This window comes from Eumetopias jubatus, unplaced genomic scaffold (assembly GCF_037043125.1).
Source record: "Eumetopias jubatus isolate StellerSeaLion01/CBP00866 unplaced genomic scaffold, mEumJub1_p1.0 scaffold_2, whole genome shotgun sequence".
Taxonomy (NCBI): Eukaryota; Metazoa; Chordata; class Mammalia; order Carnivora; family Otariidae; genus Eumetopias; species Eumetopias jubatus.
In genome coordinates, this window is record NW_028274808.1 from 162104757 (window position 1) to 162605332 (window position 500576).

The window sequence follows — 500576 nt, forward strand, 5'->3', positions numbered from 1 at the left end:
ATCAAATTCTCATACAGAAACTGGGTAGCTGTAGGTGGGGTGCTGCCATTAACACAGACCTAAAACACATAGCATTGGTCTGGCAGACGAGTGGCAGATGGATGCTGGCAGGACTTTGGGGAGATGATCAGTATAAACCTCAAAAGCCTGGATGAGGGTGTTAACAGAAACCTAAAGAGGTTCCAAGAAGGCTGTCAAGGAAGGGTCACAGAAGAGAGAGGGAAACATTATTGGAAGCTGAAAGAGATTTTGATTATGAGTTGTATACGAGTTTAACAAAACTCTTAACCTGTGGCAACACAGAAAATAGAAGATGTACCAACAAACGTAATGATCTAGCTAAGACTTCTGGGCAGTGTTGAGGATGACAGCTGGATTTTTCTAGCTGCCTAAAATGACAGAAGAGACGTAATAGAACAACTTATTCCATTTCCAAATGTGATTTGTAGAAAATATAAAGGCCCATAAGAGTTTCTTAAGCCAGGATAAGTTTTTCTTGGGGCACCTGGGTGGCTCAGTCGTTAAGTGTCTGCCTTCAGCTCAGGTCATGATCCCAGGGTCCTGGGATCGAGCCCCACATCGGGCTCCCTGCTTGGCAGGAAGCCTGCTTCTCCCTCTTCCCCCTGCTTGTGTTCCCTCTCTCACTGCCTCTGTCACATAAATAAATAAAATCTTAAAAAAAAATAAAGATCTAAAATCTTAAAAAAAAAAAAATCCAGAAGTTTCTCATACTGAGAAATGGCTTCCAGGCAAAGATCAAATCCAAAGTGGGGCTTAAGATTTTCTGTTCCTGAGGCCAGTGGCTCTGCATCTAGTGTCGGGCCTGTTCTGATGGTCACGACAGACACAAGTGGAAACACACAGGGACCGTTAGGCTCAGGTTTGGAACTGGCACACCTTCATTTCTGCCTCACAGCTTGCCTGAAGCAAATGAAGCGAGTGCTTCCTTCATAGGACATTTCAGACACACAAGGGCCCTCTACAGGTCTTACAGGCATAACCTTGTAGACCCTGTGCAAGGTTTCTAGAATCTCAGGGCTGTCGTTCATCAGCCTCACAGGAAGCGCAGTGTAGAAAAGAGACAGTCTCTCAGGGGCGATTGGGTGGCTCAGTAAGTTAAGCTCTGACTCTTGGTTTCCAGCTCAGGTCTTTATCTCAGGGTTGTGAGTTCAAACTCCACATCGGGCTCCACACCCACCCACTGGGTGTGGAGCCTACTCAAAAAAAAAAAAAAAAGACGGTCTCCAACACTTAGGGATGGCTTTTGTGCAATGGAATGCATTATAAATGGATACTTCAGAATTCCACAGGTTTAAAAAATTTTATCAGTTTCAAAAGGGACTGTATAAAAAGAGGTCTCGGGAGCTCTAATTTCTGTGGGCAAGAAAGCAGGCTGAGAGAATCACTCTGCTGCAAACATGAGCTACCTTTATGGGAAAGGCAGGACTCTAGAGCCACGGTGGACCCCTCGGGGATATGCCCAAGCCCTCACAAAGAACTGGCAGCATGAGGCGGGCGGGACTTCAGAATTGCTATGGACAAGTGACTGGCATATGCTTCTCGTTCCCTTTTTGAACGGGAGTGGTGAGGATGCCTAACAGGTATTTGGGATGAATAATAGGTCAGGTAGCTTCTCTTCAGTTCACAGGTCTTAAGACTGAGAAATGGTATTTCAAAGACTCTCACCCAAGTGCCTCTCCCACAACTGGACCTGATGAGATGAGCTCCTGGACTCTGAGCTGTTAGAATGGATACGAATTGGAGGTCCTGGGAAAGTAGTTTGTTTTGCATGAGGGATGTGAATTGCCGTGGCCAAATGAACTCCTTCCATCCCACTGCTCTTTTAAAAATGTGACTTAAGTGGGAGTCTTATGTTCCTGCCCTTTGATAAGGCAAGCTTGTGAAGAAATGCTCTAGGGCTGAGGCCAGGTCAGAAATAAAAGGCAATGAAGCTTCTGACACGCTTGCTGGACCATTCCTGTTACAGCCCGTAAGTGGTCACACACAAAAGTCTGTCCTGAGCACGCCATGCTGTGAGGAGCCCTCAAACCCACCCAGAGGCGTTGGCAAGGTCCTGAAACCAAATGAAGGGAGAGATGCCCTGGCCAAACCTCAGGTGCTCTGTTTCCCTGACATCAGAAGCACCCAGCATCTGAATGACCTAAGAGACACACAGCCAAATAACTCAGCTGAATCGTTCCTTCATCAGGACCCACAGAGAAAATGGAGATAATAAATGACCAGTTTTAAGCCGAGTTTGGGGATTTACAATAGCTAACTGAAACACTATGTTTCTGGTAGAACTGCAATTATGAGTAAGTAGAATTTAGATGAGACCAGTTTCATTTTCCATTCACCTGAACCAGAAACAAACATTGGGTAATGAACAAAGTTTACCAAATTTTTATTCCTGTGGAATCTGCAAATATTTTTTTTTTAAATATTTTATTTATTTATTTGAGAGAGAATGAGAGATAGAGAGCACGAGAGGGAAGAGGGTCAGAGGGAGAAGCAGACTCCCCGCCGAGCAGGGAGCCCAATGTGGGACTCGATCCCGGGACTCCAGGATCATGACCTGAGCTGAAGGCAGTCGCTTAACCAACTGAGCCACCCAGGCGCCCGGAATCTGCAAATATTTCAAATAGACCACTGCTTAAAGGTGTTGAGCTATTTACTACGTTTATTTACACACGTCATTCATTATACTATTAAATATTCAGAAACAGATGACTTCATTTCCTATCCCTACAAACACCACTTACATATAATTATACTTAAAGATTACAAACAATAAAACCATGAAATCAATAAAGATGCATGTTCCTTTATGTTTCATTTACCACAAACATTAATAAGTGAATACAGCAAACACTGGAGAAAGGCTTTTTAATAATTTTTGGATGTAAAGCTTAACACTTAAAATTATGCTTGCTCCCCCCCACCCACCCCAATTCAACATGCACTTATTTTTATATATGCTGATCCTAGAGTAGACAATCTCTTTGTAGTTTCGTAAGAGAGTATCCTTACCCTGTAAATTAAAACGATTTCACAAACTATATGTGATCTGGTATAATATCATCATTCATACAGTTCCTCAAGGTGAATACATTCACACAACATTCACATTAAAATCTGTTTTTAAACATCATTTTAATAAGCCAAACCACAAGAACCCAGGTTCTAATTTTAAATGTGTTTATGAAGACTGCTGCTGAGCTCAAAGCATGCAGATATTCATGACCACCTAGATGAAGCTGGATATTGAAATGCCTTCAGTAGGTCCAATGATGCAATTTTTCACTCATCCCAAGTATCTCCATATTTGTTTACTTTGACTAGGAAAAAAGCACAAATAATTGATGATTCCAAATATTAACAAGTGAAAGATACTATTTTACGTTTGCTACTATGATGAAAATTATGTTTCTCTCTCATTTTCAATAAATGCACATGAGAGAAAGGGGCTAGCGAGACTTTTGTGAAGTGAAGGTTAGATATAAATAATGATGTACTCTATCAAAAACTTTACATCAATTATTTTATCCTCATAACAACCTTATAAACACAATCCCCATCTGAAGGGTGAGAAAACAGATTAGTAACTTGCCCAAGGTACAAGCCTAATAAAGCAAACAGAACCAAAATCTGAACACAAGTCTATTTAGATCCAAAGCATGGATACCTTTACAACTTACCATACTATATATATCATAGAACATACAAAAAAATTACCAGGAAATAAAGAATAATAACAAACATTTGAATTTTGTTTTTCACAAAAAAATATAGTAACAGAAATGATCAAGTCTTCAGGTTGTGGTTAATTCATTCTTCTCCCCCATGAGCTGTAATACTATACAAGAAGGAAATGGTTTCCAATATTCCTGCATTTTACATGAAATTACATTTTGAAATAAGCTCCTCTGTCTTATCTACTCTTTTACTTTCAGCCTCTCTTCTACATGGCCTTCATCTGTGGATCACAACTCTTCAGAAGACTCAAGTATTCATAATGTAAAGGAGCAGTTATCAAAGTACGGACTAGGGACCCCTTCCACGAGAGTCTTTCAAGGGAGTCTGTTTAAGTCAAACTATTTTATTATTATACTAAGATATTATATACCTTTTCCCTCATATTTTGCCTTTTCCCCTAGCTTTCATTCCCTCATGAATATAAGACAGTCTTCTAGAAGCTATATGATGTGTGGTGCCATCATACCCTGATGCCTGATAATATGCTTTTGAAATTTATCAGTCTTAATTTCTAATTTAGGTAAATATCAACAAACATAACCTACACAAACTGAAGCTGAAAACTTAAGTGATACTTTCTGACCAAGTGAATCTACACTGTACTAATGTCAAATTTTTTGTCTAGATTCTAAAATAGAACATTCTAAAAAATCACCCAAACTATAACAGTTTTTCTTTAAGTTATATAAAGCATGCACAAAAAAATCAGCTTTCTTTTTACAAAGAAAAAAGTTATTTCACATACTGTGTCATGTAACAGAACCTCAAGATTGTTCAGTCAAAACCACAAATGTCAAAATCCAGCATGTGCCAAAGATCTACCTAATTTCCTTTTGTTAACCTTTATTATTGAGGCCCAACCAAAACACTTCATATTTGATACATCAGTGCATACTACACTGTGCAGACATATAACAGAAAAGCTTACAAAAATGAGAGAAATGCTACTGCCTGCCCTCATGGAGCTTACAGTCTAAATCCTCAAATTAATTACTGGAACAAAGTACCAGTAAGTCTTTATATATTATAAAATAATGGCCACTGAATGCAAAATGTTTATGCTAAAGGTTTTCTTCTAATGACAAACATTAACAAGTATTTTTTATTACAAATCTATTTGAAAGCTGGATTTTCTTACATTAACAATATGACAGCAATAATATCCATGACTATTATGAAAACAGAATTCTAAATGAAGCAACCACTAACAATTAGAAATAAAATTGGTTCTAAAAGAACAATCATAAAAAATACTCAAAATTTTTGTATTTTTGCATTCTTTGTGGCATAGGACTCTCAAGAAGGTACCAAGGACCTCTTCCTTCTCTTTTTTTTAAGTAATAAATAGAAAACCTTAAAACAATGACACTAAAATTCTTCAAAAAAGACGTCATAAAATTCTACACTGAAATAGGTACAAACTCCTGCTCAAAATGCCTTCTTCCATCAGGGGTAAACTTCTGTGTCAGAAAATTTACTTTGGGTAATGTATAGCTGTTCCAAAAGGAATGAAAACAAGCTGTGACTTTTAAATTTATAATTACAGAGCAAAAGTACTGTTGAAAAAAAGGTCAAACTCCTCTTTTGGAAGTGCCCTAAAAGCTGGTTTATAAAGCATATAACTTCTATTTCAATTTCACAAAACATAAGAAAATCAATTTCATTCCTCAATCGTGATCCTCTCATTCTGCTTAAAGTGTCATTACAGCCCGTTGCAACCAGACTTGGTTTTAGGCATTTGATGCATCATTTAAAAAACACTTATTAAAAGTCCCAAGGTGATTTCTGATAAGAGAAAACATTCAAATGGATTTATAATTTCTACAACGTTTTAAAACTAATCTCACTGTTTTAATTCATACCACTATTTGGACTTTATTATTTTCTAACACAAAACGGTCTTTGGAACACCTTAGAAAAGGAAAAACTAGTAACTGTGACAGAATTATTCTTTTAAAAAAATGTTATTTTGGTTAATTGCTTGCAGAACTAAATCACATATTAGTATAGTTAATATTTTTAAATAATGCTGCAGTTTCTGATCCTAAAGAGTAAAGTGATTCAGACTAAACTATCATACCTTCTTTTTTGGGCATTCTTTCCTGCATAGGCCTGACTGAGGGGTCAGTCTTATGTGTTAAAGTTACTTCATATGACTCTCTGTTCTTATTCCTTAATTCCTCATACGTAATATTTTTTCTCTTAGGACTTTCTTCAGGGTTGGGATCAGGTCCTAAAACAACAAACAGTTAATAAATGGTGATAAAAGGATTTGAATAAATCCAAAGCAACTAAATTTTCTAAATGCTTCTTACCTATAATAGAAACAGAATAAAGTAAAAAGTCAAATAACCACCATTCCAAAAGTACTATATTTTCCCCAAGATAATTACAAAATGAAAACTGACTTTCCCTCTTACACTTTTAAGCTTTTATTTCTAAAATTTAAAATCAACATAAAAAAATTAAAAAGTAACTATGGCCAGAAGAATGGATATCATAATATATACCAGTGTAATTTATACTCACTAAAATATTAGTGTTTTACTGGAAAATTATTCACACTGTTTTGTAATTAAAAAGAAGTATATCCTACTAGTAGCAACTGAACAAAATTTGACATCGTATATATTTTACTTAGTAATATTTCCATAGTTGAATGTTCCTATAACCAGAGTCTATATGTGAACAACTATTAAAAAAAAAATGTGCCACCTTTATACGTAAACAGAAACACTTGGAAATAGCTGTTGAAAAGTATAAAATATAGCCTTCAATCACCGTATGCATCATTTTTACTTAGGTCTAATGGAGCAATACTGAGGCAGAAAAAAGTGGCAACGATAATTTTGACCAGCCTTTAATCTTTACCTCTCCCAAAGAAAGTCAAAGTAGCAATATGTATCATCAAAGAGTTAAATACTGATGTAAAAATAAGGAAGTGGTTACTCTTACTATTAGATGACAGGAGCAACTATTAAACATAGTTTACAAAATGTATAACCAGCAAAAAAAGTCATATAAACATTTTAAAAGAAATGAACTAATGCTAACATAACATTCAATCAACAACTACTTAACTTAGAAAGTCTTACACCCCACTCCAAAAGTAGTAGTTTTCAAAGAGGTTCTTATATACAAATTGGATACATCACTTTATTAATATAATCATTATCAATTAAGATAATTTTTTTAAAAGCAGTTTTTGTAAGTGGTATTTTGGAATTCTACAGTAAGGTCCCAGTGAATAATCAGAATTTTCAAATCAACATAACTACAACTTTAAATGTTTTCAAGCATAACCTTTTATTTCACTACAAAGTATACTGCACTGATACAAAGCAAAAGGCTTTAAATATTAATTTGAATATTAATACTGTTCTTGAAAACTAAGCTTTTGCTAAAAAAGAATGCAAAGAAAAATATTATAACCTTATACTGGGTTTAAAAAGCACTCACATTTCATTATTAATGAGTAATTATTAAACTCATTTCCCTTTACCATAAATGATATTTTTAAAATTCTGAAGGAGACAGTGTATACCAGATTATTAGTTAGGAACCCTAAATTCTCATTCCCACTTTGCCAACAATCTGAATATCCTTGGGCAAATCACTAAACTTCTTTGAATCTTGGTTTTCTCAGTTGTGAAATACAGACATTTAACTAGATGATCTATCTTTAAAGTTCCTTCCAGGTCTAATACTTTTTCTCACTGAAAAGAAAATACTTCTTTGTTCCAAAATTCTGTGACAAATAATGGAAACATAAATCAGAAGATTAGGGAGAATTTTTTCCACTTATAAAGCCCAATGAAAATATTCTGCATTGTGTAGGGAGAGCATGATTTACTACTTTGGGAAGGTTATAAAGAGCTGGAAGGAATAAAATATAAAACAGCAATGACTTAAATCTAACTGTAATACACTATCTATAAGTCTAACAGCAATGAAAGAGTACTTTCTACTTTGAAAGATTAATAACTCTTTCAATTCCTAGTAAAAGAAAGCAGAACCAAATAGGGCAAACAGGACTTTAACAAAAGGAGAGAACGTCCTGGTGAGGGGGGACAGCAGCTAGGGCAAAGCAGAGGCCACAACTGGCCCACGTGGAGAGTAGTCAAAGAGTGGCAAGCTTGATTTAGAGAAGGGACTGAGAAAGCAGAGCAATGGATGGATAGATGGCTGCACCTCAAGGACATAAAATATATTAAAATATGGGCCTTGCTGTAGTCTGTGGGCAGATACCAAAGGGCTTTTTTTGTCTGTCTGCTGTTATTTGGAAAAGGAATTGTACAACATAGCATGGAATTTTTTTTCTTTTTTTAAAGATTCTATTTATATTTGGCAGAGAGAGACATAGCGAGAGAGGGAACACAAGCAGGGGGAGTGGGAGAGGAAGAAGCAAGCTTCTCGCTGAGCAGGGAGCCCGATGCGGGGCTCGATCCCAGGACACTGGGATCATGACCTGAGCCAAAGGCAGACACTTAACGAATGAGTCACCCAGGCGCCCCAGCATGGAATTTTCTAATGCAAATGGAAGGAAGGATGAAAGTCATTACAAGGAAAGAAGTCATGCATGGCCAGAATACAAGTAGAATGGATCTGAACTTGAGAGGCTAGGAAAATGAGAGATGCAGTGAGAACTAAGAAGAGATGCCTTTGAAGATAAATACTTAACCACTCTCTCCTAACCTGCCCACCTCCTTCCCTCTCTGACTACTTGGGAGGTCTTTGTTTCCAAACATTGGGGGGGGTGTGGAGTCAAGACTCTCAACACCTTTCATCCACTTAAGAATGTCTTTAATTATTTTAACTTCCATTCGCTCCTGTTTCTTCTTTTCCAAAATGTTAATACTCACCGCCCCCACCCCAACTTGCTCTAAAGCAATGCTGTCCAGTATCACTTTCTGTAAGGATGAGAATGTTTTGTATTTGCACATTCCAACAGAGTAGCCACTAGCACACGCGGCTACTGAACAAGTGAAATGCTACAAAGAAACTGAGGAACTGAATTTTCAATGATTTAATTTTAATTAATTTAAATGGCCACAAATACAGTTAGTGGCTACTTTATGTTCTAACCTACCTAGAAACCCTTCTACAACCTCTGCAACATTACTTGACCTATAATCAACTTCTCCCCTTCCCACTGTTTCCCCTCCCTCCCTTTAACCTACACATAGATCCAAATCTCTCCCATCTCAAGCAACAAAAATGTTCCTTTAACCTTATTTGTTTCTCATAGTTACTGGCTTATGGTATTTACATTAAAGCAAACGTTTTCAAAGAATACTCTATCCAAAATCCCTTATCTAAAACTGTGTAGTCAGAAATGTTTCAAAATTCAGTTTCTCAGATTTTAGAAAGATGTCATAGTATATAGCTCGTTAATATATTACTTAATATAAAAAATGTATTACTTAATATCATACATTCGGAGGTTTGAAGAAGCAGTGCATAAGCAAACAATATTCTGTACAACAAAATGCAGGAAAAATCATATTAAGATTATAAATAGACTATGCCAGTTTAGGTCTCAGAGTGTGAAAGGAGTTAAGTCAGATTTCATCACCAGTTTAACTATAAAAAAAGCTTTGTAGGGATAGCTGACTGGCTCAATCGGTAAGGGTGTGTGACTCTTGATCCTGGGGTCATGCAGTCAAGCCCATGTCAGAAAAATTGGTAATAAAAAAAATTTTTTAAATAAAGCTTTGTGGTTATCAAAGTTTTTTTGGATTTTAGGGTTTTTAGATAAGGAACTGCAAACCTGTACTTCCTAATTCTTCACTTTTCACCACAAATTAGATTGAAAAAATGAAAGAAGGAAATGAGCAACTGTTAAGAGCCTATGACTTGTAAGGCATTACCTCTGATTATTTCATCTCATTCCCAAAGTTCTTTAAGAGAGGTATTATCTCCATCACAGAGATCAAGAAGCTGAAGGGATCACAAAGTTACTTGCCTAAAGTCACATAGCTAGCAAATGTCAATCATTCAAATCCAGGCCTTAATCCAAAGTTGGTGTTGTTTCACTTACATTCTGCGATCTTCAAAGCTAGTATTTACACAAACTTCACAAAGCATTTTCACATGGATTTTCTCACTTGACAAGAGTTCTGTAAGGCAGGTAATTATTATTTTTCTCACATTACAGACAAAGAAGCTGAAAGCCTTTAAGACCAGCCTAACAAGTGTAACCTCTCTGAAGCCTCCCCGTGGCCCAATTTACCACTTCTTTGCAATGATCACTAAACTTTTAGTATTTTTGATTAATGGGATATATTAGTAATTTTTCCTTCTATTTCTGTATCTTCTAACAGTCTAAGGGAGTTTCTCAAGGACAAGAACCAGGTCTTATTCATCTCTACTTCTTCCATACCTAGCTGAGTGCCTGACACCTACTGGACGTCAAAAAATGTTGAATGAATGAAGAAACAGATGAACAAACATGCTGAGTGTAGGCTGATGGTGGAACATACAGGTGATATCCAGCAGAAAAGGTCATCAAATAAAGTTTATACATACGTTGGACCATATAATGCTGAAACTCATTTCAAGAGAAGTTTCTACCTTGGGCAATATGATCAGTAATACCAGTGGGAGTAGATTCATTCATAGAAGCACTAAATGGAATTGGCTCATAATGAGGAAGCATCTCTTTTTCTATGTTGTCTGCGGCTGGAGACGTCACAAAAGATGAATGACCACCCAAATTTGAGTCATATTTTGACTTCTGAGAATAGTGCCTGTAAATCATATTGCATAAGAAATACAAATTATTGCCTACACCCTAAAAAAAATGTGTTACGGTATGAAAACTAGTTATCTTACTTTCTAAAGGAATGATGTAATTTTTACATGGTTATCTAGAACAGTAAAATGAAGTCTGTCCCTCTCTGCCACAAAAACCTTAAAAATAAGTTTTAACCCATTTATGCAACTTAAAAACAACCACTCTTAATACAGAAATGTGTATCTAATTTTCTAATTCCTAAACTTCATATTTTTTTTAAAAAATTATTTACTTGAGAGAGAGAATGTGTGCAAGGGGGTGGGGGGAGGGGCGGAGGGAGGAAGAGAATCTCTAATCTCATCTCCCCACTGAACATGGATCCCAAAGCAGGGCTCAATCTCATGACCCTGAGATCATGACCTGAGCCGAAATCAAGAATCGGCTGCTTATCCAACTGAGTCATCCAGGCGCCCCACTTCAGAGATCATTTTAACATGTTTAACGTCCTCAGAGGGGTGCCTAGGTGGCTCAGTCGGTTAACCATCTGACTCTTGGTTTTGGCTCAGGGCATGATCTCAGTCAGGGCCATGGAATTGAGCCCCATGCCTGAGATTCTTTCCCCCTCCCTCTCCCCTACCCCTCTGCTCCTAGCCCCGCTCGCTGGCACACACTCTAAAATAAATAAATAAATAAAATCTAAAAAAAAGGTCCTTGGAAAGAAAAAAGTATTTCAAATCAGAAAGTATGTCCAGTTCCCACATTAAGGGAAGTTACTTCCACAGCTAGCAGGCCGTAAACACTATTTTGCTAAAGCAAATATATAAGTAATACTACTAGCTTTTGTGGGGTTTACCATTTATAACAATATATCTATTAAATCTACTAAATTACATTATTACTTATCTACCTACCCGGATGGACAGATTCATTTATTTATACTTACATAATTAAAATAAAAATTTGGAGAATATACTTAAAATAAGGATTAAAAAGTTGAAATTTAAGAGATGGGACTGATAAAATTTGGGAATTCAAAAGAAAAGTCCAAAATATAGTACTCAAAGGCATTTGCCAAAATAAAATCCTTTATTCTGGTATAAGCACTCCTAACAGGATGCTACTCTTTATTGAAAACAAAAGTAGGAAGCTGCCTGTGTGGCTCAGTCGGTTAAGCATCTGCCTTCAGCTCAGGTCATGATCGAGCCCTGTGTCGGGCTCCCTGCTCAGCCAGGAGCCTACTTTTCCCTCTCCCTGCACCCAGCTCGTGCTCTCTCTCTCTCAAATAAATACATAAAATCTTAAAAATGAATAAATAAATAAAAATAAAACAAAGGTAGGAGTGCCTGGCTTGCTCAGAACATAGCAGCTTTTGATCTTGGGATCCTGAATTCAAGCCCCAAGTTGTGGGAAGAATTTACTCAAATAAATAAATACAAATAAATAAAAATAAAACAAAGGGAGACATATTTTACTCCACTTTTTAAAACAAAATAACTTTAGCTTGTTGCAAAACGGAAAGTTTTGCAACAGTCCCTCAGGTTACAGAATGTTTCATGCCCTGAATTATAGCAATATCCAGTTACAATTTTTTTAGCTAAAATTAAAAGTCTTCAATAAAAATCAGAATTTGGCCTACCCAGATAGTGAAGATCGCCGTGCCTGTCCTGAGCGTAAAGCTTCTCCCAGAGGGGAATTCTCAAGATTTCTGAATTTCTCTTGGCAAGTTTTCACGTAAGAAAGCTTTCCAGCAAAGTATCCCATGATACAAGCAACTTATTTGTAAAAACAAACAAAAAATGTGACTCAGTGTGCCCATTTAAATAAAAATCTCTTAAAAGATGTTTTTAAGAAATGTGTTCCTAAATAGGTCTTTATAATAAAGGGAAAACTGATGATTTCTTGAAATAATGGCAAAAGATAACCACATTAAATCAGATTCAAAGTACACATAAAGATTCTGTAGATATAATTCACTCTCACAAAATAAAATAATCCAAAATAAAACTGCTCCATGATATATAAATTCCACTTTACTAATTATTAACATAGACAGGAAAGATGTGGTAAAGGAATTAAAAGAGTTCTAGCCTAGTCACAGAGATTTCAGGCCATTTCTTTTCCTGTAAAATGGGAATCATACTATTTGCCCAGCTAATTTCATAAGACTGTTTTTTAAAATTAGGTGCAACAACGACGTGGATGGAACTGGAGAGTGTTATGCTGAGCGAAATAAGTCAATCAGAGAAAGACATGTATCATATGACCTCACTGATATGAGGAATTCTTAATCTCAGGAAACAAACTGAGGGTTGCTGGAGTGGTGGGGGGTGGGAGGGATGGGGTGGCTGGGTGATAGACATTGGGGAGGGTATGTGCAATGGTGAGCACTGTGAATTGTGCCAAGACTGTGGAATCACAGGTCTGTACTTCTGAAACAAATAATACATTATATGTTAAAAAAAAAAAAAAAGATGATGATGATAGCAGAAGGGGAAGAATGAAGGGGGTGAAATCGGAGGGGGAGATGAACCATGAGAGAGGATGGACTCGGAAAAACAAACTGAGGGTTCTAGAGGGGAGGGGGGTGGGAGGATGGGTTAGCCTGGTGATGGGTATTAAAGAGGGCACGTTCTGCATGGAGCACTGGGTGTTATATGCAAACAATGAATCATGGAACACTACACCAAAAACTAATGATGTAATGTATGGTGATTAACATAATAAAAAAAAATTAGGTGCAACAAATTCCTTAAAATAATGAATTATGACATGGTACCTGAATGTGGCTACTGCTGCCTATGTGTTTATTTCCAATATATAAGAGAGGCTAACCTGGAAAGACTCATAAAAAGTCTCTGGTGCTCTTTTTTAAAGCAATTTAGCTTCTTTCCTATAAACCATACTATAATATGTAGCTAAATTATGCTTATTTACATTTTAACATGTAAAGAGATTTTTTAAAGTTAGACTTAATTTTAAAAGACATTTTACTTCCCTATATCTGGACAATTTTCTTTCCTCATAAACCAGAGTATTTTGAAATACTATGTATCTTTACAAATTATTTAAAAATAGTCGTTTTATTACATCATCAAAGAAAAAAATTCTCTTTCAAATAATTTGTAATTCTTAATGCTAACAATAAAATGCCCAAGTAGTTGACTAGTCCATTTAATGAAAAGCTTAAACAAGCTGGTCAAAACAAATAACGGTTATGAGTTAGACAAGACAAAACATTTGGGAAAAACTAATTACTTTACTTGGGTAAGAAAGCAAGTGTTGTCCATACTTACATATAAGTTTAGGGATGGAACCATATTTGGGATGACTTGAAAGGATTCCTATAGATAAAAAGAGTAGATATTTCAGAGTCAGACTGTGAGAGATAGACACATTTAGATAATTAAGATGTCTTATCTTTTATTAAAATAAAATAGGCTTGGGGTGCCTGGGTGGCTTAGCTGGTTAAGCGGCTGCCTTTGGCTCAGGTCAGCGCATCGGGCTCCTTGCTCAGCAGAGAGCCCGCTTCTCCCTCTCCCTCTGCCTGCCGCTCCCTCTGCTCTCTATCTCTGTGTCAAATAAATAAATAAAATCTTTTAAAAATAAGTAAATAAAAATAAAATAGGCTTATGCCAAGTTTATGCTAAAAGCTTATAAAAGGGGGTGCCTGGGTGGCTCAGTCGTTAAACGTCTGCCTTCGGCTCAGGTCATGATCCCAGTGTCCTGGGATTGAGCCCCACATCAGGCTCTCTGGTCCGTGGGAAGCCTGCTTCTCCCTCTCCCACTCCCCCTGCTTGTGTTCCTGCTCTCTCTGTCAAATAAATAAAATCTTTAAAAAAAATAAATAAAAGCACATAAGAAAATGACACAAATTACGGTAAAAAGTGCAAGAAAACTATTTCTGTGAGCTATATCTAGTCTCTTCTAATGTGAGACAAAAGTAGTAAAAAGTCTAGCAATGCAATATAAAAATATATTTCTCAGCAGCTTTGGGCAACCCACAAAGACAAAAGAAAAAATCAGTACAGGCTGTCTTTAAGTATTACCTGACTACATTAGCTCTTTCCATTACCTCAGTGAAGTCTAAAGCTACAGCTAATTAAAAGAGAACACCAAGTAAATTCAACATCAACAGAAATATGAAGAAAATCCAAGACTCTACAATCTATTAGGTGAATTTGGCAAGATCACTTGACACAAGGTCAATATACAAAAAGTAATAATAATAATAATAATTCCTGCATACCAGAAACAAAGTTTTTGAGAGATATAATTTATTATAGCACCCAAAAACATCAAAGACCCAGGAGCAATCTAATGAAAAATATGAAAGATCTGTACACTGAAAAGTACAAAACTTACTGAGAGAAATGAAAGCTAAGTGGAGGAATAATACATCCATGTCCATAAAAGGAAAGACTAAATACTGTCAGTATGACAATTCTCCACAAATTCATCTTTAAGTTCAATGCAATCCCAATTAAAAATCAAAGAAAGTATTCCTAAAAGTTGAAAAACTTATTCCAACTTATTCTAAAAATCATGTGGAAATACAAAGAGCTGAGAACCAAGGCAATATTGAAAAACAACAGAACTGAAAAACCGACTACCAACAAATATCGAGATCTACAATAAAGCTACAGTAATTAAGACTGTTCTAAGTGCAAGAACAGATAAACCCATCAAAACCAGAAGAGAGTCGAGAAACAGATCCACACATAGTCACTTATGACAAATGCAACACGGCATGCAGTGAACAAAGACAGTCCTTTCAAAATATGGTGCTGGGTCACCTTCATATCTGTAAGGGGGGAAAAATGTACCTTTACCCTACCTCATACAATACAAGCATACCTCAGAAATACTGCAGGTTCAGTTCAAGAGCATCACAATAAAGAAAGTCAAATGCATTTTTCTCTTTCCCAGTGCATACAGAAGTTAGGTTTATGCTATCCTGTATTAAACACGCAACACTGTCTAAAAAATAAAAACAATGTACATACATTAATTAAATACTTTACTGCTAAGAAATGCTAACCATCATCTGAGCTTTTAGAGAGTTGTAATCACTGATCACAGACCACCCTTACAAATATAGTAAGTAGAACATTTACTGCGAGAATTGCCAAAATGTGACACAGAGACACAAAGTGAACAAATGCTATTGAAAAAATGGCACCAATGCGACTTGTTCAAAGCATGGTTGCCATAAACCTTAAATTTGTAAAAATCGCACTATCTGTGAAGTGCGTTAAAGCGAAGCACAATAAAAAGAGATACACCTGTATTCAAAAACAATTCCAAATGACTTGAAAATTTCAGTATGAAAGAAAAAATAAAGCTTACAGAAAAAAGCGTAAGAGATTCTTCATGTCCTGTTAATAGACAAATATTTTAGAGCACAAAAAGCCTTCATCATAAAAAAATATGATAAATTTTACTCTATCATATTAAGAACTACAGTTAATCAGTGGGAAAAAAACAATACATAACATCTGACAAGAGACTCACTTCTAGAAGATATAGAAAACCCTCACGAAACCAAAAGATAAAGACAATCCAATGAAATATGGACAACAGACCTGAATAGACACTTCGCCAAAAAAGAATATATTCAAGTGAGCTATAAACAAAAGAAAAGGTCCTCAACTTCATTAGCCATTGGGGAAATGCAAATTAAAACCACAATCAGTATTACTGTTCACTCACCACAATGGCTAAAATTAAAAGGACATGAAAAGAGCAAGTGTTGGTGATAATGTGATACAAACAGAGCTCTACTAATAAATTGGTAGGAGAGTGTAAATTGGTCCAAACAATTTAGAAAGTTTGGCAGTATCCACCATAGCTAAAAATATACATAATCTATGACCCGGCAAAATGTCTACCAAAAGATGCTGTATTTATAGCAGAACCATTTGGAATAGTCAAAACTGGCAATTACTCAATTGCCAATGTACAACAGGATGGATAAACTGCTGTGGTATATTTACACAGCAGAAAACTATATGGAAACAAGAATATATAATCTATAATTACATGCAACAATGTGGATGAACCTAGTGATGTGCTAGAAAACCAGCTCTCCAAATAAAAAGCTGATTTGTAATGTCAGTCGATTTCCATGGAGAAAATACTTGCACCATGACCAATTCCAAGCTATCAATGTTTAAACACTGGCCTGCCAAGTTGTTGAAAATTGAACAGTCAGCTTTCTGGAAGTGGTACAAGCCAGTTCTAGCATACCACTGGATGAATCTTACAACGTTCAAAGAGGGTATACAAAAGAATACTTAATTGTAGGATTTCATGTATATGAAGTCTAAAAAGAGAACTAAGTTATGCTATTAGCTTTAGTTACACAACTGAAATGAGAAAAAGGAAGATGGTAACAATATCTACCTTCACTCAAAAGAACTGTTCCTTCATTCTATCACCAAATAGTTACAGACCACTTATATAGACACTACATACTAGAAAGTAGGAATATAACAGTAAACAAGATGTTCTCTTTAGCTCTCACAGAGTTATTACAGTTATAGCCTGTTTCCTAAGAGGAAGTAGCAAGAATAGAGGCAAATAGACTTGAAGGCTAATTTAATACTCCTGGCAACAGATGGTTGCATTAATTACAGTGGCAGTGCAGATGGAGGTAGAGAGTTTACAGAGATATTTAAGACATGGACGAGAATGAACATTCATTGGGTAAGGCAAATAAGGGGTAGAAGTTAAGGATAATGCCTCCGTTTCCTAGATGACGAGTGCTACCATTCAGACATGTGGACAACAGAAACTGGTCTGGAGGAAAATGAACTCAGTTTGGGTTAAGTCAGTTTGAAGAGTTTCTAAGGAGGGCCACTCAGGTGAAGATATGCAGAATATGATTCTGGAACAGATATGAAGGCTAGCAATAATTTTCATGGGGATTTAGAGCAATAAATGGTCCTGAAGCCCACATTATCACTGGGTAATAGTTTACACAGACTGAAGACTGAAAAGTCAAAGCAGAACTCTGAAGAACACAAGTGGAGGATGAAAACCCACATTAGAATATTAAGTACCAACAGCTTAATTTTTGTCTGTGTTATCTACCAAAAACAGTGTATAGTACTATTAGACACTCAGAAAACATGAAAAAATGGAGGAAGTGCCAGCGGCAGGAAAAAAACCAGAACAGGCTGTCATGGAAGCCAGTGGAAGAGAACGGTTTCAAAGACTGGTTAAAGTCATATAACCATCAAGAACACAAACTGCCCATCGAATTTAAGCAACAAAGAGGTTGTGTTGGTAATCTTTTAAAGTGTTGGCAAATGTCAGAACATATGCATAATCTTTTCACACAGATTGTAATGGGTTAAAAGGAGTAAAAAGTAAAGTGCTCATTCGTGAAGTCTGGCTTCAAATGCAAGACAGCTGGGAAGAGTTAGAAAGGGATATGAGGGAAGATTTTTCTTTTTCATGTTCTCAAGTTAGAACAGACCTGGGCATGTTTAAATGTTTAACAAGTAGTGATGGAGCAGCTAAGACTATGTTGAGTATGACACACTGTGGATGAAAGCATATACAAAATATTAGGCATTCTGATTAAATGCAAAATGTCTTGGTGGACTCTGAATTCCTTTTCTAAAGTCTTCCCAATTTCTTTTTTTGAGACTGACTTTATTAGAACACTGCACCCAAAACAAATCTTCAATACAACTAACAATAAAACCCTTTAATCCTGGGAAATAGTTAACATGAATAACGTATCATCAATATTTTTTTATATTTTTATTCCAAATTATCAAAACCCCAACAGTAACAACTCTGACAAAGTTTATTTAAACATTCTTCCATAAACTAGGTTAAATCACTTTCAGCAATTTTTTCTAAAAAATGTAGGGGCACCTGGGTGGCTCAGTTAGTTGTCTAACTCTTGGGTTTCCGTTCAGGTCATGATCTCAGGGTCATGAGATTAAGCCCCATGTTGGGCTCTACACTGGGCGTGGAGCCTGCCTAAGATTCTCTGTCTCCCTCTCCGAGCCTCTGCCCCTCCCCTCCACTCGCATGCACACACTCTCTCTAAAATAAATAAAATCTTTTAAAAAAATAATAAAAATAATTAAAAATGGATTACTGAATTCTACCGTTAAGGCTCCAGGATCAGACCTTACAGACAATTACAAAGGAACGCTTTGGAACAATATTATTGATCATGGTAGGACTTTTGCAAATGGAATCACAGAGGCATAGTGCCATTAATGAGAAATCAAATCATCACCAAATGGTGACTAAAAATCCAGGAAGATTTTAGCTGTAAGGAAAATTTGCCACCTCAGTTATAGGTTCTAACATTTTCAGTGGGATTCACCCTATCCATGAACAAGTCTATCATGATATATCTGCAACTAAAAAAAGGGAATTTTTGCTTCAGTTATGTGTGTAATTAGTTATGTAGGAGCAAGGCACTGTAATATTCACACCAATAGGATTTGGGACAGAAAGTGTCCCCAACCCCCTTACTTTAAGACAAAGCTCTGGTTTAAGGAGCTAGGGAGCTACTGATCTTTAAACCAGTGCATTTAAGAATCACCCCGAGCCTGTTAAAACAGATTCCTAGGCCCTACCTCAGAGACTGATTAAGGAGTTCTGGGATGGGGCCCATGAATTTGCATTTCTAACAAGATCCTAGGTAATAGTGATGATGGCCTTCCTAGACCAGGTTTTTTCCTCTACCTCCCTGCAAAACCTCTGTAGGTTTTTAGCTACTTTTTTGCTCTTGTAGATTGTTAATGTTGCTACAGTGTCAGAGGACATCAAATTCTCAAGTCAATATATCTGAGTCAGTGGGTCCATGGAGACATAACTCTGTTGTAGAAGTATATCAATGATCATGTTTAATATGATACATTATTATACTTTATCTAAAAATCAGGAAAACATAAAAACATAATGATATCCAAAATGCCAAATAAATGTGAAGTTTAAATATTTACCTTTACTAATTAATCCTTGAGTAATCAACATACTTGTTGCAGCCAAAGGAACAGCTAAAGGAGGAAAAAGAACTTGTCAACATCAACAAAAGGAAAAGATTTTGTCTGAGTTCATTAGGATAAATATGTGTATAACCATCTAGGAAGATCTTTTAAGAGAGATTTTTTTCCGGGTTGCCTGAGTGGCTCAGTTGGTTAAGCGTCTGCCTTTGGCTCAGGTCATGATCTCAGCGTCCTGGGATCAAGGCCCCACATTGGGCTCCCTGCTCAGCAGGGAGTCTGTTTCTCTCTCTGCCCCTCCCCGTTCATGCTTTTTCTCTCTCTCAAATAAATAAAATCTTAAAAAAAAAAAGAGAGAGATTTCTTCCATTTTTAAAAGCTGTATTACAGGGGCGCCTGGGTGGCTCAGATGGCTAAGCATCTGCCTTCGGCTCAGGTCACGATCCCAGGGTCCTTGGGCTCCTGGCTCAGCAGGGAGTCTGTTCTTCCCTCTCCCTCTGCCTCTCCCCCTGCTCATGCTCTCTCTCTCTGCATCTCTCTGTTTCAAATGAATAAATAAAATCTTGAAAAAAAGAAAACCTGTATTATATACAGTCAGTAGAAATATAAAAAAAATTTTAAATTTAAGAAAATATTACAAATATTAAACAATGTAATTCAAGAACCATCTAGATTTGGCTTTAAAAGAGCCATTCATTAATATCACCAATAAAGACAACATACTAAATAGCGACAAAAAGTCATTTCTGAATTAGAGTAAGGGGGAATTAATGAAGCAAGAATTATTATTACAAATATTAAGAGCCACTACTGAGTAATTACTAAATTCCATGGCCCATGCTAAATGCCTTATGTACATTTTCTCATTTACTTTTTACCATCTAAGACAGAGTTATTTTTTTAATTACTGCCCTTTCAAAGGTAAGAAAATTGAAACTCAGATGTTAAGCAATTTGTTCAAGGCCATACAGCTAATTCAATGGCAGTTCCAGATTCTAATTGTCTGATACTATATCTCAAGCTTTTAAGTTCTGTAGTACGCTGTATGACCAAAACATAAGAAATATTTGTCCACAATTATACGGTGACAGGGGCAAGAATACATAAGTATACATTTTAAATACTGAAGTTTCTTCTTCTAAACCAGTGAATTCCTAAAACTAAGTGAAAATATTACATAATGTTAACACTGTGTCAACTATACTTAATTTAAAAACTACATATATACGCATATTAACCCAGACTGAAAAATCCAAAGCTCTCCATCATAATCTCAAAGGAGCTCATAATTAAAAATCACTGTTTTTTACACCAGTACTGTCCAATAGAATTTTCTGTGATGATGGGACTAGTCTGTATCCATGTTTTCCAGTTAGGTAGTGTGCAGAAAAGATTTAAAATAGGAGCCCTGGGGCTGCTGTCCTTAAAAAGACCTCCTTACAAGGTCCTTGGCTAATGTGTGGGAACATGACTGGTAAATAGTTCCCTACAAATGATATAAAACTTGACCTGAATGATAAGTGGTTCACTGTGCCTAAACTGCTTACATAAATACAGCTTATGCTGAACACCTGCTTTCCTTCTTAGAGTCTGGAATTTGGTACTTGCTAGGCTGAGTGTATGTGACCAGCCCCCAGTAAAAACCCCAGGCAATGAGTCTCCATTTAGATTCCTTAGTGGGTAACACATCACTCACATTATCAGAATCCATAGCTGGAGAAATTTACCATGTCCTTTTGTGTGTGACCCTACTAGCAGAGGAGTCTTGGAAGCCTGTGCCTGGTATCCTCTGGACTTTACCCCACATTCCTTTCCTTTTGCGGATTTTGCTTTGTATCCTCTCTGCTATAAAGTATTTTAAATTTAAATAGCTACATGCAGCTGCTACACTGGACAGCACAGTTTTAGACCAGGGGTTGGGAATACTCTATTATAAAGACCCAGATGGTATGGGGCGCCTGGGAGGCTCAGTTGTTAAGCGTATGCCTTCGGCTCAGGTCATGATCCCAAGGCCCTGGGATCGAGCCCCACATCAGGCTCCCCACTCTGCGAGAAGCCTGCTTCTCCCTCTCCCACTCTCCCTGCTTGTGTTCCCTCTCTCACTGTGTCTCTCTGTCAAATAAATAAATAAAAAATCTTAAAAAAAAAAAAAAAAGACCCAGATGGTAAATCTTTTAGGTTTTGTGGGCCACAGGTCTGTCTCATCTACTCAATTGCCATTTTAAAGCAAAACCATTGAGACAGTAGTAAAAAAATGAACATAGATGTGTTCAAATAAAACTTTATGGATGCAAAAATATAAATTTCATGTAATTTTCAAATTAACAAAATATTATTCATTTGATTTTTTTCAACCATCTAAAAATAAAAATGTAGGGCGCCTGGGTGGCTCAGTTGGTTAAGCAATTGCCTTCGGCTCAGGTCATGATCCTGGAGTCCCGGGATTGAGTCCCACATCCCACATCGGGCTCCCTGCTCAGCAGGGAGTCTGCTTCTCCTTCTGATGCTCTTCCCTCTCGTGCTCTCATTCTCTCGCTCAAATAAGTAAATAAAATCTTTTAAAAAATAAATAAATAAATAATAAAAATGTAAAAGCTATTCTTAGCTCACAGCCATATAAAAACAGATTTGGCCCTTAGGCTATAGTTTGCTCAACTCTGGTCTAGACTCTATGAGCAATTCAAGAACTAAGGTAATTAAGACGTTCAAATTATTAGATATCTCATGATCAAAACCCATAATTTTGGAATAGGGTGGTTAGCTTTGCCATCAGACATAATCTGCAGAAACCCTAAGGTTTGAATACTTGGTCTACTACTTACGAATGGATTTTACTTTTGCTAGAAAAATGTTTCTTTAAGGTTGGTTGGTTAAAATACTTTATTACCATTTAAGATTTTTTGTTTTGTTTTTTAAGATTTTATTTATTTTTTGAGAGAAAGAGAGAGAAAGACACACAGCGAGAGAGGGAACACAAGCAGGGGGAGTGGGAGAGGGAGAAGCAGGCTTCCCGCGGAGCAAGGAGCCTGATGCGGGACTCTATTCCAGGACCCTGGGATCATGACCTGAGCCAAAGGCAGACGCTTAACAACTGAGCCACCGAGGCTTCTCTATCATTTAAAGTTTTTTAAAGGACAAGTGCCTTCTCGTTATAGCATCAGTGTAATTTATCATTTTTTCTCCGTCAGCTTGATTCAAGGATTGCAACATGAAGCACTGAAGAATCATACAAGGATAAAAAGTGTTGAGTCAGTGGGCCATGTCTACAATGGACAACGCTGTTCCCATGTCACTTTGTCCTTAGGCCAAGATGGTATAATACAGAGAGTAACAATTTGGTTAAGAAGATTCTAGTACTAGTTCTGCCATTCACTACTATGTCTTTATATAGTAGTGCTTTTCCTGCTTTATGGGATAATGGATTAGAATTGATGTCTGTCTCATGTATTGTGTCACAGTAAAAGAGAATGGTAAAACTGAACAGTCTATCTAGTCTTTAGTCTAACCAGAGTAAACTGATATTCAGAAAAAGTCAGTCATGTGCTTACAGATAGGGGCGCCTGGGTGGCTCACTTGGCTAAGTGGCTGCCTTCGGTTCAGGTTATGGTCCCAGGGTCCTGGGATGGAGCACCACGTCAGGCTCCTTGCTCAGCGGGAAAACGGTTTCTCCCTCTCCCTCTGCCCCTCCCCCCCCCTCATGCTCACTCTCTCTCGCTCTGCTAAGTAAAATCTTAAAAAAAAAAAAAGACAACAAAGGTAGATAGTTTATGGTAGAGCTGAGACTAAAACCCAAGTCTTCTGAGACCCCAGGGCCATGGGCTTTTCCACTGCGGTATGTGACTCCTATCTCAGAGTCTGTTAAATAATGTTTTTTTAGGCAAACCAGTAATACTGCTGACCAAAAGCTATTTTGCATTATGACCCCAGTACCAACCATATCCAATATGAAGACCCCTAAAATTCCTTACTCTTCTCTTACAATAACAAAATGCTACTTTAAATTCATAACTGTGTTCAACTGAAACTTATTTTGTTAATCACAGTAGCACTAATAGTCATATAATACAGACGGCTTAACACTTACAAAATAAATTGAATTAATCCCCATAATAATCCTATGAAATGAGTTAGAATCCCCATATAGCTAAGGAAACTGAGGCATACAGACATCAGGGGCTTGCCCAAAATCTGAAAGCTAAGTGATGGAGCTGGGATTTGGATCCAGACAGGCACCAAAGTCTACACTCATCAATCACTATACCGTCTCATCAGAAAACCAATAGTACAGCAGCACCTGGCTGGCTCAGTCAGTGGAGCGTGCAACTCTTGATCTTAAGGTTGTGGGTTCAAGCCCCATGTTGGGTGTAGAGATTACTTAAAAATAAAATTTAAGAAAAAAAAAAGAGAAAAAGAAAACCGCAGTACACACGTATATTATTCACAAAATCTATAAATGATGCATAAAACCAATATGAGGGTGCCTGGGTGGCTCAGATGGTTAAGCGTCTGCCTTCGGCTCAGGTCATGATCCCAGGGTCCTGGGATCGAGTCCCACATCGGGCTCCCTGCTTCTTGGGAGCCTGCTTCTCCCTCTGCTTCTCTCTCTCTCTCTCTCCGTCTCTCATGAATAAATAAAATCTTTAAAAAAAAAATAAAACCAATATGAATTCATATACCTTTTCAGTAATTCCAGAGGTTGAGAACTACTGTAATACTAGATGCCTTCACTACCTGTACGTATGGGCACAGATATAACCGCTTTGTGGTTGGCGCACAGGACCACGACTTCCAGAAACTGGAAATAAGATCCCTTCACAGTTGTATTTTAAAATTAAAAGAAAGTAAAGTAGAAATAAACAAGTTACCAATAAAGAGAATGAACCCTAGATCAAATCTAATTTTAAACCAAGACGAATATATTTAACACATCTAAAAAAATGTGTAAAAATTACCCTAGTAAGTACTTTTTCTACTCATTCCTACTTTCATCACACCTTTTTTAAAAATCAGTGGACAGGGCGCCTGGGTGGCTCAGTTGGTTAAGCGACTGCCTTCGGCTCAGGTCATGATCCTGGAGTCCCGGGATCGAGTCCCACATTGGGCTCCCTGCTCAGCAGGGAGTCTGCTTCTCCCTCTGACCCTCTTCCCTCTCGTGCTCTCTGTCTCTCATTCTCTCTCTCAAATAAATAAATAAAATCTTAAAAAAAAAAAAAAGTAAAAATCAGTGGATATAGGATGATACTCTCCAAAGTAACATGGATTCCATTAATCCATTTATATAAAGTTAACATCACATACTGCATATTAACATATGTAAACATGCACATCCTTATATGAAGATATGAATGTTAATGTACAAAATTTCCTAATACATGACTATTAGTTCTCCTGATAACTGTAGGCTGAACTGCCTATTGTCTGTGGTTACAGCCAAGGTTCTGTGTTTTCCATGTTTGATGTTACTGCAATATGCAACAGCTAGCCTGTTTTAAAAGTAATCATTACTTATTAGTATACTAATTTATTTAGTAATTTTCCAGTAATCCAGATATGATATACAACTAATAAGCTAGGTTTTAGCCTCTTTATTACATGCTTTCCAACTTGTGACTAATCTGGTTTTTTTTAAACATTTTATTTTTAAGTAATCTCTACACCCAACATGAAGCTCAAACTCACAACCCCAAGATCAAGAGTCACATGCTCTACAGGCTCCCCATGATTAATGTTTTAATACACAGAATTACTGAGGCTCCTACTATTCATATACTACACGTCCTACTTTTAATAATCAGGCATACGTGACTACTCTGCCTACTGATCACTTCTCTTCCATATTCTTTAGCATAATGCTGTTACAGCTATTTAGAATATTAAACCTATACAGCTTAAATTTATCAGCCAGAAATTAATCTAGGTATCATAGTATCTATGTGGCCATGAGCCCAACATTACAATGATCCCAAACCCCTATCCACCAGACTTGTCTTCTTAATTGTGTCAACAACAGACTTGAAAACAGAGATCATTTTGTCTATCCACTCTAGGCAAACCACAAAGATAAAATATCTGTTGCCAGAGTACAATTGAGTTCCCTGAGAAATTATTCCCAAACTATGAGCCATAAAAACTTTTTCAGGTCTCCGATCCACAATGACTACGGATATAAAGAATTATTCTCATCTGCAGAGGTGCATCATCATCTAATCCTTACTCAGGTTCTTTCTAGCTTGAAAGCTCTCTGAATATTTGAACTGAAGATAAAATGCACAAGACTGTATGAGAGCTCCTATTATCTTTTTGGTGTCTCTTGATCCTTTTACTACCACTTGCCTTACCCATGAGTGCCATACAAACTTTTGTCATGTATTCTACCATTCCTACATATTAACAGATATTATCAGTTTTATGCTTTTATTCCTACACTTAATTTCTTGAATTCACCAATACAACTATACTTCCAACCCCTATTTCTCACATAAACCTTTGCTTCTCTCTAGTTGCTTACAGATCTGCAATCAAATGTTGCACCAGGAAAGAGTGTCCAAACTAGTTTCCTCCTTCAAACAATAACTCCTGATTAAATATCTTTTAATCAGTAATGTCATTATTAGTCTATGATGGATATCTTGAAGTTAATACCCCTTATAGCAGGTTATTTAAAAATCCTTTATGTATCCTTTAAAAAAATCTTCCAGTGCCATCTCATCTTCCGTAATCCAAATAACACTACAATGACATCTCAAGGACTGCATGCCTGAGTTACTGCCAAAAGCTCGTAACAAACTTCACAAACATTAACTTCTCCTCATCCTTCTAACCCATCCTGCACACTGCTACCTAATCTTCCTTTTAAAAATTTGCAAACCAAGGGCGCCTGGGTGGCTTAGTTGTTAAGGGTCCGCCTTCGGCTCATGTCATGATCCCAGGTCCTGGGATCGAGCCCCGCATCACACTCCCTGCTCAGTGTAGAGCCTGCTTCTCCCTCTCCCACTCCCCCTGCTTGTGTTCCCTCTCCCGCTGTGTCTCTGTCAAATAAATAAATAAATAAAATTAAAAAAAAAATTGCAAACCCACCCTTTGGCCATAGAACTGAAACTATATAATGAACCAAACCTTTAACTTCTTGGTATTGGGTTTATTTTCTACCCCCAACAAAAGACCCCTATTCCAATCAATTCAGCCTCAAGGCTCCAGTAGAGACCAAGTTACTGTAGACTCTGCCTTTGCTCACTATTCCTTTCGTCTAAATGTTTCTCCAACCCCATTCTTCTTCATTTACCTCAAGTCCTATTAGTTAAGTCTCATTTGTTTGAAAATGTTTTTAGCTAAAATAACTCCCTTTTAAAAATTCCTACTGCCATTATGTACTTAATCTTTCTCCAAGTGTTTCCTGTGTTAGCTTTGTCTTGATTACAACAAAAAACTACTTTAGGACAAACGCTAGGTCTTATAACACTTATCTTCCAAGCACTGTAAGCATAAATGCCAGGCCGACTGATGAAAATGTACATCTTCTTTAATTACTTAAGTTGTCCCTTCCCTTTCTAAAATTCCATTCTGTTTTAGTTAGAATTACTTTATCTGAGGGGCACCTGGGTGGCTCAGTTGGTTAAGCGTCTGCCTTCGGCTCTGGTCATGATCCTAGGGTCCTGGGATCAAGCCCCATGACACCATGCCTCAGGTTTCCCCGCTCTGCACACATTCTCTTTCTCTCTCAAAAATACATAATATCTTAAAAAAAAAAAAAACTATTATGAAAGGACTGCAGTGACCAGATGAAGCAACTTCAGGACTCTGTTCAAAAGATTCTATTTTAGGGCACCTGGGTGGCTCAGTTGGTTAAGCGACTGCCTTCGGCTCAGGTCATGATCCTGGAGTCCCTGGATCGAGTCCCGCATCGGGCTCCCTCCTCAGCAGGGAGTCTGCTTCTCCCTCTGACCCTATCCCCTCTGATGTGCTCTCTCTCTCTCAAATAAATAAATAAAATCTTTAAAAAATAAAATAAAAAGATTCTATTTTATGCTGCTTTCAACATTCTCTGTATTTAAAAAATAAAATCTTCCATGTACGAGGTCTCTAGTTGCAAATCAGGAGCTAGTAGTGTAACAGTATTTCACAATAAGGTGGAAACTAACTAGGTTTTCTCATATAATAGAAATCTAACAGTTAAAATCACAAGCTTCTGTCTCAGACACACCTGGCTTCGAGTCCAGACATTACAACTTACCAGCTCATTTAACATCTCTAGACTTCAATTTCTTCATTTGTAAGATGAGGGTAATAGTTATCAATCTAATTGGGTTGTTTTTATATAATCCACATACACTCAGTAAATGCTAGCTGTTACTGTTACGAACAAAATTAATTCATGGTCTTGAATAAAGTTCTAGAAATCACTTTAAATATGTACAATTTGTTTCCCTTAATCAACTTCTTTTAGCAGTAACCACACTACACCAAGTGTACCAATTTCTTCTATACGAAGTCACAATAATTTCAGGTACTAAAGGTCAAATTTTGTTGACTAGAAAATTTAACTTACATCTGAACCAGAAGCTTTCATCATTGCACTCTGCAAAGACTCTTCTTTCTTCTTCTGTTGGAATGTAATCAGCCCCTATGTCTTTTTACCAAGGAAAATTGGCAAACATTAAAATGCCCATGGAAAAGCTAAGCCTAAAAATTTAATTCAGTCTAAACATTAACAAAACACAACCACTTTTTTTAAATGAATGAAACAAATGCCTTGTAAACTTTTTTTTTAATTTGAATTCAATTTATTTAACATATATTGTATTACTAGTTTCAGGGGTAGAATTTAGTGAGTCATGAGTTGCATGTAACACCCAGTGCTCGTAACATCAAGTGCCCTCCTAAATGCCCATCACCCAATTAGCCCATCCCTCCACCCACCTGCCCTCTAGCAATCCTCAGATTGTTCCCTATAGTTAAAAGAGTCTCGGGCGCCTGGGTGGCTCAGTTGGTTAAGTGACTGCCTACGGCTCAGGTCATGATCCAGGAGTCCCTGGATCGAGTCCCGCATCGGGCTCCCTGCTTGGCAGAGAGTCGGCTTCTCCCTCCGACCCTCCCCCCTCTCGTGTGCTCTCTCTCTCTCTCATTCTCCCTGTCTCAAATAAAAAAAAAAAAGTCTCTAAACAATGGGCTTGTAAACTTTTAGCAAACTGACTTCAAAGAGAAGTTAGTGCTACTATCTATTAGTCAGGACTGGCTACATAACGTGCTGGTCCAGCGCAAAATGAAAATCTGGGACCATTTATTCAAATTATTAAGAATTTCAAGATGGGGGTGCCTGGGTGGCACAGTCAATTAACTGTCTTGACTCTTGGTTTCAGCTCAGGTCATGATCTCAGGATCCTGGGATCTAGCCCAGGCTCAGCAGGAAGTCTGCTTGGGATTCTCTCTCCCTCTCCACCCTCCCCCATGCTCGCACATGTGCGCTCTCTCTCTCAAATAAATAAAAAATCTTAAAAAAAAAAAAAGGAATTTCAAGATGGCAACAGTAGATCATTAAACAGAGTGAGTCCCCTTGTGACTGCACAGGTCACACACCCCTGAAGCCAGTCCAGTTGCTGTTACTCAAGGCTGTGAGTGTTTCTACATATAAAGTGCTTCTAATTATAAATATGTAATTGATAGTTACGGGGAATTGGTCTTGGAACTTCTGCATTCGGCTCTCGAAAATCAGCCCTCCCATTCATTTTTCCTGCATCAAAAACATTTAAGTATTAGATATCATTAGACCAAAATCAATTAAGATATAGCACAGTAAAATCACTAGTCTACAGGGCAATCAAAGCAACAAATATATACTAATCACTACTACATCTGAAGTACCTGACATAATAAAAATAGTGACCTAAATAAAAAAAGCATCAGACCTATTAACTAATTTGGAATTGATTACTCATCTTAGGTCCCCTAACTGAAAAAGAATAGGTCCTTTATAATTATTTACCAACAGATTAAGTCAAATTAAGATATAAAATTTCAAACAAATAGACATATTTCTCCTCCTAAAGCTGGGTTATTTCACATTACCCTGTTTTTGTCCTTTCAGAAATATATGCACAAAGATTTTGATGATTTCCCAAAATAGAAGAGACATCTCAAAATTCATTTCTGGGCCTCCATTTTTTTTTTTTTAATGAAATAATCATCAGGAAACATACAACCTCTCCCACAAAGCAGTACTCCACAAAACTGAACAACAGAGACGTCATATCCTTCTCCCTGTGGTTAAAGCTAACAGCAAATTCCGTATCCTCCTAACTTTCCCTGCTCTCTATAGAGACTTAAAATATATGACTTAAAAATGAAAAATTTCAAGAATATACGTTTTTATTTATTTTTTAACCCATGTCTCAGGACTTAAGAGACCAACAGATTGGATACCTGCGTATTTCACAGAATGTTCACACAGGACCATCATTATTCCCATCTTAAAAAACATTTACATGAAAACATGAAAAGCCATACACGGTGATGATAGCAACTGAGGCCCTTCCATATTTCACTCAATAAACCATCACTGAGGGCCTACTATAGGTCAATCCCGTGGCTAGGAAAAAGAAATGGAAAGGATAAAATGAACTCATGGATGGAGCTTGCTAAATAGTCTACCTATATCCTAAAACAAAAAAATGAAACGCTATTTCCCGTAACTGCATCTTACTTAGAAACCCTAGCGACAGGGCGGACAAGACCTCTTCAGACAACACAATTTTAACCTCTTAATGGCACAGAAAAAAGCTCAACTGAACCCTCGTCGGCCTATGGCCGATTTACGCACTGCATCCCCGCAATACCCGCGTCTCCCACCTGCAACACCCCGGTACACACATTAGTCACCAAGTAATCACTCCCTCGCCTGCCCCAGGCACCCGCACTCGGGAGCCCGAGAGCCAGTAGGCGATCAGCCCACCCTCGCAGGAGGCAAAATGGCGGAAGGTGCAGAGTAGCGGCTGGCCGCACGGAGGTGGTGAGTGGGCAGGTGGGGGGGACGGAATGGAGACTCTTTGCGTCACCTCACCCACCTCCGGACGACAGCGGCGAGCGACGGCGCGGCGAGCCGGGGCGATCGGGGGCACAAGGCCTCGAGGGGACCCGAGAAGGGTCAAGAAAGAAAAAAAGCGCGCGGAAACCGGCAGCCGCGCGGCACTGCTGCGCAGTTGGGGGGTGGGGAGCAGACAGTCACTCGGCCTCCAAGAACTCACCCAAATACGGGCTCAAAATGACCGCGACCCGGAAGCACTGGCGACCTACGGAAGGAAATGACGTCCAGACCTCCCCGCGGAACCCAAAGGCGAGCGGACTCCGACTGGACGCCTGCGCCTACGCCTGTCTGCCCCGCCCTCCTCTGCCCGTCCCTCCTCCCTTCTCCCCCAGGCCGCGGCGCTCGCGAGCTGCACTGCGGCTGCGCGCGCCACCTCTGCGGGTCCGGACCCCGCCCCACCCCCCTCCCTGACTGCCGTAGGAGGCTTCGCTTCAGGCTGTTGTGACGCACGTCTGTGGCCTTCTAGTGACTGGCTGACAGGAAAGTTCGGGAACCCTGTTAAACCTCTTGTTAAGAGTAACCGAGGGGCGCCTGGGTGGCTCAGTCGTTTAGCGTCTTCCTTCGGCTCGGGTCACGATCCCAGACTCCTGGGATCGGGGCTCCCTGCTCCGCGGGAAGCCTGCTTCTCCCTCTCCCACTCCCCCTGCTTGTGTACCCTCTCTCGCTGTATCTCTCTCTGTTAAATAAATAAATAGAATCTTAAAAAAAAAAAAGTAACCGATTTTCCTTGGATTTCTTTGGTTTGGGGCTTTACACGATCTATTTCATTCTTTGAGCCTCTAAGCCTAAGTAATAGGAAGTAATTATTAAGCATGCGCACTTGGCTGTGTGTCATGGTGTCTCGAGTCCAGCTGCTGACCAATTCTAGAACCTCAGGCATCGCACGTTATCTCCCTGAGCCTCAGGCATTTCTCATTTGAAAAAATGGAAATTACACTTGTCTCATAGGGTTGTTAGGACTAAAGCAACACGCCTGAATAGAGGCGAGCACTCAATGGTTCTCTATTAATGGAAGAGTCTGTTTGAATGTGGGCCTCGTGACTTCTGTTCATCAGGCATCTGCTGCCACAGCCAGCCACCATTGATTCATTTATTCATTTTACAAGTATTTATTGAGTGCCTACTATGTGCCGGATACTGACAGTTATTGGTGAACAGTGAACAACTGTGAACAATTAGCTCTACTTAGTTGTTTTTGTTTCATCAACTTCTAAAAACCTCTCTGGTTTCTTACGTCTTTTCTGAGCCCCTCTGCCACTGGCCTTATTTCACCTTTTTTCACTGCCTCTGGAGCTGCCCTATATTTATTCTCCCACAGCCATATTTAAGAGAGACATCCTGCTGTGATCTATCTAAAACACAAATCCAATCCTGTGGTTCCTTCTTTAGAGCCTTTTGATAGCTCCCATCATGCACAGAATATTAAGGCCCTGCATGGCTCAGCCTCTGTCCTCTTGAGCCTCACTTTCTTGTATTGTAGTGCTCAACAAGAAACACAGCCTGCAGCCCTGTGCGCTCACAGTCCCTGTATGCTCTTCCCCCTAGCTTAACCCTCTTCCCTGCCTGGTTCACTCTGTTGGTATTTCAAAATCCTACTTTTACACTACTTTCTTTGTGAAGCCTTGCTTGAAACACAGCCCAGAGAATTGATCACTCCTCCCTCTTAGCACCTCTTTTCTTTGTACACGCTTCTGTCATTTCAGTGTAGTTCTGCATTGTAGTGTGATCTTTTTGCTTACGTCTGTCTCTATTACAGAACTCTTTTAGGACTGAGACCTTGGCTGATAAATATACTCCCCAAATCATCAATAATTAATATTCATTTTGTTTCTGGGACATGCTAAGCTGAGCCTGGACCTTGGCACTTGCTGTTCTCTCTTCCAGAACAGGGTTCTTCCAGGTGTTCACATGGCTTCTTGTCTCAGGTTAACAGCTGATGTGACCACATCAAAGAGGCCTTCCTTGATCATCCAATTAAAATTACATCCTCAATGACTCTCCATGTTACCATGTTCATTTTCATAGCACTTATGATCTAGAACAATTTTTTCTTATTGCTTTTCTCTCTCCACTCACTAAAATAAGAGATCTGTGAGTCTGTCTGGCATCAAAATGATTGGCACATACTATGAAATCAATAAATATTTCTTCAATGAATTCGTCGAGGACATTTTTATAATAAAAGAACAGATAAATAAAAGACATTTAACAGAATTAAAAGACATTCTGGTGGGTTTTATGCTAAAGCAAAATCTGATATTTACTTTCTAACTAGACCATAAGATTCCAGAATCCAGTTCTATCATAGTCTTTATATTTACTGAGTCAGGCTTAACACAAGGCATATGCTATTTTGATAAGTATATTTTCTGTTGCCCATGTATTTCTCAGCAGTCAAGTCAATAAGTTGGATTTTTATTGATGAAAGGGTGTGGTGCTCTTTCTGTGGGAATAAATAAGATTCCAAACATTCCAAAGTAAACTGTCGTTTTCTATGATAGTATTTAGAGGTTATTCAGTCTATTGGTAACTTGGATGATGCAACAAAGAATTCAAACATAAATTGGGTAAGATCCAAAGTCTTACTAGAAGCTGATTCACATTTGATAAGGCTACAGGATTTATTAGCAAATTGAGAACTATGGTGCTTTAATTTTGAACTGTGAGATCATCAGAAATCAGTCTGTTTGGATTAAATTAAATCAACTCACTTCAGATTACCTGCACAGAGGTAAGATCTAATGAAATGTCATCATAAGAAATGACCACTTGTTAGACATAACTTAAAAAGATTAATTATAGGGTGCCTGGGTGGCTCAGTCGTTAAGCGTCTGCCTTCGGCTCAGGTCATGATCCCAGGGTCCTGGGATCGAGTCCCTCATTAGGCTCCCTGCTTGGCAGGAAGCCTGCTTCTCCCTCTCCCACTCCCCCTGCTTGTGTTCCTGCTCTCGCTATCTCTCTCTCTGTCAAATAAATTAATAAAATCTTAAAAAAAAACAAAAAAATAATTATAAAGGAATTATTTAGGGTACTCATTAATTCATTAAAATGAAACCCATGTAATAAATTCCTCCTTAATTTCAGTGTCAAGAAAGTTTGTCTTTTCAGATGAAGTCTTAAAATTCTATAATCACAATTATCGTTCAGCATATTTCCATTTATGCTCTGTCAGGATAGAGATTGTGTCTTATTTGTTCACCATAGACTTTACAGTGCTCACCACATTTATTTTTTAATTTTTTAAAGATTTTATTTATTAGAGTGCATGCACAAGCACGAGTAGAGGGAGGAGCAGAGGAAGAGGGAGAGGAAACAAGCAGGCTCCCTGCTCCACAGGGAGCCCAATGCGACATGGGGCTTGATCCCAGGACTCCAAGATCATGACCTGAGCCAAAGTCAGTTGCTTAACTGACTGAGCCACCCAGGCACCCCGCTCAACATATTTATTACTCAAAATGTAATGTTATAGAAGCCAAGGGAAGAGAATGTCCCAAAAAAGGAAGGAATAGTCACTCACGTCAAATGCTGATAAAGACTAAGAACTATCCACTAAGTGTAGCAACAAGGTTATTTATAACTTTGTGAAAGTAGTTTCATACCTAGATAACAGTGGGTTTAGAAAAGAGTGATTGGGTATAATATAGAAAAAAGTGTGACTGCTCTTTCCCAAAGCTTAGTTGTTTGGTGAAAGGAAGTCATAGAGTGGTAGCTAAAGAGAAAATAAAGAATGGATGAAGGTTAGTTTGGTTTTCGTTTTTTAATTCCATAGAGACTTGACTATAATTGTTAAAGGGGAAAAACCTGTAAAGAGAAGGGTTGAAAATATAGGAGTGAAAAGAGATAATAGCGTAAGGCAGATTTTCCAACTGTGTTCTGTGAATATGCTGTAGGTGTGCCACAAGCTATTGATCCACTCAGTCTTTGGGATGAGCCGCAAGCAGAGCTAAGCAACCTTCTTTAAGGTTGGGTACCTTGGAGGAGAGGGTACCCAGTATGGAATAAAGTCTAATGGCATCCCTGTGTACTCCACAGATGATGAGAATGGTGGGCAACATTCAGCTGTTCATCCTAAATGGCAGAAAATTTAGTCAAAGGGCACATTGCTGCCCATTGGGGGCAAGGAGCTCTTGAGGTGCCAGAGTTATTTATGTTCTCAATGCCCAGGGAGCACGGCAGGCAGCCTAAGGTGCAGCTAGCAGGGTGAAGACCCAAGGAGACAGGACAGGGGCTTCTGGTGCATGTAGTTTCATGGAGTAGCCCCAGAGAGCAGCCTCAAATCTGTCTTCAAATTAATTCAACACGTCTGGCCTTTTTTAGTTGATATATGCTTTTTGTGATGTCCAGGTCAGCTGCAAGTGGACTGCTCAAACAATGTAAATTAGAGCTCATTGTTATTTTGGTATATTTAAAATCTAAAAGTTCATTTGGATTCAAAATTCACTTGGATTATCACAGGACATTTCTGTGCTACATTTGTTAATGAAAGATAAGAAAACTGTTAAGAGTCTCTAGATAAAATTTAAGTTGTAAGCATTGAAAGGTTATTACATTCAAAATTTCCCATCAATGAGAACTGTTAAGAATTCATTACTTAAAAATAAATAAGAAATAGGGGCACCTGGGTGGCTCAGTCAGCTAAGCATCTGCCTTCGGCTCAGGTCATGATCTCAGAGTCCTGGGATTGAGTCCTGCATTGGGATCCCCGCTCGGTGGGGAGTCTGCTTCTCTCTCTGCCCCTTCCCCCTTGTGCTCACTTGCAGGTGCTCTCTCTCTCTCTCTCTCAAGTAAATAAATAAATAATCTTTAAAAAATAAAATAAATAAGTGAATAAATAAACTTAAAAAGGGGGGGCACTTGGCTGGCTCAGTCGGAAGAGCATGCGACTCTTGATCTCAGGGTCGTAAGTTTGAGCCCCATGGTGGGTGTAGATATTACTTAAAAATAAATACATAAACTTTTTTTTTAAAGATTTTATTTATTTATTTGACAGAGAGAGAGACAGTGAGAGCAGGAACACAAGCAGGGGGAGTGGGAGAGGGAGAAGCAGGCTTCCCGCTGAGCGGGGAGCCCGATGTGGGACTCGATCCCAGGATCCTGGGATCATGACCTGAGCCGTCCGAAGGCAGACGCTTAACGACTGAGCCACCCAGGCGCCCATAAATACATAAACTTAAAAAAAGAATTCAAAGAGATAATTATTAAAAAGAAAATTTGTGTGGCCATTTCAAATTTAAATCTGCTATTTAAAAATTACATTTAGAGAAGCAAGTTCAAGTTTAAAAGATATATTCGGAGGTTTTATACAATTCAATATTTATTCAAATAGAGTCAGTATTTGGTTTTATTCTCTTCCCTTGTATTTTGTATTTTATTTTTTATCACAATTATACCATAAATAAACATATAAATAGGCGTGTGTGTGTGTGTATATATATCCTATATATATATATAGAAACCCAGTATAGATTCCTCAGTCCCCTTCAGTTTATTCTAGTGAATAGAACAAATATTGTCATTTTTCTGTGTTTTCCATGATGTAAAAAAAGTTGAGACATGTATAGAATTTCTGAGGAGAGAGAGAGAGGAGAGTGAATAGAGATGGATCAGTATAAATGGGAGAAAGACTGACCCATCCTTTGAAACAGGGAGGAAAAAAGTAATGAAAGGTACAAAATACCAGTTTATATATTTGTGATGGAAAGACAAGTAAGTTGAGGATATTGGCAAGAGAATATCTGAAATGATGGGCAATGGAATCAAAGTAGGGAGAAAGTGAAGACAGTCAGATAGGTATAAAGTTAGGATTCTCAAAGACCTGGCAGTCACCATGTTGTCGAAGCACAGTTGTACATAAAATTATCTGTGTGGGAGAACAAGAAGAATATGATGTTGACCAGATAGTGGGATGTAAATGTTTCATATTTGATGGATTTGCACCAATACCACAAAAGACCTTGTCATCATTAAAATGGAGCTGATGGGAAATGAAAGGAAGGATAACAAAGTTTGGGGTTGCTGCAGGTTCAAAGCTCCAGGCTAGCCATTGGAGTAGGAATCTGAGGGTTTTTATAAGGGCAGAAGAAGTGATACTTCAGAGTAAAAGGAGGTAACCAGGTGATTGCTGCTTACATTGTTAGAACCCAGTTTAGTTCACAAGCCTCAGGAGTGAAGTCTAGATTTAATCACATGTAAGGTCCGCTCTAGTTTTCAGATTTTTATCACAGTACAGCACTTGAAGACCCTCTGAAAGGCAGGCTTCCCAGGGTTTGTGAATTCACTGGCATATTTGGCAGATGATTCCAAATAAGCATAGTTTTAGGCAAATGTTGTAGGCAAAAGTTTCAAGACAATTTACCCCCAGTTCTTTTTTGCAAACACCTTACCATTCCTGACTTTCTTCTACAGAGAAATCTTGCATTTTTGACTGCGTCTAGAGCTGGTTTGAAGGGATCCTAGCATGCATCTGAATTTAGGCTTAGACGTATTTTCCTGGGGTACATTTTATACTTGGTTTCCATTTTACAGCAGAAGAGATGAAGAAAAGCATCAGTCAAATTAGGGGTTTATGTTTCTATATTATGAATATATTGTGAATCTAAGAAAAGTCAGTTAACATCTCTGAGATCCTAAACCACATAAAGTTATAAGAAGCACCTAGCCCTGCGTCCAGCATTTAGTTTACATGCACTTAATGAGATGTTTTTCACTTTTCTGGAGGACTTGAGGTACTAGAAAGGAATTTGAAGAAAGAGGAGTAAGCATTCGGGTGATATAACCTAGACTATGAATTCCTGGTTTCAACCTCAAAGACTTTGTCCAGCCTTCTAATTAAAATTTAAAACAAACACTTTATTATTAAGGGCAATATTGGGCTTCTAATGATGAAATATTTCAGTTCTAATCAATGTTGTTTGAGGGCTAATAAATCCCAGTTACATTATTTCTTTGTTCTTTTCATTAATTTCAGCTCTATCTCCAGTATCCTGAGTTTCGCATTCAAACATGTATTTGTCTACTTTATTATAACTATGCAGAGTCAACTCTTTGTCAGAAGTTAGAGAAAGGAGAATTTTTTCCACATCTAAGTGACTCTCTTTTGCTGAGAATCTTTTCACTACAATGCATATTTGAAGAGAAAGACTTTCTTACTTACTTACATCCCCTGCTTGTCTTGTATGAAAGTTTCATTTGTAGGCAGAAGCAGGAAGAGGGAGGGGGGATCCCCCGCAGGAGATGACCCTTGCTCACGGTGCTCCTCATGCTGTCAATCAATCAGAGAACCCTCTGTCCCACTTTAGATTTCAGGAGCCATCTTGCACATCTGCTGTGCCTTTTCTAATGTGACTTACAGAACCCACTAGAAGCTGTTAGATGAATTAGGGGAAGCAGAGTGCAGCTGCATGGAGCTGATTTTGAATTTCTGCAGCTGGGTCCTACATGGCACTCTCAGTTTTGAAGTTATTTTTTATGAGACTGGAAAAACAAAGAGAATAATTCATTTTATAATAATTCCTAGGGTCTTAAAATTTTCTTGTCTGGAAGTTTAAAATAACGTATTTTTAAAACTCCCACCAGGGCGCCTGGGTGGCTCAGTCGTTAAGTGTCTGCCTTCGGCTCAGGTTATGATCCCAGGGTCCTGGGATCGAGTCCCACATCGGGCTCCCTGCTCCGCAGGAAGCCTGCTTCTCCCTCCCCCACTCCCCCTGCTTGTGTTCCTGCTCTATCTCTCTCTCTCTGTCAAATAAATAAATAAAATATTTAAAAAAAAACTCCCACCAAATGTTTAAAATTTAAGCCAACTGTAAATATTTAATTATTCATGAGTTCCTCCTAAGAAAAAGTATACATGGGGGAAAAATGTTTTTAAAACTGATTCAAGAGTTTCTGCGCTCATGCTTGTGGCAGTAGGAGCGGGGGCACTCTGAACATGCAGAACAACTCTGATGAGTTGGTGGAACTGTATGCGCTGCTGAAATGCTCCCTCAGCAATGGCATCAGCCTTGCCAAAGGACCACGTATCCATCCAGATGAACGTGGCCAAGGTCGACAAGGTGACATGCAGGTTCAACAGCCAATTTAAAACCTATGCTATCTGTGGGGCCATTCACAGGATGATGAGTCAAATGACTCCATCCTCCTGCTGGCCATGGCCACTAGCTTCATTTCAAAGAACTTCTGACTGGAGAGGATAATGGAGGTGGAATATTTTCATTAAAAAAAAAAAAAAGCAAAAACCCAAAAGAAAGAAAGAGAAAGATTGATTCAAGAGCCGAGTACTTTCTGAGATGGAAGCAATTTGGTATCTAGATGTCAGAAGTTTGCAGGCTAGAAATCTAAAGCATTATCAACTTCAAGCCAGTTTCCCTGTATCAGCTTCAAATTGACCAAAAGACAAACACAGTATTTACTTATTTGTCTGCAGGAAATGAGAATTGTCACATTCTTACAATGTTATATCAGAGAACTTTAAAAGCTTACTGACCCAGAATGTTAAACCACAGGAAATTAGCCCTAGCTGCATGCTTATATACTCTTGAAAATTCTGTTCAGTGTTTTTCTCAGTATTAGCTCCTGCAGTATTTTCATATGCCTTTTTGATAACACTACATCACAATTATTTCCTCACTTCACCCACAATACTGTTCCTTGCAAGAAAGGGGAGCCCCCTCCATGTTCAAATCAACAGTGTCATGCATACTAGGCTCTTTTAAGAATGCTTAGTTATGGGCGCCTGGGTGGCTCAGTTAAGCGACTGCCTTCTGCTCAGGTCATGATCCTGGAGTCTGCTTCTCCCTCTGATCCTCCCCGCTCTCATGCTCTCTCTCTCTCTCTCTCTCTCTCAAATAAATACATAAAAATCTTTAAAAAAAAAAAAGAATGCCTAGTTATTTAACTTAAGTGATTTATAGGGGCACCTGTGTGGCTCAGTTGGTTGAGCACCTGCCTTCAGCTCAGGTAGTGATCCTAGGGTCCTGGGATTGAGCCCCGCATTGGGCTCCCTGCTCAGTGGGGAAACTGCCCCTCCCTCTCCCTCCAGCTCGTGCTCTCTCTGACTATCTGTCTCTCTCAAATAAAATGTTTTTTAAAAAGTGATTTATATATGTAATAGAAAAGTGCTCTGATATTTCTTGAAAAGGTCTTTAATAGATGTAATTAGAAACCGCAGGCTCATCACAACATCTGCCTGCTTACCTGCATTTGTGTCCATATATTATATCTTTTCTCCTATTACTACTAGGATCTTCTGCCTGGGCTCCCATCCAAGACTAGCCCTACACTTGTGAAGTACATCCTATCCTCTCTTATTTGCTCAAGGATATTTCCTCAGCAGTTCTACCCACTCTTTCCCACATCCTTGGTTTCCCTTCGTTGTTGAAAAAATTCCCATCGGTTTACAAATGAGATATAATTCTTATACCTTTAACAACAACAGAGCCTATAAAACTTCTCTTGACCCCCACATCCCCATTTATTGACTCATTTATGGCAAAACTCCTTGAAAAAACTGTCTATACTTCGGTCTCCAATTCCTGTTCTCCCAGTCTCTCTCAGACCTACCTCAAGCATGCTTTTACCCCTACCTTTGCATGGTAAATGGCCTTGTAAACACCCTATGATCTCCATGAAATCCAAACTGATTTTTCATATCTCAATCCTTGTATTAGTTGACCTAAAGCAGTTGACACAGCTGATCACTTCTTACTTAAATATTTTCTTCACCTGGTTTCAAAATACCTCACTTTTACATTTTTTTTTCTACCTTATAGGACTCTCTTTCTCAGTCTCTTTTGCTGGTTCCTCCTCATTTCTGTGGCTTCTAAATTTTGGGGTGCCCTTGGATTCAGATCTTGGACATCTCAATGGTCACTTCCTTGGTAATCTCATCCAGTTTCCAAGGTTTTAAATACCATGTATACTCAGACAACTTCCAACTTCAGATTTCTAGTACAGACCTCTTCCTCTGGAACTCTAGACTCATATATCTGTGTACATATATCTACTTGGCCTCTCAAACTTTACATCCTCAAACTAAATCCTGGTCTCCAACTCAACTGGAAAAAAGAACCTCTTATTTTCACTCTTCTCCATCTCACTTGAAGGCAATCTCTCTTTCCGGTTTATTAGGCTAAAATCTTTGGAGGCATCCTTGATTTTTTTTTGTTTCACACACTGTGTACGATCTCTTGGTAAATCCTATTGGTTCAAATTAAATCTATAATCTTCAGATTGTATCTATAATCTTCAAATTGTATCTATAATCTGATCCCTTCTCCCTAGACCCACCACTACCACCCTTGTCCATGTCACCATCATCTCTTGCCTAAATTCTTGCACAAGTCTTCTAACTTCTTTCCCTACTTTGCTTCATTTTAATCTCAACATTGCAGCCATAGTGATCTTGTTAAAGCCCAATTCAGATATTTCCTCCTCAGGACCCTCCAATGCCTTATCATTGCTCTCCAACAAAGGACAAAGTCCTTACAGTGGCAAACAAGACCCAGAAGTCATATTCTCCTATTTCCCTTACTTATTACACATCAACAACACTGCCCTTGCATTTTCTCAAACATGCCAAGCAGGAGCCCATCTTAGGGTCTGTGTAATTGTTCCCTCCTCTGAGTGAGATATCTGAGTGCCCTTTCATATCTGCATAATTCAATCTTTCATCTACTTCAGATCTTTGCTGAAATGTCATCTTCTCCATAAGCCTTTCTTGATTATCCTGCTTAAAAATTCCAACCCCTCTCTGCCTTTTATCCTCAACCCCTGCCCATCACTAGCATTTCCTATCCCCCCTCCAACCCCTTGCGCATTTTCCACCCTTCCATATTACTACTACTTACCCATTGTTTTACTTAATGCTTTTTTGTCTCCAGGTAAACATTATGAGGACAGGCTTTTAATTTTTCACTGATGTGTCCCTAGTGCCTAGAAGTGCCTGATAGGTGCTCAACTAAAATTTGTTACAAGACTGGGTGCCTGGGTGGCTCAGCTGGTTAAGCGATGGCCTTCAGCTCAGGTCATGATCCTGGAGTCCCAGGATCGAGTCCCGCATCGGGCTCCCTGCTCAGCAGGGAGCCTGCCTCTCCCTCTGACCTTCTTCCCTCTCATGCTCTCTCTCTACCATTCTCTCTCTCAATAAATAAATAAATAAATAAATAAATAAATAAATAAATAATTTGTTAAAAGACTTAATGAGTAAAAGAATTACAGTCATCCATGAGTACTATATGCCAGAGACTAGATAAGGAGTGCAGAGATTAAACAACAAAACAGAAACACAAACACAAACACAGCCTCCACTGCTAAAAAGCTAAGTTTATCTGCAGAGATAGTAATCCTGTCTGATGTTTGTCAAGTACTTGACTTTGTGCCAGTCACTGTTCTAAGAATTTTACATGTCATAGCATTTGATTCTCAAAACAAAATAAGAGATGAATCCTACTAAAATCATCTTTTCACAAAGAGGAGACCCAAGCATGGAAATTAAGTAGCACACTCAATGTCATGAAGCCAGTAACTACTGATACAAGCCTCCAGATCTATATAGTCTGACTCTGGAACCCATATACCTAACTAAGTATGCAATTTATAATGCAAGAAAATCACTACTGTAATTAAGGGAAACTTAGAGCATTACAGGAAAACATAAAAAGGCAGGGTTCCTAGAAGAGGTGGTTTCACTATTTGCAGATGAAATTATACTCTATGTAGAAAACCTGAAAGACTCCACCGAAAAGTGCTAGAACTAATACATGAATTCAGCAAAGTTGCAGGATAGAAAATCAATGTACAGAGATCTGTTGCATTTCTATATACCAATAACAAAGCAGCAGAAAAAGAAATCAAGGAATCAATCCTGTTTGCAATTGCACCAAAAACAGTAAGATACTTAGGAATGAGCCTAACCAAAGAGGTAAAAGATCTGTACTCTGAAAATTATAGAATACTTATGAAAAAAACTGAAGAGGACACAAAGAAATTAAAAAGCATTCCATGCTCATGGATTGGAAGAACAAACATTGTTAAAATGTCTATACTACCAAAAGCAATCTACATATTTAATGGAATCCCTATCAAAACACCAACAGCATTTTTCACAGAGCTAGAACAAACAATCCTAAAATTTGTATGGAACCGCAAAAGACCCTGAATAGCCAAAGCAATCCTGAAAAAGAAAAACAAACCTGGAGCCGTCATGATTCCAGATTTCAAACTATATTACAAAGCTGTAATCATCAAGACAGTATGGTAGTGGCACAAAAACAGACAAATAGATCAATGGAACAGAATAGAAAACCCAGAAATGGACCCACAACCATATGGTCAACTAATCTTCAACAAAGCAGAAAAGAATATCCAACGGAAAAAAGACAGTCTCTTCAACAAATGGTGTTGGGAAACTGGACAGCAACCTGCAAAAGAATGAAACTGGACCACTTTCTTACACCATACACAAAAATAAATTGAAAATGGATTAAAGACCTATATGTGAGACAGGAAACCATTAAAATCCTAGAGGAGAACTTCTTACTAGACACATCGCCAGAGGCAAGGGAAACAAAAGCAAAAAATGAACAAGGTGAAAAGCTTCTGCACAGCGAAGGAAACAATCAACAAAACTAAAAGGCAGCCTACAGAATGGGAGAAGATAGTTGCAGACAACATATCTGATAAAGGGTTAGTATCTAAAATCTATAAAGAACTTATTACGCTCAAAACCCCCCAAAACAAATAATCCAGTTAAGAAATGGTCAGAAGACATGCATAGACATTTTTCCAAAGAAGATCTACAGATGGCCAACAGACACATGAAAAGATGCTCAACATCACCCATCATCAGGGAAATACAGATCAAAACTATGATGAGATATAACCTCTACCTGTCAGAATAGCTACAATTAACAACACAAGAAACAACAGGTGTTGGCGAGGATGCAGAGAAAGGAAAACCCTCTTGCACTGTTGGTGAGAATGCAAACTAGTGCAGCCACTCTGGAGGTTCCTCAAAAAGTTAAAAATAGAACAATCCAGCAATAGAACTACTAGGTATTTACCCAAATGTTACAAAAATACAGATTCATAGGAATACATGCACCCTAATGTTTATAGCAGCATTATCAACAATAGCCAAACAATGGAAAGAGCCCAAATGTCCATCGACTGATGAATGGACAAAGAAGATGTGGTATATTTATACAATGGAATATTACTCAGCCATCAAAAAGAATGAAATCTTGCCATTTGCAATGACTCGGATGGAGCTAGAATGTATTATGCTAGGTGAAATAAGTCAGTCAAAGACAAATACCATGTGATTTTACTCATATATAGAATTTAAGAAACAAAACAGATGAACATAGGAGAAGGGGGGAAGAAAAAAAGAAACGATAGAGAACAAACAAGGCTGATGGAGGGAGGTGGGTGGGGGATGGGCTGGATGGGTGATGATATTAAGGAGGGCACTTGTTGTAATGAGCATTGGTTGTTGTATGTAAGTGATGAATCACTGAATTCTACTCCTGAAACCAATAATTCACTGTATGTCAATTAACTAGAATTTAAATAAAAATTTAAAAACAAAATATGAGGAAAAAAAATGTTGCATGCTCTACCTACTGAGCCAACCCAGGAACCCCCGAGTTAGACATTATTAACTAGGTAGGAAATTTCAAGAGGACAAGAGTGACTCCCAGCTTTCTGGGCTTGGTTGCAGTATCAGATGGTGGAACCACTGACTGACAGAGAAAATAGTGGAGGGGGAGAAATTTGATGAAGGGCTGAATTTTGGACATGGGGATTTTACAATGTCCATAGAATAACCAAGTGGGGGGTTGTAGCAGGCAGTTGGATATATTGGTGTGGAGCTCAGCAAAAAATCTGGGCTAGAGTCATCAGGCCATTGATGGAATTTGTGAATGTATGCATTTAAATGCACCAACGTTTAAAGCAGTGATTCCCAATCCAAAGATTTTGAGCATTGGATCACCTCAGGATCTAAAAGTTTAAGAAATTTTTAAAATTTAGATTTAAAAATATAGATTCTGTGGAACCCCACCCTAAGCCTCCTGAATCAGAATCTTCAGAAATGAGACTTGAGGGAGCCATACATTTTTTAAAGCTACCAGTTGATTCTGCTGGGGGTGGCTGCAGCATGCTAAAGAGACGATTGAGAATCACTGATCAAAATGATGGATAGAGAAGTCCAAGAATTACTGCTTAAAAGAAAAGGTGATTAATAACACCTAACATTTGTTGTGCATTTACTGTGAGTCAGGCACTGTTCTAAACATTTTAGGGCAATATCGTAGGAAATCCTCACAACTCTATAGATGATAGGTACTATTATTATCCCTACCTTACTATCCCATTATAATTATTCTCCATTTATTATTCCAAATGAGGAATTTGAGGCCCAAAGAAGTTTAGTGATTTATTCAAGGTCACAATGCTAATAAGTGGTAGAGACAGGATTTGAAACTAATCCATCTAAATCAGTGCCTCTCAAACTTTAAAATGCCTAAGAATCACCGGGAGAGGGGCGCCTGGGTGGCTCAGTCATTTAAGCGTCTGCCTTTGGCTCGGGTCATGATCCCGGGGTCTTAGGATCTAGCTCCACCTCCGGCTCCCTGCTCCGCGGGGAAGCCTGCTTCTCCCTCTCCCACCCTGTTCGTGCTTACTCTCTCTCTCTTTCAAATAAATAAATAAATAAAATCTTTAAAAAAGAAGAATCACCTGGGGATTTGTTTTAAAAAGTATATTCTGATTGAGTGGGTCTGAGAATCTGCTTAGGCAATAAACTCTCAGGTGAAGCTAATGCTGCTAGTCTTGGGATCACAGTTTGTAGCAAGTGTCCACCGTTGGTTCCCAGCTTGGTTACATATTAGAATTACTTCGATAGATTTTTTAAAATTCTGAGGCCCCAGGCACCTGGGTGGCTCAGTCGTTAAGCGTCTGCCTTCGGCCCAGGTCATGCTCCCAGGGTCCTGGGATCGGGCCCGCATCGGGCTCCCTGCTCAGCGGGAAGCCTGCTTCTCCCTCTCCCACTCCCCCTGCTTGTGTTCCCTCTCTCGCTGTGTCTCTCTTTGTAAAAAAGATAAATAAAATCTTTAAAAAATAAAATGAAATAATGAGGCCTCTACCACAAACTAATTCAAGCAGAATCTTTGGGTGTGGCATCCTGGCTGGGAAGAAACTAGGGGTGGGGATGGAGCATTAAAAGTGACCGAAGTGAATTTTTTTTTAAAGGGGGGGAGAGGACAGTGATGATACTGGGTCATCAACCGAAGAGTATGATTAATCAAATCAATCTAATTCTGTGATCTGTATCTGTGGTCTAATTTTTTAAAAGCCACAATTTAAGATGCTTTTTTAAATGTATTTCTAAAGAAAAGTCTTTCTGAGCAAAGATAAAGAAATAAAAGTAATTTAAGGAAAGGATGAAAACCAGCCAAGTATAGAGTTCAAAGTTGACAATGTTCTAATGAAAGCAATAAACATTGATTACTTTCTTTCAAATATTTTTCCCAATTTAAATGACAAATGCTAAAGCCAAACAATAAACTGTGAATGAATAAAATATGCATGGTTCTAATTTTAGAAGACAGGGATATTTTCTTTTCTGGAGATCATTAATCTATAAAACCAGCATAAAATGTGTATATCCACGTACCCACATAATAACTAAAATTTCTCACCACTTAAGTTTAAATATCATTTTCTTTTAAATAACTGCAAAAAAAATACATGAATATACAGACAAACTTGGATAAAAGACAAGCGAGATTTCTGATAAATCTTATAAATGTCCCTTGTCCACAGTTTGGCTATTGCGGACATTGCTGCTATGAACATTGGGGTGCATATGGCCCTTCTTTTCACTACATCTGTGTCTTTGGGGTAAATACCCAGGAGTACAATTGCTGGGTCATAGGGTAGCTCTATTTCTAATTTTGAGAGCCGAGATGCCCTTCAACAGATAAATGGATAAAGAAGATGTGGTCCGTATATACAATGGAATATGACTCAGCCATCAGAAAGGATGAATACCCAACTTTTACATCAACATGGATGGGACTGGAGGAGATTATGCTAAGTGAAATAAGTCAAGCAGAGAAAGTCAATTATCATATGGTTTCACTTATTTGTGGAACATAAGGAATAGCAGGGAGGACATTAGGAGAAGGAAGGGAAAAATGGGGGGGAATCGGAGGGAGAGACGAACCATAAGAGACTGTGGACTCTGAGAGACAAACAGGGTTTTAGAGGGGGGGTGGGGGATGGGTTAGCCCGGTGATGGGTATTAAGGAGGGCACGTACTGCATGGAGCACTGGGTGTTATACAAAAGCAATGAGTCGTGGATCACTACATCAAAAACTAATGATGTATTGTATGGTGACTAACATAATGTAATAAAATTTATTTTTTATTTATTTTTTTAAAAGATTTTATTTATTTATTTATTTGAGAGAGAGAGAATGAGAGATAGAGAGCACGAGAGGGAAGAGGGTCAGAGGGAGAAGCAGACTCCCTGCCGAGCAGGGAGCCCGATGCGGGACTCGATCCTGGGACTCCAGGATCATGACCTGAGCCGAAGGCAGTCGCCCGACCAACTGAGCCACCCAGGCGCCCCATAACGTAATAAAATTTAAAAAATAACTAAATAAATGTCGCTTGTCAAATCTACCCAAAATAAGTCATACTGTTAGCCATACTAGGATTCAAACTGTGCCTATTTGTTGCTATCCATGCTGAGAAGATAGTGTTTCCTAGTTTTGTGTTGTGGAGTCTGTACAGTGGGTCCTCAACCCCAGCTACACGTAGTGATACTACAAACTTCCTTGAACACCCATTCATGGACCTTCATGGAAATTTTTTGGAACTTATGTACCCAGCAGGAGAATGGGCATGCCTATTCTTTATTGGACTAAGCACTGCCCGATTGCTCTCCAGAAGGCTGTCCCAGCTCTGCTTCCACCACAGTGCATGAGATTTCCTGTATATATCACCACATGCCCACCAACTCTTGGCATTACCTGGGTTTCTAATTTTGTCAATCTTTTAGATATGAAGTAGTGATCTCATTGTTGGTTTTATTTGCCTTTCATTGACATTTTGAAGTAGAGTCCTCCAGGAAAGGTAAGCATGATAGGTTAACTTCCTAAGGATGCCATAAAAGAGTACCAAATATTGGGGAGCTTAAAACCAGAAATTTATTCTCTCACAATAAATGGACACTAGAAGTCTGCGATCCAGTTGTCAGCAGGCTCACCACTAGCTACTAGTGTTTGCCAGCAATCCTAGGTTTCTTGGCTTGTAGATGCATCACTGCAGCCACATGGCTGTCTTCTTCCTGGGTCTCCACCTGGTCTCCCTCTGTGTGTCTGTCTCTGTGTCCAAATTTCTCCTTTCTATGAGGACACAATCCTACTGGATTAGGGTCCACCCTAATGATCTCATTTTATCTTGATTACCACTATAAAGACCCTATTTCCAAAAAAAAAAAAGCCACATTCTGAGGTATTGGGGGTTGGGACTTGTACATATTTGGAGGGGGTATGCAAATCAGGCCATAACACACTATATTTATTTCCATGTGAAGCACTGCCAAATTATTGAGAAGGCAGTGATCCATTGTATACCAAATATGAAACCAGTTGAGTACTAGAGGTACTTAAAATTAAAAATCAGACACTGTAGGTATAAAATATATTAGTATAGACTATTGGATAAGAATAGAACTGGTCCCTGATAGATTAGTTTAAACTAATTATGATCCAATCACCAAGTTAAAAAATAAGCTATGGCACATTGTGAAATAGATCTACTTTTGCCATAGCACACATCTATTGTTGCAACTGCTGGCCTCCCTTCTTCCTTCTTTTGAAAATAGGCAGTGCCCTGATTTTCCTTTGTGAAATCAAGTGTTGCTCATTTTCAGTTAGTATGGTGAGGCGGAGGCTGGTACCCCTCAGTTCTAGGGATGGGCCCACAACACAAGCTCGGCTGATGATGGTCTACTCTGGGACTGTGGCTGAAAATACTGGGGAAGAGGCACACTTCCTTCACCGGGGCTGCTAAGCTGCTGGTGCCTGCCTGAGAAAGAAGCCACCACAGATGAAGGCAGAAGACCAGAATGGAAGAGAGAGAAAGAGAGAAGGTTTTTTGATACTATCTTTAGACTACTTGAATCCAGCTGCACATGAAGTAGAGAGCTACCTCTGGACTTTGCGATTTACATGAGCAAAAGAAAAATCCCTTTTTAATCTAATTTGGTTTGAATTGGTATCTAATTCTTGCCACAGGAAGAGTCCCGATGAACACTTGGACTGGCATGGAAATGTGCCCATGAGATACTATAAAGGCAAAAAACAAAACCAAAAAACCAAAAAACCAAGATGCAAAGCACATATAGGAATATTCCATTTTTTGGTCAAAAACTAAATAAGAAAAACAATCCTTAAAAAAAAAGAATCGGGAGAATACATACAAAACTGTTGGAAGTGATTATCTCAAAAAAAAAAGGGGGTGGAGTTTCTCTTTGGATGATGGCACACAGGGGATTTTTACCTTCTATATATTTCCTTATTTAACAAAATTTTGGATACTGAGCATATATTTATTGCTAAAAATAAATATGATAGTGAAAAATTGGAAATAACTTAAGTATCCCACAATGGGGGTGGGGGATAATTAAATAAGTTATGACTCATCCAAACAAAAAAGATTATTAAAAAACATTTTTTTAATTTAAATTCAATTAATTAACATTTAGTGTATTATTAGTTTCAGAGTAGAGTTTAGTGACTCATCAATTGCGTATAACACCCAGTGTTATGTGCCCTCCTTAATGTCCATTACCCAGTTACCCCATCCCCCAACTCCCCTCCACTCCAGCAACTCTTTGTTTCCTATGATTGAGTCTCTTATAGTTTGTCTCCCTCTCTGATTTGATCTTGAGAAATCATGTTTTTAATGAATATGTAATATCATATTATGATGGTCACTATTTTACAGTAAATAAAAAAGGTGGCACAGAAATGACACTGGAGGATCATAGTATTGTAGCTAGAATAATGGAGTGATTTACAATAAGTTACATAACATTTGGCAAGATTATCTCTCTGATTTTTCATCTGGGAAATGTAGAAGATGCTCATAGTACCTACCTCACAAGGTTGTTATGATGAATAAATTAGATAATTAATGTAAAGCATCTGACACATAGCAAATATTCCATAACGTTTATATGTATACATCAGGAAACATATGAGAAAAATACAGCAAAATTTTAATAGTTACTTTTTTGGGATATGAACTTACTGATAAATTTTATTTTTTTCTATATACTTTCTATGTTTTAAAAATTACAATAATGAGGAGTACCGGGGTGGCTCAGTCCATTAAGCGTCCAACACTTAATCTCAGCTCAGGTCTTGATCTCAGCATTGTGAGTTTGAACCGTGTGTTGGGCTCCATGCTGGGCATGGAGCCTACTTAAAAAATAAAATTAAAATTAAAATCATGAAAAAATGTGGGACACCTGGGTGGCTCAGTCAATTAAGTCTCCAACTCTTGATTTCTGTTCTGGTCTTGATCTGGGGTTGTGAGTTCAAGCCCAGAGTTGGGCTCCACACTCGGCATAGAACATACTAAAAAAGAAGAGGAAAAAAAAGAAAGAAAGAAAAATGTGTCTAATTTCCTATAAAATACAATAATGATAGAAGAAATTATCAGCAACAATATTCAGTGTCTCTGGAAGATTTAGTGCAGTTTCCTATTTAGAAGGTAGGTCTATAACTATAATATCAGATTTGTCTCCAGATAAAAATGTGTGGGAAAGGGGAAATCCTGGGTAAGTTCTCAGTCAAAAGGGAAAATTTGAAGGAAGTAATAATATCTTTATTTGTGTAGCACTTTTTACTTTACAAAGCATATTTACAAATGCTATTGAATCGTCAGAAAAGGTTGTATAGATACTGTCATTTCCACTTTACAAACAAGAATGTGATGCTCAAAAAGATTAAATGACAAAAATAACAGAATTTGCAAATAACCAAGCTGGGGCTTGAATTTAGTTCTTCTAGGTTAAAAAAAAAAAAAGAAAGAAAAAAGAGCATAACATTGGTGTTATTTCAGAAGCTTTTCCTAGAAGTTGCCCATGATAGTAATATTAGATATTTTTTCCTGTGACTCATTCTGAAAAATCTGTTCACTCCTTAGGGAAATTCCACAATATTATTTTCATCCTTTATGAGCATTTTGTTTTTGATGTTGTTTGGTTTTTACTAGACAAAAATTTTCAGTGCAGATGATTATTTGTATAGTTCTTGCAAAAATAATCAAATTTCAAGAGAAATTTGAATAACGCAAATAGCACTAGAGATTTTTAGTGTGTATGTATTTGTGTTGGGGTGGGGGTTAAGGGGAGGGTAGAGATAAAATGAAGAACTCTTATTAACCAAAACTGATTTGAATGTTTACAATCTAAACATTAATGAATGTTAAAAAGCTGAGAAGCTGAAAGTTAATCTACGTGGAGAGGAAAATGGCATGTGGATTTGTTGTAACACACACACACACACACACACACACACACACACACACACACACACACACACACACACACAACCCCGCAACTTAGGAGCCTTAAATAAATCTGGGCAGGAATAATGTGTTTGTCCTAAAGTCAGGGAAAGAAATCTGCCACTCACACAAAGACCAGCAAATGCCATTAAAGGATTTTAGAAAAGGAGTGACATTGTCAGATGGGCAACAGAGGAAGTTGATTTTGGCAACAGCTTTGGGAAAGGACTTGAGGAGGAAAAAAGTCTGAAGAAGAGGCATTTCTCAAAGGGAGTAATGACTATACAACGGACATAGATGGAGTTGTAAAAATGGAAAAGTTTGAGCATACAGGAGTCATTTGTTTTAAATTTTGTGGAACCTTTCTAACTTCAAGTCCTTTTAATCAAATCTTATTTTTCACCTGTCTCTCCACTATAAATTTGCATTTAGCTTTCATTAATTTCCTCGCAATCACTATAACATGAGTGCATTTTAAAATTGACTGTTTTGACCACCTGTGTTAACCTTAGGTTGTGTCCCAACAAGACTCAGGCATGTTTAATCAGTTGTTGAGCCCAGCCATCTGGGAATTCCAAACTCCAGTAGTAAGATTACCACCTTGGACTTGAAATTTTAGAACAAAACACCCATTGTTTCAAGCATCATTCTGTGTCATGAATTTGTGTTAAGAGTTGTTGGAGTGGGGGTGTAAGGCTGTTACTCAGGCCCTTTTAATAGCTTTAAGCTTGTTGGGACTCGAGTTTCAATTCTTTGAACTCTTGTCTTCCTCCTATTTATCCAGAACAGTTCACTGTTGGATAAACACCTAGCAGCCTCAAGGTTTTCTCTTGTTTTTTTCTTTTTTTCAAAACTGTTGCTAATTTATTTTGTACTAAGATGCTTTGTATTTTTTTAAAAGATTTTATTTATTTATTTGACAGAGAGAGACACAGCGAAAGAGGGAACACAAGCAGGGGGAGTGGGAGAGGGAGAAGCAGGCTCCCCGCCGAGCAGGGAGCCCGATGTGGGGCTCGATGTGGGGCTCGATCCCAGGAGCCCGGGACCATGACCTGAGCCGAAGGCAGATGCCTAAAGACTGAGCCACTCAGGTGCCCCGCTGCTTTGTATTTTTAAACTTTATCCAGACTAATGGTAACTGTTAATATGTGTTTGGTGTATGCAAAGGAAGATAGCAACTGCAAGGAGAAAATGATATACTTTAAACAGTTATTATTTTCATATATACTATTTTTATCATGAAATTTAAGGAATTTAATGAACATCCATGATAAGACTTTTTTTTAGTGATTTAAGTCCTTTGGGATAGCGCTGTTACATCACATCAGTTTTCACTGGTGTAAAGTAGCAAAGGCCAAAGCCATTCCCAGATCATGTTTTTTTCTTCTCAATAGTGGAGGATTCATAGGGTAAACAGACTACAGTAGAGCTAATTAAGCTATTAATGAATGGGCGGAGGAGCCACAGCATGTGCTTTTGGACACAAAAGGAAGGAATTTTCCAAGAGAATGTGTTCTTGATGGCTTAATGGAATTATCTGTGGAAAGGCTCAGAGGATTTAGGCAAGGCTGTGAGAACTCACTGGCCTTGGTAAAACTCAGGCCTCTCCCTACTGTCATACCACCTTCAGTAGATCAAAGGAAGGACCACAAAGTTGCAGCTTCCACCTGCCTCTCTCCTGCAAAGTGTTAGTAAGAGGGACACCTGGGTGGCTTAGTTGGTTGAGCATCTGGCTCCTGATTTTGGCTCAGGTCATGATGTCATGGTCGTGGGATCAGCCCTGTATCAGGGCTCCATGCTCAGCTGGGAGTCTGCTTGATATTCTCTCTCTCCTTCTGCCCCTTGCCAAACCCTTCCACTCTGTGCTTTGGAATGCATGGTTCCTCTTTCCCTGACTGAAGCTGGGCTAGCCTTTGAAGACACTTCTGCCTCCTCAGCTCTCACATGGCAGCGGTGTTTTCTCTTACACCCCACTCACAGAGAAGGACCTAGAGGTGAGGTCTGTGTTTCTCATTGCTGCTTTTAGGTATTTCTTCGTTCCTCCCAGAACAACAATAACAATGACCACTGCCACAACCACCAACTCAGTGTCTTTGAAGCACATACCGTCAGACCACTAACCCTCCATGTTGAGTCATCTACTCGCTTCTTGCTAACTTCCTTAGTCAATGAAGACTTTAGATTCTGGTCTTCTGTCTTTCTCTCTACCACTACTCTGTGCTATGCTCCTATGCTGGGTGACTTCAGCATCCACAAAAATTATCCATGTACCCATGTACATATCCATGGGTTCCCTAGCCTCTGAGTTCCTTAATCTTCCCACCTTCAATATTATTTTCCTCCACTACATTTCAGCATATGCCTCAAAGAACTTTCTACCACATCACTTCATCACCTTCAAAAATTCTCCAGTTTATGCTGAGTGAAATAAGTCAATCAGAGAAAGACATGTATCATATGACCTCACTGATATGAGGAATTCTTAATCTCAGGAAACAAACCGAGGGTTGCTGAAGTGGTGGGGGGTGGGAGGGATGAGGTGGCTGGGTGATAGACATTGGGGAGGGTATGTGCTATGGTGAGCACTGTGAATTGTGCAAGACTGATGAATCACAGATCTGTACTTCTGAAACAAATAATGCAACATATGTTAAGAAAAAAGAAAAAGAAGAAGATAGCAGGAGGGGAAGAATGAAGGGGGGTAAGTCGGAGGGGGAGACGAACCATGAGAGACGATGGACTCTGAAAAACAAACTGAGGGTTCTAGAGGGGAGGAGGGTAGGGGGATGGGTTAGCCTGGTGATGGGTATTAAAGAGGGCAGGTCCTGCATGGAGCACTGGGTGTTATGCACAAACAATGAATCATGGAACACTACATCAAAAACTAATGATGTAATGTATGGTGATTAACATAACAATAAAAAATTCTCCAGTTTTGGTATTCCCTACTCTTCTGACCAATCATCTCTTACCTTTCTAGCTGGACCATCACCACCACCCCAATCAACCCCTTTGGAGCAGCCAATCTATTGGTCTATCACTTCATCACTGTCTGTTTTTCCACTTGCGTTATGGTCTTTTCTCCTTTTGCAGCTCACTGTAATCAGGTCTATCGCATAGATCCACAACTGCCTTGCCCCCATCACTTCGCCTTGCCCCTCTCACTCTCTATCTTATTGGAAAAACCCAACGCTGCCTTAAACACAACTTCTTATTTCCCATCAGCACTGATCTGTTGAATATGGCTAGAGAACAGTATGTAACCATGTAGGTGGCTCTCCCAACATTTTTCCAGCCAATCTTACCCGGCGCAACCGTTCCGTTACATTTGTCTGGGTTTTCCCCATTGTCCTGGATTAGTTACTTCAGTGCCTCCTCCATCTCTAAACCTCAAAAACCCCCACCCCTCTTCTCGCTCTCAGATCATGACCACTCTTCTGGTTTGACTGAGAAAATAGAAGCAACTGGAAGAAAATTGCCTCGATTTTTCTTCATTAAATCTATCCACCTACCAGCATCCGTAGCTATGCACTTCGCCTTCCCTTCTGTTCCCCGTCATAATCCTCCACGCTCCCATCTGGAGCCAGCATCCCCACATGTGTGTTAGATCCTGCCCTTTTGGCCCACCAAGGATTTCAGTCAAGTGGTAGCCTCTCTCCCCTCTGCATCCACCATTTTTCCTTCTCTTCTTAATCATCCCCATCAGCATACAAACAGGATATAAATTCTCTCTAGTGTTCTTATCCCCTTCAACTAATGTCATATTTTCCTACTCTTTTTTATTGCAATAGCCCATTAAAACGGTCTATTATTACGGTCTCCACTTTGTCACCTCGCGTTTTCAATTCCAATTATTCCATTTCTGGCATTTGCACTGACTATTCCTCCAAGAACACTCTTGTCAAAATCAAATAATAGCCTCTATCTTGCCAAATCCAGTGGTCATTTCTCAGTTCTCACCTTGCATGGCCTCTTAATAGCATTTCACTTGACCATATCCTTCCTTAAACATTTCTTCACTTCGCTTCCAGATCACATCTCTTTTCTGCTTCTCCTACTTCACTGGCCAGTCCTTCCAAGACTATTGATGGTTGGCACATCAGGGCTCAGTTATTGGCTTTAAAAAAAAAAATCATCTATGCTCTTTGTGCTCATTTCCTAGATGCTCTCACTTAGTCCCATGGCCTTGAATACCATCTATACGCTGAAGCTTCCCAATTTATCCCTCTGGCCCTAACTACTCCCCTGAGCTCCAGACTTATAGTCCAGTTCTAACTCAATAACTCGCCTTGTATGTCTATTTGGTATCTCTAACTTCAACTGTTGATTTCTTTCCCCAAACCTGCTCCTTTCCATGTGTTCCCCTTCTCAAAAATCGGCACTTACCTTCCACTCCACTGACCTGCAAGTCATCCTGAACTCCTTTCTTTTCACTGTACTCTGTCCATCATCAAGTCCTATCAGCAGTATCATCGTAATATATCCAGGATCTAATGAAATCTCACCATCTCTATTGTTACCACTCAAGTCCAGAATACCATCATCTCTCCTCCAGTCTTTTGCAATAGTCTTCTAACACGTCTCTCTGCTTCAATTCTTACCCTTACACAATTCATTCATTATACAGAATCCAGAATGATCTCCTTTAATTGGTAAATCAGATCATGCCATTCATCGGAGTCAAGCCCTACAATGGCTTTGTGTTGCATTTAAGAATACAAACTCAGTCTTTATCCATGTTTACAAGGCCCTAATGACCTGGCCCACCTCTCTGACCTCATCCCTGTAACTGTCCCTCTCCTTCACTCTGATTTGGCAACTTGGACTTCCTGCTCTTCTTTGAACATATCAAACGTGTTCTTGTCACAGGAGGGAAATAGGGCTTGTAGAGAATCTGAATTTGCTTTTAGGAGAGACAAAAACTTAGCAGTGTTGTTGTTGATTAAACGCACTGGGTCTCAGAGCTAGAGCTGTCAATCGAATCAAATTGCATTTGCAATCTTATATATATTTGTTGATTGATTGCTGATGAGATAGTGAACTCCGCAGACATGTCTGAAAGGTCATAATCATATCAGACAGTTCCTCAGCTGCTGATAGTAGTTGCTCCTTAGCCAAGGCTGTCTTGATTCAGATTATTTGGGTCACAGTGTACTTCTCTTTTCCAGTGGAACGTGAGACGGAAGATGCTGCTCTCATGATTAATGTATTGATAAACACTCATGAAATCCATCTCTGGGTTATTTCTTAATCAACCCAGGACTCTTCTTTTTCTCGACTCCCTTGTTCTTCCTTTCTCCTGTGGGAAAAGGCCCACATATTTCTTTTCCACTTACTACTTTTTCCCTTCATTCTCATTCTCCTTTCAAAATCTGTTGGCAGAAATTCTGCGTGCCTCAAATTCTAAGCTAGTCTATATTACAGGCAACCTGAGGGCAAAGGCCATGCTTGTGTTGTTCACTGCATTCACAGTACCTAGCACATTGCTTGGCACATGATCGGCATGAATAGTAATTGTGGAATGCACAGATGAATGGAAAATAAAAATTCCCCAGTTTGTAAACAAAAACCTAGCATCTTGTTGTTGTTGTTGTTAGGCTAATAGAGAAAGAGATTCAATCATTGTAGAAATCAAAATGTTTCATTCAGTAAGAAGAGGATTATCATGACAGAAAGGCAAGCAACTGTCCTTGAAGTAACTTCCCAGGAGCGTGCTTTACCCAAACGGTGGAATTTACAACCATCACAGCTGTCATTGTCAAGGGACTTGGTCCTAGGCTTAATAGGCTCTGAAATCGAATTTTATCAACATATGAAGAACAGATCCATTTCTTAAGACTGGACTGACCTTACCCAAACTTATAATAATGACGTATGAACTAGAATGCCAACTTATTAGTTTATCATGAGAACTATAATCATCATGAGAATTAGAAAATATGGAGTCTGTATAATCACTACATGCCTGTAGTAGTCCCTCATAAGAAGGTGTATTAAATAAAATGGTTGCTTGATGAATAAGGATAAAAGATGCATTACAACATAGTGATTAAGACTCAGACAGACTTGACTTCAAATCCTGAGCTTGCCACCTTCTAGCTCTGTGACCTTGGGCAGGTTGCATAAGCTCAAATGCCTTAATTTTCTCACCTGTAAAATGGGGATAATAGGGATGCCTGGGTGGCTCAGTTGGTTAAGCATCCGCCTTCAGCTCAGGTCATGATGCCAGGGTCCCTCTGCCTGCCGCTCCCCCTGCTTGTGCTCTCTCTCTCTCTCTGACAGATAAGTAAAAATAAAATCTTTTAAAAACAAATGGGGATAATAATAGTCCATACCTGTAGAAGACACTTTTTGGAATGTCTTCGTAGGTCACTCCCTCTAAGAATAACCACTTTCCCTTTCCCCCTATCTTCCTTCCTTCCATAAACGTGGGCCTTTACTATCCATGTTATGTTATGACCTGGTACCACTGTGCACAGGAAAGTGGGTAAGGGGTGGATTCCTTATTTAGGTGGGGCTAATCAGATTCTCTCACCCAGACATTTGCAATTAGACTCAGAGATCCCATCCGGTCTGGTCTGTTTGCTTGAACGAAGCGATACAAACTCTGGATGGGAGACTGCCATTATAGACTAATGATGCCTGTGCGTGTGCTACCAGAACCAGATGAGGCTGGTCCGTAGAGAGAGGGGAAGGGGAATGAAGCAGACTTGCCCAGAGAAGCAGAAACCAGGACCATAGGCACCAGAGAGAAGCTGGAGCAGTGCCTGCTGGCTCCCTATTCCAGGTCCTTCCGAGGCTCAGCAGCTTTACCCTTTGTGGAGACATTCCTGTGTTCTCTCATAAAGCTCCTCTTCTTGCTTAAGCTCTTTGGGGGTTGGTGTCTGTCATTTGCAACACAGAACCTTGAACAATATAGCACTACATGGTATTTTTTAAAATTTAAATTCAATTAATTAACATACAATGTATTATTGGTTTCAGGGGTAGGGGTCAGTGATTCATCAATCTTCTATAACACCCAGTGCTCATTACATCACGTGCCCTCCTTAATGCCCATTACCCCGTTACCCCATCTATTGAGAGGATAATATGGTTCTTGTCCTTTTTTAACTTTATGTGCACTACATGAGATTTTTAAGAAGTCAGTAAGTTAGGGAGCACCTGGGTGGCTCCATTGGTTAAGCATCTGACTTTGGCTCAGGTCATGATCTCAGATCATGGGTTCGAGCCCCAGGGTGGGCCCACTTCCCAGGGTGGGCCCATGTTGGGCCCCCTGCTCAACACGGAGTCTGCCTGTCCCTCTTTGTCTGTCCCTCCCCCTGCTCATGCTCTCTCTCTCTCTCTCAATTAAATAAATAAATAAATAAAATCTTTTTAAAAAAGTAAGTTAGTCCATGTAGAACATGCATAATAATAGTATTCCTGCCACTGGGATTGACAAATGGATTCCTCAGTCATGGTGTTCTCTCTCGATAAGGGCTTGGGTGAAGGCTATCAGCAGTTTTCTGGGACTCTTCTTCTTCCCTGCCTCTGTGGCAAACCACCCCCATTCTGCTGGACTCTTGTCTTATTAGATATGATGGCACATTTTATCCATTTCAGACAAATTTTGTAGTGTTAGGTGACTTTGGATTTCTCCTGTGTGATTCATTTTGTGCTGGTTGTACAATGAACTCCAAGATGACCTTTAGACACCTCTCATTTCCAGATTCCTTAAAGACACTTCAGTGCAGTCTCCAAACACTGAAAATAATTTATGTTCCACTTGGCTTGTTGGGTCATGGGTATAGAATAAGCTGAGCAGTCTTAACGATTCTGTTGTCTAATTCTCACCCTCTCCAGATGCATTTATAGATTTCTTAGGGCAGGTTATAGGGGCTTTAGCCTGGCTTCTCTTTCTCAGCTGCTCTAATGCCACTATGATTAAGGACTACTCTCTTGACCTCTCCATTAATCTTGGACTCTACTCTCCTGAGAACTTTTCTCAGTGCTATAGGCAAGGGCAATAAAGGAACTTCGAGAATAGCATATAGACCAGTGTGGTCCAAATATTAGGGAACAGTGGGAAGTTGAGGTCTAGAAAAATAGGCTGGGGTCTGTAATGGCACTGCCGTTAAAAACAACACCAGCTCAGATCCCCTGAGGGTGGCAGAATCTCCATGTCAGGGCAGAGATTAACTTGAAGCCTAGATGCTTTCTCTCTCACCATCCCTCAGCAATGACAGCTGCCTCCATCATGAGGGGCAGGAAGAGCCACTGCCCTCCCGTCAGCACCGCCACTTTCAGACATGCTGTTGCCACCATTTTTACTGCTTTTGCTGGAAGCTCTTCAGTCACAAGTTCTCCAGTGTGAAGGACTTTTGATGTCAGTACCATTTTGGAGGCTGGAACAAATTGTTTTCTTACTTGCATGAAAATTACCAGGCTGACATCGTACAGGCTAAAAATGTTCACATAGCAGGACTTCTATAAATAGACCTAAAATACTAAATTGTGTTGAGTGGGATTTCACAACAGTGATCAGATATCTACATATGGTTTGCAAAACTTTTTTTTTTTTTTTTTATGGAAAAAGTGACCTGCTAAAATATCAAGATGTAGAAGGTTGAGGATTTTCTTGAGGGGGGCAAAAAAACCCCTCACAGATAAAGATTGACATTGTTTTCCTGACCAAGTGAAAGAGCCTAATTCTCTAAAGGGACGATGTCTCTTTGAAGGGTAGTTTAACATAGTGTTCATTTGTTGTGACTTTTTTCTATGTTAAAGGTATAGTTTACTGAAAGAGGATTTTATTTTTTCAATTGGCTGATAAAAATATTTACTATGTTGGCATTTTTATTATATATATAGAAGATAATTTCTAAGGTGATAATGTTCTGAAAACATGACAAATCAGTTGCATTTTGTTCTGCTCCTTGAACTTGAGCCTGTTCTTCTTTGTGATTATATGACCAGGGTAGCTACTAGATTACTAATCTGCTTGTCATTTACATAATTAATATATGTGAGATATATATATATATATATAAATATATATATTTCAGTTTATCAACACACTGAAACTCAGGCCAAATTTACACTTGCAGAGAGGCAGTAAAACATTAAGGTTTTTCTTTGGATAGTTCAAACAAAAAACCCCCACTAACCAATAGACAGCTAAATATCAAGATAATTGTAGTTAAGCTATTTTAAAATGTACCTGTAGACTGACTAAGTACTCTATTTCATCTTGCTGTAGATGGCCTCACAGGAACATGTACTCGCAAACCTTCGTACTATTATTCTAGTCGGCTGGCGGGCTCTCTGTATATACTGCGTACGTGGTTTTTGCAGTATCTCGGGACAACCTGGAAAACAGGCAAGTAGAGGCAAAGTCAGAAGACAATCCTTGGAGAGGATAACGGGATAGGATGTGAGCCAAGGCTCTGGTGCCACAGAGCCCATTGTTTTCATATCTTTCTGCCTTCTGAGGAGTTCGTGTGTTAGCATATTTCATTCTTTTTTTTTTCTCCCCGAAAAGAACAGGCTGTGCTTCCAGCTACAGCAAATAAACGGTGATGTGTTTCCCAAAACTTTCTTTCTCTACCTTGAGAAAAGTAACTTGCTTTAATTTTGAATTAGACTTCAAGGCAGAGGAAAAAAAATACAGGTTTATCTGGAATCCATAACAGGATCCCAAATGCTGCCTATTTGTTTTTTTCTGAACTTTTGATGTATGTTGTCACGGGGTAAAAAGCAGTTAAACTTCTCCCAAGGAAAAGGACAATATAACGAGTAAAAACAGGCCCCATTGGATACAACCAAAAGAGATATCCTTCTTTTTCCTGCATGCTGGCAGAAAATTATTGCAACAACTTAAGAAAAAAGTGATTATTGTCTCATTTGCTGGCATCAGAATTCTTCCTAGGGACAATTTCAGACTGTCTTTGTTCTGAAAGAATGTCTCAACAAGTGACTGAGACCCTGAGGTCTTGCAAATCAGCTGGTGACAAAGCGTTAGAAAAGGAGTCCAACCTGCTTAGTTCGGGTATTTGCTCTATAAGAGGAGAGAAATTCTTGGCTACCGCAAGAAAGTCGAGAAGACAGAGGAGGGGGAAAAGGCATGTCAAGAGGGTGAGCAGGACCCAGGGATCATGGCACAGGACCATGAGAAAGCATCGGTGGTAGGTGGCTGAAGGGACGCTGAGGAACGGAGTATATAATAAAATACTGCTCTGCGCTGTTTGCCAGGCTGTGCCTGAGGGGTGGCTCCGCTCAGCTCAGCTCTCCTGTGAATCCTTCCACCTCATAATGTTTCCATAAGGTTTGTTGGCTTTCTTGATATTAAAAGAGCTCAGAAGGGTGTCTCCAGCGAGAAAGAATGAGCCTGGAAGCAAAGGTGAAATCATAACCCCTGATTCCACACCCTTGCCTGGGTAATTCACAAAAATCCTTGGGAAGGCCTTTGGACTTATATAAGGTGTTTAGGCTTGTGTTTTTTGTTTTTTGTTTTTTTTTTTGCTTTTGTTTTTTTGTTTTGTTTTTGAAGACTTCATTGATTTGACAGAGAGAGAGAGAGAGCGAGCGCACCAGCTGGGGAAGGGGCAGAGGGAGAAGCAGAATCCCTGCTGAGCACGGAGTCTGGCGCGGGACTCCATCCCAGGACCCCAAGATCACCACCGGATCTGAAGTCAGACGCTTAACCAACTGAGCCCCCCAGGCGCCCCATCAAGCTCATTTTCTAAATCTTAAGGGTCCAGGTGTCTCCAGCTGACATCTAGTTTTTTTTTTTTAAGATTTTATTTATTTATTTGAGAGAGAGAATGAGAGAGAGAGAGAGAGCATGAGAAGGGGGAGGGTCCGAGGGAGAAGCAGACCCCCCGCGGAGCAGGGAGCCCGATGCGGGACCCGATCCCGGGACTCCAGGATCATGACCTGAGCCGAAGGCAGTCGCTTAACCGACTGAGCCACCCAGGCGCCCTGACATCTAGTTTTATAGGAGGAAATGTGTTTGTTTTCACAGTGTAGGCTTGCCAGGTTAAATACAGGACACCCAGTTAGGTCTGAATTTGAGATAAACAAGGGGGACCTTTTTAGTGTAAGTATGTCCCGAACATTACATTGAGGATTTTTCTGTAGAGAAAGAATGAGTATTTTTTTTTTAAAGGAAGGTTTCTTTCTTTCTTTTTTTTTTTTAAGATTTTATTTATTTATTTGACAGAGACATAGCGAAAGAGGGGACACAAGCAGGGGGAGTGGGAGAGGGAGAAGCAGGCTTCCCGCGGAGCAGGGAGTCCAACATGGGGCTCGATCCCAGGACCCTGAGATCATGACCTGGGCCGAAGGCAGATGCTTAACCACTGAGCCACCCAGGTGCCCCGAGTATTTTTTTAAAAAGATTTTATTTACTACATTTGTATCTTTGGGGTAAATAGCCAAACTATGGAAAGAGCCTAGATGTCCATTGACAGATGAATGGACAAGAAGATGTGGTATATATATACAATGGAATGCAGCCATCAAAAAAACGAAATCTTGCCATTTGCAATGACATGGATGGAACTAGAGGATATTATGCTAAGCAAAATAAGTCAATCAATGAAAGACAATTATCCTGTGATCTCACTGATATGTGGAATTTGAGAAACAAGACAGAGGATCACAGGGGAAGAGAGGAAAAAATGAAACAAGAGGAAACCAGAGAGGGAGACAAACCATAAGAGACTCTTAATCTCAGGAAACAAACTGAGGGTTGCTGGAGGGGAGGAGGGTGGAGAGATGGGGTGGCTGGGTGATGGACATTGGGGAGGGTATGTGCTATGGTGAGCACTGTGAATTGTGTAAGACTGTTGAATCACAGACCTGCACCCCTGAAACAAATAATACATTATATGTTAATAAAATAAAATAAAAGATTTTATTTATTTATTTGAGATAGAGTGAGAATGAGAAAGAGAGAGAGCACAAGCAGGGGGAGTGGCAGTCTGAGGGAGAAGCAGACTCCCCTCTGAGCAGGGAGCCCGATGCAGGGCTCCATCCCAGGACCCTGGGATCATGACCTGAGCTGAAGGCAGATGCTTAACCGACTGAGCCACAAATATCCAAGGCAGCCTCCTCCTTGAATCTGGGCTTCATCCCCTGTGAACAATATAATCTCTTGAGAAAGAGACTTGGGTCTGAGCCACGGCTATGGTCCCATAGAACACACCTTCTTCATTTCTTTCTGCCTCTTTTCTCCTCACTCTTAACCTTTCTCCTGCAAGTACTTCCCAGAATTCTATAAAGTAGAGACAACTGAGGGTGCACTAAGGGAAGAACTGAGATGTAGTCTCCTCTTCGATAAAGGGTGGTAGTGACTTCTTATGGGTTATTGTGAAACTTCAATGAGATAATACATGTAAAGTATTAAGAACAACACCTGGCATAGGTGAAATAGTAGTATTTGGCTCTAGGGCATAGAGTCTAGGGCCAAGAAGCCTTTGACTACCTGTAGTCACCACTGTTGCCCTCTACTAATCAATTCTCCATACTACAGCCAGTGATCTTTTAAAAATGCAAATCTAACCATGTCATGACTTTCTATGACTTTGAATTAAAACCTACCAGGCCCTGAATGCTTTTGCTTTTACTTGTTTCTCCAATTTAACTGCTTGTCTCTTTTCCCTTCACTTTGTATTTTCCAGGGACAGAGGCCTTTCAGTGCCATCAAGGTGGTGCATGTACTATGCCTTCTACCAGAAAGATTTTTCTCCTCCCCACCCCCCACTTCTTCTCGTCAATTCATACTCATTTTTCAGTTCTTGCCAAAGACTGCTTCCTTAGGGAAACCTTCCCTGACCTCCTCGTCTGGATTGTAAATCATGATTTAGAGTACTCTGTACTCTTCCTTCATAGCCATTTATTACTGTCTCTAATTGTATATTTGTGTGCTCCATGAGGACAGGGACCATGTCTATCTTGTCAGCCATCATGATCCTCAGGTCTAGCATAATACCTATCACATACTAGGTACCCAACCCCTAACCCCCAAAATTGTTGTTGTTGTTGTTTTCTATGAGTTAGAATTATGTTAGACCAGGAGTCAGTACTAGAGCCCATCGGCAAATCTGACCCACTACCTCTCAGGTCTGAAAGCTAAGAATGATTTTTAAATTTTTAAATGATTGAAAAAATCAAAAGAAGAATAATATTAATCTGGACACATGAAAATTAAACAAAGTTCCATTTCCATGTCCATGAATAAAGTTTTATTGGAACACAGCCTTGCGTGTTCATTTTGGATTCTCCATGGCTACTTTTGTGCTACAGTGACAGAGTAGTTGTGACAGAGACCAGATGGCCCACAAAGCCAAAAATATTTACTATCTGGCCCTTCATAGAAAAAATGTGCTGACCTTTGTGTTAAACAATAGTAATTTTGGGCTCTGGGGCAGCTTGTGTTCAAAAACACCTGCAGGTGGCTTTTCTCAATTCTTAACAGTTGGCTTCTGTTGCTGAAACAAATGATCTATTTATTTTGCTTGGCTGGTAGGATTAATTAAAGAGACTTTCCTTTGTCCTTTGTTTTTCTGTTTCTCTATCAGCATACAGAAGCCCCCGAAGGAGATCAGTCATATGGCATACCCCTTTGCTAGTGGTATGATATTTTTAATTGTCCCCCACCATCAGATTTCCCAGTTCTTTGGATAATCCATGAATTCCTTTCTCAAATGAGATAATGAGTTTGATAGGTGGTAGCGATGAATTTAAATAGAATGCCTCCATTTTCCCACCAACTTTCCTTCAACTCACAAACTGGAAACGGATTAAAAACTGTTTTGTTTTCTTTTAAAGGGACTATATCCCTTTCCGGTTACAAATTCATACTTATCGGAGCAACACTTTAAAATGCACATTAAAGGGGCGCCTGGGTGGCTCAGTCATTAAGCATCTGCCTTTGGCTCAGGTCGTGATCCCAGGGTCCTGGGATGGAGGCCCGCATCGGGCTCCCTGCTTGGCAGGAAGCCTGCTTCTCCCTCTCCCACTCCCCCTGCTTGTGTTCCCTCTCTCACTGTGTCTCTCTGTCAAATAGGTAAGAGTCTTTGAAAAATAAAAATAAAAATAAAAATAAAATGCACATTAAAATCTAACAGAGTTTTAATTTCAAAGTGATTTCACCAGGGTACTAGATAAACATTTCAACAGAGACAGATGACGTGTTCATTCCTTTAAATAATTTAATTTAAAAATCCAACCTGAAAAGGAACCACTATATAGGCTCTTGACTGCTGAATTCAAAGATATTTTTATTGAGAAATAGAGAAGGGGGATTGTACTGAATATAGGTGTCTTTCTTTAAGTCATGCCTTTTACTTCTGAAAAGCAGTTTGTTGCGTGGAAATAGATCTAGTTGAATACTATTCTAAAAAGTCCCTCAGCGTAATCCACTTACAAAGTCAGGATTTAATCCTTGATATTTCTCTTCTTTAAATTCCCATTTTCACACAATGGATCTGTTTAGAATGGAAGCCTCTTTGTAATGGTGAAAAAGAAGAAAAATGGCAGAATATGAACATACCACCAGTAAGATATTTTGGACAAAATTAAGATCTTATCGATAAAGGTATCCCAATTAATAAAATAGTGTTAAAATATAAAGCTCCTAAATATCTAAAATATGTATAGAAAATGAAGCCAAAATAAATATAATATTTTATTAATGGAAGATGATCTCATATACATTAATCATATATTCCACTGAACAAGAAATCAATCATTTAAAAAAATCAATTATTTGACAACGTTTAGAAGGTGATATTTCTAGACCTTTACCCATAGCAACAGAAGATTTCTTCTATAGGATGCTTAGCCATTATGAGCTATCCCATCATAGAATTTATGTCTCATTGGGTTGCACTATTTAAAAGAGCACTTTTATATATAATTATGTATACTCGAGTATATACGTGTATATGTATATATTTGCATTAATATAACACAAAAATTTCTCTATGTGTTTTAATATGTCTCATATTATCATGATTATAACTGACACAGGATAGACTTTATGGTATTTACTGATAGTTATCAGGCACTTAAACTAAATTTTTGGAAGTTCAGAAAATATATGTGCTATATGGATAAAAAAATTTAAAGCACTTAAGTTTTTATTGTTTGATTCGTTGACAAACAATGGGGGAACTTTGTAAGGATCAAACAATGGTTTTTAAAAAGTGGTAAGCTTGAGGAACCGGGGTGGCTCAGTCGGTTAAGTGTCAGCCTGCGGCTCAGGTGGTGATCCCAGAGTCCCAAGATGGAGCCCCGAATGTTGGGCTCCCTGCTCAGCGGGGAGTCTGCTTCTCCCTCTGCCCCTCACCCTGCTCTCTCTCTCTCTCAAATAAATAAAAAAGAAAATAAAAAAGAAAACTGTTAAAAATAAATAACAAATAAAAAATGAAAATAAAAAGTGGTAAGTTTAAAAAAAAATGGCAGGGGCGTCTGGGTGGTTCAGTCGTTAAGTGTCTGCCTTTGGCTCAGGTCATGATCCCAGGGTCCTGGGATCGAGCCCCGCATTGGGCTCCCTGCTTGGCAGGAAGCCTGCTTCTCCCTCTCCCACTCCCCCGGCTTGTGTTCCCTCTCTCCCTGTCTCTCTCTGTCAAATAAATAAATAAAATCTTAAAAAAAAAAAAAAGTGGCAAGTTTCCCAAAAGAAAAGGAAGGGAACTGTATATGACACGGTAGATGCAGAAAGGAATTCAAGTAGCATTTTGCAAGCACTTTCATAAATAAAAATTTCTCTACAAATATTCTGGCAGGAAGCTAGCAAGTCAATTAGTGTGATGCTATGACATTTATTTGCGGGTAGAGTGAAAATTAACAAAAAAATCAAATAGTTCCCCGCCCCCCCCACATCATAGGGGAAGAGAAAACCTTAGGAATATTTTCATTTCTAAACCATTGTTTAAAAATACATGAAAAGAGGCATCCGATCAAGTAATTTGAAGTGCAAAGAATTTTTTAGTCTCAATTGGAGGTTTGTGCAAGTTCTTTATAATGTTAAATTTATTTATTTATTTTAAAAGATTTTTATTTATTTGAGAGAGAGAGATAGCAAGAGAGAGAGCATGAGCTGGGGGTTGGGGAGATGGAAAAGCAGGCTCCACAATGAGCAGGGAGCCCAACCTGACACTCGATCCCAGGATCCTGGGATCATGACCTGAGCCAAAGGCAGACGCTCAACCGACTGAGCCACCCAGGCACCCATAATGTCAAATTTATTCAAAAGTCTTTTATTCTGAAGTTATAACCTTCCCAACTTTTGGTGGGTGGTTTTTTGTTTTTTTGTTTTTTTAAGTAGGCTCCATGCTGTACCCCAATATGGGTTCTGAACTCATGACCCTGAGATCAAGACCTGAGCTGGGAGAGTCAGATGCCTAACTAACTGAGCCACCCAGGTGCCCCTAAGTTTTGTATTGTTTTGTTTTAAAGATTTAATTAATTAATTAATTAATTTATTTAGAGTGTGAGCAGGGGGAGGGGCAGAGGGAGAGGAAGAGAAAGAATCCCAAGCCAACTCCAAGGGTGGAGCCCTTTGTAGTGCTAGATCCCAGGACCCGAGACCATGACCTGAACCAAAATCAAGAGTTGGATGCCTAACCGATTGAGCCACCCAGGCGCCCCTCAAGTTTTGGTTTTCAAATATTTCTATTTTATGAAATAATGGGAAAAGTAGATAGATATTTATTTATATCTACTTTTATACCTTTAGTTTGCAACATAAAAAAGTTTTTAAGGCTATGTCAGTTACCAAAAATTCCTTGCAAATTTTACCAGTCCATGAAATAAAGTCTGGAAATCAGTGATATAGACTCATTTCCATTATCTAGACAGATTTACAATAAAATATTTCTAGAATAGTATTCTGGTTAATTAGATTTTCACATTGTAAGTTAACCTTTTTTTTTAAATAAAGATTTTTATTTATTTATTTGACAGAGAGAGACATAGTGAAAGAGGGAACACAAGCAGAGGGGGAGGGAGTGGGAGAGGGAGAAGCAGGCTCCCCCCTGAGCAGGGAGCCCAATGCAGGGCTCGATCCCAGGACCCTGGGATCATGACCTGAGCTGAAGGCAGACGCCCAACGACTGAGCCACCCAGGCGCCCCATAAGTTAACCTTTTCATTTCAGCCTTGCTCATTCAACCCAATTTGAAATGCATTTATTGAAAGCATCAGTTATGTCAGGTATCAACCCAAGTGATGCTGATACAAAAGTGCATAAGTATGGCCTTCGATCTTGGAAAAGAATTCAGATTAGTGCAAGAGACAGAAAAAGAAACATTTAAGGCTTGTCTTCAATTTGATACCTGGAATCGGAATAATAGATGCATGTGTGTAGTAGAAAAATAATCATGTCAGGAAAGGGGATGCAATCTGAAAAGTCTTCACAAAGAAGGTAATGCTTCTATTGGGTTTTGATGGACACGTAAATGAGAATCTTCCAGGTGAGCACGGAGGGAAGGCTACTCTACACAAAAGGAACCACATACCCAAAGGCATTGAGGTTTGAAATAATCGGATCATTGATATAGAGCAGCCATTTTAAGTGTCAAATGAAGGAGTGGCCAGAGAAGAAAACCGAGAGATAGCCTGGAGTCAGATTATAAAGAGAGATGTATGTTTTGCTGAGATGCTTGGACTATATTCAGTGTATGCCTCGAGAATTTCTGAAGGATTTTAAGCAGGGGAGAATTGGAAATCTTTCTAAAATGTATTAGTATCTCCTTTCTGCCTCAGTAGTAATAGATTCATTTTTGTTCAGTATATTCTTTTACTGATGATTAAAGTTCATTCAGTGATATTCTCAATGAATATCCGTTCTAATTTTACAAAGGAACACACGGAAGTATGGAAGGTGGAGGACATGAGCCTCCTCTATAGAGATCCAGGAAATATTTTTTTGAAGTTTCTTTATAAAATCAAATTACTATGAACTTATTTTCTCTTAATTGCCTCATTTTTGTTAATATTAATAAAGGGCTGGGGAAAGAAATTTTTGTTGACAGCTTCTAGGAATTGGATTTTTCTTAATTTTACTGTAGAAAATCACTAGTTAATAGATGCTATCCACCTAAGTGCTAAGTGAGGGGTAAAGTGCCACTTTTGGAGAGAATTTGGAGATTCTGTCTCTGGAGAATGGAGACATATTCATTTTTCCCCCCATTCTTTAGTTAACACATAATGGTTACTATATAAATGTGCGGTGTACTGAAAAGAATTTGCAGTATAAATGGTAACAATTTTTCTAAGAAAACTAATTACTGACTTCACTGGTGGTTCTATTTATTTATTTATTTATTTGAGAGAGAGAGAGAAGGAGAGACAGTGAGAGATTACAAGCGGGGAAGAGAGGGAGAAGCGGGGAGGAGAGGGGAGCCCGCAGAGCCACACGGGGCTCAATCCCAGGACTCTGGGATCATGACCTGAGCCGAAGGCGTAGACGCTTAGCCGACCGAACCACCCAGGCGCCCCTCACTGGTAGTTCTTTGAGGTGGTTTACCTTTGTGTGTAAACAGAGAGAATAAATGATCATAATGTATTTCACCCTTTCAAAGAATTTTAAAAAGATCTCTATACAAGGATGTTAAAAAGCTTTAGTTATGCTGGCACATTGGTAGAAGATTTCTTTTTATTTTTTTATTTGTTTAAAGTAATTGCTCTACCCAATGTGGGGCTTGAACTCACAACCCCCAAAATCAAGAGTTGCATGCTCTACCGACTGAGCCAGCTAGGCACCTCTGGGAATATTTCTTTTTAAAGAATGGGGATCTAGGTTAGAGATGAGAAATAAAGGTATGGGATAAAGTCCCTCTAAGGGGAAAGTACAAATTGTAAATTTCTCCAGGTACTGGTTTAGTAACACTGAACATTCTTTTTTTTTTTAGTTTTTTACCTTTAAAGAAAAAAGATTTTATTTGAGAGAGAGAGAGAGAGAGAGAGAGCATGAGTAGTGGGAGAAGCAGTGGGAGAGAGACAAGTAGAATCCATACTGAACACAGAGCTGGCCCCGGGGCTTGAACCCACAACTCTGAGATCATGCCCTGAGCTGAAATCAAGAGTCAGACACTCAACCAACTGGGCCACCCAGGTGCTCAAATACTGAACATTCTTAAGAATGACTTACATATTAGAAGGTCTATGTTTACAGATTTTCTAAAATTTTCCTCTATGTGAATACTAATAGTAGTAGTAGGAGGAGGTTAGGTATATGAGCTAAAAAGTGATAAACAATGCTATTGTGGGCAAGTGTGAAATAGAGAAAAAATAATACAAATTATGTTTGTAAGGTGGTGATCTCAGCATGGTTGGTTAAGTGTAGCGACGAGAATTTAGAGGTTACTGCAGACTGCCTTCTGGAGTTACCGAGCCCAGTGTGCTAGTAGTGTAACAGAACAATCTGGACATCAAAGAACAGGTGTTTTACAGAGAACTTGAAAACATCACCTAGACCTTGAACAAAACCTATAGTTGTGTACACATCGGAAGTAGTAGATGTCTTTATTTCTAGAAGATCATACTAGATAGTAGAATATAAAATATTCTTATTCTATTTATATTCTAATATAGAATATCAGAACCCAGAAGCAGTCTCAAAGTTTGACAGCTGTAAATCAGATGAAAACCGGTTTTATCTTGACAATAGTAAAAAAAAGCTAACAACCAAAAAACAAAATGGAATAGGCTGAAAATGGGGGTTTAGTTATAGACACTTAAGAGATTTATATAAGCATCTCTGAAGGCCATACAAATAGAACCCAGGTATTTCCTTGTCTCTTGCCCCCAGTAGAAACACCTGAATGACCTACAGCCTTTCCCTTTGCTCACACTTTGATATTTATGTCCATAAAATTTTTGAGCTGAACTCACGGAAAAGCCCTTTGAGCTACCGATGTTTCTTTCCCCCTCTCTGCTACTAAACTCCCTTCTAGGGTACCGCTGAGAGCTGCTACTTTCTAGGCACCGTTGGGTTCCACTGAGCTATCACTCACTGTAAATGCACTAAATATGCTGAGGTCCCGAAGGCTCTCAAAGTTGATTGGCAAACAGAGCCAGGACACTTAATCGTTTCCCCCTAACAGTCTTAGATGGGTACAAAAGCACTAGCTGTACCCAACTGTAGTAGTGACAACTCCTTCGGTTCTTACAGCTCTGGTGGGAAACTGGGGAAATCATAATCCACCAGACTGTCGAAGAATTTCTCTTCTCATGGGGCAGGTTTTGCTGCAAGGTCAAGCTTCCGGTGCCAAACTCCCTCTTTCCCTCAAGGAATAGCCTTCTGGTGACCGTTTGGGCTCAACCTGGGCTCCCCCTGCTACAGTTCTAGCAAGGGGGACGGAGGTCTTTAACTTTTGAGGTTGGCATGAGAGGCACCTTCTATTGTCTTTTCAGAAGAGTAACTTAGCTTTCGTGAGGAACGCCGAGACAACACAGAGGACGTGAATTAAGCGGAACTTTTTAATGGAAATGATTTAAATGTTTTTTTAAAATGGACGATTACGAGGGGCCCCTGGGTGGCTCGGTCGTTGAGCGTCTGCCTCGGCTCAGGGCATGGTCCCAGGGTCCTAGGATAAGACCCGCATCGGGCTCCCTGCTCAGCGGGAAAGCCTGCTTCTCCCTCTCCCACTCCCTCTGCTTGTGTTCCCTCTCTCGCTGTGTCTGTGTCAAATAAATAAAATCTTTAAAAAAAAAATAAATGAACGATTGTGAGATGACACCTCCAGGTTTGCAGATACCTTTACTAAAGCTCTTCGGGGTAGCGAAAGGCCAGTGGAATCGACGGTGGGGGTAGAGTGGGCAGTTAGTGAAAACTTGAGCGAATCTCAAGAGGAATTAGTGCCAGAATTTGAGGTATTCTCACTCTCACCACTCCATTCACTAGACAGCATGCTGAGGTTCCGCAGGATCCCAGCTCCGGATATATTACTCAACTGGAGAAGATTTTGATTTTTTCTCTTCTCCCTTCCCCGCTTTCCCCAATACAGGCTGTGAGTTTGTCCACGACCCCTACCACCATTTAAAGGGAAAGGCGCTTAGAAGAAGGCAAAGTAGGGAGGACTTTGCAGCTGTATTTCTCAGACCCGTAAAGGGAGAGCAATAATGGGTAAGGGGCGTGCAGACTAACTCCTTCCTTGCCCAATCAGGTGCACAGGAAGATGTCCTTTTACCAATAAAAATAAAATTCGCTTTCCGGAGGCGGGAGGGTGAGCCTTGACTGCCAGTTCTCCAAAGCAACGATGGAGTAGAGGACAGAGAGTGATTAGAGGAAGGGCCAACCCGGGGAAAGGGGCGGGGTGGGGGTGGGGGCCGCGGTGAGCGGCGGCCGGACCGGCCAGTGGAGTGCGAGGATTGCTGTTCCTGTTGTAGTGTTTCTCGCCAATCAGGAAGGCGAGGGAGTAGGCGGGGCGGGGAAGGGGTGGGAAGAGCTCGCAGCACCGCCGGGCGTCCGTCGGGCTCAGGGGGAGAGAGAGAAATCCGGTTAAAATCAGAGTCGGAGGTTTAACCACACATCGGTTCCGATCGGATTATTCCTTAAAGGGAACGCGCCATTGTCAAGAGAACGGAGCCCGGGGCCCGAGGGCGGGGACCGGCGGCGCCCGAGGAGCGAGGCAGCTGCACTTGGACTGGGGACGGGTAGGTGTTGCCTGGGGAAAGACGCTTCATTTCACTTTCTCTTCCAGCCCCAGGGGCAGGCGCCGGGATGCCCGGCGGCCACAGCCCTGGCGGGAGACGAGGTCGCCGGCCCTCGCCCGGCTGCCCTTCCTGATGGGAGCCGAGGGGGAGGTGGGCCAGGATGGCTGGCAGGCTGCGCCGCCCGGGCAAAGACTCCTAACGGACCGTAAACGGCGGCGCAGCCCCCGCTTCAACCGAAAACCCGCCGGACCGGCAGCGGGTCCTCGGGGAGCGCCGCGCGCCCCGCTCCCGCGCGCGCCCCGCTCCCGCGCGCGCGCCGCTGGCTCGCGCGCCCCCTGCCCCTCGCGCGCCCGCCTCTCCTCGCGCGCCCCCTGCCCCTCGCGCGCCCGGCGCCCCTTCGCGCGCGCGACTCCCCTCGCGCGCGACGCCTCCTCGCGGGAGCCGCCCGGCGGGGAGGAAGGCGGCGGCGGCGGCCAGGCGGAGGGAGGCCGGCGGCCACGGCTTCGCCACCCCGGTCGTGAAGGAAGGGCTGAGGAGCAAACTTGGCCCGGCAGCTGGCGGCCCCGGGCGGGAAGAGGCGCTGGGGGACCCTCGGAGCGCGCGGAGTCGCTGGCCGGGCCCAGCATTGTCCCTCTTTTCCTTTGCTCTTGTTTCTCCGCCCACTCTTCGCGGTCGCACCCCCAGACCCGGAGCCTGCCGGAATCGGAGTCTGCCCCACCGACGCCGCAGCCCGGGCTCGCGGGCCGCCCGGGCCTGATGAGTGTCTTTGCTGACTTCGGTCTCCGCACCGGCGCGGGCTACCCGGACGCTGAGCTCTTCTTGCAACTTTTCTTTGCAGATTGATGGAAGTTGTGGCTTCCAGGCAGCAGGTTCTTTGGGCAGAGACTCTCTTCCTCTATGGAGAGGATGATTTCTAGGGCGAGCTGGTTCTTGATTGCTGTCGATCGTTCTTCCCATCCCAGTTTCATTCCTAGGCACCTAAAATCGCTTCCCTCATGAATTTGCAGTTTATACCGGAGCATTAACCTCTCCTCAGGCCAAGATAATATGAGAAGAGAAAAAAGAAAAAAAAGGGGGGGGGAGCTATGTTGATGAGGAGCAAGAACTCTACATAGAGCTGAATTTGCCTTAACCTTTGAACTGTGGAAGGTTACCTCGACTTACTGGCGGAGGTTCTTTTGGAAGGAAAACAACAACAAAACCAACCTACTAGATTGTTAGGGTCTGTAGGATTAGGAAAAAAGTACTTTTTTTCAGGAATAATCAGTTTTGTAAAGTACTGTTCTGTCTAGCAGATAACTACCGTAATTTCTAGTACTGAACTCATAGGCATTATAATTAGTAACAACTTTTACCTGTTGATAAAACAAGAGGTTTTTTTTCTCATCCTGAGCATTATTGCTCTGCTCTACCTGTCAGTACTCGCTAAAGAAATAATTTAGAAACATCGCAGCCCTTGTTAGAGATCTTATTTAGAAAAGGAATGTTTTCATAAGCATTCATTTTTGACAGTTTCTTCTTGAGCAATACTTTGTAGAGTACTTGCATGTGCAAGTTACAAGCCTATAAACAAAGTAGCAGTGGGTGTGTTATTCTGTAGTCTTTTTTTTGTTTGTTTTTGCTACTCATCAAAAATAGCATTCCATCCTGTCTTCCATTCTGAGTTATTTTGTAAAATTACTTCTTTTGGAAGAGTGAATTTTGTTGGAATGCCTGGCTCAGTGGTTTTTTTTTTTTTTAAAGCAATACTAAACGTCCTGAAGTGTTCCTTGATTAACACACTATATAGTAACTTTCTGAGTGGTGTGGAACGTTATCAGTTCACAGGCTCAGCAATAACAAGAAAGGAGAAACTAGGCAAACTGAAAGCCAATTTTGGATAAGAATGAGAAGTACTTTATTCTTCCCACAGAATTTAGGAAGTGCAGACACACAAAAACATGTTCTTTTGTAGTAATCTTGATGGTATCTGGCATTGTTACACCTATATTCCTCTTATCCCTCCCCTTTGATCCCGTTCTGTGATAAGGATGTCAGGAAGCTTGCAGGCATAATCTCCCTTTCCATCTCGTAATATAGTTAAGTAGAAGATTAAAACAAGTTTTCAAATTTCTATCTTTGTTTACTTCCAGCTTCAACAATAGAGGAGAGAATTTCTGAACTTTTAAAAGAGCACATTCAGAAAGAATTATCTTTGAAATAGCTAGGCTATGCTTCCTGGAAAACATTTTTCCTTTGTGCTTTTCATATTGTTTTAAACACATTGTCTTATGTATACACATTGCCAGGACATTTCTTGAGTTGTGAACTGTCCCTTGAGATCCTTGGGAACTAGGACTGTCCTTCATTTCTCTACAGATTCACTGTGTCACAATAACAGTGTTGTCTTAGGACTTTGTGACAAAGAAAGATAATGTGATATAAAGGCTGCTTGAGAGATTTTTTTTTTTTAAACGTTCACCCTTTCTGAACAAGTTACACTAAAGCAGAGCAATTAGTTCAATGTTTGGGGGTAGATATTATTAGTCTAGATACTTTTTGTTCTTTTTGCAAAAATGTGATTTAATTGTTTATAATATCTGTTCCACAGACATTTTTTGTGATAGTGATAGCTTATTGTCACAATTGTTCGAACTAGGTTTAATCTGTCAACAGTATCTGTTGAGTATGTATTTATTTAAGAAGTATTATGGAAAGATAAAATAGAAATGGATTACGGTTATTGCTCTCAAAGGTATAACAGTTTAATGGAAGATGCAAGATTATCATCCATAGGAAAAAGACCATGTATATCTCAGCACAGTAACAAGTGCAAAGTGACAGGGACACAGGATTCATGCTCAAATGGTAAAGAGATAGTGGAATAATAGAAGAAATCTAGGTGAGGTGGGAAAGTTTTCATTGCTTTATATAGCAGGTTTTATATTTTAAAAGAAATTTTAAAAGAAAAATTATGTTTGGGGGTTGGCTGGGTGTATGTTCTCTACTTGGACTATTTTTATCTATAAAATATTTTTTGGGGGGCAGAGCAAGTGCTCTGAATTTCAACTGTAGTTACCTCACTAGAGAGATCATCCATCTGACCCAGCTCAATTGTCACCTTGTCTGCAAGCTCTTCTATTCTAATCATAAGTGATTGCTCTTTCTACTTGCTCTTATAAAACCCTTTTACAGCGCAAACTATGCTCTGACTTACAGTATGGTTATGTTTGTTATGATTGTAGACTTTGCTTAACCATTAACAAAAGTTCTAGGTACTCTCCTCTTTATTTATTTATTTATTTATTTATTTATTTATTTGATTTATTTTTTACTGTTGCTTAAAGTACTTGAGCACTTTTGTTATCCCACCAGTATTCTTTTTTTTTTTTTAAGATTTTATTTATTTATTTGACAGAGAGAGAGAGCAGGGAGAGTGTCAAGAAGAGGGAGAGGGAGAAGCAGACTCCCCACCGAGCAGGGAGCCCGATGCGGGACTCGATCCCGGGACTCCAGGATCATGACCTGAGCTGAAGGCAGTTGCCCAACCAACTGAGCCACCCCGGTGCCATCCCACCAGTATTCTGAAAAACCATAAGCTGTAAAGAAGTTCAAATTGTTTTACTTGGGGAAAGCGCGCGCGTGCGTGTGTGTGTGTGTGTGTGTGTGTGTTTAGAGGTAAACCATTTTTTTCCTTATCACCAGAGCATTTACATGCTTTTGAGTACAAGGCTACCACTAGTATGTTTGTGTTCAAAACGTTTCAAAAACTGGTCAAAACTGGTGTCCCTGAACAGTTTACCTGCCTTTACCCTAAAATATTTTTGGAGTAAGTACTCCTAAGCTTAATCTCTTCTCATTTATTGATTCTTTTAATCTCTAGAGAGCATTAAAAATTGCTTCGAGACTGCCAACAGACGCTCATAGTAGCCCAAGGAGGAATGTGGGAAGACATTTCTTCATGATCAAATCACATACAGAGGTTTTACTCAAATCTTATGTTGCTCATTATAAAAAGGGAGCTACAATTTGGGCTGATGAAGTGGGTGATAAGATTCTATTGTTCTAGGTGCTTCTTTAAGCTAACTTAGTGGGGAAAAAGGTTTTCCAAAGGTTCCTAAATAGAAAACGCAGCTGTAAGCAGCCAGTTGGCTTAATCAGCTGAGAAATCTCCATTCATTTGGCAATTTTTTATTGAGAACTGCACCTACTTTGTGTACATTGCCTAGCATTGAAGATAAGATTAAGTCTGCCTTTACCAAGTTGTGAGGTCCTCTGAGTAGGATCCTTAAATAGAGTGGTACATGTGGATTAAAAGTACTGTAAAAAGTACACACCTAAGTGAATTTATTATTCAGTTTTGTTTATTGTTCTGCATAGCTTCTTCCAAAGTATGCTAGCAAACAAACATGGTCTTCCATCCCAGGTGGCTTGGGGTTCATGGACACTGTTAAATAAATCTGTGAGCTCTAGGGGTGTTTTTTTTGTTTGTTTTTGTTTTTTTATTTAAACCCCGTTCTTCTTATGGGGCAGAATATTTTTGAAATTCTATAAATATAAGTGTATCTTTCCTTACACTCTACAAGGGTCATCCATTTCAAAGACTGCCATTATGAGACTACATCTATATGCTGACAGATAATGGGCAGTTTGCTGATAGAGTAGTAACATTCTTTTAAAATCAAAATGCTATAATAAATAGATGCCTTTATCAGGATTTTTTTTATATTATGAAAATAACCATTTTGAAAAACCACTTACATAAAAATACTGTGTGAATTATTTTTAACTTTTATAAATTGTACTTCCCTGCACCTCTCCCCCCATGTCTGTTGCTTAATGTTTGTATTTGTTGGGAAAGAATTGGATTGTTAATAAAAGGACTGTGTAGGACTGTCAGTGATGAGGTCAGCCAGGTCAGGAAGAATATCTGACAGAGGGGTATATCCTATGGAGTTTGACCGTAATGCAGTAATTATAATTTGTCAAATTTTGTGAAGAGTTAAAATTTTAAAATAACATGGGTGCCTGGCTGGCTCAGTTGGTGGAGCATGTGACTCTGTCTCAGGGTTGTGAGTTTGAGCCTCACATTGGGTGTGGAGATTGCCTAAAAATAAAATCTTAATGGGCGCCTGGTGGCTCAGTCAGTTAAGCGTCTGCCTTTGGCTCAGGTCATGATCCCAGGGTCCTGGCATCAAGTCCCAAATTGGGCTCCCTGCTGAGCGGGGAGTCTGCTTCTCTCTCACCTTCTTCCCCTCCACCTGCTAATGCTTTCTCTCTCACACTCTCTTTCTCAAATAAATAAAATCTTAAAAAAAAAAAATAACAGCTCTATGGAGATGTAGTAATTTACATACCATACAATTCACCTATTTAAAGTGTACAATTCAAGGGCACCTGGGTGGCTCAGTCGGTTAAGTGGCCTACTGTTAATTTTGGCTCTCATGACCTCAGTGTCCTGAGATCTAGCCCCATATTGGTCTCGTGCTCAGTGGGAATCTGCTTGTTTCTCTCCCTCCCCTTCTACCCCTTCCCCTGCTCATGTGTGCACGCACGTACCCTCTCTCTCAAATAAATAAATCTTTAAAAAAAAGTAAAGTAAAAAAGTAAAGTGTTCTGTTCAGTGGCTTTTAGTATATTCCAGAGTTGTAAACCACCACCCCAATGAATTTTAGAACTTTTTCATTCACCTTCCCCACCTCCCTCACCAGCCCTAGGTAACTAACCATTGATCTACCTTCCATCTTCATACATTTGTCTATTCTGAACATTTAATATAAATGAAAGGTAGCATTTTAATAAATGTATATTTCTGTATAAACTGATCCGTTTCAATGTATGTAAATCCTAGGAAAGAGGTTCCTTCATCATGTATGTAGCTCCAAGTTTAGAAGGATTTTAAGAGGCATTTTATCTACAATCCTTATTCTACCTAAGCCTGGAGAGTAATGGGAAAAGTTTTCTTTTCCTATGAAAATTACAAGACTCATTTGGTGACAGTTTTTTATATTCATTTAATCATTTGGTGACTCTAAACAAGTAAATAATTTATGTGTCAAAATATCTGCCTGCTGCACCTAAAGAAAGGACATACTTTAAAAGAAGTTGAGGGGTGCCTGGGTGGCTCAGTCAGTTATGCGGCCAACTCTTGATTTCAGCTCAGGTCATGATCCCAGGGTCCTGGGTTCGAGCCCTGCATAAAGCGTCGTGCTTATTGGCAGTCCGCTTGGATTCTCTCTCTCTCTGTCTCTGTCATGGTAATGAACTTTTATTGTTACCGCATAGTGCTGGTGACCTTGTAGGCACTTAATAAATGCTTATTGATAGCCTGATCAGTATGATCATAGATATTTTCATTAGCTCTAGTAGCCCTTATTTGTCATCTTGAAATAATAATAGCTAAATTTATTGAGCGCTTAGTAACTATTGTGATAATTAAATGTGCTATCTTTTAAGGTAAAAGGATGCAATTTAGTTTTGAGAATTTTCTGTAATTATCTCCATTGATTATAGTTTTACAGGTTTCTGATCATTTCTTTTGTCTTTTTAAAATTTTTTGAATGAGGGGCGCTTGGATGGTTCAGTCAGTTAAGTATCTGCCTTCGGCTCAGGTCACGATCCCAGGGTCCTGGGATGGAGCCCTGCCTCAGGCTACCTGCTCAGTGGGGAGCCTGCTTCTCTCTCTCCCTCTGCTGCTCCCCCTGCTTGTGCTCTCTCTCTGTCAAATAAGTAAAATCTTAAAAAAAGAAAGATTTTTTTGAATGACTGTTTTTGGTCAGACCTAAGACACTTTGATGCTGCCGCTTTCTTGATCTTTCCAGGAGATAAGATTTTCACCAACTACATCCTGCTGTTGGGTGACAGCAGTTGTTAAGATTCATCTCTAGTTGAGAGCATCTGTACTGCAGAGGGGTTGAAGTATGTTGTGTTTTGTTTGTTTTATTTATTAAAGGGCATCTGGGAATCGATGAGGAAAGGATAGTAGTTTGTTCACTCACTTACTGTAACGCAGCCTCACTTTTTAGTTCATAAAATATTTCCATGTATGCTTTGTTGCCTGAATGAATTTCAGCATAATATTTCAACTTCTCAGGATTCCATGTTTCATTTTGTTCTGTTTTGAGTTTTGGTGTATCTCTATTTCATGGTAAAATTCAGATGTGATGTAATTGAGTTCAATACTAAAGAATACTGGAAAGATCATTTAATACAGTTTTCAGTTTTGTGTCTCTGTTTAAAAATACAAGATGGATTATGCTGTCTATAATACTGGTTAAAAAATATCACTTTGGTGGTTCCTTTCGTGTGTCTTGGGCACCAGGGAACGCACAATGATTTATTTGCAGAAGAGCTCCAGCCATTAGTGTCCTCAGTCAGCAATCTACAGACCACCATAGTTTGTTCATTTGTTGGCGAAACTATTCCTTTCTAAATCGTGTTGGTTTGGGGATTGGTTTGCGTATTACTTTACTGTTAGCTGTATCTCTCTGCTCTCATTATACCTGCTTACTGTACTTTTCTTGCCTTTCTAATTTGATATTTTAGTGTGCCATGAGTAGAACCCATAACCACATTTGTGGAATGGTGGATGAAAATGATAGAAGGTTCTGAATAAGGAGCCAAAGAAGCATGGGGCTTTAGTGCTAGGACTTGTTATATTGATTTTTACTGCTTAGAGGACTCTAGCTTCTTTCCTGGTTTTGGACTCTGTTTCAGGTAGTTGATGTTTCTGGATAGCAGGTGGTGTAACATCCCCTGAATAGTGGACCTCTTAAAATTCTGTCTTAGTCTAACTCAAGTAGATGGTGAATAATTAAGTGGATGGGGAAAAAGGAAAATAATTCTTTCTTGGATGTCTTGATTTTTTTTTTAAAGATTTTATTCATTTATTTGAGAGAGATCATGAAGTAGGGGAGGGGCAGAGGGAGAGGGAGAGGCAAACTCCCCACTGAGCAGGGAGCCCAACACGAGGCTCAATCACAGGATCCTGAGATCATGACCCAAGCTGAATGCAGACACTTAACTGACTGAGCCACCCAGGCTTCCCGGATGTCTTGATACTCTGCTTCTTGAGAGAACTGTCATAATCCCCAAGCTCGTACACCAGGATACTTGAATGCACTGCTGTATTTTTTGTTACAATACAGAGCCTCATATAATTCCATGAGCAGAAGTTAGAGGCCTTCAACAACAAGGCGGCTGCATGCAAAATAGCCACCTTTGCCTATTATATGCATATTTATATTTCAACTGGATCTTCTGGTAATCTATTTGCTTTGAGGTAAAATTGTCTTTGTAGGTGCTGTTTTCTATGTTTGTGTTAATGATAACCTGGACTATGTCTTGTATTTAATATTCCTGGCAATACTGAATCTTTGGTATACTTTCAGTAAATACTGGTTAGAGTTTAGCCATACATTTCTTTATGGTTGCTGCACTTTTTCCTGTTGTAGAACTCATGGAGTTACAACGTTTTCAGAGCTGGAATGTCTTGGGAATGATCTAATACAACTCCTACATTTTGTGGATGACCATGAGATTGTGACTTGCTTAAACTATGGATAGAATAGAGTTCTTTTTTATTCTCAGTCTCGTGTCTGTCCTGTTCTTGTATATGCTTCCCTAAGTAAAACTTTGAAAGGATAGATAGAATCTCAGACTTTTGTAGCTTCTGTAACAGAGGTCTGCACATTTTTTTTTGCCACACCCCAGCGGTATAAAGAACTGTGTCTGCATTCCCCATATGTATGTTTGTTGTAAACTATATACTACTTATACTGTATCTAGTAAGACATTCATAAAAAATAATGAGATAAAGATGAAAAACATTGTAGAGCAATTTAAAATGTATTATTTTCATGTTTTTGATTCCACTTAAAATATTAGTAATTTTAAAAATAAGTATGATTGAATATCATCACTTTAAAAAAAACTTTATTTTGAAACAATTATAGACTCGTGGGAAGTTGTGAAAATGGTGCAGGGGGTCCCGTGTAACTTTCATTCAGCTACCCCAGTGTAATATCTTACATAACGTAACATTAATAACCATGTTTAATCAGGAAACTGGCATTGGTACAATACTGTTAAGTAGCCATATTCAGTTTTCATGGTTTTTAATGCACTCATTCATGTGTATGTGTGTGTAGTTTTGTGCAATTAATAACATTTCATGTCTAGATTCATTTCACCACCACCACAATCAAGATACAGTACTGTTCCATCACTGCCAAGAAACTCCCTCATGCAGCTCAAGGTCCCTTCCACTCCCCCGTCCCTGTTTACTGGCAACCATTAATTTGTTCTTCTCTGTAATTGTGTCGTTTTGAGAATGTTACATAAATGGAATCCTCCTGTATGTATCTTTTTGAGATTGACTTTTTTCCACTCAGCACAATGCCCTAGAAAACCATCCAAGTTATCCAATGTATCAGTAGTTCATTTCTTTTTATTGCTGAATAGTATTCATTGTATGGATGTACCACCCTACAATTTGACTATTAACCTGTTGAAGAACATAGGAGTTGTTTCCAGTTTTTAGCGGTTACGAATAAAGCTGCTGTGAATGTTCATGCATAGGTTTTTGTGTGAACCTAAGTCTTCATTTCTCTGGGATAAATGGCCAAGAGTGCAATTGCTGGGTCATATGGTAAGTGTATGATTAATTTTATAAGAAACTGCCAGACTATTTTCCAGAGTGGCTATATGTTCTCACTAGCAATGTATGAGACATCTAGTTTCTTCATACACTTGTCAGAATTTGGTATTTTCACTATTTTTTTTACTTTAGTCATTCTAAATAGTTGTGTAGTGGTATCTCATTGTGGTTTTAATTTGCCTTTCCCTAATGGGCAAATTGTTTCCCTAATGAGCAAATTGGATTGTTTTTCATTGTTGAGCTTTGAGAGTTCTTTCTGTCGTCTAGATATAAAACCTTTGTCAGATATGCAATTGGCAAAATTTTCTTCCCATCCAAGCTTGACTTTTCATCCTCTTAACCGGTATCTTATAGAGCAAAAAAGTTTGAAATTTCCATGTAGTGCATTCAAGTCATTTTCTTCTATGAATTGTGCTTTTAGTGTCGTATGGACTCTTCATCCAGTCCTAGGCCTCAAAGATTTTTTTTCCTGTTTTCTTCTAAAAGTTGTATAGTTTTACAGTTTACAAGATAATCACTCTTTTACCTTACAGTTTTGTTAAAGCACTGGTATTTTAACAGGCATTTGGCAGTTCTACCATTTTCTTGTGTTGTGCTTCTATTTTGTTTTATTATGTTTAATCTGCCTTTCTTCGCAAAAACCCTTTCTTATTTATTATAGGTATAGCTAAGTATCCAATTCTGACCGTTTTTATTTTTATTTATTTTAATTTTTAGACATTTTAATTCCAGTGTAGTGAATATGCAGTGTTATATTCATTTCAGGTGTACAATATAGTGATTCAACACTTCCGTATATTACTTAGTGCTCATCAAGACAAGTGTATTCTTTAATCCCCATCACCTATTTCATCCCCCCCACCCCCAAGCACCAGTTCTCTATAGTTAAGAGTCTGTTTTTTTGGTTTGTCTCTCTCTCTCTCTTCCTTCGTTCACTTACAAAAATCTTTTAAAACCCATTTGTGAGTGACATCATAATTCTAATGAGATCTGCAAATGTACTAAATTGGGCCCAAGGAAGCTGCAGGATATTGCAGTTTGCTAAAAGTGAGCCATCAGGTGAGGGCATCACAGACAGCCCCTCCAGGGTGTGGAATGGCCACCTTTCCTTTAAGAGACTTTGACCTTAAGAGACACACCTTTGGAATACTGTGTGTGTGTATTCAGTGCCACAAACAAAAGAAGAGATTTAATCAGGTTATGAGGTGCTTACAGAGTTGTTGGAAAGGCCTAACAGTTGCTTTAGGGTTGTGGTACAGACGTAACCCATAAGGGGAGCTCAGAGCTTGGGCCACCTCAGCAGCCTCCAGACGCTCTGGAAACTGCCAGACACACCGAGACTGCAACTCAGGCCTGGGAAGACAGAGTAAGAAGCCTCGTCGTCCAGGAAGAACGGACACTGGAATGATGCTGTGGGGAAGTCTTGTATTTCCACGACTCTGCTTGCCCCCAGACTGCTAAAAAGGGTGCTTTTCCATTTGCCTCTAGGTAGACTGGAGGTCAAGTGAGCCAATCTGTGTGACTAGCATTCTTCAGGTAAATGCCGCAAGGCTGACACCGCCTGACGCAGGACCAGAGAGGGTGCCTGTGTCGGTTTCACGTATTGAATATGAGTAAAGCTCAGTTTCAAATTTAAGGTAACGCATATGTTCAGTCTTACAGTATTTTCTTTTCACACCAGTGGCATGATCACCCTGCCTCTGGGGGTACATGTACTCCACTTTGAACTTAATACATTCTGGATCTCTAAGTAGTAGGAACAGAGTAGGTCTGGTATGATTTTTTTTCTCAGATATTTCAATTTATCTTAATATTTCCCAATTTCTAAAACTGTATCTATCCTAAGGACACCTGGCTGGCTCAATCAGTAGAACATGAGACTCTTGATCTCAGGGTGGTGAGTTCAAGCCCTACATTGGGCATAGAGCTTACTTAAAAAAAAACAAAAATCTCATATCTTTCCTTTTTATAAGTATATACAAGTATAAAGTGTTACTGTTTTGGGAAACACTCATTGAATTCAGTCAGTATTATTTTTCCTTACTGTTGGGACCTGAGCCTTCTCTCTGACACCCATGTTTTCCCAGCTGTCCTTGGAGAATAATGTACAAGTGTTGGGTTTTTTGTTAGAACTGTGCTTTGGTGCCAGAGACTCTACAGCCAGCCATCATCATTAGTTTGGTATCTATTTGTCAAAAATAATTAAAGTTTGCTTTGTTTTATTGCATACTTTAGATTTTTATTCCTGGGTGTAGCAGATTTTGGCACAAAACCAAAAGTGAGATGTACAGATACCCTTGCAAAGACTAGTTTTATATGGTCTGTAATGGCAGCAGATTTAAAATGCAGTAAAATAAGTTGTATGAAAAATTTTGGGTATGTGTTCATGTGCATTTTTCTAGTGAGAGGTCCATAGGTTTATCAGATTTCAAAGCAGAGGCCATGATCCTGAGAAGATTAAAAATGGCTGCTCTAGAGGTAAAAGTTCAGTCAAGACATTTGCCAACAATTTAACACCAAGGCTTTTGCCATCAATCACAGACTCTCCAGGATCTCCATCCTGGTCTGTAGCCGTTTTTGAGGACATACAAAGAAAATTATTGTTACCCAAGTGTTTAGGGGAGAGTGAAGGAATACCATAAGAGTTCATTATTAAATGAGGCAGGATACCTGGAGGTCAATTACATTGCCCCGGTCATCATTTTTTCCAAAAAGGATCCATTCCTATATGGTTGATGGGGTCCTGAAAAATAATGGGTTATATGTGTCAAGACATCTTAAAATGTTGATAATCTCTAGCCCAATATATTATGCTTTGAGGAATTTATCTGATTGAAATAGTTATAAAAATAATTTATATATTCAAATCTGGAGCCTAAAATTATACAATTTAGGAAGGAATCTACAAATCACGTAATTTTAGCCTTGTTTCTTAACATACTGTCATATGACCTCTTCTCATATACCAAAGCCTAAATGGAACATTATGTAGCATGGTGTGCAGAGATTTAAACACTTTTAAACAAAATCATGCACAGAGATTTCTAGTGATGAAAGGAGAGATGGTTTTGGTTAAAGTAGGGGGCAAAAAAAGCCTTTTTCCCTTCACCCCAAAACACATATACACGCGCGCGCAAGCAGAAGAGAGGGTAGTGAGGGCTTGAGAAACAGGCCGGCGCAGGCTGTGTTATCTGAATCCTGGTTCCACTGGTGCAGCTCCACAAACATTATTATAGTAGTATCTCATAAGCCTGGCTGTTTGCGCTGTTATTTCAAGTCTCTCAAAGTGTTATGGGTAGTCTCAGATTCCTCATGTATAAAATGAGTAAAACATGATTTCCCCCATAGCGTTTTTGTGGGGATTAAATTAAGAGATATAAATGAGGCACATAGCATAGTGCTTGTGGCAGGCAGAATAATGGCATCCCTCCACATCTTCATCCCTGGAACCTGTGAGAGTTATATTACCCAGCTGAAGGGCATTCGGGTTGCAGGTGGAACTAAGGTTGCTCAGCAGCTGATTTTAAACTAGAGTATCCTGGGTTATTACATTAGGGTGGGCCTCATATAATCTTTAAAAGAAGCAGGAGACAGGAGAGTCAGGACCAGAGAGATGGCATCATGAGAAGGAGTCCGATGTCTGTTGGTGGCGCTGAAGATAGAAGGGTGCCAGAGCCAAGGAAGGTGGGCAGCCTTCATAAACCGGTAAAAGCAAGAAAATGGAATCTCCTCAGAGCTTCCAGAAAGGAACCCAGCTCTGCTGACAATTTGGTTTTAGCCCATTGAGACCTGGGCTATTTTGGACTTCTGACTTCCGGTACTGTAAGATAATGAATTTGTGTTATTTTAAGCCACTAGGTTTGTGATAATTTGTCACTGCAGCAATTGATTGGACTGCAGGAAACTGATATAGTGCTTTCTTAATAAATATTGGGAGTTAAATAAACATTCTCTTTCTCTCTTAAAACCACCTGCTGATGGAGTGCCTGGGTGGTTCCGTCGGGTAAGCAGCTGCGTTTGGCCCAGGTCGTGATCCCAGGGTCCTGGGTTCGAGCCCCCCATCGGGCTCTGCTCAGCGGAGAGCCTGCTTCTCCCTCTCCCTCTGCCTGCTTGTGCTCTCTATCTGTCAAATAAATAAATACAATCTTAAAAAAGAAAAACCCACTTTCTGAATTTAACCCTTGTCCACTTCAACATATCCCTGTACCTAGTTTTCCCTTTTCAGAAAGAAAAGTGTCCTTTATCTTCTTTTCACTTGAGCCCCAGAATCTCATTCCTTCCACATTTTCTGTCCTCGCCTGTATCTTCATTTTCTCCTGTCTCTTTACTCGCTACCTTGAAGTACACAGCTATTTTGTCTTGGAGAAGCCCCTGCTTGATGCGGCTTTCCTTTTTAGTTAAGACACTGCAGTCACCCCCAAGAACCACAAGACCTTAAAATGCCTTCAATTTTTATGAGATGATTTCCTGTTTAACTTTAATTCTGTATAGGTTTATAACTATAATATGCGATATAAATTCATATAAGAATTTGAGTGCTTACCTTTTCATAAGCATTATACTATGTTGGTTGTGATGAGGTTAGAAAAGACTGAGAAAGCGTCAGTTCTCCGCGGGATACTGTTGCAGACAATAAGTAAATTAGCAAACAGTTCACAAGCAGTAAATACCAAGCATCGGGTGTCAGCGTGGTAAGGACAGTAGTAGGTATCTTTAGAGGGCAAAGTAGGGAGAGGCTCTTTTAGACTGCAACAGCCTCTGAAGGCTTTATAAGCCTTTATTCACCCACTTGACAGAGAGAGCACAAGCAGGGGGTGTGGGAGAGGGAGAAGCAGACTCCCTGCTGAGCAGGGAGCCCGATGTGGGACTCGATCCCAGGACCCTGGGATCATGACCTGAGCTGAAGGTAGATGCTGAACTGGCTGAGCCATGCAGGCGCCGCAGAAGGCTTTATAGAAGAGATTCTTGAATGAGGAATGTGCTCTTAAAGGAATTGGGGAAATTGATTTCAATAAAATAATCTATATTATTAGAAACACAAAACTTCCTAAAATTTGCTCATTCATTTTTTGTGAACATATGTGGAAAATGTTTTTATTTTTTTATAAACTTTTTTTAAAGATTTTATCCATTTATTTATTTGAGAGAGAGAGCACGTGAGAGGGGGTAGGGTCAGAGGGAGAAGCAGACTCCCCGCCGAGCAGGGAACCCAATGTGGGACTCGATCCAGGGACTCCAGGATCATGACCTGAGCCGAAGGCAGTCGCTCAACCAACTGAGCCACCCAGGTGCCTGAACATGTTTTTTTTTCTATTGAATTTTATGGTTGAGGAGAGACTCCTGTTGAATTTTAAAGACGTATAACCCTAAATTACAGTAAATTGACAACACGTTTGTCTTGGTAATCTCAAGTAGAACACGTGAGCTCTTTATTTCCTCCGTTGCCTTAAGTGATACTGCTTTTTTCATTGTATTATATTTGATGTTATATAAATGTCAAAATATGATTTGGAACATAGTATGACTTAATCTGAGTTCATTGTGTTTTATGCACTAAAAACATTGTGATTACATTTTTAAAGGAAAGTATTACATGGGCTCACTAGAGACTATGTTAGACTAACCTTACTTTTTAGGTAGGATTATTAGACTGTGGGTCTGGAGAATGCAGAGGATAACAGTATAAATTTCTGCCAGACATTCTATACCCTTTCTAGCGAGAAATTGACAAGTGGGAGAATGTGGGCTGGATGACCATAAAATTAGGTGGAAATGTGATTGCTTGAGTAGCAACTCTAAACATTAGTGAATAGTGAATTGATGACAACTGGAGAAAAATTTCTGTTGCTGAAGGTTACTGTCCATGTTTTTGTAATGTGAATAAAAACATTGATACTGGGGCGCCAGGGTGGCTCAGTTGGTTAAGCATCTGCCTTCGTCTCAGGTCATGATCCTGGGATCCTGGATTGTGCTGCATTGTGCTCCCTGCTCAGCACGGAGTCTGCTTTTCCCTCTGCCCCTCCCCCTGCTCATTCTCTCTCTCTCTCTCTCTCTCTCTCTCTCTCGGTGTCTCTCTCTCAAATAAATCTTTAAAAAAACATCGATACTATGCTTTTCAAGTTTTTGGATGAAATGAATTTTTTTTAGGGTTAACTTTTGAAAATATTTCTTACTAAAATGGTGGGCCAAGGCTAACATAACTTAATGGAGCTTGATACGAAGTCCTGTCTATGGGTTGAGACAGCTGCATTATTATAGGGGCGAGAGAGATGTGGCTGAATACAGGCAACTTAGGTATTTTAATTACTGTAATAAACTCAATATGGATATAAAATGTAATGTGACTACGAGGAAGGCTGCGTAGACTCATAGTCTGATAGCAGGAGGAGGAGGTTCCAAAGAGGAAAGGTGTTAGTCTTACTATGTTCTATCCAGAAAACACCTGGAGTACTGTGTTGAGTTCTGGATGTCACCTTGAAAATGAATCAGAAAACAAAATCACCCATGTTGGTGAGGATCTGGAGAAATTGTTACCCTGGTACATTGCTGGTAGAAATGGAGAAGGGTACAGCTGCTGTGGGAAATAGTTTGGTGGTTATTCAGACAGTTAAATCTAGAATTAGGATATGAACCAGATATTCCACTCCTACGTATGTACCCATAAGAGTTGAAAACAGGTATTCAAATAGTTGTACATGAATATTTATAGTAGCTCTGTACTTAGATAGCTGTTCACATTCACTAAAAGGTAGAAACAACCCAAATGTACATCAACTAATGCATGGATAACCAAAACGTGGCATGTCCATACAATGGAATATTATTCAGCTCTAACAATGAAGTACTGATAAATGCTACAGAGTGCATGAACCTCAAAAACATTATGCTAAGTGAAAGAAGCTGGAAATAGAAGATCATATATTATGATTTCACTGATATGAAATATCCCAGACAGTTAAATTCGTACAGATGTAAAACAGGTTAGTGGTTGCCAGGGCCATGGGGAATGGGTGGATGGATATGGGTTGATGGATATGGGTTTCTTTTTGGGATGGCGAAATGTTTCGGAACTAGATGTGTTAGTTGAAAACCTCATGAATGTCCTGTGTGGTATTGAGCTGTTCATTTTAAAATGGTTACTTATACTATCTTGATTTCACATTAGAGTGTTAGTATGTAGAAATTAACTGGATAGTATTGAGAATCCAGAAATAAACTCCATGATCAATAGATTTTTTTTTTTTTAACAATGTGCCAAGAAAATTCAATAGGGAAAGAATAGTCTTTTCAGCAAATTGTGCTGAGCCACCCGGAGATTTGAGATTTACATGCAAAAGAAGGAATTTGAACTGCTTCCTTCTCCCATCATACACACAAATTAACTAAAAATGGATCATAGACCTAAATGTACAGCAGAAATGATAAAATTCTTAGAAGAAAATATGAATAAATCTTAATGACCTTAGCTAGGCGAAGCCTTCTAAGGGCACTGAAAGCACAAGCAACAGAGAATAAAATAGATAAATTAGACTTTATAAAAATTAAAAACTTCTGTGCCTCAAAGGATACCATTAAGAAAGTGAAAAAGACAACCCATCAAATTGGAGAAAAATATTTGCAATTTCTATCAAATAAGGGACTTGTATCTAAGGTCTATAAAGAACTCTAACAACTCAGTAATAAAAAGACAACCTAACTAAAAATGAATAAACTGGTGTATTTTATGGTATGTGAATTATATCTCAATAAAAACGGTTAAAAAATGAGTCAAGTGGAATATGTTTAGAGATTTCTAGTCTTTTTTTTAAGATTTTGTTTATTCATTTGAGACACAGAGGTAGAGAGAGAGAGAGCATGAGCAGGGAGAGAGGCAGAGGGAGAAGCAGGCTTCCCACTGAGCCAGGAGCCCGATGTGGGGCTCGATCCCGGGACTCCAGGATCATGACCTGAGCCGAAGGCAGACGCTTAACCGACTGAGCCCCCCAGGCGCCCTAGGGATTTCTAGTCTTAAGGGATTCAAAATTAATATCCTATTCTTTTTCCACTGCTTCTCCTTTTTGCTTTTGCCTTCTTGCCCTCTAGCTTCCAACTTCTGTCAGCTGTGCCTTTTTTTTTTTTTTAAAGATTTTATTTATTTGAGAGAGAATGAGAGAGAGAGAGCACGAGAGGGAAGAGGGTAAGAGGGAGAAGCAGACTCCCCGCCAAGCAGGGAGCCCGATGCAGGACTCTCTCCCGGGACTCCAGGATCATGACCTGAGCCGAAGGCAGTCGCTTAACCAACTTAGCCACCCAGGCGCCCTCAGCTGTGCCTTTTAAACTGACAAGTTCAAGAACATTTACATTCCGTTCTGTAACCTTAATGAAGTCTTTGGTGCTTTGTTTTTATGTTGGTCTGATGTCTTTTAATTGTGCAAATATTCATTGCGGAGCAGAGAAGTTATGGTGACCTTTCCTTCTCTATATGCCACTATCCTGACTCCATGCCCATGGAAGACTGCTCGTCCTCGCATCAGAGACAGATAGATTCCCTTCCTGTAATCCATCAGCTGCTCAAAATCATGTCACATTTTCCCACACTTGAACCATGACTTTTTTTTTTTTAATTATTTTAAATTTTTCTTAAATAATCTCTACGCCCAACGTAGGGCTCAAACTCATGACCCTGAGATCAGGAGCTGTGTGCTCTACCAGCTGAGCCACCCAGGTGCCCCAGAACCATGACTTTCTTGAATAGTTTTTTTTGTTGTCGTTTTTCCTGATGTATCTTTTGGCAGCATTTTGCAGAATATCTAACTACGGGGGACTTAGCTGATTATGTTGACCTTTCTTTTATTGTGGGTGGTTACTGTTGCTCCCAGCATCTTTTTCTCACTTATTAAAAGGTAGGAGGAAGGGGTTAGGATGGGCACTGTTTCATCGAGCTTTCTCCCCCCTTTTAAAAGAAAAAAACCCTAGTTTTGAGAAGTTTAAAAACTTACAAAATTGTGAGAATACTAATGTGAACTCTTGTCTTTTACCTCGATTCATCAGTTATAAACATTTTGCTGTATTTGCTTTTTCCTTTATCTTTGTCTGTCTATAGTTGTTTTTTGGGGGGAATCTTTTAAGAGAAAACTGCAGAGATCATGACTCTATTCTTAAATGCTTTACTGCGTGTCATCTATGAAAAGGACTTTCTCGTGTGATGGAATAAGGATTAAATTCAGGAAATTTAACGTTTGCGTTCACTGGGAAGCAGATGCTGAGGCCAGGAGTAAGATTCCTAAAAGAAGGAAGCAGGAGTGGGCAAGTGGAGCTGTCAGATTGTGATGAAGGAAGAAGCAGATCTGGAGTCAGGATTGTCCATTAGAAGAGTTCTGTGTTGGCTTGAAATTGCTTGGCCTGTACCTTGCCTTTCTCAGTCATGAGCTTGAGCTGTTCAGAGATTATCATGACCTCCTCTTGAGAGCTGAAGCCAACTCTGATGAAGCTAATAGCTTAATCATACTCCTCACACCTGGTGGTGAGTCTTTGGATGTGGGTGGTACATTTCCATGTCTACCATGATACAATACTATTATCTAATATACAGTCTGTGTTCAAATTCACTAATTGCCCAGTAACACCCTTTATAGCAAATTTCCTCCCCATCAGATCTCTTTTCATCTTGGAAAAATCTTTCAAGAAGCTCCCCAGGTGATTTTCCTGCATGTCTCATTGGCCTGAAATGAATCACTTCTCCACAGTGGGACAGGAGAGATTCCTCAGGCCAATTGCTGGCAAGGGAGAATGGGATTTCCAGGCTTAGTTTAGACCTGTAATGACTTCATCCCATGGGTCTGGGGGAGAGGCTACCTTTTCTAATCATGTGTTTCTCACCTGATAACTCAAAAAAGAGAAAGAAAAAATTTAGGTTTCTTTAGCAAGGAGGAAGGGAGGAAAACTGGGTAGACAATTAGCAGCATTCTGTGGGAATTTTCTGTTGCATAATTTTTTTTCTATTGAGAAGAGAAACACATGCATTCCTGTCATTAAACCAGCTTCTTAGTTATTCTGTCTTTTGAATGGAATCCACTCCTTTCTTCCTTTCATGGAGTTCACTAATTTTCTGTTTTAATAGGATGAATTATTGTCTAGTCCTGCACAGCTGCCATCCTGGGATGCCTTTTTCCTTTCACTCTTGGATCATTTCCACTGTTTCTTGTGTTCTCACATCTACTTTATTGGTTTTCATCCTTGTTGCTAGAGAATACCCTCAAGTAATGTCCTTACATGTCTGAAAGTGTCTTTATTCTGCTTTCTTGATGGATCATTTGGGTATAAAAATCTAGGTCAAAATTATTTCGCATTAGAAATTTCTGAGGCAGTGCTCTGTCTTCTGCAGCTCAGAGTTTCTGAGTTCAGTCAGATTCTTCATTTTAGTCTGTTTTCCTCAAATCCTTTAGAATCTTTTCTTGGTGATTGTGTAATTTCACAAGATTTGCCTAGATGTTTTTTCATGGACCAGAAGGTAGGTCACTTCCTCTCATTTGTCACCTGGCTCCCTGTCTTATTTTGTAAATGTCCTTTATTTCTAATCTTTCCTTCTGGGCGATTTCACCACTGATGTGGATGGTTCATCCAATACCTTGGACAGACACTGTACTTCCTAGTCTCTTTCCTTGCTAGTAGAAACCCAGTTTTATTTGGGTATTTAGTGCTCATGTGTTTCATGGGCTTCCCCCCCCCAGACACACCCCCATTCCAAAGGGGGCAGTTTGTGAATGTGGCTCAGCCTAAAGCCAGCTGTTTTAGTTCCATTCTCCTTGCTCATGATTGGTTTCGAGATAGTGGCACGTGAGGGAAGTCTGTGGGGAGTCTGGTTTCCTTTAACATATGAGGGTATAGCCCTTCTTTTGGATGTTGTTATATGGGCTCATGATAGTCGGAGCTGCTACTGCCATCTTGGGTTGAAGAGAGTGAGTTGGGAATGACTCTCACCTCAAAATTGTCTAAAACTGAACTGATCTCCAGTCCTTTCCCCACCCCATTTTCCCCCTCCATCTTTGCAGTTGCTAAGGCCAAAAATGTTGGTGTTATCCCTAACTTTACCCTTTCACATCCCACATTTTATTGGAAGATCCTATCAGCTCCTCCTTCAAATTATATTTACAATTTTACTGCTTTTTCCTATTTACGCGCTGCCATTCTGGTCCATGCTACTACCGTTTCCTGCCTGGGTTGCTGCAATAGAGCAGTGCCTACCCAGGGAATTTCACTGGGGTTCAGCCAGACCTGTGGCCTATGGCAATCCATATTTGACATCACATTCACTTAGGATACAGGAGAGGAGGGACAGGAAAAACAGCTTACCAGCAGAGAAGGACAAATGGTCTTTTGGGGGGTGTCCTTGTAGCAGTGCAGAGAGAGAACAGCCCGGGGCACCTGGCTGGCTCAGTTGGTAGAGCATGTGACTCTTGATCCCAGGGCTGTGAGTTTAAGTTCTATGTGCAGCCTGGAACTTATTTTAAAATAAAAAATATGTATATAAAAAGAAAAAAAAAGGAACAGCCAGAGCTATTCTCTGTGCTTCTGCTTCCAGGTGAAGCTTAGGTGTGACTAATGAGGCTCACATGAATGGGTATGTAGCTAACGTGACTGAGGAGCACCATGTTCCACAAAAGCCATTATCTTATATGCATCCATGAGCATAGCTTCTAGGATTCCTACAAGGTACGTGCCCGATTGTGGGAGTCCCCACACTAAGAGCAGCCCAGAGTTACAGCCACTCTCCAGGTATTTTTAGTCCCGCTCAGTCCCAAGCAATGTACCAATGGGTCATTTTTACCATAAGCCATGTTGCCTAGTAACACAGCTGACATTCTGTGGTTTCTGACATTCATGGTTTCCTGGGGAACAGAGCTAGAAAGTTAACTGAATCCAAGAGCAATTTCTCCTGCTGGAAGACAAGGGTTTTTCTAACACTTCAGTCACAAAGAGCCTGCCACTGAGAGGTCCCCCACTGCTGGGCTTCTCCCCGTCCGCTCCTTCTCGGCACAGTGGCCAGAGCGCTCCTTTAAAACGTAGGACAATCACGTCCCTCTTCTGCAGACTGGTGACTCCCCGGCTCACTTAAAGCACATTTGTCTATAGGCCTTCCTTGAGTTAGTCCCTTATTACTTTTCTGATCCTTTTTTTCCCCACTATTGCCCTTGCTCATCGGCTGTCGTCACCTTTGTTCTTGCTCTGATGTGCCAGGCAGCTTTCTGCCTTAGGGCTTTTGTGTGGCTCTTTCCTGTGGCTGGAACACGCTCACTCCTGCTATCCACCTGGCTGACTCTTCCGTTTTTTGTTCACATGTCACCTTTTCAACACGCTGTATTCCATTTAAAAATTGCAACTCCTACCACGCCGAGCGCTTGACAGTCCATGATTCTTTTTTTCTTTTTTATAGCTTCTTTCACCTTTTCATACTCCATAATGATATGTATTGTTTATCGTCTCCCACTGTTAGCATGTAAGCTACAGGAGGGCAGCATTCTTCGTTGACATATTCTTCACTGACCTATCTCAGCTGCCTAGGACAGTGCCTAATAGTAATTTAATTTTCCTGTATATTTAATGATTTTATTTATTGTCAGCGCGAGTGCACAAGCAGGGGGAACAGCAGAGGGAGATGGAGAAGCAGGTTCCCCTCTGAGCAGGGACCCCGATGTGGACTCGATCCCAGGACCCTGGGATCATGACCTGAGCCGAAGGCAGACGCTTAACCGACTGAGCCCCCCAGGCGCCTCTGCATACAGATTTTTTTTTTTTAAGATTTTATTTATTGGGGCGCCTGGGGGGCTCAGTCGGTTAAGCAACTGCCTTTGGCTCAGGTCATGATCCTGGAGTCCTGGAATCGAGTCCCACATCGGGCTCCCTGATCAGCAGGGAGTCTTCTTCTCCCTCTGACCCTCTCCCCTCTCGTGCTCTATCTCTTTCTCTCTCTCAAATAAATAAATAAAAAAAAAATCTTAAAAAAAAATTAAAAAAAAGATTTTATTTATTTATTTGACAGAGACACAGTGAGAGACGAAACACAAGCAGGGGGAGTGGGAGAGGGAGAGGGAGAAGCAGGCTTCCTGCTGAGCAGGGAGCCCAATGCAGGGCTCGATCCCAGCACTATGGGATCATGACCTGAGCCGAAGGCAGATGCTTGTCGACTCAGCCACCAGGTGCCCCCTTGCATACAGAATTTTTAATGTGCTTTTGGATTATTTGGTAAATTTCCCCTTTGGGTTAGAGGTTATGAACGTTTTAGTAGACTTGACACATATAGCCCAATTATTTTCCAGGATCTTGTCAACCATACAGGAATGTATCTTTAAAAAAAAAAAAATGCCTGGGGTGATTTAATTGAACTCTTACAATGTTCCCTAGTACTTTTCTAAATACTGGGTGACAGTAATTTATTTTCTTTATATGCCTGTGGAAAGGAGTTGCATACCCAGGATGGAAGTCAAGGAAGGTTTCGTAAATAATGGTAGTAGAACCCTCAGTATTAAATAGTGGGTGAATGTCTTGATTTAACTTAAACCTAAGAACTTGCCATTCTCAATCTTATCTGGATCATGGCCCCCTTTGAGAATCTAATAACTCTGGACCTCCCACTAGAAAATGCTTATGAACACATTTTCGTGCAACTTACTGTATTGTAAATTGATTTATCACAGGCCACAGAAAACCCGTCTTTGCAAAGATTTTGATCTTGTTTTTTTGTTAAATTATTTGCTACATCCAGGGGAAAAAAAATCAAATTTTTGATAAATTAAACTTTATTTTCAGAAGTTAATTTTAATGGAAAGACCAGTTTATGATAAGTTGAAATTCTGGCATTGTCTTTGATATAGCTATACATGTGTTATTTTAAAAAAATTTCCAAACAATTGTACTTTTTTGTTTTAATGGCAACCAAAGCTGAAAACCTGTTTTGTAAGATGTGTGGGGACAATTGGAATCAGAGCCAGATCAGATTAAGACAAGAGGTTCCCCCCCCATTAAAAATTAAAAAAAAAAATTATAGACATTATTCTCTATAAAGACTTAAGAGTTTTAGATTCACAGGAAAATTGAAAGTACAGAGATATCCTATGTTCCCCCTGCTCCTACTCATGTGTCCTCTCCCCTCATTATCAACATCCCCCGTGAGAGTGGTACATGTGTTACGGTTGATGAGCCCACATTGTCCCATCATAATTACCACAGTCCCCAGTTTAGAGTAGGATTCACTTTTGGTGTTGTGTATTCTATGGGTTTGGATAAATGTTTAATGATATGTATCCATCCTTGTGTCATGCAGAATATTTTCATTGCCCTATAATCCTTTGTGCTCTGCCTGTTCATTCCTCTTCCTTAAACCCCTGGCAACCAGTGATCTTTTTATTGCCTCCATAGTTTTGCCTTTTCCAGAATGTCACGCAGTTGAAATCATACGGTGTGTAGCTTTTTCAGATTGGCTTCTCTCACTTAGCATTATATATTTAAGACTCCTGTTTCCTGGCTTGATAGCTTATTTCTTTTTAGTGCTGAATGATATTCCATTGTCTGGATGGACCACAGTTTATCCATTCATCTACTCAAGAACATCTTAGTGGCTTCCAAGGTTTGGCAATTGTGAATAAAGCTGCCTTAGACTTATGTGTGCAGGTTTTTGTGTGGACATGTTTTCAAGTCCTGTAAATACTAAGGAGCACAATTGCTGGGTCATATGGTAAAAGTATGTTTAGTTTTCTAAGAAACCTCCAAACTCTTCCAAAGCAGTGGTTCCATTTTGCATTCCCACCTGCAATGAGTGAGAGAGTCCTAGTCACTTCACATCCCTTCCAGCATTTGTTGTCAACTGTTCCAGATTTTGGCCATTCTAATAGAAGCCTGGCAACATCTCATTTTAATTTGCATTTCCCTGTTGACATATGATTTGGAGCGTCTTTTCATATGCTTATTTGCAGTATGCATATTTTTGGTTAGGTGTTTGTTAAGGTCTTTGGCCCATTTATTTATTTGAGTGACAAAGACTACATGCATGTGTATGCGTGCATGCAGAGGGGGTGGGGAGGGGAAGGGAGAGAGAATCTCCGTGTGGGGGCTTGATCTCTTGACCCTGAGATCATGACCTGAGCCAAAACTAAGAGTCTGACACTTAATGGACGGAGCAGCCTGGTATCCCTTTGGCCCATATTTATATCAGATTGTTTTCCTATTCAGGTTAAAGATTTCTTTGTGTATTTTAGTTTCGATGAGCAATAATCGCACCTTGGATAAACCTCATTGGCTATGATACTGCCACTGCACAAAGCTCTTTGTGAATTTTAGATAACAGTCCTTTTTAGGGGTGTGTGTGCGTGTGCATGCACACGCATGCATATGTGTGTGTTTTGTAAATTTTTTTTCCCCAGGCGGTGGCTTGTCTTCCTATTCTCTTGACATTGTTTTTTGCAGAGTAGGCTTTCCATTTTAATTGAGTTAGTTATCAGTTATTTCTTTCATGGATTGTGCCTTTGGTATTTAAAAAGTCAAAAGTCAGTTTTCTCTTTTGTTATTTCCTAGATTTATAGTTTTGCATTTCACATTCAGGTCCATGATCCATTTTGAATTAATTTTTGTGAAGGGTTAAAGGTCTGTATCTAGAGTTCGTTCTTTCTTTTTTTCATGTGGATGTCCAGTTGTTTCAGCCCATTTGTGGAAAAGACCATCTTTGCTCCATTGTATTGCTTTTGTTCCTTTGTCAAAGATCAGTTTGGCTGTGTTTAAGTGGGTCTGTTTCGAAATTCTCTATTCTGCTCCATTGATCTTCCCCAACATTATACTGTCTTGATTATCCTAGGTTTATGTTAAGTCCTGAAGTCGGATACTGTCAGTCTTCTGACTTTGTTCTTTTCCTTCAATATCATGTTGGCTATTCTGAGTCTTTTGCCTCTCTGTATAAACTTTACAGTCAGTTTGTTGATATCTACAAAATAACTACTAGGATTTTGATTGGGATTACATTGAATCTATAGATTAAATTGGGAAGAATTGACATCTTGACAATATTCAGTCTTCCTGTCCATGAACATGGAATATCTCTCCATTTAATTAGTTCTGTGATTTTGTTCACCAGAATTTTGTAGTTTTCCTCGTATAGATCGTATACACATTGTTAAAATTATACCTAATTATCTCATTTTTGGGTGATACTAATATAATTGGTATTTTTAATTTCAAATTGTTTGTCCACTGCTGGTATATAGGAACACAATTGGCTTTTATATATTAACCTTGTATCCTGCAACCTCACTATAATTGCTTATTAGTTCAGGGTGTGTGTGTGTGTGTGTTCTTTTGGGTTTTCTATTTGGTGATCAGTCATATTATTTGCAAACAAAGACAGTTTTATTTTTTCCTTTCCAATCTGTATATAATTTCTTTTCTTTTTTTTTTTAAAGATTTTATTTATTTGAGAGAGAGAGAATGAGATAGAGAGCACGAGAGGGAAGAGGGTCAGAGGGAGAAGCAGACTCCCTGCTGAGCAGGGAGCCCGATGTGGGACTCGATCCCGGGACTCCAGGATCATGACCTGAGCCGAAGGCAGTCGCTTAACCAACTGAGCCACCCAGGCGCCCATCATTTATTTTCTTATTGCATAGCTAGGACTTTGAGTACAAAGTTGAAAAGGAGGGGTGAGAATGGACATCTTGCCTTGTTCCTGATCTTACTGGAGAAACTTACAGTTTTTTACCATTAAGTATGATATTAGCTGTAGTTTTTTTGTAGATAATCTTTATCAAGTTGAAGCAGTTGCCCTCCATTCCAATTTAATGAGCGTTTTTATCATGAACGGGTGTTGGTTCCTGCATCCATTGATATGGTCATGTGATTTTTCTTTTTTAGCCTGTTAATGTGATAGATTACATTAATTGATTTTCAAATGTCTTTTGATACTGCTGGCCTCATAGAATGGGTTAGTTAGGAAGTATTCCCTCTGCTTCTAATCTCTGAAAGTTATTGTAGAGAATTATTATAGTTCTTCCATAACTGTTTGGGAGAATTCACCAGTGAACACATCTAGGCCTAATGTTTTCAGTTTCAGAATAATAGTTCAATTAATTACTGATTGAATTTTGAAAAATAAGTATAGGGCCGTTCAGATTATATTTTCAAAGAATTAGTCCATTTCATCTAGGTTATTAAATTTGTGGGCATATACTTGTTCATAGTATTTATTTTTTTTTTAATGTTCATGGAATCTGTAGTGATGTCCCCTCTTTCATTTTTTTTTTTTAATTTTATATATTTATTTGACAAAGAGACAGAGAGAGCACAAGCAAGGGGAGTGACAGAGGGAGAGGGAGAAGCATGCTGTCCACTGAACAAGGAGCCTGGTGTGGGCCCCTCCCCGCTTTCATTTCTGATACTAGTAATTTGTGTCCTCTCTCCTGTTTTTCTTAGCCAGCTTTTGGTTTCATTGATTTTTTGCTATTGATTTCATGTTTTCAGTTTCATTGATTTCTGCTCTAATTCTTCTTATTTCTTTCCTTCTGATTACTTTGAATTTAATTTGCTCTTTTTCTGGTTTTCTAAAGTGGAAACTTGGATTGCTGATTTTAGATCTTTTCTAATATACATATTTACTACTATAAATTTCCATCTAAGCACTGCTTTTGATGCATCCCACAAATTTTAAGAATTTTCATTTTCATTCAGTTCAAAATATTTTAAAATTTCTTTTGAGATTTCTTCTTTGACCATGTATTATTTAGAAGTATGTTCTTTAGGGATGCCTGGGTGGCTCAGGCAGTTAAACATCTGCCCTTGGCTCAGGTTACGATCCCAGGGTCCTGGGATCGAATCCCACATCAGGCTCCCTGCTCAGCGGGGAGTCTGCTTCTCCCTCTGCCTGCTGCTCCCCCTGCTTGTGCTCTCTCTCTCTGTCTGACAAATAAATAAAATCTTGAAAAAAAAAATGTGTTCTTTAATCTCACAAGTATTTTGTGATTTTTCCAGTTAGCCTTTTTTTTTTCCAAGACTTATTTATTTGAGGAGGGGGCATGAGCAGGGGGAGGGGTGGAGGGAGAAGCAGTCTCCCTGCTGAGCCTGGAGCCCCACATGGTGCTCCATCCCAGGACCCCGGGATCATGACCTGAGCTGAAGGCAGATGCTTAACCAACTGAGGCACCCAGGTGCCCCTCCAGTTATCTTTCTGTCATTGATTTCTGGTTGAATTCCACCATGAACTGAGAGTAGGCATTGCAGGATTTCTGTTCTTTTAAGTTCGCTAAGTTGTATTTTGTGGGCCAGATTGTGGTCTGTTTTGGTGAATGTTACATATGAGCTTGGAAAGAATGTGTATTCTGCTTTTGCTGAATGAAGTAGTCTAGGTATGTCAGTTATATCCAGCCTATTGATGGTGTTGTAGAGTTCAGCTATGTCCTTACTGATTTTCTGCCTGCTGAATCTGTTCATTTCTGAAAGAGCGGTGTTGATGTCTTCAACTATAATAGATTCATTTATTTCTCCTTGTAGTTTTATCAGTTTTTGCCTCATGTATTTTGATGTTCTGTTGTTAGGCATATACACATTGAGGCTTGTTAGGTCTTGGAGAATTGACCCTTTTGTCATTATGTAATGGTCCTCTTTATCCTTAATAACTTTCCTTGCTTTTAAATCTGCTCTGTATGAAAGTAATATAGCTGTTCCATTTTTATTTTGATTAGTGTTAGCGGGTATATCTTTCACCATGAAGTTACCTTTTTTTTTTTTTAAAGTAAACTCCATGCCCAGTGTGGGGCTTGAACTCATGACCCTGAGATCTAGAATTGAGTGCTCTACTGACTGAGTCAGCCAGGAGCCCCTCCATGCAATTACTTTTAATCCATATGTGTCTTTACATTTAAAGTGGGTTTCTTGTAGACAGTCTGCCTTGCTTTTTGATCTACTGTGACAGTTCTCTTTCTTTTAATTGGTGCATTTAGACAATTAATGTCCAAACTGATTATTGCTGTAGTTGAATTAATAACTATCATATTTGTTACTGTTTCCTAATTGTGTGGCCTTGTTTTTTGTTCTCTTTTTTGGATTCTAATCCGTTTCTGCCTTTTATGTTTTTTTTTTTTTTTTTTTAAGATTTTACTTATTTATTTGGCAGAGAGACACAGTGAGAGAGGGAACACAAGCAGAGGGAGTGGGAGAGGGAGAAGCAGGCTTCCCGCGGAGCAGGGAGCCCGATGTGGGGCTCGATCCCAGGACCCTGGGATCATGACCTGAGCCGAAGGCAGACGCTTAACGACTGAGCCACCCAGGCACCCCACCTTTTATGGTTTTAATTTGAACATTTTATATGATTGTTTTTCTCTTCTCTTAGCTTATTGTACTTCAAAAAAATTGTTTTTAGTCATTGCCCTAGAGTTTGCAATATACATTTACAACGAATCCAAATCCACTTTCAAATAAGACTATACTATTTCATGGGTAGTGCAATTACCTTATAATAAAATAATCCTAATTCCTCTCACCCTTCCCTTTTCTTTTTCATTCATTTCATTTATATAAGCATATATAATCGAATACATTGTTACTAGTACTTTGAACAAACTGTTGTTAGCTCAATTAAGAATAAGAAAAAGTTTTAATTTTACCTTCCCTTACTCCTTCTTTGATGCTCCTCCTTTATGTACATTAAGAGGTCTATGGGCAACAAATTACCTTGGTTTTTGTTTGAGAAAGTCTTTATTTCTCCATCATTTCTAAATGATGATTTTGCAGGGTACAGAATTCTAGATTTTTTTTCTGTCAGTATATTAAATATTTTACTTCACTCTTCTTGCTTGCATGGTTTCTGAGACGTCAAATGTAATTCTTATATTTGCTTCTCCATAGGTAGGGTGTTTTCTTCCCCCTCTGGCTTCTTTCAGGACTTTTTATTTTTGATTTTTCTGCATTTTGAGTGTGATATGCCTGGTTGAAGTTGTTTTTTTTTTTTTTTGGCATTTATCCTGCCTGGTGGTCTCTGAGTTTCCTAGATCTGTAGTTTGGTGTCTGGCATTACTTTGGAAAAATTCTCAGTCATTATTTCAAATATTTCTTCTGTTCTTTCTTCTAGTATTCCTATTATGTATATGTGACCTATTTTGTAATGTCCTACATTTCTAGGATATTTTTTCCAGTCTTTTTTCTTTTCAGTTTTCTTTTTTTAAAGATTTATTTTAGAGAAAGAGAGCACGAGCGCATGCGCAGGGGCAGGGCAGAGGGAGAGAGGGTCCTAAACAGACTTCTTGGTGTGTCTGGCTGGCTCAGTCCGTAGAGCACGCAACTCTTGATGTCAGGGTTGTAAGTTCGAGCTTCATGTTGGATGTAGAGATTACTTAAAAAAAAAAAAAAATCTTAATAGTTCAGGTTTTCTTACCCTGGCACTGATCTCCATGGAAGTTTCTATTCCATTAATTTATGATTCTCTGTATTTGTCTGTTTCTTCAATTCTGGGAGTAGTGATTTGCCCTATGACCTCACTTTTTTTATGCATCTAGGAAGAGTTTTGCATTTTCAGTTTTTGTTAGGATGAAGTGGTAACTTCTAGAGGTATTATTTGCTGAGGTGCAATGCTGGGGGCGGTGAAGATTTGGGGGGGATGTATTAAGAGCTGAGTTTGAAGTCTTATTTGGTGTCCAAATGGATGATTAAATTTTTGAGGTTCATGCTCAGGAGAGAGAATGGGGCTAGAGATACCATCTATATGCTGACAAATCCCAAGTTTGAATGTAAGGCCTTGAGACTGGATAAGTAAGGTCACTTAGAGGTAAATGTCAGTGGGTAAGAGGGCAGGGACTGACCCTGTGCTCTCCGATGTTCTGAGGTGGGAAAGAGGCAAAGGAATTGTAGCTCATAAGGAAGAAGAAGAAAACCAGCAGTGTGGCATTTTGCAATCCAAGTGAAGGTCTTTCAAAAAGGAGGAAGAGAAATGTTGCTGTAGTGTCAATTCACATGAGGCCTGATACTGACCTTTAGATTTCCTGAGGTGTGGAGGTCATTAGTGACATTGACAAGCAGTCCTATGGAGTGGAAGGTAAAAAGCCGTGGAGTGGATAGAAGAAAAAATAGGACAAAGAAGGGAAGTGAGTGAAATACTGCATAGAGGCAACTATGTGGGTGACTTTTATTATAAAAGGGATCAAAGAGATGCTGTAGTCACTGACAGGGGTTTTGTGATCAAGGGCGGTAAATGATCTGGTCACCAATTCTAGTATGTGTGTATATGGGGCTTTCCCATACCACCAAGCAATTCTTAGATACCTGCTGGGTGTCCTACAATTCATCTCAATTCTGACACTACCTGGAGATATCATCAGATCCTACAATTTAAGGGCTGAGTCCCATAAGACCATCTCCACTCCCCTCTCCCCCCAACCCCCAAAGACACACTTCAGACACCAGTCCAGGTTGTCAACCTGTGCTCCTGGACCTATTGGCTATAGATTAGAGGTTCCAGCAAATTCCTCCTCAGGTTCAATTCATTTGCTGGAGTGGCTCACAGAACTCGAAGAAACATTTTACTTACTAGGTTACTAATTTATTATAAAACTGGGCGACAGCCAGATGGAAGAGATGCTTAAGGCAAGGTATGGGGAAAGGGTGCAGAGCTTTCATGCCCTTGAGTGTGCCACTTTCCCCACATCTGCACGTATGCAACACAGAAGGTCTCCAGACAGATCCCGTCCTTTTGTGTTTTTATGGAGGTTTCATTACACCGGCATGATGATTTTTGTCTTTGGCCATTGGCGATTGATTAAACCTCCAGCCTCCCCGCTGACGCGACGTGAGGGGCTGGGATGGCACTGAAGGTTCCAACCCTCTAATCACAGGTTGGTTCTCCTGGCAACTAGTTCTGATCCTTGGGTGTGGTCCAAAAAGTCACCTCATTAACAACAAAAGACACCTTTAAGGCTGTCATCACTTAGGAAATTGTAAGGGTTTTGGGAGTTCTGTGCCAGAAATGGGACAAAGACCAAATATATATTTCTTGTTACAAATCACAGTGTCATCGGAGGGCTCTTTTTGTCCTTCCCTTAAGGTGGGGATCATTACAGAATGTTTGTATGCTGGTGGGCATGGTCCTTTGGGAAGGGAGAAAAAAGATGTGGATTTTTGTCAGCTTGAAACCAATATTCTGTTTTAAAAATGGTTTGGAGATTGTTGGTGTTAGGTTGAGTTTTCTCTACCCCACCCTCTTTAGGGAACCTTTATAATTTTATTTTTCTCTTTTGGCTTGCTTAATCTTATTGTGTATCTTGACAGATTTTTATCTTTCACATTTCTGGTAAATAGTGATTATTAGGAAGTTGAACCAATTGTGTATAAAAAAATGTAAAAGACATTTAGCGGGGGAATGTGTTTCCTAAGACCCATTGTTTACCACAAAAAGGAAACCACTGACTTCGTATTACATCAGTGAAGATAAAATTATTTTGTGAACACAGTACTTCTTTTATGAGTAATATTTTTCATACTGTGCTCAAAAGAAATTACTTTATGAAAACAATAAGTTAATGGGAATTGTAGGCTTTATTACAAGTAGAAATTTATTTAGAGAGCCCTTAAACAATCAGATTTTGCTTCATAAGATTTTAAATTCTTCTAATTGTGGAGTTACTTGCTATAATTTAACTTATGAAAAAATATAGTTTAAACAGCTTAAATGTTAGGTATTTAATTCTTAATTTCTTGAAATGTGATAAAAGTTTTAGCTAATTTGAAGGAGAAAATATAGCAATACAGGATGGTAGGAATATTTACTTTAATTCTGAAGCAGAAGAAGGAAATCAAATTACTGTAAATATAGCTAATATTATAGTGAGAATATATTTTAGGTGTAAGTAGACCATACATCATCACCTTGTATCGCCCCTTCTGTTTTAAACTCATGCTTCGTAGAAAAGTCCTCAGGTAAAGTTTGATAGAAACAACCAAATTCTGGAAGCAATCTCGTTCTTGATCTCCCAAAGCACTTTTCTTTTGACTGCTGTGATTCAGTGACCCCTTACACTTGGCTTTCTGTGATGTGTGCATTTGCCTCCCCTCTTTGACAATGTTTTAATCACTTTTGTATCTCCCTAGCCGCTCAGTAAACATTTTAATTAAAAAAAACCCCGAATTTATAGAACATAGGGTTGTTATACTAAATTTGGGGTCATTGAGGACAAGCCTCCTTGGACTTTTCAGTTGGAATTTTATCCTCTACCCCTGCCCTCCCCTGCCTTCCACCTCCCATTCCTGCTGGGCAGAAATATCTCTATAAATATATCTTTGGCAGTAATAAGGTCTCCCAAATTCTGAATATCTAAGAAATGTACCTGTGGAAAAGCATCTCAGAAAAGCCAGAGATTGTAAGGTGTTTAGATTTTAAACTATGTTGTATAATAGACACAACTTTGTTATACAACTGTGACCCTTGCGCTTTCCAACTTTATTTGGTCTACATATAATTTGCACATAAGGAGAGAAATGTATATGTGGATATATGTCAGATAGTGATAACTTCTATGATAAAAACAAAGTGGGAATAGGAAGGTAACATAGGAGGCCTACCTAATACTGCGTGGTCTCCTGAGCCTTCTTTTTCCTTTACCAATTGGGAATAATAATAACCCTACCTCCTCAGGGTCGTGTGGACTTAATTGTCTGCAAAATGCACCTAGCAGAATGCCTGGTATCATACCAGATTATCCACTACGTGTTATTTTCCTTTTCCCTTTCTTTTTGTAGTTTGAGTCCTCTAAATCTCCAGGGTACAGGGAATGTATAAACCATGAGTTTAAACTAGAATGTATTTAAACCATGTCCTTTGTGTGGTTTTGAAATTCTTGTTGAAAAGGTAAATAAGATGAATGAACCTTGAGGATCTCATGCTTTGTGAAATAAGCCAGTCACAAAGGACAAATCCTGTGTGATCCCACTCCAGTGAGGTCCCCAGAGTAGACTCCTAGACAGAGAAAGTAGAATGCTTGTAACCAGAGGCTGGGAGAGGGAATGGGAAGTTAGTGTTTAATGGTCACAGAGTTTCAGTTTTGCAAGATGGAGAGTTCTGGAGATGGATGAATGGTGGTGATGTTTGTGTAACAGTGTGAATGTACTTTAATGTTACTGAACTGCACACACTTAAAAATGATTAAGATGGTAAATTATATGTTAGGTATATTTTACCACAGTTCTTAAAAAAAACATAAATGATGAAACTCCTGTTTTTGGTATGCCTTGCCTTTTGTATTTTTGGTAGATATTACTGAATCAAGTTGTCTCCCCCACTTTTTATTGAGATATAATTGACATACAACACTAAGTTTAAGGCATGCAGCATAATGACTTGACATATACTGTGACATGATTATGAATCAAGTTGCTCTTGACTAAATAATGAAGCAGTGGGTTACTGTTCTTACACCATGAATCTGTATGAGATTCCCATCCATTGAAAACTATTGATTATCAGAAATTTTCATCATCTTAACTTTCAGAGGTATCAAACCTTGAACTGTTGCTTTTAGGGCAAAGAGTGTATGTAATATGGCTGGAAAATACAATTTTTTGTTTTGTATGTCAATTTGAAAAATATTTATAGAGCACTTACTCTGTTGAGTGAATAACAGTAACCACGTTTGTTGAGTGATACATGCTGGCTCTTAGTTTATACTTAATAATACTTATTATAGTTGTAGCACTTTATGATCTTTACAAAATAGTCCTTGAAGGTGTGACGGTTGAGAAATCCAGTGCTCGAGTTGGAGAAGTGATTTTCTACTTTAGAAATGATTTTAGAGGAATTTCAGTGCATAGAAACGAAGAGTGGACATTCTAGATGGAAAAAAAATATGGGTGTAGGAATGGGATATGTTTGCACAGAGCGGAGTTCAGCCTGACTGTAGTCTAGAGAATATTAGGGAGATGTGCTAGCGGTTTCCTTTCTGCCATTAGGATCTTGACTTTGAGGCTAATAAATTTCTGGACTTTATTCTGTAGGAATTAGGAGTACCACTGTATATTACCAAGCCAGAGAATTTTGTGATCACAGTTGTGCATTTGGCAGCAATCTCTGAGGTGCATTGGAGTAGTGAGAGAGGGGAGGTCAGATGCAAGTTAGAATGGGCACTTAGAATTCTTTTGAAGTCATTAGGAAGAGTATTTTAGTATTTAGTGTTGGGGTCAGAGTGCAAGTGACTGGAAATCGAGGACAAGTTGATAGGTGAGAAAGAAGAGGCACAAATGTGTGCTAAGAGGAAATCAAGAGGAGTCTATGGTGCATGAATATAAGTGAGAAATTTTTTTTTTTTTTTTTTTTTTGCTTAATGGTCATCTGAATATGTAGGTCAGATGTAAGTGTAACTTTGAAAAGGGAGGATTTGGAGAACCTAAGAGCATAGGAAGAGGGATTTCAGCACTCTTGAATTGAATTTGAAGAGTTTACATTGGGCATCCTCTTTTATAAGAGACAAGTTATCTGTAGAGTTCAAGACTGTGGTGGGCCTGGGAGCTTAAAGGGTAGAGAAGTTTCAGCGTCTCTAAGACAACTCAGTAGGGTCAACCATCACTCTTTAGAGCATGAGATAGATTGGTAGGAATAGTGGTGTACTTTGTCGGTCTTTTATAGAGTAGACTTTCTCTCTTATACAATATTGGTTGTATAATCAACCGGTAGTTGGGTTGGTTACACAGAAAATTTGTTTAAAGTGAGGAATCACAAGAAAGATACATACCTTAAATATTTCATTATTGAAAAGTATAAAATGCTTACACATCATCATTTGTATAACTCAGGCCTTCTCTTTAGGATATTTTTTAAGGAACTTGGCTTTTTCAAATCATACAGCTTAATTTTCAGAGACACAGCATTTTCTTTGCACTCATATTTTTGATGTAATATTTAAATTACATAATTATTGCAAATACAGTTGGCATAAACAGATTTTGGGGCAGATGTAGTTTACTCTTGGTAAGCATGCAGCTCAATTGTTAGGGGAAAAAAATAAGACGGTGTAACACAGAGGATTCCCTGCCTCCCCCAAGAGGAAATTGAAACTTGAAAGTTCTGGTTCATTTATGGTTTAGGATTAGCAAGAGTTCTGTTTTAGCTTGAATCCAATGCCTTTCCCATTATATAGTCTTGGAAGGTGATAAGGAATAATATGGGAAATATTGGTTAGTGATGAAGAAGCTACAGACTACATATACATTTTTTTAATATAGCAACTTCATTAAGATATAATTCACATACCATGCAAATCGCCGAAGTGTACAATATTCACAAAATTGTGCAGCCATCACCACAGTTGATTTTAGAACATCTTCAGCATCCCCAAAAGAAACACTGTACCGATTAGCAGTCATTCCTCCTCTCCCCCCACCCCGCTCTAGTCAACCACTAATCTATTTTCTCTGTATGTAGATTTGTCTATTCTAGGCACTTCGTATAAATAGTATCACGTAATATGCGGCCTATGTGGCCTTTTGTGATTAGTTTCTTTTACTTAGCGTAATGTTTTTAAGATTCATCTATTTTGTAGCGTGTATCAGTACTTCATTCCTGTTTGAGGCAGAAATATTCCGTTGGATGGGATATACCACATTTTATTTATCCATTCATCAGTTGATGACATTTGTATTGTTTCTGCCTTTTGGTTATTACAAATAACCCTACTGTGAACATTTATATACATATTTTTGCATGTATGTATCTTTTCATTTCTCTTGGTATATAACCAGGAGTGGATTGCTGGGTCATGTGTAACCGGTTGTTTCCTGTATTTCCCTTTTACAAATAATCCCACAACAGTCCTGCTGTATGCTTGATTTTGTGAGTGTACAAGTATATCTGTAGGAGAATGTCCCAGAAATAAGATTGTTGGGTCAAAGGATAAATTCATTCTTAATTTTGTAGATATTGACATTTTCACCAGCAACAGAAAGTGCTTATTTCTTAGGGTACTTTAGGGTGTACCTTTTGAAATAAAGGCAGTTCTAGGGTTATTACCCCAAGTCCCATAAGGTATATGTCCTCAAGTACTAGGGGAGCACTCTTACGATGATTGCTCTTGTGTCATTAAGAAACAGTTAATTATGTTTAGATGGTAAGGAAATTTATAATACATTTGAGAAAGATGTTGTGGGTAGCAAAAATCTTTAGATCCTTCAAAAGACTAATTCTCATTTTGTTTTCTCTCTCCAGATAGTCTTTCCCTTTGTAGTTGAGATTTTTATACAAGAAAGTTCTTCTCGTCTAGATTCTCAATGATAAAAACTAATTTCAACAATGATATTCTATGAAAACTGCTAAAATGTTACAACTTCTGTTTTAAACATGGGTATTACTAATAACCAACCATATTTCTTTCCTTTTTTTTTTTTTTGTCTTCCAGCCTTTAACATTCCATATTCTGCTTTGTACATGGTGAATCACTACTGCTTTGCACCAGTGAGCCCACTTGTGTGCCTATAAAGTACAAGCTCCAGATTGAAAAAGCTTCTAGATGGATCCTTTCCAAAATTGGTGTCTTTTCTACAAACTCTGTGCCTCAACAACCTGTTCTAAGTGGTAAGGATATGTACGTTTTATTTTTTCTATTTATTTTTTAAAGAAAGATTTTATTTATTTGAGAGAGAGACAGCACGAGGGGGAGGAGGGGCAGAGGGAGAGGGACAAGTGGACTCCCCGCTGAGCCTGACTCGGGACTCCGTCCCTGGACCCTGAGGTCATGACCCGAGCTGAAGCCAAGAGCCAGACGCTAAATGGACTGAGCCACCCCGGCACCCCAAGGATATGTACTTTTTAACAGAATAATAGAAATTTGTGAAAACAATTTTTTTTGGGGGGGGGATTGTCTTCCCCTTTATTGTGCCTTCTCTTCTCACAGATGAGTAATACCTGCATTTGTTTTGCTAATTTTTAAAAATCACATCTAAAAATAGCAGCAACATCAGATTTTTGGAGGCTTCAAAACATTCTTTCCATGTGAGATTCTAGGTCCAGTATAGTATCTGATATTTACAAAGAATATAAAAATATATAAACAACTGTGTGTATACGTTATGTACTCTATATGTACTCCATTAATCCCTTATTGGTAGATTGAGTAGTTCATCCTGTTACTGTCTTTTCCTATCTATTTAGGTACGTTGAGTCCACTGGGTCAAGAACATTATCTTACTTCCTATTGATGTACATTATGTAGTTACATATTTATGGAGATAAGAGAGGTGTGTGATGCCAACTCTTCTTTTTTTAGCCTGGTACTATGTGTGCCTTTTCATATTCTAACAATTTTTGGAAGCATAGATGCTAGTTAAGCCAACATGTTTTTTGAACATCTCTGAGATTTACTCAATACATTTTTGGCTGGGTGGGGGTGGGGCGGGGCAGAGGCATAAAATTGAGCAGAACCAGTTGCTGTTATAGGAGATGTTTAAAAGAAAATTATTGAAGTAGGCTTATTTTGAGTGTTAGTCAACAAATATTTACCAAATGCCTGCTCTTGATGCGTGGAAATATATAACAACATTTAGCATTGTAGAGAAGGAAGTCATCAAATGGAACCATGGCGTTAGGTGAGGATGCGAGGTAGGGAGGTTGAGTGCAGAATGGGGCACATTTTAGCCCTCATTCTAATCATTAATTGCATGGTGTTTTTGAGTGCAAGTTAATTAGCCTTAGTAGAGCTCAGTTTTCTCATCTATGAAATGAGTGAATTAAACTAAATGATTTTTAAGGTGTTTTGGTGCTTTCATACATCTAACACTTTTATGATTGTAAGGAACAAATTGGTAGATTGTTGGTTTTTTGAGGATACCTTTCTTCTGTAACCCCTTTGATAGATTTTTAGACTATATTCTTTGAATTACGGAGTTCCAATAAGGCTTCCACTAACGAACATTTTTCAGTTAATCATTTTGTTTCGATGTCTTTTATTTTTTTCCACATTTTTATTCTTCTCTTGACCTCCGGAATTTTCCATTATTTGACCCTGATATTCCCTTTCTGTCTCTTGTATCATGTTGGTGACTCTCATCATGCTTCTTTGATCTGCCTAGCCTCCATCATTTTCACCTTACTAATTTTCCAAGATCACTACATCTTAGACCAGAGCTTCCAGTCCTGGGCCCCTTACGCATACAGATAACCTTTTGAAATAAGCTTGGGAGAAGGGTGTGATTCTTTGGCAGGTAGTTGAAACCAGTTAGTTAATCAGCATTTGTTCACTGGGACTGGAGCCCCAAAATTCCACGTACTGCTCACCCTCTACCCTTCTCACCTTAGACTTCACCATCACCTGGAACACTTCTGTTTCTGAGGTTTTGGAAAGTTTCCTGTCATGATCATTACCCTCTGTTACATCCCACTTCTCAAATCTGTTCTTAGCCTTTATTATGACTTGCAGTTTCTTGGCATTTTTTTGTTTTTCTAACCACGTGAGCTATTTCCTAGCCTCATTAGCTTTCCTCTTACCCAAACTCCATGATCATTTTTGCATCTTATATTCTCTTGCCTTTTTAAAATTCTGAGCAACTACCTTACCAAATCTCAAACCTAAGTTCCTTTACCATACATATCCTTTACCCCCTAGTTCTAGATGCTTGATACAGTTGGAAAAGGACACATGACTAAGTTTGGATCTACTCAGCAATCATTTACTTGATCCCTGAACTGGTTCTTTTCCAAGTTGGCTTCATATCGTTCCTTTGAAAGATCCATACCTTGTCACAGTCCAGTTGCTTTTTGGGGTGATCTAACACACTTCCCTGACCTATTCTTTTTACTTCAGATTTTTTTCGGTGTCTGAATAAGAAATGTTTGCTTTATTTTTAATTTTTATTATGGAAAATTTTAAATTTATATAAAAACAGACAGACTAGTATAACGAACCCCCTTGTATTCATCACTCAGGTTTAATAATTATCAAATCATGGCCAAATTGTTTTTCTCCCACTGATTTCTCTCCCACTCCTGTATCATTTTAAAGCAAATCCTAGACATCATATAATTTATTTGTATTTCAGTATGTATTCTTAAAGTAGCAGACCTTCTTTTAAAAAATACAACTACAATACCATTATCACCTTTTAAAAACAGCAACAATCCCGATGTAATAAAATATCCAGTTTGTGGTCATTTTGATTCTTTTATACATTTTTAAAGCAGTTGACTTGATTGAATCAGCATCTAGATAAGCCCTCCCTTCATTGCAATTTGTTAATTTTTCTCCTAAGGTTGTCCTTGTCCTTAAAATTTGTTTGTTGACAAATTGGGTCTTTGTCCCATAGATGTGGATGCTCCTCATTACATTCCTGTGAAGTGGTTGAACATGCTCCTCTGTCCTTTGTATTTGTTAGTTGGTAGTTGGATCTAGAGGCCTGCTCAGGTTGAGGTTCATTTTCTTTTTGCAAGTCTGTGTGTCTTGGCAAGTGTCTGGTGCACACAGCTTTTATTTCTCCCTCTTTTAATGTTGATTAGTTGACATTTGTGCTCAATGCTTTAGATCAGGGGATGGCAAACTTTCGCTGTAAGGGGCCTGATAGTGTGTATTTTACCCACTGTGGGCCATCTGGTTTCCTCTGATGTGACTACTGACTTTGCCCTTGAAATGGGAAAGCAGCCATAGACAAAATGTAAATGAATGGGTGTAGCTGTTTTAATAAAACTTTATTTACAAAAACAGGTGATGGACTCCCTACTTTAGGTCTGTTAAATAATTAGGGGTTGCAAGATAGTGATGTGTTAATACTATAGCTTTACTTTTCATTTATCATGTGAAATCTATAAAGAGAAACCGTTCCTCATGTACTATTTGTTACCTAGTTGTATAGTTTGTATAGGAAAGGTTGGAGAAAAGCTTGATAGTTTCCCCTGGCTTACCAATTTCAAAACAATGAGTTGTTTATATCAGCCTTCTGCAATAGTGATCAGTTAGGGTTGCCCCTTCTCCCCTAGATTCATTATGGACTCTTAGATTTAAACGTAACAGATTATTTTTATTGATGCTTGAATTATTTAAACTTTGGTCAGTGGGAGCCTTTTAAAGTTGCTTACTGAGTTATTTTGACATGACTCTAGTAGTTTTTGATAGCTTCTTGATTATCTGGTATGACAGGGAGTTCCAGGTACATCATGTACATTTCCTCCCTACACCTGGTATCCCTGGACCTGAGGGACCCTGATTCCTTTACTGGGGAATAGGATTTTAAGACTATACTCTGGGCTCTAGGGGTTCTCATTTCTAATGGATTGATTATTGTTTCTAGGTATTTTCAGTAGTCAAAATTAGGGGAAAAGTTTTTTCTTTTTTTTTTCCAGATAGAGAACCTCATGAGTTCATACTGATCCTTCCAGTTCTGTTTCAGCTCTATAAGATTTTTGCTCAATCTTTTTTTATTTTACATCTGTCTTTTTCTCAGCTAAGAATCCTGGTTCCCAGTGACACCAGGAATGATACAATTAGAACATTTCATAATTCCTCATTTTGAGTACCCCTGTGTGTTATACACACAGCAGTCTTAGAATAGCAGTACCAGTGTTAAAGCTTTCTGTCTTCTTTTGCTCAACATTTTGTCTGTGAGATTTATCAGTGTTGTGTAAAACAGTAGTGTTTTTTTTTCATAGCTGTGTAGTATTCCATTTGTGTGAAATGCCACAATCAGTTCTCTAGTTGTGGATGTTTGAGTTGCTTTTAGTTTGGGATAATTATGAATAAAGTTGCTGTGAACATTTTTGTTCATGTCTTTTGGTGGACATAGGTGCTTTTTTTCTTGGATATGTACCTAGGAATGGAATTTGTAATTCTGTTTAGTCAAAGTACTGTGTGTATTAGTTATCTATTGCTGTGTAACAAATCACCCCAAAACTTAGTGGCTTAACACAGCGAACCTTATCTCAGTTGCTGTGGGTCATGTTCTGTAGGGTGCAGCATAACTGGGTGCCTCTAGTGCAGGGTCTCTCATAAAGCTGCAATCTCAGTGTCAGCTGGGGATGCATTCATCCCAAGACTCAGTTGGAGGGGGCACAAAGGAAGGCCAGTTAGGGGTCACCTGGTGGAAAACACTGAGGTGCCAGTTTCCAGATAACAGGAAGCAGTGCATGAAGGATCCTGAGGCAGGGAAGAAGTTGAACTTCTAGAAAACGAAAAGGCCTGCTTGACTGGCATGGAGGGAGGAGGGGTGGAGGGCCTTGAGATATGCAATACGGTTTTCTTTGTAAAAACAATCACTCTGGCTGGGGTGGGGGGAATGCTTAGGAGGGGATCATGCAAGTTGATCAGGAGGCTGTAGTAGTATTTGTGAAGAGTGTTGGTCTCCCATTTGCTCAGTTGTGAAATTCTTTGAGTTCTACTTCAGTGCTTTGTCCGTGCCTCCCACAGGCTTCGTTCAGGAAGTTCTCTCTTGACTACTCCAGTAGGTTTTTACAAACTGGTCCTGCTCTTTCAGGCTTTCTTCCTATCTGCTTCAGAAGGTAACTTTTAGAAATCACAGGTCTGTTCATGTCACTTCCTTTCTCAAAAACTCATGGCGGCTCCCTGTGTTGGTTAATTTTGTGTGTCAACTTGACTGGCCAAAGGATGCCCAGAGAGCTGGTAAACATGATTTCTGGGTGTGTCTGTGAGGGTGTTTCCAGAAGAGATTAGCATGTAAGTCAGTAGACTAAGTAAAGAAGATCCACCCTCACCACTGTGGGTGGGCATCACCAGTCCTCCCAGGATCCAGATAGAACAAAAAAGCAGAGAAAGGGTGAATTTGTTCAAGCTCCCTGTGCTGGGACTTCCATCTTCTGCTGCCCTCAGACATTTGAGCTTTAGGTTCTTGGGCCTTCCGAGTCTGGGACTTACACACAGAGCAACCCCCTGCCCTCCTGACCCCCACCCCGACCTTTGGCCTCAGACGAGAGTTATGGGGGTTATATCATCGACCTCTCTGGGTCTCAATTCCCCGTGGGACTTCTACCGAATTACACCACTGGCTTTCCTGGTTCTCCAGTTTGCAGATGGCACATCATGGGACTTCCATAATCACTTGAGCTCATTCCCACAGCAACTCTCTTACATCTCTCTCTCTATATCCTATTGGTTCTGTTTCTCTGTAGTCTCTGAACCCTGACTAATACACTCCCTCATTGTGGAAAAATGAAAGCCCACCTGAAATTGGAGGCTCTGTCATTTTCTTTAAGCTTCCAAGTGAGACTACTTTCCTTTAGACAACCGAACTGATATGTTTCTGCCTCTTTTCTTTAGCTCATGTTCATCTTCTGTCATGACATCTCTGCTTCTGGAACCCTGTCTTCTCTCTCTTTTCCCTAAAGGCTCTCCTCAGATCCTAACTATTCCCCAATCCTCCTTAAATCTCCTCAGTCAGGTTGACTTTTAACCCACATACTCTATTTCCCTTTTTGATATGTCAATTCTAAAATTTGTCACAGTGTCTGTTGTATTAGAAATACCCATGTATTTATTTGGAGTGCAAAGAAGTGTGTATTTTTTATTTTTGTAACTGATAACTCAATAGACATTTGTCAAATTGTATGAAATTAGGGAGCATTCAATGTGGTAGATCACTTATCAGAATCTCTTGTAAAAGAGACAAGTCTCAAGTACAATTTAAAAAATATCTTGTATTAAACCTTCAGGTATAGGAAAATCTTACTTCCCTTTTGAAATGGCCTTTACAATTCAGTGAACACCAAGTAATACTTAAACTGCCTCTACTAGTTTGACGAAAATATGTTTATATGGCAATATCAGGGAGCTCTTATGACTTCCGGTGAAGAGGGAGGGAAATGGCATATTTAGAGCATTCAGTATTTGATGTCCATGGTGGTGGAGAATGGCCAATAAAATCATGACTGTGTAGTATATCTAAATCTCTTCTTTTACCTGAGGTATCTTGTGGACTAATCTTCCACTTGGCTAATTTTTTTAATCAGGTGTCTTGCTAGGTTGAATGCACTAGTCTGCATGTTGACGAATACTAGTATACTTGATTCTCCTATGTGATTTTGTTTATATATCAGGGCCAGCCAGCATGTTTCTTTTGGGAAGAGTACTATCATTTACTGCTTGCAAACTTGCAAAAATGATTTTCTGTGTTACATCTTTTTTTTTATTCTTACAGGTCGTCTTTCTTATTTCTTTCTTCTTTCCTCTCCCTCTCTCCCTTTCCTCCTGTAAATGAGGTTAAGTCACTTTGTCTGTTAATATAGCTTAGTATTGTGTAACTGTACTACATACACTGTGCTACCTTCTCATCTGAGGTCATTTCTCTGTAATTATAATGGAAAGGGGGTTTATTGTAGATTTGTTTTACATGGGACTTTTCTGATATTAATGTAAGCTTTAGTCTTTTTGGATCACCTCTTGTGTTTTTTGTTTTCTTACATATTGATGCAATAAAATGATTGGGAGATGATAATTTTAATAATTCCATCCTGAATGGGATTTCTTTTTATCATTGGAAATGCAGTGGGGACTAAACCTTTTAAACCTATTTTAAAAGTAAATTTCCTAAAGTGACATTTCACAGTTTTGGTGTTTCAGCAATAGTAACTCAAGAGAAGTGTTTTGTTTGTATTATTTTAAGGTAAAAATATCTTCATGGAAATTTTTAGTGAGCTTGCTTAAGATGAAATTGGGACATTAAGTCTTAGTTTCTGCAGTATCATTTTTAAAAAAAAAAATTACTTTGAAACCTTAACTGGGGCAGGTGGTTATAGCTGAGAATCAAATCATCATTTGGTAGTGTGATCTTCAATCATATTGCATTTAGTTTGGAGTGATGAAAGTTTTTATTTTTAAAACCGAGAATCTATAAAACAAAAATGTTCCATGCAGCTCATGGTTTGACAGGTTTATGAAAAGCTTAAGTAATAAAATTGTCATAAGTGAAATATTGCATTCCACATAGGATTTATGTAACTAGTAGCAAGGGTGAAAAACCTCGTGAGGTGGGAGAGTGACTCAGTTCCTTGCTTTGCACTCTCCACTTCTGTTTCCTCTCTCCTTTCCAATCCTCCATGAGAATTCCGGCTTCCAATACAATTGCAACCTTAATCCAGAAGCCCAATCTATTAAAAGATAAGCATTGTTATTTTGTAATGAGTCCCATTTGTGCCACATTGTAACTTTCTGCAACACTCTCCTTGTAGGACAGTTGAGGAGGGATGGTCCTAGAACTGGATGAGTCTCAGATGCCATAAGGTCATAGATCTGTCTTATTCACTGTTTGTGTCCTTCACTACCTCGCTTGATAAACCGTCAGGCTCAGTAAAGGTAGTAGAATTATGTCTACTTTTATTTATTATACTCTACATGGCATTAAGTTTTTAGAAAGCTTAAATTTTTTTCTTTCCTTTTTTGTTTTATTATAATAAATCTTCCAGTTAGTATTTACATCTAACCGCCTTATGATTTGGATGTATATCAAGATTCTTAAGAAGAGGAGCATAATCTAAATTGAGACGTTTGTTCAGAGACAGCATTCCAGGGGTATTATTCTGATGACCCTGAACTCTCCACTAAACTGAGCCAGGGACCAAGTACTGTCTCAGCATAAAGCAGGAATAAAGGAAAAGGGGCATAGCAGGGACTAGGAGAAAAAGGGTGAGTTCAGTGGAGTGGGGGAAAGTTTCATTTTAAACCACAGCTGTGGCAATTGATACTTGTATACTTTGTCAGGTTTTCTCTATAAATGTAGAGACTGCTAACTGAATTTTGCAGCTGATTGAATTATCACCAGTGTTTAAACTGAGCATCCATCTTTGGGAAACATTTTAGGTTAAAGATTATTTTAAGAACTCTGGCTAAAGCAGAGGAATGTCACTTTCCTTTATAAAGTTCTTCTAGGACTTTTAAATTAATAGTAAGACATTAACAGAAGAAGATTGAATTTAGTCTTAAAATAAGCGACGAATCTCTGTGATTTGTTGGCCATAATATAATTTCTCCTTTCTCCCTCTTTTTTAAACTTTTTAAAAAAAATCAATTTCTAGTTTCATATCACTGTGGTTAGAAAAGATGCTTGATGGGATTTCAGTCCTCTTAAATTTATTCAGACTTGCTTTGTGGCTTACCATATGATCTATTCTAGAGGATGTTCCATGTGACTTGAGAATGTATATTCTGTTGCTTTTGGATGGGGTGTTCTGTTAAGTCTGTCTGGTCTAACGTCATTTAAGGTTGATGTTTTCTTATTAAGAGATAATAATGGATATGGATACAATGGATAATCTATCCATTGATGTAAGTGGGCTATTCAAGCTGTTATAGTATGGCTATTTCTCCATTCATATTTGCTAATGTTTGCTTTATATATTTGGATGCTCCTATATTAGGTTCATAAGTATTTACAAATGTTATATCCTTCTGTTGGATTGACCCCTTTATCGTTATATAATGCCCTTTGTCTCTTCTTCTCTTCTTGCAATCTGTGTTTTGAAGTCTGTTTTTTCTGATGTAAGTATAGCTACCCCAGCTTTCTTTTAGTTTCCATTTATATGGAATACCTTTTTTTTTTTTTTTTTTTTTTTTAGTGTGTGCTCGCGTGTGGCGAAGAGGGGAGGGGCAGCAAGAGAGGGAGAGGGAAAGAGAGAATCTTAAGCAGGCTCCATGCCCAGCTCAGAACCCGAGGCAGGGCTTGATCCCAGGACCCTGAGATCATGACCTGAACAGAAAACAATAGTCAGATGCTTAACCACCCTGGTTCCCCTGGAATATCTTTTTCTATCCCTTCACTTTAGTCTGTATGTGTTCTTACATCTAAGGGAGTCTCTAGTGGGCAGCATATAGGTCTTGTGTTTTAATCCATTTAACCACTCTGTCTTTTGATTGTAGTATTTAGTCCATTTATATTTAAAGTGTAGTTATTGATAGGTATGTACTTATTGCTGTTTTGTTAATTGTTTTTTGGCTGTTTTTGTAGTTCCTCTGTGTTCTTTCTTTTCTTGCTCGCTTTGTGGTTTGATGACATTCTTTAGTGGTATGCTTATATTCCTTTTTCTTTATGTTTTGTATATTTACTGTATGTTTTGTAGTTAAGGTTAGCCTTAACTGTAACAACTTATATATACTTATATCTATAACAGTCTATTTTAAGTTGATAAAATAGTTGCCAACTTAAGTTTGATCGCATTTGCTCAACATTTTTACTCCTCCCCCGCATGTTTTTGATGTCACATTTTACATCTTTTTTTTTCTTTCTTTCTCTTTTAATCTTCTCCCTTCTCCAACTCTCAAAAAAGTACCCAGAGATTAAATGCAGGGAAGCTCAAAGAGCGAAGGTAAGCCAGCCCAGGATTAGCAGGCTCCCTCCCACAGGGGCCAAAGTCTGGGCACTGGGGTCTCCACTCAGAGCCTGGTAGTAAAAGCTGGTGCGGAATAAGGTGTTTCCAGAGGCTAGCAGTAAGTGGGGCACCCCCAACAGGGCCAGGCTGTATAAGAAGTGGTGTTTGTTGGCCTTTTCAAAGAGCTCCTTCCCATAGGCATCTGGAAACCGGGTGCTTTGCACCTCGTAGGAGGCCAAGCCTAAGGCCCTGGCTCTGGACGAGGCACCAAAGCAGGAGAAAGCAGTCCATGGCAGTGGGTGGTCATGCGCTGAAAGAACCTACATCTTTTTATCTTTTGTATCCCTTAATTAATTATTGTACTCGTAGTTATTTTTACTACTTTTGTCCTTTTAAGGTTAATCATAGGTGATGAATCTATTATTTTTTATTATATTTATCTTTCCAGTGAGATTTACTCTTTGATATGTGTTCCTTTACTGATCAGTGCTCTTTCTTTTCAGCTTAAAGAGGTCATTTTGACGTTTCTTGTAAGGCTGATTTAGTGGTGATAAACACCTTCGGCTTTTGCTCATCTGGAAATCTCTCTCCAATTCTGAATGGTAACTTTGCTTGATTGGAAGTTTTCTTCTTTTCAGCATTTTGAATTTATTATGTCACTCTCTTTTGGCCTGCAAACTGTCTGCTGAAAAATGTATTGATAGTCTTACAGGGGTTCCCTTTTACAAAACAAGTTATTTTTCTCTTGCTGCTTGTCTCTTTGGGTTCTTCTTATTTGGAACTCTGGGCATCCTGGGTCTGGATGTCTGTTTCTGTCCTCAGGTTAGGGAGGTTTTTCAGCCATTCTTTTTTCAAATGAGATTTCTGTCCCTTTTTTTCTTTTCTTCTGGGAGACCTGTAATGAGAATGTTAGTCAATTTGATGATGTCCCGTAAGCCCCTTAAGCTATCTTCACTTTTTTTTTTTCATTCTTTTTTTCTACTTGCTGCTTTGATTGGGTGAGTTCTACTGCCTTGTCCTTGAGTTTACTTATCCTTTCTTCTGCTTCATCTAGTCTGCTGGTGAACCCCTCTCTTGTATTTTTCAAGTTCAGTTACAGTGTTCATCAACTCTGGGACTTGTTTAGTACTTCCTATATTTTCCATCTCTTTGTTGGAGTTCTGTGTTCATCCATTCTTCTCCCCAGTTTGGTGAGCATCTTTATGCCCATTACTTGGAACTCTTTATCAGGTAGATTACTTATCTCTGTTGTCATTAAGGGTTTGTTTTTTTTTTTTCCTGAGGTTTTTATAAGAGCTACATCTTGGCTCTGTTCCATCTGGTGAAAGTCCTTCAGGATCCCCATCATATCTGCAAAGCTGCTGGCCTTGGACAGAGAGACACAGTCATCCTCTTCAGACGAGCCGTAGGGAGCCTTGTGTTCTGGCTTGCAGTAGGGCTGAATAGGGCTGGCTGAACAAATCAGGGGGACTGATGGAAGCTCAGGGACCTCTACCTTGGTCTCCTTGGGGATGTCACTAATGACAAGGGAAGTTGTACAGTGGGTTGAGGATCCTAAAACAAGGTAAGGGAGAAGAGAAATTTAAACTTCTGGAGATAAGACATCTGTTGTTAATGAACCCAAAGCTGTATCAGCTGCCAGTGTCTTAGCAGTCTGGCTGTGCAGGTGGCTCAGCTCATCTTGCAGTTCTGTGGTGTGGCTTAGGGCACTGGCAGGGCTGGCTTCTTCAAGGTCAGCAGCCTCTCCTCGGACCCCTGCAGGTTGAGCACTGAGGCATTGCACTGCATGACAATCTGAGGCTCGGATTCCAGGTACGCCTCAGGGGCTGTGTGTCACTCCTGACCCGGGCATATGTCTCTTCTTCATCTGCAGCTATCCAGGCAATGTCCTCCAGAGTAGGGACATAGGTCGGACATGTTGGGCAGGGTCTCGAAGGGTGCCCAGGGACATGGCTTTCAGGGACAGGTTGGTCCCAGTTCTTCTCACTAAACTGTGCGTAACCCCATGTAGCTTGTCTTGCCAGATCGGGATGCCACATTGGCTTCCATTCCTGATATTTCAAATGGTTCCTGCACTTGAAGGACAGGGCAGCTCTGGGAGCACGGGTTGGCTGGAAGCATGACTCCTTTATATCAGGCCATCTTAAGGAACACGAGATTTCTCTTCCTAATGGCTGCTTCTACCACAGCAGACTTACACCCCCCATTTTTTTTTACTTTCGATAAGGCAGATTTATTCTTTATGAAATAATTAACACACAGTTTACCTAACTATGCTTAAATCTTTTTTGAGAGGTCTCTAGCTTTTGTTCTGAGGTTCAGAATCAATATAAAAACATTGAAATCATAATTACATTTTAGGTTGAGAACTTTATTGCATAGAACTCCATATAACGGCTTATTCTGCTTTTTCTTTTAGAAAGATAAAGAATCCAGATGAGCAGTATTCTTAGTTCATTTAGTAGCTTTGTCAGTTTCCATAGCTGCAAAGTTGAACATTTACAGAAATTATGGGTTTGTTTGGGTTAAAATGAAGTGATGTGTGTAAAGCACCTAACCTAGTTCCTTTTGCATAGTAGGCCCTCAGTAATTAGTGGTTGTTATTGTTATTCTTATTGGCTCCTTAATTAATTTGGATTTCTAGGGTACCATTTCTTTGGGTACAGTGAACCAATTCTGAATTCTACCCTCCTATATTTGTAATTTGTTTAGACTGACTTAACTGCTGTGAAGAATAAAGCCTATTGGTGGAGTAGGGTGGGCCCAGTTTTGGGACTTTTGTGTGCAATCCTTTTAGAGTTACTGGATGTACTGGAATGTGAAGGATTAAGCTTTGTGGCATGTTCTATATGGTCATCCATGGTGACCAAACTCATTTGGAATGTTGTTTTGTTACTAACTTTGAAATGTGTTATTTTCCATACAGAGGATTTTGATCTGAATAAATTGCTTATTATTATCTTTTATAAATTTCTAGAGCGAGAGGACCTGTCAATCAGTGTAAACTTACCCTACACAATACTTCCTTTCATCAACATGGGGAGGAGGCATCTCCAAGATAACCATTTCTGGGATAAAGCCAGGCACCGTTGTGTAACTAGGATGGTATGGGATAGCACCCAGCTTCAGAGCTTGTCACACAGGGAAGTTCTGGCTTACAGGCCTACAGTCATGTTTTTTTGAGCCTTAACAGGTTACTTAAATGGTTGGTTTTTTGTTTTTGTTTTTTAATCAACAGCTAGCCAGCTCCTCAAAAGAGAGGCCAAAAGCTGTTTGTAGAGTTGTAGGTTGTCGATACAGTGAGTCTTCTGGCCACTGGTGAGACCCACTTACTCGGAGAGGTCTTTCCTGTCCCCTCTTCTCCTTAAACTGATGATTGTCTCCCTTGTTTGTACCTGATTGTAGCTTGAATGTATTTAGGTAACTTTTGTCAAAGCACCTGAAACTGGTCATCACGCACGTCTCTCTTCTGGCTGGTCTGTAAGCTCCTGGATGGTGGTGGTGGTGTCTGTGAAGGTACCACTTAGTGCAGATCCTGGGAGCTAAGGGTTGACCATTAGTCATTGTTAAGTGCATGTCTCCCTGTTGCTTGTGGAGACTCCTCATTAACTGGCTTAATAATATCGTTGGATGTTATCTCTAACAATTCTTCAATGAAAGACTTGAGAGAAGCTAGTCCCATCCTGTATCTTGTACCACCCCCATCATACCCATTCTTACTGCAAATTCTCTATTTCCTTTATTTCTTTCAACGGACATTTCAAGTCCTTCTCCATGAAGCTTTTTCAAGGTATGTTTAATTTTGGTTGTTTTAGTTAAAATTTAGAAATCCGGGAAAAGGTGAGAAATGTTAACCAGAACTGGAAATTTGGAATTGCTCATTAAAATACATTATTCTTGAGACGCCTGGGTGGCTCAGTCGTTAAGCGTCTGCCTTCGGCTCAGGTCATGATCCCAGGGTCCTGGGATCGAGCCCCGCTTTGGGCTCCCTGCTCAGTGGGGAGCCTGCTTCTCCCTCTCCCCTCCCCCTGCTTGTGTTCCCTCTCTTCGCTGTGTCTCTTTCTGTCAAATAAATAAATAAAATCTTTAAAAAAAATACATTATTCTTTTAGGGGTGCCTGGGTGGTACAGTCGGTTAAGTGTCCAACTCGGTTTCGGCTCAGGTCATGCTCTCAGGATCCTGAGGTCAGCCTCCGTGCTTAGGGCAGAGTCAGCTTGAGATTCTCTCTCCCTCTGCCCCTCCCATTCGTGCTCTCTCTCTCCCCCAAATAAATATGTAAATCTTTAAAAAAAAATACATAATTCTTTTAGTAGTGAAAACATATTTGTAAACATTTTCCTCAGCTAAAAATCAGAGATTATTAATTATGTTAAATTTTTGATTCTTTTCCCAAGTAATTCAAAACCTCAAAGTAATAGGAATTTTAGGTAGATCTAATGGAAAGAAGGTGAAAGTTGTATCATAATTTTCAGATTTTCATGAGGAAGGGGTCTTTTGTTGCATCACATGGCATTTTATAATATCCTATAAAAGGTATAAGGATTGGCTTTGTTGTCCTTATTTAGAAAAGGTTTTTTTAAAAAGATTATATATTTTAGAGAGAGAGAGAGTGTGAGAGAGCAGGGGGAGGGGCAAAGGGAGACGGAGAGAGAGAATCCCAATCCCAGGCCGACTCTGCATTGAGCATGGAGACATGTGGAGCTTGATCTCAGGACCCCAAGATCATGACCTGAGCCAAAATCAGGAGTTGACTACTTAACCAACTGAGCCACCCAGGTGCCCCTATAAAAGGTTTTATTGGGATTTAAAATTGAAAGTCCTTTATGTAGGTTTTTTCCTCCCCTCACTTCAATTAAACTGTAATAATGTATTGAAAGTTAACATAGAGAGAGAGAGAGAGAGAGAGGCAGAAACTTTGATGTCATTGAAATTTTTTTTGGAGAAAAACTACCTAAGACAAAAGCAGAGGAGATCCTTTGAACCATGAACTGGTGAACTTTGGAGTACTATAAATCATGGTTGAATTATGAAAGTTTTATATTGCCCAGTCATCTGTTATTTTTTTGTTTGTACGGGGCCTATGTTTTGCTAATTTCTTTACTAATTAGTATCATTAAGCAGGAAGAGAAAAAAAAGTATGATTGAAACTAAAAGTGTTTCATTTGATTCTGAGTTTTAGAATAATTTTACAGTGAATTGTTTTATACCTTTATGGACAACGTAACAAGAATAGTATTTGCTTTGTGACGTAGATATTATATATACAGATACATATGTAGACATACGCAGTATATATTTTAACATTTTTATGCTTATGAGTTTTCAAATAACATATGATAGCATTGATTTTTTTTATACTTAATACTATGTAGACAACATACACTTAATGATGGAAACCTTTACATTTATGCTTAGTTTGCATATTATTAGTTGAATTTATTTTTTTAAGATTTTATTTATTTGACAGAGAGAGACACAGTGAGAGAGGGAACACAAGCAGGGGGAGTGGGAGAGAGAGAAGCAGGCTTCCCGTGGAGGAGGGAGCCCAACGTAGGGCTCGATCCCAGGACCCCGGGATCACAACCTGAGCCAAAGGCAGATGCTCAACGACTGAGCCACCCAGGCGCCCCAGTTGAATTTAATTTTTATTTAATGCTTTATTATTTTTATGAAAGCCAGTTTGGTAGGCACTGTGGGAGATGAAACGATGAATTTCTTTAGAGACTCATACTCTCAGAGCCAATTCTTAGAACCATAGAATTTTATTATTTTTTTAAAGATTTTATTTATTTATTTCACAAAGAGAGACCCAGCAAGAGAGGGAACACAAGCAGGGGGAGTGGGAGAGGGAGAAGCAGGCTTCCCGCTGAGCAGGGAGCCCGATGTGGGGCTCGATCCCAGGACTCTGGGATCGTGACCTGAGCCAAAGGTAGATGCTTAACCAGCCATAACCACAGAATTTTAAAACAGGAAGAAATGTAAGACATTATCTTCTCGTGGATGTGTGTGTGTGTGTGTGTGCGTGTGCGCGCAAGCAGCAGTCTTCTGATTCCAACCCACTTCAGTGTCTTCTGTCCCCCATCTCCCCATCCTCCCAGACATGTAATAATGTCATTTTCTGTGCAGGGGAGAGAGTTCAAGTAGGCAGATGATTGGCTGACATGAAATGTGTAGCTTGTCAAGTACTCTCTTCCATCTCCTTTGTTAGTAAGCAGGAGGCGATGCAGGCCATTTTTTAAGTATAGGGATTTAAAAACTATGAACTCAAGAAATTGTTTTAGTGGGTGGTGACTAGAATATAACACTTTTTAAAAATAGTTTGGAGACTTATCAAAATGTATTGCAGATTATTATTTCAAGCGTATCCTGTAGGTGTGTGTACACACACACACACACACACACACACACACACACATACTGGGTTGTTATATAAAATGTATTACAAGTACATTTATATATGATGTATTTTTTTACGGCAGTGAAGAGTTTGGAAACATCTCTCTAATCTGTCCATTTCACCCATGTTTTAAACTTGGGGAGCAGCCACTGATACACTTATCCCTAGATAGCTGAGTTATTCTTTTTGCAGTGTTCTCTTGCTATCATGACCTGACATCAAGGTAAACTGTTTTCTATGCAGGTAGAAATATACACAGGTGATATTTTACCACAGTTCATCTGAATAAAAGACATGCAGTGAGGTAGGGTTTTTTTGTTTTGTTTTTCTTTATTACACTGCCTCCGGATACAAAAAACACTTCAGTACAAAAAACCACTTCGGTGGATCTGTTAATCTGTAAGTGTTGTTTACGATGTGCCTAACTTGGTACCAAGATGTGATTTAAGCACCAAGAGAATTTGGATTATTTAATGCTAGTACATAATAAAACTACTTATCAAATATTCATGTGGGCACATACAGAGGCATAATTGTATTTTTGTCATGCACAATATAAATACTAATATTGTTTTGGAGAATCAGCATGGTATGCTGAAGCCATGGTTTGGAAAAAGGCATTGTAGTATATTTTTATCTGTGGGAATTACTGGCAAGTATAACTGAGAGATTCTAAATACTGTAGTTGTTTACTTCCCTTTCGAATTTGGCTTAAATATGTTTGGTCTTTTTTTTTAATCATTGAATTATTCTGTAAGACCTATGGTACAAGCTAAACTTATAATTGTTTTATAGATTTTAATAATTATATCTTTTATTTTTTTTTAAACATTTTATTTATTTGAGAGAGAGAATGAGATAGAGAGAGAGAGCATGAGAGGGGGGAGGGTCCAAAGGAGAAGCAGACTCACTGCTGAGCAGGGAGCCCGATGCGGGACTCGATCCCGGGACTCCAGGATCATGACCTGAGCTGAAGGCAGTCGCTTAACCAACGGAGCCACCCAGGCGCCCCAATAATTATATCTTTTAAAGATTTAAAAACAATTTCTTCCACCAAAGATAATTTAAAAAATAATTAAACAGAGAATAGCAGAATGAATGTTCATGTGCCCATCCTCAGCTTCAACATTTATCAACTCTTTGTTACCTCTTCCCACTCCCTTTCTCCAGTTCCCAGGTAGTTTGATGCAATTTGGTCATGAAACATCATCCATAAATATTTCAGGATGTGTTTCTGAAAGACCAGGACTTCATTTCTAGACCTATAAAGTAGAATCTTTACCTTTTGGGGAAGGTACTGAAGTTCTGAATACTCCAGTTGTGTTGGGGATGTTAGGGTGATATAAAGGGAATGTGAGATACTTTAAATGGGCTAAATTAAAAAAGTGAAATACCTGATAAGCAGTTGTGCCAAAAAAACAATAGAAAAGTAACAGTGAAAAAGCAAATTAATATCTTTAATATCTTTTAAGCGCCCCCTGGAGAAAAAGGAGGAATCAGCATTTTTTTTTTTTTAAGATTTTATTTAGTTGACAGAGAGAGACACAGCGAGAGAGGGAACACAAGCAGGGATAGTGGAAGAGGGAGAAACAGGCTTCCCGTGGAGCAGGGAGCCCGCATGATGCGGGGCTTGATCCCAGGACCCTGCGATCATGACCTGAGCCCAAGGCAGACGCTTAACGACTGAGCCACCCAGGCGCCCCAGAAATCAGCATTTTTGAACACCTAGTGTGTGTCTGCATTCCATACATGTCGGTAGAGGAATGAAGCCAAGTGTATTTCACACCATTTGAGATAGAAATTCTGTTTCTAGATTCTTTCTTGAAGGAATTTAAAAGATGTATACAAAGACTGCCAATTAAGATATTTACTGCAATATTATAACAGTGAAGAATTGAACCTCATTCAATAATAGTGAATGATTGGGCGCCTGGGTGGCTCAGTTGGTTAAGCGACTGCCTTCGGCTCAGGTCATGGTCCCGGAGTCCTGGGATCGAGTCCCACATATGGCTCCCGGCTCAGTGGGGAGCCTGCTTCTCCCTCTGACCCTCTCCCCTCTTATGCTGATTCTCTCTCTCTCTCTCTCTCAAATAAATAAATAAATAAATAAAATCTTTAAAAAAATAATAGTGAATGATTAAATGCATGTAATATATTTATAAAATATTATATTTTGTAATTGCTAGAAATGATACAATGTGACACCAGTTTTATAAAACATCTAGTACATATTGAAAGACCTGAAAGAAATTAACCCAGATATTAACATAAATTAGTAGCAGCTCTCTCTAGGTGTTAGAATTATGACTGATTTTTATTTCTTCATTACTTTTTTTGGAGGTGTTACACATCAGTCTGTCAGAATATGTGATGTAAATTAATAAATAATAAACATTTATTGAGTACTTACTATGTGTCAATCACTATTGAAACATTTTTCACCTTTTATACTTAATTCTCATAATAGCTGTAAGAGGTTTTATTATCCTTATTTTGTAGATGAGGCAATGGGTACACAGATTGAGTGCCTTGCCAAGTTGATTCTATCCTTCTATGTTTATTGTTTGCTGCTGCTTTTTTTTTTTTTTTTTAAGTTTATTTTTTGTAGTAATCTCTACACCCACCATGGGGCTTAAACTCATGACCCCTAGATTAAGAGTCTCATGCTCTTCCGACTGAGCCAGCCAGGTGCCCATATTCTTTGCTGCTTTTTTTTTTTTTTTTAAGATTTTATTTATTTGAGAGAGAGAGACACACAGCAAGAGAGGGAACACAAGCAGGGGGAGTGGGAGAGGGAGAAGCAGGCTTCCCGCTGAACAGGGAGCCCGATGCAGGGCTTGATCCCAGGACCCTGGGATCATGACCTGAGCCGAAGGCAGACACTTAACGACTGAGCCACCCAGGTGCCCCATATTCTTTGCTTCTAAATGTAGTTTTAACTCCCCAGCAATTGGAAGATACTCTAAATACTGTTCTGTTTCTCTTTTTCTTACTCTAAGATATATGGTGACTATTGTGACATATTAGTAAAAAGTGTTCTTTAACTGATGGGTAACACTTTATTTCCTGAACATACCGTGTTCATTTTCATCTGGTGCTTTGTGTTTGTTCTCTGCCTCCTGCAGCATTCTGCTCGTAGAAATAATGGTACAGTGAACATCTTTGCAAATAAATGTGTGTGTGTACTTCTGATTATCTTCCTAGAAAAAAGGTCTTAGAAGTAGAATTATTGGATCAAAGAATATAAAACATTTTAAAACTTTTTTTTTAAGATTTTATTTATTTGAGAGAGAGAATGAGAGAGAGAGAGAGCACAAGAGGGGGGAGGGTCAGAGGAAGAAGCAGACTCCCTGCTAAGCAGGGAGCCCGATGTGGGACTCGATCCTGGGACTCCAGGATCATGACCTGAGCCGAAGGCAGTCGCTTAACCAACTGAGCCGCCCAGGCGCCCCCATTTTAAAACCTTTTGATACAAATTGTGAGATTGCAGATGACAAACGATCATTCCTCCTTAAACTTAAGTTGCTTGGGGGCTATAAATTTGGGAGAAATAGATCATCTAAACATCAAGGGGAATTTGTGCTTTCATAGTTGCTCTTATAAAAGTCAGGCTTCTCTTAGAGGAAAAGAGGAGAGACAAACTTTGGAGTTTATATTGTGGCCATTTACTTTTTCATTCTGAAAAACTTAAGACTTGGATTAGCCCGGCAACCTTTTTATTGGAAATTGTTTTATAAAAATGTACAAAATACTCATATCATTTGCATGCAATTTCTTTGATATTTTACCTGATAGGACCTCAGGGTCATACTTAGTTACGACTTCCATTCTATAATTTTAAAAATTATAGATATAAAAGGTACAGCAACTTGGTTAGAGACTGTAATGACTCTAGAAAGTATTTTAGATGTTGCATTTTTAAATAAAAAAGACATTTCCCCATTTTTTCTGTTGTTTCCCCCCCCACACTTTTCCCTAAGGAGTCACTCTTTTTGTGACAAGCAAAAACAGAAAAACATTTTGGTTAATTAGTTGATAGTTTCTGTTAAATGACTAAGGGTTTGTTGTGGTTTCTCTTGAGCATATCTTCTTCCAGAGATCCTGTAGGTGACCTTGCTTCAAAGACTAACAGAAGATTTGGGCAATGGGAGGGGGATTTTTAACTTAAGGGGGGGCAGAGAATAATTAATGAAATCAGAAAATTTCCCTGTGATGCTACCAAAGACGTTAGGATCGAGTTTTCTAGAAAGACCAATATTGATAAAAGGTAAACTGACAGCCTAGAAATTTGTGAGAGGTACAGTTGGAATAAATAGAAAACATTACATTGAAATTTGAAGGCCGCAGTATTTTAATGGAGGAAAAGTATTATTTTCTACTATGAATAGTAAAATTACAAAACTACTATAAATGGCAGAGATAGAAAATAAACAGGAGGATTTTTATCAGGGGTTCTTAACCGATGATTAGTGATTGGATTAGAAAGTTCATACATTGCAAAGTTAAGGATATATGTGCGTTTTGGAAGGAGAGGCCTTCCGCAGTTTTTTTCAGATTCTCAAAGGAATGACTCCAAAAAACTCAAGCTCCTATTAGAGTGTAAGTCTCATGACGTCAGGGATTTTTGTCTGTTTTATTCACTGCTCTGTCCCTGATTCCTGGCATGCCAGTCTGCTTAATAAGTATCTGTTGAATGTATGATTTTAGTACATTTATGTATGGCATAGTTATAATAATAGATTTGTAGAAGTTAGAGATTGGAATACATTCCAGATTTAGTGAGGTTGATGTCTTACTGGTCTGCTTCTACATTTATTTAAAATTTTTCTCTTGGGGATGCCTGGGTGGCTCAGTGAGTTAAGTATCTGTCTTCTGCTCAGGTCGTGATCCCAGGGTTCTGGGATTGAGCCCCATGTCGGGCTCTCCCTGCTCATTGGGGAGCCTGCTTCTCCCTCTCCCTTTGCCTGCTGCTCCCCCTGCTTGTGCTCTCTCTCTCTCTCTCTGTCAAATAAATAAATAAAATCTTAAAAAATAAATAAAATTTTTCTCTTGGTGTTTAAATCTAGGTAAGTAAGTAGAACATTTGTTTGATACTTTTGTGATTGAATTCCTTTTTTTTTTCTAAGCCAACATGGAAATGTAATAGGAAAATTATTCTAAACCATATATATTCATCAGTATATCAGAAAATGTTGTGTCCTGGTGCTGTTTTTGTTTGATTCAATGAATGAAACCTTTGTACAAAACCTCCCCTTAAATTTTTGAATGGAAAATTTTGCCAGTTGTTTTCATTAGATCAAGTAGTATGATAACAACTGCTATTCTGGCTAAAAATGTAAAATCAACAAAATGTTGACAAATTTACCCGCAGAGAACGTTGCTTTATCAGCAAGAAATTTAGATTTTTTTTTTTTTTTTGCAGTGAAGCTGTATTTTAGCTCAGTACCATTATACAGCATTTTTAGCAGGTAATATAGCATATACTGTGATTACATTAGTCAGCGTAATAAGTTTCTCTACTCTTTAAAATTGAAATTTGGGAGAAGGTTAAAAAGAATGACAGACGGGTAAAATGCAAGCCCGCTTTACAAATTGTAAAAACGATAGCATTTCTAAAATAGAAAAAGTGAATTTCTAAAAATTGAACTATGATGGAAGCTGTAGATTTTATGAATCATCAATTTTCTTTCTTAAAGGGACGATTGTAAGTTTTTTATATTAATGATTTTTACCAGTCAGACATAAAAGATATGTGAATAATTATTTGCTGCCTGCACATGATTATATGTGAGTAGATTTTTCATGCTTTATAAAATTTTTGGCAGATTAAAAAAATTACTGGATTTTATATTTTCCATAATTGTTTTGCTACTGTGAATAGGAGCTGTGATTATTCTAAATTTATTTGGAAATGATCACATCCTTATTCTAAAAGGCTGTCAAAACATTTGAATCATTTTGGTCTTTTGCATCATTTTAAGAGGCCTTGTGAGATTCCCAGAATAATTTTAATAGAAGGACAGGAATTTGCCCTCATAGATTACATATCTTGAAATCTGGTTTCTTTCTTTAATTGAAATATGATGAATTTCTAGTCACTACATCTCTTAGTATTGAAGCACAGTTGACCCTTGAACATCACAGGTTTGCAAGTTTGCGGGTCTACTTAGACGTGGATTTTTGTGAATAAATGCAGTACAGTACTGTAAGTGTAGGTTTTCTTATGATTTCCTTAACATTTTTCTCCTTATTGTAAGAATACAGTATGTAATACATATAACCTACAAAAGACTTGTTAATCAACTGTTATTGGTAAGACTTCCAGTCAACAGTTGGCTCCTAGTAGTTCAGTTTTTGGGGAATCAAATTATAAGCAAATTTTTGACTGTTCAGAAGTCAGCCCCCTTTAACCCCCATGTTGTTCAAGGGTCAACTGTGTAAGTGTCAAATACATTTGGAAGTCAAATTTAGAGTTTTGAGTTGGAATCTTTGAAGTAACTTAGCCTAATCTTTTTACCCAGTGGGATAACCATTTCTGTGGCATTTTCTAACAGCTTTTACCTTAAAAACAGTAAGCAGGGACTTCCATTTCTTTATGAAGCAGACCTTTTATCAATTTTGTAATAATTAAGTTATTCTTTATGTTGGGTTCAAATCTACTTTGTGCTAGACACCATAACTGCCTTGTTCTCCTTTTCAAATTATGAAGTATACAGACAAATGTTAAGAATATTATAATGAACATCACTGAGATTCATTTACTCTTAATTTTTGCTCCGTTTGCTTGAGAGTATTTTCTGTATCATTGTGTATCAGAGACATATACTTCAAGTGTCTTAAGATACATTTAATTTGTAGATTTCTGTTCTTTATAATTCTAGTGATTCTGCTTGGAAAGGAAATGAGGTTAACGTGCTATCTGAACACCCATTTAACTTTCTCTTTTACTTTTGGACTGAAGTGAAACAAGGCTGTCCTTGGAGGACCTCATTTGACCTGAGATCCTCCCAAGCGCCAGAGCTGGGCCACTGTTCTCTTTATTTATTGCACATGGAAGCTTCTAGACCATTTTTCTTGCTGCAGGTTTAAAGCCTTGCTCCCTCAAAGCTTGTGCTTTTTGGCTATTTAGTTTCTTCAATGTTGTCCAATACCAGCTGACCTCTGCAAGTCACTCTTGTTTATATGACTTTTTTCTTTTAAAATAAGAAACTATAGCATTGATTACATGTACACTATGACCACAGTTACAACCTGTTTGACCTCAACCATGTCAAAAGTAGTATTATTAAAGTAGTAATAGAAATTACTCTTTTTGTAGATAAAATATTCTCCAAATTAATCAAGTGAAAGAAGAGTTAAAATGAGTCCCATGTTAAGTAATATGTATATGGACACAAGATGGAAAAAACAATTGACATGCAGAAAGAAACCCCAAACCAAAACAAAAACAGTAAAACCCACCCCTGCTAAAAATGACTATAACCCATAATGAAGGCCAGAGATGTATAAACCAGCTATTTCCCAGGGTAACCAAAGACCTATGCTTATTTTATCAAAAGTGAAAGTTAGAAATAGGAAGGTTGTGTATCTATTAAGAAGTTACTGAAAATTCTAGACAAACACTGGCAAGTCTTAAAATGACACAGTGCTCTGACAATGTGGTTACAAGAAGAGAAAACACATTTTTATAAAAAGCATGGCATTAGCATTTGCTGTGTCTGAACAAGAAATTCAAAAGTGAAGCAAAATGAAAGACCTGGGCATGCTGGTACAAATCAGTCCTCTTTGAAGTTGTTGTAGTATTCCTAAACTGCTTTGTACTGTAGTAGTAGTTGGTTTTGCGATTTGTTGTAGTGAAAGTTTAAATTTCATGAAATACAGACTACTGTGACTGTACTACCCACTATAGGGAGAAAAGATATGCTGTTTGTCATATAAGCTTTATTTGCTATGAGGGAGAAATGAGCCCATGAACCTAAGATGATAAAAAAGTATCAAGAATTATGGCAGAATTGTAGATACCGTTTTGTTTACAGATTCAGAAATATTTGGCGGGGTAGTAAAAAATTCCAGTAAGTCTGAATGATATTGATTATGAATAGTGCATATGAATTAGTATTTTATTCATATTTACAAGTTCTTTGGCTTCAAAGATTTGGTTTTAATCATGATTTAATCAGTTATGCCTGTCAGCAAATGCAATATCATATTTTTCTAACTTGGCTAAGGGAATTTTAAATTAAGATTAAGTACAAAATTAATATTTTAGAGAGTAGTTAGTCCTTTCTCTTGGGCTGGAGATAAAATTCATTAAACAGAAAAAAAATAGTAAGAAACCAGTTACTATTTCAAATGACATTAATTTGAATTTTCAATGCCAGATTTAAAATATGGCCTCTTTAGCTATTGAAAAATGCCAAGACCTTTAATGGTAATAAAAACATGGAATGTATACAATTACATGAGTTCTTATATATAGTAAAAGGATAATTCCCTGTGGTCACTGGTTTCATTCTTAGAAACCATCTGGTTGTTAGGGATGTGGCATAATAATTTATAACCCATGACTCTATCAGTTAATATAATTGGTCTTTGAAAAATATGTATCCCATAACTTTTCTGCAGATGAGGTAAATATTAGGCCTCATGGGTATATGAACTACTTTGCAAATCTGTTTATTTTCATGAATAAAATAAAAATGTATTAAATGTACTGTTGCATAATACTGACACGTTAGTTCAACTGGCTAGTAAAAGCACTATTTGTCACTGTGAAGAGAAGAAAGGAAGGGGGGAAACTGTAGATTAAAAGGGATTTAAGAGACCTACTAACAATTGCCTGTATGGATTTTGTTTAGATCTGGATTAGAACAAATTAAAAAAAAAACAACAAAAAAAAACCTCTGATACAGTTGGGGAAATTTGAGCACTGATTGGTATTTGATGTTATAAATTATTAGTTAATTATAGAGATTATCATGATATTGGCCTATGTTTAAAAAGTAAATCTGTATCTTTTTTTTTTTTTAAGATTTTGTCTATTTATTTGACAGAGACACAGCGAGAGAAGGAACATAAGCAGGGGGCGTGGGAGAGGGAGAAACAGGCTTCCCACGGAGCAGGGAGCCTGATGTGGGGCTCCATCCCAGGACCCTGGGATCATGACCTGAGCTGAAGGCAGACACTTAACGACTGAGCCACCAGGTGCCCCAAAGTAAATCTGTATCTTAAAGAGATGGCATACAGAATTATCTACAGATGAAGTGGTATGATGTCAGGAATTTGCTTCAGGATAATTCAGAGTGGTGGGATAGGCGTTAAGGGGTGAGTGGAGACATCAGTGAAACATGATTTGCTAGGAGTTAATAAGGGTAGGGGTCATTATACTATTCTAAGTAATTTTGCATTAGTTTGAGTTTTTTCATAATAAAGATTTAGAAAAAATATAATGCAACATTATTGAAAGAAGATAACAGGCAGCACTAGGTGACTCTGCTATATAATTATTCAGAAGTAAAGATGGCTATGAGCAATACAAATGTACTTAGAAACCTGTCTTATATGTAAATCTTGTATTTTGTTTTCCTTTAGAGCTGAAGCCATTTATTTGAATCTTGGATGATTAACACCTAAATGCTTAACTCTCAAAACTGCTCAAGAGTCCCACAGTCAGGATTAGATGATTCAAGTTACCACCAAGAAATTACTGTCTTCAGTTCTCTGGTAAGATTATAATAAATATTCTAAAGGCTGAATGGTGACTATGCAGTCTAAAAGATTTTTAAATGCTATATGTGAGTGACTAACTTCTATTATAATTTTTTAATCCTGACTACTGTACCAGGAGTTGGAAGTTGTGATAATCAACCAAATATCTTAGAAATATTAACAAGCAACAAGGCTTTATGACCTGTACCCTTCATAGATTCAGCTAGTGATGGGTACAGTCTTGTTACTGGAATGCCATGCTTTCAACCCTTGCTTATTGTCGCAGGGTGGGTCCTTCTGAAGCCGATGCTGAGAAAGTTTGGCTTCCAGGATGTTCATTAGGGATCAACACCTGTCGAGAGAGGAGGTTAGGAAGCAGATTAGGGAGAGGAAATCAAACTGCAATTCAGGCTTAACAAAGCCTTGGCCAAGCCTACCGGAAGAACTGTAGTCGTGAGAGTTTCTTTCCCTTCACAAATAAATAGTAACCTCCTTGGGAACAGAGACATATTTTCAGTGCCCTTGCACATTGCACAGGCCAGCATAGAAGCTGCTCAGCAAACATTTGTGGAATGAAAGAAATCTGAGAAAAATCTTGTGCCTTCTTCTGTAACACCTAATCCTTGCCTTTACTTTCCCCAGTTGAAAGTGCAGTTGAGAACAGTGGGGTTAGTAGAAACACAGGTGGTTATCTTGTATATCATGAACAAACATGAAGGTAACTTACCCTCCATAATCAGCCTGCATTATAAACTACTGTTTCTGAGCTCCATAAGATAAGGGGGGCCTGCAGCGGGACCCCGAGAGAACCAGAAACCAAAGTTGTAAAGATATGTGATCCTGGGGCGCCTGGGTGGCTCAGATGGTTAAGCGTCTGCCTTCGGCTCAGGTCAGGATCCCAGGGTCCTGGGATCGAGTCCCACATCGGGCTCCCTGCTCCTTGGGAGCCTGCTTCTCCCTCTGCTTCTCTCTCTCTCTCTCTCTCTCTCCCTCTCCCCCCCCCCACCTCTGTCGCTCATGAATAAATAAATAAAATCTTTAAAAAAAAGAAAAAGAATATGTAATCCTGTCTATAGAGGGGAGGGAGAAAGACCCTGGAAGACAGAGCGATAGCTTCTCAGCTCTTAACAAGTGTGAATTATGGTTCTAACCAGTTGCTTTTTTCTGTGTGTGGGGAATAGGCTGTTCAGTTCAGAGTTTTTATCCTTTTATGCTCAAGGGTTAAGAGAACATCCACTTCTTAGGAGCTTTTTTTTTAAAAGTCAACATTGTTTTTTAGGAAGTATGGTCCTGCCTTAGGGTAAGAAATTTAAGTCTTTCATTTGATTTCCTTGTTTTTCCTTCATTTTTACTGCAGGAGTCCCAGAGACAGGATATGCATTAATCCTCTAAATTTTCCCTGAACTTTAATAATAATAATGCTTTACATGTAGAGGACCTTCAATTAATCTTTTAAATGAATGGAATAAAAAATAATTGACTTCAGAATTAATGTGGTAGAAGAATAAGGATTAAACACTTAGCAATTCAGAACCAGAACTTTGCTTGTTTTTACATTACAATTTTTCTTTTAAGATTTTACTTATTTGAGAGAGAGAGAGCGTGTGCAGGTGCGCGCGCGCGCGCAGCGCATGCGCACAGGAGCAGGGGGAGTGGCAGAGGGAGAGGGAAAAGCAGACTGCCCACTGGGCAGGGATGCAGGGCTCCATACCAGGACTCTGGGATCATGATCTGAGCTGAAGGCAGACACTTAACTACTCAAGCCACCCAGGCACCCCTTTGCATTACAATTTTTCCTGATATCTATATAGACTCTTTTATGCTTCATCTTTTAAAATATGTAAATTATTTTCTTCATGTTAAGTATTAGAAGAATGAGAGTGTGCTTGTGTTTCACTGAGTCAGATTTGTTTTATTATTAAAACGTATATCCTTCAAAGTCATAAATTGGATTACTTAGGGAGTTTACTCCTTACCTGATCCTTCTGTTTATTTCCTTCTTGCTCACTTTGTACTCCCACCAGAGGGCAGGCAAAGGAAAGGAGAAAAGAAGATACTAATTTCAGTTCTCAAAGTCTTAATGTAGGCACCTTTCACTGACATATTTTGTCATACTTCTGGACTACATTAAGGCAGTAGGATCAGCTGCTTTTGCTATTTGAAAATATTTAGTAGAATGCTCAGTTATTTGGAGTTAACTTTGGAGTTAAGGTTGATTACTGGGTTTATAGAACTAAATATTTATACTTTAAAGTCTTCAATTTTGTCTTCTTTAGATCCATATATTTTTAAATTATCAATCTTTTTTTGGGGGGGTAATTCATGCTAAAGTTTCCATTGCTACTATTGATAATTACCATTGATTGTAATGAGTTTTTTTGTGTGTTTAGAAGTACATTGGAATATTCACAATACAGTATAAAGTTTTAAATTACTGTTTTTAATGTCCCACAAAACTTGATGTTTCTGAGGTCTCAGTGAATTTTCAGAATGATAAGAATTATCTTTTGAATACAAGTTACTGTTTTGCATTTCAGTTGTTAAGTTTCTTTAAAAGTAAGACACGCCCCAAAGGAAAGTAAATTTGTCTTAACATGATCACAGCTTAGATTTTCAAAGTCTAAATGTTAAACCAAGTGGATGCTAAACATATTATTGTCTCCATATTGCCGTTCACACCCACTGTACATGTACGTGTACGTCTGTGTATGAACGAAGTGCAGTTTCATGGGCTAGAGCTGTTGGTTTGTTATCAGTTTGAACAGCAAATGTCTTAAAAAATCAGCTTCAGAACAGCTGACAGTTGACCTGCTGGCGTTTAGCACCACCTCCGTTCACATGACATTTCCTTGCTGTTTTACACAAATAGTGCACCTTACCTTCTCATCAGGAAGTGGGTGCAAGCACATTTCCATGTGCTTGTGGGTCTAGTAATGCAGAAGAACCTTAAAATGGATTTTTTAAAGAGAGTCATTCCTCCCGTTCTTTCGGGAGATGTGGTTTTGGATACTAGAGATAGTTTTCGGGAAGCCTCCCCAAGATTACTTAAGATGAGACGTCTTAGTGTGCTTTCATCAGAGAAGATTGTAGATGAGAAAGATGGAATCCATGTCTGCCACAGTAAATATGATAGACACCCACATCAACAACTAGGTAAAGTAAAGATGTATGATTTTCAATTCTTTAAAGTATTTTAGGAAAGTAAAATTATTTTTACAAGTATGAAGTCTAGTAAGCATATATCTTTATTTTGAAAATCAAGTTTAAATATTAAAAATGTTCAGTATAGTAGATGAATATTTGATCTAAAATTTTTTAGTATCAAAGTTGTTTTGAGTTTAGATGAAGAAATATGCTATAAATCAAGATTAAAGCCATTAATAAAAGAAAAAGTTTGACAATCTGTGGAAAATATTTTGATGAATAAGTGTTATACTTACTGAAAAAATGCTATTGGTACAACCTATGGGATATGTAAATGAAAACTAAGATACGAGTTTTATCTATCACTATAGAAGCCACTTAAATTTTGTTTAAAAAACATATCCCATTCTTTTGTTCTGAAGATAGTAAATATTTGGGGTAAAATGTCAAAAAAGTCACATCTTGAATATGATTATTATTTTGTGTCCTAGTGTCTTTGTTTCCTGTAGTCCTGCAAAATTGAATTTAACACCTTTTAAAGTCTGAGAGGAAGATAGTTATTATGTATTAGGAGAAAAATCAGTTTTGTGTATAGTAATTACCAAATATTAAAAGACAGGAAAATCGTTTCGGAAGATGGAAAAATGCTTTAAGTTTTTACGTTTTTGACTAAAACACTTTAAAATGTTAAAATGTTCTGTGTGAGTATGAGCTTTTCAATCTTAGGGAATAAATACAGACTCATATAAATTTAATATTTAGTAGAAAGAAGAGAGTTTCTGTAAACCCCATACAAGTTTGGTATATATTTTTATAGCTGTTTTCTATGCATATTTTAATAGGCACATACACATTTTTATTTGTAGAATTTAATAATGAGATTTACTATCCAAACTGTTCTGATACTTGCTTTTTCATTTAATATATCCTAAACATCTTTTTGTCTCACTTAAAATGCTCTCCATTGTGTGGATATAATAATTTATTCAATCAGTGTCTTATTGATGAACATTTAGAATGATTTTAATTTTTAGTTATTAAAAATAATTATGTAATAAATATCCCTTGGTATATCACTTTATACTTTTGTGTGATTACTCCTCAGTATAAATTTCTATGTGCATTTTAAATTTTGATAAATGATGCCAAAGAATCTTTCAAAAATTTCTCAATTTAAGCTCCCCAGGGCAGGGGGTGTCCCTATTTTTTTGTATTCTTCCTAACACTTTTCTTGTCAGCTTAAAAAATAAGGTCATGTTTATGAGAAAGCATATATTTTGTTGTAAAAATATCAATTATGTAAAAGAAAGGAGAAGGAGCTTTTAAGTTTTAAGAAGAAATATATGTTGTCATTTACAATGTACTGGTGAGAAGTCATTTTTCATGCTCTTCACTTACTTGGGTGGATGACGTAGAGGTGAGGCTGCTGATGGGTTAGTGTGTCTTAAAATCCGTAAGTTGTTCAGCCCTTAGTTTTTTGTTCAGTGTATGTGTATGTGAAACGTATTAATATATTTATATGTGCAGTTATTTAAGTTATTAAAAATTTATCTTTCCTTTAACTTTCACTCTTGAATCATTTGGTTTTCTTTACTGTGCCATGAACAGTATGGTTAGACTTGATGCTTAAATGTAATATGCTATGCCCATTAGTTTAATAGGACTCTTTTTTTAATTTAAAGACTATCTTATACCTTTTTGAACATAGCACACATATTATAAAGTGTGATAGATAATTAGGGGCGCGTAGGCGGCTCAGTTGGTTAAATGTCTGACTCTTGATTTCTGCTCAGTCATGATCTCAGGGTCCTGAGATCAAGCCATCCATCAGGTTCTGAGCTGAGTGTGGAGCCTGCTTGAGATTCTCTCTCCCTCTCTTTCTGCCCCTACCCCACTTGTGTGCTCTCTCTCTCAAAGTGTAACAATCAGATTTGTAATTTGTTAATTTGCAAATAAACACTCAAGTTAATGATTAAGAATTTTCTATAGTATCTGTCTTTTTACCAATCACGGTCAAAGCAAAGCAGAATCATGGAGTACCGAAGAATCTGTTGTCTGCAATTTCAGAGGCCTCAAGTTTTTTGTGGAATAACTCTTGCCTGGTTTTTCTCTTCAGGAATAAAATTCAGCTTCATGGTGGAGTGACTTAAAATTAATTGACAGGACTTCTTTGGCAATTCCTGTACAGAGATTCAGTCTTAAAATGTTTGGTTCTTAAATTTAAATTTACTGATCAAATTCCTTCTTCTTGAATCTCAAGATTTGATACTAAATTTATATCGTACATAAGAATAAGACAAATGATTCACAGCAATGTGCAAATAGGTTGTTTGGAACTCAGCTTGAATGAATTTTACTTCCTGTTTACTGGTGGTTCTGGGATAGAGATAATGCAGTACTTTAGCCAGAAGTCGTGCAAATATGACTGGGTGCAGTTCTTCTAAGGGGTGTTACAGTGTTGTTCATGCAATGAAAGGAGAAATGAAGACTGTGAAGAGATTTCGTATCACCAATGCAAAGAAGGAACTATTCTTTTAGAGAGAGACTAGGGTGACCTCTCATAGCTTTGTACTTGGATCTGTTGCCAACTTATTTACTTGTTAATTCAAAATGGGAGGTGTGATTTCTAGGGGATGTTAGACAAGATTGTAAAATGGGTAGATAAGTATACTTTTGTGAGAGAATCAATTGAGAATAAGCTAGTCTGCAATATATAGAAATTTACCTGCTACTACTTATAACTCCAGAAGTTTTTATGGATGCATAGGGTTTCCTTAACAAAAATATGCATAGAATTTTGGGGTATTTGCAGGGTTGATATTTTGAACATTTTTCTTTGCTTTTGATCAATTTTTTTCATTTTTCCTCTAAATATTAAGTTAACCCAATGTTTTAAGAATTTTGTAGAAATTCTCAACTCACTGGATTTACCGGAGATCCTTTGTTTCTCTGTAAAATATCTTAACACATGCGTGTGGTACGCTACGCACTGTCCAAAGCCTTTCCCACCATTTTTGCACCCAACAGGTTAAGTTGTGTGGGCTTACCAAGAGTTGGCTGTGTTTTAAGCCAAACCTGTTTATGCCAATTATGCTTGTAATTGTGATCATGTAACTTAATTAGGTATTACATAATTCAGTGAAATATGAGACTGAAAATAAGGGGTTGTTTTGGTGTAAACAAGGTTAACTGCTTTGGTCAGACTCCATAAAAGTGAATTCCTTTCAAAAAAAATGGGGGGGGGGAGTTTGAATTACATGTAGATCGGAGAAATGTATAAGATTGGAAGGGTTTTTTCCTCAGATACCTTCAACTTCCCTTTCCATTTTGAAGAAATTGAAATTGGAAATCATAGACGATGTAAATGGGTTGGACTTTAGGCAAGGCAGACAATGCTGTGATCAGCAAATTCACCTTAAGGCCTTGGCACTATATCAAAATGCTAGGGAATAAATCATGGATTTTATATTTTAAGTTAAAACCTTTAGTGGACCTATTGATCATTGTTTCCCCTGATTCCATCTTTATTGGAGCTTTTTGATTAGATGATTAGCTAACCGTTGTAATTTATAGTAAAGGAACTCTGCTGTATATAGTTGTGTAATGTTGCAATTTTGTTAAAGAAGTAAATCATTTATTTTCTGTCCCAACTTCCTTAATGAAAAAAAGGAATCAAGATGTTCATGGTATGTAATCTTATTCCTAACATGCTTAACTATCCATATATTTTTGGTGAAGAGTCCTAGTCATGTGGTCAAAGACTGATTTCACTGATAAATATTGGTAGAATGGGCATAAATGATGTCTATCTTCAAGCATAAAAGTTGGTGGGGAGAAAATGCCCTTCACTGATTCAAAATATACTACCATGTTGTCCAGTCACTGAAGAACAGTGACTGTTAGGCACAGTCATGAGTCAGATCCTAAGAATCAGGCAGTGTGTTTCCACAGGCTTCTGTTGTGACAGCTGCAAAGTCCTTGCATCTCCAAGATTGGGTTAGTTTTATTCTGATGGAATCAACCTTAATTTTGTTGTTGTTCATTCTGTTTGGAGTCAAGAATAAGTGAATGTAAATACGTTATAAGATTGACTTTATAATTCACCAGGAACAGATATGATTGAACAGAACTGAGTATATATCAACATTAAGGATGGAAGAAACTTTTGAGCACCTCTGTATTCTGGGCACTGTTTTCTTGTTTTACCAATAACTTAATTTTGTCTATTTAGTGCATACCCCAGATAGAAAGTAAGTTGAGCATAGCCTCTGCCTACTGATGTGTTCCAGGACCTGAAACATAATAGTTGCTCAATGAGGGACTGGTTGAAGGAGCAAATGTTCTCTAACTCCTCCTGCAAACCTTGTGAGATATAGGTTGTTGTACAAAGTTTTAAAACTTCAGAGGGGCTTAAGCGAATTATTTGAGGTCTTTTAGCTCCTAAGTGGTAGCCGTGGCTTTAAAGTCAGGCACTTGTTCCTTGTACTCCATCTTGCTGCAGTGTCTGAGATTTTCAAATCTTTATGTATGAAATATATTTTTTAAAGAGTAGGGCAGCTATCAAGTTCAATTGTGCCACTAAAGTTCATATCCTTTTTTGGGGGGGGTGATTTCATTTTAATTAAGAGCTATATTTCAATAGGAAGAAACTTGAGTTCCAAAGTAAAGCATTACTCTTTGAGACCCTGTGTTTAGCTTTAATGAGCAGTTGATAATTATTTTTATAACACTCTGGTTACATAAGCTGATGAAGTGAATAGCCGTTTCATATGAGTTTTACAAAAACCATTAGGAGGCATACATTGGGATGCCATTCCATTTCATTACAAAGTGTTAATGACTCCATGGGATAATAAACATTTAAATAGTATACTGGTATACTTCTCTTGAGGTATTCGGCACAGCTCACTAGCAGGGACAAAGCAGAATGTAGCACTTAGTATAAAATTCCAAATACCTCTTGGTTGAGTTTTATTTATTTTTAAATTTAATTTTTTTAAGATTTTATTTATTTGTCAGAGCGCGCACAAGCGGGGGTGGGGGGAGCGGCAGGCAGAGGGAGAGGCAGGCTCCCCGCTGAGCAGGGAGCCGGACTTGATCCCGGGACCCTGGGATCATGACCTGAGCTGAAGGCAGATGCTTAACTGACTGAGCCACCCAGGCGTCCCTCTTGGTTGTTTTGAAGGCTGCATCTGTATTTGACTAGTAAAGAAAAGGGGGTGCTGTTACTGACTGGATTTCCTTAATAAGTGATTTTTCCAGTTTTGTTTTTGCAAAACCGTTGCTCTCCATGGTCAGATTTTATATCTCCAGAATAGCTCATTTTTGTTTGATACGCCCTGTATTGGGTAGAGGAGTAGCATGGCAGGCCAGTTTAGAAAGGAATGAGATGGGTAAAGAGTGATTGAAGTCTTCTTCAGAGACTGGACTATTAATAGAGAGTTTAGAGGAGGTCGTAGGAGAACACAGAGATGAGGTTTTCTTCTGACACTTCTGCTGGTAGAACAGACCTAAGGAGATGGGAGAATTGTATGGAATTCAAATGTGATAAAAAGGATGGTGGGAAAGGCAATGTCTGGAAAGAACCTGAGATCCAAAGAATAATCCGCCGGCTATGGAATTTCTGGCCTGACCCAAATGATACTTTGTGTAAATACGTGAAGGAGTTCAGGAATTTTTCTTGCTCATACAAGTGGGATTTGGAAGCATTGGGCTTTCATAGTGTCGTGAAATCCAGCAGCGTCCCCACCTTGAGAGAGCCTTTGGAGCACTTCTCAGTCTGCAGTCATCGGAAGACATAGAAGCCTTATTGGGTGTTCTAGTCACGCCTTCCCTGCATCTGTGAGAATTCTCGTGATCGAGCTATCGGGAAGACCTCCAGCAGCGAGAGGAAAGAGGCAGTGGAGGACCGTCAAAGGAGCCGAGTGGGCTTTGATCCAGACATTATTAAAAAAAATGGCAGCAGAATTGACACATAGTTTAATACACGGTGGCTTTCATTATTTACAAGAAGTTTTGGAGTTTTGACTTGGAGGTAGATAAATCATGTCTAATGAGAATTTATCCTTGGATCATTGCGTCCTAGAAAATAGTCTAGGAATTTGGATCTAGGTCTTTTATTGTGCCTAATTCCAAAAACTTTAGCCTGTGATTTATAGCGGCATGACAGTTCACAGGAGCTGGAGCTGAGGCACTTTTTCCTGTGCTTCCTTCTTGGTCCGCAATGTGTGTGCTCCTCCTGATAACCACCGCCAAATGATTAGAGGATGCAGATACAAAGGTTTTTGGAAGTTAGTGCAGCAACATGACCTTGTACTTCCTTGTGGTTGGTTTGTTGTTGTTTTGTTTTTAATGATTTATTTATTTATTTTTTAAGATTTTATTTATTTGGCAGAGAGAGAGACACAGCGAGAGAGGGAACACAAGCAGGGGGAGCGGGAGAGGGAGAAACAGGCCTCCCGGTGAGCAGGGAGCCCGATGCGGGGCTTGATCCCAGGACCCTGGAATCATGACCTGAGCTGAAGGCAGACGCTTAACCGACTGAGCCACCCAGGTGTCCCTCTCTTGGTTGTTTTTAAAGTTAGTCTAACACTTCATAAGAAAGATCATTTTAGACTATCTCCTTACGTGGATGTTTATTTTTTTTAAATTGGCACAGTTAAGTATGGCTTGAGTTGGGGTCAGGGTTTTACTTCCTTGGCCTTTAGAAAGGATTTGCCAGAAACTTAATTGGGAAGTAAAGATGCATCTGTCTCCCTTTTTAAGGGGGCCTGGAATAGTCTCCCCCCCTCGCCATTTACTGTGCTGTTTCCTAATCACAGAACTGATACTCCCCCACTGTGTGCTGGGTGTGTAGTGATACTAGTTGGTAAAATATTACAATTCTTCCTCTCAGTTGAAGGTATTACATCTAGGATAAAATAGTTGAAATGACGTAGGTAAGAAAAATATGTAACTAAATAAAAGGCAAAATATACTGAAATAATAAAGGCATAAAAAGGTGAGTAAGAGGGTAAATAATATCTGTATCGGAAGGTAGTAAGGAAACAGTGAGTTGAGGTTAAAAACAAGCACAGTAAAAATAGGCACAGATGACTACAGCTGCATGTAAGTTTAAAATGTAACTAAAGGAATATACTGGAAAAGTTAAACAAAAAATAAAGTGTGCTATAAAAGGAGTTCGGGAAGCAGCGAATAGGCCAAAGGTTAACTCCACCCACGTACAAGCAGGAGCCTTTGGATTGAGACAGCCGTGGACTCAGCTCCCAACCCTGGCCACGTCCCGGGTCTGCAGCTCTGGGGGCGCCACCGAGGTCTCTGCGTGGCTGTCCTTGGGTTTGAATCTTTTCCCTCACCCTCAGCCTCAGTTAATTATTCTTCGTGTCAGTGGACTTCGTGGACTCTAACTCGTTGTCCACTAGCTTCTGTTACTCCACTTAATGTAAAAGTGTTGTTTCTTTATACCAGATGGTGAGTTCTTTGTGAACAGAGTTGATCTTACCTATGTGGGGAGCCCCCAGAGCTTAGCCCCATGGCAGGTACTTAGGAAGCAGTTAGTAAATGTTGGTTGGATTTGAGAGTCCTCTCGCCTTTGGTTCTTGTCCTCTATGCCCCAGAGCAAGTCTTTACTTGTTCCTCAGAGATGTTGTCTGTTGCCATATTTAGCCCACCAGGTTTTCCTTCAAAACCATCTAGTACGGTGTTCAGTAGGCCGTGGCTCCTGAGGCAAAACTAACCTTCCAGTAGCTTCAAAATGAAAACAAACCGACCAGAAACCCCAAACAAAATCCTCAAATCGTCCAGACAGTGATCTAGAACATAGGTCGGCAAACCTTTTCTGTAAAGGGCCAGATAGTAAATATTTTAGGTTTTGCAGGCTGCATATCTCTGCCACAGCTACTTAGCTCTGACTTCCTAGAGCCCAAGGGGCCCAGAGGATATGCAGATGAATGTGCACGGCTGGGTTCCAGTAAAACTCTACTTACAAAAATAGGTGATGAACCAAATCTGGCCTGTGGACCGAAGTGTTCAAACCCCTAAACTAGAATATGGAAAAGAATGTTGCGAACATCAGAGGGCTCCATGTGGGTAACTTACCTGGGAAGCAGAGAACGGAAGGCATCTAACGTTATACTTACTTGTATTTTCTGTAGCCCTCTGAATAGTGTTTTATCCATAGTAGGTGTTCAGTAAATATTTGTTGATTCAATTCAGGATCCAGCTGTGTCACTTGTGCTCGCTGGGCTTCAGTTGTCTTATCTAAAATTTAATGGATTATGTTACGGGATTTTTAAAGTCTCTCCAGTTTAAAAAAAAAAAAAAAATCTGTGACTCACCGACTGTTTGTGGAAAGCCAGATGGTTTATTCTTTAAAGATAACAATTCTTAGCTTTATTACATTTCCCATATGCCCTCAGTGTCCTGCTGAGTTCTGGAGTGGTCACTTTTATCAGTTGTTTTGTTGATAGTCTTTCCATATTGGAACTCACTGTCCTTTAGGCTCTAGCCATACCTTCCACCCATCTCTCACTCCATCTAACCACGGATGTGGATAGAATACACACTTTGTCTGTTTTAATCATTAAATTGAATAAACTAGTCATTTTTTTATTGTTATTTAAAAGAATAAATTAGCTATAAAGGTAAGTAGATAATCTCAGGTGATTCTTTGTAGAAAGATGGCAGTTAAGGTGAGGATCAGTCTTGTGGCTTAGAATTATACTTTTCTAAATTCTATATGAGCAAAGTGAACATTCCATCATTTGATTTATTCATTTAAATTGTTAAAGATAACCCAAAATCACTTAATTATTACAGATGTAAATTATAGTCACCTTAACTACATCCTAAAATCTTCTTCTTCTTAAATTTCTGATAACTTTTTCTGTTTCTAAAGAATGATTTGTTTAAGACTAGGTAAGCTGTGTGATGATCTCTTATACTATTCTCAAGAAGCATATGCCAGTATATATTTCTAGTCTACTTGATAAAGAAACTTAAAAAAAAAACAAACTCTGAAAAGTTCTTTGTAAGAAATACAGAAAATTTATTTTTTAGGCCTCTGAATTTTCCTAATCTCTTTTTTTTTCTTTTTAAGTAGGCTCCACACCCAGGATGGAGCCCAGTGTGGGGCTTGAACTCATAACCCTGAGATCAAGACCTGAGCTTAGATCAAGAGTTGGATGCTTAACCTACTGAGCCACCCAGGCGCCCCTTCCAATCTCTATTTTTAAATGAGTATACTTGTGTGTTAAAAATGGCATAAACAAGATAATAGTATATTTTAGAATAAAAATATTAGTATATTTTAAAGTAGCTCTTCTTAAACTTAGTGTGCTTGAGAATGATCTAAGGAACTTATAAAAATGTGGGTTCTGATTTACTGGGTTTAGAGTCGGGCTTTAAAGAATATTAAGATTATGAAGGCAGGTTTTTCCAAATTCCTTTTCATGCAGTATATGTGAAGGTGACCCATGCATAAATATTTTTCTTTGTTTTAGGCTTGCCCATTTAATTCTACTGGACAGTCTCTTCATCTTTTCTTCCCACCCCTACTGGTATTCTGCTTGCTAAGTGTGGGTTTTCTGTCTGTCCATTTGGTTCCTTGTGCAGTTTATTGACACCTTCTTTCCTCTTCTGGTTTCGACCCTTCCACTTGATGGCAGCCTTGCTGACTCACCCCTTTGTTAACAATAAAAATTTGTAGTTGACTGAAAACATACACGCTACTGGCAGTGTAGGAAAAATCCAGAAAGGCGAGTGTTGGCAGGAAATAGTGAGCCTTTACTTGGTAATGGGTGCTTCGTGGATACAGTGACCATAGGTCTCCGTAGACCCTGGCCAGTTGTGATTTAGACTCTGTTCTGGCATGTCATTAATAGGACCTACTTTTGTGCTCAAAAAAGTCCGGCGTTGGTCATTTTGTGTTCACCCTATTCATAGCTTATAGAATTTTATCTATCCTTTGCCAGTAGGATTGACTGATTATAATGCATATAATACCCTATTCTTCCCAATACATCTGAATAATATATATTGATAATATATAATATATATGATATATTGAATAATAGATATTGATTATTGATAATTATATATATTTATGCCATTTTTAGCACACAAGTATCTTAGTACTAACAATTCTAGTTTTTTGGGGGGCAGTGAATATACATTATGTGTATTGTAAAAATACAAATCTGATAACAAGTAGCTTTTTGAATGGAAAATTTTATTTTTATTTTTAAAATTATTTTTATTTTTATTTATTTATTTTTTAAAGATTTTATTTATTTGACAGAGAGAGACACAGCAAGAGAGGGAACACAAGCAGAGGGAGAGGGAGAAGCGACGCGGGGCTTGATCCTGGGACCCTGGGATCATGACCTGAGCTGAAGGCAGAAGCTTAATGACTGAGCCACCCAGGCACCTCTATTATTATTATTTTTAAAAGATTTTATTTATTTGAGAGAGAATGAGAGAAAGAGCACATGAGACGGGGGGAGGGTCAGAGGGAGAAGCAGACTCCCCACTGAGCAGGAAGCCCGATGCAGGACTCGATCCTGTTAATTATTTTTTAAAGTTTTATTTATTTCAAGCAATCTCTATACCTGACAAAGGGCTCAAACTCACGACCCAGAGATCAAGAGTTGCACGCTCTTCCGACTGAGCCAGATAGGCATCCCTAGAAAAATTTAAATCTGGGTTTTTATTAACAGTATCTTCAAAAATTATTTCAGGCAATTGAAAATAATTTCTCATGTCCAGATAAGGATCTCAAGAATTTTAAATGTATTCATAAACTTTTTTTTATTCAAGAAATAATAATATCTTAGCACTGAGCCAAATAATAGCAAATTGGTATGGTTTGTGACGGCAAGGAAGAAAGTATGATTACAGGGTCTGGACTGTTTCATTTTAAGCAGAGGAAGCAATTTTTTAAAATATGTGAAACATATAAAAATAAACCAAAAGCTAGGAACAAGTTGGTCTATTAATAAATACCCCGTGTCGGGAAGGTAACAGTAATTGCACCTTACAAAATACACAAGTAGTATAATTGCTGCATAGGTGACCACTCCCAAAATTATAGAGTGTAGTTAAAAATGCTTCTTCACAGATTTTATGTTGCTAATTTGTGAATATATTGATGCATTGGTCCAATCTGTGACATTTGTATAAAACTTCTCTTTATTAGAAATTCTTTTATAGCTATAACTATTAATTCAGAAACTTGATTTACATTTCTAAAATAAGCAGTTAATCTGGACATAACCTGAAACACTATTATCCAGAAACCTAGATGGAATGCTGGTCCGTTTCAGGAGCAGATTGCCTTCATTACTGACTTGTTTATTTTGTTGGCTCTTTCATAGTGCTATATTTGATTTATTGTCCCTCTCTCTCTCTCACTCCCCCTTTTTTTGGTTTTAATTCTCTCAGTTCAGCTGAATCCATTAATTTCTGGTTATTGTTGGCTAGGAGGTACTTGAAAATAATGAATTCATTTTTTCCCCCTCATCACTGGAGAAGACAGAGAGCTTGTGGGGGTCTGTCTACTTCCCTTCTGTCTCTGTAGCCTCTTCTTATCTCTAGTCCTGACATCTCTTTTTTACTTTAGATTGATGGATCCCAAACTCTTGATGTGACCTCCATCTGTCTCTTCCATGTTCAGTGCCACAGTCCATGTAGTCACCCAAACCTAGGGTTCACTTTTGAGTATTTCAGCTTTCTTTCCCTATCGGTCAGCAAATATATCAAGAAGTATCTAGTAGGAAAAATTGGAATCTCTCTTATTCCCATCTTTATTGCTTTTTTCCTAATTACTTTAAGTATACTATATATTTTTTTAGTCTTTTTCTCTCCCCTCAGCAACTTCTTTCAGGAGACTTCAGGAGAACCTCCTGAAGTCCATTCTCCACCTAACCATCAACTGGTCTGTCCCTCCTTGTTCCTGCTCAGAACTCTTCTCCAGTATCCAACTAATGATTTCAGTATTTCTTGGACCCCTCTGGATATTTCAGGAGTTTTTTGCAAATCTCAGGTAAGTGAAAGGAAAAAAGTGGGTATGACGCTGGTACCCTAATCCTTGGTCAGTCAGAGTTACTTTGATTTTAATCTGTTTTCCTTTTTGGGTTTAAGCATAAAGATTCATTCTTCAGGAGATACATTGCTGAACAGATTTGAGATTTGATATTGTCCCCTCAGAGTGGCCATCCCTGATCACCCTAACTCAGTAGGACCTCGTCTGGTTTTCTGTGTCAGGAGGCCCACTCTATTGCCTTCACAGTCCTTAATCACAATTTGTAATTTTATATTTGCATGTTGGTATGTGGGGACAGCCCCCCCCCATCCAAACTCTTTATCTGCACCATTGTGCAGCCTTCCCAAGGGCACAAAGATCTGTTTTATTCACTAAATTATCATTTAGCACTTGGCATGGTGCTTCCAGTGTTTAGATAATTTATATTTAATATAATTAGTGACATGGTTGGGCTTAAATTATCTTGTTATTATTTTCTATTTGTACCTTCTGTCTTGTTTCCCCCCCCCTTTTGTTGCCTTCTTTTGGACTAATTGTATATTTTTTAGTATTGTAATTCTACTATTGGCTTTTTAAAAAACTTTTTTTTTAAAAACTAGTTGCTCCAGAGTTTACAAAATGAATGTCAGCTTATCACAGTCTACTTTCAAATAATAGCATAAATTTAATGTATAATGTAAGATCCTAAAATCTTACACTTCTATTTCTCCCCTCTATCCTTTGTACTATTGTAGTCAGATTTTTTATTTTTACATATGTTATAAACCTGACAGTATGTTAATCACTTCTGCTTTAAGTCAATTAACTTAAAGAAATTTAAGATGAGAAATAAAAGGTCTCTTTACCTGCGAATGTACCATTTCTGGTATTCTTCATCAATTATGTGAATTCAGGTTTTCATTTTGTATAATCTTGTTTCTGCTTGAAGAACCTTCTTTAACATTTTTTTGTATGCAGATCTGTTCGTGACAGATTCTTTCAGCTTTTTTCTGTCTCAGAAAAGTTTTGCTTTTATCTTTGCAAGGTATTTTCACTGGATATAGAAGTATAGGTCATCAGTTTTATGCTTTAAGCTTTTCAGCAATATCATTATGGGTGAAATGTTACCAACCAGAGACACCTCTTAGAGACTCAGTGCCCAGGATAGTGCCTTGTATAGTTTCAGATGAAACATTTGTGTTGATTTTTTTTCTTTTTCCTCTGTGTGTAAATTATTTTCTTTGACTGCTTTTAAGATTTTCTCTTTGTCATTGGTTATCAGCAGTTTGATTTATGGTGTGCCTTGGCATGGGTTTTTTGTTTGTTTTTGTTCTTGTGTGTATATTTATTCTTGCTTGAAGTTTGATGACAGTTTTGGATTTGTGGGTTTATAGTCTTTCTCAGTTTTAAAAAGTTTTTATTATTTCTTCAAAGAGTATTTTCTTTTCATTCCTCTCAGATTCCAGTTACACATACGTTTGACTGTTTGGTGTTGCTCCAAAGGTCACTGAGGCTTTGAGCATTCTTTTTTTTTTTTTTAATTGTTTTGTCATCTGCACTTCACTTTGTAGCTACTATTTCCATTTCTCCAAGTTTACTCATTTTTTTTTTCTTCCCCCAAATCTAATCTTTTGTTGGTCCCATCTAGTGAATTTATTGTTATGGATAGAGAGTGTATTTTATCTTTCAAAGTTGTATTTGAGTCTGCTTCTTATATCTTCTATTTTCTCTTCATTGTGTTTATTTTTTTTTCCTTTAAGTCCTTGAGCCTATTTATAATAACTTTTTAAAGAGCACATGTGCTAATTCCATCGTTTCTGTCATTTCTGGATCTCTATTGACTGATTTTTATGGGTCATATTCTCCTACATCGTGACAGATAATTTAATAGTAATTTTTAATAGTTTTAAAATATTTTTTATTGGATGCTGGACACTGTAAATGTGACATTGTTGAGAGCTACATTTTGTTACATTCTTTTAAAGACTGTTACTCTTTGTTCTGGAAGGCAGTGCTTGCAGATAGCTTAATCCTTAGAGGCCTGTTGGATCCTTTGAAGCCATGTTAAGGAGGGTTTAAAGTAGTCTTTACATTTCTGAAGTATCTACAGAATGCCTTGGCTATTCAACTATTATAGTTTCTTATGCTTTTCTTGTTGTTAATTACCTTGGTAATGCTGAGGAGTATTGCTTTGATAATTTGTACACGCTTCAGTTTAGGTTTATCTAATTTTTTTTTCATAGTTAGACTGGGGTGATGGCTTTTTGATAGGAAGAACACAGGTAAAGTGCCATTTTCATCATAATCATATCAAGAGTGTGTACTCTTATCACTGAAGGTGTTAACCTTGATCTCCTGGCTGACATAGGTTTCTCTAACAATAAAATTATTCTTTTCTCCCTGCTATCTCTATTGGACCCTTTGGAAGGAAGCCACCAAATATATAGCTCATGCTTTTAAGGGTTGAGAGTAATGAGGGTGAATTATTTACATAAATTATTTGGAATTCTTCTGAATATGTCTCAGAGGTCCACGAGACCTTTCTCAGATTTAACAATCAACTAGAAGGACTCACAGGACACAGCATATAGTTGTACTCACAGCTGGTCTTTATTACAGCATAAGGGTACTGTACAAAATTAACAAGTGAAAAGGCATATGGGGCAAAATCCAGGGGTAACCAGGTGCCAGCTTCCAGAGTTTCTTTTAGTAGCATTATAGAGGAGGCAGTTGATTCCCAGGTAGTGAGCTGTGACATTCCTGGTGAAATGTTACCAATCAGAGAAATTCATTAGAGACTCAGTGCCCAGGATTTTTACTGGGGCTGGTCACATAGGCATCCCCTGCCTGACACATCCCCAAGTTTTAGACTCCCTGAAGGAAAGCAGATGTTTAGCATAAACCATATTGTTTGTACCAAGAGTTTAGCATAGTGAGCCATGCTTTTTAGTTCTGGAAATGGTGGGGCCCTCTTAAAATCGAGGTTCTTAGATGGTAGCTAAGAGCCAGTCTTGTGAGCAGACATTTCAAAGGATAACAGACCTGCTAGGTTAACTCTTTTCTGTACAATGTGAGATTTATCTCTTCTCTCTTACTTATTATTTATTTAATCATTTATTTATATCAGTGTAGACTCATGGATATTTATTTTATACTTGGGGTTATATTCCAAAACTGCTTTGGCTATTGGCAGCTCTTTCGGTTGCCTCCCTTATCCTTTTGATATACCCACATTATTTTGTGTTTTGAGCCTTTTCCTACTTTCTGGCCCTACAAAAGATGTTCTAGGTTTATCATGTGTGTTCGTGCTCTGGCTTTAGGAATCAGCCATTTACCCGGGGAGCCCGGCTCCTTTTTTGTAGTGAAGTTTTAAAATGTTGAGTTCATTGTAGAAAGTTTGGAAAATATATAAGAAGTAAGTAGAAAAGTAAGTGCACTAAGAAGTAAATGTTAATTACTGATATAATTATAATTATTGTTTTTTTGTTGCATTACTAATGAGAATCCAAAGAAAAATCTGAAGTAATTTTTATAACCATTTTTCTTCTTTTTTACAAATTTTATTTATTTTTATTTTAAATTCCAGTGTAGTTAACATAGTTTATATTAGTCTCAGGTGTACAATACAGTGATTCAACACTTCCATACACACCCAGTGCTCATCACCACGAGTGCACCCCTTAATCCCATCACCTATTTCCCCCATCCCCCCACCCTGTTTCTTCTTTGTATTTCAGGTGTAGTATTAATTACCTAGTAGACCTGAGAGCATCTTTCCTTCCATACCTAAAGCCTTTCAATCCCTGTTCTAAACTCTAGAAAAGATATGGCCTTTTTGAAGAGGTCAAAATTTATGGGGCTGTAGAAGGCTCTAGGAGTGGTTGGGTAGTTGACATTTTATATAAAAAAACTTGCCAAGTTTCTGGTTTTTATCATATTATAATTGTTCTGGATTACCAGTTTAATAATTTCTGAAAATTTCTGAAATATTTTAAAAAGTGTTAATATAAGGGATAATGCTTATATTTTGCACCCTTTTTAAAGATGTTACTAATTAAAGACTTTTATTGCCTTTTAGATAAATTTCAGTGAATTGTCTGATAGTTTCTGTTAAATCCAAACTCCATTATATATTATATATTTTGTTCAGATCCTATATTTAAATGGAGTATTTTTGAAGGATTTATTGAGAATTTTTCCTGGTACACATTTTTTGGTGTATTAGAATGTACCTTTATCTTCCTTCTACTTAGACATGTAAAGCAAGTAACTAATTCCATGAATCCTTAAAATGCCAGTGAAAAGGGCATAGAATTAAATGGAAATTGATTAAAAGGAAGAGGGGAAACCTACTTTCTAACTCCTTGAGGGCAAGAGAATGGCCATGGTCATCTTTTGTATGTAATGCTTTATATTATCTGACCCAGACCAAGAGGATCTTAGCAAAAGCTGGTAATACTGAAATTGTGAAGTTCTTAAAAATATTCTAAATCTTATTTCTATTTTTAAAATCTTATCTTTTAAAAGCATTCTTTAATATATTATAACCTAAAAGGTTAGTATAGATAGTTAAAGGAAATTATCCCAAATAGACTTTTCTGTTTTGCCAAGGATATGCCATTGAGAAATGGCATCTATGACTATATTTCTATAGTGAGGATACCGAAAAATATATATGTATGATATGACTTGGAGAATTCTGAATTTATAGAAAGAATAAAACAGAGGACTGATATTTTGACTGGTCTTTGGCAACCTTGCAATAAGCTCTATCTAGGCTGTGTGTTTCTGTGATTAATCGATAGGTTAAAAATAGAGAACTCACTTGAAGAATGATGGGAGTATTATTATCTGTGTAATAAGAAACTAAAACTAGTAATTGAGGGATTGAGAAAGCATTCAGAATACTGTAGGTCTCTGCTACCCCAGTCTTCTGAAAGAATTGTTGGACGCATATGTAGTTGTGGGTGGTTATGTAGTTCTTCTGATTAATATGTGAGTGATTTGGGTGATACCATTTTGGGAAGGGTTAGAAAGGAAATACTTACTCCATTGAAGTTGGTTAAGTTTATGATTAATATTTGGAGTAATAATACAACTTATTTTATTATTTGCATTTCAGAATAAAGTTCAGAGCCCAGGCTCTGCCCATACAGGCAGGCTTGTTGAATTATTTTCCATATAAATGGAAAGTGCCATTTTCCCTCACCCTCTGTCTATAAGGAAATCCTGATGTCAAGTGGAACTTCCAGAAGAAGCCCTGAAATTAATTTTATACATCTGTGTCCCAGAGCAGCTGTTGATTTGCCTTGGCTGTATATACATAGTAACAGACTGATTAGATAGAATAGAAACTGATATATTCTTTTAGATCCATGTAGACAAAACTTAAGCGGAAGAAAATGCTGTTTCTAAGGTTGTGAGAAAATCACCCATTATTTAACCTCTACCCCCGCTCTCAAAAAAGTTCTCAGACTCTGATGTTCTATATGACAGTAAGTTTTGCTAGTTACAGTTTTTTAAACGTTTACCAGGAATGAACTTTGACTACTTTGGTGGGCCATTCTAGCCAAATAGTGTTGAGTAGCTTTTAAGATTTATATGAGGCTAGTAGACTTAGCTCAATAGGGGTAGAAAAAATATGGCAGAATAATGTGGGTACACGTCCCCTAACTTGTCTGCTTGCTTAAATGGTTCAGTTCTGAGTCTTGGCGCTTGATAGTATAGTTTGTTTGGGTTTAGATCTGCTTATTCCCTGAATCTGTTAACAGCTGTTTGATGAAAAGAGGACTGTATTGTCAAATCACTTTAGGGAATATTTTAATTGAAAAGAAAAATTAAACTGGTTTGTGTACAACTCAGGAGCCCTTTGTTAATATACATTGTTAATGTGCAAGAATGGAATGTAGGAGGTAGTGCTTTTGGACTGTGGAATGCCCTTTATTCATGCGACACTGTGAGTCATTTGTGTTGCCTTTGACCAGGGGAAACCCTGCTCTTCACTGATTCGGAGAGGTCTCTGATCAAGATGATGTACCCAAACAATGTGTTTTGGTAGTGGGGGTCTGTGTGATTAGCCTTTGCAGCCCTGGTTTGAATTTAGGTTTGGGGCCTTTTCAGGAGTAGGAATAGTCCAGACTTGCTCCGTATTTCTTGAACTACTCTTGAAAAGTACAAGCTTTAAATGAAACTCCCAACAGTACTGTTACCACCGAACAGGTCTTACTGGATAGGATTATCTTTTTCCCTTAGTGTATGGAAGGATGTTCTTTTAGCTTTTAATAGGGTGCCTAGCCATTTGGCTATGAATAAATTTATTCAGTTATGACTTTGATCACTGAATTTACTTATTCCTTGTGGTATTTAAAGGATACAATAGCATAAATGGGTCAATTCAAGTATATTTCCACATATGGAAAAACACATGCTCCATTGACCTTCAGAGTCACAGTAAACTAATTATGAGGTCAAGACCTTTTTCTTCTGACAGTAACATAAAATATTTGTTGGGTTTGATTATGAAATTTTCCTGCTATTTTGAAGAGCAGCTAGGCTTCTAACAGTGTCAGTTTTCAGTTTTGAAACAATTCCTATAGAATAAAGTTTTTAAAATATGCATTTTATTTGACCGGAAGATTTCTTGCTATTCATTGGTTTTCTGACTGTAAGATTTTCTAGGGGAATTATGTGCTATATTAAGAATAGAAGGCCCTAAAAAAAAAAAAAAAAAGAATAGAAGGCCCTATGTTTTGAAATAATCCCGTTATTATAATAGAGTTCCCTCTTTTGAATAAGTTGCATGCAGCAGAGGAAACTTTGTCCTGAGCTGAGCAGTTTTAGAGGGCCGATGGGGGCTCAGCCACAGTATTCATTACATCATCTTTTCATCCCATTAGCCAGCATTCTCTCTGGTGGGTTAAGTGAGGCAGTGGACTCTGTATCATAAGCCTGCTGAGAAAGTCACTGCTTACTGCCTGGGGGTGTAGAAGGGTGGGGAGAATTACTCCTAAAATCACCTAAAGAAAACTGATGTTGGAGTGGGATGAATACCACCGATTCTTTTTCTTTTTTCTTTTTTCTTCTTTTTGGTCAGCTACTATAGGAAGAGATTTAAAGATCTTAGGCTAGACCTGAATTTATTTTTATTCCTAAGGCCCCTAGTGAGAAAAGTTGGTATCCAAGGGCAGAGCTCTACCCTTGTGTGTTTACTAGCAGTCAGTACTGGCTACACTGAAGGCAGCCAGACCCAGCTCATCAAAGCTGGTAACAGGAACAGAGGCAGAGAAGATAATTGCAGCCACGTGTATGCCCACCGCAAGAAGGGTGATGATGTCCTTCAGGGCACTTGCAATAAACTTGTAAGCTTTCATTCAACCGGCGAGTTCATCTGCATTCAGCAGTGTTTCCACTATAGCTGTGCGTCACTGCGAGACTGCATGGTAATGAAGCCAGAGCACCGTGGGCCAGAACTCCGCTGCCTGCCAGAGAAGGGACGGCGGCTTGGAGGGAGAGATCAACACGCCCGCTGCCGTTCCTCTTCCTGCTGCTGCTGCAGCCAGTTGACACACAATGTTGAGCCTACAGGAGTCTGTGTTTTTTGAAATTAGCATAAAGTCCTTGTTAAAGTCCTGGAGCAGCAGCCGTAAGTATAAATATTCCCAAATGGGAGAAATGCTGATGTATGGCTGTGGCCCTTCCTTGCATGCTAATTCTTTAGACCAGTCCAAATAGAAGAAAAGCTGTTGGAAATAACACGAGGAGTATTCTCTTGGATGGTAATCCGTGAGACGGGTGGAAAATCTGGATGTGCACACACTGGGCAGTTGTAATATCGACAGTCAAATAGTCTTTGAAATTTACCAGCGTTGGTTTTCTTGTTAATTTGTATCATTCTGGCAAAGTTTCTCTCAATTGGTCAAGCACAGGGGAAATGACAGATAGACTCTGATCTCTGCAGGGTTATCGGATACCAGTACCGTTCCTCAGTTCTGGTAGGACAGAATGTTTGTTTGAAGCAACATCAACTATCCGAAAGCATCAGACGATTTAATGATCATAACTTTCTTCTATTCCTATAACTGAAGTTACAGTGAGTAATTTCATAATATATAGTGAATTTTCTGATAAAGAACATTTAAAAGTTCAGCTAGGTCAGTAAAACTAATGTCACTGAGTTAAATATTATTTTGTCTGTAACTCCCTTCCTAATTCATAGATTTGGCAGAAATACTGCTTTTGTTCAGTATTTCTAGTATTTTCCAGGGGTACTTTAAAAACCTGAAAACACTTATAGCAATGGTTTATTACCATAGTCTGGTTTTTTTTTTTTTTTGGTCAAAATCACCTCAATAATATACCAAACTAATGAAGTAATCAAACAAAGATTCTGTTATAATGTCTGTTTTGCCCAAAGAAAACTGAAATATAGAAAAAAACTGACTTTTCCAAGGTCATACAGTGGCAAAGAACTGAAATTAGAACCCAGTTGTTCTTGCTCCCAACTGTGCTGCTGGTTCCTGAGCAAACTAATGAATAAAAGATGAAAGACTAAATTTAATTTTTTCCAGCTAACTCTTTACCAAAATATTTATTTAGTGTAGTTTTGTTTTGTAAGCAAATAATATAGAAGGCCAAACGTTGATATAGGGGGAGAAAACCTCTTAAGGTAAAACCTTATAGAATATAATTTGAGGACTTTGTATTTCGCCAAATATACTGCATTTACAGTCTCTGTATTTCTTTTATTTTTGATCTGTAAGTAATTCTTCCATATGGAGATATTGTTGTGCCAGATGGCAGAAAGTTATCTTAGTTCTAGGAAAGTTTCTAAGTGAATTAAAATATTGGGAGAATTATAATTGAATTATAATTAAGTTAAGATAAATTAAGTTAAATACTTTTACTACTTAAAAGGGTAATACAGAATGCATTTTTACTAAAACAGACTGTAGTTTCTAAGCTTTCTTTCCCTCTCATCCCTCCTTCCCCCATCCTTACCATGTACTTTTTTAAAAATAGTAAGACAGTTTTATAGTGAGAATGAAGCTATAATTAATGGATTCTTCTATAGGAACAGTGCATTAGATTATATCACAGCAGCTTGTCTTGTAAAAACTTAGTTTGCTTAGATATTTTTGAATTAGGTGGTTCCTTTGTTTTGTGACCATTTAAACATTTCTTCATGTCATTGCCTGAACCATGTAACCAGCCACTGCCAAATCTCATGTAATCACATTCCCTGAATCCAAAAGTGAACCCAAAACAGATGTTTGTAAAACCTTTGTTGTTAGCTGTTAGTGATGTAGTGATTCAGGTTGTGGGCATCTCACTGCCCTTGGGCATTCATGGTGCATGTCTCCTAAAGGTGCTTTTACAGCTGTTAAGCGATAGGTTAATATTGAGAAGACAAGACAAAGTCTCACTGTTCACTAAGGCCCTAACTAGGTCTGTTCTAGCCCTGGAAAGTGGGAGAATGTTTTTCTTTTACCAGTATCTGTGGATGTCTTTTTAAAATCTCCCCTTAGCCCTATTGTATTTAAAAAGGAGAGAGAGAAGATTAAAACATGTTTAAGATCCTAGAAAAGGACAGTAGTTATATGTCTCTTCCTGGGGTTGTGTTAATAATCCAGCAGTTGCATCCGCCAACACTGATTGAGCATGTACTATCCTGTAACAGATAGTTGTGATCTTTGCTCATAAGGAGCTTCTAGTTTAGTGCAAGTGCAAATATGCACGTAAAGTTAACAGTAAGGAAGTTCAAGGAGTGCTGCTGCATATGCATCATGACTTACCCCATGACTGTTAATGTGAAAAGAATGGGGTATACAGAGACCGAAGGAATCCTATTGAACCACAGGGGCCAGAGAGGACTTAGGGGGAAGGGGATTTGAGTTTAGTTTCAAACGATCGGATGTTCCCCCTCTTGGTAGACAGCACTGTCACCCACAGTCTCCCTGAGCCAGAAGGCAGGTTTGGGTCCACAGTCCTCTCCCACCCCTATACCACCTGCCCGCCCCCAACCCCTTGCCCCTTTCAGCCACTTACAAGATGTGTCGTCCTACCTTCTACCACTTCCTTAGTCTCCCCTGCTTTCTGCTGCCGCAGCCGCTTAGCTCAGGCCTCTTCCTCTCAGGCCCTTCCACGTTGCTGCCAAGGGCTCCTTCTAAAGCCCACTCTTACAGTCTGTCCCCTCCTTCGCAGTCTTTCTCTCCCTGTGAGATGAGCCCTGCTCATCCTGTGTCTCCTCTCTCGCTGTGCTTGCCCAGTTTCTGGAGTGTGCCGTGCCTTGTGTCTGCTGCTCCCTTTGCCTGGAATTCACCCCCACCCCCTCACCCCCTTAGCTCTTACGCCTGCTTCCCAGTGAATTCTTCTTCATCTTTGAAGACCCATCCTTTCCTTCATCTGTTCTTTTCGTCACCTTAAACATCATGGAATCATTACGCTTATTACCACCTCATTCATGGCTCTCTCTACTACTTGAGTGGAAGCTCCTGGAGGGTGTAGATTGTCTTCTTTGTTCTTTGCATACTTAATACTTCTTTGTATACTTAATGCTTAGTTAAGTTCTGCTCACTGTTGCAGGCAGCTAAGATCAAGCGTGGGGATGCAGTCATTTTTGTTGGAATGGGTTAATAATGGGAAAAAAGAGGATAAACATGTGGCCCCTCTTCTATGTGTTTATTATTATACTAGTGATATCTCTAAGGGGAATAGTTTCTGAAGCAGGAATTTATAAAATGATACCTTACTGAATTAAAAAAAATTCAGCATTTCACTAAATTCTGTTTAGTGAATTTCACAGGAAGAATAGAGAAAAACCTAATTTATTAATAGCTTTTGTGTAAAAAAAAAAAAGGCAAATAATTTTCCCATTAAACAAACTATATACTTCAAATGTTGCCCCTACTCTCCTTAAAGGAAAAAGAAAAGTTAAATTTTTGTCATTGAACATAACTTAATAGCAGTGCATGTTATAATTCTTTATCATTAAGTAATAATGTTTCATGTTTATAAGATGCATTTCCCATGATTTGTGTTATTGTTAAATGCTGCGTTTTATATTAATCGCTGGAGGCCCTCTGGTTTCAAGGCCTGCTTAGCTGGCAGAATGTTGATGCAGTGCTGCTGAAGTTTGATTATAGTTGAGCTTATTTCTTTCAGTAACAACAATGAAGTGACATTCATATGGCCTAAATTCAGGATTTTGTCTTCGTGCCAACAGTTTTAGGCATTACTTCTTTTAAAAACTGAATCAGGAACATTCTGTTAAACCAGCTGTGTAGTGAGGATGTTATCATTAAAAGATTGGCTTAGTTCCCTAAAATTGGTAAGACAATGCAAGATTCAGTACTGAGATCTCTCTAGTCATGTGCCTGCAATGTTAATTAAGGTCACATACGCATTATCAATATAATACCTCCCGTAAACATATTTATGAGATTTGTTTTGCATACATAATTTTAGGACAACTAGTGTTTCAAAAAGTTCAGTTATCACAGGGGCACCTGGGTGGCTCAGTTGTTAAGCCTCTGCCTTCGGCTCACGTCATGAACCCAGGGTCCTGGGGTCGAGCCCCGCGTCAGGCTCTGCTCAGCGCGGAGCCTGCTTCTTCCTCTCCCACTCCCCCTGCTTGTGTTCCTTCTCTCGCTGTGTCTCTCTCTGTCAAATAAATAAAATCTTAAAAAAAAAAATCAGTTATCACAGACATAGAGGAGATAAATGGACTTATTTTAACCACAATTTTTATAAACTACATTGTGAATAAGATATGGTATGTTAAGAAGGAATCTGCATAAATTGCTTGGGTTTTTGCACAATGAGCAAAGTTCATAGATGTTCAGAGATGTTTTTCCTGGATTGCAAAAATAGTAAATGTCAACCCCCAAAAGCACAATTATGCATTTATCTAAACTTCACTTAAAATTTGTGTCACTTGATTAAAATAATATTACTTACCATTTGTTGAAGTAATTAGGAGCCTGGTATTGTGGTAAGTACATTGTGTGTGTGTGTGTGTGTATACAAATTTGTGTACATACATTTATTATATCGTAAGCATCTTGAAAATTTGACGGGACAAACTATTTCCATTTAAAAAATATTAGGATTATGATATAATGTAACATATATATAATTCACATACTATAACGTCATCCTTTTAAAGTGTATCAACCAATAATTTTTAGTATATTAACTAAGTTGTACAACTGTCACCACTCTCTAGTTGTAGAACATTTATGATCCCCAAAAGAAACCTCACACTCATTATTTTACTGTCTGTCTCTATGGATTTGCCTCTTCTGGACATTTCGTGTAAATGGAATCCTAATAGGTGTTGTTTTATGACCATCTTTTTTTTTTTTTAAAGATTTTATTTATTTATTTGAGAGAGAATGAGAGAGAAAGCACATGAGACGGGGAGGGTCAGAGGGAGAAGCAGACTCCCCGCCAAGCAGGGAGCCCGATGCGGGACTCGATCCAGGGACTCCAGGATCATGACATGAGCCGAAGGCAGTCACCTGACCAACTGAGCCACCCAGGCGCCCTTGTGACCATCTTCTTTCACTTACTATATTTCGAAGGTTCATCTATTTGTAGCATGTATCAGTATTTCATTACCTTTTATGACTGAATGATATTCCATTGTATGGATATACCACATTTTGTTTATCCACTCATTGGTAGATAAATTGTTGTTTTAATAGAAGAGTAAATTGAGGTTCAGATAAGTTAAAGAGCAGTAAGAACACCCCCCAAATGCCCAAACTCCCCCACCCCAGTTTTATTGAGAATTATTGACATATAACATTGTCTAAGTTTAAGGTATATAACATAATGATTTAATATATATACATTGCAAAATAATTACCACAATGAGATTAACATCCATCAGATCACATGGTAGAATTTTTTTCCTTGTGCTGAAAACTTTTAAGAACTACTCCCCTAGTAACTTTTTTTTTTTTTAAAGATTTTATTTATTTATTTGACAGAGACACAGCAAAGAGGGAACACAAGCAGAGGGAGTGGGAGAGGGAGAAGCAGGCTTCCCGTGGAGCAGGGAGCCGATGTGGGGCTCCATCCCAGGACTCTGGGATCATGACCTGAGCCGAAGGCAGATGCTTAATGACTGAGCCACCCAGGCGGCCCTCCCCTAGTAACTTTCAAAAATACAACACAATATTGTTAATCCAGTATTTTCAATAGAGTATAATTATCGTTGTATGTTACACATCAAATTCTCTAGCTAACATCATCTAATTCTCCATATTTGAATTGAAAGTCTTCCCTGATCTCTAGTGATACTTCAGAATTAACAGTCTGGAAGAAGGGTAGGGGGGCAGAAGGGATATGACATGCTGGACAGTAGAGGAATTCGGACCAATCGGCTGCAGCAGAGAAGTGGGAATGAGCTGGAAAGGTAGGCAGGGGCCAGAGCATGTGGAATTTGAAGACTTAGCTATGGATTTTGGTCTGAAATCTAAAACAAATGCAGAACCATTAATGGACTCTGTGACAGTGGTTGGGGTGATTTCATCAGACTAATGTTTTTCATGGAACGGGGTTGGGGGCAGGGAGAGAGAGGGAGGTACCATGTAGGGGAGGAGTTAGGGTGTGACTGCAGCAGATCAGATGTGGGATGAAGGTTGAACAAATGAAGAAATGTCTTTTTTTTTTTTTTTTAGCAAACATGTATATAATGCCTACGCTATGAGTAGATACTCTTCCGAGTGCTTCACAAAATAGGAACTCATTTAATCATGGATATGAGAAATATTTAAGAGGCTGGGACAACAGATATGGGAGGTGAGGAAAATTTTTAACTAGGTTTCTATAAATTGGTAGGGTAATTTATGTTCTCCTTGACATTAATTTCAGAGATGGAACCATTGAGAGTTAAAATTGATCACTGTGTAAAAGAATCACTAGGTGCTTTGCTTATTGCCAAAATACTCCCTCATCCCTCAGAGAAATCTGCCTGCTTTAGGAAATGAAGCCTAGACAAAGAAGCCAACTCATTGTGCTAAGTGAACAGTGTGAACTCTGTGATGGTCCCTGAATTTAGAGTTCCTAGCTGCAGACATCATTGAATTTAGGAATCATGGGCCTGCTTTATCCATTTAAAAAATATACATATTCTAACTCCTTAAGCTAGGTTTACCTCATTTGATACAGGTACTTCATTTTCTTTCTTTTTTTTTTTTTTAGATTTTATTTATTTATTTGACAGCACAAGCGGGAATGGCAGGCAGAGGGAGAAGCAGGCTCCCCGCTGAGCAGGGAGCCCAATGCGGGGCTCAGTCCCAGGATCCTGGGATCATGACCTGAGCCGAAGGCAGACGCTTAACTGACTGAGCCACCCAGGTGTCTCAATACTTTATTTTCAAGACTGAACATTTTGTGTTCTGAGAAGTATAACTGATTCTCTGACTCATTAAATATTTGGTTTCATGGTTTGTTTGAAAATTTTATATTGGTAAGTATTGGAATAACGACATATAATTTAATAATAAGAAAATTCAAGATGGAAAAAATCTAAGATGGATGGTCATGATATTCATAGGTGTCTGAGATTATTCTAAAAGGACAGTGTAGGGGCACCTGGGTGGCCCAGTTGGTTAAGCATATGCCTTCGGCTCAGGTCATAATCCCAGGGTCCTGGGATTGAGCCCTTCATCGGGCTGCCTGCTCAGCGGGGAGCCTGCTTCTCTCTCCCCCTAATCTTGCGCTCTCCCTCTCTCTGTCTCTCCCCCTCTCAAATAAATAAAATCTTTAAAAAAGAAAATAAAGGACAGTGTAATATCTGTGGCAAGTTTCAGACCCGCTATTTCATAAACCTGGATGTCATAACCTTCCCCCATTTGTACCTTCTGTTGTAGTTGTGTCTAAACTCCTTCTTAGGGCGCCTGGGTGGTGCAGTCGGTTAAGCATCGAACTCTTGGTTTTAGCTTGGGTTGTGATCTCAGGGTCATGAGATGGAGCCCCACGTCAGGCTCCACTCTCAGCATGGAGTCTGCATGAGTTTCTCTCTCCATCTCCCTCTGCCCCTCCGCACTGCACGCTCTCTCTCGCTCAAATCTTAAACACTATCTCTCTCTCTCTCTCTCATTATCAAGCCCTGGGTCCTATCCTATGCTAAAGATGGTGAGTTTTGGAGAGCCCTAGCTCACTAGTCCAGACAACTCAGCATTGGCCCAACCTCACTACAAGCTTTGGCCTGACTTTGTTCTTCAGTTGTAGTGTCTGGGCTGCTACTACTCCTTGTGCCAAAGAATGGAGGTCAGAGCCTCCACCTCTACTAATTAGTATCTCTTCCTTCCTGAGCTTTGCCTTGTCAAACTCTTTGGTAACCATTTCCTTCAAATATGGGACTCTGTTTTGCTCCTCAAGGTAATGAAGTTCTCATCCAAAAACAATAATTAGGACTCAAAGAGAATCAAGTTCTGCTGACATACCTTTTAATGATGAGATCTACCTCCCTTTATCACATGTCCATGTACTTCTTATTCTTAGACTTTACATAACAAATCTATTTCCTAACATATAACTATTGTTCTTTCATGGATCTCCATGGTGCTCTTTTTACCTGTTTTCAGACTCTTTAGATACCATATTCTGCCTCCATTACTAGATTTCTCATTACCTCCAGTGTTGCTGATGTTCAGCCATTATGTGTCCTTATGGCTGCAGTGGTATTTACAGTCAGAGTCAGTTCTAATTGTCCCTCTATACCGATTATATAATATTTTAAATGTGACACCTGACAGGTATCTGGCCTACATTAGTGGTGAAGCGCCAAATCATTGAGTTCTGGCTTGTTTCCAGTGTTCCAAAACTGCCATACTCCTTTAGGCTTCTTTTCTGGAATAACCATGTTTGCAACTTCATCACATTGATGAGACAGAGTTTGCTAGCCTTTTGCAGGGTGGAATGGGCTTTGTTCTCTTGATTATTCCTTCTCCTAATCTTTAATGCATGATGTCACAGGACACTGCCTATGTGGAATTTCTTACAATTTTATTTTGAGTCTACTAGTTGGTTGGAGGATGCTATTTCCCAATTTAAAAAAGCTTGCTAAAATGAGTAAAGTTTTAAGGGTTTTTTGAAAAAAAGAATTCAAGAGAAATCTGTTTGGGGAAGACTGTAGAAGCCAAATTCCAAACTGTCAGACCTATTTCTATTAGAAGATAATGAATTGGAAATGTGATGGCAGTTCACGGTAGAAAATCATATGGATGGTTTAGAAATAATACATATATTTACTGACACATGTGGTACAGAAAGTAGTGAAAATATAAAAATGAAGGATGAACTAATATCTATTAATATATTAACAGTGTTACATAAAAACAGATTTACTTTAGATGAATTAAATCAATATTTTTTGTTTAATCTTCACTGATGTTTAGAGCAGCTTTAGTCATATTTGCCAAAACTTGGAAGCAACAGAGCTGTCCTTCAGTAGGTGACTGGGTAGATAAACTGTGGTCCATCTAGACAATGGAATATTATTAAGTGCTAAAATGAAATGAGCTGTCAAGCCATGAAAAGATTTGTAGGAAACTTAAATGCATTATTACTAAGTGAAAGAAGCCAGTCTGAAAAGGCTACATACTGTAGGCTTCCAACTATAGGATGTTCTAGAAAAAGTAAAACTATGGAGACATTAAGAAAAGTAGTTGCCAGAGGTTAGGGGGAAGGTCAGATAAATATGTAGAGCTCAGAGGATTCTTAGGGCAGTGAAACGACTCTGTAGTATACTATGTTGATGGATGCATTTGTTCAAACCCATAGAATATAAAACACCAAGAATGAACTGTGAGGTAAAACAATGGCCTTTGGGTGATAATGATGTGTCAGTGTAGGTTCATCAACTCTAACAAATGGGCCATGCTGGTAGGAGATGTTGGTAGTGGGGGAGGCTATGCATGCGTGGGAGAAGAAGGTATATGGGAAATCTCCATTCCTTCTGTGTTTTGCTGTGAACCTAAAACTGCTCTTAAAAAAAAAAGGAAAGTGAAGTCTTAAAAAAATTGAAAAACTAAAAGCTTCACATAAAATTTTGGAGCAGTATATGAATGAGTCATTCTTATTGTAGGGAGACTGTGGAAGAAAAATGGTGATTCCAACAAAATGGCCTTAGCAACACCCTTGAAGGTAAGGCTAGCGGTGCATTTTTATGCAGAGTACAGAGTCATGCCTTTCCACGGTTTGATGTGCAGGGCCTAGTGTCAGTCAAATAGAAAGGAGTCACTTTGGCTGCTACGTGAGGTTGTTATTTCATCTGCTAAGAAGTGGAGATAACTGTGAAGGAAGATACTTTTTAGGAGTCTATACAGAATATTCTTTTGTGCTCAAAACTGAACCATGCAGGCAGAAGAAGGTATTCCTTTCAGTACGATGGGGTTTGGTGACTAGACTGGTTGTAGGATACAAGGCATGGGGAGGGATTAATGATGGTTCTCCGTTATCATCACTGAAACCTCATCTTTTGAAATCACAGATAATGAGAAGCAGAGGATTGATAGGGCACCAGGATACGTGGTTTGGGGCACAGTTCGGTGAGGAAAGTGAAATGGCTGAAACCATGAGAGAAAAATCAGTTGGTCGAGATTTCTAGTTTGAACTGGGAGAACCACGTATGACTTTTTTAAATTAGGTTTTTGAATTGTTTTATTGATCCTTCACTTTGCTTCCTAGAGCTTTGCCCCAACATACATTTATTTAACACTCCCTGAATTGCTTGATGGATGTTATTTATGGTTATTCTATACACAAGTTTCCTTATTTATGGTGTTTTTGAAATTTTTTATTGATCAGAATTAGTTTTAAGTCAAATTATTGTACAGAACCAACTGTTCCACTTAAGATGAATAGTGAAAGGCAATGATTCTCAACCTTGGCTGCACCTGAGAATCGGAATGGGGAGTTGTCAAAAACATACAGATGCCTGGGCCTCACTCCAAAGATTTTGATTGTGATTTAAGGAATTGCCAGAGAAGGCCAGCACAGACAGGGATTGGGTCAGAAAACTTGACTTTGCCTTAATGCTGAGAGTGGATATGAAATCTTTTCCAGGAGGTGGAATTGTAATAAACAGTCTGACAGAGACAGGTTTTTAGATTTGCCAATTTACTAATTTACAAGGAGAAATATGCCAACTGGGTGTTAATGCTAGGGCTGGCCAGCTATCCTTTCCTCTCCTTGTGGGGTAGGTCATACAAAGCTAAATTATAATTAGAAAGTTGCATGGAAAGTCTGCAGATCAAAGAAATTAATATCTGCGGCGCTGTGCTAGAGGGGCGAGAATACTCATCTTTTTGTTCAGCCTACTGGACTGCACTTAGGTGGACATTACATTTCTGTCAGCAGTAGGTTAAGTGTTCAGTTTCCCTGTACCTTGCCAACAATAGAGCTAATTATTCGTTTTAACATTTGCCAGTCTGATGTGTATACAATGAAAGCTTATTGCTACTTTGATTTGCATTTTCTGGGTATACAAAGTTTGAATATTTTCTTCATATATCGTCTTTCTAGGTTTGTTCTTATGTGAATTGCCTAATTATATTTTTTGCCAATTTTTCTGTTGTCTTTTTTCTTGTTAATTTCTAAGAGCTTTTTGAATACTTTATATTAGCTGTTATCTACATTATACTTTTTTCCAAATTTGCCCTCTCTTGTTTATGGTATTTGTTTGCCTTATAAATATTGAAAATTTTTATTTGGTTGAATGCGTTCATCTTTTTAAAATAATTTTGGGGGCGCCTGGGTGGCTCAGTTGGTTAAGCGACTGCCTTCGGCTCAGGTCATGATCCTGGAGTCCCGAGATCAAGTCCCACATCGGGCTTCCTGCTCAGCGGGGAGTCTGCTTCTCCCTCTGACCCTCTTCCCTCTCATGCTTTCTATCTCTCATTCTCTCTCTCTCAAATAAATAAATAAAATCTTTAAAAAAAATAATTTTGGGTTTTCTATCTGGGCCAACAGTCTCCTCTCCCCTGGATTCTGTATGTTGACTCCTCTAAGTTTTTTCTTTAAAAAATTTTAAAAACTTAAAAAAATTAATTTTCAACATCTTATTAATCTGGACTTTGGTTTTTGAATATAGTGTATTTTTTTTCAGATGAATAGTCAGCTGATACTCCCAACATTATTACTGAATTATCTTCTTCCCTCCTATTTTGCCCCTGTTGAATTCTTTTTCTGGGATTTTTTTAGGAGGTTGTTTAATGTTTTACATTAATCTGATTTATCTGTACTTATATTTACTGAATTAATTACTGTTATATTATGTTCTGAAATAGTCGTTTTATATTTTGATGTAATGTTTCAAATATAGTTATAATGTGTTCTGATTATAGTTATGTTGTCTTCTGATTTAGAAAATATTCTTTATATATGTATTTATATATTTTTTAAGACTTCATTTATGTGACAGAGAGTGAGAGAGCATAAGTAGGCAGAGCAGTAGGCAGAGAGGGAGAGGAAAAAGCAGGCTCCCCACTGAGCAGAGAGCCTGATGCGGGGCTCCAGCCCAGGACCCTGGGATCATGACCTGAAACAAAAGGCAGACGCTTAACCAACTGAATCAGCCAGGCACCCCTCTTTATATTTTTTTTAAATAATTTTTTTTAGCTTTTTTGGGTGATATTTACTCCTTATGTATACTCAAAGATGGTTTTTATCCAGTACAACTTTAAAAAATAGTATTGAAATCTTAATTGGAATTGTCATAATTAACATATTAATTTTGTGAGAATTGACCCTTATAATAACAAGTGTTCTTACCCCCAAATAGGTCTTTTCATTTGTTCAGGTCTTCTTTTACGTCCTTTAAGAGGTTCTCATAGGGACGCCTGCCTGCCTTAGCTGGTAGAACATGAGACTCTTGATCTCGAGGTTGCCAGTTCAAGCCCCTATGTTGGGTGTAGAGATTACTTTAAAAAAAAAAAAAAAAGGTTCTTATAGTTTCCTCTAAGTAAGTCCTATGTTTTCCTTTTTAAATTTATTGTGACTAATTTTATATTTGTGAATAGAAGATTTTTATCCATTTTCCTTTCTAGGTAATTATTGCTTTAATAAAGAAAGCTTTGTTTCTTTTTCAGTATTTATAACAGTGATTTAACTTTTGTGTGTTATTGCATTTACTTATATTATCCCTTAACTTCTTTTTTTTTTAAAGATTTTATTATTTACTTATTTATTTTGAGAGAGAGAATGAGAGAGAGAGAGAGAGAGAGAGCATGAGAGGGGGGAGGGTCAGAGGGAGAAGCAGACTCCCCGCTGAGCAGGGAGCCCGATGCGGGACTCGATCCCGAGACTCCAGGATCATGACCTGAGCCGAAGGCAGTCGCTTAACCAACTGAGCCACCCAGGCGCCCTATCCCTTAACTTCTTGATGTTTAGTAATAAGGCAAGAGTCTGCATCTTTGTTTAGTTTCTGTTTTTAATTGAGATAGATTTGGTGTGTTGAAGCCTATAATGATGCTTGCTCTTCCTGTTTGGTAAATATTTTTGTTTTCTTTATCTCTGGCTGCTGGATATCTGTAGAGTGCAGTTATATCTCTTTGCTAATTAGGGGTGGGCCATACAGTTAACAGTGCTTTAAAGAGTAATCGCAAGAGTGATAGAAGGGAAAGCAGTCTCAGCCCTTGGGAGCCTCTTAGTTAGCTCCCAGTTAAGATACTGGGAGGAAGCCCCTTTGGTCCTTGTCTTCTCCCACCATCTCAGCTTCCTGGGTGTGGAGGATTCAGCCCCCTTATTAGACTGTGCTCAACTTCTTAGAAGGCAGAGAAGATGATTATACATCCATATACAGTCGTTGACTTCCCTCAGGCCCTGGGTCTACGTATGTTTGCTGGATGAGGTCCTGCAGGGTACTGGTGTTCCCATTTTCACTTCGGGGCTGTCCTGTGCTGATCCCCAGATTCTTGTCTGGCTAGGAGAGAAAAGTCTGCCACAATAGCTTTTTTCACTGGCAGCGAATGTTTTTATGGGAGGAGGAGAGGAGAACAAAAATGAAAACAACTTTCTTGTTGCTACTGATACATACCCATGGTTGAGATATAATTCAACCCATTCATTTTCCAGAGGGAAAACAAAAGCTTAGAAAGGTTAAATAATATGACCAAGATTATAATGATACTAAGTAGCCAAGTCAAGTTTGGGGCCCTGGTCTTCTGACTCCTGGGTTCATGCACATTTTAAAAATACCACATCATTTCTAGATTTTTAGAATAGTTCATTAGATGAGTTTCTGAAGGTTCAAAGAGTACAAGAGAAAAATAACCTCAGGGAGATTCTAGCTGAGTGAATAATGGATTATTTAGAGATAGGTCATTTTTCTTGAGCTTTATAATAAGTGGTATTTCTGTAGTAGACTTCAAGTAAAAAACATTGGAAACGTGCCAGAGATGTCATAGGACTTCTATGTTTAGAAACTGTTTTCACTAAGAATAGTTTAGACTAGATAAATAAACATTTTAGGAACAGATGTCCAGAGAACAAACAAAAGTCTTAATTTTTCTATCCATTGAAATTCCACCAGAAGCAAAAATGTTGGACTGAAGAGTAAGAAAAATGATGGCACTCACAAAATAGAAATTTAAAGTATTTATGAATAGAATTAGTAAGAATTGCATACTCTGATTTTAAAAATTAGTAACTCGAAGAGTGAATAAAAATTCAAATCCAAAAAAAGAATTATATAGATCCCTTATGAAAGAAAGTGTACTTTTTTTTTTTTTTGGTACCCAAAGGAAGGTAAATTAATGAGAATATGCCAGGTTCTAGACAAGAAGTCTTAATTAAGATGTCAGTTTTTTTCCAATTAATTTATGAAGATATGCATAAGCCTGGAAGTATAAGTGAAAAACAATAGCTGAGAAATTACTGACGATGAGTAAACAGGAGTATTTGTGCCAACAGATAATAAAACCTGTTATAAAGGTACAGTAATTAAAAGGAGGTCCTGATACAAAAACAGATTTTTTTTTACTTGATTGTGCTTGATTATCTCACCATGATCTTTCTACATTTTTTATTGTGAGACTGTAGTTTCACTAGTTTGTTAAATTTGTTGTCAAGAAAGAGATGGCAGCATATCACTCCTCAAAAAGACAGGTACCCAAGCTATAAGATTTACAGGAACAGTCCAGTACAAATAGGCCTGAGAGGTTTTGTCAGCCTGTGTTCTAGGCCTAATTCACCTCCAGTCTTTTTCTTCTTTAAAAGAATTTCTTCTCAGGGCACCTGGCTGACTCAGTCGGTTGAGCATCGGACTCTTGGTCTCAGTTCAGGTCATGATCTCAGGGTCAGGGGATTGAGCCGCCCTCCCCCCCCCCCCCCCCCCCCCCCCCCGCCGTGGGACTCTTTGCTCAGTGGGGAGTCTGCTTGAGATTCTCTCCCAATCCCTCCCCCCACCACACCCTTCCAGCTCACTCACACGCGCTGTCTCTCAAATAAATAAATAGGTAAATAAATAAATCAGTTCTTTAAAAAAAAAATTCTTCTCTCAGCTTTCTCTCTCTATATATATAACCAGGCAAGGCAAAGCATCCAAAACCAGAATCTTTTTGTTGTTGTTGTTTTTTTAAATGATTCAATTATTTATTTATTTGAGAGAGAGCAAGAGAGTGAGCCAGGGGGAGGGGCAGAGGGGGGGGAGAGAGAGAGAGAATCTCAAGCAGACTCCCCACTGAGTGTGGAGCCCGACTCGGGACTCCATCTCAGGACCCTGAGATCATGACCTACGCCCAAATCAAGAGTCGGGTGCTTAACCGACTGAGCCACCCAGGTGTCCCCCAAAACCAGATTCTTGATGAGAAGAATAGAAAGCACAATTTGAGTATGGATTTAGTTTATGATAGTGAATAAAATCAGTGATAGAATTTCAGTAAAGGAATCCAAAAGAACTGATGAAATATTAGGGAAAAAAATGTCTTTATTGACTATCACGTCAAATAAACTCCAGTTGGATGACAGATTTAAATGGGAAAAATAAAACCAAGTAAAAAGGAGTTAAAAGAAAATATAGGTAAATGTCAAATTGGGAAATCTTTTTCTTTTTGGCCCACTTTATGTAAATAAATTTGAAGATGCAATCAAAATATTTGATATGGGAGGGCGCCTGGGTGGCTCAGATGGTTAAGCATCTGCCTTCGGCTCAGGTCATGATCCCAGGGTTCTGGGATCGAGTCCCACATCGGGCTCCCTGCTGCTTGGGAGTCTGCTTCTCCCTCTGCTTCTCTCTCTCTCTCTCTCTCTCTCTCTCTCTCTCTCCCCCCCCTCTGTCTCTCATGAATAAATAAATAAAGTCTTTAAAAAAATAAAAAAAATATTTGATATGGGAAATAGTTATTCTGAGCGAATAGTATGTTAATAATCTAAACCTTTAAAGAATTTTAAAAAAAGGGATGTATCAAAATGTGATTCTGGAGAAAATAAAGCCACTGATCTGAAAGTTCTTAGGAATTCAGGACCTGACTTCATATTTCACTCCAATGTGACAAGCGACTTTAATTAGGAGTCAATTTCCTCATCATAAATGGGCTATAACTTGAAGTAGTATATTCTGGATCTAGTTCCTGCTAGGCATTTTACCAGCTGGTTGTTAAACCCCTGGTGGCTTGAAATCAGCCATGATGACTATATTTACACAAAGGAAATTATCAAATGATATAAATCAGAACCTTTTTTAAAGAGATATTTATCAGCATATCACTTGAAATAAGAATAAGTTTGTTAGAACTACAGAAAACAAACTGATGGTTACCAGAGGAGAACTGGGCGGGGGAAGGGGTGAAAAATAAAAGGGGTGATGGGGATTAAGGAGGGTACTTGTGGTGATGAGCACTGAGTACTGTGTAGAACTGTTGAATCACGATATTGTATACCTGAAACTAATATAACACTGTATGTTAAACTACACTGGAAATAAAAGAAAAAATAAAAAAAATACGTTTATTAGGGTAACATGAGATAATATGCAAAATACCCTAATAATGTATTGATAATGTTTTATTTCTGTCAGAAATAAAGTGTCGGGATGTGTTTCCTTCATTTATGAAGATATTTTGAGATTACCTCACCTTACAGCAAACTGTGTGTGCACTGAAGTCATCAGATGATGCTTTCATATTATACCTCTCAATACCCACAGCATGCATGTTACTTATCTTTCTTTACTTCCTCTTCAGATATAGTTACTTCCAAATGTGCAGTTTTTCTCTGGATAGTTTGTTGAGAGGTTACACCAACCTAACTGGCCTCACCAAAAGTTGAAATTCGCTATCATTCCCGGATACTGATTTTACTAGCTTTGTTTCTACTTTCAGGCTACCATGTAACCTGCTTTGTGTTTTTGACATTTTTTTTTTAATTGACTTATAATCCATTTCCTTTCTCTGAGCTTGAGCCAAGTAAGTTATTGTTTTAAGCTTTAGCTTGAACTGGTGTTTATTTGGACTCTCCACAGGCATCTTTGGTTCTGGCTGACAGGGATAGAATGGGCTTTTCTTTTTGAGGTTTTTTGTTTTGTTTTGTTTTTTAAAGATTTTATTTATTTATTTGAGAGAGAGAGTGAGAGCATGAGTGGGGAGGAGAGACGCAGACTTTCTGCTGAGTGGGGAGCCCGACACAGGACTTGATCCCAGGACCCTGGGATCATGACCTGAGCTGAAGGCAGATGCTTAACTGACTGAGCCACCCAGGCACCCCTTCTTTCTGAGTTTAAAAAAAATTACCAGACTTTATTTTTTAGAGCAGTTTAAATCTACAGAAAATTTGAGCAGACAGTACACACAAGTTCCCTTGTACCCCTTTTTCCTCCCCCCATTTCCCCTATTATTAACACTTTATATTAATGTGATATAGTTGTTAAAATTGATGAACCTACTTGACACATCATAATCACCCAAAGTCCATAGTTTACACTAGGGTTCACTCTTTGTGTTGTATATTCTACGGGTTTTGACAAATATAGTGACATGTTTGCATCATTACAGTATCATACAGAATAGTTTCGGGATCCTCAGAATCACCTGTGCTCCCCTCTTCATCTGTTTCTCCCTCTAACCCCTGGCAATCATGCATCTTTTTATTGCCTCCATACTTTTGCTTTTCCCTTAATGTCATACAGATGGAATCATATAGCATGTAGTTTTTCAGACTGGCTTCTCTCACTCAGTAATACGCAGGTACGTTTCCTCCAAGTCTTTTCTTGGCTTGATCATTCATTTTGTTTTAGCCCTGAGCAATATTCCATTGCCTGGATGTACCAAAGTTTATTTTTCCATTCAACTACTGAAGGACATCTTGGGTGCTTCCAGGCTTTGGCAGTTATGAATAAAGCTACTATAAACATCCATATACAGATTTTTGTGTGGACATGTTTTTAACTCCTTTGGGTAAATACCAAGGAGCATGGTTGCTGGGTCGTATGTAAGAGTATGTCTAGTTTTGTAAGACACCTCTAAACCGTCTTCCAGAGTACCCCTACCATTTTATATTTCCACCAGTGACGAATGAGAGTTCCTGTTGCTCCACACCCCCCACCAACATTTGGTGTTTTCAGTGTTCTGGATTTTTGGCCATTCTAGTAGGTGTGTAATGGTATGGCGCTGTTTTAATTTGCATTTCCCTGAAGACATATGATACGGAGCATCATTTCATATTCTTATTTGTCATCTGTATGCCTTCTTTGTTGAGGGGTCTGTTCAGTTTTGGTCCCCCCCTTTTTTTAATTGGGTTATTTTCTTGTTGACTTTTAAGAATTTTTTGTATATTTTGGATAGCAGTCATTTGTCAGATATGTGTTCTGCAAAGATTTTTCTCCCAGTCTGTGCCTTGTCTTTCATTCTCTTTACAGTGTCATTTGTAGAGCTGAAGTTACTAATTTTACTAAAGCTCAATTTATAAATTTTTCTTTCATGGCTCCCATTGGGTGTTATATCTAAACAGCCATTGCCAAACCCAAAAATACCTAGCTTTCCTCCTATCTTATCTTCTGGGAATTTTATAGTTTTGTATTTTACATAAAAAAAATAAATCTATGATCCATTTAGAGTTAATTTTTGTGAAAGGTGTTTGTTTTGTGTCTGGATAATGATTCTTCCTCCTCCTCTTCTTTTTCTTCTGCCTGTGGATGCCCAGTTAGTTATTCCAGCACCATTTGTGGAAAAATCTCCTTTTCCCATTGATTGCCTTGGCTTCTTTGTCAGAGATCAGTTGACTTTATTTGTGTGGGTCTATTCCTGGGCTCTCTGTTCTGTTTCACTGATCTGTTTGTTTTTTCACCAATACCACGCTGTCTCTTTACTGGAACTTTAAAGCGAACCTTTAAAGTTCGGGTAGTGTAGGTCCTCCAGTTTTTGTTCTTCTCTTCCAGTATTGTGCCGACTATTCTGGGTCATTTGCCTCTCCATATAAACTTTAGAATCAGCTTGTTGATATCTGCAGAAGAACTTGCTGGGATAAGCTTGCTTTTTAAACTAAGAATTTTGGTTTTGCTTTTTTAATTCAGAAATATTTTTTACATTTGTTCTTGTTCCAAGGCCATTTACCTCATACTTTTTTTTCTTGCGTGGTCATCAAAATTTTTATTGTTAGCTAGTGTAATTAATACTAATTATAGTGATTTTTTATTTTATTTATTTTTTTAAGATTTCATTTATTTATTTTACAGAGGGAGACACAGCGAGAGAGGGAACACTAGCAGGGGGAGTGGGAGAGGGAGAAGCAGGCTTCCTGTGGAGCAGGGAACCCGATGCGGGGCTCGATCCCAGGCCCCTGGGACCATGACCGGAGTCGAAGGCAGACGCTCAACGACTGAGCCACCCAGGCGCCCCTCCACTGGGATCTTTTTTAAACCACATCTACCTGCCCTTACCCATCCCTGTCTGAAATATCCCAGTTGTTGAGAATCACCAAAATCACTTGGTTTTATGTACTTTCTGTCTTATGACCTTTTTGCACTTAACTCAAAATCACGTATTTTGAGAGATGTTACTGTTCAGAGTGTTGTGCATAAGAACATAGTGGAAGCAGGAAAAAAAAAAAGGTTGAGAATTGTTGCTATAAAGTAATAAAATGGGCGCCTGGGTGGCTCAGTGGGTTAAGCGACTGCCTTCGGCTCAGGTCATGGTCCCAGGGTCCTGGGATCGAGTCCCGCATCGGGCTCCCTGCTCAGCGGGGAGCCTGCTTCTCCAACTGCCTCTCCTTCCCCCTGTTTGAGCTCTCTTTCTCTCTCTGACAAATAAATAAATAAAATCTTAAAAAAAAAAAGTAACAAAACCAAACGTGTCTCACTTTAGGGGTTCTGTGTCTTCTCACTTGTCTGCTCTCTTTGACTGAATTTAAATTTATTTTCTAAGGGTATAGGTGTCTTAAGAGCGTGAAAAAGATAATTGTTTTAGTAAATATGCTAAGTACAGTGCGATATAGAATTAAGCTGTCCAAAAATGCCATATTTATTTTTTATTTGCACTTTATCTAAAAGAAAGAACAGGCATGCTAGCTTATATTCCCATATTTGAATTACTCAGATCTTAGTTTATTCTTATTAGCAGTTAGAGCTTAGTGGATTTCTATTCCAAGGATGTTTGGTATGACATTGGGTCTTTAAATTTGTAATTCAGTGCCTGAACTGTGTTCTTAAGAATTATGCTCTAACAGTTACATGTTCATTCTCTCATAAGCTTACGTAAAGTTTTCAAAATTTTATAATAACATGTAGGGAAATATTACTATTTCACATTTATAAAATATTTAACTCAAGTGGTCAGATGATGTCAAGTTAATCTAGTTATGTGGGAACTAGTCTTTTCACCTTGCTTAGAGTGCTCACCCTTGTTTCTCAGCTATTAGCAGAATATGAGAAAAATTCACACATCTTTACCAAAGCTGAACATTATAGTGAAATACAAAATTGGAGGGGGGGAACCACTTTGAAAAATGTTACCTAATTTTGACTTGTTTAAAAAACATTAGCGAAGTTAAATATTGTAACTTGCTCATGTCGTTTGTCTAGTTGTCAGTTTGGGGGTGAGGGTCTTTTTCTGACTTCATTAGAGCTTTGTGGATGGAGGTAAATTGATTAACTCTGTTCTATGCTGCAGATATTCTTCTTGCCTTTTAATTTTATTTTGGTTTTATGTACTTACTGTCTTATGACCTTTTTGCACTTTACTCTATATGTTGAACATTTTCCCAGGCCATTCAGTATTTTTTGATGCTGTCATTTCAATGGTCTATAGAGCATTCTGTTTATTAGATTATAAAGATAATTTTGCCAGTCCTTAACATCAACATTAGATTGTTTTGCGACCAGAAATTTCAGTCGGTAGATATGTTCTGTGTTACTTTTTGGCATTAATAGAGTCAACAAGCATTCATGAAATACTTACTAAGAAATACAATTGAGATAAATTAATTTGTTTGGTGTAAAAACATTCATTTTTCATAAAAATTGGATTTTCTCAAATGAGATATTTTTATTTTGGAAGATAGTGCAGATATTTGGAAGAGAAATCTTTATTTGGAAGATAAGTGCAGGTTGTCCTAAAACTTTTGGCTTTATTGGCAAATTTCTTAAAATATGCTATTTTGATACCTAGGAATATTTGTTTATGCTTAATTTATACTTTTTAGGAAGTACAAGACAGTAAAGGCAAATTATTTGAGAGGTCATTTTAACTAAAGTTTTTTTCTTTTTTGGAGAAACTGTTCAAAAAAACATCATTTAAAAAAGGTTATACCTCATCAAAGGTTAGAATTTAAGTACCAGATCTATTATAGGGCTTCTTCTTTAGTTACATTTATTGTAAAGTTAAAGCCAAAAAAACTTTGTAAATGTTACGATCTTACAAATCTTACTTCCGAGGCTTACAAATCTTAATTAAAAGAAAGGATATATTTTGTAACTATGACCTTAAGTCAAAGTCTTGAAAATGTTTTATCCTCATTTTTATGTCTAAAACATTAATCTTCTGGAAACTGAGTAGTTTTTGTTTTCGTTGTTTTGCTATTTTATGATTCCCTAAGGTTATCCAACATGATATGGGTATAAAATACAGAGTTCTCCTAATGATCCAAAATGATTTCTTTTAAGATCTCCATTTTTTACAGTAAGAGTTGTTAACAGATTCTTTTATAATACACAATGTTGGATCATGAAACAGAGTAAACAAACAGGTCATTGTTTAAAATAAATAGTGTGTACTGTGTTCAAAGGACTGTGAGTTTTTGTTTTGAATTGGTCTTATTATGTAATTTTCATTCTAGAATCCAATACATAATATATTTTAATTTGATGTGATACAAAGATACTTAGTTTTAGGCACAATATTAACAATTTGGAATATTCTTTAGGTTATTTTTAAATATATAAACATCATGTGTGACTAATTTTTAATCTTAGTTTTGGAGGAAAAATACTGTTTTTTGGAAAAACAAATAAAGATTATGACTAGGGCATGAAGGGAATCCAAGTATGGAAATTCTTTCAGAAATGTTTTTTTTCTTAATTTGCAATTATTTTTTCTGAAGTAAAATATTTGTATTTTGCATTACTTCCTAGAATTTTCTTTTGGAGTTATCACAGGTCACTTTTATTTATCTTTTATTTATCTATGGTAGGGTAGAGTAGGGTTCTTTTTTTTTTTTTGACAGAACAGTTTATGAGTTTGGAGACTAGGTATTTGGAATAGATTTGTTCTGTAGTTACGTACACACATACAGACATTCGGCATTCGATTGTGTTCTGCTTCTGTTTTCATGGAAGCGTTTGCTTTGGGGACAGCTTATGAAAGGGCATGACCTGGGGATCAGATTGGGGTAGAGCAGTACAAACCTGCAGGTTTTCAGTGAATACTCGAGGCCACGGGGATGGCATAAGCTGAAGTTCAGGAACGGAATGGTCTGTATGACGCAGCGGGCTGACAGAGTGGGTGAGAGGCTGTGAATCAGAGGACAAAACCTGTGAAGATAAAGAGCATGTAGCAGTCCGGGTGTGCTCTTTTTGTGCCCCAGCTGGTGCAGTGTATTGTTTGCCAGGCCCTGGGACATCCCTAGCTGAGTAAATGGCACCACTGTCCTTTGAATGATTGCAGTAAAAATCCTACAAGTCATTGCTAGTTCCTTTCCTTCACCTTGATGCCAAATTCACTAACACATGACAAATGTCAAGTCCTTTCCTTCTCTCCTGTGCCGTTCCATCCTCTTACTCTGAGCTAGGGTCATCTCACCTGGACCTGTGTAGTGGCTCTCCTGAGTCTACCTTTGCCCCCTTCCAGTCCATTCTCCAGAGGAGCTAGAGAGATCTTTTAAGAGAAGCCAGATCTTCTCCCTCTCCAAGTTAATACGTTCCAGTGAATTTTAATTTCATTTAGAATAAAATCTGATTTTCCTACAAAGTTCTAAATCCCTGGCTAATGATTTTGATCTCACCTGAAATTGCCCGTCACCCCTGCTTCCTCCCTTGAGCTCCAGCCACACTGGTCTTCTTTTTGTTTATCAAACATCCTCACTCAATTTAGTGCTTTCTGTTCCTGGTGCTTTGCCTTGCTGCCTCTTTTTCATCATCCAGGTGAGTTCAAATGTAGCTTCTTAGTGAGGCCTTTTCCTAATCATGCTCTCCAAAACGGTACCTCTCAGTGCCCTAACCAGGCCTGTTTCCTGTGTTCCCATCTGTTTTATTTCCTTCATTGCACATCACTTTGTTTAGAATTCATATTCATTCAGTATGTATTTATTATATACCCAGTATATGCTAGGCATTGTTCTAGGTACTTGGGATTCATCGATTCGTTGATGAACAAAAAAGACAAAAGAGAATCCCTGTTTTTAGGAAATTCACATTAGTAGGGTTGAGAGAAGAACAGTTACATAATAACACATAACTAAATTACAGTTGGGCAATGTGTTAGAATGTAGCAAGTGTAATAAAAAAATAGAGTATGATAATACAGATTGGGATGGGGTTTAGGGGCAGGATGCATATTAAATAGGGTTGTTATGGTGGGTCTCATTATTGTGTTGATAATTAGAGTTCTTTTGTTTCTTTTCTTTTTAGCTTCAGCACCAGTCAGCAAAGTGAATAAGTACTGTGCTTCCTCCAACTTTCATTCCACTTTGGGAAAAAAGAATATCATCATGTCAAGCATTACGATTGACCCAGATGTCAAGCCTGGTGAATATGTCATCAAGAGCCTCTTTGCAGAATTTGCTGTTCAGGCTGAAAAGAAAATTGAAGTTGTAATGGCTGAACCCTTGGTGAGTAGAGTTGACCTATAAATCTGAAATATTTTCTTAACTTTTCTATTAACCATTATAAACAAAATTTCTGAAGGAAATAACATACTTGAAAAAAAATTAAAGGAAGCCAATCTGAAAAGGCTACATACTGTATAATCCCAACTGTAGGACATTATTAAAAAGGCAAAACTATGGAGACAGTAAAATGACTGTCAGGGGCTGGGAATGGAAGGACGAATAGGCAGAAGAAAGAGCATTTTTAGGACAGTGAAAATACTCTGATACTGCAGTGGTGGACACGTCATTGTACGTTTGCCCATACCCACAGAATGTACAACACCAAGAGTCGACTGCAATGTAAATTACAGAACTTGGATGATTAGGAAGTGTCATTGTCATTGTGTCAGTAGTAACAAATGTACCACTCTGATGGGCAGGCTAGGCAAGTGTGTGATGGGGTATATGGGAAATCACTACCTTCCACTCAATTTTGCTGTGAACCAGAACTATCTAAAAAAAATAAAGTTTTAAAAATTAAGAGATAAGGGATGCCTGGGTGGCTCAGGTGGTTAAGCGTCTGCCTTCGGCTCAGGTCATGATCCCGGGGTCCTGGGATCGAGTCCCACGTCGGGCTCCTTGCTCAGTGGGGAGTCTGCTTGTCCCTCTGCCTTTCCCCCTGCATGTGCTCTCTCTGTCTCTCTCTCTCAAATGAATAAATAAAAAATCTTTAAAAAAAATTAAGAGGTAAGTTAGTAAAGTTGTGGTCTAGAAAGCTGTAATGACTTTAGAATCCACCTTGGTAAGTTACTGCAGGTCACCAAGGAACAAAAATGGATTTCACCAATGGGAATTGTTGAAACAGATAAATCATAAGAGAAAATAAAGGAAAATCTAGAAGATTCTGCAAGTTGATGATATGGCAGTCGCCAAACTTACAATAAAATAGTAAACTTATTTTGAGACGGAGAGTGCATGAGGCATACTTAAGTAGGGTCTGAGAAGCTCCATGTGATTAGAGCTTATGGTAAAGAGGAAGGAAGAGAAAGACTGAAAACAAAATGTTTGAGTCAGATTCTGAGGGGTTGTTGAAGGTTGCTGTGATAGACAATACAGTGGTTGGACACTAGCAGAGAGAAGAGATTAAAGGCAGAGACTAGGGGCGCGCCTGGCTGGCTCAGTGGGTACAGCATATGACTCTTGATCTCTGGGTTGTGAGTTTGAGCCCCACGTTGGTTGTAGAGATTACTTAAAAATAAAATCTTTAAAGGCAGAGACTACTGTTTAGCAGTTGTATATAATTCAGGCTGGAATGAAGAGAGTCTTGAATTAGGGCATTAACAGTGGAAGTGGTTGGAGAAGGAAGTAAGATAACAGAATTAGTAGAACTTAACAAATAGGAGTAGGTGTTTTGAGGGAAAGTAAAGGTTAAAAGTTCTTTGAAGTGTTAGATGACATTAGATGAAAGAAAATGAGAATATGATTGGCGTAGGAAAGGAGAATAAGATAATTTTTCTTGTGTGAATGATAAGCTTGAGATACTGGTGATGTAAACCATGTGGAATTATTTTGTTGGTAGCTGGGAATTCTTTGTCAATGACCAGAAATGATGACCAGAAATAGAGATTTTGGCATCGTCTATGAGAGGGTGATAAAGCCAAAAGAGCAGATGATCAAGAGAGAGTGTAGAATAGCATTATTATTGTCAAATGATACAGAGGGGAAGAGTACAAGGAACACTAGGAGAAGTTGCTGGACTTGGGAATTACACAGCCTGAGAACAGTTTTAGTAGGGTGATACAACTTTAGGAAGTAACTTTGGGAGTTTGAAGGCGCTGGATATGTGATGTACCAAGAGCACAGTGTCAGCTAAAAGCAGGATGATCACAATGAAGATGGTGGTGGAGGATTTAACAGCTGAAATTTACTTATTCCTGATGCAACTGGGTTAGGGATAGGTTTTCACCGGTGATTTGAGACCCCCAGGGTTTGCTACTTGCCCGAAGCTCAAGGCCACCAAGTGGCAGAATGAGGAGTTAGGCACAATAATGGCGTCAGAGCCTGTATGCTGATTCACTTTGCGGTACTTCCTACTGAGGAAGGAAAGGGGGAAAGGAAGAGAAGAGAGAATAGGTGACGACCTAAGAAAGGTGAGAAGTTGAAGGAGGTATTGTTCCGTGTTCTTAAGTCTTACTTCACTAAGAAAATTAACATTGCTAAGATTGCCAAGGTATGTGAGTGGGTCTGTGCATGCCTGTGAGTGAGTTTCTTGTCGTTAAGTAGAGAAGAAACTACTGTGAAGAAAGCATCTCTGCAAGTATGTATTTGAGGTCCAATAAATAATAATATGTAAGAGATCATTAGCCAGAATGTATGTTTTAAAACTGCAGCTCACTGTATTCAACTTAAATCATTCCACAGTTGCTTTCTGTGTAACAAATTAATGATTTTGTTTTTATCAGTGAGTATATATTTACAGCATGTACATAAAGTTCCGCCTTAGAAATAAGAATTACAAGAACTCATAGATAGGAATTAATGATTATGAGGTTGGATTATAAATGTGCTTAATCTATAAAATGTTATTTTCTTCATCAGTGGTCTGTGAATTACTTGGTAGTGTGCTACAGTAGCCTGCTTAACCAGCATACAGTAAGAAAGGGAACAGGGGCGCCTGGGTGGCCCATCGGTTGAGCCTCTGCCTTCGGCTCGGGTCATGATCCCAGGGTCCTGAGATGGAGCCCTGCATTGGGCTCCCTGCTCAGCGGGGAGCCTGCTTCTCCCTCTCCCACTCCCTCTGCTTGTTCTTTCTCTCTCTCTCTGACAAATAAATAAAATCTTAAAAAAAAATAAGAAAGGGAACCACTTTAAAAAAATACACATTAAAAAAGTTATGGAACATGGTGACTAGTTGATAATACTGTATTATAAACTTGAAATTTGCTGAGAGTAGAACTTAAATGTTCTCACCAAAAAAAAAAGTAAATATGGACATGTTAATTAGCTCAATGTGTACATAAATCATCACATTGTACACTTTAAATATATTACACTTGCATTTGTCAATTATATCTCAGTAAACCTGAAAAAAGAAAAATATTTATGAAAAATTTCAAGTTTATATAGAAGTACAGATTATAGTGTAATGAACCCTCCAGGAGCCATTGCCTTGCTTCAACAACTTTCTCTCTCTCCCTCTCTCTCTCTCTTTTTTTTAAGATTTTATTTATTTTTTTTAAAGATTTTATTTGAGAGAGAGAGAGAGCGCACAAGCGGGGGGAGGGGCAGAAGGAGAGGGAGAAGCAAGTTCCCCACTGAGCAGGGAGTACCTTGAGGGGCTCAGTTCCAGGACCCTGAGATCGTGACCTGAGCCGAAGGCAGATGCTTAATGACTGAGCCACCCAGGCACCCCTAAAGATTCTGTTTTTTAAGTAATCTTTATTCCCAACGTGGGGCTCAAACTCACAACCTTGAGATCAAGAGTTACACCCTCTACCGGCTGAGCCAGCCAGACACCCCTGGCTTCAGCAACTTTCAACTCGCACAGCACTTTTAAAAAAACACTTCACCTATTTTATAAAATATTTATTTTTTATTGTATAAAATATTTAATAAATAGCAACACGTGGTATGGTCCTGTCACCTCTCAAATAGTATGTTAAAGGAATTTTAATTTTGAAATACAAAGTTCTTGAGAGTAAAAGCATTAAAAGAAAATATGGGTGAAATTACCTATTTGACTGAGTTTATAAAATGGTGATTTTATGTCTTCCTCCTTTCTTTTTCTTCCAGTGCCATTGTCACTGTCCTAGCTCAGGGTCAGCTTCACTCATGCTAGATCATTGCAATAACCAGTAAATAAGTGGTTTATCACCTTTCCATTTGTCTTGCTCTCACCAGACTTTGCTTCATCTAAAACAAATATTATTACCTTTTTCCTTTAAAAATCTTGCTGACTTTTTGTTGCTTTGGAATAAATTCAAGTTCTGGGTGGGTCATTCTAGCCTCTTCAGAGTCTTCCTACAGTCTGTATAATGTCTCCTGATTCTCCTCTGACACTTAATGTCTCCTCTGTATGTTCTTTTGTCCTGGTGTGTTTGTTCTTATTTATCTCTTAATCCAAAATACTCTTAACTCTTCTGTATTTTAAGCCTCTGCTCATCCTTCCAAACTTCCCACATGTTCCTTCTCACATAGTGATCCTCTTCAACCTATACGAATCTTTGTTTTATCATAATAATTTTTCATACTCCTAGATTCTGACACTGTCATGTTAATGGCTTACATGTTTATCTCCTCTGATGGGAGCTACGTGATACCAGGAGCCAGTCTCCTTTGCCTTTTATAGCACTGCCTGTGGTGGTAGATGCCTAGCAGAAGGTGCGTAGTAAAGATTTGTATTTTAGGTTGACTTTAGCCTTAAAGAACATCGCTGTGGTATGTACCCTTTGTTCTTCTAACAAAACGTAATGTCATTGTTCCAGCCAGAGCTTTTAGTAGTTCTTTCATAATAGTCTGATGCTGACTACATTTTATTCTGTAATTTAGTAGCTAATTTCAGATACATCTGCTGTGTAATCTGAGATTATAAAATGTAAATAGTGGTGAGGTTTCCACCAGAAAATTGATGTTTTTACCCCACCATTGTACTTAGAAGAAGCACTCCCTGCTTACTCTTTCTGACCTACCAGGAAGCCCCCCAGTGTAATGGACTGTAGCAACCAAGGACAAAAGTCGGTTAAGCGTCCGGCGCATGGTTTCGGCTCAGGTCACGATCTCAGGGTCCTGGGATCGAGCCCCGCCTCGGGCTCTGGGCTCAGTGTGTCGTCTGCTTTGTCCCTCTTGCTCTCTCCTCTCCCTGGTCCCCCCACCTCTGGAATGAATTTAAAACATTTTTTAAATTGTAAAAAAGATTAGACAATGATACGTTTAATCTAATACTGTGACAGTATTTATATGATAGCTTCATATTTGTTTATTGTGATTTCATTTACTGTGAAATTTATTCAGTCTATTTTTTTAGTAATAACCATCCAAGATGAGTCTCTTGAGTTCTTGAATGAAACTCTTGCAGGGTTACTTCAAAGAAACTAGCATCCATGGATTGTTACATAAAAGGAGACTAGCATGTCTCATGATCAGTCATTCAGTAAGTTACATTAAAAACGTGGAAGCACAAATGTGAATGGATTTTGCTAAAAGAATTAATCTACCACGAAAATGAGAGAACTGGCCTTCTCATTCTCATATTAGAAGCCATAATAAAATAAGGAGACCAAAAGATTCGAAGATTAGCAGAGCTTGATTTTTAGCCACAACTTCATTTTCTTTTTAGGGGGAGGATTGGGGAAGGAAGGGCAATCATTAATTGAAATTGCAGCTTGCAAACTACATTCCAACACCTTAGGTCTCTTTCTTCCTGAAAGGAGGTGGATCAATCCTTGGTAATGACCCAGGCACATTCTAGCTTATCTGTTAATCTTTTAGATTGCCAGTGACTAGAAAAGAAGGTAAGAAAAATTATTTGGTTTAGGCCCAGCATTTTTACAACTCTGAAATATCCACTATTTTTTTTTGAGAATATTGAATTACATATATGTTATTTTTTTTTAAATTTTTTCTCCCCATATGATCTGTTTCTTCTAAAAGTTTTGCCTTCTCCTTACATATAAGTCCATTGTAACTTGTTCTATTTTACAACCAGGGCACTATAAACAGATTGGAAACCCAGGTGGATAGGCCTTTTTGACTGTGGTCTTCAGTGTGTAATCTCTGACTGAATCATCAATGTCCGATCTGTTCTGGGGTTTATCAGAGTCCCTAGAGAAGGTCTTTCCAGTACCCCAAATGGCAGGCTTTAGCTGATGTTCTGGGGGTCTCGAGGCAGAAGATAACTAGGTTTTTTGGTATTTGGTATATAAATGTTTACTTGAGCTCCCTGTCTTCAGTGTGTTACCTCGTCTTCGACCATAGCATCCACCAGTCAGCATTTCTGTTTTGCCCTTTCCTGAGAAGGACAACCATTCTGTGGGCAAGGTGGAGGATGGTCAACTTGCTAGGCAGATGGAGCTGGTGAAGAGAAGGAAAGGGAGGGGTCTCAGTTTTTCTTAAGTCCTTCACCCAGCTCTCTTGTTTTTAACTTCACCTTTACCTACACTTTCAGAGTACTGAAGTTCTCCAAATCCTCAGGAATTGCAAAGAATTGCAAACTGGATTATCTTTCCTTCACCCTGTGTGGCAGGCTCACCCACTTTCCCCCTGTTGTGACCCCAATGTCATCTTTTCAGTGGTCTTTCTGTCTAAAATCTCACCCCCCATCCCAGCCTCCTATCCTGAAGTCTGTCTAAGAGAATAGATATTTTGGTTGTTCTCTCATTAGACTTTTTAGCCTCATGAGGATGGGGATTGTTTTCCATTTTGCTCATGGTTGTGTCTCCAGAGCCTAGAACTGTGCCTGGCGTACTGTACACTCAGTAAATAATGTGGGTGAGTGAGTGAGTGGCTGTGTGGAGAACAGACATCTGACTTTTCCCCTTACCTACTTAGGACTCACTCTTGTTGGGTGAGATGTGTTGGTTGGGCTTTTCCATCAGCTCTTTACTGTCTCTCCCATTCTCTCTGACCTTTTTGGTTTTAATTTTTAAGTCTTCTAAAAATTCTTTTACTGTTGTCTTGGTCGGGTTTTAGGAGAGAATGGAGGCTATGTGTGTGTTCAGCCTACTCCCTTTAATTGCAGATTATTTTAATATTTCCATATCATTGTTAGGCTACCAAAATCTTTTCAATAAACACCCTTGCTTTCTGTGGAGGCTACATGTTGTTCTTGGTACTCTATACATATACTACTTAAAGAATCAAATTAGAACATAAAGGATTGGGAGCCTTAGAATCATTTTTAGTTTATTTTTTTAAGATTTATTTATTTATTTATTTGGGGGGTGGCATAGGGAGAGGGAGAGAAAGAATCCCAGGAAGACTCCCCGCTGAGTGTGGAGCCCAATGCAGGGTTCGATTTCATGACCCTGGGATCATGCATGAGCTGAGCCGAAATCAAGAGTTGGATGCTCAACTGACTGAGCCACCCAGGTGCCCCTCATTGTTAGTTTTTTTATATTATTATGAAATAATGACATTATAAAAAGTGGAAATAGTTCTAAATTTTATATAACAAAAGTAAGGACTCTTACTTCCATTCTATATCAAGCTAAACACTATCCACAGTTTTTAGTCCATCATTTTTCATGTCTGTTATCCACTCTGTAGCACCTGCCACCTTTTTTTAAACATTTTTATTTATTTCTTTTTGCCACCTTTTTTTTAAGCACAAATGGGAGATTTTGTGTGTATTTATTTCTGTACCTAGATATTTTTAACAATGTAAATTGGAGATTACTCTATTTTAGCCTGTATAAATTTGCCTCATTCTTTTTAATAGTTCAATATTTTAATAAAGGAATATAACATAATGTTTTTTACTAGTCTCTGTTGATAGTCGGTTTGGGAGTTACCTTAATTTGGGGCTACTGTGAAAAAAATACGGTAAACATTCTTGCACAAAAGTCTTTGCATACATGCATGAATATAGAGAATAATTTCTATTCTTTTTAGTTGTTGTAATGGGTTGCATATGCTATAAACATTTTTAAATGGTGTATCTTTTCAAAATGTCATATTGCAAGACACCACAACTGCTTGAGCAATGATGAGAGCGTCCTCAATCACCCTATAATTAAATTGAGAGGTTAGTACAGAGTTCTTGATTAGTAATTTCTATTTAGTGCAGTACACTTATTTTATGTTTTTGTACTTACGGCAACTTGAGTATCCTTTTGCATTAAAAAATTATTTCTGAGTTCTTATTATGGAAAAAATAGTCTACCTCCATTTCCTGGTTTAGGGAAAGCTCGGGGAGGATGTCAAATTTTTAGAAATCTTTGAGGAAGCATGAGTTTGTTGAGAAATAAAATATGTTAATATGAAACAACATGTGTTTCTGAAAAGCTCTCTAATTCTGCTTGGCCATTACTCTAGTGTATAAACATGCTGTGTGAGTAATAAACCACTTAGATCAGCAGTCCTCAAAATATCACTGAAGACCTTTTTAGACTTATAGTATAAAAGGGGATGGACTGAGGGGCGCCTGGGTGGCTCGGATGGTTAAACGACTGCGTTCGGCCCAGGTCATGATCCCAGGGTCCTGGGTTCGAGCCCCATGTCCAGCTCCTGGCTCAGCAGGGAGCCTGCTTCTCCCTCTCCCTCTACCTCTCCCCCTGCTCATGCTCTCTCTCTCTCTCTCTCTCTGTATCTCTGTGTCTCAAATAAATAAAATCTTAAAAAAAAATTAAAAACGATAAAAGGGGATGAAATGAGTGCAAAGAAGCCACTTACTGTCTCCCCAAACTTATCTTAAATAAATAGTTCAGTGGGCGCCTGGGTGGCTCAGTTGGTTGGGTGACTGCTTTCAGCTCGGGTCATGATCCTGGAGTCCCAGGATCGAGTCCTGCATCGGGCTCCCTGCTCGGCAGGGGGTCTGCTTCTCCCTCTGACCCTCTTCCCTCTCGTGCTCTCTGTCTCTCATTCTCTCTCTCAAATAAATAAAATCTTTAAAAAAAATAAATAAATCACATTAGGATAGTAAAGGCCATTTATCTCACTATTTTTCAAACTTTTAGATACTTTTAGAAACGGTTCTATGGAACTGCTATAGGACTTTCTGTTTTACTGAAATTTTAGAGCTAATTGGGCATATGTATTGTTGTGCAGAATCATCATGTTGGATATAAATGATGTGTAGCTTGGTTTTCGAAATACAGAACTTGTTCTGCAAGATAATCACCCGAGTGTGAAGGCCCAAGTGCCAAGGACACGCCAAAAACCTATCCCTATTAAGAAAGTAAAGTGACCCAGAATTCAGTTAGATCCCATTTATTTTTTTAATTTAATTTAATTTAATTATGTTATGTTAGTCACAGATCCCATTTAAATTAGAACATGTTTCATTGATAGCTAGATTGGGGATTTTTACATTTCAGTGGCAAATATATTTGTGGATGTGTTTTCATCGAGATTAGCCGTGAATGACAGAAGGTGATAGGACTCTACCAGATAAAGAAACTTCAAAATATACATATTTCTAAATTCTCATTTCTTTCATAGAAGGATGATGTTCCTTTTTCTTTAATACACATTTAATATGTATTTAAAATTAAATAAAAAAGCATAACAGAGAGAGGTTTAGAAAATCATTCTAAAAATCTCAACAAAACAGCCATCGTATATTTGAACATAATCCCAGCCATCTTCTATATTCAGGAAGTAAGTTAGGTAAGTATATTTGGGGTAGCCAGCAAGGCAACTAGGTAGGAAGATGCACAAAAGGGATCACACTGTATATACTATTTTAATTAATTTATTTTTTTTAAAGATTTTATTTATTTGACAGAGACACAGTGAGAGAGGGAACACAAGCAGGGGGAGTGGGAGAGGGAGAAGCAGGCTTCCCGCAGACCAGGGAGCCCGATGCGGGGCTCGATCCCAGGACCCTAAGATCATGACGTGAGCCGAAGGCAGACGCTTAATAACTGAGCCACCCAGGTGCCCCTATGCTATTTTAATTTAAACTAATTATGTTATAAATTTTGTTTGAATTAGAAAGAAACTGAAACTAAAATGATTTAATTTCTGAATTTTGGGTAATATTTTCTTTTATAGAGAGAATAGTTCTTAAGGGATCTTTAAAGTTGGGGCACCTGGGTGGCTCAGTTGGTTAAGCATCTGCCTTTGGCTCAGGACATGATCCTTGGGGTCCTGAGATTGAGCCCTGTGTCGGGCTCCCTGCTCGGTGGGAGGCCTGCCTCTCCCTCTCCTTCTGCTATTCTCCCTGCTCATGCTCTCTCTCTCTCTCTCTCTGCCAAATAAATACATATTAAAAAAAGATCTTTAAAGCTAAATGTATAGAAACATACAGGCATGTACATGGACGTTTGGTGACAACTAGATTTGAAAATCACTTCTTCATAATTCATGATTTTGTTTAGTTACATTGTTTTTTCTCATATTTTAAAACATGTCTGTTCTGTAACCATAACTTTCATGGTTGTGCCCTACATTGTTCTAAAATTAAATGGATTTGCTGGATACCACCAAGCATGGGAAACTCAAGAACAGTGCTCAAGTTTAAGAATGAGAGGACGTAATCTGCATTCTTTGTAGAAAATACAGAAAATAAAAGTAAGCTAATTGTTCAACCACAGAACAACCTATTATTCTGTTTTTATTACTAGTATGTGGTATGTTTCTAGAGCTTTAAATGTATTTATATATGTATATACCACCATATATACATTTTATCCTTTTGTAAGAGTATTATGTCTGTTATTCTCTACTTTAATTAATACACTGAGAACATTTTCCCAATCTACAAATTTGGTTCTACCTGTCACTTTACTGGCTATGCAATACTCTAATGTGTAGCTATACCATGATTTTTTTGGACCAAATTCCCCATTGTTGTACTTTGATGTTGCTTCGTATTTTTAACTGCTTAGATAATGTCCTTCTTATGCCGTTTGTAAATGTGGAACACATTCTCCCCCCCCCCCCCCCGCCCCCAGGACATATTCTGTCTTTGGATCAAAGAGGAAATTAAATCAGAAATGATGTTTTTATTAGTTAGGATTCTCCAGAGAAACAGAACCAATAGGGTATGTATGCATAAAGAGAGATTTATTGGAAGGAATTGGCTCACATGATCCTGGAGGCTGAGAAGTCCCAAGGTCTGCAGTGGGCAGGCTGGGGACCCAGGAGAGCGGGCAGTATAAGCTCCAGTCTGAAAGCCGGTCCAAGAAGAGCCCATGTTTCAGTTTGACATGGGAAAAGGGATAGGGCTAGACTGATGCCCTAGCTCAGTGTAGTCAGGCAGGAGTACCTTCTTACTCCAGGGAGGGTCAGCCTTTTGGCTCTGCTCAGGCTTTCAACTGATTGGATGAAGCCCAGCCACATAAGGGAGTCTTAATCTACCTGCTTTACTCAGTCCACTAATTCAAATGTTAATCTCATCCCAAAACATCCTCACAGGCACACCCAGAAAATGTTTGACCAAATATCACAGGGTACCCTGTGACATAAAATTAACCATCAGAGTGTCCAGTGTCCATCAAAACTTCTATCTGTCTAGGATTTTCTTTGCTCCCCCTTCCTCTCAATCCATTGCAACATAGTATCACAGCCCATTCCTTCACTCTTTTGTTTTCTACTGGGTGGAGGCCCCTTTATGCCCCAATGTCTGTCTGTCTGTCTGTCTGCCCCAATATCTGCCTGCCTGCCTGCCTGCCTGCCTGCCTGCCTGCCTGCCTGCCTTCCTGCCTTCCTTCCTTCCTTCCTTCCTCCCTTCCAGAGAGGGAGAGTGGGGGAGAGAGAGAGAGTCTCAACGTAAGGCTTGATCTCATGACCCTGGGATCATGACCTGAGCCAAAATCAAGGGTGGGATACTTAACTGACTGAGCCACCCAGGTGCCCCCCCATGACACTCTTTCTATACTAACTTTAGACAGTAATCTGGACTGACCTCCTTTGAGTCATTTCTTCATACAAGCAAGGAAGAGTGCACATGCAGGTGAGAGAGGGTGGAGAGACTTTACTATCAGTTGTGTCCCCAGACCCATTGGTTGAAGATTAAAGGGTCTGAGCTTTCCACAGTGAGTCCTCTTTGGTTCATGGATGATGCTTGCTCATAGTAGGAACTCAGTTGTGTTTTTTCAGCAAATAAATGAACATACCAAATGGAAAGTTAAAAAAAAAAAGATTCCAGTACTGTTGTGTGCTAAAGGAAGACACAACACTAAATTGGAAGCTTAACTTAATAGGAAGCAACCATACCAAAGTATCATGTTTCACTGTCAATACGCTTTCTTTATGTAGTACTCTTTTCCCTTGGCTTCTGTGATATGCAAGTTCTAATGGTACAAAAATCTTTGTAGTAACAACTTTCCACTCCCAGTCCCCAACCCTCCCTTTATCCTAACTATCCAATTTCTTTCCCCATTTGCAAACACATTTCTTTCTTTTTTTCAAAGAGGTATTCTGTGTATATAGTAGCAAATGTGTGTGTGTGTTAAAAAGAGGGAGTCTTACCTTTGTTTAAAATCTAATTACAAATGAAAACAAACAAAACCAACTCATGAATCTGTTTATCATAGATAAGATTTCTCATATTTTGTATATATGCTTTTTTTTTTTTTTTAACCGTAGGAGAAGCCATTGTCTAGATCTCTTCAAAGAGGTGAAGATCTTCAGTTTGACCAGGTATGCCAATATCCGGGGGGATATATTTTCCTGAAAGGAAAATGTTCATCCTAACAGTCTGGTCCAAATATATCCAATATTAAGAAATTATTTTATTTTGTTTAGTGATCCTTTATATCATTACACATTAGATTCAGTCTGAAATTGGTAGTTTGTTTTTCAACAAAGTAAATAGAAGGAGTTCTGAACTGTGAACTTTATAGTTCATGGAATGATCTGTGAACTTGATTGGTTTCTGTCATTTATTATTTTAAGATTTTATTTATTTATTTGACACAGAGAGAGAGATAGTACAGGCAGGGGGAGTGGTAGAGAGAGAGGTAGAAGCAGGCTTCCCGCTGAGCAGGGAGCCCGATGCGGGACTCGATCCCAGGACCCTGGGATCATGACCTGAGCCGAAGGCAGTCGCTTAACCGACTGAGCCACCCAGGGGCCCCGGTTTCTGTCATATAGCATCTTAAAACTCTTTACTTTTCATTGGTAATCTCTTTATTGTGCCCTTTGAAATTTTCTTAAGACATTTCTAATTAACATACCTCAATCTTCCCTGGTGTACCAATTCACACTATTTTCACATAATAATATTTTACCTTTTTTTTTTTTTTAAAGAAAGGGCCAGAAGGAGGTGGACAGAAGAGGGAGAGGGAGAATCTTAAGCAGGCTCCATGCAGGCCCCACGCCCAGCATGGAGCCCGACATGAGGCTCAATCTCACAACCCTGAGATCATGATCTGAGCTGAAATCAAGAGTTGGACACTTAACCACCCAGGTGCCCCATAGTATTTTAGCTTTTAACTTTTTTTTCTTGTTGGGGCTATCAGAACCTTAAGATAGAACATTAATACCTAAAATTGAGTGTGATGTTCTTATAATGTGAATTCTTTCCTCTTCGGTCATAATTATGTTCACTCAAGAATTGTTTTATTATATATTGTTTGCAAAAACCAATAAGCCAGATTAGCTCTCCGTTTGTATCTAGTATTCCTGTACTACTGTTCTCATAATTATGTATCTGGGAAACAGAGATTAATGTTCATATTGGTTTAATTGACTAGATAAGGATGACTGGCTAGAATTACCTGGTGGAGACTTAACAAGATATTGTATTTTCTGGATTCTAACCCAATTCTGAATCAGGATTACCAAGAGCAGTGCTCCAGCACCTGTATTTTACAGTAGCTCCCTAGGAGATTCTGATGCATACACTTAGTGAGTAGCCACTGGCCTAAGAAGAAACCATAGATAGGAAGGCTAATTCTCTGTTAAAGTAATATTAAGATCACTTTATATAAGGCTCTTCAAATCTCAATGTTTCTGCAAAAGGTATTAATTATTACTAATAATTTTTATTTATTTTATTACTATATTATTTTAAAGATATTTAGATTATTCAGATCTTAAATCCACTAATGATGAATAAATGTATAATCAGAATTTGAAATCCTATTAAACAGTGTTTTTAAGGAATATATCCATTTGTTGTTTTTTTTATGTAAATGATTAATGAAACTTTAAATAGTTCTGCCCCATAGTTCAATTTTTTTTCCGCAGTAAAAAGCCAAGTGTGGCAGAAACTTTAATATATATTTACAATAGCGGATGGTATTTTATTGTTCCTTCTTTAGATATTAAAAGGATTTCCTTTGAGTGATACTGTTCATTGTTAATAAAATATAAACTTGAAAAATTAGTTAAATAAAATTAGAATCTTAGTTTTAGTTTAATTTCCTATATTAGAAACTACCTGTCAAATTATGGTAATTATAAATAAAAGCATGATTAAAGGAAGGCAGAGATAATGAAAAAGAGAATAAGAGCTTACACAGTCAAATAAAACTTTTATTCTTTTCTATTTCCTTGGATGAAGTACATTTTGAAGTTATATGAAGGCTATCAAATATTAGGAAAAGTAAATGTTTAATTTCTAGAGGTATCAATTTATCTTCATTAACTGACACTTTCTACAGTCCTGGACCTGAACAAGACCTTGAGTATTTCTGCAACCCATCATTTTTTAGTTAAGAAAAACAGAGTGAAGCATGTTTGACTGTATACTTTGAAATATTAATTTTATGAGCAATGAGTTGCATCAGATACAGAAATTCCTATGAAGAGCGATTTTTTTGCTCGAGATCCTCCAGATGAAGAGTGACCCTAGGGACTGCTTGCTAAGGATAACTGGTGTGCCTCTTACTGCCACTACAGGAACGCTGAGTTCATTCATGGAATTAATCTGATATTCACCTAGAATTCAGATAGTTTCAGGGATGCCTCAAATTGAATAGCAGTTGTTCATCCCACTACATTTATCTTTACGCTGTCTGCTTATACATTCTGAGCTTTAAAAGCTTGTTACAACACATTTCTAATATGTTCGTGTGTGGGTGTCATGAATTAATAATGTAATTATAATTCTCTATTCCGCATCAGAGCAATACAAAGTTTACTTTTGCACGGTTTCTAACAACGTAGTCTTCTCTGTTCCTCCATCTCTTCATTCATTCTAGTGGCAATACTTACAACCTTTTGTTCACATGAGTATAGAGGAGGAACTGGTCAGGGGGAAGGAGGCAGGTGTGGTTTTCTCATGTTATGCATACCAGTTCTCCCATAGGTATCCTTCTGTATAATCAGGGATATTACTAAGGGTCAAATTTTTACACACATGAGTAGTATATGGAGGCAGGAAAAAGGTGGAAAGCTGCTAAGCTAAACTGAATGGATGTGGGCAAAGTTTAATAGTGGGTAGCCCACTTTGTTACTTGGATAAACCCCTAATTCTTATTTTTATTTTAAAACACATTTATCGCATTTGAGTTACTCTGTTTATCCTAGAAATGTTCATCGTTTCCCAGTGATGGCTAATAGAGTTAGGAGTGTGGTACCTTGATGATGTATTTTATCTTCTGGTAATATCTTATGTTTTCAGTTGATAAGCTCTATGAGCTCAGTAGCAGAGCACTGTCTCCCTTCCTTACTTCGCACCTTGTTTGACTGGTACAGACGCCAGAATGGAACTGAAGATGAATCCTATGAGTACAGGCCTCGGTCTAGCACAAAGTCTAAGGGGTAAGTGGCTCATTTTCCACTCTTCTACCTAGAATTGAAATCCTTTCGTTGAAGGGGGCGATAATGTTCTCAGCCAAAGACTGGTATTGTTTGGTTTCTAAGCAAAAACATTGATTACTTTTGTTACGAAACTGGTAGTAAAGGGAAAGCATAGTCCATACTTAACTGTAAATCAAGGGAGGGTACCAGTTAAGGTCAATGGAACTCCATGGTACTCATCACTGGGATAGTTATGCAAAAATGAATTTCAGGAGTGTCATTTCAGTAGTTCAGTGAGGACCTTCAATAGTTGAAGAAGTTAAGAAAATGTTCAAAGAAGGTCCTGTTCCTATGGTTTCTGAAGGGAAGCAGTTGTGATACAGGAGGACTGCCAAACCCTGTATTATGATACCATGAGACTCTCCTTGGTACTCAAATCCCAGAACTTCTCTTCTCCTTCTTCAAATTTGCCAGGGAGGTGGCTTTGCATAAAACATCTATCTGTGTTTGGGAGATGATCCATTGTTTGGAATTGGACTTTATTTGATGCCACTTGTGATTTTTCACCTTAGATATGCAAAAAGTTAGCTGGGACTCTATTTTCATCAGAAAAGTTATTACTTTTATTTCAGTTCTTAATTAAAAAAATACTAATCAAATAGGGAGTAATGTTAGATTTTCTAAATAAAATTTAAAGTATTTTTTCTTAACTGATTGCTTTAGAATGGGTTTAATTTCTGACAGATATAATAGTGATGTGTTCATCTCTACTGTACAAAATACCCAACAAGAGAAAGAAAATGAGAGTGTACATACATTGGGTAATTTAAAAACAGCTTGAACTGTCATTGCCGTAGGACACCATACATACGAGGAGCTCAGCAAATAACCGAACTGTTAACCAATAGCTATTTTAAGATTTATGGTCTTAAGTGCAATCCTAATTTGGGGTTCTTGTTTCAGGGATGAACAACAACGTGAAAGAGATTATCTTCTTGAAAGGAGAGACTTAGCAGTAGATTTCATTTTTTGTTTAGTTTTAGTTGAAGTTCTGAAGCAGGTAAGAAGCTCTTTTGTCTGCAGAGTTTGTGTTTCTTATTCTTATTTTGCCTTCACGTTTCATTTACCTTATTTAGGTTGTTATGTCTAAAATTCTGGCCCATGTTAGCTAGATTTCTACAATATAATTACACGTCCTTCAGTTGCCTGGGGCTTTCATGGATTGTACCTATCACTTCCTGTTCTTTTTACCTTTGTAAAATGCCGTCTAAGATAGGAGATCTTGTTAGCAAAATTGAGCTGAATGGAAATTGGGTTACATGTGGGCTTTTAGCTGTGAATATAGTCCGCCTGTCATTCATCGACTTCAGTCCACTTTCAAAGAATTTCTCTTCCAAAGCCATCAAGCCTGCGTTCCAACATGTAATAATTGTGCAGTTACAGTTAGAGGGTAGGCGCACTTTGACATGGGGAGCACTGAATTGTCAGGTGTGAATGGTTTTTGGACAAGTGAAAACACCTCAAGATAATAAATGTTTTAATGTCTGTTCAGTGTCTGTTAGGATGCTGGCATTGTGCTCACACTGCACTCAGGAGTTCAACTTCCGAAGTCTGGTATCATGTATATTTTTATTACTCAAAATCAGTACAGGTATACATTTAAATACATATAAATACCTGTACTGATTTTGAAAGGTTTTTTTTTTCTTGGTCCATTTTTGTTTTTTTATTTACTAAAGTCAACTACTTTGTTCAAATGCATGAAAGTATTCTTAAGTTTGTAGTCTTTAAAAAGTTATCATTCAAACACAAGCCACATATTTCCAGCCACGTACACTGTAATGTTTTGAAAGTTAGGAAACCTAAAAGAAAAAAAAAATCACATTATGCATATGACCTGTTTGGACAGGGATTTTGTTTTTGTTATACAAAATGAAGTAGAATATATAATATGAAAACAAACAGCAAAAGTTAGCTATAAAGTTAATTGACAGCCAATTTTTTTGACAGAGGCAATATAAAATTATTTGAATGATGTATTTCTTTGTCCTTTGCCTTTGTTTTTGTAACATATGTGAAAAATCCCTTGAAATCTGAATATCTGAAATCCTCAAATAAAAGTTTGAAACATAAAAAACAAGTAAGTGAGTTAATCGAAGGTGAAAATCATTTTAATTAATTTGTGCCTTTCATAAAGGTCTTTCTCTAGGTGTAGGAAAGAAATTTCATCTGGGAGTTGTGCTAACAAGCCAGGTTTGCTTTCTGTGATCTCCATTTCACTGGGATCCTAAGACCCTGAAGCCAGCGTAATTAGGGATTGAAGAGCTCTGGACCAGAGCGGCCATTGACCATGACTAGACTTTGCCTAGGACTCATTGTGGTTGACCTCTAGCATCTCCTGTGTGCCCATGTAGGTCATGTGAGTGATTTGGTAACCAACATTTTGCACTTCTTTGCTTGATTCAGTAATACAGGTTTTCTTCGTTTAGCAGGAGAAATTGTAAGTTCCCCTAGACATTCAGGCCCCTCTCTGATCTGGCTCCATGGTGCCTTTTCTCCTTCGTTTCCCAAGACATTCTTTCACTTGCCATTCGGTGTCTCCTCTGAAAGTTGCTCCAAATTGCGGTCTCAGGGCTTCCGTGCACAGAAAGCCCGATGTCGGTTTCTGTCTCTCCTCCCCTCTCTCTCCCCGTCCTTTCGCCTCCCCATCCTCTTGGTCTTCATCCTCCTTCCTTCTCCTCTTAAAAAAAAATCCAGGTGGCTCTTCTGGAGGAGAGAACCACTGCATCTGTAAACTTCCATGGGGCTCATTTTTCAAGTTCATTCCACAAAATCCCTTTAGATCCATGGTTCAAATGGACTCAAAGTATGAAAAAAAAGAAATACAATAGCTCTTTTTTTTTTTTTTGAAGATGTTATTTATTTATTTGTCAGAGAGAGAGAGAGAGCACAAGCAGGGGGAGCGGCAGGCAGAGGGAGAAGCAGGCTTCCCGATGAGCAGGGACGCGGGGCTCGATCCTAAGACCCTGGGATCATGACCTGAGCCGAAGGCAGGCACCCAACCGACTGAGCCACCCAGGCGTCCCTGCAACAGCTTTAATAGCAAAGCTCTGTTTTTTGGTTCTGTCACCATATTATTCTAACCTACAGTGGCCTTTCCACTTACTTTTCTCTCTTTTACTCACTATCCTCATACTTTCACTCAAATGCACCCATGAAAGAATAAAATCTGTCACGAAGAACACAGAGATACTTTATTTATTAAAATCTGACGTAGGTTTTTTTTCTTTTCCCCAGTAAAAGGAAGTCTTTTTAGCTTCTTCAAAACTAATAAAACCAGAGAAAATGAAGTAAAAATCAATAGAGCTTTCTGAAATACCATGACAAACTCACCCAATTTTCTACTGTGTCAAAGTGATGTAGGGTTTAATAGATCTGGAGACTAATCAATGTAATATATCTTGAATTTAATAGGATTTTTACTTTTGCCCCATATAAGAGACACATATTAAAACGTGACTTGGTTTTATTTTGTTGAGACGGACGGTCCCAGGAGTACTGAGGTATTGATACATGGTTGGGCCAGTCATAAGGAGGAGTAAATATTCTTTACGGGTTAGTCCTTGACCTCATATATTATACGTTTTTTGTTTCTTGAATAATTTGTCATGTCTTCATGCGTGTGTAGAACTCTTCATAATGCCTGAAGGCTCTATATCCTTTGTATCAGCCAGTCGTTGTAATAAAACTGGGAGACAGACAGGGCAAGTGTTTTCATCTCAGCTCTGTCATTTTCTTGCTGTGTAACTTGGGCGAGTTATTATCCACTACCTTTTTCTCCCCTCTGTAAAAGAGGGATGGAAATAATACCATTTTTGTAGAATGATAAGCATTAAATACAGTAACGCCTGGGACATGGAAAGTGCTCCATAAGTATTATCTGTTACTTTCATCTTGCAGATAAAGACATGTTCTTAATTTAGTGACTTGCTGATGATTATAAAGTTAGTTCACTGTTTTATTCCAAGTTTTCTCCCATTAATAATAAAAATATTGGTAAAATCAGTGATACAAAATTAGGTGAAATGGCCAGCATCTTGGAAGATTAAAGTTTTAATCATGACAAATTAGACAAAGAATTGAGTTAGTATAAATGTGATGAAATGAGCGTGATTCACTGTGGGAACAAAAGTAATTTAAGATGATAGAGGACTAATTTTATTTTTTCAAGAAAGTCAAACATAATTTTAGGGTCATGGCCAACTACCAATTTTAGCATGTTGATGCCAAAGGCTTTCAAATTCATAGCAAAAGCATGGTTAAACGGCAACATAAACCTTTAGAAAGTTTGAAGCAATTTTCTTTTCATATGAAATTTTAGTCAGACATTTGCTCTTTGAAACAAATAAGAAGATTGGGAAACTTGGTTTGTAAACCAATTCCAGCTCTTGGCTTAGTTTTATTTGTGCTGTTGTGAAGTATCAGAAGGGGGAGTACATCCTTAGTATTTTCAGATTTAACATTTGCATTTTTGATGTGGATGAGTACCCTGAAGGTTATGCAGTTATTTGTGATTTTTCTGAGGCTAAATGTATTCATTCCCCTTTGCACTGAAAGCTGGTCACTTAGGTAATGAATGAGCCTCACCGACTCCACGGTATCCATATCTTACCCTGATTTTGTTATTTCTCACTTTGATGATGCGATAAAAGCATTAAAGGTTGGGAGGTGGGGGTGGTGGGAATGGCCTTGGAATAAAACTTGGGTAACTTTTCCTTTTAAGTTTTTTAAGTAATCTCTGTATGCAACGTGAGGCTGGAATGCATGACTCTGAGGTCAAGAGTTGCATGACCCTCTGAGCCAGCCAGGCGCCCCCGGGTGTTTTTTACAGTCTACTAGATATATATCCTTCTGGAATGTTGACGTAGAATTAGAGCTGCTTCTAAAATCACAAATGACAAGTCCTGAAAAAGTCTTGATACTATGGGTGGGAATGTTATTCCATGAAAGTAGAACTTTTCCTCTGTAAGCTGAAATGGGATTCTGCCCCCACCCCCATGCCGCTGCCTTTTTCTGAGATTGAGTTTGAGAATGATTTTATTATTACTTTCATTATTATTATTGAAAATAAGGGGAGAAATAGGGATTTTAAGAATGTATGCATCCTGAAAATGTTCATTCTTAAAATGTTTAGAGGTGGTCCTTTTTTTCTTCCAAAAATTAAAGATAAGACCTGTTTCTTCTTTCACTTCTATTTCTGTGTCTCTTTTCTGGCTACAATATGATAAAATTGAAAACTTTCTTTCCTTATTTGTTTCCTTTATTCAATGCATTTTTATATGTCGGAAACTGGGCATACAGTATTTTCTAGAGAAGTACACATCAGCTTCTGAACTTTAGTTCCCTCATCTGTAAAATAGGGGACAAGCATCTACCTTGTAAGACTAAGTGTTACAAGTAATATTTATAAAAATGCCTACCTAATACCTGACACACAGACGCATAAAAAGGGTTGGTGGTGGCCATGGTAGGGGAGTAATAGAGAGTATATAGCACGGCTAAGAGTGTCCCTAGCTGTCGTTGGTAGGCATCAGACATCACTGGACCAAATAAGACAGTTTAGGAGAAATTACAGGTTTAAGTTGACCTGTATTTCATATCTCTGGCTTAGAGTGCACTAAACATCCCTGTGAGGAAATCAGTATGGGAAAACCACAGCACAGGAAGTGGAGTATAAAAAAATTAAAACACATAAAATGCAGAGTTGCATTATTGCAAGGTCAGTGAAATGTCTGCGGCCAGCCTGTGTGATTAGCGCCATGAATTCTGGAATAGATTCTGGAAGTCAGGCTGCTTGATCCACGGACAGCCTCTTCCCTAGTGAAGGTTGTCAGCCCCTGGTGGTAGGTGTCTGCTCCATTTTAACCACCAGTGGGTAGCCACAGGGCTGACTGGGATGTGTGGGACAGCAGCATTGATGATAGTAATTGTTTTTGTTACCTTAGGGCCTATTTATGGGCCCAGTTGAGGGAATATCAGCTGGGAGACTACATCTGCCTCCTTGCTTCTCGAATGGGCCCTGGTTTCCTGCCATTTTCCCTACCAGGCTCTCCCCTCAGCATCTCCGTCCTTGTATTCTAGTCCCTTTGTGTGCCCTGCTTTCTCAGGAGGTAAGAATTTTGGCCTAGTCCCTTGTAGAAAAAGATGGAAAAGGTGAGAGGACAAGAATCAATCTCCAGTTGTATTATACTCGATTTTTCATTCTCTCAGGGCCGTTGATTATAGGCTTCCAGTCTGTTGTCTGTGTTTTATAGGTGGGGAAATGGAGACTTGCTCAAGGTTATATAACTAGTAAAAAGAGAAGCTTTGGCTTGATTAAACCAAAATCCATGGTCTTTCTACACTTTTATCATTATAGTGAAGAAAATGTTTTTATTTATTGTATAAAGGTGTGATTATAGTTTACTTATAATAAATTCATCAGCTTGGTGTGTAAAAAAAGGAGCACTTTGGGAATACTGTTTTGAGTTTCTTCTTAATATGAGATAATAGTACTGTCCTAAAAAGAGGTATTCAGAGTACCAAGTAAAAGATTGTCATGTCTCTACTTAATTGACCAGCCAATATTCTGAAATTCCTATATCAACAAAACATGATTGTTACACTTCTAGGAGGAAGTGTCTGCCTATAAAAGATTAAAAAGCTTTTTTTAATTATTATTTTTTAAGATTTTATTTATTTGTCAGAGGGAGAAAGAGAACACAAGCAGGGTGAGCGAGAGGCAGACGGAGAAGCAGGCTCCCCAACGAGCAGGGAGCCTGATGCGGAACTTGATCCCAGGACCCTGGGATCATGACCTGAGCTGAAGGCATATGCTTAACCAATGGAGCCACCCAGGTGTCCCTGAAAAGTTTTTTTTTTTTTTGAAAGATTTTATATATTTATTTGAGAGAACAAGAGAGAAGGAGCAGGGGGAGAGGGAGAAGCAGACTCCCCACTGGGCAGGGAGCCTGATGCGGGGCTCGATCCTGGGACTCTGGGATCATGACCTGAGCCAAAAGCAGATGTTTAACCCACTGAGCCACCCAGGCACCCCTGAAAAGCTTTTTATATATAGTCAATCATGAACTTCCTAGTTAATTATTTCTAGTTGCTAAAGAAATCCTGGGTTTAAAATTTAGTCTTCCAATGTGGGACAAAGGTTGAGATTATTCTTGTAGAGTCTGAATTCTTGAACCTTCCTGTGTAGAATAAATTCAGTTTCTGTACAATTTATTAACATGGGATTTTCAAATCTTGGCTTCTACAAACAGATGAATAAACTTCTTTGCTCTATCATCAGGCTACTGGTTCATTGAGAACTAAGAAAGGTAGAGTTTGGATTACAGCTGCTTCCTCACTTAATCCCTATTTGATTTTGTGATGGAGCACATTTTCTTCAAATTGGATTCCAGGTACAGGCCTTTAGGATTGTCCCAATTTCTCGGAAATCTGAGACGAATGCTCTCTCTGATCCTCCTCTGGTCAACAACAAATATCAATCTGCTTAGCCAAGATAAAGCTATAGCCTTCCATCCTGGAGTAAAAGTTCACCGTGAGCCTTTCAAAGCTGTGTTAGCTGCAATGCCTCCCTCTGCTTGGACAGCATTTTATTTTATTTATTTTTAAGATTTTTATTTATCTATTTGACAGAGAGAGAGAGAGAGAGAGAGCACAGGCAGGGGGAGGGGCAGAGGGAGAAGCAGGCTCCCGACTGAACAGGGAGCCCGATGCAGGGCTCGATCCCAGGACCCTGAGATCATGACCCAAGCTGAAGGCAGACCCTTAACTGACTGGGCCCCCCAGGCACCCCTGGACAGCATTTTAAAATGCTAGTATTCTCCTCTGTGTTGTGTGAGTTTAGTCACTTTCTCATTGAGTTGAATACGGGTGGATGAATACTTACTGGATTTCTTGTATCTCTTGTCCCTTATTACAGTGTAATTGTGGTTACTGTTTCTAATGCCTCTCTCCTATTTACTAGGTTTGAACTAGCTCCTGATCCTTATTCAGGACTAAATTCAGCTCCCTCCTGATAGACTCCTGATTTACCTTTGTAAAAAATAAATTATTTTAAATAAAAACCTCCCCTTTATCAAACCCTCAAGAAACATTCCCTGACCATCTCTAAATAATTAGAGTTCCCTGCTGTTCTTTCCCCCAGTCTAGTTTGTGGCTTTCTTGATAACTTAAAATCTCTATTATGATTTTATCCTATTGATGAGGTGTTCTATAAAATATATAGTTAAAAAAAATAGGGAAATGTGGAATTCCTATGTGTTTTTTTTAATTGGACTTGGGTCCACAGAATGGGGTAAATCATGATCCTGGTTCAAGGTACACTGTTATCATTGGTCTCTGTGTGGCTGCCTTTGTATTTGTTTACAATATAATGGTTACCTGTAGGCCCCAAAATACCCATAGCTTAAGCCTAATTATGTGAATCTCTCCTGGTTCACTCCCTGGCTACCCTCTTACCATTATACTGATTTTTATGTTAATTATTTTCTTTAAAAAATGTTTTCATATGTTTGAATAGTAAGTTTTTCTTATCTTTGAATTTTCTTTAAAAATGTATCATTCTGTATGTTGTCCTCTGTGACTTACTTTTTCACTCAACGTTATGTTGCTAGGATTAATCCATGAACTGTGTAGCTATACATAATAATTTTCTTAGGCATATAATTGCTAGTGTAGTGGAGCTCCACCCTCTTAAGTTCATTTCTGGAGCCCTGCAAATTAAATTGACAAACATCACATTAACAGGAGAAAAGGTTTATTACATATGCATATGGAGGTCTTCATGAAAAAGAAGTTGAAGACAAAGAATGGTTAGGCCCTAAAATTTAACAAAGAGCAATACATCGTGAAGTGACAAGACAAAGGAAAAGTTCTGGGCTTCTAGGGGTGGTAAATTGGGGGAAGGAAAATCTATGGGGGAAACTAATGGAAGATAAGGGCTGTTTCGTAAGCTTTGTGCAGACCTATCTCATTGTCAGCTTTCTGGTTCTGATGATAACGGTTGTTGTTTTCTTGGTGTGGGAAAGAGAGGGGAGACTGCTTTTAGGCAGAAAAAGAAAAGCTGGAGAGCTTTTCTTGCACCTGCTCTTTGTCAGTTGCCTTCAGCTCAAACTAATTCTCATGCCAAAGTGACATATTTTGGGGTGGCACACTTTGGTCTGCCTCACTAGATTGTTGGCTATATGAAAAATTGATTTAAACTTAACACCAGCAATGTCTATAAACCTCATTCATTTACATTATCTCTACTATTTGGTATTGTCAGACTTTTCCCCATTGAGTAGGTATAAAATGATACCTTGTGTATTTTCATTCTCCTTATTACTAATTAAATCAGGCTTCTCTTCATATTTATTAGGAATAAGCCCATCAAAGGACAAAAACAGAAAATTATAAAGCCTTGCCAAAAGCCTTTAAAGAAGTGAAAAAATATTCCATGTGAATGTAGAAGAATACAGTTAGCCCCAAACTGATGTATAGATTGATTGCCACTCCAATGAAAATCTTGACCTTTTTTTGTATACCTTCAAAGGGTGGCTCTAAGTTGAATATGGAGGAGCAGTGGGCCAAAAATGGCTAAGCTCTGTCTGAAGAAAAATAAGGGGGATTTTCAGTACCAGACATCAGAACTTATTCATAAAGTCTAATAATGAAGACTATGATTTTAGTACCAACATATAAAAGTTGATGGAATAGTGAGCTTTTTCAAAAACAGACCCACACATATATAGACCTTGAATATATATCAAAGGTAACTTTTATAATCTTTGATCCATCAGTTCCTTCTTTTGGACTCTCTCCCATGGAACTATACAAGTATATAACATTAAATGTATAAGATGTTTATTGTATAGCATTATATTGATTATTGAAAATCTGGAATGCAATGTTCAGCAATGGGAAGCTCATTGAATAATAATATGCTGAGTAGTATATGGCCATTGAAAAGAAAGGAGGAGCTCTAAGTACTGACATGGAAAGATTCATCATTTTAAGAAAACTAAGGTGTGTAAAAAAAGACACATAGACCAATGGAACAGAATAGAGAGCCCAGATATGGACCCTCAATTCTATGGTCAAATAATCTTAGACAAAGCAGGAAAAAATATGCAATGGAAAAAAGACAGTCTCTTCAATAAATGGTGCTGGGAAAATTGGACAGCTATATACAGAAGAATGAAACTCGACCATTCTCTTACACCATACACAACGATAACCTCAAAATGAATGAAAGACCTCAATGTGAGACAGGAATCCATCGAAATCCTAGAGGAGAACATGGGCAGTAACCTCTTCAACATCAGCCACAGCAATTTCTTTCAAGACGTGTTTCCGAAGGCAAGGGAAACAAAAGTGAAAATGAACTTTTGGGACTTAATCAAGATTAAAAGCTTCTGCACAGCAAAAGAAACAGTCAACAAAACAAAGAAGGAACCCACGGAATGGAAGAAGATTTTTGCAAATGGCACTACAGACAAAGGCTGATATCCACGATCTATAAAGAACTTCTCAAACTCAACACCCCAAAAAACAAGTCAAAAAATGGACAGAAGACATGAACAGACATTTCTCAAAAGATGACATACAAAAGGCTAACAGACACATGAAAAAATGTTCATCATCATTAGCCATCAGGGAAATTCAAATCAAAACCACATTGAGATACCACCTTACACCAGTTAGAATGGAAAAATTGACAAGACAAGAAACATGTTGGAGAGGTTGTGGAGAAAGGGGAACCCTCTTACGCTGTTGGTGGGAATGTAGGTTGGTACAGCCACTTTGGAAAACAATGTGGAAGTGCCTCAAAAAATTAAAAATAGAGCTACCCTATGACCCGGCAATTGCACTACTGGGTATTTACCCCAAAGACACAGATGTAGTGAAATGAAGGGCCATATGCACCCCAATGTTCATAGCAGCAATGTCCACAATAGCCAAACTGTGGAAAGAACCAAGATGCCCTTCAACAGATGAATGGATAAAGATGTGGTCCGTATATACAATGGAATATTACTCATCCATCAGAAAGGATGAATACCCAACTTCTACATCAACATGGAAGGGACTGGAGGAGATTATGCTAAGTGAAATAAGCAGAGAAAGTCAATTTTAATATGGCTTCACTCATTTGTAGAACATAAGGAATAGCATGGAGGAGATTAGGAGAAGGAAGGGAAAAATGAAGGGGGGGCAAATTGGAGGGGGAGATGAACCATGAGAGACTCTGGACTCCTAGAAACAAACTGAGGGTTTTAGAGGGGAGGGGATGGGGAGATAGGTTAGCCCGGTGATGGGTATTAAAGAGGGCACGTACTGCATGGAGCACTGGGTGTTATACGCAAACAATGAGTCATGGAACACTACATCAAAAACTAATGATGTACTGTACGGTGACTAACAACATAATAAAAATAAGTAAGAAAACTAAGGTGTGTATGTGTGGGTGTGTGTAGGAAAAAATCTGGAAGGATATATGCCAGGCTATTAATAGTGATTATGAAAGGGGGATGGGGCAGGGATTTTACTTTCTGGTTTAAATATTTTGATTTGTTTTATGGCTTAGGAAGGAACATTTAAAGAACTAAACAAAACAAAGGTATTTAAATGACAGATTTCTAATACGAACAAGTATTAGTTTTAAATTGGAAATAATTTTAAATTGGAAAAGTTGGTGTCATTTTGGCTACTGTTTATGATAGAAAATCAGACAAATGGAATGTGTTTGGCTCAGCCAGAGGTTGCTTTCCTATTGGTGTCGCAGAGAGGTACATGTGGGTGTCTTTGTAATTTCCGGGCAGTAATAATTAGAGTCACATCAGTGATCACGACTACTTTTTCCCCTTTATGGGCCATAGTTCAAGGATTTGTGATTATGAAGCTAACATTCTTAAATTTAGAGCCTATTAAATTAGATGGGTAACTGAATTCTCAGAGAAAGTAACATCCTTAGAAAAAGGGAAGATTGACTAAGTGGTAGTAGATCATATGGAAATGAAAACTGGTTATTGATTTAATTAGTTGAAATGTGGAGAACACTCAGAAAAGACTTGTAACCTTTAGCTCTTGCTGACTTGATAATTTTTTTGTTCTAGATTCCTGTTCATCCTGTGCCCGATCCCTTAGTTCATGAAGTTCTAAACTTAGCTTTTAAGCACTTTAAACATAAGGAAGGGTAAGTAAAATGCTAGCTTGGGATCATTGTTTTCTCTGCCGGCCAGGTTTAGACCATTTAAGTATAATTCAAACTCTCATTGATCATTTGTTTTTAGAGTTCAAAGCATATATCTTTCTCTCTCTCTCTCTTTTTTTTTTTGGAATCCACACCAAATGCTTATAGAAAAGGTGTTTTCTTTTGTTGGTTTTTTGTTTCTTGTTTTTAAGGCTTCATGCCCAATGTGGGGCTTATGCTCAAGACCCTCAGATAAAACTGACACCAGGTGCCTCCATAGGAAAGATTTTATTAAAATAATTCTTAAAACTATTGATTGGATTTACATAAGAATTAGAAGGTTAGATTTCATGACAGTAAAATCCAGATAGAAGAAAATTCATGTGGTTTTTATTATCCTATAGATGAATCTTCAGAGAAAAAAACCTGTATAACACCCTGATAAGAAATTTTCAGATTTATTAGGGAGAGTTTGTAGAAAAATTTGATAATGCATTTGTTCTCTTGTTGTTTTAGATATTCAGGAACCAACACTGGGAATGTGCATATTATTGCAGATTTATATGCAGAGGTGATAGGGGTTCTTGCCCAATCAAAGTAAGTGTTACAAATCCTGATTTCAATTTGTGTTTTAGAATACTTCATTACTAGTATAATAGATACAGTTTTAGATCTATTTTTTTTTTCATATTTATTTTGAACTCCACCTTTCATTACTTAGCTGCTCCATTCCTTAGAGGATTTAAAAGTTAAATCCATACATTAATTTCACAACTTGTTTTAACTAGTCTATGAGAAATGTTTTTTTACATCTTTTTAATTTTTTTAGAACTCTACAGAGCTAATAATGACTTTTAATACTTTCTCGTTGAGTACTTTCATTTCTGAGTGCAATGTCTTCCTCCTAATTATCTTACTTGTTTTAGCACCAAACAGAGTTTTGGATAGGTAGAAGAGATACCAAAAAAGAAAAAGGCGGTAATAGATTACTCCATAAAGGTGTTGTTCATTAGGAGTTACACTCATTGAATTGCCTTGAACCATCATTATAGTAAATAGTAAAAAAGTTTGTCTTTAGTATCTTGTGCTTGCTCTGAAGACTGTGGAAGATTTTGAATTTCCTTTGTTGCTACTGGGAAATTTGTGAGGTAAAAAGTTATCGATGAAGATTTTCTTGATGTCATTTAAAGAGTCTTTGGTCCTGAAATCATCAGAGAAAAACCTTTCTAAGTTCTAAGAAGCCAAGTACAATTCTTGTTAATGTTTAATTCCTGTGATTTTAGTAACTAATAATAATTATGAGAAATTTAATAAAAGAGAAAACCCTTGGATTCTAGTGTTCTTGCAATGGGAAGGTTTTTATCCACTTTATATTTTCTTTATAAAATGCAAAAGAATACTTTCATGGAAAATGGTATTGTATTCCCCAAGACTCAAATGGAAGTGGATAAGTAGTATTTTCTATCATGTATCCATATTTCATTAGTATGCACTATTTTCTTTCCCCTCTGTAGTCACTGTGACGATTGGAAAATAGGCTTCATTTGTCATTTTTACTTTCAGGAACTGGTTTCCCCAAGTAACATTAACAGTAAAATCTAGCTGTTTCATATTTTGTAGAGGGGGGAAATTAAATATTATTGGTTATTAAATTGTTAGGTATCTTTTTGTAGTGTAAACAGAAAAAAAAACCCTTATCAGTTGTGGTCATTTGAATCCAGGATGGGGCTTATATTTGAAAGCATTTCGGGTTCTTTCGCTTATTCCCATTGTGCGAGACCATGTTCCCCCATTCCTCTCCTTCAGTTTTTCTCCAGTGTAAGGAGAAATTAATTTTAAGTGATAGTGGTCTAAAACTGATTGGTTCATGTCTTTGAACAAATTTATAGTCCCTAATTTGTTCTCTGTATAACTCAAATTACAGACTTTATAAAAAGCATTAAAAATTAGACACTATCTGATTTACGGGGGGACGTTTTATGGGTGGATTATCTGATTTTGTTTTTATTATGATTATTAAATGGTAATGGAGCTGTACTGATGCTATGATAGGAATAAAGAAATCTTATTTTATCTCCTTATGGAACTTGTAATTTTAAAATAAATGAACAGTGGATTCAGAATGACAAATAACTTTGTTTTTCTGTATGCTTTTCTGGTAATTTTGAGGAGGGCCAAGAAAAGAGATGATGTTTAGGTACAATATCTTAAGATTTCCACGTTGAATATCATGTGGGAAGTTAGTGTTTTAAATTCATGTCATATTATATATTCGTGTATATTAAAGGTTTCAGGCTGTGAGGAAGAAGTTTGTGACAGAATTGAAAGAACTACGGCAAAAGGAACAGAGCCCACATGTGGTACAAAGCATCATCAGCTTAATAATGGGAATGAAATTTTTTCGAGTGAAAATGTATCCTGTAGAAGATTTTGAAGCATCATTTCAGTTCATGCAGGTGATATACCTTCTCCATTGCAGGGATTAGAATTAGCCTCACAGTGGTTATTCTTGCTCTTCATGACTTTTTAAAAGAAACAAAATGTATATAAATTAATGACATCATTATTAATTCCTTACTCCAAGTGTTAAATTTGTCAAAGTGTGAATTAACTTTCTTTTTTAATTTGAGTGCTCGCTTCCACAGCACATATACTAAAAACTTTCTTTTTTAGTTTGAGCATGTTTTGACCTTAGCTTTTTGGTAAAATGACAGTATTTAAAAAATTATCATGGTATTAAAAATTCTTAAATCTTCCTCTTTTGTGAACCTAATATTATACCTCTTTCCCCCTCAAGGAATGTGCTCAGTATTTCTTAGAAGTAAAAGATAAAGATATAAAACATGCACTTGCTGGTTTATTTGTGGAGATTCTTATCCCTGTAGCTGCTGTAAGTATATTTTTATTTTTATAATGTATGTGAAAGGTACCTTTTTGCAGAAGAAGTCGCCACGTGAAATAGTCTTACTTTCTGGTAATTTCATAGACTAATAAGTGGAAACTTTGAATATAATGTGGATATGGGGAAAATGGTTATTAGCCAAATGCTAGTAGAGCATTGATTAGTCTTTTAATTAAAAGAATAGGCCCAGGTCCTTAAGATTCAGAGACTGTTAAGAGGGCGGAGTATTTGCAACCTAGCTTCTAGGTTATGCCTCTAGGTAACGGCTGCCTGAAATAGCTCAATGCAACATACTGCATTTACTCATGGCTTTTCCTCCCTACAATGTGGTGACCATTTTAAAAGCCTCTGAAGAAATGAAAAGTACTGTAACATGTATCTTGGCATTTACGGGACTGTCTCGATTTTAAATGTTCTGTTCTGTAGTTGCTGTTGACATTCATCATTCTTGTCAAACTATATATTCTAAATTATTTAGAAAATAGATTATTATAAGTATGATTGCACTAACATCTAGGGAAACAGATTTATAAAAGCCTTCCTTGGTATAAAAGCAGTGTGTCATTTGAAAATAATTTTTGCAGTTACTAGTAACAGCATGCTATAAATAGGATTAAGGGATTTTACAATACTTAGATGCCAGGTTTTTTATTTCCCACGGGTTTTTTTTTTCCCTAACCCAACTCAGTTCTGTATATGTGATATGCTACTCACTTTCAGTATACTACACACTGCTGTGTAAATATTCTTTTCATATATATCATTTCATCTTTAAACTTGAGGTAAAATTGACATATAATAACTATGCATACTTAGAGTATACAGTTTGACCTTTGTATGCACCAGTGAAACCATCACCACGATCAAGATAATGTACATATCTGGAGATCCTGGGTGGCTCAGTTGGTAAAGCATCTGACTCTTGATTTCGACTCAGGTCATGACCTTGGGGTTGTGAGATCTAGCCCCGCATTGGGCTCCGCATTGGGCTCCGCATTGGGCTCCGCACTGGGCATGGAGCCTGCTTAAGATCCTTCCCTCTGCCCCCATCCCCAAAAAGATAATGTACATATCTATCACACCCTGAAAGTTTCGTTATTTTTTTTTTTTTAATTCCTGCTTCCGCTCACCCCACCTTTGGGTAGTGCAACTATGGATTGTCTTTCCATCACTCCACATTAGTTTTGATTTTCCTAGAATTTCATATCAATGGAATTTTACAGTACAAAGCCATTTTTTGGCTGCTTTTTACTCTGCATTATTGTTTTGAGTTCCAACTATGTTGTGGAATATATCAGTGGGTTTTTCCTCTTTTGAGTAGTATTTCATTTATATAGAATGGTTTGGTTATGTGTTCACCTGTTTTTGAACATTGTGTTGTTTCCAGTGTTTGGCTGTTACAAATAAAGCTGCTGTGAACATTTATGCACAGCTCTGTATATGGGACATATGCTTTTATTTCCTTTGGGGGAATGTCTAGGAGTGAAATTGGTGGACCAAATGGTAGGTATATATTTGATTATTAAAGAAATTGTCAAACCATGTTGCATTCCAAGGGGCTATGTGTGAAAGTTCTAGTTCTTCCACGTCCTCACCAACTCTTGCTTTAGCCAGTTGTTTTAGTTTTAGCTGTCGTACTGATGCGTGAGCACAGAGCCCAAATGGGGGCTGGATCCTATGATTAACAAGATCACAACCTGACCCGAAACCCAGGGTCGGTGGCTTGACCAGCTGTGCCACCCAGGCACTGTAATGTATTTTAAAAATATGTTTTAGATGCAGATATTTTATCAGATATATGCTCTGTGAATATTTTCTCCTAGTCCATGATTTGTCTTTTCATTCTCTTAACTGTCTTTGGAAGAGAAGTTTTGATGGAAGTCTGATTTATCATTTTGTTCTTTCAACAATTGTGCTTTTTGTATCATATCTAAGAAGTCTGCCTAACCCAAGTTCTCAAAGGTTTTCTCCTATATTTTAGTTTTAGGGTTTAATTTTAGGTTAGTGGTCCGTTTTGAGTTAATTTTGTGTATGGTTGAGGTATGAACTGATTTTAAGTTTTTGTTTTGTTTTTACATATGATATCCAGTTGTTCCAGCACCATCTGGCCATTTGTTGACAAGACAGTTCTAAGTAGCTTAGTTTTTTGTTGAAAAAATCAATTGGCTGGGGGGCTCCTAGGTGGCTCAGTCAGTTAAGCATCTGCCTTCGGCTCAGGTCATGATCTCAGGGTCCTGGGATCGAGCCCTGCCTTGGGCTCCCTGGAGTCTGCTTCTTTCTCTGCCTCTCTCCCTCTTCCCCCCCCACCTCTCATTTTCTCTCTCTCTCTCTCTCTCTCGCAAATAAATAAATAAAATCTTTTAAAAAAATCCATTGGCTCTATATGTGTGGGTCTATATATCTGATTCTCTTAAATTCCATAATGGTTTTATAAATGATAGGTTTATTTTATCAAAAAGAAAACAGACTATTCACATGGCTGAAAACTGGAGTGGGAGGCTCTCTGACTCAAAGTACCTGCAAAGCTATAATTCATGACTTTTGTTCATACCCATTAAAAAAAAATCTTCAAATATTTAACTATAAGTAAATATTCAAGACAGGTATAAAAAAAATCATGCCAGTCACTGTCATTAATATTTGAAATTCTTCACTTTCCTTACAATTCCCCATCCACCTTTTCTAAACATGCTCTAGACAGGACTTGAATACCACAAATCAATTCATATGAATATATAGATCACAAGCCATTTAATTCAATATTACAAAATGTAAGCCTAAACTACAGTTTGATTTGCAACATGAAAATAAATTTCTCCACGTTTAAAATTTTCAACTAAAATAAAACCTGAATACATGAAAAGTTACTAACTTCTTCTTCTAGCCAAGATGGTATAATTTATAAAATCATTTATAAAACCGTCAGTTTTAGTCTATTATCATTAGTACATGTACTTCAATTTCTTTGTCTAGAAGTGGTTTGAATTACGGCTTATCCAGTCCCATGTTGTCATTGGTGCTTCCCCCTTATGTGAAAATCTGGTTTTGCCAGGGACCTAACTGGGATTAGGTTGTATTTTTAAGGTAATTAAAAGGAGCAGGTTGTAGGAAGAAAGACCCTTGACTGTGGTCCATTAATACTGTGTTGCCTGATTCTTCTTTTTTGCCATGTTTGATTTGCTTGCTAAGGCAGCCCTAACAAAGTACCCCAAACTAGATGGCTTAAACAACAATTATTGACTCAGTTTCGGTGGCTGGGTGTCCAAGACCAAGGTGTTGTCAGGTTGATTCCTTCTGAGGACCGTGAAGGGGAATCTGTTCCGTGCCTCTCACCTAGGTTTCTGATGTCTTTGACATTCCCTGGCTTAGAGAACCATCACCTGAGCTCTGCCTTCATTTTTACATGGCGTTCTGCTTGTGTGCGTCTTTGTCCAAATTCTTTTTTTTTTTTTCTCAAAGACACCTGTCATGTTGGATTAGGGTCCCCCTACCCCAATAGGACTTCATCCTAACTTAACTAATTACATCTGCAATGGCCAAATTACATCTGCAATCTCCAAATAAGGTCACACATTATTTGGTACAGGTATGCAGAGTTAGGATTTCAGTATCTGAATTTGGGTTGCAGGAGAGGTGACAGTTCAACCCATAGCACCCACTCTGCACATAGAGCTCCTTCTGTCTGGAACATTCTTGCCTCTTTAATAACCTACCCCCACCCCATGCCTGGTTGGACTCTACTTACTCATTCATTACATGTATGGAATGCTTTCTTTGTATCAGAGCCTCTTCTATGCAAAGGGAACGCAGGAATGATCAAGGTAGGAAAGACTCCCTGCTCTTAGATAGCTACTTTTAGTGCAGACAACAGATAGTATATAAAATATATAGTATGTAGATGGTGATAAGTACTATGGAGAAATGTAAACTCATGTGAGGGAGAAGAATTGCTAAAGGAATAAGGAAGTTGAAATTTTAGATAAAGTGATAGGTGAGACCTCCACGTTGAAAGAGGTAGAAACAGCTGAGCAAAAACTAAAGGAACGAGGCAGTAAGGTGTGCTGTATCTGGGAGAAGAGCTTTTTGGGCAGAAGAAACCAGTGCAGATGCCCTGAAGTAAGACCACGCATGATATGTTCTAGGAACTGCAAAAGCTAGCTGATGTGGCTGGATCCCAGTGCAGGAAGACAGAATAGTGGAGGGCAAGGCTAGAGGTTACCTGGGGAGCTATTGCACTATTTCAGGGAAGAGGAGGTGGATTCAGTGAGGTGTTACTTCCTTGTGGATGTTTTCTCCAGGGGCCCCTTCTGTGTGCCTGGAGCACTGAGAATTTCCTCTTGCAGCATCTGTTTGTTGTAGCACATGCTCATTGCCTGTTCCCTTACCTGCGTTCTCAGGGCAGAGGCCAAGTTTCTCTTTATTTACTGAACAAGTTGGTCATTTGGCAGTTTGCAGGACTTCAGTGAGATAGTCATGAATTATTAACCGATTTCACACTTACAGAAATTTCTTGCAATTCTTATATAGTTTAATGTTTGTAACCATTTTCTTTCTTCTTCTGTTATCTTTCTAGGCTGTTAAAAATGAAGTGAATGTTCCCTGTTTGAAAAATTTTGTGGAGATGCTTTATCAGACTACTTTTGAACTGAGCTCCAGAAAGAAGCATTCATTGGTATTGAAAAACATTTCAAACCTTTCAGTATTTCATTAGGAGTTAGAATAATTGGTTTATGAATTCAGGAGAGATTTAAAAGAATTATAAAATATCCAAAATGCAACATAAGGGCAAGTGTTATATATTTTTCCTGCTCTTTTTAAGACTTTCTATTCCTAATTGGACTAGCTTTACAGTTGATAGGTTATTCAGACTTCATTCTAGGTATCTACCTGTCTTGACAGGTGCTTTAAATTATGTATTATACTATGTGGGAGGTTGACTATATGCCTGTTAAACCATAAATTCCTTTATTTTACATTATTATTGCACTCAGAAGTATTAGATTATTTAGGAACCATTGTCTGTCTAATTGCATCATTTCTATTCAGAGATTTAAGGCTCCCCTCCCCCCCCACTTAACCACCCACTTCACATAATGTTAAAGGAGTTTCTGTAAATTTTTATGCAGCTTGGAGAAAGTGTGGAGAATTAGACAAATACTTGACCACTTAAGATAGAGATCTAATAATGAATAAACAGGGATTGTGCCAGGCATTGAACTAAGTGCTTTGCATTCTTTGTTTTACTTTAAGCCTCCCAACCCTGTAGGAGATACGTAATTATTATTCAGCACTCCACATGTTAGGAAAGTGAGCCTTGGATCACTTAATGTATCCACCCTGAAGTCACGCACCTGGCAAATAGAAAGCTGAAATTTTAATGCCAGTCTGTCCTTGATCCCAGGGCCTGGGTTCCTAACCACTGTATTGGTTGAAGGAGCGATGGGTCTATGGAAAAATAAAAGCACGAGATGAGATAGATTAAGGAGTTGTTCTTATAGAAAATTTGCCCGTTACCATTTTTTGTTAGATTACTCTATGAGATCGTACTTCTTATGACAAATGGGAACACTGCCTAAAAACATTTACTTCTCTTTGTGGATGAGAATGAATATAATTTACAGATCCAGTGCTTTTTCATGAAAAATGTTAATCCCCTTTTCCCTGTCTCCTACAGGCTCTATATCCACTAATTACCTGCCTTTTATGTGTCAGTCAGAAACAGTTTTTTTTAAATAACTGGCATATTTTCCTACAGAACTGTTTGTCACATTTAAAGGTAAGATGTAATCACATTCTGACCTGTAAATATTCTGACTGTAGTATGTTCACTTATGCATATATATTGAACAGTATGTAATAAAACTTTCATTATTATTGGTATATTTGAATAATAATACTTTACCATATTGCTTTTTTTATACATCTTTCTTTCTGTGGAGAATCATGTATTGACATGAATAAACTTTTGACTGAAAATTTAGTTTGTCTTAATGAATGCAAAATTGTACATTTTTAACAACTGTTGTTTATATTATCTTAGACCTAGCAATATTTGTTAATAAATAAATTCCTTTAGAATTGCAGAGTATTAATCTTACAGAACCCTCCAGATACTCATTTTGAGAAAATTAAGTAATGTCCCAAGTCTGAAAATGAAACAAGCCTTGATAATAAAATGTCACTAAAAGCACATTTAATATAAGCATGCTCAGCCAAATCTAAAAGTCTGGTATTGGATCCACATGGATACAAAACTCCTGAAATGCTTCTGCCTTGATTCAAGAGATAGTTGTTACTAACACTATTTGGCATATCCACGTCCGTTCTCTCTTAGTGTTGTCAACAAAAGTGTGTGATAGTAGGATCTTTATCTTCCCAAGATATTGTGCTAGCAGGATCTAACAGGATCTTCTTCTGTGGATAAGAGCTCAGCTAATGTCTGACATGGAACATGGCACTGCTCCTTACCTGCATGTCATGTAAATGCTTGATTTGAATACGATTTTGATGCATAGATGGATATGTTTGAATATTTGCTTACAAGTTATAGAAACATGACAGACATGACATTTCATTTCCTGTTATTCCTCTGAGTTAGGGATAACATCGAAAACCTTTATACTTTGAAGACAATGAAAGCAAGCACAGATAGATTAAATGACTTTTCTCTGACCCTATAGGTCATTGGGGTATTTGAGAAATAGGACTGGCTCTTCTTTCCCGCTCTGATAATGGTCCACTGAACAACATTATCCTATATATATATTTTCCATGACTTAATATATCATTTTCAAAAGTGCCTTGATTACTTAAAGAGGTATACAGAAAATGTAAGTCTTTGAAAAACATTTTTGGTTATTTTTCTCCTAGATACACATCAATATTATTCATACTTGCACGAGAATTGATATACTCTTTGCTTTCTTTATGAAAATTCTCAGGACCAAATCAAGCTTATTAAACTTTTTATGTCATGCAACCAGAATATAGGTTTTATTTAAATAATTGCATTAAACTGTTTTCTGTCCTCATTTTGAAAAATTCATACAGATACAGGGACTGAAAGGAAATTGATCATTTTCTGGGTGGTATGATTTTCCATAATTTTAATAAAATTTTTTAAGACATGCATTAAGTGTTTCCTGAAGGGTTGCTTTGTTTCATGACAATTCATACTTTTCTGTTGCTTGTTGGAGTTTTTTTATATATATACGTTTTCACCTAACATATTTGCAATTCTTTCGCAGTACCTTAACTTTTATTTTTTGTCGTAAGGCTTTCATTTAAAATGCTGTTTTCTTTGAACCTTTACCTCCTGTTAAATATTTCTGGCATATTGTTCCTTTTCATTAATGGCAATGTCAATCTGCCAGGCTAAAGGAGATAAGAGCCACCTTAGCATGAATATTTGGAATATAGTTGTCTTGGCCATTAACCCTTAACTTACATTAAGGCTCTATTCAGCAGAAATTTTATGAATTGACTCCCATTTATTAAGTTTTAGATACTGTGGCTACACTACAGTTGAGGTAAGACATTGGGTATGCAGGAAAAAAAACTACACTAGTTATCTGTTGTAACAGATGTAATTTATTTGTTTTATATATAGGAAAAACTGGTTCAAGATAAAGGCCTAAGGTGATTTTGTTTTGAGATTCAAGTAACCTCTTGATTTAAAAAAAAAAAATCTATAACAGTTTTTCATTTGTTAGACTTATGACTTCTTAAAGGTGGTTTTTATTAATATTTACCATATGCTAGATGCTTTAAATATAGTGTCTCTTAATTCTTAAACGGAGGCTGAAAGAAGATAAGTAACCCATGTTCAGGGAACCAAAAAGTGATAGAGATAGGATCTGCCTCTAGATCCATTCAGCTCCATAACTTTTGCTTTTTGAGGTCCACCTGTTACCTTTTAATGGACTGTAAGGAATTTTGCTATACTGAATATTTTCAGAAAATACTTGTCTATAATTTTGGGATATTAAAAGGCATTATTCTCTAGAGTCATAAGAATAAATAGGATACATTTTCAAAACACTTTAATATTGTCCACTTTTTTATAAATTACCATACTAGTTTTTGAAGTTGGCAACCATGAGAAATGTGCTTTAGTCCTGTAGGCCCATAACTAGCATGAGAAAGCATCCATTTATATTCACAGAAAATGTTAAATATGTTATTTTTGTCCTCAACAGAATTTGGTAGTTTCCTAGTTCCCTATCTTTATATCAGTTAAGGTCACTGTGTGAAAAATGATTGCAAAGTTTCTGAAGAATAATTGGAGAGGGGTGGGGGGGATAATAAGAGTAGATATCCTATAGAAATAATTTGAAGATTTTTTTTCTATAGTGCATGCTTATTTTAAAAATTTACACTTGCTCAGACTCAAATGCAGTGCTTTGAGAGGAAAATTCAAGATAGTTAAAAAAATTTAACTATTTTCTCTTAGTTCGAGTATTACAGATGTATCCCATGATGCCCGAATTACAGGATATTTTTCCTTAGTGTTTCTGGCCACTATCTTGGAACTTTCCAATTTCTTCTAAATAGAGACCTTGGTGAAGAACTGTCTCGTTTTGTGCTTATTTTCATCTAACATGCATGTGCTGCATCTCATGTTTATGTTTGCTGTCTCACATTGCTTTATTTAGATGCCATCTAACAACAGTATCAGAAAACAAATAGAAACCCTCCAGGTGAGTTGTGTTGACGGTACAAAACAAAATACTGCTTTATCTCCTTTAAGTGTGGCTTTTTTTTTTTCTTTACCCGTTGTTGCATCGCATGTCTAATGTATTTATTCCAACCTGCTTCTCCTCCTATAAGACTAGCAAACAGCAGGGACACTCGGCAGGGATAATATTAATGTGGCCCCAAGAAGATGAATTTACGGGCTAGAAGGGATCATGAATGTTGATTCTTAACCCAAATCCTCAGTTTTAAAATAGTCTAACTTATTGTCTAATTAACATTACATTAATTACATTGTTATAAATGGAACTTTAAAAAACATTTTCCAATGAAATTAAGGAGATAGTAGCTTAGATCGTGGATATGATTTTTGATGCTTGTCTTTTTGAAACTTTCATAGGGTTCGGATTCTAAACAAAATATTTTGGTTTTGGTTCCCAGTAGAAAAAAGGGAAAGAAACATTAAAATGATTGCTGCCAAACATACTGGACATATCAGAACTTTATTGGATTTTAATTTATGTAACAATCTGATTATTCATTTTATACCAAAATTGTGACTAAGGAATTATATATATCTTTGTTTAAGGCTCAGATCAATTTAGGTTGTTTGTATTATTCAGACATGTGTAGCAGCATTTTAGTGACTGAATAAGTGATCATTGCTTTATCATTTTTCATCTGGTTTTGGCTTTGTTCAGTATAGAGTAACTCTGCTTTGTAAACATAGTAGTCCATCTTAGGAAGTTTGAAAGTCAAGTTTTTTTATTCCAGATATGTCAACTTTTAACATAAGATAACCCAAATACTTTATTAACCATTCATATAAGAACATTTTTATGCAGAATTTGACTTAAATATTTTTAATATATAACTTATATATTAATTTGTATTAGTTCTATTTTGAAAACATAATTTAATAATGTGAAAATACTATTTGGAGTGTACATATTATATTTTGATATCTTGGATTTAAATGATAGAAAAGAAAGTTATGCGACAGAAAAGAAAGTACTATAAAAAGCTTGGTTGTTACTAGTAACATGAATGTATTCCATGATACTTTATATGTTACTTTAGTTACATTAGTAAGAAATTAGTAACTACTGGGGAGTGTATTTGAAATTTGGAATCATAATGGATTTAGCAATGGAAGGAGGGATTGATGTTGAGACACTGACCAGCAGAATACTTGATATTCCATTCTTTTTCTTTTTTTTTTTTTAAAAGGTCAGGAGGGGCAGAGGGAGAGGGAGAGAGAGAATCCTTAGCAGGCTCCACACCCAGCGTGGAGCCCTACTTGGGGCTTGGTCTCAGGATCAAGCTTGAGGCTTGAGGTTATGACCTGAGCCAAAATCAAGAAAAAAATTGCTTAACCGACTGAGCCACCCAGGCACCCCAATATTCCATTCTTAATTATATCAATTCCTCATATAGATGTGTAAAATTATATTTTCTAGTGGCTGTTTTTTTTTTATCCTCAGTTGTCATCTTTTTGCATTGCTTTTAATCATACCTAGTTGTCCGTTTTTCTGTGTCTTAAGAAAACGTAAAATAGACTAGCTAAATTACTTAGTATTTTAAAACTACCTTGTGTTGGTTGCTGTATATAAAACAATTGTTTAACACTAAGAAGTCCCCCAAATGTGGGGCACCTGGGTGGCTCAGTCACCTAAGCGTCTGCCTTCGGCTCAGGTCATGATCTCAGGGTCCTGGGATTGAGTCCCACATCGGGCTCCCTACTCAGCGGGGAGCCTGCTTCTCCCTCTGCCCCTCCCCCCTGCTCGTCCTCTCTCTCTCTCTTTCTCTGAAATAAATAAAAATCTTAAAGCCCCCAAACCAAATTAATGAATGCTAATTTATAGCAATCAGTGCATCCTACAACCAATCAACATGCATAAAGAAATGCTCCTGGGGCGCCTGGGTGTCTCAGTCAGTTAAGCGTCTGACTCTTGATTTTGGCTTGGGTCATGATCTGGGGGTCCTGTGATCAAGCCTGTGTCCAGCTCTGCACTGGGCATGGAGCCTGCTTAGGATTGTCTTCTCTCCCCCTCCCTGTGCCCCCCATCCCCAAAAATGCTCCTGGTGAAGGTGACCATTAGCTGCATTTTCAAAATTCACAATTAAATCTCATTAAATGACTCTGGTTATTTGATAACTTTTTATAATAAGTATGAAGAAAAAGTTTACAGATCAAATTGTGATTGAAGTAGAATAATTTTCTCATTCTAAATGATAATTTAAATAATTTCTCATTGTAAATAAAATGTAAAGGTATAGCAGCTAACATGTATTGGGCATTTAACATGTGCCAGGCAGTATTCCAAGTGCTTCCCACATCATAACTTCCTTAATCTATGAGGTAGGTACTATTTTATCTCCATTGTAGAGACGACAAAATCGCTTGTGGCACCAGGTGATAGAACAATGCCCGAAGATGGGCTTTGGCTAGTCATTCCTGATTTCAGAGTCCACGCTCTCCACCCTCTATTCTATATTCCCTTGTAAGGATAATCACTCAATAATATTTCTCATTTTTTCATAAATGCAAGAATCTATAATAACTTTTGGTGTTCTAAATTTTAACTATATGGGCTGCAGTGAATTGCTCCAAAGATTAGTAATCCTTCCATCATGATGTCAATATTGTGTGAACCATTTTTCTATCAAGTAAAGTTGATGCGTGTATAATTTAGGAGTTCTTTAAAATGTTAATATAATATTAAACTAATACTTTACTGTTTTGTTTGAGAGTCTAAGGGATGGCTCAGGATTTCCTTATTTATGGTTACCTTTCAACCTTCTGTACTTACCATATACCAAACTTACATTTACATTTTTTAAACCTGCTTTAGATTGAAAGAAAGGAGTGGGGTAAGGGCTTTTAGTTGTTAATAGACTGTAATTGATCTGAAATGATTACAAGTAGTTTAATAAGTTTATTTTTATTCTCTTTTGTTTTTAAACAGAATAAAGATCCTAAAATGTCTCGAGTTGCACTGGAATCTTTGTATAGATTGTTGTGGGTTTATGTAATTAGAATAAAATGTGAAAGCAACACTGTAACTCAAAGGTGAGTGCTTTTGTATTAAAGTGTATTTTTAGGGGCGCCTGGGTGGCTTAGTTGTTGAGCATCTGCCTTTGGCTCAGGTCATAATCCCTGGGTCCCAGGACTGAGCCCTGCATCGGGCTCTGCTCAGCAGGAAGCCTGCTTCTCCCTCTCCCACTCCCCCTACTTGTGTTCCGTCTCTTGCTGTCTGTCTCTCTCTCTCTGTCAAATAAATAAATAAAATCTTTTTAAAAAATGTAGTTTTAAAAAAATCTTGGTAAAATATATCACAATGATGGAATTTTAATGAACATTATAGAGACCTTAAAAAATATGAATTCTCTTGAATCTTAAGAATAGGAAGAATGTTTGTTGTTTTTTTTTAATTTTATTTTATTATGTTAGTCACCATACAGTACATCATTAGTTTTTGATGTAGTGTTCCATGATTCATTGTTTGTGTATAACACCCAGTGCTCCGTTCAGTACATGCCCTCCTTAATACCCATCACTGGGCTAACCCATCCGCCCACCCCCCACCCCTCTAAAACCCTCAGTTTGTTTCTCGGAGTCTAGTCCACAGTCTCTCATGGTTCGTCTCCCCCTCTGATTTCCCCCCCTTCATTTTTCCCTTCCTACTATCTTCTTTTTTTTAAAACATATAATATTTGTTTCAGAGGTACAGGTGTGTGATTCATCACTCTTACACAATTCACAGCGCTCACCATAGCACATACCCTCCCCATTGTCCATCACCCAGCCACCCCATCCCTCCCACCCCCCACCACTCCAGCAACCCTCAGTTTATTTCCTGAGATTAAGAATTCCTCATATCAGTGAGATCATATGATACTTGTCTTTCTCTGAGTGACTTATTTCGCTTAGCAGAATACCCTCTAGTTCCATCCATGTCATTGCAAATGGCAAGATTTTGGGGGTTTTTTGATGGCTGCATAATATTCCTGTGTGTGTGTGTGTGTGTGTGTGTGTGTGTGTGTGTGTGTGTGTGTACATACATATATATACACACACATATATATATATTATACCCCACATCTTCTTTATCCATTCATCTGTTGATGGACATCTTGGCTCTTGCCACAGTTTGGCTATTGTGGACATTGCTGCTATAAACATTGGGGTGCACGTACCCCTTCGGATCACTGCATTTGTATCTTTGGGGTAAATACCCAGTAGTGCAATTGCTGGGTCACAGGGTAGCTCTGTTTTCAACTTTTTGAGGAACCCCCATACTGTTTTCCAGAGTGGCTGCGCCAGCTTGCATTCCCACCAACAGTGTAGGAGGGTTCCCCTTTCTCTGCATCCTCGCCAACATCTGTCGTTTCCTGACTTGCTAATTTTAGCCAAAGAATGTTTGCTGTTAGGTGCGCCCAAGTGGGTCAGTTGTTAAGCATCTGCCTTCGGCTCAGGTCATGATCCCAGGGTCCTGGGATCGAGCCCCGCATCGGGCTCCCTGCTCGGCGGGAAGCCTGCTTCTCCCTCTCCCACTCCCCCTGCTTGTGTTCCCTCTCTCGCTGTGTCTCTCTCTGTCAAATAAATAAATAAAATCTTTAAAAAATAAGTTTGCTGTTAATGTCATTATCTCTTTATGACTTAGTCTTTTTTTTTTTCCTATAGTCGTCTTATGAGCATAGTGTCAGCACTTTTTCCAAAAGGTTCACGTAGTGTGGTTCCTCGTGATACACCTCTCAATATATTTGTGAAGATTATTCAGTTCATTGCTCAGGTGAGTGCTTTACCTCCTAATAAACATACACATGCAACTTATGCATAATCTGTTATAGTAATTTGGCGTTTTAAAATTTGTTGACATCTGAAAGCATGATAACAAAACATTTATTAATATTGAATAGTGAAAAAATGAAAGCATGCTAGTACTTTTTTGGTGACAAAGTCAGTTTAAGTCCTTGATCTGCACCCTTGCAGAAGGCAGTGAGGCCCACAGGCAGAAGAAGCACGTAATTTAGGAAGGGTCTGGGAGGTCTCTCTCAATCCTACTGTTAAGCCACTGACCTCTTGAGTATCTCAAAAGATTTTTGGAAAATTGTTCTCTTGTGCATTCATCTAGTTTCTTAGGTACAGATACTAGAATCCACTGTAGCTAATTGAGCCCAGAGGGGTCTTTGAAGGAATCTGGATGGTTCATAGAGTCACTAGTAGGACTACTCTGAACGACTAAGAGGAAATTGCAGAATTGGGCTCTCAGGATGACTGACTGCTCCCTCTGCCACAAACAAAGAGCTGCCAAGGGAGGAAGTCATCACAGTGGCCTCGGAATCTTGCTGCTGACGTGCTCCCCATCAGTCCCCATCAGTAGAAGCTTCCTTCCGTCTCCTGTCTTCCTCCTCTTCCTTATGTATGCCAGTTCCCTTGGACACATATGACTATACCCTTTGGCAGAGTCTAAATCACATCCCAAAGCCCACTGTTCTGAGGAACCCTGGGAAATAAGATTTGAGCTTTCTAGTCTCTGCAGTAAAGGAAGGTTTATTAGAAGGGGGTTCAACAGGTGCTGAGTGAGCAAATCCCAGGTTTTGGCCACATTCCCTCTGGGGACATGAAGCCCAGGGGTACCTCATCAACTAAGGAAAATGCTTTGATTTCAGAATATTCATTGTGTCCTCTTTGAACTGAAACTGTGATGATTTTGATGATTTAGATCATCTATAATGTAATTATTTTGAACAGTGAAGAAATAAGGAATATTTAAATAAAATTAATACATTTCTATTTACTGGAGCACAGAACTAATGATGATTCAATGGGTATAAATGTGTCGGTAAGGTGAATGAAAGCAAATTGTGCTTGAGAGTTTGTGTTCAGAAAACTTTTGCCTTTGGTGCACATCTCTATTTTTTCTTACCCTCAGATCTCTCCCTTGGATTAATCACCTCACACCAATGAGAACTGTGTGACTCCTCTCAAACCTCAGTTAATCTTACTAATCTTTTCTTTCTCTGGAGGTTTCCTTCCTGGAGACCTATTCTGCCTGTCTCAGGATGAACTCACTGCTCTCTAGGCCTGCTGCATGGCTGTTTGCTTTTGTCATCATTCTGGGAATTCCTTCACTTAGATTTTGGGGTGTGATTTTGGTAAATGAGTGTTTAAAACGTTTATCCTATTTGTTGGGATATTAAATCATTTGATAATTAAGTAACATTTATAGTCATATTTTTTAACCTTTCTTCATAGGTATATTTCTTTTGTCCATCTAGATTTTTGAAGTTCTTAATGGGCACAGACCTGTGTTGTTGCCATTATATGTATAATTCTGCACATGATACCCAACACATAGTAGTAGAAAGTTATAAGGATTCCTTGATTGTTATTTTTTTCTAGGAACGTTTGGATTTTGCAATGAAAGAAATAATATTTGATCTTCTCAGTGTTGGAAAATCTACTAAAACTTTCACCATTAATCCAGAGGTAAAAAAAAATTATATATATATATATATATATATATATATATAATACGGTAATACCCTGTCCTATATAATCTTTTTATTTTATTTTTTTTAGAGCAGTTTCTGGAATCAGAACGCTTAGACTCAAATCACTAGTTAGAAGCTTTACTTTTAATTACCAGTGTGATCTGAGGCCAGTTATTTCACCTTTCTGATTGCCGACTCAGTAGTTTAATAGCATGGTGAAAAGTCTTAATCAAGAGAGGAAGTTTTCCAGATGAGTCAGCTCAGCTGACTTCTGTAGGTTGTGATATGAGCTCAGGTTTCTTTTATCAATATTAGTATCAGATTTTTAAATATCATTTATTTAGCATTTCTTGAGCACCAAAAATGTGTCAGGCACTGTTTTAAGTATTAGAGACAAAACAGGCAAAATTCTTTTTCCCCAGGTGGAGTTTACGATTACAAAAAAAAAATAGGCAAAAGAATTAAATATTAAACATTTCCTACTTCTGTGGCCTTGTTATTCACTTAGTAAACTCTAACTCACTCTTTAGACATTACATTTTCAGATTGTTCAAAAGTATTTTACAAACTAATTGCTTACTAGAATCAAATCACATTGGAGAATATAAAAAGGTTACTATCTCTTATTTCTTTAAAATTACTGTGCTGGTCCTTCTCATAATCAAATCCTAAAATATATATTTATGTAGTTAACAAAGGAGTTGGAAAGTTATTGAAGCTTTTCATTTGTAGGATTTTTAAGATACATTAAAGTTATTTCCAGGCTTAGAAAGTGAGGAGAAATGAGTGTTTTTATAGATGACATATTTAATATGGTTTCCAACCTTGGAAATCACATAATGAAAGAGATTTTCTTGAACATCCGTTTTCAAAAATATTCTCTCCATTGAACAATTTTATTTCTGAATATAAGTTTTTTCCCCACTGAAGCTCTTGTAGGAGGAGTAGAAACTGTGAGTTCTGTTTTGTTGTCTTGTTCCATAGGCTTACTCTTTTAGGATTATCTTTAATCCCTATTTTCAGAATCTTTTCCAGCTTGTGAGAGCAAGTTTAGTTAAAGCCAGAAAAAATTATCCATTTAATCAAATACATGCAAATTGCAATACACTGGAAGAATGAATAAGTGGGGGTACTTCTGTGAACCCCAGTATATTATGGTGATTTTCCACTTCCTTCATGATGTTTTCTATGACTGTGTGACGGGACCATATGATGTTTAGACTAAGGGAGGACACTGGTGCTATGTCGTATATAAAGATGAGTAAAGTTTAAAACTTTAATCTTATTTAAATAGATTTAAAAATACATATAAATAAAAATACATATAAAATAAATACAAATAAAAATACATATAAATACAATATATATAAATAAAGATGAGTAAAGCTTTAAACTTTAATCTTATTTAAACAGATTAAAAATACATACAAATAAATTTTATTTATTTCCTGTATTCCAGTGAGCTATCCTGCACACCCATTGGGATGCACATGGCCACTTTAGAGACCACTCCCATAGGGCAGAGACAGTGGTGGCTTGGGCTGAGAACCGTGGTGGTGCAGCCGGAGAGGAGATTGTTGACCCTGGAAAGAAACCTTGAGAAGGGATTGTGGTTGAGGGGAAAGTGCACTTGGCTTGAACGAGTTGAACCTGAGGCATCTTTTTGACATCCAAGTAAAGATGTCAAGTGGGTCTGAGGGTCTGAGTTCAGAGAAGTGAGGCTTCACATTGGCGGGGGATGTGGTGTGGGTGGTAACGGAAGCCATGTAGATACGTGAGGTCACTCTGGGAGAGAAAACCTAAAGATAGGAGAAGGCAGTCTAGGACCTCGTCTTGAAGCAGTCTCACATTGACTGCGGCGAAAGGAGGCCAAAGCTGAAGTGTCAGCAGAGATGACTCAGCCAGCCGTGGCACAGATGAGTCAGAGGAAGGGAGTGTTTCAGAAAACAAGGAAGAGTTGACCGTGTCCTGTGCTGCTTGAAAAGTCACTAATGAGGGAGAGTTGCTTCAGGGAAGTATTATGGGGAGGACTTGCTCCATTAAGATAACTGAGCATAGTTAATGGAAGTAAACAGAATATCCAGTTGAAAGGGAAGTGTTGAAGATGCAAGGGAGAGAAGGGCTAAATGGTGGTGTACCATTGTCGGGAAAGCAAGAGCAGATGGGATCCTAACACCGAGGAAGCCCAGCGCCCCCTTGACTGTCTGTCATCGGAATGAAGGAGAGGGAGAAGAGGTATTAACCTTGTGACAGACTGAGGACAGTTGATGGATTTTCCTTCTGTGAAGTAGGAGACCTATCATCTGCTTAGAGAGAGGAGGGGATGGTAGGAGGGTAGGATTGCTGAGGAAGGAGGAAAGTGGTTTGAAATAAGCTTTCTAGAGAATAGGAGAGCCAGTTGGCCTCAGAAGTGAAGGGGCGGCATTTGGGAATTTGGTATTAAACTGTAATGCCTGGACTATTTAAAAGACATTGGACAAGAAAAGTTAGTTTTCCTCATGCCCTCCTGCCTCCCATCCTCCCCGGGGTTAATTGACGAGATGTTTTCAACATGAAAAAAGGATGTTTTCTGACACTTTGATTTCATTCTGGAACTTTTTTTTTCCTGAAGAGAATGAACATAGGCCTCAGAGTCTTCCTTGTAATAGCAGACAGCTTGCAGCAGAAGGATGGGGAGCCGCCGATGCCCACAACAGGGGTTATTCTTCCCTCAGGAAACACTCTTCGTGTCAAGAAAATTTTTCTCAACAAAACCTTGACAGATGAAGAAGCAAAAGTCATAGGTTAGTGTTAACTAGGCCAAACAAACTGCTTTGTGATACAAATATTTAATATTCTTTTGAAAAAATTTGTGATCGGGACGCCTGGGTGGCTCAGTCGGCTAAGCGTCTGCCTTCGGCTCAGGTCATAATCCCAGGGTCCTGGGATCAAGCCCCACATCGGGCTCCCTGCTCAGCGGGAAGCCTGCTCCTCCCTCTGCTTGTGCTCTCCCTCTCTCTCTCGCTCCCTCTCTCTGACAAATAAATAAAATCTTAAAAAAAAAAAAAGTTTGTGATCAAATCTAAAATGAAAATATTGGTCTAATATGGTTATTCCAGTACAGAATGATAGAAAAAGTGAATACAGTTTTGATAATACCTATACGTTTTCATATTAAGAGTCTTCCAATTCAGTCTTTGTTTTCTTACATGATATATTCACTGCATTTTGTACTTCCTTCAAAGTAATTTTAGTTCTGTGCATGAGTTGTACACATTACTGAAGTTGATCATGAGGGAGAAGAGTATATCACAGTTGAAATTCCTTCCTTGGTGACTACAATAGCTGATGTCCTTTAAAGATAGGCTTTTATTTTTTATGGAAGGTACGGCTATTCTTTATCTAATTTCTGACATTTTATAACTGTGAGGTTTTTTTCCCCTAGGAATGTCAGTGTACTATCCTCAAGTGCGTAAAGCATTAGATAGCATTCTCAGACATTTGGACAAAGAAGTTGGGAGACCGATGTGTATGACTAGTGTGCAGATGTCCAATAAGGAGCCCGAAGACATGATTACGTATGTAGTAAACTACTTCTCTTCATTGCTATTTCAGTTTTCGTTAAGAGGTTCATTCTTGCTTCCTTCCTTTTTCCTCTGGAGTTGTCCCATATTGCCATCTGCTGCAGTTTTTAATACAGTGATTCCTTCCACGTGCTCAGTTTTATTCTTTAAAGTGCTATCAAATGAGTATAGAAAGCAAAAGTCCTCCTGGATCTCAGTGTAGTTGCCAGTGACAAGGCCCTATCCTTGTTCCGTGACCGACAGATAAATCCCGGTTATCCTTGACACGTGTGGATATGGTTGGTTTAATAAGTCAAACACATACTCTTATTTCCAGAACCCCAGCAAAAAAGAAAACCTAAAAATCTCCCGGTAACAAGAGGTACAGAGAGGAATAATGTGAGTAGTTTTTTTGAAACAGTACCTCTGCCCCCCGCCCCAGGTTTGTCATTGCTTGTCATCCCAGCATCTTTTTTCTTATTGTTAGGGACTCTCTCCTCCAGAGGATGTATTGTATGGCAATAACTTGTTTTATTTGCTAGTAAGTATCTACATATCCTGTAATAAGGGAGGACATTTTTTAAACTATTAATGTCTGCATTGTAGGTTTTCGAACACCAAACTGGATATTTGATCTCTCAATTTAATTAATATAGAGTTATTGTATAATAGCATATGCTAACATCTTTGAGAACTTCTCCAGTGTTGACATTTTTTTCCCTCTGCCTACCTTTCTCTGGAAAGTCTCTGTCCTCTTTGTCACAGCCACCTTCCTTGCAGTGTGACAGAGTTTGTCCTCACCAGCTTCCCCTGGCTGTAAGTGGGGTCTGCAAACACAGCAGCATCAACACTCCCTGCCGGCTATTCCCTCTGCAGCACCACTCATGTTTGATTCGAATTTCACCTCCAGCAATACTGCTTTTCCTCTAACTGCTGCACTTGTGTCTTTGTTGGCCAGTTTCCTCTTCTGATGATCCCTGTTTGTAAAATGTCACCTGTGTTTATCACTGGGGACCAGGAAGCAACACAGTTACCCGCTTTGCTGTCTGTATGAAGGCGTGAAGAGCATGCGACTCTTGTTCTCGGGGTCGTGAGTTCGAGTCCCATGTTGGATGTAGAGATTACTTAAATAAATAAAACTTTAAAAAAAAAAAAGAAAGAAAAAGTGACATGATTAGTCAGGGATTATGATGTGTAATCTGTTATTTACATAGTGATTTGCGGGCTGTAGAGCTAGCAAGGAAACTGGTATTATTTAACTGAATTGTTGTAACTGAATTCATGCATATTGGAACCATTTAAAGAGAAGACTGACTATATAAAATCTTTAAAAGTAAGTAGCAAGGCTTTTGCCACTATAACGAATACTGACCCAAAATGCTTAAAACATCCAAATTCTTTTCTACCTGAGAATTTTTTAGGCCACCTCAAGAACAATTTGGATAAAATAAACTAAAATCCTCATCTTCAAATATAGACCAAAATAAAAACAAAAACCAGTGCATTAAGAAGATATTTAAATTTTTTAAAAATCATTGAATAACTAGAAGAAAATATAGTAGAAATAAATTGAATCGAGCCTCTGAAGGAACCAGGATTTTCAAAATTGGAAATTATGTAGAATTTTAAATTCATATATTTGTGTGTATTTCTGTATATCCTGAAGGAAGATAAAAAAATAGTACTAACAGTGGAATATGAGAGTGTCTGTTTTTTAAGACCCTTGTTAATGTATATTAAATGAAAAACTTTTTTTGGTTAATTTTGTAGGTTCTTAAAATAACGAATGTTTGGTTAATAATAGCAATATTATTTATTATGATTTAATAATTAAATATTCTTTATTAAAGGTTAGGTACTGATTAAATTATATTTAATTTTTAATTTAAAATAATTGTATTCTAAATAATTAAATATTATTATTTAAACATAATAGTTCCTGTGGCTTTCCAATTACTGAAAATCTTTTTTGCTTCCTAGAGGTGTTTTCTTTCCTGAATTATCTCTTTATTCTTTTGTCGACTTATACTGATGACTATTTACTGGATTTGTATGAATTCTTTTTATATTAAATACATTAAACTTTTTTAGGGGAAGGAGACTCCTATTTTCTATAATTATTTTTCCAACTTTCATTATCTAGCACATTTAATAAACTTATTAAATCCTGTTATATATTTTTCAGGGGGGAAAGAAAACCCAAAATTGATTTGTTTAGGACTTGTATTGCTGCTATTCCAAGGTTGATTCCTGATGGCATGAGCAGAACTGACCTCATTGAACTGTTAGCAAGGTAAATGAGAATTACTCTTTGCTATGTTACTTTTTACCTCTTTCAGTCCCTTTAAATTTTGAATACACCCTGTTACTGTTCTCATGAATACAGTAATAAAGACATGTTCACTCCTTTTACTTGATAAACTTTCTAAACTTCCATTTTGTCTTTTATGTTTTGCTGAACACCTTCTACCCACTCATTTTTAACTTTTTAAAGTTCTTTTGGGTACCTCTACAAATCCTATTTTTCTATTTTCTAGCTTTCCATCTAGTATATTTCTTAGAATTTAGACAAGGCATTATTCCTTAGCAGATGTGTGGGTTACCCCTGGGCAGTGAGCTGTTGGGTTAACTCTTGCAGTCATTCTTGTAACACCCAGGGTGGTGACCAGATCTCATTGTCACTAATTTCTCCTGTCGCAGAACCTGTTGGGTTCAAGTTTTTGCTTCTCTTTCCTCTGTCGGGCTTGTCACAGCTTTATAAAATAAGAAATACCATGCCAACCAAATTTAAATACTTGCTCCCAAAACTAATTCTAAGCGGAGGTGAAGGCTTGTTGAAAGCTGCTTTTTTGTTGATGGACTTAGGGATTCCGTAGATAAGGGGTCAGCAAACATTTTTCTGTGAAGGCCCCAATGGGAGATATCTTAGGATGTGCAGGTCACATGGTCTCCAGTGCTGCGCAAAAGCAGCGGAGGACAGCCTGTAAAGGAGGGGGCGTGGCCGTGTTCCCATGGCGCCCCCTGCATTTTGGCCCTGGAGCTGTAGTTCGCTGGCCTCTGCCGTAAATGAAAGACCAAGTATCATGGCAGGGGTACTTGACTGTATTGAAAGATGTTTACTGGTTGCCAGGCACTTATCGCTAAGAATTAAGTTAAATTCGCCGCGAACAGCTAGGAGACTTCAGCAACCCTTTACCTCCTCCTCGAAAACACCTAGGATTTCACACACCTGTCACTACCCTAGCCTCAACCGTTGCAGGTTGCCATCAAGATACAGAATGGCATTTGTCTTCTCCATTCAGGATTCTGAGGGCAGAAAAGGCATTACTTTGAAACTTTGCACCATGAGATCAGTTCATCCCTTTCCACTTTCTTAATTTTTGCTGTGAATTGGATTGAAGAGTTACAAAGTTCATGTCAGTGTTAGGGAAGGGAAAGAGGTTTAATGATTTGTAATGGTATTCCTTGGAAAAACAGTAAACAGCTCTTACTCAGTTGTACTCTTACTCCTCCCCTTAAGTTAACTCTTCTGCACCTTTGTGGATGGCGATCCCATATCCCCCACCAAAAAGAACCTGCATCCATAAGGGGCAGGGATTGGGGAGCCTAGTGAAGGGAGCAAACATCTGATCAGTGAATGACAGCTTTGTGACTTGCTTTGCTTCTTTCCCCTATGCGATTCATTTTCTCATTTACTTCAGCAGCAAGGAAGATTCTAGGGTCTGTTCTATTTTGTCTCTCATTCTTATCATTTGGACTTATGATCTCTAAATCTTGGGTTTTTTATTTTTTAATTAAAGCAAGTAAACAAAGATGCATTTGTAAATCTGTATGCTAAGTCTAAGAAAAGTTAATTCCACTGCCTTAAATTAGCGAGGCTACCTTGTTGTTCTCTACACAGTGCGAGTTAACTCCTGAGGGTATATCCTGAGTTACACAGATAGGGGCAAGATGGACACGTATACTTTTGGGGATTTAAGGGATGTTGAAATCATCTTTAAAGTCAGCATCATGGAGACAGTCACTGTTTTTCCACAGTACCTCCCTTGGGGCCACTATCAGAGACAGAACACTGGGCTAGAGAGCCTGAATCTGGCCCCGTATGATATTTCTGCTGCTGCTGGTTCGTGGCTTACTTCCAAGTCTGTCGAGCTGTAATAAATGTTCTCTCTGGTCTCACTGTCAGTGGAAGGTTGGCTTAGTGAAGACCAGAACTGAGTTCAGCAGGGTGAAGATGGTGATATCACCTTCCACCTAAAGCACACAAGCTTTCTTCTGCTGTCAGGATAATTCCACCCTCCCAGCTTCCTAAGCATGTCATTGTGGCATATTCGTAATATTAGCTACTTAGCTTATTCACTCAGGCTCTTCCTAACTCTGATGCGTGTGTCCTGATGGTCAGTCACTAAAGAAATCCTCTTCAGCCCCAAGTCAGAAACTCTTGCCCATAGAGTATTATATGATGATAGCTTCACTACTGCAACCATCTTTTATGGTTTTCTTGTTTATCATTTTCTGCTTTATGTTCTGGTAAAATCCTTTAGTTAATATTACTTTCATGTCCTCCTATTGTTTTGATATCTTTAGAAGGTAACTTTATGTAGCCTCTCCTCGAAGTCTCTTTAGGGACTTCTGTGTTAGATCAACACTTTTTTTTCCTATTTTTTTTCTAGGTTCACCCTATTTATGATGTTACTCCAAAATTTACTCTGACGCTTCAGGATTATTTCTGTTAAATTGCTTTCATCTTGGTTTATTCAATTTTCTTGTTTACAATCAGCCATCTTATATTTAACTGTAACCTCAGCAGCATGAAAAAAATGCCAGATAAATCATGTTCTTTCCATTGATAATAAAGGACTAAACAAATGTGCGATAGTGCTAAGATATTGTATGATTGGATATAATTTTTGACTGATTACAAGATAACATATAGCGTTTTAAGGATTTAAGAATTTTTTAAATGTATTTCTGATATGTCAGTCTGTATTTTTTAAAGTACAGCATTTTAATTATTGTCAAACTTATTATCTGAATTATAGTAAAAGTACCAACTACTATTAATAGATTTATTTGTGAATTTAAACAAATGGATATAGAATGACATAGGGGTGAATATATACAAAAGGTGAACATTGGTTCCTATCTTCAGACTTCTTAGGAATCAGTGAAGAGGACATATTTTTTAAGTTCCTAGTTTTAAGTTTTAGATGATAAAACTACTTGGAAGGTTTTGAGGTTTGCTAATGGAATTTTGTTCTTGGTAGGCTCACAATTCATATGGATGAAGAACTGCGTGCTCTGGCTTTCAATACCCTCCAGGCACTAATGCTTGATTTTCCAGATTGGCGGGAAGATGTGCTTTCAGGATTTGTTTATTTCATTGTTCGTGAAGTGACTGATGTCCATCCCACGCTTCTTGATAATGCTGTAAAGATGTTGGTACAATTAATAAACCAGTGGAAACAAGCAACCCAAGTGCATAACAAAAACCAAGACTCCCAGGTACCAGATTCTTTTGAATGGTCCCTTTGCGTGTGGTCAGTGGTAAATGACCAGCAGTGGTGTTAATATATGTTGATTTCTTGAAAACTGAACATTTGTGTAGTTTTGTGTACTTCGGAAGTATTCGTAATCCCTTAAACTGAACCTTCCTGCAGTTCAGATATTAAATACAGTGTGTATCCAACCTTTCCAACCTTCTTCCTTAGGCAACAATTAGGTTTAGAATGAACCCAGAGACTAGAGGCAATGCTTGCTTACGTTTAGGCTATTTCCAATACATTTAAAGCTGATAGAATAATAATTTTTGGTAGTATTCCATTTGAGTTATTTGATTATTTTACCATGACACTAGTCCTTGCTTCACATATACAATCTGTATGTTTCTTTAACATGAAAGGTGCTCAAATTATTGATTTCTATAATGGATTGTCCTAGAACCTTGGAATTCTAGAGCTGAATCATCTAAATCAGTCCAGTTTCTCAACCTTTAGTGAGCATAGAAATCACTATGGGCCTGAGCACCTGGGTGGCCTAGTCAGTTGAGTGTCTTAGGCTCAGGTCATGATCTTGGGCTCCTAGGATCGAGCCCTGCGTCGGGCTCCCTGCTCAGTGGCGAGTCTGCTTGCCCCTCTGACTCTCTCTCTCAAATATATAAATAAAATCTTTAAAAAAAAGGGGGGGTTAAGAAATCACTAGGGGCCCAAGAATCTCTATTTCCTACAAGCTCCTGGGTGATGCCATGCTGCTGGTCTACACTTTGAGTTCAAATGGTCCAATTCAATCCCCTCATTTTCCACAGAGAAACGTTAGACCAAGAGTGACTAACAGTGTCAGCTCCAAGATTACAAAGCAGCCAGAGAATGGTAGAAGTTCAGTACAGAATTCATATTTAGACTGCCAACTAAATGCTTTTTTCTTCTGTGTATCCTGTTAAATTTTTATAAATTAAATATTATTTAAATTGCTTGAGCCCAGGCAGACCTGAAGCTGTAATTGATATAATATGCTTTCCTCTTTATTAATGGTTGTACTGGAATGTCTACACATATTATTTTATTTTTAACTTCTATCTATTTTTCAAGCATGGTGTGGCTGATGGAGCGTCTCATCCCCCTGCTCTGGAAAGGAGCCCGTATTCCAATGTAGTCCATGTGGTGGAAGGGTTTGCACTCGTCATTCTCTGTAGCAGTCGACCTGCCACTAGGAGATTAGCCGTCAGTGTCCTTAGAGAAATACGGGCTCTGTTTGCACTTTTGGAAATACCTAAGGTAAGATTTAGGTATATCATTTAATTATCCAGTGAAAGTACAGAAAAACTCTCCTGTTGTTCATTCTTACTCCATTTCCGTTAGCTACTCTGCAGATATAACTTACCTTTGTAACAAAGGAACAAAGTTATTTGTGTTTTTTTTTAATAAATTTTTGTACAAACCCTTGTGTCGAGGGCTTTCGATAGATCGCAGCGAGGGAGCTACTCTGCTACGTAGGAAACCCCGACCCAGAAGCAGGTCGTCTACAAGTGGTTTAGCACCAGGTTCCCCATGAACGTGCGTTGCGTGACGGGCGAGGGGGGTGACCCCCTTTCCAGCTGCGCCCTGTTTCCCCGGGACGAGGGGCTCTCCGCACGCAGTCCTCGGTCCCGACACGCAGTGGGGAGACAAAGTCTTTTTGACAGGGTCTAAACTAACCCACCTGCCCTCAATTCCATTTGTAACAAATGGTACTAATGTGAATTTTGTTATGTTTTCTTAGATTTGGCTACTTTTCTTAATATTCCTAAATATTTTTAGACATATGATACTTTTTTATAGGGTGATGATGAATTAGCCATCGACGTGATGGACAGGCTGAGCCCATCCATTCTCGAGAGCTTCATACATCTCACTGGGGCCGATCAGGTAACTGGAATGATTTCATGCTCTCCAGTCTTGGAGCTTTAGACAGACATATATGAATTTCCTTTATAAATTTAATGCATTGGAAAGTATTTTATGCCCAAGTCATAAGTAATTTGACTCAATAAGATGAAGAAAAACACTTTGTCAGCACACACAACTAAGAATGGTTTGATTTTTTTTGAAAGGTCATACATCAGGATTCCCAGATGGACGTAAATGTAACTATCAAACTTTACTTCTTGAAATTTTTTCTTCCCATGTGGAATACATGAACAAGGTTTCTGTGCTCTCTGTGTGACAGTTGGCTCTTACAACTCTACAATTTAATGTATAACCGAGGGAGATGATAAAAAATTTTATAAACCTAAGTGATGATTATAAATCTGTACAATTTAAAGAATTCTGCTTTAGAATATTAACTATGATTTATGCCAACAAAAAGAATAGTGAATGACTCTCTTCTAGTGCCTAAAGCCCTGCCTGCCTCATGGCAGGTGTTTTGTAAGTATCTGTTGACTTGATAGAGTGAATTGAGCCTTTGTTCAGTTTAAGACTCCATTTGTTTTTGTTGTTGTTCAAATGACACATAATTTGCTCTGAAGGTAAATCTTTATCTCCTCAGTATAAGAGCTTAGAATATCGTTGAACAAATATTTAAGAATATGTACCTCTGGCGGAGTCCATTTTCATGTCTGTTCTACTTACGCATATTTAGGGCACATCAGCATAAAGTTAATGGTCCATTTTTCAGTTCCCAGCAGCTTTAGTACGCCCATGAAAGTTGCCAGTTCCTATATGAATTACATAAGTCGTGGTTCTTCACCTTTTTGGTTTATAGATCCTTGTGAGACTGATGAAAGCTATGGAATCTCTCTCCAGAAAAACACATGTACACACATACACAAAAAAATGTTATGTGCAATTTCAGGAATTCACTACTCCCTCAAACCCATCTGGGCCTCATTAGAACCTCTGTTTTAGAACCTCTGTTCTAGAAACTACCAATAGGCCACATATAGTTTAATGCAATTCGTATGGCAAAACTTGGTGAAAGTTACTCAAATGTGTGATAATCTGTTTTTTTCTCTACATAGACTACTTTGCTGTATTGCCCTAGCTCGATAGATTTACAGACATTGGCGGAATGGAACTCTTCTCCTATCAGCCACCAGTTTGATGTGATTAGTCCATCACACATATGGATATTTGCACACGTGACCCAAGGCCAAGACCCATGGATTATAAGTCTCTCCAGTTTTTTAAAGCAGGAAAACCTTCCCAAACACTGCTGTACAGCTGTGAGCTATGCTTGGATGTTTGCATACACAAGACTTCAGTTGTTGTCCCCACAGGTTGATATAAAGTAAGTTATTTTCCTAGTGTAAATTTTAAAATGTGTAGACTGTCAGTGTTTGTAAGTATGTATTTGAAAGGTCATACAAGTTGGAAATGCCACAAATAAATAACATGCCATAATGTATTGATGTATTAAGGAGGGAGATGAAGGATGTAAAGGATGTAGTCCTATAATGCCTTCATCCTTTTCATGTCAGTCTTACCAGATTGTTAGTTTACTTAATAGCACAGTGCTTGGTACATGGTACGTGTCTGATGAATCCGTCCGTATTGAAGGAAAGCATCTGAAGAGGAGTATGGGTGTGGATGTAGGTAAGCTTATAGATGAAGGGTGTGACGTGAAGAGATAGTAAGCTCAGTGACCTGTCTTTTCCTGATGACACTATAAGGAAGGCCATCTGCCGATAGGGATTAGTGATAATAACATTGGGCTTTCATTTGGAGGATAATGGTAAAAATTTGGAGTAACTGATGATGTGATAAAGAAGGTCATCATAAGCTGCAATTAATTTCTTCTTGCTCTCTTTTTTTTTTTTTTTTAAGATTTTTATTTATTTGTCAGAGAGAGCACAAGCAGGGAGAGCAGTAGAGGGAGAGGGAGAAGCAGGCTCCTCACTGAGCAAGGAGCCCGATGTGGGACTCGATCCCAGGACCCTGGGATCATGACCTGAGCCGAAGGCAGATGCTTAACCGACTGAGCCACCCAGGCGTCCCAATTTCTTCTTGCTCTTAAATATAAAAGAGAATTTTTGAACCTGAATTTGAGTTCCTGATTTCACTTGATCTAGTATGCCATTCATCAGATCACATGGAATGAGTACCCTCATCGTATAAGTTGCCCATATAAACCCAACACCCAGACAGACCTAACACCTTAGGCTCACATGAAAGGCTGTCCAAACTTGGCTCTAGTCTATATGTTTTTCCCTACTTTCTGTCATGGCTGCCTATGTATTCTTATGTTGGAACCAAAAGAACTTCTCAGAGTTCACTGCATGGGTCTACGGTTTCTATTCTATGAGTTTTTGTTCCCATGAACCTAGAATGCCTTTTGTCTTCTGTATCTTCTATATGTGGATATCTGATGTATCTTAAATTCCACCTTATTTTTAAAGCCTTCTCTTACATCTCCAACCCAGAGTAATCATTCCCTCTTTTGGATTTGAATACAGATATTTTTGGTACTTCTGTATGTGTATGCACACTTACTGTATATCTGTGTAGATCTTAGGAATTGTGTATTAGATGGTATTTTTTTTAGTGAAAATTGACACTTGCCACCTTGCATAAATAACATTTATGACCTTATCTTAGTTTCCCCTAATTGCCGTATTTCAAATTAGAAGGCCTCTCCTACTACCATTTTCTATCTCTTCTGTTGTTCTTCATTGCACTTGGCACCATCTGACATTGTTTTATTTATTTCTGTACTGTATATCTTCCCTGGTACACGTGATGACAGTGATTGTTTACAGGGTCGGTTTGGTTTTGTTTTACTGCTGTCACAGTATTTTCTAAAATAATAAAACACTTGATGAATTAATGAAGTGCTATGTTTGCTTTGCTTATCTTAATATATAAATGTATTGAAGCTTAGGACTATATGTATTAGTATTTTTCTGTTTTGTTTTGCTGTCAGTCCTTAACCCCACCAGAATTTTGGTGTTTGGAAAGATTTATAGAATTATTCCAACATATTTTATTGGTCTAATGTTTTAAGACAGAAATTTGACAGAAGCCTTAAAAATGTAGCTATTCTTTTGATGCTGCAGTTCCATTTTCAAGAATTTACCCAAGAAAATAATTAAACCTTTATTTGGTTAAGCATATATTCAAATGTATAGTGTTGTGTATTATAGGGAAAAATTGCTCTTAGCTAAAATGTCCAATAATGAAAATTTGGACAAAAAACCTGAAGGTTTGGACAATAAATCCTGATAATCTTTATAATAACATAGCATACAGTCATCAAAAATGATGTCACAGAAGTATATTCATTTAATGGAAGCTGTTTATTTTTATTTAATTTTTTTTTGGTTTTTAAAAAATATTTAATGGAAGATGCTTAAAAACACATTAAATACATGTGAATAGAAACAGTATTGTTCAGTTTTTATAAGTTAAAGGCGATATGTTCATGTATTTATATACATGTATGTATTTGAATTGAAGATGTATAAAAGAGTATCAGTGCTTATATTGACGTGGGGTTAAAGGTGATTTTCATTTTGTTTTCCGTTTTTTTTTTTTTACACTGAGCATGTATAATAAGTTATAAAATGTGGCCTGATAAAGTACTAACTTCGGTCACAAAAATAGCAGATTAAAATGATGCTATAATATGTTTTAATTTTCAAATAGTCATTTATATCTTACACCATTCCACAAAGATTCAGTGGTAGTAATAAAACTTCATGTTAACCATCTTTCCTAAATTGATAGAATTTAGCTTTAGTTAAAAAAAACAAAACAAAACAAAAAAAACACCTACAAAACACGTTGTATTATTTGTATCTACCTGTTTCTCCTCTTCTGTTTCCCCAGTAGCCCCATCAACGCTAAGAAAGTAAATACTACTGCAAGCAGTGACTCCTACGTGGGCCTGTGGAGAAACTATCTACTCCTGTGCTGTAGTGCAGCGGCCGCCACGTCCTCTTCTGCGTCGACAGGGTCTGTGAGGTGCTCCCCTCCCGAGACGCTGGCATCCACCCCTGATAGTGGCTACGGCATTGATTCCAAAGTAAGATTTCCCCGGCCGCCGCGGAGTCTGAAGGGCACCATGAAGCAGTGTTTTCATATTTCCTTTCCAGGACAATAAAGTAGTTGGGTTGAAAAGTTTATTACTTGTACTAATGATGAAAATAGTTCAAGGAGTCCTATTACTATGGATTCCTCGTTGGAATCAGTTACACACACACACACACACACACACACATACACACACACACACACAGTTTTTCTTCGATGAAAAGAGGGTCATGCTCATTAAATTCATCATATTTTTTTAAAGATTTTATTTATTTATTTGACAGAGAGAGACAGCCGGAGAGGGAACACAAGCAGGGGGAGTGGGAGAGGGAGAAGCAGGCTTCCAGCCGAGCAGGGAGCCCGATGTGGGACTCGATCCCAGGACCCTGGCATCATGACCTGAGCCGAAGGCAGACGCTTAACAGCTGAGCCACCCAGGCGCCCCTCATCATAATATTTTTTAAAGGAATTTTCATCCCCATTTTTCCTTATTTGATTTCCTATAGTTCTCACACTCCTCAGGATCCTAAAAAACTCATTTAAATAATTAAATGCCTTTGTAGAATTTCCCTAAATTATGTAATGATACTTGATAAGAACAGTTCTTAATAGTTATGAGGTGGTTGAAGAAAATTTAGAAAACTGAGTAAGATCTGGGTGTCTTAAACAGCAATGACTTAGAAATAATTTTGTTTAATTATTTTTATGCATCAAAACACATAGAATATCAGAATATCCTCCTACAGAGGAAGTCAGCCTATTATGTAATGGTAAGTATCTGTAAGAAATTAAGAGATTCACAGAACCCAAATTCTTTTAACGAACTTGCGGTGAACCATTGGACAAATGTTTAATGTTTTTAGATTCTGTACACCACAGGTGAATTTTGAAGTCCCATTCACAGTAACATTTCATCTACTCGTTGCCCTTGATGAAATACTGACGAAGTGCCAAGTTACTTAGTTGAATGTACTATCATTAATGGCTGCTATAAATATATCTATTTTTTCCAGATAATCGGCATCCCATCCCCTTCATCCTTGTTTAAGCACGTGGTTCCAATGATGCGCTCTGAGAGCATGGAAATCACAGAATCCCTTGTTCTAGGTCTTGGCAGGACCAACCCAGGAGCTTTTAGGTAACTATCTTCATATGTTTTCTCTATGCACTAAAATAGTAAATGTACTACTTGAGAGAAGGTGCGGTAGAGTTTTTATAATTAGGACAGTTCGTATCAGTCGCGACATTTACCAGTTGACGAGCCATGTGACATTTAACGAGTCATTTAATTTATTAGACCCTTTATTTCTTCATTTTGATTGAGCAAATAAGATTTCCCCAATGTTCTTCACAGAATTACTATGAAAATTTCAAATATACTGTGTATAAATATGTTATAAAAATGATAAAATGCCATGTAAATTTTTAATATTTTCCTACCTATTTAGACGATGATGTGATTATTTTATAGGTTTGGTCTGTTGCTTAAAACTTGCTTAAAACTTATTCGAGAGAATTAGATTATTTTTAAAAGAAATATTTATGTACATATTTTATATCATCCTTGATGTTTTTGATATTAACAAAGCAAATCCTTCATTTTTGCCTGAGATTCTGCTTTGTTGTTGCCTGCTGGGCCTTGTATTTATTCTTTTGAGATTGTCCTCTGTTGATCTAAGGTGATGTTTGATGTTTTATCTCAGATAACACATACAACAGAGACTAGGTTAGCAAATTGTAATAGGGCTATATTTGTGGGATGGCATTCATCATAAATGAGGTTTTGGATTATTTTATGACAAGTAAATACATTATTATGCTAATAGCAAAAAATGGGTTACAAAAATGATCTCAGCTTCTTAAAAAACAAGTTCTCATAAATAGAAACAATCCAAAAAAGAAACGATCCGGAGGCAAATACTTTAAATGTCTGCAGTAGTTTTATAGATGATGAAATCGTGGATGCATTTTATTTTCTTATTATCCTTTTTTATTTTCCCAATCATCTACAATGAGCACATTTTCAATTTAAAATCAGAATATAAGCAAAGATCAGATTATCATTTTCATGAAGTTCATGCCCTTTGAGTCATTAATTCCATTTGTAAGAATTAATCCTAAGGAGATAATCAGAAATGAAGACAAAGATGTTCACTGAGGCAGTATTTATAATAACAAAAATTAGATAAAATTGGAGCACCTGGCCGGCTTAGTCGGTGGAGCATGCGACTCTTGATCTTGAGATGGTGAGCTTGAGCCCCACGTTAGGTGTAGAGGTTACTTAAAAGTAACATCTTTAAAAAAAAAAATTGGATGAAATTTAATGAACCAGTAATAAATGAAAATGTTTAGAAAAATTATGGTATCCCACCCTGTTATAGAATGTTATGAACTAATTAAGGGCATGTGGATATCATTATGCTAGTGTTAAAGGAAGAGAGGATACCTTCTCATACCTGATAGGGTTTCAACTATATAAAACACACATGGGCTGCAAAACAATGGAACACCAATCTTGACGGTATTTACCTCTGCAAATTAGAATAGGTGGCCTGTACCATTTTTTTCTGCTTTCCCAGTGTTCTGTAGTGTGCACGTGTTCTTCTATAACTTAAAACAATGAAGGTTGTGTTTAAAGCAGTAGAGTTAGTCATTTCACATCATTATATTAGTATTTACCTATTTGCACATCAGATTATATCTGTTCAGCCATTAATTTAAAAATGTGTATAATTTTTCTTCTAGGGAACTAATAGAGGAATTGCATCCCATAATTAAAGAAGCACTCGAAAGAAGGCCAGAGGTAAGCCGTGTAGTTTTCTGTCATTAAATATTTATTTGGCAGATACTTACTGTCTTCTGTACATTATACCAAAAGTTAGAAATTGAGAAGTAAATATGTAAAAGATGGTCTGATGCAGTTTTCAGCCTTTTTTTTTTTTTTTTTAAGAGAGAGAGAGCACGCAGGGGTGGGGAGGGGCAGAGGGAGAGAGAGAGTCTTAAATAGGCTTCACATCCAGCATGGAGCCCAATGTAGGGCTTGATCTCATGACCCTGAGATCATGACCTGAACTGAAATCAAGAGTCGGACACTTAACTGACTGAGCCACCCAGACGTGGTGCTCCTCAACATTTTTTTAATATATAAAATTCTTCCTTACGCCCTCACAGAAGATCTAATGCAGAAATTCATTCTATAAAACATACTAAATTGCTGTAAAGTGGGGACAGTCAGGATCTAGATCGGGGTCAGCAAAGCTTTTCTGTAAATGGCCAGATAGTAAATATTTTCACCTTTGCAGGCCCTACTGTCTCTGTTGCAACTACTCAGTCTGCATAGACTACTAAACAAAGGGTCGTGGCTATATCCCAAAACAATTTTTTTTAGGCAGCAGTGGGCCAGGGTTGGCCTGAGGGCTGTATTTTGCCAACCCTGGGTCTACGTCCCTAATCTACAGATCTGTGTCAGGTTCTGAGCAACTTTTAGAAACCACAGGTCTAGTGGGACAGATAGATTGCAAACCATAATTATAACAACGTGTTACCCACTGGAATAAAATCACAGGTCAGAGGTTGCACAAACTGCAGAGAAGAAAACCTCTGGCTCTGCCTGTTGAGGAAAAGTAGGCCTGAAGCACTGATACTGAGGTGAAGTTTGAAGCATGTTCCCCAGTGGAGAAGCAAGAGAAAGACATTCTAGGCAGAGAAACAGCATTTGCAAACTTTATAAAAAGAATGTGGACGTTACAGATGCTTTTGCATGATTATATTACGGAGAAAAAGATTGCTCAGGCTGCAAAGCAAGAGAGGAACTATCTCATGAAAGACTCCTGGTCTCAGCTTTATCCAGTAGACCAGCGGGCACCATATGGCATGGGCATTAGAACTGCCTGGAAAAGCTTCCTAAAAATTAGAGATTCCTGGGCCTATTGAGTGAGAATCCCTGGAACGGAGCCCAGAAATCTTTTAAAACCACCTTAGATGAGCCTGGTGTAGAATACTGAGAGTCACTGCTATTAATGTCACAGAGGAATTAAAACAGGAGAAGGACATGGTGACAATAGCTGCTCTTTTAGAAACTTTAAGATGGCATCTGTAACGCTTCACTTCCTTTCTTTAATTCAGCCCTGTAGAGTTGTGATAGTATCCCCACTTAGTAATTGATCAGACTTTTGTTTCAGAATGATCATGTTGATTACAGTGTAGGGTGATTCATTAGAGGGAATTGGAAACAAAATTAAGTAGCAATATTTATACTTCAGAATTTCAGGGGGAAAAAATTCATCATAGCAAGTGAATAGATAAAGTACAATGATGTGCCTTGAATGTAAGATTTATTTTGAGCGCTTTAGACTCACAATCTTTCTGTAGATACAGAATGGAAATAAGTCAATAAAACTTTGCAGAAATCCTCAAAGACTGCTTAGAAACTATCCTGTTGAATACAAATTGCTGTGAACTTTATAAAGAGCTAAAAGAAATAGGAAATGTAATGAGCTGGTCATTAGCAGATTGGTCTGTGGAAGGTAGGAAACTGGATCGTGGACTTGAAAGTTGAAAGACTAATAAGTAGGTTTCCAGTTGCTCTATATTGTGAAAATTACATCACAGTGACATAATGAACAATAGAAGAAAGTGATAACAGCAGATCTGTCTCTTCCTACTACACGAGTCCCCATTGGAAGCAGAATCCAGGGGAGATGTTACAGCAATTATGCTAGCCATTAGTACTTTGGCTCTAATAAGACAAATTTATTCAGACCATAATGGTCAGAGAAATTTTTTCTTTTGCATTTAGTTTCTGTGTCAGAATTAATTATTGAGTGGAAAACTTTGGCACAAGCAAAATCTGTGAGGTTTTCTCATTCCCCTTTGTGTTATTTTCCCCTGTCTTTTTGTTATATTTCGGGGAGTATCTTAGGGATTCTTTATCATGCAGTGACAACAGTTTACTAACTGCTTCAGTTGGTCGAAGTTGTCAGATGAGCAAATCACCTGAAATTATAGGATGTTATTTTCTCCCCACACAAGGAGTATTGCCACATAAAACGTCATGTGATTTTCTTTGGCTCATTAATTTCAAACTATTCCACACGTTATCTCCTTGCTTCAGTAGCCACTAAAGTGATCAAAGTCTGCATTGCACATTATTCTTTCCAAGTTACACTGCTAAGTTTTCTGTCAACTTCCCAAAGGACTCTCACTTAATATCTTTATATCTTTGGACTAGAATATGAAGCGGCGCAGGCGTCGAGACATTTTGCGAGTACAACTGGTACGAATATTTGAACTGCTGGCGGATGCTGGTGTCATTAGTCACAGGTCAGTGCTGGGTTTTGATTTTCAAAACTTTGGAATGATTAGGGAACATATTTTTTCTCTTATGAAATATATAAAAACAGAAAAGCCCCTTTGCCACAACACAAAACTGCTACACTGTGAACATTATTCACAGAAGGTGCATCCAGTACATCACCCAGTGGCTAAAAACACGTATTGAAAAAAGTCTACCACTAGTACTAGATTGCTTCGGGCAAAGATTGGCTATAATGCTCCTAGGATTTTGATATTTGTAGGAATCTAGTAAGTCAGGCAAGTGGACCGTCGCCTTTTTTTGTGACTAACTTAACGACTTCTTACCTCATTTTAAAGATCTATTTCTTTTGGATTGTAAAATCATATGTATAAAGGCTAAACACTATAAGGTTTGCAAATTTATTCCAATCAACTGTTATTCTACTGTTAAGGACAATTACAAAACCCATGAACATAAATCGTAATTCATAACTTTTCCACCCTTCACCAATGAAAACATAAAACCTGGAGTTATTGCTAGAATAAAGGCATGTGGACACTAAGACCAGCCCCTTGAGGAAAATTCCATTGGCTTTGAGTTGAGAAATAACTATTTCCCTAGAAAGGGTAACTGTGTTGTCTGACTATTGAAGGAGGGAAAAAAAAAAAAAAAGATCTGATCATCTCCAAAAAAAAGGTAACTAAGAAGAGATCTTGAGGAAAAACGAATGTTAATAAACAAGTGCAGTATTGTGACTTTGGCATTTGTCCTGATTATTTCTTAGTGTACCTCATACCTTCCATAGTTAGCATCAAATGCTTTTGATGAGTACTTTCAAAATCGAGCTTAAATTAAGGAGAATTTAGACCACTGATTTACCTTTTCTTTTATAGTAAATGAAAGAGAAAAAAGAAACATCATTCGTTTTTTTGTCCTACACAAAAATAAAACAGTGGAAGTTAGGAAAAGAGAATTTGAAACACAGTGGGCTTAATGCAAAAAATCAACAACCTAATACGTATCTGTATCTTTTTTCTTTCTTTTTTGTTGCTTTTAATATAGTGTTAGTGAATGAAGAATCTTGGAATGGTACTATTTGGGGGAACTGCAGGATGTTGGTATATTTAAAATTTACAAAAGCTGTATTCACTCAAGAGCAGTAATGGTTTTGAACACAGTTACGTGTTTTGCTTTGGGTTTTATTGTTTTAAGAGAAAGTAATACTATAAGGCTGTTGGTATTACGGACTTTTTATTTTCTTAACTAAGGGGAAAAAAAAGAATTCCAAAGGCCAAGAAGGCAGGGATCTTTGCTTTGTTCACCCAGCCAATCCGATGTGCCTGATGCATAGGAGGTATTCAATGAATAGTTGTTAAATGAATGTTTTATTCTGAGTCAGGTTGCAATCTATCAAATTGGTTTCCCACCCAGTAATAAATCATTACTCAGAAATTAAAAACATTCCTTTAAGGAATGAAGGAAAAACATTTCATTATGATTCAACATTTTTTGTTGTAGACTGATAGTTTTAATATACTGTAGTACCATTGTGACTCCTTACTCTTGTTTCCATGGCCACAACTACTAAAAATTATTTTTACTTTTAAAATCACATATTTTAGAAGTACTTTTCAAATATAGCAAGGAAAAACGATCAAAATAAATGTAAATGTAATAGCCAACCATTTATATAGCATTTATGGTTTACTAATCCTTTCTTATATAGTAACTAATTTATATTCTTACTAAAATGCTCTGAAGTAGCTACTGGTCAAATCTTTAATAAGTGAGGGAACAAGACTGGAATCTGAGACTTCTGACTAACCAAATGACCCCCTTCCAGTCCGTGGTTTCCAGGCTCAGAACCCTTGCCTCAAAGAAAAAATACTGCAGAGATTTTGGAGGCAACTCCATAGGTGTAGATAGAAGGCTTGAAAACCAGCACTCTTACTTGAATTCTCTTAAATTTTTGTATCCCCAGTACTTTCTGAGAATAAGTACCTAATGGATATTTGATTAATTGTACTAAAGGCATAATGTGAATTTGCATGGCAGCTCTGAGAATATATAGAACTAGTCTTTCCTCTTTCTATCTTTTTTTTTTTTTTTTTTTTGAAGTAGGTTCCATGCCCAGTGTGGAGCCCACCATGGGGCTTGAACTCACAGCACTGAGATCAAGACCTGAGCTGAGATCAAGAGTGGGTCGCCTAACTGACTGAGCCACCCAGGCACCCCTCCTCTTTCTACTCTTCTAAACTGATCCTCCCTATCCCATATGCCTCCTTATTTCCTTATTTTGAAAAGCTATATATTTTGCCAGAGAGGGACTAACATTTAGCACTCAGAATAATTGATTAAAGGTGGATATGGAATTGAAAAATAAAAATTGCAATAGCAGTTTCTTAATTAAGAAGCACCATCTATGCCAAAATCATGTTCATTTAATTTTTCTATAAAGTTGCACACTACCATGTGTGTGCCAAGTTTAATTGTGCCAAGTTTAATATACAGTTGACCCTTGAACATGGATTTGAGCTGCATAGGTCCACTTGTATGTGGATTCTAATAGTACAGTACTGTAAATGTATTTTCTTTTATGATTTTCTTAATAATACTTTCTTTTCTCTAGCTTCATTCTAAGAATAGATTATGTAATACGTATGACATACAAAATATATGTTAATCGACAGGTTTATGTTATCGGTAAGGTTTCCCACCAACAGTAGGCTATTAATAGCTGAGTTTTGTGGAGTCAAAAGTTATATGCAGATATTTGACTGGGGTGGTGGGAGTAGGTGCCCCTAACCCTCACGTTGTTCAAGAGTCGACTGTATATTCTGAATTTGGTTACTAGGAATTTTATTTTGATTTATTTTGATTTAAATTTTAATTTAAAACCACATTTTCTTTATTTTTTTCAATATTTTCAGTGCAAGTGGTGGCCTTGATAATGAAACACATTTCCTCAACAACACTTTATTGGAATATGTAGATTTAACTAGACAACTCCTGGAAGCAGAAAATGAAAAAGACTCTGACACACTGAAGGATATCCGATGCCATTTTAGTGCCTTAGTGGCGAATATCATTCAGAATGTTCCAGGTATTCTTTCCAGTTTCTTAAAACATTATTGAATAGTAAGGAACCATCATGTACTTTCTTCCCCTGAGGGTTTGCAGTCTAAGGTGATAAAGCAGCTTATGAACATAGTGGAAAAATATGTCAGCATAACATGGATGACAAGAGTTTGTTTTACCTTTCAACTAGTGTCATGAGTAAAAATAAAAAAAAAAAGCAAGCCCACATAGATTTTTAATGATATTCAAGACACTAACAAAAAATTTAAGAAATCAATAGAAGAAGCTTCTTTAGGCAGACTTGTTCTAGATACAATGAGCAAAAAGCAATTATGTTCCAAATGGTCATTGAGAATAGAATTAACAAGGTACTGCTGAATAATGGAAGAAGGGTGTAGGCTGCAGTTATAAGGTATGCTAAGGATACAGTGTTATTGATTGATTCCTTTAAGGTTTATATGCCTATTTTTCCAGTGCCTACTTTATGCCAGGTACTGGTTTAGGCCCTAGAAATACTGATATATGCAATTACATTTTTTAAGAAAACCATAAATTATTTACAAGGATGAGACATAAAATGTGACTGTAGCCTTTGGTATACAATGTAAATGCAAATGTTTATTTTTCTTTCTGAAAAAGAATTATTTTGTTACCTTTAAAAGAACATGCAAACAGTTGACTCTGAGAGTGAGAGCATGGATTGTATTTTATAAAAGAGGCCTGTAAACATTTATTTAGGTACATTAATTTCAAATGCAGGAGGCCTGTTTTGAACTTCAGAGGGAAATGCTTTCCTGATCTGAAGCTCAGTTAACATAAAGATAAAATTTAGTCCATTACTAAACATTTGTCTACAACTTCCAGATTGGTTCATTAAGATACTGTTGAGTTTCTTCAACAAGGATTGACGCAGACAACTTGTAGATAGAATTTTCAAGTGGAAAGAATTCTTGGAGATATCTCAACCAGTGGTTTTCAAATGATGTTGTATCTCTTCTGGTGCCATCAGCAAGAGACAGCAGAGTAGAATGGGTTTAGAGTCTAGGCTTCACCCCTTACTTCAAGTAGATCAACCCCTCCTTTGTCTGTTCTGTATATCAACAGTCCATGTAAGGATTCTTTTAAAAAGAGAGCTGTGCAGCTGAAAACATACAAAGCTCAAAAACAGCTTACCTATTCCAAAGCTTTGTTTTGGCAATGAACCAAGATCCAGAGTTGCATTCATGTTGATGTCTTGGCCAAGCTTACCATGTAGCCAGCAACAGCCGGGGAGAAGCAGGGTCCTGACTCCCAGCTCTGTGCCAGCCTCTGAGCAGTACTATGCCTGCCTTGATATTCTGCTTGCAGAGATCCTGTATCTCTCATAATGCTGAGCTACATGGTGTCAGACTGCAGCCCTGTTTCTGGGTCTTGTATGTGCATCAATGATTACTGTCACCAAGGAGGTTTTTTGGTAGGTGAAAATGAAAACTTTTGATTGCTTTTTTGCAGGGTTATATACTCAATACCAAATAAGTTGACGTGCATGTTAAAATAAAAAGAAATGGAAATAAATTTTTCCCATCTGTTTTTTTTATGTGCAGTGCACCAGAGAAGAAGTATCTTCCCTCAACAGAGCCTTCGTCACAGTCTGTTTATGCTCTTCAGTCACTGGGCAGGTCCTTTTAGCATCATGTTTACACCCTTGGACAGATACAGTGACAGAAATATGCAAATTAACAGACATCAGTACTGTGCACTGAAGGTATTGCTTAGAAATCTGATTTCTTTTTTCTTATGTGAAGAGTGTAGTTAAATTTTTTTTTTGTCTCTCAGTTCCTAGTAGTATAAAAGGATAGATTTCTTCTGAGTACCTGAGAGTATATTTGCCTGCTGTATTTAAATATTTATACTGTATGTTGATTTAAATACATAAAATATAATGTGAAAAGTTACAGAATCTACCCAAAATTTAAATGCCATTTTCTTAAAGAACTGAGAATTGCCTCTTTTTTCCTACTTAAGTACTTTTTCTTGGTGTTTTTTTTTCCTCTTCTCTTCCAGTATTGTCCAAGCTCATGCCTTGTTTGGTATCATGTATTTACTTACTACTCATCATAAATTACTTAGTTTCAAAAATTGCTATTATACTCTTCTTTGTAAAGGAAAGAATTAAAGATATTGTGGCTACATAAGCATGAATAAAAATATCCTGCCTCTTCTCATTAAGCAACCACCATAAAACCTCTTAAATGTTTTAAATATAATTCTGATATTATTGTTTGAAGGCTATGTCCGCTGTACTATGTTGTGGCCCTGTTGCAGATAATGTAGGACTTTCTTCAGACGGCTATTTGTACAAATGGTTGGATAACATTTTGGACTCTCTGGACAAAAAGGTGATTATGATGGTTCCTTTAAGATTTTGTAATAGGGGCGCCTGGGTGGCTCAGATGGTTAAGCGTCTGCCTTCGGCTCAGGTCATGGTCCCAGGGTCCTGGGATCGAGTCCCGCATCGGGCTCCCTGCTCCTTGGGAGCCTTCTTCTCCCTCTGCCTCTCTATCTCTTTCTCTCTCTGTGTCTCTCATGAATAAATAAATAAAATCTTTAAAAAAAAAAAAGATTTCGTAATAAATCACACCGCATTTTTTTGGAATTATAGTATGACTGAAAACAAGTCTTTTTTTTAATTTTTTTTAATAAGATCGGTTAGAATTATACGCAAAAAGCATGTTGTGTAAAATAGGATGCAATATTTTAAGAATTTTCTAATTCTTATTTATTACTTATTTAAATAATGTTAATTTCTCTTATAGGATTAATACAGTACTGTGTATGTGTGTGTGTGTGTGTATATATATATGTATATATATATATCTGAAAGGGTTCTAGATCTTTAAATAAAATATTAATATAGAATACATTGAGCTCCATGGAAGAAATATGTTGTTATGTTTAATACTATTTTCTTGACCACGCTCCAATTAATTTTTCTTGCCTTCCCTTTTCCTTATTCTCCTACTGTACACGCACAGACTTCACAATTTAAAACGGGATGTAGATTTTTTTCCCCTCAGAATAATTTTTCTATTGGCTTATCAAAAACAAGAATAAAGCTTGATAAAAATAACTGGAGAGGTTAATAACTCACTTTTCTGAAAGCACTTAATCACTGTTCATATTCATCAGCTGCCTTGAGGGCTCTGCTGGAGGAGAGAATTGTACTTAGAGTCTTGGGTAAAAAGCAGGAGACCAAGTATAATTTATCCATGTCATTTGTTTTTTCCTTTGGTCAAATAAAATGAGAAGGAGTTGAACAAAATGAGACTGAGTTTTGTGCTTATGTACAATAAATATATATACTATATTAATAAAAATGTAGAGGAGTAGTTATATATAATATATAAATTTCTTTATCCTGGGCAATGTTGTGACCTTTACGTAGGTTCATCAGTTGGGCTGTGAAGCAGTTACATTACTGCTGGAGCTGAACCCGGACCAGAGCAACCTGATGTACTGGGCTGTGGATCGATGTTACACTGGTTCCAAGAGAGTGGCAGCCGGCTGCTTTAAAGCCATAGCTAATGTATTCCAGAACAGGTACTCTAGATACTGTCTTCCATATTTTATTTAGCTTTTCCTTTCTTTTTTCTTTTCTTTAAGAAAATGTTTCCTTTTGAATTCAGAAATACTAAGAAACCAGTATTTTCTCTCCTTGAGCTCTACTGAAATTTAACCGGAATAAGAATAATGATCACCATGCATCTGTTGTGTACCTTTTGCCTTAAAAAAACAAACAAACAAACAAAAAACACCTAGTTATAGGCTTAACACTTGATGTCTGCAGCCTTGCCCTTTGTGTACCATATTTATTAATGGTGTGAAAGCCTCTAAAATTTCTCTAACATGTAAAATTTGTCCCTAGGGATTATCAGTGTGACACAGTGATGCTCCTAAATCTGATACTGTTTAAAGCAGCTGATTCTTCTCGAAGTATCTATGAAGTTGCTATGCAACTTTTACAGGTTTGTAAGCAAATGTTAAAATAATACTTATTGATGATTTAATGAGGCATATAAATATTTAGCTTTTTTTTTTTAAGATTTATTTATTTTAGAGAGAAAGTGTGAGAGAGTGCAAGGTGGGGAGGGGCAAAGGGAGAGGGAGAGAGAAACTCCAGCAGACTCTGTGCTCAGTGCGAAAGTCCAGTGCAGGGCTTGATCTCATGACCCTGAGATCACGACCTGAGCCGAAACCAAGAGTCAAACGCTTAACTGACAGTCCCATCCAGGAGCCCCTGGACTTTATTTTTAATAGGAAGGCATGGCATCAATTCCTGATTATCATTAAAAATAGAAGACGAAGATAAGTGGTGCCTGGGTGGCTCAGTCGGTGAAGCATCTGCCATGGGCTCAAGTCATGATCCCAGGACTCTGGGATCCAGCCCTGTATCTGGCTCCCTGCTCCTTGGGGAGTCTGCTTCTCTCTCTCTCCCTCGGCCTGTTGCTCCCCCTGCCTGTGCTCTCGCTCTGTCTCTGTCAAATAAATAAATAAATCTTAAAAGAAAAAAGACAAAGATAATATGGGTCACTCAAGTCTACAAATAATATAGACTGTTCAGAAATGCATTACAGAGGGCTTAGGTATATACTCCCACATACACACCTGTATGCGCCAGTGTGTGTACAAATAAAAATGGAGTGGTGAGGGCCTCCGTGTGCATGGAACTATTTCTGTCCAGCAGATAAGAATAATGTGAGCTAAATGTTCTTTTGAGAACCAGGTAAAAAGTAATTAGCCCTTTTATGATGTGCTTGTACAGTTTTTCTTTATTAGACCAAGAAAACCTAGAAAGTTAACTTACCAAGCATGGAGGTAGCATTATTTTACAGTATCTAACTAATTGGTAATAGGATGAGGTTCTTCACTCTTAACCAAGTTAAGATTCAAGTACATGTTGATTTTTCCAGAGGGTTTGATGTGGTACTGATGCTGGTAGCCGCCATCTTGGGAATTATACCCTCATGTCTTTATTAATTAAGAAGAAGGTTCAGTGCTGTATCTTTACATAGTGCAATGTTAAAATAATTTTTTGCTCATATTCCACATTTAATCTGTATTTAACCAAGATCTGTTTGAGGGTTTTTTTTTCACTTGTTTTATGTAATTCTGTTTTTGAATTGGAAAGTGGTAAATCTTCTTTACGTAATTGTATATTAAGTTGCTAAAGTCATTCTCAGACTATGCTACTAACCCAAACCATTGGAATTAAGTACAAGGAGTATAAAGCCTTCTAAACAGTTACAGATCTTTTGCAAACATTCCTGGGAATTAGAAATTAACACCTGAAATACTTTACAATATGCGTAACTATATAATTTGTAAGCTGGAATAATTCTTAGGAGAAGATTTTATTTTTCAATTGTAGCTGAAATTTAGAGGACTCATAAAATCTTGAATCTACATTCCTGCAGATCCTGGAACCGAAGATGTTTCGCTATGCACACAAATTGGAAGTTCAGAGAACAGATGGAGTACTCAGCCAGCTGTCTCCGCTACCGCATCTGTATTCGGTTTCATACTATCAGTTGTCCGAGGAATTGGCAAGGGCCTATCCTGAGCTAACTCTTGCCATATTCTCAGGTATAATCGTTGAACCGGTCAGTGGGTTTTCTTTAGCAATCCTTTCTAAAAAACTACTTTTAGGAAATTTTAAATATAAGAAATTGGAGGTTGATTCAAAACAGAACATGGCTTTATGTAAGAAAATTTTTTCCTTTAGTAAGAATGTTTAATACTACTCTATCATGGTATATAGATTTCTTACTAATGTAGTCTTTCCAAGGCTTCTCACTTTGCCTTCCCTTCTCCACCCCAGGGCAAGGGAGAAAAAAAGGGGCTTCACATGCAATTTAAAGATGTTTCTTGGGTAGACACAGAACTTCCTAAGTGTTCTAGTACATATTTTATCTTGTGTATTGGTCTGTCTTTAATAATAAAAATGGGCAGGGATAAAGATACAGGTTTCTTTCTCTTTTTTTTTAATTTTTTATTGTTATGTTAATCACTATACATTACATCATTAGTTCTAGGTTTCTTTCTATAAGTAACGCCTCTCATCATAGGGGAGGGTCCTGCACTACCTTGAGCAAAACTGCTAGGATCCCACATTGCTTTCTGTTCCCATTTCCTTTTCTTGGGCCAATGACAGTTCCTTCCAGGGGTTTCTAAAATGGCGGGACTATGTGTCAGGCAAGATATCCTCTCTATGTGGATTTCCCAGGACTCAGATTTAGGACAATTTTTGTTTAAACTTTAGTTTAACCTTCCGCCCGATGAACACACTATTGTATGTGCTCTTAGAGTGCTTTGTCCTTTTACTGAAGACTTAATTTTAACACAGAACACTTAGGTAGTTTTTCTGCCTTTCACTTGTAGCGAGATCTTATTTTAGTCTGAGAATTGGACATGCACCAAAATGGGCATCCAGGAGATGACAAGATTCTGCCACGGATCCTTTCTTTCATTTGGCCTCAAGATTTAGTGACCTTAGCCTCCTTTGAGCGTCTTTCCACAGCACCCATTTCAGCAGTAGAAATAGTTTCTCATCCCTCACTGACCTGAATGAGGAGAAATCTGTTTAAATTCCTCCAACATTTAGTTCTTAAAGCAGTTTAGCTGTTTGGTTTGCACCGATAGACAGCAGGGATCATGCCCCTTCCGTTTTCGCAACAGTCCCGACAGCCCGGGATCAGTGTGGGTGGTTATCAGTGTGGAGCAGTGGTTGCCTGGATCACCGATCCTCTGCTGGGCTGCTGCTCCAGTCTTCCACAGAGCAAGCAGAGCAGTCCAGCAGAGTCTCGGAGCTCAAGAAATTGGTGGCAAGGGCAGCTGGGACGTGTAGCCATGCCCCCAGCTCCCTCGCCTTGTCCTTCACTTCTGTCTTCAGGTACTCTTGTCGTTAGGATCAGCTAATTATAACTCCTTGCTTTAAATGGTCTTCCTAAACCAAAATATAGCCTGTAAGCCTGCTCAGTGCAGTTTTCACTTTTACTGTTTCCAAGGCAAGATGAGCAGAGTGTTTGTTAAGGATTGTATGGGACAGCTTGTCAATAGAAACTTTGCCCACTTTGAAATTTGACGGTCCTGCTCCTTCCTTACTCTGGGACCAATTGTGGTAATTTTTAAATGTTTTCAGCTCCCTGGCTCTTCCCATCCTTTTCCGCCTTTACACCCACTTCTGACCCGTTCCCCCATCCCTTTACCTGCCTTGAGTATCCACATTCACTTTTTCCATGTTCTCAGCCCTTGTGCATCTTCATAAATGACCTTCAGACTCCATCAGCGTGAGTTTCCTCTCTGTGAACTTAACTGAAGACTTCCTAACTGCTAAATCTAATCATCAGCTTTTGGTCTTCAGTCTGTTTGCTACCTTGCCAAGCAATTAATGTTAGTCACCTTACATTTCTTTGAATCCTGAGCTATCTTGATTTCTAGACATTTATTTCCTGGTTTTCCTTCCACTGTGAGCTATTCCTTTTCTGTCACTTTTGGTGGATTCGTTTCTTCCATCTTAAGTATTCGTGTTCCTAGGCCTCCTTCTCAAGAGACCCTGTCTCCCTGAGGGAGGTCATTGCCGTTGCTGGGGCCCCAGCTCCCCCACATACCACCTCTCCCCTGGTCAGGATCTCATATCTTACCAGAGGTTAATTACAAATCAAAGGAAATGGAAATGATACCGGTTGTTTCCTCTTGTGGCTTGTTTTTAATGACAGAGATAAGCCAGAGAATTCAGACGGCTCACCCTGCTGGGAGGCAAGTAATGCTGCACTATCTCTTACCGTGGATGAACAACATTGAGTTGGTAGATCTAAGACCTTTGCCCACAGCAAGGCGGCATGAGGAAGATGAAGATGACTCCTTAAAAGACCGAGAACTTATGGTGACCAGCAGGCGCTGGTTGCGAGGAGAAGGCTGGGGATCTCCACAGGCCACTGCGATGGTTTTGAATAATCTAATGTACATGACGGCAAAGGTAAAGTGGGGCTTGTGTTCACAGTTGCTGCACAGAATTATTAAGAGGAGTCAAAAGGTTAGAAATAGATGAAGAGATCAGATCATCCTGTGATAATCAAACAGATACTTGTTTGAAAAGAACCAAATTCCTTCCTTTAGAACACTTATTAGTAGATCCAAAATATGTTCTTGGGGGAGGAGAGAATATCGTAGATGATTAATGATATATTTATGTTTAGATTTGTTGAAAGAAATGATTATTGCTCTAGAGCTCGGAAAAGAATTAAGCTGTCTCTTAAAAACCGATTTTCTAGTATTTCATGGTGTGACAAGTTGGGTATTTAATAAGCAATCCTCACTGAAGTATGCGTTGTGTGCCCTGCATCTAGTACGGGGATGGGCTGGCCTGGTCGGAGGTGGAGAACGTGTGGACCACGCTTGCAGATGGCTGGCCGAAAAACCTGAAAATCATTTTGCACTTTCTGATCAGCATTTGTGGAGTGAATAGTGAACCAAGCCTCTTGCCTTACGTATGTATTCAGGTTCATTTAGTTTTTTCTTTTTCTTTTTCTTTTTTTTTTTTTTTTTTTTTAGTAAAACTTACCCGGTTTCTTGTAGTACCAGAGTATGGGCAGCAGGAGGGCAGCAGAAACAAAGCAAGGCCCACAGTGAGGACCCTGCCAGCAAATCACACATGCCTTTGTTCGTTGCTTCATTCAACCCATACCGTCTGGCCTTGATCACAGGCCAGGTGCTCTTCTAGGTTCTGGGCCTTTCAGTCCGATGGGTGATGGAAATTTTATTCTTTGAACCTTCACCTAATGTATTTAGTGAATAAATCAGTAAGTTAATAAAATGCAGTCTTGGTAAGAGCTACAGAGGAAAATTGCAGAGTACTGACCGTGAATAACCGAGGAACATGGCTCTCTGAGAGGATTGGAGATGATCCTCGAGAGGCAGTGATCTAGAATTGAGACCACAAAATTGAGAGTGTTTATGCTTTCTGCTAGGCTAGATATTAGAGCAGAATGGTGAGTGAGAGAGCTCAGTACATGTAGAATTGTGCCGATGGCTTCCAGAAGCAAGGGAAAACATAGGAAGAGGTATGCAATGAAGAATGTCACAGTCTTTACCTTCTAGAAGGGAAAGCAATACTTACATCTGCTCAAGTGGAAGATAACATGAGACTACGAAACATGAGGGTTCAACTGGATCTGCACAGGTGCACAGATACACACATGTGTGTACACACATCGGTGTCCACACCTTGGTACTGTCTCCTAACCGCAGAAGAATAGCCGTGCAGAACGTTGCTGTCAAAGTTCTTACAGGTCCTACTTTAAACAAACCGTTCAGTAGCTTTGCCTGACCTAGCATTGCCCGAGTTACCGTGACTGTTGCATGCCTCAGGGTAATACTCACTGAGAAGCTGTTAGAGAAAGGCGGCTGTGGTATGAAACAACAAAGTCCCACCTCACCTCTCTGAGCTCAGCTCCTAATGTTCTCCCTCATGCCCCCTGCCTGAGGCCATGCGGATCCCCTTGCTGCCCTGCTCTGTGGCCTTCCCACCTTGGGGCCTTTGCACACCCCCCTGTCTTTACCTAAATAGCCACCTTGCTCCCTCCCTCAGATCTCTCCTCAAATGTCCTTCTCACTGAGACCTTTGCTGGTCATCCTATCGAAGACTGCAGATGCCCTGTCCCAACACGTACTTTTCTTTCCTTTTCCTGCTTCATTGATTTTCCCAGCACTTGTCATCACCAAACATATGTTTTACCTCTTCGCCTTGTTGCCTTTGCTTCAGTCAGTGCAGTAGATTCTGTCCTCCAGAGCAGGAATTTTGTCTGTTTGGTTCATTGCTGTCTTCCCAGAGCCTGGAATAGTGCCTGGCACATAGAAGGTACCTGTTAATTGGATGGATGAATGCATGAGTTGCGCTGGAAGAAGAAACAGGCACCATGAAGCCAAGATGAAATTCAGGGAATAACCATTTCCCAGGAACTTAGAAAAGGAGCTATTTTTAATGACAATCATAATTTCTTAATTATCATTCTTAATCACTTGTTATAGGCCAGGTATGATATAAGCACCTCATCTACATTGTTTCATTGAATTCTCAGATCTGAGTGTGTGAAGATCACAGCAGTTTTACACATGAATAAAACAGGGCACAGAGAAGAATAACTTCTTCAATGTTGGGCAGCCATTAGCTCTGTCACTTAGAGTGAATTCCCACTTTGTGGAGAAGGCAGTACAGCTGGGGTGAGGCTGGGGCTTGAAGATTAACAGGATTAGAGTTAGGGGTTGGGGGGGCGGCACGGAGGCAAGAATGCACCTGGTAGGGTCAGCAGTGACTGAATCTGAGAACAGAGAATTAGCAAATAGTTAAAGCAGGTTGGATAGATACAGAGCTGTGTGTAGGTCAGTTATCCGTGGGTAATCATTGTAAGACTTCTGGTATGATATAATAAAGCATGTTTTAAGATTTGCCCAGGGGTGGGGCGCCTGGGTGGCTCAGTTGTTTAGGTGGCTAACTCTTAATTTCAACTCCAGTCATGATCTGGGATCATGGGTCCTGGGATAGAGCCCCAAGTCAGACTCTGCACTCAGTGGGGAGTCTGCTTGAGATTCTTTCTTTCTCTCCCTCACCCTCTGCCCTGCCCCCACTCTCTAAAAAAAAGATTTGCCCAGGGGTCACGTAAAGCAGAGTTGCTCAGTTGTCTGTGTGCAGGTGAATCACCAGGGTATCTGGTTCTGGCTCTGGGGGTTGGATCCTGAGATTCTGTATTTCTAGCAGCTCCTGGTGATGATGCCTATGCTGGCAGGACCACATTTTTTGAGTCGCAAGGATTAAACTACAAAGAAAAAAAAGAGATAGGCTGATCAGTTAGTAAGCGATTCATTAATACATATTACTTACATACAGAATGTGTACTACTGAAAATTTTTTTTCACTTATTTAACTCATACTACGTGCTAGGCATGCTTAAAGTGCTTTATTAAATCTTATTTAATCTTAACAACTGTATGAAATACGTGCTATTGGCCCCATTTTGCAGAAGAGAAAACCGAGAGTAACTGTCCAATCGCATAACTACCAAGTGTCTACACTCCAATCCAGGCTGTGTGGTTTGGGTTCCAATTTAGTTCTAATTCCTTGCTTTTAATCACTACTCTGTACCTGCTGGGTTAAATAGAGAATTAATAGGGGAAGCAGAATAAAAAATCCTGTGTTTGAAGTCTGAGGAAATTTGGGATGATATTATTAATTGAGATCTGCCCATTAAAAAGACACTGATTTATAGGAAAGCAATTATCTTTTGCTTTTCTTAAAAAAAAAAAAAAGGCAAAATAGTAAAGAAGTAGATAATGCGGAAACCATTAAACAGTCAAGTCATCCCAACTAAATATAATGCTGAGGGCCAGAGGGAAGACCTATTTATAAAGCCGGTTAATGTCTTATTGTGGATCAGTGTTCAAATTTGAGTTGTGCTTAATTCATCTACCATTTCAAATTGATCTTATCTGAGAAAATCTTCAAGACAAGTTTATGAAATAAAAATTGTGCTTTTTCTTTTCTGAACGATTTTCTCTTGTGACAGGTGAAGAAAGTTATTGTCTATTTAGGTAGAGACAAAACAATGCAGTTGCTGGAAGAGCTGGTGAGTGAGCTGCAGCTGACCGATCCTGTCAGCTCAGGCGTCACGCACATGGACAACCCCCCGTATTACCGCATCACTTCCAGCTGCAAAATCCCTTCTGTCACCTCAGGTAAGAAGTCACTTAAAACTGATAACTTTGTCTCAAAAGAGAAGCTTTACATAACTATTCATCATAGCATCAAGAAACACAAAAGCAGACGTGAGTCGTGTGGGAATTAACTTGACAAGACTTCTTAAATCCTCATAGGAGTAAAGAGGTTTGACAATGGAAGGGTTCTTAGTATTACAGAGGGAAACATACTTATACATATGTGTTTGGAACCAGAATATAGATTTATATATCTTTATACAAGAAGCATTTTGTAACAAATAAACTTAGTGTGTTAAATATAGAAAAGGCTTACTTACTGACTTACTCTGTAATTTCATATTGTAATTATTTGTGAGTGTTATATGTATATACAGATATAATTATTGTAATATTTTCAGTTGAAGAAACTGTGTCCCTGAGGGAATAACTTCCATTGAAAATCAGCATAATATCGGGACTGTTTTAGATTACATTTCCATGAAAATTATTTGTCAGTTTATATTGAATGTTTCTGGCCTGTTAATAACATCCGTATAATTAGGAATCTTTTATAATTTATTTTTTGTCATTTATTTTCATCTTTTAGCTCCTTTTGTTCTACTTTCTCAGTTTTTCTTATTTGCCAGAATGTTAATTCCGAAGAGTGTGTTTTTAAATTAATTTTTTTTTTAAGAGCACCTTATTCATGTTTCATGGTTGGACTATCTTTTATATCTGACTTTCTTCTCCCAGCAGAAGAGCCTGTTTTCTCTATATTGCTCTGTTTTGATTTGTCTTAGTAAAAGCTTTCCTCAAAAGCCTACCAATTCTAGATCTGTTTTTTGATAAAGAGTGGAATATTGAAAAGTTGATTGGATGTTTTGTAGATATAAATGGAGCTTGTTGACTTTGTCATGTGTTGTACGATGATTTCATTGATGAAAGTGTCTGTAGGTCTCTTCTCTTGGACTAATCAGATTCCCCAGACAAAACTCTACTAGTCATCTACCCAAAGTAGAGGTTGTAGGGCTGTATGTACAAATACAAAGAATCCACAGATAGACACACACACAACATCGTCTTCAAGCCTTCTGGTAGCCCCATGGGGTGAGAAGCTTTCAAGGGGATATAATCTCAAATTTTGTTGGTATTTTCCCTCCATCTCCCTATTCTCAATAAAGTCCTTCCTCCTTCAGCTGTATATAATGTGCCCTCGCCCAGAAATCTTTGATTTACTCTTATCAGAAAAGATTCCTGGGGGTGCCTGGCTGGCTCAGTTGGAAGAATATATAACTCTTGATCTCGGTGTCATGAGTTTGAGGTCCATGTTGGGTATAGAAATTACTTAAATGAGTAAACTTGAAAAAAGAAAAGATTTCTGGAAGTCGAGAGAAACAGCTACCCAGTTACAAGAGGGAGGGGCATAGATCGTGGGGACCAACTACCTCTGAAATAGATTTTCAGTCAAGCCTGCCATTTTAGCAACACTTTCAACCCCTACTCCCAGAGGTACTCAGTGCTGCTAATTCCTGAGTCTTGGAGGTTCAGCAGTATAGATATAGAAGCTTCTTGGTTTCCCCCACTACCAGCTTTAAGATTCGGCCTTCTCAAAGCTGAATTACTTCTTGTCCATTTGTTTTCCAGCATCTAGAATTTAGTTGCTGTTGTCTCCTTTCCCTCTTGGTCATTAGGAGTACATTCCTTTTTAAAAATCGCCTTGCTCTCATTGTAGTAGAGTTTTAACATCTGTAATTTTGAAATCCTTGTTCTTGCTGAGTTATCCCAGGCTTTAAGTTCACAGATAACTATTTTATTTCTGATTGCAGGAACTACTTCCAGTAGCAATACAATGGTAGCTCCCATAGATGGCAATCCTGATAATAAGCCCATTAAAGAGAATATTGAAGAGAGGTAAGTACCTCTCTGTTCTTCATTAGCCTTTCAGTTTGACAGATAGTATTATCAGAATAAATGGTCATTTCTGCATTGCAGCATATATTTCATTGAATGTGAAGAAATATATTTCCGTTTTGGAAATTTGCTACATTAAATGTTTTATCATCAGAATGCTGACATGCTAGATCCCTTTATGTGCTCTAATGGATGAATAGATTGAGTATGTCCAGTCTCTTTTTGTGTCGTTTACATTTTTAGACTTTTCTAAATGGCTATTTACTCTGCCTGTTTTTTATAAGCTAGGTTTCACCAGAGCATTATTACCACAATATAGGAAAAGTCTTCAGGTAGAAATAATTGACTTAAAAGCTTAAGCTTTTGAACTGTAAGGTGGGAATTAAGATATATCATAGGAAGCTTTTGTTAATATTTTATGTACTGTGTTCTTTTTTAAACGTAGAAAGTGAAACCGAAAGTACAAATACCATTTTACCATGAACTGTGACTAACTGCCACGATCATTCCCGTAGCTATGTGCACCTAGACATCTACAGTGGACTAAGCAGTCACTTAAATCGTCAACATCACAGACTAGAATCTCGATACAGTAGCAGCTCTGGAGGATCTTATGAAGAAGAAAAAAGTAATAAATTCCACATGTTTTTTATAACTACAATGGCAAGGCGTATTATTAATTATTATATTGATGTCAGTGAATATATTTTTCTGATAAATTGTTTTTAAGAAGAGTATTTAACTGCCAGTGGTGGTGTTCCAACATAATCTGAAATGTCCTGATTTTAAGAAGCGGCATGAATGGGGGAAATTTGTTTTCAAAGCATAGGTTCCCTTACAGATAAATCAAAAGGAACATAAGAATTGGTTCTTGAGAATCATCGTAGACACTGGCTACAGCCTGCTTTCTTTTTAACAGGTTTGCTCTTTTTCTGTGGATTCACATTTTACTGAAAAGTTCTCCCTTGCAATTGCAAAGTGAATGTCTATCCGAGTCTCACTCTAACACTGGGGTAGAGTGGAATAGCACCAGCCTTCAGACTGGGGAAGGGACCCTGAAGATAATCTGGTCCAATCTCCTCACTTTGCACATGATGGAACTGAGGTCCAGAGAGGTTAAGTGACTTACCCATGTCACACAGAATTCACATTTCCTGATGTCATTTTTTATTACACCCTGCAGCCCCACTGCGGTAGAGCAGATTTCCTTTTAAGATGGGTTTGTGTTGACCCTATCTCAGGAAATTTAGAATTGAGTAACTTACCAGAAGGCCCTTGTTACAAGGCAGCTTCACCTATGATGTGGTTTCATGGCTTGGACATCAATTCTGGAATCTTAACGGAGTGCAAGTGTAGTTTTGCTTTGATATAGATGATGGAACCTGAATTGATAGCTCTTTCTCTCTCTGATTTGCTTGACTTGATAATATTTGTACCCAGGTCTTCCTAGCAGACCTATGTCAAAAGAGTGGGAAGTTATTTTTTATCACTTTCCAATGCTATAAATAGTTGGTGTCTTACTAGAGTTTGCTTATGTTGGCAGAAAATAGATGGTGTAGAAAATGAGATCATTTTATTTTGATAGGTGATTCAATGCCACTTTATTCTAATTGGCGACTGAAAGTGATGGAGCATAATCAAGGAGAGCCACTACCCTTCCCACCAGCTGGAGGCTGCTGGTCACCACTGGTGGATTACTTGCCTGAAACGTCATCACCTGGATTACCTCTTCACAGGTGGACTACAGCATCATTCCTATTTCATATGAGCCAAATTGCTGCTTAACACCTTCAGCTTTCTTTATGCTATCTGACAACATGGAATAAAAAGCCATTTCTTTCGTTTGATACTGCAACAAATGAGATCCATGTGTTTAGAGTTTAAGAAATCTACAAACTCAGAATTCTGTTTACAATTAATATTATTAAATCTACTTCTGCTGCTGCTTTTCTGGGTGTCTGGCATAGTTACTTGACCTTTCTGGGACCCAGTTACTACATCTGAAAAATATTTTATGGCACTAGGCACTATTATTTTGAATTGTGTTAAACTGAATTCTACTTAGCAAAGTCACAATAGAACAGTTACCACATTCTTTCAAAATTTATTAACGTATCAAACACGTACTGAACACCTACTATGGGGCAAGCAGTGTGCGTGCTAGGTGTCAGGGTCGAAGATGAAGAAATTATGGCCCTTGACTTGGGGGAGCCCTTAGCAGGTAATGTTTTCTCTAAAACTATCACTTAATGGTTTCTTCAGCTATATTTCTTTTCTTCTTTTTTTCTTGAGAAGTTGTATTTTTCCATAAAATACTTTGTTCAAGTCTTCAAGTAACTGGCATAAGATTTTCTCCAGGCTTACTCTGATAGGACATTGATAGCATTCTCATTTGTCACAGGTGTAACATAGCCGTGATCCTTTTGACTGATCTGATCATTGATCACAGTGTGAAGGTGGAATGGGGAAGCTACCTCCATCTTCTTCTTCATGCAATTTTTATAGGTAATAAATATTGTTCTAACTCAATGTCCCATCATATTTTGGTGATAATTTCAAGACAGTCTAGTTTTTCAGTGTTTCTGCTTTCGTTTTTTGTTTTTTTTTTGTTTTTTTTTGGTATATCATTCCATGACACTTTTTACAGTGCTCCTCATGGTCCAGTAGGGAGTTAGTCCTCACCTCTCTCTTAACCACAAATAGATCCTCTGTCCTCATTCCCCTTCCTGTCCTGCGGCCCCTCCACTGCTCACAAACATACTTAACCCTCTAGCAGGAAAAATTCGGTAGCTGTAGCAAGAGTAAAGTTAATTTACCTCTGGAACTGGAAACTTTCAGTGTAAATGGAAAATTAAAATGGGTTCTAAGTGTTTCCCAAAAGAATGGGATTTTGGACAGTCTGATTATTACAGCTGAAACTCCCCTGGGCCCTCGGTAACAGACCCGCGGGCTCCATCACATCAGCGGTACTTTTCACGCTCATAGAGTTGACTTCCTGAAGCAAGTCAAGGTAGCCATCTTCTCCGAAATTTTCCTGATACGCACACTCATTATATATGTATTACTTCATTTCTTCGGTAATCAAACATCTACTGACTTTGCATTACGCGCTACACACAAAAAATGCTTGCCTTTATGAAATTTATTTACATAAAGTGTTATGCAACAGAGTAATAATGTTTTTTTTTTCTTTTTAAGAGAGGGAGAGAAGCAGGGTTGAGAGGGGCAGAGGGAGAGGGAGAGAGAATCCCAAGTAGGCTCCATGCCTGGTGCAGAGCCTGATGTGGGACTCGGTCTCACAACCCTGAGACCATGACCTGAGCCGAAATTAAGAGTCAGACATTGAACCAGCTGAGCCACCCAGGCACCCCCAGAGTAATACTTTCTGACAGATGGCTAAATTTTCGACAGAAAACACATTGAAAACTTGTCTTGGTTCTTCCTGCTGCTCTAAGACAACAGGCTATTACTGTAAAAGGGCATAAGAATTCCAGGCCAATAAATATTTTCGTGTAGTACATCATCTTCTACAAAATATTTTCCGTAATGTCTGCTTTTCTTTAAAATATGTGTTTGGAAGCAAGAGTACTCATTATTTCTCTCTATTGATGATGATTTTCTACTGTCCTTTCTAGGGTTTGACCACTGCCACCCTGAGGTGTATGAGCATTGTAAACGCCTGCTTCTGCACTTATTAATAGTAATGGGATCCAACAGTAACATCCGCACTGTTGCTTCTGTCCTTCTCAGGAACAAGGAGTTTAATGAGCCCAGGGTGCTTACAGTCAAACAGATTGCACACTTAGATTACACTTTCACAGGTATTTGCTCCAAATGCCCAATTTGATTGACAGTGGAATCGTGCTTCATTAAGTTGAAATCTGCAATGGAGAAAGTCAACTAAATAAAAGTTGAAATACTTTTTTTTTTAAATGTAGTTTTATTAGTTTAAGTACCATATACATTATTTATTAACTAGGAAAAGAATTAAGCTTGGAGTATTTGAGTCTGTATTGCCTTTAAAGGTCTTTGTCTTAAAAATGTTAAGTTCTCAACATGTAAGTTGAAGATCAGTGAAAAAGTGCTTAGCTGATTCAGCACAGTTATGGAAAAGATGTTGAACTTGTGTTAGATTCCTCGTGCTCTCGAGATCTGAAAAATGGACAAAGGAAGACATTTAAAGTTTTTTGTTCACTTGATTATATTTACTGTATGTATTTATTTTTAAAAGATTTATTTGAGAGAGAGAGAGCACACGTGAGCGGGGGCAGAGGCAGAGGCAGAGGGAAAGGTGACTCCCTGCTGAGTGTGGAGCCCAATGCAGGTCTCGATCTCACCACCCTGAGATATCATGACTTAAGCCAAAACCAAGAGTCACTTAACTGACTGAGCCAGCCAGGTGCCCCTATACTTACTATATTTAAAATGTTACACATTTTTAAGTCTAGTAAGTTCCAAATCATACATTTTGAAGTAATGAGGTCCAAATTACTGACTCTAATATAAAAGTTATTTCACTGTTGGTGTGAATTTTTTTACTTTGCAAGTTATATTTTCTTCTTTCCTAATAGCCCTAACTTACTTATTTCATTTGTTTGTATCAAGTTACTAATAGATGATCTAGAAAATAATTGTTCTTAAAAAATGAAATAAAATTACATTTTTTACTAGTCATATAACGTCAGATACAGGGTGAAAGTTACTTAGTTAAAACCCGTTATTTACTTAAAAGCGTGTAGTTATTTACTTAAAACCGTGTGGTTAGTAAGAAAACAATTATTAGGAAATATTTCACCTTTTAAAATGTGATTAAAAGATTAATAGAATAAAGTTTATGCCTCTTTTATGTTAAAGCATCTTTATTTAAAATTCCATAGTTTGTTTTTATTGTTTTTATGACTCCTTTTGCCATTTTGTGAAGATTGGCATTAGTAACAACCTGTAAAAGAATTTAATAAGTGACATAAATATTACAAAGACTTGAAAATTACCTTTCTTCAAGTAAAATGAAGCGGAAAGTATAGAATCCTTTCCGTAAGAAAAATCAGTTCACATTGTGGAAACACTGGACTCAACACATGTTGAGGCAACGTGCCAAAATATTAGGAAAGTGCCACTTTCAACTTTCCTCAGCAGATGGCAGCAGAGACCTCACAGGAAATCCAAATAGTTAAGTTTTAATAGTAGGCTGTGGAAAACAATGTTGGCCCCCAAACTCGCTTGCTGGAATTTGGTGCTGACGAGGCTCCCACGGAAGGAGCACTGATTTGCATCAGCTGGCGCTAAGATTCCCGCATGTGTCCCGTATAACCTGTAAGGAAGGAGAGTTTAAGTGTAAAGAGTGTGTAAGATCCTTTCCTGTCTGGTATTCACGGCCATCTTTCTCTTTCAGCGGGCGTTAGTGATTTTATACCTGATTACCAGCCCTCCCCCATGACTGACTCAGGGCTTAGCTCAAGTTCTACCTCTTCTAGTATCAGCTTAGGAAATAACAGCGCTGCCATTTCCCATCTGCACACCACTATCCTCAATGAGGTCGACATCTCAGTAGAGCAGGATGGAAAAGTCAAAACCCTCATGGAATTCATTACCTCAAGGTAACGGTTCAGCTCTCACCATTCCGGCCTCATAGCTGCGTTAAGTCGTTCTTTCATTTGTCAGCTACGGTGAACCCTGTTTTGCGTTGCTGGCGTTCCATTGATTTGGAATACACAGGTGTGTATTGTGTGATAGTTAGATAATTTGATGCCTCCAAAGACTTTCTTCTTTTGTGCTCACACAGTTATCCCTGAGGAGGGCCTTAATCGTATCTGGATACCAAGTGGCCAAAGAGAATACAGTATTATCTGAATACATATTCCACTTTCGTTAGCTCCATTATCAGTCAGTCATCAAATTTTTATTTATGGCCTACTCTTTGCAAGGCACCATAAGTAAGGAAGAAACATAGATGGGGACAGGCGGGTTGGTGTTCCACAGCAAAAGCAGAATCATCAGGGGCGTGAGAAATAAAATGTATTTGGAAATGGTGAGTAATCCAGTCTGACTGTGATGCTGAGGGAAATGTTTCTAGACGAGAAAACTTTGTAGGCAAAGGAGAATTCAGACTGGAGGGCCATGAAGCCTAGGCCACAGGCTACAGATCTTTCATCTTTCCAGAAAACAGAAATTATTGAAATTCCTTGAGCTGGATGGGAAGGGTGGGAGACACGATTAAGTATGTTGAGAACGATCAGTCTCGTGGCAATGAACAGGACGAATTAAAGGTGTTGCAAACTGGTGGCTGTGTGAGCACATAAAAGATTTTCAGGGCACTTCAGGCCTGAGGTAATAAGGAATTTAACCCTTAACTAACCAAGCTGGCAGCCTTGAGAATGCAAAGATATTTTAAAGGCCTGTGATAATCCGGAAGAACATGTCAGACAGAGAAATAGGACTAACAAGTGCAAAGGCCCTGAGGCAGAAGTAAGAGGCTTTTCTTTGAGGAACATGAAGCAAACCAGTATGGCTAGTGTATTGGATGGGGATGTCTAATGTCAGGAGGTTGACGTGGGCAGGTCCAGATTATGTGAGGTCTAGTAGACCCTGGTGCGAAGAGGAAAACCATTTTGTCTTAAACATTCCCTGTATTTTTAGCTAGTAAATTATTTTCTTTGCATTACAATCTAAATACAGTCTAGCCTCTCCAAATTATGTTGTGACCTATAACACAGAAGCAGAAATCAGTATTCTTCTCACTTGGCAGAATTTGTCATCTTTATCTTCCATCTCTGAGAGAATTTAACTGTAATGATGGAAGGCTGAAATTACACGGAACCTGGATCTTCCTCTACTTGACATAGACCATTGCACATTTGAGTACATAAATAGTAGTAGACTGTGTGCGTGCTATTTGATTTATTCCGCTACTGTCCTTTCTAGTGGCAAAGGCACATTTTAGGTGACTGAGTAAAACTGTTAATGTCAGTTTAAAACCAAGGGATTATGTCTGTTCTCTGTTTTCAGAAAAAGAGGGCCCCTTTGGAACCATGAGGATGTTTCTGCCAAGAATCCTAGCATAAAGAGTGCTGAGCAGTTAACTACATTTTTGAAACATGTGGTTTCTGTTTTTAAGCAGTCAAACTCAGGTATCTTTTATTAAATATTTCAGATAATACTTACTTTCAATGAGATATTTTAATGTGATGTGAAAATTCCTGATTCAGCTTAGCAAAGAGTTGACAATTGACACATCTACATTAAAAAGTTTTAGACAGGTTTTTCTTTTTTTTCCTTAAGATTTTATTTATTTGAGAGAGAGAAAGAGCATGAGCAGGGGGAGGGGCAGAGGAAGGAGTGCAGCTGGATCGAGGCTGGGTCCCAGGATTCTGGGATCATGACCTAAGCAGAAGGCAGACGCTTAACTGACTGAGCCACCCAGATGCTCCTAGACAGGTTTTCTTTTTTAACTCATTTGTGATAACAGATTTGGTTCAAGAAAAATTTAGTTACTTCTTAAAAAATACAAAAGTCACTTGTGACGTTCTGGGGTTCTTCTTTTCATATACGATGGCATAAAGTTACGGTGTGGTTATGTATTAGGAAACAAGAACATTAAAGGAACACAGTTGGAGATGACAAACTTAAATTCTGATTTATACTGTAACAGACTTCTGTGATCTAAAATTAACACATACTGAAAATTATAGTAAAAATGTATCTGTTTAAAGCACTGGTTCCCAACCAGGGGTGATTTTGTCCCTCAGGACATCTGGCAATGTCCGGAGACATTTTTGTCACTACTCGGGGGCAGGGGACAACTGGTTACTCTTGGTATCCAGTTGGGCAGAGGCCAAGCTACTGCTAAGCAAGTATGCTGCAGAGGACAGCCTTCACAACCAAGACTTGTCTGGCCAAAATGGCAACAGCGCTGAGGTTCAGAAACCCTGTTCTCAAAGAATACTTCCCTGGAGCTTAGACTGAAGAGTCCTCTAAAATGCACATGGAGTTTAATGAAAAGAAAAAGCATTGACCTGTAAAATCTGAGTGCCTGCCTGGTTTCCCAGGCAGTGTGCTGGGCACTGGGTTTAAAATGGTTAACCTCTGATGATAACCCTGCATTCCAAGCAACAGAGAAGCACTCACTTGTATCCATCCTTTGTCTTCACAGAAGGAATACATTTGGAACATCATCTTAGTGAAGTTGCTCTGCAAACAGCACTTTCTTGTTCTTCTCGACACTATGCTGGGAGATCCTTCCAGATTTTCAGGGCCCTAAAGCAGCCTCTTTCTGCAACTACACTTTCTGATGTTCTGTCCAGACTTGTAGAAACTGTAGGGGACCCAGGGGAAGATGCACAGGTATTGCATTAAATTCTTTCAGTAGCCATTGAGCAGTTACTCATTGTCAAGAACTCATTTGTCAAGTACAGGGCACAGCAGGTCTAATGGTTACAGAGAATTCCTGTCAGATGCTAACAAGCAGGTAAAGAATTATGAAACAGTTTTGTAAATAATATTTGATAACATACTAACTGAATCAGATATTTAGTGCCTATTTGAGAAAGCTTTACATTTATACACACGCATGCATGCACACACACTTGGATGTTCTTTTGGGATGACCACAAGGTAAAAGAGATAGGAAGTTAAATTTAAATGGAGAGTGCTAAATTTTTAAGATAAATTAAGTGAAATAATGCAATTGAGAACTTATGTCTATACAGACTAGTGATTTTATTAACACTGTTCTAGACACTGAATATAGTAGGGAACAAGAGAAAGTTCCTGGCATTCCTGGAGCTCACATTCTATTGGAGAAATAAGCCTCTAATCCACCAATAATATGTAACATCATTTTATTTAGTGTTTAATAGTGTGAAAATAATAAGGTAGAGTAACAGGTTAAAGAGTTGCAGGGGAGAGGCAGTCGCTTTTATATATGATCATCAGACAAGGTGAGATTTAAACACATATGTGAATGAATTGAGGCCTGTGATAATCCAGAAGAACATGTCAGACAGATAAATAGGACTAACAAGTGCAAAGGCCCTGAGGCAGAAGCAGTTGACCTTTCTTTGAGGAACATGAAGCAAACCAGTATGGCTAGTGTATTGGATGGGGGTGTCTAACGTCAGGAGGTTGACATAGGCAGATTATGTGAGGTCTGGTAGACCCTAGTGCAAGGTGGGGTTTTACTTTGAGTTGATGGCAAACAATACTTCATTGAGAGGAAAGTAATAGATATAATTTGCTATTTTGAAAACTCCAGAGGCTAGGTAGAGTCCTTAGGAGGGCAGTAAGAGTCAGCTAAGGGGCTTATTGTAAAAGTCCACGCTGAAATGGAGGTAGTTTAGATTAAGGGAAGCTGTGGAGGTATAGAGAGGGCATCAGATTTCAGATATATTTTAAAAGTAATATTTTCAAGACTTGCTGATAGGTTTAATTTAGATGTGAGAGAAAGAAACAAAAATGACTTCGATTTTTGGCCTGAGCAATTTTGGGTGAATTGTGCCATTATAACCATTAGTTTGATGAGTTTTCATCAATCAGCAAGATCATGTTGCTCAAGAGTTTAATCATTTTGTAATATTAATGTTGAGTTTGTTCTAATTTTAAATCTCATCGGGAAGTCCGTTGCGATTTCTTTTTTTTCCAGAGCATAATTAATGAAAATCTGCCTTTTTTTTTTTTTTTAACCTAGGGATTTGTGATTGAGCTTCTTCTCACATTGGAATCTGCAATTGATACTTTGGCTGAAACCATGAAGCATTATGATCTTCTTTCTGCCCTTTCTCAGTAAGAATTTAAGCCAGACAAACTGTAGATTTGTAGATAGAACTCCAGTAGCTAAATATGCATGACTATGACATTATATTATTCTCGTATTGGTAGTGAAAATAATACCAAACAACTCAGATGGATTACCACTGGGGACAGGAGGGCAGGGAGACCGTGGGAAAGTCGTACAGAGCTGTTAGTGGTGTGGTGTTCTTCTGAGGTCCTGGTCAGGGGTCTGTCTGCTGCACGACGGGGCGCCAGCACCACTGACCAGCTCCATTCCTGCCACACCCGCCATCCCATTGCCCCGCAGCCGGCCAGCCCCCTCCCCACTCACATCTGCTGCAAATTGTTCCTCTCCCACTTTCTCTTCCTTGCAAATCCCGAATTGGCTTGTCCTTCAAGACCCATCTCAGATATCACCACCTAGCTAAGCATTTCTAACTCCCTGAGGGTGGTGTGAATTACTCCATTTTGGGGGTTCTCACGGGGCTTTTCTTTAGAGTTTAATAACAGTAATTAACAAACTGAATTTTTGCATCTCTGTCTCTCCCAACAGACTTCAGTATTGCTAGTGCTTTGCATACTGCTGGCACCTGTAGGCAGCATTCTGTCATTATTTTTAAATCAGTGATAATCAGATGTGAGGGAGAAGGAGAAATCAAAAATAAATTTTTGAGCTTGATTTTTTGGGGGGGAAAGAGTGTGCATTGACAAAAATAAGGACATGGGGACCATCAAGTCTGGGGAGAAGACAGATGAGTTCTGCTTTGGACATAACGTTTACTAAATCCTAGAGCGGAAAGTTGTCAGTGATAACTGCAGCAGAATTTTCACTTCAAATCACACATCCTCCAGCTCACAGGAAATGGTTGGCCACAGTAGGAAAGACACCGTTGTATATTTTGCTTTAATATGGAGGAAAGAACTGAAATTGAAGTAAGCAAAGTCAGATATACTCAAATGTAATTTTTCCTGGTAACAGTGTTTTTTCAGTGTTTTCGAGAGTAAAATTAATGTAGCAAAAGAAGTGATTGTACATGCATTTATCTTTTTTTCTTTCTTTTTTTTTTTTTTTTTTTTGTAAAGAACCTCATACCATGATCCTATAATGGGAAACAAGTATGCAGCTAACAGGAAAAGCACTGGACAACTCAATCTAAGCACAAGTCCCATTAATAGCAGTTACTTGGGATATAACAGTAATGCAAGAAGTAACTCTCTGAGATTAAGTTTAATTGGTGACCGAAGAGGTGACCGGCGGCGGAGTAACACACTGGATATAATGGATGGACGGATAAACCATAGCAATAGTTTAGCAAGGACTAGAAGCCTTTCCTCTCTGAGGGAGAAGGGAATGTATGATGTGCAGTCCACTACTGAGCCTGCCAACTTGATGGCCACCATTTTTTGGATAGCAGCATCTTTATTAGAATCAGATTATGAATATGAATACCTCCTGGCTCTTAGGCTTCTCAACAAACTGCTTATCCATTTGCCTCTGGATAAATCGGAGAGTCGAGAGAAGATTGAAAATGTACAAAGCAAATTGAAATGGAATAACTTTCCAGGCCTTCAGCAGCTCTTCCTTAAGGGTTTTACCTCAGTCTCTACGCAAGAAATGACCGTGCACCTCCTCAGTAAACTCATTGCTGTCTCCAAACACACGCTGGTGGATCCTTCCCAGTTGTCAGGTGATGTTAATAGAATTGCACCAACTCTCTGCTTTTTAATGTAGTGAAATGTAAACTAATTTGTTTTGAAGTCTACTAATTTCTGCTCTTCCACAAAGTCACGGGTTGACTTGTTTGTTTGTTTGAATATATGAGATAGCTTAATTTCCTTGGTAAAAGCAAAAAAAAAGAATGTAGAAGATCAGGTGCTCCAAGAAATAAAAAGAAAATGGTTTCTGTGAACCATTAAAAAAATACCTTTAGTTTTTAAATAATGTGCAATAAAATTGGTTATTGTTTGCTTTTTTTTTTTGATAGGCTTTCCTCTTAACATCCTTTGCTTATTGCCTCACTTAATCCAGCATTTTGACAGCCCAACTCAGTTTTGCAAAGAAACAGCTAGTCGAATAGCAAAGGTAAGCAAATGTTATGCTGACAGATAATGCTAAAGGGAAATTTTTCTGGAGTTTATCTTAAAGGGGGGGATCTCAGATCTTTTACTGGGACTTCCTTTGTGAATTTCACATCTAAATTTTTATTCTTTTCATGCATATAAAGGAGTTTTACAGTAATGATGTAAGCTACCACTGTTCAAATCACAGTGAATAAAATTACTTGTTTAGCGTAATGCTCCTCTGAGTCTGAGTCTTTTTCTGCTCTGTTTCCCTACTTTATCTTCTACCTCTCTGTCAGTCTCCAATTCATTCGTTTCCTACCAAATATTGCTGAGCACTGGGTTGGGTGCCAGAAATGCAGTGATAATCAAAGGAGACAGAATACTTGCCCCTGTGGGCCTTACAGTAGGGGTGCAAGCAAGTAAGTAGACAGTCGCCATCGAGGCTGATAAGTGTGCAACGAAAGGGCAGGACTCCAGGGGCACAGAGAGCAAAAGTCTGCCCAGACACTGAAGGCTGAATAGGAGTGACCAAAATAAGATCCCTGGACAAGAACCTAGGAGATGGGTGAGGTTAGGTTTCCGGGCAGGAGAAATTGCATGTGCAAAGGCCCCGAGCCTTAAGGAGAGGGCATAGTACATTCTGTGACTCCAAAAGTTCTCTCTCACCCTTTACTTTTGCCTTTTTCCTTTTAACATTCTCTTCCTCTCTCTTTGCTGGCTTCTTTCTTTTCTCTCCCTTATTTTCTTTCCTTCTGAAGGTTTCTGAAACAGGAATGTACCAATTTTTAAATCATCTGTTAACATTTGTTTGAAAGTGTTAGAGCTCTTAATCATAATTTTAAAAGAGTATGATTTTTTAATAATTTCCTCTCAAGAACAATAAAGAACCCAAATACCTCGCCTTGTGCTTAAACTTAACTCTTAATTTTCTTTCTTCTTTTTTTTTTTCTGTCACTCATTGAGTCTTGGAAAAAAGGCTTTACAGACTGAAAATATGAACAGTTATGAGAAGGAGTTCTATAAATTCACAAGTCATGTACATACAATAGGAAATTAGCTGAACTAGGGGAGATGAGTGAATAGCAGCAGAAAGAAGACAACCTAGCTAAAACAGGAGGAGAAAATGAGAGAAATTTGCAACAAAAGGGAATAAGCAAGTGAAATTCTCTGGAAGAGTTTTTTTATATGAGCAACCTTTTAAAAGCTGCGGGTCATTTAACAAGTAGCACAACAGTAGATGGAAAGGGCAAGCATGCAGAAAGCCAAAGAGAACACCCGCTTCCCCAGGGCCCGGATCCCAGCGCCTGCAAGTGCAGATTCATCCCTGAGCTACCCCAGCCCCATGAATCCCCTTAAGAGCCACACACATAGAAACCCTTTTGTTATCTTGAGAGATACTATTTAATAAATGACAAGGTAATATTTAGTAAAGTGTGCTGTTGAATCCCTGATTACACTGCTAAATAAATTAGATATGGAGAGATTTTTAACATAATCGTTTGAAAAGCATGTATTTAAAAAGAAGAGTTACAGTTAGTGGAAACATATCTTAATTTTGAAAATGATTGCCTTAAAAAAACCCAGCAACATGTATTTGCATTAATGAGGTCTAAAAGTGATATAAAATAATTTATTAAAATATTGTTCACTTTACTATTCTAATGACCTATCATTAGGAGAATGTTGTAAACAAGTTTTTTTTTTTTCATGAGAGGTAAGAAAGAACATATAAAGGGGAAAAAACTATATGGGCTTACTCTGGGATTTCAAAACATAAAAAGCCCCAAGTCCTTTAATGAGGGAAGTAGGAGCATTTAGAATGGCAGGGGACACCGTTGGAGAACCTCCTGCGGAATGATGGCCCAAGACGGGAGCCCAGCCTGGCCCGACCCAAAGGATGTGGAAGCCCCTCAGAGGGTCAAGCCTCTGCTGTCTGGACCAAGGCAAAGCACAGGAAACTCCCAGATACCTTTTTGTTTTTAAGAAACCAAATACGGCTTTCTATGAGTCATAAATTGTTTTTAAGTCTATTTTCTTCCTGTTGAGCAAGACAAAAAGGTTCCCTCTGCTTTCAGCAACCTGCAGGATATGAATTAAATTGATTCCTTAATTATCCTCTCACTTAAAACTGTTGAAAGTAATTTTCTGCCATTATGTGCTTCCTCATTATGCAAATATCCCTAGTTCTGTTTGTGCCCTTGGAGAGCACAGAACTTCAAAGTGAGGCAACACTTAAGATGTATTGTCCTTTTAAGCTATTCATTATAGCAAAAATAGTATGCTAAAAATGTTTGCATACTCTTTTGGGGTCATACTTTAACCTGGTCGTTCAAAAATTCCAAAATTAAATCTAAGCCATTGTCTTTACTATAAAATTATACAGCATCTATTCCTAGGAATTTTCTTCCTCTTAAACAAGTGTTTTTTTTTTTAATCATGCTTTAAAAAATATTTTTTGAGGATGTAAGAGTTATATAAGAATGATTTATTTTTCAGGAAAAAATAAAATTTTAAAGAACTTACTTTAAAATATTAAAATGATTCCTAAAAAATAACAAGTTGTGAAATTATAAAAATAGTATGCTTAATTATTATACTTTGAAATACAGATAAGAAACATCAACAAAATTTTTTTTCTTCCTACCCCGTCTGTTTTATGGGTAAAAGGGTAATGCATGAAACTAGCTGCTTTTAATAATTTTATAAAAATAACTTACAAGATACTGCTAATAGTCCGTGGAGTCTTGCATGCCTTCCTATTTCAGGCCTATCCAGTGATAATGTCCACATGATGAATCAAAGTAACAGTTACATTCATCTGAAAGTTGAAAAGTACATATATTTTAAAAGGTTAATATTCTGCAGTTGACCTTGAACAACAAAGGGGTTAGGGGCACCAACCTCCTGCACTGTTGAAGATCGCATATAACTTTTTCCTCTCCCAGAATGTAATTACTAATATCCTACTGTTGACTGTAAGCTCTACCGATAATGTAAACAGGTCAATTAATACATATTTTGTATACTACATGTGTCATATACTGTATTCTTACAGTAAAGTAAGCTAGAGCAAAGAAAATGTTTCTACGAAAATCGTAAGAGAAAATATGCGTACAGTACTATCCTGTATTTATCGAAAAGAATCTGCATATAAGTGGACCCGCACAGTTGAACACCCCACCCCCCCCACGTTGTTCGGGAGTCAATGGTACTTTCTTTACTAAGTGCTTTAGGCAGTTTGTGAAAATACAGACAAAACATCAATAAGATGGTAGAATAAGTGAAGAAAAGGAAAACCAGACAAAATTTCAGTGCTAGCTCTATGATAGGCAGGGATAAAAGACTAGTGTGGCCCCTTTCCAGTTCTGTACTGTTCAGGCGTCCCCCAGAGCAGGCTAAAGAATACCTTCACCAACAACTCAGGGAACAGACAAGGTACACGTGGTCAATAAGATCCTCCCAAACATTTATTGATTCAGGTTGCATAATACTGGATCAAACAAACTCTAGGAAGTCAGTACATTTTGAAGTGACCTTAACTTACTGGCCAAGGACCTTAGGAGCTTGTGGCAATTTGGGGTCCATCGTGCAGGCTGTCACGCACGATGTCATGCAGGATGTTCTGGAGACGTAGAACGCAGAGTTTTATCAGAGCTCCAGTGAAGTTCTTTGAATGTGTCACACATGTGAGCATCTCTGCAGTTGACTGCCCTACTCAGAGAACCAAGGGAGCTGGAGACGAAAGCATTTCTGCTCTGGCTCAACATCTCTGAACCTCACGGAGCCTGCCTGTTTAGTGACTGCGCACCACAGGGATTTTACAAAACGGAATTCTTTACAAAACAGCTACAAATGATAACGTAGCATTTACAAAACCATGTATGGGTTTTACCAGATGCAGCTGGTAAGACAAAAGTCCTACTATTTAACACCCATAGGAGTTCTCAACCTATTAATCTTCCATGTTACCCATTAAGTTATTCTCTTACAAATGCCTTGTGCTTTTTTCTCTCAACTTTTCTACTGTACTTAAAGAAAATGCATTAAAGCTTGAACATCTACCTCTAAATTATTGAGTGAAATTATTTTCTTTGTTTTTTAGGTGTGTGCTGAAGAAAAATGCCCAGCACTTGTCAATCTGGCTCACATGATGAGCTTGTACAGTACACACACGTATTCCAGAGACTGTTCTAACTGGATCAATGTCGTATGTAGATATCTACATGACTCCTTCTCAGATACTACATTTAATCTTGTGACTTATCTTGCAGAGGTAAATTTACCAAAAGAAAAACAAAAGTACTTTTTAACTGTTCTATGGCAAAATTTTCAAGTGGACTTAGAAGCAGTACTGATACTAATCTTCAAGTTGTCTTTGAAAGTGAATATAGATAACGTCCTTTTTTAAAGGAAAATATGGGTAATTCAAGTATAAAGAAAGTATAAAGTATACTTTCAAGTATAAAGGCTTTTTTTTTTTCATTTGCGGTGTTTTCTCATTCACTGTCCTTAAGTGACATAAAACTCAAAATGTAAATTTCACCTTTATTTCAAATAAAAAATGGGTTTTCAGTGGTCTTGATCCTAGAGAATGGTTATACTTTTTGCTTCTAAAAAAATTAGTTCCTGACTTTGAAATCCATTCTAGAATAATACAGCATACAAAGGCATTTCTGCTGGGTAAGTTCTTATTGATGATACATTTGCTTCCTGATCTAAAACATGATTTGGGCGGCTAAAGATGGAATTAAAAAAACACTAGCCCTACAACAGCATAGAAAGTTAATATTTATTTGTTGAGGAACTAACTTCATGCCTAAAAAAGTAAATTATTGAGTGATATCCACAAAGAATCTCAAAAAGTCCTAGTCACTAAAACTGTTTGCCAGCTTATTATAAAGTGATATCTTCCTTTTTAAAACTTGACCTCTAAAAATTAAACCTAAAACACTGTATAAGCTTAAAAGAAATTATTCATAACTCAATATATTAACATTTCAAATATTGCCCATAACACTGTTTAACCTAGCTATGTCACGGATGTTGACTTTTATGAAATACTTTAGGACTGGGCGCCTGGGTGGCTCAGTCGTTAAGCGTCTGCCTTCGGCTCAGGTCATGATCCCAGAATCCTGGGATCGAGTCCCACATCAGGCTCCCTGCTCTCCCTCTCCCACTCCCCCTGCTTATGTTCCCTCTCTCGCTGTGTCTCTCTCTGTCAAATAAATAAATAAAATCTTAAAAAAAAAAAAAAAGCTTTAGGACTGGTGTGCATTTTTAAGGTGTTGCTTTTGACGGGTTTGCTCCCATCAACCTTAGATTTAGGAGAGACGATGATTGGGGGGCACCTGGCTGGCTCAGTCAGTGGAGCATGCACGTCCTGATTTCAGGGTTGTGAGTTCGAGCCTCGCGTTGGGTGTAGAGAGTACTTAAAAAAAAAAAAATCTTAAAAAACAAAACAGAGCCAACAGTGGGGATGATCTGTGTAGCAGCTTCTTAACCTGAATAAATGCAAGTCTCTAGGTTTATCTTATACCTAAACCTTTAGGACAAGAGCCAATATAAAACAAGTCTAACTTCTTAAGCCTGTCCCTTAAATGGCTTTGAAGTCAAGCTCCTTAGACCAGCTTCACATTGGTGCCGCCATCAAGCTCACCGCTAAAGTAGCGCTGGTTCTCCCATCCTGGGGTCATGGGGTCTGTACCACATATGGTGACTGTTTTTCAGTCTGCGGAGAGAACGCTTTGCCCCAAATGTTACCCTCAGTAGTGTAAGTTATCCTTGTTTTATTATTATTCTTAATTCTGAAATTATTACTAACAACGGTACTGAGACTAGTTACATATATTTAGAACTACATATATTTAACTTCAATTGCCCTGCAAAAAATATGAAGTTTAGATAATATGATTACTTTTTTTTTTTAAGATTTTGTTTATTTATTTGACAGAGAGAGCACGAGCAGGGAGATGGGGGAAGGGAGAGGGAGAAGCAGGCTCTCCGCTGAGCATGGAGCCCGATGCAGGGCTCAATCCCAGGACCCTGGGATCATGACCTAAGCTGAAGGGAGACACTTAACCAGCTGAGCTACCCAGGTGCTGCATGATTGCTTTATTATTTTAAAAAAGTCATGGCTCAGAGGTTAATAAGCTTGTCTAAGATGATGTAGCTAATAGGTGTGCTTGGTATGAATGATTTGGGGATAGTTATTCTTTGGTGATGGTGGTGTAGTGGTTTTTTTCTTAACTGATGGTTAAATGGGATGGTCAACTTAAATTAGTTATAGAAATGAAAGAAAAAACTAAGATTAAAATGAGAAGTTATAAAAAAATTAAAAAATGAGAAGTTATTACTGATCTTTTCTGAACCAAAGACAAGTAACAGTAATAGACATTATCTTTTACCTTTATTATTTATTAGTCTCTGGATTTCTAATCATCGAACCATAAAATCATGGATTAAATCTATTATGTTTTTCAACATCATAAATACTGAATTTTCCTTAACCTAATGAACGTATACTTTTTAACATTATTTTAGCTGTTAGAGAAAGGATTGTCCAGCATGCAGCAATCATTACTACAGATCATCTATAGTCTTTTGAGTCACATTGACCTTTCTGCTGCCCCAGTCAAGCAGTTTAATCTGGAGATCATAAAGATTATTGGCAAATATGTACAGGTGAGTGACCACAAAATTTATGTATAGAATTTATTCATTGCAGAACAATTTTTAATCATAAAAAAACACTCTGAAATTCCTAGAGTAGAGAAGTAGTCCATAAGTCATGTTTCCAGGAATATTTACAACACGGAAAAAATGTTCTTAATGTAAGTGACAAAAAAGCAAAATCTGAATGGTAGGATTGGCATGATTCCTAATTTTGATTAACCATGACATCTGTGGATATACATTTCAGTAATGACTAGAAAGAACGTACACAGATAGCAGCTATCCTCACTCTGGACCATACACTTGCGACTCTCTTGTGCCTTGCTGCCACTACCCAGATTCTACATAATGAACAAATAGTACTTTTAGAAACAGAAGAGCTCTTTGTAGAGTCTGTATTTTAGACTTGCTTTCTGTGTCTGATACAAGGAGCCCAGATATTTAGAAAGAAAATCAAACTTGGTTTAATGTAAATGATGACAAGTCAGTCTGGTCTATACTGAATTTCACCTTTGAATTATCTGTTAAGAAAGGCCTTGCTGAGCAGATCAGTATTGTGGATACAACTTATGAAGGAGAACAAACTGTTTAAGAGCCTTAACAGATTAATATTTTGTTTCTACTGCAGTTACAATTGCATTCCCTAAAGCAAAACTTACAAATGGAAATAACTTGCTTTTTTTTTTTAATTTCTAGAGCTGAATGTTTTGTAGCCTTTTTTTTTAAAGATTTTATTTAGTTATTTGAGAGAATGAGAGAGAGAGAGAGAGAGAGCACAAGAAGGGGGAGGGTCAGAGGGAGAAACAGACTCCCCGCCGAGCAGGGAGCCCTGTGTGGGACTCGATCCCGGGACTCCAGGATCATGACCTGAGCTGAAGGCAGTCGCCCAACCAACTGAGCCACCCAGGCGCCAATAACTTGGCTAGTAATGAGTTTTTGTCTTAGCTCATATCTGAAAGTAATAAAACAGTGTTGGGTTCCATTATTCTGTTAGGTAATGAAATTCTTTATAAAATTCCCTTGACAGGGGCACCTGGGTGGCTCAGTCGGTGAAGCGATTGCCTTCGGCTCCGGTCATGATCCTGGAGTCCTGGGATCAAGTCCCACACAGGGCTCCCTGCTCGGCGGGGAGTCTGCTTCTCCCTCTGACCCTCCCCCCTCCCGTGCTCTCTCTCTCTCTCTCTCTCATTCTCTCTCTCAAGTAGATAAAATCTTTAAAAATAAATAAATAAAAATAAAATTCCCCTGATGGTCAGTGAATGCAAATAATCAAAAAACCTAAGATTCTTTGGTGACCCTGTTTATCCTCTCTATCTTCTCTCTCAATGAGTAATACTTCACCAAACAATTATATTTTTTTTTCTAAAGCACATTTCTCTTTTCTTAAGGCGTAAAGAAGTTAACTCATCAAATATTTGCTGCATCTCCCACAGAGACACATACCACAATGAACTACTAATTTATGAAATGCAGATGCATTTCTTTATGTTCAGAACCACAAGCTCACATATCCACTGGGCAAGCAGGTGGTCATAAGAGGGGATAGATTTCTAAGTGAATGGCACATTCCCCATTTAAAGGGAACAGCACAACTTAGCTTCCCCTAATGGCTGCCATGTTGGAGGACAGATCCAGTGTGGCGAGAACTTGTAACTTTTGAAGAGAAGCTGGAAATGTGGGTTTTTCTTTAAAATCTCCTAATTTCAAAATGTTGACCCAAATTTCTTAAATTTTGTATGGACCGAAGTCATATTTAGCTGATGGGTCATCACAGTTAGTGACTTCTGCTTTATTCAAACATCAAACATTTCACAGAATTGAACTCCTCCTGATAATCTTTTATATTTCAAGCACAACTACCAATATAATTTACAGAAACATCTCTGAAGAAGTTTTAACTTTTTACAATGTCCAGAGCTTCTAATTATTTCTGTCAGAAAAAAAATGTCATGGGGCGCCTGGGTGGCTCAGTTGGTTAAGCGACTGCCTTCAGCTCAGGTCATGATCCTGGAGTCCCGGGATCGAGTCCCACATCGGGCTCCCTGCTCAGCAGGGAGTCTGCTTCTCCCTCTGACCCTCTTCCCTCTCGTGCTTTCTATCCCTCATTCTCTCTCTCTCTGAAATAAATAAATAAAATCTTTAAAAAAAATGTCATAACTTTGTTAAATATAAACTACTTTTTTTATAATGAAGTATGTGCTTAAAATGTCATAATATCTATGTGGACATTTTTATAATTATTGAATATTTTGTGCTTTAGGTGTCCTCATATCAAGATGTTATTAAAGAAATTGGATAACTCAGTTCTGCCAAAGATTTTTCACTTGCTGTTTGTTATTGTTGTTTTAGTGGCATTTTCCCCCTCAGAATGGTCAACTGTGACACAGTATGTAGAACACAAGATTGAGGTGTGATTTTGTTACCATAAGTCAGGAAAAAAAAAAAACAGTTTTTTAATGTGTATGCTTTTCAATAGATGGGAAAAAAATACTGTAAATTCTTCATTAGAAAATGATTCTTCTTTGGGCACCTGGGTGGCTAAGTTGGTTAAGCATCCGACTCTGAGAGCAAGCCCTGTGTAGGGCTCCATGCTGGGTGTGGAGCCTGCTTGAGATTCTCTCTCTCTCTTCTTCTGCCTGCCCACCCCCCTCCCCCACCGCTTGCACATACACACTCTCTGAAAAAAAAAAAAGAAAAGAAATTGATTCCTCTTCTTCTCTACAAATATCTGTCTTGGTCATGTAAATCATTTTTAAATTATCTTGTTAAAAATACACAAAACTAAAAGCAGAAAAATAACTCAAAGACCTCAATAACTCAAATAACCTGGCCTCTTTGTAGTCCCAAGGGCCAATCAGATGGCGATATAGCCACATATGTCGGGGGAAAAAACTCACCCTATACAACTCAGTAATGCCTGAGAACATCACTTTAGTTGTAATGATTAATCAAAATTAGGAATCATACCAATCCTACCATTCAGATTTGGGCTTGGGTCGTCAAGAAAAATCTAAATTTTTTTTAGTTTTTTAAAATATTTTTACGTCTGAAAAAATATGCATTAAAAATTATCTCCAAGATTTAAAATATTTGAAGTTTGGAGTCTTAAAGCCATAACTTCATTCATCTAGAAAGTTCACATATATACAACCCTTTTGTTTACCACGACTGTGAGATTACTATTTAGACTTTCTAAATTAATATTTACAAAGCACTTAGTAAGAGAAATGCAAGGTATTCTGAGTTGGTAGCATGATTATGTATATGATGTCTCATAAATCTGACAGTAGAAAAATAATTTTCTTACCTGTTGTAACTCAGACCCTCTGTTAAGGGCCTTAAAGTAAAAATGAATGATTTACAAAAGTTTTTATAGAAACAATATTTTCATTGTTTACAGTGTACACTAAATTTTTGTTCTTAAATATATATTTGTAACTTTTATATGTCTATTATTTTTTTTTAAACCAGAGTCCTTATTGGAAGGAAGCCCTTAACATATTAAAACTGGTGGTGTCTCGCTCTGCAAGTCTTGTTGTACCCAATGATATACCCAAGACCTATGGAGGAGATATAGGTTCTCCTGAAATATCTTTCACCAAGATTTTTAATAATGTCTCTAAGGAGTTGCCTGGGAAGACCTTAGATTTTCATTTTGATATATCTGAGGTAAGGTGCTCTATTAGAAATTTTCATTTGTTCATTTATTCATTCTCTCATTCAACAAGTGTTGATTAAGCTCATACTCAGTAGGAAATGTGATAGGTGCTGTGAAAATGGGGTGGGGGTGGGGAAAGGCCCTGTCCGTGGGGAAAGCCTACAGACTCTTGGGGAAATGGGTAAATAAACATTGTGATAAGTGCTTTGGTTGGAAGTCATTAGAAGTACCTTAGGAAAATACAACATGTACATCTAACCTGATCTGAGTATTGAAAGATAGAGTAACCCTAGACGGGCATATATGGGAGTTTGGGGAGAAAAGATTAATGCAAGAAAGAGCAGCATGTATGAATGAAGCTTTGTAAGTGTGAGAAAGCATGGTGTTCTGGAAATTTCCAATTTATAATATACCTTGAGCACAGACGATAGCGAATGGAGGTGTGAAGGAGGATGGGAGATGAAACTGAAAGCACAGGAAGAGGCAAGATCATGAGGATCTTGCATGCATCGGAACAAGATGGTCTTGTCTTGAAGCAGTAGAAGCTCTTAAAGAATTTTTAACTGGAGTGGAAATAGTAGGATTTGCATTTTGGGAAGTTTCCTCTGGCAACAGGATGGAAAAGTAGACCAGGGTAGAAGAGAGGGAAGTCAATAAGGAATCTGTTAGAATAATTACAAGACAGTGTTGGAATGTCTCTAGGCATTTGCGGAGGAAATGGAAGAGGGTCGGGATGGTTTTCAAAAAGACTAAGGAAGTCCTAAACAGGATTTCATGGGAAGGAGAGGAGGTACTAGGTGAGGAAGAGGCATCAAGGACAGTTGCTTTGCCAACTAGATGAATGTTGATGCCTTTCAGAGAGAATGAAAAGGCAAGGAGAGCAGATCTTAGCTGGAAGGGGAGGGTGCTGAGGTCAATCTTGGCATACCAACTCTGACGCTAAGACTCATACCAGTGGAGCTGCCTAGTAGGCAGTTAGATTTTTAAGATCTGACGTTTTAGAGGAAAACTTGGGTGGAAGTAACAATGTAAGGTCTTCAGTGTTTTAGAAATGGACAGTTAAAATCGTGAAAGGAAAAATAAAACTAAAAGAAACTAAGACCTGAGGAGCCCAATACTTTAGAGACTCAGGGCCCCAGTGCAGAAGGAAGCTGGGCCCTTTATTACATCACATATTTAACACAAATCTCACATAAAAAATTTTGACCCTTGTTGGGAACCCCCAATATTTTTTCCAGCACCTGAACCCACTTCTTATTGGCCGTGGAGCCATTAAAATCATCTTTTAGAAGCCAAAGAAGGAATTTCTCAAGAATGAAGTTACTGAACAAGTATTGTAAGGAAGTTGAGAACAATGAAAATGGAAGATCTGATCACTTTTGTATCGATCAGAATCACATAGATTAAAAAAAATTTTTTTTGCTGTTTAGCCTTGGTATTAGAATTTTTCCCAAGCTTTACAGGTTATGTTTTTTTAGATAGAAAGGAACTATGTTTATTGCTAATTTTTTAGTTAGTATCAGAATTCTGTCACGGATTACATAGCATAGGATATGATGGAGAAACCAGGCTTTCCTGTTCCTAATTATCTTGTCTAAAGCAGTGGTAAGAATTCTCAAAACACTTGATATGCTTAATTTCAATTTGTTTCGTCAAAATTCCTAAGTACCTGCTATGTGTAGGCAGTGGAGATAGAGTGGAGGAGCAGAGATGAATCACACAAGGTCCAGGGGCTCACGTGTAGGGAAGACAGCCACATAAACAAGTCACCAACACCTGGCAAATGTCCACATATAATTACCCAGATATGTGGTATCAGGGAAGGCCTCCTTGGAAGTCTGGAGTCCCCATTAAAAGATGATCACGGGTTTGGTTGGTTGGTGAATATTCCATGCAAAGGGGGCAGCATGTGCCAAAACGTAAATCCATAAGAACATGGTTTGTTTGGAAGACAATAACAAGTTCAGTTTTGCTGGAGTGTCAGGTTCAGGTGGGTGTGGTAGAAGATGATGTCAGGGAGACAAGCAGGAACCACATCATAAAGGTACTTGTATGACATGCAGGTAAGCTTGACTGTTAGTTTCAAAGGCAAATGCAAGACAGATCACAAAGCCAGAATAAATATAAATGAGTTTTGGATAATCATAGAATTTTTACTGATAAAAATTTGGAAACGTGTTATACATCAAATTGTAGTAAGAAGCTACATAGATACCTTCCTCTTTGGAGTTGTTACTTAGCTTGAATGTTTGCAAAAGCACCTTACTGAAGCACATACAGCAAGACGCATGGGAAGAACACCAAAATGTTAATAGATGTCAAATCTGAGTGATAAGATTACAGGTAGTTTTTTTAAAGATCATCTTAATATTTTCTGAGCTTTCAAAGAGGATATATTTTATAATCATGGAGGGGGAAGATGAGGAGGTGGTGGTTCTTAAAGAAAGCAGATCTCTGTTTAAAATAGGAATAAGCTGGGCAACCCTCTTGGGTCCCCTTCCTCTTCGGGAGCTTTATACTGTTGCTCAATAAACGTTGCTGCCCACCAAAATAAATAAATAGATAGATAGGAATAAGCTCTCTGATAGGGTTCTCAGAGAGTCATTTTCAATAAAGTGAAGTTTTCTGATTAAAAAAAAAAGAAGACATCATGGGCGGCGCCTGGCTAGCTTAGTTGGAGAAGCATGCGACTCTTGATCTCAGAGCTGTGATTTTGAGCCCCACATTGGGTGTAGAGATGACTTAAATAAATAAATAAAGTTTAAAAAATAAATTTAAAAAAGACCTCATTACCTTTGATTTTTGTAACATCTACTTCATGCTAAGTAATCTTTCACCTTTTGTTGTTTCTGGTTGTAAAAAAAAAAAAAAAAAGTCCTCGTAGATACACTCCCAGTCCTTTAATGCTGAAATATCTGAGTCAAACACTGTCATTTTTGTTCCTATGCAGACACCAATTATTGGAAATAAATATGGTGACCAGCCTAGCGCAGCTGGGAGGAACGGGAAACCGAAAGTTATTGCCGTTACTAGGAGTACTTCCTCCACTTCTTCTGGTTCTAATTCTAACGCCTTGGTTCCCGTTAGTTGGAAAAGGCCACAGTTATCACAGGTACATAAAAAACCATCAAAAACGAACATTTATAGAAAATCAATTTTGTTGTATGTATGACAACTTGAGAATTTGCCTTATCGGTAATCCTAACCTTTGAATTCTTTTTTTTTTTCTTAGCGAAGAACAAGAGAAAAGCTAATGAATGTGCTTTCTCTCTGTGGTCCAGAATCTGGCCTTCCAAAGAATCCATCAGTGAGTAATCACGACAGCATGTGTAAAGGTTTTAAAAATCCTCTTGTTCCATGAAGAGATGCAAATTACTCCGGCTCCTTGCTTGCCTTTTCTAACTTCCCTTATTTTATGGCATTAATTAAGAATGAAAAAGATATTACTTGTCTCTGTGGCACTTGGCAGTCATGGTGATGAAGTATTCAGCCGGTTAGACGGTAGCATGAAAACCAGATTAAAGCTCTGAGTTCATCAACCAAGGAGGCCTGTGGGGGCTTCTCTCGGGCACCAGTGCCTCAGACGCAGAGTGATGAAGCTGACGGGTGGCTTTGCTTTCTTTCTTTTTGGCCGGGGGTCAGGTTGTGTTTTCTTCTAATGAGGATTTGGAAGTCGGGGACCAACAGACCAGCCTGATTTCTACAACAGAAGACATGATCCAGGAGGAAGAAGTCGTCGTGGAAGATAACAGCAGTGAACAACAGTTTGGCGTTTTTAAGGATTTTGACTTTTTAGATGTTGAATTGGAAGATGCAGAGGTAAGGATGTGGGCTCTCCGTTATCATATTTATAGTTTGCAGTTGGCAAGTGTATAAGAATTAAGGATGTGACCATAGGACCATTACTTGTTAAGGCCAATGTAAGGTGAAGAAGGTAAAAGTTTGGTTAACTGGGTGATGGGGATTAAGAAGGGCACTTGTGATGAGCACTGGGTGTTGTATGGAAGTGATGAACCACTAAGTTCTATCCCTGAAACTAATATTACACTATATGTTAACTAATTGGGATTTAAATAAAAACTTGAAACCATATACACATACACAGACATACATAAAATTTTTTTTTAAAAAAAGGAGGTAAAAACCTAAATTGGGAACAAACGTGACTAGTATGATTAGTCAGTAGCAGAAGTAGTCTGAAACAAAAGAGGAAAGAAAGAGGAAATCTAATTTTTAAAAATTTTTCCCCAGAAAATAAAAAGTAAAAAATGGGTTTCTTCCAAAGTAGGTCTTTAATTTAGGATGTGCTTAGACTTAAATGTTTTGCATGAGCTAAACAAGTTAATATGCAGCAAAATGGTAAAAAAATATATATATTAAGATTTATTAAACACCATTTTAAAGTATAAGTACAAACGCTTACACTAAATTAAGTTAAATGAACTTACATGATTATGAAGGCTCCGGCTCTCTAGAACTCTCTCCTGTGGCAAGTGACCAATATGCTACCTGTGACATCCTCGCCATTTTCTTCTTTGTGACATAGCCAACTCCCTCAAATGATTCATCTCATTTAGCACCAGAGGGCTTTCTCCTCTAAACTGATTCAGTCTAGATTAAGTTGATAGTTGTGTGTCAGTTCAGATGATTTCGAGATGGAAAATCTAACTCAAAAGGTGGACTTACTAGCTTACAGAACTGAGATAGGCCAGAGGTAGAGCTTACTTAGATATGGCTCAGTGAGGTCTCTGATTATTTCTCTGCAAGTCTCTGCCAGATGGTTATGTCCACATGCAGCAGTGTTCAAAGCAAGTGAGGGTCACTTCAGAGATGCTCTTGTGCTGAAGAAGTGGAAGTGAAGAAGTTGCTCTCCTAAACGTTTTTAGCACACTTCCCATCATATTATTGGGCCAAGCTGGGACATTTGCCAATTTCTGAAACAATCATCGTAGCAAAGAGAACAGGATCGTCCCAATTGTGTTAGGCTATTTAGGGACCTGTTCCTGTAGCTCGGTCCCCTAAACTTGCAACTCCTAAACCTGAAATGTTTATGTCACATGGGTTTAAAAAATGTGCATTCTAAAATTTTTATAAATATCTGTATTTGAGAAGACCAAAATGCCTTGTCTAGTACCCATACCATGTCAATTGAGATATCTTCCTCCAAAGAATTTTAAGTCACTCATATATAATTGTATGCCTTCATTAACCCTCATGAAGGGATGTTTCCTTTGGCTCTAATAGGTGAGGGGGAATGAAACGTAATGGCCTGTGCCATGTCACACTGTTAGCTGCTGAGAGACCAGTGTAGGGAGGTCCTCCTCTATGCTTCAGCCTCCCCTGCACATGGGAGGATATGCACATGGTGGCTCAGGGTCGAACCAAATGCCTTTGCACTAGCTTGGGAGCTATACCGGCTTCCATGGAATGGCTCACCGTTGACATGTGCCCAAAGAACAAGTATTGTTCCCCAAAACAAGTATTATTCAGCACCTCGTAGGGCAGTGGCTTTTAAAGTTTGTTTTTTTCTTTAACTGTAATGCATTGTTAATACATTTTATGTCATGTCCAAGAATCTAAATACACATACATTTAAAATTAAAGTTTCAGGTGACTGGGTGGCTCAGTCGGTGAAGCCTCCAACTCTTGGTTTTAGCACAGGTCATGACCTCATGGGTCCTGCGATGGAGCCCCACGTGGGGCTCCATGTTCAGCAGGGAGTCTGCTTGCAGATTATCTTCCTCTGCCCTTCCTCCTGCTCAGGCATGCTCTCTCTCTCTTTCTCTGTCTTTCTGTCTCTGAAATAAATAAATCTTTAAAAAATTTTATATTTGTTTCAAGAATATGCAACTCTGGGCACCTGACTGGCTCAGTCAGTGGAGTATGTGACTCTTGACCTTGGGGACATGAGTTTGGGCCCCACATTGGGCATAGAGATTACTTAAAAAAAAAAAAAAATGCAGCCTTACTCCACCTATTATGCATACTGATATTTCCTATTCTCTTTCATTTTTTTTCCAAAATGGCAGGCCATCTACCCTCTAAAATTGATTTCGCATCCCCAATTTGAAAAATATGTTGTAGGAAATAGGACTGGCTTGAATAATCAGGCAAGAAAGTGCGATGGATTCAAGAGGCCTGCTGCCCTACCTCAAGGGCATGAGCAGCTTCTAAATTCTTTTGTAGTTATTGGCTTTTTTCATTTGAGAGTTTAAAATTTCTAAAGGCAGACAGGCTCTTGACATGTTTGTAATGGTAAGGTTATTTATTTTGTTTCCTTTTTTTTTTAAGAACTCTATAAATGCTTCCAAGTTTATCCCATACCCTAAAACGTCAATAGTAATAAATATGGCTTTTTTGTTGTTGTTGGAGAGGCGGTGGCGGGCGAGGGGGGGGAAGGAGAGGGAGAGAGAGAGAGAATCCCAAGCAGGCTCCATGCCCAGCACGGAGCCCAATGCAAGGACTTGATCTTACAATCATGAGTCCATGGCCTGAGCCAAAATCAAGAGTTTGATCCTTAACCAACAGAGTCACCCAGGTGCCCCAGTAAATATGGCTTTTGAATAGAACCTTAGTCAAATTAAATTAAAGATGTTTAATGTAGTTTTTTCTTTAATTCAAGTCAGTGATTTGGGGAAAGTGGTGTTAATTTATGCCTCATATTTAGGCAAATCTTTAAAACCTAAATATAGTCTTGCTTAAAACATGGTAATAGGAAACACTTTGCTACAAAACAAATGGAACTCGTAATTAAACTTTTAAAATACCCCCAACCTTGAAAGCTCCCCGTGTATATTCATTCATTCACCAAATAAAGACTGAGGGCTGTTGTTGTGTGTTGCCCTTACTCGGTGCTATGCTACATAACAATATTTGAAATACCTTGTAGAAAGATAGCTTTTCAAACTTTGACCTGCAGGGCCCCTAACAGCCTGAGAAACAGGGAGAAATCCAAGGGCCAAGTGGGCAGAGCTCCTGGCTACCTTTTTTCAACCAGAGCAGCCTGGGTTTTGTTCATCGGTTTTGCACAGTTGACTTCCGTTTTGAATCTCATTTGAAATAAGTATTCCTAGGGCGCCTGGGGGGCTCTGTCGTGAAGTGTCTGCCTTCAGCTCAGGTCACGATCCTGGGGTTCTGGGATCGAGCCCCATGTCGGGCTCCCTGCTGAGCAGGGAGCCCGCTTCTCCCTCTCCCTCTGCTGTTCCTCCTGCTTGTGCTCTCTCCCTCTCTCAAATAAATAAAATCTTAAAAAAAAAAAAAGGAAAGAAAAGTATTCCTTTGCTTTATTAAACAAAAGGATTTGAAAACCTCTATTTTGGACAGTCCCTCTTGAGTAAAATGAACACAAATCTTGTTTTGCTGGCCAACTCATTGTAATTTGTCTTATCAGGGCTTAAGAGAGAATATAAGAATTACATCCTTGCAAAAGGAGGATCAGTTTACAGTAACAGAAACATAACTTATATAAATCCATAAAAGGCATGAAATTGAAATCTGTCCTATTTCCTCTTGACCTTTTGAAGTTGTAAAAGGTTATGTTTTGAAAGCTATGATCTTGATTTTAAACTATTTTATAGCAAGAAATGGGTTTAGCCAGAACCATCCTGCAGACTAAAATAATTGTGACCCTGTATGTTGTCAACTGAATGTGGGTATTTTAAGTCATTTTTGCATTGTATATTAAATCCATGTAAATTTTGAAGATTTTCTTAAAGTTTGTGTTGCCAAAGTGTATCATAGAAATGTTGTTTTAAGTGTCTGTCTCTGACTTCTTCATAATATATCTTGCATAAAAAAGTAACTTGAATCACATGTTGGCTTCCTGCTCCGAGCTTAATCCAGAGCTTGAATCAGTCTTTGGGTTTGAGAAATCACAAAGAGTTTTCCCCCCAAGGTGTAGTGTATATTTAAATGTTTGTCTTCGTTCTTTCTAATTCTGTGTGTTTTCCTTTTTGCTAACCAGGAACTGCAGGTAAGTTGCAGCCTGGTGTTGTGGACTGTTTATGTGTTGTCATTTGTGATGCATTTGTCTTCCTCGTTGTCTCCTTTGTGTTTGTGTGTTAGAATAGAAATGGCCTAGCTTGTAGGTTTAGATGGTCCCCAGTCATACAAGATAGAAAGTCAAGAAAATTATTTAGTTAAAACAGGCTCAACCAAATCTTTTGATCTCTAAGTATAAATATTTAATGGTGTCTTAAAAGTTTTGAGAAATTGAAGGGCTGATTGAAACTCTGCTTATGATGATGCATTAAGTATTTTTCATCTTGGTTCATGTTTTCCTGGTGTATTATGTTGACCATATACACATGTCTGAGGTCTTAGAAATCATGTCTGACTTTTCCAGGGTGAAAGTATGGACAACTTCAACTGGGGAGTCCGCAGGCGCTCACTGGACAGCATCGACAAGGGGGACACTCCATCCCTCCAGGAGTACCAGTGCTCCAGCAGCACACCCAGCCTGAACCTGACCAACCAGGAGGATACAGACGAGTCATCAGAAGAGGAAGCAGCGCTCACAGCAAGCCAGATACTCTCACGCACACAGATGGTAAACAGTCACCTTACAGAGCAAAGTTGGTCTCGCCTTCCTCTTAACTTCCGACTTAGTGATTACTCTTGCTTGATTTTCCTGATTTTTCATTTCACTTTGGGTAAAATGCACATGCTGAAATGAAAATACCAAACTGCATTGCTAGTGGAGTGTTCTGTTCATGACAGAACTAAGCATCTACGTTGATGCTGTGCTCCCCTTCGCAGCTAAGGCCGTTCCCTCCTCTCTCCTAGCGATGGTGAGTCTGCCTCTAAAACTAATAATACATTGTATGTTAATTAAAAAAATAAGATCTAGGACGAAAAATACGAATTTCAATTCAAGATGAACATGGTCACGTGGAGCTCCTCCGCGTTGATAGTTTTTGCTTGGTGAAATTTACCCTGCATGAATGGGTAGCTGCTTGTATCAACGGCACCGATTCCATCGTAGACAGAAAGGAGGGCAGAGGTCATTTTAGGAAGTCAAAGAAGCTCTTTCTAACGAAGCTCCCAAAATATCTGATGATCTAGAATCTGTTCCTTGTGGCCTTTGTGACCATCACTGACTTGTGAATGAATTCCTTACTTTACTGTTTCTCCTTTTAGCTGAACAGTGATGGTGCTGCGGATGAAACGATACCAGACCATCCCGATTTACTTCAGTCGCAAGATTCCACGGGCAGCGTCTCAACAGAAGAAGTGCTTCAAATCAGAGATGAGACCCCAAGTTTGGAGGCTTCTCTAGATAATGCTAACAGCCAGCTGCCTGAGGTGGGGAGAAAGGCGGGCTGGTGCATGGCCAATCTGGGCTCTTTTTAGCACTCTGTTACATCCCTTGCTTTTCTTTCAAAAGAGTTTTCACCTGATACACTAATTATTTGATTTGTTGCCAGTATTTCTAACCTGTCAGGTTGCTTTAGATGAAATAGTCAAATCTGATAATTTAAAAAAAAGTTGCTGGATTAAGGAAATGACCTACAGGTTAAAAATAATCTTGAGTGTTTTGAATGAGCAATTTGTGTTGCAGAGTGTGATTTAGGTCAATGTACAGATGTTTCTCTGGGGATGGTGAGCATCTTCTTTGGCACTGTATCTTCTTTGAAGGACCGCTTTTGTTTTTTCTTCTCTTTTTGCTTTGTGTTTGGGTTTATGTGATTGGTGCTATGATTGGGATTAAAACCTCAGGCCAGCTGTGTTAGCGGTTGGTTAAATGAAACCTTTTAAAAAGACGTTGGAACTACTAGTATTATGACTTTTGGAAAGGCCTGTGAGAAGTAAGCCAGATTCCAAGCTAATGACTGACCCCCAAAATAAGTAAGTATTAGTTTTCTTAGTGTTTTTTTTCCTTAAGATTATTATAGATACTCTTTTCTTTCTTTTTTTTTTTTTTAAGCTATAATTGCTATAGTTCTGTCATCTGTGCTTTAATGCTTTGGTAAGTATTAGGAAAATACTATATTTTTTTCACAGTTAACCAAATTAATGTTGCTAGATCTCATTATTTTAGTTAGTTGAATTCTCGTGTTATTAGGCTGACAGTGTATTTTACATTTTTAACAGTAACCAGAGTTTGAGATGAAGGCATTTTGGCATTTTTAAAAAATGTATGGCTAGTATGGCTTAAGTTTAGATAATTCAACAAATATTGAGATTTTCCTATATGCCAGGCACTGAGTTAGGTGCTTGAAAGATGAATAAGGTATGGTGACCCCTACTCTCAGGGAGTGCATTGTCTGTTAAGGAAGACAGAGAAGGTTGGGGGTGGTGGGGGGAAGCATTACATTTCCGTATAAGAAACTTAACAGCCATGTCTGGGCTTTTGTAAAACCTCGGGAGAGACTGATCAGCTGTACATTGGGCTGATGGTGGTAAAGGACAGGCCTCATGGCAACTGGGATGTTGCAGGCAGAGGGACAGCATGTGGAAAGACATGGCAGCATGATATAACGTGGCTATTCAGGTAACAGCAGGAAATTGAGTATTTCTAGAGAATGAAATAGGAGGAGGAGAAAAAGGAGAGACGGATAAGGTCTAAGATGAGACGGGTCCTCCATGCCATACTGAAGACTTAGACTGACCTCAGGATGGTCAAAAGTCGTGAATTTTCATTGTTTCAAGAGATGCCTGTTGCGTGACAAGCACCGTGCCAGACACTTAGATGAGAATACAGGGCATGCAAGTATTCAGTGATTTAGCCCATATTTACGGAGCCCCTACTACTTGCTGGTCGCTATTCTGGGCACTGGGCATATGGCACCATGTGGAACAAAGGCTCCTGGCTTTATGGAGCTTAATTGTAGTAAAAGGAATGATAAACAGGTAAGACAAATAAAATAGAAATAACATATCAGAAGGTGATCATCCTCGTAGTCATACTAAGAAAAACTAACAGTAATGTGGAATTGTGAGGAAGAAAGGGTGGCATTTGAGGTAAAACCTAAGTGACAAAGAGATATGGAGGGAGGGTGTCCCAGGCTGGGGAGGCAGCAGTTACAAAGGCCCTGGTGTAGCCGAAGAACGGGCCACCAGTGAGGCTGGAGCACGGTGAGCAGGAGGGGCTGCGTAGAGGAGTTGGGGTGGGCTGGGGGGGAACCTAGAGCCACAGAGCAGGTAAGCATCGGAGGATTTTAGCAGAAGAGGGATACAATCTCTTTTAAAATCTCTTTTTGTGTGTGGAAAAAGGAAAGGAAGTTCTAGTACCCGTCACGTGGAGCTTGCGGTCTAGGCACCTGTCATCAGGGGAAGGCACAGTCTGGTTTGTGTTTTAGTGAAGTCTCTCTGTCAGAGGTGTGGAGGGGGGGCAGGAGGAGGCTGAGATGGGGAGATAAACCAGAAGAAAATTAGCAAGAGATAATGGGGCCTGAAGGAAGAGTGCATGAAATGAGAAATGTTTCCAGGAGAGAACTGACCAATTTAGAGATGCACCTTAAGTAGACTATTCCTTTCAGTTGTGGGGAGGCTTGTTATGTGAGTGTTAATTCCTACTTAATAGTCTATCAGCTGTGTCTGGTTTGGATCATAGCATGTAAAAAGGTCTTATTAGAAACAATGGAAAACAGACCGATACTAGAAATACCTCTTCTTAACAAAAGCAGTAAGGTTAATGGTTGTGTGTTGTCATTTTGTTTACTTGACAAATGGGAAGTCTTTTATTTTTGGTTATTAAAATAGCTATAATCACAGTAAACTTCTGATAGAAATCACTCATTTATTGGAAATGGAAATTCACATATATTTCCATATATATTAGAAACTGTGTTATTGCAGATGGGACAGCCATTCATCCAACAGGACTGTATTTGATGGCTTGTTTCCAAGGCACTATAAAGTTCCTGATGATATATTTCTCTTCCTAAAGGAAAAACACTTCACTTTACTAGGTATATTTCCTTTTCCAGTCATGGGTTTCATTTTCACTATAAGCTTTGTGACACAGGTGAATGAGGATGAAGGAGAGATTCATAAACCATAGTATTTCATTTAGAAACAGTTCTGTTGACTTTAAAATTATCACCAAAAGAATGGCTGTCCACAGGAGAATATTAGGTATTTTAGCCTAATTTGTTTTTCCCTAGTATGCCAAATGGGACAAATGACCTCAAATTGTCCTTTTTTAAAAAGCATGACAACACCAAGATAATGAAATAAAACCATAATTCTGTTTTTAAAAGCAACTGCTTAAGAAGAATTAATTTTAATGGGTGAAATACTTTGAATTAAAGGGAGAATCCATTCCTAGAACTGTCTGAGAGTTTTTTTCCCCTTAAATTATGTTAACATCAGGAAGATAAAACAGAAGAGGCCGAAGCATTTCATGTCATGACAGAAACTTTAGAGCCATTTGCTCCTTTCTTCTCTGTAATATATATAAATTACACTCTGAGCTGTTAAGGGATTAAGTTCTTCACTTGCTTTTATTAGAGAAATCTTCACAGAGGAATTTATTCTAATATTTAGAATAGTTTAGATACCAAATTCATGGATGGCAGAAATTACTCCTTATAGGAAATGAACCTTTGAATGTAATTGGGGGGGGCCTATGTGTACATACACGCATCATAAGATAAAGTTCAAGAAAATTTGATTCTCATAATGTATACATAACAGTGGAATCCATTCCATTAGCCCAAAAGCACTTTCTTCATGAAATCTAGGTGTTCCTAGAAAATTTCAGCATATAGTTTATGTTAGTAATTACAGATAAAACATCTATTTTCTAATTATTATTCAGTAACAAATGTCAACCAAATACAAGTATAAACTAATGAAAAGTGAGGACATTAAACTAAGAAGTTTGGTGGGTTATTTCAACATGGTATATTCAAATCGATGTAGAAGGAAAGATTAGTGCTAATAAAACCTTTAGGTGTAGAAATATCTCTAGCACTATCATAGAAACTATCTATCTTTCCAAATAACTAATGCTTACCGCTTTAAATGGCCAAATCTCTTTTTAAAAAGTTTCCAATGCAAACAGAGTGTATTGAATATAAATTTTTGGAATTATTAAGGAATAATTGTCCTATATTATTTAAAAAGTGCTATTCTGTGCAGAGTCAGAATTTGCTCCCTTCCCTGCTTCCCTAACTTCCAGGCCAGTGTTCCCGTAATACCCTTCATGTTTTCCTGCCACGTTTCTGTGCCATTCCTGTCTTCTAAGTCCTCTAACCTGAAATGCTGTCTTGGTCCACTTGGGCTACTAGTGCAAAATACCAGAAACCGGGTAGCTTATCAACACACAGTTCTAGAGGCCAAGGAGTCCAGGATCCAGGTGCCGGATGATTCACTGCATGGGAACGCCTCTTCCTGGTAGCCCTCCTTGCTGTGTCCTCGCATGGGAGAAAAAAGGACTAGCTGGCTCTCTGACCTCTTCTTGTAAAGGCACTCATCCCATTCCTGAGAACCTAATCACCGTCCAAAGGCCCCATCTTCTGATACACCACACTGGGGGTTAGGGTTTCAACACAGGCATTTTGAGGGGATAAAAACACTCAGTCCATGACACTATCACTAACCCATCCTTGTCAAAACCCATCATATGTTGTTTCCTCCAAAGAGACTAGTCTCCGTGCTTCAACTAGCTGTGACCTTTCCCTTTTTGAGTACCAGTAGTCCTTTGTATATTACTCATAATATTTACCTTACACTTACTGTACTCTAGATGATCATTACTTGCACATTAGACTAACCCCATTATTAGGCTGTAAACTAATTATAGATAGTTATTGATTTATCCCAGAGCACCCAGCCCAGAATCTGGTCAAAATCCTTCACTCATTTTATGTTATAGATGAATTTTACAAATGTATAAACTGAGACCCAGACTGGTCTAAGGTCAAGGGCTGTTTCACTTACTTTTCATGTTTTGGAAGAAAATTCTACTTTGACCCAAGAAGAAAAGAAACTACTACACAACTAAGTAGTAACTTAGGACTAAGCACCTTTGAAAAGGAGCTGATCTTTACTCCTCTAAAACTGAGACCATTAGTGCTTATTTTCAAACCGATTAAACTGAGATCCATGTCCATTAAAATTAGTGTTGACGACGGAATAGGAGAAGACATTTGCAAATGACAAATCTGATAAAGGGTTAATATCCAAAATCTATAAAGAACTTACCAAACTTAACACCCAAAAAATAAATAATCCAGTTAAGAAATGGGCAGAAGACACGAACAGATATTTTTCCAAAAAAGATACAAAGATGGCCAGCAGACACATGAAAAAGATGCTCAACATCACTCATTATCAGGGAAATACATATCAAAACCACAATGAGATACCACCTCACCTGTCAGAATGGCTAAAATTAACAACTCAGTAAACAACAGATGTTGGTGAGGCTGCGGAGAAAGGAGAAACCTCTTACACTGTTGGTGGGCATGCAGACTGGTACAGCCACTCTGGAAAACAGTATGGAGGTTCCTCAAAGAGTTAAAAATAGAACTACCCTATGACCCAGAAATTACACCACTAGGTATTTACCCAAAGGATACAAAAATACAGATTCATACGGGTACCTGCACCCCGATGTCTATAGCAGCATTATCAACAATAGCCAAACTATGGAGAGAGCCCAAATACCCACTGAGTGATGAATGGATAAAGAAGATGTGGTATATATACAACGGAATATTAATCAGCCATCTAAAAGAATGAAAGCTTGCCATTTGCAATGCTGTGGATGGAGCTAGAATGTATAATGCTAAGCGAAATAAGTCAGAGAAAGACAAATACCATATGTTTCACTCATATGTGGAATTTAAGAAACAAAACAGAGGAACATAGGGGAAGGGGGGAAAGAAGGAAGCAAACCATAAGAGACTCGACTACAGAGAACAAACTGAGGGTTGATGGAGGGAGGTGGGTGGGGGGATGGGCTAAACGGGTGCTGGGCATTAAGGAGGGCACTTGTTAAGATGAGCACTGGGTGTTGTATGTAAGTGATGAGATCACTAAATTCTCTGAAGCCAATTTTACCATATATGTTAACTAACTAGAATTTAAACAAAAACTTGAAATAAAAAATTTTTTTAATTTTCTAACGTTTCTAAACTTGATAAAAAAATGTGATTGATTTACAGGATACAAGTTCAGTATTAAAGGAGGAACAGGCTATTACAAACTTTGTTGAAGATGAAGGTTCATACATAATTCAAGAACAGCAGGAATCTCTTGTGTGTCGGGGGATTCTGGACTTAGAAGACACTGACATGCCAGAGCCCTTAGCTCCTGAAAGCTACCCTGAGTCAGTCTGTGAAGAAGATGTTACCTTAGCTTTGAAAGAACTCGATGAACGATGTGAAGAAGAAGAAGCTGATTTCTCGGGACTGTCTAGGTGAGAATATGGTATCACAAACACTAGAATGAGGTGATATTTTCTCTCTGAGCCCCTCCCAAATATGATGCTCTATTCCAGTTTACTTACTTTCATTTCTGTGTTTTTAGCCTATAATCATACCGCCTTCATTTTAAAAGATAAGATGACTGTGATGGGTTTATTTTCTATTATTGACCTTCAGTTTGTTTATTTTTTTAAATATTTTATTTATTTGAGAGAGAGTGAGAGAGAGAGCATGAGAGGAGAGAGAGAGGGTCAGAGCGAGAAGCAGACTCCCCACCAAGCAGGGAGCCCGATGCGGGACCCGATCCCGGGACTCCAGGATCATGACCTGAGCTGAAGGCAGTCGCTTAACCAACTGAGCCACCCAGGCGCCCGACCTTCAGTTTGTTTAAAGAAAAAACAAAGCATAGTGAGCAACATTCTACACCAAATATCTATTTTGGTGAAATACCAAATGGCCAATTGTTAAAATCAATATTAGGCCATGGCCAGAGCCAAGTATTAAAATCATGGGATGAACTTCTGTGATACTAAAATAAATCTGAAATCTATCCAGTAAATTATTTTATAGTTTCCTCATCAGTGGTCAGAGTTGTAAAGTTTGACTTATAAAATGGGCAGAAGTGATCATTTCTTGGTACTGTCAGATGTTAGATTACTCCTTTTAAAATGTTTATGTTCCATACATTCAAAATATATTATTATCACAAAGTATCAAGAATTCCCCAAGAGGGCATTTTACTCACTCATGGGTTAACAAAATTGAGTAATCAATTATTGCATATAGTTCTTAGAAGAAATCTTGGTGGCTGTTATGAAATGTGTAAACCAAACAGTTCTATAATGATTCAAATTATGATATAATCTAATATCTACTATTTTTCTTTTATTTAAGTTTTATAAATATTGCTCAAAATAATGTTCTTTATAAAGGTAACTAGCTTAATGCACTATCTGTGTATCTATTTCCCCATTCAATAATTTCAAGCTCCTTGATAATTATTTTTATACAAATATTAATATTTAGTAATCATCGAATATTTCAGAGTTTCACTCTTACAATAAAAACCATTCATTTGTATTTCAAGTGCTAATAGAGGTGTGTGGGTGTGGGGGGCGTGTGTGTGTGTTTAAGTAAGCTCTACACCCAATACGGGGCTTGAACTCACACCCTGAGATCAAGAGTTGCATGCTCCTCCAACTGAGCTGGCCATGTGCCCCATCAAGTGATAATAGAGTTTTAACACATACAACACAGAAGGAGATTTTCACTCTTCAGTATACCTAGAATATTTTCCTGTATTTGAAAGTGTACATTCAGACATTAACCACTTTGGTGACATACCTTGTTCATATTACCGATTTGGATGGCAGTAACCTCTGCAATCACTCATTCATTCATCATACACAAAGTCAGGGATGCCAGAAATGATGTGGAGGTAGATAGTCAACTGTTGGGCTTTCTAAAAGGTTGAAGCCAAATTATGGGCTTTGGCCAAGTATTGAAGATGAAATAGAGTAGTGCATCCCTACTAAATACAGAGGGCTAGCCACCCAAGCTTACAAGAAACACATTTTGTTAAAATCAGTCACCACAGTGACATTGTAAAAATATACTTTTTTGAGGTATAGCTTAGTTTTCACTTCAGATGTCTGTTTTATTTTGATCTTCCCTTCCATCTTTACTCAGATCCCTCCCTTCCATATGAATTGCTCCATAATTTCTGTAAAGCCTTATAGAGCTACTTTGTCATGTGAAACATGCAATTTTAAGACCTTGAGTAACACTTTTTTTTTTATGGAGTGTCTGACTCAAACACCCTTCAGCTTTAAGACCCAGAGTTACACATTTCTATATAGAATGTCCAACCCAAACATATCCTCATCTCTTTCCACTGTTCCATTTTTGTTTGTATTATCTGACTTTGTTGGGATTATAAATTCCTCAAAAGAGATGGCCATGTCTTATTTTTCTCTGAGTCCGCAATCTATTATGACACACCTCAAGGCACATGGTATATACTCATGAAATAGCTGAGCTGCCAGTATGTGTCGAGGCTTATAACCTTGGGTTTGGACCCATAGTCCTGGGTTCATATTCTGATTTTGTCATTTCCTACCCAGTAACCTAGGCACAGTACTTTTCACTGAACTTTTTGTTTCCTCGTGGTAAAACTGAGGTAATATGAACCTAACCTTCAGAGTTGCTGTGAAGATGGACTGAAACAGTCCATATAAAGCAGCTAAGCTAGTCCCTGACCCAAAAGTCAATAGCCAGAACGCTTTACATGTTATTGTCATCAATTTGGACCTGTTCAATGAAAAAGCCTCCAAAATTGATCATTAAAAATAAAAGCATTCTAGGGGCGCCTGGGTGGCTCAGTCGTTAAGCGTCTGCCTTCAGCTCAGGTCATGATCCCAGGGTCCTGGGATCGAGCCCCGCATCGGGCTCCCTGCTCCGCGGGAAGTCTGCTTCTCCCTCTCCCACTCCCCCTGTTTGTGTTCCCTCTCTCGCTGTCTCTCTCTCTGTCAAATAAATAAATAAAATCTTAAAAAAAAAAAATAAAAGCATTCTAATTTGAGTTATTCACAGAAGTTGCTGAAATTATTGCATAGCACTAGCATATTATGGGACTTGGCTTGTTTTAAGGTGGTTGCTTGAAAGTCAGTTTCTAATTCCAAAGGTGCTCAGTAGAAAGAACACAGAAATCCGCTTATTTGTACTTTGTTCTTACAAAGTTTAGGTTGTTGTACATTTTCAAAATCAATGCATAAATTTGAATAAAAATCTATGTTGGATGACTTTGACTATTTTAAGATAGTATTATGATTACTGTGATGTTTGTATTAACAGTCAAGATGAAGAAGAGCAAGATGGCTTCCCAGAAGTCCAGACATCACCTCCTCCATCACCATTTCTTTCTGCCATAATAGCTGCATTTCAGCCGGTAGCGTGTGATGACGAGGAAGAAGCCTGGCGTTGCCATGTCAACCAGATGCTGTCTGACACCGATGGGTCCTGCGCAGTGTTCACTTTTCATGTGTTTTCCAGGCTGTTTCAGGTCTGGGAGGTTTAAAGTTTTCTGAATTTATATTAACAGTTACCTGATAAAGTTATAGGTTTTTTTTAATCTAAAATCAGTATCTCAAAATTCTATTTTTTTCCCTTTTTTTTCAAATTCTATTTTTTATTTTTATTTTTCTTAGTGTCTTAAATTTTCATCTTCCCACTGATGTTCTTTAAAAAAATTTTTTTCCTGGGGCTCGTGGGTGGCATAGTCCATTGAGTGTCTTGGTTTTGGCTCAAGTTGTGATCTCAGGGTCGTGAGATTGAGCCCCATGTTGGACTCCACGCTCAGAGCTGAGTCCGCTTGGGTTTCTCTCTCCCTCTGCCCCTCCTCTCCCCCCTCTCTAAAATAAATCTTTAAAAAAAAATTTTTTCCCAAAGATAGGGATATTATTTAAATTTATATTGTGACACCATTGTACTGCTGATAATTTATAAATGACTAATACAGATATCTTCCTTCAGACAACTAAAATAAAACTTGAAAGCAACATCTGATAAATTTTCTACAGTAGGGTGGGCACCATCCGGGATGCCAAAAAAACATAGAAAGCATGGTCCCTGCCTTCACCCCCCAAGGGTTTACAGTCACTATCATAAAACAATTTATAATTAAGTACTAAATTAATTGGCTGTGTTTCCACACATCTCAAAAATTTTAGCTAAGATTGCTTCCAACCGTAGAAATAGTAATATGAGCTCCCCTGTATTGAGTGCTCACTGCATGCTAGGCATTGTGCTTAAATGCTTTACATATTTAATTCCTAGAACAGACCTATGAAATGTAGATGTATTTCTGGCATTCTGTAGCCAGGGAAACTAAAGCACAGAGAAACGCCAGGTCAGTCATTATGCTCTGAAATACCTACCACTTTTCCTCTCAACCCAAGCAAATGCTGCCCATCTTGGAAGACCCAGCTAAGTACATATTCTCAGTGGGGCTTTTCCAGCCACTCCAACCTCCAGTCTCTCCCTCCGGGAAGTTGTTTAACGCTCATGAACCAGAGCATTTATTTATTTTATTCTGTACTTTTGCACTGCTACTTGGTTTCCTGTTTATGTATTTTTTTCTTTCCAATGCTATTCTGTTTCCTGATGCTTGAGATTGTAGCTAATGCTTTTATTATTATGAAATCATAAGGATATCCAATGGTGTGGCACATATACATGTCGGTACATGTTAACTATTTATATAATTACACCATTGATAATGTAGTCCAGTTCACTCAGTGCTCATTATGGGTAAGGCACTATCTACTTCATGTCAATGAGAATTCTTGAGTTTTGAGAAGATAGTACCCTTAATGCATGTTTATGACTTTAATTAAATCAGATGGCAGCCCATAGCCAAGCATACATAGTAAGCTGCATTTACTGAAAGTTTCTTTCAGGTAGAACTTTAGAAGAGCTAATTCTTCAGCCATGTAAGGACTTTATTTCCAATGATGTGCAGCACGTATTCCTTCTCTCTCTCCTAATGAAAAAAATCTCAGGAATGGGGAAATGAATGGCATGAATCATCAGTTTCTTTTTTCAATAGTATGATTTTGTAAATTTTTGATCATTTTGTGAAATTAACGTATCTTAAAGAAGAGCCTAAAAACATGGATTTACAGACCAGTTATTAGAATTCTGTATACCACTACAATAATTTTAAAATAAAAGTTTGCCCTAATTATAAATTATGCTTCTTAAAAAGGCCTCCTTATGAAACACTAAAATTTTTTAATGCTTTTCTCCATAGACAATTCAAAGAAAGTTTGGAGATATAACTAATGAGGCAGTCAGCTTTCTTGGTGAGAGTCTGCAACGCATTGGTACCAAATTTAAAAGTTCACTGGAAGTGATGATGATGTGTTCAGAATGCCCAACAGTCTTTGTGGATGCTGAAACAGTAAGTTTTTATATGAAGGCTTATTATAAAGACTAAATTTGAATGGCACCAATCAGTAAATGGTCTTTTTTTTTTAAAGGCAAATCAGAATTTTGAAGTGTAAAGGTTAATATTTTCAATTTGACTATAAATATCTCACAAAATATAATTCCAATGTATTATATGCAGTGACTTGTGACTGTTTCTGATTCTGAGCCCTCACTGTCCTCACCATCCTCACCCTTCACAGAGTCCTAGATGGAGAAGCTAGAGAGTTCTACTCTAGACATGGGTACTTTTTTCCTGATTCTTGGATAAAAATGCTAGGTAGGAGAGGGCTAGACCTACCCCCATGAAGAGCCCAGAGCTTAGTCGTCGTGTTTTGTTTCCAAACATGCTCATAGATTATGTATTAAGATATTTAGAGAGGGGCACTTGGGTAGCTCAGTCAGTTAAGTGTCCAACTTTTGATTTCAGCTCAGGTCATGATCTCAGGGGTGGTGACATCGAGCCCCACATTGGGCTCCACGCTGCTTAAGATTCTCCCTGTCCCTCTGTCTTTAAAAAAAAAAAAAAAAAAAGATATTTAGAGAATTAAGATTTAAGAAGCTTCAAGGGTGTTAGCTTTAAGGTATATACTGGTCTGGCATGCCATTTCTCACCTAAGGCAGTTCTTGAAAGCATTTGAAGGCATGCTTGTCCTTGCTGGCATCCCTGAAATCCCACTGCATTTGTACTATTTCAGCAAAAGGTCAGCCCTTCATACAGGGACAGAGTGCAGTAAAGGGACGCTGGCACTAAGTTGGGCCAAAAACCAACTAACAGAAATTTCACGACTCAAAAGTTGCCAGTCTCATGACTATGACCAGAAATGATAACCTGGGGGCACCTGGGTGGCTCAGTCGTTAAGTGTCTGCCTTTGGCTTGGGTCGTGATCCCAGGGTCCTGGAATCCTGCTCAGCCGGGAGCCTGCTTCTCCCTCTACCCCTGCTCGTACTCTCTCTCTCTCTCTCTCAAATAAATGAAATCTTAAAAAAAAAAAAAAAAAAGCAATAACCTGGATCAATGTTTCTGATTTGACAGCTGATGTCATGCGGTTTGCTGGAAACACTCAAGTTCAGTGTTTTGGAGTTGCAAGAACACCTGGATACATACAATGCCAAAAGAGAAGCAGCTGAGCAGGTCAGTCTCCTTTAGCCATACGAGAAAAGTAGCTTGCTTTTGACACTAGAAATGTTAACTTCACAGCTGAATAGCCAAGAGAGAAAAGAGGGCCTCTTAGCACTTGCCTCAGGGTTTTACTGAGAACATGGGCCCTTCCTCTGAATTCTCTGTCCAGTGAACTCCTATCCTTGGCTCTTAGAAATCAGCCCTCGAAGAGCCTAAGAACACAATGGAAAACTATAGCTTTATAAAAGCTTCTTTGTGGAGACGACATAGCTTCTGTCCATAGTGCAAGTGGGGAAATAAAAGCATCAGCTCTCTGAGAATGCACTATGCTGCTGTGATCTAGAAAATGTGTAACCCATGCCAAAGCAGGGCTCTCCTTCCTGCGACGTGGATGTGGGCAAGCAAAGGGAGAAAGAGTTGTGTAGTAGATTACAGGTCGTACTTTCGAAGAGATGTTTCTTCATCCCCCATCTGGCACTGCAAAACAATAATTAGTTCTGTTCCCGAGAGGGAAGGTTTTCAATTAGCAGGGGCAGAAAAACTGAAAAATGTTTTCTCCTTTTCACACAAACTATATAGAGTAGACATTTTTTTCCTAGAATAGATGGATTTTTCATTAATTAGTATTAAATACCTGTCGTATGTAATGCTCGCTTTCTCAGCACATCTACTAAAATTGGAATAATAGAAGATTAGCTTGGTCCCTGTGCAAGGATGACATGCAGATTCGTGAAGTGTTCCATATTTTCTTTGGAATATTACTCAGCCATAAAAAAGAATGAAATCCTGCCATTTGCAACGACATGGATGGAGCTAGAGGGTATTATGCTAAGTGAGATAAGTCAGTTAAAGAAAGAGAATTATCATAGGATCTCACTCCTGTGTGGAATTTAAGAAACAAAACAAATGAACATAGGGGGAAAAGAGAGGCAAACCAAGAAATAGACTTTTTTTTAATTTTTTTTATTATGTTATGTTAGTCACATACAATACATCATTAGTTTTGATGTAGTGATCCATGATTCATTGTTTTCGTATAACACCCGGTGCTCCATGCAGTACGTGCCCTCTTTAATACCCATCACCAGGCTAACCCATCCCCCCACCCCCTCCCCTCTAGAACCCTCAGTTTGTTTCTCAGAGTCCATAGTCTCTCATGGTTCGTCTCCCCCTCTGATTCCCCCCCCCATTTCTCCCTTCCTTCTCCTAATGTCCTCCCTGCTATTCCTTATGTTCCACAAATAAGTGAAACCATATGATAATTGACTTTCTCTGCTTGACTTACTTCACTTAGCATAATCTCCTCCAGTCCCATCCATGTTGATGTAAAAGTTGGGTGTTCATCCTTTCTGATGGCTGAGTCATATTCCATTGTAGATATGGACCACATCTTCTTTATCCATTCGTCTGTTGAAGGGCATCTCGACTCTTTCCACGGTTTGGCTATTGCGGACATTGCTGCTATGAACATTGGGGTGCATGTGGCCCTTCTTTTCACTACATCTGTACCTTTGGGGTAAATACCCAGTAGTGCAATTGCTGGGTCATAGGGTAGCTCTATTTTTAATTTTTGAGGCACCTCCACACTGTTTTCCAAAGTGGCTGTACCAACTTGCATTCCCACCAACAGTGTAAGAGGGTTCCCCTTTCTCCACAACCTCTCCAGCATTTGTTGTTTCTTGCCTTGTAAATTTTTGCCATTCTAACTGGTGTAAGGTGGTATCTCAATGTGGTTTTGATTTGAATTTCCCTGATGGCTAATGATGATGAACATTTTTTCATGTCTGTTTGCCATTTGTATGTCTTCTTTGGAGAAGTGTCTGTTCATGTCTTCTGCCCATTTTTTGACTTGATTGTTTGTTTTTTGGGTGTTGAGTTTGACTCCTAATTATAGAGAACAAACTGAGGGTTCCTTGGCGGGGGGGGGTGAAATAGGTGATGGGGATTAAGGAGGGCACTTGTGATGAGCACCAAGTGTTGTAAGTAAGTGATGAATCACTAAAGTCTACACCTGAAACTAATTTTTTAAAAATTTTTAATTAAAAAAAGTATATATATCTCACATGTAAAGGCCTATGAAAAGTATAAAACCTGGCTCTTATTCCCTTAATGTACTCGGTAAGAATATAAAGCACAAACACTACATACAATAATTAGTAACAAAAGTGTCAATTTATAGCTATAAATAAAAGTAGTGGCAATGAAAGAGACCTCACAAAATTGTACAGGTCTAACATACCTGATGCTATATACTGTTATTTCCAAAGAGAGGTCACTTTGGGCTATTAGGAAAACTTCGTGGAATGGAGATCAGACCTCAGGCCTTGACAGACGGTAATTTTAGATTGGGGGATTCTTTCAGGGAAAGAATATGGTATGAGAAAATACTTATATATTAGTATTTATTCTAAGTATTCTCCCCTTATAAGGGAGGAGGAAATCTTAACATTTGGACTGATAGAATGATGACAGATTGGTAAAGAGGGAAGAGTTTTCGACATTGGGAAAGTATCGGGCAAGATCTGGTCATCTTACAAATACAGTAGTCCCCCCTTATCCATGGGGGACACATTCCAAGAGCCCCAGTGGATGCCCACAACCATAGATAGTACCAGAACCCTATTTATACTGTGTTTTTTCCTGTACATGATGAAGTTTATAAAGTAGGCTCAGTAAAAGATTAACAACAATAATAAAATGGCACAATTATAACAATGGACTATAAAAAAGGTTGTGTGAAGGTGGTCTCTTTTTCTCCCAAAATATGTTACTGTACTGGACTCACCCTTCTTGTGATGACATGACATGATACAATGCCTTCAGGATGAGATGGAGAGGTGACTGATGTAGGCCTTGTGACACAGCGTCCGGCTACTATGGGACCTTCCAATGATAGGTCAGAGGATCACTGCCTCCGGCCTGCCATTGACTTTGGGTGCCTGAACCCACAGATATGGGTGGAGTACTGTAACACTGCCATGTACATTCTTGTGCATGTCTTTTGTGTACTTATGTTCACATACCTGTTGAGTATCTAGGAGTACAGTTGCTGGGTCATGGAGTATACATATGTTCAACATTAGTAGATCCTGCCATGCAGTTTTCTAAAACCTGCTGTATCAGGTTATAATCCCTGCAGAAGTGTGTACAAGAGTTACTGTTGCTTCAGATCTTTGCCACCACTTGGTATTTCCACCTTTTAAAATTTTAGTCATTCTGGTGGGTGTGTTGTATTTTATCATATTATTTTGCATTTCCCCTGAAGACTTGTTTGAGCACCTGCTCCAATAGATATTTTATTTAGGTATTTTTTGAACTGTGCCTTCAAGTATCTTGTCCATTTTTGTAAATGGGTTATTTACGGCTTTCTTATTGATTTGTAGGAGTTCTTCTAAACACAAGCCTTTTACTGGATGTATGTATTATAAATTTTTTCCCTTCTCTGTGGCTAGCATTTTCACTATCTTAATAGCATCCTTTGATGAACACAGGTTTTTAATTTTAATTAAGTCCAACTTATCTGTCTCTTTTCCATTATGGTTAGTGCCTTTTGTGTCTTCAGAAATATTTGCCTACCATAGAAGCTGTGATAGATTGCTACAATTAATGACCTGATAAACCATGCCTCTGTGTGTCCACACCCTTTTATAACTTGGCTTTGCTGTTCCTTCCGCCAGCAGATGGAGTGTAGTTCCGCACCTCTTAAGTCTGAGGTATCCTTGTCTTTTTCTGACCAAATTCAGAAACAGCGCTGTGCAGTTTCTGGGCCTAGCATGTAGGCCTTTTGCAGCTTGTGCTTTTGCCATCACGCCAGTCCAAGTGTAAATTGGGTAAACCCTGGAAAACTAATTTGACCCTTAGCCTCCTAGAGAATTAGAGGCCACGTGGAGGAGAATGGAGGCATCCCAGCTGACAGCTGGCATGCCAGGCATTTAAGTGAGGCCAACTTAGGATTTCCAGCCCCTGTCAAGTCATTAGAGGACTGGGACTCATGAGCGACCCTAGGCAAGACCAGAAGAAACTCCCAGCCAACAGATTAGTCTGGTTGTTTTTTTTTTTTTTTTAACTCTTTTTTTTTTTTTTAAGATTTTATTTATTTATTCATGACAGAGAGAGAGAGAGAGAGAGAAGCAGAGGGAGAAGCAGACTCCCAAGGAGCAGGGAGCCTGATGCGGGACTCGATCCCAGGACCCTGGGATCATGACCTGAGCCGAAGGCAGACACTTAACCATCTGAGCCACCCAGGCGCCCTAGTCTGGTTGTTTTAAGCCATTAAGTTTTAGAGAGGTTGGTGATACAGCAATAGATACCACGTACAATAGGAGAACATCAAACACCTACAAATAAATCTAGGCAAAGATGTGCTATGCCTCCACACATAAAACTTCAAATATGACTGAGAGAAATTAAAGGCCATCTCAATAAATTAAAGACTGTACTATGTTCATGAATCAGGAGACTCAAAATCTCAGATAGTCTATTAATGGAAATTGGCAGGCTAACTCTACAATTTATATGGACATACAAATAGCTAATTATAGAGCAAACAACCTTCTTGAACACAGGTCAGCAAACTACAGCCCATAGGTCATATCTGGCCCACTGCCTGTTTTTCTAAATAAAGGTTTTTTTGGAACTTAGTCATCATATTTGTTTACATATTGTCTGTGGCTATTTTTTGCACTGCAACATAGTTAAAATAGAGAATAAATGGTTTGCAGTGCCTAAAATCTTTACTCTGTCCTTCACAGAAATAGCCTTCCAAACCTTGTCCATGAAGAACAACAAAGTCTAAACAGTGTTAAAATTCCAGTAGTTACTACTTCCAGTAGTAAGACTTACTAAAAAATTCAAGAGTATATTGGCTTAAGAATAGAAAAACAGACCAATGGAATATAATAGAAAATCCGATGACAGACATATATACATGTGTGTAATAATTTATAGTAAACGTGCTATTGCTACGCAGTGGGAAAAGAATGGCTTTTCAGTAAATTGTGTTGAAGCAAATATTTGTATGAGGGAGAAAAATGATTCCTTCTGAGCTACCATCTATTTGTCACATCTGTTCTTTGTTTTGTTTTTGTTTTTGTTTTTTTAAAGACTTTATTTATTTGACAGAGAGAGCACAAGCAGGGGGAGCAGCAAGGGAGAGGGAGAAGCAGACTTCCCACTGAGCAGGGAGCCCAGTGCGGGGCTTGATCCCAGGACCCTGGGATCATGACCTGAGCCGAAGGCAGACACTTAACCAACTGAGCCACCCAGGCGCCTCCCATCTGTTCTTTGTTACCTTTTTCTCTCCTTTCTTATTTTGGTCTATGAACCAAGTATTTCTTGTTACTCAGTTTTTCCCTCTAATAGTTTTTAGTATTATAGTCTTATAGGTAAGACATTCTTCCATTATTCCTTGAGTCTCCTGAGGATCATGAGTGAAAGTGTGGGGTATGCATCAGGACCCCTGCAATCTTGGCAGGAAATGAACAGTTGTTCTTTTCAACACCAGGAGACCAGAAATCTCTTACATTTTTTAGCCTCCCCGCTGCTGCTGCTTGGTTTTCTAGCCTCTCCTCCTGCACACGTTAAACGTTGGAGCGGCAGTGTTCCGAGGGAAGCTGCACACGGTTGGGTCCCCTCTCCGCAGTCCCCTTTACTCCAGCATCCTGGCCCTCGATACTTGCCCTGCCTTTGATGACCCCGTTTTCCCAGCTCAGTGACACTGTGGGCCACCCCCCTCAGGCCACGGCTGTCTGTTCAGCCTCTCTGCCTGAGGCACAAGCAAAGCTTTGCGTAAGCAGATCCCCTGGAATAAACCCTGGGATCTACACAGGGCTCCCTTTCAAAAGTGCTTTGGTCTAACTCCCTCCGTCCTGGTGGATGGTGTTCTGCTTCTGTAGTTGTCCTTGGAGGATTGGCCTTATACAAGCTACTCCGTCATGCCCAGAAGCCCAACCTCTCCCGTTCAATTTTAACCTTCACTTGAGCCTTGGGTAAAGAAACAGTAATGGCAGGGAGACTGACTGGATGTGAACTGGAAGACATTCCATACACAAACTACTGTGTCTTGTATACACTGGCTGGAATCGTGTGGCCCTGGAGTGTTCAGGCCAGTATGCAGCCATGGGCCTATAGGCTTGGGACGTGTCTTTAAAAAAAAATGTCATAAACTGGGCACCTGGGTGGCTCGGTTGGTTGGGTGACTGCCGTCGACTCACGTCATGATCCCGGGGTCCTGGGATCGAGCCCCGCATCGGGCTCCCTGCTCCGCGGGAAGCCTGCTTCTCCCTCTCCCACTCCCCCTGCTTGTGTTCCCTCTCTTGCTGTCTCTCTCTGTCAAATAAAATCTTTAAAAAAAAATTTTTTTAAAGGCTCCCAAAATGTTAGATCACTGGGCATAGAGTAGAAAAAATCATATTAAGAATAGGCCATTAAATACTCAGTTACTATTTTTTTCTAATAATTAGTATACTTGGACAAATTGGCCTGGATTAGTGAGGATGACTAGGTGTATACACATTTTAACATTCTGAGTAAATACTAACACATGCATTTTACAGTAGGTTTCAGCCGAATGCTGCCAATACAAAGAAACACGCCGGATAGCTCCTGACTCTGGCTGATACTGGCAGCAGTATCCCACTAGGAAAGCTTAACATGTTTCCTCAGAGGTGCTGTCTAGCAAAAGCCGACGGGCCTGTACAGTCTAAGGGATTGGAATAAAAGCAACATAAGGTCAAAGAATTGTTTTGAAATAACTGAGGTGTCTCATTTTCATTCTTTGCATGTAGAATGTTAAGCTGCAGTTGAGCGTTTTAAATGCCTAGTAGTACTGAGGTATTTTCAGAGAGTATACTTAATGTAGCTAATAGTTTTTCTCAAAGTCTGATTTCTTACAGATACTAGTTTTATGTTGAGTATATCACAAAGAACTAGGAAGTAAAAAGAACAGACAGTAATATCAAACTGTCAAAACCTAGGTGCTTCATTTGGAGGCTCTTAGCTTTTACTTCAGCTCGGACATTCCATGACTCCAACGTTTTCCCCCACTGAACTACAATACTTATTTTTATTTGACCAAAGAAAAGATACCTTAAATAAATAGCCAACTTTAGGACTAGCCTATGGATAAGGGAAGAAAACCACACATGGCTTCTATATCCAATATTCTTGGGAGATAACATGTTTGTCATTCATTACTGTCCAAAAGGAAGAAAAAGGAAAAGTAAAAACAAGATTTAAAATGGATTTTGGTTTGTTTCACTAATTAAAACGGACACCAGTCTTCTGAGAATTACACGTCTGATAAGCAAACAGACCTGGTAATTTGAAGTTGCCTTTATTAAATTGTGCTTCCAGAGGGAAGCACGTCTTTTATTTCCCCATCTTACATTAGACAAAGGTCAGGTATAGGTTGTGAAGATTTCCAGTAAAATCTGCAAAATGAAGAATACTCTCTACTGAAATGGAGCACCACAAGTCTCTAGAAGAGCAGACTATTCATTGCGTTTCTGTGAGTAAAGCACCACAGTGTGTGCATCTCATTGTGTTTACAGTATCATCCTGCCCTGGTTTGTTGCATATAAATAATTAGGCTCAAGTGGAGATTGAAGGCTCGGTCTATAACCAATCCCAGAACTTCAGGTTAACTTTTAAAGTTGTTTTATACACACAGGCTGTTTTATTACCAGTTTCATTGTGCATTGTACAATCACCATGTTAAAATTTACGGTTACTTATTTCTTTAGTGGTTAGACAACTGTAAGAGGACATTTGGTGCCAAAGAAGACCTGTATAGGATAAACACAGAGGCACAGGTAAGTCTCCTCTTCTTACTTTTGCTATATTTCTAGATCAGGTAAAATTATGTGTGTGTTCGAATGTCCCTGTTTGATAATCCTAAAAATAAAATTTATAACACTTTTCATTTTTGTTATCAGAACAATCTTTGTCAAAGTTAGGTTCAATGAAATATTGGCTTAGTAATGAAAAATTCACTTTAATAAAAATGAACGACCAGCTTGTGACTGAAGCTTAATAACATTCAGCAGATAAGCTTGATGGATATCTAGGCAGTCCAAGTTAGATTGTACTCACTGCATCTGCCTCTTCAAAAAATTTTGGTTCTGCATTAGTATTCTGCAGATAAATTGTCTAGTTGGGAAAGCAAACCTGAGAGTAATGTCATATACATTCATGTTGGCCTCTCTAAAGGTGAAATTGTGATTGGATAAATTATAACTTTTTTATAGTATAAGTCAGTGAAAATAAGAGTAACATATTTTCTTAAAGTACATGTATATAACACATTATATTAAATGAGAATAAATTAAGCCCTACAAATTATTCTAATAGGAATATAGGTTCATATGGGGAAGATGCAGTCATCAGTTAAAATTAACAACTTCTGCATTGACATCAGAATTCCAGTCTTTTTCAACATTGGTTACACTGTTAAGCATTTCTAGTCACTGTAAAAGTTATTGTATGATTATAATAAAATGTGAAGTTTTTTTAAACTGAAATGTTGAGAAAATAGTAGTATGCATTTCACATTTAGTATCTCTGTCCTAACAACTGTGTCTAGTAGATGCTATTATCATCCCCATGTTGCAGATGAGGAAGCTGAGGCTCAGAGAAGCCAATGTATCTAAAATCAGTAAGAAAAGAGAATTAAGATTCAAATCTAGGCAGGCTGACTCCAAATCCTGCACTGTTACAAGGAAATGGTCAAATCACCTGTGTAAAGAAAGAAGGGAAAATAAGGAATTAACCCTAAACTAGAATTGGAGCCTTTGGTTTTATCTTTGCCACTATTTAACTGCATGGTTTGAGCATGTAATATAAACTCTTTTCCTACATTAATTAGGTGATTAGACAAAGTGATTTCTTACATCCTTCTGCCTTGAAGTAAATGAGTTCCATCTCCAAGAGTTTCAGTTAATATAGCTCAAGGCTTTCTAAGTGAAAACTGAAAACTGTACACTTAAGAGTTTAGTTGATATCTTCTCCTTTTATATTCAGCTCCTTGAGTTTGGGGACACTTATTACACAACATTACTAGTATCTGTCCCTGTGTACCAGAATTCTTTTGCATAATAATTTTTAAATAAAAAAAAAAACCTACACCTGCCAATTTCAATATGCTTAAAAATCAAGAATTTTAAATCTGGAAAGTTGGCATATTTAGAGTAACTTCCGGTAATTCAGAGCTACACAATTAATTACATTTGTGTTATCTCCTACAACTGTGATGATAGATTTGAGAGAGCAAGCAAGCAGGGGAGGGGGGGGGAGAGAGAGAGAGGGAGACAGACTTTTTTTTTTTTTTTTTTTGAGAGAGAGAGAGAGAGCACGAGAGGGAAGAGGGTCAGAGGAAGAAGCAGACTCCCCGCTGAGCAGGGAGCCCGATGCGGGACTCGATCCCGGGACTCCAGGATCATGACCTGAGCCGAAGGCAGTCGCTTAACCAACTGAGCCACCCAGGCGCCCGGAGACAGACTCTTAAGCAGACTCCTTGCAGAACGTGGAGCCCAACACAGGGCTCCATTTGCATGACCCTGACATCATGACCTGAGCCGAAATCAAGAGTCAGATGCTCAACCGACTGAGCCACCCAGGCGCCCTTACCATGATTTCTTTTCCGTTACATCCCAGAGTAGATGCTATGAGGGTATGCATATAGAGCCAGTTCCATTATTTACGCTAATAGAAGTTGAGAAAAAGTATTTGAAACTCAAATGGTTTAGTTTCCATATAAAACTGTACAAAGTAGAACCTCAAATTTAGATATGCTAATATGTTTGACATTGGATTATGCTCAGCTAATATTCACTGAATGACTATCCACATAATTTATAAGGAAGCAGAATGGAGCTAAAGTTCACCTTTGCTTAGCAAATCCCTTCTAAATTGATAGGAATAAATGTTATATAAACAGTCCTTCAGAGGACACTGTTTAGAAAAGCTGACTTCAAAGGGACTTTTAGAAGCAATATTTACATTACAGCAATTGCTATTTTAATTAGAAATCATTCTTCTCTAGAATGGACTAGAGACTAGGTCCAAGTGGCTGTAGATACTTTAATGTAATAATTTTTAAACAGTCCTTAAACTAGATGTTTTGCTATGTATTTTACATACATCATCTCATTTGACTCAATTAGTCAAAACCTAGTTGGGCTGAACTTCTGAAGTTCACTAAAGTTGCATTTTGGAATGCATTTTAAAACACACGTCTGCTTTTGATATTTTATGTTCTGATTCAGCACCAATTAGGGCAACATAGGACCTAATTAGTAAGGGTAGGAAGCCTACTAGACGCACACCAAAGATAATCTTCTCACGGGTATTTATAAGATTATAAGCCAATTCATTTCTAAAAACAGCAATTCATTTATTTTCTAATCAGAAATTTTCCACATTACTGATGGAGATTTTATGACATTTGCTTTTTTTCTTAGATCACTTATACTAGCCAAGTTTTCCTAGATCACATTAGTTCAGTTTTGTCCTGTGTAGCTTTCAGACAAGAAATAAATTATAGCCTACATGTAATTTAGTTATTTGGCAAAGAGTTAAAACACCCTGGGTTGTTACAGTAAGTGTATAAAAAGTTTTATTCTGGAAATACCAGATTTTTCTCTTGGATGCAAGTAAATGTTCTTCAGTTTGCCTGGGACATCTGTGACCCTAGTTAAAATGATTTCTTACACTAATTCTTGGTCTTTTTCTTCCTTTGTATTTTTTGTGACCCGATCACCTTCTTGCTTAGCAAATGGAAATTCTAGCAGTAAGTGACCTGTCTTAATTTATAGACTTACCATGTCAGACAAACTGATTTTCACTTGCCATTTGTGACCTAGCAATGTTTTGTCATGGACTACTTAAGAGTGTGCTTCAGTTCCGCATAGCCCTAATCCATGAAATGTTGGTCCTCTAAAGAGATTTTCTGATATGTACAACTAGCAGTCACCTTTTTTGTACATCTATAAACTAACATTTTAAACTTAATTTTAAAAATCATAAGTGCACATATTAATTTCATGGTCTCATTTCAATGAGATCACAAGGTTTGGGGTTTTTTTTTTTAGAAAAATGAATTCATTTTTAGGTAAGAGGTAATCCAGTTTGACTTTGCTTTATCAAACATTTGTTGATAAATGTAGCGAGATACATCTCAAAGGGGCAAAAGTATATGCATTTGTACATTTTTTTCATTATGAATTTTAAGTTAAAGTGAATCCTTTTCAAAGCATTCTATATATTGCCTACTGAAAAATTCTGTCTACTGTGAAAATGTGCTTCTTACTAAATTATGTAACCAACAATCTTTAAATTTGTATTTTAATCCCAGTCTTCAAAGCATCTTTCATCAGCTTCACACTACATTAACTTGCTTACTGCAGAGAAATAAATGCCAAGATAATTTTTAACGTAATTACTTATAAATTTTTATTGGAAATGTACTGTCTAATCAAACAGCATGTACAATGGCACCTGAATTTAACACAGTGTTATTTACTTACTTCTAGGAACTGGAGCTCTGCCGAAGGTTATATAAACTGCATTTTCAGTTGCTGCTTCTGTTCCAAGCCTACTGCAAACTGATCAGCCAAGTAAATACAATAAAAAATGAAGCAGAGGTAAATATTCAGTTGTAGTAGGAATCACTGATTCTAGAATATTAAAATACAATACATAGATTCCTTGTAAGAGAGCTTATGTCAAAAGTCACTTAATGGTGAATGCTTTTTTTCAGAATTGTCTTTTTAGACACGCTGTGCTATTTTGGTACCTGTCAGTAAATAAAACAGCAGACAGCCAGCGGTCTTGAAAGGTTCAAGACCTTAAAGGTCACAGCAGCAACGACAGATCATCTGTAAGCGAAAGTCAAGGAAAGCACATCAGCTGAATAAAGACACAGTTAAATTATGAAACTCCCCTAACAGCTTGTCCATAGATTTTTGTAGTTCTAGTGATGCACATAAGAATCAACACATCAAAAACACTGAATGCTGGAAGTCATGTAATGGATAGGTGTAAAGGTAGTGACGTTACTCTCTTTGCCCCTTTGTCAAAGCTGGTACTGAAACAGGAAATGCTTTCGCTTTTGTTCAATGGTTAAATCAATTTAAAAAATACATACTGGTTTATATAAAATGCACTGGGTAAATAATCTTTTAAAAATATAAAGACTTTCAAAAATTCATGACCCCCCCCAACAGTGAATGATTTTTACTATCCAAGATGTAATAGCACATGTTAAAACCAATATAAACATTGGTTACAACTGGTTTTATTACATCTATCATAATAACCTGTTGTTTTTTTTGAGTAACCTTTATGCCCAGTGTGGGGCTCAAACTCACGACCCCGAGATCGAGCATCACGTGCTCCACCAACTGAGCCAGCCAGGTGCCCTTATCACCTTTTCAAGAGTATTTAAAGATGACTGGTAGTCTACTGAATTGAGAACTTGAAGTATTAACTGCCTTTAACTACTAAGTTTAACATTTGCAAATCTTTAAGAGAAGCTACTCCTATCAGACATATCTTTACAGCCAATTAAATGCCCTTTTTGTTACTTAATATACAAATAGATCCTTTTAAGCTATAATTTATTTGTTTTAGGTCATCAACATGTCTGAGGAACTAGCCCAACTGGAAAATATCCTCAAAGAAGCAGAGTCTGCTTCAGAAAATGAAGAAATTGACCTTTCCAAAGCCGCACAAACCACTATAGAAACTGCCATTCATTCTTTAATTGAAACTTTGAAAAATAAGGAATTTATATCAGCTGTCACACAAGTAAAAGCCTTCAGGTAAAACGTGAAGGGAATCTCCTACCTCTCCACCTAGACTGGGATTTTACAGTGACTGGGTTTGGGCTTTCAATTTGATGTTTCAGTATCCCGTCTTTATGAAAGCATGACCTTGGTATTTTCTACAGCTATCACTGAAATGACACCAATTTTAGACTTTGTTCACTCCTCTACTTTGGGTAATACAGTTGCTCAAATATTAAAACTCACCCTCAATGATTCACAAGGAAACTTTGTTATAGATATTAATTTAAAATGTAGCTAACTTTAATAATTGCTTGAGTCTCAGGACTTAAAAATATTGTGTATTTCAGATCTCTCTGGCCCAATGATATCTTTGGCAGTTGTGAAGATGACCCTGTGCAGACGCTGTTACACATATATTTCCATCATCAGACGCTGGGCCAGACGGGAAGCTTCGCGGTTATAGGCTCTGACCTGGACATGTCAGAAGCCAACTACAAATTGATGGAACTTAATCTAGAAATAAGAGAGTCTCTACGCATGGTGCAATCATACCAGCTTTTAGCACAGGCCAAACCAATTGGAAATTTGGTGAGCACTGGATTCTGAGAAACTTCAGGCATTTAGGGAAGAAACAAACCTGAAGATGACAAAGAATATTACCAGGCACCTTTTATGAACCCTTGCAGTTCACAGACAACTTCCTGGCAGCATCCACAACGTGAGTGTAACTATTGTCCAACTTTTATCGAGATAACGTCAAAATCAAAGATCTGAAGAAAATTCTAACAGCTGCCAATACCTCCCACAATTAACTCTATGAAGAAGGAATTTTTTAATTAACCTATGTGAAAAGAAAAGGGCTAAAAGTGATGCATACAAATACATTACTTTCTGGAGAAAGAAGAGAATTCCCAGACTGTTTGTTTGCAATAATGGCCTCTAATACGGAGACATTGGAAAGCAGGTGACATGAGGCTAAAATCCAGGCTTGTTCATTTTAGCTGAAGACCTGCAAAGCTGCGTGGATTTCCAGCAGCCAGAAGCATACTCTACAGTTGATGCTTAATCATCTACATGAAGAACCTTCAGTCGGATAGACACACACACACAGACTTCTTTGCAAAAACCATTGATTTTTTTTTTTTTTCAACACCTGGGATAAGGGCGTGGGTGTTTCGTTTTTTAGTCTGTATAAGGGATTACGTGTGCGTGAGCTGGGATGTGTGAGTATGTGATAGTCCTATTTTCAAGGTATGGATGTTTGGGGATAACGTGTCAGAGCATGCCTGAAAGAGCACTGCAAGATTATTTTTGAAGAAATTTTATTTTATTAGCTCTAACTCTTCATAGTGTGTAAATGTTAGAGAACATTTTAATACTATTTTAAAGCTGGGCTTTCCCGGTATTTTGAAAAGAAATAATATATCTGTTAATGTTATTGGAATGCTGCTCAGTTCTCTGATCAGTGCTTAGGGGACGATTGTTGATAACTAACCAAAGTAGATGCCTGCAGAGACTTAAAAATGTAAAATAAAGATGTATGCTGCCCGGCAGCTCTTCTCCTTAGAAACGTTAACTTATTTTACTCCATAATTATTATAGAAACTGTATAGATTAAAACCAGTATTGTACATTTTTGCAATGCACTGTTAGACAAGAACAGGTGTACAAAGCTAAAGAAAAGATTGTGGTCACTGATGGTAGAATACATGACTTGCGGGCTCCGAAGTCTGCAGAAAATTCAAGGAGAGATGCAAACACATTTTTCTATGTTTATTCGGGACTCATGTGTTTCACCCAGAAGGAACCTGGGGCTATGGGGGAAAATGAAAGGAAGCCTGAAGACTGACTACCAAAACATGCAATATACTTAACTCCTGTCGAAGTCTGTAGCATAACATGAACTGGATTCTCTGTCCTTTTTTAAATAGCATTTTGTAAAAGAAATGAATGTAGTCCCACAATTCCTCTGATTTGAAAGGAACACCTTGTATTTTTTATAGGCATCTCTTATCCACTGTGACTTTCCTTTTAAACTGGGCTCTGTGACTCCAGAGTTTAGAATGTAGAAATGAAATGCTTAGCTTTGCCTTTTCTTGGGGGTGTGGACCCTGCCAGAAATGTAATTATGCTCAAGTGCATTAATTGAAGGCACTGTGCACGCCATTGGACTGCTGACTAGAGTTGTGTTACCTGTAAAATCCATAACTGGTCACGGCACATTCATAATCACTGTATTTTTTGACCCTGATAAAACACACACAAATTATTTTAATGGTGTTCTGGTACTGTAAATGGTGTCCTTTAAATTATTTAATAACTTTTAGGTGTGGGGCAGGAAGAGAGGGATGGTGTCCAGAGACACCCCACACTTTACATCCTATCTTACCATCCCCTGTTTTCTCACCCTCCTTATATCCTTTTTGTTAAAATAAAAAGCATTATAGCTGTTGATTTGTGTTGTATTTTAAGGATGAATGATAGTGTGCATCATGCAGAAACTTTTCAAATGTTATCCTCATTCTTAAACATACCTTCCCGAAAAGGGGGAGAACAAAGTTGAGAACAGATTAGGTTGACTAATTAATTACCCAAACCAAACCTTTGAATAGTTGAAATTTCCTTTTCATGTTTATGTAGCTAAGTTAATAAATAAGATAAATACACCTACAGAAAGCAAAAATGGAAATATAAAGTAAGTAGGATTGTCCTTTTGCAATTGAGTTTTCCTAAAACCTACACTGGTTTGCTCCTCTGAATCCAGAGTTTGCATTTAACAAAATATACCAGATGCTTAATTTATTAAATACCCTGTGTAGTTCCAAACAGAGCCATTTGTGCTCATACCTTTTTCTCTTGCCCACTAAGCTGATCTTTTTAAATAGTAATACTAGCTTGTAAAATAACACCAAGAGAAGAGATGTGGAAGTTTTTTCATTCTCCTTCTAAAATAGGAAGCCAAAAGCTTTTTTTTTTTTAAACAATTTAGAAACTATTTTCTACTTTCAGTGATATAGAGGGTGTGGTACAACCCACAGTCTACCATAAATTTAGGAAGTAAACATTCTCTTGGAACAAACTCACCAAAGCCAGAGTAAGTTTTCCTCATTTAGGTCCAAGAGAACTGCTCACACACCACACCAGCATAATCTAAATGAAAAGAAAGAAGATATTAGAATCAATGTAATTGTACTTGATGGCATTTTAAAATTTTTTTCCCAAGTAATCCCCTGTCATCTTAGCAAATGTAGGAAATGTAAAGAAAACTAGAATCACTGGAAACCAGAGATAACAGTATTCTGGGGTATTTCCTTCTAGTCAATGTCTCTCGTTAAATACACACACACACACACACACACACGTAAACACATACATTTCCTTTGTACACAGTTTGACAGTGCTAACTGCTAAAATGTTAGCACAACTTTTATAACAAAGATGTTTTTGTGCCACTTTGTCCAGTGCACACTAAGTAAAACCTACTTTGATCCTTGCTTTCCTCAACTGTAAATTAGGTTAGCTGCTCTATATTAAGAGCTTGCCATTACTTTTCCTAAGTTTAAAGAATGATTTAATTACCGTATTAGTAGACTTAGGACTCCCAAACAGGTATATTTCTATTGTTCCCTCAAGTGTTTACTGAGTGCACTTGCATGCCATGAGTCAAATAAGTGTCCTTCCCTGTCCCTACCTTCAACCAAATCCGTAGGAACACGTGTTAGAACATCACCTTCCCCCACACCTAGAGTTGTCATCTCTTTGGTCCTACCACCATTTTACCTGGTCTTTGCAAGTCTCCTTGTTTATAGACATCCACTGTGATTATTTCTTTTTGAAGATAAGTCTGTGTCCTACCACAGCTTTAAAACCTTTCAGTGAATTCAGATGACAAAGACCAGTCAGTCCTGAGCAAGGTCTAAAAGGTCCTCCCAGTCTAGGCCTACCAGTGTCACTTGCCATCATGCCCATCCACTCCAAAGTATCCGACTACTTTGGTTTCCTTCTGGTTTGCTCTACCACTGGGCCTTTGCACAGGCTACCTTGGTCTGAAAAGTTTCTCCTTCACCTAATTCAATTCACCCAAACTTCAGGTCAGTCCAAGTGTCATTTTTCAGGCAAGCCTTCCCTGGCCTCCCTAAATCTGATCCCCCACTGATTATAGGCACCTAAGTAGCTCTTTCATATTATGTGACAAACTCCATGTTACCTTTTTTTAATGCAGAAAATAATGGCCATCTACCCGCTACACTGGAAGCTCCAGAAGGGCAGAGGCCACATCTGTGTTCTTCTGAAGTACAAGGCTGACTCAGGCAGTTTCCACACCTCCATTCCATAAGCAACACCCAGGGTGCTTGCTAAAGTGCTTCACCCCCAGACCGTGATTCTGAAGGGACAGGGGCCCCAGTCTGTTTTTACAAGCACCTTCCCTGGTTCATGTGGATGCAGAGGGGACTTCCCATTGCTCTAAGGGTTCTAGAGACCTCAAATTCATTCTAGGTTTTTTACATTTGTCTACACCCATGCACCCAAGAGGTTAACAAACATCTCTCTATACTACCTTCTAAGGTCGTAAGGGTTAACTCAAATGAGAGGATTAGAAAATTGGACGGAGGCATAATTAGCACCTGGTTCCAGTTACGTGGTTTCTGTAACCATTAAACCAATAACCCTCAACTCTGATACTAAAACCCCGAGGCCCTAGCCAACATGCCATCCCCCACCAGGAGAGTGCCGGGAGCAGGTCCTTAGTATCTTCTCGGGAATCACATCGGAAGCTAGCAGGCACAGATAGAATTCCTGTGCTAGTTTGCAGTCACAGACTGCAAGACAAAAACCCAGCCGAACACCGTCTGTTAACCAACTTGAAATCCCTGAGTACGTTTAGGAGGCCTATTTAAGTTAACTCGATCCACTGGACTTCAAGTGGTAACAGCTTAAAGAAACTGCCCTTAGCCACCCTGTTCCAGTCCCCACCTGCACCCTCTGTGAAACTATGTAGTGCATAGCCCCCAGCCGCAGCTAGCTAGCTAGCCAGCCAGCCGCTCGGGAGCAACCCAGAGGCAGAACCCTAACTCTCTTAGTCTGTCAAGGCTGGGCTCCGCCTCCACGTCACCCAGAAGAATGTTATTTTAATGGCTAGGTGGCTTTTCATTCAATCACTATCTTGCTTAGAAGCTTCAGCCCCACAGCCACACGGGAGCAGTAAACCTCATACTTGTGAGGCCCTCTAACAAAGGGACAGATGCAGACTGTTAGAAGAGCGGCTCTCCTAAGCTTCAAAACAAAACAAACAAACATCTTATGCAATTTATCGATTGTTTTTGCAACACTTTTATTTGAAGGCTGTCAAAAATACAGCCTTTCATGAAGTATTTTGAGAAGGGGGAGGCAGAATAGAGCAGGAAAAAAGCTAACTTGTCTGCTCCATTAGCTCACGTTCAAGTAGGACCATTGTTTTTTACATTCATTTAAATGATATATTTGAAGCTGAAAGTGCTGTCACAGGACAGGCGTTTGCCTTTGCATCTCCCACACAAATCTTGACGATGGGGCCTTTTAGGGTCAACGTGGCGGAGTTTTACAGTGCAGGAGCATCTAGTCTGTTTACAACTCTGAAAAACCAAAGTGAGAAGCACATACAGAAGATAAGCCTGTGGGGACTTCCTCAAACTTGAGTTATTTTTCGAGTCCATTCAAATACTTGGCGAATGCACGCCACGCAAGGCCCTGTGCTGATCTCGTCCCATCTGCACCCCTTCCAGCAAGGACGGGATCGGAATGGAGGGTGCTCAACCAACCAGTCATGCTCTCATGTTGCAGAAGATTCAGTTCAGACTTGGGAAGTTTCTCTTGAAACACAGGTAGAAGGAAATCTCTTTCTGCACTTGGAGGGTGGAGAAGAAACCAGCCGGGGAGAGGAGTCGGACAAGGAAAGCCAAGGGGTGAGGCTGCTAGGCGCAAGCTGTGGATCCAGCCTAGCAGCGAGGGCTGACCTTGCCTCCCCAAACACACCTGCTGCAAATGACCTGAAGCTGACACCAAAAGCAAAGCAGCAACCCCTGTGCCAGGAGCAGGGTGTTTGAAGCATCCTACTTCAGGGCCTAACCCTACTCTGCCCTCATCTAAGGGAGTCTAAACCGTTTTCCATACTTGGGGCCTCTCTTCCTACCCTAGAGTGTAAGGCATCCAACGTCCAACTTGAGGGACGTACATGGATTAGGCTGTGTCGACTGACACATCAGGCTCCGCTACCGTGTGCTAACGGTCATGATCCGAGTCTGGGAGCAAGCCCCGCGTCGGGCTCCCTCTGCTTGCTCTCGCTCACTCGCTCTCAAAATCTTTAATAAGACCTACAGACCATTTCGCTCTCTAAAAAAATGTTTAGCCACCTCTTTCCTTAGATTATCTAACCCGCTTCCCACAGTGCAGTGCTTAGTTAAAAGTAAACCAGTAATGTCACTCATTAGCCCCATAAAGCTGGGCAGCTTAAATTTACTCTAAAACAAATTATCCGCCCTTCGCGAGCACTCAGGCAAGACTGAAACTTTCAAACTCCATTTTATACTAAGTATCCTCACTGGGGCATGGGCTTCAAACAAAGCATTTGGGCAGAACAGGCAGCCTCATGACAGTAGAAAGGTATTCTAGGTTTTGACTTGCTTTCCCACATTAGGCTGAGTACCAGGTAAGGCAAACACTCTTCCATGTTGCGGGAGAAGGGACAGCGTCTAAAGAGGTTAGCATAACCAAGACTTGAAAGGACAGAAGGAAACAAGACCCCCAAGGCCCAGTTTCCCAGTTGAATATTATTTCCACAATCCCCACTGAAAAGCAGTCAAAACCTAGGGTCACTGGGAACCTAGTCTCTCTCAGGATACATTCAAGAAGCTCCCCCAAAACCCTCTCCCAGCTACCCGGTTCAGACACAAAATGTATTTGATTTACTTGACAGGTGATATCCTCCACTCGGTAAGGGTTATAAGACTTCTGACAAGTTCTGCAAAACTGCTTGAAGTAAACCTGTGAGGAGAGAGGGGAAACGTGAAGCAAAAGCCTCTCGACACTAACGTCAAAAAGACGCCAAGTCCGCGGCATTTCTTACCTTGTTGGTGCCCTGCACACACCACACGTAGGCACTTTCCCATCGGATGTTGCAGTCCTTGCAGTGATAGTAGCCATACTTCTGCTCTAAGAACTGAAGAGAAAGACACCAGGGTTTAACTCACCGGATATTTGAATTAGCCTTCATTTCACAAGCTGGGAAGGACCGATTTGCTACTTATAATTGGCAACCTCATTCCAGATCATGGAGGAAAGTGGGCTCAAGGTTTGCCCATTAGTCTCTATAATGTAGTAATCAGGTGACCTAATGGTTTAATCAAGCACACAGCAAGCAGGAGCCTAAAAAAGTTCATGTTCCAGATCCACTTGGTTCTTCAATTTCCAACAGTGCTAGGAATGTAAATTGCGCATGAACCAGAATTCATATTTAACATGAACTAAAGTAGTACTGTCTTATTCTTGAGCTTCTCCTCTCCCCCTCCCAGTGAGAAACAGGTGTTTGGAGTTAGGCCTTTAAGTGCTCTCCAAAGTTCCTGCCAACTCTAGAGCAATTTCATAGGTGAGCAAACATCGGTCCAGGAAAGTTAGGAGGCAAGATTACATACGGTTTAAGTGACACACAGCTCTGTCCAACCTGACTCCCTCCGCCTCTCCTCCCCTGCTCCCAACAGCCCTGGGCTGACTGTGGGGGGAGGGGGGGTAAAGGAGGCCTCCAGTGCTCTTACTACCTACCTCGGCCTTACCCACTTCCCCGCGCCACCACTGCCCTCCGCGCACCCCGGCCCTTTAGAGTCAGCCGGTGTGAGCTGGCCACCACGCCCGCCCCGCTCAGGCAGCAACACACAATGGCCCGGGTGCTTTAGCAACGCTGAGGTTCCGAATAAGGGTACTTTCTAGGAGCAAGAAAAGATCCCAAGGGAGGCACGTCAAGAGCTCTAGCTTCCAGGAGGAGCTTGGGAAGTTCGGGCAAGAATCAGGAGAGAGCTGACCAGGACCCCAGTAATTGACGCTTAGGGCTTTTTGCCACACTGAACTCAGATAGGTGAGTGCGATCCTCAGGAAACGACTCTCCTGCCACCAAGTTCCCCTTAGCATGTTCTGCTGAGTACCCCTCCTAGATCGTCCAAACGAGGACTCAACACCCGACTCCGCGTCCACGGTCAGAGTTGTTTTTTAAACAGTAAATGCGCTCGGAATAGGGGGGTTACCAGGGCGTCTCCGTCGCCAACCTGTGGGGCCCGTTTTACAATCGCCGCCAACAATCAGAATGCACTCGTTCAATTCTGCGGTGGGGAAAGGCCGATCCCCTGCCGCTGTCAGCGGCTGCGAAAAGGCGCCCAGCCGTGGCCCGCCTCTAAGGAAGCCGGCGCCTCCACCGGTGGCGCGCAGCCACGGGGCGAGGGGCGAGGGCCGGGAGGAGACCACGCGCCCGCGGCTCCCCCACGCCCGTCAGTGCCCGTGGCCGCCTGGGCCTCACCTGGAAGCGCGGCCGCTCCTTGGCCTGCTCGGGGCTCCGGGGCGACGACCTCTCGCCGGCGGCGTCCTGGGCCCGCCCCGCCGGCGGGGGCTGCTCCGGACTCCTGGGCGCGCGCCGCCGGGCCGCCTCACCTGCCCCGGTCTCCCGCGGCGGCAACCCGGGCCCGGCGACCGGCGGCTCCCAGCTCGTCCGCACCGCGGCCTGGGCCTCGTCTTCGTCCCCTTCCTCCTCTGCGGGCCGCGGCCGTTGGGGCGCCTTCCTCGCCGACCCCTCTCCCTCCTCGGGGCCCCGGGGCCTCGGAGGCGCCGGCTTCCGCTCTCCCTCCGCGCCGTCGGCCCCTTCCAGGAAGGTGGTGAGGCGGCGGGAGGCCACGGGCGAGTACACGGCGACGGTGCGCGGGAAGCGCACGGGCCGCGGGGCGCCGCTCGGGGGGCTGCCCTGCTCCGCGCCCCGGCGCGCCGGCTGCGGGGACGCCGAGCCCCCGCCGCCGCCCGCACCCTCGAGGCCAGGGCCGGCCAGGGGACCGGAGTCGCAGGCCCTGCGCAGCAGCGTGCGCCGCCCCAGCGAGCACTGAACCGAGGCGTCGCGGCGCGGGTTCACCTGCACCGCCACGTCCCGGCTGCTGGCCCTGCGGGGCCGCGGGCCCAGGCCCGGGCTCACCTGCGACAGGAAGGCCATGAGCTGCGCCCGCTGGTAGCTGTCAAAGTACTCGGCGGCCGTCAGCTGCCCGCAGCCCGGGAAAGAGGACGCGGCCGCCCCGGCAGAGGAGGACGACGAGGAGGACGACGCGGGGGCGTAGCCCCCACCCCGGTGCCGCCAGCCGCCCCCGCCCGCCGCGCCCTTGCTCTTGGCGGCCGGCGGGTAGGGGTACGGGTACGAGTAGGGGACGCACGCCGGGTACATGTAACCGTCCAGCACCTCATCCGCCAGGGCAGCCATAAGCGCAGCCCGGGCCGCTCCCGAAGCCGCCCTGCCCTAAATAGGCAGCCCTGCGGAGGCAGCCGGCCGCCGACCCCCCCCGCCTCCGCCGCCGCTCCCCGCGCTGCGCGGCCCCCCGCACCCTGCCCGTCCCCGGCTCGGGTCCCGGAGTCCCCGCCTAGGCGGCCTGTCCCTGACCTCTGTGGGGAAATTTTCCACACCCGGAGGTCGCCACAAATACCCTTCGGTGATGGGGAAAGACTGCTTTCTTTGTGATGCAAGAACTGATTGGTGAGTGAGCTCGCCGGAGGTGAAGAGGATACCGACAAAAGAGCGCAATCACCGGGATTAGCCGAGCCAGGTGGTCCCGGGCCTCGAGGCTTCCAGGTGTGTCTGCGCTGCCCGGGAAGCTGAGGCGAAGCTGGGCGCCTGTGTCTGGCTAGTGAGCAAAAATGCACAGGTTGGGGGGAACTGCTTTGGGTCTGTTACCTATGATCTCAGATCGTAGTTTCATTGTCTCGGAACTGCTCTGAAAAGTCCACCCCTTGCCCCCTTTCGGGAACCCCATAGGGAAAGCACTCTAAGGCATCCGTATCTAGGCTAATTGTCTTCTCCCCCCGCAGCACGTCCTCCCCTCCCCTCCACCCCCCACCTCAAGCGAGTGCCACGAGGTATTGATGTCTATTGGGGTGGAGAGTACTAAAATTTTCCTAACCAAATTATCCCTCCAAAAGGTAATTGATTTGCGATGTGTCGACATAAATGCAGAAACCAAATCAGTCCCCAACTGAGAAGAAAATGCCTTGTTCCCTGGAAAAATGTTAGCTGTCCATTATTAATCGGTATCAGATATACATTAATGTACTTTTGTGTTGATTTGATACAGGTTTGACAATAAAATACTGTATTTCATTGCTTAGTTGACCTGGTTTGGGATTTTTTTTTTTAATACAGCTCAAAATTCAACACTGTCTGGTGTTCTAAGTTGAGCAAGCACTTGGTTTTTTTACAATTACATTAAACTCAATTATGCTTTACAAATTGCTTTCAAATTATGCTTTACAAAAAAAAGCTTGTTTTTACTCATATAAGATAGTGCACCAAAATTCTACATTTCCAAGACCCTGTTTTCTAAGAGTTTACATATTTGAAACATAGAAATTGGTAATGGTAAAAACCAAAGAGCACAGCTAACATGTTCAGGCTTTACCCTAGCAGTCCCAGGTGCAAGCTATATTATGACATTGATTTGTAATTTGGGAAAACGCTTGGTTAATACACCAATGCAACCTTACAATGGGAAGATCATAATCGTGACACGTATGATGATGTGAACCATTTGTTCTCCTTTATGTAAACCATATTCACTACCACAGACCATAACGATGAAGTAATAATATTTCAGCAAGATAGAAGCGCCTCTGTATCTTCACGTTCAGAGAGAAGTCTGAGTGGTTTCCATCATAATTAAATTATCAGCTTTCACTGTGCCATAGGAAGTGTCTGCCATTTCCTCTTCTTTTAGTTTCTTATAAGAAATATCTGTGTCTTCATCTTCATCTAGAGGATCTCGCTTGTGCAATATTTCGCTTCCATACACTTTATATATTAAGACCAAAATCGCTGCTTCTGCAGACTGGAAAAGGGCATAAAGCAAGGGAAACATGTACATACTTCCTATGAATTGTGGTGGGAAGGCCAGTTTCAGAATGGCAGTACAGAGCTGCACATTCTGACTGCCCGTTTCCAGGCATACAGTCCTCTTGCAGTTGGGTGGAAGATGGAAGAGAGTAGCCAAGCCGTAGCCTGAGGCATAGCCTGCCAGAGGCATAAAAATTGCTATCATATAAACACTTGCAGGAATACTCGACAGCAGTTCAGGTCCTAACATAGTGCCAGTCATTATGAAAAGGACCACCAGCGTCACTAGCAGAGACCACAGGGAAACCTAGTAATAGAAAATGAACACACAAACCATCAAAAATAGGATAGTTGATATGGAATTCAGGCAAGCGAATCCTAGGCTCTTGGAAGAAGAGACACATCTAGGCTCACCTCCCACACAACGGAGATCTTTGCCACAAGCAGTCTTTGACACAGTACTTCTGAGGATGGATAGATCCACCTTCAGGATGAGTCTGGGTCCTTGTTGGACAGTTCTAAATGTTTGGAGGCCTGTCCTTACGATGAGTGACAATCTGCCTTCCCTAACAACTAGCCATTATCTTGGATAGATGCTCAGGAGCAGCATAGACCAGACTCTTGTTTGTTTGTTTGTTTGTTTGTTTGTCTAATTAATTGACTCCTGTCTAAAAAACAGGAGCAGAAGGGCACGTGGGTGGCTCAGTCGGTTAGGTATCTGCCTTTGGCTCAGGTCATGATCCCAGGGTCCTGGGATCAAGTCCTGCATTGGGCTCCTAGGTCAGGGGGGAGGCCTGCTTCTGCTTCTCCCTCTGCCCCTCCCCCTGCTCGTCATTCCCTCTCTTGCTCTCTCTCAAATAAATAAATAAAATCTTTAAAAAAATAGATAAAAAGTAAAAACCAGGAGGGGAGGGGCACCTGGTGGCTCAGTCGGTTGAACATCGACTCTTGATTTCAGCTCAGGTCATGATCTCACGGATCAAGCCTGGGCAATGGGCCCCTTAATGAGCATGGCGCCTGCTTTGGGGTTCTCCCTCTCTCTCTGCCCACCCCCTCTTCTTCGCTTCTAAAACAAAACAAAACAAACAAACAAACAAAAACCAGGAGGGGAAGGCTACTCTTCTTCAGGCAGATGTCTCCAGACTTTCATGTAACTCTGTGGTGGGAGTCCTGATAGTTCTGAACATGTGTTTAATTTGTGCGTGTACCTCTTAAAAACAGCAGTTAGAATTGAGCTCAACACACCAGGTCTGGTCTGATGAACAGAGTGGGCAAATGAACATTACCTTCCCTGAACGGGACCCCGTGTTTTCCATAAGAAATTAGTTCTGAGAAGTATATTACACGTGATATAAAAAGCTATTAAAATTTATGAGACTTATATGTGCTATTTTCAAACTTCAAAATACTTTGTATTTCAGAGAACTGATAGCAATATTGAAACAATTACCAACCCAGATTATGTAAGTGAAAAATGTAAACAGAGGACGTGAGGAATTCTTTGTAATTCTGAACATCCCCTTTTTCTATCTGTTCATGAGAAAACTCCCACCTGTAAATCTCCAATGATGTTAAAAATCCTTACATATAACAGATGGATTTTAAATATAGTACAACTGACTCTGTACAAGACGTTGCATCGTCTTGATGTCTGACTGGTACCTCTCACTCATTCACGTAAGACAAGCTGTGAAAATAGTAAGGTGGAAACCTAAAACTTCCTCTCCTGGTTCTCCTTCAGATTCGTAGTTAGCTAGTTTTTGTTTTTGTTTTTGTTTTTGTTTAATGGGGGTGGTGGGTGGGAGGTGTCTGTGAAGGAAACCAGAGATCCAGAAGAACAGTTTAAGTGTTGCTTCCGGTTTGCTGGATATCTGGGGGAAACCCCTTTGGAGTCTGTGGCATTGGCACATACTTCATACTCTCTTAAAAATTATTTAAAATTTATCTGGGCTGGACAAAAAGTCTATGCTAGAGGGTGCTGAAATTATTATATAAAGTACTCATGCTACAAAGGTACAACGGGCAGAAACCAAACTATGATAAATCAAAACTTTTTTTAAGTACTCTACACCCAACGTGGGGCTCGAACTCATGACCCAGAAATTAAGAGTTGCACGCTCTACTGACTGAGCCAGCCAGATGCCCCTGAGGTTTTCTTATATCAAGATGTGTGTCCACATCAAAAGCTTTGACGGGAAATCTGATTCTTCACTGTAAAAATATTGGCTCCAAAGTTTCTTTTGAACTATTTTAAATCATTTGGGTAAGCACTGACATTAAAGAATCATTTTAAAGTGTTTGCAAAAGTGTAAAAGTGTTATATAGCATACTTTATGAGTTAGGAGGAGGAATAGGTTCACCTTAAATTCAAAGTGAGCCAATCTGGGCGCCTGGGTGGCTCAGTCAGTTAAGCGACTGCCTTGGGCTCAGGTCATGATCCCCGAGTCCCGGGATCGAGTTCCGCATCGGGCTCCCTGCTCGGCGGGGAGTCTGCTTCTCCCTCTGACCTTCCCCCCTCTCCTGCTCTCTCTCTCTCTCATTCTCTTTCTCAAATAAATAAATAAAATCTTTAAAAAAAATTAAAAAAAAACAAAGTGAGCCAATCTTATCGAATTGTCTATTACTTAAATATATTTATCTGTTTTTAGCATGGGAATAGCTTATTTGATTGACTTTCTCTTAGAATTCCTAGGTTTGTTTGTTTGTTTTTTTAAGATTTTATGTATTTGACAGAGAGAGACACAGCGAGGGAAGGAACACAGGCAGGGGGAGAGGGAGAGGGACAAGCAGATTCCCCGTTGAGCAGGGAGTCCGATGCGGGGCTCGACCCTAGGACCATGACCTGAGCCGAAGGCAGACGCTTAAAGACTGAGCCACCCAGGCGCCCCTAGAATTCCTAGGTTTTATAGTATTAGCTTAATAGTATTAGCTTCATGATTAAGCTTAATGTGTTCTTAATGCATTTCAAGATTATTTGTAGGTATATTATATATGTAATATGGAAAATATATGTATATTTACATGTATATATAAATTTATTACATTCAGAATATATGTTTATTATATATATATATTTTACAGATTTATTGATCTGACAGAGAGAGACACAGCGAGAGAGGGAACACAAGCAGGGGGAGAGGGAGAGGGAGAAGCAGGCCTCCCACTGAGCAGGGAGCCCCACACGGGGCTCGATCCCAGGACCCTGGGATCATGACCTGAGCCGAAGGCAGACGCTTAACGACTGAGCCACCCAGGCGCCCCAATATATGTTTATTATAGAGCACAATTTTTTTACTCAAGACTGGATATATGTGTATAAAAGAACCCTTTATTTTTCATATTAATAACAGCTTCTCTGAATAATCAGATTTTAGATTCTATTATTTATTTAAAATTAACTTATTTAATTAATTTAAGTAAAACACAAAAGATTATGTCTTCTTAAATCTACATAACTGAAACATTGGAGAAACTCTTTTCACTTGTCCAAATGAATGTGCCTGTGCATTAACAGTAATTACTTATGTATTCTGAGTAACTAAAATGGGAGTCCTACTCATGGTTTACTCTTATTTACTATTTTTGAGTTTTCAAAGAAAGCTTAGTTGACAAATATTTAATTTTTTCCCCAGTCACCTTTACAAAATCTCTACTTCTCAAAAAGCACCAGTTTGTTTGTTTTTTTAATAAAGCAATACTGGAAATAGTACACAAAGTAACAGGAATTCTCATCCTTTCACTAGCTTTAGATGCAGTACTGCAAGGGGAAGGAAAAACACACAGATTTACTAATGGTTATATACTCTGCATTATTTATCCAGGGCCCAATCTTATTTTGTGCTTTAAAGTCAATACTTTGTGTATTCTATTGTGTATTCTATTGCCTCCATGTGCTTTTTAAATTACTTTTGGTCATATTAGTGTCAACTTATTTTTAGAAAATTAATAAAACATCTTAAAGGAAACGTCTACAGAGTTCCTCAGAATTAGAGTTCCACTTTTTTTTTTAATGTTTTATTTATTTATTCATGAGAGTCAGAGAGAGAGAGAGAGAGGCAGAGGCAGAGGGAGAACCAAGCTTCCCGCCTAGCAGGGAGCCCGATGCGGGACTCGATCCCAGGACCCTGGGATCATGACCCGAGCCGAAGGCAGACGCTTAACCATCTGAGCCACCCAGGTGCCCCGAGTTCCACTTTTTAAAAAGATAGTAATACATTTCTAAAATACTGGAGGACAAATGCAATTCATATAATTTTATTTCATCTGTTTGATTCTTAATAATGCATGATTTGTTAGTGGAAAATATGCTGCCAATTAATGGCACTGATATCTCTTTCCCCTGTGATATATTTCCTCCTGTGAATACTAGTAGTTCTCTTATGCTGTTTTTAATTAAGCTTTGTCTTAATTAAAGCTATGAGTTTTTGGAATGCCAAAAGATAGAAGTTATCTTTGTAGCACAAACTTTTTTTTTTAAAGTTTATCCATGCAAGGGCTGCCAAGTTTTCTTCCTTATCCCTCTTTCCCGAACTTCTTAGCATTTCAGCCAGGGGTCAGAGACCAAGGACTCTCCAAATACACAAAGTACATAAAAAGGAAGAGTGACCTTACCTTCACAATGTAGTCCGCCACCCGGTTGTATTTGTACCGAATGAAGACCCCCAAGCCAATAGGGATGAGAGTGCTGCAGAGAGTCAGGGTCACCGCCCCCAGCGGTAGTAATTGCACCAGGGGGGTGTTGATCCAAGCCCGGCTATAGATCCACAGGCACAGGGGCATCAAGATTAGGGCCAGAAGTGTAGAGGAGATGGTCATGATGATGCTGCAGAAAAGGGAATGAACAGAATTCAGAATGGGCTCTGTGCCAAGAATCTCCTTTGCACACTGGGTAACCTCTCTCTTGAACAATGGGTAGAGGAGAAAGAGACCGCAAGTCTGGAGCGTGAAGTGTGGGGAGAACCCACTTCATCCAGGGAACTGCCAAGAGATCGGCAGCTCTAAGCCCAACTGAAACAGGAACCCCAGATTGGGGGTGGGGGGAATCTGAGAACTGTTGCCCCGGTTTTATAAAGCCTATTGAGCTGGCTACAGTCTGTCTGGATGATTCTGAGGGCAAAGAACATCTTTCCTTCTTTTTTATTTAGTCCTCCAAAGCACCCTGTTAGACATAGCAAAGCTGCTGAACACGACTTGTTGAACTGAACTCAATTATATCGTCCTCTATATGAGATCAGTTTCTTTATTGGGGCCAAGAGCCCTATTTTGCTTTTGCATTTCCGGCGAGACCTAGCTTCAGGCTTCCCAGTTCTCTTTGTCTGCCAGAGGCCGGAGACCTCTGCTGACAGCCCAGCCCTCAGGGAAGATGGTCGGAGGGCCGTCAGAGCAGCTCTGTCCCCGTCTAGGTCTTTCCCCCTACAACACTACTTCCTCACATCTGCCTTGACTTCTAAAGCCCGGGCGTCACCTCTTCCTGCGCTCTCTCCAACCGCCTCTCCTTCCTCTCTGCTGCGTCTCGAACCAGCCGCTCAGCGCGGCTGCTTGGGGTACAAGAGATGCCCAAGGACCAGACAGCTCCGTACCTGAGGTTCATGTCGCCGTCCACCAGCAGGGACATGAGGTTGGAGAGATTCCCGCCGGGACAGCAGCCACACAGGAGCACGGCCACGGCGGCCACCTCGTTCAGCGAGAAGGCCAGGGCCAGCAGGAAGGCCAGCAGCGGCAGCAAGCCGAACTGGCAGAGCGCGGCCAGCAGCGCGCCCACGGGCCGGCGGACGTGCTCCCCGAAGTGGTTCACGTCCACCGTGCAGCCCAGGCCCAGCATGGTGATGCACAGGGCGGCGCCCACGAACACGTTCAGCCCGTGGTTCAGCGGTGTGTCCCAGAACGGGGTCTGGGGGTGCGCCCAGGGGTGGGGGAACAGGGACGGGCCCAGGCTGGCCGCGCCGCCCGCCGAGCCGCCCGCCGTCGGCTCCGGGGTGGGCGTGGGGCCGGGGCTGAAACCGACGCCGGGACTGGGCGCGAGACTGAGCCCGGGGCCGGGCCCGGCGCTGGAGTTCAGGGCGACGGGCAGGTCCGAGCCGGGGCGCAGGCTGCTGGCATTGGGCGACAGCGTGTAGTTGTCCGGCTGCAGCGAGGACGGGGCGAAGAGCAGCGTCGCGTTGTCGGGGCCGTCCATGGCGCTGGGGCGGGAGGCTGCGGGTCTGCGGTTCCCGGGCCCCGCGCGCCTCTCCCCCGGTCCCGCGGTCGCCACCGCCGTCCGCCCGCCCGTCGGTCCGCAGCAGCAGACGAAGCTCGGTCCGCAGCCCGGGCTGCGCGGCGCTGACGTCTCCGCGGCGTCGGGTGCGGCGTGGGGGGTGGGGCTGGGGTCCTCGGCAGGCGGCACTTAGAGCGCAGCCCCCCAGGGTGAAGGCAATCGCTGTGCCCCCGCGCCCGGCAGGCCCCGCCCCGCCGCGGGTCCCTTCTTTTAATCACCAGTAAGTGGTTCTGTGAGAGTGTAGCCAGGGGCGGAACAAAGACCTGACAAAGGACAAGAAGAAGAAAAACCGTGCCTGGCTGCCGATCAAATTCTCTGATGGGCTCTGCCTCTTTCATAATGAAATCTGGAGACCCAGACACGGGGGGGGGGGGGGGGGAGAGCGAGCGAGCTTATCTAAGCACGCACAAAAAGTACATACACTGTTCAAATAGCCTGCAACCCTGAGCATGGAGAGGGGGTCCCTGACTTAATATGAGCGGTTCTCTGGTAGCAAGACACAGTATCTGGCTTTATTAACAGGGTTTTTTTTAATTCTTTTCTTTTAAGTTTTTAAGTAAAATAAATAATTTGCTAACAGTTTTTAAATAAGATATGTTCAGACTTAAAGTAGAAAGTAGTAATACCGGTGGGTTTGGCAGGTGCGTGTGCATTATTCCATTTGATTCTCACAGCGGAGCCTTGAGAGATGCTGTTAACTCAGTTCTTCCACATGAGGAATCGGAGGCTCAGGGAAATCTCAGCCGCATCAGCCAAACCCACAGCAGTACCTGGATGAATGTGCACCGTGATACGTCGTTAGAGAGGACAGTGAAGAGCTCTGCTAAGAAAAGGCTCCGTGAAAAATGTGTTTTGGAAATTATTGGCAGATGGGGAGAGGATGTTTCTCAGTGGCCATAAATTTATGAAGTGTTATGAGTAAAGCCCCGGCATTAGGATTAAAGGACCGAAAAGAAATAAAGTGGTGGGATTCCCTGCTTCAGACAGGTTTATCCCCAAACAAATCAAATTCAGAGTTCACGGCACTGTGGACTCAACAACTTTCAGTCAGTCACCAGAAGCATCTACAAAGGAGAGAGACCTCTCTGCATACCAAGGAGGTGGAGCCATTTGAGAAGGCATCTAGCTGTGTTGAAGCCATAGCCGTTGAGTTGTGAAAGCCAACAGGAGGATTTTCTAGGCAGAAGTCTTAGCTCAGGGTTAGTTTGAGAGGAGCCAAGACCCTAGAGTGAATTCTTCCTCCTGGGGACTTGTCCTTCCCCCCCTTTTCTGACACTAGAGGAGAATGCATGACTTCCATTTCCCAGTGGTGGACTGAGCTCCTGTGTTTATCTTTTCTCCTCCCCAAATCTCATGAAAATGACAGAATATGAAAAATAAGATTAAATTCACTGCATATTGCATTCATAATCACAAATAATTTATTATTTTTTTCTCCATTGGACCATAAATTCCATGGGGGCAGAGCTGTGGCAAGCATTTAGGAAAATAATGTGCCTTCATACTTCCCCAAAGCCATAAACCCAAGAAAACCATGCAGTGACGTCTATTGAGATTTGAAGGAAGTGGGATGTGATAATCTAAGTTTTCATTTAGGCTTATGTAAGCAAAACAAAGATACTCAGCTATACAGTGAAACATACTACCCAAACACTGTCATTAGAGAGGTATATCCCGGGGAGACAGGGAGAAACAAACAAGATAAGAAGTGCCTGCTGAGCCTTTACATTCTTCAAACCACAGGATGAGATAAGCCAAGAACACAAATGGCAGAGGGTGAGCTGAAGCCTCACTCTGCAGGCACCGCCCCTGTTTGCCCCCTCCTCGTGTTAATGATATTAAAATCCACAATCAAATTCAATAAGCAGTAATGAGAGGCAGACCAACTCATCCAACTAGCTCCTCTCTTGGTTTGGGGAGGGATTGGGAAGGTGATTTATATAATGGGCAAAGAGCAAAAAGCAGAAAGGGATAGACCTGTTTTGTAAATCAGCAAACTCACAGTAAACCTGCAGTTTGGGGGGCTTCTTGGGGCCTGAAGACCTGTCATCTCCTGGCTGATGTGGTTATTGTCAATGTAAAGAAAGCAGATGTTCCTGCCTCCCCTCTTCCTTCTGACCTCCTTTCACTGTTTAGGAGAAAACCCCAGGAGTAGAAAACAGAGCTCATAATCCAGGTGTGGTACTGGCATGGGTCACTTAGCCTCCTCAATTACCTTCCTTTTACTCTTGCTGCCACCAAGGAGGGTGTGGCCCACCCAGAGGAGAGAGAATACATAGAGGGGAGAGGCAACAACATAGCACTCGGATAATATGTTGTGGGGGGGTTGGGGGGAGGTGAGAATAAGTTTAGAACCTTGTTGCACACCATACACCAAAAATAATTCCACATAGATTAAAGGGTTAACTATAGGGCCCCTGGGTGGCTCAGTTGGTTAAGCGACTGCCTTCGGCTCAGGTCATGATCCTGGAGTCCCGGGATCAAGTCCCGCATCGGGCTCCCTGCTCAGCGGGGTGTCTGCTTCTCCCTCTGGCCCTCTTCCCTCTCATGCTCTCTGTCTCTCATTCTCTCTCTCTCAAATAAATAAATAAAATCTTTAAAAAAAATAAAAAAAATAAAGGGTTAACTGTAGGTTGCCTGGGTGGCTCATTCGGTTAAGCGCCTGCCTTCAGCTCAGGTCATGGTTTCAGGGTCCTGGGATCGAGCCCCGCATCAGGCTCCTTGCTCTCTCTCTCTCTCTCTCAAATAAATAAATAAGTAAAATCTTTAAAAATATATAGAGAAACAATAAGAACATTTTTGAAAAAGATTTTATGTATTTATTTGACAGAGAGAGAGTACAAGCAGGGGGAGTGGGAGGTGGAGGGAGAGGGAGAAGCAGGCTTCCCGCTGAGCAGGGAGCCCGATGCGGGGCTGGATCCCAGGACCCTGGGACCATGACCTGAGCCAAAGGCAGACACTTAACGCTTAACGACTGAACCACCCAGGTGCCCCAAGAACTTTTTTTTTTTTTTAAGTGAGAGCTACATTGAGTGTTTACTATACACGGAGAACCTTCTAAGCCTTTACATGGACCATCTCCTTTAACTCTTACAATAGGCTTAAGGGGGTTAGAAATTTGCAAGTCATTTCCTAGCAGGGAGAGAGCCAGGATTGGAATCCACACTTTTGGATCCCAAAGTCTGCTCTCCTAAGCCTGATGTGGTACGGTTAAATAAATGAATGCACTAACACAGGAGACTGCTATGCAGATGCTAAGTATCATGTTTATAATCAGAGTAGTTAATCCGGACTCCATTGGTGAATCTGAGAACCTCCTGAAATGAGGTATCAACTTTTCTGAATATGTACAGTTTTTTTCCCTGAAGAGTCCATGATTTTCTCAGGTTCCAAAAAGAGTCCCAAGACCTATTTAGAGGAATAATAAGGGAGAAATTCCTGTGATAAAGTCCTAAGTGATAAAACAAGTTAAAAAGGTATAAATACACACACATACACACACATATTTATATTTATATATATGTATATAAAATATACATTTTATATATGTATATAAATACACATTTATATTCTAGTAAATATATAAATATATATAAATTTAGAGGGAATTTATCCAACGTGTAGAATATCTGTGTGGCAGTATTAAAAGTGATTTTTAGGGGTGCCTGGGTGACTTTGTCAGTTAAGTATCCGACTCTTAGTTTTGGCTCAGGTCATGATCTCAGGGTCCTGAGATCCAGGCCCCACCTCCCAACTGGGCTCTGTGCTCAGTGGGGAGTCTGCTTGCGATTCTCTCTCTCTCTCTGCCCTCCCCCTGCTCTTGTGCATGTGCGCGTTTTCTCTCTCTCTCTCAAATAAATCTTTGTATTTTTTACTTTTAAATATTTATTTATTTGAGAGAGAGAGAAAGAGAGAGAGAGGAGAGGGAGAGGGAGAAGCAGACTCCTCTTTAAGCAGGGAGCTGGATGCGAGGCTCAATCCCAGGACCCTGGGATCATGACCTGAGCCGAAGGCAGGCACTTAACCGACTGAGCCACCCAGTGACCCCTTAAATAAATAAATCTTTTTTAAAAAGTGATTTTTAGTTTTTTCTCCTTTTTTTAAAAAATTTTTACTGTGTTCCTGAATTTCTGCCATAATAGTATTTTATAACCAGAAAAATATGCTATTTTTTAAAGTATCATATCCAGAGGAAAAAGAAATTCCACAAGTGTCAAAGGGTAAATCACTTTAATCAATCTTCAGCCCATAGGTTGACAGAGAAAACAGGCAAAAGACACAATTTACAATAGAAAAAGTATGTGCTATTTATTGGATAGAAAACATTTTATTTGGGTGCCTGGCTGGCTCAGATGGTTAAGCGTCTGCCTTTGGCTCAGGTCATGATCCCAGGGTCCTGGGATCGAGTCCCGCATCGGGTTCCCTGCTCCTTGGGGAGCCTGCTTCTCCCGCTGCCCCTCTCTCTGTCTCTCATGAATAAATAAATAAAATCTTTAAAAAAAAGTTTTCTTTCACTAGTAGTTACATAAACACAAAACTTAAAATTAAAATAGACAGCCTCAAAGTAACAACATTTAATGCTGAAATGCAATGGAAGAAACACTCGAACCCTCCTGATGGTGGTGAAGGATTTGATACAGCTTCTGGGGAAAGCAATCTGATAATACAATTCTGCTTCTGAAAATTTTTTTTAATTAGAATTATTTCAAGTGAAGTGCCAGAAACCGTAACTCCCATTGGTTTAAGGCCAAAAAGGGAATTTACTGACTCACGAAAATGAAAAATCTCCAGGTGTGGCTGGCTCCCAAGTTAAAATGAGGACTCAGTCTCTCTCCATTTCTCAGCTCTGCTTTCCTCTATTGTTATCTTCATCGTCATGTATACTTTCTCCATAGGGAGGCACAATTTCACATACAGGTTTCCCCTGATATCTGAAAGTAGAGTGTTCCTTTGAAACCTTTGGTAAGCTGGAACGCCATCAAGGGAAGAAGCCATTACCATTCATCCATGCAGAAAAATTTTTGAGCATTCCTAGACCCCCAAAGTAGCCTTGGGGCGCCTGGGTGGCTCAGTCAGTTAAGCATCTGCCTTCGGCTCAGGTCATGATCCAGGGGTCCTGGAATCCAGTCCCCCATGGGGCTCCCTGCTCAGCAGGGAGTCTGCTTCTCCCTCCCCCGCTCCCCATCACACCGTCCCCCCCACCCCATCCCCCCGCCGCTTGTGCTCTCTCTTGCTATTTCTCTCTCTCAAATAAATAAATAAAATCTTTTAAAAAACAAAAAACAAAGTAGGCTCTCTTAGGCTTTTCTGATACCTTTGGACATATCTTGCTGATGGATGCACATTTTAAACGGAGATAAAGCGGAGATGCTCACAGACACAGTTCAAAGCTACGGAGGCTTGCTTACTGAGATGCTAAGCCTAGTTCTCTGGGCAGGCGCTCAGCAGGGCTGTTCTCACTGCTGGGGGAGAGCGGCTTCTATCACATCTATCAAAACTTATTGCAAAACAAACTCTGAATGCTATTTTAGCTTTCACCTTTTATCGTAAAAGTGAAAAATCCTCTTCAGATTTCTTTTGAAACAGGTGTTAATGTAGGTCTTTCAATAAAAGTGAAGGGGCCGAATGCAAACCTTCCAAAATCAAGGGATACCCGTATATCCTACCACTTTCAACTACCTATGGAAAGAGAATGTCTACTTCCCAGTAATTCCCAGAAGAGTCTTGGGACCAGTTGGGCCCGTGACCTTCCGCAGCTATCCTGTTTTTTTCTGATAGCACATCAGATCTCAGTCATCTCTGTAAAAGTACCGTCTCGTTGCTCTTGAATCACGTGATTCAATTGTACATTTCCTAGTCGCTACCAAAAAGCCATCAGGAGATTTGATTTAATCCAGAGGCTCCTTTTTGTGTTATCTTAAAGTCTGTACCAGAGAAGCCCTCAGCTTTCCATGCATCCCTTCAATGATTTAACAAGAATTTGCTTTACATGGAAAGATTTGCTTTTTTCTTTTTTTCTGCTCATCATCTTTTCTTTAACCAGGTCCATTCTTGTTTTTATATCTTCTTTAACTTTCCTATCACTGCCAGCTAACCTGAAAGGTGAGAGGTCCATTGCTTTCTTCAAGTTGTAACATCTCAACATCTTTTGGATGCACGGACATCACATAGCGATCTTTGTGTGGCATAAGGCTTGTATCAGGCATTTGTCATCTGATAAACCGAAAGGGAAGAAACAATATCTACAAAGCTCTAACAGGATATTAAACTGAGAATTTATTTGATCTAAACACGAAAAAAAAAAAATCTCCAGGGGAAGTTTTTCAAGTCTCCCAACTGAAAAATTACCTCTTAAGTTACCAAACAATACAATAAATAGGAAAAAATGATTTTTCTTAAAAAAGAAAATTTATTAAAAAGAGAAGTTTGTGGGCATCTGGGTGGCTCAGTGGGTTAAACGTCTGCCTTTGGCTCAAGTCCTGATCCCAGGGTTCTGGGATCGAGCTCCGCATCGGGCTCCCTGCTTCGCGGGAGGCCTGCTTCTCCCTCTCCCACTCCCCCTGCTTGTGTTCCCTCTCTCTCTTTCTCTCTGTCAAATAAATAAGTAAATAAATAAATAAATAAATAAATAAATAAAATCTTAAAGAAAATAAATGTTATTTTTAAACATTCTTTAAAGGTGGATTTCTCTTGGAATAATTTTAAACTTCTTGCCCATTAAAGGGAAGGAAAAATAAAATAAAAACAGAGAAGGAGGCAAACCATAAAAGACTTTTTTTTTTAGATTTTATTTATTTATTTGACAGAGAGAGACACAGCGAGAGAGGGAACACAAGCAGGGGGAGTGGGAGAGGGAGAAGCAGGCCTCCCACGGAGCAGGGAGCCCGACGCGGGGCTCGATCCCAGGATCCCGGGACCACGACCTGAGCCGAAGGCAGACGCTCAATGACTGAGCCGCCCAGGTGCCCCAAACCATAAAAGACTCTTAACTCTAGAGACAAACTGAGGGTTGCTCGAGGGGAGGTGGGTGGGGGGATGGGGTAACTGGGTGATGGGCATCAAGGAGGGCATGTGTTGTAATGAACACTGGCTGTTATATGCAGCTGATGAATCACTAAATTCTATCCCTGAAACTAAAAATACACTATATGTTAACTAAATTGAATTTAAATTTAAAAAAATTTCTTGCCCATTACACAAGAAGCAAATAATAAAAACCACCACTTGCTCACTCATTTGACCTTAGTCAGTAATGATATGTGTTGGAGAATAGTAATGAATTCTGGTTTCATATGATCCTAAGAAAGGCTGTAGTTTGTTAATACTTTTTTATTTCATATATTTTGTATTTCATGTATTTCATTCTTTTCTTACTTCAGTATTGAATTAGTCTTTTTTTTTTTTAAGATTTTATTCATTTGACAGAGAGAGACACAGCGAGAGAGGGAACACAGCAGGGGGAGTGGGAGAGGGGGAAGCAGGCTTCCCGCGGAGCAGGGAGCCCGATGCGGGGCTCGATCCCAGGACCCTGGGATCATGACCTGAGCCGAAGGCAGACGCTGAACGACTGAGCCACCCAGGCGCCCCAGTATTGAATTAGTCTTGCCATTCAATAGCTCTGAGAGTGCGTCTCCAGGCTTCTGCTTACTAGGACCCGTCATGGCTCCCCATTGCCCTGCTTTGTCTAGAGTACTGATGGGGAGAGTGGATAAGGTCACTGCTGTCCCCCATCACTTCTGCAAAGTCATGCTGAGAGGGCTTCATGGGGGCTGGAGATGGGGGGATTGAAAGTTGGCACTAGTGTTTTTCAAGTGCTTAGACTTTCTTTTAACTGGCCAAATACTTTTCCCAGAAACCTGGTATTTCAGAATATATATGACACATATATGTATATATGCAAAGTGTGCCTATATATACTTTCTTCTCTTTCTCTAGACCTTTCAGAGTTGTTAGTAATTAGTAGACATGGATCCCTAAAAACTTCAGAGTTCTTTTTGTAATATTGTGTTATAACACCTCAATTCAAGCCCTGTGTATTAATCTCCCAGTGTTTTGCTAGATAGGATAGAGGTGAATATAAGGGATATTTCCTGTTCTCAAGGATCTTGCTGCTCCATCAAAGTGTTCAACTAAGTGTACAAATGCAAGGCATATTGTGATGAACTTTATATATCCAGGTTCACGTGAGATGAGAGAGATGAATTCTGGCTGTGGAGTCCAAGCCTAATTAACCAATGAGTACTAGACTTTCAACATGTAAAGGAAGGCAAAGGATATTCTAGGGAAGGAGAACAGCTTGAACAAAGTCATGGGAGCACATTACTTCCCCTGGGAGAACAGGGGGAACAGAGCATATATACACAGTAACAAGGACAGGAAACAAGATGGGGCAAGGTGGGTAGTGAAAGCAAATTTTTTAGGGTCTTTATTGCCACGTAAAGAGCTTGAACTCGATTCTGTAACAGCAGAAAGTTAGCTAAGTTTTCCATGCAGGGAAGTAACATATCCAGTTTCAAGTCTCAGAAAGACGATTCCAGAAGCTCTGGGTAAATGGGTAGGAAGAGCATAGAGAATAGAGAGTCAAGTAGGAGGCTGACTAAGGCAATGGAAAATGATAGCAGCTTATAGTACAGAATAAGCATGGAAATTGAGAGGAGTAGATGCATCGGTGGTGAAGGAGACAGAGGACTCAAAGCAAAGTTAGGCTCTCATTTGAAAGACTGGGTGGATGGGAACGATATTAACTGAGATGTAGTACGTCGGCAAAATAGCAAGCTTGAGACCCAAGCTGCGAGGTTTCAGATGTGTTGGGTATCGGATGTTTGGAATGTCTAGTTGGCGTCTAATATGCAAATGAGCTTCCGTTCTGAAGCATGGCCCAGATCTGGGGGACAGACATAAACAGCCAAGTTTATGGCGATTGTTACACCTCTACTCGCTGGTAGACTGGAAATCCTTCTTTTACAGAAAATACCCGGATGTGCTGCCTAACGTATAACAAACATCGTTTTAAAGGCACAGGCAGATCCACAACAGAGCCAATGGAGAACTTCCATGTACGTCTAACGGGCATTCCAGAAGGAAAGAATGTACGAGAAATAATAGCTTTAAATGTAATAGTTAAGGATTTTCTAGACTTGAAGAAAGACACGAATCCAGATGCAGGCAGCGTGATGAGTCCTAAGAAGGGTAAAGAGAAATAAATCTAAACCTAGACAAAGAACAATTTTTGGCTTTACTTCTCATTTCTAAGATAAACTGGATAATCTGAATGAATGTCGGGTACTAGGGATGCAAAAATGAGCAAGATGGTTTCTGTGAAATGGTGCCTAGTGTCTACCACACACTTCTATTTTGTCTTCCTTCTATCCTCTTTTTCAGACTCCCTTATGTTCCTTTACTTTGGTCATATCCTTAAATGTTGCTGTTCCTAGGATTTAATCACGTGCTCTCTTTTCTTCTCACTCTGCACATTCTTAGGTGATTTCATTAACTCACCTGGCTTTAGCTATGAACTGTAGACACTGACTCATAAATTTCTTTTTTTATATATATTTTATTCGTTTATTTCAGAGAGAGAGAGTGAGCGAGAGAAGGAGAGAGAGTACAGGAACAGGGGCAGAGGGAGAGGGAAAAGCAGACTCTCCGCCGGGCAGGGAGCCTGACCCAACACACGACACAGGGCTCAATCCCAGGACCCTGGGATCATGACCTGAGCCAAAGGCAGATACTTAACTGACTGAGCCACCCAGAGGAGCCCCTGACTCACGAATTTCTATTTCTAGCCCCAAATCTCATCGGAGTCCTAAATCCACCACAGATACTGCATACATGACCTAAAGCAGAATTCATTCTATCCATCCCAATGCTGTACCTCCTCTTCTTTACCTTGGTTAATGGCACTGCTGTCAGCAGTCTCGCCTTTATATACATGTTTCTTTGGCTGGGTCTACATCCATCCTCCTTTCCTTCATCCGTAAATAACCAGTCCCTCCCTTAAAATTTACTTCAAATCTCACTTTCCCTATAAGCCCCTTCAACTTGTCTTTCATTTCCTGTTAGAGTCAGGTGTTGCCTTCTTTGGTTTCCCAGATCAGGATTTTGGACCTCACCCATACCTGTAAGTATTGTTTGGAGGTCTAACCTTCTCCAGTAGACTCCGGGTCTGTTAGCAGCAGGAGCTGTGCTAGTGCTGTTTTGCATCCTAAGCCTTGCCTTTGCATACTTCTTATCCTTAAGAATAGGCCCGCTTTGCGTATAGCTGAATGAACGGACAGATGGATTAATGAATGGGTGTGGTCTTATCCAACCAGCTCCGAGGGAATCAAGAGTGTGGTTTTGGTGTCCTACTGTCATCTGGTGACAACATTTGCTTCTATTAAATTGGCTCTGATTGGTAGTCAGGTAATGGAAGCAGAATTATTGCCCAGAGCACAACAGCTGGTTTCGGGCAGTCTGTTTTCCAGCAGCAGGGGGTTGCCAATCATTGTCAGAAAGCAATCTCAACAGCCCTGCTCCAAATGACCTGATGGGAAAGTGTCTGGGCTGTGGGTTGGAATATTAAGTGACATTGTGTTTCTGCAGCAAGCTGAGCTGCTTGAGTCACAGCCGCGGTAAAAACATTTTAACAAAATTAAAACCTCTGTGGAGGAGGGAAAGCGGAGAATAAACAAGGTTGGACCAAACGCTGAGATGGGGGCAATGGCAAGAGACAGAGATGCTGGTATGGCAGACCCCCTCCATTCCACAGTAGTAGGAGAATAGAGATTAAGACTGAGAGGTCCACACGTGTGATTTAAAATGGTCTCAAATTTGCTCCCCCTTGAGAATAAAAATCTTCTAGAAAATACATACAGTAAATTGAAAGGGGCCATGGGGCAAACGCATAAAAGCTATCTCCCATGAGAGCAAATTGAAATAAATCAAGTACCTCTTGTCACGTCCTCTTTCCAAACGAATGAATTACTTTTTAAAAAGCCCTTGCGGGTGCCTGGGTGGCTCAGATGGTTAAGCGTCTGCCTTCGGCTCAGGTTGTGATCCCAGGGTTCTGGGATCGAGTCCCGCATCGGGCTCCCTGCTCCTTGGGAGCCTGCTTCTCCCTCTGCCTCTCTCTCTCTCTCTCTCTCTGTCTCTGTCTCTCATGAATAAATAAATAAAAATTAAAAATAAATAAAAATAAAAAGCCCTTGCACTGCTGGGTTTGGCACGAGGAAGGAAATTCCTGATGTGTATCTCACGCGAATGGAAAATGATCGGGGTGATAAAGTACTGCTGCTTCTTCAGGGAATCGACATAAATAATTCTTGTAAATATAGGAAAACTAGAACTTGAAAAATCTTTCTGGTAGGTTAGAGCTCTGAGGAGCACACTGTATTTTACTTTTACTCAAGGGAGTATTTCCAGTGTCACCTTGAGCAAGGGAGGGGGGAAGGGACCTAAAAACCCTAAAATATAAGATGGCTTTCTTGGGTTGGCTCCATTAAGAAAGGAAGGATTAACTTGTCTCACTGCCTTCCAGATCCTGCAGGTACAGAGCTGAGTAAGAGGAGATCTCTGCATCTCACAGACAAATGTAGAAGGACCAGATAGAGCCCAACATCAGGGTATCAGAGAGCCCAAAGGCAGGAAGAACAGCTGGACCCCGGGAGGGATTAGAGGCAGGCACTGACGGTCAGGAATCTGATTTTCTTTCCATTTCTTTTCCTCCTTCCATGGCAAAAGAACAGGACCTGTGCAGACACAGAATCATGGAAGGTCTGGTATGTTTAGGTATGAGGGGACTAGGCTCTTCGTGTCCTGGAGGAGTTGAGGAAGGAATGGCAAGAGCTGGGGCACCTGGCTGGCCCAGTTGGTAGAACACTTGACTCTTGATCTCAAGGTCATGACAGTGTTGTGAGTTCAAGCCCCACGGTGAGTGTAGAGATTACTTTAAAAAAATAAAAAAAAAAAAAAAGAATGACAGGAGGTGAGAAAGATAAACAGGGATCAGCAGATCGGTCTTAATTCTGTAGGGATCAGCTGATAAGCAAAGAGGGTGATATTTTTAAGGAAATTGTCTCCGGCAGCAACGTGGAGGTCAACCCAAATCCCTGACTCTTGGCCTTTTTCCACCATGATATCCATGTTGGTGTCTTCCCACTTCCCATGGGTAACTAATATAGGGGTTTCCATCCTCAAGAAAGCGGAATGAAATACAAGTAAGAGCATGACTTGAATCCATTCCAAGTTATTTTAAACTAAATTTATCAGAAACTTTGGCACTCCAGTTATTACTAAATTATGTGCAGTGTACCTCATAACTGATCATGAAAGAGTCACGATGCCATAGTAGATGACTATCTACTAGAGCAAAGATAGTCATCTGTGATCCACAGACACCTGGGGGTTCATAGGAGGTATCTTGGAGACCAGAGAGAAGCTAAGAAAGAGGACAGAACTCTGACACGCCCCCAAAACCTACATTTCAACCAGAGGAACCATATTTTTATCTTACTATTATAAGACTTTCACCAAAATTTTGTTTCAATAAGATATTCCACGACTGGGTTGCTGGGTGGCTCAGTCAGTTAAGTGTGTGCCTTCAGCTCAGGTTATGATCCCAGGGTCCTGGGATCGAGCCCCGAGTCGGGCTCCCTGCTCGGCGGGGAGCCTGCTTCTCCCTCTGCCTGCCGCTCCCCCTGCTTGAGCTCTCTCTCTCTGACAAACAAATAAATAAAATCTTAAAAAAAAAAAAAAGATGTTCTGCTACTTGAAAAGGATGGCTTGCAATGGATAGAAGATGGGAGAGATTGGAGGCAGATAAATCAAATAGGAGATAATTGTAATAGTCTGGGTGAGAAATAATAAGATTAGTTTAGCTAAATTTAGTTGAATGGATAAATTAAAGCTTATAACTCGACATGAATCACAATGCTCAAAATACAAGGTATTTCCATTATGTATATAATGGGAACTCATTCTGCTAATTTATTTTGGCATGGGATGGAGTACAAATAAATAGATAAAATATATCATAACAGTGCTTCTCAGATTTTAATGTATGCAGACATCACTTGGGGATCTTGTTAAGATGTAGGTTCTGATTCACAAGGTCTGGGGCAGGGCCTGAGGTCCTTCATTTCTAACAAGTTCCCAGGAGATGTGTGCTCCAAGGACCACACTTTGGGTAGGAGGGTATCATAGAATCCTACAAATAACTTTAAGCTTTCAAAAAATATCCCTAGCTCAAGGAAAGAGCAGGAACTTTGAAGTCAGAGACCCTTGGATTTAAGTCCAGGATTCACCACTTACACATCACAGCTGACCTCTCAGTCTGTCTCTTCATCTCACGATAGTACCTGACTAACTGGTGAGCTGTTGTGGGGATTAAGAAATAGTACAACGTCAGGGGCGCCTGGGTGGCTCAGTCGGTTAAGCGACTGCCTTTGGCTCAGGTCATGGTCCCAGGGTCCTGGGATTGAGCCCAACATTGGGGCTCCCTGCTCAGCCGGAAGCCTGCTTCTCCCTCTCCCTCTGCCTGCCGCTCCCCCTGCTTGTGCTCTCTCACTCTCTCTCTCTCTCTCAAATAAAATCTTAAAAATAAAAAGAAATAGTACAATGTAAAGTATTAGCACAATGCCTAGCTCATAGGAAAAACTTCATAAATATTAGCTTACTATTATTTTCTAAAAGCCAATTTTATGAGTGATCCACAAATCACCTTTATTAGAACCATTGGGGTGCTAGTTTAAAATGCAGACACCAGAAACCTGCATCACCCAGAAACTCTGAGGGAGGATGGGCATTTTTAACCAACCCCTTTGTACCCTACAGCTGAAGGACCACTGCTGGAGCTATGCGCGTGCACGGCTGGCATGGTCAAAGCACCTCTGGAGAATATTTATTTAGCACGCAGAGCCAAACCTTGGCTCACACCATGGCCTGGCTTCCCATAGCAGGTGGAAGGAGAGAGGCAATATGGTCCTTGGACTGTAGAGATGATAACATTCTGAGAATTGAAGAAGACATCCATGTCCTGCTTCACCGTATTCTGTACCCAGTAAGAAGCTCCCGTCCCTGGACAAAAGAAAAAAAAAAATGCCATCTTGAGCCTCCTTCCTTCCCCAACTGTCATGTAGGTTTCATGCCAAGATAAGAGGAACTGCATCTTTTCAGACCCATTCTGGGCAAAGCTGACCCTGGACTGAATATCAAAATTGGTCCAAGTTATTTATTTCTGAGGCTTTTCTACTTTTCTCCCCGCCCCCCCGCCCCACATCCTACTTTTTAGGCCTACCTTCTCTTCTAACCCCGGTGCCCTATGCCACCTCGCTCTTCCAAATCCCTACTGGTCTTCTCCCCCATCTATAATCTCATGCTTCCTTCCTACCTGGCAAACTACTGCGGCAGAGGTCTAGGGATAGGCAGGGGGGCAGGTGGGCATCCTTTAGAAGAAAATGTTGGACCAAACCAAAGTCCCATCTGGAAGGCAGACCAAAGCTAGCACTACCTACAGGCAAAGCCAGGACTTTATGTAGGAAGCAAGGTTAAATCTGCTCCAACCCATGAGTACATGACCACCGGGGTCCCCAGAATTACAGAGTATAACTTAGATAAATTTAGCCCTAGTAAAAGACAGATATGACTAGTTGTCTGCCACAGACAAATCTCAAAAATGGTCCACAGGAATATCCATTTTTGATCAAATGAACTTTTCAATGAACCTGTGAGGGCCAATTATTCATTTTCTAAAATCTCTTGCCCCTGTGCATATGAGGCAGTCAGTCAACAAATTACTTATTGGATATCTATCACATGACAGACTTAATTGAGCTTCTGGGGATGATACCTCATAGACTGCATTTATATGTTTATTTTCTAAACGCACAAATAAGTTAATTTCAGGTGACTGTAGAACCATATGCTGTGTAATACATGCTATGAAGAAGAGAAAATAGAATAATGTGCATGGGGCTGGGGTTGTTAGGGGAGACTTCTCCCTGGAAGTACAATTCAAGTTGAGGCATACATAAGGGGAAGATGGTAGTCAGGTAAACATTCAGGGGAACAGCATTCCAAGCAGGACAATAGTGCAAAGACCTTGGGATAAGAAAAACGTGGCATGTTTTCAGGGACAGAATGAAGGCACCAGTACATGTTCACATTAAACATGTGGACATCAATGGGGCACCTGGGTGGCACAGTCGGTTGAGCACCTGACTCTTGGTTTAGGCTCAGGTTATGATCTCAGGGTTGTGAGATTGAGCCCCAGGTCAGGCTCTGCCCTCAGCGTGGTATCTGCTTGTCCCTCTTGTACCCCCTCTGCCCCACCCCCAACTGCATTCACATGTGCGCGCTCTCTCCCCACCCCGCTCTAAAATAAAGTTGTTGTTTTTTTTAAAGTCTTCTTTAAATAAATAAATAAATAAATAAATAAATAAATAAATAAATAAATATGTGGGCATCAAACATCTAACAGACATGATTGGGAGCCTCAGTAGAATTTGAACTATGGCACATTATCAACTACTTTTTTTTTTCAAAGATTTATTTTTTTATTTTAGACAGAGAGAGCGTGTGAGTAGGGGGAGGGGCAGAGGAAGAGGGAGAGAAGCAGACTCCCCTCTGAGGATATGGGGCTGGATCCCACAAACCTGAGATCATGATCCGAGCCAAAACCAAGTCAGACACTCAAACGACTGAGCACCCATGTGCCCTTCAATTATTTTTCTTCTCTTTTTTTTTTTTTTTTAGATTTATTTATTTTAGAGAGTGCCAGGGGTGGGCAGACGGAGAGAGAGAATCTCAAGCAGACTCCCGGCCGAGCATGGAGCCCAACACAAGGTTCCATCTCACAACCCCAAGATCATGACCTGAGCTGAAGTCAAAAGTTGGGTGCTTAATCCACTGAGCCACGCAGGTTGCCCCTCAATGACTTTTCTTTTAATCCAGTAAGTATTAAATACCTCCCCTCTCCTCCAGCTGGCAGGTTTTCTGCTGGATGCAGAAGAGAAGAGATGCGTCTAAAAGTGTCTGCCCCGGGTAGCTCAGAACTGGCGGTGGAGAGAGATACGCAGGTACACAGTTAAAGTCACCTTCCAAGTGAGTTACAGCTGTGGAGCAGGTTGCCATGAGGGGCTGTGGGGGCTTGGAGGAAGAAGGTCTTACTCCTCCAGAAGTACGGAAAGCTTTGAGTTGAGCCCTTCAAGATGAATAGGATTTAACAAGATGAGTTATTCCCCGCAGTACCGTGGACTAGATAGTCTGAAAAATCCTCCGGTTACAAAACACTGAACGGCTGAATTAAATACAATAAATATCCTTTGAAAGCCAGGAACGTATAATGGTGAACTAGTTTCAAAGCTCCATATTGTCTTGAGGACATTTGTCAGTAGCAGAAACGCAGAGTCCTGGGGGAGGCCGCAGTGGGGGCCGATGGGGGACAGGACACAAGAGACAGAGACTCGGGCACCAAAAGGTAACTGCGACCCTGGAAATGAGACACCCCACAAAACGTCAGGAATCCCGAAGAGCCTCACCCTCTTCAGAAAGGCAGGAGAGAAAGCTATCTGCCCCTTAGCAGGGGCAAAGCATGTCTAGATTAAATTGTTCGTTCCAGTCTAGGTGCTGGGGACAGAAAGAAAAGATGTCTCCTGCGGGAATTAATTACCACAGCTGACCCTTCTCTCACTCAAACTGGGTTCTGATTACACTACTGACTCCATTTCCACCACAGAACCCCGCAAGGCTCAAGAATGGGTGGCACCATGGACTTCAGGAAGATGGTGTAAAGGATGGGCTAAAATAAGGATTGTTTAAGGAGCAGTTAGGTCCACCCTGAAAGTCTATACATTTCTCAGCATGTAAATTATATTTCTTTTTTTTTTTTTAAAGATTTTATTTATTTATTTGAGAGATAGAGAGCACGAGAGGGAAGAGGGTCAGAGGGAGAAGCAGACTCCCTGCTGAGCAGGGAGCCCGATGTGGGACTCGATCCCGGGACTCCAGGATCATGACCTGAGCCGAAGGCAGTCGCTTAACCAACTGAGCCACCCAGGCGCCCTAAATTATATTTCAATAAAGATTTTTTTTCCCCCCAAAGGAGGAAAGGATGAAGAGAAGGAGGAGGAGTTAAATGTCTAGAGCTACTCCCTGGTTTATGTTTCTAGACAAACTTCCCTAGACTATAGTTTTCTTCTCTGGAGAGAATAAAAGATCCTCTGTACTAGGGGACATCAGACATAGTTGAGGGTACAAAGGCAATAAGCAAAAATAATAGGTGAATGTGTGCCCATGAGATACTGTGACTGGTTACCCTAGCCTTCTTCCTTCTTCTTCCCCCCAAGTTCCTAGAACTTGGCAGCTGTGTTAAAAAAAAAAGAACACCAGGGTCTCCCTAATAAAATGGCTGATCCTGGATCACCATAAAGGGTGTTCGGAGCTTCCAGTCAGCGGTTTAGTCTCCCTTTCTTAAGAATGAACACCCAGGGGTGCCTGGGTGGCTCAGTCGTTAGGTGTCTGCCTTCGGCTCAGGTCATGATCCCAGGGTCCTGGGATGGAGCCCCGCATCGGGCTCCCTGCTCCGCGGGAAGCCTGCTTCTCCCTCTCCCACTCCTCCAGCTTGTGTTCCTGCTCTCGCTAACTCTCTCTCTCTGTCAAATAAATAAATAAAATCTTTAAAAAGAAAATGAACACACAACTGGGGGCGCCTGGGTGGCTCAGTCAGTTGAGCATCAGACTCTTGATCTCAGCTCAGGTCTTGATCTCAGGGTGGTGGTTTCGAGCCCCTCATTGGGCTCCATACTGGGTGTGGAGCCTACTTAAAAAAAATAAAATAAAAAGAATGAACATACAACCAACGATTACCAGACATCTATGGAAAACTTCCACTGTGGAAGATAAAGACCCATACAAACAAAAAAGCAAACAAGCAAGCAACCTACAAAAATAGAGACCAAGCATGGGAAATAATATTTTTTAAAGTTAAAAAAGACCCTTTCAGACATGGGTATTGCAGTTGCAAAGTAAGAACAGGATGCCACAAAAAGGAACATTTAGAAAACAACAAAAAGAAGAGGTCTTTAAATTTTTAAATATGAAAGCAGAAATGAAATACTCAATCTCGGAGTTAGAACATAAAGTTAATATATTCTACAAAATAAAGTGAAATGACAGAGGCAGAACATAGGAAAGATTACAGAAACGCCATTGCATTAGATTGGGTTTTAGCCTATGAATTGTAGGGGGTACACAGACATTCAGTCCTTAACAGAGGGCCAGTCCCCAAGGGACAATATTTAATACCCATTCCTGGAAGGACAGAGAAAACTGAGCAAAGTAAATCTTTAGTGAATGTTTTCAAGGACATTTCTCAGAATCTAAGAATGGGATTTGCAGACTGGAAGGACACACTGATAAAGCCCAGCACGATGGATAAAACAGATCCACATTGAAGCACATCATTATGAAATTTCACAAAACTAGCGTCAAAGTTTATTAGCTTTCAGAGAAAGAGAAAGTAAAAACAACAACAACCACCCTGATTATATATAAAGGATCAGGCATCCAGATGGTTTTGGACTTAACAGTAATACTAGAAGCAAGACATCAACAAAGCACTTCAGTTTCCAGTAAAGGCAGGGTAGGAAACTTAGCAACCCCCCTGCTGAAGACAGTGAAAAACACTGGATAAAATATATTTTTGAAGATAAAAATACCTCAAAAGCATTAAAGACATAGACAGTTGGGAACTCTCAGAACTAGAGCTTATAACTAGAGAGGCAAGCAGAACATCAGAACAGTAATGGCAAACCTGTGCTAGACTTGCTCTCCTTCCCCTGCAGCGCGGGGAACTGTGGGGAGGACAGCCTTGGTGCTGCCCTGGGGAGCAGGAAGGGAAAAAAAGGGAGAAGCTGACCTGAGGAGGTCGTGCCCACAGATGGCCCTCACATGAAATTGTATTGCGTACATAACCTGGGTGGGCCAGGAACTCTCAAACCTTGATGTGGTTCTTCCTGATAGTGCCCTTAGGCACCTGGAAGAAACAAATGGAAAGTTCTGCAGGAAGAAACAAGTTCAGCCTAGACCTCTGAGAACCACCACAGTCATTTTCCTAAGGTAATATCTAGCAGTCAGCAGAAGCACACCAGAAAATAAAACTTGAATCTGAATGACAACAGGCACTGGAATGATCAGTCGTGAACTTTAAACAACTAGGCCTACCAAGTTTAAAGAACTAAAGAATTTAACTTAATATCTTTAGGAAACAAGGAATTGTGAGAATGACAGAGCAGTTTTGAAAAAGAACTAAAGATCATTTCCAGAAATGAAAAATACATGAAATAATAATAAAAAAGACAGTACATCAATGCCTTCACAGTTCAGAAGGAAAATGATTGCCGATCTGAAATTCTATACCCTGCTAAACTATTAATACATTACCAGGTGAGGATAAAGAGACTTTTGATTGGCAATCTTTCAAAAACCTGACCTTCCATGTGCCCTTTCTGATGAAGTTACTATAGGATGTGTTCCATTAAAATCAAACAGCAAACCAAGAAGACATGGAAAACAGAAGATCCAGCATAAGAGAGAGGCAAAGGAAATCTCAAGGAGGAAATTGAAAAGAGGTACCAGAGTGATAGCTGTGCACAAATATAGGGGAAAGCAGTCTACAGGGAAGCAGGTTTCAGGGACACATTGAGAAGAGCCGTCATCACCAAGATTCCTGCCATCATTCTAGTCTCCTCCCCCCCTTTTTTTAATCTGAAGACAGAATGCCTGCTTATATCCATTTTTTTTTAAGATTTTTAAATTTATTTTTCGACAGAGAGACAGCGAGAGAGGGAACACTAGCAGGGGGAGTGGGAGAGGGAGAAGCAGGCTTCCCGCAGAGCGGGGAGTCCGATGTGGGACTCGATCCCAGGACCCCGGGATCATGACCTGAGCCGAAGGCAGACAATGAACTAGCTGAGCCACCCAGGCACCTATGCCTGCTTATATTCTTATATGTACTTGACTTTTCTTAATTTGCTACAAAAATTCCCATTTTCCCCTCCATGTCCTGTTGCTTGGATCATCTAAGAAGCTCGTTTATTCCAAGATATTTTGATATACTCCTAAGAGCTGAAGTTAGGTCGTATGATTTTAAAGATTTTATTTATTTATTTGAGAGAGAGTGAGTGCACGGTTGTGGGGAGGGGCAGAAGGAGAGGGAGAAGCAGACTCCCCACTGAGCGGGGAGCCTGATGCGGGAGCTCAATCCCAGGACTCTGGGATCGTGAGCCAAAGGCAGACGATTAACCAACTGAGCCACCCAGGTGCCCCAGGTCAGATGATTCTCGAAGCAAGAAATACAGGACTTTCAACTCCCTTTGATACTATTTTTTATGACAATCTGTATGTTCCACCCAGCAGCCCAGCCAGATGCTCCAACTGTGGTCAGTCAGCCATCTGTTTTCCAGAACTCATTCTTTTCCTAAAATTTCCCAGAACTCAATCAATTTCCCAACATCAAACTTAGTAAAACACCTACACACTTACACATAAGTAATAACCTCCCACATTAGGATGTACAATGATTAAAACCCCACTTCTGGGGTGCCTTGTAATTAATAAGGCTGTCGCAAGCATTTGACTTGTGAGATCCAGCAACACCGAAGCCTGCACGCTTGGTGCCCTTTCAAACCAACCCCTCATCATTCTTTTTTTTTTCTTTTTAAGATTTTATTTATTTATTTGAGAGAGAGAGAGAGCACATGAGAGTGGGTAGGGTCAGAGGGAGAAGCAGACTCCCTGCTGAGCAGGGAGCCCGATGCAGGACCCGATCCCGGGACTCCAGGATCATGACCGGAGCCGAAGGCAGTCGCTTAACCAACTGAGCCGCCCAGGCGCCCAACCCCTCATCATTCTGTCAACTCCTAATCGGTTTTGGAAGTAATTTGAGACTTTACCTATGTATCACTTTGTTTACAATGTTGGATTTGGGGACATAAATAAAAAATTTTTCTCTATAAACTTCAGCTGGAAAATGTATTAAGAAGCTGCACTGTGTGAGGTTGGGGGATTAAAGCCAAGGGGTCTTCTAACAAGGAGCTATCAGAAACGTTCTGCTAGTTGCCCTGTAGCCTGGAAATCTTTCTTTCAGTGATGTCACCCCTGAGCAGAATGCCAAGCGAGCCATGGAAGGCCTACTGTCAACTTTGGTCCTGGGAATTTCCACCATACAAACTGAGGGAGAGGGTATGCTTAATAAAAAATTCAGGATAGTCATCAATGGTTGAAAAACATACCCTGAAGGGATGGTTTCCCTCTCTTGCCTGATTGGTCACTTAGAATTTGATGATTCAAGTAGTTCCAGGAAATAAGACTCATGACGTCAGTCTGTGTTAACATTTGTCTCAACCATTCCATTCTCTCCTGATAACTGCACTTAGCAGTGTGACAAAGCCAGGTGGAGTCAATTACAGCATACATTTCACTAGATCCTTCTTTAGAGCCCATACCATTAGAAGACATTCTGCCAAGAAATTTTACTGCAGTCTTAAATGAATTAATATGACCCTAACACATGCAATTACCTCACCATTATTATGCTTCAGGTTGAGAGTTTGCCAGGAAAAGAGTCCGAGGTGTATCTGTTTGTTATCTATACTTTCAAGGGTTAAAGTGATTATACAACTGAATTGAATCATTATTTGCTAATTGATACCAGGCTATTTTAAAGGACCGAAATGTTTGGGCTATTATTTCAGCCTTTTTAATTTGAAACAAAATAAAGTGTCTCTTATTGATGTTTTCCTGAAAGTCATTTATTAAAATTATGAAACATTCACTTTGCTATTTAATAAAAACCCACGATAATGGCTTATTTAAGAATGAAGACTTCTTTTCTTAAAGCAAGATCAACAACTGTAGGGTCATGATGCTGATCACCAATTCCGAGGTGGGTGGGGGGTGTTCCCACACCACCAAGCAATTCTCCAACTCCAGCTGGGTGTTCCACAATTCTACTCAATTCTGATGCTATCTACTTGCAAATAGTGTCAAATTCCCCAGAGTAAGGGCTCAGTCCTATGAGACTGCACCCCCACTTTCCCTCACTTCGGGGGCCAATCTTAAGTCTCAGTTGTCACCTGGGTTTCCGACCAACTGTCTATAGTTTGGAGGTTCCAATGACCTCCTCTTCCGATTTGATTACTTTGCTAGAGCAGCTTACAGAACTCAAAAAAACATTTTACTTACTAACTAGATGACGGCGTATTAGAAATGGATATAACACAGAAGCAGCCAGATGGAAGAGGTGCATCGGGTGAGGTGCGGAGAAAGGCTGCAGAGTTTCCAAGCCCTCTCCAAGTGCGCCACTCTCCCAGAATCTCCGTGTGTTCACCAACCAGGAAGCTCTCCTAACCCCGTCCCCTCGTGTTCTTATGGAGGCTTCATTACATAGGCACGATTGATTAAATCATTGGCCACTGGTGATGGAATTCAACCTCCAGCCCCTCTTCCCTCCTCAGGGGTTGGTTCACACAGTTGGTTCTCCTGGGAACCAGCCCTCAAATGACCAGGAGAAATCCAAAGTCACCTCATTAACCTAACAAAAGACACTTATCACTCCTTCACTTAGGAAATTCCAACAGTTTAAAGAGCTCTTTGCCAGAAATAGGAGAGGCCCAATATATATTTCTTATTATAACATCACATAAGGTACATAACTTAAATGATTATATCCTTGGTTAGAGTTTGAGTTGAAGGAAGACACACGATTGATAAAGAAGAGAAATTTTGGAGTGTAGTTGCGGTTTCTCTAAAGGGAATATATAAATTAGGAGAGGCTAATTGCTTTAACAAACAGTCCCCACATCTCAGCGCTTTGATTAGTGGAAGTTTACTGCCCACTTGTGTAAATTCCCAGGGCAGACGTTCTTAGGCACTAAAGGAATTGCTCCTCAAGGAAGGGACTCAACAATTGATCTTCCTTCCATCCGACAGCTTCTCTATCTTCCTCAGGAGGCCACCAAGTTGTGAGAGAGGAAGAGAGTTCCAGTGGAAACAGCTCTGGGCACATAATTCCTTGCCTCTTAAGTGACACGTCACTTCCCTCATTCCACTGGCAAGAACTCACCGCCGTCCCGTCCCGGTGGTGTGCTGGAACCATCTGGTCTCGGCTTCTGAGAGTTCTTCTGTGCATGTTTTCCTAACTCCACATTCAACGGCATCCTGTTGGTGGCTTGAAATAGGCCTTTGTGGGAATATGGACTCCATAGAAATAGGCAAATACTATAGATGAAGCCTTTTTCTATCTGAAGAGCCAAGTTTTATTTATTTATTTTTTAAAGATTTTATTTATTTATTTGACAGAGAGAGACAGTGAGAGCAGGAACACAAGCAGGGGGAGAGGCAGGGCGAGAGGCAGAGGGAGAGGGAGAAGCAGGCTTCCCGCTGAGCAGGGAGCCCGACGCGGGGCTCGATCCCAGGACTCCGGGATCATGACCTGAGCCGAAGGCGGACGCTTAACGACTGAGCCACCCAGGCGCCAATTTGTATTGGCGCCAAATTCTTGAGACGTGTACTGGAACTTTTTGCAAAGCAGTAAGTGATATATAAAAAGTATGACTCACTGTCATAGTTAGTTGCAAGGAGTAGCTTATGTAGCCCCAAACCAAAAAGGTACAAAACCCTGCCGGAAAGTTCAGAACTTCTGTTTGTCTCCCCCATCTCATACCTCTCCTTGTCTCTCTCCTCCCCCACTGCTTCAGGCCATGTTCCCCAGGCTTCTGTGAGACACAGATTATCCTCTCCACCGAGATGTCGCGGAAACGTAATCCCGATCCTCCCTTTTCCCATAGAGATAGCAAGAGAAGACAGCAAAGCTGTCTGTTTGCTTTCTCAGTGTCGTGGCACTGGGGCCAGCACGGAAACTGGATGGGGTACCTGGAGCAGATTTCCCACTGGTCTGGGTTGGGAATGACCCAAGAATCAACACAAACTCCCCGTGACTCCCGCTTAGCCTGGGGCTGCCCTTCTCTCTCTGGTCCCCTTCCCCACTCTCAGCACCTCTCATTTCTTTTACATAATGTACAGGACTTCCCTTTCACCTTCTTCCAACTCTTCGGTCTGACCTTCCGGAGTCTGTAAACTCTCAGGGACGAAATGGGACCATAGGGCAAGGAGAAAGACATGTACACACAAATGCAAACTTGACCCAGGGCCCTATTTTGTCTGTTTCCAAGGAACTTTCAAATCGACCATATAGATAAATAGATAGATAGATAGATAGATCAATCATTGTTTTTCCAAATACTATTGGTAATAACCTCTGATGTTTCATTTTCTGCATCTGTTTGTTATTTGGACTTGAGACATGTTTGTGGTCCATTGTGTTATTTACATAGAGTCATCGTCATGTCAATGACTTCATGTGATAGCACAATAATTTCGTGAGGTAAATAGAGCAAGTAGTGTCCTTTGATAGTGTGTGAAGTGGGCAGTCAGAAAATTTAGGCCTTTCCCATGGTCCCACAGCTAAATAAAGCTAATAAGTGGTGGTTGGAGGTAAGAAGGGGAAGGCTTGGACCCGGAAACTGAATTTCTGTTTGTATAGAATGTTACAGGACGCACACCATCTTTCTACTTCCTTCTAACACTCTAGCCAGCCAGAGTGCTGGTGGAGGTTCTCAGACCTGCAGGCTAGATGTGGACTTCATCATCATCTCATCTGACAGGCAACGCATCTTCTAAAATTAGCTTCTAGGTGCCCAAACCCCCAGCATTAAAAGAAACAAATTCAATTGTGAGCTCAGCTGCAAGCATATTCTGGCATGAAGTCACTACCCAGGGCGGGCTTTCCCTGAGAGCTGCACTCTGGGATGGCGTGGGGCCTGCAGGCAAATTCAGAGGGTGAGAGGCAGAGATAGGACCCTGGGCCGAGGGTCAAAGCAGGTGGTTTGGCTGTTGAAACAGGCGGTTAAAGGGGGCTTAGGTATCCAGGGGTTGGAGAAGTTAGCTAACTTCAGCCAGAATTAATGATATTGGTTTCAGTTCAAGCAAGGCTTACCACACAGGAGACTTGAGCCCTCTTAGATAAGGAACAAGACTTGGTGGAAAGTGGGGGCGGGGGCGTGTGGAAGGCCCAGAAGCTGGGCCTGCAAGAAATACTTGCTAATGGCAGGGGTGGAGTACTGAGGGCTGTTTGCGGGAGTGTGTAGCGGTATGTAATGTTTTCAGGAGCAGAGGGCCTGGGAACAGGGGTCTGAGTAGCTGAGGGGAGACTGAAGGTTTGATGGGTCAGAACGGTCCACCTACATTTCTCTTCTGGGAACTTTTCCTACCTGTCCACAGCTTTTCCTCTCTTCCATTTCTGTGTCCAGCCCATGTATGTCTCCTTCTCTCTGCTTCGGTGATACAGAAAGAGGTGAGTTTTGATGGTAGGCCCTGTAATTAGTGTGCTCTAGTACCCATGCTTCTCAAAGAATATGCAGAATTCTGATGGGAGGTACTGAAAGAAAGCCATAGGATAAGGGAATATCTTCCTTGCGTTTTACTTGTGTTTGGAAGATAGGAAACACAGTTTTTTCTTATTCAAAGAAATAATTTCCTTTACAGGCTTTGCTGCCCACCTTCTTTTCTTGTCTTTCCCCGTACTCTTTTCCAGGAGCTCATTTCACGACCACGGAGGACATCCTCTGTGGTAGACATATGCCCTTACCTCCCTGGTCTACACTGATAGCCCTGATGTCTTTCTTGGATCCCAGGCTCCTACATCCAAGCTACACCTCAAGATGTACATGTCTAAAACTCAGCTCAGTCTCTCCCCCACCCAAGCATACATGTCCTTCTGCATACGTTCACTCATTCATTCACTCATTCAAGTACTTCTGGGGTTCCAGACACTCTACTACACTATGCCCCCTAAATGAACGAGGAACAATCACAAAGCTTCTAGTCCAACAACGTATACTCATAAGTGAAGAAGAAAATTTCCCAGAATTGAAGAACATGAATCTCCATGTTGGAAAGTCCCACTCTGGGCCCAGGACAACACATTTTTAAGGCTTTAACTAATTAAAAAAAAAAAAGCATAAAATATTAAAATACTTGGGACAAGGAAAATACCTTTTTTAAGAGAGAAGCGGGAAAAGTCCACATTCAAAGGAACACAAATAGAATGAATGAAATAGAATGAAAATAAGACCCTCAGTACCAGCCCTAGTTATCTGAAGACCATGGAGGAATACCTTCGACATTCTGAGGAACTATTGGTTTCAAGGGAGACTACTATACCTTACAAGCTATCAATTACATGTGAATGGTTTAGTCTGCTTCTCCAGGGAAACAGAACCAACTGGATGTGTATCTGTGGAGAAAGATTTATTTTAAGGAATTGGTTCATCCAATTATGGATTCTGGCGAGTTCAAAATCTGCAGGGTGGGCTGGCAACTGGGACCCTGGGAAGAGCCAGTGTTGCAGTTCAAATCCAAAAGCCATCTGCTGGCAGAATGCCCTTTTGCTCGGGGGAGGTGAGTCTTTGGTTCTATTTGGGCCTTCAACTGATTGGATGAGGCCCACCACATTATGGAGGGATGCAAGGTCATCTGCTTTATTCAAAGCCAACTGTAATGTAAATGCCTGACATTAAGCTTCTGATTACTGAGCCATCCATGTCAAAGACATCTATCTCGAATAAATGTATTGCCAGCTCTATGACAAAGCTACTAGTAAAACAACTAGATAGGAAACCAGACCACCCCACCCGTGAAGTCCTCCTTTTAGAAAGCCTTGGCTAACCTGAATAACTGACCAGTTAACTGATCCTGCTTTTCCCTTCCTGTACCCTTACTGCGCTTACATTTTAAGTTCACCAGTAAAGGGGGCACCTGCCTGGCTCTGTCGGTAGCCCTGGTGACTCTCGCTCTAGGGGTTCTAAGTTTGAGCCCCAGTTTGGGTGTAGATATTACTTAAAAAATATTTAAAATAAACAAATTCACCAGTTAGAAGTGAGCCTTAACCACTTCACCCTCAGACCCCAGTAAAAGCTGAGCCCCAAGTCCGTGCTTCCTTGCCGTCTCTCTACCCTCAACTTTGCTGTGTGGGAATGTCTGTGGGGGTTTGTTAGCTGTACAGGCCCAGGCAAGTGCCTCGGGCATTCCCAACCAAGAGCATCACCATCCATAGGCTGAGACCAACAGAACATCCCCCTCTGTGAATGTTAATCTCATGCAAAGACTCTCATAGAAACTTCCAGAATAATGTTTGACACATACCTGGGCACTCTGGCCCAACCAAGTTGACACATAAAATCAACCATCACAAGGAGGGAAGAATAAGATCTTTTCAAAGATTCAAGGCCTCCAAAAGTTAACCTCCTGTGGACCCTTTCCTGGGAGCGTCTTAGAAAGCTTAGCAGAACAAGAGAGAAGGCTCAGAAAGAACAGCCGTGGATCTGGGAGAAGGCTCCCACACAGGCCCGTCTAAGGACGACAGCTACGCAGCAGGAGGAGGAAAGTACCTGTGCCCGCAGGGGCAGCAGCATGGCGCTCTTCAGGGGGAAGGAAAGGAAGATGCGCTCTTGGGTTGTTTCCCTGGGCATCTCTAAGGGTGGTTATTAAGGGCACTGACGCTGGAGCCATACTTTCTGGGTTTAAATCCCGGTTTGCTCCTTAGTAGTTAGCTGATGTTAATCTCCCGGTGCTCCCGTTTCTTCACATGTAAAATGGGGAAGATTATAATATGTTTTGCTTGGAGGGACGGTGTAGGGTCAGGGCAAGCGACGCTATGTTGCTCAGAAACCCCAACGTCTCAGTGACTTAAAACCAGGAAGATACTTTTCTTTCTGATGTTGTATGTCCCCGACTGTTGGCTGGGGGCTCCACATTGTCCTCACTTAAGTGTGCAAGCTGAGGGAGCCTCCATCCCCAGGAAAGATAGTGTTTTCAGCTCTTACAGGCTGGTATGTTCCATTGGCTGAAGCAAGGGAATGGCAATTCTACCTTATGCCCAGGTAGAGAACCAAAATGTCGTGGACACCCTCACGCCCACCACAGAGCCCCACGCCTCCCCATTGCAGGGAAGGAATCCATGGCTCTAGATGAGTGGAGCCCCCTGAAGGGAGGAACAAATGGGTCCTCAGGGAGGGAATAAAACGTTCAGAGAAGGGAAGGGAGTCATGAACCCCAGGACCGTGGGTTTGATTTTTGAGAGAGAGAAGAGAAATGAGAGAGCTCTTATAAGGAGTAGAATCTTAGCATGAGAGAGGTCTCAGGAACTGTTGGAAAGTGGTGTGTCACATAAAAACACATATCAGAGGGGCGCCTGGGTGGCTGAATCGGTTCAGTGTCTACCTTGGGCGTGGCCCATGATCCCAGGGTCCTGGGATCGAGTCCTGCATCGGGCTCCCTGCTCAGCCGGGAGTCTGCTTCTCCCTTTCACTCTCCCTTTGTGCTTTCTCTCTCTCTCTCTCTCTCCCCCTCTCCCCCGCTCCCTCCCTCTCCAATAAATAAAATCTTTAAAAACAAAAAACACGTATCAGAAGAAGAGATAGCTCCTCAAGAAAATTTAACAGACTTTTATTATGTTTCTTGGAGATGGAACACCGGGCTAAGATGCGCTCAAGGGAGCCCATGCACAGGAGTTAGCAAGAGAGCCTGAGGGATTTCCCCGACACTTGGTACTTGAAGCAGGTTACACTGCGCTTGTCCTAGGAGCCTCTCCTCCTTCATCTCTGCTGGGATAGGGCTACTTTTGTAGGATTTTAAAAAGCTCAGATAACAAATACTTTTTTTATATTTCAGTATTTTAAATGTATCCAATCCTGTTTAATTCTATCTTCGTATACTCAAAGCTCATTTAGCAAAGTTCTTCTTTCTAATATTCAAGTTATCCTGCAAATATATTGTTTTAAAATTATTTTCCATGGTTCCAAAAAGAAAAAGAATGGAAATTATGTTCTGGACTCACTTTTGAAATGAATTTTTTAAATAAAAAAATCTTTTTTTTTTTTATTTTGGCAGTTTAGACTTCTAGAAAACTTGCAAAGGTAGTAAGTACAAAGTTCCCACATACCCTCTGCCCAGTTTCCCCTTTTGTTAACATCTTACATTAGTATGCTATATTTGTCACAATCCACAAACCAATACTGATACATTATTATTAACTAGTATCCATGCTTTATTCAGATTTCCTTTATTTTTGCCTAATGTCCTTTTTCTGTCCCAAGATCCCGCCCAGGATACCACATTACATTCAGTCATCGTGTCTCCTCATTTTATTTTGATAAATATGAAAATCTCACACTGATTCACTCATACTGAAACTAAAGTAAATGAATTCAGAGCTAGGTGAGGGAGAGTTGGGATTTTAAGACACTCCAAGGGAAAACAAGATTTCCCCCTAGTGTTGAGGATAGAAAATAGCATCTTAACTTTCCAAGGTAGCGCAAACGCCAAAGGACTCACCTTCCTAAAAAAGTTTATTGTGGAAATGCTAATAAATACTAGAGTTTAAATATCATCAAAAGAAAGGGAAGATACTATCAGTAACTAACAATTATGGCAAACAACCTCAACAATAAAATGTCCTGAAGACAGACAGAGGCTCCACCATGGCAGGTGGTAATGTCAAAAGCCTGGGAGGTTGGTGTGTGGCTATCAGATGAATCTAAAAGGTAAGGCATTCAATGCGAGTGTATTATATTATCTTAAACAGCTGCCTCTCTACTTCCTTAGGCTTGATGAGCACTGTATTTAGCAGCACTTTTCCCCACTCCCTCTGGTCCCCTCCTTAATTACGGGATATGCAACCATTTGAACATAGTGAAAAATCAAGAAGTATGCCCAAAGAGGCTGTGAAATAGCTATCCCAAAGACAGATAAACAGAAAGTAGGCATCCATGTAGAAAAAGACACAGTTAAGAACTTAGAACTTACTATTTTTATATGTAATTCTGATAATTTGGATTATTTGATTTGGGTTAGCAGATACCTCGTTTGTCAGGATGGCTTCAAAGTTGGCTTTCTAGCATATTTATAAAATTCATGTATTTGTGGCAAACCCTGTTAGTTACTAATCCAGCATCCACTCCCCCTCTTTTTTTGTAACGGAATTCATTTATTTGAGAAGCAATATACTCAGCTAAATACTCACTTTCTGAACTTCCTTAGCTAGGAGTTGCTTTGTGACAGAGTTTTGGCCAATGAGATACCAGCAGAAATTGTTGGGCCTTTGAGAAAGCTGTTGCTTTCTTGATGGAAGGGAAAGGGCATCCCTGGCATTGTCCCTTCCCCCCATATTCCTGCCTTGAGTAAAGATGTGATGGCTGGATCTGCAGCAGTCAGATAGAACCATGAGGCAGTAAGAATGAAAACAAATTCAATTGTAAGGATGGTGGGGCATAAAGTTAGAAAGAACCTGGAACTCTGAAATTGTTGAATACAGAACCAACATCACAAATAACCTAATTTGGATTTCTTGCATACTTATATATGTTCCTGAAAAGCAAGTTTTCTGTTACTTGAAGCCAAATTTATTATATACTGACTCCTTACTCTAAAAGAAATTTTTTTAAAATTTTATTTATTTAGGGGGTGCCTGGGTGGCTCAGTCATTGGGCATCTGCCTTTGGCTCAGATCATGATCCCAGGGTCCTGGGATCAAGCCCCGTATCAGGCTCCCTGCTCCACAGGAAGCCTGCTTCTCCCTCTCCCACTCCCTCTGCTGTGTTCCCTCTCTCGCTGTGTTTCTGTCAAATACATAAATAAAATCTTAAAAAAAAAAAGAAAGTAAATCCCGAATTCTCACCAAAGGAGAAAATTTTTTCCCTTTATTTCTTTTTTCCTTTCTTTTTATTGTATCTATATGAGAAGATGGATGTTAGCTGAACCTATTATGGTAATCATTTCACTATCTATGTAAATCAAACCATCATACTGTACACCTTAAACTTATACAGTGATGTATGTTAATTATTTCTTGATGAAACTGGAAAAATCCTAATATTTATAATTTGATTATAAAATTATATTATCAGAACTGATTTTTTTTTCTCAGTCCACAACTTAGGGCTGTGCAAAATAAATTAAATCTACAGTAGCTTTTCTTGCAGGCTGAAGAATGAAAATAGGTAGAAAAATTTAATGTTGAGATTAAAAATGTAAATATGGATTCTTCACTTGTGGTCGCTTTACTTTGTTTTAAGAGACTATTTATATCATAAAATAATACAGTCTGGGCTCTGGAAAGGAAGAGGAAGCAAATACAGGGTTTCTTGTATTGTCTTCAGCTTCACAATATTTTCCTAATTAAAAACTTCTTGTATTTGTGTAAACCACCTTAAATTTTATTTATTTACTTATTTTTAAAGATTTTATTTATTTATTTGAGAGAGAGAGTGCACGCCCATGAGTGGGGGGAGGGGCAGAAGGGGAGGAGGGGAAGAATCCTAAGCAGACTCAGTGCTGAGCACAGAGCCTGACATGGGGCTCGATCTCAGGACCCTGCAATCATGACCTGAGCTGAAACCAAGAGTCAGGCATTCATCCAACCGAGCCACCCAGGTGCCCCTAAATTTTTTTATATCAAGACAGGCTATGAAGAAATAAATTCAGTTACTACAATTGAGCAGCACATAGAGATCTAAACTTTCTGGCAGCAATGACAATAATGCCAACATGATAAAGCACATAGGTCTTGTACCCAAGACAGGGAGCCCCAGTTCCTCAAGAGAGACAATTACTTTCTAGGTACTGCCCATTCACATGGGCCCATATCTAGGGGATGTTGAACAACATAATGAGCAGTGCTTTTGATAATTTTACACCAGAGACAGAAGCAGCCTTTAAAAAAAAAAATAACAAAGTAGAACATTAAAGTAAAATTTATGAAAATGCTTTTTGTGGCCTAAATATATAAACTTAGGATGACATAAATGAGAAGACTAAAGCAATGAAGAGCATGTCCTGCATACCAGATTCTACTTGTTTAACTAAGTCAGATAGGTTTGAAGGGGGGATGGTTAGGAGAAAAATTAAATTTCTCTCTTACTTTTGAAAAACCAGTGTGTTTACATATGCACATTTTAAAGAATTCAAACAGCACCAAAAAAATTATTGGGTAAAAGAAGTCTTCTTTATCATTGTTAACCTCGCCCCCAGTGCCCCTCTCCAGAGGTGATCAGTCACCAGTTTCTTTTGTATTCCTCTAGAGGTAGTCATTGCTAATCAAACAAATACCACACACTATCCTTTTTATTCCACACACGGTGTTGTTTGGCACCTTATTTAAACTTTTAACAATGTATCAGGTGTCATTCTACCTCATTACTTATAACACTATTGTCTCTTTTTTTTTTTTTTAAGTAGGCTCTATGCTGAGCATGGGGCTTGAACTCACGACCCTGAGATGAAGACCTGAGCTGAAATCAAGAGTCAGACACTCAACCAACTGAGCCACCCAGGCACCCCAAAACTATTGTATCTTGATCTTCCCTATGGCTACATATTTAGTGAATAATGTAATAATGTATTATAATTTAACCAGTTTCCTATTGATTGTCATGTAAGTTCAGCTTTTGCCACAAATAATACTGTAATATATATTTTTGGAGGGCAAGGCTGGGAAGATGGCAGAGTAGGAGGATCCTGACCTTGCCTCATCCCATGGATGCACCTAGATAACAGCCATATCAGTGCAACCAACCCTGAAAACAAAAGGAATACCGGGGGAACACTTTCCACAGTTAATTGTAGAGAGGAGGCCACAATGAAAACAGTAGGAGGGGCAGGGATATGGTTGGGAACCAAACTCCCAGGGAGACCACAAGCAGGGAGAAGGGAGGGAAGCCAGTCCCACACCAGCTACCCCAGACATGAGGAAACTGCTCTGGGAAGGTAGGTCCTGTAACATTTGGCTTTGAAAACCAGTGGGACTTAACTATGTGAGGTTTTTGTTTGTTTGTTTGTTTGTTTTTATAATCAGTGGGGCTTAATTCCAGGTACTTTAAAAATCAGCAGGCTTGGCTCTGGAGAGCCAGAAGGCAATAGGAAACTGAGTCACAGCCCTTAAAGAGAAGCATAACAAACAACCCCACAAACTACAACATAGAAGCATCAGTTTGAAAAGCACTTGGGGTATATATGAAAAAGATTTATTAAAAAAAAAAAGATTTAGGGTGCCTGGGTGGCTCAGTCATTAAGCGTCTGCCTTCAGCTCAGGTCATGTTCCCAGGGTCCTGGGATCGAGTCCCGCATCTGGCTCCCCGCTCGGCTGGAAGTCTGCTTCTCCCTCTCCTTCTGCCTGCTGCTTCCCCTACTTATGCTCTCTCTCTCTCTCTGTCAAATAAATAAATAAAATCTTTAAAAAATAAGATTTGTTTACTAATCTCAGAATGCACGCTGGAGGTGCAGGGATCTTTAGGAGACTTCTCTAAGAACAAAAGAGCTGGCATGCACTATATCTCTCCCATTATCCCTCCCTGTACCCCCCAATAGCTGGACACCTGCAGGAAGCAGCACCCTCCACCTACCTTGCTAACACCATGCATCCCACCCCCGCATTTTCATGTGAATCCACCTCATCCAGTCCATCCCACTGAGCAGGAGTCCCTTCAAAGTGGCTCCTGCCTTGTTTTAGCCTGTAAGCAGCCCTGCCAGGGACCAGGGGACTCTGAAGCGACCCTTTACCTGAGGAGAGGGGAAGATAACTACACACACCAGTTCAACTGCAGTCCAGCAGCTGAACCTTATAACTCGTAGTGTAGGGAGAGTGCCCCACCGATCAATGCATCTGCAGCCTCAGCAGATGGACTGGGGGCAGGTATCTGGTCTGACTGCTGGCCCCACCCACCAACAAAAACCTCTCAGGGACAGCAGAGGGAGAGAGCTCTGCAGTTAAGACTCACTGCATCCCTGACAAATGGATGGGGGAAGGCATCTGGTCTGACTGCTGGCTCCACCCATCAACAAAAGCCTCTCAGGGGACAATGCAGGGAGAGCACCCTGTAGTTCAGCAAGTGGACTGAGGGCAGGCATCTAGTCAGACTGCTGACACCATCCAAATACAAGCCCATGGTGGCCCCAGACTGGCCCCTTAACAGCATAGGGTCCAAACCCTGCCCACAACAGGCAAAGTAGGCCATTGAAGCCAACTGGACTGAAGGCAAATGAGGCTTAGCCACAACAGTAGGGCAAATGCAACCTACATAGGAGACAATCCCGAAGTGCCTGGTTCTGGTGAATGGGGAACAATGCACTATAGGGCACCACGGGACCTCTTCTTCATAAGACTACTACTTTCAAGATCAGGGGATGAAACTGAATTGCCTAATATATAAAATCACACACAGAGAGTTAGATAAAATGAGGAGACAGAGGAATATGTCCCAAAGGAAAGACCAGGACAAAACCACAGGGAAAAAAACTAAATGAAATGAAAATAAGCAGAATTCCTGCTAGAGAATTTAAAGTTATGATCATAAAGATACTTACTGTACTTGAGAAAAGAGTGAAGGATCTCAGTGAGACTTTCAACAGAGAGACAGAAAATATAAAAAAGAACCAACAGAGATGATGAACTTGATAACTGAAATTAAAAATACACCAGAGGGAATCAATAGTAGTTTAGAGGAGGCAGAAGAATGGATCAGCAATCTGGAAGACAGAGTAATGGAAAACAACCAAGCACAACAACAACAACAACAACAAGGATGATAAAAAATCAGAATAGGTTAAGAGAACTTAGCAACATCATTAAGTGTAATAACATTCACATCAAAGGGATCCCAGAAGAAGAAGAGAAAGAAAGGGGAGCAGGAAATTTATTTGAAGAAATGATAGCTGAAAGCTTTCCTAATCTGGGGAAGGAAACAGATATCCAGATCCAGGAGGCAGAGAGAGGCCCCAACATAATCAACCCAAGGAGGTCCACATCTAGACACATAATAATTAAAATGGCAAAAAGTAGTAACAAAGAGAGAATTTTAAAAGCAGCAAGAGAAAAGAAAATAGTTACATACAAGGGAAGCCTCATAAGGCTATATCAGCTGATTTTTCAGTAGAAATTTGGAGGCCAGAAGAAAGTGGCATTTTAAATTCAAAGTGCTGAAAGAAAAACACTTGCAACCAAGAATATTCTACCCAGCAAGGCTATCATTTAAAATAGAAGGAGAGAAAAATAAAATAAAATAGGAGAGATAAAGAGTTTCCCAAGCAAACAAAAGTTTAAAAAGATCATCACTGCTAACTTCCAAGAAACATTAAAGGGAATTCTTTGAGTGGAAAGAAAAGGTCATAATCAGGAGTAAGAAAATGCTGAAAGAAAAAAATTTCACAGGTAGTTACAAGCAAAACAAAATGAGTAGATTAATTACTTATAAAACCAATATGGAGGTTAAATCACAAAAGCAGTAAAATCAATTATATCTATAAAAATTAGTCCAGGATTCACAAAATAAAAGAATTGTTAAGTATGGCCCAATATTCCTATACTGTGGGGGGAGGGGAGTAAAAATATCGTTCTTTTAGAATGTTTCAAACTTAAGTGGCCATCAATTTAATATTGATTGCTATATGCATAAGATGTTATATATGAGCCTAGTGGTAACCAGAAATCAAAACCTTGTAATAGATATGCAAAAAATGAAGAGAAAAGAATCCAAACATATTACTAAAGAAAACCATAAAACCACAAGGGAAGAGAGCAAGAAAAGAAAGGAACAGAAAAGAACTACAAAAACAACTGGAAAACAAGTAACAAAATGCCATTAAGTACATACCTATCAATAATTACTTTTTTTAAAAAAGATTTTATTCGTTTATTTGGGAGAGAGAGAGCACAAGTGGTGGAGGGGAGGGAAGGGAGAAGCAGAAGCATACTCCCAGCTAAGCAAGGAACCTGATGTGGGGTTCAATCCCAGGACCCCAGGGCTTGAGCTTAAGGCAGATGCTCAACTTATTGAGCCACCCAGGTACCCCTCAATAATTACTTTGAATGTAAATGGACTAATTGCTCCAATCAAAAGATACAGGGTGACTGAATGGATATAAAAGCAAGACCCATCTATATGCTGCCTACAAGAGAGTCACATTAGACCTAAAAACACATGCAGATTGAAAGTGAAAGGATGGAAAAACATTTACCATGAAAATGGAAGTGAAAAGAAAGCTGGAGTAGCAATACTGATATTGGACAAAACAGACTTTAAAACAAAGACTGTAAAAGACACACACACACACAACTACATAATGATAAAGGGAATAATCCAAGAGGAGGGTATAACAATTACAAATATGCAACTAACATGGGAGCATCTAAATACATGAAATGACTATTAATGGACATTAAGGAAGAAATTGACAGTAATACAATCATAACAGGGGACTTTAACATTCTACTTGTATCAATGGATGGACCATCCAGAAAATCAACAAGAAATTAGTGGTTTTGAATGACACATTGGACCAGATAGACATAACAAATAGTCAGAATATTTTATCCAAAAACAGTGGAATACACATTCATTTCAAGAGTACATGGATCATTCTCCTAAAGAGATCACATATTAGGCCACAAAACAAGTCTCAACAAATTGAAAAGGACTGAAATCATATCCTGCATCTTTTTCAACCACAATGGTATAAAACTAGAAATCAATCACAAGAAAAAATATGGAAAAAACATAAATACACACACACTAAATAACATGCTACTAAACAATGAATGGGTCAACCACAAAATCAAAGAGGAAATAAAAAAATACATGGAGACAAATGAAAATGAAAACACAATGGTCCAAAATCTTTTGGCTTCAGCAGTAGCTGTTCTAAGCTGTGTTAAGAATATTATAGCAATACAACTCTACCTTAAGAAGCAAGAAAAATCTCAAATAAACAACTTAACTTTACTCCTAGAGGAGCTAGAAAAAGAGGAACAAAGCTAAAAGTCATTAGAAAGAAGGAACTAATAAAGATTAGAGCAGAAATAAATGAAATAGAGACTAAAAAATCAATAAAACAGATTAATGAAGCCAGGAACTGGTTACTGGGTCCTGGAAAAGATCAATAAAATTGATAAACTTTTAGCCAGATGCATCAAAAAAAAAAAAAAAAGAAGAAGAAGAAGAAGAAGAGAGAGGACTCAAATAAAATCAGAAATGAAGGAGGAGAAATACGAATGGAGGCCACAGAAATACAAAGGATTATAAGAGAATATTATTAAAAATTATATGCCAACAAATTGGATAAACTACAAGAAATGGATAAATTCCTGGGAGCATAGAACCTTCCAAAAATGAATCAGGAAGAAAAAAATTGAATAGACCAATAACTAGCAATGAAATTGCATCTGTAATAAAAATTACCAACAAACAAAAGTCCAGGACCAGATGGCTTCACAGGTAAATTCTACCAAAAATGTAAAGAAGAATTAATACCCACTCTCCTCAAACTATTCCCAAAAATACAAGAGGAAGGAAAACCTCCAAATTCATTCTATGAGGCCAGCATTACCCCAATACCAAAACCAGATAAAGACACTACTAAAAAAAGAAAACTACAGGCCAATATTTCTGATGAATATACATGCAAAAATCCTCAACAAAATATTAGCAAACAGAGTCCAATACATTAAGGAAAAATCATTCACCATGATCAAGTGGAATTTATTCCAGGGATACAAGTGTGGTTCAATATTTACAAATCAATGTGGTACAGCACATCAAGATAAAGGATAAAAACGGTATGATCATCTCAAAAGATACAGAAAAGGCATTTGACAAAGTACAATATCCATTCATAATAAAAACTCTCCACAAAATGTTTACAGGAAGCATAGCTCAACGTAATAAAGGCCATATATGAAAAATCCACAGCTAATATACTCAGTGGTGAAAAACTGAGAGCTTTTTTCTCTAATATCAGAAACAAGACAAGAATGTCCAATCTCACCACCTTTATTCAACATAGTACTGGAAGTCCTAGCCACAGCAATCAGAAAAGAAAAAGAAATAAAAAGCACCCACAGGGGTGCCTGGGTCGCTCAGTCGATTAAGCATCCAACTCTTGATTTTGGCTCAGGTCATGATCTCGGGGTCCTGGGATTGAGCCCAGTGTCAGGCTCTGCACTCAGTGGGGCATCTGTTTGGGGATGCTCTCCCTCTCCCTCTGTCCTTCACCCCTCTCACATGCTCTCTCTCTCTCTAAAATAAATAAATAAATCTAAAAAAAAAAAGCATCCACATGCCTTTAAGGAAGAAGTAAAATTTTCACTATTTGCAGACGACGTGATACTAAATATGGAAAACCCTGAAGACTCCACCAAAAAGCTACTAGAATTGATAAATAAATTCAATAAAATCACAGGATGCAAAATTAATATACAAAAATCCATTGCATTTCTACACACTAATAATGAAGTAGCACCAATAGGAGAAATTAAGAAAACAATCCCATTTGTAAATACACCAAAAATAATAAAATACACAGGAATAAACTTAACCAAAGAGGAGAAAGATCTGTACTCCAAAAACTGTAAAACACTGACGAAAGAAATTGAAGATGACCAAGCAAATGGAAAGATATTCTACGTTCATGGATCGGAAGAATTAATATTGTTAAAGGGTCCACACTACCCAAAGTAATCTAAACATTTAATGGAATCCCCATCAAAATACCATCAACATTTTTCACAGAGCTGGAACAAATAATCCTATAATCCATCAACCGATGAATGGATAAAGAAGATGTGCTATATATAAACTATGGAACATTACTTGGCCATAAACAAGAATGAAAGCTTGCCACGTGCAACAATGTGGATGGACCTAAAGGGGTTAATGTTAAGTGAAATAAGCCAGAGAAAGACAACTAACATATGATTTCACTCATATGGAATATAAGAAACAAAAGAAAGAGATAAAAAGAGACAAAAAGAGAGACTTAAATACAGAGAACAAACTGGTGGTTGCCAGAAGGGAGGTGGGCAGGGGGATGGGTGAGACAGATGAAGGGGATTGAGGGTACACATACCATGATGGGCACTGAGAACTGTAGAGAACTGTTGAATCATATTGTGCACGTGAAACTAATATAACACTGTATGTTAATTATACTTGAATTAAAAAAAATAGAGATTTGAGGAACTGAAAAAAACCCACTAAATAATAGTGTAAAAAAAAATTCTTACATGCACATCTACCCTAACAAATGTGCAGGCATATCTGTAAGATAAATTCTTAGAAGGGCAATAATTGAATCTAAAGGTACATTTTAAATTTTGTTAAGTGTTAAAAATTGCTTTCTAAAGACTCTCACCAGCAATCCTTTCATTCAATATTTGAATGGCTACAATGTGTCAGGTACTGTTCTAAGCACTTAAGACATAATGATAAATAAATCAAAGATCTCTGCTCCTGTGAAGCTTATAGTGTGTGTGTGTGTGTGTGTGTGTGTGTGTGTGTGTGTGTGTGTGTGTGTGTGTGACAGAGAGAGAGAGAGAGAAAGAGACAGAGAGACAGAGATAGAGATGGGGGTGTGGGGAGGAAAAGGTCATCAAGAATGACTCCGAAGTTTGTTTTCAGCCTGTTTGCCATCAACCAAGAAAGATGAAAGTTTTGCAAGCTCAGAAGTTTGGTTTTGCACATGTATACCCTGAGATGTCCATAGATATCCAAGTAAAGATGCTAAATCAGCATTTGCATATGTAAATCTGGAGTTCAGGAGATGGGTCTGAATTCCATATAGATAACAGATGAATTCTAAGCCATGAACCACTGAGTGTAGACAGAGAAGTAGGCCAAGGACTGGACCCTGGGACACATCAAACTCAGAGCTGCAAGGATAAAATTGATTAAAACTCATTAAAAAGATAAGAATCATGAAAAACTACTAAAAATTATGTATACTTATTTATCCAGGATACATACAGAACTACAAATCAGTAAGAGGAGGAGACAACTCAATTAGAAAATCAGGCAAGCTATTTGAACAGACTTCAGCAAGAGAATATCCATTTGTCAATAAGATATGAAAACATACTCACCCATCACAAGTTATCAAGGAAATGAGAACTGAACCCACAAAGGTACCACAACATACTCAGAATGACTAAAATATAAAGGACTATCAATACCAAACACATTGCCAAGGATGTGGAGCAATGGGAATATTCATGCACTGTAGTAAGAATGTAAACTGGCACAACCACTTTGGAAAACAGTTTAGAAAACATTTGCAGATGTTGAACATATACACATCATTTTACCTGGCAATTCCACTTTTACGTTTATACCCAGCAGAGATGTATGCACATGTACCAGAAAGTTCAGAGTAGCATTACTTTGACTTCATTGATTTCGCAGTTGTTTTTGTTTTCAGTTGCACTGATTTCTACTCTTTATTCTTTCCTTCTGCTTCTTTCCTTTTTCTAGTTTCTTAAGACAGAAGCTTAGATCATTGATTTGCACAATTTCATTTATTAGTTTCCTACTGCTGCTGTAACAAATTGCCACAAACTTAGTGGCTTAAAACACAAATATATTATTTCACAGTTCTGCAGGCCGGAAGTCTGAAATTTTCCCAGCAGGCTAAAATCAAGGCATTAGCAGGGCTTTATTCCTTCCGGAGTCTTTGTGGAGTCCATTTCCTTGCCTTTCCTGGCTTCTGGGGATGGCCTGCACCCCATGGTTCACGGCCACTTGCCTCCGGCAGTGTTAGGCTGAGCCCTTCTCATGCGGCCATCCCTCTCTCTTTTGCCTCCCTCCTCCAAGAATAAGGACCCTTGTGTTTTCACGGGATACACCGGGATAACCTATCTCAAAGTTGGCTAATTAGCAAACTGGATTCCTTCTGCAACTTTAAATCTCTTTTGCCACGTAACTAAACATATTCATAGGTTCCAGGGATTAGGATGTGGACATCTTTGGAGGGCTTTTTATTCTGCCAACCACATTTTTTTTTCTAATATAAGCACTTAATACTATAAATCTCCTTCTAGTTACTTTTAGCTCTTCCCCCCAGATTTCAATGTTTCTACTTTCATTTCCATTCAATAAAAATACTTTCTAATTTCTTTTTTTTAAATTTTTTTTTAAGATTTTATTTCTTTGAGAGAGAGAATGAGAGAGAGAGAGCACGAGAGGGAAGAGGGTCGGAGGGAGAAGCAGACTCCCCGCCGAGCAGGGAGCCCGATGTGGGACTCGATCCCGGGACCCCAGGATCATGACCTGAGCCGAAGGCAGTCGCTTAACCAACTGAGCCACCCAGGCGCCCAATACTTTCTAATTTCTAATAAAGGTCTTAAAATTTCCAAATTGTTGTGTTTTCCAGATATCTATCTTGCTGTAATTGATTTCTGCTTTAACTTTCATTCGGAGAATAAAATTTATTAAAAGAAAATTTGTTCTTTTTATAACCCAGCTTATAATGTTTTGGTGAATATTCCATGTGCACTTAAAAAGAATGTGTTTTATACTACCTTTGGATTGAGTATTTTTTAAATGTCAATTTAGTCAAGTTGGTTTGCAGTGCTGTTCAAGTCTTCCATATCCTAATTTTGTCTACTTGTTCTATCAACCACAATTGTGGATTTGTCTTTCTCCTTTCAGCTCTACCAGTTTTTGCCTCATGAATTTGAAGATCTGTTATTAGGAGCATAAATTTTTTAGGACTGTTACATCTTCTTGGCGAATTGACCTTTTATCATTATGTAATTTCCCTTTTCATTCCTAGTAAAGTTCCTTGTTCATGAGTCTATGATAATATTGTCACTTGTTTTTTTTTTTTTTAAAGATCATTTAAGAGAGAGAGAGAGGGGGGAGGGATAGGGAAAACCAGACTCCCTGCTGAGTGTGGAGCCTGACACAGGGCTCGATCTCATGACCTTGACATCATGACCTGAGCTAAAACCAAGAGTCTGATGCTTAACCGTCTCAGCCACCCAGGTGCCCCAATCACTAGTTTTCTTTTTTTTTTTTTTAAGATTTTATTTATTTATTTAATTGACAGAGAGAGAGCGAGAGACAGCGTGAGAGGGAACACAAGCAGGGGGAGTGGGAGAGGGAGAAGCAGGCTCCCCGCCGAGCAGGGAGCCCGATGCGGGGCTCAATCCCAGGACCCTGGGATCAGGACCTGAGCTGAAGGCAGTCGCTTAGGCAACTGAGCCACCCAGGCGCCCCTCACTAGTTTTCTTTTGATTGATGTTTGCATTGTATGTCTTTTTTCATCCTTTTACTTTTAACCTATATCTTCATATTTATATATAGCATATAGTTGTAACAGCATATAGTTGGATATCATCTTTTTTTTAACGCAACCTATCTCTTTTAATTTGGTGTGTTTAGGCCATTTTTTACATTTCATGAAATTATTGGTATGGTTGGATTTAGATCTACCATTTTAATATTTGCTTCCTCTTTGTCCCCTGTTTTTGTTCTTTTATTCCACCTTTCCTGCCTTCTTTTGGATTATTTGAACAGACTTTAAGTTAATTTATCTATTCTTTCTTTCAATTGCAGTTTCAATATACACACACTAGGGATTACAATATATATACTTAACCCTTCAGTCTCTTTAGAGTTAATATTTTACCATTGCAAGTAAAATACAGAAGCCTCACAACTATATATATATCCCTTTATTCTTCTTATAGTCATATGTATTTCCTAAATGCACTGAAAACTTCTCTTGACAATGTTATAGTTTTTGCTTTCAACAGTCATAATATTTTATTATTTTTTAAAAGATTTATTTATTCATTTGAAGAAATGATAGCTGAAAGCGAGAGAGAGAGCGAGAGAGAGAGAGAATGTGAGTTGGGGGGCAGAAGGAGAGGGAGAGAGAGAATCCCAAGCAGACTCCCTGCTGAGCACAGAGCCCAAATCGGGGCTCAGTCTCACGACCTGAGCCAAAACCAAGAGTCCAACGCTAAACTGAGTCATCCAGGCGCCCCAACAGTCATAACATTTTAAATAACTTAGAAATTGTCTTTTCTATTTACCTGTATAGTTAACATTGTTGTTTTTCCTTCATTCTTACTGTTCTAAATTTCACTTTAGCACCAGTTTTTTTTTTTTTAAGATTTTATTTATTTATTTCAGAGAGAGAGAGAATGAGAGATAGAAAGCACGAGAGGGAAGAGGGTCAGAGGGAGAAGCAGACTCCCTGCCGAGCAGGGAGCCTGATGCGGGACTCGATTCCAGGACTCCAGGATCATGACCTGAGCCGAAGGCAGTCGCTTAACCAACTGAGCCACCCAGGCGCCCAGCACCAGTTCCTTTAAACAAGTCTGCAGACAACAAATTCTTAGTTTTCCTTCACCTGAAAATGTCTTTATTTTGCCTTGATTCTTGAAGAAAATTTTCAGTAGATAGAAAATTGAGTTGATAAATTCTTATTTTCCAGCACTTTTAAAAATACTGTTCACTATCGTCTCACCACCATTGTTTCTGATCAGAAATCTGATCCCTGGAATTGTTGTTCCACTATATATAATGTGTTTTTATCTTGATGCTTTCAATATTTAACTGCTGGTTTTAGCAGTTTGATTAACTTCTGACTGGGTATGTGTTTGAGTTTATCTTGTTTTCTTGAGTTAAGCAGTTTGTTTGTTTTTTAAGATTGTATTTGAGAGTGAGAGAGAGCATGAGAGAGAGAGAGCGGGTAGAGGGAGAAGCAGATTCCCGGCTGAGCAGGGAGCCCGATGCAGGACTCAAACCCAGGACCGTGGGATCATGACCTGAGCCAAAGGCAGATGCTTAACCAACTGAGCCACCCAGGTGCCCTTGAGTTAAGCAGTTTATTTTTTTTAAAAGATTTTAAGTAATCTCTACACTCAACATGGGGCTCAAACTTACAACCCCAGGATCAAGAGTCACATGTTCCACTGACTGAGCCAGCCAGGAACCCCTGAGTTAAACAGTTTAATTATGATGTGTCTGGCTGTGGTTTTCTTTAAGTTTATCTGGTTATCGATACAGATAGGTTCAGGTCACTGAGATTCTTGAATCCATAAATTTATGCCTATCAAATTTGGATATTTTAACCATTATTTTTTCAAATAATTTTTCTGCGTTCTTTCTCCTTTTTTTCTGGGACCAACATTGGTGTGCTGAAGCCAGCTTGTTGATTCTACATATCTCTTCCCAACTCCACATTCAGTGACATCATGTTGATAGCTTGAAAATGGCCATGGTAGGAATATTTACACCTGGACATAGGAAAACATTACAAATAAGGACTTTTTTTTTTTTTTGAGAGCCAGTTTACTACTGGACTCAATGACACAAATAGTAGATCTTTTGATATTGGTTTTCAGGTTCCTAAGGCTCTGCTCATTTTTTTGGTCTTTCGTTAGTCTTCAGTTGGACAAATTTTACTGATTCCTCTTCAACATCACTGACCCTTCCATCATCTTCAGTCAGCTATTGAACCCACTTAGCAAATAATTAAAATTTCAGATTATCTTTTCAGTTCTAAATCTTCTGCTTGGTTCTTTAAAAAATAATACACTACTCTCGAGAACTTTTTTTTTTTAACATTTATTTTTTTAGAGAGCGAGCGAGCTTTCACGTGCACATGCACAGCCAGGAAGGGACATAGGCAGAGGGAGAGAATCTCAAGCAGACTCCCCACTGAGCCTGGAGCCCCACGCGGGACTCAATCTCACGACCCTGAAATCATGACCAGAGCTGAAATCAAGAGTCAGATGCTTAAACGACTGAACCACCCAGGTGCCCCCCTCTTGAAAATTTCTATAGTTCCATTCATCTCATGTTTTCCTTTATCTCATAACACCTGCCTTAAATTCTCTGATAGTTCTAACATCTGGATCATAGTCTGGATCTTGGCATTGACATTTGTTGTCCTCCTTGAGAATTGATCACATCTTCCTGGTTCTTTATATGTTGAGTAACTATAGATTATAAGCTGAACATTTTTAATATTATATAGACTCTAGGTCCTGTTAAAATATTCTGGGCATCATTGATTTTTGTTTACCAACCAACCCAGATAGGATCAGACAGCAAGTTCTCTTTCATCTTCTGCAGGCTGTGGTTCTAATGTCAGTTCAGTTTACAAAGGCTTTGTTATGCTAAATTGGATCCATCTCTCACACACACACACACACACACACACACACACACACACTACTCAGTAGTCTGTGTCATATTCAGTGCTCTAAACTGTAGTTCAGTTCTCAAAGACCTTGCTGTGCTGCTTTGGGTCTGAGTATGTGCAGCTCAAGGTTAAGTTTAGAGGTTGTGCTAATTACAACAAAATAAGAGGCGTCCCTTCTCTAGCTCTGTTCTCTCTGGTATCCCCACATGCCACACAGGGCCCCTTTGCCCTGTCCTTTGACCAGATATATGGGGCACCTCTTGGAATGTTAGCTCAACCACCATTACTGTGCAGTTCCCATAGTACAACCCATCTTCAGGACAAAGAGTAAATAGAGAAAAAAATGAGGATTATCCTCACATTCTTCAGACTCCAAGTGTTCTCTTCCCATTTTTTTTTTTTTTTTAAGATTTTTTATTTACTTATTTGACAGAGAGAGAGACAGCGAAAGAGGGAACACAAGCGGGGGGAGTGGGAGAGGGAGAAGCAGACTTCCCGCGGAGCAGGGAGCCCGATGTGGGGCTCGATCCCAGGACCCTGGGATCACAACCTGAGCCAAAGGCAGACGCTCAACGACTGAGCCACCCAGGCACCCCTCTTCCCATTTCTTCTGTCAAGAGTTTCCATCATTTCTAACTGTTGGCACTGCTTGTTACTGGGGCTTACCAGTGACATGCCATGAGAGAAAAGAGAAAAGAAAAACCCTCAAAATGCTCTAGCTTACAGGAGCTCATTTTTTCTGGTCTTCTGGAATTTTTCTTTCATAGTTTTTTCCACAGAGTTTCCTCTGGTTTAACCTATCAGAGGAACCACTATGACAGGTCTACTAGGTGCCCTCTCCGGCTCAGGGCCTAGAGAGAAAGGGAAGGGGTTAGGGGATGAAAACGCACCCTTGTAGGGATCTCTTCTCCAGGTTTGATTCTACTCCCATTCCATCTGCTTTTGTATATTTTTCAGTGTCCTCAGGTAGTTGCCTTTTGCATTTTTAGTTTTAGGTGGGAGAGAGGTTTTTGAGGGCTTACTCCATCTTGACTACGCCTAAAGTCCAAGGCTGCATTATTTTTAAGAGACCCAAACTGGAACAACCTCACTGTCCTTCAACATTAGAATAAGCACATTGTGATATATTTATACAATGGCATATAATATGGCAACGAGAATGAACAAACTGCAGTGACATCAGCAACATAGGTGAATCTCACATTACTTCTGTTGTTTAGTGCTTGAGTCTGAGAGAAACTCCATTTTTGCCTTTAATCAAAATAAGATAGAAAATTACATAGTGTATGGTTCCATTTATGTAAAGCTAAATTATAATGTTAGAAATCAGGATAGCTGTTATCCCAAAGAGAAGGAAGAGTGATTGGCAGGTGGCAATATGAGAGATTTTGGGGTGCTAACAGTCTATTTCTTGCCCACATGGTAACACATGTAAATCACTTAGTAATTCACTGAACTGAACATTCATTTTGTACTTTTCTGTACATATTTTGCATATCAACTTCAAAAAACATTTGAAAATTTAGCTCTTCCTTCTCTGGGGATTGGACAGAATCTTAGCTTAAATTGACCTATGTACCAAGGGGAATTTATAATGACTGAGGTACTTCATGGAATTCAAGAACAGGAATGATCCTGGGCCTCACGGACAACTGAGCCAAGGGATCAAATACTGTTAGAGCCTTCTCTCACTACAGATGTTCCCTCTAGGAAAGTATGACCACTGACATGAAACATTTTATATGATATGCACTGAGACATTTGTGGTGCAAGACTAGGCCCGCTTACTGGGGATAGCACCACTTTCAGGGAAAATGGTCTTCCCTCATTCCATCCATGTTTTCATAGGAGCTTTTAATTAACCCTGATCACCTGACCACAGTCAACTAGTCCAGAAATGAGCACTTGACTGTGTTGAGGAATCCTATTCCTGTTAAGTTTTGTTCTCAGGATCAGAGCCCTATTTTTGAACAGGCATGCTTGGGGTCGGGTGCAGAAATCTGTTTTAACAGCCAGTCAGCTGATCCTAAAGATTGAGATGATCTCAATTCTTTATTTGGTTGTGCCTATTATTTCTTAAAAGGTATTTTGTTTTAAAACAGGAACTGTATTCAACCAATACTGTCAATTCAGTCTGAGTAGACTGTTGGGGGGGCGTGGCAGTTCAAGTGTCAATAACAGATACTATATGAAGAACTATGATAATACTGGTTTGGTGAAGTTTTGGACTTAGTATTTGTATACTCTTTCTGGAACTCCTCCCCCAGCAGAATCGATCTAAATGATGGCAGTGACCTTGGAGTTAAGAAAAAGTTACGGTGTCAACCATGAATATGATCCCAATTTTATAATTAGAAAAAAACAAATGACAATAGCCTCAAATTTAAGTGGTTGATTACCTAGGGAATTAAGTGCTTTGTCTTCTTTTATAATTTAACTGTATTTCTCTAGTTTTATATAATAAGCATAATTTTTCATAAGAAAAATCAACTACCGTCATAAAGATACAAACAATATATATGATAGATTTTTTAAATAACATCCAGGAATATGTGCACTCAGGAATGGAGAAATGTGGGTCAAGATTTCAATATCAGTTAATGTACACCTCCATTTCAAAAGCAAACTCATGTTAAAATATTTTCCCATCCTCAACGGAAGATTTTCTACCCTTCCATTTAGCATTTATAAGAATGTTAGGTTTAGGGACGCCTAGGTGGCTCAGTTGGTTAAGCGTCTGCCTTTGGCTAGGGTCATGATCCCAGGGTCCTGGGATCGAGTCCCGCATCCGGCTCCCCGCTCCGCGGGAAGCCTGCTTCTCCCTCTGCCTCCTGCTTTCCCTGCTTGTGAGCTCTCTCTGTCTCTGACAAATAAAATCTTAAAAAAAAAAAAAGTGTTAGGTTTAGCACTTAAATATTTATTTCTGGATGGTGGGATTGCAGGATCCCAAGGTGAAATGTGGGATCATTTATATTAATATTCTCAGTTTTTGAAGCAATGAGTATTAGTTTCAAAATCAAATAGTTTTTTTTTAAAAGAGAAAACATTAAGTTTAGCCAGTTTAGATAAAGAATTGGTTAGAAATTGGCATGCAGTTAACATAGTTTTAAACTGATTTGTATTAAGTAAGGTCCATGAGCGAATCTGTTCCATTTTCAGAGTAGTAACCAGAGGACCACTTAGTCCACTCAGACTTATATTTAGGATCATTAAAAATATATTAGGGGTTGCTAACTTTGGCTTCATGCTCATGTGAACATCCTGTTCACTACCTGCCTCAAAGTTAGTGAGGTTTACTATTATTTACTCTATTATTTACTCTGCTTTTGTAACTCAAAGCTAAACTTTGAGTTACTTATTATTTACTATTATTTATTAAATAATTTACTCTGCTTTTGTAACTCAAAGCTAAACTTTGATACAGCAAATATCTCACAAGAACCTCCATGTGGGTTTTCCATTGTATTGGGTATGTAAGAAATTTAAGAAAAATTCTCATTCATTGATTTACAAGTACATTGACATTTAATTTTAAATGCTTCTTAGAAGTTTTTGGGTTGGCTTGAGGGGAAAATTCAAACATATCATTTCTCTATGCTGTATTAATGAGACTAACTGTAACAAAGGACAGTAAAAACTTCCAAAAGGAGGGAACTAATTAATCAGTGTATAATTCTGGATTTTCTTCCATTTATCCATAAGAGAAAAATGCACGATTAACTAAATAAATGTATTTGGTTTGAAAATGTATTAATTTTCCCTTTTGGAAACTCATATATAATGTTTTTGCTTGTTTTACATATGCTGGCTTTTTTTTTTAATGATGGCTTTTTAAAAGTAGGTATCAATTCACAGCAGGTGACAAAGTTCCAAAAACATACCAGTTTTGAGTAAACTATAAATATATTCCAAATAATTCAAATATGAACTAACTAGGACAAGGAGAATATAACATAATATATTCCAACTCATGAAGATCAAATTTGAAAGGGCAATATGACTTGGGTCTGTGTGTTAAAAAAAAAAAAATCAACTGAGAAATGTATTAAAACCAATTGTAGGCAACTTGGGGTGGGGAATCTTACCATATCCAGAAATTCATAAAACACTTGAAAAAACAAATATAAATTTAATAATAAACATTATGGTCAGGCTGTTTTATTAAGGAGGCAACCACACATACAAGTTCAGCTATAGAAATGTCTGCAAATCAAACTTCATGTGATCTAAAAGGACCATGCGTAATGTCAAAAATGGATGTCTGTACATTCAATAAAAATTTAAACATACATAGTCTAGATCATTCTGGAGTTATACAAATGTCTGGGGACACATGTATCTAATTTCCTTTCAAAAAAACTCTTATAAAAGTGATGTACTGAGATAATTTTAAAAAGTATCTGACAATTATGAATGGTCCCCAGTTTTACAAAATGTGATTTCCAGGGCATGAAAACTGAAAAAAGTCAACTCTTCAGAGAGTGTTTTATATTATACAAACAAGTTCTGTAGAAAAATGATCCAGCAAATGCTTGAGTTAAGAATATTTATATTTTTTCCAATTTTTTACACTTTTATTAACACACTTACCAAAAAATAACATTCAAACACTGAGAAAATTAAATAACTTTGGAAGCAGAGCTCATAGCTTTCTGCTTACATATAAGTGACAATTCTGGGCTGTTGGCACAGAAAAATAATCAACATTCATAAAACCCTTACTACTATATATCAAACATAAGTTAAAATCATAGGCACTAGTTTATCAAATCCACATTTCTTCTGTAAGACTAACCACAGTGAATCCTTAGATATTCCCAAACAGAAAAATTGGCAATACACAAAGGCCTTCTAGTAAAAAGGCAATTTTTCTCTTTAGGAACCTAAAAGCCTATAGTCTGTGGTTGTACAACAGCAGGTAAAATAATGCTTTACCCAACTCAGATCCAAATACGTTTCTAACAAGTGATGAAGTATTTTAATAAAAAAAAAATAGACATTTTTTTTTTTCTGATGCAGCCATTTAAAAACAAAGTTAAATAACCTGAATACTCCTTTTGAAACAGATAATCTAACTTAATGTAATGGGTGTTTCAAACAGTTAAAATTCCTTGTAATTATTAGATTGCAGCATATTTTTCTTTTGCAATGTTGCACTGAAACTGAGACCTATTTTGTTTTGTGTACATATGGTTTTAAAAAGAGACAGTGGCTAGTTCTTTCTTTTCCTTAGATTTTTACATGAGTTACCCCCCACCCAAAGCAGATGCTTTATCTTCCTCTGAAAAGCAACATTTTTTAGTTCATCATCATGTGGAATTCTGGCGCCGCCCTTCCCTGACCCACACCCATCACCCTCAAATTCAAGGATACAATTTCTCCCTTGCATTATACACCAAAATACATTAGCACTGGCAGTTTAAATCTCCAGCTGCATGTGCTAACTGAATGACTCCCTATTGGTCAAGCTAATAAAAAATACCATGGTGTCATGGCAGAACGGGGGCCTTGGTTTTAAGCATTTTATCATTCTCTCAACCTATCAACCTCAATGCTATCCTGAATATCAAGTCTCTCATTTGTCTCTCAATTTCTTTTGCCAACTTACAGATGTCTTTGACTAATAGGAAATGAATTTATGTTCAAGTCTCTAAAATCCTTTAGGTAACCTGATTGCCAATATTTCAGAGCCATTCAAATTAAGTATTTTAAAACAGACCTCACGATGAAAAATGAGAAGCTCACTGAAGGAAGTTTTAGTCTGGTAATTGTCTAATAAAACCTAAATAAGTGATTTCCAGGATATACATAAGGGCCACTAGAGAGCAAGTATGTAACAGATTAGAGTCTTACATAGTGGGTTTCATTTGTTACCAAAAATGTAAAAATTAATGTAAGGCAGAATCCAAGTCAAAGGGGCAGTATTTTCAAAGGAGGTTTTATACAGTTACCTAGTTTAAAGTGGATCAACTTAAGTAGGATTCAGCAGGCTCTATCTTCCTACCACATAATAGACTGTTGTGTCAATTAATAGTTAACAATACAACTGTCATTACCAGAGATTTTGTAAGTTAAGTGCATAGATTTTTCCCCCCCTCTCTCATGGTATGGTATGGTTCCAGGTTGTAAGCACAGAGGCGGTGTTAGTTATATCAAGAATAAAGACACATACTACTTGCTCTTTCCTATCATGGAAACCTGCTAATGAAAAGACGATCTCTTAGTTCTGTAACAGCTATAATAGCATGTGAAGAAGTTGGCTTCAATAGCAAAGGCTATCTTTCCTGAGCCAGGAACTATAAAGTTTAAAAAGATTGTACAACTGATATTAAGCCCTTTTGGCAATCAAAACAAACACGCAGAAGTCCGATATGTCAATGCGATACGGTGGATGCACGGTGTAACGTTATCTGGTGGTGGTGATACGTGAGCTACATCCAAAACTTAAGATTAAACAAAATGACAATTTTTCTGATGAATCTGCAAACATAATTTATAGAATTCTCACAAAATTTAGGTATCATGTTTGAAATCTCTAGCCTAGATTTCTTCCCACCCCCAACCTCCCTTCCATCTCAATTTAATTTCTTGGAGTACTAGTGAAACACTAGTGAAACATTTTAGATAATTAGTCAGAATATTAGTTCTCATTAACACAAATATTTATTGATGCTATTTATACAGTAAATTAGGTTGAATGTGAAGTTTTGGATAGCTTGAATTCACCATTTTCTTGTGCACAAAGGTATTCTCTCATTTACAAATGGGCATTTCTCTTTGGCATCCGTTAGTTTTTTGCCCAGATATTGGCCTCTGTCAAATATTAAAAAATCAACTTAGTTTCTATTAAACAAAACTAAATGTGATTCCATGGAGAGTGATTGTATGATTACCAAACACATCTGATGTTAAATGTCATTAAAGTGCTGCTTGATCATCTCTGTCAGTTTGTGCTAATTAAGACAGAGAGGGCTGGGATTTATAAACCCCAAGAGTCTCATCTGAACAGTCTGCATATAAAAGTTGTCTTTTAGCCTGGTGAAGGGGTATCCATGAAGCTGTGGACCTCTGCATTCTCATCTTTGCTGGTCAATAACAGCCATCTTTCCAACTGTCATCTTTCATGCTACCATAGGTTTTAGGAGCTGGCAAGGATCTGAAATAAAGCAATTTTATAAAGTGATTTGTAAGGCTTTATGAAGTATTACCATACTATCTCCCACATATATTAATTACTTTGCAGGTGGCATCCCGATCCAATGAAAGCTGTTCCAAGGAACTACTGAGATCAAAGCTCTAAATAGCCTATTAGCACAATTGTCCCACACTTGGCATTTCTAACTTTCCAGGTGACTTCACTAACATCTTTTTGTTAACACAGCTACTACAGTAAAAGAAAGGAAAAAACTGTCTCGTCTCTTCCAACAGCATGGATCACCAACATTTTAATTAATTAATTAATTAATATGAGGGGGGCAGAGTGATGAATGTGACAGTAGAGACTTAGTGTCACCATCACTTTGAGAGGCAAAATGACATAGTGCTTAAATGGACTTTTAAGTCAGACATACTTAGAACTGAAAGCCTTTAGTTGTGTAGTCTTACGCAAAGTACTTAACCTCATTAAACTTCAATATTCTCCTCTGAAAAACAGGGATAGTAACGGTTTAATATTTATGTTATTGTAATGTTTAATGTTATTGTAAAAATTCAATAAGGTACATGTAAGTTATTTAGCACAGTGCACAGCAAAAAGCTGTGTACTCTACTACTGAATTCAGAAATGTAATACATTTATCTTAGAATGAAAGAGATATGGGTAATTCAGTTTAAATGCTTACAAGATGAAAGCCATTTTTTCCCATGCAAATAAATATTTAAAGTTTAATTATGTTTGGACTCCTAAGTTTACTGATGGTGGTAATCACATTCCTGAAAGGCAGATACTACGATTACACAGATGCATGGTTCCCAGCCTGGCTGGCCTCAGAATCACCTGAAGATTCAACAAACAAAAAAATTACCCACAGATTTTGGCCTTCATACTAGATTTCTCTAGGGGTAAAACTTAGGCCTCTACATTTCTATAAATTCTATAGAAGATTCTGAATTATATCAAAGTTTGAAAACCACCCTCCTAGATTATACTCAGATTTGGTAGCTAGAAGTTTTATCTTAAATCCCACTCTAGGTTCTAATAAGCTTCTTTGTCTTTACTGAATAACGTATTCAAAATGAACAAATATCACAACCAAATTGAGTGGTTCTAACAATTTTTTCTAGGATTTCTCGCAGGTGCCTAATCATGTTAGGCATCTGTGTGAATTTTAGCTGACCAAAGTGGAATGATACCCTAGTATCTTAAATGACAATTTCTTTAAAACAACAAAGTCACGCTTTATTCCAATTCTACTAAGACTCTAATGGGAACCTATCAGGACTCTCTAGGTTTGCTACCACGTGCAGTGATGAGCATAATTCTAAACTACCCACTTTCCTATGCTCAAGATTGTTGAAACAGAACATCTGTCACTTACCTGCGAACAGGCTGTGCAAGTTTGCTGCGAGGCACTGGTATACCCCCAGCAGAAGGGGCACTGGGTCTGGGCAAGCCACTTCTCATCGCGGTTGTCCCTGCAGGTCTGGTTAGAGTAGTGCTGTTGATATTGTTCGGAGGATTTGCTGGGACTGTGTTCTGAACCATGGGAGGCCCAGGTGAGGAGGTGGTCTGTGTGAGCTGTGTTGTTTCTTGGCTACCAGGAGAACCAGAGCCATGGTTACTAAATGCTTTTACTGGTTGCCGGAGAGCCAAAGGAGATGGTGCTGCAGGGGAGCGGAATTTGCCTGGAGAAGGTACTGCAGAATGGCAAAGAAAAATCAATGTTTTTAGTAGAAACTAAGTGTAAGTGAAACCAGTGCTTTATATTACACTTGATGACTAGGCCACCAGTACATCTGTATTCACGAAAACTTGCTTTACAGAAATGCAAGGAATAAAGAATATTTCTCGCTAACAAAACAAAACAAGATAACTGTAAGTCCTAAATAACCAAGTTCTTATTCAGAGGACTGCAACTATCCTTCATGACAGTGTTTGAACTATGCCAGCTAGAAATCCACAATACCAGAAGAGAAAAGGCATTCAGGAATCTATTTCACTGTAGCAACTAACCTGGGCCATATTCTAGAAATGGAATAATAGTTGACTACCACATGGTTGACTAGAATTTGAGACGTACTCTCCCTTCAAAAAACCATTCACGGGAACATGTATCAAGTATCTGGTGGCTGTACTTCAAAGTCCTGTATCACCTACAGTGTAACTTAAGACTTGGAAATAAAACATTAAAAACAAAACAAAACAGCTTCTACTGTTGTGCTTCACCAAGTAGAGAAGTTATAAATCTAAGGGCATATCAAGATGTGTATGAAGGCACAGGATAAAGATGGTACATTCTTCTGGAATGTCAATTCTATAAGCTAAAACGCTTTTAAGTTAAAACAAACACTGATACATGAAAAGAATAAAATGTAAAATTCACATTAAGTTTTAAGCCAAAATAGGACTACAAATAAATATTATTGTGGTTATTCCTTAACATTGTAAGTTCTGTTCTCCTAGGGGACACATTCATTGTTCCCTGTTTATTTGGTTAAGTCACCTCTAAAAGGGCATCAATTTTAGTTTCTTCAAATGTCCATGAATGGATACACAAAATATAAATAAAAAAATATTACCTTGACCTGCTTATCTAACAAAGAATTTGGGAGGTGAAGAGAATGGGATGGGGAAGGAAAGAGGGAGAGCTGGATCAGAGGCAGAATCAGGTCACCCTATTCTCTCTCAACCTCTATTAGGTTGGGGAGGATATGAATGAAGGGAAAACCTCGGTCTTAAGACTGCAGAAATGGATTATTCCACAGACCTCCATCTTCCTCACTTCTACTAATCTGTCTAAATGGTAATAGGTAACAGTAAGATCTGCCACAGTAGCGGGTAGGAAAGGAAAAAATGGATGGCCACTACTTTCTTCTGCTATCTGAGAGAAAAGAAGAGAGGATACACTTTAGCTTCAAAATTCCCAAACGGGAAATTCCTCTTACCATCCTTTCAATTATGTTTTTTATACATAGCCTCCTTCCTTCCCAACTGATCTTTCTTGCCTTCTGTTTAACTGAAGTCCCAAATGTCAGCATCTCTGTACTTAAGATATGTTAGGTCCCAGTACTTGACGGGCTCAAATGATCTCTGCTTGGCTCCAAAAACATTAGAGCCGTGATTCTCAAACTTAACTGTGCATCAGAATCACAAGGAGCTTTTTAAAAAAGAATATAGAAACCCAGGTATCACCTCCAGAAACTCTAGTCTAGAATGAAACTCAGATATTTATATTAAAACCACCACAAGAGTTTCAAGCCATGATGGCAAAACTGGGAAGGGGGTTACCTTCCTACTTGTAAACACCTGTACAACTGGACAAAATATACAAAACAGTTTTCAAATATTGGACAACAGGCAGTATAGAACTATAATTCCAGAGAAAAGGAAAATAAATGTAGTGAGCCCTGTGAGCACACTGGCTTTTTGAGGGGGAAGGAGATGCTTTTTGGAATGCAGAGCAAGGAAGATCCCGAGCAGATCAAAGTTATCTTGCTGAGCTGAGAAGACAAAAGTTGGAATTTGAGGAGCAGAGTACCTTAGAAGAGGGAGCTGCTCCAGAAGACCTCCATAACTCAGCTGAGGCGTCTGCTTGAATCCTTGGCTAAATACTGTGCTACACATATACCAAGTGAAGTTCCATGAGACTGAGCAAAAGAAGACTGAAATGCTGTAAACTAAATAAAGCCTATTACTTGAAAATAAACTATAAGTTAAATTTGCAAAAAAAAAAGTGATATATGAAAAATAAGCCAACAATAAAAATAAAATGTAATGTTAAAAGGCACTCAGCTATTCCAGAACAATAAAAGGCGGGGGGCGGGGGGAACAAGGATCTGAATGGACAGAGAGAAAACAAACTGAGAGATGGTAGATTTTAAACCAACTATATTGATAACTGTATTAACTATGAATAGCAATCACACCAATGAAAAGGTAATGATTGTTGGTACCCACAAAAGAGAAAGAGCTCCATGCTATCTAAAAGAAACACATTTTAGAGAGGACTTTCCAAGATAGTGGAGGAGTAAGAGACCTTAGTTTTGTCTGGTCCCAGTAATTCAGCTAGAGAGCTACCAAATTATTTTGAACACCTGTGAACTCAACCGAAGATGTAAGAAAAGAATTGCTGCAATTTTACAAATAGAAAAGTGACCACTTTCTGCAAGAATGACAAGACAGAAAAACTCACCTCAAAAATGAGAACAAGAGGCAGTACTAACTACCAGGGACCTAATCAGTATGGATATAAGTAAGATGTCAGAAACAGAGTTCAGGGGGCACCTGGGTGGCTCAGTCATTAAGAGTCTGCCTTTGGCTCAGGTCATGATCCCAGGGTCCTGGGATCGAGCCCCACATCAGGCCCCCTGCTCTGCGGAAGCCTGCTTCTCCCTCTCCCACTCCCCCTGCTTGTGTTCTCTCTCTCGCTGTGTCTCTGTCAGATAAATAAAATCTTAAAAAAAAAAAAAAAAGAAAGAAACAGAGTTCAGAATAACGATTATAAAGATACTAGCTGGGCTTGAAAAAAAAGCACAGAAGACACTAGAGAATCCCTTTGTGGAGAAATAAAAGAACTAAAATCTAATCAAGTCTAAATAAAAAAGACTATTAATGAGATACAATTAAAAATGGAGGCCCTAACTGCTAGGCTCAATGAGGTAGAAGAGAGAATTAGTGATAGAGAAGACAAAATGATGGAATAAAGAAGTAGAGAAAAAGAGAGATAAACAACTACTGGATCATGAGGGGAGAATTCAAGAGATAAGTGATATCATAAAGCAAAACATTATTAGAATAATTGGAGATCCCAGAAAAAGAGGAAAGAGAGGGGCAGAAGGTATACTGGAGCAAATTATAGCACAGAACTTTCCTAATGTGGGGAAGGAAATAGGCATCAAGTCAAGGAGGCACAGAGAACCCCTCAAAAATCAATAAAAATAGGGCAGCAGCCCAACATATAATAGTGAAACTTGCAAATCTCAGAGACAAAGAGAAAATCCGGAAAGCAGCCTGGGACAAGAAGTCTGTAACCTACAAGGGTAGAAACATAAGATTGGCAGCAGAACTTTCCACAGAGACCTGGCAGGCCAGAAAGGACTGGCATGATATATTCAGGGTGCTAAAAGAGAAAAAAATGCAGCCAAGAATACTTTATCCAGCTAGGATGTCATTCAAAATAGGAGTGATAAAAAGCTTCCAGGACAAACAGAAACTAAAAGAATTTGTGATCACCAAACCAGCCCTATAAGAAATATTAAAAGGGATCCTTTAAGCGAAGAGAGAGCCCCAAAGTAACATAGACCAGAAAGGAACAGAGACAATATACAGAAACAGTCACTTTACAGGTAATATAATGGCACTAAATTCAGATCTTTCAATAGTTAACTCTGAATGTAAATGGGCTAAATTACCCAATCAAAAGACACAGGGTATCAGATTGGATAAAAAAGACTCATCGATATGCTGTCTGCAAGAGACTCATTTCAGACCCAAAGACACCTCCAGACTGAAAGTAAGTGGGGTGGAAAACCATTTATCATGCTAATAGACATCAAAAGAAAGCTGGGGGAGCAATCCTTATATCAGACAAATTAGATTTTAAACCAAAGACTGTAATAAGAGATGAGGAAGGACACTATATCATACTTAAAGGGTCTATCCAACAAGATCTAACAACTGTAAATATTTATGCCCCTAATATGGGAGCAGCCAATTATATAAACCAATTAACAACAAAATTTAAGAAACACATCAATAATAATATAATAATGGTAGTGGACTTTGACACCCCACTCACTGCATGGATAGATCATCTAAGCAGACCAACAAGGAAACAGGGCTTTGAATGACACACTGACCAGATGGACTTCACAAATATATTCAGAGCATTCCATCCTAAAGCAATAGAATACACATTCTTCTTGAGCACACATGGAACATTCTCCAGAACTGATCACATATTCGGTCACAAATCAGGTCTCAACTGGTACCATTCCCTGCATATTTTCAGACAACAATGCTTTGAAAGTGAAACTCAATCACAAGAAGAAATTTGGAAAGAACTCAAATACACGGAGGCTAAAGAGCATCCTACTAAAGAATGAATGGGTCAACAAATTGAAGAATTAAATTCATGGAAACAAATGAAAATACAACTGTTCAAAACTTTTGGGATGCAGCAAAGGTGGTACTAAGAGGGAAGTATATAGCAATACAAGCCTTTCTCAAGAAACAAGAAAGGTCTTAAATACACGGCCTAACCTTACACCTAAAGGAGCTGAGAAAGAACATCAAATAAAGCCTAAACCCATCAGGAGAAGAGAATAAAGATTAGAGCAGAAATCAATGAAACAGAAACCAAAAGAACAGTAAACAGATGAATGAAACTAGGAGCTGGTTCTCTGAAAGAATTAATAAGGTGGATATACCTCCGGCCAGACTTACCAAAAAGAAAAGAGAAAGGACAAATAAATAAAATCATGAATGAAAGAGGAGAGATCACAACCAACACCAAAGAAATATAAGAACATTTTATGAGCAACTATACACCAACAAATTAGGCAATCTGTAAGAATTGGATACATTCCTAGAGATGTATAAACTACCAAAACTGAAACAGGAAGAAACAGAAAACCTGAACAGACCCATAACCAGCAAGGAGATTGAAGCAGTAATCAAAAATCTCCCAACAAACAAGAGTCCAGGGACAGATGGCTTCCCAGGGGAATTCTACCAAACATTTAAAGAAGAATTAACACCTATTTTTCTGAAGCTACTTCAAAAAACAGAAATGGAAGGAAATTTTCCAAACTCTTTCCATAAGGCCAGAATTGCCTTGGTCCCCAAACCAGACAAAGACCCTACCAAAAAGGAGAATTACAGACCAATATCCCTGATGAACATGGATGCAAAAATTCTCACCAAGATACTAGCCAATAGGGGGATGCCTGGGTGGCTGGTTAAGAGGCTGCCTTCAGCTCGGGTCATGATCTCAGGGTCCTGGGACTGAGTCCCACGATGGGCTCCCTGCTCAGTGGGGAGTCTGCTTCTCCCTCTGCCCTTCCCCCCGCACACACACACGTGCACTCTCTCAGGTAAATAAATAAAATCTTAAAAAAAAATACTAGCCAATAGGATCCAACAGTACATTAAAAAGATTATTCATCATGATCAAGTGGGATTTATTCCTGGGCTGTAAATCAATGTGATACACTACATTAATAAAAGAAAGGGCAGGGCTCCTTGGTCACTCAGTTGGTTAAGCATCTGCTTTCAGCTCAGGTCATGATCCTGGGATTCTGGGATTGAGCCCAAGTCAGGCTCCCTGCTCAGTGGGGATTTTGCTTCTCCCTCTCCCTCCGCCTTTCCCCTGCTTGTGCTCGCTCTCTTGCTCTGTCTCAAATAAATCTTTAAAAAAAGATAAAAAAAAAATAAAGGCCAAGAACTATATGCCTCTCAATAGATGCAGAAAACATATCTGACAAAGCACAGCATCCTTTCTTGATTAAAACTCTCCACAGTGTAGGGACAGAGGGAACATACCTCAGCATCATAAAGGCCATATACAAAAAGCCCACAGTGACTATCATTCTCAATGGGGAAAAACTGAGAGCTTTTTCCCTAAGATCAGGAACACAGCAGGGATGTCCACTATCACCACTGCTGTTCAACATAATACTAGAAGTCCTAGCCACAGCAATCAGACAACAAAAAGAAATACAAGACATCCAAATCAGCACTCTTTGCAGACAACATGAAACTCTATGTGGGAAACCCAAAAAACTCCACCCCAAAATTGCCAGAACTCATACAGCAATTCAGCAAAGTGGCAGGACATAAAATCAATGCACAGATATTAGCTGCATTTCTATACACTAACAATGAGACAGAAGACAGAGAAATTAAGGGAGTTGATCCCATTTACAATTGCACCCAAAACCATAGTAAGATACCTAGGAATAAACCTAACCAAAGAGGCAAAGGATCTGTACTCAGAAAGCTATAGAACACTCATGAGAGAAATTGAGGGAGACACAAAGAAATGGAAAAACGTTCCATGCTCATGGATTGGAAGAACAAATATTGTTAAAATGTCTATGCTACCTAGAGCAATCTATACATTCAATGCAATCCCTATCAAAATACCATCAACTTTTTTTTACAGAGCTGGACATGGATGGAACTAAGCTAATAAGTCAATCAGAGAAAGACAATTATCACATGATCTCATGGATATGTGGAATTTAAGAAACAAAACACAGTATCATAGGGGAAGGGAGGAAAAAATGAAACAAGATGAAACCAGAGAGGAAAAAAACCGTAAGAGAATCTTAACTATAGGAAACAATCTGAAGTTTGCTGGAGGGGAGGTACGTGGGGGGATGGGGTAACTGGGTGATAGACATTAAGGAGGGCATGTGATGTAATGAGCACTGGGTAAAAGACTAATGAATCACTGAACTCTACCTCGAAACTGATAATACACTATATGTTAATGAATTGAATTTAAATCAAAATAAACACATTTTAGACATAAAACATAGATTAAAAGTAAAAGCACAGAAAAAGATACAATACACAAAACTGATCATGGAAAAGCTGGAATGTCTATAATAACATCAGAAAAAAAGATGACCATGAGAGATAGAGTTCAATGTTAAAGGGGTTGATTCAGAAAATATAAGAATTCCAACTGTGTATATCCAAAAACAGATGTACAAAATACATGAAACAAACTGACATAACTGAAAGCTAGGGGGAAAAGTCTACAATTATGTATTTCAACACTACTCCACTCTCAGTAACTGATAAAATAGCTAGAAAATCAGAAACGACACAGAAGACAAACAGCACCATCAATCAAATTGGCTTGACATTTATAGAACACTCTACTCAACTGATCACAGTTCAAACTTTCATCAGCAGGTGAACGAGTAAACCAACTGTGGTGTATCCACACAATAAAATACTATTCAGCAATAAAAAGGAGTAAACTGCAGATACAATAAGGATGACTCTAAAAATTATGCTGAGTGAATTAAGTGCCAGACACAAAACAGCACATATTGAAGGACTAAGTTCCAGAAAAGGCAAACCTACGGGTGCCTGTGTGGCTCAGTTGTTAAGCGTCTGCCTTTGGCTCAGGTCATGATCCCAGGGTCCTGGGATCGAGCCCCGTGTCGGGTTCACTGCTCAGTGGGAAGCCTGCTTTGCTTCTCCCTCTCCCACTCCCCCTGCTTGTGTTCCCTCTCTTGCTGTGTCTCTGTCAAATAAATAAAGAAAATCTTAAAAAAAAAAAAAAAGAAAAGAAAAGGCAAATCTAATTTATGGTAACAAAGCAGATCAGATATTTGCTTGAGGTTTGAAGAACTGACTGGGAAGAAATACAAGGAAACTTTTGGGGATGATGGAAATGTTCTATAATTTCACTATATTGGTGGTTACATGGAACGTGTGTGTGTGTGTGTGTGTGTGTTTAAAGATTTATTTATTTATTTGTATTTATTTATGTATTTATTGTATTTATTTAGGTATTATTTATCTATTTCCTTTATTCCCAAATAAAGGGAATAAATCAGAGGGGCGGAGGGAGAGGAAGAGAGAAACTCCAAAGCACGGAGCCTGGTGGAACGCTGGATCTCAAGAGTCTGAGATCACAAACTGAGCTGAAACCAAGAGTTGGTTGCCCAACTGACTATGCCACCCAGGCGTCCCATGAATGTGAATTTTTGCTGAAATTAAAACTGTGTGTTTAAAATTCCACCTGAATATAGCTGACTTTAAGAAAACTCCATAAGGGACTCTACAGTAGAGCCAAGACTGAGAATAATGGCTCTTGAATCAATCATGTCCTGGTCCCCAACAACTGTTACAGTCTCCTCTCCAGAAAACTGAAGATGTCCACAAGGCCTGAGTACCCCTGAATTGCAAATTCCATGATCTTCACAGATTTTTTTTAACTCTTACATAATCCATATTCCCCTTTCTATAGGTGACTATAAATATATTTTCTCAACTCCATTCTCTACACCCAGCCTTGTCTCCCTTGCCAGATCAGTCTCTACCCAACTTGCTTCAGTGATTTCCTGGAGGCTTACTGGATAACCAAGGCTCCAAGGCTCTCTAATTCATTTAGCCACTACCTGAGGGTGTGGCCTGGACCTCCTCCTTCTAGTACCAACTCCAAAAAGGCCATCTTCAGTCAGTCCTAGCTTTTCCCATAGTTGGTAGTCTTTCAGCCAGGGTTTTGTTTTGGTAGAACACAGGTTTTGATAGGAGCAAGAACAGTACAGTTCACAGGATCATAAGCTTCAAAGAGTATCCTGGAAATGTCTGGGGAGTTGAGGAAAGATGGCAATGAGGTCAGATTAGGAGATGCACTAAGACACTGTGAATGACAATCTGTTAGATGAGGGATGACTGAAGAGTCCTAAGCTTCCTTCTTATGGTGACTGATGTAAAGCCCATGGTGAAATTAGGCATTTACACCAATGAGGCTAAGAGTGTTTCATTTCTACATGATAACCTTACACATACTAGAATATATCTATAATGCTCTGAATGTCTTACCCAAACCTTATCTTGAAAATAGGCTTTGTGAAAAGCATCTTTTCTTCTGGAAAAACTTCTGACTTCTGACAAAACTTCTGACTTCTGACAAAAACTTCTGACAAATTTTTTGAACTGATAATAGTAATACCAGGGAAATGATGGTCTCCCAAAATTTTTTAAAAATGTGAATTTCAGACTTCCACTTGGGAAAATGGGACAGATGTGTTTTTCCCTATTTCTCCCTGGGCATGAGTATAAAGTATAATTTAAAATCCTGGGCATGATATATAAAACAGACACAAGAAAACTCTATGTGGAGAGGAAAAAGGAAGACTGCCTAGGGACCTTGAGACCTAAGGGATGACATGGTAATGAGCTGCTAGGATTCCTTCTTGCTACATATATCCCAAATTGGAGTTGAAGAAATTGGCAATCTGGAAAAGCCATCAGGTGTGACAGAGAAAAAAAAGCCTGCTTTCTCTAGCCAAAGAACTAGGAAAGAGAACTTCTAGATGATAACTATTCTACTCCAGCCAAACACCACAGAAAAACTGTAGCCTTACTCTCACCCACATCAGCAAGGGCTGGTGGGGTGTCTGGACTTCTATTCTCGTGAGGTTTAACAAGGTGCCCCAATATTTTCTCCAGGAAGGTGTCAGAGAAGACAGTAATCAGATGTTCTTTCCTCTCCTTATGGGTTGGTGTCAGAGGAGGTCCAGTACAGAGTCAGGACTTTGATAACCGCTCAGTGGTAACAAGACCACCTCCACCACAGTGTGAGTGGAGACCAAGTGGGGAGCCAGAACTCCTACCTCCACCCACCTGGCCCCTCCCTCTCCCTTAGGTGCCAACAAAGACTGAGTTGAAAACCCAGGCTTCTATTTCCACCTAGCAGTAATGAAATGCCCCCAAGCCTCATCCACCAAATGCCTGAGTGGTGTCAGAGAAAGACATATAAAGCCAGAAAAAACAAAATCAGAACTATAATATCAAAAAAGAAAACCACAGACCAATCTCTCTCATGAATGTAGATGTAAAACTCCTTAACAAATTATTAGCAAATAGAACTCAGTGATATATATATATATCTCATATACCATGATCAGGTGGGGTTTATTCCGGGATGCAAAGTTGGTTCAAAATTTGAAAATTGGGGCGCCTGGGTGGCTCAGTCATTAAGCGTCTGCCTTCGGCTCAGGTCATGATCCCAGGGTCCTGGGATCGAGCCCTGCATCGGGCTCCCTGCTCCGCGGGAAGCCTGCTTCTCCCTCTCCCACTCCCCTTGCTCGTGTTTCCTCTCTCACTGTCTCTCTCTGTCAAATAAATAAATAAAATCTTTAAAAAAAAAAATCAATTTCACCTTTAAAAAATTTTTTTGAAAATCAATGTCATTCACCACAATAACAGGCTAAAGGAAAGTCACATGATTACATCTACTGACGCAAAAAAGCATCAACAAAATTCAACACATATTCATGATAAAAATTCTGAGAAAAACAGGAATGGGGGGAACCTGAACTTGTTAAAGAACATTTAAAAAAATACACATATAACATTATACTTAGTGGTGAAAGACTGCTTACCCTCTAAGATAGGAACAAAGAAAGATATATGCTCTTACCACTCTTATTCATAGTGCTGGAAGTTCTAGTGCAATTAAGAAAAGGCATATAGATTAGAAAGAAACTGTCTTCATGATTGTTACATCAAAAATCCCAAGGAATACACACACACACACACACACACACACACACACACACACACACACAAACAACTTCTAGAAATACTGAGTCCGGTAAAGTCACAGGATAAAAGATTAACATATAACAATCTACTGTATTTCTACATAGCAGTAATGAATGTACAGAAATCAAAATAAAAAATGCAACACCACTTGCACTGCTCCCCCAAAAGAGAAAAGAAATATTTAGATCTAAATCTAATAAAACAAAACCCAGAAAACAAATTTCAGCAAATATCATAGGTTAGCTGGGAAAATCAAATGAGTAATATCTGTATAAATAGTTGGCAAATGTATAATATTACACAAACTGTAAGGCATATTACATCTGTGCCTTCCTTATCTAAGGAATACTGGAGCATTTCAGCCTGTTGCAGCTGAGTTCTCTGGAAAGATATTCAACAATGCCACTCAAGGGGCGTCTGGGTGGCTCAGTCATTAAGCATCTGCCTTCGGCTCAGGTCATGATCCCAGGGTCCTAGGATTGAGCCCCACATCGGGTTTCCTGCTCAGCAGGAGGCCTGCTTCTCCCTCTCCCACTGCCCCCTGCTTGTGTTCCCTTCTCTTGCTGTCAAATAAATAAATAAAATCTTAAAACAAACAATGCCACTCAAGACAGTTGTCTCCTAGGCCACCCTTATAAATTAACTAAAACACAGGGATTAATTAGGCTTTATTGTCCAAATTAATTATGATAGTAGGTTATAATTTCTCTTTACTCATTTTGGAAACTGAGAATTGCACTTAAATCAAGGCATAAAATGAAGTTATCTACTCTGAGCAAGAATCAGAACTCTATTTATAAAACTGACATATGACTAAGAATGCTAACCTTGGTGTCTAAGTTAAGTCACCTCTGAAATGAAATGATGGGTAATATGAGGATTCCTATTTTTAAAACATCCGTTTTTTGTCTTTTAATAAGCATTTAATAAAAATGGCAAGTTTTCTAATTGAGGCTTAGAAAATACACCAGGCACTTTGGAATGGGAGAAACTGAGTAAACTATATACTGTTTTTAGCTTAGTAGATATTCAGAGAACGTTTTATAAATATATCTCAAATGTAAATAGCAACATAAAAAAACATAGATACTCCAAATGGTTGTCTTCACAGTGATATGTCTAAACTATAAATTCCATTAATTGGATAATTGCTAAAAATATGTAAATATCAAATATATAGTTTACAATAAAAATATACACATTCCCAAACACTGGCCACTATTACTAATGGGGAGAAAAACATTTATTAAAATAGATATGCCATCCAATTATTTAACAAAGATTAAAAACAAAAATACTTGTTAAACTCTCCCTTACATCATCCCAGTTACTCAGTGGTCTATGCATCATCAAGGATAGTAAGAGGTTACTGACATAATAAAGACTTAAAAATAAGTTCTGGTTATTAAAGACTGCAGAGATGAAGTAAATAGGATTCTCTCATTATTGGGTCAAAGAATCCTTGCTACAAGAGTTACTAGTGACTATCTGTTCCCACCTTTTCACTGTGTGGAGAAGATAACTTGTCACAACCACAGAGATCAACTGAGCAAATAAGTCAGAAGTTGAACCCACATCTCCTCATTCCCAGATTGGTGTTCTTTACTGGGAACTAAAAGAGAAACACCTCTGGGAGTAGAAATTAAAATGTTATTTTCACTATTTTTATTTTCAACTAGACTTAGAACGTATGTTTGTGGAGCTACTATCCTAGGCAGGTTTCCTAAGACATGATACCAAGGCCTATTAAACTTGTGAAGGCTGACAAGTAATCACACACAAAAAGAATTTACGAGGCATAGAAGCCTTTGATTTCTTCTTCCATTACTATACATGACTTACCATTATTTTTATAAGCACACAGTTATCATGAGAAGATTTATTAAACGTAAGAGGCAGAAGACACCCCTGGGAATTGGCTTTACTATAGTTTTTCTTCCTTACATACAAAGATTGATAGATATGAATAAATAAGATATGAATAAATAAACTGCTGGCAAATACTTGCAGCATTAGCATTTTCAAAATAGGCAAAAAGTGGAAACAACTCAAATGTTCAAACTGAGAAATGGATAAATGAAATTTGGTATATCCATACATTGAATATGTATCACAATAAAACGGAACAAAGTACTAATATATGCTGTAATATGATGAACTTTGGAAACCTTATGCTAAGCCAGTCACAAAGATCACATATTATATTTACATGAAATGGCAGAGGCACAGGTAAAACCAGAGACAGAAAAATTAGTGGTTGCCAGGGGCTGGAAGGAGTGGGAAATGGGTATGATATTTCTTGGGGGTGATGAAAACCTCTAAAGTCAAAATAATTGCTCAGCTCCGTAAATATACTAAGAAATAGACTTGTACACTTTAAAAGGATGAATTTTATTTATTTATTTTAAAGATTTTCCTTATTCATTTGAGAGAGACAGTGAGCAAGTAAGAGAGCACAAGCAGTAGAGGGAGAGGGAAAAGCAGGCTCCCCGCTGAGCAGAGAGCCTGATGTGGAGCTCAATCCCAGGACCCTGAAATCATGACCTATGTGGAAGGCAGCTGCTTAACTGACTGAGCCACCCAGGTGCCCCAAAAGGATGAATTTTATAAGTAGGGAACAGGAGCAAAGGTAAGAAATCTCAAAAAATAAGCAGCCATATTTTTTAACAGTTTCCCAAAACAACAGAAGAGGGATCTCTAGAGACATAAAAGTAGAAAATCTTAAATCAAGGTCCCTTTCTAAATGTTTAAAAAACCAATTCCAAAGAAAAATGGGCAACAGAAAAGAACTGAGCCAAATCCCACATGAAGTTACTATTAAAAAAAGAAAGGAGCAGAATAACATTTCTATTAATGGTACAACCTTGCCAGAAATCATGTCCACCATGTACACACACGCAAAAGATGAAAATTTTAATCAAATATTTCAAATTCTAAAAGTATTTAAGAAAATGACAAAAGATATGAAAGAACATCATAAATCAGAATAGGAAACATTAAAAAATGAGGTGATGGAACAGAAAAGAACTGGACATAAATCATCCTAAGGTAGAAAGAACACAAGAGTCACACGCATGATAGATAATGCTTTAAGAGAAATAGACAATGAAAAGAAACTTTTATAGAACAAGAAGAAATGAAGAGAGATGGAAAAGGATTCAAGGGAAGGCAACAGATAGAGAAGACAGGCAAAGAACATCCAACATATGTACAACAGGAGTTCCTACAAAAAAGAAAGCCAAAGCAAGAGAACAGAATACTAAAAACCATAATTCAAAAGAATTTGAAATTTTAAAGTATGTGAAATTCCATATTGAAAGAATACACGCCTATCTGGGGAAATCAATTCAAAATGACCAACATTAAGATATATTCTTATAAAGTATTGAACTTTAGGGGTGCCTGGGTGGCTCAGCTGGTTAAGTGGTCAACTCGTGATTTTGGCTCAGGCCATGATCTTGGGGTTCTGGGATCGTGCCCTGCATCGGACTCCACACTTAGCGGAAGTCTGCTTCTCTCTCTCCCTTTGCCTTCCCTTCACTTGCTCACTCTCCCTCTAAAATAAATAAATAAATCTTTTTAAAAAATAAATGATTAAACTTTAAAGGAAAAGAAAACATCCAATGGACATTCAGATAAAAACCAAATGAATGTAAGAGAAATAACTTTTTAGTCCTGACAAAAATGGAGTAATATATTTAAGACACTCAAGGAAAGAAAGTATGAGCCAAAGATTTCATAACTAGCTAATGAATTTCAAATATAAAAAGGGCAAACTGGGGCGCCTGGGTGGCTCAGTTGGTTAAGCGACTGCCTTCGGCTCAGGTCATGATCCTGGAGTCCCGGGATCGAGTCCCACATCGGGCTCCCTGCTCGGCGGGGAGTCTGCTTCTCCCTCTGACCCCCTTCTCCCTCGTGCTTTCTGTCTCTCATTCTCTCTCTCTCTGAAATAAATAAATAAAACCTTTAAAAAAAAAAAAAGGGCAAACTGTCATCAACACACCAAAATGGAGGGAATGGATACTGCTCCTACAACTCCTTTTTTAAGGAATCTACTAGAGAATGAGCTTCAGACAAGAAAAATGGTTGGTGAGACAATAATGTACAGACTAACGGTAACCATTAAATACATATTTAAATGTAGAACTAAGACTAAATAAAAGAGTACAAACAACTCTTTAAGCTGATAATGGATATTTTTAAGCAGTGTAACTGTTTAAAAAAAAAAGGAGTGAGCATATGCAAAAGGTTCTTTTAAACAATTTTCAGTAGCCACCTTGTATGGTATTATGCTAATGTTTTCTCCAGATTTTGTGTGTAATATGGGATAAAATAAACTGTTAAATGATATTTTAATTCTATCTGTTGGGGCGCCTGGGTGGCTCAGTCATTAAGCATCTGCCTTTGGCTCAGGTCACGGTCCCAGGGTCCTGGGATCGAGCCCCGCCTCGGGCTCCCTGCTCGGCAGGAAGCCTGCTTCTCCCTCTCCCACTCCCCCTGCTTGTGTTCCCTCTCTCGCTGTCTCTCTGTCAAATAAATAAATAAAATATTAAAATAAAAATTCTATCTGTTGGTGAGAGACAGAAGTCTCAGAGCAAGATAAAGGAGATACTGGTGTAAGTTAAGAGATTACATAATTACCCTGAAGCCCTGAATGTGAATAGGAGGTATCAGCATGATCTCATTAAGGCATTCAATATTAAAAAATACACAGACATGGATCAACACATATATTTACTAACTCTAGTAACTAAAAAACCTAGAAACAATGGCCAATCCAATAGCAATTAATAGAGCTAAAAACTCAAGATTTTGGTTTTGAAATACCATTTCCTATCAAAGGAAATCAGGACTTTTTGGAGAAATGACTAAATCCAGTTCTGTGGCAGGAAATGTACAAGATGTGCCTATCTTGTCATACCAGTTAGCAAGAATTTATCAGACTTCTAGGGCCAAAAGACCTGTCAAAAAGACTTGAGGGCCAACTTGAAGAACCTTCCAACAAAGCTCTGAAAATATCCAGAATGAATCAAAATACATAAAAAATGTTTGAACCTGTAAGTTCATAATGATAGATATTTAAGAAAAATAAGGATACAGGCATTAACCATCAATGACTGATAATATCAAGAAAAGAGGTAATCTTGCCTTGTGCACTTGTGGCTAAAGCAGCACCACCACCTAAGTAGTCTTGCCCAAAATAGCAAAACTGAATCCAGTTAAGCATCTAGATCCAATTACCAATTTATGGGAAATACAGGAAATCTACTAAATGACAGTGTGGAAAAGATATCAGCAAGATCCAGCCTGTGGATCTACATCCACATCTATAGGGCAAATGATCTGGTGGTTTCTTCAAACAAACCTAACAAGGGGGAGTAAAGAGTTGGAAGAAAACTATAAATCAAGAGTAACGTAAAAAGACACATATTAAAGTGGCAGAACTACAGTTTCATTTCTTGAATGATACAAATCATACAAAGAAGTAAGGAAGTGATTGCTATAAAAATTCAGAAGAATGGTTACTCTGGGGGAGTGGGTCAAGAGAGGACTGTGTTTGGAAGCAGACAGGTAGTTTCCGAAGTAGCAAGTTATAGTCTCCTGATATGAATGGTGGTCACTAAGGGGTTGCCTTACAAGAATTCATTAAACTATGTATTATATGGTTTTCTGAATTTGTGTTATATTTTAAAATAACAAAGTTTAAACAGATTTATAAATTAGAAATCCTTTTAAATTAATCCTAAATTCTTAGAAAAATGCACTAGAGTATATGAAAGGACAAATTGAAAAGTTCTACAATCTCAGAATATGGAAAGAAATATTTTAACAAGGTTAATGGATAACTTGAGGGAAAACCAGAAAGTAAAGAAGTGCACTAAGCTATAGTTTTACTATTAGAAAAAGTGTTTCCTCTAATGGTAGCAGCATTTATGCCTTATGTATAAACTTGGGAAGGAAAAAGAATAAAATGAGGTTAACTGAAATTAGGTGATCTTTGAAGCCATTCTAGCTCTAAGTTTTTCTAAAATGCAATCAGTTTTTAATCAGAAAAATAAAGGCACAAATTTCAGAGAGAGAAAATTTTGATCTAGGATTTTATCTGCAAAAGAAATTAATAGATGTAGTCAAGATGTAACTAAAGAAGAAAAAGATCTTGGAAAATCACAAAAGACTTATCAACTCTAAATGTAAGTAGAATCTATTCAATTATCATTCCAAAAATAGCATGAAATGGCTAATAGGTATTTGTATGTTTGGAGAGAACCCTGTGCCCTCTCCTTTCCGATTCTCTCAATTTTATATAATAAAATCATGGGAAAGGGAGCAACTCCTATCATTTTAACTGTATCTAAAAACTCCATATGGCAGAGGCTGGCTTTGACCACAACTATTAGTAGAAGAAAAAGTAAAGAGGGACTAGACGTGGGTGGGGGGGGGCGTGTAATGAGTGTATCTTGTTTATGATACAGATTCAATAAATACTTGTTAATGAAAAGCAAATATAAGAAATTTTGAATTTTGGATCAAAGGTAACAGCAAAATTCGTAGGTTCTCCATTTTCAGATAGTCTGATATCAAACAGCATTTTAAACTCCTATCAATATGGCCTCTTATAAATGTTTACCTCACCTTATATGAATATTCAAAATATAATGAATTAAAGCAGTACTGGAAAACTACCATCGCTAACTCATCCTAAGTTGCTGCCTCTTTCCTTCTAAAGTATGTTTCTACATTTTAATTTGTCCTGATCTACACATTCACTTTTTCTAAGTAGTCATTTTTTCCATGACTTGGTGACGTCTCTACTTTGTTTACCTCCCCTTCACTGAGTTCCCAACAAATAGGAATGAGTATCTCTTTGTCAGAGCAGTTTAAGTAGTCACGCCTATGAACGAAGCCTTAACAATACACAATGGATTTTATTTTCTTCAAAGAGAAGGATGGGCTGAAGAAACAAACAAAAAAAACCCTGCAAGAAGAAAACGCAAAGAGGAATGTGTCCAGCCTTGAGTTAGTGGCATGACTGTGTTCGTTCCACAGATGTTTATGGTGTGTCCCTTTGTGACAGGCAACACAGTTCTTACTTCCCTTCCCATCTTCAAACTTCAGCTACTACTAAATGCAATTAAAATCTAAGTGACTGGGGTGCCTGAGTGGTTAAGCACCTGACTCTTAATTTTGGCTCAAGTCACAAGATCAGGGTCATGAGATGGAGCCCTATTTTGGGCTCTGTACTGAGCATGGAGCCTGTGTAAGATTCTTTCCCTCTGCGCCTCCCCCTGCCCCACTCATGTGCACTCTCTAAAAAAATAAATAAAATCATAAGTGTCCTATTTCCAATTGTTAAGGGAACCACCTTCTCCCTCTTCCCATGATCCTTTGAGTCCTTAAAACAAGTACGCCAACTTTCTAAGATGTTACAGGTTCATCCCCAGGATGGGACAATTGATTTATGTGACAATTTGCTAACCAGTCCCATTTTTCTCTAGTCCAGGTTTAAAGAGCCAAAGGTACCTATGAACACATGGTATCTGAATCTCATCTGCCTCATATCCCTAACAACAGAGAATCCCCAAGTCCAGTGCAGACCTCTCTCTTTCAAAGTCTAGATATGAAGGGAAATTAGAAAATCCATTTGGCCTTAGATCCAAGACGTATTCTCTGATTCAACTTTACCAGTAATTAACCTAATATTTTATTTTTATTTTTTTTTAAAGTAGGCTTGACGCTGAACATGGGGCTAGAACTCAACACCCCAAGATTAAGAATCACATGCTCTGGGGCACCTGGATGGCTCAGTCATTAAGCATCTGCCTTTGGCTCAGGTCATGATCCCAGGGTCCTGGGATCCAGCCCTGCATCGGGCACCCTGTTCCGTGGGAAGCCTGTTCTCCCTCTCCCACTCCCCCTGCTTGTGTTCCCTCTCTCGCTGTGTCTCTTTTTGTCAAAATAAATAAATAAAATCTAAAAAAAAAAAAAAAGAATCACATGCTCTACTGACTGAGCCAGTCAGGCACCCCTAACCTAATTATTTTAAATCCTATTGTATATCTGTGTCCATTTTTCAATTGGTTCAGAATTTTTTATTTTGGTTCAGAACTTCTAGTAGTGTAAAACAATCATCCCCAAATCACAATACCAATCAAAAAAATATGAGTCTGGATTAAGTTAAAAAAGAGATTAAACAAAAAGAAACAAAACAACAAAACCCAACACACAAACATACAAACTTCTTTCCCTTTACTAAGTCAACTAGACAACTAGAGGTACGAGGAATTATAAGATTGGTTTTTCCTGTCATTTTATCATGGAGGGTGGGAGTTTAGTGGCTCAATCACAAAAATATGTAACTTCCATCAGCAAAAAACCAAAAAGAGCCCCAAAACAAAAAAACCAACCAGGCAGAAGTTGTATCTTCTTAACCTAATAAAGAGCAAAAAATCCTTAAGTAAATATTTAAAATTATTTAAACCTACCTGATCCCCCAAAAAATTATGAAGCAGCTTAGAGAGACATACAAATAAAATTTATATAAACTTAAAATCCTATGTTTTATTATGATACAGTAATCTCTTGCCCTGTTTTAGACACCACAATCTCTTCATGTTCCTGTTTTCACTACCTCTCAAGTACTCAAAAAATATCTAGAAGTCTCAAAAAAAAGAAGCCTATGGTCCTCAAATAATTTCTGTAAGACCCTTTCTATAATAATTCCTAGTAAGTCACCTTCTTCTCTATCAAAAGAACATATACTATTCAGTCTTTTTTTTTTTTTAAAGATTTTATGGATTTATTGGGAGGGGTACAGAAGGAGAGGAAGAAGCAGACTCCCCACTGAGTGGGGAGCCCGACACAGGGTTCAGGGCTCGATCCCAGGACCCTGAGAACATGACTAGAGCCAAAGGCAGACACCTAACCAACTGAGCTACCTAGGCACCCCTATCCGTTCTTATTTCAGACAGTAGCACCAAAAGACATTTGTATTGGAGGGCTATGATCAATTTCTGGTATTCAAAACACAAACATTTACACATCCAACATTTCCATTTGACTATTCTCTTTCCTTCAGATTCTATTATCTAAAACTATTTCTTTAAATCATATTTAATCCACCAAATCTTTGCTAAAACATTTACACATTAACGAACTTGCTAAAATACGTATTTCAGTGCTTTTGTATCCAGATTAACCAAATCTTTTTCTTCGACAATCAAACCTCAAACCTCCTCTTCCCACATAATGTCCTTTAATACTTTATCCTCCTCATATATCTTTGTTATTTACTGAGTTCTGAAACTGTCAGGAAATCTACATGTCCCGGACAGGGGAAGTATTTTTCTTCATTGCTTATATTTGTTATGTCCCACTTCCTCTGAGGCTTCTATTCATTCTTATTACTGCTGGTCCTACCCAATTCCATGGTATTTTCCCCAATTCTACTTCTTTCTAGCTGCCCATACATCTAATCTCTTCAAACCAATATGATAGCTTTGGTGTCCAACCTCCAAATACTTTAACTCTCAGGTCTTAAAAAAGATACCACTCCCTTAAATAGTCTAAACATTACCCGTTAACCACAACAACTTGTGATTTAATGTTTATCAACTTCTAACATGAAAGCATTCCCATTTCATCCTACAGATAAGTAAATCCAAAACTCAAAAGTCAGAAGAAAAAAATTTACATACAAAATGTCTGGCATTTGATTCATTTTAAAGCACTACATTCATCTACATTAAGTTAAAACAATGACCTTCAGTTTTAGGTTGGTAAGAAAAATGATAAATTCTCTAATAGAAAATGCTACATATCATTTATTCCTTTCAGAAGAGCAATCCAATACATACCTCTGCAGAAAATAAGTTTCTTCCAGATTTATCCAAGAGAGAATGAATCCACATTACTTTATGTAAAAAAATAAAAAAGACTAAAACGTGCCCTACAGACATCAATGACTCAGTATACCAAAAGGTATGAGATTTAACTATTAGATTATTTGCTGAAATTTAAAACTTAATAAGAGGCTGTAGTTACCTCTTTTTGTAGATGAAGTTGGAAGCAACTGTTTGGCTTTGAGGGAAGTACGAGGCAAATTTTTCAGCCTTTGCGAAGCTGTTGAAAAATAAGGAACTGTAATATTTGCCGGGAAGGACAAGATACAGGCTATAGCTTCTGTAAACTTGAATATTTTAATACATACTTGAAAATTTATCAAGGAACAGAAACCATAAGGTGAAAATATGTTAGAAACCTAGAAGCAGAGGAATCTGAAAGTGATGCTTAGTGCAATAAGTCGGAAAGGAAAAGGGATGGAAATCTTAGTGCAAAGTGCATACTTTCAGAAATAGTTTCTTATAGATGAGAAAAATCTACAATACGTAAACTAATCAAAATATCAAAGAGAAAACAAACCACCAGCAAACATGCTACAGGATGCAAAGAATATAAAGCTAAGTAAGTAAAAGTGATGAACACAAGCACACAGTATAGAATAAAATAATAGTACCTGTTCAACGCAAAAAAGCAGACTTTGGCAAAGCAGTTATTGTTAGATGAATTGCCCTAACATAGAACAGTAATCTCCATACTCAAAAAGGAGAAGAAAACTCAGAACCAGGCAGGTCCTCAAGGGAGTAAAAACCCAATGGCTTTTTTTCAACATCATCTTGCTGTAGCATAAAACTAATTTGTACTTTGGACTTTGGGTAGCAATATACCTGTGCTGTGCACATATTATATGTGGTGGATGGGGTGTGTGTGTGGGGGGGATGCACACTATGTGTTGGGGTTGACAGGGTTGGAGGAGTCAGAGCATCTGCTTCTTAAAGTGATCAATGAGGAGTTCTAAGCTTTCTTCAAAACTCCTAATCTATTAACTGCAACGAAACTCTCAAAGCTGGCGTGTAAGCAGCAGCTCAGAGCCATCCACAGTTAAAGCTCACTATAGTTTGAACTGAAAAGACCCACACCTACCTGTATAGTCACCTATTTAAGCGGTTCTAAAATGTCACTCTACTGATTGAGAAGTTGGACTTCTAGGATTTATATGAGAGAGGGGGAGAGAGACAGAGAGAGAGAGATCCCACAACCATAAATCTGGCCAGCATTCAAACAATCATCAGATTGACAAAGGAATACTTGATAATATCATCAAAGAGAATTAAGGAGAATTTCTCCTTTGCTCTATTGCTTAACTATATCAATGCTTTTAAAAAGCTATTGTTTCCTCACTGTCTGATAGTAAATATTTTTAAAGAGTAATAAATGTATTTGACTTCCAATTTTACTCCACACATTACGTAGCTAAATATATTCCAATTCAGCTTAAATATTGCCAGGAAGACTACTAAAAACTTCTTCAACCCCCCCCAAATAAATAAATAAATAAATTTTATAATTACCTCATACCTATCCCACAGAAATAGAGGATCCTATCATCATTGAATATTCTCCATTTGCATATTTATTCATACATGCTTTCAACCATTTACAGTGTCATTCATTTACTTATTCACTGCTGCTTTTTTTCATTCTTTCAAATAGTTAATTATCTACTTTATTTCAGGTACTGTTTTAGGTATAGTGGATTTCTTCAGTAGCCAAGTAGGTGGATAAAATTCCTACTTTCATGGAACTAACATTCTGAATGGAAAAGGGAAATAAAGAGTCAAATAGACAGTGATAGCTGCTAAGGAGAAAACTAAGTAGGGAAGGGAGACAGGAAATGGGGAGATTTAAATTGCAATTACAAATAGGGTGATCAGGAAAGATTTCCCTGAGATGACATTTGCACAAAGATCTGAAGGAAGAGAGGAAGTAAGCCAGACAGATATCTGGGGAAAGCACTGTAGACAGACGGAAAAGCAATGGTAGAGGACCTGGGGTAAGAGTGTGCCTAGTATATCTGAAGAACAGGAAGTAGGCCACTGTGATTGGAATAGAGAAATGAGGGCCAAAGGTAACTATCTGTATGTATGCTGGCAATCCACAATACCTATTAACCATTAAAATTTTTTTAGTGAGGGCCTAACATCAAATATCAAATATCATCTATAATCTGTTTTGGAAAGGGCCTATTTAAATTTATAGCTATGATAACTCCAGACTTTATCTCTCAAGTTTCATGGGTCACAACAAAAGCATCCATAACAAGTAAAAACTATGCAATGGTAATCTGAAGAATCAGATTGTAAATAGAATCAGGCAGTATACGCTAAATTTGTCTAATACAACAAATCTGATAAATCTGACAGAATGAAATTAGTGATTTTCGTAAGATACAACATAGTGGTGTATTACTCAAGAAAACTAAAGTTTTATTTGAATTATCACTCTTGATGAGTCTTCTAAAGACTAAATCATTTTTTAAATGATAAAGTGTAGTAAACGGAAAGTTTCCAAATTTTTCTACAATAATAGAATTCAGTGTGTTAGGTGTTTAAAAATACTCATGGTTTCCCTGGTTTCTCTCTTGATATTTACATAATTCCAAATTAGCAAGACCCCACCATGAAAAGCAAAGATGGTACAATAAAAATATTATTCTCTCATGCTACCATTATTTAGGTTAATGTCTTCCTCCATAAACCAATCCCAAATGCCTCCGTATTTTCGTTAAACATACACCACCATTTTCCAAGTCATTCTGGCTCAAAGTTTTCTTTAATTCCATTTAGTCATCCCTGCAGTTCTGTTGATCTCTTCCTTTACATCCCTATTGTCCCCTAAATACCTAATTCAGACCTTCATCACCCTATTTTTGGATTAGAACAGTGTCCTTTTGGGTTTCCCTACATCCAATCCTTCCACTTTATTCATGTGCATCAGGGGAAGGCTAGTGGAAGTGCTGTCCCCCCTCCCAATACCTCCCCCTCCCAGTCCAGTGCAGGCAGTGAGTGAATGGTCTGTAAGGAATTCAGAACAAAAATAAAACCAGTTTGGTCTGTTTTTTTTATTATCATCATGTCCCAGATTAATAATCAATGTTGGCGATAAAATGCTCCTCCCTTTAGAAAACAGTTTGTCAGCCTAAGTTATAAACAACTGCTGCAGGTACTGTTGCCTCTTGATAGCATATATGAAAGCCTTAAATGAACATATTTTAATACTTATCTTTTAATGTACATTGCATTTCACATGAAAAATCATCAGGAGAACTCCCAGTTATATGGTCTCCCCTAACATAGGGGGATTCAGCTACACACTTCTTTCCAGAGTTCACAGAGATGTGAAATCAAGCTTACTTATTAGCACACTATGTGCCTCCAACCCCTATGGTATAATAATATATTCCTATATTTACACACCTTAGAAATAAACAATGATGGTACAGTGATTATAAAGTCAATGAAACAGAACGTGAGTTACTTCAATTGTCATTATATGTGACTGAGTATTAAATTTTTTCAGCTGTGAAGACATTTAAAAATCATTAGATTTGATCCCCAAAGGAACTAAGATATGGATAAGACGACAATTTTTGAAATTTATTGTAAAATGGAATTTTATGAATTTCTGTCAAACTTATCATTATGTTGAATATTTCCTTACTTGTATAACAGTTGCTTTGTAGGGGGAAAAAAAAACCTTTTCAGATTTAAAAATTGAAGACTATTCTTCAGTCAACATGACTGAAGAGAAATTGATAAATCTGGCTATACTGTGTCTTGAGCTTCAATATGCAAAGATCAATTCTGAAGAAGTTATTGACAAATTTCCAGAAACTAAAGCTATAATATTTATTACTGTGACAAACCAATATGTACAAACATATTTTCCTTTTTTATAAAAAATGATTTAAAAGTATCTTTTTTGTACTGTAATGTTGATATTATTTTTTACTGACAGTTGTAAAATAATGCTCAGTAAAAGCATATTCCTCATTGTCTGCATTTTCTCCAGCCATTATTATTATAACTCATTCTATTTCATTATTATTGAATATAATTTTGTCATATGGGGAGATGTTAAAATAATCTCCAGGTCCCAAATACTAAGTAAGCATAAGCCACTATAAAAGAATGTTAATTACTGCTAAGTAAAATGTCCCGTTCCCCCTAACTCTGAAATGACATTTTGTTCTGAAACTTTCATTGCTACCAATTCTCATTCAGAGTCACCTTTCACTCCTTTCTCTCCACCTCCCATCTTCTCAGTGTTACCAAGTCACGTATCTTCTACTTCATTTTTAAAAATTCATCCAGATCTCATCACCTCCTGCACCAGTGCCTTTGTTCAGATATTCATTTCTTGCCATGATTATACAAAAGGCTTTTAAATGGTTTCTACTCTCTCCAACTTTAATCCATTCTTCATATTGCTACCAGAATGGATTTTCTAAGAAGTAACATTGATTAGAAGTCTACCATGGCTCTCCACACTTAAAGGATGAAGTCCAAATTCCTTAATATATTAAAAAACTCCCAATCTGTGCCCTACGTATCTCTCTCATCCTTCATCACTGCATCCTACACTCTGGTCATACAAAACCACTATAATCAGGGTGCTACTTTTAAGACTTCATTACCAATTCCACTGTTAGGTAAACCTGTCTGTCTTCATGTGGTCTCATAAGCTTCTCCTGAGTTAGTGGAGAGATATCTTCAGTATCTTTCCTGAAAACCTCTTCACATTGCTGAGTTTAATGCCTCTCTTCTGTTCCCACAGAAGTTCCTGCCAATCACTCCCTGCTATTGAAGGGCACGTGCTGTCTCATTTATATTTATAATCCCAGTGCCTAGAACAAAACATATACCCAATAAATATCTGTTGAATAACAAAGGAGACATGAGTGACTGATCACTGGATAAAATCCAGAGATCTGAACTAAGCATTCAAGATCCTCTGGAGTAGAGGTCTAATCTAGTGTTTCTCAAACTTGAATATACCCTAGAATCAGGTGAGACACTTCTAAAAAATACAGATGCTGGGTATCCATTCCAGATGTATTCAATTAAAAATTTACAGGTGTCAGAAAAACTACATTTATAAAATCTCTTTGCAATTAAATTGACCCATCATTGCACTCATTCTTAAAAAGAAATTCTACAAGTATTCCATTCATTCTTACATCAGCCCATTACAGAGATTTATCATGATTTATTTCTTTGAATTTATGTTTCATAATTATGTAAAATTCAAGTGTAATCTTCTAATGTTTGATTCCAAGCGAAATCTGGATGAGAATTCCTTCCCCATGAGCCTCAGGGCAGGCTGGTTATGCATAAGCTGACAACTGCCTTCGACACTCCCTCTTCAGTAAGAAGCCCGGAGTAGAATATTGACCATATATACCTTTTCTCTGGGGGAATACTTTGTATCCTACGCAAAAATATTCTTCCGTTTGACTAAATGTGAGTAAGTGGATAAATATTACACAAAAATATTCTTCCATTTGACTAAATGTAAGTAAGTGGATAAATATTACACTGGATTATTTTACTCTTTTGTGGTAATTCACAAAGTATTTATAGTTCAATAATGCTCCAACAGAGTCACCCACAAATATTTTCCAAGATGCCTACTCATTTGCAGTTAGGTCAGCATGATGTAATCAAAAAATTATTGGGAGGAAAACAGGGGACTCAAAGAGGGGTGGGGAGGAGGGAGTAATTTGGTTTGGTTTTGCACTTTTCTAGTTATATGCCATTGCACATATAATACATATGGATCTCTGCTTCCTCTCTATAAAAATAAGAAATGGGTTGTTGTGAGGTTCAAATGAGATAATTCATGTGAAAGTAAACATTTAAAAATACTAACCAGAGTTTGAGTATTACTTTAATTTTTTTAAACCAGCAGGTTGTCTTGGGTTTTTCTCCCTTTTCTTATTTCTGAACCAATAATTCCCGTATCTTTCTGGAAACTAAATTTCCTACTGAACCTCTACTCTAGTAGTCTTAGCAAGGCACTAGTCTTTTGAAAAACTCTGTTCCTGACAAACATTTCTTCCTTTAAATGGAGAAACTGAGAAAATGACATATATCCATGACCTCTCCAATGCTCTGGTTTTCTTAAGCTTTTTAAGTTACATTTCAAATATAAAAGTTGGAAATTGGTAATAGCTATAAAAATTAAAATATATTAGAACTCTCATAATATTCATATTTGAATGCCAGCATCCACAATAATGCAGCCACAGCAAATAAGCATATAAAAACAGTGATTGGCATAAGAAGGCAAAAGAAGTGGTCCCGTAAGTGGAAATAACAGCAACCTTGCAAAGTTAGGTTCATGCAAACCAGCAAGTAAGAACCAAAGCTTTACCACTTAAGGGCTGGAAAAATAAAAACTTTAAAGGATAACAAAATGCAACATCTATTATACTAACCGGTTTATACAAAAAATAAAAAATACTAATTCATGTATAAAATGTGTAAGACTTGCTATTATAATATTTATAAATAATTCTATATCAAACTAAAAAGGCTATTATGAAAACAGTATATATACACACAGTAATTAAAAAAACACATACATACATTTCTATTGATCAAAGATATATGCAAAATTAAGAAAAATAGATGTTACAAAATATGCTAATTTTAAACAAAAGGCTTTAAAATATTTTTATAAACTTGTCTTAAATTTGATAAAATTCTGGATTTACTATTTTCCAAAAATATTTTTGTGACTAATGTGATTTTACACTAAAATAAGTGTGGCATTTTAATTGTAAATAAGCTTCATTATAGCTTCATGTATAAAAATAAACAACTATATGCAATTGAAAAAAAAAAAAAGGATGGTACCTTGCTTTCTCTTTTGCTTATACCTGTTCAAATATTGAAATACCACTATGAAACTACATGCATATTTTCTACTTAAAAGTAAATTAGTGTTCAGAATCTCATTATTTTTCCCTATATATTTTCTTTAATTATCAATTTATAGGTAAAAAGAAAAAATAATTCACCTACAGAAAACAATTCTAGGGAATCAGCAGGTAATTACAATGGTAATTCTACCACTAGGGAAGGCAAATAATTATCACAAAGTTTAAGACATGATCAGTATATTTTTCTATTAACATTTTTATCCTAGGTTCTCAACCTTTTCTATTTTCTTCTATTTTTGTGAAGAATTTATTTCATTTCCATACAGCTTTGAGGTGCTAGAATAGTTCAAACAAAGAACATACATGAGGGCATGAGAGAACAACCCTGGGTAAAGAGTTGGTACTGAGAATTTACTGAATAAAAGTAAAGAGAATATAGATATAGTTAGTTTTAACAAAGAGCAGGGAAGCTGTCTCTGGAGATATAATCATGTAAAGTTTTGAGAAATTCCGAACTTAACAATTCAAAAGCACAAATACAAATGATGTTTTGGGTTATCTGTGCATAGGTTATAAAAGTGTACTTTATAATATGCATGATTTTTATTGCTTAATCTCCTTAATGATATAAAATTTTCTTTCCTGTTGTATTAACATTGTGCATTGCTTTTTGTTTCAGGCAAATATACCAAGGGAGGAAAAAAACCAGAAACATATTGTCCTCAAGCGTCAAATTAACTTAATTTGCAGACTTAAAGGCACAAAAGTTATCATTCATCATTTTGATAGAACTTAAGAGTTCAAATTGTAACTTTTTAAAGTTTTGTGATTCCCTATTTTCTATACCATTTATGAGTACACCATATAAGTATCATAATGGCACTCTTACTTATTACATAGTCTGCAAGACCTGGAATACTAAGTTTAAAATTTAATTTGGTTCAAAAACATGTGCACACATCCAGCTGAATAAATGAAGTACACAAATCACTATGTAATAATTTTCCACAGTGCTTTAAATTTTATGGTTCATCTTAGGAAAAAAATAGTATTTCTGGATTATTTTTAAATCCTAGTTCTAAACCATAAATGTGACAAATCTCTCTAGGTGGACTTGGATTCTTGAGCACAATCAACATAGGTGTGAATCCTAACTTGCCACCCATAAGCTATATGATCAAAGATAAGTTATTCAACCATTCAAAGCTATTTCCTAATTTGCAAAATGTGTTAATAACTGTACCTACTTCATAGAATTTTTCTGAGGATTAAACAGGATTATGTATGTATGGTACAGCAAAATGAGTTTCTGTAATATAAATAATATCATATACAACTAGAAAATAAGGAAAATATATCAGTGTTATCACAAAAATCATTTGGGTTCCAATGTATTTTTTCCTGGGCCTGTTTACTTTTGACTTGTCAAAAGTTACTTGTCACCAAGTAACAACAGCTTAACACAAAATACACAAGGTCAGCTAAACACAACAGAGCCAAGGAAGAGTGTAAGGGAATTAAAAAACAATCGAATGCTTTCGAAGTTGTATTATTCTATAAGCAAGTTATATAAATAAACAATCAATAACCTCATGTTTGTGCAACTTCTTCATAGCCTTGAGGAAATGAAGGAACACATCACAGCCACCACTTCAACCAGTGACATAATATGCTACAAAGGAACTGAGTCAGTCAGACCACAAGACTGATGTGAGTTGTGGGATACAAGACATGCATATGGAGCATTTCTAAAATTATAGAAATAACTGTGATAGTTTAAAACTGGTTTGATTACATGCTCTTATCTACTGTAGTTAATAAGTAATATTCTTTGGAAAGTGTTCAATTCTTTTTTAATCACCTTGTACACTAAAGTACACAGTATCCATCTATTTCCATATCACTTCTTGGCTCAGTTTGGCTACTCTGTCTTAGAAGTTCCTTCCTCATGATTCTTTCTCATCTTTGTTTCTGTTGCATATGTCTCCTTCATTCAACAGACTCAGCTCTTCCTTTCCATCAAATTACCTTCAACTTTTTTTTTAGTGAAGTTTTATGTTTGCTGGAGTATTTAAGTCACTGAAAATTTAACATGTTTTTGATTATGCTAGTATTTTTTGCAGGATCATTATTGCTTTTTATTAATGTTCTAGTAAGAAAGCTGCTTGGGTTTTAAGTTGTCTGTTCCAGGACTATTTCCCACAAAAATCTTGTTATTTTTAATGTGTAGATTTTTAAGGAATATATCTCTATACCTATGTATACATAAGGTATGTATATACAGATATATAAGGTATGGGTTTTTAAGGAATATATATATATATATATACACACACACACAAGTATGTATATTTTTAAGAGCACATATATATATTTAGCCAGTAGACTTTGCTTATTTTAAAATTCTGGAGAGACCAAAATTTCATACAAGTACTGACACAAGTGGAACAAAATTTAAATTTTATAACTTATAGGAACAAAATTTGAATTTTAATATAGCTATTATCTTATAGCAACGAATAATCACTACATTTTACTACAGATAGGGTTTAATACAGCTATTCTGCACAAAATTACTACCTATAATTTTCACTTTCCTTTAAATAACTGATACATAAACAATACTTACTGGCTGAAGCCTGAGGTTGCATGCGAGGTATTCCTCCATTTGGCACTTGAAAATTTGAGTCACTTCTGCTGCTTTTCACTGAGTCAACTTGTGTACTAGATGTTCGGGACAGGTTTGGAAGACTGCGTCTCAGTTTTTCTAACAACAGAATTTAATGAAAAAAAAATCAAACCATTCTTTTAGTTGAAGAAAGAGTTAAAATATTAATTGGCATTCACAAATCAAATTCTTTATTTAAGCATTCAGCATATTTTAGAAGAGTTAACAGGAAGTATATGTCTTATAAAAATAAACAACTCAACCGAGGTTCTATAAATGGGTAGAACCTTTAAATGAACTATAAATTAATTAAATCAAAACCCACATACAGATCACTTCATGAGGACAAAGCAACACTAACATAATCAAGTATAATTCACTTTCTCCTTTATTTGTGTATTGATTAGTAATAAAACAGTAAACTGACTAAATTCTTGATCTACTTATCTGAAATATAAAACCTTAGTAAGAATTGTGTTACTTTCATATTGAAATATGAAGGACAATTGTTTTTCCAGAAACATTCTAATTACCTTCATTTTTGACACTGCTTGTCTGTAAATCTGTGGGATGACCTTGAAGTGAAAGGCGAGGTTGTTGTAAGCGGCTAATCATAGGCTGTGGGGACACTCTACTATATTCTATTCCCCGAGCAGGAGATCGTGAACGAGGTGAATTTCTGGGTGACTGCTTAGGTGATGGTCGAGGTGAATTGCGTGGTGATGGTGAAAACCTGTTAACAGCAGGGTATACTGCATGATGCATATTGTCATCTTCATCATCTAAACTTTGCGCATCAAGTTCCTGATCACTAAAAGTACCCCGTCTTGTAGAATTGCAAGATGAACCAGAACTGCGCCGAGATGTGGTGGCTGCATACTCTTGACGGAGACCTGACAATAATGAATGCGTTATTTCATTTCTTTAGGTATTTTAAACATTTAAATATTTTTGAAGTTTAAAAACAAAAGAGTATCATTGAGAAATTCAAACAGGGTATAAAGTGTAAAGGAAAATTCCCTTTCCGCTTGAACCATCTTAGGTATCATCCCATATAATGATGCCTAAAACATTTAAAAGATTATTTTTAAAGTGAATGAAATTCTATAAACTTTTGCCCAATCCAACATTTTCTTCTTGAATCTGAAATCTATACTAGAGGGAGAAACCATAAACTTAAAAATATTTCTACTCCTAAAGACAATAATTGAAATTTGAGATCAACATTTAAGAAACATTGAGGGAAAACAATTACTGTGCAACCAACGAAAAGAATACACCAGTGGATAAATAAACTCCCTGGATACTAATTTCTTCAAACTGATGTTATCGATGAAGGAAACTTCTATCCTACCCTCAAGAGTTCAATACTTGGGCATGAACGAATTTCAATTGCTTCATCCAAGAGACTTCAGTAAAACAAGCTTAAATTCTAAGCCATCAAGTACAAATTTTCAAAGGAGTCCCCTATGTATCTTGACACCTCCAGAAACACCCACGGAACCTTAGGCCCTTCAAACAGTATAAAAACTTCTGGAACAAAAACAAAAACAAATGATGTATATTCAGTGAAGAAAAAATTACTATTCAAGAAAAGTACAGGATTTAGCTAATATTTTGAGCAAGTCCTGCTAACTATGGACAATCTAGTTTAAATGATCTCTATTACTGGGCGCCTGGGTGTCTTTGTCGCTAAGCATCTGCCTTCGGCTCAGGTCATGGTCGAAGGGTCCTGGGATCGAGGCCCGCATCAGGCTCCCTGCTCCACGGGAAGCCCGTTTCTCCCTCTCCCGCTCCCCTTGCTTCTGTTCCCTCTCTCGCTGTGTCTCTGTCAAATAAATAAAATCTTTAAAAAAAAAAAAAAGCTCTACTATCATAGAGTAGTATTTAAACTTTAAGATGGTTACTCATACACAAAAGTGCTATCGATACCCAAAGTAGTGGGTGAGAATCACACGAGGGTATCTATAAAACTACAGATTCCTTGGGCCTATCTGGTCCTTCAGTCAAGTTACAAGTTTCACTAGTAACTGACAAGTTACATAGTGTCTCGTTCCAGCAAACACAGCATTAAAGTCACCTAACAAAAGCCAGCGGACTGTTTCATAAAGAAAAACACAGATCCCAAAGCAGGCCCTCCAGTACTAGGGGGATCCTAAGGAAGCAACAATCTCTATAGGATTGTCTGTTTTTAATATTAAAAATAAGGGGCTTAACCAGACAACAGCCAAAATCTGTAATTCTACATTTCCGTTAAAAAACAAAAAAACTGAAGAAACAATACTTTAAAACAAGTATCATTCACTTAAAAAAAAACAAATAAGCATTTTGAAGGAAGTATCAGACATATTTTTAGCATTTTTTTTTTTATTCACTAGAAAAAAATATTTGTGCATGTGGATGGCTTAAAAAGAATGATTAAAGTAAGGCTAAGGGGAGCCTAGGTGGCTCAGTTGGTTAAGCGTCTGCCTTCGGCTCAGGTCATGATCCCAGGGTCCTGGGATTGAGCCCTGCATCGGGCTCCCCACTCAGTGGGGAGCCTGCTTCTCTCTCTCCCTCTGCCCCTCCCCCTGCTTGTGGTGTCTCTCTCTCTCTCTGTCAAATAAACGAAAATAAAATCTTAAAAAAAAAAATAAAGTAAGGCTAAAATTTTTTTTTACTTGTTACCAAAACACAGTATGAAAGTGACAGCAAATAGCTGGTTGAGTTTCTAACAAAATCCTGGGGTCTAAAAAGTCAGAGTTCAAAGAAGAAATGAGAGAATTAACTCTAAGTTATAGTGAGGAAGCATTCTTTATTCTTTCACATCCCTGACAATAACTAGTCCCTCACTAGCTGACAATAGCACAGTCTCAATGAGGAGTTATACATAATTACATAAGAAAAGGGTACCATATTATTAGTTTCTAGGGCTTAAGATAAATAAAGCAAGCACCAAATCTTTCTATTTTTCTATGAGAAGTTGTGTAAAAATGGGAAATGAATCAGCAGAATAACATTCTGCAGTTTCTTAATAAATGTTACAGCTAATAAAACTATATATTTATATAAAAGGGCCTAAAGCAGAAAGTATTTCAACTAAATTACAGCAATGCTCCATTACCCTCAGCCAACTTCAACACTCTGAAAGGTGCGCCTCAAGAATCTTTTCATTGTAAAGGTTAAGGGGGTCACTTTAGAGAGACTGCTTACTTCACAGTTAAGCTTGTAGTATCTTACGATAAAATGTATAGGCAAACCATAATACTTTACTAAATATATAAAACAATCCCATCCTTTCTAAAAGCCTTTTTAAAATATGTACCATTATCATTATAATTAGGTGAGGGTACTTCACAGATTCAAGTTTTGCTGTTTCTTCAGGTTGAGAATCTTTTTATGACCTCCTGAGAATGACACTGTGATTTTTTTAGCCTGATTATTTTCACTTACTCTTTTCATTCCTCATCTTTATATACCCACATTTTGTGTGCTGAAATATTTTTTCAAATATTTTATACACAAATGTGAAAAGTGCAACTATATAATAAATAAGAATGAATTGTAATTTGCGTTAAAAAGAAATGTATGTGGACGCCTGGGTGGCTAAGTCAGTTAAGTGTTTGCCTTTGGCTCGGGTGGTCCTGGGGTCCTGGGATCGAGTCCCGCATCAGGCTCCTTGCTCGGCGGGGGGCCTGCTTCTCCCTCTGCCTGCTCTGCCTGCCACTCCCCAGCTTGTGCTCTCTCTGACAAATAAATAAATAAAATCTTAAAAAAAAAAAAAAAGAAATGTATAGGCAACAATAATACTCTTACCACCATCTTATAATGAGAGCCAGGGCATCCATGAACCCTTAAAATAGTATGAAAGATTTTGTGCATATGTGCGTTTTGGGGATGGCAAGGGATATAATTTTTATTAGATTCTCAAAGGTGTATGTGACCTAAAAAGTTGCAAGGACCACTCTGAACCAAAGCAATATCATATGCTTTACCTCATTTAATGTCATAATTCCAATTTTCTCTTAAAGGTCTTTTTTTTGTAGTCTATACCATATATTCTGAGAGTGATGATATATGCCCTGAAAGGGGGGATAACTGGTTCTTGGGGTATGAAAAAAATCTTAGATATCATAATAATTTGTGGTCTTCATTGTACATAAAGAGATGCAGGGTGTATCTGTGATATTAAAATGTCATGGTGGGAGATGGTAGGCAAAAAAGGAAAAAAAAGAAGTCTGAAAAGGTTCTTTGGGGGGCTAATAATGGAAAAAGGTTGAGAAACGCTGGTCTAGAATAAGAAAACACAAAGTAATAGAGTAATAACTACTCTAGAGAGTTCCTGAGCAAAGTAACATGCAGGGTATGGTTACCAGTCATTGAAGTAGAGTATTACCTGCCTTTCTTTGCTCCTCACACAACAAACTTTTCTATGTAAAATGAACTCTGAAAATAAGTTGATGAACAAGCAAGTCTATATGTTGAATAAGCCTCTGAAATTTCAACATTTCTATTACTATTCCACAACATCTTAAGACCTATTTAATAACCCCAACAAAATTATACCTCAACTAGACCTCAACTTTAACAATTAAAATACTTACTTTCTTCCTGCATCCGAGCCAGAATCTGTACATCAGTTACATCATTTAGCTTATAATTGGATCCAATTGAATCTTCATCTAATTCTGAAGCACTTAACTCACTGTCTATAGAGGACTGAGGGCTGAGTGGAGGATTTCTGTCTGATGAACTTTTGAAATTACCTTAAAAAAAAAAGATTTGAACTTTGGTGAAACAAAAACTGAATAAACATCTGTTCTAATTGATATTAAATCTCTGCTTCAGTTCACCATTATTCTGCCTTCTCTGTTTAAAAAATTCCCAAATATTGAAATTAAAAGTTGACCTTATTAAGAATAAAGATGAATGGGGTGCCTGGCTGGCTGAGCGGTGAAATGTGTGACTCTTGATCTCAGAGCTGTAAATTTGAGCCCCACGTTGGGTGAAGAGATTACTTAAAAAAAAATCTTAAAAAAAAAAAGAATAAAGAAGACTCTAGGGACTCCTTCATATGTTATGGCATAAAAACAAAACATTTTCATTTTAACCATAAATTATCTATCCTCTTATGAAACAATTAAGCTTTTACCACAGTGCTTGGCAAGCAGGTGGTGTCTACACATGTTAGAGGATTCCAGCTTTTAGAAGATAGCCAGTTAAACTGCTCATAAACAGATCAATTTATGATGGGTTTTCTCCTCTCAAATACAGTCATTAGCAAACACCATCATCTTTTTCCCTGAATAAAAGCATCTACTTTTCCTAAGCAAGAAAACTATAATTTGAGGAAAATCAAGATTCCTTAGAGATTTAGGAACAAACCAAAAAAAGAACACTAGGCTCATTTTTCCTACATTATGCCATGTTTACAAAATTCCTTTGACAAACTAGTAATGGGGATCCAAAGAGTCCTCTGAAGTTTAGTAGTGAAGCACAAAGATGGAGTAAAGAAAATAACCAGATTACAAAAAGCATTTAATCACTCAAAACAAAAAGGGGATAGAAGACAGGTCAGAGGAATAAAGGATATACATAACCAAGAGTCTAACCTATTTCTAAGGAAATGCTTTCATCAGATCAACAACTTCTGGTGAAGCATAAAATCCCAACACTGTCACTAATATTTCTAATACAGATTTATCTGAAATGCTTGTTTCCCAGAATTCTTTACCGTAAAAGTCAATTTTCACTGAGTGTTATATGTAACTGATGAATCCCTAAATTCTACACCTGAAACCAACTTTACCATATATGTTAACTAACTAGAATTTAAATAAAAACTTGAAAAGAAAGAGAAAAGTTAGCTCCAACATGAAAGGAATATAAGAAAAGCAAAATAGTTAATGTTTATACCATCAAGAAGAACACAGTACATATGATAGGGAAAGTAATACAAGGTCAGGCTCAAACAGTGGCCAAATAAAATTCTTTATATTAAACAAATATTTTTTAGTATACAGTCATGGGTGAAATAAATAGCGAGTAACAACTTATGTACAAAGCAAACAGCAGGGTCAAAAAAATCATTAGACTAGGGAATATACAGGTCAAAAATTTGAGGTGGTTAACAATAACCTTAATTTTTAAGGAATTAGCCATAAAGATAGCAGCAGTAAGAGTTAACCAGTGAGTGAATTCTGAAGAATAGTAAGTTACAAAGTAACATCTCAGTCAGAACCACAGCAAACATTCTTTCTCTGAGTACAGCAGTCTATCCCTCCCCTATCATTTAGGGCTCCGCTCTGTCGGCACATTCACATACGGCCTTATATTATTAGTTAAGTGCAATATCAAAGCTTATTAAATAAAGCTTAAATTGTTTAACAAAATAAGTGAAAATAAGAGTTCTTAATTTTAGGGATGCCTAGGTGGCTCAGTTGGTTAAGTGGCTGTCTTCAGTTCAGGTCATGATTCCAGGGTCTTGGGACAGAGCCCCACACCAGGCTCCTTGCTCAGTGGGGAGCCTGCTTCTCCCTCTGCCTCTACCCCTCCCCCCTGCTTGTGCGCGCGCGCGTGCGTGCGCGCTCTCTCTCTCTCACTCTGACAAATAAAATCCTTAAAAAAAAAAGTAAAAGGAAAACGCTATTTTAAAAAAAGAACTCTTATTTTTAGCTTGTACAACCCAATCAAGCTATTCAGCAAACATCTACTGTTTAAAAGAATCAAAAGCTTGTTAATCTAATCAAGCAATATATACAAACTTTTAGGTACATGCTTAAGAAAACTTTATGGAGGTAACCTGGTTTATCTGTATCCCTGGTGCCTAGAATAGCACCTGGTGCTCCTCACTGATATTTTCTCTAACCACTTAAAAGTTTCATAAATAAAAGAACTTGAACAACTGATAATTCCATACTTTTTTGAGGTAGGGCAGTAAATTCCTTAATTATTCCATTTCATTTTCTCCTTACCTGAATTTCCAGGAAGTATTAGCTGTTTGACTATAGGAGGTCGCACTGGGGTTGAGGATGGAGAATTGAAACCACTGCTGTATGGGCTACTTGCATTCGGACTGTAAGGACTTGCGTAACTCATGGAGTTGAAAGGATTATTATATAAATTCTGCCTCTTGAGAGCTGTGTTAATGAGAAGGGGAGAAATCACATTTAATAACTGAGAAAAGTTCACATTTTACTTAAAAGTTTTTCTTATTGGGAAATTCATTAAGTCATTATCTCAATTTAAATACAGAAACATTCTTACAGTAGCAGGAGAAAATACATATAATACATATTAAGAACTCCAACAATATATTTCCATTATCTTCAATTGTGCTATGCAAATAAAACAGTAGCCACACCAAACAACATAAATAATATAACAAGAAGAATATCTTCTCAACAAATTATTAACCATTAAGTTAATTTAATTCTATCTTGTTGGAAAGTTTGTTCCAACTGTATCAACCCTGAATAGCCTTAAAAAATAAAATGAATGAAAAGGTTTATTTGCGTTTTCTCATTTTTCTATAACAAACACGTATTGCAAAGAAAAAGGAAAAAAAAACCCTATGAAATGAGATTTAAAAACAGTCTTTCCAGGGGCACCTGGATGGCTCAATCGGTGAAGCGTCTGCCTTTGGCTCAGGTCATGATCCCAGAGTCCTGGGATAGAGTCCCACGTTGGACTCCTTGCTCAGTGGGGAGCCTGCTTCTCCCTCTCCTGCTCTCCTTGCTCATGCTCCCTCCCTCTCTCTCTCTCTGACAAATAAAAATCTTAAAAAAAATTTAAAAAATATGGGGTGCCTGGGTAGCTCAGTCGTTTAGCGTCTGTCTTTGGCTCAGGTCATGATCCCAGGGTCCTGGGATTGAGCCCCGCATTGGGCTCCCTGCTCAGCGGGGAGCCTGCTTCTCCCTCTCCCACTCCCCCTGCTTATGTTCCCTCTCTTGCTGTATCTCTGTCAAATAAATAAAATCTTTAAAAAAATTTTTTTTAAATAAATAAAAATAAAAAGTCTTTCCAAAGTTTGGATTTTTGAAAAAAATAAAGCAATAATGACTACTTAGGCCAGGTTAAGGTCAAACATGTGAGAATTCTCTTTTTCAAAAGAAAAAAAAGCCTCCCCCCGAACCCCAGTTTTCTGACCCAAGGGGAATACTTCTGCCAAAAGAGGAAAGAAAAATTTATGCTATGCGTATAAAATTACAGAAACAGTACAAAAGTAGAACTAAGATATTGAGTGCAATTATATACAAGAAAAATTAATACTTAAAATAGTATTTCTTTATTCTATTCTAAAATCCATAGCTTATTCAATATTTCAGACCATTGGCCAAGCAATATGTAGAACGTATAGACAAATGTGACATGGCACTATTTTTCAAGAGGCTTACAACCAAGTAGTGCAGGCAGAAGAAAAACAATGACTTCAGGGCAAAACGAAATGAGTACTGTCATAAAGGTGCAAAGAGCTGTGGAACTTTTGAGATAAGAGTAATTCCTTACAATTGAGAGAAACCAGGTAAGCTTTTTGGAAGGAGGCACTGGAACAGTCTTGAGAGGATGAGCAGCAGTTTGACAGACCACTGAAAATGAGCAAAGTGTGTGCTTTCATCCATGTTTGTAATAGGAACAAAAGCAGTGCCTTGAAAATACACAGTATACTGAGGGAGAAAGAGTGAGTAATATAGAAAGGTAAAACACATAGCTGAGGGACAAAACAGGAAAACATGGCTGGGCTACGTCATGGAAGTCCTGGAAACTATGCTCAGGAGAATGAACTTTATTCACATCCGTGAATTTTGAGCAAGAGTAGTATGATCCAAACAGTTTAAGAAGAAAACTGATGGGGGCGCCTGGGTGGCTCAGTTGTTAAGCGTCTGCCTTTGGCGGCTTAGGTCATGATCCCGGGGGGCTCCCTGCTCGGTGGGAAGCCTGCTTCTCCCTCTCCCACTCCCCCTGCTTGTGTTCCCTCTCTCACTGTGTCTCTGTCAAATAAATAAAATCTTTAAAAAAAAAAAAAAGAAAGAAAAGAAAACTGATGGACATTTTTATGTTGAATAGATTAGACTGAACTAGGCAGCAGAGGAGACAAATATAAAAAAAGAACAGGTATTAAAAACTAGAAGGATTACTAAAGGAAACAAAATAAGATGACTAAAGTTTCTGGTTTACGTACTGGGCAGAGTAGTGCTTTAGAGAGAAGGAACATGTGTTTTCTGTTTAGTTGGATGGTGTAGTTTAAGTTCGACAATGTGGTTTTGTCCATATTCACCATGAGACAAGATGCCACAACTTTATTTTATTTATTTATTTTTTTAAAAGATTTTATTTATTTATTCATGAGACGGGGGGGGGGGAGAGGGAGGGAGGGAGGGAGGGAGGGAGGGAGGGAGGGAGAGAGGGAGAGAGGGAGAGAGGGAGAGAGGGAGAGAGAGAGAGAGAGAGAGAAGCAGAGGGAGAAGCAGGCTCCCAAGGAGCAGGGAGCCCGATGTGGGACTCGATCCCAGGACCCCGGGACCATGACCTGAGCCGAAGGCAGACGCTTAACCATCTGAGCCACCCAGGCGCCCAGATGCCACAACTTTAAACATATTTAGTATGTAGTATGTGGCAGGATCTCAGAAATACCAACCTGAGCAGAAATTGGGGTGTTAATTTCTTCCCCTTTACTCTTTGATCTCCTTTTAAGCTTATTCTCTTCTACTTGGTTATTTGTTTAATCCCTAGCATTTCAAGTCCTCAGCCCTTTTATCTTCTCACTCTACACCATATTCCTTCTCCTAAGAAATCTCATTCATGCCCATGACGTCAGTTATTACCTGTATTCCAAAAACTCCCCATTATTTGTATCTCCAGTCCTAAGTTTTCCTGGACTTCAGTCCCACGTGTGCTGCCTATTTAATGTCTCCCCTGTGGGTATGGTGCATATACCTCAGAGTCAACATTTCTAAATTCAAACTCATGATTTTCCCACTAACATTGAATTCTCTTCCTGGGTTTATTATCTCAGAATGATTAATAACATTCATCCTGTCACACAAGCTGGAAACCTAGATCATTGTTGATACTTCTCACTCATTTCCTCAAATCTGGTTCATTCATTTTTCCTTCCACATCTTTTCATCTCCACTACCATCAACACACACTGCCCAGCTGTCATTATCGATCCCCCTCAAAAGCATCCTACATTCATTCACTTTTGGCCCTTTCCAATCTACTCTCCATACTACAGCTAAGCAAGACCTTAACCAAAATTCAAAACTGATCACGTCTTCCTGCCCATACACACCACGCGCTGGAATAAAACCCTCCAAAATCTTTCTATTGCTTTTAGAATACAGTCCAAAACCTTTAACATAATCTATAATAAGGCCTTGCAAAGTCTGGCTCCTACATATCTTTCTGGCCATACCTCACATCTCTCCCTTCCTTAGTCTTCTTCAGCCACCACCCTGGCTTGTTCCAGGTCCTCAAGTGTGGGCTGTACTCCCCCCACACGCTCCCACAGGCCTTCCACAGAGCCTTTGCACATGCTGTCTTCTCTACTTGGAATACGTTACTCCCTCTTCTGCCTTCCCCCTTAAATCACTCACATTTTTCTGAATCTTTAGGACTCAGGTCAAACATTGCTTCCTGAGGTAAAATTCCTATTTCTCAAAGCTCAAAGCACTAGGTACCATTCTTTCATTACATATGACCAGTTATAAAAATTATTTTGTATTAGTACATTTTCCCTAGATGACAAACTCCATGAGTTCAGGTACAGTGTTAGTGTTTCCTCATCATGTATCCTCTACCCTTTCCCCAAAGTCTGATACATACCAGCCTCTCAGTAAATATTAACTGAATATATACCTGATGAATAAGATTGATTTGAATAGAGGATCTGGCCACCATATGAATGGATAAAATAATCAAAACAAGGGAATCCAGGCAAAAGAGACCTGGGTCACCCTAAATTTAAAAAGTGGGCAGATGGGGGATGGGGAAATGGGCAATTTAATGGATACAGAATTTTAGTATGGGATGATGAAAAAGTTCTGGAGATGGACAGTGCTGATGGATGCACAGCATTAAATCCAGTACTTGATTATACCTAGTAGTTCAAGAATAGCAGTTTCTCTTACACACTCCCACTATCTTTAATACCTTGTTATATAATAAAGCAAAAAGCTACTCCCTCAAATTGCTATTTTTGAGGTGCTATTTTGGTTTTTTCCTTCTAAGTGCAACTTACTAATTACCAATTGTTAATAGTTCCTATGTCTTAGGGTGTTTTAAACCAGGGTTTAGTAAACTATAGCCTGTGAGCCAAATCCAGCCCATCACTTCTTTTTGTAAATAAAGCTTTACTGGAACACAGCCATGCCCATTCATAGTCCACAAAGCCTAAGATGTTTACTATCTGGCTATTTACAGAAAAAGCTTGCCAACTCTTTTTTTAATGTTTATTTATCTACTGTCTGCCACACCCATTAGAATATAAGCTCTGGTCTATTTTATTCATTGCAATATCCTCAGAGCTGAGAACAATACGTAGCACATAATAGGTTATGAACATATAGTACTGAATGATGAAAACTCTTAACTGTAAAATATACTTACATTCTTTTTTTTTTTTTAAAGATTTTATTTATTTGACAGAGAGAGACACAGCGAGAGAGGGAACACAAGCAGGGGTAGTGAGAGAGGGAGAAGCAGGCTTCCTGCTGAGCAGGGAGCCCGATGCGGGGCTCGATCCCAGGACCCTGGGATTGTGACCTGAGCCGAAGGCAGACGCTTAACGACTGAGCCACCCAGGCGCCCCATACTTTCATTATTTCTAAGATGAGATAGAATACTAGAAAATTGTTCCTAAAGATGTTCTTAATAAACATCTAAATAATATCATCTAGGGGCACCCTGGTGCCTCAGTCAGTTAAACGTCTGACTCTTGATTTTGGCTCAGGTCATGATCTCAGGGTCATGAGGTCAAGCCCTGCACTGGGCTCCACGCTCAGTGGGGAGTCTGCTTGAGAGTCTCTCTCCTCACTCTGCTCACACATGTGTGCATACGCGCACACACATACGCTCTCTCTCTCAAATAAATCTTTAATATCACCTACCCGGAATAAGTTAGAAATTTTCCAGTTATTTCAAATTGTCTACTACCTTGTCTACATATTTCTAATAATCTCTTATATAATTTAAATCAAGCTCCAGGATATAATTCTATAATAATACTTAATATTCAGAAAAAACATTTTTAGTCTATGGCCATACCACCTGAACATACTGATCTTGTCTGGTCTTGGAAGCTAAGCAGGGTCAGGCCTGGTTAGTACTTAGATGGGAGAAAAAAAATATTTTTAAATTACATAAAAGCGACTGCTTTTTCAAAAAGGATCCTCCATGCAAGGAAAAAGTAACAATTTGGTGTCAAAACAGATTCACATCTCTGTACTCACATCTTATATGTTATTTTCATGTAATAACCACTACTTCTAGCTAACCAAACTATGCTTCATCAGACGCCACTTTAACTGTTTAGTTTCCCCTTTGTCTCCCCCGAACATTTTTAGCTTACACTCTAATAGCAGCACAGTTTTAATAATTAAGCAAAATAAGCGATTTTAAGTACATGGCTGTCAAGTAAATGCAAGGCAAAACAGAAAACCTATTTAGGATTAGTAATCACACATCAATTCCTCACTACATAAGTATTCCAAAAAACAGTAACATTCTTAAGAGATCAAGAGAAATTCCAAGAAAGAGTAAATATTTTTCCTACATTTCTACCCACACTGGCATGCTATATTAAATGCCATAAATAGTGACAGGCACATTTTGTCAGCTTTGTGAGTGCTATTAAACAAAAGAGCATAAAAGCAATCTGAACTAAAATGCCAAGTTAGAAACAAAAAACAAGGGAAAGAAAATGAATACATTTATTAAGTACCTACTATGAGCCAGAGAAACATGCTAGACTCTTGCATAAACACTATCATCTAGTCCTTAAAATAAATGTACAAGGTTCATCATTCTTATGAGAAAACTGAGCTCACAGAAGTTAAATAATGCCGAGAGTCACTCAGTAACTAAGTGCTAGAGTGAGAATGAGGTCTCTTAGGTTCTCAGGCTGTACCTTTCTACCACATCAGAATTTCCCGAGGGTAGTGAGATGATTTTAGATGATACCAAAGCTATTTTTTAAAAGTTATTTGTTTTAACTTGTATTGGGGAAAAAACCCTGCTGCAAAAACCCATTATTTCATGGATATTATTTTTTTAAGATTTTACTTATTCATTTGAGAGAGAGAAGGAGAGAGAGAGGGAGAGTGCGCATGCATGAGCAGGAAGGAGGGTCAGGGGGAGAAGCAGACTCCCAGCTGAGTAAGGAACCTAATGTGGGGCTCCATCCCAGAACCCCAGGACTATGACCTGAGCCGAAGGCAAACGCTTAACCAACTGACCCACCCAGGTGCCTCCATGGATATTATTCTTCAGGATGAAGTGAAATAAAAATAAAAAGATTGGGGGGAAAAACTATTAATAGCACAGGATTATGTGCATATGGCAAAAACTCATGATGGCATGCACAATGAGATTCAAAAAACACTAGCAAGCAAAGAACTGCCTTCCTAAAAACATACCCACTCAACATTTATCTGGTTTTTGATTAAAAAAAGAGATGAATTTACAAGTAAAATTAAGACATACCTGACATAGTTTGATCAAGTTTGTGGATAAGAGACTTTTTAGCACATTCAACATCAGGACTTGGGTAATCCAAAACTTGCCTGCACCAAACTAATGGACTAACTGATTTCTGCATTGGTGTAAGTTTTTTCTTTGGTGATGAATACAGCCTGGAAGAAAACAAAAACAAAAAGGGTGACATTCATTATTAAGCACAAGGTCAGAAGACAGAGATCCTTTTGGACAGATTTAAATTGGGAGGGGGCGTCGTAGGTGTCACAGATCATCTTTAAAATCATCCACATTTTACTTTGTGCGTAAAAAGAAAATGACACTAAAATGAACAAAATTAACTGAAATTTCAAATTTTAAATAAACCCAAATGAAGCCAACTGTCCAATCCTAAAATGTCTTATTTTTCTCTTTTAGTCTCATTACAAAAACTATGAGCAAACATCTGTCTTTACAGTTTATGCTGTTTTCACTAGTACTTGACCAACTCCCTAATATAACCATATCATTAAGTATTGTCTAGGAGACAGAATGAGGAGATAAATACCTTGTTTTCCACCTCCTAGTTCCCTTCCTACCACAAACGACCCAAAACTACCATTAGTAATTAATTCCTTTTAGTTAAGCGGTACACTCTGTAGCCCTCTTTTCAAGCTTTGATACATCAGAAAAAAGCAATACTTTAAATCCTTAATAACTTAGTATGAATCCATTTATTAAATTTACTTCAGTCTTGGCAAAGAGTAGGACAGTATTTTATAAGCTCCTGTGGAAGGATACAAAAGAAAAGGTGAGAAGACAAGGGAGGGAAACACTTAAATTTTCTACTTCATAGTTTTTTCCTCAGATTGGTCTAGATTATGTCAATTGATACTGATTTATTTCAAATATGATGCCATATGAAAAATGTGAAGTTAACTGAATTCTACCCAGAGTGATTCCCAAATTAAGACACCTTAAGTGGAATTAATGAAGTAAACAAAAGTATACTTTGATTTATCCACATAGTTAAATGTCTCAATAAAGCCAGGAGTTTGTAATTTCATATTTTACATTAATCAAGGTAGGGCAATAAAATGAAGTGTGTTCTGGCATAAATATTTAAATATATCTCTACTGTACCAGAATTGACGAACTACTTTCTAGTGACAATATATACATTTTCCATCTCTTTTCTCATCTCCCCTACTTATAACTTAGGTGTGTCACTCACATCAACTATTTAGCTCTGATCAAGATAATCAAGACTAATAGGGTAAATAATCATTTCTCTAGTCAAAATCCATGTTCATTTGGACAAAAAATGAAATAAAATCTCAATTTAGTAAATAACTTATTAACAGTTCAAAAAGAAAAGAAACCAAGGGGGTTCATTCTCTTTCCAACTTAAATATTACAATGTTTCATAATAAATCTCTATCTCAGCATTCCCATTTTAATTGTGATAACTATCATATACAGATATTCTAGGTTAGCAAATACTTAGCAAACAAAACCTCTATAGATGAATAAGTACCAATAAAATCACTTTCTGATAGCTTTCTTTCAACATATAACTTTTCCCTACACTGACTGGTTTCACACAATTTACCCATATGATTCATGTATACTACGTTTCATAGCTAATAGCAGAGGAATATACTAATAGTAAAAAGTGCAAGGAGCATGAGTGAGCTTCAAAAGCATGCTCAAAGAAGCCAGCCACCAAAAACACACATATTATATGATTCCATTTATATGAAATGTCTAGAAAAGGACACAGAGCAGAAAGTAGATTAGTCATTGCCTAGGACTGGAGGTAGGAATGGGAAAGAGATTTCTTTCAGGGTGATATAAATTTTCTAAAATTACATGGTGCTGATGGCTGTGGTAACAATGTCATGATTGTAAATATACTAAATTCTTGAATTATATGATGAGTTTTCTTGTACATAAATTATACAAGTATGGGTAAATTTTGAGGTATGTAAGTTATATACTGATAAAACTTTTATAAAAAATTGTAAGGTGCTTTTAGAATCTTTAAAAAGATAGAATCTACTATAAACTAATTGAATAAAACAGTAATTCAAAATCAATTACACTAAAGCATCATCATCTCTCCTATATCACATGCATGGTAGCTTTCCTATTTTTGTCAATGGCACCATTCTTTCAGTTATAAAAGCTAAAAATATAAGAGTAATTTTGGATTCCTCCATCTGTTTTATTTCCTACCTTCACCAATAATGTTACTAAGTCTTGCTGATCCTACATGTACAAACTACCTTCCCCCCCACTATTCCTATATTTACTTCCCTAACTGGCAATAGAGACTGCCCCTTCCTTCCATTAACAGATAAAAGTTAATGTAGCAACCTGTACATTCCTAGAGTGATGAAAAGAGGGAGACGGATTCAATAACCCCTGAGTATGCCAACTATCTCCTATCACTCTCTCCTCTTATTTCAGTGCTCCATCACTACCCCCAAGTCTAAAACTGGAGTGCTGTGGCCCAAATGGTATTGGCACAAAAATAATTCTTTGGTCAATCTTTGGTTGAGGTTTCAAAGTACTTCTAAACCTGCCAGAGGACACATAAACTGAGTTGTAGCTTGTAACTGGATCTTCTTTTAGCAAGACCAAGGTGTTTCAGTCCCTGAATTTTAAAGAAAAATCCGTAATAAAAATATTTGAATAACTATACATATTATCTCCTTTGTTTCTCACAAACACATAGACTTCTTCCAAATAACTTTTGCACACATAGACTTCTTCAAATTTTGCCTACTAAAAACATTTTTCTCACTCTGCTGCTTTTTTTTTTAAAGATTTTATTTATTTATTTGAGAGAGAGAGATTGAGAGATGGAGAGCACGAGAGGGAAGAGGGTCAGAGGGAGAAGCAGACTCCCCACTGAGCAGGGAGCCCAACGCGGGACTCGATCCCGGGACTCCAGGATCATGACCTGAGCCGGAGGCAGTCGCCCAACCAGCTGAGCCACCCAGGCACCCTCACTCTGGTGCTTTTGAAGTTTTTAAATAACAATATTTGGCTTAATGAGGAGGAACTTAGTTCTGATGGACACCACCAGTATATAGATGGCTAATGCAACTTACAACAGGTTGAGATTTGTCAGGTTTTTACTTGCCAAGAAAACGTGAAGCATATAACTTCATTACCCTAATTCTGCTAAAATTAAGTCATAGAGCCTCTCTCTACCGCCACCCAGCATCAACAACGCAGGAGACAAGGGGGAGTGAGCACCTCATCTCCCTTCCCCAGGCCTTTACATGTCAGCAGAGCCCAGTACAGAGCTGATTTTATACCCCACCCATCCATCTGGAAGGAGACAGTGTGAGCCAGGGCCTGGCAGGGAGCTGAACATCTACCCCATGCATTACATCTAAACAAGACTGCTTACTAAAAAAGAAGAAATATGATTATGAGTCTCACAATATAACACCCAGAATGTCCAGGATACAACCGGAAATCACTCATCATACCAAAACAAAACAAAACAAAAAAACAAAAAACAGTTAAAGGAGGGACAGAGAACAAAAACACTTGAGTCAAATTGAAAACAAAAAGCAAAATGGCAGACATGAATCTAACCACAGCAATGATTACATTAAATGTGAACAAGACTATAAACAATCTATTCAAAAGAGATGGTCAGACTGGATTAAAAAAAAAAAAAAAAGACCCAACTATATGTTATCTATAAAAGAAACACCTGAGATTCAAAGTCACAAGTCGGGGAGTCTGGGTGGCTCAGCTGGTTAAGAGCCTACCTTCAGCTCAGGTCATGATCCCAGGGTCCTGGGATCAAGCCCCATGTCAGGCTCTCTGCTCAGAGGGTAAAACAAACAAACAAAAAAACCAAAGTCACAAGTAGGTTGAACTAAAAGATGAGAAGATATACCATGCAAATAGTAACCATAAGAGAGCTGGAGTTTAAGATAAATATTACTAGAGACAAAGAAAAACATATAAATATATCAGGAAGGTAGAACAATCAAATGTAAAGATACCTACTAACAGTAGCAGAATAAAAGGAAAAAGAGACAATTGAAAAATTTTATTTGGAGTTTTCAATAGCTTCCTCTTCCTGAAAAAAAAAAGAGCTACGTAGAGAAATCAGTAAGGATATGGAAATCTTGAACATTATCAATTTTACTTTACTGACAATTAAGGGGCACTCAATCCCCCAATAACAGAATACACGTTCTTTTTAAGTACACATGGAACATTCTTCAGGTCAGACCAATTCAACCATGAAAAAGTCTTTTGAGTTTAAAAACTTCAAACCACAATGGAATTAAATTAGTAATCAACAGAAAGTTAGTAAATCCCAAATATTTAGAAATTAAACAACACACTTATAAATAACCACAGGTCAAAGAATATATCACAAGGGAAATTAGAAAATATCTTGAACTGAAAAAAAACAAAATATAAATACCAATTAGGTGATGAAGACAGTGAAGTACTTAGAAGCAAATTTAGAATTTTAAAATCATTAGGAAAGAAAAGAGGTCTCAAATCAACAATCTAAGCATAAAAAAGGAAGAGCAAATTAAACAAAAGGCAGTCAGAAGGAGGGAAAATATAAATATTAGCAAAATAGAAAAATAGAAAAATAGATGGGGGGGAACCAAAGTTGGTTGTTTGAAAAGATCTAAAAATGGTAACTCTTCAGATCTACCAAAAAAAGTTAGAAAACACTAATTACCAAAATTAGAAAGAGTGAACATTGCTACAAATAAGATGATAAAGGAATATTATGAACAATTTTATGCAAACAGGTAACTTAAATAGAATATACAAATTCTTAGAAAGATACAAGTTACCAAATGGGACTCACAAAGAAATAGAAAATCTGAAGAAATTGAATTAGGAATTAGAAATCTTACTGCAAAGAAAACCCCATGCCCAGGTGCCTTCACTTATTAATGTTATCAACACTAAAGAAAAAAAATGCCAATCCTTTACAAACTCTCTCAGAAAAATAGATCTAATGGTAAAAGACTGAATTCTTCTAGGACTGGGAATAAAGTTAAGGGTGCAACTGCTCATCATGTCTCTACAGTGATATCCTGGAGTGTCTAGCCAGTAGAAGTCAAGAAAAAGATATTAAAGACATCGTATTGAAAAGAAAGAAGCAGGGGCGCCTGGTTGGCTCAGTCATTAAGCGTCTGCCTTCGTCTCAGGTCATGATCCCAGGGTCCTGGGATCGAGCCCCGTGTCAGGCTGTGCTCTCTTTCTCAAATAAATAAATAAAATCTTAGAAAAGAACGAAAAACAGTCTTTATTTGCAGACAACATGATCCTGTATATAGAAATGACTTTGTAGGAATCCACCAAAACCAAAAACACCCAACTAGAATAAATGTGTTTAGTAAGGTCGTGGGATATAAGTTCAGTAGGCAGAAAATCAATTGTATTTCTATATATTATCAATGAACAATTCAAATGGGATATAACAAATGAAGTACAAGAGTTGTACACTGAAAACAAACATTGCTGAGATAAATTAAAGACGACTCAAATAAATGGAGAGATGTACTATGTTCATAGACCTGAAGACTCAATACTGTTGAGATGCCAATTTTTGGAAAATGATCTACACAACTGACACAATCCCTAAAAAATCTCAGCAGGCATTTTTATAGATATTGACAAGCTAATTTTAAAAGTTATAGGAAAATGTAAAGGGCAAAGAATGGCCAAAACAATTTTGAAAAGAAAAAAATCCTAAAATAAAACAAAACAAAAAAACACCCTGAAAATCTCTGCTCTTACTTCTTTCTGATCCCTTCTATACAATGAAGCCCAACTGTTTTCTAAAATATGAATCTATGTTAATATTCCTGTGCTAAAAATTCTGTCCCACTTTCCTTTTTGCCCTTATGATAGAGCCCTTTCCAAAAAATGGGTCCCCACAGCCCTTGAGGCATGAGCAGTGATCTAACTGTTGCAATACTCTTTTATTTTTAAGCTATGTTTCTCACCCTCCTCCACCACCCAAATCTTAATAACAGCCATATGGTACTAACTTCTATTCCTGGAAAGCCGAACACTTTTACTTCTAGGTCACATGTGCATGTTGTCCCCTTTGTCTGAAACAAGCTCAATTCTACTTTTTGCTTATCTCACCCTCCCCTGCCCAACCTCAGCCATCCCATTCCTACTTTTTACTGCATCTCGGCTTAAATGTCACTTCATCAGGGAAATCTTTCTTCAAGACCTCTCATAAGACTAGTACTACATGGTGAACCAAGGTGTTTTAACAAAGCAACTTTGCAGCCACTTAACTATGTCCTATCAAAAAGAAAATTCCTCTAACGTTCATTCTAGTTACAAAAGACCTACTTTATACTTTGTTCATTTTAGTCCTTTTGAAGTTTTTAAGTTAGTATTTTATAAATTGAAAATAGACTTTTAAAAATGTACTAGAGACAATAAAAATGCTAAAATATGGGTGAACCTTATAAACATTATACTAAGTAAAAGAAGCCAGCCACAAAAGACCACATCCTATATATCATTTATACGGAAGGACTAGGATAGGCCAATTTTTGAGACAAAAAAGTAGTTTAGTGGTTGCCTAGGGATTGGAGAGGGCATAGGGAGAAGAGAAATGGGAAGTGACTGTCAATGGGTACATGGTTTCTTTGGGGTAAACTGAAAATATTCTGAAACAAGACTATGGTGATGGTTGTATTATTCTGTAAATATATGAGAAATCACTGAATACTAAAAACCATAGTACACTTTAAACATGCCAATTTTGTAGTATGTAAAATATCTCAATAAAGCTGTTTTAAAAATCTGTTAGAAACAAATTGGCCCTCACAGACACATGAAAAAATGTTCAACATAACTCAGCATCAGGGAAATACAAATCAAAACCACAATGAAATACCACCTCACATAAGTCAGAATGGCTAAAATTCACAAGTCAGGAAATGACAGATGTTGGCAAGGATGTGGAGAAAGGGGAACCCTCCTACACTGTTGGTGGGAGTGCAAGCTGGTGCAGCCACTCTGGAAAACAGTATGGAAGCTCCTCAAAAAGTTGAAAATAGGGGGGCGCAGGGTGGCTCTGTTGTTAAGCGTCTGCCTTCAGCTCAGGTCATGATCCCAGGGTCCTGCGATCAAGCCCCACATCGGGCTCCCTGCTCGGCGGGAAGCCTGCTTCTCCCTCTCCCGCTCCCCCTGCTTGTGTTCCCTCTCTCGTTGTGTCTCTCTCTCTGTCAAATAATTAAATAAAATCTTAAAAAAAAAAAAAAAGTTGAAAATAGGGCCACCTGGCTGGCTCAGCCGGTTAAGCATCTGCCTTCAGCTCAGGTCATAATCCCAGAGTCCTGGGATGGAGCCCAGCATTGGGCTCCCCGTCCAGTGGGAAGCCTGCTTCTCCCTCTCCCTCTGCCTGCAGCAACCCCTGCTTGTGTTTGCTTGCTCTGTCAAAGAAATAAATAAAATCTTAAAAAAAAAAAAAGGGTAGAAAATAGAGCTACCTACGACCCAGCAATTGGGTAGTGGGTATTTACCCCAAAGATACCAATGCAGTGATCCCAATGGGCACCTGCACCCCAATGTTTATAGCAGCAATGTCCACAATAGCCAAACTATGGAAAGAGACCAGATGTCCACTGACAGATGAATGGATAAAGATGTGGTGTGGTGTGGTGTGTGTGCGTGTGTGTGTGTGTGTATGTGTAATGGAATATTACACAGCCATCAAAAACGAAATCTTGCCATTTGCAACAACATGGATGGAACTAGAGGATATTATGCTAAATGAAATAAGTCCATCAGAGAAAGACAATTATCATACGATCTCACTGATATGTGGAATTTAAGAAACAAAACAGGAGTATAGGGGAAGAGAGGAAAAAATAAAACAAGACTAAACAAGAGAGGGAGAAAAACCCAAGAGACTCTTAATCAGAGGATGTTTCCTACGATTGAGGGTTGCGGTAACAGTGATGGAGATTAAGGAGGCCATGTGATGTAATGAGCACTGGGTATTAGATAAGACTGATGAATCACAGACCTGTACCTCTGAAACCAATAATACATTAATTAATTGAATTAAAAATTAAAAAAAAAGGCCAAGATATTACTTTTTCCCTTAGAATGATCATTACAGAAGAATTAAACATCATTAATATAATTTATGTATACCGTCTGAGAGAACTAGTCAAAATGTAATTAAGAATATTATGAAACTGACAGTAATAAATCATATTTCGGCCCATATGTCACACATACCTTTACAATATGATTGGTGATAAAAACAGCTAAGAACAGGGACGCTTGGGTAGCTCAGATGGTTAAGTGTCTACCTTGGCTCAGGTCATGATCCCAGGGTACTGGGATCGAGTCCCACATCAGGCTTCCTGCTTGGCAGGAAGCCTGCTTCTCCCTCTCCCTCTACTGTTCCTCCTGCTTGTGCTCTCTTGCTCTGTCAAATAAATAAAATCTTAAAAAAAAAAAAAAGAAAAAAGGCCAAGAATATAACTATTATTTTTTTAAAAAGTATGATGACTTTCAGTAATATAGAAATATATAAATGTAAGGAGTGGTAATAACCTCCCTTTCCCTACCAGTTCTATCCCAAGTTATTTACAGTTTGGAATAAGTCTCTCCTGACTTTATGATGAACACATAGTAGACATATAACTGAATGATGGAAAAATAAATAAATAATGGATAGGAAAGGAGACTGGAGTTACTTTGCTGAATTTATGGTAACCATAGTAATCCCTTTTCATATTGTAGTCAGCTGAAAGTAAGCTAGTGAAGCTAACAATAAAGATTTAACTTTAAAGTAAAAATAAAAGTTATATTAAAATTGTTATGGGGGACGCCTGGCTGGCTCCATCTGTTAAGAGTCTGCCTTCGGCTCAGGTCATGATTCTGGGGTCCTGGGATTGAGCCCGAGTTGGGATCCCTACTTGCCGGGAGCTGGCTTCTCCCTCTCCTCCCTGCTTGTGATCTCTCGTGGTCTCTCTCATTGTCTCTCTCTCTCTTAAATAAATAAAATCTTAAAAGAAAAAAAAAAACAGATGGCTGTTAACTTAGACCTAGCTTAAATGTTAAAAAAATAATAGGGCGCCTGGGTGGCTCAGTTGGTTAAGCAACTGCCTTCGGCTCAGGTCATGATCCTGGAGTCCCGGGATCGAGTCCCACATCGGGCTCCCTGCTCAGCAAGGAGTCTGCTTCTCCCTCTGACCCTCCCCCCTCTCATGTGCTCTCTCTCTCTCTCTCTCATTCTCTCTCTCTCAAATAAATAGATAAAAAATCTTTAAAAAAAAAATAATAATAATAAAGCACGCCTGGGTGGCTCAGTTGGTTAATTATATTATATTTAATCCCTATTTTACAGATAAGGTCACTGAGACACAATGAGATAAATGACTTGTCCGAAGTGACATAGTTACTAAGTGACAAAACCAAGTTAACTCCAGAACCTGTGCGCTTAACTATTATATTTTACTGCCTAATGAGCCTCTTGGCTGGCTCAGTCGGTAGAGCATTGGATTTGATCTCAGGATGGTGAATTTGAGCCCCGCGATGGGGGTAGAATTTACTTAAAAACAAAAAACTCCAGTATACTCATCATTCTAATGGCTCCTGCGGTTTCCCTGTTCTCTTTTCCTAAGCCCTACCAACCATAGAGCATAAAGTTGTAACTGATCCCACTATTACAATAAAAAAATCAGAACTCCATTCTCAATTGAAAAAAACCTCTTCGGGTGCCTGGGTGGCTCAGTTGATTAAGCAACTGCCTTCGGCTGAGGTCATGATCTATCTGGGGTCCCAGAATCAGTCCCACATCGGGTTCCCTGCTCAGCTTCTCCTTCTGACCCTCCCCCCTCTCACGCTCTCTCATTCTCTCTCTCAAATAAATAAATAAAATCTTTAAAAAGAAAAAAAAATATCTTCAGTTTATATATATAGCAAGAGTCTTTTTGAAATTTTAGATTGATCATGCCATTAACTATTATATTTGGCCCATTAGCAGACTTAAAGGCATATATACTACATTTATATGAAGAAATATAAAATACTCTTCTGGTTTTTAGAGAACTATCATTGGTATTACCAATAATAATGGCAATTATTAGCAAAGCAAATTCATTAAGAAATTCTTATACAGTTTACAAGCACTGAGACGCCTGGGTGGCTCAGTTGGTTAAGTGTCTGCCTTCTGCTCAGGTCATGATCCCAGGGTCCTGGGATCGAGTCCTGCATTGGGCTCCCTGCTCAGCGGGGAGCCTGCTTCTCTATCTGCCTGCCACTCCCTCTGCTTGTGCTCTCTCTCTCTGACAAAGAAATAATATTTAAAAAAAACAAAACAGTTCACAAGCACTTAAGTGACATTAGCTACAGGGTAGGTAGGACACATATATAAACAGAAAGTATGACAGCAGAATACAACACAGTGAGCCAAAAAACAGGGCAGAGCAAGCAAGCAAGCCGAAAAGACTAAAGAAAAGCTTTAAAACAGTGAATTCCAAAGTTTCAAACAGTGACACTCTATGCTTCCATTTTCATTTCATGACTCTGTTGATTCTCATTCCAGTATGGCAAGAGTTTTTTAATTTTAAGAAAATCAAAACAGTTTTGGGCGCCTGGGTGGCTCAGTTGGTTAGGCGACTGCCTTCGGCTCAGGTCATGATCCTGGAGTCCCGGGATCGAGTCCCGCATCGGGCTCCCTGCTGGGCGGGGAGTCTGCTTCTCCCTCTGAACCTCTTCCCTCTCATGCTCTCTATCTCTCATTCTCTCTCTCTCTCAAATAAATAAATAAAATCTTTATAAAAAAAAAAAGAAAATCAAAACAGTTTTGATGTTCTCTGAGATTCCACAAAAGTGAGGTTGGAAACTACTTCTTTAAAAAGACAATTTTCTAGTGTTTGAGGCATAGCCACGTACTGCTGGGAAACAATAGTTACAATGAGACCAACTTTGAGTGCAGCAATCAAAAACTGAGGGTTTTTTTTTTTTTTTTTGGTGTTTTGTTTTGTTTGAGAAAAGACATCAGGAAGGCTGGGAGTCTCAAACTAAACCAGACTGCAAAATTTTGACAATAGCGGCAGAGCATGACAGTCCTTATGTATACTAACTAAACATATAATTTCAGCCACAACCACATACAATATAACAATTACTACTAAAAGCAGAATTTTTTAGTCCACAGAGAACATAAATTTGTGTGTGTGTATATATTTACATACAGATATATAGGTTACATGTATATGAAGTGTGTGTGTTTGTGTACAATCCACACTGATTCTTTTAGAGTACTTTGCTGGTTAATAACTTTTTTTTTTATTGGTGAAATGCCTTAAACAGGATTTTATCTGTAGAAGCCATGGTACTTATGGCTTACAAGTCATAACTTTTAGCAAATGACATGTCCTTCAAATCCCGGGTAATAATGCCTACATACTATAATGACTTTTAACAATTTGTCAACTAAGGTTAGGTTTTAAAAATTAATATATTTTTCTCATTGTTAAGAAAGTTTCTGCACAAGTATCTGAGAAAAGATAGAGCATAAAGTTAGAATCCACAAGGGTGCCTGGGTGGCTCAGTTGGTTAAGCGACTGCCTTCAGCTCAGGTCATGATCCTGGAGTCCTGGGATCGAGTCCCACATCGGGCTCCCTGCTCAGCAGGGAGTCTGCTTCTCCCTCTGACCCTCCCCTCTCTCCTGCTCTCTCTCTCATTCTCTCTCAAATAAATAAATAAAATCTTTATTAAAAAAGAAAGTTAGAATCCACAACACACTGGTAACAAAGGTGTGTTAATACAATAAAGATTAAACAACTCTTTTATCAGAGAATTTTGTATTTGCAAGTATTCCTACAGGTTCTAAAATTAGTTTCTCGAATTATAAAATTAAATATTTTATCCACTTTGTGAAAATATGAACAAAATAATTGGAGGAATCTAAGCCTCACTTTAAGACGAATTCAAGACTTGCCTTTTTCATGAGGCATTCCAACCACCATAGTTCTCATGACTACTTATCACCTTAACATACTACTCTACTCATAGTAAGTACCCAATGTATGTGTGATATATTATGTATTTGATACAGATATGTTTACATATCTGTATTCAAATATGTGTTTATCCCCAACAACAGGTTGGCCTAAAACATCAGGTAACTGAAGTGCTAAAGAAAATCTGGCAATATTTTTATGTTACATGCCAGAGTAGAAGTGAGAATGGTACTCTGTACTGTTTATAGAATTAAAATTAATATTAAGAGCAGCTCAGACATTCTCTTTTTGAGTTTTTTAAAAAGAAAGATAAGAGTATGTGAGGATTCCTAACATATACTGTATACTGAAATGGTTAGAATGCATAAAATACTTTTGAGAGGCAAGAGGGACGGTATTTCTAGAACTGACATTTTCCTAGAAAGAAAACCCAATCTAGTCCTCCATTGTTAGAATTTGTAGTTGTGTGTGTGTATATACAATTTATTTATATATAAATATATTTATATATTATGTAACTGTCTTTCATATGGGACTCCAGGCATCCCCATCATCTCTTATGCTCTACCCTCAACCCCAAAGAAACCTGCCCTGCACATAGTAGAAAAGGAATTCAATATTGCAGAATGAATGAAAGAAATAACTATAAAGAATCCATAACAGGGGGGCGCCTGGGTGGCTCAGTCGGTTAAGCAACTGCCTTCGGCTCAGGTCATGATCCTGGAGTCCCGGGATCGAGTCCCGCACAGGGCTCCCTGCTTGGCGGGGAGTCTGCTTCTCCCTCTGACCCTCCCCCCTCTCATGTGCTCGCTCTCTCTCTCTCTCTCTCTCTCATTCTCAGTCTCTCAAAATAAATAAATACATCTTAAAAAAAAAAAAAGCATCCATAACAGGGCACTGCACTTTTTCTTTTCTTTTCTTTTTTTTTTTTTTAAAGATTTATTTATTTATTTGAGAGAGAGAGAATGAGAGCGATAGAGAGCACGAGAGGGAAGAGGGTCAGAGGGAGAGGCCGACTCCCCGCCGAGCAGGGAGCCCGATGCGGGACTCGATCCCGGGACTCCAGGATCATGACCTGAGCCGAAGGCAGTCGCCTAACCAACTGAGCCACCCAGGCGCCCTGCACTTTTTCTTGAAAAATTATACAAAAATTCTACAGTTATTCTTGATTGTACCACTTAGTAAACTCTAGTTGCAAGATGAGAACTAAATTTTTTCTATTTAAAAAAAATTTTTTTAAACATTTTTTTTCTATTTAATTCGTATCCACTCCACTTCATTTGTTCCTTTCAAAATACTCATAACAACTAACCAGGATCTCTCCCAAGGACAGTTATCAATTATGCCAGGGTCTTTAAGAGACTAAATTTAACCTATTCTCCATCTCTTAACTTTCTTCCTTTCCCATCAGTTTTTGCCATATCACTTATTAAAGTTTAATTACCAAAACTAGAAGTGATGACATAGGGTCTGAAAATACACATTACAAGTGTAAAAACCGAGTTTTATTTCGTCACACATTTTCTGTATCACAGGATTTTTGTTAACTCTATCAACTGCTGCCTCACAGGATACAACTATAAATTTGTTCCTACTATTTTATTCTATATTTAACCAGAAACTTTTAATTTGAAGAAGCTTTTTTTTGTTTCATCATAACCAATTATCATTCTTTGGACATATATTAGTTTCAAATAGTTATAGTCCTAATTTTTCTCCTGAGTATCATAGGGCTCCAATGGTTTACTACAGACATGCTCCCAAAATCAAATACCTCCAAACAAACACAAAATGGCACCACTATTTTTTCCAGTCAATGAAAGTTTTATGCTAACATTGACTGTTTCCTCTCTCTACATATTCAATGTGCTCAATCAACACATCCTATCAATTCATTAATGCCCCTAAAATCCATCCCTTCCTTTTCATTTCCACTGACTTCACTCAAGTCTAGACCCTCATCTCACCCAACATAAGCAATTTAATAATCTCAAGTGGTTTCCCCATACCTACTAGACTTTTACTCTTCCAATTTATCCTCTGCCCACTACCATTTAGCTAAAATACAGATCAGTATAACATTGTTTTACAGCTCAGAAACTTTCTCATCAAATATAGCCCCCAGCTTAATTTTTAAGATCTTGCTATCTCATCCAAAATGACATCCTTTGATCTTCTCTCCCATGTACTCCAGTAAAAAACCCTCTTGTCCAGCCAAACCAGACAAATAAATGTTCATGTCATGCATCCTGGATAGTTAAGCCATAGATGTTTTTGTTCATAATTTTAACAATGGGGGTAGGAGGCAGAATTTCCTTTTCATTTTCCTGATCTAATTCAAGCCTCACTTCAAGACCAATTCAAGACTTGCCTTTTTCATGAGGCTTTCCAACCACCATAGTTCTCATGTCGACTTCTTACCACTTTAACATACTACTCTACTCATAGTAAGTACCGAATGTATGTGTGAAGATTAACTCATAGGATGACCGTTCATCCAGTTTGCCCAGGGAAGTCCTAATTTAAGCCTGTTGTTTTGGCATCCTAGCACTCCCTTGACTCTCAAATAGAGCCCAGGTTTGTACAATAAATTACTTTAGTTTTCTTAATGTTCAGAACATTACTAGTTCATGACTTGGAAATGTAAAGGGAACACAGTTACTAGAATGCAATCCTTATTCCTGCAACACAGCACTAAATACTTCTGGTTAGGTTGAGGCTGCATCGTATAAGTATGCTGTAAAGCAATTATCTAAGGTGATTTTGCCCCCAGGGGACATCTGGCAATGTCTGGAGACATCCTACAATGCACAGGACAGCCTCCACAACAAAGAATTATCTGGCCCCAAATGTCAATATCCTCATATAAGAAAGCTAGTAAGGGGGCGCCTGGATGGCTCAGTTGTTAAGCGTTGCCTTCGGTTCAGGTCATGATGCCGGGGTCCTGGGATAGAGTCCTGCATCCGGCTCCCTGCTCGGGAGGGAAGCCTGCTTCTCCCTCCCCCACTCCCCCTGCTTGTGGTCCCTCTCTCGCTGTCTCTCTGTCAAATAAATAAATAAAAAATCTTAAAAAAAAAAAAAAAAGCTAGTAAGACCAAAATGCTGTTTTTAAACAATGTAAATGTCTTATAAGAGGAACTACTCTGGGGCGCCTGGGTAGCTCAGTCGTTAACCGTCTGCCTTTGGCTCAGGTCATGATCTCGGGGTCCTGGGATCGAGCCCGAGCCCTGCATCGGGCTCCCTGCTCTGCGGGAGGCCTGCTTCTCCCTCTCCCACCCCCCCTACTTGTGTTCCCTCTCTCGCTGTGTCTCTGTCAAATAAATAAAATCTTTAAAAAAAGAGGAATTACTCTGATCTTTAATCATTTACTTTGATAGGATGATTTTTATGTAATCAATTATGAAGAGTTGGGATGAAATGGAAAGAATATCACTCAATACTTTGGCTTGAATTCCAGTTTTGCCATGTGTTTCTGGGCACAAGAGGCTGATAAAACTCAGAGGCTCAGTTTTCTAGCCCTTAAAGCATAGCTCTGCCTTCTGTTCCCACCTACATACAATTGTCATACTAATAATCTTTCCAAAACACCATTTTGCTAAGAATATTCCACCACTCAAAAATCTCTTCTTAGATTTCACAGGCCAACCACAATATGGTCCCAAACCCAATGATTCAACTATTTCTCGCTTGTTCCCCAACATACTTCACTGAGGTATCTTCCCAGGCTTTCTCTTTACCCTACTCAAATACAGTACTCATCCTTTTTGATTCTGACAGAACAGCAAGAGATACCTTCCACCTGTACCTAAATCCTTTGTCACATTCAAGTCCATATAAGCCTTTCTTCTATGAACTCTCATTGTTGGTTTCAGAGAGAACCGAATTCCGTGTTCATTCTGTCTCCAAATTAAACTGTAAGTACCCTGAAGCCTTAGTACCAAGTTCTACTTGCTCATTTAAAGAAATATTAACGTAGCAGTTACCATTGGCCAGGCACGGTGCTAGACAGGAAACTAAAGATGAATTAGGACAAAACTAGATTATACACAGTGCTATTTGTTAGCCTCTCTTATTCACTTGATGTACTACCATTGAGACCTGTAATGCCTGCTTGTGACACAAGTTCCAAGCCTCTAGACTCAGGTTTCTAGGATTCATCAGTTTTTTAAATTTCATTTTTTAATCCTCTCCAGAACAGCCCTAGCTAAAAATAACCAATGGCAAACAAGAATTTTAGTATGACAAGTCAACACAAGTCAATTATCTCCCTCCTAGAAAGAAAATTAGCAAGCCCACTCAAAAAATACATCCTGAAATTACTAAATTATTTCTGCAGCTAATATTAAAGACATACAATCTAATTACATTATTCTTATAAAATACTAAATAGGCACTAAATACATACTTCTAAAACCTAACTCAATAGCATCTATTAAGTTCCATTCCTCAATGTTATCAGACATACAGGCCACTTACAAACTTGGCCTGGCCCACCCTTGCTTCTTATTCACACCTTTCAAACAAAACCCTTTAACAGCCACACAAAGTTGGTACTTTTTTACTCTCACAAAGTTGGTACTTATTTCTCACACAGAAATGAGCAAAATCTCTTGAATAGAGGGCTGTGTGTGGGAGGAGTTTCCTTCTAGGAAACTGTAGAAGTGGGAGATGGTTTGATTCATCCTCATGGATTCTAAACCTCTAATTTTTAACTAAACACTATCTCCCTCTTCACCTTACCTTTCCAAATACTTTCACAAATTTCATATCGGATATTATGGTACTGCATTATCTTGTTTTTATTGCTTTTCACATTTCAAGGAGATACAATCACTTTTTCTTTTCCTCCCTATATACCCTTTAACACCTTTAAGAAATTTCACTTTTATTTCAGCATTTGAGCCTTTTCAAAGTCAAAGCAAACTGTAGGTTTTGCATTTTTTGGAGCCACACCTAGTTTAAAGACCTAGTTTTAAAAAGCCTTCCTCTTCAATAAGCTAGTCTGTTCCTAAAGGTGTCCATTTCCTCCATAATTTGGATTCCCAAGTGAAAGACACCAGAGGATGTGATTTTGAGTAAATGCAACAGGCAAAATAAGAACTTATATTACCTAAAGTCTTAAAACTTACATATTTTTTAAAAATTCTTTTTCTTATTTATTTAGAGAGAGAGAGAGACAGCAAGAGAGGGAACATAAGCAGGGAATTGGGAGAGGGAGAAGCAGGCCTCCCGCTGAGCCGACGGCCTGATGCGGGGCTCGATCCCAGGACCCCGGGATCATGACCCGAGCCGAAGGCAGACGCCTAACGACTGAGCTACCCAGGCGCCCCAAAACTTACATACTTTTACATGTTCATTTTTGCTACTAAACTAGCACAAGAGACAACATGCAGTGTGCTTTGGCTAGTATGAGTCCTTACCATAAGGAACAGTACATTATTGTAACTCAACCCATTTACATTAAGACACTTAATTCTGCTACTTACCACTCAAATTGTTTCCTTTTTTAAAAAAATGTCAAAATTAGGGGCACCTGGGTGGCTCATTCGGTTAAGCGTCTACCTTCAGCTCAGGTCCTATCTCAGGGTGCTGGGATTGAGCCCGGTGACCAATAGGCTCCCTGCTCATCGGGGAGTCTGCTTCTCCCTCTCCCTCTGACCCTCCTCCCTGCTTGTGCTGTCTCAAATAAAATCTTTAAAAAATGAATAAAAAATAAAAAATGTGGGGCACCTGGATGGCTCAGTCAGTTAAGCATCTGCCTTCAGCTCAGGTTATGATCCCAGGACCCTGGAATCGAGCCCCATGTTGGGCTCTCTGCTCAGCAGGGGAGCCTACTTCTTCTCCCCCTGCCTGCCGCTCCCCCGCTTGTGCGCTCTGTCAAATAAAAAAATAAAAAAAAACTTAAAAAAGTGCCAAAATTAAACTGATTTACAAATATAGTTTTAGGTATGTTCCTAGCAGACAAGCAAGGAGGCAGGGGCCTTGGTAAGTGGGGGAAGAAGGGAAAAAGCCCTTCTGGTTTACCGGGCATCAGCATCAGGTTCCCTGAAGTTTGGCATACAGATCTCTTTGCCCAGAAGGCTCACGAGATGTGAGCTACACACAGCTTTGGGGTTCGTTATCTGATACTCCTGGAAAATAAAGTTTCAGGGTTTTCCACCTCCACAAAAATAGATATACTTTATTTAGGCAAATCCGATATTAATATTTACACTTGGGGGGCGCCTGGGTGGTTCACTTGGTTAAGCGTCTGCCTTCAGGTCAGGTCCTGATCCCAGAGGCCTTGGGAATGCAGCCCTGTGACAGGCTCCCTGCTCAGCGGGAAACCTGCTTCTCCTTCTCCCTCTCCCTCTGCACCTCCACCCGCCCCTCCCTGCTTGTGTTCTCTCTCTTGCTCGGCTCTGCCTCAAATAAAATCTTTAAAAAATTAAGAAAATTTACACTTGGGTAATTTATTTTTTTTAATTTTTAAAAAAATTTTTATTTATTTTTTTAAGATTTTGTCAGAGAGAGAGAGAGAGAGAGAGCAAGCACACGCACAAGCGGGGGGAGCAGCAGGCAGAGGGAGAAGCAGGCTCCCTGCCAAGCAAGGAGCCCGATGCAGGACTCAATCCCAACATCCTGGGATCATGAACTGAGCCAAAGGCAAACGCTTAACCGACTGAGCTACCCAGGCATCCCTGAGTAATTTCATTTTTAAAATGCAAAGTTAAAAACAAGAATAATAGATAAAATCATATACAACAGCTGACGGGCTCCAGTTCTATCAAAAACACATGTCTAAACTTATTGGAACCAAATTTTTTTCATCTTTTTTTTTAAAGATTTTATTTATTTATTTGACAGAGAGACACAGCAAGAGAGGGAACACAAGCAGGGGTGTGGGAGAGGGAGAAGCAGGCTTCCCACGGAGCAGGGCCAGGACCCTGGGATCATGACCTGAGCCAAAGGCAGACGCTTAATGACAGCCACCCAGGCGCCCCTTTTTTCATCTTTGATATACAATCTTACTACCACTAAGTAATAAGGAAAACATCAATGGTTTTCTAATGCATCATGTTATATTATGATCCCTACCTATGTGACCACAAGGTAATGAAATTGACTTAAATCTCTTAAACAGGATTTTTAAAATAAGATTTGAGAGAGCGCACACGCGCATGAGCGGGCGGCACAGAGGGAGAGAGAATCTCAAGCAGACTCCTCGCTGAGTGCAGAGCCCAGTGCAGGGCTCAATCTCACAACCAAAGCTGAAACCAAGAGTCGGATGCTTAACCAACTGTGCCACCCAGGAGTCCCATAAATAGGATTTTTTAAATTATAAAAGCAATTTGTATTCATAACAGGAAATTTAGAAATCACAAAAAGTACAAATAAGTTTAAAACAGGGTGCATCTGTTAACCTACCAAAGAGATATCACTATCTTAATTTTAAAACTGATTTTTTTTAATGTCAAACACTATCCAGACAGTATTTTCTTCTTTAATTCATCATGGGAGAGTGTAGATTCAATACTGCTAGTATTCAGAATGCGTGGGAAACTCCTCATCTCAACTAGCCTAAGAGTCATCAAGTCAGGCAAGAATTTGGTCTCATCAGTTTCCAGCTTCACCTCATTTCAACCTAACATCACTGACAATCAGATTGATTCAATGTAATTTACTGTAACTGAACTCTTACTACACATAAGATACTGAGAGCCTGTTCAGACACATGAAGATGAATATGATACTGTCCCTCTGCTGAAACTGCTCACAATCTAGACTACAGAGACCAAAGTACAAGGTTGTCTTGTTACACTGACTTTAAAAATGGTGTGTAAACAGTGGTAGGTAACACTGAAAAGGAAATAAACCAAGCAGGATATTTAGAATTTCACAAAGAAAAAAGGGGCTCTGTTGCTGAATGAACATCAGAACATGCCACCAGGCAGGAATGTTCACGAAGTTTGCTGGCAACAGTAAGTAAACACAGGAAAAAGGAGAACTGGAATTGGACTGCTCAAGACTTTAAATACCTTGCTAACCCATTTTTATTCGCTAGAATAATGACTTTCAATAGTTTTCAAAACTCATACCTACCCTCACAAGGAAAAGAATCTTCCATTACTGAGAATATTCAGAAAAATGTGCTATAGATTCAGAAAACAAAACAAAACAAAAACAAAAACAAAAACTAAGGGCCCCTGGGTGGCGCAGTTGGTTGGTCATCTAACTCGTGGTTTCAGCTCAGATAGGGATCTCAGGGTGGTGAGGTGGACCCCAGCACTGGGCTCTGAGTTTAGCGAGGAGTCTGTTGAAGTTTCTTCCTCCCTCTCCCTCTAGGCTTCCCCTCACTTGCTCGCTCTAAAATGAATAAATCTTTAAAAAAAAAAAATCTATGATGCTCCCATTGCTAAAGATCTCTCCCACATTTAAGCTTAGCACTTTGTCTTGAAGGTACCTTACACTCCCAAATAGACTGTAATATTTTAATCACAGAGTTAAAAGAACACTCAGAAGTAACCTAATTCAACTAATTTTTATAAACTCTTTGTAACATCCTTTATCACAGGACTATTCAACAGTCCTCACTGCTGAATGTTACTTACATTTTTTTAATGTAATCTACCCCCAATGTGGGGCTCGAACTTGTAACCCCGAGGTCAAGTCATATGCTCTACTAACTGCGACAGCCAAGTGCGCCTGAAGGTTACTTACACTTTTTAAAGACAGTCCATACCAGGGGCTCCTGGGTGGCTCAGCTGGTTGTCTGCCTTCGGCTCAGGTCATGATCCCAGGGTCCTGAGATCGAGCCCCACACAGGCTCTCTGTTCAGCAGGGAGCCTGCTTCTCCTTCTCCCTCTGCCCCCCTCACTGCACTCACTCGTTATCAAATAAATCTTCTAAAAAAAAGTTTATAAAAATACAGTCCATAACACCTAGAAACAGCTCTATTAGAAAATTCTATCTTAAATAAAAATTTGCCTGCCTCTAATTTATATCTATTGTTCTAGTAATGATCTCCAGTTATACAGAGTAAGTCTAATAATCCTCATTATACTCCTTCAAATATTTAAAAAACATTCTCTTCTGAAAGCTGAATATCCATAGGTTAAATACATATCAAATGTTTTATTCTCACGCTTGAGTCTCAATTCACTCTATCAGCTATGTGACTTTGAGTTTCACTTCATTACCTGTAAAATGGGGATAACATGACACATGCCACAACACAGATGAACTCTGAAGACACAATACTAAATGAAATAAGCCAGACAGAAAAGGGTACCTACTTTGTGATTTCACTTACATGAGGTACCTAGAGTAGTCAAATTCATAGACACAGAAAGTAGAATGGTAGCTGCCAAGGGCTGGGGGCAAGAGAATAGGGAAATTGGGGAGTTACTGTTTATACAGAGTTTCAGTGGGGAAGGATAAAAACTTCTAGAGATGGATGGTGGTGAGGATTGCATTACAATTAGTGTACATGCCACTGAACTGTACACTTAAAATGGTTAAAATTTTTTTTGTTTTGCATATGTTACAATAAAAAAATGAATAATGTAAAATTATGCAGATTAAATGATTTGCCATGCATAAAATGCCTTATACAGTACTTTGTATATAAAACATAATTAAACAATAGTGATTGTAATATATTTTACCAACCATGTGGCCCTTCTTGGCCAAATTCCATTTTTTAAGAAAGCAAGAACCTGCTTTATGATGTCTCTCAGCTTCCCCCACATTGTGCTGTTCACACATAGGGGTTCTAAGTATTTGTTCTATTAATAAAAAAATTTTTAAGTCACATCAGAATCACTGGAAAACCACTAAGAAGAGAATAAAATGCTCATCTAGATGTGTAATTTCTCAATTCATTTAAAACACACACGTGAGCCACGTTAAAGTAACATCTCCTTGGTACAGAAGAGTCTAGAAAACAAACTTCAAGATGTTAATCAGCAAATAACTGCCAAGCTATTCAGATAAGTAGTGATAATTATACAAATCAAACTGCTTTATTAATCTAGACTTAGCAAATAAAATTACAAATTCTACCAATGGTCTCCCATGAAAAGCATACACAAAACAAAGAGGCCATGTAATAAAGTTTATTCTTAGGTACGAAGGACCGTGAGTGAAAAAACACAGCAAGTAAAAACCACATACTATCTATCTCTAAATTAGGGAAGTTTATCAATAAAATTTACTGATAAGAAGTCAGTCTGAGTTTAATATATCTTCATAAACTTAAGAGAAAATTGATTTAAAGTAAAATGGATTTAACAAGATATGAATGACTTATCCGATTTCTAATTTCAAATTTTTTGGGGGGAGTGTGGAGGGGCAGAAGGAGAGAAAGAATCTTAAGCAGGCTCCCCACTCAGCGTGGAGCCCCACATGAGGCTTGATCTCACAACCCTGAGAACATGACCTGAGCCGAAATCAAGAGTTGGACGCTTAACTGACTGAGCCACCCAAGGGCCCCTCAAACATTTTTAAGAAGGTACAACCATTTGTCCTCACCAGTCTGGATAATTAAACAGCTTAAAAACAAGAGGCATGACCACGTGATCTCAAAGTCCATTTCTAATTTCACTTTCTATGATTTTATGTTCTGCAAAAGTTCCTAGGGGCCCCGCAAAGAGCCTGACAACTCATTATCAATTTTTCCTAACATCTCTATTTTCAATCTATTGTCTCCACTACAGATACAGGGGTTTATGTCAACAAATAATGGATCTCTCAAAGAAAAAAGGGAAAAAATAAAATGACAAACTTCTAGATACTAATATTAACTAACAAATACTAATTAGATAATGCAGTCACTATGAATATATGTGCAATATTAAACTCTCATCTACAAAAGTGCAGCAGAGTAGATGAATAAACAACCTAAAACTCATTTAGAACGTATTTCACATATACATTCCCCTTTTGCCCACATGTAAATTCCTTTTCAATTAGCACAATTCACAGTATGGATGGAGAAAACAATCTTAAGAGACTTGAAGAGATGGACAAGTCAGTTCCTAACTCTCCTCAACAAGAAATATATTAAATAGCAAAGATTTTTATGTGTATATGTACTTGTTCATTCTTTTACATGAGGCCCTTAAAAAATTCTAATGAAAGCCATTAGTAAAAGCTCCTTTCTTTGAAACCCAAGACTGCTTCTTTCCTCAATAAGGTACAATGTTCTAGGTAAATTTAGTGAAGAAAATGTGGATTTATGGAAAATTAGACTGAAATTATGTTTTACAAAAATGTAGGAGCCTGAGAGTAAAAGTACATGGAATCAAAGCACAGAAACACTAAAACCAAAATTAACTAAAAATGTTAAATAACTGTACATGTAAAAATAGGGATATTATGGGAGTTGATTACAAGCCAACAGGCCAAGGGAAGATATGAATAATATTACATAACACAAATTTCAATTCTAGTACAACAAAAAGATGTAATAGTGATATGGAACCACTGCAGGTATTTACACATCTGCTGAAAACTTCACCCTGCACAGAGCAGAAAACCTAAGAAATTTGTGATTTGCCTCAACAATTTCTCAAAAGGCTGGGAAAGAAATGAGAACTGGGTCTGTTCTGACCATCACCAACAAATTAACTGGGGATATGAAAATGATCAAAATGCTTGAAGAAAGAGAACATTTCATTTTAGAGTTTATCACAGAAAAAAAAACTCTAAACACAGATAAGCAAATCAATTTTTAGAAAATTTGATCTAAAAACATTCATAGCACATTTGATGATGCTAAAAAATTATTTTTAATGGGAGGGAGTGAAACTGGTATTGTGCTTATGTTAAAAAAAAAAAGTCCTTATCTTCTATTGTAATATTTAGTAAGTAAATGATATCTTGTTGGAATTTGCTTCAATATAGTTCAGGATGTTGAGGTTTGGGTGGTATAGATAAAACAAGAATGGTATGAGGTGTTTTAAGTGTTAAAGATGGGTTATAAGTTGAGGTTCATTCTACCTTTCTATATGTTTCAAATTTTCCAAAATAAAAAGTTTTTTAAAATTTCAATGCAAAGATAGGCAAATCTGAAACTGAAATAATGAAACAGTGAACAGTGTGCCAAGAACTGTTCTTAACATTTTACATATATTACATTAAATTCGATATTACAATAATCATCTCTATTTTGGAGATAATGAAGAGGTTCAAGCACAGAGATTAAGTGGTTTGCCCAGGGTCCCACAGGTAAGAAGGCTGGGAGCAGGGACTTCAACTCAGGCTATCTAGTTCGAGTCAAAGCTCTCAGCTACTACGCTATCAGATTCCCAAGGGCCCCAAAGGCCAATTTAGCAAAAGAATAATGAGCACAAAAAGAGGTCCTCATATAAAGAAATAAAAATGTACACAGATGTCAAGTTATTATAGACAAATGACCAAAAGACAGAACTGGGGGGACACATAATACCCTTAAGTAAATAATAGCATAAATCTTAAAAACAACATAAAAATACAGGGCACCTGGGTGGCTGTTGGTTAAGCGACTGCCTTCAGCTCAGGTCATGATCCTGGAGTCCCTGGATCCAGTCCCGCATCGGGCTCCCTGCTCGGCAGGGAGTCTGCTTCTCCCTCTGACCCTCCCCCCATCTCATGTGCTTTCTCTCTCTCTCATTCTCTCTCTCTCAAATAAATAAATAAATCTTTAAAAAAATAACATAAAAATACAGATAATTAGAGTTAGGTAAAGAATGAAAAATTTTAAAATAAAGAGTAAGACTAACTGGGTTCCAATCCAATCTCAGCCACATACTTGAGTGACTATAAGTAAATTATTTAATCTAAGCTTTAATTTCCCCTTCTTTAAAATGGAGGTTAATAATAGTCTGATCATATCCAATTATAAGGAAGATAAAATATGAGGTGGTTAGCATAGTATCTGTCATATGTTAATGCAATAAATAACTGTTAGCTATAATTAAAAATAAAAGAGCAATAAAAATCACATTGAAGGATGTCTACTTTCACCACTTGTACCCAACATTATACTGGATGTTCTAGCCAGGGCAATTAAGCAGGAAGATAATAAAATAGGCACCCAGACTGGAAAAGAGGTAGTAAAATTACCTTTATTAGCAGATGACATTATCTTATATATAAAAAAGTCCTAAAAAATACACACACACACAAAACCAACTATGACAGTTAAAAAGTGACTTCAGCAAGGCTGTAGAATATAATGAATAAAATCAACTATATTTCTATATGGTAGCAATGAACAATCAAAAAATGAAATTAAGAAAAAACAATTCCATTTACAATGACATCAAAAAGAATAAAATAACTAGGAATAAAATTAACAAGATAAATGCAAAACTTATAACCTAAAAATTACAAAACATAGTTGAAAGAAATTAAAGCCCTAAGTGAATGGAAAGACATCCAATGTCCACAATTTCAAAGAATAAATACTGTTAAGCTCTCAATATAGACTGATCTACAAATTTATCTATAGGCTCAATACAATCCCTGTCAAAATTCCAGCTGCTTTTGCTGCAATTTACCAGTTGATCCTAAAGTTCATATAGAAATACAAGAGACTCTGAATACCCAAAACAATCTTGAAAAAGAACAAAACTCCATGGAGGACTCACACTTTCCAACTTCAAAACTTACTAAAAACCTTTAGTTATCATGACTGTTTACTACTGGCATAAGGACAAAGATCAATAATAAAGAACTGAGAGCTCAGAAATAAATCAATACATTTATGAACAACTGATTTCAACAAGAGTACCAAGACAATTTCATGGGGACAGGAAAATCTTCAAAAGGTAGACAGGATATATACGTGCAAAAAGAATGAAGTTGGGACTCCTCCTCACATAAAAACTCAAAATGGATCAAAGCAAATGTTGGCAAGGACATGGAAAAACTGGAATCCTTTTGTAATGCTTGTGGGAATGCAAAATGGTGCAGCTGCTATGGAAAACAGTAGGTGGCTCCTCAAAAAATTAAACACAGAATTACCATTTGATCCAGTAATTCTACTTCAAAAGAAGAGAAAGCAAAGACTTGAGATATTTGTACACTCATGCTCACTGCAGCGTTATTCACAATAGTCAAGAGGTAGAGAGAAATCAAATGTCCACTGACAGATGAATGGATAAAGAAAACGTGGTATATACATAGAACAGAATATTATTCAGTCCTAAAAAAGGAAACCACATGACATGCTATACCATGAGTGAACCTTAAGGACATTATGCTAAGTGAAATAAACTAGTAACAGAAAGACAAATACTACATGATTCCACTTATGAGGCATCTAATCTCATAGAAACAAAGTAAAATGGTGGTTGCCAGGAGCTGGGGAAAAGGGAGGCAAGGAGTTGCTGTTCTGTGGGTGTAGAGTTTCAGTCATGCAGGATGGAAGGATTCTGGGGATCTGTTGCACAACAATGTGAATGTGGTTGACAATAATGAACTATATGCTTGGAAACTGTTTGAAGGCTGACTTTTGTGGGGGTTTTGCACCACAAAAAAATAGCATATACATATACATTCCATATTTAAATATGAAAATCATATGCATCACACAGCTCAGGTTTGGGATAGAAAGATTTAAGTGTTGCTTTTTCTTGCCCATTGAGGATTATAAGATTAAATAAAGCTTTGGAGACACCTCCCCCCCCACCCCGCGAAGGAAGGAAATTCTGAGACATTCTATAACATGAATCTTGAAGACATTGTGCTAAGTGAAATAAAGCAGTCACAAAAGCATAAATATTGTAGGATTCCATATATATGAGTTATTTAGAGTAATCAAATTCATTGAGACAGAAAGAATGGCTGTCAGGGGCTAGGGAGAGAAGTGGAGTTATTATTTAATTGGTATGGAATTCCAGTTCGGGGAAAATGAAAAAGTTCTGAAGATGGATGGTGGTGATGGTTGCACAACAGTATAAAATGTACTTTAATGTCATTGAACTATACATTTAAAAATGGTTTAACGTGGCAAATTTGATATTATGTATATTTTACCACAATTAAAAAAATGGATCAAAGGGGCGCCTGAGTGGCTCAGTCGGTTAAGCATCTGCCTTCGGCTCGGGTCATGATCCCAGAGTCCTGGGACTGAGCCCTGCATCAGGCTCCCCACTCAGCAGAAAGCCTACTTCTCCCTCTTCCTCTGCCTGCCTTTACCTCTGCTTGTGCACGTGCTCTCTCTCTCTCAAATAAAATAAAAACGGATCAAAGACTTAAATATAAGAGTTAAAATTATAAACCTCTTAGAAAATAGGAATAAATCTTGTGATCTTGGATTAGGCACAGGTTTCTTAGACATGACATCAATAGCACAAGCAACAAAAGAATAAATAAGACTTTATAATATTAAAAACTTTGTGCTTCAAAGGACTCCATCAAGAAAGTGAAAAAAAAAAAAAAAGAAGAAAAAACAGGGACACCTGGCTGGCTCAGTCGGTTAAGAGTGCTTTTGGCTCAGGTCATGATCCCAGGGGCCTGGGATTGAGTTCCTTGCTCAGCAGGAAGCCTGCTTCTCCCTCTGCCTACCGCTCCCCCTGCTTGTGCTCTCTCTCTGACAAATAAAATCGTTTTTTAAAAAAAGGAAAAAAAAGTGAAAAAAAAAACCAGAATGAGAAAATATTCACAAATCATTTATTTCATAAGGGATTAGTATCCAGCATATATACTCTTACAACTTATTATAAAGACAGTTAACACAATTAGAAAATGGGTAAATGGTTTGAATAGACATTTCTCCAAAGACAGACAAATGGCCAAAAAATAGCTGAAAAGATGCTCAACACCATTAGTCATTAGGGAAATGCAAATAAGAACCACAATGAGATACAAGTAGAATGGCTATATAACAAAAAAGAGACAATAAGTGTTGGAGAGAATGTGGCAAAACTGGAACCCTTGTGTATGGGAATGGAAAACAGTCTGGCAGTTCTCAAAAAGTTAAACATGGAGTTACCATTTGACCTAGTAACTCCACTCCTAGGTATATACTCAAAAAATGAAAACATGTCCATATAAAAACTTGTAAATAAACGGTCATAGCAGCATTTTTCATAAAAACTAAAAGGTGGAAAGAACCCAAATTCTCATTAACTGATGAATGGATAAACAAAATGTGGCAATATTATTCAGACATAAAAAGGAATGAAAAGGGGTGCCTGGGTGGCTCAGTTAAGTGGCTGCCTTTGGCTCAGGTCATGACCTTTGGGTCCTGGGATTGAGTCCTGCATCAGGCATCCCTGCTCAGCAGGGAGTCTGCTTCTCCCTTTCCCTCTGCCTCTTACCCTCCACCACCTCGTGTGCTATCTCAAATAATCTTTAAAAAAAAAAAAAGGAATGAAAAAAAGGAAATGTTCTGATACATGCTACAACACGAACCTTAAAAACATTATGCTAAATGAAAGAAGCCAGACACAAAATGCCACATATTACATAATTTCATTTATATGAAATGACCGGAATAAGCAGTTCCATACACACAAAGTATGTAAGTGGACATGGGGTAAGGGGGAAATGGGAAGTGACTGATAATAGGTTTGGTGGTTTTTTGGGGTTTTGTTTTTTAAGCAGGGGGGCAGGAAGGGTACTAATGAACAGTAGTGGTTCTGGAATCAGATAGTGGTGACAGCTGCACAAGTTTTGAATATACTAAAAAAAGCCACTAAATTACACTTCTTAAGGGCAAGCTTTATTGCATGTGAATTACAATCAACAAATACTTATGGATAAAAAAAGTATACTAAGGGCATTAGTATCAAAAGAGGGATAGCCCATAATATGGGAGCAAAATATGCAATAAGACTAAATGACAAAGAGTGGGCAGAAATATTCTTTAGCTTCTGTATTTCTGTCAATACTTTGGACAGAAGTATTGGACAGCCCAAATAAACATTTGTCAAAGGAAACTGAATTTCAAATAAAGCAAGGTGATAGACGATAAGTCAGAATGTAAGCCAGAATATAGCTTGAAACTGACTTAGGCCTACCCCTCAAATAATGTAAAATAATTGTAATTTTGTCACTGAATTATTGATTCAAAATATGTTAGTCTAAAGTACCATGTCAGGTTGAATACACACTTTTCCAAAGAAGACATCCAGAAGGCTAACAGATATGTGAAAAGAAGTTCAACATCACTCATCATCAGGGAAATACAAATCAAAAACACAATGAGATACCACCTCATACCTGTCAGAATGGCTAGAATTAACAACACAGGAAACAACAGATGTTGGTGAGGATGTGGAGAAAGGGGAACCCTCTTACACTGTTGGTGGGAATGCAAACTGGTGCAGCCACTCTGGAGAACAGTATGGAGGTTCCTCAAAAAGTTAAAAATAGAACTACCTTACAACCAGCAACTGCGTTACTAGGTATTTACTCAAAGGATACAAAAATACAGATTTGGGGTAAATGCACCCTGATGTTTATAGCAGCAATGTCCACAATAGCCAATATTGTATATGTACATATACACACAATGGAATATTACTCAGCCATCAAAAAGAATGAAATCTTGCCATTTGGAATGATGTGGATGGAGCTAGAGTGTATTATGCTAAATGAAGTCAGAGAAAGACAAATACTATATGATTTCACTCACATTGAATTTAAGGAACAAGACAGATGGACATATGGGAGGGGGGAAAAAGAGAGGAAACAAACCATAGGAGACTCTTAACAACAGAAAACAGAGTTGATGGAGGGAGGGAGATGGAGGATGGACTAGATGGGTGATGGGTATTAAGGAGGCCACTTGTTATGATAAGCAGTGGGTGTTTTATGTGAGTGATGAACCACTTAATTCTACTCCTGAAACCAATATTGCACTGTATATTATCTAACTAGAATTTAAATAAAAATTTAAAAAATATTAACAAAACAACATGTCAGCGTCAAAAGTGTAGGTAAGAGGAAATATGATACTTTCTGAAGAGAAAAATAAGCAGGTCTAGAATTTCTAGACCAAACTTATTCCTTGCAAAATTCAAAACTGATTTAAACAAAATGTGAAGTTAAAAAAGGAAAAAGCCAGAGGATTCACCATGAACAAGTCAAACCAAGTAAAATGCAATTTCTACTTTGATAGGTTTACTTCATTGCAGTTAAGACACTGTAGGCACAGTATAACTTAATTACAGCAAGCAATTGGCAAAATCTTTCATAACATCCATACAAAATGGCATATGGGGACGCCTGGGTGGCTCAGTCTGCCTTGGGCTCGGGTCATGATCTTAGGGTCCTGGGGTCGAGTCCCGCATGGGGTTCCCTGCTCAGCATGGAGCCTGCTTCTCCCTCTGCCTGCTGCTCCCCCTGCTTGTGTGCACATGTGCATTCACGCTGACAAATAAATCTTTTAATGGCATATGGGCTTGATAATAACAAATGGAACTAAGTTACTGAACAACCACAATGTGTGCTGATTAAGAGACTGATGTTAATCTGGAGGGATTCTAGTTGAGCTGCACATTTCAGAGCCCTTTACTCTGTCATTTTAACATTTTTAACAACTTGAATGAAGACCCAGTAGGTATGCCTATTAAATGTGAAAATGACAAAAAATAATATTAAATGCCTAAATCAAGAATAAGAAATGAAATCAAGACTAATTTAAATATAAGCCATACACACACACACACACACACACATGAATATAAATACAAAAGCCTAAAGAATTCATTGCACAAAAATAGGGTGAGGGAGACTTAGTTTAACAATTTATGTATAAAAGATACTAAGTATAATTGACACTACTGGATCATATTAAACATAAGCAACAGAAACCAAAACTGTTAATGAAATATTTGGTTTCAAAATAACAGCATTTACCTCAAGCAAGGTGTATCCATCACACACTGGTCAAGTATCATCTAAAATGCTAAGTACAGGGGCACCTGGCTGGCTCAGTCAGTACAGCATACAACTCTCGATCTGGGGTTTGTGAGTTCAAGCCCCATGACAGGTGTAGAGATTAAAAAAAAAAAAAATTAAAAAACATAAAACGCTGAGTACGGTTCTGAGTACCATGTTTAATGACAATGCGCAACTAGAATTCATTGAGAAAAGTGATCATGGTTGAAGGATCAGAAAGTTATATTATCTAGGAATGATGAAATAAACTGGGGCTGTTTTACTCTGCAGAAGAGATGGGAATGCTCAGTGTGCGTGGTGGGCAGAAGAGGTCAACAGGATCATGACAGTAGTCTTCAAATATTTTAAGGGGCCATTCATATGGAAAAGGGATTATACCTGGAAAAAGCAAAATACAGGGGGAACAGCATAGGCTATAATGTCATAAAGTCCTGGATTCAAACCCTGACTCCATCATTTACTGTGTGTTATTTGATGCTTAGAAAGATTGTTTCCTGGATGCCTGCGTGGCTCAGTTGTTAAACGTCTGCCTTCGGCTCGGGTCATGATTCCAGGGTCCTGGGATAGAGCCCCACATTGGGCTCCCCGCTCAGTGGAAAGCCTGCTTCTCCCTCTCCCGTTCCCCCTGCTTGTGTTCCCTCCCTCGCTGTCTATCAAATAACTAAATAAAATCTTTTAAAAAAAGGTTGTTTGCTTACCTAAAAATGATACTTAATTCAAAAGTGGATAAAAATTAAATGCAAAAATGTTTATAAGCTATCCGGTATAGGCTAATACACTGTGATGTACAATGATGTTAACTGCTTTCTCTGACTCTTCTGAGTTGTTCTATAACAGTGCTTTCCAAACTGAGATAAAATCCATTAACGGGTCACAAAATCAGCTTAATGGGTTGTAACTAGCATTTTTTCCCTAAAGAAACAGAAAATATTAGAGCTTCCCACATGTACTAAAACTATAGTTTTGTGATACATTTGTTTCAATTATTCATATACTTGTGTAATAGGCTATGATGTAAAATGTATTTCTTTATCATGAAGGAGGGTCCAAAAAAAGCCACCAAAAAGGCTGTGAAAGCCACTGCTCTGAAGCACTGTTTTCTAAGTGTGTTCTATAGGTACTAGTTCCTTGGGAGCTCAAAAAAAGTTTACCACTTAGAAATTTACTATATTCAATAACAATTAGCATATTAAACAAGTCCAGGATTAAAGAAACCGGTTTATTTTTGTTAAACTTTATTTTTCCCACATATATTTAACCTCAGACCCACCATTATTTTTTCACACAGTATCTATTAACATCTTCAGAACTAGCATTTTATAGTGTACACTTGGGGAAAAACATTACTCTAGATGAAAAAGAAGGTACAATGGGTGTTAAGTTACAGAAAGTAAATTTTTGGTGTGCTAAGAAAAAATTCTTAATTCTTTGAAATCATCCCCCCCCTGCACTAACACCCACCCCTTCCCACTTGTACTCCAAAAGCATACTCTAAAGCACTTTAAATGATTTATAAAACTTTCAATTCACACAAATCTTTTCAGAAAAAGGAAAGGATCAAGATATGTAGCCAGGATCAAAGCAATAAGCAGGAACCATATGGTCAAAAGAAAACTCCGGCATAGTATTTAAGACTTGCTTTACCTGAACAAACTCTGCTCAGAAACCAAAGCAGCAAAATACGTATTCAGCTTCCCCAAGTGGAGTCAATGTGTTCTAATAATACATAATCTAAAATGGGCTCGTGAGTGCAGCTAATCCTCATTATTAAGAGCATCATTATCATCATCACTTGGAAGAGACATGTGATGATATTTAAATGATTCTGGATTCTTTTAAAGTGTACACACACCCAGGATTCCTCTGGGAGGACGTGATCTCACACTAATATGAAAAACTGTCACTACCATAGACAGTTCTAATAATATTTCGTATTACTTGGAAATAAAATAACAGCTTGATATCATATATTCGAGTATCTCTGTAATTCAAACCTTCCTAATTGGGAGTTACAAATATCTGACTCTGCTCTAGCAGTTGTCAGAGCATAAAAGTCCCTTCCTACTCTCCCCACCCCCAGGCTCCAAAGCCACCTCTCCTCAAAGTTTGCCTCAGCTACTTGTAACCATTATTTTCTTCCCAATTTCTGAGCATTCTCAGTACTTTTGTTCCTCTTTTTTTTTTTTTTTTTTGCAATTCACTGTATATCTCCTAGCTTATTTAACTGCATAAAACTTGGCTCCCAAGACTGTAACTGCCTTAATGAACAGGGATCAACATGTTAATGAATCTTTAGACTTTCCCACAAGATCCTATAAGAGCTTACTGACTATTTCACGATTTAAATAACTAGGCTTAAGAGTAACTGCAGTTAGTTTTGGAGAGTTTACTCTGTGTCAGACCCAGTGCTAAAACCATACATGGATTACCTCACGTAATCTTCACAACTCCATAGAGATAAGAACTATTATTTTGTCCATCACATAGAGGAAGAAAGTGACGCTCAGGGTAACTTGTCCAAGGTCATACAGCTAGTGTGGCAGAGCCAGGGCCTGAATCCAGGCAAAGCTCTTAACTATCTCAGTAACGGTAAAGTTGGACTTCTGCAATATTAGAAGAATTTCCACTTCACTGGCTTAAAAGTTTCAATTTCAACAAAGAGTTAACACATTTTAGCTACAAATCAAAACTTTAAAAAGGGATAAATTAAGACAGTTTCTCATAGACATCTTTATGGGGTTGCAATAAAATGAGGGAGAATGCCTCCCATGACCTATTTATGTAAGTGATATTATGGTATAGGTCACAATTCTATCATGAAGTAGCTTATGACAATACAGCTTTGGTTTATATTTTTACAATAGGGCTCCTTTTCTCTGCCCCTAGGATGACATGGAAATTAAGGATGGATGTGATAACTGTCACTTCACAGCACCGAAAAATGACAGCCCCAATTCTTGTTTAAAAAATAAGAGCCAGGCTCTTGTTCCACCCTTGACTTTCCACACAAAGCAGTACCATCCTCTGCCCTCTTCACACAAAGCAAGCTTTACCCCACTACCCAAAGGGGAGTGCTGATTCACACGGTCTCCCCATCGCGGCCAGAAATGTACCCATCTCCCACCGGTCCAAACCACTGACCACCGCACTAGACCACTCTGGTCTGCTCCCCGCAGCCGGTGATACCTCATCATGCAAACCCCTTCCCGACATCCAAAATGCTCAGACCACCCTCCGAAAGCCAGCGTTTCACACAAAGCAAGATCCTTTCCTTACAGTGCAGTTTCCCACCGCCGACTCCTCCCCCGGCGAGGAGCCGTTCCTTCCCAGGCTGTGCCAAACCACAGACCCCAACAGGGTCTAAAACCCAGAGGGTCCACCACAACCCAGGGGAAAATAAAACTAGCTACAACGCCGTTCGTTCCTCTAGCACGCCTTGAATCCCCAACTCCAGTTGACCTTTCCGCAGCCAAAGCAAAAAACCCACCAGTCCCGGGCAAGAGAGCGGATCTGGCTACACAAAGCGAGGTGTCTTACCAGGGGTACCCTCGGAAGACGCTCTCCGCCCCCGGGCCCGTCCCCGCCCAGCCCCGGCCCCACGGCCCGCGCTCACCAGCTCTCCTCCTCCTCCTCCCAGCCTGACAGGCGCTCCAGCTCCTCGGGCCGCAGCGGCTCCACCTCGTCCAGCAAGCCGCCCTCGCCCGCTGCCAGCAAGGAGGTGGCTTCCCGCAGCTCCTCGCTACTCGTCCGCCTCGGGCCCGACCCGACCCCGCCGCCGGACTTGGCGCTGAGGCCCAAGGGGAAGCCCCGAGGGGACGCCGCGCCGGAGGAGGGAGTGGACGAGCCAGCCCGAACCGGACTGCCGGGCCCGAGGGAGCCGACGCCCTGCACGGCCCCCGAGCGGCTCCTCAGCTGTTCGTTCTGCTTCTCCAGCTTCTTCACCAGCTCTTGCAGCTTCCGCACCTCCTGGTCCGCGTTCACGTTGGAGTTAACGTCCTCCATCCCGGCCCCGCCGCCTGTGCCGCCTGCCACCCGCTCGGACTCACAGCGACAGGGAGAGGGCCAGGGCAAAGAGGCGTCGCCGCCGCCGCTCACTCTAGCCGAGGCGCCGGCATACAGCAGGGCCAGGCCCCACCGCCAGGGTCCCCCCAGCTCGGGTTCCGAAGCGCCGCTGGCCCCAGCCGAGCCGCCTCATCTGCGCCGGCTCCAGGATTGGGGGAGGCGGCGCCAATATCCGGCCTTGGCCGCCATCTTCCCTCCGTCCCTCCGCCCCCCGCAGCCCGGCCCCGTCGGTGACCTCAGAGCGTCGGGGGTGGACGCGGCCGGCGGCGGGCGCTGAGAGGACCGAGCTCTGAGCGCGCGGAGGGGCGGGGCCGTGGGCGAAACCGGTGGGCGGGGCTTCGGCCGGAAGGGGCGTGTCCGCAGCGCCGTGGAGGTGGGAAGCTGCCCCGCTGGTTGGGAAGAGCGATTCCGGCCGCAGGCGGGGCCGCCGCGGGGAGATAGGCTCGTGGAGGCGGGAGAGAAGTAAGGACTTGGCTGTGGGTAGGGCTAAGATCGCAAACTCAGATTCTCCGCCTATTGGTCTTGGATAGGGGGCGTGTGATGTGTTCTCCACCCCCAAACACTGGCGTGTGGGACCAGCGCCTGATCCTATCTCCTGGCTGGTTCTCTGGTGGGCGCTTAGCCGGACCCCTTGGAGAGAGTTTATTTTGTCTGTTTGTTCAGCAAATATTCATTCGATGCCTACTTGAAATAGGAGATTGTGAGGGCTGGCAGGAGCCTCAGGGACTGTCGGTGACCTGTTTCTTCCTCTGAAAATGAGAAAACAGAATCGCAAATGGTTGAGAGGTCTAAGGTCAAAATAATAACCAGAAGTTGTTGAGTGCTTACTATGGGCCGGCCACTATGCTAAGCATTTTTTTTTTAAAGTAGGCTCCACACCCAGCGAGGAGCCCAAAGCCCGCTGGAACTCACCGGAGATCAAGACCCGAGCCCAGATCAAGAGTTGGCCGCTCAACGGACTGAGCCACCCAGGCGCCCCTGTGCTAAGCATTTTAAAGGCATCTCATCGATTAAAACAGTTTTTCTGACTTAAAGTTTACTGCACACTGGCTTGGAAGCGGGGGATAGAAAACCGCTCCTCTTACCTTTGTTAATTGATGCGTAATCTGCTCTTTGGATCGTTTTCTTGGGAAAAACTTTTTCATGGTGTGTCTTGACTTTTTAAAAAGTGTATTAAGAGAACTTAATAAACTTAATATTAAAAGAACTAAAATAAAACTAATAAGCAAAGATAAACACTGATGAATGCTGAGGGACGTATGAATGTAAAAAAATCTGCCTTCAGTGGCACCTGTTCATAATGTGTACTAACAGCAAAACAAACCAAAAACCACTTAAATGGGTTTATTTTTTAATCACATTCATTATTGTTCAGATGTCAGCTGTGAACTATTTGGTTTATGTTTGCAGGTTTCCTCTAATTGCCTCCTCCACTCTTAGCTTATAAATGATCCAGTCCTATTACACCTGGGTGTGGACTTTTAGCCTCTCTGTGCTGTATTTTCCTTGCCTAGAATATTCTACCTGCCAAATCTGATTCCTTTTTTTAAAACCCATGCTTGCATATCTAGGAAAACTTTTCCTGACAACTCCACAGGATTTAGCTGTTCTGTTTACTCTAGCATTACCTGGTCAGTAGTTTTCAACAGGTGTTTGTATTTTAAATTTTTTTGCTTCTTTTTTGTTTTTGTCTGTTCACTTGATGAAAAGAGACCATTTATTTTGTTTTTTTTTCATGTCTAGTGTCTGACACAGCAGACATTCAGTATCTGGTGTGTTGAAAGTTGAGAAGAATGTAAATTCTGACAGGTCAAGGTCTAGATGTTTATTCATAGCAAAAAAAAGCATTGAGTATTTTCAAAATTTGCTGACGACTTATAAATAAGTATTTTCTTAGATATATGTATCTAATCAAAAGATGTCTTTGCTAACACAGTAACTGTGAAGTAATATGTATTATCTATATAACGCACATCTGAATATCATTGCTGTCTGACACATCTGAACTAGTTGCCGGAGGGTTCAATATCACGACTGCTTCACATATAGCACTTTTCATTTGCATTTAACAGTTTGTGACATAGATGCCAACTGGCTAGGTTCCTTAATGAGAACACTTCAAATATATTCCTTGAAAAGAATAGTTCATATGACATTATGAAGTTAAACACTAATATTTCATGGAAGCAAGAAGAGGTTGGTGTGACAAGGAGCAATGAATGGAGAATCAGAAGGCCTGGTGGCAGATTCTAGCTATAATACAAATGTGGTGCTTGACCTTAATCTCTGATCCTTAAGCAAGTCATACTGGCTGTATATTTAAAATACATCTGAATACTTCCTGGCACCTCCACTGGTACGACTGTCATTCCAATTCCCGTCTTTTCTTGTTTAACTTACTGTGGTACTTTCTTAATGGGCTGTTCCACTTTGCTGCTTACAATCTGTGATGCACACAGCAACCAAATGATCCTTTGCTGAGTCGCATCAGGTCACTCCCCTGCTAGGAATCTCGACTTGCTTCTCAACATATTTAAACTACCATGTCCTTTTCTTGGCTATAAGACTGGATATTTGGCAGCTTGTACAAGTATCTTATTGACTTCCAATCACTCTTCCCCGCCATCACCCCACTCCAGCCACACTGGCCTTTTTGATGTTTTTTTAAACATGCCAAACATGTTTCTACTGTAGGAACTCTGTACTTGCTACACCTTCTATCTAGGATTCATTCTTCCTCCACATTGTCACATTACTAACTCTCTCCATTCAGGTCTCAGCTTATATCTCACCAACTGAGTTCACTATTCTCATCGTTAGGACCCTCATAAAATAGTATCATTCCCCAAACTCTTAGCTTGTTTCATTTTTCCTCTGACACATCATCTATTTCTTCCTTTGTTGCCTATTTCTCTCCAGTAGAATATGAACTATGTGAAAACAGCATTCACTGCAGTATCCCTGGTGCCCTTACTATATTGCAGATTTTCAATAAATGTTGAATAAATGATGGATTTAGGTCAAGTGAAGCCTCCTATCAGAGATTTTCAGATAAATGTGTTTGTTATGTCTCAAATCACTGAAGTGGAAATTCCTAATAATGTTGAATGGTTGGTTTTTTAAAATTATATATTTCTCTTCCAAAGAGCAACATGTCACACTATATATGTCATCCTCAAAACTAGGTCATTCTCCACTTCCTGAGTGTCAACAGCCCTTAAGAATTGCTGAGGAGAGAAAGTCTCAGGTTCTCACTTAAAAGTATGAGGACAAGAATATTTCCATTCTGTCCTAAATGTTGCCTGGATCCTTCTCTTTCAGGTTAACTACAATACTGTCTTCTCTGATGACCCAAGTGTTAGAGCATGCTTTTAAAAAGTCACTCTACAAGTGGCTCTCTCATGGAGATATGAGAAGTTAAGCTGGTAGGTTGTCTGCAGTGTGCATCACAGGTATCTCAACTAGATTTTTCAGGTGTTGCCTTTTACAATAAGCTTGCTTTGTTCCTGGATGAAGGAGTGGCTCCATTTCTCAGCAGGTGTGGCCCTTTCCACAACTTGTTCCTACTTGCATGTTAGCTCCTGCCAAAACTCCTGACAAAGTGGAAAATATTACAAACCACTGTAAATATTTAGAGGGAAAAACTATTACTAAATGGCCTAAAGGTATTCAGCAATCCTAAAATCCTAAATCACGATGTATGTGCATATGTGTGTGTGTGTGTGTAACTGAGCACATGCCCAAAGGTAGTTTAGAAACCGCAAGGTGGAAAAAAAAAGAGAGAGACATTAAAAGGAAGGGCACCTGCGTGGCTCAGATGGTTGAGCATCTGCCTTCAGCTCAGGTTATGATCCTGGGGTCCTGGGATCGAGCCCCGTGTCGGGCTCCTTGCTCAGTGGGGAGTCTGCTTCTCCCTCTCCCTCTGCCCCCCACCCTGCTTGTGCTCTCTCTCAAATCAATAAAATCTTAAAAAAAAAAAATTAGAAACCTCAAGGCGCTTACAGAGATACTTGGCATTTGTTTAAAACATGCTCAAATTTGTTGCAGAAACCTCTACTATCCAACACATCCATTTTATCCTCACACACACCCACTTGGCTAGTCATTTCCCACGCGTCCTCTCTCACCTATTCTTCACCAGCATCCTTCTCCTAGGTGTACTTCCTCAGGTCTGTCAAGGGGTCTCTTCTTCACTGTCTTGGCATATGCAATTTTAAGAAGGAATCTCAGGAACTTCAAAGGCTAGGTATATATGAGATTCTGAATTGAAATCCTGTGGGCAAAAAGAAGAGGGACCCAAGATTTGGACCTTAGAATTTTTCTAGTCAACATTGATCAGATCTTACCTTTATGGGATGCCTCAAAAGTGAGCCATAATGGCAGGCATCACTTCCTTCCGGAAGGTCCTCTGGCCAGAGAGCGGCCCCCATCACACCGTGGGGGCATGTATCATATTGATGTAGGGGTGAGGAGGTTCATGATCAGGGCAGATGTGAACATACTCTTAAACTCTTAAGAGACTGCTGTCTTAGCCCTGAAGGAAACAATACCTTATCTGTCACCCTTTTTGTGGTAGCAAGTGAGGAGATAAGATTGCTAAATAACATTTATTATTTCTTCTGTAAGTACTATATCAGCAGCACAGCACAGTTGGAAAAGTGGGACCTGAACTACTTCTGAGTATCCATGATCTAAAACACCTACCACTTAAGGAAAGGAGAAAACTTATTAAGAATCATCCAAATCTCCAAGTTGATAATACAAATCCCAGTAATCTGATCTGAGATCTAAAATATATTATTCTGAGTACTGACTTAGAGATGCTATAGAGATAGCTATACTGTGAATAGAGGTTTGTACTAGGCTAAAGCAAATTAAGCTGTCACTGAGATACTTATATACTCCTCTATCTCAGAAGTTGTAGACAATTCCATTCCTGAGTCTCTGAGATACTCCTGGGATATTACAGACTGAAAGACATCATCAACTATTCAGTTTGTCCAAGCATGTCTGGAAAGGTTACTTTCTTATTTATCATCATCCTTATGTAAACAAAGTTATATGTACCCTAGAATATTAATTCTGTAAATAGCCAGGTATTTCTGAATTGGCCCAATAATCATAGTAGCTAACAATATTGACCACTTTTAAGATACGTAATAATTCATTTAAAACTCAATAGTCCTTTGAGGTCGCTGCTATTAACATCATCATTTCCATTTTATGTATGAGGAAACTGAGAGAGGTAAGGTAATTTCCCAAGGTCCATGGTCAGGAAGTAGTAGAGCTGGATTTGACCTCAGGTGGTCTGACTTCAGAATCTGTACTCACAATCCCCAACAGTCCATGACCAAATGAGTTCTCCATGTTTTCCTATAAGAAAAGGACCTTATAGGCGTATTGATATCTCAGTCAGCTACCATCTGGGGTGGAGACTGGGAGCAAGGGTTATTGCCTTTATGATACCCAATGACTCAATCCTCTTGCTCTAAGAGCAGCTTTGCCGGTTTTGAAGTGTCAGCCCAACACACTGAAACAATCTGTTCCTTAGAGAGGAGGCAATTCCTCTACTTCTTGCTCAAAAGATTTCCTAGTAAGCCATTTACTTGGACAGTACTCCAGGCACTTGAGAAGTGGATGCAGGAGTCCTCAAGACCCCCCAGTCAGCAGTTTGTTAAGATAAACTTCAGCATCTGAGCTTCTCATTGGAAAAGCTATTAGATTAGTCCATCATGTAGGGGTTTTATGGAAAAAATGTTAGTAGGGGGAAATCTCTTACCCAGGGCAGTAGTACACCTAAATCAACAAAGCATGAGGATTTAAGGGACTTTGTTGGCAAGAGCCCTAGGCCTATAAATGAGAGAAGGAAAATATGAACCAGTCCTGAAGTAAGGAAGACTAGAAGCAGATATCAAAAGAGCAAGTATAGAACCAAGGAAACAGAGCAGAGCAAGGGGCAGTGGTCTCAACAGTAGATGAGAAGGTGATCCTTGGTAAATGCTAAAACTAAGTGGTTGCAGGCAGTTGCCTTTCAATTGCCTTTGTAGCAAGTTATGTGGGAGAAACAATTGCATTTAAAGGGCCGGTACTGCTGTTGCCTGGCAGGATTATGAAATTCTAGCCTTGGGACAATTTGGTAACCAGATATCCTGGACCAGGGCCCAATCTGAAAAGCTCCCTGATGCCCAAGAGTCCACCATTGTGTTGATCTGTAAACAGATTCCATCTCCCCAGAGTTCTTGGAAACCAGATAGCCCTCATCTCACACCTGTGCTCTTGTCTAGAGAAATGAGGGTAGATTCTTGGGCCGGGTAGGGAAGAGATTAGCAGGACATGGCGCAGGTAGTTCCACTGTTTTCAGCGGGTATGGTTTACTTCAGATGGGGCTCCTGAACACGATGTGGTGGCTCACGGTTCAAACAGAGCTGCTCTGTCTGTTGGCACGTTTGTCTACTAGCATAATTGCAAGACCTGGTTCTTCTTTTCTACCAGCACCATTCTCCCAAATCGCTGGAGCTTTCACTTTTGCCCATTTTTCCAGCCCAGGTCAGTTGATCATGTAGTGTGGCCAGGTATTTGGGCAACTTCTAGTCCCATGCAGTTCTCAGCCATTCTGCTTAAGCATCGTCTGAATCTTGGACCCAAATTATGATGCGGTATCATTTATAGACAGTTTTTGAGAAAACAACCAAAATTTTGCTGTGCGTTGGCAGCAGGAGAGATCACGGTGTTTACCAGGACCATCCTGGCAGGGAGAAGGTATGTAGATAATGGGAGAGCCTGGAAATGGGTATTGTTTTCAAAGATGGAATTGCAGGCTGCATGGAAGGCAGTGAATTTCTCCAACCTCTCCAACAGCCAGAACAAAGAGATGCCTTTGTACTTCCCCACCTCAGATGCATTAAGAGCTACATCATAATGTTGCACAAGGTCCACTCCAAGAGTGGGTATGGCCTGTTAGAGTACAAGCAGAAAAAAACAATTCCTCCTACACTTAGTCAAGAGACTAACAAAGGCCACCACCTTCGCACTGAAGCCAATGTGCTCACTGAACACAATCATGTAATTGTCAGATCTTCTACATGACTGTAGCAATGGGCTTGATTCTGGAGCCTTAGATTTGGGCAAGAGCATTCAATCGTCCCTTAAAGGGCCAGCCTTGCAGTGGCTCCAGCCAGGATTAGTACCAGGAACAGAGACTATGGGCAGGAGAAAAAAGGATCCAAAATGACGTGTGAGAGGGCTTCAGGCTCATTTTTATTGGGTCAGTCTAGTTGAAATGTGCAAAGTTCAGACAGTCCTTTTTCTGACCTCCAAACAAATGGCAAATATCACTTCTTTTTTTCTTATAGTTTCTTACAGTTCTTACATTCAACTCTTTAGTTGATCTGAGATTTATTGTGGTATGTTATGTGAGGCATAACTCTGAATGGACATGTTCATATAAGACCCTGTCATGTGCTGCATTAACATTTGTTCATTTGGTCATTGTTCCTAGTTCAAGGTACACCATTTGGGGCCAGAGATGATAAAGATCATAAGGAATGTGCTCCTTCTTCTGCAGCAGCTTATTACCCATTTGAGGAGATGAGATGTACAGAGGTAACTGTACATACAAAGTGGCATGTGGAAAGGCCACATGAGCAATGTAGAAAAGAGAGAATACAAGGGATTTTCTTTGTGGTTTTTTTCTTCTGTTTCTTTTTTTTCTATGACTTTTTTTTTAAGAGTATTAGGGGAATAGAAATTTATTCCTTCTGCCTAGGATAATAAGAGTTTTCCCAGAAGGAGTGTGATTTGGGATGGGCCTTCAGGGATAGGTAGTTATCTTAATCTTGATTTGTTGGTTGCAATGAACAGAAAAGCGCTTGAATCATCTCAATAAAAATTATGATAGTTGGAAGAAAGGCAGGCAGGGACAAGGGCCCCACCCCACCCCAAGAGGAAACCACCCTTAAAGGATTTTACACCACCCTGCCCTCCACTCTTTCCCACATGATATATAGATGACAAAAACCTGATTGGATGACAGGTGCATAGAGACTTAATCAGATTAAAAAGCGCCGCCAACAAGCCCGTAAAAACCCCTAGACTTAGAAACTCTGGTGGCAACACTCTTTGGTTCCCTCCGTCTTCAGGAGCTTTGTACTCTATCACTCAATAACTTTACTATCACTCAATAAACTTTGCTTTTGGGGGCACCTGGGTCGCTCTGTCATTAAGCGTCTGCCTTCTGCTCAGGTCAAGATCCCAGGGTCCTGGGATGGAGCCCCGCATCGGGCTCCCTGCTCAGCAGGGAGCCTGCTTCTCCCTCTCCCACCCCCCTGCTTGTGTTCCCTCTCTTGCTGTCTCTGTCAAATAAATAAAATCTTAAAAAAAAAAAACAACTTTGCTTTGCTGCCCACCACTCTGTCCGGTCTACCTCTTCATTCTTTGAAGCAGCATGACCAAGAACCACAGGCACCAAAAGAGAAAAAATCCTGTAACAAAAAGAGGGAGTTATCCACTCTCTCCACTTCAAAGACTGTATACCAAAAGTAAACCGGCAAAAATACGAACAGACCTATGCACAAGGTTATTTACTGTGCTGTTATTTGTAATAGCAAAAGATTGAGAGCAACCCAAATATTATCAGATGGGACTAGTTGAGAAAACTATGATACATCCACACAATGGAGGATTATGCTTCAATAAAAAGGAAAGAGGAAAAACTCCATATGTCTCCAGGATAACTGATTCAGAACCCAGCTTAGTGTAAGAAGCAGAGAGGGAGGGCGCCTGGGTGGCTCAGTTGGTTAAGTGACTGCCTTCGACTCAGGTCATGATTCTGGAGTTCCAGGATCAAGTCCTGGACCTGCTTCTCTCTCTGACCCTCCCCCCTCTCATGCTTTCTCTCTCTCTCTCATAAATAAATACAATCTTAAAAAAAGAAGAAGAAGCAGAGAGGGCTGTGGAAAAAAAAATAATGCCTTGGATGGCTCAATTGGTTAAGCGTCTGCCTTCGGCTCAGGTCATGGTCCTAGGGTCCTGGGATTGAGTCCCGCATATTGGGTTCCTTGCTCAGCAGGGAGCCTGCTTCTCCCTCTGCCTGCCACACCCCGGCTTGTTTTTTCTCTCTCTCTCTCTCTCTCTCTCTGACAAATAAATAAAATTTCTTTAAAGAAAAAATATATATGTGTTTATCTGTGAAAAGAAACAGTACAATAAACCAAAAATTAATAAAAATTGTAATCAAATGGGGAAGGAGGAAACAGAGCAGAGGGCACAGAAAAAGAATTTACCTTGAGTTTATCTTGTAACATGGTTTTGACCTTAGAACCATGTAAATATTTCCATGATTAAAAATCAAAAAGAAGGGGTGCTTCAGTCGTTAAGCATCTACCTTTGGCTCAGGTCATGACCCCGGGGTCCTGGGATGGAGCCCCACATCGGGCTCCCTGACAGAGGAAAGCCTGCTTCTCCCTCTCCCACTTCCCCTGCTTGTGTTCCCTCTCTCTCTGTCTCTGTCAAAATAAATGGATAAAATCTTTAAAAAAAAGTAAAAAAGAAAAGAGCTATTAGAATAATAGAGGTAATACAGGCCCCTTGAGGACTAGAATTACAAAGCAAGAAAGCAAAGCAATGTCCTCCATTTCCATTACTGATTTATTCATTTATTTTATTCCATGAGTTTATTGAGCACTTACCATGTGCCAGGAACTAGGCACAGGAACTGGGCATATAGCAAAGAGCCAAACAGGAAGAAAAACACCTGACCTTACGGAGCTTACATTTTAGTGATGGGTGACAGACAATGAATACATAAGTACAATGTATAGTATGCCTTATGATGATAGTGCTATGGAGAAAAATGAATTAGGGATAGAGGATTAGGGGTGTGGGTGGGGATGGGATTACAATTTTAAACAGAGCGGTCAGGGAAAGTGTCACTGAGAAGATGACATTTGAGCGAAGGTCTGAAGGACGTGAGAGAGCAAGACATGCAGGTAACTAGGGAAGAACATGAAATAGAACAGAATGGCAAGTGCAAAGGCCCTGAGGCAATAATGTACTGGCTTCGAGGAAAAACAAGGTCTGTGTGGCTAAACTGGAATGAACGAGGGGGAGAATCATAGGAGATGAAGTCAGGGGGATGGAAGAAAGATTCCACAGGGCGTAGTAGGCCTTGTAAAGACTTTGACTTTTACTCTAAAATGAGAAGAAAAGGCAAGATTTTGAGCCAAAAAGTGACATGATCTGATTTCTATTTTAATAAGATCCCTCTCTTTTCTGCTTCTTGCACGTTTGCCAGTTTCTTGTTCCCTTTATTCGCTCGAAAAATTTCTGCTTACTCATGGCTTCTGTGTTGCCTTTATAACATTAGCTTACATGTGGTTTGGAGTTGTAACAACTGTTGACATTTCAGCTCCTACGCCCAACTGTGACCTAATCACTCAGTCTCTCAGTGTCCCAATTCCAGATTCTTGGGTGACATAATGTTAGACTCACATATTATTTAGGCTAACTAATATTAGTCCACTGTGATAGAACAAGCTGAGGCCAGCCCCCAGAGGTGAACAGGATCCTACAACATTTCCGAGAAGGGATTATAGACAAAGAGGTCATGCCTAGCACGTCACCTTCATCAGGTACCCCAAATATTTTGTGTTCTCAGTACATACCTAACAGTCAATACATCTAGCTCATTTAGTAAGCAAACCTATAATCACGTCATATGACGTAGTGCTCAGTGACTGCTTACAGGTAGTAGTCATCATAGATGACTTTATAATGCTCTCTACTGGTAGTAGTCATCATAGATGACTTTATAATGCTCTCTACTGAAACAGCTTCTAAAATGATTTGTGGTAAGGACCAGTTTTCTTATTTTTACTTCCAAACTGTAGGAGAATGGTACTTTTGTAAAATATAAGAAAAATGAATTCTTAGTCATCATAGATGACTTTATAATGCTCTCTACTGAAACAGCTTCTAAAATGATTTGTGGTAAGGACCAGTTTTCTTATTTTTACTTCCAAACTGTAGGAGAATGGTACTTTTGTAAAATATAAGAAAAATGAATTCTTAGAAAAAGTAAATTTAAGAAGATATACAAAATTGAAACCTAATTTTTTTATTAGATTCAACACGCAGAAAATTATTCTGCCGAATTGCTAAAAAAAGGTCTCTACATGCTTAGTCTCCATTTCTGTACTTACCATGCACTAGTCACAAGCAGTTCCACACTTTAAATAGCACACTCATTTATCCAAATAGTAGCTACATTTTGCAATCCCGACAGCAGGTGAATGGCATTTCACGTTTTGAATGAGTACATTAAAGAAAGGAAGTTATGTTGTTGTTTGTACTTTCTTCACTCTTCTCAGTAAATAAGTTTAGTGTTCTGCATGTAGTTTCTAACGAACCCTTGTTGACTGAAATATTTCCCTAGTTTAAGGACACATTTTGTCACATGAACAACAATGTGTAATCTGTTCTATTTAGATTTGTTGTTACATATTAGCTCTAGCTAAGTATACCTGAAATAGGTTTGATTTTCTCTTGGGTTAGAAACGGGAGAAATCAGGGGACAAAGGAATTATCTTTCTTAAATTTCAGAGACAGACAAGGAAAAAGTGTTCACACTGAATTAGAGGGAAGGCTGTTTCCAAATGTTCACCTTTCATAAAGATTTAGAATCCTGATTCTGTAGTTGACTTGAGGACAATTTTCTTTCTTTTCTTTATTTTAAGGACCATTTTCTTAATTTAGCAAGTATTTAAGTTTAATTGCTATGCTAAGTTCTGTAGAGAACAGAGAATTAATCTGATTTAAGCTCAATATTTTATGGTTTCATCATCTAAGACAAATGTAACAACCGGTGTAAGTGAAGAAATAATAAATAAATCATAGTTATTTACAAACTACCACTCTATAATTGATCTGAAAGAAATCATAGAATAAGATTACTCTGGTAGCAGCAAGCTTTGACTATTGGTTTATTTCCCAAGACTATATGGTTTTCTTTATCCACAGAATTCTGGGTAACTAGAATTTTAAATTCATACACAAATGTAATTTAAAAATATCTGAAATGGTTATGGGGAATTAGACCAGAGCATTTAACTGCCTTAGTACTGCCTTGGATTTCTTTTAAAGTCAGTTATAAATGTTTCAAGTTTTGTTTTTATTCACACAGTATTAAAATAGTTCACATTCCTTTAGGCAGGAAAAACAAAACAATACCCACCTTGACCCTTTGCCACAATCTGCGCTTTAAATAACGGAAACAGAAAATTAAAAAAAAAAAGAAACTATTTTTAAAGAATTATTTCAAATGCATCATTGCCAGGAATTTAAATTGTTCTCCATACCAATTGTTATAAAAATACAATATTGTTTTCTTTTTTTTTTAATATTTTATTTATTTATTTATTTGAGAGAGAGAGAGCATGAGAGGGGGGAGGGTCAGAGGGATAAGTGGACTCCCCGCTGAGCAGGGACCCCCCCCCCCAATGTGGGACTCGATCCATTCCAGGGACTCCAGGATCATGACCTGAGCCGAAGGCAGTCGCCCAACCAACTGAGCCACCCAAACGCCTTTTAGAAAGAGATATCAATGTGTTTCTTAAGAAAAACAGGTCTAAGGACAGAGGTTTTATAAGATACAAATGAGTAAATATTCCCTAAATTCACTTGTAAAAAGTGCTGCACTTATTCCCTTCACCATCCTAAAGCTACCGTTTTCCTGAGATGTATATGTGGAGGATGTCCGTCGTTTTTTCTGCCTAGCTCATCCTCTCCCCACTTCCCCACCACCTGATTGGTGGGAGACATTTCTCCCTGGATCTCTTGCATCTCTGCATGTCTTGAGAGTGAGGCACTGACTGACCTTGTTCTGGATTATCTTTTCAAGAATGTTTACACGGCAAACAGCCTTGGAATATAGAGATGATGTGTCTCTCCGGAACAAAGAGCAGGTTTGTTTACTATCCAACATGATAAAGCTAATGTGCCTTCCCAGAGCCAAGGTCCGGCATGCATACTACCCATGATAAAAAAAAATTTGGCTCCCCTAACTCAGGGTTTCTCTCCTGTAACACAACCCCCTGCGTATGTAAGCATCACTCAGCTCTCTTCACGTCCCACCCTGTGGGAATCAGAGCTTGGAACCAGCGCAAATGCTGGCTACTACTATTGGTATAAATGACATATTTCTCTTTTCTCTAATGCAGGAATCTTTTCTCTAATGCAGGATTCTTGACACCAGAAGACATTCTATGAAACGTGGCAGGCTAACTTGTTAACTTGCTAGTAGAGCAAAATCCATAGGTTTCTAACATCGCCCCAGTTTCTGCTTTGAGTTCTTTCCTAAGACACGTCTGTACCTTTGCCCTTCAGCTTCCTGAGAGAACCCTGTGTCTGCACAATAAATCTCCCTTTTATTTAGGCTTCAGTGGGCTCTCATTCCTTGTAATCAAAATAGTCTGATCCAGCCAAGAAAATCTGTTTCTTTCTGAAAATTGAACAATAGGAGGACATATTCAAGTGGTTTTCTAAGTGGTTCCATTCAACAAATCTTTGTTGAGGCACTACAATGTTGCACATATTATGCTGGATGCTGGGGCTACAATAGTAAATAGCATATGGTCCATAGAGTTTCAATTCTCATAAGAGGAGCAGCCCAGAATGTAAGTAAACCAACACATAATAATTGCAAACAGTGAAAAGTGCTATGAAGAAAACAAAACGAGGACAAAGTCAGAGTAGAAAGGGAGGTTACCTTACAGAGAGTGATTGGAGAGGGTGACTTTGGGAGAGGCAGATTTAAGCTGAAATATGGCAGAGAAGAAGGCAGGAGGTCAGTATGAACTGAAGGAACAGTAAGTGCCTTGAGATGGGAAAAGCTTAGGAAAAGTGAAAATTGAGAAAAGGACAAATGTAAATAAGCATAATGAGTAAGGGGAAGGAGGCCAGGTGGTACAGAGGTGATTTAGGCAAGAGCCAGATTATTCAGGGCCTTACCATTCAACAGAAGGAGTTTGGATTTATTCTGTGTACAATGAGAAGCTATTGAAGAGTTTTAAGCCCTTGAGTGACAGGACCCAAGTTAACAAAACAATGATTTTTGTGGGGCACCTGGCTGGCTCAGTCAGAAGAGCTTATGATTCTCGATCTTGGGGTCGTGGGTTCAAGCCCCACGATTGGTGTAGAGATTACTAAAAACGTAAACAAATACACTTAAAAAAAGATTTTTGCTGTTATGTGGAGGGTAGTTGGAGGAAAGCAAAAGTGGAAATGGAGAGGTGGTTGCTTTGTTCAGAAGAGAAATGATGGTGCCCAAGAACAGGTGGTGGCAGCAGAGAGAGAAAGTGGATTCCATGTCCTGAGGAAACAGAAACAGTGGATGTGGGTGGGAGTGGCAACCCTGGAGAGTTGGGGGAGGTGGGGAGGGGTGGGTCTGTAGAAATCAAAATTGCCATTTGGGGCTATGTTTAGTTTGATATTTCTCTGTAGTACCCAAGAGTAGCTATCAAGTTGGCCACTGAAGATGGGAGGCTTGAGTTAGATGCAAGATCCAAGTTAGACATATATATTTGGGGATCCTCAATATTTACATGGTAAATATTTGCTCCCAGGATTCTAATCTTTAAGTCTTTCGGTTTATTCTTTCTCAGGCCTTGGTGCCCACTTTCTCCAATTCAGGATATGCAGGAACTTCTGAATCTCTGGCAAACCACCCACAGAACATGGAGTACCAGGAACATCATCTCTAGATTTCTCTCTACCTAATGGTGCCACCATTACTATGTTTCCTACCATGGCTGTTCCATGTTGGTAAGGGCCTTCCTAAAAGGTGGCCTCTTTCCAGAGGCCCTGACTGAAAGGAAGCTTTGCTTTCAGCCTCCACCTCAACCTACTGGAAGGTTTCAACTGATGTAGTTTAATGGGCTAGAATTCTGGGTCCTTTTTCAGATTTATATTCTACCACATTCATGTCTTTAAGCTGAAATAACATTCCCTTCCTCCTCCCTCAAGCCTAATAGTTTCTTCTATAATGACTGTTTTTGTTTTTGTTTTGTTTTTGTTTTTAAGAGAGAGAGAGAGATTGGAGGGGCAGAGCGAGGAGACAGAGAGATCGACGCAAGGCTTGATCTCACAACCCTGAGATCATGACCTGAACTGAAATCAAGAGTTGGACACTTAACTGACTGAGCCAACCTGATGCCCCTAAATGACGGTTTTTTTTTAAAACAGCTTTTATTTATTTTATTTATTTTTAATGATTTTTATTTATTTATTTGACAGAGAGAGAGAGCACAAGCAGGGGGAGTGGCAGGCAGAGGGAGAGGGAGAAACAGGCTCCCCACTGAGCAGAGAGCCCGATGACATGGGGCTCAATCCCAGGACCTGGGATCATAACCTGAGCCAAAGGCAGATGCTTAACTGACTGAGCCACCCAGGTGCCCCTAAAACAACTTTTTTGACATATAAGTTGGATACCATAACATTCATCCATTGGGGTGTACAATTCAATGAGTTTTAGTAAATATGTAAAGTTGCACAACCATCCCCACTGCTGACTTGTAGAACATTTCCATCATCCCCTAAACAACCCTTGCACTCCTTTGTAGTCATTCCTTGTTCCCTCCTCTGAGGGCTTAGGTAACCACTAATCTATGTTGGCACTTTTTTGGCCTTTTCTAGACATTTCATATAAATGAAATCATACAACATGTGGTTTTTTTGTGTCTGGCTCCTTATATTGAGCATAATGTTTTTGAATTTCATCCAAGTTGTATCATATATTATCATTTCATTCCTTTTTTATTGCTGAATTTCCTTCCGTTGTATGGATATACCACGTTTTGTTTATCCATTCGCTCATTGATGGTCATTTGGATTGATTTTGGCTATTATGAATAGCTGCAGAAATAACATTTGTATTCACCAACCTCACTCAGATGTTGAAGGAATTACTTATGTTTTTAAATTGAGGGTTAGGGGTGCCTGGGAGACTCAGTCATTAAGCGTCTGCCTTCAGCTCAGGTCATGATCCCGGGGTCCTGGGATCAAGCCCCGCATTGGGCTCCCTGCTCAGCGGGAAACCTGCTTCTCACTTTCCCACTCCCCCTGCTTGTGTTCCCTCTCTTGTTGTGTCTCTCTCTCTGTCAAATAAATAAATAAATAAATAAATAAATAAATAAATAAATAAAGTAAAATAAATAAAAAATAAATAAATAAGTAAATTAAGGGTTAAGATGATGTAATTTGGGATGATTTTTCCTTTATTTTCCAAATTTTCAGAAATTTGGTTACACTGTGTGCATAGTTTTAAAAGTAGATTTCATTCATTTGACTTAAGATGTATCATGAAATAGTTCAACCATACACAAAGGCAGAAGAAGTATAATAAAAAGCACTCATGTACCTATCATAGCCCAAGAAATATCTCTCTGTCCAGGAGATAACCGCTATCATGAACTTGTATTTACTTTTTCATTCACGTATACTTACTTTACTAACATATATACATTCTTACAGAATACACAGTATTTTTGAAATAACCAAATACTACAAGAGAATAAAATGACAAGAAATGGAAGCTAAAACAGTGTAGTAAAGTAACCCAAATCTGTCATTTATAACTTCTTTCTTTTAAGTGTATGCAACAGAGATGAAACAGTATTTCTCTACTCTCAACTTAGCTCTGCTTCTCCTTTCCTTCCAAGCTAAATTCAACTCTCAGATCTCCCATGAAAAGCATGAGTGTGATATATTATTTATAAATATTAAAATCCCTGAATTCTTCCTACAAGGGCAAATTATGTTAAGGTAGAGTTCCTTTTTTTTTTTTAAGATTTTATTTATTCATTTGAGAGAGAGAGTGTGTGCACTGGAGGTGGGGAGGAGCAGAGGGTGAAGGAGGGGCAGAGGGAGAGGGAAAAGCAGACTCTCCACTGAGCCTGGAGTCCATTGTGAAGGGCGGGTGCTCGATGCCAGAAGTGCGGATCACACCCTGAGCTGAAGGCAGATGCTTAACCAACTGAACCACCGAGGTGTCCCTGAAGTGGAGTTCCTTAATAATCTACTATTTTATTTACTTTCTCTTCCTTAAATATTGCCGTAGATTTCTTCTCTACCAGCCTGAACTTTACCATTTTATTTTCACTCACAACCATGGAGTATTAAAGAGCTTAAACTCTGTTTCATATACAAATACAGATACAATATAGAGATATAGATATCAAGTAAAGTAAGTTCTCTCAGTGAAGAACTATGATAAAGTTGTAAGAAAACAATAGATTTGGTATAAGAGATTTTAGTCCCAGTTGTTTGACAAGTTAGATGTGTCTAACTTTATTTTTATTATTTTTATTTTTTTAAAGATTTTTATTTATTTATTGAGAGAGAGAGAGAGAGCATGAGAGGGAGGAGGGTCAGAGGGAGATGCATACCCCCTGCTGAGCAGGGAGCCCAATGTGGGACTCGATCCTGGGACTCCGGGATCATAACCTGAGCCGAAGGCAGTTGCTTAATCAACTGAGCCACCCAGGTGGCTCAGATGTGTCTAACTTTAAACAAATCTAACACTGCACATGTAAATTAGGATTAAAAGAAATACGAGCAAACTTTGGAAAATAAGTATTCCTTTTGAAATATTTTTATCTTATGAATCCTTTCAAAAACTTTCCCCTAGGGGCGCCTGGGTGGCTCAGTTGGTTAAGCGACTGCCTTCAGCTCAGGTCATGATCTCAGGGTCCTGGGATCGAGCCCCGCATCGCATCGGGCTCCCTGCTCAGTGGGGAGTCTGCTTCTCCCTCTGACCCCCCCCTGCTTGTGTTCCCTCTCTCGCTGTCTCTCTCTCTCTGTCAATTAAATAAATAAATAAAATCTTAAAAAAAAAAAAACTTTCCCCTATATACGCTTAACATGGAATCAAATGTAGTTTGCTACTAAACTGTAGGCACTATATATCTCCCTCGGCAGCTTGGAGGAACATCAAGGATGATGCCTTTCAGCTATAGAGAAGGGGGTGGGGTTGGTAGGGGTGGAGAGTGGGAAGAGAGAGAGAGCCTTCAAAATATAAGCTTAAGAAGAGAGCACCTGGGTGGCTCAGATGGTTAGGCATGCGCCTTTGGCTCAGGTCATGATCCCAGGACCCTGGGATCGGACCCTGGGATCGAGGCCCATGTTGGGCTCCTTGCTCATCAGGGAGCCTGTTTCTCCCTCCGCCTGCCGCTCCCCCTGCTTGTGATCTCTCTGCCAAATAAATAAATACAATCTTCAAAAAAAATGTAAGCTCATGAAAGGAGAAAAGGAGAGAGAGAGCAAGAAAAAGAGACAAACCAAGAAACAGACTCTTAGTTATAGAGAACAAACTGATGGTCACCAGAGGGGTGGTGGATGGGAGGATGGGGGAAATAGGTGATGGGGATTATAGAGTACACACACTTACCATGATGAGCATGGAGTAATATGGAAGTGCTGAGTCACTGTATTGTACACCCGAAACTAATATAACACTGTATGTTAACTATACTGGAACTAAAATAAAAAACTTCATAAAAAAATGAAAACAAACAAAATGTAAGCTCGTGAAAGTTTGTAAACATTGTACTTTTTTTGGTTCTTGTCAGCAAGCCACCTTAATGCATTTGTCTTGCCTCCTGGCCCACTGGTTCTTTCTGAAGCTGCCTTACTTTCTCCTGTGCATTTCTTTTTCCATCAGTCCTATCGTAAGAGGACTGGATTTACAATATGCGAAGTATTGCCTTCTTTTGTCTTTCCTTTCACTCTATGGCCCCATCCCTTAAGAAAATGCACTCTTTCATCTCACAGATGCTTCTTGCTGTTCCCGGTGGACAATTATAGAGCACAGATTGCAAATTCAAATTCCTGTAGGAGCCAGAGTGGGGAAGACGGGGCAGAGACCATGGAGAACTGGAGGGGTACCCCGTCCAAGGAGGCCTCAACTGTCAAACTTCAGTTGACTCTTAACTGTGAAAAAATGGGATCCCAACATTGCCAGGTCTTTTGATTTTTCAGAAGACCTGGAAATCCAGGTTTTGTGTTGGAATTCTCCCACTGTTTAATGTTGGCAACTAACTCAATAAAGACAACAGCAACAGACCTTTTGCAGAATTGACGATGCAGAATTGAGAAAATGAATAGAGAGGTACAAGGTCTGGGTGGTGAAATAAAATACATAAGGACCTCAGTAGGTGAGGTAAGATGATCTAGCTAACAAAGAACTGGGGGAGAAAGAGGGTGAGAGGAAAAGAGGTGCCAGAGTTGGGCAATCCAGATGTGGAGAGGTAGGTGGGTTGTGAGTTTGGGGCTCCGAGATACTCTACAAATGAGAACTCTTCTCAGGGTGGAGGTGGGTGAGGAAAGAGCATGAATGAATGTGGGTGAATATGGATCAGAATGGGATTCCTTTTAATGTTCTTCAGAGAAATTAGATAAATATTGGAATTCTTTTTAAAGTTCTTTTTGGGGCACCTGGGTGGCTCAGTCGGTTAAATGTCTGCCTTCGGCTCGGGTCATGATCCCAGGGTCCTGGGATTGAGTCCTGCATTGGGCTCCCTGCTTGGCGGGAAGCCTGCTTCTCCCTCTCCTCTCTGCTTGGGCTCTCTCTCGCTATCTCTGTCTCTCTCTCTCTCTCGCAAATAAATAAAAAATAAAATCTTTAAAAAAAAATAAAGTTCTTTTTGGATGCAGGATTGGCCTTTTAAAATATGACTCCATGTGGAGACCAGATCACTTAGAGCCCTGGGGATGAGTAGGAATAGGATTCTTGCAGACAATAGAAAATAAGTCTGAATAATTTAAGAAAACAGATTGATTGGAAGGACATTGGGTACATCAAAGAATTGGTAGGAGAACTGGCAAAGTGGGCTCAGAAAGTGAGCCGAACTAAGGGGACGAGGCCGTCTGGAACACAGCTGGATCATACCACCGGAACAGTCTGCTTATCTTGTCACTACAGGACATTCACTGTTTCAGCCCTTAACTCTGCTCTCACTGCTGTCACTCCACCGGATGCGGCTCCCAGCACCAGAATTAACGCTGTAATATGCCATTCTTGCTTCTTTGTATCAAGACTCCAAGTCGTGTGTAGGGAGTTTCTAGATGGTTGACATTAGGTCACATGCCTATTCCCTAGCTGTGAGGAATCTGGGAGAACAGGTGTTGGTTCTTTTTGGCCTCCTTGGTAGGAGGCAGAAACTGCCCTCTGCCCAAAGCAGTGATGGTTCCCAAATAGGAAGCCTATTTGTATCACCAAACATGGCAGCCAGACATGTACTATAGAACCTCATTAGAAGTAGTACCTTGTGTGAAGGATGATTAGGAGATGGCCATTGTATCAGTCAGAGTAGGATTCATTATGCTGCAGTGACAAAACCTCAGTGGTTTACAGCAACAAAAGTTTATCCCTCACTCATGTCTATTGCAGATGGTCCGTATTGTCTTCACTTTCGGACCCAGTTGATGAAGCTTCTCTACCTGGAACACGGCTGATCTCACAGCTGCAGGGGTGGGGCATGAGGAGAGCAGAGCAAGCCACACTCTGACTCTTAAAGCTTATACTTGGCAGTGACAAACATAATTCTGCTCACATGTTATGGGTCAAAACAAATCATATGTCCAAACCGGATATGTGATATGATCCCAAGGAGGGGCAATTACTATCTTTGAAAAAGGATAAGGTGTAACCCTGCCATTATCAGGGAGGAGGGAAAGGTGTGTTAGGTAGTGGGAATGAGCAAATTAGAGGCAAGAAATAGAATGATGTTTGGGCAGTAAATAACATGTTGTTAATGATGTTTAAGGCTCAAGGCAGGAGAAAGTAAGCAGTAGTAACAGAGCGGAATAGACAATACCCTTGTCCTCAGGATTAAAGAGCTTGATCCTTATTCTGTAGGCAATTAAACATCCTTGTGGGTATTTAAACCAGAAGATGACATGGCTAGATTTATGCTTTAGACAGATTGCTCTGTGTGAAGGATGATTTGAGAGAGATCTGTTAGGAGGCAATTGCATTTGTTCAGGTGAAGAGTGATAACAGCCTGAACCAGAGAAGCTAATGGGGTGAGGACACGGAGACAGAGAAGAGGCAGGGTGGCTGGCTGTGTTGATTGATCAGATGTGAAGGGTCAGAGAAAGGAGGGAGAGAGGATGCTCTAAAGTGTCCAGCCTGGGCAATTCAATTCTTTAACCTACCTACCAAATAATAAAGCTGAGCGTCCAGCACCACCAAAGCATCTTGCAATTTAGAATCTTCTCTTTCCCTCGATGTATAACATAGTGGCCAAGGCTAAAAGCTCCTAAGAAAATCAGAACGGCTACATATCACCATCAAATCCTAGTGTAAAAAGATGGAAGTCAGATTGAATGTTCTTCCTCAAGGGACTACTTGATCTGTTTTTTTCCATTTAGCTTCCTTTTTATCTTCCTATCTTGCTTCTTATCCATTCTTTATGTTCAGTGTTGCTAGAGTGAGAAGGGTACTCACTTTCACACATGACTGATGAAAGTGTAAATTCCAGCAAGCTTTTTTTTTGTTTTGTTTTTCCAGCAAGCTTTTTGGAAAACAATTCGGCAATACGTTCCAAGAACTTAACTATGTTCAGACTTTGGCCAGATAATTCTACATCTAGTAATCGAACATAAGAAAATAATTATCAATGGACAAAGATTTATATACACAAGTGTTTATTCCAGCAATATTTATGATTATAAAATAACTGGAAACAACCTCAACGTAAAAATTGGGATATTGTTAGGACACATCTATGGTTTCATTAATAATATTTTCAAAAGATTTTAAATGAAATGGAAGAATGCTGATATCATAATGTTAAGAAAAAACAAGATATAAAAGGAAATACTTATAATATCAAGTTGTTTTATAAGAGCAGAGAAAAACTGGAAGAAATTACATCAGAGAGTTGTGGTATTGTGGATGACTTTCATTTTCTTTATTTTCTTTTCATTGTCCCCCAGTTTTTGGAAAGTAATGATTTCTTTTATAATCAGAAGAAAAGCCACTTTCCCAACCCTACCCCACCTGCACTTCTTAGATCAACTCTGAGCTGATAAGGCAAGGTCAGTGACAATGTGAAATAGTTAAAAGACAGGGAAGTTAACTCAACTCTTGGGACAAATTACTAGAAAAGAGGGTGCAACACCAAGCTGAGCTGTACTCACCTACCCATAGGAGTTTAACAATTAGTTAGTAGCTGATTAATGCTGCATTAGATACCTGTCAGAATTACAGAGAAGAGCTGAGCTTTTGAATTTGCCCATTAGAGGTTAGGGACTGGAAGCTAGAAGATACCAAGCCACCAGGGGGACTCAACTAATAGAGATGGCCTCTCACCTTCTGCCTCTTCCTCCATCCTTCAACCAGAACAGCTCTGTCATCTGAGTGTCCTCCACCTTGCAGGACAGGACCAAAGCTTAACTCCTCCCATCCAATTCCTGGCTCTGAATAATTATCGGGGAGAGAGCAAGCATGGGCCTGGGAAACATGTCACTCTCTAATTATGGTTAATAAGGCCCTTAAAAATTGGTCACCAGCCAAAAAACATTAGAGGGGGAGGGAGAAAGAATCTACCAGCTCCCTCAATTACATCAATGATTTGCTAGGCAGTTGGTACAGTTTTCCTGGTTATACCATCCAGGGAAAGAGTAGAGAGAAGGAGACAGATTCAGGGAATATTTAGGAGATAGGATAATCAGGGCTTTGTGGTTGATTATATGGGCAGAGTGAAGGGAAGGGCGCAATGACTGGGGATTGTTTGGGGTCAGAGGGACTAAATAGTGTCACTGGCAGGTGTGGCAGGACCAGGACTGAGAAGGTGGCCTGTGGATTTGGTTTGGTGATGTCAGCCAAAGAGGTGGAGGAGATGGCTCCCTTGATCTGGATATTGGTTACTTTCAGGGAAAATAAATGTATTAATGATGATGGGAGACAATTTTCTTATTATCAGAGAAGCAGCACAAATATGGAAAGAGGAACACTAGAATAAACTCTGTGGAACTGGATTAGATGTATAGGTAATGCTGTGAACTCATAGTTGTTTTAATGTGTAGATATATATAGATGTTGGGTAGGCATAGAACTTTTCCTGGCTCGTTCTGGCAAGAGGCCTGAAACCAGTGGTGCTCTTATAACAAAGAGCAACTTAGCACCCAGATCTTGGTTTCTAAACACCTTACCTAAAGGAACCAGGATTCATTGGATAAGTTGCCGATTCCAGGGCTGTTCCAAGGAAAACACAAGATGAATCTGAAACATCTGCTTGCTCCAGAAAATAAAGAAGCTCTCAAAAAATATTGGGAGCATGTTGGGGTCCCAGGGTGGCTCCGTCGGTTAAGCGTCTGCCTTTGGCTCAGGTCATGATTCCAGGGTCCTGGGATCGAGCCCCACATCAGGCTCCCTGCTCAGCAGGAAGCCTGCTTCTCCCTCTCCCACTCCCCCTGCTTGTGTTCCCTCTCTTGCTGTCTCTCTCTCTGTCAAATAAATAAATAAATAAATAAACAAATAAGTAAATAAAATATTTAAAAATAAATAAATAGATAAATAAATAAATAAAATCTTAAAAAAATATTGGGATCATGTTAAACGACACAGGATTCAACTGGAAAAGGCTCCCACTGGCCAAATACGAAACAAATTGAGCACCAAAATAAATAATATTAATAATGGATTACAAACTACTGAATAAAATAAGAATTCATAAATCTACACTGATACAAGGAAATGAAAAATAAATAGAAAGCTCTACTTTATGGTAGAATGCCAACTAATTAATGTAGAAGAAATAATGTAATTAGAAAATCACCATGTGGTAACAACCCTAGTAATTATTGGTTCAGGCAAAATAGTGGGTGAAAGTTTGATGAGAAAAAGGATATTTACATCATCCCAAAGTATCTCCCTATAAAATACTTAGAAATTACTTTCAGATTAATAACTAATTAATTAGTTTGCAGTGGAAAAACAAAATAAGAACTAACATTACCTGTAACAGAACAAAATAACATTGTAGATTTCCTGATACGATGCACTAAGAATGCAGCATCACATTTGTGATATTCCTGCCCCTCAAATCATAACCTGAATCTAATCATGAGGAAACAATAGACAAACCCAAATTGAAAGCCTTCAAAATGTCTGACCTTCAAAAATGTCAAGATCTTAAAGACAAGAAAAGCCCGAGAAACTGTCCAGATTGAAGAAAATACATGACAACTTAATGCTGTGCGTGCTTCTGGGTTGCGTCCAGAGCAGAAAGGAAAGGGGAAAATAGGAAGGCTTTAAAAAAATTATTTGTTGGGGCATCTGGGTGGCTCAGTCAGTTAAGCGTCTGCCTTCAGCTCAGGTCATGATCCCAGGGGCCTGGGATTGAGCCCCACATCGAGCCCCACGTGGGGCTCCCTGCTCAGCGGGAAGTCTGCTTCTCTCTCTTCCTCTGCCATGCCCCCTGCTTGTGCTCTCTGGCTCTCTCTCTCTGTCAAATAAAGAAATACAATAAAAAATTTAAAATTATTTGTTTTGTTTTGTTTTTTGCTTATTTTGTTCCGTTTTATGTTTGTTATCATGGACAGTATTGGGATAATTGAAATATGGATGAAGTCTGTGGATTAGATAGTACTGTAACAATGTTAATTTCTTGATTTTGATAGGTATGCTGTAGTTGTGTAGAATAGTGCCCTTGTTTATAAAGCCAATGGGCATCATGTCTGCAACTTATTCTTACATGGTTTAGAAAATTATATATGATTATATCTTGTATATTTATGTACGAGAGATAATGAGAAGGTGGGGGGTGGGAGGAAGAAAGAAAGGGAGAGGGAGAGAATGGTAAAATATTAATAAGTAGGAGAACCTGGGTCCTGGGTGAAGAATACATAGGATTTCTTTGCATCCTTTTCTGTAGCTTTGAAATGATCTCAAACTAAAAAACAAAAACAAAAACAACTTAACATAGAGAATGTAGCTATTCTTATTATGGTCTAATTGAAAATAGTAAGAATATATTGAAAAACATATTCTTCAGAAGAATACCCTTGACACAGTATTAAAGATAGATATTGCTAAGGAACTGAATTAAGTAAGTGCCTTAGGGAGACAGCAAGTGTCAGTGATTTGTCCCCAGGGCCAACATTGTGCAAAGCCAGAAAGCAGATACGGCTCATATGGCTGATATGGCTGACTGGATCTAGATTATAACTTCTTGGTGAGACTCTAGTCCTTTCCTCCAGAGATCCACTAGAAGTAATAAGAGAAATGAAGCAATGTAATAGAAGACAATGCAATAAACCGATAAGCCAATAAGCACCACCTAGCGGCAAGAAGGTGATTTTTTCCCTAGGGTTAAAGATTGTCAAAAACAAAGGGATGGGCCAAACTGCTCTTTTCCTACCAGTAGGATGTGACAGTTTCCAATGTCGCACATCTTCATCAAGCTTGCTAAGATCAGACTTACCGAGTTTTATCAATTTAATGAGTATAGAATGGTATGTCCTATAAACAAAGTTAGATTAAGAGGTTTGGACTTTTGTTTTTTTAAGATTTTACTTTTTAAGGATTCTCTGCACCCAACACAGGGCTCGAACTTAAAACCCTGAGATCAAGAGTTGCATGCTCTACCAACTGAGCCAGCCAGGTGCCCCAAGAGGCTTGTTTTATTTTATTTTATTTTTAAAAGATTTTATTTATTTATTTATTTATTTATTTATTTATTTATTTATTTATTTTCTTATATATTTTTAAAATTTAAATTCAATTTCATTAACACGTAGTGTATTATTAGTTTCAGGGGTATAATTTAGTGATTCATCAGTTGCATATAACAGCCAGTGCTCATTACATCAAGTGCCCTCCTTAATGCCTATCACCCAGTTAGTTACCCCATCCTCCCACCCACCTCCCCTCCAGCAATCCACAGTTTGTTCCCTATAGTTAAGAGTCTCTTATGGTTTGCCTCCCTCTCTGTTTTTATTTATTTATTTTAGAGAGAGAGAGTGGGGGGAGGGGCAGAGGGACAGGGAGAGAAAGAGAATCTCAAGCCAACTCCATGCTGAGCACAGAGCCGGATGCAGGGCTTGATCTTACAACCCGGAGATCATGACCTGAGCCAAAATCAAGACCCCAGTGTTCAACCTACTAGCCACCCAGGTGCCCCACGAAGAGGCTTGTTTTAGATTCAGGTTTATTTATTTAGGCAAGACTACTTCATACATGATGCTATATACTACCTATTGTATCACATCGAGAGGCACATAATGTCTGATTGGCAACCAGCAAGTTCAAATGTAGTCAACCTCATCCATCAATACATATAAGAATAAGGTCCCTCATCAGCCTTTTACCCCGTGGTTTTAGCAACCATTGGTAATCATTGCTTAGATCCATCCTTTCATAAAAGATTCAAAAATGACAATCTAATTTTATCATTCCTTCTACATTTATTAACTGCAGTGCTTCTATAAAGAACTCTCCCTCATCAATGAGTAGGTTCCTTGAAGTCCAGCCCATATAGGAAAAGAAGTATATGTTTGATAATTTGCATATTATCAATTTTTAGAATAATGAGCTGGTAACCTAGCAATTTGGTGATCAAAAAGGTTTTTTTAAAAGAATTATTGGGACGCCTGGGTGGCTCAGTTGGTTAGGCATCTGCCTTTGGCTCAGGTCATGATCCCAGGGTCCTGGGATGGAATCCTGAGATGGGTTCCCTGCTCAGTGGGGAGCCTGCTTCTCCCTCTGCCTGCCACTCCCCCTGCTCCTGCACACACACACTCTCTCTCTCTGACCAATAAATAAAATCTTAAAAAAAAAAGAAGAATTATTAAGGGGTGCCTGGGTGGCACAGTTGATTAAGCATTGGACTCTTACTTTCAGTTCAGGTCATGATCTCACAGTCCTGATCTCAGGGTCACGAGTCAGCTCCAGGTGAGGCTCTGTGCTCAGCATGGAGTCTGCTTACGACTCTCTCTCCCTCTTTCTCTCCCCCTCCCCCACTGTCAAAATAAATAAATAAATAAATCTTTTTAAAAAATTAAGAATTATTAAGAATTCCGGCAGGATTTTTACATATTTTTTATCCATTGCAATGATTACTTCTTTAAAAATACATTATCTTCAAGTATAATTTATATGCAATAAAATGCACCCATGAAAGAGTACAATTGAATGAGTTTTGAAAAATGTATATGCCTATGTAACTACCACCACAATCAGGGTATAAAACATTTCCATCATCAAAAAAGTTCTTTTGCACCCCTTTGCAGTCAGTCAGTCCTACCCCATCCCTGGCCCAAAGCAACTGCTGATCTGCTTTCTGTCACTATAGATTTGATTTAATTTTTTTAGAAATTCCTAAAAATGAAATCATTTCTCTGAATCCTTTTACTCAATTAGATCATATGATAAGTGCCTTATTATTCTTTTTGATGCTCATATTGTTGCCAATTTCAGCCAGCAGAGCCTCTTCAGTTTGGCTCTTGGTCATTTTGACATAACCCCTGTAGTGTTTGATAGCTTCCTGGTTTTCAGGCCCCAGATTCACCAAGTATATTTCTTATTCTAGATCTGAAATTAGCTATTTCACCATAGAATTTGCTTCCTTAGTATTTTGAGACTACACTCTGGGCACTAGTGTTGCTTGTTGCATCCCTATTAAGTTATTATTAACTTATTAATAAGTAATAAGTTATTATTACTTCCAGACCTTTCCAGTTAGCAGAACAAGGAAATAACCATTTTTTTGAAAGAGAAAAGTAAGTAATGAGTTCATATTGATAATTTCTATTTAATTTGAAGATTAGAAATTTCAGCTAATTTTTTATTTTATATTTTATCTCTGTTCTCTTAAGATAAAAATTTTGTTTTTATAACATTAACATAATTATTTGTTTTCAGGAAGGATCAAAATATATGATTAAAATATATGGTAGGAAAAAGCAAATATGTAATTATTAATTATTAATTATTAATATTTTTATTAAAATATATGTGCATAAGTATTTTTAAAATAACAGTTTCAAAAGAGTAATCACAGTATTTTAATTAACACTAAAACAACTAAATATAGGTTAAGATTTCTTTGTCATTCTTATAGTCTTTAAAATATATCCCACAAAAAAATGTAGTCAAAATATTGCTTTCACGATCACCTGAAATAGCTCTTCTCTGGTTGTGCTAACAACTTCATGTAGAATTAAGCTCACTTGTTTCAGTTTGGCTTAGATTTTTAGGGATTGTTTTGTTCTTTTATTTTTTTAAGTTAACCTTATGTTTTTAAGTTATTTAATAGCCACATTTGCAAGGTTCCAGATCAAAACCATCTGACAAATTTCATTCAGAAAGGTTTATTTCCATCTCTTATTTAATAGATTTTATCTTTTGAAAGCAATTTCAGGTTTACAGAAAAATGGACAGAAAGAACAGAGTTCCAATAAAATTAAAAAAAAAAAAAGAAAGAACAGAGTTCCTATATACTCTCTTACCCTTCCCCCTTCCCCCATCCTCCACCCTTTCCCCTTTATTAACATCTTGCGTTAATGTGTGGTACATTTGTTACAATTGATGAGCCAATGTTGATACATTATTATTAACCAAAGACCATGTTTTATACTAAGGGTCATTCTTTGTGTTGTACATTCTATGGGGTTTGACACATGTATAACATGTATCCACCATTACAATGTGATACAGAATAGTTTCAGGACCCCCCAAATCCCCTATGTTCCACTTATTCATCCGACCCTTCTTTCCTCCCACCTCCTCAACAACTACTGGCAACTACTCATCTTTTTACTGTCTTCATACTTTTGCCTTTTCCAGAATGCCATATAATTGGAGTCATACAGTACATAGCCTTTTCATATTCGTTTCTTTTACTTAGCAATACGCATTTTTAAAAAAGATTTATTTATTTATTTTAGAGAGAAAGGGAGCGCAAGCGAGTGTGGTGGGGAGGGCAGAGGGAGAGGGAGAGAAAGTCTCAAGCTGATTCGGCACTCAGCCAGAGCCCGAGGTGGACTCCACCTCACGACCCTGAGATCAGGACCTGAGCCCGACCTGAGCTGAAACCAAGAGTTGGAGGCTTACCTGACTGAGCCACCCAGGCGCCCCAGCAATATGCATTTAAGATTCCTCCATGTCTTTTTGTCCCTTGATAGCTTATTTCTTTTTATTGAACTTAGTAATATTCCATTCTCTGAATGTACCACAGTTGTTTATCCATTCACCT

General features: G+C 38.8%; 5 protein-coding genes, 1 non-coding gene and 3 pseudogenes across 20 annotated transcripts; 3 read left to right on the forward strand and 6 right to left on the reverse strand.

The window, feature by feature from the left end:
- Nucleotides 1–3134: 3134 nt before the first annotated feature.
- OCIAD1 (OCIA domain containing 1) lies at nt 3135–30751 on the reverse strand. 8 transcript variants are annotated; one of them, XM_028100619.2, is made up of 9 exons: nt 30705–30751; nt 29132–29194; nt 28013–28093; nt 19468–19521; nt 13786–13833; nt 12129–12264; nt 10330–10505; nt 5837–5989; nt 3135–3338 (listed from the first exon to the last, which is right to left on the reverse strand). In XM_028100619.2, exons 2-9 carry the CDS (start codon nt 29187–29189, stop codon nt 3301–3303), a joined length of 744 nt encoding a protein of 247 aa, XP_027956420.2. In that variant the 5' UTR covers nt 29190–29194; nt 30705–30751; the 3' UTR covers nt 3135–3300. The 8 variants fall into 8 exon arrangements, 7 of the variants coding, with proteins under 7 accessions (XP_027956420.2, XP_027956415.2, XP_027956416.2 ...); XM_028100614.2 differs by lacking the exon at nt 30705–30751 and adding an exon at nt 30525–30698; XM_028100615.2 differs by lacking the exon at nt 30705–30751 and adding an exon at nt 30331–30501.
- Nucleotides 30752–38471: 7720 nt separating this feature from the next.
- Nucleotides 38472–38723, forward strand: LOC114206638 (small ribosomal subunit protein eS21 pseudogene; annotated as a pseudogene).
- A 33860-nt stretch (nt 38724–72583) lies between these two features.
- On the forward strand, nt 72584–323828 carry FRYL (FRY like transcription coactivator). 5 transcript variants are annotated; one of them, XM_088021180.1, is made up of 64 exons: nt 72584–72781; nt 109796–109981; nt 135681–135812; nt 182027–182226; nt 194455–194508; nt 197438–197577; nt 198520–198616; nt 209712–209791; nt 210305–210385; nt 212076–212244; nt 212586–212678; nt 217264–217362; nt 218365–218466; nt 224354–224457; nt 226072–226180; nt 227794–227880; nt 230497–230668; nt 231310–231442; nt 233613–233720; nt 236695–236932; nt 238015–238200; nt 238744–238830; nt 239925–240193; nt 242731–242926; nt 243948–244072; nt 245680–245737; nt 248165–248256; nt 251161–251333; nt 252892–253052; nt 253576–253686; nt 254733–254887; nt 255213–255312; nt 256762–256930; nt 259063–259322; nt 259693–259833; nt 262906–263074; nt 264862–264946; nt 265462–265574; nt 266532–266682; nt 267348–267451; nt 268582–268767; nt 270339–270543; nt 271952–272073; nt 273096–273286; nt 274629–274723; nt 275795–276399; nt 276697–276794; nt 280878–281048; nt 283316–283456; nt 286919–287116; nt 290056–290217; nt 290338–290412; nt 290748–290924; nt 295450–295653; nt 296244–296408; nt 302222–302475; nt 305336–305543; nt 307293–307442; nt 308505–308603; nt 316334–316402; nt 319360–319377; nt 320120–320230; nt 321219–321409; nt 321724–323828. In XM_088021180.1, exons 4-64 carry the CDS (start codon nt 182107–182109, stop codon nt 321980–321982), a joined length of 9045 nt encoding a protein of 3014 aa, XP_087877306.1. In that variant the 5' UTR covers nt 72584–72781; nt 109796–109981; nt 135681–135812; nt 182027–182106; the 3' UTR covers nt 321983–323828. The 5 variants fall into 5 exon arrangements, with proteins under 5 accessions (XP_087877306.1, XP_087877305.1, XP_027956320.2 ...); XM_088021179.1 differs by having other exon boundaries at nt 109796–109971; XM_028100519.2 differs by lacking the exons at nt 72584–72781; nt 109796–109981; nt 135681–135812 and adding an exon at nt 138681–138950.
- On the reverse strand, nt 97613–97715 carry LOC114206869 (U4 spliceosomal RNA; annotated as a pseudogene).
- Nucleotides 119676–121743, reverse strand: LOC114206667 (mitochondrial fission regulator 1-like pseudogene; annotated as a pseudogene).
- Nucleotides 309238–309340, forward strand: LOC114206881 (U6 spliceosomal RNA). The gene has a single exon (XR_003608739.1). It is a non-coding gene; the product is annotated as a U6 spliceosomal RNA (small nuclear RNA).
- Nucleotides 323829–326844: 3016 nt separating the features above from the next.
- Nucleotides 326845–331154, reverse strand: ZAR1 (zygote arrest 1). 3 transcript variants are annotated; one of them, XM_088020862.1, is made up of 5 exons: nt 330094–330854; nt 329916–330015; nt 328479–328571; nt 328322–328396; nt 326845–326988 (listed from the first exon to the last, which is right to left on the reverse strand). In XM_088020862.1, exons 1-5 carry the CDS (start codon nt 330852–330854, stop codon nt 326845–326847), a joined length of 1173 nt encoding a protein of 390 aa, XP_087876988.1. The 3 variants fall into 3 exon arrangements, with proteins under 3 accessions (XP_087876988.1, XP_087876987.1, XP_027956326.1); XM_088020861.1 differs by having other exon boundaries at nt 328322–328409; nt 328474–328571; nt 329916–330018; nt 330091–330854; XM_028100525.2 differs by having other exon boundaries at nt 329916–331154.
- A 1114-nt stretch (nt 331155–332268) lies between these two features.
- SLC10A4 (solute carrier family 10 member 4) lies at nt 332269–338649 on the reverse strand. The gene is made up of 3 exons (XM_028100532.1): nt 338054–338649; nt 337086–337296; nt 332269–332781 (listed from the first exon to the last, which is right to left on the reverse strand). The coding sequence occupies exons 1-3, from the start codon at nt 338647–338649 to the stop codon at nt 332269–332271; spliced, it is 1320 nt and encodes a 439-aa protein (XP_027956333.1).
- Nucleotides 338650–390445: 51796 nt separating this feature from the next.
- On the reverse strand, nt 390446–471551 carry SLAIN2 (SLAIN family member 2). 2 transcript variants are annotated; one of them, XM_028100672.2, is made up of 9 exons: nt 470876–471551; nt 436396–436544; nt 429666–429830; nt 427296–427457; nt 423246–423605; nt 422674–422811; nt 413303–413380; nt 392343–392661; nt 390446–390961 (listed from the first exon to the last, which is right to left on the reverse strand). In XM_028100672.2, exons 1-9 carry the CDS (start codon nt 471262–471264, stop codon nt 390895–390897), a joined length of 1827 nt encoding a protein of 608 aa, XP_027956473.1. In that variant the 5' UTR covers nt 471265–471551; the 3' UTR covers nt 390446–390894. The 2 variants fall into 2 exon arrangements, with proteins under 2 accessions (XP_027956473.1, XP_027956474.1); XM_028100673.2 differs by lacking the exon at nt 413303–413380.
- Nucleotides 471552–500576: the final 29025 nt, after the last annotated feature.

Bases quoted from the DNA above. Each gene is read 5' to 3' on its own strand.
- OCIAD1 (XM_028100619.2), bottom strand. From the start codon at position 29,189: ATGAATGGGAGGGCTGATTTTCGAGAGCCGAATGCAGAAGTTCCAAGA. The intron at 28,094-29,131 runs GTAACTATCAAT...CTTGGTAAAAAG, and splicing joins AGTTCCAAGACCAATTCCCC to ACATAGGGGCTGATTACATT. The intron at 19,522-28,012 runs GTAAGTTAAATT...TTCCTCCTTTAG, and splicing joins TGAAAGCTTCTGGTTCAGAT to CTGTTCCTTTGGCTGCAACA.
- FRYL (XM_028100519.2), top strand. From the start codon at position 138,731: ATGCAGAAGAACCTTAAAATGGATTTTTTAAAGAGAGTCATTCCTCCC. The intron at 259,323-259,692 runs GTAAAGTGGGGC...CCCTGCATCTAG, and splicing joins TAATGTACATGACGGCAAAG to TACGGGGATGGGCTGGCCTG. The intron at 276,400-276,696 runs GTGATGTTAATA...TTTTTTTGATAG, and splicing joins GGATCCTTCCCAGTTGTCAG to GCTTTCCTCTTAACATCCTT.
- ZAR1 (XM_028100525.2), bottom strand. From the start codon at position 330,854: ATGGCTGCCCTGGCGGATGAGGTGCTGGACGGTTACATGTACCCGGCG. The intron at 328,572-329,915 runs GTGAGGCCCAGG...CTTTCTCTTCAG, and splicing joins AGGAGCGGCCGCGCTTCCAG to TTCTTAGAGCAGAAGTATGG. The intron at 326,989-328,321 runs GTAAATCAAATA...TTGGTTTTTCAG, and splicing joins TGGAGGATATCACCTGTCAA to AGTTGTAAACAGACTAGATG.
- SLC10A4 (XM_028100532.1), bottom strand. From the start codon at position 338,649: ATGGACGGCCCCGACAACGCGACGCTGCTCTTCGCCCCGTCCTCGCTG. The intron at 337,297-338,053 runs GTACGGAGCTGT...CCTTTTCTGCAG, and splicing joins GACGGCGACATGAACCTCAG to CATCATCATGACCATCTCCT. The intron at 332,782-337,085 runs GTAAGGTCACTC...TTCTATTACTAG, and splicing joins TGGCGGACTACATTGTGAAG to GTTTCCCTGTGGTCTCTGCT.
- SLAIN2 (XM_028100672.2), bottom strand. From the start codon at position 471,264: ATGGAGGACGTTAACTCCAACGTGAACGCGGACCAGGAGGTGCGGAAG. The intron at 423,606-427,295 runs GTAAGTATTTTA...CATTATTGTCAG, and splicing joins GGCTCGGATGCAGGAAGAAA to GTCTCCGTCAAGAGTATGCA. The intron at 390,962-392,342 runs GTAAGTGACAGA...GCTTTATTTCAG, and splicing joins CTTGCACAGCCTGTTCGCAG to ATCCTTGCCAGCTCCTAAAA.